At 50.9% G+C, this 406,280-nt stretch overlaps 4 protein-coding genes and 2 long non-coding RNA genes across 24 annotated transcripts; 4 read left to right on the top strand and 2 right to left on the bottom strand.

Moving 5' to 3' along the window:
• Positions 1-4,376: 4,376 nt before the first annotated feature.
• On the top strand, positions 4,377-285,983 carry CACNA1B (calcium voltage-gated channel subunit alpha1 B). Of its 16 annotated transcripts, none has more exons than XM_066980515.1 (49): positions 4,377-5,099; positions 7,500-7,605; positions 14,009-14,148; positions 106,355-106,446; positions 108,644-108,796; positions 113,129-113,316; positions 135,075-135,178; positions 149,558-149,673; positions 158,560-158,616; positions 159,281-159,355; positions 161,319-161,408; positions 165,170-165,379; positions 172,604-172,716; positions 175,683-175,795; positions 179,501-179,632; positions 180,546-180,618; positions 185,694-185,811; positions 191,999-192,066; positions 196,913-197,019; positions 204,110-204,172; positions 213,216-214,037; positions 215,278-215,492; positions 217,131-217,251; positions 220,418-220,547; positions 221,543-221,602; positions 222,904-223,010; positions 230,958-231,054; positions 233,021-233,181; positions 234,361-234,498; positions 235,382-235,583; positions 237,147-237,311; positions 238,045-238,155; positions 238,309-238,392; positions 248,453-248,569; positions 250,325-250,390; positions 251,031-251,122; positions 252,502-252,652; positions 256,172-256,299; positions 263,078-263,174; positions 271,514-271,622; positions 273,042-273,149; positions 274,411-274,523; positions 275,212-275,339; positions 276,480-276,606; positions 277,155-277,265; positions 279,253-279,288; positions 281,589-281,796; positions 281,927-282,138; positions 284,415-284,566. In XM_066980515.1, the coding sequence occupies exons 1-49, from the start codon at positions 4,840-4,842 to the stop codon at positions 284,424-284,426; spliced, it is 6,606 nt and encodes a 2,201-aa protein (XP_066836616.1). In that variant the 5' UTR covers positions 4,377-4,839; the 3' UTR covers positions 284,427-284,566. The 16 variants fall into 16 exon arrangements, with proteins under 16 accessions (XP_066836616.1, XP_066836605.1, XP_066836619.1 ...); XM_066980504.1 differs by lacking the exon at positions 263,078-263,174 and adding an exon at positions 260,782-260,878 and having other exon boundaries at positions 4,380-5,099; positions 284,410-285,983; XM_066980505.1 differs by having other exon boundaries at positions 4,381-5,099; positions 161,319-161,375; positions 284,410-285,983.
• Positions 228,714-230,936, bottom strand: LOC136786678 (uncharacterized). Its single transcript, XR_010826014.1, has 3 exons — positions 230,519-230,936; positions 229,848-229,889; positions 228,714-228,913 (listed from the first exon to the last, which is right to left on the bottom strand). It is a non-coding gene; the product is annotated as an uncharacterized lncRNA (long non-coding RNA).
• A 6,820-nt stretch (positions 285,984-292,803) lies between the features above and the next one.
• LOC106037043 (collagen alpha-1(II) chain) lies at positions 292,804-368,508 on the top strand. 3 transcript variants are annotated; one of them, XM_066980750.1, is made up of 69 exons: positions 292,804-292,945; positions 321,673-321,820; positions 322,533-322,691; positions 323,314-323,509; positions 324,137-324,268; positions 325,874-325,915; positions 335,553-335,820; positions 335,909-336,249; positions 339,087-339,131; positions 339,850-339,969; positions 343,208-343,246; positions 343,370-343,423; positions 344,077-344,130; positions 346,658-346,765; positions 346,856-346,909; positions 347,627-347,680; positions 347,799-347,843; positions 348,126-348,179; positions 348,587-348,631; positions 348,730-348,783; positions 348,870-348,914; positions 349,195-349,248; positions 349,370-349,414; positions 349,599-349,652; positions 350,340-350,384; positions 350,940-350,993; positions 351,278-351,385; positions 352,524-352,577; positions 352,888-352,941; positions 353,330-353,374; positions 353,900-353,953; positions 354,488-354,532; positions 355,162-355,215; positions 355,949-356,002; positions 356,405-356,458; positions 356,739-356,792; positions 357,041-357,094; positions 357,316-357,360; positions 357,978-358,022; positions 358,214-358,321; positions 358,565-358,618; positions 358,856-358,909; positions 359,137-359,190; positions 359,385-359,492; positions 359,576-359,629; positions 359,831-359,938; positions 360,609-360,662; positions 360,788-360,841; positions 361,034-361,087; positions 361,486-361,539; positions 362,077-362,184; positions 362,341-362,394; positions 362,540-362,593; positions 362,820-362,873; positions 363,060-363,113; positions 363,222-363,275; positions 363,447-363,500; positions 363,989-364,042; positions 364,900-364,953; positions 365,037-365,090; positions 365,258-365,311; positions 365,395-365,412; positions 365,578-365,631; positions 365,767-365,829; positions 366,090-366,255; positions 366,618-366,724; positions 366,839-366,919; positions 367,252-367,351; positions 367,551-368,508. In XM_066980750.1, exons 1-69 carry the CDS (start codon positions 292,849-292,851, stop codon positions 367,805-367,807), a joined length of 5,376 nt encoding a protein of 1,791 aa, XP_066836851.1. In that variant the 5' UTR covers positions 292,804-292,848; the 3' UTR covers positions 367,808-368,508. The 3 variants fall into 3 exon arrangements, with proteins under 3 accessions (XP_066836851.1, XP_066836850.1, XP_066836852.1); XM_066980749.1 differs by having other exon boundaries at positions 335,553-335,829; XM_066980751.1 differs by having other exon boundaries at positions 335,553-335,829; positions 367,163-367,351.
• Positions 317,521-318,912, top strand: LOC136786691 (uncharacterized). The gene is made up of 2 exons (XR_010826070.1): positions 317,521-317,655; positions 318,189-318,912. It is a non-coding gene; the product is annotated as an uncharacterized lncRNA (long non-coding RNA).
• An 805-nt stretch (positions 368,509-369,313) lies between the features above and the next one.
• Positions 369,314-374,439, top strand: SLC31A2 (solute carrier family 31 member 2). 2 transcript variants are annotated; one of them, XM_048056999.2, is made up of 4 exons: positions 369,314-369,475; positions 372,319-372,385; positions 372,839-373,013; positions 373,522-374,439. In XM_048056999.2, the coding sequence occupies exons 1-4, from the start codon at positions 369,470-369,472 to the stop codon at positions 373,688-373,690; spliced, it is 417 nt and encodes a 138-aa protein (XP_047912956.2). In that variant the 5' UTR covers positions 369,314-369,469; the 3' UTR covers positions 373,691-374,439. The 2 variants fall into 2 exon arrangements, with proteins under 2 accessions (XP_047912956.2, XP_047912955.2); XM_048056998.2 differs by lacking the exon at positions 369,314-369,475 and adding an exon at positions 369,500-371,907.
• On the bottom strand, positions 374,351-401,674 carry NIBAN2 (niban apoptosis regulator 2). Its single transcript, XM_066980644.1, has 14 exons — positions 401,471-401,674; positions 387,607-387,737; positions 384,407-384,535; positions 383,961-384,066; positions 383,222-383,389; positions 380,240-380,355; positions 380,062-380,166; positions 379,216-379,378; positions 378,572-378,759; positions 378,211-378,366; positions 377,835-377,951; positions 377,353-377,460; positions 377,130-377,241; positions 374,351-376,693 (listed from the first exon to the last, which is right to left on the bottom strand). Exons 1-14 carry the CDS (start codon positions 401,523-401,525, stop codon positions 375,651-375,653), a joined length of 2,697 nt encoding a protein of 898 aa, XP_066836745.1. The 5' UTR covers positions 401,526-401,674; the 3' UTR covers positions 374,351-375,650.
• Positions 401,675-406,280: the final 4,606 nt, after the last annotated feature.

Below are 406,280 nucleotides of genomic sequence, written 5' to 3'. Positions count from 1 at the left end.
TGCTGAAAGGCCAAGGCTCACCAAATCCTCCTCTCTGGTGACCAAGTCCTCATCTGAATTGAAGTCCATAGCCATGAAAGAGAAGGGGTGCACTTTGCTGCCATTCCCTGCTGGCTGGTTGGTCTTGGAGATGAGTGGTGTAGAAACGGTCTTGGAAATGCCAAGGAGAATTCAAGTATGAAGCCTGATGTAAAAACAGATTAGCGCTTCCTATCTTTAATCTTACTCAAGTCCCCCTGCTGTGAGCACCTGGGTGCCTGCAAGTGGGTTGCTTTGCTGTTTGACAGAGGAAGGAAAGCCTGGTCTTGCTGGGACTCGGGCATGGTGCAGGGACATTGTGGGCCACTGGCACCAGAGTTCTGGTCTGTCTTCAGCTCACGGACAGCCTTATGTCACTGTGTCCTGTGATTTCACAGTTAACAGTTGCCACGAATTGACTAATGTGTTGTTAGTCAGCCTTTGGTTATGCTACTTGGGGTCCTTCCTGAGCTGACTGCCTGGTTATTTGGCTGCTTGGGGCATGCAGCAAAGATGCCAGCAGACTTTGTTTCGCTAACAAATTCCACAGCCAAGGAATGGCTGCTGGGTTTTGTGCCATGGGTGCTAGCTTGGAGGTTTGTGCACCTTCGTGCAGGGATGAGGTTACTGCCAGCCAGCCACAGCCCAGGGGCTTTGCCTCATCTCCCAGCTCATGCCCCGAGCTCTGGGGGCTGGGTCTCTCTTACTCTGCATTTGTACGGCAGCTAATGAACGGTAATTGGCCCCATGGCTCAGGGCACTGTTTGTGTTGCAGACAATACCATGATCATGACACGTGCATAAGAGGAGCTGTATCTTTGTGAGGCTTCTCTTTCCTTTTGTTCACTGTTTTATCCTGGTATTACTGTTTAAAAAGTAACAGAGAATCTTTTCCACTGCCCTCCCCTTGCTGTTTTTTGCATAGTGGCATTCGGCTTCTTCTGGTAGACTCAACTGCAACCTTTAACAATTTTCTCTACCTGCCTCACAGCAGGATCTTCCTCTAGCACAGCTGGTGCAAAATGCATATATGCAAGCGAGGAGAGAAGTCACTGACCAGGAATGCCTCGGTAAGCTGCTTTTCTTGGCCTGGAGCTACAGACCTTCCTGTGGTATGGAAGGTGATATGCAGTCTGTCATTTAACTGTTTTGAGGAAATGTGCTCTTGGGAGCTGTGCTATTTGGCAATAACTTGGGTCCAGGGCTCCAACATGCGTGGGGTTGAAATGGCTGATCTGTTCCTCAGCCTTGCAAATTTGGAGAGGCAAGTAAGAGCCCACCTACAGCTCTCTGACCCCAGAGCTCACCTGCAGTTCCTGCAAATATCTCCCTCGTAGCCTGCTTGGTGGTGGATGGCACCAGAGGGGATACTGGGGTTGTGTCCCCACTCCCCAGGACATCTATGCTCAGATCTCTGGGGCACCTGGAGCTGGAAGTGCCCTTCCAGGTGGTCCAACAAGAAACACCCCCAGAGATGGATCCGGACTGTCTGGGAGTTCTCATCAGCCACTTTGCCAGGGCAGAGTGTCCCAGGCCTCTGAGGTGCAGGCACCTGGGCTATCCTTCCAGTGTCTTTGCCTGGTCCCAGCAAGGCAGGCTTCACCTGGCCAGATGGAAGTGCTGCACCGAAGCCCAGCCACCTGCCTCAGGCTTGTGGATCCGGGCGGAGGGGAAAGTCCGGGGAAATGCTTGGTTGCCTGGCAAAGCTGCTCGGGGGAGGAGGGGAGGAAGGCTCCTCATTGAAGCTGAGGCAACCGTGAGTGGTGTCATCTGCTCACCTTTGTCTTTAGGGCTTACTAGGAGGAGTTACTCATGACCGAATCCATTTTTAGAACTTGCCGTGAAATGCTCTTTGCCCTCCTGTAGTGGTAGATTATAGACGTCTGACCTGTTTTAATGCTCCATTTTTTTTTGCTTTCTCTTAACTCCCCTGCTCTTTTCATAATCTTAAAAAGCCAAGCTAAATCCAGATGCTTTCCCTTTTAAAGCTCAAATAATCCTTGCAATTGCAATCACTTTCTTGTGTTTAAGGCTTTCAATGCTTAAGATCTGTGTGATCTCCACTATGGTGTGAAGGGGGGGGGGAGAAAGAAACAAACCCTGAGCATGCAGACTGAGGAAAAGGGCAAGTGGTGGTTTAACAGAACATCCCCACGCCATGCTGGCATCACTTTCTAGCTGTCACCAACACCCCCACCACTGTTGGATGACGCTGCTGCAGCACGGTGCTGGGGAGTTGGTTCGGGGGAGGCGCAGGGGTTCGGTGGCTCGTGGGCTCTGGGCAGAGAGAAGGGGACAGGGAAGTCAGAGGTTTGACCTGTTTCTCAGTGCCATTTGATGCTGTGCATTTTTATGTTTTGGACTTTTCAGAGCTGTCCACCCCCCCACCCCTACCCCCCCCACCGATCTTGTTGGACTCAGGCACAAAGAATTGTGTAAGCTAATGTGTTTAATTTTTCAGGTGCTGGTTTCTCTCAGAAGAGATGGGGGATTATTGAAAATGGCATTTCCCCTTCCAGTGGTTACTGACAAAAAGAGCCCCATTTTTCTGCTGTATAATGTAAGACCACAGCATATATTAGGTTTAGTGACCAGAAACAGAGAAGCAAGATTTTAGACAACTAAATAGATCAGCTGGGAGGAACTTGCTTTTCAGATGAAAGTATAAATCCATTACGGAAAAAGAAAAACTGCAGTGAGGATGATGTTTTTAGGGAAAGCTGTAGAGGGGAAAGAGAAGGGCTGTGTGCTCCCTGCGTTCTCCTTCTCCCCTGTAAAATAAAGCAAGGGGTCCCCTGGTGGCCCAGCCGTGGGGATCAGGTTGGGGTGATGCTCGGGGCGTGAAGGAGGAAATGTGAGGGAACACACCTTGGTCTGTGCCCAGGGACAGTTTGGGTGCCCCAGGGATGCTGAGCTGGCGGGCACTGGAGCGACCTGGTGGCAGCTGAAGTGCGAGGCCTTGCTTCCCACAGACGTCAGCTTTTCCCAGTGACTCCAGCGTTTGGTTCGATCCACAAATCAGCAGCACTGGGCTTGGGGTAAGTCCTGCTTTAAGTTCTCCAGCCCCGTGACCTCCCAGACTGTGTGTGGGAAGGCAAGGCTCGCTGACCTTGTCCCCAGGGCTGGCAGAGACCAGGTGGCCACGTCAGGGTGGCCGCTGTTGCTGCGCCCAGCCCTCGAGGCAGCAGCATGTGCTGCACCCTCCTGCCTTGCTGCTTCCTTCTACAGCTCCTTGAGTCAATGCTGCTCACGCCGGCAGCCGGTGCTGCCTCCGAGGGCACCTCCTGGCTGTGCTGCAGCGCGAGGAAGCCCTTCGGATGCCAAAGCCCCGTGTAAGAAGTGGGTTTCTTCCGGAGAGTCACCCTTTTGGACGCTGCCAGCCCTTATTTGTGAAAACCCTCTTGCTGTCTCCTGAAGCCAGCAGATGTTATTGCTACAGACTTGCCTCGTTGGTGGGTTGGTTTTGAACTGAGACAGCTTGGATGACTAAGGCAAAAACACATTAGCAGAGTCCAGGGTTTCCTTACTGTGGGGGAAGTGAAAATGTCCCCCTGTTGACAGCCCTGACTTCTCTGGAGGGTCCTTTCTAAAAATTAATAGTTTTTATTGCTGATTTAGCCTAAAAGTAGAAGAAGAGTGTCCTCACCAGCTACTGCAGTGACTGTTGATGTGAGGCGCTCTGGGAGCAAGGCACGGTGAGCTTTCTGACTTGTGGTGGATGAGAGCAACGGAGGCTGTTGGAGTAAACAGGATTAAAGGATTTCACCCATAAATACAGGATTAAAGGTATCCAGAGCTCTGCAGGAGTCATTCAAACCAAGGGGGATGCAAAGTAAGTTGTCCAAAAGGGTGCAGCTCTCCGGTTCAAACCAGGCTGCGTGCGCCCACCTCTGCACCGCCTCACCTGCGTGTCCCCGGGCACCTGGGGGCTCGCACCCCCCCCCCCCCCCCCATCCACAGCTGTCCCTGTCGCTGGGTTGGGTCCAGCTCTCCCAAAATGAGCCCCCCCCCGTTGCACCCAGCCTTCTGTGGGGTACAATATGGGGGTCGGGGGCACCCCTACTCCCCAGGGCGGGGGGGTGGCGGCATGGGTGCAGCATCTGGGCAGCGGTGTGCAGGCGCAGGGATCGCCTCCCCTGTTCCCCCCCGCCCCCCCGGGGGTCGTGGGGGGGGGCGGTGGGCTCGGTTCCTCCCTCCCCCGCCGTCCCGGGGGGCGGCCGCGGTTCCGCCGTATTTAGCGGGGTGGGCGGCGGCGGCCGGGCTCCATCCTTCCCTCCCCGCCTCCCGGTGCCGGTGACTGGAGCGGGCGGAGCCGCGGCGAAGGATTGGCTCCGGGCATCACATGCGGCGGGGCCGGGCCGGGCCGAGCCGAGCCGAGCCGTGCCGGGCCGTGCCGGGCTGGGCTGGGCAGGGCACGGCGGAGCGCTCCGGCGGCGGGCACGGCAGCAGCGCGGCCCCTTGCCAGCCCCGAGCCCCGCCGGAGGGACCGCGCCCGGCCGGCACCAGCCCCGCGGCCCCGCCCATGAGGTCGGGCCGGAGACACGGCACCTGTGCGGGGAGGTGAGCGGAGCCTCGGAGCCTTCCCCTGCTCCGGCAGCCCCCCGGTGGCGAGGGAAGAGGAGGGGGTGTTGGAAGGGAAGGCGCTTTTTTTTTTTTTTTTTTTTTTTTTTTTTTTTAAATCCAGCTCTATATTTTGGTGCGATCCATCCCGACCCCGCAACCGAAGCCCCCGGAGGGAGAAGTGCTGCGCGCTGTGATGCGTCTTCCTCTCGCCTCGGCTGCCAGTTTGGATTGTAGCGCCCGGCTCCGTGCACTGCGAGGATGGCTCGGTTCGGGGATGATCTGCCAACACGCTATGGAGGTGGAGGGCCAGCCGGGGCTGGAAGAGGGAGCAGCCGGCAAGGTGGCCCCCAGGCCGGCCAAAGGATGTATAAGCAGTCGATGGCTCAGAGAGCCAGGACTATGGCTCTCTACAACCCCATCCCTGTCAAACAGAACTGCTTCACAGTCAACAGATCCCTCTTCATCTTCAGTGAAGATAATGTTATACGGAAATACGCCAAGCGAATAACAGAATGGCCATATCCTTTCAGGGAGGGTGTGTGGGCACGGGGGGGGGAAGGTGGGGAGGGGGTGACTGGGGGAAGAGACCCCTCTAGTCAGCTGAGGGTGAGTGTCTGGTGCTAATACAGACGTGCATGTGTGATCCGGTGTGTGATGGGTGTGTGTGACATGGAGCCTGGTGTCCGACGTAATGTACGGCCGTGTAGCTTGGTATCACAGCAAATTGCTTCTGTGGGAGCGGCAGAGTGTGCTTTTGACTATGTCAGGGGTGTAAGGCATACGTGAATTCTGGTGTGTATTTAGGTGTGAGATACACAGTTGCATGGATTTGCATTTCCTATGGTTTAAACCAAATGCAAAGGGATCTGTGAGATTCCTGCTAATGAAGCCTGATTGTTATTTCCATCTTAGAGCCTTACAACTCTTATTTCTCACTCTGAATAGAGGAAGAAACGTAAGATAAAAATGGTGACATCTTGGCATTGAAGCTGCATTGATAGTAGAGATATTGATAGCCAAGATACCTTGCAAAATCCGATTAATACAACCATTACAGCTGGGTTTTTAGTACATCACCTCCTGAATGCATTGGCACCGACATGAATCTTGTCACTTTGAACTAGGTACCTCGCCTAAGCTTAGGGTGTTCTAAAATAAAAAATAAAAATAAAAAAAAGCAAAGCTTCGTGACAGGAGGAGGCAGTAAGTGAAGAGAAGGCTCATCTGCTGTATTGTGAAAGGGGCAGATGCTTTCTGTCTCAGAACCAGCTTCTAGGCCAAGTGAGCTGCGGAGATCTTCCTTAGAAGGGGGCTCTGCTTGTAATGATGCACACGGTGGGGTTGTAAAGCTGTGAGAAAGGGAAGCAGGCTCTTCTTCCAAGATTATTTGAGGTTACCAGGGAGTAGGTATAGTACATGAGTGCGTGTGTGTGCGTGTGCGTGCATGTACAGGAGTGTATTACACTGGTGATCTCAAGGGAGCTGGTTGTTTGCTTTTCATTTAATATCACACACCTAATAATCCTAGCTAACATCAGTAAGGCCTTCTCCCAGCCTCCTAGCAACACTTTCAATTGCCACAGAGGCCATTCCCTTCAGGCTTCCCCAGCTTTCACTTCCAGAGGGGCTAACAGGAAAAAAATACACACCAGTAGAGTGAATGCACTTCCTTTCCTCCTGAACACACACACACACATGCACGCACGCACATATATTGATCTCTCCGTCCCTGTTATAAAATCACAGGCAGTGCTGTATTTCCTTATCCACGTCTCCTTCCCTGCATTCAGCCTGAATAAACAAGCTCCGAAGCCCCAGTGGCAGTCGGAGCAGTGCATTTCCTGCAAGGCTGGATGCGGTCTGCTCCCTGCCCAGCCCTTGGGTGCCTGGTCGTCCCCTTCATCGCTCGGCGTGGGGTCGGCACCCACGGTGCTGCGGAGGCAGCCTCCTGGCAGAGCCCCCAGCTGCTCCCCGCACCGCGGTGCGCCCAGGGAGCCTGGGCAGGGGCGGCGCTGAGCGATGCTGAGCGGGAGCTGCCCGTGGTGCTGAGCGGTGCTGAGCAGAGCTCCCCATGGTGCTGAGCAGAGGTGTCCGCGGTGCTGAGCGGAGCTGCCCATGGTGCCGAATGGAGCTGCCCACGGTGCTGAGCAAAGCTGCCCACAGTGCCGAGCAAAGCTCCCCGCAGTGCTGAGCACTGCTGAATTGAGCTGCCCGTGGTGCTGAGCAGTGCTGAGCGGAGCTGCCCGTTTTGTGGCTCCGCCCTGGGAGCGCAGGGACTTGCCATGAGCCAGGGCTAGAGATGAGGGTGAGAGGCGCGGGAGTACCTGGTGCCGGGTTTGCTTCTGTCCTGTGGGTTCTCATCCCTTGCACGGCTCGATGGGGCGCTGATGATTTGGTTCTCATCAGGAGCAGGCGTTGTGATCTCGCAGTAATTCATGTTTTGGCCCAGTGTAGATGCTCTAAATTGAACTTTTCTAGCCCATTACTTGTTTATGCTATGCGGTCAAGTTGAATGACAATGTTTAACGTTAACGTCTTTTTGAAAAATAATTTTTCAGATGATATCTAGCTGTATTATCTATTTTGTGGCAGTTTAGCTTCTCATTTTCATTTAAAAATAATAAATAATAGCTTTGTGTTTCTTTTCGACCTTTTCTTTTCTTCATCCTTGTTCCCGTACTCCTTGAGCAGCTCAGCTTTTGTGTAAGCCACTAACTCTCACAAAGAAGAGAGCCAGTTTCCTACTCTTCTTCCAGAGACACTCCAGAAAGAACTGAGGAAATCTAGGAGACCAAACGTCTTCAAAACAGATGAGAGATCTTTGAACGCTCAACCAATGTAACTGCTTAGGTAGAAATGGGATTTCAATGAGGTGCTTCTCATGTTGTCTAGTTTCTTCTTTAACTTCTGATTCCCACTCCGTTTGAATACATGATTTTAGCTACAATCATAGCCAATTGTATTGTGCTGGCTCTGGAACAACATTTGCCGGATGGAGACAAGACACCTATGTCAGAGAGATTGGTGAGTTCTATTTATTTATTTAGATTTTTTGTTTCTGGTCTAATACAAAAAGCAATCAGCCATCCAGTGTTGTTGGTGCTTGTATCTATTTTTAAGATCTGCATGTAAGCAAATGGCATTGAACTGACAATCAGAACAAATAAGCTAGTGACAACAAGTATAACTATAACCTCCCGATCCCATCTCCACAAGAATGCTTCATCACTCTAGCCAGCCCTGCCCAACTGCGAGAAAAGCGGGACCTTACGGTATATCAGAAGAGCAGCAAACTTGGGTTGTCTGTAGACCAGGACAGGAAGGGACTGCCAAAAGCTCAGAATTATCTGTAGAATCAAACGAACCTCTGTGTTATTTTCGCAGAAAGTGGTAGAACAGAGTATCCTTTTATGTTCATGTGCCTTTCAGCTCTCTTCCTGCTACAGCTGTATATCAAGGAACCTACAATACAAACTCTGGGTTTAGATTGTAACGCTTCTCTGCCAAAAAAGCAGGAATTTAGGAAAATAATTTACCAGCAGGCTTTATGGTAATGAGCTCAATTACCTTATTTCAAAAGGAAATATAAAAATAGCTTCAGAATCATTCTTCCATTTACTACCACTATAGGAAAAAAAGGATAATATTTAGTTCGATTGTTTTTCTTTTCTTCTGCTGTTAATGATCTGGAACATCTTTTAAGCCTAAATGCATTAGTCCTGGTTTATATTCAATGTATGAATAAATATGTATCCATATGTGTATTACGTGTAGATATTAAATAATTGAAACAAAGATAATATTAGCCTTGCTGCCAAAAGTTATAGCCTCTGTATTCTGGTTGCTACAGTTTCCAAGGCTGGTCCATAGCAGTGGGCAACTTTCACAACCTCATTCTTCAGAAACAAACAAACAAAAAAGGTGTATAAGTGATAGATCTAGAAAGAGCTTCAGGCTCGGCTAGTTGATACTGCCTGTTTGGAAATATATCCACCGATACCGGTGTCCACTTACGTTGTATTTGCTAAGTCTCTTTTTATGTGAACAATTTCTACTTAAGAAACGATGAGGAAAAAATGAAGAATACGTGTTAATCTTTTTGCCATCAGATGACAATATAGCTTTGCATGCTTTGGGATCTGATAGTAAGGTAAATCTCTGTTTGTGAGCAAAGCACAGATTTAGACTCAGGATAATGATTGAGCTGGGGAAATGCCAGGGTTCCATCTACGGTCCTTGAATGTAGAGTAAAGGTAGTTTTGTGAATTTTCTGGGTTGGTAACTTTTTGGTGGTATGTTATTTTAAGCAGGGGGGAGTATGGTTAGCATGTTGTTTCTATGCACCTCCGTATCCCTAGATTTATAAGGGGAATCCTAGATGCTGTTTACTGGTCCTCTTCCCCATTGCATTAATTCCATGCCTGGTACTTGCATGTACACTTTCAGTTTCTGTCCCGGTCATTACAAAGGGGAGCACTGGCGTTACCAGCAAACAGTGTAAGATTACTGAATGAGTTAAATGCACAGTCTTCACCGTCAAGGTGAAGACTTCACCTTCAAGGCTCTGCCTTAGCAATGAAAGAAGAATTAACCCCTGATTTGTGTCCCAAATACTGCTGCCTAGCATTGTCTTTGATCCAGATATTCCAGGGTCATTTTAACTATAGCACGTTTGTAACTGAAGTATAAAGGGTTTATCATAGAATAACAGTGAGGATATTTACAAGTCATTAAATTTTCTATTTGCAACATATGCTTTAAAAATTAAGCATTGTGAATACAAAAACTGTCTTTTGGTTTTCAAAGTGAAACCTCCTTAGAATGCTCCTGTCGCTTCCACAAACTGTAAGTTGTTTCATTGAAAATGTTATGAATCCCTGTTAAGCTATAGTGGGTGAACATTCCCATATATTTTCAGCATTGTTAAGCCAAATTATAAGTCCATACATCACAGCAAGTCCTTTATTACTGTCTTTGGCAGGAAGAGAATTGGATTTTTTTAATTATTATTATTATTTTTTGGTTAATGATTTACAGATATATCTTCTTTTCTCCTGGGTTCGTTGAAATTGGAGTGAGGGCTCATCACTGAAGAGTTAATCAGATCTTAAGGATGAGATACACATCATCAATGTTTTACAACTGGGAGATGTAGGCAGAGTTGTTGAAGAAAGAAACAAAGCTGCACCGATACTTTGTGCCATAGGTAGAAAGACAAAATCTTAAGATTGTCCATTCGTTAAAGTTGAGAAAAAGATGATGGAGGAGTCAATAGAAACATTGTCATTATTTTTCTCTGCTGTTCAAGATATTCCTCTATGTTTCTCCCCAGAGACCCAAGATACGAACCTGCAGTGCAATCTCACTTGGCTGTTTTCTGTGCTCATGTTACCTGACAAGCAGGGTTAATTGAGCACATGGGAAGAGCAAGCGATGTCTCAGTATACACAATATTTCAAGAGTTGCAATGGCTGAGTTACAAGTAATCTTTCTCAGTCCATCTTCTGTATGTAGTATGTTACACAGAAAAACTGCTCGTACCTACCCTGTTCCAGGGCTTGGTTAATTCCTAGCTCTTTTTGTCTAGAGCTTCTGCACAACTGAAAGCATATACAGTTACTGTTCTACCAGATTGGGATGGGAGAGACTAGCCTATTAATGAAATCCAGGAAAATTATATCCAAAGGTTGAAGACTTTGTCAAAACACAACCATTCAGGTAGAAATGTACCTTTGAGTGAGTCTATCACTGGGAATTTAGTGATTCTCTTGCTTTGGAGGGATGCCAAGTGAAAAGGTGCTCAGGGAATTGCAATGAGTGGCCCAGCACCTGGTGTTCAGAGCTCCAGATGTGGGAGGGTCTGAGGCATGAATGGCCTCGCAGGTGGATGCCTTGCTCATGGTGTTCTTGGATATCCACCTGAGGTGTGCTTGTGCTCCCTTTGTCTCCCTCCGAAATTTTCAGTTTTTCATGAGAAGCTGCAGTAGACCATGAATTTGTCCCAGTCTGACAGTGTCAGAACTTACAGGACAAGAAATCTATTTTCTGCCGTGCTTTGGGGCACACCATGTTTGAAGACACCAGCGGGTCTGTAGGATGCTCGTCTGCGTGTCACTGTAGGCTCTGAGTATTTGGCTTCCCCGGATGGTTTTGGTGTGAGGGCAAAGCATAACTGTTTTCTCAGATATTCAGCATGACAGCTCCCTCACTTGGCTAATGGATTTAATTCTTTATCCTATCCACAGGCACTTTGTGCAGTCATATGTGAGCTGTTCATATTAAGCTTTGCATGAACAAAGCCTTACACACCCAAACCTATCAAGGCTGTCACATCCAAAGGCCAAGGAAAGACATTAGGACATGGACTAGGAATAGTAATGACTTCCCAGACTCAGAAGTTGTTTCTGATCTGAAACATATTGATTGAATGTGAGTTTGGCCCAGTCTCAAGCTTTGCTGTGTCCACAGCAAACAACCTGCTGGCACAGCTCTGGCTGCTGCCCAAATTCTCCACCCTCCTTCCAAGCGTGCACACTGATATTCATTAACACCTGCTTCCCCACACCCAGCCTCCTATCTGAAGGGGGCTGCAGGATGCCCTGGCAACAGGATTTCTGAGCCGACAGCTCTGCCCTTTCAGTGCTGCTCAGGGCAAGTCACCCAGCTCCTCATACTCTAGCTCCTTCCATCACACACAGTAATGCAAAAATCCTTTTCTTCAGCAGCATGCCCCCACTACTTAGTGGGGCATTGTTTATTTTTCATCCCGTCCTTGTTACTGCCCTAATTCTTAGGCTGTTAATTTAAATTGAGACAGGCCTTAGAAAAGACCCTCTTTCTATCCCCTCTTGTTTCCCCAGCTACTCATTCCCAACCCTATCGATGGTAGTTTCTTTGTAATAATACCCAAGCCCGTCTGTGATCCGTCCTGCTTACTTAGAAGCTGACAATAACTTTTTTTGACCCACTTCTTAAAAGCGCTGCATAGTCTTAGCTTTGGGAAGAGCATATTCTATAAAATCCTTGAGTACCTGAATCGTGGTCCTTTAAAGCTGTGAGCTGTAATCACAAGGCACCTGACCTAGATTGAGCGAGCGGCTGGTGGCAGAGTAGATGTAAGGTTTTCAGGAAGTGAGGGAATAAGGTGGGAGAGTGTGTGTGGGTAAGGTGGTGGTTTCTTTTTTTAAATTTTATTTTAGAGATGAGTAGTTTTTAGAGGCGTACTAGTAGATGTAGGAAGGTTGTGAAGGATGGGCTGGGTGGGGGGTCTTTGTTTGCAAAGATTTTGTATGTTTGTTGAGCTAGAAGGGGTGGAGGAGCAGGTAGACTAAGGGAGCTGGAGTGCTCCTGTGTGCATAAGGGAAAGCTGAGGAGCAGGAGCAGTAAGGTAGCTTCTTCTGAAATCCCAAATGACATTTTCTGACCTCTCTTCCTGTTTCCTTCTTTTCTGTACTGGCTTGTAGTCCTGGGATGCCTCCAGCTCTTGTTGTGGAGAAACTGCTAGAAGAAAGCTCTTAGTGCATGGTGTTTGGGGAGGGTCAAAAAGCGTCTGATAGCCGTGCCTTACGCCTGTTTCTCTGTGGGTAAATAGCACTGGGCTGACTGGAGTTTCTCAGTCTGGCCGCTGACAGGTTCTGAATCCTCTGGGCTGCACCAGCGAGGTTCTGTGGAGGGGCAGCGAGCTTGGAGGCTGCAGTTTGTAGAAAAACCTTGGCTGGAGGAGAAGCCAATTTTTGTTTTGTCCATTTCAGTCGAAGGGCAACAGTGTGATCTCAACAGTCAGCTGCTCTGTTTTGCTGTCTAGCCAGCTAGCCTGCGCGTGTGTGATCTGCAGGTAGCTGGCCTTCCTGCCCGGCCACAGGGGAATGGGAATGGGGAGCTGTGAGGTTAAGAAAGGTGGAGGGGATTAGAGATGTTATAGGGTGAAGCATATGGGGGAGCCGGGGTCACTGAAGTGTGTGTAGGGTGCTGAATTGTTGGAAACAAATCTTTTCAACTCAGCCACTGATGGAAAATCCTGTCCAGAGGTAGTCACTTCCAACAGCTTAGAGGTGCCGTCAGTGATTAGTGCTTCATGGTTGACTTGCTGAGTTGGGTACGCATCGATGTGCTAAGTGCTTAAGCCTCTTTGGGAGGGGTGTGCTATTATGTTGCCCTTCTATGTGTGAAAACCTGGCTTTCGGTAACAAGTACCGTGCCTAAAGCATGGCCTGTGTGCTGGTGCAGGGTCAAATTTCAGCAAGAGTTGCTATGTTTGTAAAAATAAATGCCTGTATCAAAGCCGCTCCTTTCTTTGTTCTGTGGCCACGAAGACTTGACATTCATGTTCTGTCTGCACAGGATAACTGAAATCACCTTTTGTCATTAGCAGAATTGCAAAACATAAACAACTGTGCGCGAAACAGCTGCTCAGCTCTTATGGTCAGAAATGCCAAAGCCCCTGGAACAAAGATTTCTAATTTCCTAATTTGTGAGTTTGCTTCCTTCTGGGTAGGGCTGCCGTACTTCCATTGCCGTCAGCAGAAATCATGGATCTAAGACACGCTTGGAAATTGGATACAGAGGCCAAAGCTAATTAACATGTTCTTGAAACTGATGCCTGGTACTTTCACCTTTTACTTTGTTCCCATTTCTTGTCCACGTATTTTTTCCAACTTTGAATAATTCTATTTGGCATTGCATTTGTGTTGAAACTCTTATCAATATAATACTGAGGGATCTGGTGCCAAAGATGGAGAAGATGTTTAGTAAAGCCGTGGAGGCTAAGTTTGGTCTCCTGTCATTTGAGCTAGGGCATGGAGCTGTGGGCCTGAGACACAAATTTTACTGCTTCCACCATAACAGAAGGGAATGAGGTTTTCTCCCTGAACTGGTTACACAGCAAAACAAAAATAAATGAATCTGCAGCTATGGAAATTAGGAACACAGAGGGGAAAGCGTGAAGTAAGAACCGATGGAATAAAGGATAAAGAAATAACTTCCTGCCTGTGTTTGCAAGCTTGCTGTGCTGACTGTTACTTCCCAAGACATTCTTTAGTTTCTGTTTCCTGGATGATTTGCAAAATGCATGTTTTCTTCATCAGTAATTACAGAAATGTGATCTCAAGTTTAAATTTACCCTTGGAGCAAGATTTCAGTGTTGAAACTCCTTCCAGAATCTTGAGTAATGGTGCAAAGTGTGGGGTGAAACCATTGGAATAAAGGCAAATAGAATTTTCCATGCAAAAAGCCAAATCTACCGTCAGAGGGAATAATTCTGAAATCCTCTTCTGTGCTTAGTTCCAGTATGCTTGAACCTTTTTGTTTCAACTCTGTCCAGAGAGCTGAAAAGGGCGTGAAGTTGGTGCACATAGTTGCTTATATAATTGCTGATGCGAGTGCAGAAGCACAGGTATCTCCTTGACACTTCTGATTTCATTCTTTTCAGGATGACACTGAGCCGTACTTTATTGGAATATTTTGTTTTGAAGCTGGTATAAAGATCATCGCTCTGGGGTTTGTTTTTCACAAAGGCTCTTATCTCCGAAACGGCTGGAACGTGATGGATTTTGTTGTGGTCCTCACAGGGTAAGTGACCTCCTCTTGCCCTAAGTTTAAAGGGGAGTCTTGCTCTGATTTGTGGTGTTCTTAAACTACAGGTTGGGGTGGGAGCGGTTGTGGTGAAATAGTACCCTAAAACTACGTTTGTGACCTTGCTGTCTTTAAATAATGGTTATTGTACTGAGTGAGTCACTTTCAAAGCACTGTCTGAACCAAGTAAAAAGAAGCTTTGAGGATATTTATTTGTACATATGCTGGCATGTTTCTCATCCAGATGCTCACTGACGTTTCTCAGGCTTTGCAGGTTCTAATTGCCACTAGGTACTTGAACCTGATTTAAATCAATCTTTCTCCTGACATTACAGGCTGACTTCAAAAGTCAATGTGGAGTGAGCTAGCAAATTAAATGCATCCCATCTTTAAGCTATTATAACTCTGAAATCAGTGAAGTTTCTGCAGGAATGCATTTGGTTTACTACAAAATAACTTTGCTGAAAATAATTCAACGAGGGTGCATGTCTTGTAAGGCTGCAGCTGAAAACGTTATTTGTGTTTTGTACCCTGGTTGAAATGATATCACTAATTTGTTTCTTGGAAATGCTTACAGTTTTGTTATGCGTTGCAACGGTTTCTATTTTTATGTATGTGTAATGTAAAGCTAGTGGATAATGAAAATGCAAACATTAAGTAACTCTTGAAGTCTACAAATTGTGCTTTAAAGCTCCAAATGAAATGTTAGGGTTTCCAAAGGTCTGCATGAGGTCCTGACCTTGGAATGATCTTGGTTAGTTTTTCCCCATGAAGATGAACCCTGGTTCTTGTTATTAATATGCACTCATTTCACACACCTTCTGTGTGTGATGAACATATATATTCTTTGGTCTGCTTAGTGGTGTACAGTAGAATGTTGTTAGGAAAATGCTTGCATACATATACAAATATATTCATTAGATACATTAGCGCTGTAATTCTATTTGCATTCAGTGTATCATGTGATACAGCAATTGAGAGGCCAAAGGGAGTTCTTTATGTATTGAGGAAGAAAATAAATATGCAGGGCTTGATCCTCCTGCTGCTGGGGCTGGGTATTTAATCAATAGAAACTTCAGTGGAGCCATAAGCAGAATTAGATTTACATACCTGGAAGCATAGGGGCTACTGGGATGAAAAGAGAATTAACACAGACGTTCCAATTATTTGCACTGATGGTCTGTTCTGGTTCCTAGTTTGCACTATGCCCTTTTGAGTGTTTAAAAAAAAACCATGAAAACAAACCAAACATTAAAAAAAAAAAAAATCACTAAACCAAGGCCCTGGTTCTGGAAAGGACTTTGGCACATGTTTTGATCTACCCTTCAGCAAAACATTCAAGTACATGTTTGAATTCAGCTGACTCAAATGGTTCCATACTTTAGGTTCTATGTAAAAGCTTTCCTGAATTAAAGCCATATAGCTATTTGTTTAGGCATAATTTTTTTCTGTTTTTTAATGAACACAGGCCAAGAGTCTAAAAATGTAGATTTAAAAACTGACTAGCTGTGATGGAGATGTTCAAAGTTTTGCAACAGCATCTGAAACGCTGCCATGCTTGTGGAGTCACAAACGACTGTGCAATGCTATGGGCGTGACACGGGCATCTTACTGGTGCTGGTTTTATTGTGAGCACTGTTTGCAGCGCTGTTTGATCTCTGAGCATAATTGCGGAATATCGGCTTGATTAGACAGCTGTAATAAGGAACCCTGTTGCCATCTGCAAACACGCGTATTCTTTTGAAGTACAATCCTGTTAACGTCAAAGCTTCTGGTTTCCAATGGTGATGCTAGCTGGGCTGCATTGAAACTGTCTTGTACATGGACTTCCCACCAGGCAGGCCGTGCAGGGAAAGCAATGTGTAAACCAGACAACATCAAGCCCAAGAGTTAGCTCTAGTGAGGAAACCCACAGCCTGCTAATCTGCTAAATTGAGGCCTGGATTTAGCGAGGTTCTTAAGCTTGTGCCCAACTTTTGGTGTCTGAGGGGCCCTACTGCAAACATCAAGTGTGCTTGGTTAGGTAAATGCTTAGTTAGGTGAATGTCTGGGGCTGTAATTACAAACCCACTGATAATGTGGAGGCACCTATGGTAGAGAAATAGCCTTGAGAGAGCTGCAGATTCACATGGGGGGTGTTAAATTAGTATTTCCTCTGTAGATGGTTGTGTTTCGCTCTGAATTTCCTAGATCCTTGTATTTTACCTCACTCCTGTGTTGCCATTGGTCTGTGCTAGAAAGCAGAAGCTTCTCTTCCTCAGGCTTCCTTCAGAGGCTAGAAACGCTTTCAGCCACCCATTGCCTTCCTCGGCTTGGCTAGCTGATGCTCGAGAAGAGCCTGAGCACGGCCTCTTCCCTTCCTGGAGTGAATATTGCCTGGCGTTTCTGCATGGAGACACTGAAGGCAGGTTGCTGAGTAGGGATGCTTACTGCTAACAGCCCCGGCTGTTTCTCCAGGGAGCTGGTGGCACAAATTGAGCTTTCATTTTCCTTTCTGGGGAAGGCGATCACAGATCTGTTTCAAAAAAAAAAAAAAAAGAAAAGGCAAAAAGCCAGAGAATAATAACATAAAAGGACAGTGCTGAACTTGTACTTTATGCATTCTTATAAATATGGATAGGCAGGACATCAGTTTTTGAAATATACTTTTATTACTCATAATCAAAAGCTTTCCTTTGCTGTATGTGCAAGATTTCCACTTAAAAATGTTGCTTCATGTTTCTCAGGCAGTGATCAAGGTTCAGTTCCCAAGCTCAGTTTCACACTGATCTTCAATATTATAGAGGGATTTTGATTTTTCTTTTTTTCCATGTAAGCAGGAAAGATCATGAAATGCATTTTCATGATATCGCATGCAGAGTTGTACACCTGTTAATGCTGTTGGGTGCACATTTTTAAGGTAAATGGTGAATATCAGAAAATCCGATCTCACTTTCAGCATTTAGCTGAAGCCCATAAAAGCAAAGAGCAGCTCTGCTCTCGTTGGCTGTTTCCATAGGAAGAGGGCCAGCCAGTGTCTGGGTGTGTTTTGGAGGAGGCTGTGGGGGAAGGTTCTGCATTGATTGAATTTACCCTTATGTAAATGTCAGTGATCATGCAGTAACCCTTCCCACTTGCTTCTTTTTTGTCACCACCCCTTCCATCGCCACTCAAGGCCTGCGTACTGTTATTACTGATAAATACGTATTTTTTTATTTGCCTGCAATGATGGACATTTTGCTTGTCAAAATCAGACAGTCACACTTGCTAATCAGAAAATAAATCAGGGTGCTGTTATATGCAGCCAGGATCAATATCCTATTGAGCTAAACTGAAGACTAATAGACAGTGGCCCCAAACGGCTTGGTTTGCTGCTCCAGAAAACACTCCCCCGGTTTCTTTCCACAGCAGTGCCACGGTGCCTTTTTCTCATTTACTTTCAAGGAAGCCTGCTGATCTGCTGTTAATAAAGGCCTGGGAAAATAATAGATTGCTGCTCCCTGGAAGATCTTTTCCTCTGTAATTTTTTTAGTTATTTCTTTTAAACTCCTATAGCTGTAGATGAGTATCGAGGAAAGCTGCCCTACTGCGATGTGCTTTTTGCTGTTGTGGAGACACATTTTATAGTGCCTGCTCATTTTATTTTCACGTTTTTATGGGCTTGCATTTGCTCCAGTGATGACATCACCCATTAGCAGCTCTAAATCACACAAGAATGTAATTGCCCAGTTGGCCTGGGACGATATAATCTTAACGTACTTTTCCCAAGGGAGGAGAAAGGGGATTTTTTACTCTATTGCTGTAACCTGTCTTGGGGTGGAAACCTCAGAAATCCACAGTTGTCTTGGGAACCAAGTCTTCCCCACACCCAGTGCCCTCAGTTACACGGCAGTGAATGGAGCTCTGAGCCTGCATTCAGGACCTCTAAGGTTCAAACCTGTTTCTGTTGGAGTTATTTATAAAATTTCTCTTGGTGTCCTGAGCCTTAGATGAAATGGCCTGAAGAATTGCTGTGCTGGGTCAAACTATGAGCTTCTCTCTCCCTGGAGCTTGTATAATAGTCTGGGTTCTAGGGGAAGAATGAGAACAAACCATGAATCCTTATCTTCCTGTTACCTTCCTGATTCCCAAATTTCACAGGTACAGGGATTTTTGGGGAAAAGGTGGGTGTGATGATGTTTAAACTGGGTAGTGCAAGCGGACTCTCCTCCTAGGCTGTATTTTGGAGCCTGTTTATAATTTTGGCTGCATCATATCCTGGATAAAAGGTTTCATGATCTAACTATGGACCAGAAGAAAAGCTGCCGCTTATCCTGTTTTTCCCATCACTAGCTACCTGAGGTTTCCCTTAGCATCTTCTGGATTTTGTGTAGTGAGATCCCGTTTCTGTATGCTTTTGGTTTTATGAGTTTCCAGCTTTTCCCCTGTCAGAGTCCTGTTCTGCCTGGCCTCCCTTGACCTGAGAGCTGCTCTGTGCACCACTGACCTGTGCTGCTGTTCTGCTCCTTCCCTAGTTCTAGAGTATCCTCTCGGACCAGTGACCGTGACCATGTGCAGTGTTTGTCCAACAGTGAGAGTTGCTAAGACTGGTACAAATAAATGGAGCACTTAACAAGCTCGTGTTCTGTCCTTTATGAGCAGAGTTAGGTTTTTTTTTTATATATATTTTTATTTTATTTAATCAGCCTGCGTTGAACACTCTCGAAGAGTCCTGGTTGTGCCTTGAGCCAGTTGGATCAGCTGCCTGGATCTCTGGGTGGGACTGGCAGAGACAGCGTGTGCCAGGCCGGGAGCTGCCAAATGATGTGCACAAAGTATCTGTGCAATTACTGATGTCTCAGGCTGTTGGGAACAAATTACAAAGGCTAGAATTATCTTGATTGTCTGGATGACAGAAATGTGCTCCTAGCCTCACTGGTGATGCTAATAATCTGGAAGGTAACTCTTTTAATAATAAGGACCTGTTCATCCTTGATATTAGCTTTGCTAGTTACCAGGATCATCTTCATATGTGGGCAGTCTGAGATGCTATTCCTGGCGCAGTGCATGAGGAGCAGCAGCAGTCTTGGTTGCGGTGATGACTATCAAAGGGGGAAGCGTAGGAACCATCGAGCCTGGTCTCTACAGCAGGCTGCAGAGCTCTGATCTTTCAGCTTGAGGTGGATGTAGGTCCCAGACAGGGTGTGGGGTGTGATGTGACTAGGAAAGCACTAGAAAAGTGAATGTCTGGGTAGGGCTGGGATTTCTGAAGCTGTCAAATACACGTAGCTGCCTGTAGTCTCTAGCATTTTTTCTTCACACACAAATCTCTGTGCATTCAAAAGCCCGTAGAGTAGGATGGCTGAATTACAGGCCCTGTGTGACTGGCATTTGTGTACTCCCCAGAACAGTTCAATACCCACCCCCAAATAACCATAGAATGTAATAATCTGAATGCCTGAAAAACAAAACAAAAACCCTTGAAAGTACTTCCAGCAATGCTTTAGACAGTATGCTCAGTGCTTTCTTTATAAAGCCTTAGATCTAGACACCTAGGGAATAAATGAGGCAGAAGCAGGGAAATGCAGATTTCTCTCTGCCTTTCCTATGTGGAACTTCTGGCATGTCTGTGCTAGAAAGCAAAGCTGAGCAGCAACAGGAGTAGAGAAAATGGATGCTTTATGAGGGACAAGCTTCATCCTGATAAATTATCACATGGAAAACAGTAAGTCTCTTTGCATGGTTATACAGTATGGGTGGTGACGGACTAAGGCTGTGATTGCTATTAGCATTGCGCACATGAGTCATGGTAAAAGCAAAACCTCTAGATTTTAATGGAGCTGATCTCTATTTCCAATATATTTTATGCTCCAATGATGAATGAATACTTGCTGGCTCAGCAAAGCTAAGGGTACCTTCTGAAATTAAATCAGATAAAAAATGTGACAAGGGAAATGGAATTTACCTGCTTTCCTGAATGCAAGGTGTGAAGTGGAGGTTTGATAGGTGTATGGGAGCTGTGATGGAAGAAGGAAAGAAACCAATTTATTTTTTTTTTTAAGGCAGAGAAAACAAGTGGCTGGGAACTGGAAGAGGAGAGGGCATGTGAGGACTCGGTGAACAGTCTGAAATAGTTTGAAGTTGTCCTGTTGTCTGTCACTTGACCATCTGGGCTTTTGGGAAGCTGAAGCCACACTGGGGAGCTTAGGAAACAGCTTCCATCAAAGGAGAAGACACTGGAGAGGGAGGGATGATTTACAGTCTCTAAACTTACTTTGGCAAATGTTTCTGCTTCCTTTTTATCCCCTCTTATGACCAGTTTTACCCAGTGGGGCAGCAGTTTCCTTGGGGGCTGGTGCTTGCTTTCTATACGGGTTTGTCTCACAACAACCGAAGGGGGTCCCGGGCTGTACTGAGCCCATTGGGTTGTTAATTAGAGTTTGTGTTTCTCCTGTTACTTACAGTGGCTTTTGTGCATTGATTTTGGTGGGGTGGATAGAGGAGTTTGAGCAGGTAGGTGTGTAATTGTGTGGCTGGCTGCTAAATTGGAAGGAGACTTTCCTGAGCAGAGGAAGGCTCGGGGCTATGCTCACAGGAAGGCTGCAGATGGTCACGGACCCTCAGAGGACCTGCAGGTGGGTGCAGCCCTTTCCTGGCAGATGTCAGCTCGAAGCAAGGCTCTGCTCTCCCTGTTGTGGCACACTGAACAGTTCAGGTCAGTGTATTTCTCAAGGGCAATAAATAATGAGATTGACATGCTTATTTCTTACTTTATTAGAGGTGACTGCAAGGTATTGAATACCTGGTATGCGAACTGATAAATGATGGGTACTGCGCAACAAGCCAGAAAGATGAGACGCCAACAAATAGCTTTTCTCCAAATGGAGAGGAAACTCACACATTTTTTCAGTTTCCCATTTTTGTACTGATTTCCATGCTTTGTGCCTGTTTATGCTTCTCTGAAGCTTTTTGCCCATGAAGAGGGGAGTGTTGGATGTGATCTGAAGGTACCTCTGCCTCCCTGACCCGCAGGCTCTGAAGCTGGGCTGCTGTACGATAAAAATGGCCATAGCAAGTGAAAGGGAGGTCTGCTTTCTCATCACAGCCAGAGCTTAATCAAAGCCAGCCAGGATAATTAGTCCAGAGTCCAGACACTGTTTTTAGCTTTTTTATGGCTCTTGAAGGGAGGAAGGTGGCAGGGAAATGTTGTCTCTTCTGAGTGGACCAGCTGTACTACGCAAAGGCAATCATAGAGACTGCAGGTGCGGAGAGGACTTTGGACTTTGTGATCTGTCCCTAATGTCTGATCCTGCCCTGGCAGTCATGTAGTGTGGGCATCTGCTTAACTGCCTGCTCTTCTCTATAGGTGGAAAACATTGCAAATCTAACTGCTGTTACAGCTGGGTATAAATGGTAGGATTTCAAAATCAAAACAATGAATAAAAATGCAGATCTGAAGTGCTCTAATGTTTGTTTTCTTACTTCTTCCCAGTTACAAGGGAAAAAAAGCAATACAAATCACCCGAGCCCTCTATGTGGTGTTGAGTGCTGTCTCATGATTAGATGTGGAGGAGTGCAGGATTTTCTCAGGCTCGTGTTTCTCAACTGCTGTTCTTGCTGTTGTGTCCCAGTTCCCAAGTGGCCAGCTTTTGATGGCAAAGTGCCTCCTCATCTGAGATGATAAGAACCTGGCTGTGATTGTTGAAAAGATGGAAGATTTAGAAAATCAGCCTAATCTTAATTGCAATCTAATCCTATGTGCCAGGAGCAACAGCCTCACATTTGCACAACCACCCTTGAGTCCACCACTCACCCCCAAAGGATTTGGTGTGTTGGGACCACCATTTTCCCCAGGGCTCTCTGAAAGCATCTGGGAAATTTAGTGGAGGTGGAAAACTGGTCTTCTGCTTTGTTCTTGCTGAATCACTAACAAAGCGCTTGGGATCTCCTGACCGGGGCAAGACTTCAGTGCTGGAAACTGGAAGCAAGAGAATGGGTGGATCCAGATTTTTGTGTAGGTAACCCAAGGTCTGTGGTCAGTACCTGGCATTTGGGTACCTGGAGATGCTCTTTGCCCAATTCCAACTATCCTGGATATTTTCTGAGTTGAAGAATCTGACAGAACCAGGATCAAGGAAAGGGTTCCTCTGTAAATGAGTTCAGTGGCAGCAGGGTGTACACTGCATGAACTCCTGGCTATATGGGAAGGCCCCTTTCATGCAGTGGGGAATCCTGGCAGCTTGGGCTGAGAAATAAGTTCTGCTTCCTACTTGTGGCACATGTCAAACCTGTAGTGTGAGCTAGAGGATTTGGAAAGCTTCCTGATCCTTGCAAAGGAGCCTGGCCACCTAAATATTTCCTTCCTGGCTTGGTCAGGCCAAATGGCTGACAATAAATGGCTTTGTCTCCTTCTCCCACCTCCATTTCTATCTATGCAGGCGGTTAGGCCTTCAACTTACTTTCCAGTTCAAAAAGAAAAAGGGAAGATGAAATTGTCCTTTGTCTGTTTCCCATCTTGAACATCCTGAACCAACATCCTTGAATAAAGCTTTTCTTAAGTTTGGGCATGGGAGCTTAGGAGGAAAGCTGTGAAAATGATTAAAGGGTTGGAAAAGAATCTCTATTTAGGGAGAAATGAAAAGGCTGAGAGTTAAAATTAAGAGGAAAGTCTCATAAGGGTAAGATAGTTCAAAAAAAAAAAGAAAGAAAAGAGGAAATTGTGTTTCCCTATCTATTTTGGCAGGATGCAAAAAGAATCGGCAAAGAAATTGAAGTTTTAGAACTCCTTTACTAATGGAAATATAATTAACTCATGGAACTTGCTGTCACAAGAATTTGCTTCAGATGGTCTGTTTTGGTTCTTGAGACCTAAAGAGCCTCAAGATCAAGATTCACCAGAAAGGAAATGGATTTTTGAAGGAGAATGATTAGGCCCTTTTACTTCCTGCTACTCCCTGAAAGGAGATAGGTGTGAAATTCTGGACAGGCTGTTTCATAATTGTCCTTTTCTTTATCTTGTAACTTCTTCTGAATCGTGCTGGAGAAATGATTCCAGAGCAGCAATCCAGTCTGTTACAGCATGACCTGTGAAATGCAGCAGTGTGTGTCAAGGGCTAAACTTCATCTCTTTATACATGAAACAATATCAATAAGAGTAGTGGTATTCCATCACTTAATGTCTGATTTAAAGATCAAACATCTTTTTGCAAGCTGTGCTAGAGCTTAGAGGAAAAACTTCAATGCTTCAGCACTGTGTTAAGTGTGCCCTCAAAACCTGCAAGGCTAAGATTCAGGGGAAGATCTGAGTTTGAAAACTGTCACTCATTAAAAATGAATCCAAGGTAATTTCTAATGATGTCAATGGCACTTTGATAAAGGTGTTCTGGTTTTTGGAGAGGAGCGTGGATCAGGCCACATGCTGTAGAAGTGTTCCTGCTCTCTTTCCATGATGGAACATCACCTTGACCTTGTGCTGGGAGGAGAGGGCTCCCCTTAGCTGCAGTCCCTAAACTTTGCAGGACTTGGAACGTAGAAGCAGATATTGGAACATCTGGCAGATGAAATTAGCTTGTCAGAGGGGGACCTTATCCTGAATGAAGCACTGAGCTGGAATGACCACACATCCAGCTGCCAGAAGTTGGGCACCAAAGCTCTCATGCTGGGTAGGATTGTTAATGTAGCTCCCTCTCAATACCAAGACAAATCTGACTCTTTTCTGGCCCTCCAAATTGGGTTAAGAGTGGTAGCCAAAGGCTGTGTAAAGTGACAGTGACCTATTTCTGCACTGTGAAGAAATAAATAGTTTGTCTGGTGTGTTTGGTAGATGGGTAACACCTCTCTTGATGGGCATCAGAAGTAGGTCTGGAGAAAAGGTGGATGAAAGCCTGAAGTCTTGGTTTGATATGTGTGTATCATTGCATCCTGGCTGCTATGGCTAAAGGTTCTGCCTCCTCATGGAGATGATGCTAGGGACAAAGACTGAAGTCCAGCAAACTCCTTAAATGTTTTTTTTAATTTTTATTTTTTAATCACATTATCTTTGAAAGCTAATAACCACGTGCTCCAAGTAAGTGATGCTGTATCAGCCCAAAAGCATTTAGCTGATAACATCTGTATCTTCATCACTTATCTATGCAGATTATTGCTGCCCTGACAGATGTGTTGAAATGAAAAAGTTTGCCTTTGTTGTCTCTTGATGCCAAATCCAAGCCTTGTTTACCTGCTTCCTGGGCAGGAGCAATACAGTCCAGAAGTTCAAGCCTGGACTGTCTGGGTGAATCCTGAGCTTGTCGCATAGTTCAAGTTTATTTTTCAATAGAAATGAATAAAATACTTAAATTGGTTAGGTAAAATCCAAGAGGATTTGGAAAGAATAAACTTAGCTATCAGTTGTGGAAAAGATGATAAAACACCTCTCTATGATCCCCTAAGTCTGTTATTAAAAGAACACTATTCTTTTCCTCCCAGGTTACAACATTAAAGCTAATTATAACAAGTATAAAATCATGGTAACCCCTGACTTTCACGAGAGGTGAAAAGGACAAAGGAAGCTGTCTGATCTAATTTTCTTGCTTTAATTGGAAGACATGAAAGAACATGAGACTATAGCTGCAGATAATGCTGTGTCTGAGATAGATCCAGGATAATACAGTTTCAGTTCCCTTGCCTAGCAGATCGAGCAACGGAGTGGGATTTTTGGGTGTCCTTTTTCTTTTTTTTTCTGCTTATGCCATTGGCTAATGAAGATTTGCAGCCGTTGCTTTTCCCTTTTGTGTCCATATTTCCATGCCTTTAAAAATGAAGATAATGATGGTACCTGAATTCATAATATACTAGTGAAAAAGACTGTTTGACAGTATTGAAAAGAAGTGAGTTTAAAATCTCTCAAAAGAAGTAAAAATAAGTCTTTAAACTGTTGAAATCGAGTGAGGAAAATTTGAATCAGAAGTAAAATAAATGGCAACAGCATAATCTTCTAGAAATGCAGATGCTCACTCACAGTGAGTGGGAGAATCTTGCATGGAGCTCAGTGTTCATGTACCACGGGGAATGTGTTAAAACGATGGTGTGCCACACAGGGGAAATTGCAAATGTGGGTGTCTGTCAGATTTTAACCTGAGAAAAGATTGGACCTTTGGGGGAGGTGACATGCTCTGAGTCAAAATGTCCAGAAGTATTGTCACTGATTTGCCGGAGAATAAAAAAGGAGTGGCTCAACTCTTGCTGGAGCAGAAGTGACTGAGTAGAGAAAGATGAATGTCAGCTATGGTAAAGTCAGTCTTTCAGGGTAATGTCCTGGCTTTGTGTTGAACTATGGGTGGAGTTTGAAAAGTTGTGGTGACTACAGGTAATGAATAAAAAGGAGAAGTAGGAGGTCCTTGCCCGGTATCCCTTTCCCCAGGAAAAGGCTGGAAGCTGCAATGGTTTATTGCAGCATGAGCATCGCTGGGAAAGCAGCACTGTCAAAGCCATTGACTATAACCACTTGCAGGGTTCAGCTGTTTGGGTCTTGAAGGCCTGATCTGAGAAATCAGCCAATGTCTGGGATTTCTCTGGGAGCCCAGAGAACAAAAGCAAGCAGGGCATGTATTTTTTTTTTTTTAATTCTGTAAGTCTTCCAGCTTATCAAATTCTGTTTCTGATTCTCTAGGGTTGCCTTCTGATCTTGTTTGTGTGGGAAGCAGGAAAAAACCTTCCCTTGTACCAGGGAACTCCACTTTTTGTAATTACAAACCTCTGATCTTCAGCAGTGATTGGATCAATATTATGTGGAGTGGAATATGGGGAATTAGTGTCCCTCTTCCAGGTCAGCAACTCCTAGTCCATTAGCAGGAATGGAATAACACCCTACATGTTTGGAAACCTTTGTTTTTAGAGAAGAAATTTTAGGTGAGGCTTAATTTCAACCTAATAGCCCGTTAAAATCTTCACATTCGTTCTTTGAGAATGCCATTAAAAATCAATTACCTTAATGGGGCTCAGTTGGAGATGTTCTGAAATATGGATAGGATCAAGGAAAGTGACTTTGAAACAGGGCCCGTGGTGCTGCAGCCATTTGCTCCGCTTGGTCCTCCCAGTCACATCTGTACGGACCAAACCTGATCCTTGCTTTCGGCAGCTCTGCAGAAGCCAGCTTAGCTCTTCAGGAACAAGTGGCAAGTGCCATGCACCTTGGTGTAAGCCTATTGCCAGTGGGGTTTGGAGGGAGCAATCCTCCTGCCCTATTATAAATGTTCACCCCATGTTACACACGGTCTGCTTGCATAAAATTGTCACATCACTATCAGCTCCAGAGGTAGTAGAGTCTCCCTCCTCTGGAGACCTTCAGAAGGTGCCTGGACATGGCCCTGGGCGTACAGCTGTAGGGATCCCTGCTTGTGTGCTGGGGTTGGACAAGATGCACCCAGACGTCCCTTCCAGCCTCATCCTTTCTCTGATTCTGAGCTCCATCGGGTCTTGATCATCCAGATCTGCACAGCAGGTATCTGAAACCCTAGAGATATCTGGTATTCCTTGCAGTATGACCATGGGCTTGCCACTTCACTGTGTGACAAATGGTCCTTGTTCTCACACCAGTCCCAAACAGAAGGACAGTCCAGTGGTTGGAAACCAGCCTGGGTGAGTGGAGACCAGCTTCTACTGCACAACGGCCAGTACAAACTGGACCATTTGGTGTCTCTGGTCCTTATCTGTGAAATAACTGCATTGCCTAAGTACGTAAGTGTGTTGAGAGGAGGAATGTTTTGGAGTGTGATAATAATAATCACACCCTCTAGTAAGGGAGGATGTGTGGCTTTCTGAAATGGCCAAGTAAATAATGCTGTCCCCAGCCTGCCTCCACTGAACAATGTTTTTACGTCCAACTCCCAGACTGCAATTCACCATGCTCTCATCTCGTTTCATGCATGACTGTAACTGAGCTACCGTTTTTCACATGGGAAGCACGTAAAACATAGGCTGCATACCTGTTCTTCCTTTACAAACTAGCCTGGATTTCTTAGTGGACAGTGGATCTCTTTGTTTAAAAACTGAAAACAACTTCTGAGAGTTCAGAAAGGTTTGTGGATAGTAAGGAATCTTTGGCATTGTGCAATTTCCAGACTAGAAGTTCATCACTGCCCCTTGGTAAGGGGACAGGATATGCTGGAGACAGTTGCCCCTTCTGGCCGCCTTGGGCAGCCCATGATGTGGAGATGAAGATGCAAAGATGATGATGCAGACCAGCCCCAGCCAGACTAACGGTGCGACGTTCTTGGAAGCGAGCTGTGTTTCAGCAAATATCTGGAACCGGGGATTTTTTTTTTTAAGCTTGCCACTTGCTGTTCATTTTCTCCCCGGCACTGGGGCTGCGATTCCTGGAACCCTGGATATACTCAAGAGTGCCTCTCAAACACGGATAAAAGTAATTAAACCTCTCAGCTTTCTCCTTTTTAGACTTGCTGTAGTTCTTCAAGTGTAGATTTTAAGATTGGACAAAATGTGCAACCTGAGATCTGACATCCTGTTCCTGCATTGAGCAGGGGAATGAAAGGATGAAGTGGAGACTATTCAGGCAGCCCCAATGCTGCTCCCGAAGCAAAGAGAGAGAGTTGTTTGCTGCCAGGTGCAGCCTTTCTTGCTGTTCCCCTCTTTACCCCCCGCAATTAAGCAGTTAAATTTAGCTGTCTGATAGGTATTGGAATGGATGTGGCGCAACCACTTTAGTTGTGCAAATAACTGTTATTTTGGCTCACTTGTAACTCTGAAAAATCAAGGAAATTGTTTCATGCCATACACAAGCACTGAAAGAACTGACTTTCAGATGGAAAGTAGATTCAAAAGGCAAGACAATTGAGTGAAACGAGGAGTAACTCTTGTTTAATCTGGATTAAGAAAAATTTTTGAGCTTTTAGTGATTTCAGTAGTTTCAGCTTTGTGACATGAAAATGTAACAACCTTCCACAGAGGAAAGATCAAATTTCAAATGTTTCAGTTCAATGATGTTGAAATAAAATAAAAAAAGAAATCATCTCCATGTTCCCTTCAAGGGGATGTTTTGGCAAGCTTGGCAAGAGTTACTGAAGTAATGCCGTTAATCTAAATCTATGGAGGGAAAAAAAAATCCAACCAAAATAAGCTGGCAAAAGACTTCTATCATATTGCTGTGATACCCAGCTCCCTTGCAGATGGGGCCAGCAGGCAGTCAGAGCATCCTTAAAGATGCTACCTCTTGCTGCAATGTCTTCTCCCTTAATAAGTCTCCCTGATGGCCTGCTGCTGAAGTGATGGCCCACTCTGCAAAAGCTGATCTTCGACCTTATGCTTGCCAATGGAGGAGAACAAGGTGCCCATGATGGAGTGGTTGAGCACCAGCCCGGTGGGAAGGTACATGCTGTGCTGATGGGCTGCAGATGTTCTCACTCAGTCGAATATTAACTTGCACACCTGCTCCTGGAGCCTTTTACAACCCATAAGTGCAGTGTGCATGTGACAGGTGCCATCGCAGCTCAATCTGATCTCAGTGCTTTGCTCCTGTGGGGTGTAGCACAACGGGAAGAGAGCTCCTGGTCTGCCTCAGCCCAGCTGCACCCCTATGGTGCACAGAAGTGCTCTGTGAACACTGTCTGCTCTGTGCTGGGCTTTGATCATCCCCATGCTTCTCCACTAGGGTCCAGCTTTGAGGCTGCACCAATCTGGGACTGCACCAATCTCATTTGTCGTCTTTATTGTTCAGTGCACAGCCCTGGGTCTTATTTACAGTTCTCCATTCAAACTGGGGGCTGAAGAAGGGAATCCTAATTTCCTTCTGGGCTTCTTTTTATGGACCTCATTGCTATAGTATGAGTGCTTCATGCAAACAATAATTCACTTTCACGACACCCCTGTGAAATAGAATGATGTTTCTTATTTTACAGTGGAAAGGGAGGTATAGGAATCTGAAAGACAAAAGTAGCCATTAATTTTCACTTAATACTTTCAAAGAATGTTTTTGGGAACAGCAATAGAGTCATTTCTCCTGTATAGACTCCTTTTCTATCAAGCTTCAGAGCAACAATACAAAGCAAAAGATTTCTAGGGCTTCACATAAAGTCATGGGAGTTTTCTCACAGTCCTTGATTTAGGAGGGGGCTCTGCCACCTCATCAGTTCCTGAAGATCGCTCAGACACCTAGAAAACTTCACCCAGAAGTGTAAAACTATAAACAATAAGAAGAGGTGGGAGTCTGGTTTTGTCTCTGTGTACTTACCCCATGATGCATAGATGCACACAGGAAGAGAAAATTCACGTAGGTGACAGTGATAAGGGACGTCTTAGTGGACGTTTTAGCTTGAAGATGACAGTTTATGCAACTTGTACTGAATGCTCATCTGAAACCTTCTACCACTCATCCCATCATTTAGCCCCTTTTGCCATCTGTTAGTGAAAAGTGGCTTTTAAATTTGTTGGTGATATAGCTGTACTGAGGAGGGAAAAAAACCCTGGTGGTATTATTTCTTTATTTGGTATATATGTACTTTAGGAAGAAAATGTCCAAGAATAATTGAGATGAATCAGTTCTCTATATGTGGATTGCTTGAATATTTAACATCTGAGATCCTGTGAAGCAAAAGGGGCAAGGAACAAACACTGTTTATTTTTAGGATTGGAAAGTGGATGAAGCTGCTGGCCTAGATCGTGTACTCCTTCCAGGAGGAGCAAGGGAGAAAACAACCCCAAATGGAGTGCATCTGTGTCATGGGGAAGATTTTTTGTTTGTTTGAGTTGACAAAAACAGCTTGAGTTCGCTTTAAGTTGTTTCTAGTGATGGGGAGGGAAAAACAACAACAACAACAACAAAAAACACAACCAACAACAAAAACCCAGAACATCATGTGTGGTAACTCTGAAATAAAATCTTCTTTGCACCCGGTTTCATTTCAGGTGTCTGAATCAAAGATTGTCTGGAAAAAAAAAAAAAGTAAATGAAGTCCTGCTCCCCATTTTTGGGCCTGCTTGGGCCAGAGCTGTTGTAGATGGGCTCTGCACAGGGCGACTCAAAGGCTGCTGTGGGCTTTTTGTTTTCAACAGGACAAAACCTGATACGTTGCATGGCATGGCACGGAGCTTGGATGGTACCCACCTGGGAGAGGGGATGGGGTGCTCTGGCATGGACGTGTCCCTGCTGATGTTAATTACCTACTGCTTGCAAGCCTGCACTGAGCAATGCTGATCTTCATCACTGTTACTGCTGTAGTGTTTGGGGGGTCCATAGCCCTATTGATGCCACTGTGGTCCAATTTGCATTTGAGACAGCAGCTCTGCAAAGGTATTTGTACCCCCCAGATGAGTTTAGCACACTAGTGGTTATAGTGGCTGCCCTTGAAAATGATCCTTTTGACTGACAACAAGGAGAAGAGATTAAGCCATGAGTGGGTGGCTGAAAATTAACCCTGCCTGCTACCCTCTGCCCAACGTTAATTTGGAGAAACAAGGCAAAATTCTTCCAAACCCAAACGTGACATCTGCTTCCCCGGGCACTAGTTGCTGCCTTGCTTTCTCAGCTGCACTGATACAGGAATTGGTAGTTTTGTGGGTACTTTCCTCTGCCCTTCTCTCTGTTTTTATGTTTCTGGTGCTTTGCACTGTTTTCAGTGAATGGTGCACCTTAATGTTACTGACCTGCTCACAAACATTCGAATGATTGTCAAATGGATTATAAACAGTCTCCAAATTAAGCCTTAGATGTTGTTCAGGGAGATGTCTGGGCTTCTGGTGCATTTCTTTCTTGCTGAGAAATATTCCCATTGCTTTAAAATTAAAAATAAGAGCAAGATATGCTGAAAAGATGGAAATAAGTGGGGAGAAAAATTACCTTTCAGCTGAGACTGAGAATGGAAAATTTCTACTCAAAAGAAGATTATTTTGGGGAATGACAACTCAATGGAAATATAGTTCTCTAAACTAATGCATTCACTGTTAAGTGAACATTATTTATATTAGAGGGAAGAAACACAATGTGGCATGGGATATTTGGCTGCATGCTTGAAAAAAAAAAAAGAAAATCTGTGAGCAGATATTCAGTTTGCAAGTATGGAGAATTGGGATACAGACAAGATAAAGGATGAAGACTCCAGACTATTGCTCTGTTAATTTGCATTTTGTTGGTATATATAAAATTAAACTGAGATCAAATTTGGTTCAGGCAGAAGTGCTTAGCAGGCATAGAAAAAGGTGTTTGAAATATTAAATGTATATTCAAACTAGTTTTCTTGGAATGACATCCTTTGGAGTTAATATCTACTCTTCTTGCTGAGGTGGGTTTATATTCGCCAGGTTGAGAATTCTCCAGTAACAGATTTAAAACAGTTTTTGAGACTTATTTATTTATTTATTTTGGAAAAGCAACACGTTCTTAGCCATGTGATCCTGCAGACTGTGCGTGTTTTATGTCAGTGCTTGATACTTCTTGCTCCAAAGGGGAGACGCAAACCCCAGCTGACTTGGGCTGATTCGTGTACTTGACAGATGAACTTGATTCTGGTGCAAATTCAGGCAGAGGTTTCGGATTTCTTTCCCTTTATTCAGCCTTTCTAAAGGTATTATAATGGTTTGTACCCTAAAGTTGTGTGGTGCTGTTCCTGTAGTATGGGCTCTGTGTAGGCATTACCAGGACATATAGCTCCAAGTGTTTTGGCGTGCTGGGTTCTGCACCAACGCAAGAGTGAGATGGGATGGTGAACGAGCTCCCAGTGAGCCTCTTCTTTTCCAGCTTAGAAATGTTCCTCTCTGGTGTCATGTGCCAAGAGGGGCTTTTCAACATGTTCATCCCTACTGAAGACTTGTTGGCTGAGACACCCTCTAACCTGTGGCACAGACGTTGCTTCAGGTGAGCCGTACACCTCTTTGGAAAGGGCATTTCTTTGTGCCAGTGGAAAGGCAGAGGTTTCACATCCATGACTGAGCAGGTTGCTCTAGTTGGTAGGGCCTCAACACTCATGTTGCTGACTTCAGCGAGTTTCAAATCAGTCCCCACATCTTTTGACCACATTGCGGTGTTGAATTCCTTCCTTGTGACTGCTGGCACCTGCCTGCGGAGCAGCCATCAGGGCTGTTGTACCCTGCCGAATTAGTCTCTCAGCAATAGAGGGAATCAGATTGACAGCTAAAATATTTTTTCTCTTTGTAATGACTTCTTTCGCTCGAAATTTATGGATCTCTTCATGCTCATAAAACATAGAAAGAATATTCTCAGTCCTATTCCAGCATCACTTGCGTAAATTTGAATCCATCACTTTGAAATGATATCATTGCAAATGGGGTGCAGAACGAATAATGAAATATCTTGAACCCTTGTAACTTCAGATTAATGTCCATTACTGCAGAGTAATTACTGTCCCATATACTAATCCTTTGTACCTCAGAATAAGTCTGTCCAGCCCCTCATGCCACAAAGTCCTTCAAATTGTCCCTTTCAAGTTGGTCTGAACCAAAAATATGCATAATCTCCAGGGCCCGATAATTTTCCAGCTGTTTTAATTGGTTTTGTAGAACTGCTTGAGGCTGGGAGTGTGGCTGGAACACATCTCTGGATGACTTTGTCCTGGACACCAGCATGATTTGCAGTCACCCTGTTGCTTTTTAGGTCTTCAGAACAGCATGCCAATTTTGCATCTCATTCTTGATCCTTTTGGAGCAAATAACAAATTGTTGCCATCGTCCTTTGTTGCAAATGTGTTCTACCCTGTTCTTGTGCCTGTGAATAGATGCTTCTAGAAACATCTCATGACGGGATTTTGCTGATGAAAGGAGAGGAAAAACTAACCAAGGTACAGGCTAACATAACTCATATCCTGCTGTGTGTCAAGTTAGCTTCTGCGTCTCAGTGCCTGAGGCACCGTGAGTAAGAATCTGGCCCCAGTTATTTTATGTGCAACCGAGAGAAACAACTGGTGTCACCGAGCATCTGGAAATTTCAGTCCACTCTCTTCCAGGAAAGTAATTTCTTCCATTTTGCCAATGCTCTGTGATTGATCTTGCTGAATTCTGAAACTGCTGTCTTGGTTATAGATGAGGAACTGACTCCAGCGTCTGAAAGAAGCCTTAGCAATGTGAATATAGATCCCAGCTCCACAATTTCTGAGGTGATCACTCAATCTTACAGACTACCACTCAGATTTGTGTTTCTTCTGTGGTTTGTTCTCTGAAGTTTACAATTTGTCAATTTTTATAGTACTATTCTATCTATTATGTATAAATCCAAACCCTAAGATTGTCTTTTCACGTCTTCTCATTTAAAATAGATCATGAACAGAAAGCCATGCAGACAAGTTCTCTCTGTCCACCCCAGAGCCTCTGGGGATGTGAAAGGCTGGGCAACGTATGGCTGAGACCCGAACCTGTCTGCAGGCTAATGAATTGGCTCTGTAATTACCTCATTTCATAATGACTAGTTGGTGCCCAAAGCTTCAGGAAAAATCAACCCCAACCTGAATGACCATCAGTCTGTGTCATTAAGCAGGGAATGACCCAATGAACCAGAGCTATTTAAAAATTAAAATATAATCTCTTGGGCGCCTGTGTCTGCATGAATCTCTGGAGACTGCAGATCTGCATCGGGTCTTCTAAGAGAAGTTTTCAGAAAAGATTTCACTTCTCTCTCATGCTTAGGATCACAAGCGAGATGGCCCTTATGATCTAAGAAAATGAATGTGCGGCTGTTGAGCCATTCCATTTTCATAAGGCCTATTTAACACTATTCTATTTTTCTCCTGGTTTAAGGGAGCCTTTCAAAGTAAGGGTCAAGGAACCTGATGCAGACAATTGATGCCATCCTCCCAGATGTCCTTGCCAGCCACCCAGCTTTAAATATCTCAGATGACACTGTGAAAGGCTCCCCGCAGGGCTGAGAGACTCCAGAATGAATGAGTATCCTTGGATTAAATGATGATTAAGTGGCTGACGAAATAGGATGAATGAGGTGCTGCAAGGCAAGAACTCCTCCATTATAGCAGCTGACCTCAGGCCAAACTTCCTCTATTTCCCCATCTGTAAAAATGGAAGTCTGTTACATCACAACTAAATGTTGAAGTCAGTGTCTCTTATAGACCAGCCTGCTCTGGAGGACAGGGACCACCTTTCTGTTCATTGCATCTGCCCCTACGTTTCTGCACTACTCATAATCATTAGTGGAAACTTTCATAAAACAGGAACTAAGACATGAGACATATTTTTGCTCTAGAATGGAATCTTTATTGAGACATATGGCAAGTCAAAGTGGCTACACAAAGACATTCCCCCAAGCAATCCATCATGAAGGCTGATGGAGATGGTCATACTTCCAGCTTCTGTGCACCTTTCGCCAAAGAGCTTGAGGCAGCTGGCAAGTAGATGATTACTGAATATCTCAGGCAAGATGCGAGAACAACATCACTATTACCCATCTTCTAGGAGAGGAAATGAAGGAGGGATGCAATAGAATAGTAAGAGAGCAACACAGAACAAAAATGCAGTCGTCTTCATGTTTGATTTAGGCAGCTGCCTGCTTTTTTAAGACCAGGAAAGGGAGCAGGCTGCAGAGCATGCTAAATTCTTCCTCCTCTGGAGCTCAGTGTGAAGTTCATTGCAGATCTTCCTCATGCAGATATAAAAGTGAGGCCCCAACCCAGCGAGGTCACTGAGCCCACACAGCACTTCTAGCTGAACTGTTTCTTTTTTCCCGTCCCAGCATCTTGGCAATGACACATCTTAACATCTGTCTTCCTTGCACCTTTAATTGCGTATGGTTTCTTCTTAGCTTCCTGGCTGGAGCTGCAGAGCACTGCCGTAGGCTGTGCAGTAGCTCCCTGCCATCCGTCCCAGTGGTCACACCAGTGTGTTGTGTGAGGAGAGCATTGCACCTCGCAAAACAACCTGGCCAGAGAGGTGCTGTGCACATCTAGGGTCATGACTGTTAAATACAGGGTGTCTTTCCCGTGGAGCTGAGTTTTGCATAAAATCAGTCACTATCTGAATGATGAGAAAAACGACCCATTGCAGGCTGGGTGAAGAATCCCTGGCTCTTATAAAAACTCAGCACTATCACTGGGACCTCCTTGTTACGTAAGTCTGGAAATCTGAAAGAGAAAGAAATGAAAATGTGGTTTCTGGTGGAAAACTATTTTTTTTTCTTTACTGTCATTGTGTATTTGAACAACAGTGTTATCTGGGGACCTCAAACGCAGCAGAAAGCACCTCTGGTAGTTTTTGAATAAGCTTGCTGAACCCCTCCCAGCGTGTTAAAAAAAATAGAAATAAAAAAAATCTTAAAAATGATGGATGACAGTGGTAAATACCAATGGTGCTATTTTGTTTCAGCATTGGAGATTTTATGGTTGTCTTCCTGGAAGCGACTGCTTCTTCCATAATCAGTTGATTCACTTATTCCTCTTGGATAATGTTATTTTTCTTGAGCCTTGAAAATACTCCTAGTCAGGCAGAAATACCCGGTCTGATTCTCATCTTGTTCCCTGGCTGTAAATCATTGTGGTCAGGAGAATCTATTCACCCACCTGGGTAGAGGCACAGAATGACTAATTTTTCTGTTGTACAGTTTATTTCAGCTAATTTGGACCAAATACTTCATGATCTTTTTCTTCAGAGGAAGTAAGAGAAGGAAGTCTGAGATTGTTCTAAATGAGCTCTGCAAGCTTCTTCTCTGGGTTTTAGGCTGCAAACAGTTCTCCTCACAGCCTAGTTGATACTTTCTGCCTCTTTGCACGGAGCAGACTGTCCCACAAACCCTCAGAAATTCCTGGTGAGCTGAATCAGGAAAATGTTGCCCTGAAGCAATAAATGGGCACGGTAACTTGGTGTGTGGGACAGAGAAAGGTGTGGAGAGATGCTCGGGGCTTGCTGTGAAGGGCTCAGCATGGTTGGGACCAACATGTTTTCCTTGATGCCGAGACAGTGCCTGGGAGCCTGCTAGGGGGATCTGCAGCCTGGTCCATCCAGACAGCCTGGAAAGGAAGGGATGAAAACTGGGCATGAGACTCGCATTTGATGTCAGAGACCTTATTCAGATGGTTCTGGTGGCTGGAGATTGCACAACTGAAAAATAACAAGACCTCTGCTTATGGACGGTGTTACCATCCTTCCTTGTGTTCACAGTTGCTCAGCTGTCTCAAATATCATGTAAAAACAGGGGTTGCATGGAGAAAGAGGTTATTGCCTTACTCACCTTTAAGTGAGTATGGTAGGGAAAAAAGATTTTTATTTTATTTTTTTCCCCCAAGAAACGATGTGTTTTATATGTTTTGGTGCTGGGTGAGGTTGCTAATGGGTTGTTATAACACTGTTGGCCACCTGGACTGCTGCCTAGGAAAGGAGCATGAAGTCTCTCAGCTCTGGTTTAACCTTGCTCTGGGGGCTGGGACGCACCAGTTCTCCTTCACCCCCATTTTCTAAATTCTGTTTCTAACATGTTTGTTGAGCTGTTTCAAAGTCATTCAAAGCATCCTTGCTTTACCTGTATTTCTGAACAAAGGGCTCTCCAGAAAAGGGCTGCTTAAGAGCATACATAGGGAAAGAAGCAATACCGTAAGGGGGAGGAAGTTAAGAGATTTATTTTTTTCAATCCATTAATACATTTGTTGATTTCATTCAACAAATACGTGGAAGGAAGGAAGTTTGAAAAGTATTTAATTTTGGATACTCTTTAATACATTGTTTTTATGTATTTGAAATTATACTCCTTGTGCTTCGAAATAACACCAATCCAAGCTGTAAATGAAAATTAGAGTTAAAGGATTTATGATGTCTGAGTCATTTGATTTCTGGTCAAACTAAGTATTTATTTGACCTAACATGGCTTCTCTGAAATGCTTTTTTTTCCCTAGGAAAGCACTTCAAACATTCTCACAAGAGTTTTAAGTTCTTCATTTGGATCATCAAAGTGAAAATCTCTCTTGTTCAACTCCAGGTGGCAATAATCGTTTTTTTCATTGTTTCCACACTCAGAAATATGATTTTCTTCCCCACCCCAGGGAAGTGTCTGCAATCAGGAATTTCCATTGCTAGCCTCCTTTGAAATGCATTCCTCTTGAATTAAAAGGGTCTGTGCCTGCTGGCATGGGAAGTACTCAAACCTGACAGGGAAACAGAACAAAGTAGATGCAGAAGAACGAGGAAACAAGGTTAAGTGCAAGTGTTTGATTGCTTCCTTGCACCAAGCCCTGAAAGGATATTCTATAGAAAGATGTAGTCTGGCATGAGGTGAAAAAGAAGAGCTTTTATTCTGTTTGTCTGGATGGTTTTGAAACCTCTGTTGAAGAAGCATGTTGATAGGAAGAATATTGTTACACAAAGAAGCAGCATGTCTCTTTTGCTGGAGTCTGTAATGCCAGAAGAGATACATGTAAGACATGATTTGTCCATGTGGCATCTGGGTATTGCTGGCTGCAGGTCTTGGCTGTTAAATTCAGTTTAACATCGAAAGAGTCTACTGAAGCAGTTCAGACCTTAGAAGCAAACAAAAAAAGAAATGCTGAAAGGTTAAGAATCTCCTACCAGCATTTTCCTGGAAAACACGGAGAGCTACAGATGCTTTTGCATAACAAAGAGAAGGTTGGGCAGTCTTCAGACACTGGTGGTCGGAAGGGTTCTGGTCAAGCAGAAGACATACCCGAGCCTGGCAAGAGCCAGAAAGATTTGTGTCTGAGCAGCGCTCCCTGGAAATGAAAGCATAGGTGGCTTTTGTCCCATAAGGAACAAAGCCTTTTATTTTTTTGTGTTTTCATGGGGAAAGCATTAAAAAAAGATGGATTTCTGAAGAGGCACTTGAAGATTTCATTCTCTCCTCCTTTATCCCCCAATCATTGCCTCTGCACTGACAGGAGTGGCCATGGAGGGGTGCCTCGTTTTCTGTAGATTTCAGTAAAGCCCTGAGAAAGCAGCCTTCACTTCATTTTATTTTTCATGAAATGCTTTAAAGATTTAATGATCTTTGTGAAAAGAGCTGTGTGCTTATAAAATGGGGCTCTGGTTAGGAAGGGGAGGAACAAGCTTCAAGGTGAAAAGCACTCAATAACCACCCCCTCTCTCAAATTAAGGATTCCTGTGTCCCCTCTGCCTCTCCCTGAGAGGAAAAAGGAGCTGGAGCGGAGTGAAAAATGATCACACAGTTTTCAAAACAAATTCCTGGATCGAGTGTGTCGCCTGCCAATCACCGCCCCGAACGCGCCGTACGCTTGTCTCCTTTTGTCTGGGCTTTTTTCGGAGCTGAGCTGTGCAGTGACGGGGTTGTCTTACAGCCTGTTTGTACACTTGTCTGTAAAGCAATTTGCCTGAGATGGCCCCGGTCCAGCTGTGGTCCAGTCCTGGAAGCCCTCAGGCAGGAGAGGTGCAGCCAGGCCACTCATCCTTTTCCAACTGCTTCCAAATGTGGGATTTCTTCTGTTCCCAAGTGCGTGTGCATGCACATATTTATGTACACCTTCATTTATTTTGAGCTGGGAGGTTTGACAAACGTGTATCCTTATTCATTAGGGTCTGGTATCTGCTGGTGCTTGTCCCACCAGCTCCATCCCTCAGCCCAGGCAGGACCAGGCAGGTTTCGTCTCACTTAGGAGGAGGAGCCTAAAATCTGGTCAAGGATTTTTTTTTTGGAATTCTTTTTGCAGTGTTTAGATAGCTGTTTGCCCCACTGGGACCAAGTGCTCCTTTAATAATTCACATTGGATCTTCCAAACAGGAACCATTTTTAGAGCTGTTAAGGTTGAAAAGTACATTTTTTTCCCCCATATATATTTTTATCTACATATCTACATGTGCACGTATAATAACTTCCCTCCCCCATGCACACATATAGATAACTTTGGGCTGGTGTCAATGTATTTTTTTTCAAGAACTCCTAAATTCATAACATGTGAAAAGAAGAGCTTTTAATTTAAGCAAATTCCTTTTTGAACAGAAATGTGGCTCGATTGTGGATAATCTTAGCACCCAATCATCATGTTGAAAATATTTTAATATAAGAAATTATCACATACCTTTTCATTTTATTAACCTATTTATCTACATTTGCAAGAAGCCCACAGATGATCCAAGCACTCCATTATACTAGGACCTATACAAATATGAATCAGATCTGAAACCAATTAGAGGCTCTATTTAAACATGTAGGTCAGTTATTAATCTCTGGTTTGCTAGACAGGATAGCTACTTTCTCCAGTACAGTAGCTACACATCTATGTTTTGGGAATGGGATTCAGAAGAAATCAAGCTTGAATGTAAGACTGTAATTGTTGCATCTCCGCTAGCAGGAAGCACTAGCAGCATCTGTTTTAGCACTGATCTATAATGTACTTGTTAATGGTCCAGAAAAGTGGGTTGTGAAGATGCAGGGGTCAAAGTCTCATGTAATTAGTGAGATTAGCCAAGACTGAAGGATTTCAGGAGGCGGCAACCAAGCTAGCAGGATGGGCAGGAAGACAGCAGGTGGAAGTCAGTGCTGACAGGCACACAGCTCCCACCATAGGTGGGGATATTTGGAGCTTCTGGCATGGTCACCGCACCCAGAAAGCATAGTAACTGCAGGGAGGGGGCTGAGGTAGATCCAGGTGATGTTGTTGAGAGTGAGTGGAAAATATGCTTAATGCATAGCAATGGTGAAAATAGTAATAAACATGCTAGGATTACAGTGGGATAGAAAAACAAGCTTACCATCATATCGGTGAAAGACCCTTTCTTGAGTTACTCTGATCCTTGTGTCTAATGGTGTATATGGAGCAGAAATAGAACTTGTCAAGATGAAAAACAGTAGAAGTGATATTAATGAAAAGCCTGGGGTCATTTAATGTAAAGAGATGACTAAAAGGGGACATGAGAAATATGAAAAATAAGAAATGGTAGGCCAGTGAATCAATGGCTCCTCTTCTTCCTTATGAAACACAGGTAGGAATTGCATGTAACTATTGAAAATAATAATAAAGTACATACAAGGAAAGCACAATGTACTTTTTACAAACAACATGAGCTGGGGAGCTTATTCTCTATATATTATAGAGGCTGAGGACCTGCGTACATGACATCTCAAGACAGCCCAGCATTGTTGGTGCTGCATAAAAGACATGGTGATGTGGTTGTTCTGTGGCACCTGAAAACCTGGGAGGAAGGGAAAGGGTAAGCAAGGAATGCTCCTGGATATCCTGCCTTTCTCCAAAGCATTTTTTCCAGGCTGTAGTTGAAGATGTATTCTCTGAGATATCTCTCTCCAGGAAAGGCTGAGTTGCACGCAAGATTGTCTCCAGGCTAGGGATGGATTTAAATTTGTGTTGTGGGAACTAGGTTCAGCGGCTCTGTGATGTGTTCCCAGATCACTCCCTTCCTCCGCTGCTGAAGGATGCAGGTGAAAAAGAAAAGGGAGCTTTGTCCCTGCCGCGCACCCGTGACTGCGGCTGGTGCGTGTGCTCGTAGCGGAGGCGCGGGACGAGGCAGCGCGGCACAACGGCAGCACCGTGGGGGATGCAGAGCAGTGGTGGGCGGTGGGCGAGGGAGCCTGCCCGTGGCTGCAAATAAAGCCTGGGGGTGGGCGGGGGGTGTCCCCACCAGTACGCATCTGCCCTCGGGCCAGTGCAGTGCCGAGCATCCTTCTCGCCCACCCTGCCTCGGTCCAAAGTGGTTGGCCTTCTCTGGTTGCTGTCACGTTGAAATTAGCTGTGGAGAGACACTTCACCCATTTCCTCGCCTAGTTTCTATGGTGATATTCCACTCAACTGTTTTCAGCAGGTCTGAGTTTATTTCCCTGCAGATAAGGCAGCCTATGCTAATATACCGCAGCCTGGGCTCTATATCTTGGCAACGAGCCGAGGGTTTGTACCACTGAAATTAAACGGCTCTGGGATGAACGTATTTCTTGCTGGCTTTGGCAATAGCTGGCATTATCTCATAAACTAATATTTTGATTGTTTATTGCTGCTGTTTGCCACCCCAAGCTGGAAGGCTGGGGAGACACGTGGAAATGTGCAGTCTCATGTTCTTCCTCCATGCTCCGTGGTGCAGGAAGCTCAGGGACCGCCAGCTCTGGCTTGGTGAAGGCTGAAATACAGCACAAGATGTAGGAGGAAAGAGGTGTGGGAGGAGGGTGTTGGAAGCAGTGGGAAAGGGGTTTTGCTAGAGATGTTCCGGCTGGTTAGATCCGTGTTGACTCCAGGTGAGTAATTCACACCCTTTCCCTCCACGTTGGAGTGGCTGCAGTCCCCACCCCTGGTACACCTAGAAGGATTTTGGAGTAGGTCCACCTGCTGTTTTCTCCAACATGCCTTGAATGCTTTGGCTGCTGGCAAGAGAAGGTGATGACTGTCTCCCCATATGCGAGGGGGACGATGGAGATTGCTTTCTTGCTGCTCTTGGGGCTGGTGCAGTCCCAATCCTGGCTGCTTGCTGCACACCTACCCTTATGCTGGCTGAAGGGGCTACAGCTCATCCATTCCCTCAACATCAGTTGTTGAGATCCCTGCGGACCCCGTCCTTCAATCACATCGCAGAGAATAGGGCTTGGTCCCGCTGCTTGGTGCACCAGGTGCTGCAGGAGTTTGTGCAGCAGCTGACCTTTGACTTGGTGCTGTTTGGGAAGGGAAATGCTCTCTTCAGACTTCTCCAGAGAAAACATGGATCAAAGCTTGTCTTTGCCCCAGCAGCTTGCCGTGACAGTTGTAGTCTCTCCCTTTTGCTGTGTGTAGTGGTTTACTCCTGCTAGATGATGCAAGTGTACTGATGCTCACCTACCTGGGTGAAGCCAGTGAGTTTGCTGCAGCAGAAAGACAAACCTGGGTGGAAAATAGAAACCCCCAACCCTGCAAGCCAGGCAGTGACCCTTTGGAAGGAGCTGAGAAGTACAGACAACCATATTAATGACTGAATAAAATTTCTTGCAGGTGAGTGCCCTGAGGAGAAGAGGGAGACTGGGAAAATTGCAGCAGAGCTCATGGCAAAGACTGATGCTAGTAATCATGGCTTTGCTCTGAGCAGGAATACTCCTGCTAGGTGGTCCCAAATTCTGGGGTCACACTGATGGGGACCAGGGATCCTGTAGCACATCATGAAGCTGTGAAGTGACAACATCTTGATCACTGGGGCAAAGCATGGTGCTTCTCCTTGGACTCTTGGCTCAATTCTTTCTCGTTCTCACTTCTTCACCTCCCTGTCCCAAGGCTAAAGCCTGCTTTGAGGGCTGCCATCTTCAGAAACGTCTTAGAGTCTCAGTAATGCTGACTCCTCCTGCGGGTGCTGTGTGAGCAGGCAAGAAAGCAGGTCTGCTGTGGGCTCAGACGGCATCTGTGCCTTCACAGGAAATGTGGTGGCACCATCAAGTCTCCTGCAATGTGACGCAGGTAGTTGGCTGCTTCCCTGATACACTTCACACCTCTCAGAAGTATGACTGATCTCACTTACCAGTGGCATTTTAACATACCCACCACCAAAGCTCCGGGCTGACGCTTCCAGCAAATTCTGTTCCGTTTTCAAAGGGCCGTAGTTAAGAGCAGACCTGCGAAAACGCACGAAGGTTTCTTTTAGCAAGTGGCAAACTTCAGCTGATGCAGGCTCCCCCTGAGGATGCTGCCCCCCTCCTGAGGTTGGGGTGGCTGAGGGAGGAGAAGAACCCCAACCACGAGCTCTGCTCCCACCCCTGGGATCAGCCCCCAGCTCCTTGGCCAGCTTTGGCAGCCAGGGCCCTGTCTGTGGGCAGGAGGAGGTAATTCTGCTGTGGAGAAAGGATTTGGGGGAAATCATTACCATTTCTGATGGGATCAGAGCCCACTTTCAATGAATGTTATGGAAAAAACACTGCATATCTCAAGGGGCGCTTGGCTCCAGGGCAGCTCCCTGAATATCCTGACTCCACATGGAGTGCAGGCATGATCTGGTTCCTCTGTATTTTTAAGACATGAAAAATATTTTCTTGGCCCCAAATAGAGGTTATTGATGTAGCTGGTAGGGCTGAGCAGTTTAGGAAACCACCTAAATGTACTCCAAGCCTCCAGGACACTCATGGATCCAAAGTGCTGTCCAACTCCCTGTTCTATAAGGGAAGTTTTGTACGGTTATCGTTCTAGCCACCGAACAACTACAGACAACTGACCTGTGCTGCAGCTAATTGTGCTGCTTTGGTTTATTTTTGTCCATCTCAGACTAACAGCTTGTATGTCTGACAGAAGCTTGCTTTTTCTTTTCCCCTTCCTGTGAAGGATTATTAATAGATGAGGCATCAACAAAGAAAAGACCATTTGAGAAATAAGATGGGACACTTGCTCTACAGTGGAAAAAAACAACAGCACACACCCACATGAAACATTCTTTTCTTTTTAAAGAACATTGACAAGAAAGCCCTCTTTCCTTTGGGAGGCATTCACGTTCCCTGGAGTTCATGATTCAGCCAGCATTTCTGCCCTCTGCAAATAGATTAAAATCTGAAGGACTTTTTTCCCTATTGTGCTTGAATGATTTTAACTTAGGTCAGATGCTGACTTGCAGAAGGCTGGACTTGAGCATCGTCTCCTTTTATCACTCCTATCTGAGACTTCATGGTCTTTCTTCAGGCTCTAAATAAAATGGGACTAAACATAATCAAATCTCATGCTTCAGGGCAAAATATAATTACCTGGAGGGATCAGGAAGAAATTGCTTTTCTTCTGTGAATAGCACTGATTAACACAATGTGTGTTGATGGTGTTTTTTCTGACAAGCAGTTACGGGCTGCTGCTGCAAACAGACTCCATGGGCCAAGAGGTCTTTGCTTGCGATGAGCCATGATAAGCTGGTGGGGCTTGGAAGGGGGTTCTGAGAAGTGAAGGAACTTCATCTTCAGGCTCTGGGAGACTTCTGGAATCAGATCTGAAGCAGGACTTCCCAGCAGAGTAGTGTGGAGGAGGTGGAAGTGTCTGCAGGGAAGGAACCCGCTGCAGTGCCCAGGCACCGAGCCATTGCCAGGGGGCTGCTGTCAGTGGGATGCTGCTGTCCTGGCCATGCTTTCGGTTCGACCTCCTGTGAAGCCCAACTGATAGGTTTGTCCTGAAAACTTGGCTTCTCTGGTGCTGTAACACAAATTCGCTCAGCTCAACAGGCAGGTTCTGAATGCAGAAATGGTTTTAGAGAAAAATATTTTGTCAATGCATTGCCTGCCCTATTTCCTTGGGGATCCCGGTGAAAGATCCCCTTCATAAGTACGTGCTTGAGGGAGCACCGATGGGAAAAATGAAATATCACTGAGTTTAGCAGGAAAGGTTTTGTTTGGAGGCCTTGAGCCCCCCTCAGCCAAGCTCCCAGGTGGTTGTAGCCTTGAGCTGATCTCTGCCAGGTGGCTCAAACCCTTATTGTAGTCCTGGGACCAGGTGAGTGAGGGGAAGGTTTAAAGGGTAGAGGATGACCAGCAGCTCACCTGGTGCTAAAGAGGGAGGCTGAGGCTGGGTGCAGGAAGGGGTTGAGCCGAAGTCTTGGCTCTGACTTCTCCTCCAGGGCTGTGAGGTCCTTGCTGCTGAATTCCTTCATGATGAAAGAAGGATAACAACATTTGTCTGGTCTGGATCGGATCTTTGTCTGTCGAGTCTCTTGAGAATGCAGATTTCCTGGTGTTAGGTATGTGTCTTTTGTATAGAAAGTGTTTGAGCTGGGTGGGGTGTTGGCCAGGTCAGGTTTGCTGGGGCTGTTGTGGTGGTTATGATGGGTTGCTGCAAGGTGGCTGCTTTCTGGACCTCAGCTTGCTGTTCCCTTGAAGTAGCATCACATTAAAGAAGCCTGTTATTTTTATATTAGGCTGATACTGCATTAAGGTCTACCACAGCGCAAGAGATATGACTATTCACTTGATAGATAAAGCTTATGAAGCCTCTTTGTGGAGAGAACAAAGGCTCTGCTGTTATCCTGAGTAGTGGGCAATGACAGCCGTCTGCTACGTGGTGCAGGGAGGGCACAAGTGCCAGACCTGCCTGCTAAAGAAGGTGGCTGCACTGAGACTGCACTGTTAAAGGCTGTGCTGTCTGGGTATTAATTAAATACCAGTATTAAACCAATGGGTATTGCCTTATAGACCCAGAATTTCACTTGCACAAGGTCTCAAATCCCCCCTAAATTGGAGGTGCATGTTGGAGAGGGGGAGCTCTGAGATCCGTGTCTAGTACTTCTTGATTTACCCCATGGCTACACGTGTAATGGTAGCTTAGTGACCTACAGGCATCTAGCCCAGTCTTCACAATTTCTCTATCTGCTGCACTTAGAAGTAAAATAGCCACAGGAGCAGCACATTTATATATCCCAGCACCCTCTGGCATGATGGGCTGTGTTTCTTCTGTGTCCTGCTGGCTGCAGATAACTGGTGGCTCAGGTACTGCTTACGTTTTAAAAAGCCTTTATAAAAAGAAAAAAAAAAAAGCGTAATTCTGAAACTAGGATCTGAATTGCACAGAAATCAAGAACATTTTTTAATATTTCCAAGAGCCCTGTTAATTATGTATCTGAAATGCTTAGATATGCTGCGACTCCAGCTGCTTTGCCAGTAGTGCAGGCACCAGAACTGATTACCTGCTGGCTATGCCAGGACCCGCACGCATGAGAAGGGCATGTAACAGTGGCCGTGGGATTCATAACTTTGCAAGCTGTGTTTTTTCTTGAAGTTAAATCCTTAATCTTATTAATAACTTTATTTATAAAGTACCTTCTTGGAGGCATTTAAGGTGTTGCACAAGCTATTAAGATGCGCTAGTAAAGAAAATAGCCTCATAAAAATGTAGAGAAGCGAGAGGAGCTGCTAAAAAGGCAGTATCATGAAGACAGTCAGTAGATGTTACAAGCCATATATTGATGTGAAAATGGGCCCTTCTCTGCTGTAAAGAATAATACTCTGCCACTGGGAGCTCAGATACCATGGTGACAGGACCAGAGTAAGATTTTGAGTAGAATAGGATGGATGAGAAGCGTGAAGTCAAAGCAAAGATGCCTTGTTGACCTTGTATAATGAGAAATATCACCTCCATGTTGACCTGGGCCAGACTGGGGCCACAGGACACTAAGTGGGCCAGTGCCCCCAGGGCTGGGCACAGCTCTTTGCTGGGTACCTGCAGTCCTCCCTGTGCTGCCTGGGGCTGAAGGAATGAGATGATAACTGGTTGTTAGCCTGAGGTAATAATGAACTTGGGGCAGTGCTTTTGTATGCATCTGTGTGCACGCAAGTTCTGCCCAGTGAATGTGAAGGTGTCCTCTTGGTATTTGTCTTCATCTGGACATCTCATGGCATTGCACATATTAAGAGGCAGGAAATCTGCGCCATCCGTTCATCCCTCCTTGTTCCCAGCCGCTTCTATCTGGTGAAGTTTCTTGTCACAGGATTTCCAGAGCCATGGCTCCTGAGGATCAGTAATAAAGGCTGTGTTGTCCTTGCTGCGTGTTCAGGGATGTGCGATGATGGCAGGGATGTACGGGGTCCAGAAACTGTGCCTGGCTTACGGTGGTGCCAAAGCCTGGGGACTGTGGAGGTGCACGAGAGTGGCCTGTTCAGTTCCCTCTGCTGTGCACAGAGATGGCCTCAACCATTGCACAACATCGGTGGCACAGCAAATTGTGCCTGTTGTAAGAAAGCGGGTTTTTAATCAGTGGCAATTGCTACGTGATTTCTCAGAAAGAGGAGCAAAACATACCCCCGCTTCCATCCCCACCTCCGTTTTCAGCCCCCAGTTTATTCTGCCTGCTCTATTTTTGACTTGTCAGAGTTACAGGGAGAACAAGATTAGCAACTGATCATTTATGCTGATTTTTCTAAGCACCAAAATGCCTTTCATTAAAACTGTCATTCAAGGAAAAATGTTAAATTGTGCGTTCGGTTTCACTGCGTGCTGCAACTACGGATGCAGCTCATATCCATGTCCCCGGGATGGAGAGATTCAGATGGCTGCAAAATCCCCGCCTTGAAGGAAAGAGAGGGGCCAGCAGAAGCAGCTGGAGGGGCTGTTGGTCCAAATCGAGCATAATTGCATCCCTGGTGCTCCATGAAAAACTGTTGCATGGTAAACTTGGCTGCGTGGACCAGGGTGTGATGTGCATGGGCCCAGCTTTCATGCAGCCACAGGTGGAGAGGGAAAGCAAGGGCTTGTTTATCAGCAGTGTTGACCAGAGGACTCTACTTTTGCCTCCCAAGGCTGTGGGAAATGCTTCCCAGTGTCTGATTTAGATGCATTTACGGTCTGAATATGGGGGTGTGCCTCTCTTCAGGCCGGAGGTGGTGTGGAAACATGCCAGCCCAGTAAAAGCTTTCAGCAGGGCTCCCTGGAGGTGCTGCAGCAGCCCGTGCTTCTGTGCCTGGGGTGGAGGCTGGGGTGCAGCTGGCCTCCCGCTCGTCCTGCTGTTAACCCCTCCGTGCTGTCCTGCTCCTTCTCCCTGACCCCTTGCTGTTTCCCTCTGCTTGCCCCCATGTGGCTTCGCTGATGTCCTGCCGAGCCTGCCCTGCCCTTCCAGGCTCCAGCAAGGGTGCTGGGGCTGTACACGGCGGATAATTGGGGCCAGCCTGTGATCACCTGCTTTATTCTCTTTGTAACCGCAGGCAGCATCTGCAGCGTTGAAAGGCTGATGCAATTACCCACCTTGCCACCTATTGCTTCTCTCCACAAGTTCCATTTTGATCCACGCTCCTCCTGGCAACTTGTAGCATTACCTACCCGTGCTTTGATGTTCAGAGACTGAAGCATGTCAGAGGCAGCATAAAAATTGCATGTAATTATCCTTGGTCTGGGTCTGTGGGAGCAAGCAAACATCAATATTGATGCATGATGGCATTTATGTTTTATGTGCGAGCATATATCTCTTCTCCTCCATATTCAGCAGGAGTTTTTGATCGCTGCCTGTGTGCTGCAACATTAGAGAGTAGCTCTTGTGTTGTTCCCTTTTCTCCTGGGGCTGGAGGCTGCCATAGCCTCTGGAGCTCGCTGCAGCAGAAGGAGCCCAGGCCTGGGAGACTGACAGAGGCTGGGACAGCCTCCCCAATCTCTCAGAGCCAGGTTTCTTCTCTGTCTGTGTTTCTGCGCCATCGCTGACACCGATCAATAATTCAGGCTGGAAGACGGAAGCGGGAGGATGAGCGCTGTGGTGGCTGGGAGGAGGTGGGAAGGAGGGAGGGGAGGGGTGGCAGCCCTGCAGCGGCTCTGGGGCAGGGAAGGGAGGGGCCCAACAGCAGCCTGTGGTGCTGGGGGGCACGTCTTTGGGTGCAGAGACAAAAGAGAGGGCAGTGTTGTCTGTGGAGGGATCTGGATCACACCTCCTCAGCCTGAGGATCCAGAGGATGTGCTATAGGGGAAGGAGCAGGTGATATGGAGAGGAGCTGTTTGTGCTGGGCACTGTTTGGACACCCACCATGGGAGAAAATTCTCATCGGCATCGGTTCTTCCTGTGTTGGCCTTGAACTGCAGCTAGGTCCAAGCTTTTCTCACCTATCTTCCCTCCAGCACCCAGCCTGCTGCCCCTGCCCTGTCTTTTCTTCCCCATGTTGGTGGTTAGGCCCATGTCGGAGTTGGACATCAGCAGGAGCTTGTGTCCTGGATGCCTTCCTAAGCCTGGCCCCTTGCAGGGCAGGATGGATGGGGCAGCGCTGGGAAGTGCTGGTGCAGAAGAGGCAGGTGTGGGGCTAGTGGGTGCAATGGGAACTTGGGGGGCAGGAGCAGGGCTGTGCTGCTGCAGCACACGTCACTGCCCAGGACCGTGTGTGCTAGGACAGGCTGGGGAAGGTCCCTAGGCTGCACAGGGTGGGTTTCCAGTGGGACCTTCGCATGTCCAGGTGGGGCTTGCTCTGAACCAGGGTGAACAAATGAGGGTTAGGAATGAGTCCAAGCCTTCTGAGAGTGTTAAATAGTGATGAGCCACTCAACAGAGGGAATCTGTGGGTCTGTATCATCATCCCCTTTGGGACAGAGTATGTATGCACAAGGCAGGAAGTGTCAGAGATGGTGGGCTCCACCTGAGTCTCCAGAAATGAGCTTGCTAGACACCTCTCCAGCACACAGAAAACAATTTGGTGTTCCTGAATGGGGCAAGGCTGATAGAAGAGGCTGACGAGTTGCCTGTGCCACAGGACAAACAGAGGCTGTGATGGCCACATGAGGCTATGGGTTGGGTTCCTGCTGGCATTTCACGATGCCTTGGGATGACGAAAACATTGAAGCAATGCTGTGCATGGGTATGTACCCAGGTGTAGGTCATGCTCATGCCATGCTTCTAACCCCTGGGTATCTGGGGATTAAAGCCTTGCCCTGATCCCAGGGAGCTGGGAACAGCGCCTGGCCTGCTGAGTGTGCTCCACGCACAGGCTTTCACCAGCCCCTTCCTACTGCAACCCGTTATTCCTCTGCTCAGCTCTCAGAGGAGTGATTTGATGAGAAATGCCACTGCTCTGGTATTTGTAACTGTGAATGGCTTCTCCCAGGGGAAGCTGCCATTTTGCTAATACCACATCAAAATGGATTTCTTTCCCAGATACGGAGTAAACCAGAGAAGTAAGAAAAAAAAATAGAAAGTATCCTACCTAGTCACTGTGAAATTTATGCTTCTCCATACATTCAGGAGGGGAATGACATTTCCTGGGCATTTTTCCCTCCTGTGGTCAATTTTAAAATGCTCTTTGCTTGAGACATCTATCTGACTTTGGACCTTTTAGTAAATACAGAATAACATCTATTTGACTAGAGCAGATGTGGCCATGGTACTGCATCTGGTTGTCAGTGGCACCTTCTCTTTATTTTTAAAATTTTCCTAATTACAACTGAGACACCCAGAAACTGTTTTTTCTTTTTGCTGTTGTTTTTTTTTTTAACAGCTTTCTACCCCTTGTTGAAATTAGGTGCTTTGATGAGCATAATCTATTATGCTTCAAAGTGATGCGGGGTTCTTGTAAGCAATCCTGTAAATTGAGTACCACGGGGGCCTCTCGCGTCGAATTCGAACTGAGTGACTCAAAGTGGATAGAAGTCGTACTCTAAAGTTAAACACTAGTACAGCTTCACTGGGCAATGCTGGCAGATTTTCTGGAGAATGTTGGCTTATCATGACATTTTCAAGGAAAATCCAATAATTCACAGTTGATTTGAAAATATGAAGTTTTTAATGTTGGGCTTCAGGGGTTGAATGTCCCCAGTTATCTCATGGGGGTACAGTGGAGCTGTTGGTAGATGATGTTCAGAGTTTCTCCATGCAGTCCCTGGTTTGATGGACTTACTCCTGTACTCTTTAGTCTAACCTGATTATAAAAAGACTGACAATGTATAAGGATTCTTTTTGTTTTTTAAAAAGCGTTTATTTCCTAAAACACATGGTTTTAAAGAAGATTACAGTTGATTTTTTTAATCTTTAATAAAGCAATAACTTTTTGCCTCAAACTGAGAAACAGCTACAAACAGGTTTTATTTCCAGCATATTGTAACCTACATCTCAGTGCAGTTAAAAGCAGTCTCTTGCAAAGCACTCACTGAACCTATGACCTAGGGCTGAGATTAAACAATCATTTTACAGGTTTGTCCATGTGTTGACATATTCGATGTATTGCCGATCCAATTAAGTTTTCACACACTAGTTGCATTGTTACTGCAGGACTTCTTTATTTATTAACCTTTCTTAGTGAGAAATTCCTCCCATAACCCTCAACAGATTGGACATATGTTAATCTCACACAATAGAGAGGAAGAAGTGTCAGATGGAGGTGAGCGAGCTGCAGATCTGCTGGAGGAGGTAACCGTGACAGAACGGCTCTGCTGGGGCTCGGGTTAGGGAATTCAGCAGTTTGTAGGCTCGTGGCTGCTGTTACAAAATTAGGCATTCCTGATGGTAATCCATGTATCCTTTTTCCATCTATCCTTCCGTTAAAGCTTTCCACGTTAGGCAGTTTGCAACCTCGAATCATCTATGTTTTGGGGGAAAATAGATTTTGCTCTCCATCTTATCGCAGTTGGCATTTCAAGCCAATTATGCTTGTTCCCTATTACTGCACATTAATACTTCATTAAAGACCTGCGATGTTGTTTCTGCTCCCTGCCTGGCTTGTGCCTAATATGCTTTAGAAACATGACTGTGGGTGGGCACCTTCCCCCCCCCCCCAGGAGAACCCACACGCCATGCCGTGTATGAAGCAGTGGGGACTTTTATTCCCTCAGGAAGGGTTGTAACACACTGGCTGCGGAGGGATGGGTGGTGTGTTTCCTTTTGTGCCGACTGCGCACTAGCTTACAGAGCCAGGAAATCGATTTTGACTTGCTGGTCTCTGCTTCATGTCATTCATCATGTGTGTGTGCTTAATGACACGTCTGAATTTCGTCTTCCTGGAGCCTGCACCTAGAACCCCGGGCTGTGACAGCGCAAAGGGCTGTGGCTCAGCCTGCTGGGCCGGAGGCGTTTCGTGGAGGGGAAAATCTGCTGAGTTTGTGTTTTTTTCCAGCCCTACAAGGAGGGAATTTCCCCACAGGGTCCAGCTATCATCCCAGCATGGATCAGCTGTTCTCCCTCCTCCTCCCCCCTACTGTATTACCAGGACTTTGGCTGTGAGTTTGCAGAATCACTGCCTGTGTGTTCCTGCTTTTAGTATCAGCACGCTGTTAAAATGGTCTCTCTGAGTGCATTGGTCAACGGCTCTGGTTTTTGTCTCCTGACACTGTTTTTCCCATGCAGAATCCGGCAGAATATGTAACCCTGCTATAAAACCCAAGTGATGCCAACCTTCCTCTTCAAACGTCGCATGGTTCAATAGAAACTGCAACAGGAGGGACTGGAGGCAGCTGCGGTCCTCCCGGCCACAACTCCCTACATATCGTGCAGGGTCTCTGTAACCAATACAAAGCACATCCTTTAATCCATCCATGATCGGTGAAACTTTAGTAACACACTTAAGCCAGCAGGATTTATTCCTGTGGTTATATGTGTTCTTACAGGCTCTGCTACACAGTAGGGCCTACACAAGTAGTAACAGTGAAAAGTTGTTGATGCAGATTGCTTTCCATAACTTTTAAATAAAACCCAGACTTACTTCCTTTTGGTTTTGTCTTGTAGCCAAAATTTTCTGGCCCTCTTTTTGTTCTTTCATGTCTACCCTCGAGCAACTCGCAACAGCCCAGACTTTGCAGCTGATTTCCCTGCTTGGATATTTACTACCCTGCAACAGCCCCTATAGGAATTCCTTAAGTAGCAGCCTGACTCTTAGCAATCTGTGAAGAGGGGGTGAAGGATATTTGACTCACCAGGTGCTGTCTCTGACAAGGAACAAAAGTAAACAGCTTCTTTAGGCTTTGCTCCAGGGTTTGTTCTGCCTAGACTGCTCTGGTTTTGAAACTGCACCTATAGTACCTATAGTGCCTATAGCATTCTTTGTGAGCAAACTGAGCTTGCTGAAAGAAGGGAAATGTTGATAGGGAACAGAAAAGAATGAGGCTGGCTACCAAACTCAACACGTGGATCTGATGCATCATTTTTAGAGGATTTTCTTTCCTCTAGATACCCCTAAAAGTATGGGTTATTAGTTCCAGCATACCAACTACATTGTTCCCCAGTTTGGGAAGCTGGGTATGAGGGATAATGCTTCAAATGCCTCTTAGGCATGCTTGGCAACTCAGTGCTCTGAATGGCAGGTGCGTAGCAGCATCCCATTTCCTTCCCTTTGGCTGTTCATCATCAGCATCTTTTCTAGAGCATCCCAGTCCTACAGACTGTGTGACAACATGGGCAGCTCCTGGGGCACAGTGAGCCCCACAAAGTCTTGGAGGGGCTTTGTGCCTCCTAAGGACCTACAGTTCTCCCAGCACTGCCCTATTTTTTTTTAATGCCTCAGATATTTTTAGACCTTGAGCGACAAATATAGTTAATGCATTCAGCACTGACGTCAAACCCAGAGCCAGTGGGTAGCTGGAATAGCTAACATTTTATTTAATCATCTTGGTAAGCAATTTTTTTCCTTCCTTCCCTTTTCAGTTAGAGAAAGAGGATCTAGGAAGGTAGTTTGAGCAGGCCAGGCTGGGAGTATAGGGGAAGGCAAAATTTGTTTTGTCTCCAGGAGGAATCTATTCTCCACCTTGTTGCTCCTCAGACAACAATTTAGTCTGGAAAAGTGACACATTATTTGACATGATGCACATGGACGGCTGCTGTTCAAGGTACATCTGTGCAAAAAGACAACCTCCATGTGCACCAAAAGCAGCTGAAATTGGCCCCAACCATAGCTCTCCTGATGTTGTGGTCCTCAGCATTCACTTTGCCAAATGCTTGAATGGTGAGAAAGTGTTTCGAAGTGCTTTTATAGCTTAGTCTTTGCATGAGATAACTGTGCTTGAAAGGTTGGTGGGAGGAAAGCAGAAGTGAGTGGGCAGGCAGGGCCATGGGCTGTGCTGGAGGAGACGGGCAACCTCTCGGGTGTCCTCTCCCCACCACCCCAGGGCAATAACCACAGACCCCACCTCTTACCAGAGAGGCCTGTGAGGGAGTTGAATGTCCAAGAAATGTGGCCTCTTGCTGCTTCTCTGCGAATGGCTTCATTGTGCCCTGCATTCACATGCTGTAAGGATCAATTTGTTGAGGCTTTCCCTAAGGGGGAGAAATGTCTCTGTGCCCAGAGTGGCTAGGATGAGAAGCTAAAATGTCCCCAGAAAAATTCAAGATAGGCATCAGGGGAGGCTTTGTAGAGGTGAGGGCAGGGCAGATGTGGTGTTGGCAGTGAGATCTTCCTCCAGTGGGGATCTTTGAGAAAATACTGACAAGCATCCCTTCTGGGGCAACTGGGTGGACCTGGACCTTGTCTGGAGTCTCCCTCCAGGTCTGTGGGTCTGTCTGTCCCCTGGGAGCCCCCAGTGCCCCAGGCCTTTTGTCTTCCATCTATGTGCTGACACCGTCCAGCTCATGCATGTCACATCTCTTGGTTATTTGACTCCTCTGCTGGCAAGCTCCTGCCTCCAGAACCGCTCTGGCAGCATCAGGAGAGAGGTGTTCGCACACAGAGTGCCAGGTCCCAGCTTCGATGGGAACATCTCACCACAGAGTAACGTATTTAATGGTGTTCAGCCCTGAGGTCAGAGCCTGGTAATTAGTATAATCCTGTTTTGTACAGTCAGGAGTGCGATCTTTGAGTCCCATGTCTCTGTGACACAGAGCAGAGAGGGAAAATCAAACAACTTAGAGCTGGGTTTTAGCTGCTAGATGGCTCCAGCTCTGGTTTATTTTTCATCTGTTAAGTGTTTGATCACTGTGAGAGCTGGAGCTGGCCTCCCTGTGCTAGAACTGTGTGAGCTAGACCTCTGCCTCCTCCTGGAAAGTATGTTCTTTGGAAAAGATGTGGAAAAACATTTTTGGGTATTGTTATTTTGTCTGTATGCAAAGCAGTTTGCTGAAGTAACATTTCTGATAAAAGAGGCTGAGTGGCAGGAATAAAGATTTCCAGTATCACAGCTCCAGCAAGATTGTAAGCAGCAGCTTGCGTAATGCTGGGAAATTTCATGTACAATGTCTCTTTTCAAGAAGTTCTGCCCTATTCAACTCCTTCTTGGAAGGATGCTTTAGAAGGAGCAGCATATTCTGTTCAACTCTTCTGTGGACTTGCTGGGATCAACCTGTGCTTTGGCACTTGGCGCCACTGTTGCCTTGGTAAAATGCTTGCTTTCTCTTTTCAAACATATCCACTGAGAAAAGGGGAACATGAGCTTTCCTTTGTTGGAGCCTGGAGGATTGAACAGCTGTGATTGCAAGGTGCATTTGTGCTCAGAAAAGACTAAATCACAGGTTACATCCCATTAGTGCTCAACACTAAGCTAAAGTGTGCAAGCGTCTTAGTACCACATGGTTAAAACTTGGGGATAATGCAGACGAGATGTCTCTACAGATAGCTTTGGAGCTGTTTAATCGTTTCCCCTAAAGCTCTGGCTGCACTGAGCGTATAAGCCCATAAATAGGGTTCTTAAAGTCACGTAATACCATGAATACCTGGTTTACAGAGTGCTGGGGTGGTATCTGTAGGACTCCCAGCACGAGCTCTTACCATTAAGCCAGGTACTGGGAAAAGCTCTCTGGTGGCTCCAGGTGCTGGTTTAGGGTCAGCACCTCCCCATGTTTCCCTGCTCCCTGGCCAGCCATTGCTTTTAGCTGTGCCCCGGGGAGCCAGCTTGTTCTGCTTGGAAACTTGAGGTTGGCTGATGTTATCAGCCTGATAAGCTGAGCCCTTTTTGCACTTTTGGGACCCCCTGAGGTTATATGTGAGGCTGACGGACACCCATGTGCCCTGCTGGCAGGCAGGCTGTGTTTCCTTGCTCCCTCTGTCTGCTTTGCTGCTGCAGGGCAAAGCCCAGGCTGGCTGCACACAGCCACCACCATGGCTGAGTCCACATGGCCTCATTTATTATTTGGGGCTATTGGTAAAAATGACTCCAGGGCCCCTTGCGAGCAGGTTCTGCCTGTGCCCAGCACTGCTTTGCCTGCTGCGAGCCATCCCGTGTGCTCTTCCCCTCCCTCTGCCAGCATCTCATGTTATTTCAGCTTTTCCTCTAGGATCATTCTCCAGGTAACAATGTTCTTTCTCCGCAACTGTAAAACCAAGCACTTTTCTTAAGACAGGTTTCTTTGTGCTATTATGTGATTTTTATTTTACTTTTTTGGGGCTTTGTAAACAACCGCTGCTGCAATCTGAGTTTTAGGAGGATTTTAGGGGGGGGGCCTTTGAGCAGGAAGGACTGGGGGTCTGATCACTGTTTTATGGGATGTGACAGTCCAGAAAGGAGCCCCTCTTGTCATTTACGTGCAGCTCAGCCCAGGTTTGGAGCCCGACTGACATTGATTCGGCCACAAAACAATAACTTGGAACACTAAACTGATTCCTAGGAAGGGTTATGCTGGGATTCCTCATTTCTCTATAGCCTAGCGAGTACATCAGGTAGGTGATCTCAGATGGACCTTGCCAAATATTTTAATTTTGTCCTCCTTTGGCTGTTGCAAAGCTCAGCACGTTGCACATTGTGATGAAGGTCAGCATCTAGCTGCACCAACTTTCTTCAGCTCAACTTAGACAACAAATGCTAGAGGCAGGCTTTGGGATGTCATATTTTTGTCCAGGATCTTACAAGCAGAGTTTATACTCTTACAAGAACCCTTTATGCTGCAAAGTCTCTCCAGGGTTGGGATGCCCGTAGGTGCCCCTGTAGTATAAATGCGGCTGTTTGCCTGTTTTCTAGGAAAGGTGACTGAGCACAATCATAGTTTTCCTGCTCTGCCGTGGGCTGCGTGGCCGTAGCAGAGCAGCCAGACCTTTTCTGTTTGCTCAGACCTCCACAGCACGGCTGAACGTCTTCAGCAAAGTGCTCTACATGGTAATTAAGTCGCATATGCGGCTCTGTAAGTACGCCATGAAGTCAATACCTCCAGTTCCTCTGCAGACACCCCCTGCCACGGTATTTATAGCATACCTGCTAGTGGGTGGTGTGATTCTTTCTTGTATTTTTTATTTTTTTTAAATTTTCATTCATGAAGGATGAGGCTGCGCTGCCCACTCAGGAGCGATGCTGTCATCCTGCGCTGCTGCAGAGCTCAAATTCCTGCGCAGAGGTGTCTGCCCCGAGGCTCCCTGTGGCCAGGCTGCTGGGGCTTTCTGCTGGGCACGGGCAAAGCCCCACCACTTCACATCGCCTCGGCGCCCATTGGGAGCAGAGCTGCTTTTTGCTTTGTTAGACCCATCTCCCTTTCCTTTGAATCTTTCCTTCTCAATGGTTTTCTGGGATGAATCCAAGCTCCCTTAGCAAGCCCTGTCCTAGGCAGACTGGGATTTTTGTGCCAAGCATTGGTTGACTGAAGGCATTTACCCCCTTTCCTTCTGATGATCAGGGCTGCGTTACCAAGTCCCAGACTCTATACCCAGAATTCCTCATTTTTTTTTGACAGTTCTCCACCTCTTCAGCTTCCCAAGCATCTCCAGCACCCACCCCTGCTCTCCCGTGGTCTCTCTCACTGGCATGCTCATCGCCCCCTTCTCAACAGCTTCTCTTCACTTTCTGATGAACCCTGATGCTTTCCTTGGTGCTTCAGACCCACGCCACCTTCTTTCTTTTCCATGCTGAGGCCTCCATGGGCAAAAAGTCCTTGCTAAAAAAACAACAAACCACAAAATGTGTTAACTCCGCTGCTTGCTTTGCTTGTAAGCCCTTCACCACCTCTCTGGACCATGCCTGGGAGGGGAGCTGGGATGGTTGTGGCTTCAGAGGCTCTTTGCTGTGCGGCTCAGAGGTCTTATGGGCCTCGTGGGCAGGGGGAAGGGATGTGATGTAGAAACAGAGGTGAGAAACTGCAGTACCCAACAGGGATGCAAAGCTGTGGCTTCTGCAACGCAAGGTGCCGGACTCAGAGCCCAGCATCTGACCACAGGGCAGGCGCCCATGTGCCTCCCACCAGCAGACCTCAGAGGACCCCATTGCGATGGTGCCTGGCATCCCCACCTCCTTGCAGCTGGTGGCTCTGACACACACAAGGACACCTGGACCAAACCCACATGCTTTGCACCAGCCTCTGCCCAGCCATCAGATGGATGTTCTGCATCCCTGCTGCTCTCTGCTGGGCCCGTGCCAGCAGCCTGAGGGCCAGGCAAATGCTACCATTGTCACGTAGGGTGCTGGGGACACACAGGTAGGTGCATGTCAGAGTGCTGCACTGGGGCCTGCACAGCACCAAAGCGTCAAGGTGGTGTTTTTGGCCTTGCCCTTCCTTAGGGGTAGGGAATGTCAATACAATAAAACTCACTTATATGCCTAACATGAGACTAAACATCCTTGGAGGGCGGAGTTATTTCTTAGGCTTTCTAGACAGCTGCTGGAGGCCTCAATGCAGTTTGGAGGAATAGAGGAAATCTGTTATAAGGATACGGCCCTGATGAACAGGTTGCTTTGAATGAGTGAACTTCTAGAGATATATACCAGTAAGCTGTGTAAATAAGCAAGCCCAGGGATAAGTTTTCTTCCTTTTGCTTATATGACTGCACATGCGATTTTTTTTTTTTAATTTTTGCCCCTGGAATCTAATAAAGGAAAACATTTTGAAGAAATTACGTCAATTTAAATGGTGTGTTGAAGAGAGAGCTCTTCCTACAGCTCCACAGTCCATCTCCATCTCTGCTGGGAGAAAGTGGAACAAAACTAGATTGAGATGAAGTGAGAGCAAGGCTGGCGTCCTGCTTGGGGTGGCCTCCCTCAGGCTGGTGGTACCCGTGTTTGAGCACTGAGCTGTGGGATGGGGATTGCTCAGATCTGGTGACAAGTCCAAGCTGCCCCTCTTATGGGGACCCTCTGTAGTCCTGCTCCTGTTTCAAGAGGACTGCTTTCTCTTGAGCGGTTGAATTTCTTTATATCTCTGAACACAAGTGAAAGATGTGGGAAATGGAAACAAGGGACAGAGGTAGAGCCGCACCAGGAGGGTTGAAGGGAAACTGTAAGTGAGCAATTACTAAGCAAAGGCCCTGCTGGAAGAGGTTTGTTTTCAGGCAAAGGATTGCAGGAACTGAGGACAAATTCCCCCAAGCACTAAGGAGAGCTTCAACAAGTGGTTTTCCATGGACTCATGGCATTCAGCAAACTGAGAGAGCTGCGTTATACTTCTTCTGGTTCCTGGATCTCCAGGAAGGAGATGCAGACTTCTGGGTTTCTGATAAAGTAGACTTCCTTTTTACATCTCTTGTAGTCCCTTTAGAAATAAAGCAGAGGCCTTCTTTCCAGAGGTCTGTGAGCTGCAGCTGGCAGGTGAGGCGGCAGTGAGTGCTTAGATCAGGCAGGACGGTGCTGGCATGGCTGTGGTGAGCTGGAAGCACGAGGACCTTCAGACTTCAGAGCTGTTCCTGGCCTGCACGTCTCTGGGACATAGAATCACAGAATCATCAAGATTGGAAAAGACCTCCAAGATCATCTAGTCCAACCATCACCTTACTACCAATGTCACCCACTAAACCATGTCCCCAAGCATCGTGTCCACCTTTCCTTAAACATTCCCAGGGACAGTGACCCCACCACCTCCCTGGGCTTGGGGAAGTGAAAGGTCTGTGTCAGGAAAGCAGATTGGGTGAGATCTTGCTGCTCCAGTGCTCTGCTGAACCGGATGAGTGAGTCTGATGTATGGATGCTGTGGGCTTTGTCTTTGCCCTGCATCTCACCAAACCAGCCTCGAAGCACTGCCAGCAGATTTTTGAGAGAAAGTGAGTTTTCTGTCTGATTAGTGGTGGCTTTCTGGGTCCCGCTGACTGCAGCCAAGGAGGATTTGTTCACTTAAAGTATCTTCAGGTTATGCCTAGCAGCCTGTTTTGTCTACTCCCATGACTTGGTCATCTACAGTAGTTCAAAGTATGGGAAAATGTTACAGCATCAGATGGGGCTTACTTTGCAACGGGGCTTGACTCCACGAGGTGTATGGCAGCGATGGATTGAGCTAGCCATGGGTTGTGTATGATCTGACACTTGATGTCACAAGATCCTGGCTGGTTTTCAGCCTAGCACAGATTTGGTTTGCCAGATTGTGCTGCAGCAAGGGCCAGATCAGAGCAAGAGGAGGATGGTTCCCAGCCCTGACCCACCTGAGTGGGGGCCTGGCTGGGTCTGGCTATGGGGACAAGGCACATAAAAAAAAAATAAAAATCTGTGCCTACCCTATTCCCCCTCTTCCAGAGCTTGAGAGGGGAATCATTGTTATGTGTCACTGCTGAGAGAGCAAGCTATTTTCCTTGGTCTGGCAGGTCGGAAGAGATGGGCAGGCTCAGAACTGCTCCTGGGAAAGGAGACCCCAGAGCTGGCAGCACGGGCAGGGAGGAGATGCTGTTGCGAGCTGTGCTTGAAGCTTCTGAAGATCTGGACCCAGATCTTGGTGTGGGCACTGACACGCAGGTGCTGCTCTCTGGCTGCAGTGTTGCTAGCTCTTGTAGCTCTGGCTGCTCAAACTTTCTGTGGTTTTCCGTTTCCATTGTTTAGTTTGGACTTGCACAGCTACTTGCATGAGATGTTTGTTTGGCTTTCTTTTCTACTTAAATAAATGCCTTTTCTCTCTTATTGCTCTTGACTGCAGAGTAGAGTTTCAAAGCAGGACTGTGCTGGCTCAAAATCTAGGTACAACCTTTTTGGGAGTCTTTTGGAAAACTCCACTTTCTCAGACAGTCTCTGCCTTGTGAGGGGGCCTGGTTGTGGAGGTGTAAGCACATGGGAATGTGACAGGGTCGTGAGTACAGACCCCAGCTGCAGAATTTCACTTCTGGTTTGATGTCTTGAATGTAAGCTGTGGATTTCTGCCTGGAAGTGGCAGGCTTCCTTCTGTATCAATATCAGTTGGATCTGGTATTACATATTCCATGCTATAAAAACATGATTAGAACAGAGACAATAAACAGAACAGCCATCACTGATGCCACATAATGCATTGTGTCCTTACAATATAAATTTTTCCATTTCCTTTTCTAATTTCTAGTAATTGAGCTCAATGAGCCTGCTTGGAGCTGATTTCTTGATACAGTTTTCTTTACATCTTTTTCTGATTTCTGGCCTCACTCCAGCTGCTTGCTTGATGGTGCATTTTATTTTAGCTTCTTAATTTGCTGTTAGAGTTGTCAACACCACGGGGCCCCCTTGCTGCTTTCCTTTGCTTAAGTAAAGTGGATATATTTCTTAGATTAGTTAACCGCTTGGCTGCTGCTAATATAACAAAGCTTACAGGTGTTATTGGAAGGCACCTGCTGTGTTAGTGGCAGGTGAGGTTTAGGCAGGCAAAGCTGGCCTGAGGGCTGTGCTGATGAACGTGTCAGGTATGCTCGGGTCAGGAGCAAGCCGAGGACGTGGAGGTGAATTTACTGGATTCATCCTCGCTTGCCTTCAGTTCTAGTGATGTCCTTGCACAGCTCGCAGCTGCCCAGCAACAGTCTCAAAGGACCAGCTGCAGATGCAGCCGTTGTCTTTTCCCCCATCCACACACAGGTAATCGCATTTGAAAAAATATTATGGGCTTGCAAGCTAGCTGCTTTTGTGCAGATCACTCTGATCGCGCATCTGAGGAGGTCAAAATCTCAGTCTTTGCAAGTCCACGCAGTTCTGTTGACTGCTGCAGAATGGCACTGACCTCCAGCTACCTCAGATCTGGCTCGCTGCCTTCGCAGCTATCTTTCATGCTGGCTTTTGTTGATGCAACAGAAAGCATTTCTATCTTCTCTTTATCCAAGTAACAGACGTGAACAAATCAGGGTTGTGATGAGGCAAAATAAAAATACGAGGCATAAAACAGAAGCACAAATGCTTTCCTTCATGACTTCTTTGTTCCCCTGTGCGGCTAAGGGTTATATGGTTTTATAGGAGAGCTTTCCCCAGTGTGTTTTTCTTGCATTACCCATTTACATTTTGCAGAGCTCAGTTATGCGAGTAAGCAGTAGCTTTTTTGCAGGTGTCCCTACGCATTTTCCCTTTTCCAGAAGTTCTCTTTTTTTGACACAGTGCGTTCTAGGCACTGCCATGCTATTGCTAGGTGAAATGTCCCAGCTGGTCTGTGTTTTCTGTTGCCTGAATGTTTAAAAAAAAAAAAAAAAAAAATTGGTCCTAGAACATACGATACCCCATGGAGCTGATTTTTCTTTTTAGCTTTCGTGTGGGTCTTTCAGGTTGATGGTCACACGATTCTCCTGACACTGTGACCATGCTGTTGCCTGGTGGCTGTATAAGACATCTTGTTCCATTGCTCACAGGAGAATCATCATTGAGAAAATAAAGCACATGTTTGTAGCCTGTTACTCAAGTGCTGATCTGCTTCTTCGGCTGAATCATTACCCCATGCACATAATCACTGTTTATTGTTTACCTTGCTTCTGAATTAATCAGCAAGTTGCTTTATAGAGGAGAAAGGAAGAAGCATTTTTTTTTTAACCTTGCTTATGGCAAAATCTCTTTGGTTTCCTCATTGCTGCAGAATCACTTCTGCATCATGGGCAAAATAACTTTCCTTACATCTCATATGTGGGGCTCATAGTCTAGCACACAGTTGTGACTACTGCTGCATTGGAGAATGTCTAATTATGCTTATTTTTGTGTTATGTGGTGACTAGGAATTGGATTTAAAAAAAAAAAAAAAAAGCTTGATCTCATTGTCTTGTGTGCTATGCTAAGGAATGGGAAAGAATAATAATCCCTGCCATGAAGGGAGTGCATTGCCTCCTTGTTGGGTGGACAAAACAGATGACCAAGGGAGATGTGGTTACTCTGTGGGTAGGGTTTAGCAGCAGACTGTAAAGCTAATGATACAAGCTGCTGATACAAATTAGGCACACTCAGCCAATGCCATCAATAGCACAGTTCCTTTTGCAGTAAAGAAACTGCAATTACTTTCTGTTTATTAGCCAAAAGAGGGTTTCGTTGCTGTTGTTTTTTTCCCTTGAACACAGACATCTGCAGAAGATATACATCAGCCCACTTGTAGCTTGAATAGAAGACAATTTTGAGCTTGATGGTGATGGGAAAAAAAACAACAATGGTTAATAGTTTCTAGCTTTAATTCTCTGTTGGGTACTTGTATTGGCAAAGGCTGTCCACCCTTGGAGACAAGTGGGTGGTGATTTGCATGGAAAGGAAGAAGGAAGATAAAGTTGGGATGTAAAGTAGAAAAAGAAATTGCCATTAATTGGAGAAAAGCCTGGTTTCATCCTAGTTAACTTTAGGTACTTGGATCTGGTGCCTGTGGCAGGAGATTAGGCACTGTGGAGAGAAGCAGCTCCATGGGGCTTCTCCAGGTGGTAGAATTGCCCCAGGGGACACCTGAGTGCAGTCGGGAGAGAGAAGTGAGTATGTCTCTGGGCAGCTGGTGTGCTGCTGGGTACTCTACCCCATCTGCCCTTTGTGCCAATCCTCTCAGGCTCTGCTGTGCTTTGCTTTCCCCCAGTCCTCAAAGTGGGGAAATGAAACTGGACGTGGCAGTCAGAGGGTGAGAGTTGGGTCAGATGGAGGTTGTGAAGCTAAATCCATTAATCCTTGAAAATCACCTGGCTCGTTCAGGTGGATTTTGTGATTTGCAATGGAGCCAGGAGGTCTCCAGCCATATGCGGGGATCATTTTTATGTTGCAGACTGGTAATGTTGGGGCTTCAGTTACTATTCCTACACTTATCCATCCTGGTTTCCGAAATCTGAGACTGCAGTGTGAAGCTCTGTGGCATGCTGCCACTCAGCACGTGAGACAAGTGTGTATTTACATTGTTTATGCAGAGCACATACAGCAGTTTTTACAGCCTGAGGTAAAACTTTAATAGTTGTTTGATGGTAAATTTCCATGTCAGCTGCTCTGGAATTTGGTTTCAGGGCCGAGCCAGGAGAAGCATATTGTAGCTGGGGGATTCCTGGTTATGTGAGAGCCACAAATGTGACCCGGGAAGGCAGAGATCCAAGAGGAGAATGCAGAGTTTGAATGATAACAGTTGCCTCATTCCAAGATGCAAATGAAACACCAAATGTTCAAGTTCAAGCTGGGGTGGCAGCTTTTTTTTTTTTTTCCCCTCTTGAAGGATCTGGCCACCCCCAGACTGGGTCTGATGCAGTTCTTTCTTGAACATATTGAAGGCAGAATTCATCATCTTGGTAACTTTTTCCATATGGCTGTTATTCCTCCTGGAAATAGTTCTGTGTTTGGCTTCCTGTTCCCTGGTCCTCATTTCCCATGTCTGATTTCTCCCTTTCTTCTCCCTTTCTTCTCCCTTTCTTCTCCCTTTCTTCTCCCTTTCTTCTCCCTTTCTTCTCCCTTTCTTCTCCCTTTCTTCTCCCTTTCTTCTCCCTTTCTTCTCCCTTTCTTCTCCCTTTCTTCTCCCTTTCTTCTCCCTTTCTTCTCCCTTTCTTCTCCCTTTCTTCTCCCTTTCTTCTCCCTTTCTTCTCCCTTTCTTCTCCCTTTCTTCTCCCTTTCTTCTCCCTTTCTTCTCCCTTTCTTCTCCCTTTCTTCTCCCTTTCTTCTCCCTTTCTTCTCCCTTTCTTCTCCCTTTCTTCTCCCTTTCTTCTCCCTTTCTTCTCCCTTTCCTCTCCCTTTCCTCTCCCTTTCCTCTCCCTTTCTCTCCCTTTCCTCTCCCTTTCCTCTCCCTTTCTTTCCTCTCCCTTTCCTCTCCCTTTCCTCTCCCTTTCCTCTCCCTTTCCTCTCCCTTTCCTCTCCCTTTCCTCTCCCTTTCCTCTCCCTTTCCTCTCCCTTTCCTCTCCCTTTCTTCTCCCTTTCTTCTCCCTTTCTTCTCCCTTTCTTCTCCCTTTCTTCTCCCTTTCTTCTCCCTTTCTTCTCCCTTTCTTCTCCCTTTCTTCTCCCTTTCTTCTCCCTTTCTTCTCCCTTTCTTCTCCCTTTCTTCTCCCTTTCTTCTCCCTTTCTTCTCCCGCTAGAGTGTAGTTGTGGGTCCTTTGCAATTCATAACTTTAAAACGAGCCTGTATTGAATTTTGGATGAAAGATTGTCACAGAGCAGTTAGGTATGCGTAGTGCTGCTGCTCTGCGTAGCATGCACGTCTCTAGCCCACTTGTTCGCTCAGACGTACTCGCTCCTCCACGTGGTTACAGGCGCTGGGCTCACTCATCCCAGCTCGCATGCACATACTCATTCACATCCTTTGCCAAGTCCTCAGCTCCACCTCAGCTTCGAAAAGAAGGAGAATTAACTTCTGTGCTGCTCTGGATGGTCTTTATATTAGTGTACCTTCATATGGATGCATGTTGTCACTGGTCTGCTACTGAAATGGAAACAGTTTAGTGGGACTCTGTGCTTCTCTAAGAGCTAATAAAATCAAATCAGCATGTTTTGTGCTCCTTTGTTAAAGTAGTGCTTCTGCCTCTGGTTGCTGGGCTGGGGCAGGGAGTTTAGGTTCAGTCCTGCTTCTTCACAGTGAATCCTGATGGAGATCTCACAGGAGTGACTTCAGCCACTGAAGGAGGGTTTGTTGACAGCAGTGTTCTCACAGCCATCTCTGTGCCCTGATATTCTCAGTGACTAGCACCTGGTGCCGAGGGGGGTTTGTTCTTTGCTGGAACAACCTTGAGGTGCTCCATTGCTGGTGACAATCCTGAATGACTGCCAACTCCCAGGGAACTGCTCAGGGCCAAGAGTTCAGGGCTCTGAGCCTGCATCATTAACAGCCTGCATCATTGCAAAATGATGTTTAACAGTGTAAATTGGTTGCCCATGAAAGTTAGGAGCTGATGATAACTCTAGAGAGAAAGGAACAGAATATAGGCTGCCTCCCACGCACTGCTTTGCCCGACACCTGTATCTCAAATTACATTCATTTCGAAGGAAAGAGGATGAGCATTTGCTAAGCAGACCCAGAATATCCACCTGAAAGCTCTAATGCTCATTTGATTTGTGCTGTCCTGCTCAACAGCATCCACTTCTCCAGTGGTACCAGGCCGTGGTAGCACCCCATCGGTGCCAAACACTGACTTCACTGGGATGTCTGGCATATTGCAGGTCAAGCTCTGAATGTCCAGATGGCAGCAAATTACCCATTAGGTGAATAATTAGGTTTTCTGGAAGAGAACAGGACCTGTGGCTGACCTGTGTTCCCAAGAGACACTGCTTAGTAACCTTAGATCTTGGTCCTGCAGTTGATGGCCTTGGGGACATGGAGTCCTCTTGGCTCTCCTGGATGCTGGATAAGCACAGTACTTTCTGTATATGCAGCCCATGGCAGAAGGGGCACAAAATATGTTTCTTTCTCTGCTGGACAACATTAGATGGAGTATGGAGACCAAGGAAAGCTATGCTTTTGGAGCTGAAGCTTTTCCGAGCTAAGAAAACAGCTTCTGAGATACACCAGAAGGCTGTGCTGCCTAACCACAAGACCTGGGCAGGCTGGAGAGCTGGACAGGAAGAAACCAGATGAGGTTTAGTAAGAGCAAGTGTAGAGTCCTGCACCTGGGAAGGAACAACCGCACGTATCAGTACAGGCTGGGGGATGACCTGCTGGAGAGGAGCTCTGTGGAGAAGGACCTGGGGGTCCGGCGGACGACAGATTGACCATGAGCCAGCAGTGTGCCCTGGTGGCCAAGAAGGCCAAGGGGATCCTGGCATGCATTAAAAGGAGCATGGCCAGCAGGTCAAGGGAGGTGATCCTCCCCCTCTACTCTGCCCTGGGCAGGCCTCACCTGGAGTGCTGTGTCCAGTTCTGGGCTCCCCAGTACAAAAAAGACAGGGATCTCCTGGAAGGAGTCCAGCGGAGGGCCACAATGATGATATGGGGCCTGGAGCATCTCCCCTATGAGGAAAGGCTGAGAGACCTGGGTCTGTTCAGCCTTGAGAAAAGAAGACCGAGAGGGGATCTTATTAATGTTTGCAAATACAAGTGTGGGAGACGGAGGGATATGGCCAACCTATTTTCAGTGGTCTGTGGGGACAGAACAAGGGGCAATGGCCACAAAATGGATCACAGGAACTTCCGCACCAACATGTGAAGGAACTTCTTCATGGCGAGGGTGACAGAGCACGGGGACAGGCTGCCCAGTGTGGTTGTGGGGTCTCCTCTGAAGATATTCAAGGCCTGTCTGGACGCCTACCTGGGCAACCTGCTGTAGGGAACCTGCTTTGGCAGGGGGCTTGGACCTGATGATCTCTTGAGGTCCCTTCCAACCCCTACAACTCTGTGAGCTCCTGGCTGATGGTTTCCTGAGGTCGGTAGGGGTTGGTAGGTGTAGCAGGATCTCAAGAGGTTATCGGCCTCACCGCAGATGATGCTGAGCTCATTAGCACCACCTAGCAAATGACAGAGAATAAAGTCCCTGAGAGCAGGCTGGAAGTGATTTAAAGCAGCTTAGAACCCCTGAAATGAGGAGGGAATTGCAAGTTGGTTTGTCTTGGCCAGAAGCTGGTTTGTAGGGTAACATCCAGATGGGAACTTGTGAGGAACAGCCCAGTTATTGGCATAGGGTTGCTGGCAAATGCTCTCCTTCAAGCCCTCCAGGCGTGTGCTGCCAGCAGACACGCTAGGACTGGTGTGCAGGTACTGCTTGACTGGCCTGGAAAAATTGGATTTGGTGGGTCTCGGAGGGATCCTCTCTTTCAACATCTGATAGGAATCAAATACATTGAGAGCTTTTGGGAAACTGATGCTCTCACCCAAAACAATCTTTTTTGTTCTCTTAAAGACATGGTTTCTTTTCCTTTTTGACTTGCTTTCTTGGCAGTCTGTTCAGTCTGTACCATGGGCTCACCAGACTCTCCCAAAGTAGCCTTGAGCAGCCAGTGCAGCCCCCATTTTTGTGGGGTCATTTGTGGCTTTCCCAGCTGAGACATGAAACATGTGAGCAAGCCTAGGAAGGGGACAAGGGGATGGATGGAGAAGGTTTTCCCTGGGCTGTCAGCTGATCTGTATTCAGCTTTCCGGATGGAGGTGGCCTTTTCACCACCTTCCACCCAAGGAGTGTTTAGTCAATGGTAGGACAACACTGGTGCAGTGGTAATCTGGATGTTTCTTGCTGGAGCAGCTCAGGGCGTTGCTGAGAAGGCAGACGCATTGCCAGCATCTTACAGACAGTGTACTTGGCGTTATCCTTGGTATTCAGCATTGTCCTATTAATTTCTCACATTAAAAGCTATCGCCCTTGCGTGAGGAGGAGGAGAGGTAAGGACAGATGCTGGCACCTCTGCTTTTCCACCCACCAGCAGAGGGTCACCTCTCTCTAGGCATGGAGGATGGCTCGTTTCCTACAGAATAGCTGTGCTTGGTGAAATATGCGCTCTGACACAGTGCGCTGTAGCAGATATATGCCAAACACATTCAGGTGTTAAGTGAAAAATACTGAATGTTTTTAACCTCCTTTGCTGAAATATTAGATCAGTCTTGCAAGAATCCCCTGATGCCAGGTGAATGCCCTCCTTAATCCCTCTTTGTATGCTGGGGAAACTGAGGCACACACTGGCTACCTGCCTTTGAGAGTGTGTGCTTGGTGGTCCATGCTCTGAATCACTGAACTGCTCCCAGATTTCCCTCCTCCTCTCCACCCTGAAGTCAGTAGTGGATTTTGCACTCCAGGGTATGGTAAATAATGACTGGTTGTCACTTGGTGTCATCTCCGCATGAAGACTGATGCCATATTCATTGTGTTGCCGTGAGCCTGACACAAACAGAGGCAGTGAACTGTCAAATATTAAAATTTGACCCATGACTCTCATTCTGGCATGCAGACATGTTTACGGTCTTGGGCCCTCATTTCCTCGTCAGTCTTTACCTAATACCTTAGAACTTTCCCTGACTCTGCTGGCACTCTCATTAGGAGATTTTGTTTTAGGGTACACTCAGCTCTCACCAACATTTTGTCAGACAGACAAAGGTAATATTTCAGGAACCTGCCAAGATCCCACGATCCTCCCTGAAGTGCCAGTCTCAGCCATCTGCACCCCTTCCCACACCCAAACCTGATGCTCGTGCTTTTGTTTCCTTTCCGTTTCCCACCCCAAGGCCAGAGCAGAAGCAGCAGGGCTCCAGCTGGACTTCTCAGTGCTTTGAGCAAGGACAGTTCCCAGGTGTCTTTCAAGGACATACCACATGCACCAGCCTACATTTGGCATGCAACTTGGGTCTGAAGCATCCTGGCAGACCCCACTGTTGCCCACTGGGCAGTCCAAAATACCAGCCTGACACATACTTCAACCATTTTTTGGCCTTCAGTGAGGGCTAGAAGGCTGATTGCTTTGCTGTCTCTAGTAGCCAATGTGTGATTTGCATGATAACGAAGGGTGAGTGTTAATTGCTGGATCCTTGCAGCTTGGGTATGTCCCTTGGTGCCTTGGGTTTCTTGTGCTTGGTCTGGCTCTTCCCTGTGCTGCAGCCTTTCCTCTCACCCTGCATCAGACCAGCTAACGGCGGGGGGTCTCCTGCAGAGCTCTCTGATATTTCTCTCTTGGTGTTCCTGTAGTGAACGGCAGCGCAGCACGCTTCCCCCTTTAATTAGCCTAATACCATGCAGGAGGCAGCGGGGCAGTTTGTTTAGCTGGAGGGTCCAGAGGCACAGCCCAAGGCACTAGTGAGGGGAAGTTTTGACGTTTTGGGATGTGATGCTGTGCCAGAGGGACCCGAGCTGGCACAGAGTGAGCTGTGCACAGCCACGCTGCTGTGATAGCATCCATAGGGGACAGCCTGGGTGCCACTGGCAGGGGCCGTTCTGCCCTGGATGAGATGCCCCTCCTCCCAGCAAGGTTACATGGCTCAGGGGGAGGGCTGTGCTCACGTACCAGTGCGGTTTCAGCTCTGGAGCTAGGCTGGATGTTGCAGCATGGTGCCGTGTTGCATGGAGAAGCATTTAGCCCCAGCAGGCACAGCTGCTATCTTGCATCTTGGCAGCCCACGCTGTGGTCATGTCAGAGAAATCGAGCTGCTCTCAGCTGTTATACCCTGCTGGAGCCATGTCTAGAAGGTAAATTTTGGTGTTTCTGCAGGTGTTATGAACTACTGCATACCACGCAGCTGCCTGGAGGGTCACTGAAGTGAAACTGCTCGCTGTAGCCCTCCGAGTCCTTGCAGCTCCTTGACGCAGCTATGAATCTTGCTCCATTCTCGCTGAAGGTTGAGGTTAACAACAAGCTCCTGAATTCCGTGCCTTGAATTGTTCCTTCAGGGCCAAGGATTATGATTATTGCAGGATGAACCCTTGTGGTGTTTGGATTTGCAGGGTTAACTAGTTTCTCAGAGGTTAATATTAAGCAAGTATGATAAATAAATAATGAGGCATGTTGGTGGGGGTGATGTGAGCAGTCCAGGAAATGTCCGGGTCTTGTGAATTATCCTTAGAAAGCATTATACTGTATTATTTAGCAGGCCCAGCTCTAACCACTGCTTGGTGCGTTGTGCCCCTGTCTCTGCAGAGATTGACTCGGCTGGTAATTTTTTCCATTGAGATTTCTATGTTTTTCTCTGGTGACCTTAATTCAGGCCCTTGTGCTGGTCAAGGTGGCAGATGCCATGGAAAGAGATGCTGCTGGGCACTAGCTTGCCCTCTGTGGCCCTTAGGTTTGATCCCAGCCTTGGGGAACTCCTGAGGGCAGGTCTGATGGATGTAAGGGCAGGGCTCAGTGTTTCTACATGTATTGTGCACCTAGGTTTTGGGTTTCCCAATAAAGCACAGATCTCTGGTCTTGAGGACTTCCACCAGCATGAGATTTACAAGATCTTGTTGCTAAATGTGCCCTTCTCGTGCTGAGAATGGGAGCAGAATAGATAACTGAGGTTTATCCCTGTAGACCCTTGTGACCCTGTCCTAGAGACCAAGATTCCCATTAATGGGAATTTCTCTCTCTGTTACCCTTACTAATAGCCAAGGTAGGAGACATGCAAAGATCTTTAGAAGCTTAAAGTTGCTCTGGAAAGATTAGGAGAAGGAAGATGAAGGAGAGTTAACTTGGCTGCATCATGGTGGCTACATGCATTTGAAGTCAGCCTTGTGTGGAAAATGGTGTCTCATGACCAAAGTGAGAGTTTTGGTCCCGAAAGCACAGAAATCTTTTTGAAGGCCAATGTCCTGCTTGCAGCATCCACAGCACTGCTTGCTAGAGGTCAGGTACTGGGGAGCAGGAGATGGCCCCATCCTGTCCCTGAGCAGCCCCATGATGAAAACCAGCTCTTGGTATTTGGGCCTGAGACCAGACTTTGCCATTCCCTTCAATGCAGGAGTTTTCAAATAATGCAATTTTCTGCTTTCTTTTGCTTGTAGTGCTCTGGGTCTCCTTATTCTTGGCACTGTATTGCCTTTCTGAGCCCAGTTTATGCCAATGGAGAAGACAGGCACCAGGTATTATACTTCAGTCTGGTCCTTTCCTTCCTTGCTGTCATCCCCATGAGACAGATGGGTGCTCCTGCCTGGGACAGGACATCTCCCTGGGCTCCTGGTAGCCACCAACAAGGAGACCAGTGGCTCTGGAGCACTTGCATAATGGGCAGAGCATCCAAGCGGGCTCTGCTGAGCTGCAGCAGGGCTAAAATGCTGCCTTTTGTCTATAAATAGAGTGAGTAGGCCAGTTTGCCTTGAGATACGAACCCTTCATCTCCCGAGAGCATCCTAAACTTTCCTTTCATGCCTGATGGAGCTGGGATTGTGAAGAAACTAATTCCTCCCTATTCTTTGATCCCTGGTCTTTCCTCTGCCTGTGGTTGGATCTTTAGCCTCAGCTGCAGGCTGAGTGCTCCTGTCCCACCCTGGTGCTGGGCATGGGGGTGCTCCACTGGGGGAAGCTTGCTGGGAGATATCGGAGGGCTTTCTGCAGGTGGCTTCCTAGGATAGGGGAAAACGTGAGGGTTCATGTGAAGAGAGGTTTTGCAGAGGTAGTGGTGGGCAGTTTCCTCCTGATAAAAGCATACAGGCAGGCAGTTGAAGGGCTTGGACTGGTACGGAGAGCTGCTGGAGGTGTTTCCCAAATGAATTCTAGCTTTGCTTGCGGCCGTGTGCACAGGACCATTGCGGTGCTGCAAGAGAAAGCCATGTTCTGCTTATGTCTGACATCCCTCATCGTCATGAGCTCTTGGGTTACGAGGTTTCGTACATCTGGCCCCACCGAGGAAGGCTGAGTGAGTGTGGTACGGTTCCTTTCGATCCCTGCTCAGCACTGTCCATCTCTCCTTGCCTCCAGCCTTGGCCCAACCACCATCTGTCCCCATTCTGAGCCACCCTGCCTAGCTGCAACCACGTGGGTTATTTTTCATCTGAGGCCAAAAGCAATAACCCCCCTACATTGCCCATTGCTGGAAGCAAAACCGAGCAGAGCCTCAAAAAAAAAAAAAAAATCCCCATAAATTCCCCTGATTTGGTGTTCTGAGTTCAATCATTTTTTTTAATGGCCTCTTATTCCAGCCCTGAAACCTTGTGTTAAATTTGCAGCTCTGTTTCCCTTACCAACTTGAAAACGTCGCTGTGCTGAAGGCTTCAAGTTGCTGGTTAGGTACCGATTCATTTTAACTCACTCCTGCTGCAAGGGATAAACAAAATATGCCGAGGAGCTAATTAGCTGGGATGTTTGAGGCCATTTCTCTAGCCAGGTGCTCTGGTTCTTATTTCTCAGTTGGCCCCAGCTCTGCCTCCTGCCAGCTTCTCCCACCAGCGCTCTGCTCTTACAGACCATGGCAAACAGCTCGCAATATCAACGCGGTGCTGGCGTGGTTCCCCCGAGAGCGTGCCCTTGCTGGCTGAGCCTGGCCTGTCCCTGCCTTTCTGGTAACTGTGGTTCTCTCTCTGTGACCTCAAATTTCCTTTCTCTGTAGCAAACGGATCTTTTTAGGAATTTCCAAATGGGTTTTCAGGAGGAGGAGGAGGAGGCCTTTGCAAAGGAAGTGCTTTCTTTGTGCAGCTCAGCCCATCCGGCTCTTGCTGAGCTCCGTGCTCTTGCTGAAGGCAGGGATGACTCAACAGAGCAAACCTCCTGCTTCCCCCAGGTGCCAACTGACAACGGGCTGATGCAAAAAAGCGCTGTCTGTGTGCATATGCATGCATCTATATATACATAACATCTGAGGAATAACATCTGAGAAACTGGAAGATTTGCCTCTCAGGCTGAAAAACAATTCTGGGGGCTTGTTCCTCTCTTTTTCTCTTTGCCATAGGTTTGTGGCTGCGCCACAGTGGGTCATGAGGCTGAGGCTGGCCCCTTGGAGGCTGTGGGAGGACAGGGATGGTTTTATTCATTATCACAGCTGCAGTGGGATGTTGTCTCCAGTGTCAGTGCTGGCCAAAAGAGAGGCAGGTTTTGGCAGCGGGGTGGCAGCCGCTGCCCTTTCCCTCGTGCACAGACGTGGGCTGCTTCGGGTGGGGGCTGCCTGGTAACGTGCCCCCGTCATCCTTTGGGAGTTACTGCCTGTAGTTCTCAGCACCGTGCTTGGTGTCCTCCAGACAAAGGAGCTGGGGATTAGAAGGAACGTGTATTTATTTCATGCTTCTTTCTCTCTGGCTTACTGACTTTAACACCTTTGAATCTTACTGAAGCCTGTTTCTTGTCCTGAGACTTGGAATTGATTCTGCTTCCTTCTCTTTTGGTGGCTTTCCTCGCTGGCTCATAAGTTTCGCCAATAAATCCACGGGCATCAGCCCATGGTAGCTGAACATTGGTCTGCAGAAAACTCTCTTAAAAAAATCTCTGTATAAAAAGTCAGATCATCTTTACTTTTGATTCTGATTTCCCAGTCCTGAAATTATTATTATTATTAGTTTGGTAGAAAAAACAATAGAAGTGATGAGATTGGTTTTCTCCTCATGTTGCTCTGTCATCCCAAGGTGGATCTGCAGCGGTTACCAGAAAAATCCTCCAGAGACTGAGATGAATCAGTTACCAGTTCAGGCAGATGCTGGCAGAAATCTGTGTGGCTGGGGAGCACCGTGCAGCAGGGCTTTGCTGCCTTTGGTCTGCCCCATGATAGGAGCTTGTGTCTTCCTTTCGTGCCTCTCCATGTACGAAGATGCAGTTGCAACCCACTCGGGGGGAGACAACTGACCCAAGTGAACACTTATTTGTATTTAGGCCGTGCTAGCTGCATTCTTTCCTTTGCTCTAAAGACAGACTGAATTTTATGAGACTGGTCCAAGCATGTGGTGGATTGCAAACTGGTTAGGGATAATGTGTGTCATTTGGGTCAAGCTTGGGTGAATTAAACTCTAGTCTGGAAAACTGCAGGAATTCAGGATATTCTGTTCTAGTTCCTTTTCTGCTGAGTCTTTGCTGAAGGCTGCAGTGGACCTCGGAGAGTTATTGCTTCTGCTATTAGTCATGGTGGTCACTACAAGTCACGGAGAGGGGTTAAGGCCAAGGACCAGTGGGAGGAGAACTAGGGCTCATGCTAACCCTGAGTATTTGCTGGAGGGTTTTGCAGATGGCAATATTACTGCAAGAGTATGAGAAAGGACGGGCTGTGCCCTGGGAGAAGCAGAGAGGAACCAGAGGTGGGACAGTCACCTGCAGCTCAGGCACTTATTTAATGCAGCTGCTTTTCCTGGTTTTGAGCTTAAGGTTTGAGCCCTTTGCAGGCAGGGTGGTGACCCCCCTCCTCCCATTTGGTCCCAGGTGTTGTTGCTTTTTCTCATTTCATCACCTGCATCCTAGATAAAGTCCCCAAAGGTAGTTGGTGCTGGGTTTTCTTCTGGTGCAGCTGTCTCTGATTTCACTGATAGACCCACCTAGGCAGGAGGATCTTCTGGTGGCTGTAGGACATCATTTCTGCCGTGGGCTTGCTGTGGATGGAAAAGTGAGTAACAGGAATGAGGGACTGTAACATGCACTTGGGAACAGCAGAGGGAGCTTGGAGATGGGTGCAGGATCCAGGCTGGGGGATTCTGATTTTTGTCTGGTTTGAAGGCTCCAACTGGAGCTGGTGAGCTCTGCCTTGCCTGGACAGCTTCACCTGCATGTCCAGGGAGGGAAGGGACATGGGAGCTGAGCAGATCCTTATTGCTCTCAGGGTGTGTAAGAGCTTGCAGTGGTTATATACCGCATTAACCTTTATGCCCTTATTATTCTGGGAAGTCTTTGCACTTGAACGTCTCCTTTGGTGGCTCCCTGTTGAGCACAAGCCAGCTCCAGGTGTGTGCTTCAGTGCTTTGCAGAGCAGGGCTGTGTCCCCACGGCCCTCCCAGGGAGGAGACTGAGCTGGGGGGGCTGGAGCGGATGCAGCATGGTCTGGGAGGAACTGAGGTGGCCTGATCTCGTGGGAGAAATGCAGGGAAAGGAGCCAAGTGTCCTCCGGCTCCTTCTGTCAGCTTTCCAGTGGCTTCATTATGTGACCCTGGGCAAGGCAATTAATGTCTCTCCAGGTTGTCTGCCTGCTTGGGGGAGAGGAGCTAATGCTGGTCCCCGGGGTAGTGCTGCAAAGTGCTGCAGGTGAAGTGGGTGGGCTGGCGGTGAAACCCAAACCGTGCTCCCAGGTCCTCCCCTGGGGGAGGCGTGGGCGTCACCCGCAGCCTCCAGCAGCTTCTGCTGCTCTGTTCAGATCACACAGATAGCAGATTATCCTGCTTTACTTTCAATCCTAAAAGTTTGGTTGCTTGTGGAAATAGACCTTACACCAGGGTGTTGTGTGTGTCAGAAAAAGGAGATGACATATCAGAGGAATGGCTCGATGCCATGCTGGAGCTGGTGAAAAGCTGTCTTTTCAAAGAGCTCCCCTGTATTGTTCCTGGCTCGTGTGTTTTGGGAGTTTGTTTGTTGTTTTTCGCATTGTTAATCACTACTGATAGCTCTCAGTCTAACGATTTTGGATTTTAGTGGTTTTTTTTTTTTTTTTCTTTTGGTTGGGTGCATTTTCACTTTAGGACAAAAGTTAAAATCTACTGAAATCCTAATCATCCCACAAAGCTGCTGGGATAAACAAGGAGCAAAGGGCTACACAGCTCATGTGTGTTAGTGCGTGCACAGGGGAAATACCAGTGCTGAGCAATCTGAATGGCAAAGCCTGCAAAAGCTGGCGGGGTTTATTGTATATATAACATAGGTGCTGTCTGCTTCCCCGGAGCCGTGCTAAGACAGGTCTTACTCACGCCGCTGCTGGCATTAACGAAGAATTCACGCTCAGCACTGGTGGAACAATGCCGGCAGCGCTCTGGGTTTAGTGTGGTGCTGCTTACGTTGCCCAGATCAGGAGCTGCTCGTGATGCTCAACCTGCGGGTCTCTGGAGGATCTTTCACCAGCCCCAGCACAGCTCCATGGGGTTCCTCAGCTGCAGAGCCTGGCTTTTTGGCTGAGGTGGTGGCGGGTGCATTTGTGCTGCAGGGCAGGGTGAGCTGCTGAGGACTGCGTGTGCACAGCGTGATGCCTCGTGCAAAGTGCTGATGGGGATGGGACGGCAGGAGAACCTCCATGCAGGTTCCTTTCCTGCTGGGGAGGTAACGTTAGGGAGAGTTGTAGGAAAATGCACCATGTCCTTAGGGGGAAAGGAGGGAGGTGAGGTAAGGTTACCCAGGTCCATAGCAGGCTGTGGGCAAGGCAGGGTGGGTTGGCTGCATCCTGCCCCAAGGGTGCTTTGAGCTGAGCTGTGTCCCCAGGGTGGGATGAGTGCCTCCAGCCCCCTACCTGCACAGCAATATTCATGTGAGGGAGGAGAGGTGGTGGCCCTGGGGCTCCTCTGTTCCAAAGGCCCGTCTCCACCCCTTCTGGTCACTCCACGGCCACTTCTAAATTGCAGTACTATCAGCACCCAAGGAAAAAGTCAGCGCAGACCCCACCACTGCTGGCCACCCCTGAGACCAGACCGCAGGAGGACACGGTGCGAGCAGCGGGGTATGGACCCGATGGCACGTCCTCCACATCCAGCTTTTGAACCCGGAGCGTGGAGAATGAGCAGGGTGATTTGAGAGCCGGTGAGGTTCCCTCCCTGCCTTAACCCTGCAGGATGAACGGGCGTATAACGAGATCAGGCCGGTGTTTTCTGAGCGCAGCTGAGGCTGATTTACATGCTGAAGGCACCGGAATTCAGAATAAAAGCTTTTAATGTCTGAAAAATGGAAATGAAAGGAATGCCTTCAGAGTACCAGAGGGAACAAGGCAAAGGCGATGGTGAATGAAATGAACGGCGTGATGACAGGAGTGAGGGGAAAATGAAAGAGGGCAGAGCAGGTGTGAGAAATAACATCGCCGGCCTGGATCCACAAAGGATTTGCTTTCTGGCTTGCTTTGAAATGAGTAGGAGCGAGATGCAAAAATGCTGTTGTGACTCTGGTCCACAGGTATTTCGCTTAATTTTTGTTGCTAAGAACCCTGCAGTTTTTTGCTCTACTTTTGGCAATGCTGAATGACCCAGAGCCTGATGCCCCCGTGGCACGTTTCTGACTTGTCACCACCCATCCATGGGGCAGGTCATGCTCTGCCTTCCCAGCTGGGTCTGTTGGATTTTGTCAGTGTATTTCCGGGCTTCTGGAGCAGGATTTAGCCCTGAGTTGTACCTAATGACTAAAAAAAAGGGGACGGGGGGAATGATCAAATGAGAGTTTCTGTAAAAAGCACACGAGCTGGCCTCAGCCTCGCTCATTCTCATTGAGACAGGTGTATGATTACAGATTATACCAGTTTAAGAATTAAGACAAGTATTACAAATAATCTATAGAAGTAAGCTTCTTATTAATCCTTTTGGGTAAAAAGGTTTCATAAAAATATTCGTAAATGATACTCAGGATCAGGGCAGAACCTGGAGTTTCCACCGCACAAAAGTATTTTGCGATGCCAAAATCTGTGTTTGGAAAGCTGAAATGTGAAACTACTAAATGAAAATAGTTCATTTTGGGGTAGATCAAAATATTTTTGTTTTTAGAATTTATTTTTAGTGAGAATCTTAATGAAAGTAAATACGGTTTCAAAAATAAGAACAAACATGTTCAACTCAATGAGAAGACAGATTGTGGCTGTTTTCCTTAATGCAATTTTTATGAGTTTGACCCATTCTAGCAGGATATTTTGATATGATCAAGTTGGCATTTTCTGTCAGAAAACTGTTCTCCCAGAAAATCTGCAGCCGGTTCTAATCAATATTTTCCTTTCTTGCCGCTTGGGCACCCTTGGAAATGAATATTTTGGGGCACTTCATTGTGATTTTTTTTTTCCTTCTCCTGGTGACATAATTGAACTGAATTGTACCTGGAGACAGAGGCAGCTTTTTAACCCTTTCCCTGCCGCTGAGCCGCCTCTTCCACAGGCTGCTGAGCTCGGCAGAATTTGTTTCTGTGGCGTGAAGCTGGGCACGAAGCTGGACCCTGCCTGTCTCAGTGAATCCCTCCTGGTGCACCACGCAGAGCCCCGTGGAGCCTGGAGCAGCCATGCTGTGTGTGGGCAGTGGGTTTGCAGGGTTGGGTTTGTCCTGGAGATGACAGCAGCCAGCGGGGTGAGGAAGGTTTGTGTCAGGGCTTCTCTGCACGGGGAAGCAGTGAGGAGCTGCAGCCTCGCTAAGAGGATTCAGGTGGGAGCTGGGCTTGGGTCTCTGCACATGGAAGCAGTTGCAGGAGTCAGTGGGAACATTTGTGCTCCCTGAATTCCTTTCCTGCCTTTGATCCTTAATTCGAGAGCATTTTCCATGCTGGTCTCAACACCCTGGCTTAGTTACAGGCATCTGGAGTCCAGCTCTGCTGGAAACCAAGCTGGGAAATCCCAGGAGAAAACGCACATCGGGAGGGGTCGTGGCGTGGGGCACGTAGGCAGGCTGTGCGTCCCTGCAGCACACGTGGAAGGCGTTTGGTCCCCAGCCCCTCCTGCAGGGAGCAGCCACCTTGTGTACATCATGGTATGGAAGTGATACATGAAGGGTTGGTGGGACGTGACCCCAAAGCATCACCAGCACCATTAGGTGCAGCGGGGCTGGTGGGGAGCATCCCTGTGGGGCGGCGATGGGATGAGGTTTGAGTAATTCTGCCATTTTGCCTGAAATACTGAGGCTGAGCCTGGTGATCTCCCAAGCTAAGAGCACAGATTTGCAGGGCTGGAGCTGAGCAGTGGGGGCTATTTAAGCAGCACAGGGTGTTTTGAGAGTTGTAATCTGTTGTTAGACCAACTGATACAGCTGCAAGGAACACACGATTATTATTATTATTATTATTTTTAAGCAATCATCTAATGGCAAAAGAAATCCTGAAAGCGTCTCTGTTTTTCCCAGTGGGCCCAAGAAGAAACATCACCTCTCCTACCAGCCCTGTTGCTCTGACCTGTTGTCTGTCGGGAATTTACAAATTCTTACATAACATGAAAAATACCCACATTTGCCCATTTAAACTGGGGCCTTAGCAGACTCACGGCCCCTGATTCAGGCACTGAGGAGAGGTGTACACTGAGGAGATGTGCATGTGCCAGACAGAACCGAGCTGCCTGAGGGCAGCAATGACTTCACCAAGAGTGGTGTGTGCTGGCTGTGTGGCAGCATTGCCTTCATCTTGCACAAGCAGAGCTTCCAACAAGTATGAAATGGCTGGGCTGTGGCTTTCCAGAGCTTCCAACAGGCATGAAATGGCCTTTCCTAGGACCTGTCAGTCCAACAGCAACGCATCTGGATCTGCATGTGTTCACAATCCGCCAGCTAACGAGGAAATATATGTCATTGCTACGTTGATACTCAACTCATTTCCCTTTGAGAAGTGATCCCTGTGCGGCTGATGGGCACCACTTTGCAACTGGGCAGTTACTGGGGAGATCCGCTTGTGTGCTGTAGTGTGTCTCTGCATGATATACCTGCTATCTATCTCTAGGGTTGTTGCTGATGGGAAGTGATGGAGCAGAATGCCCTTTCCCTCTGGGACCAGCTGGGAGTTGAGGGGTAGTTATTGTTTTGGGTGACCAGAATAGGCAAATGAAGGTTTTGAGTATTAGAGTAACAAAATAAGAACATTTTGTCCTGTTTTAAGTGCTCTTCTTCACCTGATCTGACTTGGTGTTTAGCCAAGTGGTACATCTGATAAAAAGGAGCATGGGTGTCCTGCTGTAGGCATGAAGCCATAACTGCTTGCTTTGGTAGCCTCCCTGATGCCATCCACGGGTGTTTAAGGGTGTTTAATGAAGTGGAACAGCTCCAAGTGAAGAGGCACAATTTGTCCAAGAGCTCCTTGCTGCATCACGCTCAAGAGCTTTTGGATTTAGGAGAGCAACCTTCAGTGCTAAGCCCTGGTTGATTTCAGGATGGGAATCAAAAGCAGTGTTCTATTTTTAATGAGCACCCTAATCACCAGGCTGCCAGGCATTTTGAATCCCTTTGGTGGAGCAGCTCTCCTCCTTCCATATGAATTCAGGGAGCAGTTGTTTCAGCAGGGAGCAGGCAGGGTCCCTCACCGGCATTTTGGGCACCTGCCTTCTCTGTCCTGCTCGGCACACATTCATCTGCAGCGAGTGATGCAGCCCCAAGAGGAGGAACTGAGAGCCTCGTGTCCGCACTTTGGTGTGCAGGGAGCAAGGACCCTGTTCTGGCAGAAGTGAGCCCAGGTCTGCTTGCTTTGGAGGGATTGAGGCCTCCTGTGCCTGCAGGAGCATGCCAGTGCTTAGATCTTGGGGGAAGGAGGGTGGCACCAGTGCTTCGTCCTTCTCCTGAATTTAGCCCTCCCTCTTTCCAATCCCATTTTTTCCCCTAGTGCTGAAATATGACCCTAAGAATCACCAAACACAACCTGAATCAGGAGGTTTAGGGGTGCATTCCTACAGGCAGAGGTTCTGCAAAAAGCATCACCCAAATCTGCTGAAGACTTCTATATTTGTGTTTTCCTTATTGAAGCGTTAGCCCCTGAGGAACTGTGGCCACACAACAGGCGAGAGGAACGGGCCCTTGAAGAACAAGTGGAAGTACACAGACAAGGTGTGTCTAGGAACTCCTAAAACATCCTGTCCTCTGAGCCTTTGCACCTCTGCTCATCCCTGGGAAAAGCAGAAGCACTGGGGCAGGCTTACCTCCTGCGTGGTGCAAGCCCTTGCTTTTGGGACAGATGGGGATGTTGGCGGCTGCGGAGCAGGGAACAACTTCGCAGCCTGGTCCCACTGCTTTGGCCACGGGGAAACTGCAATGTGAGGCTCCTAATCTTGCTATCAGCATGGGCACCTTACTCAGGGTGTCCTTTCCTGGGAGCCTGGGCCACCACGGTGCAGCTCACCGGGCTGCAAAGGTCCTGGGGCAGGGGCTGGCACGGGGACAAGTGGTGTGCTCCGGGGGCCTCAAGGCATCCTCTTCTCTAGTGCTCGGTCAATTATTTTCAATTTCTGGTGAACAGTCTGAGAAAAACAAGCCCCAGCACAGCTGGTAGACCCTAGGTACATTTCTCATTGTTATTTTTTCCCAAGATATGAAAATAAGATGTGTTGCTCCATTTTACTGTTTATATATATTTTTTTAATGCTCATTTACGCTGACATATGGAGAATTGCTGAAGTTAAAACACCATTTCGAACCACCTAATTTAGCAAACACCGAGAGGAAATGTTTGATTACTCTTTCAGCTCTTCACTTTTTCCTGGCTGAGGCTATTTACTGTATTCAGCCCAAATTAGCCAACACTTTTGGTTTCACTCCACACGCATTTTCCTTTGATAAAGTATCTTCCAGAAAGTTAGCTCTTTTAACGCATTCCCACTGTTAGAAATGAGATGAAAATAATATTTCTCAACCTCAGAGGATGCTGGATGGGAAACTCATGTTACTTAGGATGCACACCAGTGCTTTTGTAAGGGAGAAATCAGTGTGTGGACTGGAGATGTATAGTGTTATGTGCGGATTTTATTTTCCTCAAGCGACAGCTGTGTTTGTACAGAACCTGGGAATCTGCGTGTGTGTGTACTGGTAGTGTATTACTGTGTGCCCCAAATGGCTGTTTGTGGGAGGGAGACCTGTCCGGGGGTCTGGGTATCGGTCTCCAACTACAAATTTTTCCTTGTGCAGCTGTAGAAGACAAGTTTCTCATGTAGTTAATATTGAGGCTAAAACCTACTGAGTTGGCTTATGTGTGTTTAAATTTTTATTAGGGTAATTACTGTAGAATAATTGAGAGGCTTGCTCTGGTTTGACCTGCATCAATTAATTTGTTTTCCCCCTCCATGTAAGCGGATGCTGCTCTCCACCATCTGAGGTATATTGCTTAAAAATACATTTTCTGCTCCTTCTGATGTGCGGCTGTGATTTAGACAGAAAGAGGGGCCCTCTCTCTTAATAGATGGCTTTAATTGAAATCCACTTACTGCACAAACACTGCAAATCTCTGAAGATGCTAGCAGTTACTAACATCTGCGCAGATTTTATATAATTTTTTTTTTTTTTTGGTGCAAGATAGCAAACCGTGTGTTAAGCCATTAGCTGTCTCTGGGGGTGAGAAGGGTTGGGCACGGGTTTTGGCCTTGGCAGCGATATCTCAGGGCTTCAGGCAGCTTAACCTGCTCTGCTGTCTGAATATTCAGCAGAAATCCTCATGTGTCACCTTGATTAGCCCTGGTGAAGAATTGATTTGTCTGAGCCTTGCTGTTTGGCAGTGCTAACGCGTGGCTGCCTCCCAAAGGCACCCGGGGTTCCCAGTGCAGGATGTGTCCCTCCAGCCATGCATTGCGGTGTGCAGCAGCCCCGTCCCCTTGTGTCCTGTACCTCCTCAGTCCCTTAAACAGTCCATGGGGTTTCTTTGTAGGGCAGGTGCTGGCCCTAGATGTTGCCCGTGAATCCACCTGCTCCTGGCACACCCTGGCTTGTTTAGGGGTAACGAATTACAAAGCAATTTCAGCAACGCTCTGCTGGCTGGCAAGGAGCTGGAGTTCTCCTGCTAGCCCTGTGATGTAGGTGTGGGTCTGGCAAGGTGGAAGGTGGGCTGTGGGTGATTCCACGTACAGGGCTGAGGGCACGTCTGGAAAGCCTTCATCCTGTTGGGTGATGCGCTGCTTTTGCAAGGGAATTTGGAGAGGGCCAGGCTGGTGATGGGATTTGGGTGAAGCTAGGCTGCGCTTGGGGATGGTGCAGCACTCTCCTGAGGGCTGGCATCAGATGTGCAATGGGAAGGGCAGTATATCCTGGAGATCAGAGGGAACAACAGTCTGAGGGGACACATTTAGGGATTTCTCCTGATAAAGAAGGGAAATGGTAGCTATGGGGCAGTCTTCAAAATGTTTTGGTCATTCGGAAGAGACGGCAATGCCCGGCTGCCTTTCCTCAAATTGCTTCTTGCAAGTTCAGGTGAAGAAGAAAGGGCCTGGGGTATCCCCTGTCTGTGCTTCCGAGGGGAAAGGATGTGTGGTGGCCGAGGAGGGCAGTGGGCTCGGCTCCTCGTGGTGAGCAGGTCCCTGCCAAGCCCAGGGGCCTCCTGCTATGTGTGGTGTGGAAGTGAAATGTGCGCGAGCATCAGCCGCTCCTCGTTAAACTCCATCAATATCTGGCGCTGGAAGCCATGCAGAGCTGTGTAGCAAAGGAAATGGCTCAAATTGGACTAATAAAATAAGGGGCATTGGCACTTGTGGCCCTGAGCTAGGGAGACCAGCACGTGGGTCCTGATGGAAATGCCTGCCGTGGGACGTGGAGCCAACCTTGTTCAGAGTAAGGCCCTCTGCATTGCAAGTCTTTGAGCAAAACTCGGAGCACAGCCGTCTTCATCTTTTCTACTGCATAAATTACTGCTGTTTGTTCCTGCTGGTGCTGTGTTGGTAGTGGGAGGCCACCGGGAGGTGCTGTCTGGGCATGGGGGCGGGGAGCGGGTTTCTCATTTCCAAGTCTGCTGCTGAAGTCTGGGGGAGGCATCCATGCTCTGGGGGGCTTCTCTCCACGGTGAGACAGGACGGGGAGCCTGAAGGACTGGCTTAAACGGTGAGCTTTGAGGGTCTGGAAGGGCGGGGAAAATGAGTCCTGGGAGTGCTGGTCCCTGGCCTGAGGAGCCCCGGTGCTGTGAAGTGTCTGAGCTCGGGGCCTTCCCTGTGCCGGGTCTGGGTTTTGCAGCCTGCCAAGCCCCAGCAGCCGCTCTGCACACAGTCTGTGCCAGCGCTGTCCTTCAGACCCACAAGGAAGGAGTTTGAAGTTTGGTGGCCCACATTTACCAGGTCACTAGCCCCCAGGGTGCTTTGTGGTGTCCACCAGGCCTGCTGCGGCTGCTCCATGGAGAGAAATCCCATCTCCTGCCATGCCCTATGGGCAGAGACCGTTCTGTGCCCTTGTGGCCTTGGGTTGTCTGGGGCTCTTTCAAACTTTGGTAGCACAAACATTGCCTTCTTTCTGGATACTTCCTACAGGGCAAAAATGCTCCCTTGGGCCTAGGGCGGCTCATTGCAGGGCTGGCCTCTTCTGTGTGCGTAGGTGCAGAAGCAGGACAAGCTGAACCCAGAGCTGTGTCCATTCCCTTCTCCTTCTCCTGTGTTTTTGGTAGTGCGTTTTGGCATGGCAGTGCAAGAGCAAGGCCAAAGCCCCGCAAATTCATCAGGCTGGAGTTAAAAAAAACTGTGGAGAGGGGGGTGGCTCTGGCCACCATGCCTGTGGGACATGGGAGTTAGGGTGGTCCGGAGGTGCTGGCCTGGCCCAGAAGATGTCAATACAGGTGGCCCAGGGGTGGCAGAGCTCTACTACGCAGCTGTCTTCTGTGTTCTGCTCTCAGGACATTTGGAGGTTTGAACTGTATTTGGTTATTTTATTCTCAGCAGCAGTCATCCACTATGCTCTGGCTGTAAGGGACCAATCTTGTTGATAAGTAGAAGTTAGGGTCAATGTACTTATTCTAGCCTAAGAGTATAAAACATCAGAGTACTGGAGAAATGCAGTTTATGATTTAAGAATTAAAAGGGAGATGAGAGAGAGCTGACATGGAGCAAGCTGGCAATGGCTGGGGGTGTGGAAAAAAGGCTTGTCTGTTATATGGACAGTGACTGCAGGTGTGGAGTGCAGGCAGGCTGCTGATGCTGGTGGCACTGGTTTGGGGTGATTTTTCAGAGGGGCTGGGGGGCACTGCGGTACTCTGAGTGGGGTGGACACGTGTGGTGTGTGTATGTGAGTGGTCTGAAGGCAGTGGGGAAGGTAGGAGTATCCTGAGGGCTAGCACTGGTGCATTAGGGCATGGGAAGAGCATGTTTTTCAGTCAAGGGAGTGAGGCAGCAGGTTGTCTCATGAGTTCTGAGCATCCAAATGTCTTCACTAAGCAGGGAATCGCCTGCTGACAGCTCACAGGCTGAAACATCCAGGTGCTGCTCGTGTTCATAAAAGGCTGACATTCAGATCTTCCAGCAGGAAAGGCACCCACCTTAATCCCCATGTCTGCTCTGCTTGTGGAACAGGGACGTGAGATCAACAGGGGCTGAGAAACCCGCCTTTCCCACCCTCTGTCCTCCTGGCACTTGCTAGCAGAAAGCTGCCTCTGCTTCCATAGCCCACACCTCCTCCTCTGCCAGCGGTGTTGGTGGGGAGGTAAAAGGTTTCAGTGATTTCTTTTTGGCAGGGGGAGAAGAGAAGGACAAGGCAAAGCTCTAATTATAAAGCTGCTCTTGCCAGATACTTCATGCTCCTAATTGCTGACACAGCCTAGTCTGGGATGTTTTTCTCCCTCTCCTGCGTGAATAAATAAGTAAAGGCAGGTTAAAGGATGCTCATGTTTCAGAGCAAGCTGTGTGACAGATGAGAGGGACGTTTCCGCAAGTGCTTTGGCCTGATCTTTTCATTGCTGTGCTGAAAACCACAGGGTGAGGGTGGTAGGGATTTATTGACTGGCAAGGGTGGCAAGAGGCAGCTTGAATTTTGAAGGTGCAATTTGACTTAATCTTCCCAGCCCAGGGAGGAGATGAAAGCCTACAGATGAGTCAATTATTCAGGCTGCAGGCAAACGCTGGAGCCCGGTGACCTGCAGGCTGAGCTGCGGAGGAGGATTTGCTGACCTTGCACCCTCCGGAGAGGTTGGATGCTGCAAGGAAAACCGATTCATCAGTGGGGTGGGACCGCAGAGGGCAGCATCTTTCAGGGCCAGTGGTGGGCTTGGAGGGAAAGGAGTCGGTACAGAGAGTGGCTGCCACTTGTTTGCTCTTCCAAAATTGCTCGTTGTGTGGTTGTGGTTGAGGTACTGACACTGACTGTGCTGCAGAGAGGTGCTGACTCTGTCGTGGCTTTTCCCCAGGTATCGAGTGGGGGATAAGGATTCGCACAGAAGCAATTTAACGCATGCATTTGTAACCTGATGAAGTCACATCATCTCCATAGCTCTGGGCCTTTTGCATGTCTAGCCCTGGCTCCGGTGTCAATGCAGAGCTCGATGAGCTTGTGCTGGAGGGGAAGCTGGAGCTGGCAGGGGCCTGGGGTCTGCATTGCCTGAACAAGAAGCAAATCAATTCTGCTGTTCTGCTATTCTTACACCACTGCCGGTGTCCCCTGGAAATGATGAGCGGGACAGATCCCTAGATAAATGAGGGATTAGAGAGGTATTTCTGTAAGCACATGGGGTCTCTAAACTGCCGCATTGGAAGAACATGGCATTGGATTGCACAACTGATTTTATGTGCTTTTACTTCTTCCTCTCTGCTGCATCCAGATTCATCCAGCTGCACCCAGCAACTACCTTGGAAGAGCTGTTTACAGGCTGGAAGTTTTAAACCTAATAAAAAAAAAAAAACAAACACCTATCTCCAGCCAAATCTCCTCTCCCAGTTGCCCCATCTCTGTGAATAGCTAGTGGCAGGCTCCTTTCGAGGCAGTTTCTAGAATTGGCTGGCTGGGTTTTGGGAAGCGCATCCTGCAAAGCTGTAAAATGTTGCTGGAGCTGTGAGCTGTCAGGCGATGCTGCAGGAAGGGCAGGTGTGGGATGCGGCAGGTGCTCGCTCCCTGCCGCATCCTCCCATGATGCGATCGTCCTCCATCCCCTGCCCTGCTCTGGTGATGCTGCTTCAGACCAGCAGTTTTCACACAATTGTGCACTGGGGAGCAGAAACTCCTCCAAGTGTCCCTTTGCCACATCAGGAGTCCTGGGGAGGGTTGTCAGTGCGTGGGGAGGATGCTGTGAGCTCTTTGGGATGTCACATCCTTGCAGAGTTTGGGGGGTGATGCCCAGCACAGAAAATCTCTGACACTGAGACCTCTGGGTATCACTGCGGTGCACGGACGTTGTGGTCTGAAGGGCTGAGTGTTTGAGAACACCAGGGGAAAACGAAGCCCTGTGCTGCAGAGTAGGTCACGAGTGCTATCAAGTGGGAAGAGATGGAGGAAGGCGGTCTGCTGGTGCCCAGCAGAGTACTGGTGGAGTTGGAGGCCAGTGTCCATGCTGGTTCTTCTGTTGCACCTGGAGGTGTTGAGTGGTTCCTAAGGGCTGGGACCGAAGTCCTTGGGGTAGTTTAGCTCCACCTTGAAAACAGAAGCACTGGAAGTGGGGAGCAGTGGCCCAAAGACACCAAACTTTCAGTCCTAGCAAAATCAAGGCAAATTTTGCCGTTGAGAAACTTTAGCTGAAAAGTGGTTTGACTTTTGGCTTTTTAGGATACTTTTCCAAGTCATTAGGACATCACTTATCATTTAGGAAATTAAGATCCTCTTTTGCATTGGCATCAGACAAACAACCCAAGCTGCTGTGTTGGGTGGGAACCGATCCTGCTGGGAGTTTGCAAAGATCTGGTCTACCTTGTAATTTGGAAGGCTAGAAGAAAAGCTGGTGGCAATACCATAGAGGGCAGCATATGGTCAGTTACGCATTGGTACAAAACAGTAATTTTTCAAAATGTTCCCCAAAAGATTATAATTAGTACAATTAAACATCTTAAATGGCAATTTTATGCTGCTCAGTAATAGTACATAGCACAAAGAAACCTCTGTGAAACAATAGCTCCAACACATGTCAGCCAACATCTTCGTGTTGTGATCCGTACGATGTGTGCTTGTGCAGAATTATATTTAGCTCGCTTGGTCCCAGAAAACTTCTTGTCTGCTGGAGAAGAGTCCTCGTGTCGCTTCCGTGCTTAGAAACAGGAGTGAGGACAGAGGCAGCTGCGGCCCAAATTGATGCAGAGAGCGTGTCTGGGTGGGGGCTTGGGGCACCTGCAGGATGCCCTGAAATCCCTCTGCGTGACTCAGTTTCCCTTCTCTCTTGTAACCTTCCCACCACAGCCAGCACCACGGTGAGATGGTTTCGGATGGGAGAGCAGCCGCTCTCCTTAGTTAGCAAGTAAATCAGTAGAACTGAAAGGTGGAAATGTCTTTTTTTTTTTTTTTTTTTTAAATATGCTCCTAGCATATTTTATGGCAGGGCATCAGCAGCAGTCGGGAGCTCCGGTGTGCTCCCGGCGCAGGGCTCCCCCGCTCCTTTCTTTTCTCCGCAGCCGCGATCCGCTGTTTCTCATGCTCGAAACACTCAATTAGCTTTTACATCTTCCTGTGATTTCGTGGCGGCTGGCCCTGTCGCTGCAAACATGAGCTGGAAACTTCGTTACAGAAAGAAAGCACAAAGTCGGGTGGAAGAGGAGATAATTACCTTTTTAATATAATTATGGTTGGGCTGGTGAGCCTTTTATCTCAATCCGTGTACTTCTAGTGGTAATACAATAACAGGCAAAGATTAAAATTTACTAGGTTATTGCTTGCCTGTGGCAGTCAGAGCTGTTTTCTCCCCGCAGTGGAGAGGAGTTTGTTAGAGGGGATTTCAGGTTCAACGCTTGGGAAAGAGGGCGATTTTGGAAGAGGAAGGAGAGCAGCAGGAGGAGCCCTTTGGGCTGTGTTGAGGCAGCTTGGAGGAAGATAGGCTGTCCTGCGTGGGAGTCTGTGCTTGGAGATGGTCCCATCCGTGGCCGGTGTGAATCAGAGCACAGAGAGGGGCTGCGCTGGCTGCCATCAGCAGTTTCCCCACCAAGGCTGTTGTGTGCCCCCGTCTGCTGGTGCTGCTCTTTGGGCAGCTCCTTCTGTGACTGCTGGAGCTGCGTGGACAGGGGGAGGGAGGCAAATCCCCCTGGGAGGGCAGGAAGCAGAGCTCCATGTCCTCCTCCCAGCCAGGTGACAGCACCTCTCTAGTGCTTGGAAAACAGCCTGGAGTGATGGGTCTGGGGCTTTGATGGTGTGTGTGTGCTGAGTAAGGTGCAGGGCTCCACCATGTCTTCATTCCCTGGCTGGTGAGACCAAGAAAATCTGTTTTCTGTGCTCAGGAAGAGCTAATTGCCCTGTTCCCACAGCACAGAAGTGGTTTTCCATCACCACCTTCCATAAAGCTGCGCTGCTGCCCACCCTGATGCCCACCATGTGCCCGCCAGCCTGATACTGGGACACGTGTTAGGGGCTGGTGGCAGCTCCTGCTTCCCATCCTCTGCCCCTTGGGCAGCTGGGCTGTTCCTATAGAAGGGGTTGACCCTATGGAAAAGGCGTTTTTTTCAATCCTTCCCGTTGCTGTTTTACTCCAAGTGCAGTGGTGCCCTCAGCAGCCACCGCTCTTTGTGGTGGGCACGAGAGGGCAGAGCGGTCCTGGACGGCCACACGTGGAAGTGCTGGAAGGGTCAGAGCAGTACCATTTGCTGTTACCTTTCGCAGAACATAAGAGGCATTGAAATTCTGCCGTCTCATTCCTTTAACAAGGGAGAAAACTGGAACAAGAGGAGAATGGAAAGGGGAAGGAAGTCTTCCGTCCTGCAGCTGGACAGGGAATGGGGAACGGTGCAAACCGAGCTCTGGCACTGAGCTGTGCCTTCCAGGGGCTTGCTGTGGCTGCATGCACAGGCCTGGCCTCTCTCTCCTGTGTGTGGGAGTTAAAAACTTGCTCCAGGGCCAGCCAGCGTAATGAATTTGGTGGCCTCAGCTTTCTCCTTGTTTTGGGTTCACCGTTGTAATCTGTGGCAGAGCTTGAGCCCAAATCTGGGAGGCGTTGGGGCCGGGGTGGGGATGGGTGCTGGCAGATGAGATCAGCACGATACGGGGTGGGGTACGGGGATGTGAGGATGAGCGCCTGGCTCAGGAAGAGGTGTGTGAGGTGCTGAGGGTCAGGACGGCAGTGCCCAGGCTGTGTGTGCATCAGTGCTGCTTCTATCAGGGGTGACGGAGCTGCGTGGAGCGTGGTGGGACAGCACAGCTCCACGTTAACTGCGACCTGCAGCCCTGCAAGAGCTGCAGTGGGAGGGGTGACTGAACCACGCTTGTCTCAGGCTGTACAAGAGCTACAGGAGATGTGATCAAAACTTACAGGCTTGGTTAGAGACGTACAAACTTTGTTATATGCAAGCTTTATTGCTCCAGCTCCACCTGTGCTCTTGGCAAGGCCGTGCAATCGATGTTTCTTGGCATCCTCAGCCTCCCTCTTTGCTCCCCTGCTTTTCTCCTCCTCCCACAACTTCACTTGTCCTCTTTTGCTGGAAACTTTGGACGCCTGCGTCCTGCACAGTCCCAGGACTTGCCCTCCAGGGGGAGGATGCATCTTGCCCTGTCCGCTCCTTCTGAAGCAGTTCTTGCTCACCCCCAGTGTTGCGTTCACATCCCACCTCCTCCCCGATCTGATGGCGCAAAGCTCGCTTTGAATCCCTGCTTTCCTCTGCAACCTGGATTTGTTTGAGCTTTCCTGCCCTCACCTCCATGCCATGCCAGGCTGCTGGGGACTATGGCAATAAAAGGGAAGAGACAACGTAAATCCAGTGCCTCTCAATGAGTTGCAGGGAACCGAAGGAGTATCCTTGCCTGTTCAGAGTGTGATCTATGGAAGACAGCTGTGGCAAGTAGCACTGCTGTATAAATACCAAAGCACAATCAGTTCTGAGCCACCAGCAGCTGGAAGGGTGAGTGGCTTTCTCTGAGCCCTCCTTCTCAGCCCTGAGAAATCGAGCTGGGGTGGTGGCCATACATGAAGGCTTTGGACACACGGGGCACGCGCAGCTCTGGAGGCAAAATCAGCACTGGGGAGAAACAGTCAGACCTCTGCTTCCATCTCAGATGCTCAACGCCCACCGTGTCCCAATGGGAAGGTCTGAATTGACCCAGGTGCGAGGGCAGACTCTCTCCAGGGGTGCAGGATGGCTGCTCAGAAATCCAGATTTTTCCCCAATGAGAAAAAGCGGGGAGAAATTCCTGGTTCCCAAAGTTTTGTTTCAAAAGGTAGAGCTTCCCCCTGGGAGGTTTCAACCTGATTTTAAGTGAAAATGTCTGCTTTCAGCCAGCTTTACAATATCATTGCAGTTAAAGACAACCAAATAAAAATAAAATCTGAAGTCATATTTGAAGTAAAAATGAAACCAAAATGTTTTGTTATTTCCCACTGGAAAACTGAAATTGATGTTTCTCTAAAAACAAACATTTTTTTTTTTGGGGGTGGAAGAAAGGTATTTTTCATCTCAAGAACCTTCTTTGCTGAGTGCCTTTTCTAAGAACTAGCAATACCTCTTGATTTGCTTGAATTATTGCCACTAAGATGCCACCTATTTGCATTTTGCCGGGGCTGGTTTTAGTGTAGGAGTTACACAATGCAGTGTTTTGTGCTTTCTTCTGCTGTCTCTTAACCGAGGTAGCGCTGAGAGCCCTGAAACAAGGCGGCGATGCCGTTGTGCTGGGCGCTGGAGCTCTGCAGAGCTGCTGGCAGCACCTGGCCAGGGCTATGGGCTGGCCCAGTGATGCTGGAGAAAACAATTGGGGCAGGAGGAAAGCAAAATCAAGTTGCTGATGTTCCCAAAAGAAGTTGGGGCATTGATTAAAGTAGGACTTGAGTTGGTTTTTGGGTGCTCCTCGCTCTCGGTGTCTCCACACACCTGCCACGGATGCGTTTCATCCCGCTGCCCCTGGTTGCGCAGGGGTCTGCGGCACGGTGGGGTCTGCGATAACACGCAGCGATGCTCCCTTCTATTGCACAGCCCAGGAATTGTTGCATCTTCAGAGAGGCTGGTGGAGGAGGAGGAAAGAAAAAATAGCCAGGGGAAACAAATCTTGAAACCCTGCTTTCTCCTCTGAGGCTGCAAGCCCCGAGCTGTGGGAGCAGAAATGTGACTGGGGCAGGGGGCAGAGAAGGATGGGTACAGCTCGGGGCAGGCGGATGGCAGAGCTGTGGTGGCAGCCCCCCGGGCCGTGCCCCCTCTCCTGAGGATCGTTTGCTGGGAGCCCTGAGGTGGAGCTGGGTTCCTCCCCGCGGAGGACGGTTTGGGGTGTGGACCTGGCACCCCGCAGGAGGTCAGAGGGGGTTCGTTGCTCTCTGGCAACAAGCAGGATGACCGACCCTGCCCTCATCTTCGCTGGTTTTCCCGGAGTTGATACTCCGGCTTCATCCCTGAGATCTGATGCAGGAGTTACCAAGCAAAATCATTCCTTGCTCGCTGTGGGAAGATGGACTGTCAGCGGTCCCAGGGGCCCTTTCCGCTTTATTGGCATGCCAGTTTTCTTCCTCTCCTATTCATCCTCACTAATAGCTCGCAGAATGGACTTTGGCAGTTGATGCACCATGTAGCAGGGAGACCCTGTGTTGGGTTATCTCATCTTGTATGGGCTGACCTGGGTGATATATGAGGCCTAGGGACATGCTGGACCGTCTCCTTCTGTGGTTTTAATTATTCATAATAATTAAAAAATTATTCTGAAATGCTGTGTAGAGTCTAAAACCGTAATTGACCCCTCGGAGTCCTTCAGCAGCGATGTGGGGAGGAGGTTTCTGATAGTTATCTGCACCCGGATTTTAGCTGAAACCTCTCAATTACAGTTTCGTTGCTGGCGCTGGGGCGTGCTACAGCTCTCAGCCCTGGCTGTGGTGTCGCCTTCCTGACCTAAAAGATGGAGAAAAGTTTCCAGAGCTTTTACAGGTTGTCCCTGGCCCTACCTGAGGCTCTTTCGCGGGGTCCCCTCGGTGGCAGCGAGGACCTGGGCAGGGGTGGCACATCCCCAGGTCCCCCCCCCCCCGACACGTCGCGGTGACAGCCCACGCCCGGAGCTGCCACGTACGCATCTGGAGCTGCCTCCTCCCGCGGTTTCCAGGGCTACAGGAGGCAGGAATCACTCGTACCAGGCAGGAGGGAAGGCGATGACTAAGCAAGTGTCAGAAACGCTTACCCTGGAACCATGCTGCGTCCTCCCCGCACCTTCCTGCTCGGCGCTTAGTGCTGTCTGGACGCTGGTCTGCTCCCTGCTAGCCGGGTGCAGCCTCGGAGCCGCGTTTCTGGGGCTTTTTTCCTGCTCAGCAATGAGCTGGGTGGTTTAGCGGAGATGGGTGTTGTGAGCTGAAGAGGAGATGGGGCTAGGTCCCAGAGAGGGAGCTGGGTCCTACGGGTGCCCTGAGATTGAAACCCTGTCAAGTGAGAAGCATCCCCTTCCTAAAAATCCCAGCTCCAGCGAGAGAGGTGTGTGATAAAGGGAAAAGAGAAGCACAGCATAAAGCAGTGACGTGTCCTGTTGGTGATTAAACTCGGGTCAGATGTTAAAGCCCCTCTTGCTGCTCCTTGGTGAACCTGAGCCACGCATTTTGGGTGCCAGAGGTCGCCAGTGCTGCTTTTGGTTTCTTTTTCTCTGCTTTTGCTCTTCTCCATTGGCTGCGGAGGTGATTTAGCTCCTAACTGGACACTTAACTCTGGTGCTGAAAAGCTAGGAGGGATTTCTGGATCATTTCACAGCAATAGGCTGGATCAACAAAAAGCATCTGATGCCGTTGGCCTACATCCCAAAGCCCTCTGTGCTATATTCTCATGCGCTGCCTTGTCAGAAAGCTGCTGTGGGTTGCAGGATGCTTCTTGCCTCTCCTGCAGCTGAGAAATCCCCCACAGGACCTCTCTCTCCTACCCCATAATTCAGGTCTGCCTTCGTGTCACGGGGGAACTCACTGCAGCAAAACAGCAGCACCGACGAACACCCAGTCTTCCCCGCCACATGCTCCTGCTTTTGTTTGACGGAGCTGCAACACGCAGACAAAGTTGCCTTTGTGGCCACCGCAATGAAACAAAACCCCCAAACCCGCAAAGACTTGTGCAAGCACAGCCTCGCCTGGAAAACTGCAACTTCCATCTCGGCTCTGCCGGCTTGTAACTCCCCAGCGGGCCCAGGGAGACTGCTCTGGAAATTTGGAAAACACAAACATTTGCTGCTGCGCTGGGACCTTCTATGTCAAGTTTCAGCCCAGAGCATATATTATTTAATGGCTGGATTATACAGCCCAGAGACATTGAGCTTATGATGAAAATGCTGCCAGACTTTTATCTGCAGCAATTCCCGCATTCTTAACAGCCCAGTGGAGAGCGAAAGCCTCCGTTATCTGAACTGCCAATTAATTTAAGCACGTTCCCCTCTCCTGATATAAAGATGTCACTTCTCTGCACCAGTGACATTGCTCTGGCCTCTGAGGTCCTGCCGGCTCCGCTCAGTGCAGCCTGGCCGTGCTGCTGCTCGTGTCGCTGGCTGGTAGCCCTCAGGGGGATGGTGCTGGTCCTGGGCAGGGGCTGACATGCTGGGGTGGGTGAGAAGGGGTGGGGAAAATGGGCAGAGAGTGGGCGACTGCAGCGTGGAGTGGAGGAGGTGGAAAGCAGGGCTGGCAAATGAATGCTCATAGGGAGGCATGGCACGTATTGGTAACGATGGGGGTTCCTGCAGTCATTTAGTGTTGCCTCCTGAGCACACGGGGCATGGCAGAAGCTCTGCTCTCTTCTCTGATGCCAGACCAATGCATACCTGGGTGCATCTAGCTGATTAGATTTCACTGGCAACAGGTTGTCTCTTCTCCAGTTCTTCCTATCCAAGGATCTTGGGGTTTTTGACTCTTGAGTGAATATATGAGCACTCCTCTCTTACAGAAGCCTTCAATTATGGCCTACAGAGGGTAAAATAAATCAGATGTCCTACTCTTGCTGCCTGTGGCAGGGGACAGACCCAGCTATGGTCAGGTGGGGGAGGCGATGGAGTCAGGATCTTGTTTGATATAGGAGAGAACGCAGCCAAAGTAGTAGCGTGGCTCCTGCTTCCCAGTGCCTTGTTCAACATCCAGAAAAAGCTGATGGGATTTCACGGCCATCCTCCCTCTGTATAAGAACCTGGGGCCTGGCTTTGAGTGTTGCGTGTCCAGGTGTTGGTGTGGGACTGCGTGCACCCCGAGGGAGCTCAGCAGCTGAGTGAACGTGGCTGCAGCATCCCCAGGGCAGGGACCTGCCACGAGCACCCGTGGTGACTCCTGCTCTGCCGGGCGGCCCTGCTCCCTGCGGCCCGACCCAGCGTTGCTCTTGCCAGGAAATCCCTGTTTCTGCAGCTTCACCAGCTGATGTGGTAGCTCCCGTAGACTCAGCAGCAGCAGGTTAAAAAAAGACTTGTCTGATCTCCTCAGTTGCTGCGGGCCCAGCTTGAGTGGGGACGATCACATCAGTCATTCCCCAGCAAATCTGGGTGATGGTGACTTGCACGCAGTGATGCGAGCAGCCGGGTGCAGCCAGAAGGGACTTCCTAATTAAGCACAAACGTTTCTGGGGCAGTTTCCTTGGGACTGGTCCCTCCCGGCAGGGCTCAGATGGAGGCAGAGCGCTGGTGTTGTGTAGTCGCTGCTGGAACGTGTCGCGCTGTGCTTGCACCAAGCTGGGCCGAAATTGCTCCTCAAGGCTGCTGGGCTGCAAACTGCTCACCTGGGACCGCTCTGAACCTTGTCAGCTGCAAAACTTGAGCTTATCTATGCAAGATAGGGGAAAGAGGGGATTTATCTGTCACAGCTATGAAATACCGCTCCCCAAGCACCAAGCATATGAGCTGATATAGCTAAATTATCCAAAAAAACAGAAGGGGGGAAGTTACGATTTCTGTTTGCAGTATGGAAGGAATAAATTCTGACTTTCTCGTGTCCACAGCGCAGCTTGCAACAGGTTTAAAGCTCGGTACAGATGGCTATGCAATTATTGCCAACATCTACTCATTATATTAGATAAGGCCCCGGGTTTATTTAGGAGAAGCAGATGGAGGGAATACACAATATTTTAGATGTCTTGGCAAACTGTGTTTTCCTCAGAACAACACTACATGTTTGCTGCGATAGTTCTGGCCAAAAATAAATAAATAAATAAAAATTTCTAAGAAAGACGGAGATTAGTATCTTTTAGGAGTGGCAATGAGGTGTGCATTAAGGAAGAGCTATTATGTTACAAGTCTTTTGATCTCCGTTGCCTTACATTAATCCCCATCTTACAGAGACCTGTGACAGAGGAGAGTTTCAGCTTTCATTTGGAAGTGCGTATTTTTTCATGGCTCTTAGATTAAAGCTTGGAAACGTGACCCCGGCTGCTCGCAAAGAAATCAAGGCAAATAGCCCTATTATTGTTACTTTTTTAAATGGTCTTATGACTTCTAATCTAGCCCCGTGAATTTTGGGCCTGACTACTTATTTCCGGAGCGTGACTGCTGGCAGTGCTGCAGCTCTGAGCAAGAGGCGGCTGCTGCAGGGTGGAAAAACGCTCGGGTCCCTTGTGGAGGCAGGTTTGGATGGGAGGTGTATGAGGAACACGTGCAGCTGTGCTTGTTCAGAGCATTCATAGGGAAAACCTCCCCCAGAGACCAGAGGCTTGGGTGGCGAAGGGCATCGCAACCATCTGCGACACCCTCGTGGGAGAACGGCTGGGGACGGGCCGTCCAGCCAGCCCCCAAGGAGAATAAACCTTACAGCCCTGTCCCCTCTTGCAGCAAACCTTACAGCTTTGTCCTTCTTCAAGCAATGGGTTTTCAGAGGTCCCCGTGAATTTGACCAGAGACGGATGGGGTGCAATTTTCTTGTAGTCTGCCTGAATTCAGCTCCATTGTCGCACAGCCTGATTCAAGCTAAGTCACCTTGTGAGGTGCGGGGCAGCAGGCACAGGTGAGGAGGGAGCCAGCGCTGTCCCTAAGGGTGTAACGTGGTGGTGTAACGTGGTGACAGCCGCTTGCAGCCCTGAGCAGAGGTCTGGGACATTCAACACACACCTGGGGAATAATCATACACCCGGGTCCTGTCCTGACCTCCCTGGAGTTCGGTGTCAGCTCCCATCCGCTGTTTCAGTAATTAGCCGAGAACTCAAAGCTCGATGTCTCATCTATTAGCAGTCGTCTTACGCTGGACGTCATGAGCACCGTGCCAAAGCCGAGTCACGAAGTCAGCTGCCCCGGGCAGGCAGACGGAGCCAGGCTGTGCCTCCATGGCACAGGATTTTCCTGGCTGTAGGAGCAGGTTGGGGAGCGAGTGTCTGGACGTGTCCGTAGGGAAGCACCAGCGAGCGGTGGGCGCTCGTACACCCCTTGACTCCATCTGGTGTTTCGGTGGCTTATCACGTTCATCTTTTACACCATACAAAGAGCAGCATGGCCTGAGCGTTTCTGCTTGGACGTAGTATGCATGTACAGGGAGGATGGAGGCCGTTAGAGTACGGGCAGGCGAGGCGCAATGACACGCTGGTGGCAGCAGGGGCCTGCTGTTTGGCAGTATTTTGTGATGTTGTGGGGGGGAAAAATAAGAACAGTTGAAATTCTGATCAGGCTTTCTTGCTAGAATGGCTTGGTGAGTCATGGGGTGTTTTGGGCCTCGAATTGGCCAAGTGCATGAGTACACCCAGGTGTGAATGATGCTGCCGATGCCTTTCTGCTGGTTCTCATCCATATGGCTGTGCCAGCGAGGCTTAGCCGGCTGCGTGCTGGAGGGAAAGCACGAAATGTGTGCAAATCTGGAAGCAACTACTTAACTCTCCGCTTTCTAACCCCTCATTTTATTATATGAATATTCTTGGCTATCACTTTGCATGGCCTGTTTATCTTTGCTCATTATCTGCCCATCTCTAGGCTGTCACAGCACAGAGTGGTGCAGCGGAGTGCTGTGTTATATTACTTTACAGCAGCACTGAGGAGTGCGGCCATGGGCAGGACCTCACCGTGGCAGAGCAGGGAAACATGGCTCTTGCTTCAAAGAGCATTGAAGATCAGCCAACTCCTTGTCCCGGGACTTGGTGTTCAGAAGTGGATCGGTTCAGGGAGGTGACGATGCCTGGCGGTGAGAGGTGGGGGGGTTGGACGCAGAGGGAGGTCTCTGCTCAGCACATAGCACCGAGAAACTGCGGCGTGGCTCAGCTGGGGCTCTGTGGAGAAGGAAAGCCCGAGGTGCAAAAGGGTCCAGAAGACAATAACCTGATACAAGGATCTCCTTCCCATCCTGACCGGTGGGCACAGTGCTGCTGAGTGTTTTTCCTTCCCTTTTGCACCTACCTGTCAGCAGCTGCTGCTCCCCATCCCTCTGCTGCCTGCTGCAGCAGCACCAGTTCAGCACCCCAGGAGGGCGGGCTGAGCTCTGTTCTGAACCTTAGATGTATTTATTTATTTGTCCTGTTTGTTTTAGACACTAGTGTAACTTGACAGTGATGCCACTTTCTGCTCAGCTCACGAACAAACTACCCGCACTGGGGACTGGCCAGACGCAGGGGTGATGCGGTTCTGGTCCCTAATAATGCCGATTTTGTCCCCACTCCCAGGGCAGCCTGGCAAGGAGGCTCGGGTTGGGTGGGCCGTGTAACAAAGCAGGGCTGCGACATGCTTTTAGTGACTCAGACCTCTCGCCTCCTGCAGCGTCTGTGCTGCCCTGCTAGCCCACCTGGCAGAAAAAGCACGTCCCTCGTCCACCTACCTGCTGTCCTCTGCCCTTTGCCCAGTTTTGATCCGGCAGCTAGTGGAGAGCACGGTCACGCTCCTCCCGACATGCTGGCAGAGCAGAGAGACGTGGTGTCTAGTTTGGGTGATGTTTTTCATGCACACAGGATTTGAGGTTTTTGCATTTTTCAGGAAAATGGCAGCTTTAAATCAAGTCTAAAATACCTGCGGCCTTGACAAGAATTGCTTTTGCTAAAAAGGAAAACACATTAAAAGTCGGCATAGGTCATTTTAGAATGTGACAAATGGAACAAATGATCCCAAACGATGTTTCATGTCGTGTTTTTTTTTTTTTTTCTCCTCTGCCGTGAAGTAAAGATACTTGGAATGTTTTGTAGAACCCAGCTTTCCCCTCTGCTCTTAACGAGTCCTGTTTGCTTCTGATGCTGACCCCTCCATCACTTGCCCGTACACAAGAGGCCGTAGGGTGGGACGTGTGGCACTGGGCAGCTCCAGGAAGATGCTCTGGGCCTCCCAGCTGTTGCTCCCCACATCCTCTGGTGCCAGGAATGAAATTCGTGATGCCCACTTCCAAGGACAGGAAGCAGCCATCTCTCCTTTGTAACGTTAGTGTGGCAGACTCAAGGTATGACCTACTTTCCAGCCACGATGAAGTGCAGGATGGCTTTAACTCCTCTGTGCTCAGTTTTCCCAGTGTGAGCTCAGTAAAATGGTTTGGACGCGTGCATTTTCCTGCCAGCTGTCACGGCTTATTGCGAATCAGCTTCCTTTTATGCTACGTGCTGTGGTATGTTGATGTCTTTCCTGCTCAGAGGCAGCAAGGACTTATTTGAGCAATTGCCTGGTTGTAACCCGAATATATTCGTTTGTCCTGGGCAGATGCCAACCCTCAGCTCTCCCCGCTCCACAAAACCCCATTTTTGTTTGAGTGGTGCACGCTGCTCAGCTGCTGCTGTCTCGCTGTAGCAGAGGAGTGCGTGTCTACAGATGCTCCTCTCCCTTTCTTCTCCCTGGAGCCTGGCTCAGGGATTGCAGACAGGAAAGTAGGTTGCAGGTGGGTTGGGGGGGGGTGGAATTCTGCTCGTTTTGCTGTGCCTACTCCTAGGACTCTGCAGCGTTTCTGCCATACAAAGAGTAGACAGTTTGCTGTAAGCTGAGGGCTGGCGGTAAATTTAATGATACAGAAAGCTCAGAAATGCACCTGTGAGGCGTGAGAGCAAGGAACGAATTGGCTGGCTGCGGCTCTGAAGCAGAGTATTGCCTTACTGTTCAATACTGTTATTTCTTCCGTGTGTTTTATTTTAGACTCTGTTCTCTTTGTTATAGCTAAAGGGAGCTTCATCCCTCATTCCCGTGAGGTTATTTTGATGGATGCAGTTTTGGGACAAACATTTATCTGAGCAAGCTGACCAGTCTGAGTTGCTCTGGATAGGCTGGTGGTAAGGAAAGGGTCGGGATGCTTTATGTAGTGTTGTGTTTGTGTTTTGAAGGGAAGGAGAAAGCTGAGACACAGATATTTGGTTAGGTGCCGAGACTTGGTTTTGGCCATCCAAAGAAAGGCAGAGGGCTGGCAAGCAGGGTCCTCTCATACGGGAGGGCCTGGGGACAGCTGATGGGGATGTCACCGATGTGGAGTGCTGAAGCCAACAGAAGAACCTGTTCCTGCCATAAATTAAACAGCGCAATTAGCGTGCCAGATCTACTTATCGGCTCCGACCTGGTGTCGACTGTGTGTCTTCGGTAGTCAGATAAAGCTCACACAGCATGAAATCAAACTGAGTGAAAGAGGGCATCTTTCCAAGAGCTCCGGTGCCTGCTCGCGTGCAGATTTGTGCTGCAGCTGGGGGAGGCGGTGGGGCTGACGGCCGCGTCGCTGCACCCTGAGCACGGGGCCGGCTCCCCGCGCTGGGCGAAGCAGCTGCCCCCGTCTGAGCACCCCCAATCTCGTTTTGTCTGCAGTGGGGCTGGGGACGTGAAATCCAAAGGAGGGCTCCTGTGGGTGCTGGGGAGAAAGGTGCTGCTCAGGTGTTCGGCTTGCTGGTGGAGATGTTCCATCTTCCTCCAAAATTGAGGGCATCTGCCCTTTGTGGGGTCAGGGTAACCCCTCCGGCATCTGCCCTTTGTGGGGTCAAACATCTGCCCTTTGTGGGGTCAGAGGTGCAGAGGCTGCGCAGTATGGAGACCATCACGGCAGGATCTCGCCTCTCCTGTCACCGAGCAGGAGTGTGTCACAGAGCCGACGAGATTATAACCCCGTAATGTCATATGAAATACGATAAGAATCAGATTTGCTGGATAATAAGCTTTTACAGCAGCTGTAGATGTTACGGTTAGTTTCAATCAGTCTTCTTAGCTTCCCATTTTCATGGGATGAAGCTCGTGTTAATTTGTCTGACACACAGAAAGGCTTGGGGGTGGCTCTTTCGTTTCCATGCTGGGCTGGTTGGTGTACGTGCGCGCCAATGGTCTTCCTTTTGATGCTTCGCACAGAAACGTGCTCCTTCTGGTCAGAAACCCAACAGCCATTTGGCCTGATTCTGACTCAAAATAAGGCTGATTCCCTTTCAAGTTGCAACTACAACATCTGAAAAAAAAAAAAAAGGCAGTCCAGGAATCCGCTGGTAGTGGGCTGAGGTCTGAGTCAGTGCCGAGCAATTCGTTGTGCAGGGCAGACACGAGAGCAGTTTGTGTTTCCAAATACAGATCATTAATTCAAAGGCTTAGCACGTGTGTGGCGAGGCTGGTGGTTATCCTACGCTGTTTGGTGTGCTGCCGGCACTCCCGATCCTTGAAAGTCTTGCCCGCTCCAGCCAGCGATGTGCTTTGTGCTGGTTTGGGATTAACACGCTTCAGCCACTGAGGACAGCAGCAATCAGAGCAGCGTCCTGTGGCAAACGTGATCAGGGAAAAGAAGAAATGGAGAATATAAATTTTTGTAAATTTTTAATGCTCTGCTTATATTTCTGAAGGAAACACGCCAGTTAAAAAGCTTATCTACTTAATATGAATTTTACAAACTCTTTTAGAAGGAAGTGAAACTTTTTGATAGAACCTTTCATTTCGATAGAAATTTTCCCCCGATATTTCCTGTAAATTTCCCAAGTGTTTAGATGATGGCATGGGATGGAGAGAAGCTTGTGGGTTCTCCAGCTGGGGTCCCCAGCCCTCACGCACGACAAGCGATCCTGGTGGTGGTGCCCACTGCCTTGGGCTGGGGTTAGGGTCTTTTCTACCCCCAGGAAGACAAATCAGACAGGAGTGTGCAGGGGAGGATCGCAGCTAGTAGAGGCCACAGAGAGAGGTGAAAATCAGCCTCCCAGACCAGGGAAACATCATTGAGTGGTTGCCTGATGCTTATGAAGAGCCACCACAGCTGGCAGCCATCAGGAACGGCTCCTTCGAGGCACAGGCAGGGCGGACAGCCTGCCCTTCTGCTCCCTCCGTGGTTTCTATTTCGAAGCAGGACCTGCTGGTTGCTGGGGCTTTAAACGTCAGCAGCCTGGGCCCAAAGCCTGGTTCTGGACGTGGGAGGGGTTTACTGGAGTTTTCTGTGCTCCCCCTTCTGCCACGGATTTTGGGGTCAGTGCTGCCAAGGTGTCTGTGTTAGCTGGGGTTGGGTCTGTGGGTGTGAAGTGATGGTTGCTGTTTCTTGCCACCAGACAGCTGCCGTGCTGTTGGCTATTTTTTTCTTTTTTTTCTTTTTTTCTTTTTCTTTTTTCCCAGGGAAGCTGTCTCATGGGTATTTAGTCTCTCTCGTAATCCTGCTGAAAAGATTGATTCAGTTCTTAGAAATGGGTGTTTGGGATAAGAAGTCTGAAAAAAAAAATTGCTCTTTCCCCTACTTTCTAGGACTAGAGTTTATAGTAAATAAAAAGGTTGCGTTAAAAAATGCCTACAATTTCTGCCAGTGATTTCTCCTCTAGCAGAACCTGCCCTGGCACCAGCGTTGTCCAGCAGAGATATCAGCTTGGAAGTGTTAATAATTCTCAGTTATTCATCTCGCTGCCTTTTGCTGTAGCTTTGTGTTATCTGCTCGCAAGCAGGCACGCCGAAGCTGCTGGATTTGCGGCCAGTCACAGCTCCGTGGTGCACGTCTCAGGCTGCCTCCGATGTGATTTATGGACAGCGATACCAGCAGATACCGATGATATCAGGCAGCTCGGAAACGTGCAGCATCGTGTGACAATGCGTGCCTTGTTGAACCTGTTCATAGAAGTACTGAGCTCCTCGGTACTTAAAGAAATGGATTGCTCATTATTTATGTTAGCATAATGTTCAGGAAGGACACTTTCACTCTGTTCTTTGCATTCTTTTATACCCAAGGGAATAAGCTCTTTTTATAATCTATTCCAGGCTTCCTTAGAACAAAAGGTATCAGGCATTCATCACAAATCTGGCCTTTGTCTCGGGGAACAGATGTCAGAGCTTGTTAGTGGAGGTGGTGGTACAGAAAGCAGTACCTAGCCAAGTTGTCATCCAAGTGAGGAACGGCGTGCAGTGGTCCTGAGCACCAGTGAGCTAGCAGGATGTGTGCCCAGACCTCCAGACTGGAGCACGTGAGCAGGGAGGGTCTGGACGGCCAGGCACCCTGCCTGTGCGAAAGGCGAGGTAGGCACAGAACTGATTTAACAAGATTTGTTGCGCTCACTGCAGCACTCGAATTTCTGTTTGTGCTTTGGTGGGGATGTGAACCCCGATGCTTGATGTGGGGCAGGCCTTGACCACTGAGGTCAGGCCGGGATGAGTCCTGCTCTGTGCTCACGCAGTGATGGGTCTGGGAGAGTCTATGCCTTACGATGCAGTCTGCGTCGTGGTGGTGAAGGGGATGTCTCCAGTGCTTTGGCCAGGCTCTGTGCTGGTGTTGCTGTGTCAGTCCTGTGCTTGGTTGCTCCTTTTGATGCCAATTTTGGTCATCGCACTTCCATGATCCATCCGATTTTTCGTTTTGTACGAGACTCCTTTCTGTAAGCCTACTAAATCTCAAAGTTTCTGTACGACCCATGAAGAAACAAAAAAGGCTGCGCATCAATGCGTTTATCTTTGTGCAGTTATCTCCTAAAACCTTGTCTGTGCTATTTTCTGCTTTCCCCAGCTGATCCCTGCTCCCGGCCCTGGCTCGTCCAGCACCTCTGCTTTGTTCTCAGCTCTTTGCTGCGCAGCCGGGACAGCTTCGGCAGGATTGTCAGGATGTGCTTGCCAGCTGGCTCCCTTCATCTCTCGGTTTCCCATACTTTTAATGACCATTTCCGACTCATTTTGGCCCAACTCACAGTGGCTTCTGTGAGCTTTCAGCTGGACTGCGGGAGAGTGGGAAAAATGAAGCAGAAAGCTGGCGCTTGGGCAAATGTCACGGAGCTGATTGCAGCCTTCCCTCACTGGGGCACTGAGGCTATTTTCCACACACATCTGTGAACGGTTTAGAGGCACGGGCTGCAGTGCAGCAGTAAATTAGCACTGTTTTTGCAGGTTTTGCTGAAGATGCCCCTCTGCTCTTTCCTGGTCCTCCAAGCACTTCCTGGACACCAGCTTTCTGCCAGCTGGTCCTTCGGAGCTGTAAGACCCCAGGGCTCCTGGGATGGACGCTAACCTGTAACACTTCTGAAATCTGTAGGGCCCTCTTTTCCTCATGCCACTGCTAGGACGGCCTGCCTGGGCTGCTGGCAATGGTCACAGCCTGCAGAGGCTGCAGCATCCAGCCCTCCTTGTGAGAAATGCGGTGCTCAAGGCTGGGCACCCACCACCTGCCTCATTTACCCAAAAGTCTCAAATGTGGGTGTTTAGACCCAGAGGCACCACATCATCCCCTTGCTCTTCCATTTATTTCAATGAAAGTGGCTTTGTTTAGGATGCTGCTGTATTTCCTTGTCTCAGGACAAAATCTGTCTGGGGTATTATGGTTTTTCAAATGTGGCTGATTCGTGGGCTGACCTGGCAGTGACAGCTCAGCCATGTGGGCACGGGCAGTTCCCATGATTTTTTCCTATGATTATACTGAAATTCGATATCATCCATGGGGCAACTCTCCGTGGAAGGTGGTGAGCTGTAGGGTTTCCTATATAAATTAGCTAGGTGATTAAAACATTAAAGATCTGAGAATTAATGAATAATTAGGGTTTTTGACTAGGGGGCTTTGCTACAGGTTGAGCAGACTGTTTTTAACATCAAGCCTATTAAGGAAGACAGGACTGGAACAAAGACCTTCAGCCGCTGAGCATTTACTGGCACCATGGGACTATTTGATCCCCCCCTCGCTCCTGTTTCCTCCTTGATGAGCTCCGAAACAAACCAATGAACATATCGAGCATCCCTCCTCTCAGCTTGGAGTACGAACCTGCCCGATGACAGCACAAATCCATCTTAGCTCGTTAGAGACTGATGGTGCCTTTCTCAGCGACATCCCAGGTGGATGTTCGAGATTATCTGCTGGTTTGAAGCGTGTGCTGTCCCCGGGCTGCTGGGGTTTATAAGGGAGCAATTACCTTGTGAGGGTGGAGGGAAGGGGAAAAGAGGAGTGAAGTCATTGGCATGGGTGCAGAAGTTAAAATTAGAAGTCTCTGAATGTGATAGGCCTTGGTTTAAATTTGTTTCGTGTTGCTTCTGCTCAAATGACATCAATAGAGCTGACGTAACGTGAATTTTCTGGTCGTGGAAAGGTAGGAACAGGTGTCCTATAGAATAGATACTCTGCTCGTCAGGTCCTGGCTTGCTGCTGCCTCTGTTGCCATCCAACATCTCAGCATGGTTTTTCCTGATCCCCAGCACCTCCTGCTGCTTGAGTCTGGCCCCTTCCGCACAGCAATGCTGAGCCTGCGCTTCCCTGGCCCACGCTTGGCAGCAGTGCTAAGTCAGTCAGTAAGTCAAGGACAGGGTTTTCAGTCGTGGAGCTGCACTGTGAGCACAGCCACGTCCTCCCAGTTTGCAGGACATCCTGCGTAATACCTGCCACACAGTAAAACCGTGTGCCTCCTTTTGAAAAACGCTGATTTTCCTGGCGCCTTTATGGCAGCTGGCCACTTCCCTGAGAGCTCGGCAGCGCGTTATAAGGCACTGAGAAAAAATGGCTTCTGGGCAGGTGGAGATCAGTCTTGGGTTGCTGCATGCTGTGGGTGCTCTGTGCCTCTCGGAGCATCGCTGCATGGGACCTGGTGCTGCTGTGCCGTGGTGCTGCATCCCCGGGGGATGCCTGTGTCCGATAACCTCCTTCCAGCTCTCCCATGCTCCGCAGGAGAGGTCCTCCGCTGCTCTTAATGGCAGCTCTGGGACATGGCATTTTAATCATTTTCTCAAGTCTTTCTGCTGCTGTAGCTCTTGGGGAAGGTTTGGCAAAGCGTCAGGTCGTAGTAAAGGTTGGGTCCGCGTGGGCACACTTTCGTTGGTTCGGTTAAAATAGTGGTGGCTCCACGTGTGTTCACTGCCAGGTGGCTGGGTGCTTGCGCGTCCCACCGTGGGCTGGCTGCTCAGCACCCCCTGCCTTGATACAGCAGCCTGGGGACAAACCTGGCAAAACTAGTGGAAATCACCCATCATCACTTTAAATTGGGCAGTGAAGAGGGAGTTAGTGAGAGGGTTTTGCCTAACTGCATGGTTGGCTTGTGTCTTAAATCAAGAACTTTTTGTTGAAATGTTGAAGGAAGAGCTACACCAATTAGTGAAGGAAGCTTTGCCATGCTCTCTGTGGGTAGTGTGTGTCTTGCAGCTCTTCACTCAAGGAGTTCATGTCTTTGTGGATTGTGGATACCGTGACAATATTTCTTCCTTTACTGTGTCCCGAAACGCCAGAGCTCTTTCATTTTCTGAAGCAATTTCATTTTTAGTTTTTAAGAATCATTTGGGTTTGGGATCTGTGTATCTTCCCAGAGTTACAGCAGCATACCGGAGGAAATGCACCCTGCTCTCTGGATGGTCTCCACGAATAAGGTGCTCTGAACAAAAATTAATTTCACACAGATAAAGTATATAACCAGACCCTACTTCAGATATTAAGAAACACCACGCATTGGTACCTGAGGAATTCCTGAATGTATTGTAGTGAAAAGCTCTGGCAGGTAATTTCTAGCGTAACTGAGGGGGTTATTTTCTTTTCACTGTCTCGTTCTTAAAATGGTGTATTCTTTCCTATAAGTACAGGGTGCTGTTCTCTAAGGGCCAGAGCCAGGCCTGCTTGCTGTGTGTAAGCAGCCTCTTAAACAAGCCGATACTGTGGATTTTCCTACAGTCTGATTAAAGCTCAGCAGCTCTGCAAATTATTGGTTTCCAGCAGATACAATTTACAATAAAATGACAGGTATAAAATCTGAAGCAGCCTGAATATGTCTATTCATGCTTTGGAAACAGGAATTTGCATTTAATCCAATGTTTCCCCTCTTTTTCTCTTCTCTTTCTTGACGTTAGGATTCTGGCAACCGCTGGGACTGACTTTGACCTGCGGACCCTGCGAGCTGTCCGAGTGCTGCGGCCCCTGAAGCTGGTGTCAGGAATCCCAAGTGAGTGCCGTGATAATGTCACCTTCACAGCCAAAGGGTTCTGGAGCTTCTGGGGTGTAACGTGCTTTTCTGAGCAATATGTTCTTCCTCTGCTCCTTCGTGGTCTGTGGCTCCTTGTTCTTGCTAGCTCCTGGTTTTGTTCCCCCAGGCTGTGGATAGCGCCTGATTTCAGCAATGCACTCCCAGGCTTTGCAGGTGGGTGGCAGGTAGTTGTCCTGGGACTCCTGTGACACTGGGGTTGGATCGTTTCAATTCGGATACGAAGCCATGAGACCAAAACTTTGCAGCTTTCAGGCCCCTAGCCCCGAGCTTGGATCTTCCAACCACTTTTCTAGCTGAGCGTCTCACACTCTGGGGGGTTTGTCCCTTCTGTAACACCAGGGGAAAAACTAAGGCATGGAATGGATAGGACTTACTCTTGCCTTTTCCTTGGCAACTTGATTGATTTTAGATGCCAATGTGAAGGGTCTGATGGGGGGCTGCATCATGCCTCGCTTATGCCCTGAGACTGCCCAAGCCCTGGCACCATTGCTTATTGCCTTTTTGCCTGTTGTTGCTCACCAGCTGCTCTGCCCGCTAGCGGGTATGGCTGTCAGGAGCATATTTCATTTCTGAGCATGGAACAGGGAGGTTTTGCCTGCAGCAAACCCCTTAGCTCCGTGGAACGCTCTGCGTTAACCCCTGGGCAGCCCCTCTCCTCCCAGACTGCAGGCTGGGACATCAGCTCTGCTACCGTGGGGCTGAAATGCCAGTGCCATAGAGATCCACCAAGGGGTTATGTCAGGTGCTAACAGCATCCAAAACATCCTGAAATCAGCATCCTTTCACGGGCAGGGCTTCAGTCTGAATCCCCACATAGCACAGGTCCTTGGCTAGGCTTGGGAAAAGTGTTATTTAATTATAGGGTCTCTAATAAGGAGATGCTGCTGGCTCTTTTTCTTGTTTGCCTTGCCCATGTCTAAGGATGTCAGGGAAGTAAGGTTTGTGGAAGTACTGGTATTTTTTTAATGGGGTAGCTCAGAATGGTCCTTGTGTGCCTGAAATATTTTCTATTTTCTCTATATACGGCAATTGTTTCAGTAAAAGATATTGCTTCTGCTGATGAGTGTTATGGGGCGGGGGGGGGGGAAGGCCTCAAGCTGGGGAATTTTGACACAAACTATTTCCAGCCAACACAAGTATCTGCTCACTGATTTGGGTAAGAAGGGCTCAAGTAATCGTATAAATGTTTTCATAAACACTGGGCCCCAGTGTCCCTGCATGGGTTTGTGGTCCCTCAGGGTGTTCCTGTCCTGGGGGATGCTCTCCTGTCTGGTGTCATGCCCTGGTCCAGCACAGCATTTTCCCATACAGCATCATTTGCTCTCATGTTCTAGTGATGCTGCAAAAGCTGTGTGCGCTGTGTTTTTCCCACCCTGTAGTAAATGTACGGCCTTGAGGTTCATTCGTACACGAGCATCCTATAGTCTTTTCTTCTACACTCCAGGTATTTTTTTCCTCTCCAACAGATCTGAATGCTTTATTTTCTGTGTGTCCCACGTTGACCTCGATAGAGCTGCACAGAACAAGGTGGCAAGGCTCCGATGACCCTTCCTTCTCAGCACCTCCGAGCGGGCTGCCAAGGTGGCTCTCAGCTGCCAGTTATCGCTGAATTTATTTTGTTATGTGCGTCTGTGTGACGCTATCTGACACCTCCATCTCGCCAGCCTCTCTAGCCTTATCTCTTCTGGTTTTAATTGAAAACGAGTTTCAGAGCCAGTGAAAAAGCCATAGATGGAGAGCCCTGGAAGACGGTGCTTGGGTCTCTTTTTGTTCCTTTTCCTTCTGCATTGCTCTGCTGGGAGCAGGCCTGAGGCCACCCCCACGGTCACAGGATCAGCCTTAAGGGCCTGGTTCAGCTCCCAGCTGAGTCCTGGGACTCCACTGGCTGCAGGAAAAGTCCTTCTTGTGTCTCCGAAGCTTTGGAGGGCTTTGAGTCTGTGATCTGAAGAAAGGGGGTCAGGAAAAGATAACTCCTGACTGTGTGTCTGACATCTGCAGAGTGTGATGTGTGTAGTGTTGTTTTTACAGCACCCTGGGGAACGCAGCACTGCCTGACGTTGCCAGTCCTAATCTTGCCCTTAGACACCCCCTTATTTCCTGCTCCGACCCTTGTTTTCCGTCCCTCGCTGACTACCTGTTTCTCCCCGCCCCGCAGGTTTGCAGGTTGTCCTCAAGTCCATCATGAAGGCGATGGTGCCCCTGCTTCAGATCGGGCTGCTCCTCTTCTTCGCCATCGTGATGTTTGCCATCATCGGGCTGGAGTTCTACATGGGGAAGTTTCACAAAACCTGCTTCTCCAACGAGACAGGTGAGACTGGGGCTTTGCTGCCATCCCAGCGGATTGTCGTGACGCTTCCAGGCCCCATCACCTCATCGGGATGCTTTCCATCTCCATAAGATCCTTTTCTCCATCCTGCTCTTACATTGCTTTTCCTTCTCAACGTTTGCTGTATTCCCTGTGTCTTTACCTGACTTTTGCTCACCCTACAAGCACTGGGACAGGTCCTTCCATCACTTTTACACCCAGCCTTGATGCTGGTGGGTTGCTGTCAGTCCACACAAGAGTGAGATGAAGGTGCTTAGGACCTCCTGGTGTGGGAGACTTGTTTTTCATTACAGACGTGCAGAAAAAATTCCCGTGGTTCCAGCTTGTTGAAGGGTGGGTTTTAGTCTAGTTTGTTGGTCTCTGGTCATGTTTTCAGTGGGTTTCACTTTCTGAACAGTTTTCTGACTGGGAAATTTCCTTGGAAGGTTTCTAGGGTATGAGAACATCAGTGAGATCGGAAAGGGTGGAAAGATTGGGAGCAAGCAAAGGAAAAAAAAAAAAGAAAAGGTAAATAAATGGAAGGCAAGGGGCCCCATGATGGAGAAGGGATGAAAATGTCCTTCAAACAGAGCAGGGCAGGGAGCGGTCATGAGGGTGAATAGGAAGAGGGTCTGGTGAGGGGGCACCGTGTAGCCTTGGCAGCACAGCAGGTGCTCAGGCTCGTCGAATTTGTTTCAATTTAAAAGCACACAGACAAACAAAAGCCATTTTTTCCCCATGTAATTTTTTAATATTTCTGTTAGAGTAGTGCTAATATGTGCTGATTATCTGGACTATCCACAGATGGAAATATTGTTCCTGTCTCCAAAAGATTGCAATTTAAGGTATAATTGACTGTCTTTAAAGCACAGTCTTGTATTTTCAGTGATTATCACTAATAGGTCTTCATATTGATTTATTTATATGCATTCAAATGGTAATAAAAGAACATCCCAGCCAAATCTCTGGGCATCCTTCGCAAGGCTTTATAACAAACAACAACATGGAAACAGTTTAATGTATTCAGTTTACACAGAGCTTTGCAAAAGCAGGGAGAAATTGTTTTCTTGTCTATGTTCATTAGCGAAACAGAACACAACTTGTAAAGGACAGTCGGGTGTTTAGAGGTTGCTTGTGAGCAAAACACGGTGCTTCCTGGAAGAAATGAATTTTCAGGCTGGATTTGTAGGAGAGGGAAATCTTTTTGTTGTGCGCGTGTTTGGTGCCAAGCAGAAGAGGTCTCAGCTCACTGCGACGTCTAAGGCTACCGCAGCGATCCCAGAGGAATAACACCGGTGACAGCACTGGTGTGTAGGACGTAGCAGCGTTCTCGCTGAGGTGGTGAAGGAGAAAGCACTTCTGAAGAGGTTTGCGTTTTCAAGGGGCGTTTTCAGATCTGTTGAATTGCAGCCCCAGAACGAGGTGGGTGAGTTCTCGCATCCCTGGTTTGCAGGTGGTGGCTGCAGGCTGGGAGTGCTGGGCTCTGCGCCTCGTTCTCTGCTGCGGTGACTGTCGCCAGCGGGCAAAAGAACGATTTATTTATTTATTTGCCCCTCCAGAAGCTGGTTAACTCGATATGGAAAGATAAACCCCAGTGCTGTTCGTGTTCTCTGCAAACAGCTCTCTGACCTCGGTGAAGGCTGAGGTCTCCGTGCCGAGCTGGGGGCTGAGGACAGATTTGCCACGTGTACAAATTGTGTGTAAGTGGCTGCTGCTTGCTGGGGGGCCCAGCTAGGAGTTGGGAGCACAGCCAAAAGATGCTGCCGCGCACCTTGCATCGCGGCATCGCGGCACCTGGAGGCTCGGCAGCAGCGCGGGCCGGCGGTGCAGAAGGCGCCTGCGCTTACGGGCACTGCCCCTGCTTTTCTCGAGGGGCAATGCGCCTGTTGTTGGGCGAATTACGGGGATCGATTCGACCCGCTGCGCAGGAAACGGCGCGGTGGTGTTTCTGGAAAGGCAGGGCGGCGAGGCTTCCTGGCGCTGCGGTCCCCTGTGAGCAGAGCAGCGGAGCATCCCGCGGTGCCGTCAGCCCAGCCCTTCAGTCCTAAGTGCTCGTCGGCTCCGAAGAGGTGCATTAACAAGCCCAGGCCCGATACCACGGGCTCCAAAGGCTGACTTCAGCATGGAAATGTGAACCTCATTAAAGAGATGCCTCTGTCAAGGGGTAGCAGATAAGCGGATGAGGACTTGCTCACGCTGGTTTCTGTTCTAAATCCCCAAAGTGAGCGAACTCTGGAGATTTTCCCTGGAATCGGGAGCCAGATGAGTGGTACCAGCCGTGACTTCAGCTCACTGTGCAGGGAACCGAGTGGAGGTGTCAGCAGTAAATGTTGCTACAGCCCAGGAGCCCTGGGTAGGTCAGTAACAGTCTGCACCAGAGGGATGCTGGGGACCAAAATACGGCAAATGGGTCGTTCAGGGCTGCTGCCACTCAGATGGACAGACTGTTCTGAGCTAGTGAAAACACCTCTTAATTTTGATGAAAAATGGGTAAAAAAAAAAAAGTATTGGCTGTGCTTCTTCCAGTGCCTGACTTGCTTTCCTCTCCCTGCATCCTCCATGCAGCCTACTCTGCTGACACAGGGTTTTTAAGCGACTGCCCTCTGCAGCTCCTCACCCAGCCCAAGCACCCTGAAGCTGCTGTGGGAAAGAAGGACATCCCGTTTATTCCCCCCTTTTTTCCTTGACACTCCCCTTTCCTCCTGTCTCTTCCCCAGCCGTGGGAGCAGGGACCAGTTCTGGTCCATCAGCATCTCTCTCTCAAAAAGAACAAGGACGTGCATTGCGTTTTCAGAGCATTATCTGGTAACAAAAGGCCAAACGGAGAGAAAACTGGATTCTTTGTTAAGGCACGCTCACAAACGGTCTGCAAGAGCCAGATTTGGTGTTTTCTTTGTGCAGCCCTGTCTCACCAAGCCCTTACGAAAGCCTGTGGTGACCCATATGGGAGCTGGGGAGAGATGCCCTGCATTAAGGTGTTGAGTCAACAGGAAAAGGTCGCACGCGCGCACACGTGTCCTGCAGCCAGTGACGGTCTTGTTTTCCTCCTGCAGGCTTTGCTCTATGGAATGATTACTCCTAATTATTGTTAGCGCTGATTTTGTTTCCCCCCTGGTGAATTTGATTTTGTGGAGTTTGCTGCTCCATTACCATAACATGTCACTTTTAAAACCATTTAATATTTCCAGAATTGCATCCCTGTGTAAATAGGAACATTGCTTAGTGTATTTATTTACTTTAGAAAAATAAAGTGCTGGGTTTTCAAACTGCTCTCTGTTGGTGCTCACGATGTCTCTGGAGGGCTGCAATGCTTCCCAGCTGGCCCTGGAAGACATGGGCCACTCTTTTGGCCATCCCTGGGGGTCCTTAACCATGACAGACTTTTTCTCCCTTGCTTCCCTGGGTCTGAACCAAAACTCAGTGCAGTGACCCCATCCCTGCTGCAGACAAGCTGGTAGCTGGATGCTTTCCCTGCCAGCGTTGCCCTTTGGGCAGAAACACAAAGCTTACAGAGGGGCTGGAGCTGTTGGTCCAGCTCAGGGGCTGCTGTGGCGGTGCTGCCTTGTAACGCAGCCGGAGGCTCCCCATGCAGCTGTGGTCCAGCGTCTGGACAGCTCTGGGGCTCTCTGCTCTTGTGTAAGGCACTGGTGCAGAACCTGCCTTTTGTTTTAATGTTGTAGTGCCAATGTTTAGCACTTAGCTATGCTGTATGAAGGTGTATGGATGTCTCAGTGTCTCTTTGTGTGCACCGTTCCCATGCCTTTGTTTTTATTTTACCGTGCTGTGGTGTTTGTTTGTTTTTATTTATTTTTTTTTGTTGTTGTTTTTCATGGTGTTTTTCATTTGTGGCACTAACAGACGTGATTTAGTGAAGGAACTCGATAGGTCAAGTTGGACAAGCTGATCTTGAACGTCTTTTCCAGCCTAGATTATCATGGTTCTGTGATTCTACATATGACATGGCTGGGGAATTAATTGCCAATCTTGAGCGCTTTGGGGTTAGCTCTGCTCCACCCTGCTGTTAAACTGCCCCCTTACAGCATGGCACTGTATAAATGCTGTTAAACTGCCCCCTTACAGCATGGCACTGTATAAATGCTGTTAAACTGCCCCCTTACAGCATGGCACTGTATAAATGCTGTTAAACTGCCCCCTTACAGCATGGCACTGTATAAATGCTCACGTGAGTGTAACATCTTTTACATGCCCAGGGTGGCACAAGGAAGCCTGAAATACAAACCAGCCTCATGTGATGGCACAAGGAGGACACGGCAGCACCAGCTGCCTGCCTGGCTTTGGTCGGTGACTCCTTCTCCCCTCTGCTCTGCTCTGCAGGCGACGAGGTGGGAGATTTTCCTTGCGGAGAGGAGCCCCCTGCCAGGCAGTGCGAGATTGGGACCACCTGCAGGGAGTACTGGCAAGGGCCCAACTACGGCATCACCAACTTCGACAACATCCTCTTCGCTGTGCTCACCGTCTTCCAGTGCATCACCATGGAGGGGTGGACCGACATCCTCTACAACGTGAGTCTGCTGATGGGGCTGTGGGACTCTGGGGCTGCTGGTCCCGCTTGCACTAGTTTGAGAATGGTTTGCAGGAAAAAAGAAGTCAGTTTGTGCCTTTTTTTTTTTTTTCATATTGATTAGCACCTGAAGGTTTCCTCTCTCGGTTGGGTCTAGCCTTTGTGATAGGCATTGTAATGTGCAGCAATGAACAGTGAGGGCTGGATTTTTGTGTGGAGATTCAGTACTAATTTTGGCAACATCAGTAGAATTTTATAAAGCCCTATCCATCACCTTCATGCCTGGCACGACCCTGGCTAACGAGAAGATACGCCAGGCTGAATTGTGTCGGTAGGGCCTCTGCTGCCTCCACCTCCGGCCAGCCGGAACCACGACTGTTGCAACCACTCAAGGTCAAAACCTCTTGGTCAGCTTTATTGCTCTCCTTCTTAAAAAAGTGGAATAACCCCAGACGTTTCACAACAACTGAATGACTTTGTATTTCTGGTAGCGTAATGCTGTCGCTTGTGTCTGTAATTTGTACTTATGCTTTTGAGGTGCCCTGTACTGAGGCAAGCTCCTAATCCTTGCCTTCTTTGTGGGCCAGGAGGTGATTTACACAGGCTGGGAATAGATCCCTCCAGCTGGTTTCCAGCAACTGTATCCTATTTTTTTGTGAAGTGTGCCCAGCCTCTCTCTGGGAGTCAGCAGGGGCCTGTGTGCCTGTCGCAGACCTGTTGTCCCCAGCTTCATGCTTTGCTTGGATCTTCCCATATTTCCAATATTTCCACAGCGGGTGTAACAGCTCTGGGGGATGGCCTGTCTGGTTTGTACTCTCATTTTCTGTGGTAGTAAAGGACTTTGTCAAGTCCAGGGGCACGAAGGAGAGAGCACTTTCCAACTCACTTTAGGAATGATGATAATTTAGCAATGATGATGATTTAGCAATGTATGCCTACAGCAGCTGCTGCTGTTGACTGTATGGGGACAGGTGGTGAGACAGCTATGTGTGGATGATCTGAATTACCCCACCCTGTCTTAGACAAAACTGCTAATGTGGAAAAATAACTGGAATAGGCATTAATAGATCATTTCAGTGGCCGGTAGGACGACAAAATATTCAGTCTACTTCATTATAGACTCTGGGCCCATGCTGGGCTCGTTTGCAGACCTTCCTGTGAGGGTTTCTGTAGCAACAGGAGAGTATTATTAATATCAACCACAGTAAATCGCAAGGTACAATTCTGCTGTGTTTGAAGCCAATATATCTGATTTATTACCTTTACCATTTGTTGCTCAGTTCCTCCATTTCTTCCAAGTCTTTGCCCTAGAGTGATCTCAAGAAGGGCTCGTTTCCCCATTGCATGCCCTCCCCTTGCCCTGAAACTTCATCACACAACCGGTTTCTCCTACTCTCATTCAACAATCCCGCTGCCTCCTTCTACTGCCAACTGTTGTAAGAAAAGCCCATTAGCATCCTGGTTGGAATTGATTAATCAATACGTGGTGTATTAGATCATCTTCTCCCAAACTGCCTTTTGTACCATACGCAAAAAAAAAAAAAAACAAACAAAAAACAAAACAGAACTTAGTATTGGGATATTGATTTTGGGGGTTGCTTTGAAAATTATTATAGTATCATTTTAGATGTCCATTAATCTAATTGGAAACAGATGCCTGGATGAGATGCAGTACATATTTGTTGTACAGTGCCAGGTCTTGCCTCGGACCCCGGGTTAGGTTGTAATGGTTGGTGGGCTCACATCTCTGGGTGGAGGATGAGCAGTGTGCAGTGTTACTGGACCGCTTGGCAGGCTGCACGCAGCCGACACCAGCAGCCAGCTCTGCCCTCTTCCTTGGCCCTCCCTTGCAAACTCACCCCGTCCTGTGCTGCTCTGCTTGCTGAAGAGCTGGCTGTGCTTTTGCAGGTTAGCAGCCAAGAAAAGGTGTGGGTGGAGAGAAGATCCACTTTGTACAGTCCTTAACTTTTTCACAGCTTCAGTCATCTGTTTTCTGGCTGCTTGGCTTTTAGCTTGGTTTATTCCGTGCCCACTCTAGGTTTGTCAAATGTAAAAATGAAACAAAAGCCCAAAGCTTGCTGCAGCAATGACTGCAAGCCTGGTATGGCGAGTGTCTGTGGATGCAGAGGTAGCAGCAGTGCAAAGTCCAGTCCTTCCAGCACTGCTCAGCCCTGCATGTGCTTGTCAGTAATGCTGTTGGAATCAGCTGGGTTCCTACTGGACCCATACTGGATTATCATAAGATGTTGCCTCTCGCATTCAGAAAAATTTTGCAGTGATAAAGTGAATTTTCCTGCTAGCCCCAGCATCTGGTCTCCTCAAGGAAACCTCCATTCCCCAGGTGTCAGAGCTGAGCTACGAACCTGCTTTCAATGTGTTGCTTAAGATTTGCAAAAGGCAGTGGGACCACAAGATGCAGTCTGTGTAAACTGTGACTATGCATTAATAAGGAAAAAAGCTGGTGTTTCTTGTGCTGCTAACTAGAAACCTGACCAGATCCTCCTCAGGCTCAGCCTTAACCCAGCTATTGTATGACCACTGCCACAGGCTGGGCATGCTTGGCTAGGGTAGGTTTGTTGCCTTGCTTTGCAAACCCTTTCCCTTCCTGCTGTTAAAGCAGATGGTCCTGCACGGGGTCCATTCTTAGAGCTGAAATCCCTTTGATGCCAGGCAGTCTAGGACTGAGACCCATTATGGGGAAGTTGAGGTTACAGACTGCTTCCTTAATGGGCCATTCATTTCCTTCTGCAAAACAGTGAGAGATTGATGGCTCTGCATCAATGGGGCTTTGCTATTGCTCCTCTTTTCCTGCTATGACCTTTGCTGTGGGGTGCTAAGAGCAGCTCATTTTTTTTCTTTGCAGTCGTGATGGCTGGGGTCAGTCGCAGGGTGAGACATGCTTCACCAGTTCAACAGTAACTTAACCAAGGGACAGAGCTGGCTCCGTCCTGAAAGCAGCTCTGAGACAGAAAAATAAGTCTGCTAGGTCTGTGGTGGCAACAGGCAAGCTGAGGAGTTTGCTGCAAACTGATGCTCACAAAAGAGGAAGCTTGGGCTTGAGTTGGATGGTTTGGCTCAGGTCTTTCCAAAGGCTTCAGTGGGAGGTTCTTTGCGAGGACTTTTTAGTCATTTCCAAAGGATTGAGATGACTTCACAGGTGGTACGGATACAGCCTTCATGCAGATTTAGAGAAAAATACCATCAAAGGCAAGGCTTTGCATTAAGTAATCTACCTTGCGAATATTTGCTCCTTCTCCTGTGATAAATTGAGAAATTAGGAGGTCAGGGAGAATACTAGTTCACAAATCTCAGCCCAATTTTTCCTTGCTGATCTGCTGTTTAGACTTTCATGGAGTTTCATTTTAATTAGGGCCAAAGAAAGCTTTCTAGCAAGCCTTTATCTGGAAGGTGATTTATGCTCGAAGCAAAAAGACTGAATCATCAATCAGGTGAAATGCTTTGAGAATAAGCTGGGGAAAACTCCCTGCTGAATCAGCAGTGCAATAGCATCAGAGCAGTATCTCCAAACAAGCACTTCTGTGAGCTGCAGGTTTGTCAGCTGTGGCCTGTTTCTACTCAAAGAGGTCCAAGGAGCAACAGGTGATTTAGGGAAGCTGCTGTGTCCTGAGGACAGGAGACAAGGAAGCACCGTTTCTCTTGCAAATGAAGTGCATTCTAGGCTTTCAGCGTGATCTGGAAATACATTAAAACAGAATAAATTATTATTATTTTTTTCCCCACAGTGAGAGGACTAAATGTCACAGTCTGGTGTTGTGAACAGGTTTTTTTTTTTGTTTGTTTGTTTTCAGTGTAATCCAGTGCAGACAGATCAGAGATCCCTGAAGTACAGGCAGAGCATCTTCTGGATTGGGAAACTAGGGAAAGTCTACCTAGAGCACCAGTCGCTGTGGGCAGCAATGCTGTTCAAGTACAAGGTGCTCTGGAGTAGCAACCCCTTTTATTTTTATTTTTAGCTGCAACTGGGACTAGTTTAGTCCCACGGCAGTCTAGAGACAGTGTGCCTCTCAGCAACGTGGAGCAGCCCAGCCCCTGCACCGGGCTGATGCAACCATTCTGCATCCCACTTTGGTGGTGCTGATACGGGGCTCGGCGTGCCTCTGCTGCTCAGGATATGTCCTTCCCATGGTAAGAAAAGTTCACCTGCAGCATCACTCTAGGGCTGGGAGTGACGTAAAACAGCAGGGGTTGTGGCGTCTGCTTCACTTGTGCCTTAGAGCACCGTTATTGTGATGAGAAGTAGTAATTGGTGAGCAGATTGTCTCTTGGGACTGCTATGTAAATGTATTAATTAGTGCTCATGAAGTTCTTTAATATGCTAAGTATTACCACGCTGCACTTGTTCTCATGCTGTATGCATAGCTGGCTGATGTTAGTACTGCTGAGGGAGAACACCCCCAGTGATGGCCTCCAAGTTGTTGGCAGACCAAGATGCAGGGACAAGGTAAAGAAAACTGAGGCTAAGTACTGGGGACACATATACAGAGGGGGGATAAAATAATGCAGATATTCAGCAAGAGAAAATACGGCGCCCCTGGCACGTGAGCCATTTAAAAGCAGGGCAGATAAAGCTCTCAAGAAGACTCTGCTTAAAGCAAATCTGTCCTGACCTTCCTCCATGTATAGTTCTCTAATTAAATAACGGTATTTTGGATCATCTTGATTGTGCTTAGCTTTTGAGAATGATGGTGATTCTTCTCTTGCAAACTGCTAATATACGCTGTGTTAGGAGGTATAAAACTTTTTAAAGAGATGATAGTGTGATTCCTGGTTTTCTCTCTATAGCAATGATTCCCAGCTTTTCCCGTGCAAGACCTTCTCATCTGTCATAAGACACTCTCCTGCCTTTGATCCTGATTATTGTGGGGACTTCACAATGTTTTACAAAGTGAGAAAACGCAGAGAAGTCTTGTGCCTGCCTACAAACTCCCCCATGTAAAATGCTGCTTTACTGCCGTATGTAACAGCATCGATTACTCTACTGAGCCTGTAACTGGATGCGAGAGAGAGATTGGTAACCTTAGATGAGATAGCTACACTAGATGTAATACCATAGCCGTGGTTAGCTGGGGCTCAATGCTTTTTGTTATATATTCAGGGGTTTTAGGAAGGTTTTTGAGCTCTGCTCTGTGGTCATTACACAGCCAGCCCTGCTCACGCTACCCATACGTACCCCTCTGTGGGTGCAGTCATGCCTTCGCAGTGGGGGTGTGGGTTGAGTTTCCAAGGAGCTGAGGAGCGTGGTTTGGAGCTTTGTGGTCCCAGTTCTCCTACAGAAAATCATGGGTCAGACCTCAAGCTGGTAGAAGTCTTGATGTTGACTTTGAAAGAGCTGGGTTTTCACCTTTTATCTTTCCTCTGCAGGAGCTCAAAGATACATGGTGGAATTTGCTTTGCAAAACAGGGACTCCTTGCAGGAAAGGAAAAATGTCAAAGAGTACACTCACTCTCTTTTGATCTTAATGGCAAGAGATTTTCCTGTTTCTTCTATTTCCTACTGTCAAATATTAGTGTCCAGTGGGTATTTCAAGACTGTGGACTGGGCCTAACCTAATATGCTTGTAAGTAGGAATGAGCAGTTCAAATAAAATGTAAGTTTACCCTAAATTGGATCCTAACTAGAACTATACCCTCACTGAATTTAGAATAGCTTATGATTCACTTGGTATTTTTCATTCTCTTTTCTGTCTTTCAATTTCCTGAGTCGTATAAGGATACAGAAAGGGAAGGTCAGGATGTAATTATTGTTCCATCTCCAGCCCAACCATAGGTGGTGGATGTGCTGGAAATGTAGGGGCAGAAGGGAATCTGTTTTACCCAAATATCATAAAGCGGCATCCCTTCACCTTGGAGACTTGGTGTTAAGGTTCCTCCTGGCTTGTTGCCTGCTTGTGAAATTCTTCCTTGCCTGGAGAGCCCCTGTGCTTTCAGGCACCTCTTAAACCTGTCAGTTAAGGCTTAAAAGTGGCTTTTTGCTGGCCATTCGCTCACGATTGTGGTTTCCTCTGAGGTTATGCACTTGCCTTTGCTAATGCATGACTGTCATGCCTACTTTGGTGTAGCAGCAAGTGCAACAGCAAACTCCGTGGGACTCAGTGGAGGTGGCTTTGAAACCGCTTCTCTCTCCTAAATCGCCTAACGTACTGCTGGCTGTTAGCAGTGACCTGCAGCCAGTCTACAAAGCACAAATCCCTAACAGCTAGATACTGAGCTGGATGAGGGTAAATGAGGCTTTGTTTACGGTGCTGGTTGCATGTCCTGGGGCTGGCAGCCTGCGTTGGCTGAGGGGGTTTGTGATGGTTCAGCCTCCTGTGCTCATGCTTTGTGTGTGTGCATCAGCTCTCCTTGTTCTGAATTAACGCATCAAGGGATAAAACTGTTTAGCCAGCAAAAGCATAGCCAGCCAGGATAAGGGGAAAAATATTGGCTAACATACTTTCTTTACGTTTTCAGCAGGAAGAATAAGGATAAAGGAAAGTTTTGTTTTGCCATTCTGAATCATACAGCACCTTTCTGATAAGGTTTCTTTTCTGTTCCGCAGTCAGTGTTGTGCCTGAGGGGCAAGATCTGCTCCACCTAAATCTGGGGTGCCAGGACCTGGGGCTGGAAAAGCACAGTGCCCCCAAAGCCAAAGAGTGTGGCTTTAGCGCCTGTACCACAGTGCAGCATTCAAAAAGGATGCTCTGCCTTCACTTTGGCTTTCTGAAATGTGTTGCATGAGCTGAAATGCTGTGTGAACACAGCGTTTGCCTAAAAGCTGGAATGTGAGTGTAGGGAGTATGTAAGTATATAGTGTAAAACTCCCCATAGCACTGTCTAGGGGACAGATCATCCCTGGGACTTGGTGTTCAGCGATGCTAAACTTTTACCATCAGTGTGAAGTTGCTCTGGGAAATGTGCTGAGAGCCGAGGGAGATGCCCAGGTCCAAGCAGTGGTGGCAGAGCTGGCAGTGCACGTGTAACACGTGCTGGAGTCGGGCACTCAGTGGACGTGGGAGCTGAGCTGCTGTGCCAGGCTTAGGTGCTGCGTGGATGTGCTCGTGCTCTTTTCCTCCCTGCAGTGTCATAGAGAAGGGAAAATCCCCTAATGTTGTTAGTGTTAAATTGTATTTACTATTCAGTTAGGATGACTGTAATCTGCTAATAAGAATCAGCCATTTTCTATGTGCACACAAGGGTGATGGATAACTCCCAGCCTCTCACTGCTGCTGTGGGGGTAGTGTTGATTTCTGGGGTTTTGGTATGACCGATCGCTTGCAGGAAAATTTGGCAGCAGTGGCAGGATGAAAAGCCAAGAGTCTGGCAGCAGCTCCGAGTGCAGGATTTTTGAGGTAGTAAAATAGCTGGGAGAGAAGAAGGGAGAAGCCTTCCTTGTTCCCTACTGTCCAACAGGGGCTGTGGATCAGTTCTTGTTCAGAACTGGTACTGGAAGTCTGCTGGAGGTGGGGACCTACCTAGGAATGACCAAGCCCACGTAAGAAAGGCACAGAACAGAGCAGCTAAGCCTTTAATTCAAGCACAGAACCACACTGGAAGTTCTGGCTGCAGCTTTGCCATGTGTGAAACTCATCCTGATGGAGAGAGCCTGCAGGTGGTCAGGGCATTGTCCATGCCCCATTTATACCTCTTCTGGGGTCTTGGATGGGTCGGTGCATAGACCTTCTTCCCGCTGGTTATAGAGGTGTGGATTTCAGCCATGCTTCCTGCTCAATTTAAGCCTGTTCCATCCTCATTGTGTTTTTGCAATATATGTTTGGTTTGAGTAGTGGGGAGGATTGTTACTGTGTAGGAAAATGAATCTTTTAGGTCAATGTTCATTCATTTAGATTGTTATTATCATTTGATTGCGACAGTCACATAGTCCTCAGCATCTTTCCCAGATTTCAAAAATTCTTTTATAAACAGAACCACCTACTGTTTATGTCCTGCTGCTAAGCAGAAACCTAAAGGCAATGTGAAAATAACTAAACTTCTTCATGTCTTAAAACCCTCCGTGGAACTCCATGTCCAAACCATCCTGAGCATCTTGCTCTTGAGCAGAAGGTGGATTGGATTTCTCCCTTGCATTTCCCCCGAGAAAGATTCAACACCAGGCGTTGGGGTAGCGTGTTTGTTACTAATGAGACCTAGTTGGATGTGTAAAATATATAGCAGTATAATAAATTGGTGCATTCATCAGCAGGCTTGTAGCTCAGCTGAAAATCTCGTGGAGATCACAGAATGAGCAGCACAACCTTTACCTGCTCAGTTGAATTTCTCTGCTGGCTTCTGAAACAAACCTCTGTGGTAAATGGAGGAATCTGCACACCTGTTGGGTCCTCGGGGGATGATGACCTGTCTGTACAACAGACTTCTCCTGCTCTTAGTTCTGCCTTGGCCGATATCCATTTATTCTTGCTTCCCTCCCCCTCCTACTGGATTTTGGAGGGCTGTAGGGCCTGTTTGCCAAAGGGCTGGAGTCCCAGATCTTTAAGAGATGCAGTATTACTGTATGGTGTGCGTTGAGCGCTTCCTCATCCAGAAAGTTTTGTTTAAATCCAAAGTTGTTACAATAGAAAATGGGGAGATTGTCTAAGGCTAAAATGGCTTTGAAATGTCTAGATGCCAAGACAGGTTTGATGCATTTCTCTGACCGTGCCCGGGTCTCCATCTGTCTGGAAAAACAGACTGTCTGACCCCGTGCCACATGGAAGTTCTCTCTAAGGCTAAAAGGGTTGGACGTTTCAGCCCTGATTCAGCAGATTACCCTGCTCAGAAAACCACTTGAACAAACGTGTAAAGTTGAGACAGGGTTTAAGTTCCTCACTGAATTTTCTGCATTTTCTTTAACGTCTCAGTGAAGATATGTTCCAAACGACTGTGGGGCAGCCACCCCCAGGCTTTAATGGGAGACGTTTAACATACAGAGCAGGAGAGTGACATACATCATACAAACTTAAAGAGCCCTTTCAACGGAGCAATTGCTCTCTGAAAAGAAATTAAAATCTCTCCAAACAACAGCTTAATCATCTGTGCTTGCCAAGAAGTGAAAACTCCAGCTGAAGAAATTCACTTGCAGCTTGACAACATTACAGCAGCGAGGGTACAAGCAGCTCTCTTACATGCTCAACAATTGGTTTCCTACAAAGGGAAATAAAGGCAGCTGGGTGCTTTCAGAAGCATGCCAGCCTGTTTATGCCATGACTGCTGCATCTGTGGTTGAAGTGGAAGAGAATAACAGAACACTTCTTTAAAAGAAAAAAAAAAAAAAAAAAAAGCGAGGACTTTTTTGCTCTTGTAAACCCTACGGCAACCCAAAATATCTGCAGCTAGGTGCTACTGCTGGATGTGCATGGGCTTCAGGAGAATGTCTTTGTTCTTTGACCTGCAGACAACATACTCTGGGGCACAGGAGATGAACAGAAGCAGCTCCAAGCCAGGCTGCAGTAATGGGTCCAGCGCTGGTGTCCTGGGGTCATGGTGTTGTCTCCAGGCAGCTTGGCAGTAGGATGAGCAGGGTTCTCAGTGTGCAGTTGCAAGAGAGGCTGGAGGTACTGGGCATAGAAAACTGCACAGATGGTGGTTTTGGGGCTGTTTCCTGCGTTGTGTCAGTGGTAGAGAGGCAGGGAACAGCCTGTTGGGGCAGAGATGCTCTGGGCAACCTGTTGGCGTGTTTCGCGAGGGTGCTGCAACAAGGTGCAAGGTGAAGGTGCTCTTTGGCAGAAAGTGCCATCGTTCTCCTTTGCCTGCCTTCAATTGAGAGATGCCAGCCTCCCTCCTCCTTTCCCCTCCAGCAGGTAACATTCCCAGGGCTACAGGGACTTTCAAGTGGGATTTTCATCCAGATGCTCTTTCCAACAATATTCTTGTGCCAAAGTCCAGCAAACACTCTGCAGCTCTCTTACGGGAGGAAATTGCCCAGCAAGTGTGGAAAGCAACATGCTCATGAAATAAGAGCAACTCTACATCTGCCTTACCTGCTGTCCAAAATGAAAAGTCCTGGTGAAGTGAGAGCGTCTGCGTGGGTTTGCAGGAGCTCGGTATAGCCCATTGAACTGGCTGTTATGCTGCCATTTATCTAGATTAAAACGGTTGTCGTTTAGGTGGATTAAAAACATATGCTTATTTGTTTCTCAACAGAGAAGCAGGTACATTTGGAGCAATTATGCCATGCAGGGCTTGTGGTGCCATAGCCAGGCGTTGAGCTCGCTGGCCAGAGGTCGGTCAGCTCCTCGCAGGACCAGGGAGTAATTATCAGGACAACCTAAAGTGTGGCGAGACCTTCTGGCAGAGACCAGGCTTGCACAGCTGCTCTGTACAGCATGGGAGGAAGCCAAGACCAAAAAAAATGAAAGGATATTTCCAGCTTTCTTGACAAGATGCTTCCCAGCAGGACAGGTGTAAGCGTTTGAACTCATCTGGCTTTTAATAAGTCATCTGCTGATCAACATGACCGAAAAGCTGGGTATGTGTTTGTTTTAGGGTTAGTTTGTTTGTGAACGTGGTCTGTGGCAAAATCTTTGGCTGGTTGGCCCATGAGTGCCCCTCCCAGTGAACACTCTTCGAATATGGAGAAGAGCTTTGAGCCAGTTTCATAATCTTCTGCAGATTTAATGAATTTATACCATAGTTTGAAGTTTGTGTGGCCAAACTCTCAGCTCTAGCTCTTTCTGTGGGCTGTAGAGAGATCTTCAAGTATATATTTTGCTTATAATGGACTAGAGAAGAAGCTGTACAGCTAAAGCTATTCTCATTAGAAGACAAAATGAGAAGGTGGCCTGACCCAAACAGATCCATGCTCTGCACAAACCCAATTCTCTGCCGAGGAATGCACATGTACAATAGTCTATTGTTCATATTTCATGCAACAGAATCAAGAATTTAATTCATTTAAACAGTTTTCTGGTATTGAAAATTTCTTGGGAAGGTTTTGCCTGCGATGTTTGGAGGGAAAATCAGTGCTTGAGGTATATAGGCTTTATTCTTTCAGGAAGACTCTAGATCTACATTTAAGATGACAAGCAAGCCTGTGCATTATTCTGAGGACTGCCATTATCTGCAGTGATTTCGGGCATTGATCCACAATTTCCTATGGTCATTGTCGGAAAATGATTGAGTATTGGTTTCTTTAAGTGTTCTGGGAATCAGTCCATGTGACTGTCTCTGTCCTGTTGACTTAGGGGTACAGGCCACAGGGGTTGCTGAGTAGGAGGGAAAGTTTGTTCTCCATCATCTCACCACACCAACAAAATTCATATCGTGGTCTGAATGTATCTTTATCCTTATGTGAATATTGCACATATCCTTGAGCAACTAGACTCTAAATGTGTCATGTCTGTGCGTGCATAATTTTGTGCATTCTGCCCTCCTTGTGACTTTAAGAGTGCTTTTAGGGTCAAATTTGGCTATGTGATGAAAGATAAAAGGTACCTGAAGCCTTGATGGTTGGTTTCTCAGCAGAAGAAAAAGCTTCAAGGGAACCCTGGATTCATTCTAAGAGTAACTTTACTTATGCATGAGTCTTTTCAAGCAGTGAGTGACATACAAAGCACTCTTGCTTTCCAAGAATCCCCAACTCCAAAGCAGTGCCTGTTTTTCAAGGAGAAACCACTCCTGAAACTCTCCACAGCCCAACTCCAGCAGCCTCTGTGCTCTCCTTCTGTGGGCACCTGGTGACACAAGGCCTCCTCCTTCCCAGAAAGCAGGACTTGGCTGTGTGCTCAGAGAAAAGAGACTTGAAGACAATGATGTGAGGCTTCTGCAGTGCTAGTTTTAATAATAGATTGCTCTGAAGTTTTGCTGGAGGAATTGACTGCCCATTAACATTTCTGTTTGAGTCACGTGTAGGTGAAACTATTTGAATTACTTGGTTTTACCAATAATTTGACATTTAAACTTACAGAGAATATTGAGTGCAGGTAGGGAAGGTTTTTTATTTGCTAGACGTTGCTTTTGAGGGCTTTGAGATAAATGGGTGCGGCTTGGTGCAGATGCCCCGTGATGCTGCTGGGTGGACCATGGATCACTGGTGATGCAGCGCCTGGGTCTGCTGTCATATCTGAAGACCCACAGCCAGATGGGAGCTGCAGGATTGGGAGGCTGCAAGCAGCCTGTGAGCTGCATTTGGGTGGCTCTGGTTACAACTTCAGGCATTCTGGACTCTGTTCATTGTTGTGCTGCGAGCTTGCTGGGTGACCACGAAGAAGATGCTCTCACATGTAAAACGCATGTTGCTGACAAGTTCTGTGCTGTGACCGCCCAGGGTGGTTCACGGGGTAGTTGGTTGCATGATTTCTGGGGTAGAGCTTTGTCCTGGGTACTCCACCATAGGTCTGACCTTCCTTAGCATGAACACACATTGCCTGTTTCCAATAGGAGTTGCTTAGACCTAGTTCACATTCATCATTAAAGTCCAAACCTGTTTTAAAAAAAAAAAAAAAAAAAGAGATTAATAAAAATAAGTGGGTAGAGTCCCTTGGCCTGCCTGTAATTTTTGACAGTGAATGAGGCTTTCACAGCACTGGGCAGGCAGGCACACTCATGAATAAAGCAGCCGAGTGAGTCCACACTATCAGAGGATAGAACGAATTTTTTATCAAGAAATCCTGTTAGCATATTTATGTATTGATTTATTGGTGCCATAAGCCTTCAGATCAAGGCATAAACCATCAGCATTTTTGCTTTTTCAGTCTCCCCATCTCTGTGCGTCTTTGGAAAGGGTAGGGGGAGAAACAGAGAGGAATTTAGCTGCTATTTTAATTTGGTTGAATTAACATTATTACTGCGTGCAACAACTGTACTTAGTACATGTTTGTATGTGGTTAGCAATATCCTAGCAAAATTTTAATGCTGCAAGCTTTGAGGATTTTTCCAAGGGTCATCTTCTGTTATTTGAGTTGATTTTGTGCATTTGGATGCTTTCCTCTGAAAGCCCAGTTCCTGGAATTATGTGCTTGAGAGAATCAGAACTCGCTTCCTCTCTATTTGGGACATTTTAGCTCTCATCATTGGAAAGGAAAGCTAGAAAATTTGAATCCTAAAGCATTGAAACCCAAAGTGCTAATTGTCTATCGGTATGCTTCCACCAAAACCTCCAAAGGGATTCTTTAACTTTAGCACCCCAAGCTTGTTACAGGTTTGGTAGGGCTCTTGGGCCAAGAGGACAAGAGCTAATGCCAGGCCTGGTGTCTCAGCATAGCTGGTGCTGCCAAGGCTTTTAAATTCTGCAGTTGAGGCTGATTCTGTGTTGTTTCAAGCCATGAGCAGTTTGACTTTGTCTGCAGGTTGTGAAATATTCTGGATTTTGATTCTAGTAGTGAATAACTGTTCTGCTCCCCTACATATCAGGTGACTGCAGTGCTGGGTGCAAGTGACCCCCTTTTTAAGGGGGCAGAAGGATGATCTCCATTTCAAACCGTCATTGTTTTTAGTGTTGTGAGACTCAGAGGAGTTGTGGATATTTTTATTTTTTTTCTGACGCCCACTTGGGCACCAGGAGTTATGGATGGATCCAAGCAGTAGCAAGGGGCTTTGAACAAGGTGGATTATTGTTTTCTTACAACAGTGTGGTAGGATGACCCATATCCTGACGGTAAAAAGTTAGAATAACTCAAAGTGGAATAACTCAAACATCTTCTGTGAAGGAGAGGGTATTCTCAGCAACACTGATTTGGGTGTAGATGTGCCAGGAGTTTAGAGCACCTCTTCCCAGAGAGTTCACTTTGAGCAGGCATTGTATGCAGGATTTGATTGGTTTTGGCCAATGTTAAATGTAAAAAGTGCAGGGGGGAAGTGGGTTCTTTAAATGCTTTTCTTGCAACTGCTGACCCTCAGGACAACAGCTATCCCATCCCAAAGGGCCCCCCAGAAAACACATCCTCTGCCCCAAAATCCAAAACCTATGTGGGAGCTGCTGTAGAGGCACAGAAGGCGCAATTGTAATGGGGTAGAGGGGGAGGCAGGAAGATCCTCCAACCTTTGGTTGTTAGCTGGACCTCAGATGGACTTTAGGGCTTCCTGAGATCCTGTCCAGCCCAGGGCACACATGGAGACCTCCAGTTAGGGAGTTTGCCTCAAAACACAGGTAAGCAGACGAAACCACCAGTGTTTATTCCTGACTCCAGATTTCTCTGCAGCTTGCTGGCCTGGGGCTCTTCCGTTTTGAATCACTTCCTCTACGTGCAGGGGCACCTGAATGGACCTGATCCCACTGATCCCAAACAGAGAGATGCTCAAGATCATCTGAATCCCAGTCCAACTCTGTCTCAGTGCATGCAGCATGTGCAGGAGTGTGATTTGGGCCGACCACTAATTTCATTAACCAACCCATTTTAGTTTTCTCCTTCACACAGATGAGCACACCAGGCAGGTGCTCTGTCATCTGCCTCCTGTGGGTAGTACAACCCCTGAGCATCAATCGGACGTGCACCTCTCTGCCAATTTAATTTTGCTCAGAAGGGTCAATCGCCAGCACTCCCTGGCTGTCAAGTCCCTGCAGAGCTAAATACCAGATGCTCTCTGCAAATGGACCATAACATCTGAAAGTCAGTAACTAAAGTTAGCAGGCTGACTTTGTGCCAAGATTGAATTTAAGGAGAAACTATCAAAAAAAAAAAAAAAAAGTACATGACTATTTTGCAGATTCTGATATTTTATGTGATAAACCAGAACATGGGGTCAGAACTTAAGGTAGTTTTCTCTCCTGATTCTCCTACTGGTCTACTGGGAAATGTGGAAGCAGCTTTCTTCTCACCTTCCTGTGACCCTATTTCACCTTCTGTAAAGCTGGGAATAGAAATAAAGTTGTCCTCAGTGCAGGGGTTGTTGGTATTTCTGGGTGAAAAGAGATGTACAAGATTTAAATGATGAAAGCCTTTTTAAAATTTTATTTTTTTCCTTCTGTTTTCAGTTGATGCAGAGAGATAGGGAAGGGAAGGGAGGAAAAAAGGGAGAAAAATAAATGTTTGAAAATAAATTAATCTTAATAACTTTTCTGATAACTAAGTACATGGAATAGAGGAGAGAAAAATGTTTCAAAGCTCTGCTGAAAGAGATGAAGCCCCGTTGACTATTTCCTAGTCCCCTAAGCTTATTTCTGAGGGTTACAGTATTTTGAGAACTGTTTTGTGACCATCTTTATTGAAAATAAAACATAGAATACAATAAAGCTATTTGATAGCCTGCTAGGTTTTAGGCTTGAGGGTTGTTGGTGGTGTTTTTTGTTTTGTTTTTTGAGCTTCTAACCAAATCTCTCATGTTCTGCTGAATGCATGGGTCTGCAGTCGACTAGGCTGGATTTTGGTGCAGATCTGTCATCTCTAGAGATTTCAGTTGAACAGGGTCCAGACTTTCCAGCAGGGATTCCAGTTAAAAATATAGCTCAAATAACAATGAATATTTCTTGCCTTGAATAGACAAAGCTTATGCTTTCCCACAGGTATGTATTCAAGGACTTCAGAGAGTTGGATTTGGACTTGGACCTGTTAAGTTCACGTGAAGCCTATGTGCCTCACTGTCCATCTGTGAAAGCACTTGTTACTTTCCGTAACTGCAAACTGATGCTATGGTAGCGTGGACCACGTAGCGTCCTAGAGAAGTAGCCACATTAAGCTTCATTTGAGTCTGTGACTGTTTTTGCAAATAGACTGGGTAGTCATTAATTCCACAGACTGAACTAAGAAAAGCCTTTCACAGCAAATTTGGGTTTGCTGCCTTAATGCCATCTTGTGCAAGGTCTTACTCTGATGAAGAGCTCAGCAGGCGTAATTTGGTGCCTGGAGGAAATGTGCTGGACAGAGCAGGGCTCCATGTGCTGATTGCACATGCTTTACGTGGTTTTGATTCCGCTTTGTTCCTGGAAATTTCTCTGTTCACCTAATCCTAAGAATGGAAACAGAAATAAATCAAACATAAAGTGTTGCTAATTAACAGAAGCTGTGAAGAGAGAATTGTGAAAAATCAGATGAAAGGTAAATAAAGTTCATCTGTCAAAGACAGCTGAGAGTTTTCCCCAATGCTAAATAACTTATTTAAGGGAAGATTGCACTTTAATTGCCCCATATATGTCAGGCATTGGTTAAATTAAAGAGTGAACTTTAGGCGTACTACACATTTTGATTAAAATCATAGTAAATAGTTAAGGTCTGTGTTGTTTCAGCTTTGGCTGTATCTGTCAAATTAGATCCCTTCTTTATCGAACCCTACTCTGGAAACATTTCCAAGGTTTGTATGTTAGTCTGCTAATTGCTTGTTTTTCGTATCGACAGAGAATATGCTGAAGGATGGGACAGAACAAAGTCTTCCTTGGAGGCGTGGGGCAATTACTTCAGGGTTGTGATTCTTGCCCGAAGTGGCTGAAAAAAGAAAGATGTAAGCAGCAGAATGGCTCTGTGTTTAGAAAAGGGTGGTGGTTTGCTTGTTTACTGTTTAAAAAAAAAAAAAAAAAAAAAGGTGGAGTCATTCTAAGTGTAAATGGGTTTCTAGCAGCTGCTTTGGGCTCTCAAGCTGGTTTATGTAGCCAGGGAACCCTAGCTGGAAGTCCACAGGCAGGACCAACCTGCACGTTGTTCAGGGTCTGCATCCAGGGTGATGCTTGTGTGTGGATGATGGTCTGTGACTTTACACCTCTGTAGATGCTGCCATTAAAGGTCTCATTTAAAGTTGCAAAGTCAACAGATGAACGCCTATGACAGTATTTTGGCTGCCCTCAAGCAGTGGCAGAGGGGCTTGGTGTGAAGGCTGTGCAGCTCCTCTATTCAGTGCTGCCTCCAGAGGTGCCTCCCACCCGCAGCAGTGGCAGAAGGGCATTCATCTCCGAGCCGCGAAGTTTTGCAGCATTTCTGTAGCTCTGGCTGCGAGCAGGGAGTGCTCTTGCATCATGGTGGCTGCACTCATGGGGGCACGGGCACAGAAAGGAGGATGCCACGGAGGGCTGGGCGCTGCTGCATGGGTGGTACGAGGCAGCTGGCCTGCACTGACATCCCAACCTGCAGTGGCTTCCTCAAAGCAAGTCCAAGTCATTAGGAGGTCTGTATAATTTGTTAATTACAAGCTTACAATAAGGTCGGTGTGTTCCCATGAGGATCTGTGGTGACTGAACTGGCCTGGCGTAGGACGTGTGGGCATCCCTGAGCTCTCTTTCCCTCTCACCACAGGTATAAAGGGGCTGCAAGTGGAGACGGTGATGATTTGGGGAGAGAGGCAATTAGAATGATTGTATTTTGATTAAAAACTGGGAAATCAGAAGCTGAAAAGTGAGATTTTATTGCTTAGGTTCACTGTAGCATGACAGTCTACAAATAGGGCATTCAGAGTCCCTGCCTTGTGCCACCAGGCATTTTCCTATGGCAAAGGTCTTTGTTGTTCTGCTGCTTTTGTGTTGCCCAAGAGGATTTAATCAGGTACAGCAGCGTTTAATAGCTTATTTGAAGAGGTTGTTATTTAAACATGCGCTGTCGCTGCTTGGCATGTGCTGAATGGGGCTGTGGGCAGTGCAAAGCGGTGGCAGGTCTTCTGTTCGCACCAGCTCCAAGGAGCTGTCAGCTCCAGATTGCAGATCCCTCGGGACTCAGGTTCACCCCCGGGCCATGGCTTTAGTGTTCGATTTGCTGGCTGCTGGGAGGCGGCACAAAAGCCCGGCTGTGTGGGAATCCCCCATCCGCCTCCCACGTGAAATACAGATTTAGGTTCTGTTGTAGAAGCTGGAGGAGTGTGGGAACGTGTGGGCAGCTGTGCTGTCTGCTTAGAGAAAAGAGGGGGATAGGATTTGGGGGATTATTCCTTGTTTGACTTGCTCTAATTTTCAGTCTGTAAATCTCCCAAAACCTCAGGTTTGCCACCATCCGAACAGAGGCAGTAACTTGCCTGTTTGCAAGGCTGCGTGTAAACCAAAAATCACTTAATGCACGTTCATCGTTTTGGGATTCCAGAACCAGGAGCTCATCGCTGATTCAAACCGTGATTAAGCAGCCCTGGTAGGAACTGCACAGGCTTCCCTTCCTCGGGGCTGTGGGTCTCTTTCTGCAGAGGCTGCTGCAGTTTTCCCACTTCTGGTGGGAGCCGTGCTGGCAAGGAAGCGCTGCAGCGTTTACGTGCTGCTTCCCCTGCCCGAGCACATCTGCTCCCTCTGATCGGCCCCCCTTGGAGCCTGGATTAGGCTGCAAGGCTGATGGGCTGTGAGGGCCCTGGTGATGCCCCAGCCACAGGGAGCGCAGAGCTGGATTTAGGAAGGGTCCCCGCAGAGCTGGTGGTGCTCTGCCAGGATGGGGAGGGATGGCTGAGCAGGGAGGGCTTTGCTGACCTGTGCTGGCTGGAGAAGTCCCGTCCTATGGTGGTGATGGGCTGGGGCTGGCTGGGACAGAGCTGCTGCAGCAGCAAGAAGCTCCAACAACATGAAAAAACCCTTCAGGGCAGCCAAACACAGGGCTTTGCCTCCCTGCTTGCCCCAGAGCTAGGGTCATGGCCAGGGCTGCAGAAAGGAAGCCAAAAGGTAACACAAAAACATTTCTGCTCTCCACAGCACATTGCAAGCAGCAGTGGGCTGCTTTCAAGTTGGTTGCTTCAAAACATACCTTTAAATGAATTAATAATTAGATGCAGCTGCCATCTCATTAGCATAACGAAGCAGTGGCTGAACTGCTCTCTGTGTCTGGGAGACAAAGCGAGCTTTAGCACCGGCCTTCCTCTGCTGTTGGACAGGCTGCACGGGGCTCCTCGTGCTTTGCTGGAGCACGCTCTGTTCCCTTTGGCTTTATTGGGAGCTCAGGGCATTAATCTCCCAGCGTGACAGAAACCTTTTAGCTTCTGCATTTGTTACAGGTGACAGTATTCACCCATTATCTCCACAGATAGCCAGCCATGGTGTTGCTGCTCGGGGATGTTGTCAGTGTGCTCGGTGCTGTGCGAAGGAGAGGAGAGAGTCCCCAGGCGGCTAAAGCCAAGGTTGTCCTGGGGCATCCTGCTGTGCCCTGGGCCATCCTGCTGCGTGGTGCAGCTGGGCTTGTTGGGAAGAGCGCTGCAGTGGATGGACGGTTTTTATGGGCTTTGGATGCAGAACAAACAGACCTCTGGGTCCTGGCTTCCACCGTGACCCCAAATTGTCCCTTGGACTTCCCGTGCCTGAGTTTCCCCCTGTGCAGCCTGTGTCCCGTGGGAGTCTGAAGCTGCCAAGTTTAATGGACACAAAGTGCTCGGTCCCTGTGCCCGGGGTGCTCTTGGAGCAAGCCTTCAGCTCGCTTTGGGCACTGCTCAGGTGGTGCTTGTGAAGAGCCCTGTGGCTGCTATCAGCAGCTGAGCAGCGACGGAGCTCTCCTGTAAGCCCTGCTGTTTCCCAATGTAAATCTGGTGCATCATTAGAAGTGTTTTGTTTCTGCTTCTTCCCTGGTGGCTTAGACCTGTGGTTAGGATCAAATGGCACCGACAGTCAGCCAGGCATTACTCCGGTGAAGTATTTCAGCTGGAACATAAAAATTGATTTGATCTCTTGGCTCATCCTGCTTAATGAGCAAGCCTGGAGGTGGGCCGTAGCCCGAGACCCAGTTGCTCTGCACGGGGAGGTGCCTGGAGGACAGGAGTTTGGTTCTCCTGGCAGCTCCCAGCTTTGATTTGTGAAAGCACCTCACCATGGCAGAGCAGCTGCTGTAAACTCTGCTTGGGTTCAAGTGTGTCTGGGAGCACTGGGAAAGATGCTGCATGTCCGTGACGGCTCTGCTTTCTCGAGAGGGTTATTCTGCTCACCTTTGTGTCCGGTGTTTTGTCTTCTGGCTTGTCCTGGATCCCTGTGTGAGACAGGACTACCAGAGCAAGGCCCTGCCCTGCCCTGAGCATAAGGCAGTCTAGCGAGCGCTCAGAGGAGGGTGGTTAATTAGTCGTATTTCAGCACATTTCATTTTAAGGGCTTTGATCGTGGCATGGAATTGCAGATCTGTCGCCAAGTTTGGGCTTCAAATGAATAAATAAATGATAAACGATCATTTGGCAGCAATGAACCTACTGCACTCTCTTTGCATGTTTATGTGGTTTCCCTTCTCCCATCTGTTCCCTTCCTCCAGCTCTTCCTTTTGGGTTTTCCAGCGCCCCTTGCCTGGCTGATGGCAGTTCCCCGCCTCGCTGAATCGGGAGCGTTTGCTCCAGCCGGTAGCACGAGCGCTGCCACCTTGGTCACCAGAATGAGAATCAGGGCTGGGGTGCGATGGCAAGTGTTGGTAAAGGCATATTAAAATCCCTAAAATGAGATAACGGACTGGACAGAGTTCTCCTGTCCTTCTGCTCTCATTTTCCCAGCCTGTTTTCTCTTCAAATTCGTTTGTCTGTCACACGGTGGTGTCACACGCGTCCCTTTCGGAGGGATAGTAGGTGGCTGGGTTAGTTAGTCCCTGTTCCTCCCGGTGAGTCACTGATCAACTGACACGGATATTTCTGAAGATCTTAGCTATTTGGAGAACTGCTTGTCGTTCGTGTGATCTGGAGAAGGTTCCCCAGGAAGGATTTGTGCAGATATGCACCATATTAAAAACAACTCGGAAGGTATTGGCTTGCATTGGTGCCCTAAGCGTTATTACCTGCAGAAAATGCTGTGCCATCAGTCACCCATGTCACGGGTGGCTCGTGCAGAGACACTTTGAGATGGCATTGAGCACACCTGGCTGGAATATCCATGGCTGCATTTAAAGCCCTTACTCTTTCGGTGGCTCTTTTGGTCAGCAAAAGTTCACTTGCAAATGTGATAGGGGATAGTGGCTAAAAAGCACCATGGATAAGAAAGAAAAGGCACCGATACCAGTTAGAATGATTGCATTTTCTGCAAGGTGATGTTTGTAAGAGCTGCTCTGTGGGCTCCTCCATCTCCGGATGGACAGGTCAGCCCTGTGCCCATGTTGTTCTCTACCTGCTGCAGGGGGGGAGAGAGGAGAGCGGGAATGTCTTTGGGTCTTTTCTCTTCTTCTTCCCCTTCCCCCTCCCTTACACCTGACATCAGATTCTCAAGTTGCTGCATTCTTCACTCTCAAGAAAAGAATCTGCATTTTTTTTCTCTTGGCTTCGGTAAATGGCCATGTGGCATTTTACTTTTCAGCAGTTCCTTAAAGAGCTCCCTTGTGGTTGATGAATGCAGAAACTTTGTCATAAACTAAAACACCCTTCCCTCCCCTTAATCTAGGCTGCTGCTTAATCAGGGAGCCTCAGACGGGGTTTTGATGACAGAATTCCTAAGTGCTGAGCAAGCAGATGTGGGATTGCAGCCACTCTGAGGACGCCTCGGTTTCTTGCAGACTTCTTGTCTTCTCCTGCGCCGTGTGCGTGCACAGATTCTGGGCACGGCGCCACGCAGCCCGGATTAGGGGAAGGCTGTGGTTCCCTCCTGTCCTCATGTGCCTCGGTTCGGATGTAAATACAGCGCTGATGCTCAGCACATGGCAGTTCGCAGCTCGGGGGAGGGAGGGAGGAGGCTGGTGCAAAAGGCCTACACAGAGGTGGGTCATTTGAAGTCATATTTTGGCCCCCTCTGGAATTAGAGATGAATCTTTGTGCTGGAGCTGACGGTGGATTGTGGGGTGGGCGGTGGGACAGTCAGCTTGGTTTGTTAGGTCTTTTGCTGGTGGTTAAAACTTATCATATTTACATCATAACTAACCAGTACATTGGTGGTAGACAGCCCCAAGAAATCTGAGGGGAATCACCAGTGCCCTCTGCCCTGCACGTTATGCTGCGGTGCTCCTGAGCCTGATTAATATTTGTTTTTCTCTCTCCCCTTCTCTTGGTTTCCAGACAAATGACGCTGCAGGAAATACCTGGAACTGGCTTTACTTCATCCCTCTCATCATCATTGGCTCTTTCTTCATGCTCAACTTGGTGCTGGGCGTCCTGTCAGGGTAAGACACCAATGACTTGCTTGTCTCCACCTGGACGTGAGAAGGGAAGGCGTGTTTGTGGGTTTTAGCTCTGTGGAGAGGATGCAGGTGACAAAGAGAAGACGAAGTGATACATTGCACTGTACATCGCCCCTCTTCACACACTTCCTACCCTGTCCTTCCCTTGCTGTGGGCTATTCCTATAAGAATGCAGAGCTATAGGGCGCAGGATAGGCTAAATTGAGATGATTCTGAATGCAGACAGAAGTTAAGCGAATTCCTCTAATTATATTGGCTCAGGCCTGTTGAGCCACCACTTGCTCTTGTGTTGCCTTAAAAATCAAAGTGCTCATAATGGATTTGGTCTAGCTGTGCAGCATGGGGAAATTTGACGCTCCAACAAAAGGCAATTAAAAGATCTCGGCTTCATTTATTTATTTATTTTAGATCTCTAGCCGTTGAAGCCAACGTCTGGAGTTTGGGGACGTACCGGTCTCTTGATGTTCAAAGCCCGGGGGTCAGCCAAGGATTCAGCGTTTGCTGGATATGAGTTCTGGGTTTGGGCCATTGTAGAGATCGAGCTGCCAAGTTTGAAGGCTAGCTGGAACGCCCCCAGCGTCTGTGGAAATTTGATCTGCATTTAACAATCTGACTCATCTTAATGGTTTGTGAGCTCTTAGACTTTGGCACCTCATTTTGCACACAATTTCTTCCTGCCCATCCAGGTGATCTCAATTATATAGATCTATAAAAATCTAGATTTATTTCTGGCTCTTGGCAGCTGGGGAAGAGAGAAAAGAGTTAATGTTGTTGACTGGTAAATGCCTTCCAGTGTTGCACATTTGCTCTTTAAGTTACTAGAGAAAGAAAAGTGTTTTCCAAAGAAGAGATTCATGCTCAGTGTAGTTACTTTGTTCGGGATCCTCATCCTCAGAGCACGAGCTGGGGTAAGGAGCAGGAAGCAGAAGTGCAATTGTGTTTGAAGACAGGGAGATGAACTATTACAAGAGAGCCCATGGAGAAGGCCAGGTGCTGCGCTTTGCTGGTCCAGGAATAATGCCCGTGATCAATAACCAATGAAAGCCATTGAATCAAAGCCATTCCTCAGACATCCCACCATAATCAGATGCTTTGCAAAGGGGAGCTTTGTGACCATGCTTGTTTGATATACAATTTCAAGCGAGCACCAGAGGCAGGACCGCGTGTGGTTTGTTAGGTAGTTCATCTTCTTCGTTGCGCAGCGGGGTCAGCCCACATTGGCTGAAATGATGCTTGTGATCTAAAACGAAGCTCGGCAGCCTGCAGGCTCCTGTTCCTTTGTGATGGATTCATGCGTATTTGGTGACTGAAAGATGGGAACCTCAGCCTGGCTCCCCTGAAAGCCTCTGGTTGCTTGGGGCAAGCTATGAATATTATATAAATGTGTATCTTCTGTTGAAAACAAAACGAGAAGGCAGCTTTGTATGTCAAGTTTCCCTTTGTTAGTGGTAAGGATTGTAATATTTTCTTCACAGAGGGAAGCTTTTTAATTCTACTCTATATAGTGGTTTGATTTCCTTGGCTGGAAGAGTTCCTGGGGAGAGGCTGAAGAAAATGAACATCGTAGCACAGGTGTTGACCACATTGCTCAGCAGGCTCCTGGTGGGCTTGCAGCTATTGAGCAATGTAGGAACCTGGGTATATGTGAACAGTCTGGTGAGGGAAAGGCACCACAAAGACAAAAAGACCCTCTGAAGGCAGAGACTGTTGTCATTATATTCTCTAACAAAAAGTCCCAGACAGCACTTTAGAAAAATCAGTGGTTTTACTGGAGGACATTCTTTGCATGAGTCTCCGTGCCTGGAGATTTTGACCACTGAAAGAACTGCAGAGAAGGTGTCACTGGTAAGTGCATGTGGACTTCCACAGGGCAGGGTTTCACCCAAGGGCGTAATGCAATCTGCATTCCAGTGACTGTCAGCTCGTGGCTCCTGCAGTGGAGGATCCTCAGCAATATCCCACCTTCTGTTTTCTATAAAACAAAGTTGATTTAGGGTTAGGGGTTCTACAAAATAGAAAAAAAAATAAAAAAAAAAAAAATCAACAGGGTTATCTCAGCATTCACTTACCTGCTTCTTATCTTCATGATCTGAGCACCTTGCAGCCTTTAGTCTCCTGAGGGTGGCACAAAGCTCTGCCACCTTCCCTCTCTGCACATTAGAGAGGGAGCAGTGGAGTAGAAAGAGGGGACGTAATGTCCCCAGGCACAACGGCAAGCTGAGATTAGATCACTGGTTTCCCAGGCTTGTGCATGGTCTTTGTTACTGCCCTTTTCCACAAAAACCCTGTTGGGAAGGTTGTGTTTTATTTTCCAATATTCTGCCATATTCATCATGAGTATTAGAGTTCAGCTTCAACATGCCAGCCTGTGCTTTGGGAAGCCACAGAAAAGTCTTTTACCTGAGTATTTTTCATTGCTGTTGGTTTTGAACTATTTTTTCTCACTTATTTGTGCTCCTCAGTGGACAATAAGGAAGGCAGAGATTTCTGAAGTAGGTATGCAGACGCTATCACTGATTATGGCAAAATAAATAATATGAAATGACAACGAAGCTATTGAGCTTCCTACTGATATTAGATTATACAGAGTTTTTCCATAACTCCTAATGGAATTTTCTGCCTTTCTGTAGTTATTTGTGAACCCATGTCAACACTGGGCAGCTGCCTCATAAGGTGGGCTTAGCTGCCATGTTTATCTGTTTGAGCAGTGGAGATAGATTGATCTGGTTAGGATCCTGAGTCTCCTCTGCTAGCAAAATATGGCAGCATTTGCAATGCAAACGCTACAGAAGAGATGCTACCTGTTTCAAAATAAAGAGCAAACAACCTGTCCCCTCTGCTGCTGCTGCTTCTGGAATTATAATAAAAGTGAAGACAGGAAAGTGGCAGGGAGATGTGGAAATATGTATATGCTGGTAAAAACTTGGTATAAAAATAACCCCAAATCTTGGGCCACAGTTGATATGACATAATCCTCCAAGTGCATGGCTATGGGTGTAATTAAAAGCATGTTGACTCTGTCATCCAGACTAAATGAGACTCTTCCTGCTGTACAGCGTGTCCTCCTCTAGCATGCTGATCAAAGCACTGCCAGTGCTCTTGTCATCAGTTAATATTTAAATACCCTCCTGAAACGGTGCTCTCTGCTTTCTGTTCCTTTCCCTTCCCTGACACAAGCACTGTGGGCCAGATTGCCGGCAGAGCTCTGCTCTCCTTGTGCCACCAAGTACTGAGATGTAGTTACCAGATGGAGATGCAGTAGATGTAGACCACCCAGTGGTCCTAGGACATGGGTCGTGCAGTACCTGGGAACATGGTTTATCCAACAGTGCAATAGGATTGTTGCGTTCTCCTGTATCTTTACCGCAGATATGAGTTGAAGTGGCTGGTGTGTCAGCCTGCCCACGCACTGCTAAAGGGGCTCTGCCTGGGGAAGTTGGTAGCAGTTTCCCCCCTGCCAGGCTGCACATCATGGGCAAAGGCAGACTCTGCTGTTGTCAAACTGTGGATACGGTCAGATTTAGTTTTCCCAGTGAGGTGTGGTGGGTACACGTGTACAAGTGAGCTACACTTCCAACAGCTCCTACAGTCCTACAGCCTTTGTTCACAAAAGGTGTGGGGCTCAACGGCAGAAGCACAGCATCCAGCTTGTGTGGCAGAGGTAATGCAGGTTTGTGTTCCGTGTCTGGGACTTTCCTCTCTGCTTCTCTCTTTGTGTTCCCCCTGCTCTCTGTTTTCCCTCTCTGATGCCTGTTTGATCTCTCTGCGAACTGATAAAACTCATCAGCCCCGCAGAAATCAGTGGAGCAGGAAAAGACAGGTTAATTTTTCTGGAGGAGCGTTTGATGAGTGCCATGGCTGATTCAAGAGAAGGTCGGGGCTGTGTGGGCCAGGAGAACAGAAGCAGGAGGAGAGATTTCTCTCCCTTTTGGTAACATTAAGACATTCGGTAGGCTCATTTGCTTTTTTATTGGAGCTATAGTGGTCTGCCACTTGAAGACAGACAGATGAGACACGTCTTGCTCATGCTGGAGAGCTGCACTTGGCTTTGTTTCTCTGTTTTAATCATGAAAAGCTGGCCCAGCCATGCAGACCTCCTCCCAGGATGTTGGGGTACCTGATTTCCCGGAACCTGTGGCAGTATTTTGTAAGGTTTCCAGAGCAGTGTGAAACAGCAAAATGTTTAGGTACTTGTATCCATAAGCTCTTACTCTTGAGACACCTTTTTCCATCGAATGAGGCGAGTGATTATGCTTAGTTATCAGATTATTTGTAGACTCTTTGTGATTTAGGCAGCAATAAAGGCATCCATCACGGGGAATACAAACTTTCTGTAAGAAAAAGGGATTGACTGTCACTGGTGGCACCATGGGAACATTCTTGCTGCAAGTCATGCTAAGAAGGGTTGACCCCAGACACCTTTTGCTTTTCCCTGAACGCAGGGTTGTTTGCTGCGGAGCATGCCATGGGTCTGGGCTTCGATTCTAACCAGAAAATGCCCAGTGATGATCCCGATAAAAATTTTTATTGAACTCTGTGCATGGTTCTGCAGTTTCCAGTGAGGAAAGAAGAAAATCCCCCATGGAGCAGAGGTGTCCTGACCAATGCTCATTCATTTGTATGCCTTTGGACTGATTTCTTGCTAACAGGCTGCAGCCCTCTGCCATCCTGCTCTGCAGCTGTTGCCACCAGGACATGGGCCCCCATCTCCATCAGCACCTTTAGCTCCCCGCTGTCCCTCCTTAGCAGTGATTTTCAAGGCTATGTTTCTCATCCTGATGCTGCTCCCCTCTCAGCCCAGCTAGCGTCTTCCTTCTGTGGTCTGGTGGGATTATAGAATTTCATACTGCCTGGGTGTTGAACTGGGCGTTGATTTTGCCTGGTAATGAGCCGAGTGGTTCCGTACAATACACTTGTGACTGTTTGGATGCTTTGGGTTACACGATGCAAAGAGGATAAACATGATCACGGGCTGCTGCGAGGAAGATGATTTGACTTATTTCAAGGCTAAGTGCTTTCTGGCACCATTTCACGCAGCGGTGAGGAGGGGCGAGGGTGGCGAGACGGCCGACGCGTGGCCAGAGAGGGCAGTGCACTGTGGATGATGCATCTGAGTCCTGGGTCTGTGCCTCTCGAGTGTGAAAAATGCTGCGTGTCACATCCTCAAATATTTATGGTGAAGCCTGAGGGATCTCCAGACCAGCCAACAAAGAGTAATTATCTTTCCTGAGGTTTACTCATCTGGCTGCAATAACCAAGTGGGAAGAGGCACCACGATGGCCAGTTTGCATCTTCCCCGTGTATTTCTGTAACGCTGCCCAGAGCTGCTCTGCCCAGAGCTGCTCTGCCCTGAGCTGTGCAACGCCTGCCTCTTGTTGTCTGAGACCACCTGGTGTAGGAACCGCAGGGAGACGTTTTCTATGGATATAGCATCTTTGGAACAGCAGGAGCCTGGCAAGGGACACAGCCACGGACAGTGCTGGCACCTTGCAGGTGAATTGAGGGTCAGGGTAAATGGTGCTTTTATTCCTCACTGCAGCACGCTGTTCTGAGCAGTCTGCATTGTGGGGTGATGCTCTGTGGGCAGAGCCACATTAAACGCTCCCTGCCTTGTCCTCTGGTCTCCCCGGGGGATATCTGTTTCCACTGCTGACTGTGGTGCCTTGGGTCACTGAGACCTTGGGGCTGTTCGAGCAGCTTGCTAGGGGCAAGCACGGCCCCGTTAGGACCTCACCGACCCGGCTGTCTTGGTGACTTGCTCTGCTGAGTTTCATGACATGTTTTCCCGGCCTGAGGATTTTTGCCAGATTGAGATCATAAAACTTCTGCCTGCAAGACATGCAGAGGCTGGAGGAGAATTAGGCTGATTAATTTGTCATAATGGCAAAGCGTTCTTCTGTCCTCCTTCTCCCTCATTACAGAGGCAATCATTCATTTTCCCTGAAAATTAGTTCCAAGTTCGCTGTTACCTGCTGTGATCTGACTTTGGCTGCTGTTAATTATTTGCATTAGAAGAGCTGCATCATGAAAAGATATGAAACTCCGCTTGCATTCTCATTGTTTTTAGTCTTTCCTCAACCTGCCCTTAAAAACAAGGGGAAAGACACAACAAAAGGAATATTCTCTTTCCCGTAGTTCCTAGCTCATCACCCTTTTTAATAAATCCACCATTGCACACAAATCTGGGAGAAGCACGTGTGGTTCTTGCAGAAGGAGCGACGACTTTTCATGTGAGCTTCCTCTCGACAAGCTAAATGTCCTACCAAGTGTAGCTCCCTTGCTCTTTTTGTGTTTTGATTTTGTACAGGAGAGATGGCCTACATTTATTTGACCTTCTGTTATGCTGCAATGGAAATTAAAGCCTGCAAGATAGGAGTGATGCATAGGAGACCTAAATTGCCTAGGAATTCTGCTTTGACTCTGGGGTGCAGGCTTGAAGAACGGAGCCAGAGGTTTATCCAGTACGTGCACTGAGCTGAACTGGGCAATCGATGCTACGAGACAAACGATGTCCCCCTGCCCAGAGCCACTGCCTCACTGGGACCAGCTTTGCCCAGTTGTGGCACTTGCAGCAGTTCAAATCAGATTAGATGGAATCAAAGTGAAATTATCACAAGCTGGATGTAAAGACAAAAGGAAGGAAGATGCATTGAAGGCTTCACCTCTGCACTCTCCTTCTAGAAATACACAACGTATCCCGTATCTAGCTTGCATTTGAAGCATCTTCCTGCTATGTTCAGTGATAAAAGTGACTGTGAAGCCTGGCTTGGTGCCGAGTGATCAATCCCACAGTGATACTTTCATCTTTTATCAGCTGGTTGAGGAGAAATTCTTTTTTCCCCCCTCTTAAGAGCAATGAGGAGGAAGCAGCAGCAGCTCTGGCTGTGCAGGATTGATGGAGTCGGTCCTTACTCCTGCGTGGTGGACGTTGGGATGGGTGAAGCTGCTCAGCCCGCTGGGTCTGTGTGGCTGGGCTCAGGCTGGGGCAGGTGGGCATGACCCCTCGGACCATGCCCAGGGTCATCTTGGTTGGCTGGAGCTGAAGGTGAGACAGATAACAGTGGGTGTATTTGGGATTTCATGCAGCTGATGGGACAACCTGGGGCAGGTGAGGAGCCACAGAACTTTGTCATCTTCAGCACTAAGGAATCTCAGTCCTCCTCTGGGCTTCCTTGTTTAATACCAAGGTTCAAAACTCAGACTTTGCAGCAAAGCACTTTTTTTGGATGAGAAAATAGTATCTTAGAGGTAGCAAAAGTCATCAGCATGAAGAAATTCCTATTGATGGCTTTCCAGGTGAATTGCCTTCTTAGTTTCATCTCATTCCAGCACTTTTCCTGTGTGATCCCTTTGCACCCCTGGGAGGAGCTTTCTTCCACCTCCCTCAGATTTTCTTCTTGCCCAAACTAAGTGCATTTCTATGCTTTTCCCTTCTTGTTTCAGACAAGCTTTCTAATCAATATACTTTGTTTGTGCTCAGTGGTGACCCGGGCCCGATTTTTAGAGGTATTTAAGACCACTGGGTTAATAATCTACATGCATTTCTATTCGTGGTTACAAATCAGTAAGGCAGAGAGGCATCACATTATTTTAAGTTTTGCTTGCGGATTTCTCTGCACTTGCAGTTTTTGCCTATGCACGAGGATAACCACGCCCTGGTCAATCCTGGAGTCTTCTCATGGCTGACTTTGGTGAAGATGTCTGATGCTGTGGTAGAGAACGGGGCTCCTTGCTGGTCTCCTCCTATTTTGTTTGCAGCCCTCCGAGGTGCCAGCTATGGACAGCTCTGAGCCATGTGCTGCTGGCTTTGTGGGTTCCCAGCCCCAGGCCGTGACCCCTCACATGCAGGCAGCTGGAAATTGCACTTCTTGTCTTGCTCCCCGGAGTGCTGCAAACTCCGTAATTCGTGCTGCGCTGTCATGCCCAGCTCTCTCTCAACCTTGCTGCCTCCCGTATCTCTCTGCCAGGATAGATTGGCTCTGGATTTTATTTTATTTTTTTTACTCCTGGATGTATTGCTTTTCATCTTTTTCTTTCCTAAGCCAAATTGGATTCTACCCGTTCAGCCCTCCACCTCTACAGGCATCCACCCTGATTAATGCCCTGAAGGGAACACTGCGCTCTCTTCTCCCCATCCCTTTCCCTTGCTCCTTGCCTTCTCTTTGCTGCCACGAATAACTCGGCCCCTGCTGTGGCTGCCTTTGGTCCTCTCCTGGTGAAGCTCCTTTGAGAAACACCAAAGGCTGGGGCATCCGAGGGGGCCAGGTGGAGGCTGCCTTCCCCCTGCAGGACTCCTGCTCCCCTGCTGCTGCCTCCCTGTCAGCCCCTTTCAGGCTCCTGGAGCCGTGCTGGGCCTCTGCTCGGTTATTTAATCTCAGAGAGATTTCAAAGGGTCTCTGGTGCTGCAATCAATGTTGGTTCCCTAGTGACAGCGCACCCTGCTGAAGCAAAATGCTTCAGGAATCAGGGGAAGATGGTGTCTGCTGCCCTGCTCGGACACCCTCACTCCTTCCTGGCCATCCTGCCCACCTCTCTCTGTGCTGGTCTGAGTCACCACAGCAGCCTCAGGAGGGGGATGGGGATGCTCAGCAGGTCCCCAGGCTCTTCCTGCACCTTCATCCAGGACCCCCAGCAGCTGCTTTTCTTTCCTTTCATCTTGCTGCTGCTTATCCATCTTGCTGCTGCTGGTTCTCTGTGGGCTCCCTTTCTTCCAGGACTCGCTCTCTGCCTTTGCCTCTCAAAGTACAGGTTTGCACAAGGTAAGATAAATGTTTAGCACCGCCGAGGCTTTGTGTCCTTTGTTGTATAAACAGTTACAGTCATAAAGGTGTTGGGCTTTTTTTGTTGCATCCAGCACACACTTCCCCTTCTGAAGGATTTACTGTTCTTCAGGAAGACAAAAGACAGAGATACGAACCTGCAGAACAAATTCTTTCCCTGCAGCAAGAATCTGCTTTTCTGTGAACACTTGGATGCTGATGCCGTTAGTGAATGAAATGTTAGGAGTATTAACTGGATCAGACCCTGCCGAAGCAAGCTGCAGGGGTCTTTGCAGGACCGTGTGTATGTGGCAGCAAACTCAGTCACGTAAGCCTTGTAAGAGCTGTAGGATGGCAGGAGCAAGAGGAGGGCTCAGCAGGAATCTGCCCCCCACCATGCTGTCAAAACTGGCTTCACCCAAGCAGCAAGGATTTGGCTGGATTAGGATGAGGTGGCAAAGCTCTTCATCACAGGCACCCGACAAAGAAAGAAAACAAAACAAAAATGAAGGATCTCTTTCTAGTTCTTTCCCACAGATGGTTAACAAAAATAAATGTTAGGAAATGGGCTTCCACCCTTAAATCCAATTAAGCGTTTCTGCTTGCATGTGGATGCTCTCAGGATGCCAGGAGGCCTAGAGATGCGCATGATCCCTGTGCACTAACTCACCCTAGGGCACTCTGGAAGGTCTGGTAAGTAATGTACAGCCCCTCAGCAAGCAGTTGCAGCTTGTCAGGAGCACAAGAGACCTGGCTTTGCTGAAAAAAATGCAGGTAGTATCATGCCCATTTTTTCCTGTTTTATCACCCAGCATGTTCGTAAGTTGGGGTCCTACAAGTGCATGTTCTTATCTCCAGGTTCCACTTGTAGCATCCTATGGATATTCCTAGTTCACTGTTGTTCTTTCTGAAAGTCTGCAGAAACATAGCCAGGTAATTGGCACTGAATCGTTTTTTTGAGGTTCCTTCCTTGCTGGCTTTAAATGGGATGAACTGAAACAGGAATTTTTAGTGCTTCACCTCATCCAAGCAGCCCCCTAGTAGCATGAAATGTGTGAGTTTGTGCCACCGCCGCTCCTCTGGCACGTGCTTCCTGCAGTGATGCTCCTCCAACTTGCACGCCAGGCAGCCAGAGGAGTTGGTGTATTCCATCAGCTACCCCCAGCCTGTCCCTCACTGCTCCCAAGCGATGTGGGCTGTTTAACAGGCTGCTGTCAAATATCAAGTCTGTACTTGGGCACTGCTCCATGTTCGAACAACAAAGCTCACAAATTAAGCCTCCTGTCTCGGCCAATTTTGTTTCTCCACCAGGAGAATTCATTTTGGCCTGTGAGTAAGTCAGGCAGTCAAACATCTGTAGGCCTGGCTAGTTCCTTAGCTAGCAGCTCACCCCCCTGAATTTATCTGGCTCCTTTTGGTTCTTGGGGGCTGCGTTTTTCCAGGCATGACTATGTCCCTCAATGCCACGTGCCACCCAGGTTCAGCCTTACTCATTCCTTTGAAATGCTTGAGCTAGAGATGATACCAATCCTTAAACTGATAGATATATTTTTTTTTGGTGCTGTTGTTTTAGACATAAAATTCTAAAGTCCTTTTCAATTCCTTTCTGGGAGTCCTTAGTGAGGCCCTTCTGGGATGTGTGCTGTTTTTGCTTGCTCTGAACAGTGCTTTAGATTCAGTAGATGAAGGCTGCTCTCCCATTATAAGATCTGAGTTTTCATGAGATCATGTGTAGCTCAGTGGTACTGTTCTGAATGAGGAGCTAATTATCTATGTCATTATCATGAATTGCTAATCACCACCACTATTAGTGGTAGCAATGACAGTAATGCTATATCGTCTCTCTTTGCCTCTTTCCTTTGAGTGGGAAGCACTTGTGTCTGCTTTCTACTGGGAAAACCTGAATCGCAGAGGTTGAATGGTGTGATTAGTCTTGTAGCAAGCCTGGGAGTGCACCATGAAACCCAAGGCCACGAGGCATGTTACATGGTGCTCCATCTCAGCTCTTTTCTCTTGTATACGAAAATCAATCAGGGACTTGGAGGATGGAGATCAGAATTTTTTTTTTGATTGGTGTGACAGTTTATTGTTTTTGTTTTTTGTTTTTCTGTTTAAGACCAACACGGGTAAAGTACTTGTAAGAATGTCATTGGATTATAATCTTTTATGGTCCCTTATGGTTACTCATGGATTGACCTTGTCTCTCTCGTGGTTGGGAAGGCTCATGAGTTTCTCTGAAGTGGCCATTCCAGTGCATATTTACACTATGATATATTTTGCTCTTCCTCCCCCTAATCTAATGTGATAAGAGACAATCATCCATTTTCCTGGTGACTTTAAGCACCAACCACTCTTGAGGGGGAAAAAAAAAGTGACACATTGAGCTTGACTGGTGTGGCGTATGGTTTCTATGATGAATGTCCTCCCGTTGATGTCTGTTCCTCTTGTCTCTGTAGGATCAGTTATTCACAACTGTCATGTTGTAACTGAAATGCACTGTAGTCATCTACCAAGGCAGAGCTTGTCTTCCTCCAAAGCAGTGTCTCCCGATGCTGTGCTGTGTGTAGGAGTACCAGCCCTTCCAGTTTTCCTCCTCCTAATGCCTCACCAGGCAGTGCTGGAAGAGGAGCATTTGGGGGGGCTGTTTGGGGGAAAAAGTGGTTGATGAAGGGCAACAACGGAGGAGTGTTATTCAATATTCTGCCATACAAAACTGGCCAAAGTATGGAGGACCAGCTGTGAAGAAAGTCCTAAAGGAAAAGCTGGTCAGGAGGCAGCATATTTCCTGCCCAAGTTTCCCAGAGGGTTTGGGAGATTTTTGAAAGTCAGTGGCATAAATAGCAATTATTCTGGATAAAACAGGAAACTTATTTACTGCTGCCAAATATTCCTATGGGGTTTTCAGTGATTTCTTTTAGAACTGTCAGGAAAACTTCAGCTCAAGTATTTCTAGACGAAACACAGCATTTTGATAGAATTTCTCCATTTGTCTTTGAAAATGTTCTGAAATTTTGCTGAGAAGTTCTCATGCAGGAATTCTGAGAGTTTTCCAGGTACTGCAAACAGGGAATATTTCAGTTCTTGAATGATGATAAACGTAGCGGCGGAGAGAGAAGCATGCTTATATTAATGCATTTCATGATGAAGTCTTTTGTCAAGTTCCAGCTTAATCAGATCTTTGGGGAGAGCTGAGAGGGCGAACGATGCTTCCTTCCCCTAGGAAGAGCACCCATCAGGGCACTCCAGTCCCCAGGCTGCTGCACTCGGACGACAGTCAGTGAGCAGAGACCCAGGGTACCGGGGTTGTCTCCTGAAAGCTGCCTTCCCAGCTGCTCTGGCAGGGCAAACCAGGCAGCTGCAGGGAGCAGGAGGCCTGGACTGGGGCTGTTAGGCCACGAGATGTTGCTTTGGTTGGCTCTGGCACAGGGCTGTGCCTCCCTGCAGCTTCTGGTGGGCGCAGGTAGCTTCAGGCTCAGCAACGTTTCCTCCCCGGTGTCTTGCAAAATGAGTGCATGACTGCACGGAAAGTACTGGAGGCTTGCAACTTAGCATGGTTTCTACCTCATTTTCGTACACGTTTAAAGTTGAGAACAAAGAGACAAGACCTAGTTAGCTTTCACTGTCCCTAGGCCAGCTAGGAGCTGGCAGAGGATGAAAGGCTTTGCAGCAAAGCTCTCCCTCCCCTGCTCCTGAGGGGCGCGGGAGCGGTGCCACGGCTCACCTGCTGCCCTTCCTGCCCGCTGCGGCCCTCGGCCAGGCTCCCCGCTGGGTATCGCCTCCTGCTGCCCCCCGGCACGGCCCTGCTCTGGAAGCGCATGGCGACACACGCCAGCAATGCAGGAAATCATCCCCCACCCCTCCGTGCCTGGCAGGTTAAATGCGCGTTGTCACCTTGTGCTGTCCGATCCCATTCTTCCCCATCCAGAGAGAAATCAAAAAAAGGAGAGGAGGTCCGTGGCCCCGACCAGCAGGCGCTGAACCAGAAACGAGCACGTTAAAAAGGAAGAGGGGGGAAATGGGCAGCCCAGCTGACACGTGCAGGCTCCTGAGCCACCAGGCGGACACATGCCAAGGAGGAGCTGTCAGAGCAGAGCGGTGTTTCGGCTTCCTCTGTTTCAAGGATGGGCTGTGCGGTCAGGTGGGGGACAGGAGAGGGGAATCAGGGGACTGGGAGCGCGCTGCCAAAATCAGGAGAGCAGCTCAGCTGATGGCAGCTCACATCCGCGGCTGGTAGCTGCGTGCGTCGCAGTGCTGAGCCAAGTCCTCCTGCAGTCCCCTTCTCCGCGGGTCAGGCAGTCCTGCCAAACTAAGCAAATTGTCAGCTTGGAGGGGTGAAATGGAGACTGTGAATACAAAGCTGGCTTTGGCCCTTGCAGCTCCTTTTTCCCCATTCTTCCTCTTTCTTTCTGTCTCCTGCTCCTTGTTAAATTCTTACTGAGGAGCATGCATGGGTAATGAGCAGGTGATTAGTGAAGAGTGAGGTTAACCAAGGCTTGCAAGAAAGGAGACAGCGATGTTAAGATGTCAAGTGGGACAAAGACTGGGGCACTGGTATATGTGAGGGACAAAACCTCACCACACTTCTGACCACGCAGGTTAAGCTCTCACGGGATTCAGTCCTGTAACCCCTCGTTGGTGTGTGCTCAAAGCAAGGGGCTGCAGAGGCTGTTTCGGAGCCCTGCAAATGGTAGAGGACACGGACATCTGCAGAGGTCGCTTCAAGTGGAGCACCAGGAGCCTCCTAGAGGTGACACAGGCCGGCCTGGGGAAAGCCTTAGTGTGGGTGTGTGCAGGTTGTTACTGCACTGTCATCTCAGCATCGTTTCAAGGTAGGCTGTAGGATGTACTTGGAAAAGGCTTTTGCAGTGGTTGGGTGAATCTTTCTTTTCTTTTTTTTTTTGAGCCTGTGTTATTTGCTTCCTTTCTCACTCACCCCACCCCCACACGCTGTATAGCCTTGTCATAATCTGATGACAATTTGCTTGCTTTCCATGTGATCTTATCAATTAGTAAGGTCATTGTTACCCCGGATGCTCTGGGTTGAGGGTATTTCACCTTCCTGCAGAGTACCCAACCACACCTACAGCTCTCATTTAACTGGTGCTCGTCAAAGTTGGCTTAAGCCTGGGAAAACTCTGAGGAGGGTGAACTGGGAAAAGTAAATCTCTTCCAGAACTGAAAGACCACTGGTGCCTCTCTGACAAAATATTCTGCTTCTAGGGGGAATTATCTGGGGATAGTGATTTAGGTGGTGGAGAGGGACGGAGGAGAGCTTTTAGTGTTGGGGACAGTAATTCATATTGCCTGGCTGGACAGATGTGTGCAGCAGTGCATCAGGATCTCATTGGCAAGGATGCTGTGTGGCCCCAGAACAGAACTGTGTGCATTTCGGACTTTGCAGTCCTCCTGCAGGATGAGGGGCAGAGAAAGAGCTGAGGTAGAATCAAAGTGGTGCCTTGTTGGGCAGCAATGTGTAGTGTGCTGTGGTTCCCGCTGCTATCGACTTCACGGGCTTTGTGGAGACAATCTCAACGGTGAAAGAAGGGCTGCGTATTTTCCCTGACTTTATGTGATGTGCTTTCTTATTCTTCTCGCTCTGTAGTGAATTTGCCAAAGAACGAGAGAGGGTAGAAAATCGCCGAGCTTTCCTGAAACTCCGTAGGCAGCAGCAAATAGAACGGGAGCTAAATGGATACCTGGAGTGGATCTTCAAAGCAGGTAAGGAGAGACAGCTAACGTTGGACCAAGGTGCGTGGCACATAGAGTCTGGTGATGGCAAGGACAAGGACCCCAGGACCAGTTCTTGGCGTCCCTGGCCAGCAAAGCCTGGACAGGGCCCAACTAGCACTTATTATTTTTGTTGTGCTTGTTCCTGCGCAGTCACACTAAAGTTATTGCAGAAGATCCCAGTTTGGTTAAGCAAAAATAAAGGAGTTGCGCCAACTTGCTTTATTGCTGAGATCAAAGCAATTGTCTTAATACGATATAATACAAAAAGCGATACAGTGCACAGTCTCTGTGGTGGGGAAACTGTTGCCTGAGATGAGTCATTTATATTTTATTTACTTTCCACCACAGCTATTTTATAAGCCTCTCTTGCTATGATGGCAAAATACACTGGAGTGTCATTTTTATGAGCTACAAAGATCACTTTCATGAAACTTATCCTGGCGAGTGTGAACAGTGCTTTATAACTATTATAACTGAACATTAGGCTTTATTGAAAGCAGTGATCAACTTTAAGAAAGACCTAAAATCTCTATTTTAACAAAAATAGCAGGTTTTTCTTTTTATTGGATGGTAAAGATTACCAATAACTCTTCTATGTTATAGAGTAGCTAATATATATTGACATAACCGCAGTGCAATTCATTAAGCATTGAGAAAACTTCTGGGGCTGATTTGCTTCCTTGCTTGCATTTCTGCAAAGCTTAAACATCTGAGTAAACCGAAAACGCCTTTTGGAATAACGGCGGGGAGAAAAGGAGCGGTGGCTTCACAAACAGGTTTTCAGCTGCCTTCCTAGGCAGGTCAGCTTCGCCTCTGCCCATTACAAATGGGGAAACTGAGTTCCAGCATTGTGTAGTGATTTGGTGGACAGCAGCTGGGAGGCACTGCGTTGCTCTGAAGCCATGGGACAGACCTTTGTGACCTTTGTTTCTGCTCTGCCTTGGTGCCCTCTGCGAGCCACGGGCCAGCAGGGAAGGGGACTGCAGAAGCCTTCTCAGACAGGAGTGGCCTGAACATGAGTTTTAACAACCTGGCCAGAGAGAAAGAGGTCTGAAATGTAAAATAGGAAGAGCTAGTGGCAGTTTATATGGTGGCTTGATCCCATTATTCCCCAGAGCACTATGCGCAGTGACAATTGAGTGCCAGTTGTATTGACTTTTATTCACGGTGACTGTTCAATGGCTAGTGCCCTCAATTAGGCAACCACTCTTTATCTCCCCTTAATTCTGTGGTTCTGTAGGAAAACAAGGGCCATTTGCTTTCCTTTCCATTTAGAACTTGTCTTCTCGTTTGTTTACAGCTTTTTGCTACCTCAAATTCAAATTAATTAATGGCTTTTTGGTTAGCTGGAGCAGAGTGCGGTGATTCTGCCTTGGCTCTGCTGCCATCTTGCTTTTAAGGCTCTTGTGATTTCTTGGGCTCCAAAACCCAGTTTCCCCATTAATAAAATAAAGATGAGAATTTCCTTGGAGGGCTGTGGGTTGCTTTGTTTTATTTTGGGGACTGTTGTACCAATAAAAGCTATGAGGAGGTCATTAGCTGAACCTTGAGGTCTGAAAGTTGAGCTGGAGAAGTTATAAAATACACAGCCAGCCTCAGCTCCAAGCACTGAATCCCTTTGGGAATGACTGGCTATTCTATTTCTGTGTTGCCAGTGCTGTATAAATGCCACATGAATATACAGTGAAATTTCTCTAAAATGCTCATCTGTTTTATTTTGTCTAATAACACAAGACCCAGAAGGTCTTACAGAACAAGCAAGTGTATGCAAAATAGCTGAATCAGGGAATAATAAAAATATTCTGTAAAGGCACTGTTGAAAATACAATAGGAATTTTTTTTAAAAAAAGCTTCTTAGTACAGCTGAATAATAACAATAATTAAAGTCAACTAATCAACTTAATGTTATTAAATCTTTAAATACAAAACAAACATATCATGAAGGCTAGACAAAAGAGAGAGTCATGTGTTTGGAATTCAGGCATTGCAATGTGGGACTGTGCAACTGATGGGGATTTCCCATGTCTGTTTCTGGAGCCAGGATTTCAGCTATGCCCATGTGAGTCACGGATCGAGCCACTCTTCCTTGCCCAGGACCGTGTGTGTGGCCATGGCCAAAGCAAAGTGCTTTGGAGAAAAACAAGCAGAATGGAGGTCAGAGGCTATCCAGCCTGCAACAGCCCCAGGCAGTGAAATGTTATAAGCTCTTTGCATAAATGGAAGAGCAAAAGCTCTTGGTGTTCTGCTGTAATGTAACTCTGGAGGGTTTTGGTTATTATTCATGTAAATATCTAATTGTTTTTAAATCCTTCTAGCACCCTTGACCTCAATGAATCCTGTAGCAAGGAGTTCCACATGTTAATAGTTGATTTGATCGAAGAAAAATGCTTTTTCCTTGATTTTAAGTATGATGTCTTTCTGCTGTAGTGGGAGAAAGAGCTGAGGAGTGTACTTGGTATTTCTTTTTATTACTTCTCATTCTCTGCTGCGTCTCTACCTTGTTTCACCTTATTTTATTCTGCTCAAAAGCGTGCAGAGCCAATCTGCTTTTTTCTGCTCTTCGCGTGGAAGGCTCTCTAGGCTTCTAGTATTTATAGTATCCATCCCAGAGCATTTTGTTTTTTCATTTATTTCTTATTTATTTTTGATGCAAGGTAGGAAGAATGGAAAACTGTGTTCCATTGGTTCATAAAGGGGCATCTTAATACTAAATGTTTAAGTATAATACTTAATGCGGTTGGTTTTGCTCTGTAACACTTTACATATTCTGAGTAGTTGCTGGAGTTGGAAAGGAGATTTCCTTGTTCTCAACAGTGCTCAAGTTCTTACCTGAAGGGCTGTAATGGGTTTAAAACCAAGGAAAGTATTTGAATGACTAAAATCTTCCCTTCATCTGTACAGTACCTCCCATTTGTCAACACCGATTTTAATCTAGCTTTATACTCATTATTTATTGACCACTTTTGAGTGCCTTTAATGTTTCGTAGAGCCTTCTCTATTTGTAAAGTGAATAACATTACCTCTTGATGTACGTGTTGCATTAAAAAGGTAGTTCTGATAAAATTTGGAGGTTGTTTACTATTAACCCCTTCTTATACTGAAATTGTATCTTGTTTAGTCATCCATAAGAAAACAGTGGGTCTTTTTCTACTTCTTAAATGCTGTCTGACTCGATAATGTTCCAGACCTGGTTTAATGACTTCTCTTAATAGACATTGGTGTTGTAAGAATGGAAATCTTTAGCAGCCTGGCCCTTAAGTATCTGACTACATTTTTCCTTTTTTTCTAGGGGCACTTTTACTTTTTTCCAGTGGTGAAATAAGGCTATAAAGAGGAAGAAAATAGTAACAAAAAGTGCTTGTGAAGTTTTCAAGGAGGTACCTTGGTACAGCTAAAATATTGTGGTGCCAACTCACTACTGATAAATCACCAGAAGTGCAGCAATGGTTGAAACTGAAGCACAGGTAGCTCAGGCTATTTTAAATGTGGATTGTTTAATACAGTCAGCAGCGTATATGCTTGAGGAATCTATACCAAGGTGTTTTACGCAATCATATCTTTAATGTATAGCTACTTGTCTGAGCTATACTTAATACAGGAAGTCTTAATTGATGGAGTGCTTAACAAAGGCTTTCCCTAGTGAAGGGTTGGGAACAAAGGAGAGAATTGTAACATAGCTGATGTGCTGAAGTGCTGAATGTAGACATGCATGACTTATAACAAAAAAGTCACCCTCTGTCCACCCAGTTTCCTTAGAGGTTGACTTCCATGAAATAGGATAATCCAAAGACCAGGTACGAAGGTTTTAAACCCATTTCTTGTGTGCATGTTAAAGAATGAAGACATAGGATAGTCAGGAGAGTTTACATATTTTTCAAGTGAAATAACAGGAGATTTCATGTAAAATTCCCATATATGTTTATCATGAAGCCAAGACTAAGCATGGAAAGTTTTTACTCAGTGGAGTCTTTCTGATAGTGTTGTGAGCAGATGTCCTGTTGCCACACGTGATTTAGAAACCTGAAAGTGTTTTCAAAGCAGTAAGGTGTTCAGTGGTGTGAGTTTCAGGCCAGAAGCAATGATTAAATCATATGATTTCTTGTCTCTTGCAGAATTCTTGTCTCTTGCAGAATTCAGGCTGTAATTCATATGGTAATTGCTATGCCAAACCTGTAAATGTTGGCTGTAACATTTAGAAGCAAACTCTATGGCTCATTTAGAAATGGACCTGTAATCCTAACTTTAATCTCAAAGAATGAAGTCAATTATCTGCTTTTAGCAAATTACTTAAGACCCACTCTTCCCTCCGCTGAAAGCCAGCGGACAGGGGTGCAAAAAGCAATGCTTCACACCATGGTGCTCCTCTAGACATGAGTCAAATGTACTCAACAAACGGTGCTTCTTGAGTTCAACCAATATCAAATAAAGTCTTGTTGGTGATCAGCAACCCTGTCCTGCCCCACCTGCTGTGTATCAGAACAAGGTTGCTCCTTGCTTCATGTTTATCTTTTGGCTCCATGCAAAAGTAGCAGCAAGTCAATCCGAAATTGTGCCTTTCAGAGGAGTTAGAAAGTGGTGAAGTCAAGCAATGTAATCCATGCAAATGATTTTGCCACTGCTGCTTTCCCTGTTAAACTCCTCAAAACTATAGCAACTGTTAGGCTGTCATGCTGCATTTTGAATCGAGAGGGGGGAACTAGAAGTTCTCTGCACAGAGTAAAGAGCTTATAAGCCCACAAATACTCTTTTGAAGATGTTTCTCTTATCTTACAAGGACATGCATCATTTTGAAAACACTGCTCAGAGACTGGAATTCTTTCTGTTCAGAGCTGATCAAGTTGCTGGTCTTCTGCATTTTCCTTCTTTCCCAGTCCATCTCTTTCACACAGCACTGATTCTGAACATTTCTTTTCTCCTGTAGTAAGCAGGCTTTGGGAATGGATTTAACCTCTCTCTTTCAGCTCACTGTAACACGAATGTCATTCCTTGACGCAACAAAGCTTTACAAACCTCAGGCTTCAGCTTTCTGTAGAAGAAACAGAGCAACAAGCCCTTGACACAGCTGGAAAAAGTAACCAGCATCCATGAAAAATGGCAGCAACATGCATGAGATGGCCAGAGAGGATTGCTAGGAATTAGAGACCCCTGTGAGAATGCAATGGCTTTTTCTAAGGGATGCATTTTTATCCACTTTTTCTATTTAACAAGTTTGAAGCTTCAACAGTTAAAATCTTTTTTTTTTTTTTAACTTCTGTAGCCTGTTTAAAGTGAGTTATTTGCTGTAATACACTCTCCTTTTGAGTACATTATGTCCTATCTCCCCTTGTCAAAGAGAAGGGGCACCATGTTTCTCTGCTGCTTTGCCTGTTTTGTTCTGCTGGCCGGTTCTTCAGTATAAGACGACTGCCATTATTTCCAGTCCTGTATCGTGCTGAGGTTTGTCAGTACTTAATGACCAGCAATTAATCTTTCTGCTGAGACACCTCTCACTCTGCTATCCTAGTGAAGGCCCTGTGCCTTTGTTTGGAGGCTAGAAGTTGCTGATCTGATACCGTGTCTTTGTTGGATATCTCTTCTAATGTGGAGGTACTATTGTTTGGAGGTTTTTCAGGCTTCCTAATTATCTTCTGCCAGTCTCTGTTAGTGATGACTAAAGGCAATGCAACTTCTGAGCCTCTGCTAAGGATGCTGCATGGTTAAAAAAAAAAAAATGGTAATAATGTGATTTCTTTCTGCTGAGCTATCTTATAAGCAGGTTTTAAAAGCCTTATAAAGCCCCACTGGGGTAGATGTGGCTCTTCGGTTCCCTGGAGGATACAAGACAAATGGGAGTGACTGTCAAGGGAGAGGACTAAAGAGCAAGGGTGGAGGAGAGACAGGCTTGAGGCACTTTCGTGGGTGAGACGTGTTTTTTGGTTATTTTAAAGAGGCAGCAGAAGTGAGCCATGGAAGAGGTATGTCTGTGGAGGGAGATATATTTGGGGCAAAGGCTCAGCTGGTCCACAGAGTTGTCTCAAGACTGTACGTTGTAGGTGAAAATACATCGGTATCAAATTGTCACTTATAAATTCAGATGTCCCACTGGCATTTATCATCCTGGTTTCTGAAACCTCAATATGGCTAAACCTGTCATCAGTCTGGCCACGTGGGCATGGGTGACACTGGAACATCAGATGTCATCAGTACACCATTGCAAATCGTGATGTCCGTACAGGTCACGGGACCCCCAGGTGATCTGGAGACTTGGGGTTTTTCTTCAGCTTCTGCTCAAAGGCTGGTAAAGAGCCATGGCAAACTATTACAGGAACATGCAATCTGAGGCCACTTAGAAACAGGGGAAAATAATAATTTATTTTCCTTCACAGTCAGAGATCTGTGAAGGGAACAAATACAGCGATTTTCCTCTCCCACTGGTACAAATCAAGCACAGAATTGAGCCGCCACCTGAGCAAATGAGCTTTCTTTACTGGAGTGTTTTAATTTTTAATTTTTTTTTTCTTTAAATAAGAAGTGATCGAAGCTGACAGCTCTCTGAGCGCTGACCAGTAAATGTGCTGGGTCTGGCTGAGATGTTCCTTAAGCAGACATCTCTCTTGCGTTGTACTCAGCCGGGTGTAGCTCCTAAAGAAAAGCTGCCTGCCTTCTGACCTCTGCTAGCTCATTACTTTCGTTGCTCACCACCTGTCTGGCCACGTGTCTGCTCCCTGCAGTCCCACAGGGTAGCTTGTATTAGTACATCTAATTACCAAAAGCAGTCTGAAATTCAGCTTCTCCCTGGGAGTGGCCAAAGAGCTCCTCCGGGACGTGTTCGCCTTCCTGGGCTTGTTTGTCACAAGACCTAAACATACATTCCAGCCCAAATGGTTGTGAATTTCCAGTGCAACTTGCTATCGTGTCGCATGGGTAAATAAAACCTACCTGTGTAGTGCGGAGGAGCCCATTTCAGATATAACATACAGCTCCTTAAATCACACTCCATGAACAATGCAGGTTTTTTAAAAAAAAATCTATAGGAAATTGTCTACTGTATCAGCATCTTGAGCTCGTACTTCTGCCAGCACAGGGTTGCTTTGGGTATCACGTTTGCAGGCCCTTTGTCAGCTGCCTTTGGGAAGGGGCCAGCTTCTCTAACCATCCCTCTGTTTTACAGCAGTCAAATTCATTATTAATTGTCATCAACTTTTTTTTTTTTAACTCCTTCTGTAATTTTAACCCTAGAATACCAGTATAGCTGGTATATACTAGTACACCCTAGGCAAGACTTCAGAAGTACCTTTTGGTTTTGAGGTTTGAGAGAGGTGGTTCTTGAACTAAAAAAGCCCATTTTAGTTGTCTGACCTGTGGTAATGAGCTTCAGAAAACACCTGAATTGTATTGTTTTCATGTTTGAGGGTGTTTTTTTTTCCTTCTTTTTGAAAGACTTCATGCCTATTAACAAGCAGATTGATAGCTCACTTGACATTTTTAACCCTCTCTCAGCACCATTGATTTCCTTCCCACCTTCTGAGTCTTTGGTGCATTAGTTTGCATTTTCTTTTGTTTTCCTCTGCTTGGATTCTGGTCTTCCTCAGTCCTGAATATCATTTTCGAGCCTCCTCAGTTTGCTGTCTTATTAAAGTATCATTCACTCTCTCTCTCCCCCAGATGATTAATAAAGAGATTATGTAAGACTTGTGTGGTAGTGCTGATCCCTCCAGTATTCCTCCAGACAGCTCTTTGATGTTTGGCTGTGGTTTGCTTTTATTTTTGTAGTTAGCCTTCTATCTAGGCTGGTTTAAATGGACTTTTAAGCAAAGTTTTATAGGAAGGCAGTATCAGACGTAATTTGGGATCTTATTAAAATATCTATGTCAAACGTATGAAAGAATTTGTCATTTTTAATAATACAAGGAAGTGTACGGTTCACCAGCTGCCAATTCAATATTTTGTATGCTTTAGATTGTCTTTTAGAAGATCCTTACACAATTTTACAGCAGCAAGCTAAAATCTGCAGTTCAGGCTATATGAACTGTAAGGTTTCAAGTTTTGGTGCAGCGTGGTGCGTGCTGCAAATTGGCTTGGGTGATGACATTTGCATTGTGAAACTTCAGGAAATTTGGTCGTCTTTCACACAGAAATGAGTCAGTTTTGATTGGGTGTGTGTGTGTGTTTTTTTCAGTGCTCTTTGAGTTCTTGTTCTGTAGGAAAGTATAAACTCATATTTTGGAGACAAGATATACAGCAATGGAAAACCAATGGTGACATCTCACGTACATAGCAGTTTGAACTGTGCTAGGCTGAACTCCACTGTAGCAACTTTGCCATGGATTTTATTTGGACAAAGATTTGACCTGATGTCTATTTGGTGACCTTCTGTCCCTTGTGATGTGGCAGAGCTGATGTGTACCACAGCCTTGCTTGTGTTACCCTGTGCCATGAGACATGGATCCTTTTCCCCCAGCTTAAATCCTGGTATTGTTGATGGAGACATAAGTGTGGCAATGGGCACCGAGCATCTTTCGTTCCTTGGTGTCTCCAGTGGGGCTGGGCACGAGGGACTATCCTCTGCCTTGTGGAGACCTGTGGCCTCACTTGGAGCTGGAGGAAGGTTCTTGCTCTACAGAACTTCCTTGTGGGTTGGAGCTTAGTAAAGAAACTGGAGTGGATGGCTCATTGTGAAGAAGAGGAAGTACTGCAGTCTTCAGGTGGTTTGTTTAACCTCCTTCCCTGGTACTGTGAACCATCCCTTTTTCTACAGGCTTGGCGTAACTGGGCGATACAGTGGGACAAGGCTGGTGGCAGCTGGGACAGAGGTCTGCTGCACCCAGCTCAGCTGGTTTTAGAGTGGGGATGTGATAAACCTGAGGCTGAGCCTGGCTGTTTTTCCTCTTACAGAGGAGGTCATGCTGGCTGAGGAAGACAAGAATGCGGAAGAGAAATCTCCTCTGGACGGTAGGTCGTTTTGCTGTGCGGTTTTCCTCCCGCAACACACGAGAGGTTCACCTGCTGTATGCTGACGTGGCTTTCTGCTGCAACCAGGAGGGTGTGAGCAACACGCTCTTGCATGCACTTGGAATAAGTCGGGCAAAAGAGTCCCTTTTCCTGAACCGGGCCTTTTTGAGGTTGCAGGTGGATGATGAGCAGTTATGTGACACCACTCTGGGATGGGGATCTGCCCGCGGGGTGGCAGGGGCACCCGCCCCAAGCAGAGGCGGCTGTGCCTGGGGGTAGGCCGCAGGGCGGATGCCAGAAGAGAAATGCGCTGAGCGAGAGAAGGCAGGGCTCTGAACCAAGGTTTCCAAATGGATTTGACAAAGAGACTAAGACCCCTGTTACTTGTAAGCAGTAAGACATAACAGGGTGTGGTGATCCTCTCTTCCGACGTGTGACCCTAGCGTGTCAGGCCGGCTGGAGCGTTGGACACAGTGCAGTGAGGACGCGGGGCCCACTCTCCCTGTGCCTCGAGACCGATGAGCTCTTAGGATGCGACAGTCAAAGTTCAGTTAAAGATTCTTCCCTCTCCCTTTTCTGACCATCTTTCGTCCTCCCATGTCTCCTCCTTTCCCCTCCCCTCCCTTTCCCCCCTCTTTTTTTTTCTCCTCCCATTCACTGTCAGGGAGGGCCGCCTCGGAAGGGCCGATTCAACAAGGCACGGCACCGGCAGAGACTAGCAGCGGCAGCAGCTACAACAGTGAGTGGATTGCAAATCACCAGGGGCTCAGGCGGCACAGCGGGGCAGCGCTCCCCCCTCGCCCCGAGCGCCCAGGTCACCGGCGATGCTTCCTACCCGCTTTGGCTCCTTCTGCCCCGAGCTTGGTGGCTCCTGGGGCATCCCGTGCCTGGCCGCTGGCTTGGCTGGGTGACCTGCGCTCGGGGAGGGCTGGGGGATGGACGAGCTGGGGCTGCAGGAGGTCAGGGCTGAGGTGCACTTGGAAAATCTCCGTGGGTGTGTGTCCGTGGGTGTGTGTGTGCGTGGGTGTGTTGTCCGGCACGTGGGTGTAGCCAGGGCTTGTAGTCTCGAGCTGCGATGAGTGCTGGAAGAGCAGGCTGAAGGGCTGAGTGCTGTAAGCAAACTAGAGGTGGGTGCAGGTCATGGGGCAAAGTCCCAGGTACGCTGAGGCTCCACCCATCCGAGTAAGCTGAAGGAGCCCGGTGATGGTCCCAGCTTTGAAGCCAACTGGTATAGAGCAGCCCACGTCTCTGCTAGTAAATGGCCTCAGCCTCCTCCGCAGGGGTCATTGCATCCAAAGTGCCTGTAGAGATGGCATGCTCTAATTACTAAATTTAGGGTGCTTTTTCTTTTTTTGTTTTTGGTGGGGGAGGGAGTGGGGATGGGGGAGAAGATAAAGGAGAAGGTGCTCGATTCACGCCAAGGAGTGCAGTAAAACTTTGCTCCCAGGGTTGGTTAAGGTCCAGTGCTGGGGATGGTGCTGGGGCAGCTGCAGCCTGGAGGGCCCCAGCCCCGGTGTTGCAGGGACCGAGGATCCAGCCCTGCTGCTGGGTGGGGAAGGAAAGAGCAGAAGAGGTTATCTGCAAAAATATTGGGTCCAGACCACAGGTTGAGAGCATCCTCTCCTCTTTGAGCCTCTGAACCTGGGAGATGTTCTGGGGGCTTCCTCGAGGTGGCACAAGCACGAACACTTAGCTGCAGAGGAAGGAGTCCATCTGTTTCTCTGCCAAGGCAGGGAAATTGGTGTAGGTGAGGGGGTCCTCTCGTATGAACCTACACCCAGGTTAGCTGCTGCAGAGTGCGTGGGTTTGCTGTGTGTGCCTACCGAACAGTTTGTATCACCACACCGTGGGGTGTCTTACTGCTGATAGCAAACGGTGCTTAGTTACTGTCTGTCTTGAAGCTGTTACAAAACTGTATCAACGTATTTTTTTCTGATAATTCTCAAGGTTTGCAGGTAGGTGGTCGCGGGCCCAGCATCCACGCTGCTCCTGCGCTTCCCTGCATGCACTGGGTGAGCAGTGCAGACCTCTCCGAGCCTTAGGCTGCAGTTCTCCTTCCCCGTCTTGTAAAACGGTGTAGCGGTGTTTATCCTCCCTGCAGAAGATGCTGTTGGACAAAGAGTGTTCTCAGAGAGCTAGGACATCCCCAGAGGGAAGGAATTGTGCAGTGGGTGCTATTAAGAGTGCGTTTGCTGAGTTGTAGCCGTTGCTTTCAACGTAGCGTTTTTGCTGCTTAAGGCATCACTCTGCGGTAAACGGTATCCGAGCCCCATAAATGCTAACTTCTTAATGGTGCACGCTGTAAACAACATTAATGTTTTTAATGGATAGAAGCACTCGTCTCGTAACCCACGGGGGCTCAGAAAGGTTCAGTGACCCTGCCCAGCCTTTCTGCTGTGCTAAAAGGTCCAGCAGCTGCAGTGACCCCCCTACCCTACTGCATCTGCCGTGGGGGTGAAGTGTAAGTGTGCAGAACTGTGCCTGGCAAACCTTCAAGATCTAGAAGGTGAAATAAGTAACCACCCTGGCATGCAGAGGCCCTGCAAAGTTGTAGGCTGACCGATTTGCTCCCGCTTACATGCTCGTATGAGAGCTTTAAGCTGACGTCGGGCAGTAAATGCTGGCCCTGGAGAGTGAGGGGAGGGGGAGAGAGAATCCACTCTGAAAGCTCACGGGGCGTTTTCTCTTTAATTTGCACACAGTGTTGAAAAGAGCTGCAATAAAGAAGAGCAAAAATGACCTGATTCATGCTGAAGAAGGTGAGGACCATTTCACAGACATTTGCTCCGTTGGTGAGTACTGGCTTCGCATTCCGCCAGGTTTAGATCTTCGGCTAAACGCGTTCATGTCCTGTTTCCTCCGAGTGGCTCCTTTGCTCCAGAAACTGTAGTTTTGAGAAGGGGAACTATCACTACTCCTACAGCAGCACTCAGCTTTCCAAAGCCGAAGGCATCGTGGCTTCACCCACTCCCCTCGCTGCCCTGCTCAGCTATCGCATGCTGCACCCTTTCAGAAAGCCCTGCCAAAACGCTTGGAGAAGCCATGCTGTGCTGGGCACACTGCGGTCCTGCTTGGAACATGCTCACTTATGCTAATGAAACCCAGATATGTCAAACGATACCGCTAAGTCTCATCTGTTGTGGGGAGGAGAGGAAGTGGACAGACATCTGGTCACACGTGCCACTACAGCACAGAGTATGGCTCAGCAGCCTTTGCCAAGTGAATGGGCACTGGGAAATGCTGGGCAGTGGCCCCAGATTCCTCATCCTTGCCTTAGAAGGGGTTCTTGTTGAGTTTTCCACATGTCTAAAGCCAGATATAGAGATATGCATGCATATGCATGCGATTGCCCCTTTGCCTCCGATGCAGCGTGGCATCCTGCAAAGTCTGCCACTGCTGGTGCAAATTTGGCATCTTCTTTGGTTTACATGGGAGGCAGGCTCGGAGCACCAGCACCCCTCTGTGCACCCATCTCTGTGGATATCAGCAGAAAAACCTTTCAGTTGTGGTTTTTCCCTGCTGGCTGGAGAGACATCTTCCTGCCCGCTTCGGAGATAGTTATTTTGCTTATTCCTGTCCCCGTTGTTTGAGTCTGTATTTTGTTTTGCTGCTGAAGCAGCAGATGTTCTCATTATCTTCCAAAGAAATGCCTTGGCACCACGGTTACCACGAAGCAGCAAATCCTGGATGTGTAAGGGCAGCAACATGAACAGTACACTTGAGAGTACGTGTCCATGTATGCTTGCAAGCATGAGCGTCTCAAATGCTCTTTGGAAATTTGGCATTAACCTTTTTAAGAGATTACAGCTGCTGCTGGATTTTTTTTCCACTTTAAATGAAGACCTGCTTGCAGGAAATAAGCACTGCTCTGCATGTTCCTGACACCATCACCCTCTGTTGGACTGCCACAGGCTGCAGGTTTTGTGGCTAAACTGCTGACACTCCTATGTGAGATTTGTTGCTGAAAGAAGGCGAAACTGCAGCAGCCGTGTGCGGTTTTGTTTTGTTTTGTTTCTGAGCAGCTCGGATCCCTGCATGGATAACACGGAGTCATCATTTCTGGAACATTTGTTTATGGCTGCAATAATTATGAGATCTTTGCATTCACATCCAAGTCCCTCTAGGCTCTGGGCACCCATGCCACGCAAACAGATCTTTCAATTCAGCATTTCAGGTGGCAACGGATGACGGAGCATCTGGGCTCGTGGATAATCTGATGCAGAGCTGGGAACTGTCTCAGGAGCATATGGCAGGGAAAATAACAGCAGTGCTTTCCACCTTCTGTGAGTGGTTCATCCACTGGGGAAAAGTGTTTGTGATTTTGATTCATGGAACAAGACAAAAAAGAAGTGGATAAAGCAGATACTTCTGCAGGCTCTTGAAAAGACTGAAGCTCTGCATAACATAAACGATCGGATCGTATGGGTGATTATGCATAAAGAGTTTTGAGAAAAGTTTTTTTGGATGGTTTCCTTGAGCTATCATGTCTTGCTGATGGCAGCACAAGAACTGTGGAAGAACTAGCGATACAATTGCTGAACGCAGAGAGAAGATGCAGACCAGAGGGGCAGAGACGTTGACAGGTCTCTTGCTGGCTGTTGCCTGAATACGTTGCACTTTAATTCAAACACAAGTACCTCAATGAGCCTTATAATTACATTATAAAGCTATATAGTGGCAAACACTTCCCACTGTGCTCTCTGGAGTTATTTTTAAAATTTATTCTTTTCTTTCCTCCTGACTCCGTGCCTTTTCTTCTGCACTAACCAGCCTGCAGCTGTTGATGCTGGCTCCTTTTGGCTCCCCACCCTCCATGCTGTACTGGAGACAGGGCACTGTCTTGATTTCCAGACAATGAAATCTAGAAAAGAGGATGTTTTCCAGGTTTAAATCAGTTTAAATACAGAACATGGCCTGTTGCTGCTGCTCTTTCCTGGAAGATCGGCAGAGCCGGCAGAGAGGGGATGAAAGGGCAGCAGACTGTTCCTGTGCAAGTCTGAAAGTATGGACTGGCTCGGATTTCTGAGAGGTCTTTACCTGCTTAACACTATTACAATACAGCTGTAGCCTATGTTTTTATACTGTAGTTCATTTTATTACCTGAAAACAATAGATGAGCACTATTATTACTATTATTATTTTTTAAACTGCCCAGGGAAGGATATCAAACTAACAGAACGCCGAGCTTTTCAGTGAGGCATTTGTTCAAACCCTGGCCAGGAGCAGCTCTGCACTTGGCATGTCAGCGGCTGGCCAGAAATGCGGAATGAAGCACAGAGCTTGCTTTCTGTTAGGGAGGTGGTGCAGCACGCTCCGTGGGGCTGCGAGGCGTGGAGGACACACCGCTGTCACAGCTGGATGCCTCATCCCTCCGATGGGTGCGGTGTTTGGTGTTACTGCAAGATGAAACAGGGCGAGATTCGCACCCCCTTCCGTGCTTGGAAGTGATGAAATGTAAGCAAGTACACTCAGGAAAAAAAAAAAAAAATTGGCTGCCGCAGCCTGAACACTTTGTTCATGTAACTCAGCCATCTCCAAGGAGAGCCCGTGCGAGTCACCTGCTGTCACGGAGCTTGGTCCAAGACGGGATGGTGCGTGTCCTGGTCAGCCCTACCTGCTGGCAGGCAACATCTGATGATGGGGAAGGGCATCAGCGTGCTACCTTGCCACGAGCCGTCTTGCAATGAGGCTCGCTGGCAATCAGAGGGGTGCCAGCACAGTGTGAAACAGGTAGTGGACAGCCTGTGGCCATCACGACCTGCTCTGCTTGCAACAGCGTCTGCGGCTGTTGCAGAGGAACTCCAGCGGGTGCTGATTTCTCCTGCCTCAGCACTGGCCTTTTCATCGCTCGTTTCTACAGTGCTCGTTTCAACAGTACCTCAGGGGAAGAGCTTACGTTAGGAATCATTTCTTCAGTCAGCTTCCTATTATTAAAACATTTGACTCTCTTCCAAGGTTTCAGACCAGACTTGAAATGTAGCTGATATAAGCAGAATTGATACAAATGAGTAGCTGTGCCCAAAATATGATGCATGGAGACAGACTGAGCCCTCTGCTGCAGAGAGACATGAAGTCAGAGAGTAAAATAAGGAGACTTTGCTCAGTTTGGTAGTTAGGGCCGGGGCTTTGCCTGGTTCTTGGAGCAGGGGATATAGGGACAAGGTGCCAGCTGCACAGCTCCAGGAGGATGTGCTCCACACTGGGGACACAAACACCACTGCCCAGGTCTTTCCGTGACTGCAGTCAGCCAGGAGCCCAATGGACAGGAGTTAAACCGGGACATTCAAGACAGCTTCGGGGGCCTTGAAGCCCAGTTCCTTCTGAATATGGAGCTGGGCGCTAATCCCTGAAGCTCTGTAATCCCAGCCTTCATCCCTCGCAAAGTCATTGCAAGCGAGATGCCCTTGCTCAGCCCATTCTCAATGTGCCCAGCTTTCTGCTCAGCTGTGTTTCTGGTGCTTGGGAGTGGGTCTGCGCTCCCCAGAGCGTCCTCTGGCCTTTTGCCTGCTGGGATCTGGTGTGGTGACTCTTGTTTCTGTGCCCCACTGCCCAGGGTCTCCTTTTGCCCGTGCCAGTTTGAAGAGCGGGAAGAACGAGAGCTCGTCCTACTTCCGGAGGAAAGAGAAAATGTTTCGGTTCTTCATCCGGCGCATGGTGAAAGCTCAGAGCTTCTACTGGATCGTGCTCTGCGTGGTCGCCCTCAACACGCTCTGCGTGGCAATGGTGCACTACGACCAGCCGGAGAAGCTCACCACTGCGCTGTGTGAGTACCGGGGGCTGCACCTCTCCTCTAAGCAGGTCTTGTGCTTTTGGCTGCTCAGAGTATTTCTGAGGTCTGTTTTGGGGGCTTCCCATCACTATGACCCTCAGAGTAGGGTCACAAATGCATTTATGAGTGCCTCTAGTAACTCAAGGGTCGTTGAGTCATATGATTCAGACAGAAAAACAACACATCAGGACACGATATCCATTTGAGATGACATGGGAACGTGATCTTTAACTTTACCTCAAACTCCAGATTCAACCACGTGTTGGTCTTGCACCACTGCACGAGGATTTGTTCCGTAGGAGGCTTTGTGAAAGGAGGGGTGAAGACTGCATGCTGGGGCAAATTGAAGTTGCTCTGTCTAATCATCAGCTGCTTAGAGAACTGCAGAATTCATCCCACTTCGCAGCTGATCTGCATCCGTGGGTGATTTGTGTTGTGGACATAGTTAAAGCTCTATCTGTGGTGGTGTCCCTGGGATAACAAACAGCATGTGCCATGACCAAGGCTACTTGGGAGGAAAAAACATGTCCATATGTGTTTACAGAATTGTATGCTAATTCATCACAGTTTTAGCAATTATTTCTTTATTCTTTAAAGGGTTGCAATTTTACAGATCTTTTTCAATAATTGTGCCTTCCTTGCTAATGGCGTGTGATCAGATGGGATCCATGTCGTGGTGTCCGTCTGTGAAAATATGTGCAGTAGTGATAGAAATTATATCAAACGTGCTGAAGCAAAAAAAAAAAAAAAAAAGTCTAGGGAAAAAATCAAACAGTCTGACTTAATAACTGTGGCTTAGATCATTAAAGTTACTTATCCACCTAATTTTCATTGATTTCTCTAAAATTACTTATTTAAATATTTCTAGACCCAGATCTTCAGGTCTAACATTATTATAAAGAAGCTAACTTTTGAAGTTTTTCTTTTATAGACCTAAAAGGTCAAGAATACTAGCTGTTCTAACTTCAAAAAAGCTCCCTATTAATGTTTGCTAAAATATTTAATGCCACCAGGTAACTGAAGATGTAATGAGATGCATAAGGAAGACAGAAGCTCCTTTCAACTGTTTCTCTTACAAGATTTAGGTGGAAAAGACAGGTCACACAGAGAAATCTGTCTTGCCTGTTCGTTTTCCAAATTTAACAGAGGAAAGCTAGATTGGTAGAGTAATTAGAAGTTTGAGGCTTAGGATTTCCTCTTGAATTAGGACTAAATGTCTAGGAAAAAAAAAATAAAACACTTTAAGTCTTTCATCTCAGAAAAGAAGAATTCAGATTTCCAAAGTAAGTTTTGGGAACACCTTACGCAGTAACTTTTCTAAGAGAACGTTAAGAAAGCCACGAGCGAGCGATTTCTGCTTAACGTTCACATGTGAGTAGGAAGGATTGCTTGTGCTGATTAGAATTAAAGTTGCACCTCCAGGTGGGAAATGTATTTGGTACAGTCAGCATAAATTAGGCTCCCTACCTACCTCAGCGGCAGACAAAAACTAGGGAAGGTTGGAACTGTATTCTGCCCGGTATAAGGGACTGGGGTGGGTTCATCTTTCAGATGCTCTGGACAAGTCCCTACCACCCAATTTGGGAATTACTTTCAGAAAAACATGGGTACCATACTTTAATTTCTCCATAATAGAATACTACCTAGCCAAGAGCAAGCGATCCCAGTGAGTTATTCCCAACTTCATGGGGAAAGTTATCATTTTCATGGTATAGTATTTCCAACTAATCGAGAGTTTATTATAGAATGCAGAGAATATTTTATGCCATAAAGTACATGTGTGGGCTAGTTGGTTATTTCTTTATTGCAGTCATGGTAAGGACTGGACTTGGCTTCTCTCTCTCCTGCATACACCAACTGCAGCCAGTCTGGTTACCTTGGCACCAAACACATTTGTGAATGATCCCATCTATGGTTCAGTCCTCAGGGAGTGCTTCTTGAAAGTCTTCCTATGTCCAAGATTCGTTCACAAATCCATCAGATAAAGGCAGAGCAAGATATTACAAAACTGGGAGATTTTATACAACTCCTGGAAATACTTGGCGAAATCTTTTAACTGTGCAAGTGACAGAGCTTAAAAGTGGCTTTAAAGTTAATCCATGATGGGTGAACTTCCCTGCAGAGGAGCAGGACTTGGCTGGTCTGATGTAGAGCAAGAGAGAAGCAGCCAATGCTAATTAGGTTGTTTCATGGAAGGTGCTCGGAGCTGGGCTGGTGGGGAGTTGTATGAACTGTGACAGGGGGACAGGAGTGCGGTGAAGTCTGCGAGGATCTGCTAAGCCACAAAATGCTACCCAGGCACCTCTAATTCAATTATACCTGTCCCTCTGGGGAACATTTAATTACTTTACAAATTAATTTTACCTAAAGAATGGCTGGTTAAAGCCTTACAGGTCTGCATTGATTTATTTTCCTCTGGTCTTTTCTTTTAACTTTTCTGCTGTTGAGTTGTTCTGATTAGCTTTCTCTACTTGATATTCCGTGTTGCTGCAACTGCTTTGAAAAGGAACAGTGGGAGCTTTACAAAGGGGCTTGGAGTTTGTTTAGTCTCATTGAAAGAGCTGGCTATTTACCCTGATGGGAAACTCCTGGAATTCTTGGGGTATGGTAAATGACAGGACATACTTTATGCCTCCACAGTTATGCCCAAATTAGATGGGAAAACTTCCTTCTCAGTATGAAAAGGGCTCTGGTGCCACGTTGCAATGAGTTTTTTCACACTGCACATGTATGTTTGGCATTTGCTGCTCTCCAGAGCATGGACCTTCAGTTAAATAAGTTGCAGTTCCCTATAGAAGGATATCCATGATCATAATTTGCTTGCACTTATTTACACCAAGAGAATTCTGTCAGAAGACAACCGTGTAATCTAGCATAGGAAAGCATTGCTTGAGATCTATTTGCAGCAAAGACCTATCTTCATCAGCAAGGACAACAACAATGAAGTCTGTAATGTAGGCACATAGTGGAGGCGCAGCATTTTAAGGGTTTTCCATTCAGAACTGTGCCCTCTAAAATATATATGTTGTAGCATGAGCAAAAGTTACAGGACTGATATAAAAGCAGCTGAATGCATTTCTGTGCTATTCAGGTCAGGTGGTTGTCTCCTCTGCTCTTGGATAAAGCTATGGAAGAAAGTTGGAAAGGAAGGGCTGTGGAAGCTTCCCCAGGGTGAGTTTTAGGGACTGCAATGAGAAGATTTTAGGATTAAATCACTAAGTTTTCCCTTGGGAGGATGGGAGCCTTCTCATCAGGCTTTCCTTTGCCTGTGGCTGCCCTCCATGAAGGAACTCTCTCTGGGTTTCCCTGAACTTTAGCTTGCTTCTCAGTTTCTGCCTAAAAATGAGTTCCAGAACGCCTCCTTTCTGATAAATACAATATTTGAAAACAGTTTTTTAGACATTATGGCCTGAGAACGTCTTCCCTGTGTGCTGTGCTGTGCTGAACCATGTGTTTGATGCAATTAGGCCTTTTTGATGATATTGTGTTTGCCTTTGAAGTAGATAGCCAGCTCCCTCTGGATATAAATATGCAGCATTTGCAATTGCAGGGAAAAGGCTTTCTGAAATGAGCATATTTATTTATGTCTGCTGAACGTTTCACGTCTGCCTTGTCAGAGGCAGAAGTTGTACTTCACTGAGGTTCTCCTCCTGGTTGCTTTAATGTACGAGGAGGAAGAGCAAAGGAAACTGAAGTGGCAGGCTCAACACCTGCTCCTAATGTCATCAGACTTGGAGCCAGGGCAGAAATGGAATTAATCCATTGGTGATTGTCAAAAAAGAGCCACTAACCATCTAATTCAAAAGTATGGGGCAAAAAGATACTAGCGTGGCCTTTGCTAATAGTACAAATCTTAAATTAAATAAGAGTATTTGTATCAAACTTTCTTTGCTTCAATCACATTACAAAATGCTTCTGTTTAAGGCAGATTAAATTACTTGTGGGGTCTGAATACCAGGAGGTCCAAACAACAAAATTGTATTTTCAATTAAATGGGCAGGGCCATGTCAGAAGAAATCACGTATCTGATCCATCAGCTGGAGGAGCTGATTCATTCTGAGTCAATTCCTTCTGCCCAAGGAGTTCACTATGCCCACATTTTCCTTGCCTCCATCCCTTGTCCGTGCGGCGCTGTGATGTGTAGCACCTGGTGTCTGCTGAGGCCCAGCTATCGCTGCGAGCTCCGCTCTAGACGGACGGCATCTGGCATGAAAAGACGAGTTGGGCTCTTCTTTCAAGAGAGGCAGAAGGAAGTTGTTCCTTGGTTATTGAGTTTCTTATGTGTTTCTTCTGTTTTTTTATTGAATATCACTTGATTCTATTTTACTTAGGGCATTTGCTTGCTGCTTTTCTCCCATGATAATCTGGTCTTGCATATATTTGTTCAGGTTGTGTCTGTTCAGTGACAAAACATTGCACTGGATAATAATTGTGGTTTTTTTTGGAAATGCTTCTGCTGGATGGGTGACTGAACATTAATCCTTTCTTTCCTCCTTTTTCTTCTTACAAAATGATTGCAGTTATCTTGGCAAAGTGCACTGGGATATGTTGGTGAAAATTGTAATAAAAATTCTACCTTGTTTTTTCATTATTCTGGGCATACGTGAAATATAACGCTTAAAGGTGAGTCTGCTGGATAAATAAGAATCTCCCCACCAAAGTGAGATACAAGGGGTGAAGGCTGTGCAATGCTTTCCCTGGACCCTCCCTACAACCCCTCCCTGCAATTCCAAGTTTTGTCTGCCAGCTAAGCAAGGCCATCAGTTTCAAAGCATTGGTTTGACATCGATCCTTGTAATAGGAGGACTTTACACTGAAGATATTCAAATAAATGTCTTCAGGTTTGCTGAGCTCTGCTGAGCATGAAACCTAAGATGGGAGCTCTAACTTCCCAGCGAGAGAGCGACTCTGTAAACGGCATAAATGCTGGTGCAAGTTTTCCCTCGGGGCTAATGAGTGGAAGAGGTGACAGCAGCAGCACAAATTCTTCTGTGTTCTGGGAAGATGTATCTGGTTTGCTAGGGGAGTGTTTCATTCTGCTCCTTACCATTTCCAAAGACTGCAGGGTGCAGAATGGAAGTTAGCTACTGTCTAAGTGGCTGATTTGCAGCAACAGCTATTAATAATTAACTATTTTAACGTTCTTGCTACTTGCAATCTTTTCAAGTGTGTGCAAGGAAATTTGATACCATTGAACGCATTTTGAGGGGTTCCTTGTTTTTGCTGTTTGTTGGTTTTGTTTTCTTGATTTCATATTCTTATGTTATTACTATCTAACGTCACGCCTGACATTAGCTCCTCTGGTCCCTTTCTCTGCACTTGAATAGTCAAGTATATTGCCAGGGTAACTCAAAAATTCCTACTCTGGGATCCCTTGTGTTGAAAAGAACTTTTTGCTTACTGATTTGCTACAGGTCTTTCCAGGAAGGAGAGAACTTTAGCATGGTGTGGTGGGAACATGCTTCTCCTAGCAGGTTCCTGGCACTAAGGAAGGCGGAGATGTGCTGCTCCTTCGTGAGTCCATGCCACTGCAGTGCCCCCTGAGTGCTGAGACCCTGCAGATGGAGCCTACCTGCTGGTAGCAAAAACACTGAGAAGTGTGCAGATCTCATATTTTGTCATCTTATTCGTCAAATGTGAACTTTGCCCTTTGTAGTCTCCTTTAATGTTATTGCTCCTATTTACAAGGAGACTAGGTTACATGGAGTAATTAATACTCTCCCAGTATTTCCTCCCCTCTTGAAAATGTTGGCAGAAGCGCCCTTGTAGGCTACCCAGTGAAGTGTTAATAAACCTTCCTCATCTACTTACTGCTTCCTGCATTTCACTTAGCATCATGCCTGTGATATTTCATGACTGTCTTCATTTGAAATGTAAAATCCCTCTTTTAATTTTTGATAGTGGAAGTGTGCTTTTCAAGCCATTTCAAAAGACAAGCATCAGTGCAAGATGGACCTGGGCCAAATGCACTCGCTTGGTATGAATGTGCAAGGCAAAGACCTGAGCAAAAGCCATGCAGTGTGAAAGGACCCTCGTTCCCTCCCTGCTCCTTCCCCGCACTCATTAGCTGAAGCCATGTATTCCAGGAGGCATACAGAACACTGGGATTTCAGATTAATTGAATTTTTCCCTGTAGCAACTTGTATCTGTTGCCCCTTGTCAGTGCACCTTTGAGAAAAGTTTAGCACCATCTTCTCTTTATTGTTCCTGGAATCATAAAACTTGATTTACAGAAGTCTTCCCTGTAGCATCTGCATGCTACAATATCTGAGAAGCTTCTGTGCTGCGGTAAGCAACATGACTGATCTTTACCTTTTGAAGTTTGACCCTTTCCTTCCCCTTTTCTCTAGAGGGAGAGGTTTGCCGTGTGCCATTTGGTTTGTTTTGGTAGTATCAAGGGGATTTTTAACCTTATGTTTGTTTTTAATGTTTCATTGTTTCTGTTGCTCATTGGCTTCCAGACCTTACTTGCATAACTCAAAATGCCAAAGGCAATGTTTTCTGTAGCTTCAAGTCCTAAAAAGCCTGATACGGAAGTTGAAAGCTCCAGCTATGTTCTTTCTGCCCTTTGTTTCACCATAGGTGATAAATTCTCCCATCAAAAGCTTCACAGCCTATTTGCTTGTGATATGTGAAGCAGAAGGAAACTGAACTTGCTCTTCCATAATTATATAGTTATGCAGGCGTAATAAAAATAAAAGTGGCTGTGTGCTAACAGTAGACCCAACACCTCTGAATCTGAGCTCACAGAGGCAGCAGCTCTGTTGGGTAAGAAGGTATTTTTATCGTGAGAGAATGTTATAAAAGCTTACACCCCACTTCCAAAAATGCCCATCTCACGTAGGTACAGAAGCTCCAAACATGCATTTGCAAAACATCTGTGCAATGAAATTAGACCTTTGGAAATTCTAGATCCAGAACTCTTTCAAAATTCCTTTACAAAGAGGATGATGATATTATTTAATGCTCATGCCAAGCTTCCCACAGTACACATGAAACATTGCCTTCCCCCTTCCCAATTCCTCAATCTGAATGCAGCTCACACTCATATAGAAATATTTATGTGAAACTCTCCTCAGGGTCTTGTTTGCCATTGCAAAGGGATTTTCTTCTGGCAGGAGGAAGCCTGCATTGTGAAAAATTACTGTTGTTTCCTGCATGAAGAACTCTGCCTACCAAGGTCTTGTGGACTAATTTAATCTCTTTTCTGTTTCCTAGATTTCGCAGAGTTTGTTTTTCTGGGCCTGTTCCTTACTGAGATGTCTTTGAAGATGTATGGACTGGGGCCAAGAAATTACTTCCACTCTTCATTCAACTGCTTTGACTTTGGGGTGAGTAGGTTTCAGCTGCATGGATGAAGTGCGTTTTCCCCCATTATTAAATGGGGTTCAGTGATTAAGACTGTGTATGGGAAATGGTGCTACAAAGGTGTCTTTTCCATGGAGCAGTTGTCATATAAATTAGCTGCAGTGAAACACATTAAGCTTTCCCTAGTTATAATCCTTCTTGAAGAAATGTGACAGCCAGGGATTTCATTTCCACAGGAGTTATGGGGTGCTCGAAGCGTCAGCACCAGTAAATGCTCTGATTAATGTGAGATTCTCTCTCCCATTTAAATGAGGTGATTGAAAGACAAAAAGCCCACACATCTTATTGCTCATCTCCCCTATTGTCCCTTCAATGGCCTTTATGTCAGGATACATAGGCAGAACTTTTCAGACATGAGTGCCCAGAAGCAGAGGCTTAAACACATAATGAGGTGACAGAAAAGCCCTAATTCTGATCGTTTCATTGTAGAAGTACAGGCTCTCCCTTTCCTGCTAAAACCATACCTGTAACATGTCAATAGAAGGGCCAGTTCTGACACAACTGTACAAGAACATTGCAGGTAGATGTTTGTTTATTAAAAGCTATTAGTCTGTACTAACTACAGACTAATTACCTAGGGTTAACTGGGCTTTTTATATCTTTAGCGTGGGGTGAGCACTGGTCCTAGAGCAGGAGTCAGGCTGTAAGGTTTCTTTAACAAAGCAGATGTGGTGCTTCTGATGCAGCCATGAGCAAGGGGAAAACAGGTAAGTTCATTGTAGCCACCATCCAGTCCTTCTCTCCAAGATGGATTTAGTCTGTTGTTTCTAGTCTTAATCTGCCAAAATGCTTAGAGTGATTCTTTTTTCCCTATGGGCTAAAGTCCCTGCTTCAGCACTGGTCCCACATGGGAGGAGGAGGTATTTTTGCTTTTGGTATGTGACAGCTCCTAAAGCCAAGACTACACGTAGAGCTACCAGATCCTCTTGTTGGCAGCAGTGTCAGGAAAGCTCAGAGCTAAACAGACTGAGGTCAAACCCAAAAGTCATCTGTGTGTGCCTGCCCTGAGACCCTGCTCTGTGGGACTTTCATCCCTGGGTGCCCCTTGCAGTGATGGGGGATCAAAGCATTGAGATATGCTGTGCAGATCTTTCTGGCTGCGTAACCACTAAGGCACAGACTTCTACAAACAGGAACCAGATCGCAAACAACCCAGACAATGTAAGATAACTGCATGTCTGCACACTGAGAGTTGGCACCTAATCCAAGAGCCAGAGAAGCTTCCCTCAACTGGAGGCACCCAACTCACAGCAAAGTTCAACTGTCATGCTATGAGGAGTGCAGCACTGGCAATAAGCTTTGCAGGGTGTTTCCCAGGAGGTAAAGCTGTTGATCTGTTTCTAATTCTGCCTCCTTTAGAGAATCCGCAGGGATTCTACTTCTGTCTGTGTTTCTGCCTCCTCACCCACCTTCCAGCCCCCAGAACTAATGCTGCTCCTGCACCCCACTGGAACACCATGTAGATCTGTAGCCAGTTTAGTTTGACAAACCATCACGATGAAATGGTTCAAAAGCAAAAAGAGAAACAACAAAACAGGGCAACATCAGTCTTGGGAGAAATGGTCCACTGGGGTCTCATGTGAAACCACTCCCAAGAGGCCATGCTGGGATGCCAGGGAAGTTAATTGTCAATGTAATATGTGGAGTGACTAAGGAAAGGTTGTTGCTGGTTCATGAGGGATTCCCAAGAGTCACAGACTGTGGGAGAGAAATATTAATTCCTTCTTTTTATAATGGGAGCGATTGGGTGAGCAACTGTTGTATGTTCCCCTTTTTCCACTACATTTTCTTGATCAGGGTACAGCGTTTCATGCAGAGCGGCTGCGTGCCGTGCTGCGTTTTTCAAAAGACATCCAGGTGTCTGCTCACGGAAGGGGTTTGCAAGCTGCCGAGGGTCACGGCACTGCTCGGGTACCCAGGCACAGCAACTCGTGCCCTGCCGTGCCGTTAACGCTGCCTTTCTCATGAGGAGCCAGCTGCTCCCTGGGGTCTGGTTGTAACGTGCTAATGGTGTGCGTCACGCAACTGGGGACCACGGTCCGTGCGAGCTCTGAAATATGCTAAGTTAATGCAAATAATAACACTGGCAACAAAATGCCCATCTTCTCTTATTAACTGTGCAATAGCCTGTGTTGATATAATCACCCTTTCTAGTTGTGCTTAACCCATTATTATTTTGTCTTTCTTTTTTTTTAATAGAGGATTTCAGAGAAAAACTCTTATTATTTATTGAGGTTAATTCTCTGTCAACCTTAAAACAAACAAAAATTAAAAACAAAACAAAGCTAAAACCCTTGGCTGGGGACAATTCTTTCAATAACTGGAGCCTGAGGGCCTGGCAGACAATTGGATGTGCATGCTAGAGACTTTATAGGCTCTCTTAATAGCTGGTATCTTAATCAGTCTGCTAAAGACTCTGAGTTGCCAGAAGATTCTGGTGATTTTGCACAAGGTTAACGCTGGGCTGTTCTGCAGTGCCGCAGCCAAAGCCATGGTGCTTCTGTTGGGATGGGGAGGGTGGGGCGGGGGCCCCGTGAGTCTCTGGGGGCTGCCTGGACTGGTTGCGTGGGGTGGGCAGGTGAAGTAGTTGTACAAATGGTATTTGCAGTTGTGCCAGTGTAGATAAAAAAAAAAAAAAAAAAAGTGTAGTGGTGTCCTTCAAGAAATGCTATTTTGAGGTAGTTCGCTTGTTAGAGAAGAAAGCAACAAGTTCCTATCTGTTCTATCCTACTCTAGGTACTGCCCTTTTTAAAATTGGACTGCAGAAAGTTAGAACCAGGCTTTTTTGTGTTTTTTTTCTTTTTCTTCCAAAATTGCACTGAAGCTTCCACAAGAAAGCCGTCGTAGTACACGCTTTGACTCTTCAGCTCTCGGACCACAAAGAACGCAGGAGATGTTTTGCCTTCTATAAAATGGACTTCTCTTGCAGGTGATCGTGGGAAGTATCTTTGAAGTTATTTGGGCAGCGGTGAAGCCTGGTACCTCATTTGGCATCAGCGTACTGAGAGCTCTTCGACTGCTGAGGATTTTCAAAGTCACAAAGTGAGTCCAGCTGCTGTTCTGTTCCCATTAGACTTCTAGTAGCATATGAGATCTGTATCACCAGCCCCACAGAAAATAGTAGTGCTTTCCACATGTATTAATAATAAAAATAACGATAATACGGTAACAACAACAACATAACACCCTGTAATTGGCAGCACAAAGGTCTGTCAGTCCTAACATCCTACATCGGCAATGGCCTTAAGTGGGTGTGGGAATGGAAGAAAACTGCAGAAGCAGAATTGCCCTTCCCTTGGCTGGGCACTTCGGGTTTCTGGCAGTCAGAAGTTAGTGAGTTCCAAGGAAGTTGCATTTCTGAGGACTTTTAACAGCCCTTTCCCCAGCCTCATGTACATACAGGTTTGTCTGACACAGTTTTCAGCCCTTTTATACCCTTGGGGCAGGGCTGCATGAGAGCATCCTGCTTTTCTTTGGCTTTAAGCTTGCTTACAACAAGAGTCTCAGTAGGTGATTCCTCATTTCTTGTGGAAGGAGAAAAAAGTTTCTTTAATTTCTAAACTCTACCAACTTCCCACTTACCTGCTGCTGACCTGGTGATAGTTCCTTAAATACTTAGATCTGGTGAGCTGAATTACTCTGGCTACGGCTGGGTAAGGAATGCTGATGACCAAACCACAGCGTTGACACAAACGTGAAGTGTGTTGCAGTCTGTGCTCTACCTGGTCTGGGAATGGCTAGGGTTTTCTGTACTGAGTCTGTGAATTTGAGCGTTCGCTAGAGTTGGGCTGCCCCAGCTTTTCAGGTGTTTTCATGCTTATGTGCTATGTTACTGTGTGCTGGCATTAGGAAATAGCTGCCATGCACCTTGTAAACCCATCAAGAGCAATTTCCACATGGTTTTGATGTTGTAGTGTGGAACTTGATGAAATATTTGTGTGCTCCTGCTGTTGTTTGCTGCTGCAGAATTACCTCCTCACATCTCCCCTCTTTCCATCACTCTCTTCGATTAAAAGAGAAAAAGATAAAGAGGAAAAAAAAACGTACCCCACAAAACAAACAAACAAGCACCAGAACAGTAACCCAAATGCATAAAGCATAGTTTGTCACATTTGAACAAAACAGTAATTTGAAGAAGCTAAGTACTTTCCTAACTATTCACGTGTGGTATTTGTTAGCTCTGTAGTGTTTTCTGTTTTATATCTGCTAATTACCATGAAGATCAACAGTTTGTGCATGGTGAGGTGTCATTTGAGGCACTGTAGGTGTAGGAAAGATGAAGTTCTGTAAATGTCCAGCAAAAGGGGTGGGATGTTGCTCCAGAAATGTCGCTTAATCTACCTCTGCTGTAATGTTACGGAAATCTTATGGAAAACTCTGCATTTTATAGCAAATTTCTAGTAACTAATTGTCTGCAGTTAAAATTTATCCAGAGCTACTTACTGAGGTTGGGTGTATCTGATTGTATGTTGTGCTTACAAAAAAAAAAAAGACATTTTTGCAAGTTTAAAGGATTTTTTTGCCAGTTTTGACTGTTCAGGTTTATTAGCCAGTATAAGAAAGGGACAAAGCCTGAGGTTTAACCTAACAAAACAAGTCACAAAGTGAGCTGGGTGCTCACCCCCTTCTCAGGGCAGTAAGAAAGAACTGTCGTCTGTCCCCCCCAATGCAGAATTCCCTTAGCCTAATTAAGAGGGTTTTTTTTGTTTGCTTGTTTGTTTTTCCCCCCCTGGCATGACAGAAACATGTTGTGTCACCAGGTCCCTCCCAGCTCCCCCAGCAGATCTGGGCACAATTTAGGGAGCAACTGAAGCCATAGCACCAGGCACAGACTGATGCCCACCTGCTCTTATCGGGTTCTTCACTGTGAAAACATCCTGATCCTAAGTAGTTTTCTTTTTTGCCCATTTTCTGTATCTTTCACATATTTTTGTTTTCCCCTGAGGCTCCCTGCCTCTGGGTTTAGTAGCAGACAATAGCAGTCCACCCGGCTCTGAAGAATTTATGTCAGAGTTTTTGATTCCTATGGCCCAAATCTGTGTGACTGCAGCTGGCAGTGATGTAATAGCTAAAAAGTTAAATTACAGCAGTCCCAAAAGTGACAGCAGGATGCCCTAAGAGTCGACACAGCCTAAGAGGGAAAAATTCAGAGAGGAAGACAGAGGACAGTTTCACGTATTTTCCTCTTAGTCATGACTGAATCAAATGGGGACTGGCAACTGCAGAGATGCAGCCCCTTGTTATATCCTGTGCTCAGTAATCAGGCAGGATTTGGCGCTGAGCTCTTCCAAGACAAGCTGGGGCCTCTCCGGGAATTCAGTATCCAGCTGGGTTAGCTGCAAGGTGCTGGTGGTGGATTTTGCCTGAAGGCACTGTGCCAAGCAGGGCAAAGTCTTTGGGACAAACAAACCCGTCCACCTTCTCCAAGGAGAGGTTTGGTTGCATCTCTTAAAATCGAAGATATTCCCCCACGAGACAAAAATTTCCCCCTGAAACCTGTTGTCACTGTGTTATGGACATAACTTTTCTTGGAATGGGTGTTCCTGCTCCTCCTGGCGTGGACCTGCCTCTGCCATCCCCATTGTGGGGTGGTTCACTCCTCCCCGCTGCACGGGGGAGAGGAAGAAGAGGAAAATGAGTTTTTTGGAAAAAATCCTGCCTTAAAGATTCCTGGTCTCAAAACCTTTAACATAGGAAATCGCATGTTTTGCTCTGTCTGCTCCAAGCCTGTTGTTCCGTGTGCCTGACTGTCCAAAAGGAGGTTGTCAAAGAGCTCCTTTGCTTAATAGCTCATTCTGCATATTCGGATTCATTAGTTTTCCTAATGTAAGTAGGGCAATAGAGCAAGGGAAGGGGCAATTCCTTGGCACCCTCCCCATCACGCAGCGTGCCTGCCTGTGCGTGTGCCCGGAGCGACCTCTGGGCACGTTGGGGGATAGAAGCAAAAAGGGGCTGCAGCAGATGGCAGGATGTGGTGTGGTTGTATTGCCTGTGATGTAGGCTGAGCCGTTCCCTCTTGTCACGTCAGAGTTAATGTCCTGGATTTGTTTTCATCCTCAGAGGTGGCTGCTTGGTCCTGGATGCTTCAACTGCACAGCTGAACTGCCCCGCACTGAAGGCATCTGCTGTGCATGAGTGTGTGTTTAACATCTACAGAAGTGTCTAAGCATGTGAGGTTTTAAGTCTGCTTGTGAATACTCAGGGCATTTGATAAATTGGAAGGGGACATTTCCTGGCAGAAATTATGGTTATTCCTGCTTTATGCCTCGTGAAGCCAAGGATTCACTGTCTCCAGGTTAAGCCACTCACTGATATCGACACATCCCATTTTTTCACACCCCTGCTGACTGCAGTTCGGGATGAGAAAGATGGGGGAGCATACACAGAAAGGATGAAACCTACACCAGGAGAGGGGCTGCTGAGAAACTAAACCGACCCCTTTCACTGCAGAGAACTTCTCTGCACTGGTACACATGCACCAGGGTGACCATCTCGGCCCTTGGGATACTACAGGAGATTTTGTCATTGAGCTGTGCTTTTCAATCATATAGGCCATGAGAGGAGATTAAAGATGTCAATAATCCCTGCCATTCCTTGTTATTTGTTTCCTTTTGTTCATTCTTTCTCCTCTGTCTCTCTCCTTTTTTTTTTTTTTTTTAATAAAAGAATAGATCTTATCAGTTTCTAAACTAAAGAGGCTCTTCTCCCGTTAATGTTCTCTCTTGGCTGCTCCGATCTCCACCACAGATACTGGAATTCCCTGAGGAATCTCGTGGTCTCCTTGCTGAACTCCATGAAGTCCATCATCAGTTTGCTCTTTCTGCTGTTCCTCTTCATCGTGGTGTTTGCTCTGCTGGGGATGCAGCTCTTTGGAGGACAGTAAGTCAAATTAATCGTGGTCCTTTCAGGGGTAATCTGAGAGCAGTCACCTGGAATACACAAGGGGAGAGGGGCCGTAGGGCTTGAAAGGTTGACGTCAAGGGTAAAGATGTCAATATCTGTCCAGGCTGCTGAGAAGTGGTCTCTGGTTTATAGAAGATGGGTTTCATTCTGATGTTTTTCCTAGAGCTGAATTCCTTCTAGTTACCATAATTCACGGTTTCATCAAGGCTCCTATGCCATTCTATGATCCCCTGGTTTAGCCAGATCTCTCTAATAGGACTGGGAGAGGCAGCGCTTTTTCTGCTGAGGGGAAAAGCAACTTGTTTCCTTAATAGCCAGAGTGGCAGGATTTTCTTTTCTACAGGAATATTTTTCTGCTTGAAAACAGTTTTGCTGAATCTGATTTTTTTTCCACTAAGAAATGCCCGTTGTAATGAATTTTGCAACAAGAAATATTACAATATTACCATTTAAACTCCAAAATAACATTTTAAAATGAAATAACGTTTTTTTCAATCAACTCTTATTTTATCTTTAAAAATTTTAAATAAAACTGCCCCAATAAGTGGGGCAGTTTTTCAGTTTTGACTTTTACACTTGTGGGCAAAAACTTCTTGAAATGGCTTGTTCTGCAAAATTGTTTGGGCTTTTGGTTGTTCATTTGAACTGTGGACACAGTTAGTTTCAAAGTATCAAAATTTTCTCCAGGATCCAAATTTAATTTCTGCTAATGTTTCTGCTAACCACGTTCTCAGTGATGCCATGTTCTCTGCTGCACTCATTGGGATGTTATTTCCAGGTGGAGCAAGTGCTGCTCTGTGATTCAGGTTACAGGGCATTACGGGACTGCAGGAGAGTTGCTTGTCCCTTGTCCCTTACTGTCTTTGTTTTTATTTATTACTTTCTGTAGATTCAATTTTCAAGATGAAACACCAACCACAAATTTTGATACCTTCCCAGCCGCCATTCTCACGGTGTTCCAGGTAAGGCCATCCCTTGTCCTGGGTCAGCATTAGAAAAGAAATTCTTGGGCATCTCTTCCAGCTTGTGGTGAGCAGAGAGGTGTCCACAGAACTTAGGAAAGGAGAAGTCCTTCCTTCTTAGGTATCTTGGCTACACTGAGCAGTCAATGTGCCATTAAAGATCAGTGCTATGGAATTAAGGGAAACTAGAACAAAAGAGTTTTTGCTAGGTAAGAAATTTCACTAAAATAGGTATTTCCGTGCTCAAGGATGGTGTGTGTCCATGCTTTCTCCTTCCTGAGGCCTCTGCCCCCAGGGGTGCATGCTGCAGTGGCAGCACTGCATGTGGCGGGCTGTGTAAATCATCCTGCCGTAAATCAGCCAGCCAGTGTGGGGCTGACCTGTTCCACTTTCTCCTGCAGTTGCCGTAATTTAATGAGGAGAGATGCCTGAGCTAGCTCCAGGCAGTAAGGAAATAATGTAGCATTTTGCACTGTAATAGCTCAAGATAAGATAATGCTGGATAAGAATTACAATCAATGGGGGAGCACATAAAGAGGCATCAGCCTTGGGCAAGTTCGTGTGATGGCAGGAAGAAGTAGCAGCTCTGGGAGATGCAATGCGCAGATTTAAAGCCTCATTTTGCAGCACTTGCCTGCGTGCCATTTTTAAGCATTCACTTCAGGTGTTTCAGCAGAGAGCTGGGGGTGCACAACCCTGCTCAATGTGCAGGTAACCAGTTCATGGAGCACCCTCTGGCTTTTTGGGTGTTGTCCTACACAAATTGTTGATGTGAGCTTGAGCTCAAACTTCACCCTGACCTAGCTCTGCAAGGAGTATGGATCCAGGAGTATGTATTTCGTGTTCCAAAAAAAAAAAAGGAAAAAATAAAAAATAAAAATTGTGTGGATGACAGTTTTCGGATTAAACAAGAAAAAGAGTCTAAAAGAAAATGTGTCCCGTGACCTCTGCACAAGCAGCTTCATGTAGGTATTGTTGTTTTCCAGATGTGAAACAGGTTTTGTAGGATATTGCAAATCATGGTAGATTAATATTTTCATACTATTTTAGTGCTCATCAAAAAAGGGGCTTACAGAAATGTAAAGGTATTGCCACAGAGTCAGGCTCCGGATATGAGCATCTGGAGATTTCATTGCTATTTTGGTTTGGGACTATAGCTGTCTCTTGAGAATCTTAGCTGAAATATTTCCTTTCTGTTCCCAAGATGAATGCCCCTGTAATGTGGTGGCTGTGGGATGAAGGAGAATACTGCTGGCTTTATGTCATTTGTGAAGAACATCAGAGCTATGAATTAAAACCAGCAAAACCTTCAGCACTCACTTAACTCTCAGCAATCTCACAGAGATATTTCAATAACCTCTCCTCCTGGTCCATCCCCCTGCACCCCTGAATTGCGAGTATCACGTTAACATTTCTTCAGTAGAGGCTTTGGACCCTCCTCTAACCTCAGCCAGCCAGCAGGCTCATTCAGTTGCTGCTCTAACAAGCAGAGCAGCAGCATCCAGTGAACACATTTGATGCAGTGAACAAATATAATAAGGCCAGATACAGCCTATCCATCTCTCACCCCTTTGCTGAGGCTTTAAGATGGATTTGGAAGATCTCCCTAAGGCACAGCCTGCTCCTCTCCTGGTTTCTTTCTCCAGCTCAGGTCTGCATGAGGTTGAACACGGAATCATAGAATGAGGTTGGAAAAGACCTTCAAGATCTTCAAGTCCAAACATCAACATGTTGGTGTGTGACTTTGTGCTCCATGGGGCACGCAGTCACCCAGCTGGAGGCGGTGGTGATCTCTTTGTTAATTGGGAACAGGGAAGAATAACTGGGACAGGGGGGCTGGGGCACCAACCCCTCTGCTATAACCTGGGGGAGACGGAGAGAGAGATGGTGGGCTGGGGGCACCTGGGGATCGGCTGGGGGCACCTGGGGATCGGTTGGAGGTGGTGGCTGGGGAATGGCTCCACATGTGGGCAATTTGTCAGGGGCTCAGCCCCAGCTGACTGCCTCTGAATCGGGCCGGTGCCTCCAGCATCCGATAAAACCAAACCACAGCAGCAGGTACCGCAGCCTGACTTAACCCTGTCTGTGTGAGCACACCCAGCTGGGTCACAGTCCTCTGTCACGGGACTGCCAGGACATGCTGTGTCCACCTGGCAGCTCACTGGACTTGGTATTTGGCGCAACCAAGTCCTGCTATCCCTAAACTCCCTTTAGGAGCATCACACGTTTTTCTCCAGCTCTTGGCCCTCGAGTAAGATATTATGAGCTGAATGCCCAACTGTGTGTATACAAAATACAAACTGTATATATATTCATATATACAGGCATGAAAAATAAATAGCTACATCTCCCTGTTGCAGCAGTCATTGAGCTGCAAGTGTTTACAACATCCATAAACACGGAGACTCTATAAAAGCGGCAAGACCTCTATTAACCATACGTGCTCTGCTCCTGGAGAGCTGCTGCTTAAATAACTGCACGCTGCCGGCTGCGAGGAAGGGAAGCAGAGCCCTGGTGGCTGCTGGGGGAGGTGAGGAGTCGCGGTGGCAGGATGCGACCGGACCTCAGCCCTTGCTGAGGTCTGGGAAGAGCAGGGTTTGGTGCCCCAGCTGTCCCTGCTGACCCCACTGTGAGATATGATGCTGAGTTAAGTGATTTGGCATTTATTCAGGTCCTTCAGGAAAGCATCTCCCTTTCAGGACAGCCCTTTGAAATGGTGCTGTGCTGATCCCCAGCAGCTGAGTGTCTTCCACCCTTGCGTGTTCATTAGTCCATTAGGATTTCACAGCAGATCTTAAAAGCATTTTTTATTCCGTCATCCAACAGCTCCTCAGCCAAGCCTAACTGCTAAAAGCTGTGCTGCACTGGACAAAGTGCTTGTTAGGGACAGCCAAAAGCAGCTTGGGGCTCAGGAAAATCCAAAATCTTTGGGCTTCCCTGTACACCAAAGTCCTTATCGCTTGCCCCTTTGCACTGCTGTCCCTTCTCCTGAAGCAAGCCGTTCTTACTGCATCCGTAAACACAGACTTTATATACCAGAAAGACCTCATGTGCTCTGCGCTTTGAGGGCTGCTACCTAATTGCCTAAATAATTGTGGAGGGTGACAGTGTAAATTTGGGGAAGGACACCGGGTCAGTGTCCCCATCTTCCCAGCGGGGCCTCAGAGCATCCTCAGCTCAGCGCGGGAAGTCCGGTGAGTTTAGACCAATTATATCTCTGCAACAATTCCATAAAACAAACATTTTTTTATTCTTTAAGATTTTGTTCCACTTACAAAATAACCTGGTTGGGGTTTTGAAATCCAAGTCCTGCTGGGTTCAGGTGCAGCCTGTAATTTGTGACACCTGTGACCCCTGGCCTTATGCAGGGCACAGAAGTGCTCCCACCAGTTCCTTTTCTGTGAATGTCTGCATGAGCAGGAATCACTTTCTGATTATTTCTAGAAAGCAGGGATAGTTGTGAATTCACGGAAAAGAGATGAGCAGCAGTTTTTTGAACACGGTTTTGTGTAGTCAAGTGCCAGAGCTGAAAACCCAGTGGCCTGGTTCATATTCACTGGTGTAAACCCAGCATAACTCCAGTGGGGTGGGCTGCTCTGGGCTTGCACTGAATTATTTGAGACCAGACTCTGCATTTAGGAAACAAGGTTGCATATGCACTGTGTAGCCTTGTGTCCCTCCTTGCTCTTGCTTTAATGCTGTCATCAGCACCAACCCTGCAGCAAGAAATTTTCTCTCTATCAGCAGCTTATGGTTAGTCTGGAATTTGCAATTATTTCTAGAGTACTGTATGCACTTGGGATTGATTAGTATGTTGGTGGTTTTTTTGTTGGTTTGTTTTTCTTTTTTCCGTACTACTTCTGCTAAAGAGACAGCTTCCTATTTGGGCATTTGAGCTCTGAATTCCAGTGGGCATTTTTAATGTACTGAAGGTAACTATTGTTAGACTTGGCCCCAGTAGGCAGATGAAGGATTGATCTGCTGAAAATGTTGCTGTGTTACAGTCATTGGTGAAGAACAGCAATGGCAGGCAGTTCAGACTGGTGCAAAATTAGCGTCTAGAGTGACAAGGCTTATTTTAGACTTAGGTACTTCCGCTTATTAAGGTTAGTTTTTCTGGTATTCATGTGTTTGCTAATAAGCCCCAGGTCAGCATCCCAGCCTGCAGCCAGGACAGCTCTGCAGGCTGGGCTGCGGTCGCGCTCGTGCACAAGGACGCAGGAGGAGCAGAGTCCCCTTGAAGCTGCCCTCCCCTGTCCTCCATCACATTTGGGTATTGCTTCTGCTTAGGTTTTTATGAGATTGGTGGCTGTTTGGGAGGCTGAGCTTCCTTGTGGCCTCGGGAAGCAGGAAGCCTGGAGAAGAACTGTAGTGGTGCAAAGCCTGGGCAAGCCTTGCGGTGGTTTTGCTGCCCGGGGGCTGACATGCTGAGCCAGGCTCAGCTGCAGCAAGGCTGTCTGCAGCACCGGGGGGTCAGGGAGTAGTGGAAGGGGTTTGCAGGTGCTTGTCCTGTTATGTGGGTCACTAAAAAGTGTATATAAAGCGTGTGTGTTGGGGTGATGACTGAGCAAACCCTTCCTGTATGAAGCGAATGAAAGGAGTTGAAGCTGGTGGAGATCCCACTCAGGGCACTGGGCTTTGGAGGCAGGGTTTTACTGGGTGCCTGGGCAGTGCTGAACCCTGGCATCTCGGCATGACTTAACAGAGAGGGGTCAGAAGTTGTGCTGGGGGGGAAGCACTGGAATGTGGCTTCTACTGCCTCTGCGGGGAGGCTGGTGGCAGAGGTGTGAAGCAGGCACGTAACAGAGCAGGAGCTGGTGCACCCGTCCTCCCCCAGCAGCAGCTCTGAAGTCCCTCGCTCCTCTTTAGCCCAGAGGAGAAAGGTGCATCCAGTCTGGGGGGAGACCATGCAGGCTGGGAGGCTGCTGTCCCGCAGCCTGCCACACCGACGTGCTGATCCATTCCCCTCGGGAGACCGGTCCTGGGTTGCGTCAAGTTGCACAGCGCCTCTGACCGTCTCTGCTCTGTCTTCCCTCTGTGTCACCCCTTCTTCCTTCTCAAATTTCTCTGCACAGATCCTGACGGGGGAAGACTGGAACGCGGTGATGTACCACGGCATAGAGTCGCAGGGTGGTGTCCACTCGGGGATGTTCTCCTCCATTTACTTCATCGTCCTGACGTTGTTTGGTAACTGTATCCTTGCATGCTGCCTTGTGTTAGTGGCACAGTGCCACGCACCCTTCCAGGGGTACTAGAAAAATCTAGTTTAGTTTACATTATTCCTTTCTCACACGCACACCTGTGTGTATGCACAAGGACTTTTTAAAACCGGATTATTGCTACGGCTTTGCTCCTTACAGCACCTGGGCTAAGAGTTGTAGGCAAGTTGTCCGTGTTGGCATCACTTTTCTGATGGCAATGTGAGCACAGTCTTTGTCCATTTTATTTTTCATGGTTTAGATTAAGAAAGTTCTATTGTGAGTTAATTTATGTTGTGGGAAAAGTAATTAAATTGAGTCAGAGCAGGACTTCTGTACCTTGAATATCTTTATGGATACTGGATCAGTGGGAGAAAGAATTGAAGTTGGTGTATCACATAAATCAGGCTCCAGTGTCTTGGCGCCTTTGCCTACACAACAGCTTAACCAGCTGTGCTATTCTAAGTGCTTGAACATGTCTTGTCTCCACATAATGCTTAAACCAGGAGTCCAGGTCCTGAATTTTGGGCTCTGGGAGTATTTGGTCATGTTTCAAGACCAGACAGATGAGATCTATTACGATGTCTTGTTCTGCTTTGTCCTGAAAATCTGCTGAGGGCACTGGGAAACCTGTGTCCTCCAGAAGTGTCTCGAGGAGTCTGCCAAAAGTAGCAGTCACACAGAGCAAGGATTTAGAAAGGGAGGCTGTGTTTTGCACAGAACCGAGCAGAGATTCTCACATCTAATGGCTGTGTGAGATTGGAGAGCCAGCAGAGCTCAGAATTTGTGGTGGCTGTTCGTTTCATGATGGATTCTGCTGATGGGCTGGTGTTGTGTAGCATTGCTCGCATTAGCAAGGTACAAATTTGTTGGCACAAGAAGTTTGCTGGCTGCAGTGATAAGCCGTGTGGTGGCAAACAGCATCCTTAAAAACAAAACTTGAAAACTGTTGCGTATATGAGGCAGCGCGGCTGCTTTATTTGTTCTGGGATAATAATGCTGAGTGCTGCAGTTCTGCTGGAGAGCTCTCTGTAGGGTGTCCCAGCACTGTGAACCTTCCTGCCAGTTACCGTTCCAGCTTTTGTCTTTCCCTAGGAGTCCTGCTAGGGCTGGCAACATTGGCTGGGTACCTAGGAGTAAAGGGAAAGGTATGCAGGGGGCCATACCCATGCTAAAGAAGCAGTTGTTACAGATGTAGATCTCTACAACAGGGGGTCAAGATAAGATGGCATGGGACATCAGAGCCTCTGGATTGGGAGACAGGGCTCCAGCCCTTTGCTTTGCGTGAAATCTCCCCGTTGGCATGAGGAGCCGTGACACGGAGCAGCAGGGCAGAGTGTGTGTGAGCCGTGCCTGTCCCACAGGGGTGTCTGTGGGATTTTCCCCATGAACGTGCGCTGTCGGAACAGCAGCAGCCGGGACACGTGGGCTGGCCCGGCAGCTCCGCTCAGACACCAGCCTCAGCGTGCTCCTTCCAGAAACACGAGGCGTCTGAAAACTGGGTCAGTGGAGAGCTGGGAGGGAGGGAGAGCTCTCAGTCCTCGGGGCTTGGCATTTGGAAATGAGATTAAGCCATAATCAGGCTTGACAGCAAGGCTCAGAGAGAGAGAGAAAGACTTTTAACCTTAGAGCAGCGAAGATGCAGCGTTTTTGAAGAACAGGATATAAATTCCCTTCTTGCCCCTTTAGTTAAAAGAGGGGCTTCTCCCCTGAGTTTCCATGAAAGGAGAGAGAGCAGGGGAAGTTCGCGTGGCTGGAATAAGGACCAGCCTCGCATCTCGCGACTGCCATGAATTTGGTCTTTGCCTCTGCTTGCCGTGGCACAGCTCTGGGCTGAAAACTTGCCCACGTTTCCCCTAGATACCCTGCTGGCAGAGCTCTGGTGTGTTGCTTTCCCTTATGCTGCCTGCCGCCGGCATCGCCATCCCTGGGACATCTCCGGTGCCTTTCCCGTCCCCTTTGTCCATGGCCGCACGCTGGTGGCACACCTCAAGCACGGCCAGAGCACTCCTCGGTGCACTGTTTGTGCATTTATCGAGGAAGCGGTGCTTACAGGTCAAGTGCGAGACTTTAATCCCCTCCGAACCGGGCAGGTGGAGATGAGTTTGCTGCAGCCACTGGGTTGTTGTGAACACAAAGAACAGGGATGGGCAAACTGATCCTAGACGGCTTCTTTCACCACCTTCTAGTGATCAGGGTCTTAAACATGAAGCCTATCTATTAATTTCTACGGAGATTTGCAACTCTGTAGGAGACCTGGAGATCTGGCCAAGATTTTGTCTGTTGAAGGTTTCCGTGGTTTGGATGATCTCTCTGCATCACACGGGCCCTGTTTGCCTTTAAGCATCATGAGCAGGACAACAGAGGACAAGGGGTTAAATCTTTTCCTTGTGTTTACTGCAGGAGCTGCCGCAAGAAGCCCACTAATGCTCACGCTGATGTTTCAAGCAGGGTTTCGGTAAGGTCAGTGCTACCCCTGCTTTTCAGTAGTTATGGTTTTGATGCTGAGAGCAAGCAGCAGGCAGTCATTTATCTCGGAGGGAAAGCTGAACCGTGTGACTTACCAGGGACTTAAGTTATTCGTAACTGTCAAAACATAACCAGGAAGGTCTGAAAATAAAGTTCAGTTTGCCAGAAAATAACAGTCCCGCATTTCTGCGGGAAGTAAAATAGTCATTAATGTCAGCGATGCTGCAGCGCAGGGCAAGGCATGGGGGGAGCCGCAGGTTCCCCTTCCCACGGAGAGCCTCCGAGCCTGGCAGGCACCAGGACACCCTGTGCAGAGCAGCCTGCACCGGCTGGGCTGCTGATTAGCTTAATTATCGATTAGCTTAATGTAAAATTCTTTTTTGCTCTAACTTGGGACTTGAATGTTACTGTCAGTCTCCCTTTCACAAAGCTCTCCCCTCTTTGCCTTGCAGAACTGTCCACCAAAAGTGATAAGAATTTGCTTTTTTTTATGCACTGGGTCTTTTTTATTTGTCCAGCATGGATTTGCCTCCAGTCCTTCCTATGCAGAGAATTCAGACTGTGACTGAATTTCTTACATGGGCCTTTCGGTTTTTATTTTCTGGCTAATGTTGAAATCAGTCTAAGACCCATCTAAGGCACTCTGGTTCTTCTGCTGGGAGTGGTTTTATTTTCAGTTTTTGAACATAGGCGTGTCGTGAGTTCAATTTTAAGAGTTTAGGAGGACTGGATCAAATCTCCTCTGTTAGAGAATCAGCTTTAGTGATCTGGGGTCAGCTTGCAAAACCTGCACTTTTTAAACACAAAGGACTCCTTTCCTCTCCCAGAGCTGCTTGGGGCACTATAATTGTTCCAGGTCATGAAGGAGCATGGGAGGGTGCTGGTTACCCTTGCTTTTGCTGCAGCTCAGTTGCTTTTTTGAATCGGTTTATATTTTCAAGGCACATTGCAAGGAAATGATCCAGAAACTGTTTTTAAAAGTCAGAATTCTCTCACGTTGCAGTTCCAGTTGCAGAGAGCCCATGTGGAGCCAGACCTCTCTGTCTTAAATGGTTTAATGAAAGTAGTATGATTAGAGTGACAGCAGGATTTGGCTCATTTTCTAGGAAATTACACCATGCCTGTATTCATTGTTATCCGGTAAATTAATAAATTGGTGCATCTGTTGAGGGGGAAAAAGAGGAAAAAAAAAATCCAAAAATCTACAGAAAAGCCTGAAATGAAAAGCAGCAAATGCTTGGAGCCAGCCACCCTTCCCAGCCCTGGCCTCTGGCTGCCTCTTGCACTTTTCTCCAGCATGGAAGAGCCGTTCTCAGCACCAGCATCGGCTCAGCTGGCCAGGGTGGTCCGTGGGTCTGGCTGTGGGTTACAGCCTGGCCTGGAAGATGGATTTCAGCTGGTGTCTGGGAGCCCCCAAGCTCTACAAAAAGGGCTGAGGGACCTTCTTTGGGGGCAGAAACACTCAATTCCACCAGAATGCGTCTGCTAGGAGATGAATCAAAACAGCCCGAACTGTTGTGTTTGTTTGTTTGTTTTTAAAAAGTAATTATATTTCCAGTAGTTGATTACGTTACACAAGACAATTTCAGCACATGTGTGTAGGAAGCAGAGGTAGCAAGACAATTTTATTACTGATATATTCGTTCCCCCCGAGCAAGAGTTGGATGCTTCACTTCCAAGGTGAAGGGACGCAGGGACATTTCAGTATCATCTTTCCCTTCTTCTGCTTCTTTATTCACTGGGCTCAGCAGGATCAAGGTGCTCCCGCCCCATAGTCCTTGCTGTCCTGCTTGAACAGAGGAAGTGGCAATAGATGGACGCCACATTTCAAACCTCTTGACGCCCCCAGGGAATCATCTTCACACAATAAAAACCTCTATTCTCTGTTATTTGACATGGAGAGAACCTGGCCTTTGCCTGGAGAAACCTCTGGATTCTGTGTCCCATCCCCTGCAGGATGCAGACGCATCCTAGAAGATTAAATACAGCTCCTGCTTCCACTGTCGCAGGCAGAGGATCTGTTTTCTGATGGGTATTTAGGCTCTGGAGACACTTATCCCAATGGGAATAAGAGGCCTGAATGTCTGGTTCTGAAGTCTTGGCTGAATTAAGTTTGGAGAATGCTCTTGAGGAGGAAAGCAAAGCCTTGAGCTGGTTGTCTGGGCCAGCTTTGGTTCCCAGCTGCCCCGGGAGATGTCTCCTGAAGCCCTGCCAGCGTGGGGTGATGTCTCCCCAGCCAGCAGGGTCTGCAGGTAGCAGGGCTGCCGGGGCACGAGGGCTGCTGGGCGCACTCCCTGTGGGCACAGACACCCAGCACCACCAGCCTGCAGCTGGATCAGCCTTGCACCACTCCTGGCTCCTCTGTTTGAAGAGAAACCTCAGGTGCTTCCTCCCAGCAGTCTTGCTGAGAAATGGGAAGCAGCTGGGGGGTGCTGAGGTGAAGGTTTCCCGAAATCTATGCAGGTCTGCCGGCACCCTGGGAGCTCATCTTGCTCCCTCCAGCACTCAGCCCTTGCATTTGGCTCCTGCCCCACCTGCAGTGTGGCTTTCTGCATCGTTTCCAACTCACAGACGAAAGCAGGACCACATCCAGTTATTTTATGTTGGGTCAGTTATCTGCCTACAGCTCCTGCAGTTGGAGTCCCAGACTCGCATTTGGCTCAGGTGAGGACAACACAATGCAACAGCAGCACATTGCTATTCAGGCCTTTGTGAATCTCCAGAGGGTAAATACATGAGATCAACTTCATTGCCGTGTACACTCGTGTTCAGAGCAGCAGTTACAGCTTTGCACAGCCAGGGTGAGTGACTGTCCTGTCACCAGGCAATGTACGAGAGCAAAATGCATTTGCTTCTTGGGCATTAGTTTTGGCTTGGTTTTGCTTTGCTTGCTCTCCTTTCACATGCAGAGGTGTCTGATTTATGATGACTTTGTGGCTGTTTTGCAGACACCTAACTGGAACAACAACAATAAAATACATGAAGGGCCAAGTAATAGCTGAAAACATTAAGAGGCAAAGTGAGAACAATGAATGAGTTAATAACCATGGGGAAACGTGATGTCTTAGTGATATAATGCAGTGCTCTGCAGAGAGAGCCTGGCTGGCGTGGGCACTGGCAGTGGTTTAGGTGGGCTGTGTGCGGTGGCTGGACTAAGGGCCCGTGTGCCGGCAGAGCTCGTTAGCTCAGGCTGGGTGTCCTGCTGGCGGGCTCGGCTGTAGCTGTACACTGCGGGCCGCCGCAGCTTTCAGGACAGAGGATGTTCGTGGTGCTCTAATTGTCACATCGACTCCGGTGTGACAAGTCATGAGTGTTTCCCCCCACTGGCATGTAGCAGAGCACTGACCTCAGCCTAACTTTTTTGTAATACCCAATGCCTTTGTGTTGTCTTTAAAATGAGCCATTTCCAGGAGCTGCCAGTCATCCTGCTAAGCAAAAGGGAGAAATGAAGGTGAAATCCTGTGGGTGTGAGTGTATCCCCACCAGGACATGTGTGCTGGTGAAGACAGACAGGTGTCCAACACCTGCTGTGCTCCTCAGCTGGTCCCAGCAGAAGTGGGTGAGTTGGGAATGACAACGACAAAGCAGCAGTGTGAGGGGTTTATCCGTAATATACCATGGCTGGAATGGGGAAAGAAGGGTAGTGGTAGCAGAAGAGGAACCATTTGCTGTATTTGCTATGTGAAGAATTTTCCTTAGCTGCTCCCCAACAGATACGCTCCTGAACGTCTTCTTGGCTATCGCCGTGGACAATCTGGCAAATGCCCAAGAGCTGACCAAGGTAAGTTTGGACTTCTGGTTCTTCAAACTTAGACCATAGCTGCTGGATCCACAGCACACGTTGCAGACACTTTGAGACAGGGATTTCCTTCCATGCTGTACCTCTGTGTACCAGTTTGCACTGCTGAGACCCCTGGTAAGGAGGGTCTAGTCACTGTTTTGTTTTGTCATGGAGGCTTGTTTCTGTGAACCGCTTCGTGTTTTTCAGCTTCCTTCCACCCCAGGGTGGGCAGCAGGCCTTGCTCGTGTTGCTGCTGCGTGGAGGTGTGCAGACTTTAGCTTTTACTGTTTTCAAGAGCAGAAGCAGAACAAGTAATGGGTGTTGGCTGACTCAGTAATATATCTGAAGTTCAAGCCTGCGGAGTTGCAGGTGTTGTACTGCTGCTTTTGCTGTCTCACGTTAGTGTTTCTTAGCTCGTTGAATTTGGGAATGAATCAAAGAATTAACGTTCTCCAAACAACTCTGTGGAAAACAACTTGAAGAGGCTACAGTGACTTTTAAGTCAAGATGTTAAAACCTTCCTGATTCTCACCAGGTGCAAGAGCAATCTGAGGCAGCAGCCCAGGCACAGGCAGGAAGCCAGGTCCTGGCAAGAGCTGGAAATGACGCTGCTGTAGCTTCTCTGTGTGCTTGGATTTATATTGAAGCATTCCCTATGGGCAAAAAAAAAATGTATAGCCTCTGTGTTGTGCAGGAAGGAGTCCAAATACTGCCATTTGTGTTCATATTATTGCACACTTTTGATTTCTCATTGTAGCACACTCAGTCATGTTTATGAGGCAGCATTAGATTTTCTTTGCACATTTTTTGCTTGCTCTCACCAAGTGGATGTGGATACGCACACCCCATTGCTGTGCTGCCTCCATGGCCATAAGTCAAAGACTTGCTGTCTCCAAAAGCACCGCATCCACCTTAGCAGTTATATTTTACAACCTTCAGCTTGTGTGCTCCCTATCGGGTGAGAGGATCACTATCTGTGTGTTTATGCAGCGGCTCGCAGGGATGCTTTCTCTTTTTAGAGCCACAGAAAGGTGCAGTAGTGCATGGGTATGGGATGCAGCACTGCAGTCCAGGGGCACCCAGAGATTTCAAGGCATTCCCTATCCCACTCCAGCTGCTGAGGATGGAAGCAGCCAACTCTTCGCAGCTAAAATCCATGGCTCTTGTGGCTGAGCTTGTCTTTACCAGCTCTCCTTTCTGCCACGTTACTGGCTTCAGCTCCTAGCTTTAGCTGGAGCCTTGTTTCCTGAGAGCTGATGCAGGCCATGCAAGAAGCATGGATAACGAATGTGCCGATGTCTGTGAGACCCTGTTCTGCCTCCCTGCTCTGCTATAATGCAGCTCAGGGCTGGGCCCAGAGGCGTGCACCTTCCCAGCCCCTTCAGGAGACTTACGGGCATCCCTGGCATGTGCTGAGAGAGGATCAGGCCCTGCACAGTTCCTGGGTAATGAAACTCGTCCTATTCCTTTCTTAATCTTTTTAGTGCTCCCTTCTGAATATTTCAGCAGCGGACTGGAACAGCTAGTAACCTAACTTTGTTGATGTTTACAAAATATAATTAAATATTAATGGATTCAGCAACATTGGAAAATCATAATGCTTCTTGAGAAACTTTTTTTTTTTGCTTTAATTTTATTTATGATCCCCAAAATTCTGTGGGGATTTCAAAAGAAGAAAAAGTTAAAAATAATTCAATTGTATAGCATACCTGGAGAATGAGGGATTTATGGCTAAGTAAATATGATCATGCAAAACCAAAAATGGCCTGGAGGTATAATTAAGTTACTTGGGAGTCAGTTGATCTCAGGAGACTTTCTTGACATTTACACTGTAAAACTAATCAAGATCTGTGCTGCGTGTAGTGTGGGAAAGCCGTAAGTGGTTTGCAACTGCCTCTATTTTGGAAGGATAGAAAGCTTTCCAGCTAATCTTCAGGACTGAAACATTTCGACCAACAGTTCCAGTTCTGGATGTGTATTTGGACTTCATTTATCGTGGCATTTGAACATTTACTTGGTAGCCTTAGCTGGGCCCTGTGACCTGTACCAGGGAGCATTGGAGCTGTGGCTATATTTAACTTCAGCTTGATCATCTGATGGCTGTTACAAAACTCACCAGTACTTTGGAATGACTCATTTAAGGGGAAAAAATAATAACCACCTTCTTTGCTTTGACTATATAAAGAATCTTCTCCAGCGTCTGCCCCTCCATCCCCAGGTCTTCTCTTCCTCCTTCCGTGCTGGCTCTGACTTCCCCTTGCTTGAACTCTCCCAGTGTTGTTTCTAGACATTTCTCAAACCTATCATGAATCTTTTGGGTCGCCTTCTCTCTTTATTTCCATCTACTGGCAGATCTTTCTTCCTGTTTGCTTATTCAGAGTAGAATCTGAAATTGCCCCCAGATGTGCTTCCAGTATGTCCTCTTTGGTGACACGGCATGCTGTTCTTCATCCTGGCTGAACTGGCGTGGAAAGCTGCCGCGGGTGGGTGAGCAGGGCAGCCCTCGGCTTTCCTAAACGTCTTCCAGCTCCAAGCTTGTTCTCTGATCTCTGCACCCTGCCAGCGATCTCCGAGAAAGCCATATAAAAGCATGCAGTAGGAGGGATGTGTGAATTTTGTATAAAATTAGTCCAGAATTCCTCAGAAATCAGAGGAATAGCAGCCATGGGGGCTCCTCCTCCGTCCCAATGGAGAGGTCTTTAATTGGGGGAGTTTAATGAAGAACAGCGTTAACTATGCACATAATCACGGTTAGCTCTGAAGACAAGCTTTGCCATGTGATAAACTGTGGTTTCAGTGAAGATTTAGAGCTCTAGAAAATGGAAAGGAAATGTAAGAGGGAGTTGTCCTTACAGGCAGCGCCTTCATCCATGACAGTGATGATGGAGCTCCCAGAGGTGGCACTGAAGTCACCGTCACAGCTCAGAGCTTGCCTCAGTCGTGCACCATCGCCCCTGCCAGCTTCAAGCAGAGTAGGATGAGCCTCTTCCCCCGTGAGACATCGCAGGGCACGTACCAGGCAGAGAATTAATTAGTATTTGTAGAGGGATCGCAAATCTCTGGGTGGAAGGAGCTGCAGAAATATTATTAAGCAGTCATCTGCTAAAGAGTGTGCTTGTTCTGAGTTAGGGATGGCTGCGTTTATGACAATGAATATTTCCATTGCATTTCGGATGCACTGGGGAGAATGGAGAAGCTAGAACTTTAAAAAAGATGCTCAAATCTGCACCCAGTGCTTGAGGTGCACAGAAAGAAAAATTAAAAGTCCTGGAGAGCTTTCGAGAGAAGGAACGGCTTGAAGATACCTGCTGAGTTAAAAGAAAACCCCCAAAGATGTCTCATTGGGAATTTATTTCTTGAAAGATATATGTCCTCAGATACCCTAGATTTACAGGTAGCATCCCAACCACTGATAAATTTACTGGAAGTTGGCCGTTGAGAAATATTGACTGCTGACTTTGTATAATGGTTCAGCAAGGCTTTTTTTGTGGCCTCATTCTTTATTCACTACATTAAGTTTTGTTTTTTTTTGTAATAGATTTGCTAATATTTGGAAAGGGGAAAATTTTAAAAATATGAAATCTTAACAGTAACAGATTTTTTGATAAATTCCCTATAATTTATCTTTCCTCCTAAAAGAGAAAAAGAAAACAGTTTCAAAATGAGTTCAGTTTAAGCAAATAACACCAAAGTCAGAGCAAGGAATCATGCATATGGCATTCAAGATGGGTAAATCTCTGTGCCTTCCTTTTTCAAAGTTAGATGTCTTACTGTCCGCATTCATTATTTTAAACATAACTGTTTCACAGTGTTACCTCTGAGGAGCAGATGCAGACCCAGGCCGTTTGACAGAGGAGCCTGTGCCTGCTCTTGTCTTGGCATGTGGTTCAGCACCCTGAACGATGGTGCTGACATTGCCGTCAGTGTTGGTATTTCTCCTGCCCCGATTTTACTATCTAATTTGACTTGCTAGAAAAATTCAAAGGAAGTTTAACCCATACGACTATTGGAATCGAACGGGATCCTGTTTTGTCTTTTGTCCTCATCCAATTGCTAAAGAAACTACAGTTACAGTCTGATTTTAAGGGTTATTTCTCTAGTAATTACACCACGTAGGAGAAAATAAATCACAGTTCGACTCTGAGGGAACTTGCAATACCAATTAAAATCCAAATATGAGATCTGAGGGGTATGCAGAAAGCATGAAAGTCACCAGCTTTCTGATCGGCATTTGACTCCACCAGCTACACTTCAACGTCTTCTCCTTTCTGTTTTCACCCTGTACGTTCACAGTGATACAACTCAAATCAGTGGAAATATTTGGGATAAAACTAGTGTGAGCAAGGCCAGTCAAATCCTTTGGTGTTTATAGGGATTATTGTTTCAGACAAGTCGTGTTGGCAAGAAGTCACGATGGCTTTAGGAGTCTGTCTCATGCACTTCAGTAGGACGTAGGCTTTTGAGTGTTTTTACATGTGCAAGTCTGAGATAAAGGGGGCTGCCTTTACCCCAGAAATGTCACACCTCTGCTCAGGTCTCTCCCTGCTGTGCCAGAACGCTGAGGGATAAGAAGAGACCCAAAAGAGGTAAGACAGCGTCATGAGGGAGATGTGTTCCCAGCAAAAATGCACCAAGCACTTGAGCAGACCCTGTGTTTCTCATCTCTTTGGGTATGGTTTTGCTGTCAGCAGAGGTCCTTGCAAGAAGTTATGAAATTCTGCCTTAATGAATATCTGCTGTCCTCACAGCACAGCGGTCACAGTCACACAACACCCATGCCTCGGGGAGCTGTGGTTATTGTCATTATGTGATGCGTGCTCTGTTTTGTCTTGATTTTCTGCACCAGGACGAGGAGGAGATGGAGGAAGCCACCAACCAAAAGCTTGCCCTGCAGAAGGCCAAGGAAGTAGCAGAAGTCAGCCCCATGTCAGCAGCTAACATTTCCATAGCCGCGTAAGCGTTATTTTATTATTTGGGACCTTTATCATGTGGTTTCTGTTCTTCAGTGTCGTTATATGTCTATTCAACTGGAGCCATCCCATAGTACTCTGTGAGCCTTTTTATGCCATCTCTGTTACTGACAGGGCTGTAGGTTGACTGAATACTTCAGCGCTGATCACTTAACCATGGATCGAAGTACTCCTTTTAGTTTGTTTTTTCCTTTGTAATGTTTCATCTTTCGCCTTGCTGTAAATAACCATATTTTAGCAGGTTGGTTCTTTTTTTAAGCTGTCCTTAGGATAGATTTCACCAGGTGAATTGTTAACATTCCACTTTGGATTTGTAATTCGGAGAGGTATGTGTGCATATTTTATATTAAATACTGTTTGATGATCTCTGTTTGGAGGATTCAAGAGCAAATGCCTCCTCCTAAATATCAGAAAGGAAAAAAAGAAGAAAAAAAGCTTGAATGTTCTCTCTTTGTTGTCTGAAAGACTGCAGGAATGAATAAAGTCACATACATGAACAGTCACTGGTTCATAGCTAGAAATATAAATTGCATTTTCAAATGCAGGCTTTTCTGTAATACATGGATGTAGACGTATGCACATATTCTGTGATAGTGTTTTGGAAGAATCCTTAGAAAATATTCCTTTGGGGCCCACCTTTTCACATATACTCATCTAAACTGAGGTGAAACTTTTATTTGTCGGTGGAAATACTTGTCCAGATGTCACTGAGGACAGAGCAGATTTCTGCCTGCATGGGATGATGGCCCCATGTTTGAGATGTGCCTGCCTTGGGTAGATTTACTTTTTTTTTTGTTAGGGGTTCATTTAACTCTTCGGGAATCAGCATCAGGACAAGCAACGTCAAAAATTTGGACCTGCATTTTGCTGAGAGTTGCTGGTATTTTCCAATGCCTTTTTGCAGGGGAGACCTCCTAGGTCTAGGCAAGCTGAAGCACAGAAAAATGAATTTCCTGTGCAGTTTTATTCCAAAGGATCTGGAATGAAGAAAGATCCCCAGGAGACCTTTTTAGGGGGAGTTTAATCCACTTCAGCCCAGACAATAGGCCAAATGGAGCCAGCTCATTATATACGAAGGGAAAGAATATTGTTAATTTGACTATTTTATTCTTCTTACCATTTTATTTTGCAATTACTGCTATAATCATCTACTATTTATGCCATGTCTATTTGTTAGTTTTAAATATAATCCTTTTCTTACAATGATGTCCAGTCTTGACAGGAAGTCATATGAGGATATTTGCTCTTGTTTTGTTTTGTTTTGTTTTGAATTTCCTGGAACTGTTATTTTATAGTACAAGATGATAACACTTATTTTCTTCTATTTTTCTTCTATTTCTTCTCTTTTTAATCAAAAGTACGGTGCACGTGAGAATTTCTTAGAAACCAGACAAAGATCTTTAACAGAGCTAACAGTTCACACCACATTGTTAGTTACATAAAATAACCTTTATTTTGTGATTTTTCACCAGACTTTCGCCTGGTTTTCAATATCACAGGGACACTTTTAGAAGTGCATCCAGTTGCTTCCACATCTACTAACCAGGGCAACATCAGGCATGCTGCATGGGAGGCCATCGGTGTACCACTGTCACCTGGCTTCCAGTCCCCTCTGCTGTAGTGCCAGCGAGGTGCTTACACAGCCACTCACAAGGCATGCAGGACTTCAGTTTTTTTGGGAAAAAAAAAGATTTTTAAAAAAAGCATAAGGTCAGTAGGGTGATGACCAAATGAGTAATGACCTACAGGAGAAGGCAAGGGAGAAGTGAGGTATTTTGCAAGAGATTAATGGATGGATGGATTGTTGGCTGATGATCCAAAAGATGTTTAATGAGTGCATGCCAAAGTCATGTTTAGTATAGAAATTAACCCATAGTGAGAGCTCCAAAAGGGGCTTAGCAGCTACAGCTTTTGGGTTTACAGCACTGACCTGAGGTACCATTATCCAGCACAGTAGGGCTGATGATAGAGACCCACGACTGACATCCAGATGTACCCTGTTAATTCATTTCTTATGGTCTTAAGCTACAGAGTGGTGCAGAAGGTGGAGCAGATGCCGTGTTCATGGCAAAACCTGTCGGATCAAGCTCTGATGTGATTCAGGCATGGACGTGCTGATGGGACCCCACCAGGGCTTAGGTGTGAGGTACAGCAAGTGGCTCAGCACTGTTGAGAATGAAAAGGTCCTGGAAACAGGATTCTTGGCTTACGGAAATACCACTGCCAAAAGCAAATGCCTGTAGAGCCTGGGCTCCCCTAAGTGACTGGTGAGCAGGGGCAGGGAAGAACTGGGACTGAGCTACCAAGGTCCTGCTGCAATCCCGTTTGTGGGTCTACCCCATCAGTTTGTTCTAACGAATAGTGGGTTTGGAATTCTGATTCAATTTTATTTTCAGAATGTAGGAAAGGGATTTTCTACAGCAACAGGTATCTATAGCATGGGTCAGTGTTCTGAGAACATCAACATTTTCTCTGCCTCATCAATTAAACCAGGTCTCTCGGATGTTGAAGCAGAGGGCACCATGACTTGCATTTCCTCAGGCATGATATTCACGTTCCTGGCGTGCTTGTCCACCTCCCACAGAGGTGACAAGCTCAGGCTGGTGAAAAGTCCTAGTGGTCATTCTGCTGTTTCACCGGTGAGGTGCTGTGCTTGCTGTTTTGTTTCTTTCCTTTGTCAGTCCCGTATCAAGGACTGCGAGAGTACATCTTCCTCTACGCCTCCTTCCAGGCCATTGCATGCTCTGTAGCCTTGTATCTACTTCTCCACCCCTGCCATTTTTCTGTGCAAATACAGCGTGCACTCCACGTTTGCATTCTCGTGACCCTGCAGTTTATCTGCACTGATTCATCTGCTCTCCTCTGCCATTTGAGCCTCTCAACAGCTCAGCTCTGGGAAACGTTCGATTTGTTGCATCGGTTACAAATATAATTTCATAGGCTTATGAACCCGGTTGCTGATTCGGTCTGTCAGCCTGCTTGGAGGGTCTGAGGTGGTACCTTCACATCTACGTGTGTTTGATGGTTGATAGATGGTGAAGTGCTGCTGTGTCATGGGGATCTGCTTAATAACCTATTCATTATTACAGTAGCATCCAGGTATCTATCTTGCAGCTGACTTGAGGTGCTTTATTACAATATTCTACCTGCACTTGGTTTATTGCTCCTACTTCTTTGCTCTCCCAGGATTTTAATGACTTGCCCCCAGCTCCAGCAAAAGGAATTGCAGGAATGGATTTTTCTGACCTTTTTGTTCTTCACCTGGTGAACTCTATCCTGAGTGGGCTTTTTTGTTTTGTGGATTTTCAGGATGAAAAAGCTAGGATGGTACATTGTTTTTGTCATTGTTGCAATGTTTGGTTTAAAACAGAATATTTGTTTAACATAAGTTACTGCATTTTAATTTTAGCCCATTGTTTCATTCTTATTTTTGTGATTTTTGTTTTCTGTTTAGCATTTTCCTTGCTTTGTTGTTTCTGGAGGTGAGTTTCTGGGTTTGTCCAGTTTGCCCAGCATTGTCTTTAAGACCCTCTGTTTTGTACAACATCGAAACCACTCAGCCTCTCGAACTGAGCTGCTGTACTGACCGACGGGTCTTTAGAGCAAGCCATTGGTGCAGCTTCCTTGGCGGTGAGAACAGAGCAGGGGGGAAAATGGGGCAACTACTGAGGTGCTGAATGTGCAAAGCACCTCAAGGTCCCCACTGGATAGGTGCCAGTGGAAGGGAGAGCTGCTGGGCTTATTTCATGGCCAGCACAAAGACCCCAGTGCAAATGGTTTTACGTTCTGCAGATGAACTTGTGTCTTTGCCAACCCAAAGCCTGAACTCCCCGCATTCGGATACCTCCTCTGCCTTTTCTATTCCGGCCAGAGCTGCACCAATGTCCCGTACAAAAGGGGCTGCGCTACGCACACACGGCACGGGTGCTCCGCACGGGCCAGCAGACCAGTCGGAGAGTCAATGAGCCCCAAAGCACAAGTCCTCCCCATGGCTGCTCCAGGGATTCTGAACTGGTGGCTAAAACAGCCTCTGCATTCGTTTATTCCTGTGTATTTTCCAGTGGCCTGCCTTCACCTTTTCTTGGGAAGAGTCTTAAAAAAGCAATCACAACAGCACGCAAATGCTAAATTTGTAGGAACCTGCTAAGTTGTCACGTCCAAGTCATGCTGAGTGAAACTTCTAGCATTTATTTACTTAGGTTTGTTTTTAATTCTACATGGCAATGTGTTATAGTGGTGGCCAGACACAAGGAAACAATTTAAGCATTAGGTATAAGGGGTGAGCTCTGGATGGGAAAAGAGTTTCTCAGATGTGATGGATGAAACTTTGTAGGAAGTAGCAGAGGCACTTCGTGAAACTTGGGCACCAGAGCTAAACACTGCCAATGGGATTGACCACTGCCATTCTTCAAAGCTTGACATGCTTCTCAGCACAGTGTTCCAACCCTGAAAGACCTCTTCCTCTCTCCAGGCCGTGACTGGTTTCTGCTGGTCCCTCACATGGTTGTTCCAAGCAGTTGGCATCTTAATTGTGTGCCTACAGGTAGATACTGCCTGGTAACACGAGCAAGTTGACTACTCCTTAGAAAACTGCTGAGAGCAGATAGAGGTGGCACGTCATTTCAGTGACTTCTCCGAGGTGTCTGTCCCTTTTGTACAGGTCTGGGGATGAAGGGGGATGGGGGGTTGCTTTGTTTCTTTAGGACATTTTCCATCTCAGAGACTCCATGTTTTCCTTTTGTCTTGGGAATACTGTGGTCTCTTTCAAAATCCCTGTTGGGCTGCCGGTACCCAACAGAACCCAGCAAGAAGTATGCCTGAACACCCAGCCCATGAAACGTCCCGTGCTCGATGGTGCGTAGACTAGCAGAGGTGTTCTTTTTCTCTTGCTGGCTTGTGACTTCTTCCCTTTCTTCTCCCCCCTGATGTGTGTTGATGTGTGAGGTGCTGTGGTTCTTCCCGTTAGCTTACTTTTTTGCCCTTGCTGTTGGTGTAACAGTGACTCAAACAGCTGCACAGAAAGACGCTCTCTTGTTCTGTGTCCCTCTTGGATGGTAAGTAGCATGGAGCAAAGCTCAAGTACTTCTGTCACTTTGATTCAGAAAAGGAGGCTCTCTTGGCTTCCCAGCTTTCCTCTCCGCAATTCCAGGGAAAATGTAGTCGGTCACAGTTTCAGAAAAGACAGCTCCAGGAACGAGAGCAAAGAAGTGAACCTGGAGTGCTGCAGGACTTGTATAACGTTGCCTGGCCAAGTTACAAGGATGTTTGGCAGGATCACAGCATGGCCTCCATCCTGCACTGCACCAAATGAGGCAGGCATAAATGCAAAAATTCATTCAAGCCTTCTGCCAAGGGATATTGAGAGCTGTTTTTAGCAATTAAAAACAACATTTCCACAGGTACTGCATGACGTTGGTGCTGACTCCCAGGTAAATTAAGGCAGCCCAGTACATTCTCCTCCATCACAAGTTTTCCACCTGTTTTGCCCAAGAAATCCCTTACCTGTGCTTCAGGCATTTGTGCAGGCAGGGGCTTGCTCTCTGCAGGGTTCAGTTGCCATCCTGGGACTTCATCATCCAGCCAAGAAGTAAAGGGGTCCCCAGCTTGAGCAACCTGGGAGCAATTTCCCTGGCAAACCAGCAGAGCATGCAACCCCCTCCCTCCCCCCCTTTGATTTCTGCTCCCCTTTTCTTTGGCGAGGTAAAAATGTAGAAATAGTAAATTTGGGGCAGAATGCTTTACCTGGCTGCACAGCAGGTGATTTTCTCCAAGTGAAACTTTTATAAACACTTTTCATAATGGTACTTATATTTGTTGCAGTTTTCTTGGCCTTTGGGTGGTTGTGTTATATACTTCACATGGGCCAACATTTCTGTTCAGGAGATTCTGGTAATTTTAAGGAAATGTATATTTAAAATTCTACTCATATGATATCCAAAGAACATTAGATTTTAATTGGACCTTCTGGCTTGATAGCACTGATTGTTAACAGATTGAAGCTCTCAGGGAAGCAGGAAAAACTGCTGCAACTGAAAAGGCAAATTCAGGAGGTGAAGGGATTTTGTTTTCTGTCATCTGAGAGGGTTCTTCAGATGATGTAGATTTATAAAAATTATTGTTTATAACTGTGAAGCGTTAGTGCCTCAAGCCAAGATCTATCAAGATATTTAGAATCCTGATTCTGTGTAGATTCCCTGCCAGAGGAAGAATAAACTTTTTTTTTCTGTGTAATTCGGCTATTTCCATATTCAGAACCCCCCATGTGTAATGGCATTTATACAAACACACACTGAATGGAGGAGAATCTACAAAATTACACGTGAATTGAAACAAGTTCCTTTAAATAAAGTGTAATCCGTTGCCTAATCTGCAGCAGGCGTAGGGTTTTCAGACACGGTGAGCCCTATTCGGATGGTTTGAGCTCAGACACATCCCTGTGCCTGGCAGAGGAGAGAGGTAGGTGCCCCTGGAGAGCCCACCTGGCACAAGGACCGAACCGAAGCAGCCTGGCACCAGCTGCTGGGGCTCGGATTTTGGTTCTCGATGCATGGCCCGGGGTCCTCCCTCCAGGCCCTGTTCTTCGCTGCTCCCAGGCTTCCTCCTCTCATCTCGTGGTGCCGGAGGGGGGAATTAGCAGTCTTGCATCCCGCTCCCACTTGGAAGTAATGATTTGCAGCACAGCTGTAAAAGCAATCACCATCTGTTTCTACAAAGACCTCTACCCCGAGGTCCTAAAGATGACTTCTGCGGAGGACTTTGATTTTGTGAGTATAGCATATGGAGGCATAAAGTCCTAATATCATCGTGTGGCTTTTGGTTCACCTTTTAATTTTTTTCCCTTTTGGTTCCATTTTGATTCTTTGGTTGTTTCCCTGTCGACTAGAAGGTGGTGTGTCTGTGGCTTCCACACTTTCTGAAGCTTGCCTGGTCTCCTACCAAGATGCACGCTGCAGTCTGCATTCGATAGGACACAGCCTGTATGAGTCTCCTCCCGATGTCTCTTATAGTTTCTCTTCTCTTTTTTTTTTTCTCACTTTTTGTTTTCTTTGTTTGTTTTGTTTTTGCATGTGCAGTTTTGTAAAGCAAACTCGAGGTACTGTATCTCGCAGCTCGTCAGTCTCCAGCGTAAATTCACCGTGAGTTGCTCTCTGTTACGATATTCAGTAAATGGATTTATCATATATATCTCTATATTTATAAACCTCCCTATTTCCCCCTCTCCCGATGCCTTCACTCCCCCCTTGTTTTTTCCAAAAATCATTCCCATCATTGTGGAAAGCCTCCAGACCAACATACAGTGGAAGGACTGGAAGGTGTGCGACATTGCCATATAATGCTTGTGATTTGATCGTGAGCAACTCTGTAGTGTTTTGTACATTGACTGTGATTTTTCCTTCCTCCTCCCTTTGTTTTCCTCCCATCCCCCTAATTATTCGCCTTTGTTCCTTCCTTAATTATCTTCCCTGTTCTCCCCTCTGCCCTCATTTGATGGTTCGTCTTGTTCTCACTTGTATTTTTGTTCTCTGCGTTTATTATGCACTGGGCTGATGGCTTTGATGTTCCACCAGTGTTTGCGCTTAGGGTTCAATAGGAGAATGGGTGCCCACCATGAGCGTGCTCTTTAAATGAAAACTGGAGGAGAAACTTCTGGAATTAGGGCCCGAGCGAGACCAAATTGGAAAACTCTGCATAAATATCCTTGGGAAACTTAGAGCATGAGTTATGGCTGTGCTCTCTCACCTTCCTGAGCTGGTGCTTAACGCTACAGATATGGCAAAAATGAGGCACTCGGCAAGCTCCTATGTACCCGTGGTTGAGCAAACACAGTGGTAGATCTTCCATTCACTTCACGCACCTCCTAACAACCAAATCTTGCTGGCTTTGCTGTGAATCACGGGTGCGCTTTGACACCGATACAGGTTTGTAGAAAATAACCATCGTTCCCCGCCGACTAATACAACAAAACTTGTCACCAGCTTGTCATCCACCCATCTTAGCGTTGTTGCTTTGAGTTATACTGTTACCATCTGACGTTGTTTTTCTTCTTTAATGCTTTTGGAGAGACAAGTAAGTGCAACTCGAACGCTCGTGGGTTTGTCCTTATGTGCACCATGGCAGGATTCAGCGTACCAAAGGCACGGTGAAGCAAAGGAGGTTTTCCACCAGCTTCCTAACACCTTGTTCCCTGCTGCCCTGGGTGTTTCGGTGGTCCACTGATGGATCTCAGGCACACTTGGGTTGCTACAGTGTGTGGATTTAGTTTCTCTGACCAAGACTGAACTTTTGCATCTGGCAAAAGCAGGTGCCTGTGCTAAGGGCTCTGATGGGACAAATGCACCCATCTGAGATCTCACAGGACTGGGACAGTGGAAAACCGGGGAGGAAACTACACCAGGAAAGCTTTTGGCTCATTTTTTCCAATGCATTGTCTGGCTGCTGGGACTCTGGGCAGCCACAAAGGTGCGGGGAGTAGCCAGCTGCCTTTTGGGGGTCTCATCCTGCCTTGCACTTGTCAGGGAGGAGGGGAAGGGGGGCAAGGGAGAACGTGGTTAAATGTGGTGATGCTGGAGAGGTGCTGCCCAGTGCCTCACCTCCCGGCACTCGAGTGCACGCCAGCAGAAGTTGCACCAAACCCATCTGAGGCCACATTCGCACAGTTAATAAAATCAGAGAGAACAAAGGGTTTGGCTCCTTTTCCAAACTTCTGGAGCTACCATTAAAAAAGATTAAATCAAACTGCAGGAACTAAAATCCACTTAGCAGGAGGTTTTGCCTGTGTTCAGCTGTGTTTGCCATTGAGGTCTGTTGCTAACTCCCCACCAGCAATAGAGACAGTGCAGAATAGAAAGAGGCATCTCTGGCTCTTATGACTCACATCCATTCTCTGAAGAGAATGAATTTTTACTGAAAAAAATGTATATCTGTGCTTGTGTTCGGGTGGTTTTTCAACATATGCTGTTTACAGATGCTTTCATTTTGCCTGCACTTTTCTGTGCTAGCCAAACTGACAAAACCACGGCAGCTTAAACCACATTTCTCTACACGTGAAACCACTTTACCTCTCTTCAGTCGTGTGGAGAGGCCCTGGTGTAGAGGCAAATATAATTTGCATTGTATTTAACATTTCTATGCACTGTCTGGGCAGTAATTTAAAATTTCCTATGCAAAACAAGATCGTTTTGACAGATGAGTGTGCATTTTCTTCTCTGTGGGTATCCCCAGACGTTTCCCTCATGTTTTTGCAGCAAACACCCTAGCTTTGATTAAATGACTGGGCCCCATAAGAGTGTGCCATGTGTAAAAGTACCAGCCATCACAGAGCATCGAGAGCCCCCTGAAGGGTAAAGGCATCTGAAGGTCTCGTACGCTCGGTATAAATGTCATGGTTAGAAGTGTATTTTTTATTTTAAATTCAAATAAATAAATTGGAACCACTCCTCTCAGGTACCTGCAGGTACTGTGGTCTCCCTGTCCCCGGTGAAAGCCAGTAGCAGTCCAAGATGCCTTTATACCACCCTTTTCTGCCCACTGTGAGTGCTATTGCTGTAATTATACTGAACAGTGGTCTAATTTTTGTGCACAGATGAAAGCTGAACAGTAGTCTAGTCATTTAAAAAAAGGCTTTTAAAAGGTGCAAAAAAATCCTGTTCCTTTTCTCCTCTACATAGCTCAAATGGCATAGAAGTCCTGGTGTCTTTAACATCAGTGAGAACCAGGATCTGCAAATCCAGACTTTTGAAAGAACCAAGCTTATTCAAAACCCTTTTGAGATAGAAAACCCTTTGGGGGTTTGGTTTCTTGTTTGTTTGTTTGTTTCCATATTCTTTCTTTGATAATTTAGAAATTTCCTTAGGAAAATAGGTAAGAGCCTAAAGGAAAAACGCCTGTGCTAGTTTCTTAACAAAAAGTAATAATACATAAGGTGAGTCACTTTCTAATTCCAGGATATATATATAAATTTATACATAGATATTATATTTGTGTATATCTTTATATATAAAACATCAGGTTAGAGTGATAGGAAGCAGCATGCAGGTGGGTGATCTATGGTTGAGTGAAATCCTTCTGTCCTTAGGAAAAGGTTAAGCTGAAAGCAGCAAAACTTTTGCTACGTTAACACCGGGAGGCTTGGATGAACTCTGCATCACTGCAGAGCTGTATAAAAACAGGCGACACAGCAGCTGTCAAATACTAAGCGGCAGCAGATAATTTCTACTGCTCAGAGGAAATCGTGGCCATGGACACCCCATGGGAGTGGTAATGAAACAGCAGAGCTTTCCAAACTTTTGTTCAGACGCATTTTGGAAGCTTTCTGCCTCTATGCTGGCCGAAGGCTTGATGCTGAAGGGCTTGATGCTGCAACGGTGCCAGGCTTGGTCCTCCTCGAGCATCCCAGATTATTCCTCCTGCTGGGACCAATTACCTGTGGTCAGCAGGGACATCAGCAGCTTGTTTGTGGCTTAGCAAGTTTTTCTCAGTGGTCTCAGCTGACTTAATGCTGCTTAGCTGACTCCTCACTTAGTGAGTTTTCAGGAAATCCTCTCTCAGACGTTCACATGTGGTGGTAGATCCTGCAGGGCTGGCCGGCTGGTGGAGGGAAGCCTTTCTCTGGCCCAGACTTGACCTTCTACCAAAGGAGCTCCTCCAGAGGATGGGGTGAAGCCAGCCTGCAGTCACGGTTCTTGGATTTGTCTAAAGGAGCTGGTAAAGGAAGTAGAAATTCTGTCTGAGGGTGATAATATTTATATATATATATATATATGTTGAATTTAGTGAACCTTCTTGATCTAGGAAGTTGATGTCTATGAGAAAGGCATTTCAAGTTTCACCAGCAAGTTTCTGAATATGAGGGTGTGATATGTGGCCAGTATTATATTAAACCTAGGTCATATTCAAAATTTAGTTTTTCTAGCCAAAGGACTTAAGGAGAAACATTATGAAAGAAGATAGTTTCTTTCTGAGAAACTGAAATATCAGAAAATCTAATATATAAAAAGAAAAATCAAATTCAAGAGTAATACAGGGAGAGACTGGACAGTGTTTTCCATGCTCATCCCTGGCAATAGTGTTTCTGCGATGCACGCTGCCACATCAGCTCGGTGGGAGAGCACAGTGCGTTTCCCAAGAGAGCCCGGGCAGGAAATGTGGCTCATAAAGAAGAGAAGATACTAAAGCATCCAAGCAGCAACTCCCAGGGTCATGGGCAAAGCAAATTGAAATGCTAGCAGTGTCTTCATCTGAAAGAAAATTGTTTTATCAAACCAGAGAGAAAACCTTCTCCTTTGCATGTGCCTACCCCAGATTGATATGCTTCATTTGTATTTTCCTAATGGAAAATTGAAACATGGAGAAAATTCTCCAAATTTATGGATAGAAAATACAATTTTTAGTCAAAAGGGTTTTTATGTCCCATTTTCTCTTGAAACTGTTTTTTAACAAAAAAAAAATCCCTTTCATCTGTAATCAGAATATATTCTTTCATACCCACAATCTAATACGTAGGTATTTTAAATGTAAAATTAGTATGTTCATAGTCAGGTTTCACTCCTTATTTACTAAAGCAAAATTTTAAGGATTGCGTTTATGTAGCTGATTAAACCAGTAGGTCTGGGAAGCAAAGTGCCATTAACTAAAGCTGTGTTTTTAAAAGGTTATGTTAACAAAATCTTTAGTCATTAAGGAATACCCTAAGATTAGAGTATGTTTAAAATTATGCTTTGCTTTCTTTAGTGATCTACACAGTTACTGGCTGCATTTTTTTTTTTTGTGTCAATATTAGTCGCTGGTTCATTAATATGAATTCTGTTTCATTCTACAAGAAGGTTATGGTTTTCTTTCTAGCCCCAGGATTTGACTACTGGCTGCTTAATCCAAGCAGAAACAATGGAGCTTCTCAGAGAAGCATATTAGCAGAAGTATCTACTACAACATTACAAGCCTAGGGGACCTGAAAACTGAGTGCATTGTCAGCACCCCTTTAAACAGTTTGAAATATTCTGTACACAGAAAATAGGGATGAAAAAAATCGTAAAGAAAGTGTATTAACGTTAATCTTTGCACAGTGCCGGTAAATCAGAGGTGATCAATGCCATTTTCTTAATGGATTCAGAAGAATTTTAAGAAGCAAACAGCAGGATTTCGGATAAGGAGATGGAATCATAAATAGTTGTCTTTTGTGGAAAGAAATTTGTTATCACAGAGTCTCTCCCCCCCCCCCCCTTTTTTTTTTTCTCTTTTCAGTGTGGATATTTTACAGACAAGTCACGCCATGCTGTGGCGTATCATGCTTTGTACCTTAGGTGGTTTGAGTCTGCCCCAGTTCATGCAGCATTTAATAATTTACTGGACCAAACTGTGGAGGAAGCAGTGGAAATCTTTTTGCCCCAGTTATGTTTTCTTCCCCATCTCTTCCGTGGTTCTTTGTGCTGCGTGCATAGGCACCGTATCCTCGCAGGCAGGCAGTTGTAAGCAGGCTTTGTTGTAAGGTGACGTTCCTGTTGTGCCATAAATAAGTTCAAAAGCTCTCCTCTGAGAAGACGTGCAGCAGAGCAACAGGAGAGAAGAAGCTGTCACACGTGTCCACGTTCAGTTGCTGTGGGAACTTGTAGAAAGCAAGAGTCAGATAAATGTAATTGGACAAGCAGGCGACACGTTCCCTCCAGCTGCTGCCGCTTTCTCTCTGAAAAACCCTGAACACGGTCCCCAGAGGGACCCGCCTGCTCCATTCCTTTACGGCCATTTCCTACAGCAGCCTTTATGCGTGCTGTCACTTGCTCGTGATGTTCTTGACTCGTTTGAATGCAATAATGAGCTCACAGGCAAGCCTCACGTTTTCCTGATTGATATTTTACTGCGCTTTATGCATTTTCTTTTTTTTTTTTTTTTTTTTTTTGTATTGGAGTGGGGGAAGGAGTTTTCATATAGCAAGAAGACGGGATGCAGTCCTTACTTCTGGGCCTCCTGCTCTTTAGCTTATCAGTGACCAAAGCCAGTGGGTGGCTGCGTGTCGTAGTCTTTTGGCGATCACCTCCACTACTTGTGCCAGTGTTAAGGATGTATCTCACTTCCAGACGTGCTGAGAAATCTGAAATGTCTGTATCTGTTTTAAGGCAGTGATTTTACCAAAATAGGCTTAGTTAACATGTGCATTGCTCGGTTGCTCCAGGTTCTCAGTGAGGTGTGCACTCAGCAGCAACTTCACCTGTCAGCTAGCCGTGAGCCAAGTACAATGGAAGCTTTAGCACCCCAGAGAGAGCTTTGCTTTTAAGGCTGATTCGTGTTCTTAGGGTAAAGGGAACACAATGAAAAAAGTTACCGTGAAGTGATAAATCTTGTGTCAGAGCAAACCATTCCTCCACTTGTAGGTAAATGACCCAACCCTTGAGAGAGAGGCTCTGAAATCCCCTGTGAGCATCTGGTTTTCAGAACTAAAATTTAATACAAGCCAGAAAATCTCTGAAGCTGCAGATGTGTGCGTGTTTTGGAGGGATTTTATAGGCTTTGTCCAGAAGTGCTATCACCACTCATAGCAGGGAAGGTCACCAGTCCCCGTCCTGAGCACCTCCTCTCCTGCTGTGTGATGGGTGCCAGTCCTGCATCCTCAGCCTTCTTTCTCACTACGTCCAGCCTGATTTCAGAGACTGGGCTCAGTGCAGGCACTGGTGGAGGGGCTGTTCGCATGACAGCTGCCTGATGACCCCTGGCTTTGCCTTGAGTCTGTGCAGGGAGGCCGGGAGCTTTGCATCCCACCCCAGGACGGTGCCTGCGTGTGGAGCAGGAGATTGTGCTGCGCTCTGTGCTCTTGTTTTGGGGAGAAATTGAGGGTCTCAGCCAGCACAAAGGCAGTTTCCCAACTCATAACATGTTGTTCCTAGTTATCACTGCGGTGTTGGCAGCTTGCTCTGGATGTTCAAAGTGCAAAACAGAAGCCGGTCCTCACCCCAGGTTCTCTCATTTTCAAGTGAGAAATGTCCCCAAAGAACCAGTGTGGTTGGTGGCTACACAGAGCCCGTGCTTGGGGAGCTCGGACGTGCACATGCACAGAGCCGAGCTGCCTTGTTCCTGTGCTAACGAGGACGTTTTCATAGGTTTTCATAGCCCAGATTGGTCTGTCCCTGCTAGATCTGAGGCAGTGCAGAGCAAAGCACCCATCCGCTTTGGAGGACGTGTGGGATATACTGGGACACCCACGCCAGGCAGCTCTCTGCTGGTCTCAGCTGATGGTGCAGAGCTGTGACTGCAGATTACGTCTTCCCATGGGAAATCGTTGTATGGGACAGCAGGTTTGGGCAGTTAGAGGAGACTTTGCATGTTACCCATTAATTCCCATTAAAACCGCGTAAATCTGCTCATGGGTGATAGTGGTTGAACCTTCCAGAGGACTGAACCCCAAAGAAACACCAGGTTACTGCCAGCTGTTCATCTCCTGTCGCTGGGGACAGCCTGGGGGTGCTCTCCCCTGTGAGCAGCCTGCCTCTGTATGATGTGGGGAGTTGGGTGAGTGGGGTTCTGTGTCCCCAGCACCTTCTGATATTATTTGCATTTAGAGCTGCGATTTTTGTCACCTGTTCTTCTGCTGTGGTGTAAATGGGGCACTCAGCTGGTGGAGAATTGATCCAGGATGTGCCTCCTGGGAACAGGGGGCTTTGATTTGTAGTTTTGGTGATAAGCTGTGCTCCCTCTTCTTTCTGGGTTAAACCAGATTCATTCACAACTGCCTTGGATGCCCTCATACCATTTACAGTGAACATTTAAGTAGGTTTTTACCTCTTTTAACAGCACCCTTAGTGAAGAAAAAAAAAACAAAACAAAAAAACAAAACAGCAGAGCATTTGAGATGCAAAGCCTTTCCGACAGCTCCCGCTGTGCTCCGTGAGCCCATCTGAATGCTGCCTCCCCGGGGTCCGAGCACGGCGACAGACCCTGACACTCTGAATCAGCACGCACGCACGCAAAAGCTGCCTTCTGCTATTGTCAGGGGAGCCCAGAAAGTACGTAAGGAAACTGCGTCTGACTCCCTATCTCCACAGCCTTGTGGGGCGTGCGTGAAGCAGTGGAGATTCGTGAGCCCTGTGCAGCCCCTCTGGCTGCAGAGGTCAGGCTAATGCGTAGCAAATGGAGATGTCTGAGCAGCTCGGTGGAAGGAAAATGATTTTCCTCTCTTTTGTTAGAAGTAGTTTAATTAAGGAAGAAAACAGGTGCCAGCTTCAACCAGGCTAAATCCAGAACTCCCCCCCCATGGAAGCCAGGGGGTTTACTTTGATTTTATGGGAAAGCAGAATTTGCAAATATTTGATTTACATTGTTTAGGAGGAAAGGAAAAAAAGGCTTCTCTTCCTGCAGTGGCTGGGTACGTGACACATTCACATGTGGTGGTCAGAAACTGAGTGCTATGCCGAAAAAATCAAAGCATTAAGGCATTGTCAAAGCGGGTATTCTCACCGTAGTAGGTATCAGAGAAGGAAAGCAGCAAGTCTCTCGAGGGAATAAAGGTGCTTGCATTGTCTGCATCTACATGTTATCCCCAGTCCCTGCTACGTAGAACAGTTTTCCTTCCTTACTTGTACTTTTCCAGACTCCTGTGATGCTTGGGCTGGATGCCCTGGGTTTGGAGCAATGTCCCCTGTTCCGTCAGGGGCTGTCCTGCCTGCAGAGGGGCGCCTCTGGCTGCAGGGGATGGTGGTAGGGCCCTTGGGCAGGTTTCATCTCCCCTTGCTCCTCCACTCCAACTTGTTGGACACTGATTTGCTCATCTAGATGTTTCCAGGTGGGCAGAAAGGTGCTGTGGTTTGGGGGGAAGCCCTGCAGGCTATTTAAAAGCTCTGGTTGTACGATACAGTTTCTGTGAGTACTGACTTTAACCCTGCAAACTATGCCTGAGGTGTTCACGGGGGATCACCACCTTTTAGAAAGCAGGGCAATCCTTTCCTGAGGGCCCGTTTCATAGTGCCTGAAGCGTGTGGGGGCAAACTAACACAGATGATCCTGCTGGCTTTCCCTGCTCATACTCTCCGCCAGCCATTCTCTCTCCATTCCTATAACTTCTTTGGCTCAACCCTCTAACACCCTGTCTCAGCTGAAAATTTCCTTTTTTTATTTTTTTTTATTTTTTGGGTGGTTACTTTATAGGGAACTGGTGCAAAGTTTGATACTAACTTTCCCCGTTCCTCCCCTCCGTAGCAAGCAGCAGAACTCCTCCAAATCCAAGTCCGTTTGGGAGCAGAGGACCAGCCAGATCCGGATGCACAATTTCCGAGCCAGCTGCGAGGCGCTGTACAACGAGCTGGATCCCGAGGAGAGGGTGCGTTACGCCACCACCCTGCACATCCGTCCCGACATGAAGACGCATTTGGACCGGCCGCTGGTGGTGGAGCCGAGGGGCGAAGGGAGGAACAACATCAGCAAGCTGAGCCCTGGGGACGTGCAGGAGGTGGAGCAGAGCAAGGTCAGCTCTGCCGATGGAGCAGAAGCTCCACGAAAGCATCACCGGCATCGGGATAAGGACAAACTGGGAGAGCAAGAGAAGTGCGATGTGACCAAGGAGGAGAACGGGGAGTCTGGCACCAACAGTAAGGAGGAGCGGCACCGGCAGCACAGGAGCCGCAGCAAGGAGGTGGAAGGGTGCAGCAAGGAAGGGAAAAGTGACCGCACCAGGGGCCAGGAAGGGGGAAAGAGGCACCACCGCCGAGGGTCGGTGGAGGAAGGTGCCGAGAAGGAGCACCGTAGGCATCGGACTCACCGGCACTCTGCTGAAAGGCAGGGCAAGGAAGGCAACGGGACGATCAACGGGGCCCGGGGCGAGCGGCGTTCCCGACACCGGGGAGGGTCGAGGTCTGGGAACCGGGAAGGAGAGCCCTGTTCCAAGGGCGAGAACGGAGAAGAGCCTCACAGACGGCACAGGTTCAGGAACAGGGCGCTGTCGACGTACGATTCAGTGGAGAAGGAGAATGGGGAGAAGGAGGGGGAGGCTGGAGAGAAGGAGCACCGGAATCATCAGCCCAAGTAAGTGAGCGGCCGGACACCTCCCTGCGGCAGCTCGGGGGCTGTGATACCCCAAATGCCTTTCAGAAATCAGGTTATTCCCCTCCCTGTGGCATTCCCTGCTCTTCCTGAACTTGCACTGGTTGCTGCTGTAACCTGCAGTTTCATTTTGCTTAAATCAGTAACAAAAGAGGCTCCCAAAGATGATTCTGATCCATGCTGGCCCACAGAGTGGCTCAGGGTTAAGGCAGGAACTATCCTTGATCTCGAAACCAACAGACACGCTAGGACAAGTAACACAAGGCAGAGAATTTCACAGCCTCTGAAGGAACCTGGTGTTTCTGAGTGACACACTTTTAAAAGGAATCCAGTCTGTCCTATAGTCCTTTAGGTTTTCTCTTTTCTCATGCTGAGCCTTTGGGCTGCATCACCAGTTATTATTACAGCACTTGGCTGTGAGGGAAGTGGCTTCTTCCATTAAGAACAATGAAGTATCCCAGTCTGTTTAATTCTTATGTAAGTCAAGTGAGAAAACTGGTACTGGTGAAGCATTTAGCGTAGTTAATAAAGAAGGATAGATTGCCTTTTCAGCTTTATTAATCTGATGGAAAAGAAATTTCACTGGGATTCCTTAGAATAGAGTTCATGTCACCATGGAGAGCTGTGAGTGGCGTTCAGATAATCATTTTCCTGTCTGTATTATCTTCCTTTCAGATGGATATCAAAACACTTTGCATACTGTTTAGTTTGATCACGTGCCCAAGCTCACTTTCCTCCTCACTGAAATATCGCTGCTGCTGCAGAGGAATAGCTGCAGAAGCCATTTGCAACCACATTATGAAGTGGTTCAGGATTGGAAAAGAGAGTCACCAAATTTAAATAGGGCCTCGGGAGAACATTTAAGCAGCAGAATGGCAGACTTCATTCAGAAAGCAGCTGACGCTGGAGAGCTAATGACACTGCTATATGCAATTGCCATGTGGTCTGTACCCATGAACCTTGGTCCTGAGTCTCATTAAATAGAATAAAGTTACTTTCAGTGATACAGTTCCTCTTAATGTTGTGTTTGGATGTTGGTTCAGAAGCTCTCGGAGGTAAAAGTCACATACTGTGCTGTCAGTAAGTTTTCCTACAGTGTGTGAGTTTTCTGCAAAGCACTTCCATGTAGAAAACAGCCAAGCAAAACCTAACAAGAGCTGCAGCGTATGTTCTATGAACCTTTGTCAGGCCATATTTATTCAAATCTGCTCTTCTGCCTTAGGGAGAATCAGTGTGAGATCGAGGCTAGTGGAAGCGTGAGCGTCCCCGTGCACACCCTTCCCAGCACCTACCTGCAGAAAGTGCCTGAGCAGCCAGAAGATGCCGACAACCAGAAGAACGTGACGCGCATGATTCAGCCACCTCTGGACAAAACCACCACTGTGAACATCCCCGTGACCATCACTGCCCCGCCGGGAGAAACCACTGTCATACCAAGTGAGTGCCTTTGTCTGCTTGCTGTGAAATTGATAGAGAAGAGCTATTTGTCCAAGGTGCTACCTGCGCACAGCGGGCGATGGTCTGTCCTGGCCACCAGCATCCTTGCAGTGAGACGGGAAATCTTGGTGTTAACACAGACTCTGTGGGTCATGCAGCCTGCAGGAACCCAGACCAGAAGGGTCACCTGGTGGCTCTGGAGAACACCTCAAGGTTCCCTGCAGATGGTTCACCCAGAGCACACCCATGTTATGCATGACCCTTACAGGTCAGCTGGAGATCAGAGAGAATAAAGAGCAAGAAGGACCATGAAGTGCTGTAACTGAGAGCTGTGTGGCAAAAAATGCAGTCTGCGTAGTTCTAAAACCTCTCCTCTTAAGGAGAAGCACAGTGTGAAATTCAGGAGGTCCACTTTAGGTTGTGGGCTGTCAGGACCCTTCTTTCAAGGGGCACAGCCAAGAGCTAATGGTTTCTCTACGTTGTTTTCCACAGCATTGTCAGCTACACAAGACTTGCCTGTTGTTTTTCTTTTTCTTTTCTTCTTAGATGATAATTTTACTCAGTTGCAGTGCTGAGTTCCCATCAATCACAATTTATCAGACTCTCTCTTTCCTGGCCATTTCCTGTGTATCTGGCTTGAGATACAGTAAGGAATTATTGAACATGTCACTCACACACAATGAAATGTCATTTCGTTGCAAAACAAAATAAAAAGTAATAAAAAACCTTCATCCAACAGATTATAAGTGGGTGGGGGTTTGGGATGCTAGGTCCTGTGAATTAATAGACAAGTGTATCTATCTGTCTAAAAAAAGAATTTGCAGCATAAAATGTCTTCTAGTTCATATATTGAGCATTATCTTAAGTAAATTAACTTATAAACCCACTGCAAGTAAACTTATAATGGAAATTATAGGATGTATTTTCTAACCTTCTGGGACTGAGATGCAGAACAACCTTTTAAAATGGGATCCTGTAAGTTAAAAATCTGTTGTGAGATGGAGCTTGACATCTTTGTACATGGGGAACTCTGCCAAAACCGGGGTACGCTATGCAGGCATGGAGCTGGGTGGTCCAAGAAGTCCTTTCCAAGCCTCTGCTCCTAGTGCTGGGAGGTTCAGCAGTCTTAGCCTGAGAATTATTAAAGCTCATCTATTTGCTTTTTTACATGTTCCCAAACCAATCCTGCTACTGGTCTATGGGAAAAAAAAATCAGAATCATGAGGTTGATTAGATTCACTTTTTTTTTTTTCTTTCCAAGGTTCCCTAGCTGATCTTCTCTCCGTAGTGGTTTACGATATTTGGAATGGGATTTCCATCCCCTGTTGGCAGCTCTCATACTAATAAATGCAAGGTTTCTTTGTCTCCATTGGGCATCTTCATTTCCTGGCCATTTCTGATATATTGCTCATCAGTGCAGCGGTTAAGGAGTATAATTGCAGTGTATATCATACTGTAGTAAATAGCAGTGATAATAATCAAATGATTGTTCATCACATTTAATCAACATATTCAAAGGCTGTTTTCTATCCCAGCTGCATTGTTTGCATATCCAGCTGTTGCAGGCAGCCTGCTCTGTGAAGAGTGGAGATGCATTTTTAACTCTCTTGTTTCTGTTTCCTTGAATTCGCTTTTCAGTGAACAACGTTGAGTTTGAAAGTAAAACGGAGGAGAAGAAGGATGTTGATGACTTGACAAAAAATGGGCCTAAACCAATCTTGCCTTACAGTTCAATGTTCATCCTAAGTCCTACAAACCCGTAAGTCCTTTGACTCTATAATGCTGCTCATCGGTTACGTGTACTTCAAGCATGGGTGTTCAGACAAATATCATTAGCTTGATCTTCATCTCTGCCTATCAAACACATTGAAAAATTAAATAAAAGCTTATGTAGGCTGCAGACCAGATGCTGCTGTTCAGTTGAGCTTTTCTAGGGGAATAAATTGCCAGTATAGGGAAGAGATGGTTTAGGCAGTCCCTTCCTAACTGCCCTGCTGATGGTCAGGTGGGCAATTCTGGGTTCAGTTACAAATCACTGAAGGAAATGTGCCTGCCAAGGACATGGGGCACCACTGGGAGAACGGGTTACCTGGAGGAGCAGGCTATGGGGTGGTTTTGATGGCAGCAAATCCTTGCAGGATCCTCAGCTGAAATTCATGCTCTTTCTGTCTTAGTACCCTGGCATCACTGCTAACTTTGAACTTCTGGGAATGCGTGAATATTTTTCATTTGCTAAGGCTGAGAGTACAGCTTGTGGGATATGTTGGGATTACAGCATTTCTTCTGCTTCAGGCATCTCTGCCTCATGGGGAGCTTTGTACTCAAAGCCTGTAAACAGAGAATGTGTTGCTTTGAAGGGCCGCAGGACTAGACGAGTGCAGCAGGGGCTGTAATAATTGTAGCATAAAGGCCTGAGTCACTTAAAGCAGTAACTTAGGGCAGCAGAGGGTGTCTGAAACTTCTGCCAACCCAGGTATCTGCTAGGAGCAGATGTGATCATTTCTCTCTGGCCCAGGTAGACATGTTGCTGGTCCTAGATGTTCTCTGAGGCTGTCCTCTGCTTGCTCAGGTTCCTGAGGTGGACTCAGGTCCTTCCTGGACTCAAAGGAACGGAGACTGGCTCCCTGCCATCTCCTGCTGGGGGCTCTGATGTCCTGGCTGCCTGTGCAGTCAGCGGAGTAAAACTGGGGCTGCTCAGTACACTCACGTTTGACATCAGAAATGCATCTGTGGTGGGGGCTGTGGTCTGGCACCCCTGCACAGCAGGCTGAATGGATCCCTTTAAATGCAAGTGCCTACAACGTAATTCAGGCTGCAGCCCTATGTGCTTCAGGATGCTACAGCTACAAGTGTGTGGGCAGGCAGAGTTTGTCAGCGAGGGAAGCTGGAGGCTCTCCATTAATGTCAGATGTTATATGAGAGAGAATGACCCCAAACTGCTGCTAAGCTAATCTCCAAAGGAAATGAACCGACCCACAGTGTAACAGAAAATTAAACTTTCTGCAGCAGTCTTGAATTATGGAGCTTGGGCCACATCTGGTTGCATAAGGAGACAGTATTGCCCCATTATTTGGTAACTTAAGTCTTTTTGTTGTGACCTGACAGCTAAAAATGAGTGTTAGTTGCAAAAAGGTTGCTGTAGGGAGCACTGACAACAGGAAGCGAGGTGGCCCCAAGCCCAGTGAGGCTTTGTCATTTTGTACGTATGCTTGTCTTTTCTCATTTTGTCCTGTCTCATCATCAGGATTTGGTGGTAGTTGAATTTTCTTGCCTGTTTCTCCAGCACCCCTGCACAAAAGCTCTAGTAAATGGCCATTGAAAAAGAAAGTTGACTGGAGGAGTGGTATTATTAATACAGGGCCAAAGGGAAATGACAACATAAAGTCCAAGCTCTAAGGATGTCAAAAATTTGTTTCTCTTTTTCTGGGCAAGATGCAGACCCAGCTGTATCCCCTCAGGTGTTCTGGCTGGTGCTAACTTCTCTAGAGAGGTCTTTCTGCTTTCTCATGAAACCTTGTTGCTAAGTTTTTCACCACATCTATTTCTAAATATCTCCTCTCCAAACTCCACTGAGGATGCACGACCTGGGTGCTGCTAGTGGGCAAAACAGCTGTGGGAAACATTAACGAAATGTATTCCTTTCAAAGTGCCACCCACCCTCTTAAAACACACAAGCATTAAAATGATTTCTCAAGCACCACTGGCAGTTTACTAATGCTTCCGCTTCTCATTGCTTGTTACGAATGATGAAGATCTCAAAATAGGCACTTGTTATTTCTTCGCTGAATTGAGTTTGATGCATGATTTACAGTTACAAGCACCGTCGAAAATGTTGCCTTTCATTTCTAGGGATTCACAGAGCACATAGATGACAAACCTCTCCAGTCAGGTGGTTAACCAAAGCTAAGGAAACAAAAGAAGCAATTTTCTTCATGTTGTTTCATACCAAATCTGTTTCCTTGGTATTTGTAGCTCTTTTTCATTCTGCATCCATTAGTAATCCAGAGAAAAAATATATAAGTAGATGCGAAAATTGAAATCTAATCCAACTGTTCAGGTATTTGGCTAGAAAAAATGCACTATAGTAACTGAATTACATTCTCAGATAACAAGGTTGTTGGTTAGTTACACACATAATTTGATTCTGGGGCAGAACCTAAGTCCTTTTTTCAACTGACAATGCAAATATAGAGCTCTCTGTGTTTGCAGTGAAGTATTTGTGAACTGTGTTCAGATAGAGAGCTATTAGCTGAAATTTATGAATAGTTTTGCATTGCTTAGGAAATGAAGCATTTGTCACTTTTGTTGAATACAGTTTATGAACCAAAATATTAGGTTAAAGTAATCAAATATACTGCTGTAAAGTATTTGTCCAGCTTATAAAGAATGGCTTAGAATAAAGTGCAGTCAGAGGTGCTTGGGAAGAGAGCTTACTAGAAATAATAGTCATAGATACAAAGCCAGTTTCAGCTAAGAGTGTCAAAGTACATATCATATATCAATTTCAAAGGGACTATTTGATACTATAAGGATTTCAAAACTAGTTCTCAACTCACAGGACTTCTTCCTTATTCTGACTTATTCTGAGAATAGGTTTGAGGGGCATGTAAGTATAATTTGTAGAACTGAGTCTGAATACTCAAAGCTCTCACTGTCTTGTGACAGACATACATCGTTGCTTTGTGGAAGGGGCAGAGAGCAGTGCAGAGGTGTCAAACGTCTTGCCTTAAACCTTGCTGCAGATCTGATGCAAACCTGAGATTAAAGCCATTAATCCTGATTTTTATTTTCTTACCATTATTGTACTAGCAATCCTAGAGGTGATATTCCTGTTGAACGTTGTCCTTCTGCCAATCTTCTGTACTGCTGCAGAGTGCTTGACTTTCAGCACCTGCAGAAGTCCTCCCACGTGCTTTTGTTTGCAGGATTCGGCGTCTGTTCCACTACATTGTCAACCTGCGCTACTTCGAGATGGTCATCCTCATAGTGATAGCCCTCAGCAGCATTGCCCTGGCTGCAGAAGACCCTGTCCAAGCCGAGTCACCGAGGAACGATGTGAGTGCTGCATGGCATGGCATGGCCAGAACAAACTTGTTCTGCTTCTGCCAGCGGTTACACACGTGGCACATCCATCCTCATCTCACGAATAGAGCACGGTGCACTGGCGAGTGGGTGATCCAGGGGCAAACCTATAACTTATGATCTATAATAATGATCTAGGATAAGTAGAAAATCTACTCATCCGTGGGTATCAAGCCAAACTCAGGCACTTCATGTTATGAGAAGTGGGAGCGTGGCACCTTTCAGGTGGGTGCCCGCAGCCCAGTAGCACTGGTCTGTGCAGCAGATAGCTCGGTGTCTGGTCTCAAGCACATCCACAGGAGGATGTTGGCCCATTAGGTGGACACCTGAGGGTGTGCAGAGCTGGAGGTTAAGTATAGAAATTACATCGTGCAGTTGCCTAATTTTGGCTTATTTCAATGTGGGTATCTGTGGTATGCAGCCAGCTCTGAATCTGGTCAGTATGCGCTGTTTCCAGAGGAGGATCGAGGAATCCCGATAGCAGTAATGAGCCGAAGTATCTACAAGCTATCTTTCTTCCTCATCCTTAATAACTGTGCAATGAGCTTTAACAAAAGGATTTTATCACTCTTACCCTCCCGATGTCTTTAATAATGCTATCATCAGTTACAGCAGAAAAACCCATACTGCTACACAGATGCCGGCAAATAAGCTGTCTAGGAAAAAGATACTCGAATATTCTGATTTCCAATACCCATTTTGCCTTATTAGTCCTGCCATGTATGCAGGTGCACTGAAGCAACCCATGGGCAGACTTTGTGCGGTCTGGCAAGGACTGGGAAAAATGTTGGTGTTTAAATTAGATGATTCAAGTTTGTGCCTAAACTATTTGACAGCCTCCCATGAGATGACATTTATCCACTGACACTGGGGCTAGGAGACTGTTGCTAGAAGAAACGTTTTACACTTTTCTCATGTGCAGATCATTTCAGTGTGCGGTCTAATACTCATGTCTCTTTCCAATTTAGGCTCTGAAATACTTGGATTATATATTTACGGGTGTCTTTACCTTCGAGATGGTGATCAAGGTAGGAGTTTTTCCCAAAAGAAGTGTTTATGTCCCCTGTCAGCTCCACGCTCATCTATTTCTGGGAACCTGCAGAAAGAGGGTGGAGCACGGCAGAGCTTCCTGGGGTGCCTGGGAGGTGTTGGTGATGAAAAAGCTTTAAATGAGGAACAGCACTCAAAAGTAGCCAATGCATAACAGATGCTTCTCTGTAGCTGCCTTCCTAATTTTTTCCAGTCTCACATTTCATGCAGAAAAATAAGGATATCTTTAGTAGCTGTGGTTGTGTAAGAGGCTAAGAAATGTGGGTGCGTGATGCAGAAACGTCTGTGCGTGGCTCAGGACACAGGAGCTGATAGACCTTACTGAGACACGTCTGCTTCTTCCCTTTTCCTTTGATGCTGATCAGGAACACTAATCACGACTGATGCTTGGTTTACCATTTTTTAAAAAAGTTGAGCATTTATCTTTGTACTTTGCTTAGCAGAGTGATGGGCTTTGCTGAAACCGTGGGGTGGTGACTTGCTAGAAAGCATAATTCTAACAAATTTAACAAAATTTATTCTAGGTGTAAGGATGGAGTTATTTTTTACTGTCTGAGCAAGATGCAAAAGAGATACAGAATAAAAAATATGTAAATAATTTTAAAAAACAAAAGCAGATTTTCTCATTTGTTCAATGGAAGGACTTGAAGCTATCTGAGAAAAGCAACTTTACGTGGGCAGTTGCAGAACTCTCAGAAAAGCTGATCAAATCTCTGGCAAGCGCTTTCAGGCTGAATTTTAGAAGATCCTTAGCAGCATTACAAGACTCAGCCGTGTACAGAAGCGAGCGAGGCCACGCGCTGAGCAGCAGCCTCCAGCAACTGCTCCAGAGTGGGCGTTTTTCTTTGCCGCATTTGGCTGTGGGTCTTCCGTTCTCTCTTTGAGTTTTATTATGTAATATCCTATTCCAAGTGTTAATTACTACAAATCTGGTGGGATTGAGGTAGAATAAACTTAAACTATTTTGATGCTTGACGCGCAGATGGCTGTTCCCATAAACTAATGCATGTCTGCGCAAAGAACCCGCTATAGCAGATAGTGCTTTTTTCTGTCGTGCTTTTGGTTACGTTTTATTGGCTTCAGCTTTGGCTTTGCTAGAGCTCTATGTGCCTACAGAGACACACAGTACCTCAGTGTTGCCCTGCTGGTGTTGAACCCTGAAGAAGGGTTTGTGAAGGGTCATTCAATTTAGGATGCTTCTCTGTACCTCAGTAACACTGGTTTGACACTTTTTCTTTTTTTCCCCCTAAAACCTTCTTCTGATGTGTTTCCCCTGAAGATGATTGACTTGGGGCTGTTACTGCACCCTGGCTCCTACTTCCGTGACCTGTGGAATATCCTGGACTTCATTGTGGTCAGTGGGGCCTTGGTGGCATTTGCCTTCTCGTAAGTACATTTTTCTTAACACCCGAATTTCTAGGAAATAAGCCGCAAAAGAGGCAGGATCACAGTGCGGAGCTAGTAGAAGTGTAGTGTTTGTGGCTCCATTTCTCAGCAAAATGTTCAATTTTTACCTTTTGTCATCTTAGAGCTGGGGGAAAAAAGCTCTAAATTCAAGTTGTAGAATCTCTTGAAAATTCTCCCAGCTTCAGGGTGAGTCTGTTTGCTGTTCATTCAAACGTTGAGCCAAGATTTTTGTGACCTTCTGGCCAACTTCTTTTCAAGGAAGCATTATAAGAGTTTGTGGCAGTCTTCTGTCTTCAGGCAATTCTTTTCAAAATTGTTCTTACTATGAGAAAATAGTTGATGAACTGAACTGATAGCTCTGTGAATTCTTTACAGAATGTTTTTTCTAGAGTCATGGATGTTTCTGATTCATATACCTTTGGTATTTCTCCTCCTCCTCTCTCATTCAGTGCATTTGTATTTCCACAGAGTTTCACTTTAATGCTAATTGCTCCCTCAATCACTGCTCTCTATTTAGGACATTAAATAATGCTCCGTGGGGTTCTTTAATGTTGTAAAGAGTTTTGAGCAACATACATAGCAACATACATAGATGAATCATTTTTGTAAAACAAAGTTTAGCTTTTTGTTTGAACATTTTTTTTCTCAGAGCAGGCCAGAGGAGGAGCAATGCAGGTTCCCCCAAATCTGGGAGCTCAGAGTTGAACTGAGGAAAGAAATTTCTTCCTGTAGTTCTGGGCCATGGAGTAATCATAGTGCAAAAAATTTCCCAAGAAATTCTAGGACTTGACCTGGAAACAGGCTTCGGGACTTGGCCAGTTTAATCTTCTGCTAAATTAGTGTTGAGTAATTACAGTGAATGTTTAGCAGCCCGTGCCCAAAATCTACTCACCTGTTTGTTGACATGATGATTAATGAAGATGAAGAAATTAGCAGTGTTTTACTTGCTAATGAGAAAAAGCATTCACCTTTGTCAGGAAACTGTGAAAGCGTGTCTTGAGTACTTTAGACTGATGGCAATATTTAGGCAGATGGCCGTATCCGCTGCTCTTCCTACGTGCTTTCGTGTCACTACCAGCCAAAAAAATGTTACCAGGGTCTCGCTGGTAATGTTGGCCTGGAATATTTCTCAGGAATTTTTTTTGTTTTCTGGGGTGTCAAGATCCCTTTCACATGACGGCTGCGAGTTTTATGTTTTAGATCTTTTATTCTTCATAACAAATGCTGGATAAAAAATATCTCAACTGATTTGACCCGTGCCAAGGAGCAGATGAGCAGGAGTTGGAATTGCTGGTATGGTTTTTGAACCCGTTGAGGAACATCACCTCTCCTGTGCCACTTTTTCCAAGGAGGATGGATTAAGGATGGATTAGAGAAACGACACCCGAAGAATGCACAAATTCTTCAATTCTGTGCTTGTATTTTTTTTACCAGCTGTGAACAGAGCCTTCCTGTATCTGATTAGAGGATCGAGGTGTGCAGCATTTGCTGTCCTTCAGTGGAGGTGACAGTAGCAAATTTTTGAATAGAGACATTGGGGTCTGGGCTTTCTGTGCCCAGTCCTGTGCAGAAGAACTGTTTTGATCTGGGAGCCAGCATGCCCAACGCAAGTTTTTCAAAGGGAGGCTGCCATCCCTCTTTAGAGGCTTTGTCACTGTTCATTAGAAATCAGTTTTTCAGAGAGGCTGAGTGCTCTGTTGTAAAGGAAATCTGTTTTGAGATGTAAAGGCTGAAGAGAGAGATAAAAGTCAAATTATATTAGTCACAAGTATTAGTGTGTAAAGCATTATTGCCCAAGTCTGTGATTCACTGAGAATTTCCCTTTTGCCATTAGGAATTCAAACCATGAAGACAGACTGGGGAAGGGGCAGTAGGTAAACCCTTCACACAGCAGCTCTGTGCTGCAAGAGCAAACATCAGGGTTTGCATCTAAAACATCTTCTCTTCAAACAAAATTTTCTTTTGGACAAGTTATTGATTAAAATGAATAATTTTTAATCCTTCTGAGTTGTTTTGTGCTCAGGTTTCCCATTGCTCACGTTGGGACATGAATATCTAACAGCCCCTCATCAGCCTCTAAATAAATGACTCGTACATCCCCTGACTGTGCTTCATAATAGCATGCCCCAAGCTGTTTCTATTTTACATGCTCTTTGAGCAATTATTGAGCAGGGATTTACAGAAGGGAATGAATAAAACCTGTCTGCCTATTTACTATCTTGCAGATTAAAGTGAGTCAAACCTATTTCGGAGGCGCGGAAAATTTTGGATTTCTTGTTATGATTCTAACCACTGCTGCGTGCCCATAGTTCAGCTGGCAGCAAGTGTTGACATCTGATTCAGAGAATCCTCGTGGTATCTCTGGTCTAATCTGAAAGCAGGAAATCCAGTCATTTGTAGGAGACGGCTTGCTCTCTGTTCCCACCAGTCCAGTTATGAATACTAACAAGTCTCAGGCTGTTCAGATAAAAGTGGGGTAGATAGTCATGTCCTTAGCTCAACTGCGTTGTTTGGTTAAGCCAGATAGATGCACTGACCCTGCTGAATTTTGATAATCCTGAAAATGAGCTTTTGGAGAAAAAAATGGGTAATCTCCATTGGTTAGTGTTTTTTTGATAGCAAATACTAGAGTCCTGTCGCTCATCACCTGTGTTACTGTAAAAATGTACTTAATGTGGCTGTGAGTAGTTTCTGTTTGCAAGAATATGTGATTGCCACTCGGTCGGTGTGACTTAACTCGTGCACGTTCTTGACCTGGTGGCTGTCCCGTAAAGGTGGTGTGGTTTACCTTCCTGCTGAACAGACGTGTCCCTGAAAACCTAGGGAAAACAGACCTTCCTGAAACCCTTCCATCTGGAATACCCCAACAGCCTGTTTGTTTAGCCATATGAGGTATCAGTCACTGCTGCAAGGTACATAACATTCATCTCAGCCTTTCAGAGCAGCCTGCCTTCTGCCTGCAGCTCTAGAAGCTCTTCTGTGGTTGACTGTAGTTCAAACAGCTTTGAAAACAAGATCCCCAGTGAGATGCTAGAAAGATTACTAATACTGATGATGATGATAAAATAATGTCCTCCATTTAGCAATGCATTTCAAAGGGAAATACCTTTCTTATTCTGCAGATAAACATTCCACAAAAATACAGACATGTTTTAGTCTTTAGGGAAATAGAAGAGCTTAAAGCAAGCAAGTAAATTTGTCATCAAAATTTACCAGCCCCAGGTGTAAATTCCATTTGTTCCATAGGAATAGCTGATGAATAAGAGCAAAGAGATTGCAGTTTTACATTTTCAACACCAGAAAGGTGTTGAGATGCTTTATGCTGAGATGCATAGAATTTCACACTATTTCTTTGAAAAATCAAATGGCATTTGCCAAGCAACCAGGGTTATTACCTCCTGAAGTGTCAGTAGGGTGAAGGCACATTTGCCCTGCCTGCTTGTCAGTAGAAGGACTGGTGCTCTGCGGGGGGATGTGTGGGTATATGCTGTATAGCCACTCTGTTGCTTCCTCACTTGTTGATTTTTATGAACACTGAGCTGGTGGGTGCGGGATGGGATGGGATGGGATTCTCTGCCAGCACGTGTCTGCAGGTGCATGGGGTGCACTGTACAGCCTTATGTTTGTCATTGACTCTGCTCTTTCTTTGTCTTCTTCTTGCTGGAATCTCTCTCTAGGAGTTTCATGGGGTAATATGTTATTCCTGTATCTTGCTGCACTGTTATGCCTGTCAAATATGTGTACACACACTTGCCACTGTGGAAATGAACCATGTTACACCCATTACATCGACTCCTTTGTCACATTATTCAGTGAAATGTAGTTTTCCTCAACAGTTCTCATTCATTCCAATTTCCTTTAACCAGAGGATAAAAGCAGACTAGAAAGCCAGGTGACAAGTGTTGCATTTGACCAGAAATTCAGCAGCTATGATAAACAGATATATTTGCACCAAAAAGATTTGAGGGAATGATTTAGTAGCTATATGCGTGAGTTGCAGCATAATAACTAGTTTTAAAGAAGTGGGTTTATTCTCATTTAGAGGCTCGGTGGTCTAAACTGTGCTAGTGCTGAAGGCTTCAGGCTTGGCTTTGTGCAGGGTGGGCATTGTGATCTGGCCCTGGCTGTCAGCCCCTGGTGTGGAAACAAAGCAGGAGAGCTGCTGGGAAGGTTGCAGGGATGATTTCAAAAGGAGAAGGTAGGAGAAGCGGGGCTTTGCTGCTCACAGGAGGTGGCTGTTGGGTCGGTGGCCCAGATGGGACACGGCAGTGCCACACGGCATCCCCTGCAGGGCAGGAGCTGGGGTGGGCTCCTCAGCAGCAGCCCACCAAGAGATGCAATGGAAAGGATGCAAAGAAAAAGGCTTTTGAGATCCAAGACATTCCTTTCTGTCTTCTGCCTAGGGCTCCGGCTCATTGGGCCCCTTGGGAGAAGGCAGCTTTGTGCTGGGGCAGGGCTGGGTGCCCTCGTTTGCCATCGCTGGAGGAATTTGCTCTGCCTGGGGAGTTCAGGCAGCTGCAGGAGGCAGTGGCTCCACCCTGCTCTGAATATTTGATGGTGTGGCTCTGAGAGGCCCCTGTACGTGAAATCAGAGCTGCTCGCAAGAGCAACAGAAACGAGAAGCTTCCACTTTATAGAGCAATTAATTTTTTAAAGGATCGTTTATTTATTGAAGGGGAAAAGGCCACGCAAAGCTTTTTAAATATTTTTAATATTTTAAATAACTGAACTGTAAACTGCCCCAGGAAAGCTGAACCAGCCTAATGCAACCTGAATTGACCCAATGTAATGTTTTTCCTTTTTTAATTTTCTTTTTCTTCCAGTCACTGGGGTTCTGTTTGTGGTCTGTCCTTCTCGTGCTTGCTCTTCTGTAGATCTTCTGAATTTTGCTAGTTGTTATTCTGCTCTTCACCTAAGGGCAGAATCTTTTCCTTCCACATCAATTTATTTTTGTGGTACAAAATATGCAGTTGGGACTGCTCTGGTCAACGTGTGCTTGTACACAGCTTTTGACCTAATCTTAGTTCCATCTGGACCTTTTATTTTAGGATATCTGTCTTTGTACTAGAGAGGTGTAAAAACAATACTGACAGAGGGGTCTCTTACAAACACCAAAACCAATTCTTAAGCTTTTATTTGACAGGCTGAAATAGTTGCAAAAATTGCATTTCATCAAAGTGTAGTTTGCATTGCTCTGGTTCAAAGTCCCAGTCCTTCAGAAGAGCTTTCTCTTATAGCAAGACTCTTAGAGGATTTTTCAGGATCCTCTATATGACTTAGATCATAAATCCCATTAACATTTAATCAGCTCATGCTCTTTATTTGCTTATGTGCCTGAAAGAAAAAGAAAAAAAAAAAAAAAGAAAATCAGCTCTTCTTAGTGTCTTTGTTGAGGCAGAAGGAATTTCCTGGGACTGGAGCTGTCTTCCTCCCACCTCCCGGCTCTCACTGCAGTCTGCACGCCTCCCTGGGCAAGGGAAAAGCAGCTTCCTCTGTCATACAGCAGGATTTGCTCTGCTCCATCTATTCACTAGTCCCCAGAAGGTCGGATTAACCTTCCTGCACTGTTAAGTCCACAGAGGTTACTGCTCCAGGCTGGGGGCAAGCCCTCTAAGACCTCAGCTGGCTCCTTCAGAGCCAAGAAGCATCTCTTTTCCCATCCCAAACTCCACCTCCAGAAGGCCTTACTGGTACAATTGCTCTTTAACACAAATGCATGGCAGCATAGCAAACAGGTTTTTAGACCTCCTGGAATCAAGTACTAGAAGACACAGTGCAGAAACTGTGTGTGTCTGCCTGGAACCAGATGCAGACTGTCAAGGCTTATTAGTTCAATGGTTACCTGCAAGTGGCTGTGCTGCTAATCCGGGCTGTGAGGGTATCTGCAAAACAGAAACGTGGCCATAAAGGATCAAGAATTTACTATATGTCTGAGCCAAGGTGCCCTTGCCCTTCTACTTAATGCCTTTTTTTTCTCCTGCTACCCCAACCACATATCCCTCAATCCTCTCACCTTTGCTTTTCTCTCACCCCTGCATCCCCCAGACCCTACTTCTTCACGCCTTTCTGCTCTGCCTTCCTCACCCAGTAAAACCCCAAGTCTTGGACCACACGGGGTGCCCGGATCAATTTTCTTGGCCTTCCGTGGGCACAGGGAGCAGCCAAGGTGATGGCTATGGGCTGGGTGACCAGGTGCTGTCTCCTCCCTGCTGACCTGTTTCCACTTCTGCTATATATAGTAGTTCTTCTGCATAGTTAAATCAGTCCTGTAACTCTGTATCAGCACAACCAGCTGCACTTACAGGCACGCTAGCAGGCACCTTCCATCTGCAGCTGCTGAAAATGGCCCTAAAGCACCCCTGAAAGACCAGGCAGGGGGAGGAGAGGTAAAGGTCCATTCTGCTCCTCCTCTGCTCCATTTCTATTCTGCCGAGGAAACTTGTGTTCAACATATAGGTCATTGGGATGTATCCTATGGCCCTCAAAAACTCCCTGTGTCTCACTTCCAATTGCATTTCAGGGCAACAGCAGTTACTGATAACTGGAAAAAGAGTCTGGACATGAGACAGGAATGCATATTTGTAGGTTGCAGATTCCAGTCCAGTATTTGTACTGATTAAAACAGTCTTAGCATTGAGTTGTTAGTCTTTTAGAAGCAGATAAATCACAAAAAGCCACGTTCCAGGGCTCAAAGAGGTCGGTCAGGAATTAAACCAGGTCGTTTCCCCCCCTCTCAGTGCTTCTCCTTTAGCACAGCGCAGAGGGCTGGCTGCTAACAGGGGGTGGGGGAGCTTGCAGCTTGCTCCTGGCACATACCTCGTGTGGGTCTCTAGGGTTGTTTGTGTTTTTATTGCTTTCCTGTTGGAGAAGAGAAACGTTATTTAGCAAACCGAAGAGCGTAGGATAGGTATATCAACATCTGCTCAACGTGTTATCCATTCCCATCCGTGTTACTCCAGTAGAGTCTCAGACCCAGTCTACAGTCATGAATAAATTGCTGTTAAAGATTTCCATCCCATTTTTCACTTCATACTAAATGAAGGGGAATGCTATTGTTTTGCTGTTGGATTGGAAGACGATGTGACTGTGTCTTGGTGTGTGTTGGGGAGTAATTCTTTTTTGTTTATTTTGGAAGTGCACGAGGAAAGGAACTCTGTCCTTCCCTAAACCCTTTTAATGGAAATGAGAGGAACGGCCTCATGTCTTGCACACACAAAAGCTAAAAACAAAACGTGACTTACAGCATCTGCATGCCTAAGTGGGAAGTTGTCCTAGCACTGCTCCAGGCATGTAATATGCCATCATATTACATGGTCCAGCATGGGTTTGGTAGCATGTCTTCCAAAAGAGACCTGAGGATGAGGGTATGGGCACACAGAGCGCTGCCCCTCTCCCAAGGGCTCCGGTTCCCTCCGGTCACTGCCTGCTTGTCCAGACACCACTTCCCTGCCAGAGAAGTGCAAGAAGCACAGAGAAACATGTCTCACCTGTCTCACCGAGGTGCCTGGGGCAGGACGAGTGCCACGTGTGACCTTCTCCCTTCTCCTGCCCGCGGCTGGGGTGGACGCGCTGAGCCTCCTCTCCCAGTGCCTTCAGCCCGTGTGTGCGGCTGCCCCGGCCGTGGCTCTTGCCTGGGGGGGTAAAGAGGCCTCCGGTTCCCTGGGGACACTCAGGGAAATGAGTCATGGCTGGAGAGCCCCGGGGGCTCAGCAGGGCAAGGTCTGTGTCCTGCCCAAGCATCCCTTCTGCGTGGTGGCGAACGTGTCCCAGGTGGGAGTTCATCTGCGGTCCTGGCTAGTACTCGGCATCTGTGGTGAGGCTGGCACCCCGCACCTGTGAGAAAACTGGTTCTCTCCAGGTGTTTTTGTTCATGGCCTGAGGACTAAACTATTCCCTCTGTTTTCTTGTGCCCTCTATCCCTTGCAGAGGAACCAAAGGCAAGGACATCAACACGATCAAGTCGCTGCGAGTTCTGCGGGTCCTGAGACCACTGAAGACCATTAAACGGCTGCCAAAACTAAAGGTTAGAGAATAACCTCAAATATTTCTTTCTCTGGAGGTTTGCAACTGATCCAAGTGGAAGCTGATGGAGTAAACTTCATCCAAGTTATTTTTGTTCCTTTTATTTTGTTGCAATTAATCTCTTTGCCAGATTTGTAAAAATAGCCGTGCAGATGTTTAGCAAATGTCAAACACTTGTTTCTTTTGCAAACATTGTATGCAATTTTATGAATTATTGCAGATCCACATTAAGAAATCAAAGTTCCCAAAAAAGAAAGAAAGAAAAAAAAGCAAATAAATTAAATTACAGTTTGTACGTGTGATGCTCCTACAAATGATACATGAAAAAATAGGCTTTGGAGTCTTTGACTTTCACTAGAGAGCTTAATATGAATATTGCAAGATTTTCCACAGCCTGTCTAAGGAGAAATGTCATTGCTGTATGAGGAGTTTTAATCTGCTCATCTTTTCTATTAAAGAATATATAGTGCGGGGGCTTATAGGAGTACCCTTTCATCTCTAGAATACTAAGTTACAAAGTAAAATAAATGTAATGGCCTGTGGTTACTTATTCAGCACCATTTCAGGAACGCTTTGAGATAGAGCCAGCCCTGGAAGCAGAGGGTGGAAGGAGTTACAAAATTTAATCATTTCTGAGTTTTGGAGCTCTGGAATATCTGCTATAGAATGTCTTCATGTGTCAGCAGTGCTTTCAGGCTCTTTTCTGTGGGAGATAGGGGAGAAGCAAAGGGTGCTTGTGCAGTGGTGAAGCAATGTCTGACAATTCTTCTTTTCACATAATGCTACGTAAAAATCAGGGTTACTTATTATACAGATTTGCCTTTGTCCTTACCCGCAATTCATGCCTAACTAATTTTCATTTCATGCATTTTTATGCGTACTAAATTTACCTCACAAGATAAGGAAGAGTAATGTTGAACAATGTAGAAAATGGTCTTTATTTGTTTAGAAATCTGAAATGCACAGTTCTTGGGTTGTGCAACAGTCGACAGCAGCTCTGCATTACTGCAGAACACAACGTTTGCTTTTTATTGAACGCCTTCCTTATTTTCAAGTCATTTTACAGAGTAATTTTACCATTTCTAAAGAATTCAGAAATCTCTATGAAGCAGAAGTCATATTCACATGGTTTGTGTTCAAAATACTTTCTTGTTTTTTTTTTTTTTTCCTGGATATGATCTTGTATGCAACAATCAGCAAGATTAATAGGGTGATTAGAGATGCTTCCAGTGTTTTAATTTTGGGTTTCTGGGTTGCATCAGGAGTGTAATTCTGGGAATTATTCACTGCCATTCAGAGAAACAGAAACTCTATTGTACAAACCTCGTGCTCAGGCAATAACGCAGCTCCATTTCTATTATTATGACAGACTTCGCAGACTAAAATTAAACTGCAAATTACTTGTAACAGTGAATCAGTGACTAATAACTAAATAATAAATGTATTTGAGAAGTTATTCGTGAGGAGTTCAGAAGTGACATATGCTGACTAGATTATTCACACTTGATTTTGGTAGACACTTCATTAGAAAGAAATATATTGTTCAAAGCATTTGATTGTTTTGCATCTGGTGTATTTTTCTTATTATTCAAACAGTTCAAATAACAGTCAATGAGGAACATATTTGATGAGGTTTTTCCCTATTCACTGTGAATAAATTAAACACAAGTAAATTTTTCATTTCATAATTGGCCATGGGAATATTTGCTTAGGACTAATATTTCTGTCTTGATGAATTTTACGGGCAGCACCAGAGAATTCGATGGCACACCAAACCCACCAAGAAAGCAGGAGCTGTAGGAAGCCAGAATTATTTCCCACAGCGAGCGTGCACCAAACGTGCAAGTCAATGACACCACACATGGGTTACGTGTTGGGTAACTACTCCCACGTGCAGGTAGATGCTAGGTGCCAGGGTAATGCCCTCTGCCTTCCTCACAGCCCCGTAACCTTGTTCCCATCCTCAGGCCGTCTTTGACTGCGTGGTGAATTCCCTGAAGAATGTCCTCAACATCCTCATAGTCTACATGCTCTTCATGTTCATTTTTGCCGTCATTGCTGTGCAGCTCTTCAAAGGCAGATTCTTCTACTGCACTGATGAGTCGAAGGAGCTGGAGAAGGACTGCAGGTATGGCTGGGCAGGGGCTGCAGGAGGAGCCTGAGGTTCCTCGGGCACCAGTAGCTCCGGGCTGTCCCCAAGCTACTACCCAAGCAATTGGGTATCTGCCGAGTGTGGCGAGGCTCCTGTAAGAGCACTGCTTCGGCACATTTACCGGAGAGGTGATTTTTCCCTTTTGTTGTTTTAATACCTTCACCGTTCCTGGCGGTGGTGATCTAGTAAATGATTGCTCAAATGCTGAACAATACAGGGGAGAAAGCTCCTCCCAGCAAGGGCTGGGTGTGAATTCAAGGTAAAGAACACCTTGGGACAGGTGGCGTGACTCTTCTTTCTACCTGCTGCCTGGATTCTCACAGCTTGTGCAAATTAAGAAAACAGAATGAATAAATAATCAAAAGTGAGTCAGTAGGAAGTTAAAGAACTCCTAATTAGCTAGAAAAAAGGACTGCATTTGAATATCTTAAGAGCCCTATCATGCTTTGTCCTTGGCAGCAGACTGTGGAGGTGTGCTGCTCCCCGCAGCGGGCGTCTTCCTCGCTTGCCTTTTTCCTTGGCACCCAAACTGCATCCTCAGCACTGCCTGGGGCTGCCTGTCCGTCCGTCCAGCCATCTCCCCTTGGTGTCCCTGCAGCGTGGGGCAGCAGCACGCCTGCTCTCACTGCAGCTCTGCCTTGCAACAGAGCAGATGCATTGCAGAAAAGTGTGAAATTATAGAATAACTTAGGGTGGTGAAGAACTCTCCAGATACCAGGTCCAAGCTCCTGTCTCTCAAAGCAGGACCAACTCTGAAGTTAGATACAGCCTTCAAGTAGGAACCAGAGGCCGCTCCCCATCAAACAGCAGAGTTTTCTGTAAGGTCAGACAGCTTGGGGCCAGCATGCCATTAGCTGTCAGCTTTGTCCAGCAAATGAATGTCTTGATGACATTTATTTAATTTCTAAACGTCAGGCCCAGGTCCTGAGGCTCCCCTAGACTTTGCTTGTGTTCCCTATCTTTGGGCAGCCTGGCCTGGTGGGATGTGCTCGGAACCAGACGGTATTCAAGGTCCCTTCCAACCCAAACCATTTGATGAATCTACAAACCTAGGGGCTGTGCGTGGTCAGACCCTGCTGTACTGGGGTATTCTCCCCATTTGGTCTCCCATTTGGTCTGAAATTCTCCCGTTTGGTCTGAATCTCTTGTTCCTAGGGGCCAGTACCTTGACTATGAAAAAAATGAGGTGGAGGCACAGCCCAGGGAATGGAAAAAGTACGAGTTCCACTACGACAACGTGCTGTGGGCTCTGCTGACGCTTTTCACCGTCTCCACGGGAGAAGGGTGGCCAACGTGAGTACGTGGGGCTGGCGGGGTCAGATGTCTCGGGTGGGGGTAGCAGCAGCTTTCCATGCTGAGGGACATGTCAAGGGCAGGTGACCTGTGGAATAGGAACAGTTTTATCAGCCAAGCTTTAACTTCCCCTTCTGTCATTCATGGGTGAGTCAGTGGGCAGCATTCTGCCTTTTTCTTGGTGCTCCTCTGAGTCTGCACACTGATGCCGAGGAGGGTTTCAGTGCTGACTAGCCTGCTTGCTCCTGTCTCCTGGTCTTGCGCACCTTTCTTGAGTGTAAAATTTGTAATGGAAATATAAGAAAATTAAGGGGAAAAGTATTGTGACCTATGCTGAAAGTATACTGGGTATTTGAGCCTCCAGGCTGTTCAGCATATGACTCTATTTTGGCAGACGTTTCTGCTGGGACTGCAGTTCATGGTTGGGGTGTCTACATGGCAGGACTTCCTTGTCTTCCATATTCAGTTATTTAATAAAATAGAGAATAAAACTTAGAGCATCAGCATGTCCTTTCCAAACCCTCACTGTTCCCCTGGATACTCAAGAGATCATCAGTACCTTTCTTTTCCCACCCGTATTTTATTCATATTGACCAGAGCAGAAGAGAAGCCAGATCTGACGGTATCCTCTCCCCCTCACTTGGATATGTGGATCTGTACATAGCAGATGGCAATCATTCATCAGAATGGTGAAAACAGAGGTTTCCCTAAAATATCCTCAAGGAAAACTTCTTCCCAGCCACTAAGATGGGAATGAATTTGACCTGAGCATATGTGGGAAAACCCTCCGTGCGAGTGAAGGCCAGCAAGCAACTGTAGGGGTGTCATTGGTGCTTCTCACTGATTCCACTGACATTTCTTCTCTCTCTGCGCTTGCTTGCAGTGTATTGAAGCATTCAGTGGATGCTACCTACGAGGAACAGGGTCCCAGCCCTGGCTACCGAATGGAAATGTCTATCTTTTACGTGGTGTATTTTGTTGTCTTCCCTTTTTTCTTTGTGAACATCTTTGTGGCGTTAATCATCATCACCTTCCAAGAGCAAGGAGATAAAGTGATGTCAGAATGCAGCCTAGAGAAAAACGAGGTACCCACGTCTTACGAATTCAGCCACTGTGGGTGTTAGCACCTGGGGGTCCAGAGCACCTTCATACCAAAGGGAGTTCACTCCTCGTCCCTCCTGCAGCAGGGAGGGCTTCAGAACATGTGGTGTGATGTGCTGAATGTAGGGCCTAGAGAATAGGCACCAAGGCTCTTGGAGATTTTCATGTTTTGCATTAAAACAAAACCAGGGCAAGCCCCCAGCTGCTGCACTTGAGCTAAGCAGTGCCCATATCCCTCTGGATCACATCTCCACTTCCAAGTGGAGATAGCGTTGCGTGTTAGCTCAAGCATGCATCTGCAAAAGGAGGCAGAAGTGCTTGGTGAGAGAGGGGCTGCTCGTCAGAAATCGAAGTGAAATGCAGTTGCTGCTGCTCCCCAGTGGAAAGCTGCTCTCACCAGGCTTTTTTTTTGCCTGGCTGAGACAGCGTCCTCCTGCCAGCAGCCAAAAGGAGATTCCTTGGGAAGAGCATAAGAACAGGGCAAGTACGCACAATGCTTTCGTTTAACATCGTAGAAAATGCAACCATTTTCAGCTTAGGAACATCCTGAATTGGACGTGGTATCTCTGTAGTTAGCAGCATCTGTCTGTCGTTCTTCCACAGACGTATCCAGTTTCCTCAAGAACCCAGGCAAAATTTTAGCATTTGCAAAATCCTTTGTCTGGGGTCACTGGGCTTCAACTACCTGTTGTGCAGAAAAAATCTCGTTCATTTTGAAACTGGAGCTTGATTTTTGATTAAAAGAGTTGACTTTTAATCAGTTACTGAGTGTTTCAATTGTTTGTCTGTTTGAACAAAAAGTCCAAAATAAAGTAGAGTATTTTGAGATGATTTACCCACATTTTTTTCAACTGGGCAGAAAGTATTCTTCTTGAGATTTGCAGTATGATAAAATTTGAGATTTTGAATTTTTATCTCAATCCAAGATGAGAAAATGTTCCAGAATCAAAACTTCTTGTGGGTAAAAATAAATTTTAAAGCACTTTTCTACTTATAAAAATGTGAACAGAAATTGCCAACTAAGGGTGTCTTTGAGAGTACAACCAGTAATACTTTTTGGGTGATTTATTGGTTGAGTTCAGTTCACGTTTCATAGAAGTTAATAGGTGGAGAGGTTTTGCTGTGTGTGAGGACGCAACTGAGCTTCACAATACTTTTGTTTTTAACACAGATAGCATCTTCACCAATCCTCTGGTTTCTGGAATTCTGTGTCAGAAGGAATTGGCAAAGTGTTTTCTTAAGCAAGCCCATGAATTTAAAGCTTATTTCCTTAAGCAGGAGGGGATTGGTACCCACCGGGTGATGAACAGGGGTTGCAGGAGGCTACAGGAGCACTGCGGGGTTTGGGATTCCCATGAGTGTCCAGGATTGATCACAGTTTGGGGCTGGTGTGCTGCATTTCACAGTAGTACTCAGTATTTGAATTGAGTGTCGGAAAGGCTTAGAAACGCCATCCTCTGCTACATCCTCCACTCCCAGAAATATCCTGACTGATGGAGACTGTCAGCCCTTTTTTGTATTCTTTTCATCCCATTTCTGTTTTGTAGAGGGCCTGCATAGACTTCGCCATAAGTGCCAAGCCACTGACCCGCTACATGCCTCAGAACAAGCAATCTTTTCAGTACAAGATGTGGAAATTTGTGGTGTCCCCTCCCTTTGAGTACTTTATCATGGTCATGATTGCACTCAATACTATTGTTCTCATGATGAAGGTTAGTGGGCTGTTACTGAATCTTTGCAATTTCGGGCTAAAAAATATGGTGTTTGCTGTGGAGGTTTTGTGCTCTCGGCTGGGGGGTTCGGCAGGAACATCGCCACTTCTGATCTCCTTCATGTTGGTTTTAGAGGCCATGTGGAATTTCCTCTGTCCCTGGGAGGTAGTTTGGTTGTGATCAGACACTGTGAGTGGGAATTGGGCTCAGCCCGTGCTTCCTGCACAGAGCGGGTTCACTCCCTGGGGTGCTCTAAATCCGGCCGTGCCAGGGAGATTGCTCAAATTTGTGCCAGGCTTTGGGGACAAGATCCACAGTCCCTAGAAGGATTGAAGATGCAGGTGTCTGGTTATCGTGGATAATCTCCCCTCCTAACCCTTGTCTAGCGTAGAGTATTTCACAACCAAGTGGTCACCATCTTCGTAGGGTTTGCTGAAATTAAATACAGTTGTGCACTTGTTTTCTGGTTTTGGAAAATGTCCTTCCTCCCCGCTGGTCCATGACGTGCTTGCATGGAGATGTACACAGCAGCAGGGCCCCAGTCCGGGGGGTAGCCCCAGCTGTAGGCAATGCTGTGATTCTGGCATGGCATGCATACCCATGTTCCTACCCAAAGTCTTGCTTAAAGCAAGACACTAGAATGGGCAGAGATCTTGCAGAGACAGACAGGAAGGTTTTACTCTGCCATCATAAGGGATCTTTCAGTAACATCCTTTCTTCCATCCTGGTTTAGTTCTATGATGCTCCAGAAGCGTATGAAGAAATGTTGAAATGCCTGAATATTGTGTTTACGTCCATGTTTTCAATGGAATGTGTGCTGAAGATCATTGCCTTTGGTGTGCTGGTATGTTCCTTCCTCGTTTATTTTCAACTGTTTCTACGTGAAATGCTTCTATTTCATGATGCACATTTAAAAACAAGCAAACAAAAAAAACTGTCTTGCAAAGAGATGATAACCCCTGGACCCCTCTATCCCCTTTGTGTTCTCATTTGGCAGAATTATTTCCGAGATGCCTGGAATGTCTTTGATTTTGTAACAGTGTTGGGAAGTATTACTGATATTTTAGTAACAGAGATTGCGGTAAGTACAGTTTGCTCAATTTGCTTCATTTACCAACAAAGCTGTACCCTGTCGAGACATTGCACCTTTTCCCCACCAGCCCTAGAGCTGCCTCAGGGACCCCCGGTGTGACAGGGTCCCTGGGTGACCTGGCAGCCTGCTTCCATCAGCTCTGCTCTTTCCACAGAGATGAGCACTGCTGGCTGCCCCAAAGCCTTTCGTGCCAAAAGCTCTGATGAGAACAACAGTGCTGGTGACTCTGCCAGGAAGCAGGCTCTATTTCTCGTTCAGGAAAAGGCTCTGACCCCGAGCCATTTTTTGCTTATTAATGGAAAAATCCTGTTGAACGTAAGAGAGGGACAATATTAAAAGGAATCTCATGAAGACTGCTGGCTTGTAGCGTGCAGTGCTTCGCAGGGCACACACGCACACCAGCATCTCGTCTGTCACTCCCAGCTCATCTTGATTATGGGACAGGGCAAAGGTGATAAGAGAAGAGAGAATGGGAACATAAAACCAACCAGAAACTCACCAGCCTGTGCAGTCTGCACTGGGGGAACACAGTTTCTGTTCTGTGCACAAAAGTTTTGCAGGGCAATTATTAATTAAATAAAAACAAAACATAACTATACCACAGGATTCATTGGCCACCCTTCCCAAGTCTGCTCTCTCCCTGCTAATGATTCCTGGAGATTACATTAAGTGCACAAATGTACCATTAAATTCTAGAGGATTTTTCCATAAGGGCAGCAAATGACTCGAGCCTGAAATTATCCAATTTTAGAATGTGCTCCTTTCCTTTCCCAATGCATGTTTTAGCTGATAATGCTGTATCTGTATGTAATGGATTTGAACTTTACCATAATTTTTTCTTCTCAGTCCTCAGGATTTGCTTATAGACCTGTTTTATGTGTGCTAAGCACTGTGTTCCCCAGACTTCTTTACAGGACATTCAGCTGGTGCTGAAGACCATATTGCAGCTGCTAACAAAATACATTATCATCTAACCTCCTTGGTACAAAAAAATACAGAAAAAGCCAACTTTTACTCCCCATGCAAATGGTGTTTAACAGTTGATGAATCTTGCAGAGTTTGCATTGCCTTTTGCTCGTAGTACACAGCCTACAGCCAGGGTAGAGTCACTCAGCTCAAGCACAAGGTCTGGCTACCACCTCCGTGTGCATCAGGAGATTTGTTGTGCTGTGGCAGGTACTGGATGTTTGCCTCCATTCTGTCTGCCTTGGGACATGATTTCTTGCCAGGTTTAGGCACTCAAACCTTTGCCTTGGTTTGAAAATCTGTGGAAATGTTTGCAAGTCAGCCACAAACACAGACCGACACTTCTTTTCAAACCATCCTTCTGCCAGTGTTACCAGCACAGTGAACTCGCAGTCGTTATGGGAGCCTGTGGTCTCCAGGTCTGGTAAATGCTCCTTCAGGAAGAGAAAGGGTAAGAGTTAGTGCATAGTTAGAGGCTCCTCACCTTCTCCTGGTCTTTGAGCTGAGGCTAAATGTGCTCCCAGAGACCCACCTGGGGGTCACTGGTGCAGCAGCCCTGATGGTGCAGGAGCAGCTGCATTAACCTCTGCTCTGCACTGGTTCCTCTGGCGTCCAGCATCAGATAGTGCAGCAGTGCAGGGATGCCTTTGGAGAGCAGCATGAATTCTTTCTAAAACAGGCAGCAAAATCCATTAGAGCTAAGCTCCCAAGCATCTATACACTTTTCTTTTATCCTTCCAGATAATAATTGAGAATATTTTGGTTTGACTAACTAGATCCATCAAGCCAAACCTCAGGGAGGACTGCCTGCTGGAGTTCAGCCTGCTCTGGCAGTGCATCCAGCACAAAGTTGCTCACAGACATCTCTTTCATATCAAACCCATGTGTTGCCCATTGCCACTCCAGCTCCTTACCTCTTGGTTCTGTCTCTCAATCCACAGACCAATTTGAGCTGCATTTTCACTAAATCTTCCCTTTCTGCAGCATTTCTGCACAGCCACCGTGTCTCCTGCCCATGCGCTTTCCCCTGCAGAGTGCCTAGAGGTCCCCTCTGCCTACTTGCTAGAGCTGTTTTTCAAAACTTCTTTCATATGGCACTTCTCTGATCTCCCTCCAGCCTGTGCCTGCTTGCAGCAGCACACTCACGCTGGATGGCTTTTGCAGCCACTGGTGTATTATTTTTAAGCTGCCTGCATCCATCTCTGAGCCTCCAGATGGGGCGATGGGCTGAGAGTTCAAGTACATCGTGCGCATCGTGCCGAAGAGGCGTTAGGAAGTAGCTTACTTGGCTTAAAGGTGATGCATTGACTCACTGCTTCACTACTCAAGGGAGAATTTGCAGCAGTGCCCTGAAGACTGCGTTGATACCACAACTGTTAACAGCAGCAAATAATTGCAGCTTGCAGGCTCTCTATCACAGAGCATTTGCTTCATCCAGAGCCTCGCGGTGCAGGTCATCTTGTAGCAGGCTCTCCACTGCTAGTGCAACCCCCCTCTGAGGCCTGAGGACACTTTGTGGCACCTTGTGTGGAAGATGGGCAGAAGGGTGCCACGCTGCTCTGGTTCTGTTTTGTTGGGTCCACAGGAGGTGGCAGAGTGCGCTGTCCTGACCCATGGCACATCGGGGGAGCCCAAGGGTCCCAGAGCTGCCTGGGAAACACCAGCACTGTTTTGCTGTCTGGGAAGTGAAGTAATAGATTTACATTTTCAACCACCTTTGTAATCATAGAATATCCCGAGTTGGAAGGGACCCATAAGGATCATCAAGTCCAACTCCTGGCACCGCACGGGTCTGCCCAAAGTTTAGTCCACGTGACTAAGTGCGCAGTCCAATCTCTTCTTAAATTCAGACAGGCTTGGTGCAGTGACCACTTCCCTGGGGAGCCTGTTCCAGCGTGCAACCACCCTTTCGGTGAAGAACCTCTTCCTGATGTCCAGCCGAAACTTCCCCTGCCTCAGCTTAACACCATTCCCGCGGGCCCTGTCACTGGTGATAACGGAGAATAGGTCACCTGCCTCTCCACTCCCCCTCGCGAGGAAGTTGTAGGCTGCGAAGAGGTCCCCCCTCAGCCTCCTCTTCTCCAGGCTGAACAGGCCAAGTGATGTTACTTTATGTTATTTTAAATCTGCTATTTTAAACCTGCTATTTTAAATCAGGTCTGTGCCTAAGTCACTTTAACACTTCTGCAATTTGGAACCAATTACAAATAGAAGTGTTGAAGCTGTCTGCAGGCAGCCCAGGCCGTGCAGAGCACCAGGGCTGAGGCGAGGACCGATGGGCAGGCATTTTTTTGTTTGCAGGCATCATGCCCTGTCTTTATGCATGCGTCTACTGACTCTGCCCAGCTGCTTTTTGCCCTTCACATTCCAGGTAGAGGAGAAAAGTAACCGAGGGTGGACATTTGCTCTGTACCAAATGCCGTAGCCATGCTTAGCCTGGCTCTGGGCTCGGTGCACGAGCAGGGGAGCAGCAGCTCTCTGCACCGTGTGACAGAGCTGGGAGTAACCAAAGAGGAGATCGGGTCTTTGCCCCTCGTGACCCAGAGCTGTGTCCCCACTGCAGGATGCCCTCTGCTCTCTTTGCCTTCCTCTGCCCACAGCTGCTGGGCAGGCACCTGGGGGCAGTTGGCCCACCCCTGTGTGTTCAGCCCCCTCGTTGCCCATTTATACAGGAAGGTTTCTCAGGTGGAGAGAAGCCCAGGTGATAGCCACAATGTTGATGGCATTTGCGGATACCCATCCCCAAAACAAACCGTGAAGCCCTCCTGCTGCTTGTCGTGATGGGATGCTTTCTGGGGATGCATCACAGAATGGTTTGGGTTGGAAGAGGCCTTTAAAGATCACATAGTCCAACACCCCTTCCATGGCCAGGGATGTATTTTGCTTGATTTTGAGGTCAGGCTAGCAAATAGTTGCAGGAGCACTGTTTTTCTGCATGACTAACTTATGGTTTTCCAACTGTGAGTGTCCTCCAAGGTAACTGAGTCTGCTCACCTGGGCGGTCTCATCTTGAGAGTCTCGGCTTCCACCAGCCTTGCTGCATCGGTACTTTGAACCACTGAAAAGTAAAGATAAAAGGAAAAGAAATGTGTTGATTAATCGCTTTATTTTAATTTGGTAGTCATGTCATATGTAGTTTACTTTGTGAATGCGGTGGAATATACATATTTTTTTATTTCCTTAGGCAAAAAACATGCATGTCAGTTTTTTTACCCTCTTGGTAATTGGAGTAAAATAGTAAAACAGGTGGCACGAAGGAGAAGCTGTCCTTGCTCCTCCAGCCGGCCTCAGGAGGCCGAATGGGTGTATGGCAAACTGACATCTATTTCTGTGCCTGGAAATACAAAAAAAAAAAAACATCCTGAGAAGTGTTTGTGAATTGTCTCCCAATTTGCATTACAAAAAGAAATGCAAATAACAACTGCACTGTCTGTGTTACCTTTAGGATCTCAGAACCTGTTTTGGTTTGAAGCATTCTTTAATTTATATAATTATCATAAAAATAACACCCCCAAAAGCCCAACAGTTCTTTTCCAGTGAAATTTTCAGAGTTTCCTTTTTTGCTTGTCCTGATTACTCATTTTCTCTTTTGTTTCCTGTTTTGTTCTTTATTTTCCTTATCTACCTGCTGAATCACGCCATCCAATCAACATACAATGCGAAAACCATGTCTCCGTCTGTATGTTGTGCACCTGCTGCTCAAAAAAATAAATTTGTAAATAATCTTGCAAATATCCATCCATGAAAACATCACATATAGGACACGGTTGGTTTCATTGAATTTAAACAATTATTTAAATTCTCTGCTTTTATTTTCTCTCGTTTTTCTTTAATTTAATTTGTTTTGATGAGATTTCCGATTGCACTGGTGAAAAAGCCTCACTGCAGCGTGCCTCAAAACTGGCTTCTGTTCTGCATCTTCTTCCCCTTGGCTAATTGGTGACGTGAGGCAAATGCAGTTACCAATAGCCTGTTCTCCGCTGTTTGTTACACCCGACACTGATAAAGGGGAGACTGACACTTGCTTTATTTTCGTGGAAAATTGAATAAGAAGGAAGGATGCTTCTGGATGACCTGGATGGGAAACCCTTCCTTTTGTAAGTGGTGGCACCAAATTCAGTTCTCAGAAACTGGTTTTGTTTTCCTTTTATGATGAGATGTGTTGAGTTTTCTGGAGAGGGAAGCAGAACATTTAGGAGGACTGTCTTTGTATTTCAAGCCCATGGTTCTTGTAAGGCAAAAAAGAAAAAAAGAAAACATTAAAGCCGTTACGGACTTGCTTCCCTCAAATCAAAAGAGAAGTCATAGGAAAGATTCTTTTTATTCAACTTTGAAAACTGTGGCATACCAAGATATGGAAGTATTTTGCCACCATAATGGACACAGAGTCCCTGGATGCAAAAGCAAATACCTCAAGTAAAATGCAGAAACCACACTATGAATAGGGCTGAGAACTGGGAACCAGATCCCAATGTGAATTTGAATGCCTAATTCCAAAGGTGTCTTTGGAAACACTGGTCTTTGAAAATCAAAAATTAAGCAAAAAAGGATGAATAAGGAAAAATGTAATCAAAAAAGATTCCATTCCAAGTTGTCCTAGCTATGATTAATAGTAACACGAATGAGACCATGAGCTTATCAAAAAATGCTTGGTCACCTGACCAAAGCTCTTGGATCTATTCTAACTTAACGTCTGGACTTTCTCTTGCACAGTTGCTGTTCAGAAACAAATCAATGTGGGGCTTTGTGAGAGCCTGCAGATAACCTCCATGCTTGCCTAACAGCGGGTCGAGGAGGAAACTTTCTGCTAGGAAACAGCAAAGAAGGAAATGAGGATGTGTAAGTTAGAGGTTTGCTCCATGCGATCAAAGCAGTGAGCCCCCTGTGGGTGCTGCAGTGGCTGGAACCACGGCGGTGTGTGGGAGCTGAGGGTAATTCATCTTTGGGCACCCCGGGTCTAGAAAGCACAGAGAAGTGCTCTGGCATCGGCTGCTCATGTGAATAGTGGAAAAATGAGCTTATCTTCATTTGCCTAAATTTTGGCCTTGTTGCTGTTAGTGTTGCGAGTTTAAGTGTTTATCCTGTGATTGTTAGGGTTGTGGTCTCTGGGGCCATATGCCCAGGTCCAAGGCTCCTTCCATCGCTTGGTGTCCAAGACCCATGAGTTAGATTCTGGGGGCACCGAGCTGCCTTCTTCCTTCTGCTGCTGCTGCTGATGGGAGCCACCAATAACTGCAGCAGAAGTATTGAAGTTAAAAGTTGGTGGGGAATGGGGAGAGATCTCAGCGTTACGGATTTATAAAACCACCTTTCCAGTCTTTCTGGCTGTGGATGAAAGGACCTGATACAGCTGTAATGGTAGAGTCGCAGGCAGGCGAGGTAAAAATATTCAGCCTCTGAAAATCAGGAAGGGATTTCCCCAGGCTTCAAAGGAAGCCAGGACAAAGCTTGCATAGCAAGATTCAGTGGCTCTTCTGCGGTACTGGCAGTGTCACAGATGTTTAAATTGGACTACTCATCAAAGGTAGTTCATGTGCTTAAATACCTTTTCCTCAGTGGTAGTTCCTTAGCAGCATAGGTTAATTCTTGCCAGAAGAACGGCCAAAGCACCCTGAGCACTCCTGTTCTTGGCTTGGTTGGACCCCTCTTCTTATGCCTCTACAGCATCTTTGCAACTTTGGGCATGCTGAAGACAGAAATCTGACATTCCAAGATGTCGGGTTGTTTTGTGTTTTGCAACTGGGCACCCATGAGAGGTAAGGGTGAGCAGCCCAGCTTCTGCTGGGGTTATTGTTTTGTGGCGGTGTTGGGTAACCTCCTTCGCTGAATCCTCCAGAGCACGTCCAGCTGTGCCAGGGAAAGCTCAAGTGCTCATTTCAGGTTTTAAAGTCCAAAACACTAAATCCATTGAGTCTTGGTGCTTTGCTGCTGGCGTGCAGGGCAGAGCTCATTCTGCATCCCTGTGGTCAGTGGGCACAGCTCCTGTGCTGGGGAGGAAAACACTTTGCTGTTGTAGATGCAGGAGGAGTAGATCTGGGTAATGGTTGTATGCCCTATCCATCATGCATTTTCTGCCTTTTTTTCTATGAAAAATGTCCTGAGAAAGGGTAAAGAGCAGGCTGTCCATGGCTGGACAGCAGGCAAGGCCAGTTCTTTCTCTGTGATGTCTCTTCTCCCCCTTCCCTCCTCCCCTCCTGCTTCCACTGAGCTCTGGGGACGCATTGCATGGAACCCCATGGGGTCTGTGGGCAGCTGGGTGCCCTCAGCACCAGACCCCAGCCACCTCCTCTTACAGGGAAATAGTGACGAGGCAGAGAGAAATGCCTTTCAAACCGTTTGCCAGTCCTCAGGTGGATCACAAAACCATAAAGCAACCGTGCCTCTTGTGAGCACCTGGCAGCTTTTTCAGCATCTGTGCAACAGAAAAGCAAATAAAACCCTGGAAACAAAGACCCTGATGATCCAGAAGATGACTATGTGCATGTCACATATTACAGGGTTAGGTGGAAGGAAGGAGAATCAATGCAAAACTCTGCTATACACGAGAAATATCGCAACGTGGAGTTTCCCCTTTAACTGCATGCAATGCTGATACCTGCCTGGAGAGCTGCGTGGCCAAAGGAGGGGTTTTCTACGCAGTGTGCCGAGGGTTACGCACGCCCAGCCCTCCCACCCGTCACAAGCGTGTGTAATTTTGCCTCACGACGAACGGCGCAGAGAACAGTCCTCTGCGGGCTCTGCGCACGTGGGTGATGCTGGATTTTCCTGGGTTGCGAGGGATTCCTCACAGAGCTGGGGCTTCTGCTGCCCTTTAGGAAATGGCAGTGGATAAGCCAAAAAAGGAGGGGTTGGAACTGGGAGGGAAAACAAACAAACAAACAATTTGCCCATCCAAATCGAAGGGAGTGGAAATCTGCAGACAAGCACGGCTTTGAAGCCCCCACTCGTCCCGCACGCACACCGCTATCCTGTAGAAAGCCCCAGGTGGCGCAGGGTCAGCTGGTGCGAAGTGTGACTTTGCAGCCAGCACAGACCAAATCAGACATGGAGCGTCATGCTAAATGGGATGATGAGATTGTAGCAAAGTCTGAGTAAAAGGAAGGTTTTGCTGCTAAGCTGTATTAATGTGGAAGAGGGAGGTAAGGCAGGCTCACACACAGAGAACTGGATGCTGCAGATGCTGCCTGTGTGCATGCTCCTTGGAGGAGCCTTAGGCATGGGGAAGATGTGGCTCGAGCGATGCTCTGAAGGTAATAATTTGCCTGACTTGCAGTAGTGCAGTGAACAGGGTCACGTAAAACCTGATCCAGCTCCTGCAGGGATATTCCCGTGATTACAACGGGCTCTGAGTTAAACCTTTGCCCTGGGCTGGATGCAGCCCTGCTGCTCGCCGGGTGCAGCTGCCTGCGCTGCAGCCCAGGCAGGAGGATCCAGAGCAGGCACCCGGTGGCTCCCCGGCTCTCCAGCCGTGCTCAGGCTCTGTCCCCTGGCTCTTGTACAGCCCTTACCTGCTAAGGTGAGTTCAGCCAGTGAAGGGAAGGTAACCAATGTGAAAAATAAAACAGAACTGATGCTAAGAGACAGGTGTTGGATTTTTAGCGCTGACCTTGACCAACCCAGGGGAATCCTTGCTTGTGTTTTGCCTGCCAGAGCTGCTTTTTGTTGCTGACTTGAATGAGCTCCGTGTTGTCTGCTCTTTCATGGAACATACCTATGCTTTTCTCTTTTCTCTTTATTTGAGGATTGAGTCTGATATACGGTCTGTGCCTAACTCTGAGCTGCTTGCGTTTTTAACATGAGAGAAACCAAGTGCATGCCTGAGACTGATTTCTTGAACTCTTTGATGGGATTGGTGGAATGCGATGCTAATGGCCCAAAAACTGAGCTGGCATTTAAAGGAATGAATAGATCCAACAAGCCCCCCAAATTCAGCACGAGCTCTGTAGCCAAATGAGCAAGAAATGTGGGTCACGTTAACATGACTGGGTGTCTTCTGGTAAAATGATAATACAAGAGAAAGACTGCTTCTGCTCATCTTTGCCAACATGAGCTCCTTACGATTGTATTTTCCCCTCCACTGCTTGACAGTTTGAAGCGGGCCGTTTTCTCTCTTTAGCTAACTCAGTCAAACAAGTGGCTGTGACCAGAGAGTCACAAATAGGTGAATTGGAATAGGTACAGAACAGGGGGATATTTTTCATCTCCTTAAAACAGGAGGGCAAGAGGGATCTGGCTTTTGCATGTTTTGTTTTGGAAAGAACCCTCTCTAGATTAGCTCAATGGGGCAAGCAACCTCTTTTCCATAAAGGAAGGAAAAAAAAACAGGGTGTGGGGTGGGGAGAATCACACAAATGGAAATCAGAACCTGTCTCCAGCAGTTATTTGATCCACCTGTGAAAGCATATTTAGTAATAATGAAAAAAGTCAGCGGGTTCCTAAGGCATCCACCTGCTGAACACTTGACCTCCCCCACCGATTTGCTACCAGTGATCCATCTCCCAAAGTCTTGCTGGTGCCATTTCTCCTTGACAAGCCTGTCCAGTCACAAGTTGTATACAAATACTTAAAATCTGCAGGTTAGAAAACATCCTTATTTTATCAAGGATGTTTTAAGCTTCCCTGGACAATGCCTTCCTTTGTTATAGCAGAGGCTACATATCCAGACTGTTACAACCGTCTTGGCTTAAGTTCAATTCATTGCAGAAAGCAAGCTGACCAAGGCTTCAAAACAACCTCGTTCTTTATAAAAATGATAACATGGCACCATTACCTCTCCCTGAGTCTTTAGGGGAGAAAATCTGCCTTACTCAAAGCAAACAAGACCTCCATGGACAGCGTGGAAGGGCCATTTCCTTTTCTATCACTGACCCAGGAGTAGAGGGGAGGGCTCTTGTGGAGAGGGATTTTCTCATACTTGCTGCATGTGGAGTGATCTGCACTGACGAATGTTTCTTTTGGAAGGTTTTCTGGTGGCCGATTTGCTGCTTAGATCGTGAAGCTGGTAATTTTAATTTCTTTTTTGCGGGCTGTGGTTTCTCATCGCGTTAATTTCTGAAGGACACAAAACCTTTACTTTCCGCAGGACAACTTCATCAACCTCAGCTTCCTGCGGCTCTTCAGGGCAGCCAGACTTATCAAGCTCCTCCGCCAGGGTTACACTATCCGCATCTTGCTCTGGACGTTTGTGCAGTCCTTTAAGGTGAGAGTTGGGCTGTGGGGAGACAGGGAAGGGACGTGGGGAAATGGTTTGCACTTCTGCAGCATCAGCCACTGAGCATCAAAGAGCTTCCCCCTGCCAAAGGACTGGCCACGCTGCAGCTCCGCCATGCAATTGCACTAACGCTTGTTTTGCACCTACATCAGCTGATTTGCACTGAGCAGCCCCTGAATGCTGCAGGTGCTGAGCTTTTTGGAGTATGAGTCTGAAAGCACCCAGAACAAGTTCATAACACTCAGGTTGCCCTTGAAACCATCACAAAATCCGTAGGGCAAAGTCTCAGGATTCAGGTATTAGCAAAAAAAGAGGACAGTCTGACTATTGAGGGCCTTCATGCCTGCTGTTTGCCTGCAGCAAGTGCAAGGTTTAGGTTTAAAACTTACCTCACTTTTCTGCAGGTTAAGAGACAGAGTCAATTAGTAAAAGCGTGGTGACGTGTTAACCCAGAGTAATTTGTTTGTGTATCCAAGTCCTGGTAGAATTTAACAGAGGAGAAACCCAACCTTCAAGCAACTAATGGGAAAGGACTGGGGGGCATGCAGTGCCTTAAAGGACGGAAGCAATGAGATTCGTTAGGCCATGTTTTTCTTTAGGGCAGAGGGAGAAAACATTGCTGCTGCTCTCACCTTGTAACTAATGAGGTTTGCTGCAGCCAAGAGAGCCTCCCCTAGAGGCTGAGAGGTGGGGTCTGGGATGTTCCCACCCAGGAGAGCGTCCTTGGACTGCGTAGTCTTGGTGGGACCTGAGAGAAGGGGCTTAGCCAGGTCTTGGTTTCTGAGTGGTTTGGGCAGGTGCCAGGTCGTTAACACATTGGCAATGATGCCAATCTGAAATGTGCTGTTCCAGAGGCGCCTTGCACAAACAAACCTCACGTGGCATGGGCTGCAGCCTTCCCCTGTCCCCCTGCAAAAGTGGGGGGACACGAACCTGGTGTGTCCCAAAGGCAGGGCTGCAGCACAGGCACCCAGCCTGGTGGGTGCTGGGTCGACGGGGATACAACTGTCTGTCTGTGGCAGGATCTGTCTGTCCGTCCTCTGGCCACCCTCCAAGCTGAGCTCTCATCCTTGTGCAGAGGTGCCTAGCAGAAACCAATCGGCCCTTGGCTGCGGGCTGCATAACCCTTCTCCTGTCCCCACGTTTCCCATGGTCGGGGCTTCTCAGCTTTCCAGCTATTGCTAATTAAGAGGCATTAATTACTCCTTCATTTAGCCTGAGTGCAAAGTAGCTATTACTCCCAGCTTGTGCGATATAATTATGTTGTATTGCTCACTGATTTCTTGTGAAAACTTGGAATCTTTTTGCGCTCTTGGGGTGCAGTCTGTGCCTAATTCGGAGCAGGAGCTTGTTCCTTGGATATATATATTTCCTCATACTAAATTTATAGCAGGGTCATTAAAAATTAAGGTTTGTCTCTGCAATTATGCATAGGAAGCACTAGTGCCTGCCAGTAGCCACAGTGCCTGCTGTAGAGCTTCTTATTGTACGTTCCCTGGTTACTGCTTGTCCGCCTGCAGGGATATGTACAGAGCTCTTGGAAAATCCAGGCTGGTTTGTAATTGATAAATGCCTGGTTCTGGGGCTGTGGCTGCTGAAAGCTGCCAGGATTGCTCCTTTTTCTCTTCCCAGCTCCTTCACCTGGAGGACGAACGCCACAGCATGTAGTGCTGCCAGGAACTAAATGCTACCAGCTAAAGCGTGCATTTGCTGTCATTAATACCTTCCTCTCCTTTCCCACAGGCCTTGCCTTACGTGTGTCTCCTCATTGCAATGCTCTTCTTCATCTATGCCATTATTGGCATGCAGGTAAAATTTTGGCTCTGATACTGACCGTAAGTAGCCTGGTTTTGTCCCGCAGAGTCGGGGTGGGTTACTGCCTCTGCAGCAGCATCGATACCTGCCTTAGGAGGAGGCACAAAAGCTCTTCCTGCCTGGTGTCAGGTTAACTACAAGTGCAAAAAAGGGGGTGCCTTTTCCTACCCTTACTGTCAGGTCCTGTGTTGAACCTGGTGCTAATATTTGTGGGTGTACAAGGGGAGAGCTCACAGACCTGATCCAGGCTGCAGGCACCTGGTGCTGGGCCCTGCCCGTTGGCGAGAGCAGGGGACACGGCTGTGGCCACTGAGCTGCTCAGGCACCTCTCCTTCCTGAAAACAGACAAGAAAGCTTTCTTGGCCTGTGCTGGAGCTGAACAGCAGCATTGGAAAGGGTCTGCACGAAGACAAAGCACGTTATCCTGATTTTTTCCACCATTTGATCTCCACAACACAATTCTACCTCCCTGTTCAGCACAGAAACAATTCAAGCTGTTCAGATCTCTCAAATCAGGGCAAATTCTTTTCCTGTTGTTGCTTCTAACTCCACCTGATCCATCTTTGCTGACCACTCCTATGTGAGTCTACGTGAGGCTGTGTTTGCCCTGTAACACTTCTGCTCTCCGTGGCAGGTATTTGGAAACATTGCGCTGGATGACGAGACCTCCATCAATCGGCACAATAATTTCCGTACCTTCCTGCAAGCCTTGATGCTTCTGTTCAGGTAAGTAGAGTACAACATACTTGTATGCAAGCAGTAAATAAGTCTTTGTTTTCCCATATGCTGGGAGCTGGGTACACAGCATTTGAAGTAAAGCACCCAGGCCTGCTTCCTCATCCTTAACGCTAAGGGTTTGCTCTTCGATCAGATTGAACACACCAGCATCTCCAGAAATGAAATTAGCCCCCTCCAGCTCAGAATAGTCACTTGAAACAAAACTCTGAATTTCAGTAAGGCCAGATAATTCTTCAACCTCTGGTTCCTCTCCGGAGCCACGCAGTGGGAGCAAGCAGGTGGAGGCAGCGAGACCATGACGGGGAGCAGGTTTCTGCACGAGGGAACGGGGCTTAAGGACTAAATGCCACTGGTACAATCTGCTGTGTAATGCAGAGTGGCCTGGGAGCTGTTTCAGTTTGTACTGAGCACTAAGTCATCCCAGGCACCAGCACCCCAGGGTCTTTGCCCAGCGCTGCTGCTTGTTGGATTTTGTCATCTCTGAAAGTGGGGCCAAATTCTGGGTGTTTGCGAGGGTTTTTTGGGAGCTGAAGTTTCAATATGAGAATGAACAGCTTTGCACCCACTCTGCGTGGTTGTAAGCAATGCTGCAATGGGTTGGGCTTTTCACAGAGCTGTAGGACAGCCCTAACCTCTGAGCGGGGTGCAGAAACACTGGGAGAAAATCTGAGGTTCTGTGAAAAGCCAGAGTAAGCAAACATAGGGATCCCTCAGCCTCCGATCCATGCATGCGCACTGCAGGGGTTGGTTTATTTTGAGGGCAGACCCTCTGGGCCTGCCAAGGTTTTCCTTTTGGCTATTTTTTGCCACACAATAGAGGGTGAATATTAGGATTTGCTTGGGGTTCACCTACCTGTCACTTCAGTTCTCACACCCAAAATGAGCGGGAGACCAGAAATGAGGAAGAAAACCCAGGAGATTGTCATGAAACCTGGACCCAAAGCCCTGTGACCAAGCAGACCAATGCAGTATTTCTGCATCTCCTGACAAGAGCAATGGAGAATTCAAGTGGAGGATCCTGGCTTCATTTCCCAGCATCTCCACTGGGTTTGCCACCAGATCTAGGACAGAGATGTTAGGTGCTCCAAAAGGACACAATATAATCTGTGTTTATTCCCGTTTGTGCTTCGTTCTTGACTTATTTAACTCCATCTGGCTTTATTCTCCATAAACTAAGCATAGCCTATCTGAGCCTGTTTGGTTCCTTTTACATCCCCATAACAGAGGGAAATATTCTCCTTTCTTTTGTTGGCTGCTGGGACTCCTAATGCAAATATTTTTCTCACCACCTGGACACAACCTTCCTCCTGATTACCTCAGTTAATTGGGCAGCAATGAGCTCACCCCCTCCTCTTGCCCTCCCGCAGGAGCGCCACGGGGGAGGCCTGGCACGAGATCATGCTGTCGTGCCTGAGCAGCCGGGCCTGCGACCCCCTCTCCGGCCTCACCAAGAACGAGTGCGGCAGCGACTTTGCCTATTTCTACTTCGTGTCCTTCATCTTCCTCTGCTCCTTCCTGGTAAGTCAGTCCCCTTTGCTCCTAGAACACGGGTGCTGGGCTGGTTCCTGCCAAGCCCTCCCCACCCCCTTGTTTCCCCTTCGCCCTGACTGGGATTTGTACAACGTTACGAGCCCGCTTTGCTAAACCCATTTATCATCCTGGTGATAAAATCCCTTTAATCCCCGAAGAGACCATTTAGTCATTAGTTTAAAGGGAAGGGTTTTATCTTTCTTCCCACGGGGGGTCTAATATTTGGAATTAAGCATTAATCTGTTTTGTCTTGATTTGTAACGTGGCCCTTTGAAGAAAGGGATGGGGAGGGCAGGGAGAGAATGGCCGAGATAACATTGGTGCAGAAGTGCTTGTAGCAGGCAGCCAGGAGCATCACGCTTGTTAGATGGTGTATTTTGTTTTCTTTGACAAATAAATGCATTTTCTTCTGAGATGGTGTCAGGAAAGCTTTAGACATGAAAGTATGTGGAGCTGATGTGCTTGATTTATGCCCGTGGCCATCATAAGGGGCTGAGCCTAAGCTTTTAATAGGTGCCAGTGTCTTTGTAATCACTTGTGTGCATAAAAACCTCTCTGCTCTCAGGGCTTGGTTCTTCCCTACACTTCTGGGACAGAGGAATGGAAAACCAGGGACAGGGACCCAATTAAACTTCAAGCAGCAAGAGATAAAGATCACAGCTCTGAAATGTCCCAAAAAGCTACGTATCAAGCCTGCTTTCAGTTCCATGGCTTGATTTTTTAAAATATAAGATTCGATGCTTTGTGCAGCTAATCCCTGCTATCATCTGAAACCTTTAACCAGGAAAAAGAGGTACATGTGGCGGTTTGATGCCATACATAGATAGAGCCGCTTCAATGGCCCCTACTGAGTTCCTTTGTCCAGCTGCTGCTGCCCCTTTGACATCCTGGGGATTATTTCTTCTGCATATATTAAAAAACGTGGAGCCCTGAAAGCTCATGCAAAGTTAATGCTCCATTTACAGATCCCTTCAGCACTCTGTACTTTAAATCCTAAATCCTTTCTTGTACAAATCCTTCCCTAACATCAGACGTTCTCATTGGTATTTTCAAGCGCGTCATTGTTCCTAAAGCCTTTTCTTTAAAAAAGAAAAAAAAATAAATAAACAAAACCCCAATGTCCCCCAGCTCACCCTTCCCGGCTGACGTCTGCCTGGAAATGCAGTAGCAGGCACGGAGGCTGGGGCACACGTGTGCAAACCACGGCTTTGCGTGAGCTTCGCCTCCGAGCCAGCGCTCCCAGCACACCCAGTGAAACCACAGCCTGGGTCTGCTGGCAGGGCGAGGGGGGAGCCCCCACAGGAGCCGGGGGGGCGACCAGGGCTGGAACTCATTTCTTAACATGCGCTCAGCACTTCATTGCAAGGAAGCGTGTGGGTCCCCACAGGCGATTAAAGCATTACAGAGCCACAGCCCAGCCGGGAGGGAATGTTTTAATGGTTTGTTGGGTGGTGTTACACCGTGGGGAAAACAGTGGGGGAAATTGGGTAATGTTTGTTTTTCAGTGTTGTTTCTTGCTCTTTGCGGATGGCCAGCCTGACATCATTTTCCTCCTGTAGATTTACGCAGAAGGAAAATATAAATTGAAATTAAAAAAATACAGGAACTTTAGAAGCAGCTTTATGCAAGCAAGGGAAAACTGTCCTGAGCCACGGCCAGAGCTGGGATCAGTGCAAGGGGCTTGGGATCAAGAGGCAGACTCACAAAAGTTGTGCTACCTCTCGATGCTCTGGGGGTACCGTGATAAGTGAGGGGTTCCTGCAGCATTGCCCATGTTGTAGCAGTCCTGAGAGCTTCAGCATCTTCAGAAACACCCCAAACACCTTCAGCACACCCAGATGGCTGTGTGTGTTTGTGGGAGGGAGCCGAGCAGGCGCTGCCAGGCTGGGTCCTGGCACAGCAATGCCCCGTTTCGGTGCTCCTCACCTTGTGTGAGCGAGCACTGCTGATGTGTTCATGGTGCTTCCAGTCTTTGAGAAGCTTATTCAGAGCTAGTTTGGACAGCCCTGGGTTGTTGTGTGGGTGATTCATTAAGGACTGTGCTTGTTGGCACCGGTGGATCACGTCCCAGCAGGACCCCACGCACCACGTGTTCACCAAAGTCAGGGCCTCTCCCTCCAGACCACTCAGGAATATCACTTCTAAACAGCACAAGCCCCGAACCTCCACTGTCTGATTTGCTTTTATGGCTGGCAGGTGCTGACCAGGTGGGGACATCCACATTCGGCTTGGCTTTGCTGCTTTGTGGCCGTGGCTCAGAGCAGCAGCTCGGCCTCCCTACGAGTGACAAAAGGACAGAAGCCTCCCTCGTGCCCCTCAGGTCTTTCTCTGGCACAGGAGCATCCGTTCCCACCTGCCCTCCTGCTCTTCCGTTCTGCCAGCTGCAGCTTGATCTTCTCCCATTGAAATCCTGGTGTCTCTTCCGTTGGCTTTAACGAGAGGAGACTTAATAAACCAAAAGCCTTTGCAGAGTTCTGTTAACAGCCATTAGGGAGAGGAGCTTTTTATGTGTCCTGCCCCTTGTCTTTCAGGGGATCTTTGAAGGTTTGAATTGTTATGAGCTTAAAATAGGATGTTCAGGCTGAAGAATGGCTTTTCTTCTAGCCGTTTTATCTTGATTTGCCTTGCTATGAAAGTGCTGGAAGAGCTGGCACGGTCCGGTCGGTGAAGCAGCGGCGGCAGCTCATGGGCCAGCCTGTGCTGGCGTGAGGGGGCAGCCCCAGGCAGTCCGCGGTCATGCTGGGGAACCTCACGAGTGATGGAGATGGTGACAAACGATGGTCATGAGCCTGCAAACCTGCCTCGTACCACACCACAAAGCTGGAACTGCCTTGGAGAGGGCAGGGGAGGAGGAGGTGGCAGCAGGTCCCCGGGCACCCAGGGCTGGGTTTGCCAAGGTTGTTTCCTGGGGTGCAGCTGCTGCTTGGTCTTTTCGAGGTTGTCAGAAGCACCCCGTGGTGCTGCCCTGAGCTGAGTTGTTTTGTGTGGTTTGGGCCGTTATTTGGAAAGAAGTAGCCATGCTCTAAGAATGGGAAAATCAAGCGCCTCACTTTGTAGTTGTAAGAAGAAAAATGTTTGCCCATCAGCATATCCTCACAGTATTTTTTTTTTTCTCTATATATTAAAATCCACGTGGTTTCAGAAGTTCTCTGCTCAACGTCCTGTAAGCCTGCATCCTTCTGGCCTGAGGCCATGGTGGGTTTCAGGTGGGGAGAGGGGCTGATATTCCTGGCAAACACTTCGGAGGACTCCAGGGTCGCTGCCTTCCCCATCTGCCTGCAGTGCTTGGCTCCTGCAGGGATTTTGAAATAGCAGCAAGGAGGACAGGGCCGTGCTACCCTCCTGAGAGCAAAAAGCAGTTTCTGTAGGAGATGTAGATAATTCCTACTCCTAAATTGGTCACAGTGTAGAAACCCCACACCCTGCTAAGGAAATCTTAACCCTGTTACATTCCTGCTTTTTTTTTTCTTTCTTATCCCTAATTCCATCATTGCTTCATCTCTGCAGATGTTGAACCTATTTGTGGCTGTGATTATGGACAACTTTGAATACCTGACGAGAGACTCCTCCATCCTTGGGCCCCATCATTTGGATGAGTTTGTTCGTGTCTGGGCTGAATATGACCCAGCTGCCTGGTATGTATGCTGTTATGCTTGCACATGGAGGAAAGGATATGCATTGTGTGTAGGTATCAGATATGCACACACACAGACTTCTAAATGTGAGCACAGCTCCAGAAGTAAAAAAAAAAAAATGCCAAGGCTTTAAGTAACATTGGAGGAGAATACTCCAAGTTCAATTTACCATGTATTGGAGATGAACCGATGTCATTACAAGGGAATTTCCGTTCAGTAGATATGAGACAGACAAAAACCAACAACTCAGTAAAGACAAACACAACCAGCACCAGCCCATGTGTGCACACAGCCAAAAAATAGTATGGTAAATTCAAGTCATTTTGGCTAAAAGGCCAAGCAGAAAAGATGTTTAACGTTTCCAAAAGCAGCTTTGATTGCCTTTGGTTCCTGCATCCCAGTCAGAAGATAAAATTATGCTGAATCTCTTGCCATTGGCAGCACTTTCAATAACTTGTGAAGCTAAATCTTGCTACTCCTTGGTCAGGCAGCATTCCTCTCCTAGCTGAGAACCGCCTGAGCAGCTTCACAAATCCTGTGCAGAGCACTGATGTCGCACTCAAAAAAGAAAATTCAAGTTTTCACAATGATGTCTCTCCTTAAAAGGAGTTGATCACTGCTTGGTCTCCACATTAAGTGCTATGGCCCAGAATTCATCGTTTCCTTGCATGCACCTGTGAGGCAGCAGGGAGTGATGCAATGATCCTTAATATAAGGCTGGTTTGCTGAAAACGCGTTTTTTTAAACAGACATTTCTCATCAAAGCTTATGTTTTGATCTTGGAAGCCTCCTTCTAATGACATCATCATTGTAGAGGGGAATTTTTTTTTATAAATAATATTTTAGCTTTTTGGGTTTTCAGTTGAAATCTAAGACACGTGAAATAATAATAAGAAAATGCAGTTAGCCTGACTTTGGAAGCGTGTCAGTTCTCAGTGAGCCACCGATAAAGCGTTCCTGATACATGGGCATGTTAAAGGAGAAAATGCTTTTCTCGCAACCCGACACCGAGGTATTTGGTTTTAACGTTTTGTCTTTGCTTTTCCTGTTCAAAGACAATCACAGGAGAAGCTGCACCTCTATGCTGGTAGCACGGCCCCAGAGGAGGGGCTTTGGGCAGTGGTAGACCCAAGAGCCACCGCTGCAGCATTTTATGAATTCAAAATATAAGCAAATAGCTTTGACTGGCAATCACTTTTAGAGCAACACTGACTTCAACATATTGCTTTTCTCCCTTGCCCAGAGAAAGCCACTGCACAACAGTCCTGTTGACTTATTTTCATCTTTAGGTGCTCTGAGATACAGGTCACAGGAATTTCCGTAATATTCTGCAGCTTGGGCATTTGCCTGCTGGGAGGCTTTTTTTTTTCCAAGCCCTGCTAAATTTGTTTCCGCCGTCCTCCCCCTGAGTTACTCTGCAGTGAGTTCCTCTGTATTTGCCATGAATCTGCCTCCAGCTCCTCCAATATTTCCACTTTTTGTTGTTGCTTCCCTTCAGCAGAGACAGATGTAGAAAGGGGTTGTATAATCAGGATCTGAAACTCCCTGCTAGGATGCAATTAAGCTGCTTAAAAATCTCACTTAAATTGATTTAGGCTAACTCTAAATGTAAACCTATTCCAGAACGACTGCATTTCTCTGAACTGTGTGCAATTTTAACTATCTCAGAGCTATCTATACCACGAGCCTGCATATATATGGCACATATACGAGCAGCTCGTAATCTCTAAGCAGATTTCCGTTACCACGTGCTTTATACTACAGACACATCCTTTGTGGGTACTTGGCAGGCAATAAATAGCTATTTTTCTTTTTCAAATCCAATCCTATCTCTTACCACTAGAAAATCTCAATGAGACTGAGAACTTGGGAGCACCCTTTTTCTCCTTAAAACATGATCTGGGCTCTGATTAGCATCTGTGGGAGAAGTCACACACCTGCAAGGGAAAAAATAAATAACTGTGGTTTTTTTTAATGTTTATGTGTTCAGGAGCTTTCCACCCAAGAAAGTTTAAAGATTTTCTTGCTCTATTAACTCTGAGCACAAAGGTTAAATTTTGTGAAGCACTCGGGGCAAACCATTCACTTCTAGAGCTATTAATACAAAATACCACAAATATTAAGATCCTAATTCTGTTTTCCTCTAACCTTGTTCCTGTTTTGCTCTGGTGTGAAGCTATTGATGTTGGCAGAGTGACAGGGGGCCAAACTGCAAACCAAGGGACGGCCAAGACATGATACTTGAGGCTGGGTCTCAAAACATGTGCACGTTCTGGATTTTCCATGTGTGAATAGTTCCACTGAAATCATTTATGTTTTCACAAGTGGGACTAACACTTCTGCAATTTAAAAGTAATGTGAAATTCATTCGTAGTTTAAAGCCAGAACGGATTTTTTGATCATTTGGGCTGAACTTCTGTGAAGCTCTGGACATTACATCTCCCAGTAGTTATCCGAGGATTGAGATTAATCCCGGTGCCTAAGGCAGAGCTCCCAGCAGGACAAATCACCCAGTTGTGATCTGAAGATTCAGGGCTGTAGAGGACCTGTCCTTTGGTTGGTCAAACTCACTAAAAGAAAATGTCCATTTAATTTGTCTTTTTCCATGTCAGTCATTTCTTCACAGCATTTTGGCTCCCAGTACACGTATATGTAGTGCAATGGTAAATAACCACCAGGGTACAATTTGCACGAAATGAGACTCCCAGGCAGCACCAGGTTGTGTTGCCATCCTTCACTGTTTCATGCCCTCTCTCAAAGTCTCCTCCTTGGTAGTCCCACACAAAAAGAAATGACTGTGCTTGTCCACTTTGAGTCCTTCGGTGAAAGATGCTGCCTGAGGAAAAATACAAGTATTGTTCTGCTTTTGTTATGGTAGTATTTTCAACATAAGGTTACTATGTGTGTATTTACATACCTATTTCTGATGCTTTTCTTGTAACCACCTTTGTTTTTCTTTCAACCTCCAATTTGATCTAAAATTTTCTGGGGAATAATATTCAAAAAGAAGTTTAAAAAAAAAAAGCAGCTAGCAGCTGTTGTAAATGCGTGTAACATTCAGGACAGGTAAGTGTGGTACCATTGTTGGATTTAGAGGCAGCAGAAGCCTCAGGCATCACAGAAAAGGAGAGAGCGAGAGAACTAACAGATGTTGGGATGGTCCAGGGCTGCAAGCTAACCAGGATAATTCTGAATTGAAGGATGAACTAGGAAAGAAAAGAAAAGTGGATTTAAGTCCACCTTTATTTTTTAGAACATATAAAGTGAGAATTTTGTCCCTTGTACCCCCTTCCCCAATGCACACGCTTTGGCAATATTAGAGATGTCGCTCGGTCCTGCTGCTGCCATCGTCATTGCTGAGCGTTGGGCGAGGTGCTGCTGGCACAAGGGACAGCCAAGGAGGGCTCCCATCGACTCTCAGAGAAGGCAGGGAAAAGCTCATTTGTATTTTCCACGTGCTAATTTTGCAAAACCATTCTAAAATTTTGGTATACCACTTGACTTGACTCAGTTAAGCCAATATACTTTTTATAACTATGATCAGGCCTGCAGCCAAGACTTGCACAGTCCCATTTGATCTGTTTCTAAATTAATAGTTTTGACTTGATTGTGAAGGTTTTGAATAGACCTTAATTTTTCGCGTCCAAAAAAGCAGTAATATTGAAGGAGCTATTCCAAAATATTCCAGCCTTCTTTATACAACATACCAAAATAAACACAGTGAAGCCAAATCATCTCATTTTTCTTCAGAGGTCGTTTTGAAGTTCAGCACAGCTCTTTCTGTACATGATTTGGTTACTTGCAGTAGATTAAGAAATCTAATCCCACAGTTAAATTGGCTGAAAATATTGTTGTGAGTTAATGAAACTGAACATGAAGCGTCCGATTTCGCCTCCTGGTGAGGAAAGCTCCATTTTCCCAGCACCGGTGGCCCTGCGAAGCCCCTTGAGATGCAGTTGCTGGCCCTCCAGCAAACTTTGCTGTCCACGCAGCAAAGTATGGCCCTGCTGGGGCTGTGCAGGTAATAACGGTGGGAGGTGGAGGTTCCCAAGCTCTTTTGAACCAGCTCATTTGAATCCCAGTAATAATCCAGTAATTAGGCCATTTGTGTGCTGTGGGCTCTGGTTTCACAGGGCTGCTGCCGTGCCGGGGCAGTGGGTAGGTGTCTGTAGGCAGATGCTCAGGCACAGGGAAATAAAACACAGTGATAAAGGTAACTAAATGCAAGGGCTGGAAAGTCTGCCGTGTGACACGGACGGTTTTCACAGAAGAAAACGTGCATATATGGCTTTTGTTGAGCCGCTGGAAGTCCTCTCCCTCTCTCGGTCTGTGTTAAGGTGCCTCTTTCTCTGCAAACCTGGTTGCTGTCAGACTAACCTTGCTTTTCAGCACGCCTTGTCCTTCCAGTCTCTCCTGTTTGGAAGAGGGAAGGCTGATTCCCCGTGGTTTGTGCTCTCGTAATATCTGATGTTTTCTTTCCAGTTGCCGGATTCATTATAAGGATATGTACAATTTGTTACGTGTAATTGCTCCACCCCTGGGCTTAGGAAAGAAGTGCCCTCATAGGGTGGCATACAAGGTTTGCAACTTCAGAGACTCCCTCCAGCATTCTCAGTTTTGGTTTCGTTTCTATTTTATTATTATTTTTTTAACCCCCCAAGTGCAAATGCAAAGGGTACAGAACAGAAACCGTAACGTAACCGCCCCATTGCCTGACCAAGGAATGATTGACGGACTGCCTCCTCGCTCCTCCAAGCATCTCGCCCATCCCTGTCCCCATCCCCTCCCACACCCAGCTGGCTGGGGCCAGGCAGCCTTATGAGACAGCGAACCCTCGACCTGCACCTCGCAGGTCTGGGTGGGAAGTGCTGGGGAAAAGCAGCGCAGCTTTTTATCTTTATATATATACACACACCGGAGAGAAATGTTGTCCCGAGATTTCTAGGGAGCATCAAGTCCATTTCTGGGGCTTCAGAGCCTTGCCCCTCTGGTTGAGTGACTCACATCTGAACCCTTTGCTTTCCTGGGCTGAAGGGGCATTTGGTCTGGGGACCGGGCAGTAGGGACGGGTGTCCAGGCGGGGGGAGATGAAGGGAGAGCTTTGAGTCTACCCCACTGCAGCAGCCAGAGGCTGCCCTGGCAGCAACACGTGTGAATCAAGCTACTGTGGGCATACCAGAAGACCTCCTGGCCCAGGAAAGGAGTCCCCAGCTTGGAAGCAAAGGGGGGAATTGAGGACAGGTCTTGCCAAGACATCAGTACAGGCAGATGCTGGGTGCCAGTGCAGTCCCAGGACAGGAGGGATTTCCTTGCTGCCAGTGCACGGGGAGCAGAGGGGAGGCAGGAGGAAGCAGCCAGCGAGGAGCCTGCCCTGGCTCTTCTCGAGCACTCCAGCCCGGGTAATTCCCTCACCTGGCAAGGGATTAAGGGTTAACTCGCATTGCAGAGGAGGCACGGGGCCTCTGCCAGGAACAGGGGCAGAAGAGGGAGGCCAGGGGGAAGTTGTTGGCTGTAATTACAATTCGTGTCTCTCATCAGCCTTCAAATTAGCTCTGGGCTTTAAAGCCTGGGAGGTATGCTGAGGGCATTAGTTACTAAGGGCAGGACTAGATGGTGCTGGCTGGGTAAGTTCTCTTGTCCACCCCCTTCTGCATCGATGCTTTCTGCAGGGTTTGGGCAGTGCCTGCTTCTGCAGCTGCCCTGCTCGAGGAAAGGGTCTCAGGAGTGCTTAGGTCTCAGTTTTCCTCCTGGTACAGCGGAAATGGCAATTTCTTCCTGCTTTTCCAAGTTTTTAATATTAGTGAAGCAAAATGAGATTCCCACAGGCATGTTCCCAGTTAGAAAAAGGAGAAGCAGGAGCATTCCTTGCTGTGTCTGCCTGCCATGCTTTTCGGGGCAGGATTTCAGTCGCCAGCAGCATGCACTGAAGGGAGATGCCATCATTAAGGGATGGGTCTTAGGGCCTGTGCCCAAATCTCTGCAATTCCCAGCTCCCTCTAGCACGCGGGACAGCCAGTCAAACCTCGCTGGTGGAGACAAGTGGTGGACATTGCCTTGAGGAAAGAGGGGCCCATTAAAAGTACGGCAGAAACAAATCCCCTTGCCTCCACTGTCCTACAGATTGAGTGCTGGGTTGGGGTTTTGCCAGCCCCAAATTCAGGCTGTTTGGGGTTCTGCAGAATTGCTCCCTTGGCTTGGAGTCAGAGCAGCCCCAGTCTGTGTCTCTGAGCAAATTAGGATTGGTTTTTTGCTTTGCTGGTAGCCCATAAGCTAACCCCCAAACCAAACTCTCCATGCACTGAGGGAAAGCTGAGCGTTTTCCCTGAGCCCCCTGTCCCATAACTCTGCCTACCAGCTCTCCCCGGCATGGTGACCACAACCTCTCGGACTGGTTTGGGGGGGCAGGAAGCAGCCCTTCCACCCCCAAAAGAGCCCCCCAAACCCTCCCCATGCCTCCCCCCCTGGACAAGACCTCAATCATTCCCGGCCGCTGCTGCAGGGGCCGTGGCAGTTCCCCGTGGAGACGCTGGGCACCGAACCGCAGGAACGGGAGCGGAGAGCCTCTCGATTCACCCACCTCTTTACTTTGGTTCCGTTTTCCTGAGAAACCTGATTAACCAGATATCTGTTCTCTTGTCCGCTTCCCCTTTTCTCTCTCTCCTTCTCATTTATCCCACTGTGTTGCCCTTTCCCTTCCCCACCTCCCCTTTTCCCCCCACCCCGGTCTGCTTTGATTTCCGTCTCCTTTTGCTTTTGCCTCTCTCCCTCTGACTCCAAGCGGGCGCATCAGTTACACAGACATGTATGAGATGCTGAGACACATGTCCCCACCTCTAGGCCTTGGAAAGAAATGCCCTGCTCGCGTTGCCTATAAGGTAGACCACCCCAGCAGCTCCTGCCAACCCACCAGCTTTTTGTGCCGTGGCTGCAGCGGGTGCCGGGTTTCTGTGACGTTAGTGTGGTTGTCCTGGGCTCTTCCTAGCGCTCTATCTGCTTCCCGAGCAGCCTGGAGTTTGGATCTGCTGCTTTTTTTTTTTTTTTTTTGTAACCATTTTTTTGGTCTTTGAAACGATGGCACGTCGGTTTGTCTTTCTTACTGTGTCTCTGCTATCTCTATCAGTGTTTCTCTCTCTCTCATTCTGCTTCCATTTAGGCTACACTGGGGAGGGAGGATGCTAACGAGCAAATTACCCTGCCACTACAATCCCCATTTGTCTTCTTACCGCTTCTGACTACCCGCTCTCACTAGTCCTTCAGTGTTATGGTGCTTTCCCCCCCCACTAAATTAGATTGGCGTAATTAGAGTAGGCAGTGCTGTAGGAGTTAGCAAGCTATTAAGCAGAGGCAATGCCAGAAGGGCTCCTTAAATACCCTCGTGAAAGAAATTATTTTAATGCAAAACATTTAAGACGGTAAGATGAAGAAATCATTCAAACTGACTGTTGATTCTGAAAACTTTTTAATTGAACCACGAAAAAAAGCATTATATCCAAAAGGCTGCTAGCTGCTGCCTTGATGAACACAGTGGAAACTCGGGTAGACAGAGCCGAAGTCACAGAGCAGGTCCAGAAAAGCCGCGCTGCTCTCCCGACAGCTCGCACAGAGCTTGGGCGTCTGCAGGGGCAACTCTTTGGGATCTTTGAACACTGAACCTCACTGCTTCGGAGGGAGAAGTCTGTCCCAGGCACTTAGAATTTGGGTAATTCAGTGTCCATCAAACTCAACGGGGTCTTTTTTGTTGTCTTTTTGGTCTGTTTTTCTGCTGTTGACCTCATTTCGGCCACCACCAAGCCCACCTTCTGCACCTCGCTGTGCTTGGTGCAGTGGGGTGCAGTGGATCCAGACCACAACCTCCTTCCTTTTTTTTTTTTTTTTTTTTTTTTTTTTTACTGAGCCCATATGAAAGCAAGATTTTTGTAAAGTGACTTAAACTAAACCCAAACCTCGGCCTGCCTTTGTGTGGGGCATGTAGCAGCAAGAAGAGACTCAGAAATGATGTCCTGTAAGATCCTTCCTCAGTGTAGTAGGATTTTAAAAAGTAAACACAACCTTAAAATTAGCCAGTTAGATATCTTTTCTGTATTCGTTTTGTTGTGTTTCTGGGCACTATGGTAGCTGCTTTGAAGAAGCATCTCTGCTAGGAGCAATTCATGCCCACCTTACCACGAATGCCCTCAAGAAACCGAGTCCCAGCTCTTAGCTATTTCAGACAGATGGGCAGCTAGACAGCACTTCTACAGAGGTAGCAATTATGCACACAAACCCAAAGCTTTTAAAGTAATCAATGGCTCCTTTTAGCACCTCTGAGTCTCCTTTGACTTCACATGGAGCGGGTCACGGCTGGGAGCTGGGCTGTAGGTGTTTGCAGCTGGGCAGCCAGTTCGGTGCTGTGGTCACACGCGTGTGCCACAAGCATCAAGCTGCCCCTTTGTCTTCCCCCCAGTCTCGTGCAATTAAAAAGGAAGAGAGGGGAAAAGGGAATACCAAAGAAATATATATTTAAAGAAGCATTTTAAACAGGGCTGATTTCCATAGCGAGGTGTCTCCGTGCCCCTGTGTGATGTTCTCAGCTGCTGCAGCAGATTTCGCAGGGCAGAGGCACCGCTGCTGTGCATTCCCAGGTCTGCCTTCTCCTTGTGAGTTACCTGGTACCTAGTTTCTGTCTGCAGAGCACATCCACAGAACTCAGGTACACATGAATAGTTTGCTTCTAAAATAGACTTTTCTTAAGATATCTTTAATTTTTGCCTATCTACTTAGAAACCTCTAAAGCCTGTGCATGGCTGAGCCAGAACTAGAGCTGGGTTCCAGCCGAACAACTTGAACCTCAACTGAACTTCAGAGTGCTGAGTCTAGGGATGATCTTATTAATTTTGCACATTATCGAAGAGCCCTAAACTGCAGAAATATGGACTTGAGACCAGATCTGGATTTTTCGTATGGTGTAAGGCTACAGGTTGGGCTGAGCCCTGCTCCCAGCTACGGCTGCTGCTTAAATTACACCCTCACAAGTAGCACCCACTTTAGTTCCCTCCCTCCTCCAATTCTGCAGGCAGTGTTAGGAGCAGCACGCACCCAGAGGCAGCTTCATGCTGAGCATCTTGCCCTAGAATAAGGCTGCGGGTGGCTCGTGGAGTCCCCTAGTCCTACACCCACTAGCATCACTCTTGCTGCCCTCCCAGATGATGGGAGGCTCAGGAAGGATGCTGCAGCCCGTCCACAGACCTTCCAAGCAACCAAGCAAGGAGAGGCAATGACTGCCAGCAGCAGGGCTTTGTCTCTGCACTATTTCTGCTCTCTCCCTCTAAATATTTTTTTTTAAATACTCTTCTGTCTGGCAAAAGCTCTTTTGCCCCACATGTCCATCCTTTTCCTTTCCATATATATATATTTTTCCCAGTCTGCTCCATTTGTTAATGTTTCTTGTGTTTCTCCCGTCTTCACCCTTCTCAGTGTGTGTGAGCACTTGTTTCGTTCGTTTTTATCCCTCCTTGCAGCCCCACAGGCTGCCGTCCTTCCTTCCTCTTGCTTTCTGGTTCCCCTTTCTCAGCCGTCCCCCTCGGTCGGCGTGCCCAGCCTGAGCCGAGCTCCGTGCGCGCGGCTCGCCGCCCTCCGGCCGTGCATGTCGGGGTCCTGGGGCACCGGGAGAGCTCTATCCTGCACCGGGGTGGGGGGCAAGGAGGGCAGAAATGCCTTTTAAATTATTTTCTGCTCAGTAGGTTGGAAAGAGGGATGAAAACCACTTTGACTTCACTCTGGTGCCTTCAGGTTTGATCTCTGGCCCACTGGCAGGTTGGGGGTGTTTGGTTTTACACCGTTCATTGGGACTTGGAGGCCTTTTAGAATCAGCTTGTCTGGGGCGAAGGGTCCTGGTTTTTAATGTTATCCAGCAGCAGGAGTATTTCCAGCAGGTGTATGTGAACCCTGCACTTCGTGGCTGTTCGCCTACCTCCCCTTGAGGAGGTATCCCAGGAAAATGGGCTGCGTGTTACACAGAGACGTGGAGAGCTTCGTGATTGAGGTGTGCGCATCCCAGCTGAGGGACTTGGCTTGAGGCTTTAAAATGACCCACACAGCTTGGGGCTTTAAAATGGCTGAAGGAAATGCTCCTGGTGCTGCTAAACCTCTCTGTTCAGCGCTGCATTGCCCTAAAGCCTGGGGCTGAGTCCTGGGGATGCGGTGGTGCTGTCCCCAGCAGGGCAAGGGCACCTCCCGCCAGCCCAGGCTGTCCAAAACGCCTCCAGGGATGGGGCATCCACAGCTTCCCACCCCCTCATAGTGAATAACTTCTTCCTAATATCTAACCCACATCCACCCTTGCTGTGGGGGGGAGGAAGGCTCGGGCAGCCTCTCTGAAGCTGAGAGAAGAGTTAAATCAGAGCAGACTAATCACAACTAGGTCAGGGTGAATTATTCATAGCAAATAATTTATTCACCGAATTCAGCCTCGTCTTCCACAAGCAGGGCTCCACTGTCCTGAATTTATTCACATTTGGAGATTATTCCCACAGCAGTTCTTGTCCCAGAGGCTGTTCGGGAGCTGCTGGTCGGGTATTCTTAATAATTAAAATCCATCAGGGTGCCAGCTAGCTTCCCAGCACCTGCACCTCAGTGTGCTCCTCTTCCTGCTACCGTTTGGGCAAACGCGATGGTGAGTAAGACTTACGGTGTGAATATTTGTGCTTGAGTTCAGCACTCGCTTTCTGGGCCAGGCTGGGAGCCAGCAGAAGACCTCAGCCTCACCCAGGTCCTGCTCAAACCCTGCCTCAATTTTCTATTAGTTTCTGACACTGGGATGGATTTCGCCATTTCTACTGGATGTTCCCTGTCTGAATGGACACTGCCCCAGAAATTGCCAAGCAGAAGACCTTCAGAAATGGAACACTAAGCATGCACAAATTCTGCCCGTTCTATTTGACACACACATCTGGTTTTGTTAGCCATATCTTTATTTGAAATTAAGTCTCTGCCGGGAGGTGCCTGCACCCCTCTGGCCACGCAAGTAACTGGAGCAAAAAGCATTGCCTCCCGTAGGCCAGCTGTAATCGGTCACCATCTCGTTATCTGCTCGTTCCCCTTTTCATGGTGCATAGAGCTAATTAGGGGACTCTGGAGACAATATTGCAGCTCCTGCCTCTGGGCCCTTTTCCTGCAGAAATATTAACGAGCTCTCCACGTGCCAGTCCCTCTCCCTCCCTCCCAGCCCTCCTGATGAAAGCCCAGGGCTGGAGGAGAGCTCCCCAGCCACCCCCTGGGGAGAGGAGCAGGGCTCCACCAGCTGCTGGGTGTCCTTCCTTGGGTGCTCGTGGGGGAAGCGGGAGGGAGAGGAGCAGCACAGGGAGCACTTTCCTGCCAGGCCAGGGTGGATTTTATCTTTTTTTTTCCTGCCCTCCAGTTATTAATTCACCTGAACACCCTTTATTTGTGGCCATCGATTCCCACGGCACACCAGAGTAGCGCAAGCTCCTTGCTAGCGCAGGGAAGGATCTGCTCCCGTGCCATCTGCATCAGCGTGCCCTTGTGGTTTCCTTCTGGAGTCTAGAAAGATGGAAAAAATTACAAATTGTTTTTTTTTCTCTATTTTTTAATCATATTTTTGCATCCTATTGCAAAGCGTGAGGAACCAGTAAGGGTTTGTCTTGGAGCGTGACCTCAACCAGAAGAGACAGCAAAAATGAGGAGAGATGTTAATTTTGTTTGAAAATGTGTACAGGCTAAACGACTGGCTCAGGTTTTACTTTTACCCATAGTGTTACCTGTGCAATATGGGTAACATTGAGATTTTCTCTTCCATCTTGGTTAGAGATGAAAATCCAAAGTTCTTAATTTTTCAAAGAGTAATTTTAGTTCAGTCAAAATATTTGACTCTGAGAAATTTTAACAGTTTCCGTTGGGTGATAGTCCCTTTTAAATAACACCTATAGAAATGTAAATGAATTAGAATACTTTTTTTTACTTTTCACAAAAAAAAAAACAACTAGAAAGCAGGTTTCAAGTCACTGAAATTCTTTGCTCTGCACTTGTTGGAAAGAGACATTTTGACAATTTTGGTGTTTCACTGCATTTTGTTTGAGGTTTCTCCTGTGGATATATTTGTTGGCATAAGGGTGTTTTTTATAATATCAGTGGAAGAAAAAAAGAAAGAAAAAAAAATATTTCTATTTTGTTTGCACTCTCAGTTGCATTTCTGGTGCTTGGGAAATGCATCAAAGGGTGCTAAAGGCAGGGAGGGCAGGGTCTCTCCTCCGGGTGGCCGTGCCCACACCTGACCCCATCCCTCACCCCTCTGGGTGCCGGTGTGGGGACACAGCGCGAGCACCTCCCACCAAGCTGCCTTCTCCCCTGCGTGGGGTGGTGTCAGGGCTATTCTGAGCCAAATGTGAATCAGTTCCTTTCTCCCACCTGCTTCGGCAGGAGCTGTCCCCCAAATGCAGTATATGCATTAGATATACACTTTTTTTTTTGTCAAATGGCTTCCTAGAAAGTTGCTCTGGCTGATGTTGGCAGAGATTTAGGGAGTCTCATAGCTACGATCTGCTAGGCCTAGGTGCAGTGGGTTATAAGGGACTTCTGTCCCCTTTCACATCTTTTTTATTTTTATTTTTGGCTAAGAAATGGGCATCTGCGCTGCCTTGGGAGGCGCAACTTGCAGTGCCTGTGCACCTCAACTGGCTGCCAAAAACCTGCCCCAGGAGAGGATGGGGGGATGCACCCCAGTTTGCCACCCCAACAGAGGAGAGAGGGAGCAAAGGGGTGACCAGCAGCAGAGATCCTGCTGCAGGGGCTGCTCCCCCAGGTGGGACCAGGACTTCGATCTCCTGAGGGGACGGCTGGAGCCGCCCAGCCCCAGCGGGGTCTGGGCGATGTGGGAGGACCTGTGCTGAGCTCTCTGCAGGTTGAAGGTTTATTAGATTGGAAATTGCCTTGGCTTAAAGGTGTCCGGGTTGAGCTGTTTGAGCGGTTTATATGTTGGCACACTTGGAAGCGTGTTCCCCCTCCTTCTTTCTGTCTTTGGAAAATCTCCCTCTGGGTTCTTCCCCCTTGATTGCGGTTTAGGAGGAAAGACCTTCCTGCAGCCCTGCTGTGTGTGTAGCTGCGACTCGCCCTGTGCTCTGCCTCCTGGTTGTGAATTCAAGCTGGGAAGTCAGTGGGGAGACCTGGGACATCTCGGTCCCCAAATGATGCTTGGTGTTGGTTTTTGCGAGGATAGAGCTCTCCTGGAGGAATTATTTCTCACCTGCTTGCTCTCACTGCCATGCACCTTCTTTCTCTCTCCATCTCTGAACTCTGTCCCACTGCGGTGGGATGTGGTGGGGCTGTCGGTGGTGTGTGGGCTCACACCGATGCAGTAATTCTGTGCTAACTTTTTGTGCGCTGAGGGCAGGAGTCTGAATTAAAATGATGCTCCATTTGACACAAGTGAAGAGAAAAAAAAAAAAAAAGATGTGGCCTTGTCAGCATTTGCTACCCTCGTTGAATTATAAAAGGAGGGGAGCCCTGCCTTTGATTTTCCCCTCTCAGAGGCTTGTTGGATGTGGAAGATAACCTCTGGGCACACTTTAAGAGCTCTTTGAGATCACAGTGGTTTGTCTCAGCCTTTAGGAGACAGGGTATGTTGTTACATGAGTCTTTTGTGCGGCGCATAATGAGACCCAAAGATGCGTAGCAAGATAAACGAGGAGGTCTCACCCCCTCTGAATGTCTTGAAAAGCAGGCTTTTTGCACCAAACCCGTGCCCTCCATCCCCATCAGCACCAGCAGGACAACTCCTGCGTGTCGGGGATGTCTCCCAGCAGCCCTCAACGTTGCACGGTGTCGCAGCGCGCGGAGCAGGAGCCTCCCTGCTGCAGCCCCACGCGGATCGCTCAGCTCTCTGGGCTGCTGTTGAACAAAGAGAGGGTTTCTGTGTGCTGATAGGGATCAACATAACAGCCCCAGCAGCTTTCAGACACAGATGAAATCCGCTCCCAAGCGAGGGGCCCCAGCCAGGCTAATGCTTGGCTTTGCAAGCCGCTGTGGAGCTCTGCGCGGCCGGATTAATGCTCAGTGACTTCCCTCCAAGAGCAGGAATGCGGGGCTGGTCTGATAAGGCTCTGAGCGAGGAGGTTGCAGGACGGCTTTTGAAAGCCGAGGAGCTGAGAAATGAGCAGATTGCCAAAGGAGAAGAAATCCATCCTTTAAACGCATTGCTCAGGTTATCAGCAAGGCTCGGGGTGCTTCCGCCTGTCTGCATTCAGCTGCTCTGACGCCGGGCGTGTTAAGGGAGCCACAGCTTCCAAAGTGCTTACAAGAGATGAATTCGCCCTGTCGGAGGTGGTCCTGACTGGTGGTGGGGAAGGAGTTGCTACTGGGGCTAAAGATCTTGGAAGACACGTGCAGATCTGGAGGGACTACTGCGTGCCTGGACTGCAAGAGCACAGGAGGGGGAAGTAACAGCCCTGCTCTCACCAGCCCGGCTCCTTCCCCTGGGGGTAAGAGCTGGATGGAGCTGTGTAGCTCACTGACTGAAGGGAGGAGATCTTCAGAGCTCCTGGGATGCCCACAGGGAAAGGAGGCAGGAGACCGAACCCACGTGTCTCCAAAAACGAAAGTTTTGCCCTTTTACCCATTAGCAGCCAGCCCCAAACAGCCCCTGAGAACCTGAGCCATGATCGCTGTCTGCATGGAGCCGCATCCTGTGGTGGTGGATGCAAGTCCTCCATCGTCTCGCTCCAGCTGGCAGCGCCAGGTCCCGTCGGCTGCTGTTGCTCCTGTTGCAGAGCCAGAATAGAGGTGAAGGTAACTGATGTAGGAGCCGGTGCTGGCTTCTTTTTCCCCCACCGTCACACAAGGACCTAGCAGGGGGCATCAGTGCCAGCCACGTGTCTGGGCTGCAGGTAGGACCGTAGCTGGAGACCGTCAGGAGCGGCATAGCTATCTCTGAAATGGGGTGAGGACATTAAAATCGTCGTCTTTGGGAAGAAATCTCTTTGTAGGATTGCGGTACAAATGCTGGCAAATCAATTGTTTAACAGCCACAGCCAACAGCTCGGACCTGCTCCAGGAGAGGGCCTGGAGCTGCTATGGATGAGATGCCTCAGCTCAGCGCACAAAAGGATCGGGGCGGCAGTGGGGCAGCTGTGGGGCTGCCTCTGGGGACTCACGGGATGGCAGGGACGGGGTGGGGGGGAGAAATCCCGACCAACGCTCACAGTGCCTGCCTTCCTCCCCGCAGCGCCTGGTGCGGATGAACATGCCCATCTCGCCCGAGGACCTGACGGTCCACTTCACGTCCACGCTGATGGCCCTGATCCGCACCGCCCTCGAAATCAAACTCGCCACAGGTGAGAGGGGGGCGATGCGTGACCGCACGTGGGGCCTCACACCCTGATGCGCTGCGGCCCTGAAACCACAGAAGTGCCGACCCCTTTGGGGTGGCTGTACCCTGGTGCAGCAGCCGAGATGTGCAGAGCTCCCCAAAAAGCCATGGGCAGCTCCTTGCTCTCTAACAGCCACGAGAGTTTCTGCACCTTACTTCTTTGCTATTCCAGCACGGGGGTGAAAAAGGCAGCGTTGCTGTCTGCTGGTGGCCAGGCAGTGACTCAAGGCGCCTGGGGATAAAATTAAGTTATTTAAGTGTTTAATCAGGCACGTGCTTAACTTCCCGAATAAACACTGCAACATAGTAAAGCACGCCGGCCTTTTCTGTGGGTTGGTGCGCTGTTTAATCAGGCTGGCTGGGGTCAGAGTCAAGGCATGATGGGCCAAAGCACTTTTATTCCAAATCTAAAAGCTAACAGGAGGTAACGATGCTCTTGTGAGCAAAGGGCAGGCTGGGTTAGGGTGCTGTGCTTTTCCCAAGTGGTTTTAGGCCAACCTTCCAGCCTCTCTGTGTTAATTACCTTGCTCAAATGTTACTGAAACTTTGACGCTTTGGGCATGCAGTGCTGAGAGAAGACAAAACTTTGAGGCTGCTGGAGAGCTCCCCCAGAGTGACCCCAAATACCAGATGCTTGTTTTCAAAGACACACTTAGGACTGTCTGGGATTTTAGAGGCTGACACCATATTTCAGTAATAACTCTGGATAAGGCCACTGAAGCCCTGAGAGTTTGTCTGATTTCAGGGTCCTAGTTACCTGTCAGCAAAGGCAATTGCCACAGACTTTTTCAGCTGCCAAAGCCTCCCCCTCCTTTCTTTTTGCCACACGCTGGAAGGGAACCAAAGAGCCAGGGCAGCTGATAGCGCTGGCACCGCCGAAAGGCTTATATCTGCTGCGGGTTGTGAGCTCCTGACCCGCTTTGTGGCTACGTGCTCAGTTTTGTGTGCTAAGTTTAATTGAGTCTTTAGTGGGACTAACGGGCCCTTAATAAACCCTCCCTAATGAGACTGAGCGTGGGAGTTCAAACCACCCTGTCGCAGCGCACCCAGAGTCTCCTCCCCTTGCTTTCCTCTTAGAAAAGTAATCTCTGTCACTCAGATGAACTACTTAATTGCCAGCTGCATGGTGTACTCAGCTGGGAGCAGACCCGTTGGCTCACATACACTTTAATCACTTTCCACTTGTGTACTGAGACCTCACTTTGGCCACTTGAACAATGCCGCTGTGTTCGGCTCCTCCTGGTTAAGTTGTCACCCAGCTTCTGTTTGGTGCTCTTGAGAAATGGGAGAGGGGGAAATGCCTTCGCTTGCTGTGCGAGCAGTGGGATGTGCCGTACAGACAAGGGTTTTCATTGACGTGCCTGTTTCCTCTCCCTTTCTTCAGGGGGTGTCAAGCAGCACCAGTGTGATGCTGAGCTGAGAAAGGAGATCTCGCTGGTTTGGCCCAATCTGTCCCAGAAGACTCTGGACTTGCTGGTGCCTCCTCACAAACGTAAGTGGTCCACCAGCAAGCACCCAGCCGTCCCCAGCCACCTGAGAAGCCCACTGTAGGTTTTCCCCTCCCTGCCTGCTCTGTCCCAAGCCCCATCGAGGTGCACGGGCATCTGGGGGATGCAGCAAAGAAACCTGGTGTGGGTCAGTGCCCAGGTGTCACCTCTGCAGGCTTCCAGCCCACGTCTCCATGCCATGGTCGTCCAAGGAGCAGGGAAGCCGAGGTCACATCCAGGCATGAGTTCTGTTACGTTACAGTGGGTTTCACGTCCTTAGAGCAATCCAAGAAGGGACCAAAGCTGTGTGGCCTCTCCCAGACCTTCTTCACAGCTTTTGTTTGCCTCCAGCCTGTGCCTTACAGGACAGGAGAGCAACGTCTGCCATCTGCGCTCAGTCTGCTACAGAAAACCAGGGGAAGGAGATTAAAGGTTTGCTGAGAACTTACAGAACCAGAAGTGAGGTATCTTGGAGCTAAAGGCCTTTGTGTTACTCGATGATGTCCTTAGGTGAACATGCTGAGAAAACGGAAAGTTTGCCATTATCTTGATTGGCCAAAGCAAGGGCTCTGGATTCCTGATTAATGAGAAACAGTGCAGAGCAATAAAGGCAATGTTAATTAAGAAAAATGAGGGAGCTGAGGAGGGGCAGAGCAGTGGGTAGCAACTACTGAATTCTTCTCCTCCCCACCTCTCCGGGTGCCTTTATATCTGGAGCTTTAACTCCTTGCTGTAAGGGATGTGCTCAGCTGCGGTGCGGGGAAGGGCTGGGAGCAGAGCTGCGAGGGTGAAAAAGACATCTGGAAAAATGAAATACTCTTTAAATGCATGTACGTTAGCCCATTATGCCCCAGTTGACTGTAATTCAGAGAAATTGGAATAAGGTTTCTTTGTTGATAAAAAGTTGGCTGTGGATCTGGCATTAATTTAGTGGTTCTTCTGTTGGCGGTGCTTGCAATGCCACAGAGTTTTCCTGCCTGTTTCTTTTCCACCCAGCATCTGCGAATGTTTGCCGTGGAGGGTTAGAGACAGGGGCCATCCTCCCAGCAACAGGCAAAGATCTGAAGAAGTCTGTTATAACCTTTTCTTGCTTTTTTGCCTTTCCCCCGTTTTTCCCTGTGTCTGCCTTGCCTCATCATTCCAATGCCACCACTTCTTCCTCCTTGTTTTTCACACCCGTTTGACGTTGCTATTTCTCATGCACTGTGACTTATTCACCTCCTCCCCCGGTCCTTTGCCTTTCCTCACCTGAACGTCCCTGGACAGCCGATGAGATGACCGTGGGGAAGGTCTACGCAGCACTCATGATATTCGACTTCTACAAACAGAACAAGAACAGCAGGGAACAAGTCCACCAGCCTCCTGGGGGCCTGTGCCAGGTACTCAGTCAAAGGGTGCTGCTCTCGGCCCTCCCTCTCGGGCAGCTTCCCCCTGAGCTGCGGGCAGAAGGTCTGGGTGCTTCCCCAGGCACTATTTGAAAAATGGAAACCCCTCCCAAAATTCTTTCTCCCACCATAAAAAAAAAAAAAAAGAAGAAAAAAAAAAGATGCAATTTCCTTTTCCGCTAGGTCTGGAAGGATATTTTCCAAAAAAGAGTCCCAAATAACTTGGCAGGCTAATCTTTGATCCTATTTTCAGAAGTGGTGTAAACACTGAGGAACACCATGAGATGTCTTTGGGACACCAAAGAATCACTGAAAACTGATGATATTTGGCTCCAAAATGTTTTAGTTGTTTTTTAAAATGGGAATAATTCAAAATTATTTTGGCTGTAACACACTTGAAGACTTTTACAATTTCTTGAAGGTATTTTCACACATCTGGCTTGGGGTTGAAACCCCAAAGATTTCTGGTGGGCCAGATAGCTGCTTGATTTCAGGGTGATCATCCTGCTAGCCTCCAGCATGGCCCTGTCTGTCTGTCCCTAGGACGGGAGGCTGTAAAAAAAGGTGGCAGTGCCACAACGGGGTGGTCAGTGCCAGTGCTTGTGTCAGGGCACGAAACCCCTGCTGCACTCAGGGGGCGTGGGGGAAACTTCTCTCTGACTCCTTCCCTTGTGCTTTGCAGCCCGGCCCGGTGTCGCTCTTCCACCCCCTGAAGGCCACCCTGGAGCAAACCCAGCCCGCGGCGTTCAGCAACGCGAAGGCGTTCCTCCGCCAGAAAAGCTCGGCATCGCTCAACAACGGGGGCACGCTGTGAGTACCCCCCGACACAGCCGTCACGCAGCCGAGGGGCACAAAGGGCGGACGCCAGCCTTGCCCCTGCTGACTCAGTTGCCCTGGATGGTTCGTGGCACCTCCATTGACCCCGAGCCCAGCAGCCCCTTCGTGCCATGGCTGGGACAATGTCCTGCTGGTGGCTGCCAACCTGCTGCACGTGGCTCTGCCTCCCGCTGCGGCCTCGGGTGCAATTATCTGTCCACTATAGGTGGTGGTGGCAATGGGTTCCCCAGAGCTGCGTGTTGCCTTAGTGGTCTCCTCCGAATCCGAAGTGCAGAGCTTTCCATTGCGGCTAGTTTTAATCGTGATTTTGCTTTCAGGATGTTGGATTCGTTGCAAAACAGCCAGACAAATCCCAAACCAAGCACTGTATCACTACTGCAGTGAGTTCCTGGGAGACCAAAAGGTCCTTGGGAGCAAAGAATTGCCTCAGGCCCATGGCACGTGGTAACAGAAAGAGCTTCCTGAGACTTTCCAGGGCAGACTGTGGCTCCTTCTCTTTGGCCAAAATAATACCTCCCCAGAGAGCTTACCAAACCGTTACAGTAATGGCAATCCCTAAATGTTTCGCCATTTTCTGCTCCTCAGGTGACTTTCATGGTCACAAGTGCCATGGATTTTTAATGATGGATGTCTGAGGTTGAAATGTCCTGGATAACCCCAACAGGAATCCAACTTCAGACCCAGCAGTAAAACTGGGGCTACCTGTACCACTGTACATTCAGTGACTATAGGGTAGCACAGCCACGGATGTGCTTGACCAGCATCACTCAGGGCTATTTGTCTAGCTGGTTTTGCATACATAATTTGCCTGAATTCCAAAATTGATCATTCTTCTTCTTAGGCAGCAGAAGTTGATTTCCTCAGTTACTGAAAAATAATGTTCTGACCTGTTTGGTTTCCTTGTTGCTCAGGGGATCTCTGGGCTAAAAAGAAAGAAAGTGGCCCTGGGAAAACCTAGGGGACTTTATAGCTTCACCAGCCACCCTGCACCCATTTTCACAAGTGAGACTTCAGAGGGTTCCCAGGTGCTTTACCTTCAGCACAATAAGGTCAGCACAAGCCCTTTGCAAAAGAGTTCATCTTTTTTCTTTTTTCTACTTGATCTTCTGGCAGGCCACCCCCAGAGGGTGGGATCAAAGAGTCCAGCTCCTGGGGGACCCAGCGCACCCAGGACATGTTTTATGAAACCAGGACACCAGCTTTTGAACGAGGCCACTCAGAAGAAATCCCTATTGAGCGGGTAAGCAAACAAGTGGAGATGGGGTGAAATGCAGTAGATTTCTATTGGTATCAGGCTAGATGCTTCCCTGAGAGCTGAAGGGGTCCTCTGTCCTTTGAGATAAGCATTGTTCTCTCTCTTACAACCCAAAGCTTGCTTGAATATTATAGAGAAAAAGCAAGTCTGAGAGCTTCAGTACCGATAGCTGTACTTGTAGGCATGCTTATCCTGGGACTACGTGTCTGCTGAGATGTAGGTCACTTAGAGCTATGTCTTCCTCATAGTCCTCTTGTCCCGATCCCATTGTTATTAGTGTACAAACCCAGAGAAGAGGTGTCACGGGTCAGGGCTCATTGCCATGGCTGGCGGATGAACTATTCCCACCGCTGTCCCTGCTGAAGGCAGTGCTGTTGATAAAGAGTAACTTGAGCGCTCCACGGCTCCAGGTTTATTCTCTCCCCTACCAGCACCTCTTCCCAAATCAAACTTAGCAGAAGCCTGCTCAGATGATGGCTTCAAAGCTGATGTTCCTATTCTTGCTCCTGAAACTGTTTCTTGATTTGGATCAGGTGGTGGAAATGAGGGAAATCAGCCCCACTCTCACCAATGGAGAGCACCAGCCGGGTCTGGAGAGCCAGGGGCGGGCGGCTTCCATGCCGCGCCTGGCTGCCGAAACTCAGGTGAGCAGGGAGGGAGGGAGGGAGCGAGGCTTTTTGGGGTGGGAGACGGAGAGCGAGCCAGGAAGGCAGTGCAGTGCATTCTCTGTGCTCGAAAGTTGCCTGCAAGTTCTGTGAAATAAAGGTGTTCTCTGAACCTGGAGCCAGGTAACCAGCCTTGGGGCTCAGATCACAGGCATTTGTGTGCAGGCACAGCATTTTCCCCGGGTTTACTCATTCCTGGTTGCAGAAAAAGAAGAAGAAAAAAAGAAAAAAGAAAAAGAACACAGAGAAATCCATCTGTCTGGGTTGCTAAATGATGACTGCCTACCATGGAGTGCCTGTTCTGATTAACTGGGGACGATAATGTTTGCCAGCCTATATTCCTGGAAGGCATACGTTTCCCATTGGCAGTTGTTTGCCATCTATCCAGACAGACAGCCGAGGCATGCTCCAGTGCTCCAGCCATAAAATAAGCTGGAGATTTCCTGTGGTTCTCTTTGATGAATGCAGTAGGTATGGAAAATACCAGGGAGCCTGTGCCTGGAAGGCTGCACTGTGACATTAAGCAGTCTCCCTGTGTTTTTCCCTTCCCACAGTAATTAGCATATCTTGCATTGTGACTTTGATTAGTAATATGTTGTTAAGGATTTCATTTTCCTTGTTTGGCTTCTTGTAAAGAAATCTCATCATTAGGGCTGACCTTTACAGCAACTTGGCGACTAATTGTGGACGCTCCTTAGTGCATAGGATGTCATGGTTTTCACAGATCATTTTTGGGCACTCCACATGTTCGCTGCCAGCTTGTTAACCCAGATGCTCTCCAGACACCATCCTGCCTCCTGTGTGTCTGAACACCCCATAGTCGTGTCTGTCTTGCTCAAAGGGCCTGATTCATGCAGCAAGAAGTGAGCAGCCCATGGGCTCTTCCCCATTGCTCTCCGTGGGAAGCAGGACGTAGATGTTCCGCATCCTTAAACTTAAAGACTGCGTGCACAGAAATAGCTCCAACAGATTAAATCGGTTTGCAAATGTGCTTAGGCTGGTGCAAGCTACTCTTTGCTGGCTAACAAATTTCCCAGATGACATGAGAAACTGCACTCTTTGTGTGAGAGCTCCAGAAAATCACTGAATAGGACCTTGTCTTCTGGGATTCTCTGGGTTAGCAACACTAGTCGAGATGCTTGATAAAAGAAACAGACCCCAAAACAATCCTGTACTCCCTCCCTTCCCAGAACAAAGTTGTCCTTTATTCCAGTCCTCAAGTAGCATCTTCCCTTGCAAGGTGATGGAGTTGCCAACAGGAAAGCCAGTGGCACGAGCCTTTCCTTGGGAAACTCCTCTCCGTTGCAGTCCCAGACAGCATGCCTGCGATTTAACACTGTCACGGTCAGAGACAGGACGAGCCCTTTGCTTGGAGCCCCTGAGCAGAGAGGAACTCTCCCGGGCTGCTCCTGCTGCACCCTGCAGCCACTGCTGCCTTTAGGAGCAAGGGTCCCGTCCGTGCCCGACCTCCCCTTGCTCACAGCACGGTCCCTGTCCCCAGGGCACAGCTGCCCCCAGGAGAGCTCCCTGGTCTCGGTATGAATCAGGCCTGTGGTACGGAGCAGATCTGTCCTCACGTAGTAATGTAATGTTCTGGTGGTTGTAGCTTCAGCCGAATAACCGATGTACTCTCTGTGTGTCTTCCCCCTCCGTGCCCTCCACCCTCCCCTCTCACACGCTGCCTCCGCTCCCCCAAACTTTGAATTCTTTATGACTCTTATTTGTGATGCTTTCTGTTTCCTCCTGATTTCTGGACATCCTCCTTCTTGTTTATCTGTCATTCCTCCATCTTTTTTTTTTACTTTGCCATTAAAAAAACAAACTCCCTATGCTTTCAACCCCCCCCCTCCCTCCATCCCTCCCCGCCCTCCCCGTGTCTGCTGCCCATCTGCCGCGATGTCTGACCATGGCTGTACTGTGGGGCTGCTTCAAATAATGTCTCTCATCTTGTCCGAATTGTTTGCAGAGGAGCAAAGCACGGTCACCTGGGAGTTACCTAGCAGTATGTAGTTTGCACTAAGTTGTATCCTATTAAATCCGTGTTAAGAAACGATTAACCTTCCTTAACCCTTTACTTTTCTCCCTTCCCATCTGGAGCACAATGTTGCACCGGCGCAGCTGCTGTCTCTTCCCCCTGTGCTGCAGCTCCCTCCACCCACGACTGCACGCCGCACGCTGATAGCAGGGGTTTTTGTTTGTTTTGCTTATTTATTTGGTTTGTATGCCTTGTTGCGCAGGGATTTAGGAGGTGAAAGCTATCGGCTTGCTAATGAAGAGGCAATTAGTAAGTCTCTGAAGGGTTATGGTATAGTCTCCCGAGGCTTGTGTGTGTCCCGTTAATGTAAGGAGAGCATCGTCAGGATTTTTGGGGAGGGTGTGCTTTGCCTTGCTAAGATCCACTTCCCATTAGGGTCAGCAGCAGCTTCTGGCCTTGGAATACGCACAGAATTGGGTCCAAAGAGAAACATCCATTTTTTATAGATTTGTCTGGCTTGTTGTTGGGAAATCTGTCTTCTTCCTGGCAGCTCCTAAAAGGATTTAGGAAATGCTGATAAGTGTTTTTGGTGGGAAGTATTTTCACTTTTTTTGCTCCCCATCAGTCAATTTGTGAATCTGATGGTCGTGTTGTGGTCCTCCTTCATCGTTAACCCACTCCTTCATCTTCAAGCCCCATGGTAAGCAGGGAGGACAGACGTGAAGCCCCAACGTGTGACTGGGAGGAGAGCGGTGTGGCACAGCACAGGGTCACCTCACGGCCCGAGCTGGCACCCCCGGGCACGCCACGATGCCGCAGGCTGTGCTGTGTCCCCCCTTGGGTCTGCGGCACATTTTGCATCCCTAACACCACACCTTGCACTCAGATGGGAAACACTCAGGCTGCCCCTTTGCATTCAAGGAGAGAGCTGTGACAGTACGCCGGCAGGGAGAGCGGCTCGTCCTGCCCGAAATACCAGCCAGGGCTGCGGAGCGACCGGCTCCGCGTTGTGCAAATATCAAGGGGCAGCAGAGATTGGAAACCCAGGCTAAGCAAACAAAATAGCAGGGATGATAAAAATAACACAAGGCTCTCTGGAAAGGTTACGGTAAGCAAAGTAAATGTTCTGCTGGAAGTGGCCCTTGAGGCACGTATTGGGCTGAGGAATCAAGGCTGAGACCTGAGGAGCTAAAGGACATCCTCAGCTCCCTCCCCACCGGGCTGGAGCACTGTGCACCCAGGGCTTTCCTCTGCCAGGAGCTCCAATGTGACGGTGAACTCCAGGGAGCCTCCAGAGGATGGACAAAGCCCTGCCTCCACCTCGGAGCAGCCTGCAAAGCAGCTGGAGGCCAGCAGAGTGAAAGAGAGGGAAACACAGGGATCTTTCTTGTTTTCTGAGCTTTATAGCTGGTGGCTGGGCAGTAGGGAGGTGAAAATAGCTGCCCTGCAGTCTGCTTGTCTTGGTTTCTGCAGAACATCTCTGTAAGGTTTTGAACCCAGAGGGAAGGGAGCAGAGTCTGGAGCTGCCGCTGGGGCGGAGGCAGTGGCCAGCAGTGCCCATGGGAGGCTGGAGGGCTGCACAGGGTCCTAATGTTTGGCTCTCGGGCCATGGCTGACTTGAAAACAGCCGTAACAAGCCTCAGTAGTCATTTCTGGAGATGTCCTGGTGGAGTTGCAGGGGATAGGTGATATCCTGCTCGTCCCAGCCACAAAGGCTTGGAGGAGCAGCGGTGGGACAAGAGGGGAGGTTCAGCAGTTTGATGGAAATCACCCCCATGTGCAGGGAGACAGACACAGTTACTAGGCGGCTTGCCCTGCACCTTGCCCGTTTATTTATTTCTGAGCTTCCTCCCTTTCCGTGTGGTGCCCACAAACGCTTTCATGCTTCCCTCTTTGGAGTTGCTTTGGGATGCTCCCAGGCCCCGAAGCAGCTTTGGGTGAAACTGGTCTTGGAGAACTACCTTTGTGAGATGCTTGGCTGCCGTGCTGCCCTGTGCCCCTGCTCACTCCTGCTGCCTCCCGTGGCGCTGTGCTTGGTGTGCCGTGCTGCGTCCCGCTCCGCCGTGGTACCTGTGGGTTGGCACAATGCTGAAAGCAAAGCCCATTTCAGCAAACGGAGCTCACATTTACTCCTCAAACCTAGCACTGTCTGCCATTCCACAAGTCCTTCTGCCCGTTCCAGTCGTAGCCGGTTAACCATTTCTCTCCTGCCCCTCCTTGCCCCCGTCTCTCACCCTAAACCCCCTCCCGTGGGAGCCGAGCGGTCGAGCAGGGTGCCTGCAGCGCCTGCCCTCTCACCCTGCTCCCTGCGCCCCTGTCCCTCGCAGCCCATCCCGGACACGAGCCCCATGAAGCGCTCCATCTCCACGCTGACCCCGCAGCGCCCGCACGCCATGCACCTCTACGAGTACTCCCTGGAGCGCATGCCGACCGACCAGGTGCACCACCACCACCACCACCGCTGCCACCGGCGGAAAGAGAAGAAGCAGAAGTCCTTGGACAGGTCCCCACATCAGATGGCCGACGGGGAAGCCGGTACGAGCTTTGCCTTTAGCGGGGATTTGTCCTCCTCCTCCCTTTGGGGTGGGCACTTGGTGCGATTTGGGGTCCCGTCCCCGTGGAGGGAGCGTGTTGGTGACCCCCACAACCGATGTTCTCCTTCCAGTGGCCCAGTCTGGCGAGTCTTCTTCCAAGGACAAGAAGCAGGAGCGCGGCCGGTCCCAGGAGAGGAAGCAGCACTCCTCCTCCTCCTCCGAAAAGCAGCGCTTCTACTCCTGCGACCGCTACGGCAGCCGGGACCGCTCCCAGCCCAAGTCTGCTGATCAGAGCAGGCCCACCTCGCCCAACGGGGGGCCGGAGCAAGGCCCGCACAGACAGGTGAGGGGGTGCGGGCTGGGAGGAGAGCCCTGGGGTCTGCCAGGGACCCGCGCACCTCTTCTGGGGTTTGTTTAAGATAAAGGAGACAGGCAGTGGGAGGTAAAGCCTTTGAGGTCTTGCTTACTGTAGGATGGTTTGGGCTGGAAGGAACCCTTAGAGGTCACTAGTCCTAGTCCCTGTCATGGCCAGGGACGTCTTTCACCAAGCCAGGCTGCTCAAAGGACTTTAGACACTTCTGCTTATGCACAGCTTCTCTGTGCACCTTGTTCCAGTGTCTCAACACCCTCGTTGTGAAAACTTCCCCTTATACCCAACCTAAACCTAGCCTCTTTCAGTCCAGAACCACTGTCCCATGTCCTACCACGACAGTCCCTGCTGCAAAAATCCTGCTTGCTGCTTCAGGTGCAGGACAGGGATGGAAATGTCGCCTATAGTCGCCTGATAGTTTTTTACCAGCCACCCACGGAGTGACTCAGTGCCTCTCGCAGAGCCCCCGCCCAGTGACTCCCTTGCTAACAGGTTCAGTGCAGCAATCTGGAAGGCCCGAGCCTTGTCTGGGCTTGCTGCTGGTGGAAAATAATATCCATGAGCCCAGGCAGGCTGGAAGCGCGGGGAGGGATGCTCCGTTGGGCAGCCGAGCTGGCCCACTCCCCCAGCACCTGCCCAGTGCCACAAGCACTTGGTGACTGTAGGATAAATCCTTGCCATGGCCACACGAGCTCGAGTGCAGGGGCTGCAGGCGGCCAAATCCCTGATTTCAGCTGGGTTCACTCATGTTAGTGGTATCAGGGGTGTCAGGCTCCAGCTGCTGATGTGTGGGCCTCAGAGCTGTCCTGTAGCGTGCTGTATTGTGGAACAGGTACATTTATTTATTTATCTGGTTTTCGAGAACAAGTCCTGTTCCCCTGGTGACAGATCAATCTGCAAAGCTGCTCCCGAGCTGAGAGAGGAAACCAGAGCAAGGGAGAGCAGGAACGCAGGGAAAGGCAGGACCTGGGGGAAGGGAAAGGGCCCAGCCCCAGGCCAGCAGGATCCCTGCAAACACCTCAATGTGACGTACCAGGAGGGGCTCTGGCCGTGCTCCAAACCCCGCTAAGTCTGCAGCCTGCGGGTGGCTCAGGAAGGGCTCTCTTACATGCTTGGTTTACCAGAATTTTAAATAGCATGTATGTTTTTAATTTTAGTTCTTTTTTTTTTTTTTGTAAGTATTTTAATTCTGAGCCTCAGGCCCCTGGAAAGATCTGGGCTTCCTCCCTCGGACAGTTTAGGTCACTGGGTGGCGGTGAGCGTCTCCCTCACCTCCACCACCGTGGGGAAAGCTTGGCTGGGACCACGGGGCTGTAGCAGAAAGGGTGAAGGGATTTTTTAAATGTTCTCCCAGGCCGGTTCCTGCCCTGCCCAGGGAGAAGGTGAACAGAAATGCCAAAAAAAGGCTGCTCCTCTCGCTCAGGGCACTTTTCCTGGTTGTAGCTTAGTTCATGTCCACACACCACTGTTAGTCATGCAGGCAGCTGCCGGTCTCTTCTACTGTTCAGGTAGTACGGGTGTAATATTAACAAGAAGGTGGTGAACACATTTTTCAGTATTCTTCTTTAGGGAGCCCTCTTGTTAAAGCCAAAGCCTATCCAAAAATCTTTTTGTTGCTGTTTCTTCAGGAAGTAGCTATTTAATCAAATCGCATTTTATTCCTAAAACTATGAAAAAAAAAATTCAGTCCCCAAATCCTCCTCCTGCATAACCCAATTTTGAGCACAGAAATGTTCCCCAGCATCAGCATTCACAACCATAAGGTGAAGTCAAGCAAAAATTTGCCCCAAAGCAGAGAGTGCTGTTTTGCAAAATTGTGTTTGCCAAAAAAAAAAAAAAAGAAAACAGCAGGTTTTTGAGCTGCCCACGGCGTTGCTGAGGTAAGGGGCATGTCGGGACTGTGTGTACTGTGGGTGCCTTCCCCCCGGGCAGTGTCCCCTGCTGTTGGAGCCGTCTGCCAGTTTGCGTCCTACCGATGCTCTGATCGTTTCTGTCCCTACCTGCTCCTCGCAGACCCCTTAGTTCTCCAGCTCTTCACATCTCTTGTTTGATTATTTCTCGAGAACCTCCTTCCCCTGACTGTGCGTGTCTAAACTCTCTCTTTTTTTTGCTTCTCTTTCCTCTTGTGACTTGTCTCTCCCCCCTGTCGCTTCTCCTTCTGTTTTACACCTGCCTGCCTTTGTGTTCGTCCGGCGTTTCCCTTTTTTTTATTTTTTCATTTGCTCTGTTCCAATTTTTATCTAGGGCAGTGGTTCGGTTAACGGGAGCCCCTTGCTGTCGACATCTGGTGCTAGTACCCCCTGCCGGGGTCGGAGGCAGCTCCCGCAGACCCCCCTGACCCCACGCCCCAGCATCACTTACAAGACCGCCAACTCCTCGCCCGTCCACTTCACCACCTCCCCGGGCGGCCTGCCCCCTTTCTCCCCGGGACGCCTGAGCCGCGGTCTGTCCGAGCACAACGCGCTGCTGCGCGGGGACCAGCAGCCGCCCCCGGCCGCGGTGGCCCGCATCGGCTCCGACCCCTACCTGGGCCACCGCGATGCCGCCGACAGCCCCTGCGGTGCGGCGCCCGAGGACACGCTCACCTTCGAGGAGGCGGTGGCCACCAACTCGGGGCGTTCCTCCAGGACTTCTTACGTCTCCTCCTTGACCTCCCAGTCTCACCAAGCCCGACGGGTGCCCAACGGCTACCACTACACGCTGGGGCTCAACACGGGCCCTGGCACTGGCGCCCGGGGACGGAGCTACTACCACGAAGCCGACGAGGACGACTGGTGCTAGCGGCACGGCGAAGCCCTCGGAGGTGTGCAAAGTCGATGAGTTTTATCATCTGGAAGGCTGTGCGCTCAGACACGCGGTGCCCGGGGGCAGCCCCCGCCGCCAGAACTGCTCTGCCCCACTCCGAGACCTCCGGAGACACTTGTGCAGCCTCTCTCCTGCCCCCTTTTTTTCTTTCTTATTTTTTTTCTATTATTTTTTTTCCCCACTAAAATATACCAAGGAAGAAGGCTCCCTCCTGGGGGGCAGTGCATCTTTCCCCCCTTCTCGCCCACCTCCCTGCTGCCTCCAAAGACGTGCACCAGATGCCAAACCCGCGAGGCACGCGAGGAGCCACGACGGCGGACCAGCAGGCCGTCGATCCTTTTCGGGCTTGGCACCGTTTTGGTCGGGCTATGCCTTTATTTTTTATTTTATTTTTCTCCCCGCCCCAGTCGGGCTGGGAGTCGGGGTTGCAAAAACGGACACCGGCGAACAAAGCTTGACCCCGTGTTTTATCTCATTCACCGCCGAGAGGGAAGAGATCTACCTAAGGAACTGGGAGAGGAGGAAAAAAAACAAACAACCCGCAGATCGGAACAAAGGACGGTCCGTTGGGACTTGATGTTCAGCCGCAGCGCCCCTTCCCAGCCGAGCCAGGAACTCGCTGCTTTGCCCCCGCCGCTGCGTGGCCCCCTCACGCTCATCTCCACTTCGGGTCCTTCCCACCCAGCCACCAGAAAGCCACCCGAGAGCCCCTTCGTCAGGACTGCTTCCTTGCTGCTGAGACTTTTCTTCCCGTCCCTCTCTCCTGTCGACTGCAACACGCCCTCACTGTTTTGTCTTGTTTACAATATAAGCTTGATTTAGCAAAAAAAAAAAAAGAAAAAAAAAGAAAACCTAAAAAACAGGAGAAAAAAAGGAAAAAAGTGTAGGGGTGAGAAGAAGAAATGTTATTGGTTTTATATCAAGCTATTAGATAGAACTTTAACTTTTCATTGTGTGCATTTTTGTAAATTGTACAGTAAAAAAAAAAGAAAACGGAAAAAAAAAAAAAGAAAAATTTACTCTTTATGTAGAGAATCAGTCCAATTGTCATTCCAGGTCCCACCGTTTCTACCGAATGCTCCAGTTGTTCACTACTAAGTGCCTAACCTTTGAAATCTTTCACAGCGACGATGCAAACCTCTCGCTTCGGACCTGGGGGAGCGCGGGGGGCAGGGGCAGCGCCCAGAGGAGCCGCTCGGCTCGGCTGCCCCCGCGCCTGTCTCGGCCGGCTCCTCCTGCGCCGGGCTGGAAGCTGACAGTGGGGAAGGCAAACATGCTTTGGGGTTGGTTTGGGTTTTGTTGGCCTTTTTTTCCTTTTTTTTTTTTTTTTTTAATTATAATTTAATTGTTGGGAGCGGGAGGGGTGTAACTGCAGCAGAAGAAACTGGCCTTTGCTCGTGGACTGGCGTTTAGGTCCTGTGGGAGAGGTGCAGGGGTGGCGGCGCAGAGTTTGCAGCGGTGCTCCTGCAGGAGAAGAAGCATCTTTCGCACTGCATGTCTAGTCGTAGTCGGGCTGCGAGAGCTGCGGCCGTGTCCCGTGGTGCGTCGTTTGTGTTGGGGGCAGATGGAGAGAGTCTTGTTTTTATTGCCTGTTCAAAAGAGAAAAACAAAAAACAAAATGAAAAAGCAAAACCTCTAACTCTGATTCTCAGGGATGAGATTTCTGTGTTCTTGCAACGACTCTTGTGTTGGACAATTTCTTTATTTTGTTGCACGTGTGGATTTCTGCACTTTGAGCCTGGGAAGAGGCAAAGATGACATGCCGGCAGGGAGGAAGTGCGGAAAGAAAAGCCTGGGAAGGACCCGGTGTCCATGGCTTTGACGAACTTCTGTAGGGCTAATTTGGGGCACAGGGAGGCCAGAAGACGCGTGGTACGCTGGCAGAAGGTTAGAGGAGGAGGGTTGGGAGGTGCCGGTAGGGCAAAAACAATGATAGGAAAGAGGAAAGGATTGGGCAGCTGTGTTTTGTGGGAGGCTCTACCAAGCCCCAGAACTGTGAAACTTCTCAAGGCGAAGCGGTCGCTTAAACCGGGGGGAGATCCCGGTGGGCCCTGGTGATAGGTTTGGCAGTGAGGGTGGTTTCAGGGGATGCTACCAAAACGCTCAGGAGGTTGCTGGTGCTCTCAGCAAAGTCCTCCAGCCTCCCGCGGGGAGCAGTCTGCTGTAGGGTGGTTCTTCACATCTGTAGCTTTTCTGTTGAGAAAATTCAACCTGTTGCGTTTTCGTTGCGTGTTTTTTGTTCCGTTACTAAATGATAATCTCTGGCCGATCTCATCCCTGGATTCTGCTAAAGGATAACTCCTGTCTCTATCTCTGTCTCTGTATTTATGTGCACTTTGAATAAAGGAAGTGCGGTAGCCAGAGGTCCGCTATGGGTAATGGCTGTAATTTGCAAACGGAGGGCTATGCAACAAGATGACACGTAAGGAAACACATCCACACCACAGACAGAAAGACCTTCATCCATTCTGTAGCTTTATCTGCTGGATCTTCCTGTTTCAGGCTTCAGCATGATTGTGACCAAATGTTTTATACATTTTCCTTATATGAAGGCACAAACACTTTATTTGAAATTTTAAAGGAAACATTACTATTTCACTCCAAGGAGGGAGAGGGAAAACGCAATCTCTCTGACAGTGCATGCAAACATTGTACCCACACCGGAAAGCAAAAGAGATGTCTTTCTGTACCCAGCAATTTTGCCTTTTCTCCCCTCGGCCTTGCCCCTTTCCCCATCGTTTTAGACCTTAGACCCCACAGCCCCTCACTAATTCCCCCCTGGAAGCGCACAGCCCAGCGATGGCGTGGGATCACTTCAGTCCTTATGCAGAACACAACGAAGAAGCTCCAGTTGTCTAATCCTCCACCCGCCTCGTAGGCGTTGCTTCAAACGCTGACGGTGACAGTCAAGCCTGACCACGGTTGTTCATATAACCCTTTTTCCTCTATTTTTACAGCCTCTCTGCTGTCTCTTAAATGCATACATCATATTTCCAAGAATCCTCATAGTGAGTTGCCAAACTTGAATTGCACCGATCAGTTTTCTGCATCCAGAACCAGTCTCGTAGTGGCTGTACTTTGAATAAGTAATGTTTGCATGTAAAATATATACATATATACATATATATAAAAAGTATGTGCATGGAAAATGTTTATCTTCGTACTTTTTTGATACAATGTATTCATCAGTTGTTAATTTTTAATTATATTTGATATAAATTGGGGGTTTGTTGCAAAACTTTATATTTAAAAAAAACAGTGTTAAAAATTACAAAAGTTCCAACCATGCAACACAACTGGAACTTTGCCCAAAAAAAAAAAAGGAAAAAAAGAGAAAAAAAAAGGTTCTGTGATTGCCTAGTTTGCTGCCTGAGTAATATTTATCAGCCAAACTTTGAATTCTGCAGTTGTTTCTACAATTACATTTTGTATGAAGCAAAGTCCTTGAATTAAAATAAAAACTTAGCAAAAAACCTTACAAATTCAAAGACGGTGTGTGCAGTGTGCCTGGTGACCGGGAGCCCGCCTTCCTGAGCGCAGCCTCCGACCGAAGCTTGCCTTTGCCACCACCTCCAGTGGCAGCCTGTGAAATCCGGAGTGAAAGCGGATTCGGTGCCGAATTGGGATGCCGTGAGCAATTGGCCGTGCCTGTGGCTGTTGCCCCGCAGATGCTCGGTTTGAGTAGGGAGGCGTTTGCAAATTTGCCTTTTCAGAGTGGATCCAGTGTGAAGGTTCTGATTCCTGGAGTCCAACAGGCAGCAAAATCACATCATTTAATTGAGGGTTTCCAAATGAAAAAAAAAAAAAAACAAAGCATCTAGCAGTGATTGATTCCTGCGGCTTGCAGGAGGACGTTAACAGAGGGACCTTTCTCTTGTTGAGGCGGACAAACGCGGGCAAGGCGACTCCTTTGGCATTAACCCTTATTAAACCTTTCCTTCTCCCAGCAAGAATTTTTGGTGCTACCTTGGATAGGCACGGGCATGGAATCAGCAGCACGCAGGGGCTGCTGGGTGTCTAGCTTGTACCACAGCACTTGTTAAAAAATAAGAATAATAACAATGCTTGCTGAGAGGACCTTGAAGTTCCAGCTACCGAGGCTTGCAATGAGGGGAAGGCAAACCCCAGGGCTGGTGGCACATGGGGAAGGAACTTTCAATTTCTTCTGGTACCTGGATAACCTTCTTATTTCCTACCCGGGACGAGCACTGCATGAATCTCCCTCACTGGGATCTGCTGCTGTGACACTTCTGACAACTCTAGGAACTCTCCAGTATTGGAAAAAAAATAATTACTAGCAGTTGAAGAGCACAGGAGGAAGAAAGAGCATTGCATTTTTGCATTTTTCAGTGTTCTTCAGAGCCCAAGGTCAAGTTTAGGATTCATTTTTCTTCTCTCTTGTTGCATCTTTGCTGTGATGAGACCACTCGAGGTCCCACCCGAGATTCATGGGCCACGTTTATAGCAAGGAGAAGGTCTTTTCCCTCTCAATCAACAGGTCAGGCTGTAGCATGGGAAAAATGGTTTTGCTTGAGGTCCCACAGCAAGTTACTGACAAAGTTTGGAGCAGAGTAATTTCTCTTTGCTGTTAACTGTGGGCTGTGTGGGGTCTGGGTTCCTTTGGAGCTGGGAACAGCAGAGCACAGGGGAGAAGTGTAGGATTTTTTTTTTTTATTTTTTTTTTTTGAGCTATCCCAAACAAACAGGAGAAATGGAGATTTCTGAATGTGTCTGAGCAAGGAAAGGTCTGAGAAATGGTGCAAGACCTGAGCGTTAGTGTGCATCCCAACTGCAGCCGGGACCCCTGGGGTCAGCGCCCCGCAGCCACTGGGGAGCTGGAAGCTGCCTGGGGTCAGCAGCAACCTCTGCCCTCCAGATGCGCATCGCACGGGAGCTCCATCACTACTTTAGAATCCCGTACGTGTTTCCAAATCCTGAAAGCCTTTGGGGGCTTTTAATTTTGTTTCTATCATCTTTATTACGTACGAGCCTCATTCCCTCAGCCCACGAGAGGCCGGCAGCAGCACACCCCGCTGCCGCTCCAGGGCACTGCTGGTGCTGGGGCGAAGGGGCTGGAGAGGCCCTGGAGCATCTCCCCCGGCCAAGGCACAGGAGGGAGCTGGAATGAATGGTTTTGAGTCCTGAGGGACTCTGCTAAGTGGCCCTGTGTTTGTTCTGGTGGAAAGCAACAGGCCTTGGACCATAGTTTCACTCCGGTGCACTTCTTGCAGGCCACTGGGTCTCAGAACTGGCATAATGCTGTTGGTGCCACGCAGCTGTGAGGGGGTTTGCAAGGGGTCTGCCCCCAGAGGCACACCTTGCTGCTATGTTTCAGGCCCTGGTAGCTGTTCTAGCCCTGCAGACAGAATCCAGGCTGTGGAGCAGCATTTCCCAATCCCCACACCTCGTTTTGCCATTAGGGGGTAGCATTTTCAGGCCTTTTCTACTTTCTACGGAAGAGAAGAGGAAAAAGGCTGATACACGGCCCCTCGCAGCTTGTAGAGGTCGTTCCCTGAGACATTTGCCTTAGCATGCAGAAAGCTGCGGGTGAGAGCTGCACACATCTGAGCCCAGGGCTCGCCTGGCCTTTCGTGCACCGGGAGCAGGCCAGCCCCATGCCACCCGTCCGAATCCCCGTTCCAGCCCCATGTGCAGTCAGCGCCGAAGACTCCAAGGTGACAAATTGCCCATCCCAGCAGCTCGCTTGGATTCATCCCTCTCGAACAGCCCCAGGTAGCTGTCCCAGTGTTTGCAAAGCTGTGGGAAGTAAGATACAGAAGTGCCTGATGGTAATAACGAGACTTTGCTTAACGCTTTCCCTCAGCACGTCCCCAAATATTTGGCAAAAGAGGCTGGTTTAGCACCTTCATTCGATTAAGAAAGGAAACTGAGGCACCTGAAGGAGAACAAGCTGCCCAGGGTCACCAGCAAGCGAGTGCAGAACAAGGACAAGGGCTCCTGCACAGGCTCCTGCTTCCTTCATGTCTCAGTATTTAAAATCCCCTGAGCACGTGTGGTTTTTGTACATCCACAGGCTCCTAGCAGGGTGCTAGTGAGGCAACACCAGAAATTTGGCACCTCACTAACAGGCATTTTGGTTAACTGGAGGCGATTCAAAGAAGAAATAAGAACAATGAAGAAGGTCCGGGACCGATCTATGGCGATAGCTGCAAGGAGCTCTGTGCTGAGATGGAGGAGGGGGCTCTGATAACACCCTGCGGATATTTGGGGGAAGCCCCGAGGTGAAGGAGCAGCACTGCTGAGGCTGTTTGGGGAGGGAGGCCAGAGCAAAACATCTCCCGAGCCAATGGATGGAAACAGCAGGACGGCGCCGCTTTACCTGCAGAGGACGCACTGGCAAATGCTGATGGAGCCGAGCTGTGATAAGTCCAAGAAAAACGTATCACTAACCGTAGCTTGTTCATTTTGTCCTTGTCTCCACTTTCTGTGATTACTTTGAAACAGAATATCCCAGCACTGGCTTTGTCTACATCTGTTCTTATTATTTCTGTCTTCTCGGCAGCCTTCTCTGTGCCCAGCCCAGCACAAGTGGGTGATGGCACTGTCCCAGCCCAGCTGTGCCTGCAGGGGTCTGCGGCACCCACCGGGGGCAGAGCCCCCTTTTCCTGCAGGAGCCCGAGGAAGGGAGCGGGTGAGCTTGTGTCACTGGGTTCAGCAAAACGATCACCTGCATGAAAAGGTGCAGCTGAGCAGTCGGGGCTGTGACAGAGCAAATGTATTTCTTTCACAAGTTTTTATCTTGTTTTTTTTCGGTTTTTTTTTGTTTGTTTGTTTGGTTTTTTGTTTTCCTCCTGTTGGAGTGGAGAGCATTTAAAAGATATGGGTGTGCAGGTGATCCACCTAAAAGCTGCTGCTGCAGTGGGATGGCAGTTTGGGCAAGGAACAAAGGGCATTGCATTGCATTGCGAGGCAGGTTGCACGTCCCCTGGTTGAGCTCTGCTGCAGGACAGACAAGAAATGCAGCAGGAGAATTTCTGCTGGGCAGAAGGTCACAGCTGTGGAGATCGATGGGATCCAGCAACACCTGAGACTGAAAAGCCAAACCTGTATCACATGTGAATAAAATCCTCTGCGCTGCAAGAAAAGTGGCTCCTTGAGTGTTTCTGACCTTCGTCTCCGGGATGCCCTCGGTGTGCAGCAGGGGAAGGGCTGGGAGGTGGGGACAGGAGCAGGACGCGATGTGGGGACACAGGAGCAGGACAAGTCATGGGGGCATGGGGCTGAGTGGTGCCTCGGCACCGCCTGTGGCATTTATGGGGCAAACTCACTCGGGGGGCACCTGCCCGCAAACACCTCCCGCCCTGATGCCGTTTGGTTGTGGCCGGGGCAGCAGGGGGTGGCAGTGCCCCGTGGGTGCCCACCGCAGCCACCGAGCTCCTCGAAGCCCCCCAGCATAGGGGGGTGGGTTTAACCCCTGCAATGCCATGGAGGGGGCGAGGAGAGGGGGAACGGAACCCAGAGGACACGGGGGCAGCTCTGGCAGGGGGGTTGGGGTCCTTCCCCCAGCCCCAAACGCTATTTATTGGGGGTAAACACCCCAATAACACCCGCATCAACATTTATGGGCTATATTTATTTATTTATTTATTGGGGGGGGGTGCAGTCTAGTTTACTAACGGTGCCCCAAGCACCGCGGGGGGGGGGGGGAGCATTAACCCCTGCGCTCCCGGTTGCGCGTGCACGGCCCGGCAATGCAGGCGTGTGCCGGGGAGGGGGCGGAGGGAGGGGAGGGTGTCGGGTGTCCCCCCCCTGCCGTCCCCTCCCTGCGGGGGTCCCGCGGGGCGGGGCGGGGGCGGGGGCGGGGGGCCGGGATGCGCCGGGCCGGGAACGGGGCCGGGGCCGGGGCCGGGGCGCACGATGCGCTGCGGGGCGCTGGCTCTGGCGCTGCTCTGCGCCCTGCCCCTGCGAGCAGCGGGGCCGGAGCCCCCCGAGACGGGCTCTGGGATGTACCCAGGTAGGAGCTGCACCCCCCCCCCCCCTCCCGGGGGTGGGATGGGGGGGGGGGGGGAGCAAGGGGAGGCTCGCCCGGGGGTCCCCGCTCCCCACGCTCCCCGCCGGCCGGTGGGGATGCTCCGGGAGAGGAGGCGAGGCGGTGTCCGCTAGGATGCACTGTTCAACCAGGATTGCAGCCCCGGGCTCGGCAGTGCGGTGTGCCCCCTCCTGCAGCCTCGGGGCTGCCCCCCCGGCCCGGTGCTCGGGGGTCCCCGGATGCTGGGGGGGGGGGGGTCCCATCTCCCACCGTCCCGGGTCGCGGCTGGTGCTGGGACCGGGGCGCTGGGGGGGTGGCAGGCATGTCCCTGGGGGGCTGCTGGTGATGGGGAGTGAACGTGGGGGGGCTCAGTGTGTGGCAGGAATGTGGGGGGCTCAGTGTGGCATCGGGGGTCTCGGTGGCAGGGCAGTGCTGGAGGGGGGGCGCGGTGGTGGTCTCGCTGCAGAAGCAGGGCAGCTGGAGTGTGCACGGCTCCTTGGGTGTATAATGTAACATAATATATGTGTAATATAACATAACGTGTCTATGCGGGCACGAAACTCGTATTTGGGGTGCTGTGACATGTCTCCACATCCCTCACCTTTCCTCTCTGTGGGCATGAAACTCAAATTTGGGGCACTGCAGTGTCTCCACATCCCTCGTATTTCCCCTCCATGGCTGGTCGTGGTCAAGAAACTTTCACTGAAACTTTTTGGGAGCGCTGGGCCCCTTCCTTCCCAGTGGCAGAGGCTCCTGTCCAGGCTGGGGGTCAGCGGGGTCCTGGCTCCCCCCCATAGGAGGGGGCTCAGGACTGGGTGGCCGGGTGGAGGCTTTAAGCGAGCAGCTTCCAAAATTTGGAGCGTGGGGCTGGGACGTGTCACTGGGAAGTAGTGAGCTGGGGGGGGAGCACTTCCATCGCGTTGATATAAAAGAGATGTTTGCTTTGCAGGAAGCTCTGGCTGCTTGTAAGACAAACTTTACTCTGCCTGCGTTGTGCTAACGCCTATGGGTCCCGCTCAGAGGCGGTGACCCCCTGCTCAGCACAGCCCCTGCCCAAAACATGCGTGCTTGGCCCGGGGCAGAGAGTGCCGGAGGCTTCCCTGGAGCCTGGTCGGTGGGAATGCGGTTGGGAGAGGGAAAGCACCGAGTTATCTCAGCGGAGCTTAACTCCGCTTGAACCTCGGCTGGGAAGCGAGGCTGCAGCCATGCAGCCCGCAGCCTGGGAACCGAGCTGGGAACCGCATTCCAGTGGCTGAAACTGGAGCGAGATCCAAGCGTGGATAAGGCACCGGGGGGATTTTGGGGTGGAAGTGAGGAAGCTGGGAGTTAACAACTGCGGGGAGGTAGGGGGCTGTGTGCAGGGTGGGAGCAGGGCCCTCTGCAGTGCTAGGGAGCCCGAGGACAGCCAGGTGTGTGGCTTCGCCTTCGATTGCTGCTCTCTGTGCTGGTACAGGTCACAGGGCTGGTCAGGTTTTTGGTAGCTCTGAAGTGTTGTAGGTCCCCCCAGCAAACAGGGCACGGTGCTGCAAATATATGGGTTTCTGGGGCTTTGCCACAGAAGAAGGCAGCTCTCCAGGCTGAGGCTCTGCCCCTGCTGTGCCACCCCAGCCCCGATAACCACAACTCCTCCACCCTTACACGGTGCCCGGCTTCCGCCGTGCAACCCCTGTTCCTGCACACCCTCAGCTTCCAGATTCTCCCCTCTTCCCCCAGCCGAAGCTCCCAGCTGACGGGGTCCTGCCTCGTGCCCAGCCCCGCAGCGGGCTGATTTCATGTGGATTTAGGGCTGAGAGCGATGGCTGCTGGTCTTCTGCGTGGGTCAGGGGAGCAAGCAGTTATTGGTTCTGCAGCGTCACCGTCACAGGGTCGGTACCGTCCCTCATCCCTTCCTCTGCTTCTACCTGGAGGAGGGTGCAAATGGCTTGTGCCCAGGAAAAGGCACTTTGGAAGTTCCCAAGCCCCAAGGGGAGCTTTGGGCTGTCAAAGTGGGAGGTGACCTGTCCAGGAGGGGAACTGAGCTGTCACCAGCATTGTGCTTGCAGCTGTCACCAGCAGATGCTCAGTAACGATCCCGGGAGGACTGAGGGTGCCAGAAGTGGGTGGGGGCTGGACCCAGGGCACCGGGGATGTGGTCCTATCCTTCATGAGCACTGCTGCCTCAGAGCATGCCTGTACCCTTTAAAGCAAGCAGCATTTGCACCGAACTGAATCTGTCCCTCGGGCACTAATCCTCACCTTACCCAGCGCAGCAAACCCCCCTGGAAATAGGGGGACGATATTTAGGGCAGCGTTATATGGAGGTGGGTGGGAGCTGATCTCCATGCAGCCATTGCATGGGATACATGGGGATGAATAAATCACCTCCTACCTGTGCTGCAGGCAACATTTCCCCACGTTTGGGTTGCTCCAGCCCCAGCTGAACATCTCCCCTCTCCCCCACTTGCCCAGATGTGCCCGCAGGGGTCGGGATGCTCGGTTTTAAGAGGAGGAGCCATAACTGCAACCCAGCCCCCCAAACACAAACTACCCAAACCAACCAGGAAAAATTCCGTCTGCGAGCACAACCCAAAAATGAATGTGCTTGAACAATTTGCCATTAATTAAATCTTAGAGTCACCCAATTAAAATCTGCTTAATTAAGGGATGAGCAGCATCTGAAGATGCAGCACTTGGCTCCTGCAGATGGTATTTCTTGCTCGAGGGCTGGTGAAAGTTGTCTTTTAGTAATTTATTCTCCTGGAGATCTGGTGCTCTGAAATGTCACATACAGCGTCGTGCAGCAACCTCCTCGGATCTGGGGCCTTACGCTGGGGTGCACTTGTAGTGAGGATGTGCACGTGGACTTGGTTAAACGAAAAATTTAATATAAATATATAAAATCTTGTATATATTGCAAGGTGTTAATGCTGTTTGTGTGTGTACAGAGCATGTGTTCTATATGGTATAGATCACATTAATCTAATATATCAAGCTTACAAAATCAGGTTCATCTTAACAAGTTTGCAAGTCAAATTGCTTAAGGACCCAGAAATAGCAGTTCTGGACTCCTCATGTCATCTGCATTTGACCCTCCAGCGCATGCATACTACTCTGGGCCCTCAGTTATGCTATCATATGACATTATTGCTTTTTTACCCTCACGAGACCCCAGACCACACACTCCAAGTGGCCTGAACACAGGGGTCACCGCCTGCCACAGAGCAGCTGTGTGCTGGTCCCCTGTGGCTGCCCAGCCCTGTGAATGACAAACTTCAGCTCAAAGGAGCTCTGAGAGCCACCAGCAAAGGGCCAGAGCCCACCAGGATGCACTCACAATGCACCTCCTATCCCAGAGTACTTCAGAATAAGTAAGAGAATGAAATATGTGGGACAGGGGGGATATGGGCACGGGGTGAGGGTCGTAGTGGTGACCCCGCTGCAGCCAGCCCCCGGGTCTGGGGGACAGCTGGGCACAAAGGATGCTTGTGCTAAGGACAGGAGCTGGTGGAAACCCTCAGGGCTGCAGAGGGGGAGCTCTCTGCCGGCAGGTCGGGGGTCCCAACCCCACGGAGGGAGGATGGGGATGTTCCCTGGGGGATCAATGACATCCCCCAGTGCTCTTTGGTATTAGGGTCGTGGGGTGATGTGGGACCTGTGGGGGTTGTCGGCTCCACTCCCCTGTAGAAAGGAGGAGAAAAAAAGGGAGAAGGATGCGCAGTGGTTTCTGCAGTGAAGCAGCATTTCTGTGTTCCTATGTGATGTGAAAAATGCCTTATTGTACCGAAAAAAAAAAAAAGGGAGCAATGACAAAGGTGGCACATTCCTGGATGAGAATTGCCCTCGCAGCTGGAGACCAGCCTGTCACCTGCCTGAGCTCGCTGAGCTTCCAGTGCTGGATCTCGTTGTGCATCTACCTGCCAGGTGGCTGAGCCCCCTGCCCCCAAGCCCTCTGGTCCCTTTGTCCAGGACAGGGACGTGGGGGTGCAGGAACACGGGGGTGCACGCACAGAGCCTGCTGCCCCGAGGATGCTTCTGGCCAGGTGGGTCCCTCTGCCAAGCTCAAGCTGTTTGGGTTGAACACTCTTGTTGTACGCCTGCCTCATGGGGAATTGTTTGAAAAATTTCAGCCAAACCATCCAGCAGCTTCCAGGACCACTGCCTTTAGCCATTATTTGCGATCCTGTGAGCTGGAGCGCGCACCAGAGGTTTGGCAGCATCCCCACGCAAAAGCCTTTCAGATCAGGCTGAGTTATAAAATCTTAAACCTTTCCGCTAGCAGCGGGCCAGACAGAGCCTCATTTCCTACTTTCCCCGTTGTTTATTTAAGTGCCCCCTGTCCGTGCCAGCAGGTTGGGTCAAGCCATGGGTGGCTCCGGCAGCCCACGGCCCCACAGTTACCACTGCCTGGCATGAATAAGGATGGGTACGCCTGCCTTCCCTGCAGCCAGGGATGCCAGTGCCTCTTGCACCCTTATTTTTCACACGGAAGGGGTCAAAATCATTGCTTTTAAATTCCAGCGTGCTGGGAAAGGGTTTGAAGGGTAAACACGCGCCTTTCCTTGGGGGGAGGATTTTTTTAGACAAGCAGCGTAATGGGCAGTCTGCGTGCCGCAGGTTTATAACTGCACAAACCGCTCCGGGGAGCGGGGCGAGATGATGTATGCCTCACGCCCCGGGGGAAAATAAACACCGTGAGCCCGGCTGCTTTGCCTCAGCCCGTGTCTGTCAGAGCCCGGACAGATATCTTGCAGCTGCTCTTGGTGCAGCTGCTGCCAGCGATGGGCTCGGGTGCCCGGAGCTGTTGGGAGACCCCTGGCCAAACACAGCATCCCCAGGGGGGGGCACGGGGGTTTGGGCATGAGGCAGGGCCGTTGGCTGGGCTGCGATGCAGCGTGGGGCTGCTCTGTCCCCTCCTCGTGTCAGGCAGGCTCTGACATGGCCCCGTCTTCGAGTTTCTTGCAAGGAAGCCACCGTCCGCTGCTGGTTGAGCGGGTGCCTGGTGATGCCCCCACTGCATGGGCTGACGTAGCCGCCCTCCTCCTCCTCCTCCTCTCTCTCCTCCTCCTCCTCCGGCCAAGCAGATGGCCCCCCCTCGTGTACGTTCAGTATGTGCTATATAAACATCAATCTCCGCTCTCACAAATTCACTGCAGAGCCGTGGGGCTGATGTCAGGCCCGGGTGGGCAGGGGATGCTGGCGTTAATTCCGCTGTTGATAGCTGCGAGTGATTAAAGCTCAGCCTCCCTCCCCCCTGCAGGATGGGGTGTGTGTGTGTGTGTGTGTGTGTTCATTCCTCTTGGTTTGGGCCAGTTTTGAAGTTGCTTGAGGAGAAAAGCTCAGGAACCCCATCCAGAACAGCTGGGACATGCCTTAGCATCCCCATCTGTGGGACTGAGGAGCCAGGAGCTGGGGGCAGGAGGCACAACCCAAATGCAGGAGCCCCCCCCATGCCTGGAGCTGCCAAAGCTGCGGCTGAGCCTCCCGGCACCTGCTGCTGCCCCAGCTGTATTGGAAATCTTGGGGTGCCTGCTCCATCCACCCTTTGAGCTTGCCCCTATCTCTGCGGGGTTTCTGCTGCTCGGTGCTGAGCGCGTTGCCCGTCGGCAGCTCCTGGTGCCACAGGGCTGCCCGAGGGAGGATGTTGAATGCGCTTTGGGCTCTTGGAGAGGAGAGCTGGTTCTGAGGTGTCCTCGCTGGGCTTGTTGGAGTTCTGGTTCCTCAGCAAAGGCTGAGGTTGCTGAGAGCTTGTGGAAAGCAAGGCTCTTCCTTTACCTAACCGGGTGCGGAAGTAGGGGCTTCCAGAACCTGCCGTAGTCACTTTTGGCCTAGAAAGCCTTACGAGGAGCTGTGCTCTGGAGGCTGCTGCAGCCTTGGCAGCGTTTGGTTCCCAGGGACCTCCAGCTCCTGCGTGCCCCGAGTTGTCCCCCCCTTGCTGTTTCCCATCCAACCACATCCAGGGGACATGGAGGGGACAGGGGCATGGATGGATGGGGACATCTGCACGGGATGGTGGTTTCCACGGTGAACCACGTTTGATTAATCACAATGTGCGTAGCCCAGGTTGGGCTTTTGTGTCCCTAAATTGCCCTGGTTCTCAGCAGCAGTCTCAGGCTGGGACGCGTTGGAAAGAGAACACCAAGCCGAGCAGAACGGAACATTTCCCCAAGGCAAACCTCATCCGACCCGGGCTGCGCATTTGGGGGCGGGCGGCTGCTCCCCGCATCTCATCGCAAGGTTGTTTTTTGTGTGCGCTCTGCTCCCTGGTTTTAAATGAGCCGTGCTGAGAGGTCGAGCATCCTCAGCCCCGCTGCGGGCTCTGCTCGCTGGGGGCAGGCGGTGAGGTTACCCCCTGTCTGCCAGCTGGTGGCAACGAGACTCCTTGTCCCCGGCGTCCCTTCATTGTGCGACGGATGAATCCAACCCGCAGCCCCTCCGATGGGTCGCTTGGCTGAAAAGCTTCGCTCCCTCGTGGCCGTCAGTTGGGGAAAAAAAAAATCTGTGACATCCTCCTCACCTGCCTTTCCCACCCCCAGAACCCAAGGGAGCAGCTCATCGACAAAAACCACCCTCTGTTCAGCGCACGTCAACCTTGACAGTGCACCGCTGTCCTGCGATGATGGTAATTAGTGCAGCGCTAATTACCCAGCTTGAACTCTGCCGTGCCCGCTGGCCAAGCAATCCCCGCAGGGATGGAGGCCACCAGAGGTCCCAGCCTGCTGCTCCCCACCACGATCACAGGAGGTGGGACGGGGAAGCTTTGCAGTGGGATTTCTGCCTGGGAATGCAAAGGGGGAGCCAGTTCCGAAATCCCAGGAACTGCATTACACTAGGAGATGGTAAAAGCCAAATCCCTCATTGTACAGCCCTCTTTTTTGATACTTGCTAATTTTAGAGTCTTTGTGGCAGCGTTGCCAGTCCAAAACACTTGAACAGTCCCTCAAGGGATGCAGTATTTATTTCCTGAGTACCAAGACAGAGATACACACTGCCCTGCTTACTTCCACAGGAAGCAGGTTTGTAAATCACATTTTAGAGAAAAAGAGACATTTCTGCCCAATTCTCACAGATCCTGGAGGGGGCTGGGGCTGAGCTGGCTGCACCACCTGCGTAGCTGAGCCAGTGCAACCTTCCTGAGCCACGTTAAAGCCCTCACCAACCAATTAATTTGCACAAGACTTTGAGAACCTGCAGGTTTGCCCTTGGCAATGGGGTAAGGCAGGTCCCTCGCAGCATCTGCGAGGAGGAGCAGGAGCGGGTGGGGACAGCAGGGCTGGGTGGAGGAGCTGGTGGCATCCCCCGAAGGGACCAGAGCTGCTTCTGCAGGGGCTGCACCATGGGCACATCCTCTTGTTTCGGTTTGAGGACGCATCGTTTCATGCTCTGGGGTTTAAGTGCCCCTTTTTGCAATCTCCCCCCTGAGCCCCAGCAATCTGATGAAGGGTGTTTTGTATTCTGTCCCAAACGGCTGTCCCGGGGCTCAGCAGCGTTGTCCCCAGTGCCACCAGAGAGCTGGCTCTGCCTGGGCACGGCCAGGGCATTGGAAAGAGCAAACAGGGCCAAAAAGGATGCTTTTTTTTTTTTTTTCCTTTTTTAATTATTATTTTTCAATGAAAAGGAAACCACTTGCAGACTGAGCTATCTGATGCAGCCGTCCGTAGTGCAGAAGCGGCTCTGATCTGAGAAGGCCAGATCCTGCCCTGGCCAGGGGTGCTGGGGAGGCCAGGGGCTGGGAGGTCTCTGCAAAGGGGAAGTTTCTGTATCAGGGAGTAAGCCAGGGTTTTTGACATAGTCGAGATCTTCATAAATGAGTTCATTATTTGAAAGATGGAATTGATTAGTAGATAAATTGGCAGAAAATGGAGGTTTGCTGGGAAGGGAACCTAGCCCCACATCAGAGCTAGCTGGCAGCGCCTCCTCCATGTCTTTGCTGTGCTTTTGACACAAAAATGCAGTTCCTGCTGTTAACATGCTGGGGCTTTCCTACACAAAATATTCTCGTAGAAATCATATTTAAGTTCTGCACAGAGAAAAGAGAGATAATCCTTTCCTCTTCGGGCCAGTCCAACCCCGGGCATGCTACATCCAGCTGGGGGGGGGGGGACACCACAGCCTGAGGGGTGTTACGTGGCTGTGTCAACCCCTGTCACCTTGCTCCCTGTCCCCGTGGGTGGCTCCCGGTCCCAGTGAGCAGGGGACAGCTCTGTTCGTCCCAGGGATGGATGCTGCTCCACGGGGTCAATGCCGTGCTCCCTCCAGCTGAATTATGATGGTCTGTTGCCACAGCCTTCCTTCAAAATGTTTCACTCGGGAGGAATGTCAGAATATCCTATTTTTGATCCAAAATCTCTCAGCGAGCTGCCTGGCTATTTTTAAAGCATTGCTGCTTCTGCCAGCAGGTTTTCTCTGCTCTGAGAACAGGCGGAGGGGGCAGAGGCATTGAGCGTCTGGTCACCTCGGGGCAGCGAGGCAAGGGTGGAGATAGCTCCTGAGGTGGGATTTCGCATGGTCAAGAGGATTTGTTGAGCACCAGGGGCTCGTGCCAGGCTGGGTGAGCCCTGAGCACACTGAATCAGCCACCTGCACCAAGGGATTCGTGTGGTTCCCTGGCCAGGTGGAGAGCAGGAGATCGCAGGGTCAGATGCAGGCATGGGCACGAAGAGCATCCTGCGGGCAGGGGCAGGCAGTGGTGTTTTTTTCCTGCACTCCTTTCTTATGGAAACACTTCCCCATGTGCAAAAACGTACATGTGAAAGCCATCAGAGAGCATTGCGGCAAGGATTTGGTGCTGAGAGCACTGGGAGGCTTGGTGTGTGTGTGCACCTTGCCTTCTCCCACTCCGAGGAGCCCATAACAGAATCCCAGAATCATCTAGGTTGGAAGAGACCTCCAAGGTCACCTTGTCCAACCCATGACCTAACACTAACAATTTCTTCACTAAACCATATCACTAAGCTCTACATCTAAACGTCTTTTAAAGACCTCCAGGGAAGGTGACTCCACCACCTCCCTGAGCAGCCCATCCCAATGCCTAACAACCTTTTCTGTAAAGTTTTTCCTAATATCCAACCTAAACCTGCAGTGGTGCTCAGCAGGGAGACCTCCTTGTGTTTGATAGCTCCATGGGCTGGGGGCAGAGCTCCCCTCCTGCACCTGCTGGGGGACAGGTGCAGGGGCTGGGCACAGGTCCCTCTGGTTAGTCCGGGGAAAAAAGAGGAAAAGAGGTGATTGCTGTTGTTGTTTTCACCAGAGCGTGAGCAAAGGAGAGATTATTTTGTCTTCTTTTTACTCTCCTAAAAGCATTTGAATAGCAGTTGCAATTTTCTTAAAGGAAAACAAAAAAAAAATAAAGAGAATTAACTTTTATTTCTTGAAAACTGATGGCTCTAACAACGAGCATTATGCAGATAGCTCCCAGTTGCAGAAGATGGCTGTATTCTGGGTTAGAACATTTAGAGAAGACAAAGTATTTCCACTGGGATGCGGAGGAAGAGGAGAAGCAGGCAGGCAATATATCGCAAAGACATCCCAAAGCCCTCCGGAGCCCCAGACCCGCACAGACGGATGAACGATGACTTCTGCTGCCGCCGTACTGTGGGAGGCTACGGGGGGTGCTGGAACAGATCTTATCACAGCAGCTGCAATGAAAACCAGGATGCACGGGGTGCTGGGGAGGCACAGGTGTGTGCTGCAACCTCCTCGGTGACCGTGGTTCTCGGGGAATTAAACGTCTGCAGCCTCTGAGGTCAGGGCAGGGCTGGGGAACAGAGGGATGGGGTGGCTGTGGGGCACGGTGGGGCCGGGACCCCTGGTTCCTCACTTTGCTGTTTTGTCGTTTCTGCTGCTCGTTTCCCCCAGAGAAGCAGGGTGTGATGCCAGGCAGCTGCGTGCCTCCACTCCTCCTGTCATGGCTCCGACTGTGAGATCGCTTCGCCAGACGCAATGCAGCCAGGCAGTAGCTGATGTTCCATTAGCTCCTCTCTGTCTCTCCTTTTTTCTAACCTGCTAGACATGACATTTCGAAGAAGTGCTGTTCCTTCACCAGCTTCCACTGCCTTATGCTCCTGCGTTCCCTTCCCCTACCCCTGCAAGTGCCAGCACTGCTGCCCCTGCAGAGCCCTGCCTGGGGCAGAGCAGAGCCCAGCAGCCGGGGGGAAATGCCCTGCTGAGAGGTGTCCCCTCTGCACGGACACGAGTTGTCCCCGAGGGGCACAACTCCAAGCAGAGATGTGCAGTGACCCCAGGCGTGAAGGCTTTAGGGTTCTAGGGTGGCAAAGTGAGAGGGAGAAAAATTTATTTTGCAGGCAACCTTCAAAAAACCTTCCTGAAGCCACCCGAGGGCCAGGTCTGGCCCTCTTTGTCTGGGCTGTCAACTTTTCACCAAAAATCTGCAAATTGGTGTCAGGCTAGGTCTGGAAATTCCTGATGAATATGGGAAATAGCTCCAGCTGGAATTTGAAATTTCTATTTTTCTCCCAAGTATGTGCCTCAAAATGAATTGCTGAGATTAAGTTTTCCTTAAAAAGGGAGGTGGGGAGGGAGCGACTTGAAGTCCTTCAGCCAGAAGAATGCTGCTGGTACAGTGGGGTTAGCAAGGACCGCAGAGATCACTCTGAAGTCAGCCAAAATACATTTTTTTCCCCCAGTGCAATCCCTAAAGCAAAGGCTGGTTCTCACAGCCGTGGTGGTGAGGCTGGCAGGCAGCGTTTCACATCTGCAGCTCCGTGCGTGTCTCCTGGCAGGGAAGGAGCACCTCCATCCTTGTGAAGGAGCTGGGGAACATGGGCGAGGGGGGGAAGCTGCCTCGGAGCTCAGGGATATTCTTTATTGAGGCTTTTTCTGCCTTTCTCGAGCCTTTGGTTTGTTGTTTTTTGCTGCCTTCAGAGCCACGTTTTTGAAGGCAGCTTCCCCTGGGGATCAGGCGGTGTGCGGGGTGCGAGGCAGGCTGAGCAAGCCGGCGTCCTGCAAAGGCACCTGGCACAGTGAGACCTTCAGTGTGGCAAAGTGGCATTATTAACACTTTTCTGAAATCCTTGAACGGGTCAATTAAAGGGCTGGGTTCTGCCCTGGGAATGCTGCGCTCCATTCCTGGGTGTGCAGGGGCTGAGTGAGGCGCTCTGAGGAGCGCTGTGGCAAGGTCATTAATGTGCTATTAAAAGGTCATTAAAGGGGTTGGGAAGTCGGATCTCGTGAGCTTTGCGTGAGCAGGTTTTAAATGACTTCTGTGCGTTTCTTTCCTCGCTGGAGCTTTATGAAGGTTTTAATGATGAGGGTGGCAAAAAAAAAAAAAAAAAAAAAAAAAGAAAGAAAGATTTGGGTGAGAGAACCAGGAGGGAGACGAAGGCTGAAGCCCCTCGTGCTGTCGGGGGCTGTCCCCAGTGGTGCTGTCTGCGGTGGTGCCCATCTCCGTGGCCACCTGCGGCTCGTGGGATGCTGAGCGTCCTGCTTGGACCTGCCGTGCTTGAGCACTGGAGGTCCGCGATGCTTCCCCTCCTTGCAGGAGAAGCCCTTAAGCTGCTAAACTTGCTTTGAGCAAAAAAAATAACTCTTTTTGTGGGTCTTTCTAATAAGTGGATCAGGAACTGGCCCGCATTAAGCAGTTTTCTGAATCTTTATTACTGGTCTCATATAATGCCCCGCTCGTGCTTTTCCCCTGCAAGTGAGTGGACTTTTGGGACTCCTACAACTCATGCAGTAAAAGTGCTATTAATTTTCTTCCACAGCTCCACTGGTTTTAATTGTAACCTCCCACGTTAGCTGTAACAACCCATATGTTGGTTGTATACATTACTTAATTCACTGCTGGCCTGCCTCACGGTCGGGCTTGTGGACGTGTCTCAGCGGCTGGGAGGACTTCAAATCCGGACGAGAAGGTTCTTCCAGAGGGAAAGTGTTTCTCCTAATTCAGCCACAGGTGTTGGCCATAAAGGAGTAATTAAGCTGGAGACCTCCTATGACTTATTCTTCGTAGGAGTCAGATCAAAAAGTGCCCAGTCTCATACTGTGTTATGGATGCTGATTGAGCATCCCAAAGTGACCCCAAATTAACTTCAGACAGCCGCACTGATGATCTCAAGCACGCTTGCTTTAGAAGACAGTGCTTATAAGTCTTTCAGTTTTTTTTTTTTTTGTGGTTTAATCGTTTACATTTCCTATTTTTCTGCCTTAAATACACAAGACAGGCATGGTTCGGGGTGGGCAGGACGTGAGTGTGCCCCAGAAGCACTGCTGACCTTGTTGGGGTACTTGCTTGCCTCTCTCTGGAGGGCTAGGCTGAGAAATCAGGCTTTGTGGCTGCTGAGGCACCCCAAGCCTGTCTGGCACTGCGTATAGAGGCAGGAGGCAGGCCATAGGCCTCTCTGCAGGAGAAGGAGAGCACCATAGCGTAACTTTCTCTGGAGACTTCTGGAGGTGCTGGCACACAGCTGGGTCAGGGCTGCTGGAAGGGCCCCTGGGAGGTCACCGCTGCTGGGGGGGCATTTTCCTGGGAGGGCATGAGTGGCCTTTCCAAATCTGTTCCTTTAGGTTTGGGCTCTTATTTCTGATTTGTGCAATCAGGTTTAGTTTAAGTTGGCCTTGAACCTCGGAAAGAGTGCCTGAGAGGGACACTGGGGAGTGACTGTGACTCTCTCCTTGCAGTGCAAGCAGCCAAGTGATGCTCAGACAGGCAAGGGGGGAGGAGAGGATGGGGAGACAGGGTTGACATGCTCGCCCAGAAGGTGCAGGGCTATGGAGGGACCCTCATGCCTTGTTGATGCAGGAATTGCTACTCAAGGCAGTGTTTTATTGCCCCAGGGAAGGGAAGGAGAAGTGGGGACGCATCAGTAGCTGGAGCCTGACTAGAAGCCAGGCGGTTGCAGCCTCTGAGGCATTAAAGTGATGCCCGAAGGAGAAGCTGGTAACTGTCCCCAGTAACACTGTGCTGGCCTGCATCCTGCCCAGCCCTTCATTTCAGACCTGGGACCTCCTTGCCTTGCAGCTCCCTGCATCTCCCAAGCCAAACATGTGCAGACGTGGCCGTGGATCCCACCCTGCACGTTTTACACACACAGGCTGGTATTTCCGCCCCATCTCCCTCTCCCCCTGCACGGCCCCTTCGCAGAGAACAGCGTCAGCCCTCGCTCGTGACCTTGACCTCCAAACCTTGCCTCCCCTCCTCCCAAAACAAGGAGCATCTGGCATGCACATGCCTGCCTGCTGGGGCTGGCAGAGCTGTGCCCGAGCTGCACAGGCATTTGCCCTGCTCGTCCTTTTGGGATGCGTTTGCAGCCCCACAGCGGTGCTTGTTCCCAGCTTGGTGGCTGCCAGGGGGACACCCGGTCCTTGGGAGTGGCCCCCAGGGAGATGGATGTCTCGGGCACCCCTCGTCCTTTCACGGTGTTCAGGAAGCTTCCTCTGGTGAACGGGTCTGGTGGCTGCGCTGGAGGTTATCAAGGGTTTGGCTGTCATAGGGCAAGGAGTGCTCCAAAATGACTCCAGCTGTTCTCCTCTGGTGCACGGCTGGCTCCCAGCCAGGGAGCTCGGTGGGGGCTCATCGAGGGGCCCTTTGGAAAAGGGAATCAGCTCGTCCCGGTGAATCCCTTCCCAGCTCTGAGACCACCACGGACACCCAGATGTCCCGTCCCTGGCACAGCGTTGTCCTCTCATGCCCAGACGTGGGGAAGGGGAGGAGCCCCTCTTCCCAGGCCCCAGGTGGGTGCTGGGGACCATTCACCCCTCTGCAGAGGCGGGCAGTGTCCGAGCATCAACTAAGAGTTTCCCTTTCAGGTGCTTCACTGTAGCTATGAGATCACCTCCAAATTCGTCTCCAGACCTTGGCATTCAACCTCTGGCTTGGACCGTTAGCAGCCAGGTTTTCCAAGCTTTTCTCTCGGGCTGAGAGGCTCAGGAAGGCTAACTGAAGAGACACAGAGTTGTTCATGACTCCAGTAGGTGGAACATTAAGTCGTTGTGTCAGGAAGTTGTGCTGTCTACCAAAGCCAGATCTTCAAACAAAGGTCTGAGGCCCCTGTATCCACCCTGTGTAGTTTTTATATTTCTTACTTTGGACTGGGCTTCCATTGCACTGGATGCTCTTCATGTTTAGGGCATTAAATGTCCTCCAGAGCATTTCTTCTGGCTTATTGTTGCCAGAAAGGCATCCGTTTGCGTGGTCCAAGACTACTGTGCAGTGCCATCTAAAGTGCACTCAGTGTGGACAACCGAGGTGTTCACAGCAAAATGCATTCCTGAAGCTAATTACAATAACTCGCGCATCAGGTTTTTTTATTTGCTGTGCTTATTTTCCACCTTCAGAAAGAGCTTTCCCGTGCAGGAGCAGGTCGTGAACACGTTACCAGGGACTAACATTTTCCAAAGCGAGCAGTTCACAGAGAAGATGTGAAGGGTGCTGGCTGCACACTTGAAATTACACTGAAATTACAGCAGGGCCCAGGCTGAGCAGGCAGCGGAGCTGGACTGGAGATGTACTGGGGTACTGAGATAAATGTCCTGATAGAGCAGCCAGAGCCTGGCTGGCGTGGGACTGTCCTCACCCCTTCCTCACGCTTGGAGAGGGCTTGAGACAGCCCCGTTAATTGCTCATCTCTTCTGCTTGTTCTCTTTCCTAATACCGGCCTATAAATATTGCTGCGGAGAGTGTGGGTTGATGTAGTTCAAGCTCTGGGTTGTAAGCAGCATGGAGAAGGCTTCTTTTTGATGGGGTTTTGCATGGGTTGGTGCAGTGAGGTCTTAGTCCCCTGCAGCTGCTGTACAGCCCTGCCCCTGTACAGGAGTTGAAAGCCCAGAAGAAAGGGATGGGCAGCAAGGTGTTTGTTTGTTTGTTCTTTAATTAAAGGGTTGCTTGTTGCTTTGCCTGGATAAACGAGTAGATTTTTCTTCTCATCTCAAATCTGAAAGTGGGTTAAGCACGTAGGAGAGCAGCTATCTTTTTTTTTTTTTTTTTTTTGTAGCCTGTAACACCAACAGTTGCCATACCAAAGACAGCACAGGAGCTGCTTGCTCCAAGTGTGCTGTGACGATCAGGAGACTGCTGACATCTCCGGGTGATGATGGCTGTGGTGTTCAAAGCAACGCCCTGGATTTGTTGCTTTTGCGGCTCCTGCAGAGCAGAGCAAAGCTTTGTCAGGAGCTCCTGAAGGACCCCCACACTCCAACAAGGGTTTCATTTTAGCTTGACCAAAAACGTGCACGCGTGCTGCTGAACACCGTGCCACGGGGCTCCCAGGACCTTGACCTAGACTGGTTCTTGTGCCGCTTCCATGTGCACTTCACCTGTGGCTTTCTGAAGGAAAGTCGGTGCCCGTTGCTGCTGCTCCCGGAGGGGTTAGCACCCAGCTCGCCCAGTGCCGGGGAAGCCCGGCTCCAGTAACAGCCCAACCCTTACTGGTGCTGCCAGCAGCACCGTGCTCTTGGGGCTGTGGCTGGGCCAGCTCACAGCACTGCAAGGCAGCGATGGCTGGGGAGTCGAGCGCCTCTTGAAATGTAGGAATTGGGTAGTTCAGGGAGAAGAGGCATTTGACGCCAGTTTTCCCATATTTTATGGCAGTGTCTCTGGGACATGGCAGGAGGGGAATGGCTCCACTCACTTTGAGTGTCTGGAACTTGGCTCTCTATTTTTCATATGTTATGTTGAATGACAATAACTGGGTGTTTGGAGCTGAGCTGATTCCTTAAAGCATTTATTTTGCTGCAGGTGTGGTAAGAAAGTACAGCTCTTTGAGACAAATTGACTTCTTACATTATGTTTTGTTTGCTTTGCTTCCAAGATAAGGAGAAAAAAAAAAAAAAAAAAGGAAAAAAAAAGGAAATCACTTCTTTATGTAGCCCTGAAAGATCACTGAAGTGTGCTGCAAAGGCTGGGAGCGCCGCTGCAAAGCCAGCGTGAGCGATTGCTGCAGCAGCCTCGAGGACACTTATCCTGCTCTTGGGGGTCGAGCTCACCCCATCCACGTGAAGGAGGCTGGGGCAGGGCTGTGCTCGCAGCAACCCACACATTGCTCTGCCCATAAACCAACCGGGCAGTGCTGGGGACAGGCAGGAAGATGATGTTCTCTGCCCTTAGGAGATGCAGGTGCTGAGAGCGAGCGTGAACATCCCATGGTGTGTGCAGCACGCCGGCCTCGGAGAGGAATTTGTTCTGCCTTCGTAGAGCCGCTCTTATCAGGGCATTTTGGGGAGGGCCGTGCTGTGGCAGAGGGTCCTGAGAGAGCTGTGGAGAGGGGTTTTGGAACTGTAAGAGTTGTAGGTACAGTGGGGTCCCCATTCCTTGGCTCCCCTCCTCCCTTGGGAGCGCGCAGCCTGCCCAGGCGGGGTGTAGGATGCTGCAGGTCTGGGCATCCTCAGCACAGCTCCAGGGAGGAACTGGTGGAGCCCAGGGCAGCTGCAGGTGCTGGACGTGGGCACCGACCCTGCCAGGCCCAGGAGGCATGCGAAGGTGTCGGGGCTCGCTTGTCCCACGGGGATGCTGTGCGGGTGTCCCCAGGTGTCCGCCAGCCCTGCTCCACCCCAACATGCCCTGATAGATGTGCTGGCAGTGCCCTGAGCTGCCCCCTTCCAGTGCCACACCATTTTCCTCCTGTCTGCCTTCCTCATCCTGCTCCCAGTTTGCCCACGGGGGCTGGGCTGTGTTGGCTGAGACCTTGGCCTAACCGTGAAATCCCCCAGATCCGCAGTTCGGTGGGGCTGTCCCACTCGCTGGCACGCAGAGACGAGGCCAGGTGGCAAGGATTACTTTTCACAAACTGAGAACACTTTAATGTCTCAGAAAAAGAAACCTTGAAACCTTGCACCAGAAGGAGCTCTCCCACTGTGATTTTGGATGCAGTATGTGGTTCATAAAAAAAAATCCTGGCAGTTTTGGAGCACTATGTGATACATTTTTTCAGATTAGCAAACCCTTATTTTTCAGCCTGGGAAATTAGCCCATGGCTCCAGCTTTTCTCCTTCCTTTTAACAGTCAGACAGAGGTGGCAGGGCAGTGACTGCTCACGTCGGTGAAGCTGGGAGAAGCCAGGCTGGGTTATGGGCACAGTGGGCTTTGGGCTGGAGGAGTTCTGGTGGCTTCCAACCCGTATGTGTCTAAAAAGAAGGTAATTTGTGTGGTCCCCTTTGCAGGAGAGTCCAGCTCAGTGTGTTGTACTGGAGGTGATTTGCATGGGATGTGGATGCAGCGAAGTATTTGCCACAGGGGTTGCCAGACGTGGTGCGGAGGCACTAAAATGGGAAGATGGAGCTACACAGAAGAAAAATGTGCTTGGGGATGACCTTCAGGATGTTTTTATCTAGCTAAAATAACAGTGAAGTTGAGGGAGGGTGAGCTTGGGGATCTGCTTGGGTGGACCTTGGTGGGCTTTGGTGGAACCCGAAGCTGAGCTGCCAAGGGAGTGAGCCAGGGCGCGGGGTGAGAAGGGGGGGATGGAGCAGGGGGATGAAACGAGGGGAGAGGCTTCGAGCTGGGAGAGAAACTCAGAGCCATTACAGCAGCTTGGTTTTGTGTATTTTACAAAGAAATCAGTTTTTTTGTTTGTTGTTTTTGTTTGTTTGTTTTGGTTTGGTTTTTTAAATGTCCTGACATCTCAGGTTTTAAACACAAAACTTCACTTTCGGTTTCAAACCAGCTGTCTGTGCTTAAGTTAACTACAGTTAACTTGTGCGGAATAAAAGAAAATATGAAAGAGGCAAGTCATCCCCACAGACAAAGCCCCGCATGAAGCTGACTCAAAATGACTCACTTTTTTTTTTTTTTTTAAACATAGAAATACTGGGGAAGTGTTCTGCTTGACACCGATTCCTTTCCAGCAATTTCATTCAACCCCGAGACCTCCCCCACATCCCGAATCCAGGATTTTCTCAGTGTCATCCGCTCGGGTCCGCAGCGTGCAGGTGTGAGCATGGGTGGCCCGAGCCTCCTCAGCTTTACTTGTGATGAGTAATGAAGGCCTGAAAGCTGTTTTTTTGGTGGGAGAAGAGATTTTTTTCCTCTAGGTTCTTCTGCGTAACAAACTTGCTTTTTCTCCTTGGGAAATTTTCTAGGTTACTAAGGAGATGGAGAGAAAAGAAAACTTTATTTGAGCTGGGAGGTGCAGATCAGTGGGTAGGGGATGCTCCAGTGCAGCCTTAGGGGTGCAGGAGTAGGCACGAACCAACCTTTGGGGAGAAAAGAGGGACGGAGAGCTTAAAATCCAGCAAAGGGCTTTTGCATAACTGCTGATGGTTGCAGAGGTCACCCCATGCCCATGTGCTGAGCGTGTCCGCTGTGGGATTTAACCTGTAAATGATTGCAGGAGGCTGCTTTGGTCCTCGTGGAGCATCCATGCACATCCTCCCAAGCCTGCAGCCTCTCTCCAGTCCAGGATCTGCCCGTGGTGAGCCAGGCTCAGCCTCAGGACCTCGGGTGGCTGTGGTGGATGTGAGAGCTGATGAAAAAGGGCCACATTCAGCACAGCTGGGGGCATGCCTGGATGGCACGGGGGCTCTGACATCTCCCACCTGGCATCCGGCACCTCCATGGGGCATCCGATGGATGTCCAGCCCCTGTAAGCAGCCCATGTCCATGAGCCTTGAAGGCTCGCAGGCACCCAAAGGTGCAGAAATACCTTGGGGGAGGGAATTGGGGTGGTGAGGGGAGCAGCTCTGAGTAATGCTGAGCATAAAGAGCTTGGGGGAGCGTTCGGGAGTTCCGTAAAGGTGGAAACTGCAACAGTTCCATGGTTTGTGCAAGAAAATTGGCAGCCACGGGTGTGGAGTGAATCACAAACGTGCACATGTTTTGCCCGAGGTGAAAATTGGAGTGCTTTTTGGCTGTGAAATGTCAGCTTGTTAGTCTGGGAAACGCTCCTTTTCTGTTTTTTCTCTGCGTTGCTGTGAGCTGTTTGCAGGGAGCGGCGTGCGCAGGGGTGGGAGGGCTGGGCTGGTACGGGGGCCCCGCACGCCTCCTTCTCATTTCATCCCCATTTTCCTGGGGTCTCCCAGTCCTAAGGATGTGTGGGACCAAGATTAGGACCTCTGGAACATCAGTACCCACCAAATGAATTTTAACACCAGGGCAGATCACAGTGCTTTGTGGGGAGCTCAGATATCTCCAAAGTGACTAAGTGCAGCCTGGAAGGTTGTATTTGAACCGAGGAGAACCACGGCTAAAAGGGGGAAAATTGCCCTTGCTGAATGAAGACGTGGCTGGGAAAGCTTCCCCACGTTAGGACAGGTTCAGACAGAGGCAGCACCTTTGCCAGACGCTTGTGCAATAGGGAATGTCTTGCGTTAGACCCTGCGCTCTTGAGAAAAGCAGGCGGGAGGGAGCTGCCTTCCCTGCCTCCGGTCCCCTGCGAGCTCAGGCTCTGTTGGGAGGTTGTTGGGAAGTGACTGCAGCCTGCTTCTGGCTGCTTCAGGATCCTTGCCCGTCCCCCCAGCTCCTTTCACAGGGATGCGATAACACAGTGCCTCTGTGGCGGGTGAGGAGGGAGTGACCCGAGCCAAGCCTTTACACTGGCAAGATATGATTGCTCCCCCAGTGAAGTCACCAGCTCTTATCACGCCTGGAGAATTAAGTTATCTGACTCCCTGCCCTCCCCCAGCCAATTAGCCTTCAGGGCTGTTGATAAAGCACATGGGGCATGCAAGCACCAAGACACAGCAGGGGCAGCGATGGCCAGGGCTGGCTGCTGGGAGCAGAGCAGGAGGCAGCGGGGTTTGGCTGTAGGATGGAGGGGAAGGGCGAAGCAGAGATTGTGGCTCCTTGTGGGAAGGCTGGTCCCATCCTGCTGCTCTGTGCTCCCCGCAGTGCTGAGCTGCTCTTTCCCACCTGCCCAGCCTGAGTCAGGCAGCAGGGCGCTGCAGAGGGCTGCTTCCTGATGGGCTTATCGTGTTTATCATGTTTATGTTTCAGCTTGCCCATAAAATGATCTTAGCGTTGATTTTTGGTTGTACTGCTTTCAGACCCTCCTGGGTAGGCAGCAGTGCCCATGCTTTACGGGAAGACTCCCTCCCCAGGATCTTTCTGTCCCAGGACAATTTACTTTCCATTATTTGGTGGGGAAAGGATGTTCTTTCTCCACCTGTCCAGAGAAATAAAACTGCCACTACCTTCTTCTAATGGGTTGGCAATGTGCCATGAATAATGAGAGTTCCTTGAATAATGAGAGTTAATACATCCTCCTCCTCCTCCTCCTCCTCCTCCTCATCATCATCGCTGCCTCGAAGGCGCAATGGGGGCAGGCTGTGGGATCCTGCCCTGCCTCCTCTGTTAAGAGGGACCTGAGTGCTAGATCCCCTTCTGGGCACACGAAAGGCAAAGGCCACGGAAAGATTCCTTCTGGGCATCTTTGGCTTACGTGGAGGTTGCCCCTTCCTTTGCCTGCTCTTCTCTAGCCCTGCTGAAGGTTCCTGCTGCTCGGGTCTGCTGGAAGCACAGTTTAAGGTGAAACTCAGCCAGGTTACAATAAACGTGTTTTGGTTTTATTTTTATTTTATTTGCTGCAATGAACAAAGCAGCCATCAGTTTGGCCAATGCAAGGACTGAATTGTGGGGCTGCTGGGGTCAAAAGCTGCAGCGCTGACTGCTGCACACAGAGACAGATCCCTGCTTGGCACACAGAGAGCCAAGAGAGCAGGGGGCACAGGAGAAGACAGGCAGAAAGGGAGCCGTGCTTTTGGGTGCCGTGGTCTGAGCCAACAGGGCAGCCCTAGTTTTGGGGACACGCAAAGGACATTTTGCTGCCGTGCTGCAGGGATCCATGGTGTGCTGGGCGGCTGCTGGCACAGGTCAGGCTCCTGCGGTGCCTTCCAGCAGTGACTAAGGGCTGGGTGCGCCGCCCGAGCTCTGCCCTGCCTTGCACATCTCGGTGATATCGGGTTTAAGGTTCCCTCTCGGCCTCAGGTGGCGTTACAGGGAAGCTTATCGGCGCTGTTAGATTAACCCAAAGGGACTGACTCATCACCAGAAGGAGCAGGGGGGTCGCAGGACGGTCTGGGCTGGTTGTTGAAATGAGAGGGAGTCCCGGGATGGGAGCCTGGACAGCCCTGGTGTTATTCTTCAGGCTGTAATCTCTCCCAGATGTGTAGGTCTGCAGCAGGAGATAAAACTAACCGGGCCGTTTCCCTTGTTACTCGAGTCACCTCAAACGTTGCTGAAATAAGAGCTCGGGCTGAGGCTCTGCCAGGCATTAAACAACCAGCCTGCTGCCGGGGAGGCTACGCTGCAGCGATGTTTGTGAGATCGACTTCCACGAGCAAAGGCGACCAAGGCGTTTCAGAAGTAGCTGTTTCCCATCAAAGAGCTGCTCCATCCCCAAACACTGAAATCGCATTTCCTGCAGACGCTTTGTGTGCATTGACGTTGTGCTTTGCAACCCTACAAAACAAAGAGAGGGAGATTCCTGGAGAGCTGGCACTGGACACAAGCCCCCAGAGTGTGATAATTTGCAGATCTTGCTATTAAATTACTTTGACAATGAAGCAGCAAACACAAGTTTATTTACTAGTGACAGTGAAGGCCAATATTTCTGGGACTTGTCCCCGCTCAGTGTCACACAACTTTTGCTAGCATGTTTCTGACTTGTCTTTAAATTAATCACACAGATTCCTCTGCATAAGCACTGTAGACCAATTCAAATCTGGTTTGTGCTGATTCACTGTAATTCAGTAATTAAGTTTAATTGCTGTAAAGCAGACTTGAACTGATTGAAGAGTGGCTGTGCGGGGATTTGCACAGGTTTAAATGAAATCCGTTTAAAAATTCCCCTCTAGCTGAACCTTATTAAGCCTTTAATGTAGATAAAACATCGGTTCCACGGTGTTTGGCCTGAGCGAAGTGGGGCTTTGAGCTCAACCCTATGGCATCTGCTGTCGGTGCTCCAGGAGGGACAGGACATGGGGGCAGAGAGCAGAGCAAGCAGGGGTTGGGACATGTGGGGAGCAGGGGATGGGAGACGCCGTGGGGAGTGCAGGGCTGGGTGAAGTGTGACACCCCAGGGTGCTTCCCTGGAGACCAGGAGCTTTGGTTTGAGGTCAGGAGCTTAGGTCCTCAGGAAGGAGATTGTTGAGGAGCTCTGCGGGATGGAGTCAGAGAAGGGTTTGGGTTGGAGGGGTTAAAGCCCATTCTGTTCCAACCCCTTGCCATGGGCACGGCCCCTGTCCCCAGCCCAGCCTGCCCTCAGCCCCGTCCTTGGGCACTGCCAGGGATGGGACACCCACAGCTTCCTGGGGCAACCTGTGCCAAGGTCTCACCACCCTCTGAGTCAAGAATTTCCTCCTTATATCTAATCTAAACCTACCCTCTTTGAGTTTAAAGCCATTACTCCTTATCCTATCACTCCGCTCCCTGACAAAGAGTCCCTCCCCAGCTTTCCTGTAGCACCCTTTAGGCACTAGGAGGCCTCAATAAGGTCTCCCCAGAGCCTTCTCTTCTCCAGGCTGATGTCTGGGAAGGTCAAAAGTGGCTTCTTTTTTTTGTTGTTTTCTTATTTAAAAGAGGAGAAAAAAAAATAGCAAAAGTGGCCACCAAATCCTGCAGAGCAGCCAGCCACTGTGAGCTTTCCTCCCCTGTCCTTCCCTGTATCTTGTTCAAAAGGTTCTTGAACTCCCCGAACCACCAGGATATTGACTTGTTCCGCGTTTGCAAAGCCTGCCCTGAGCCCAGGAGGGCAGGGGCCATGGGATGTGCTCCTCAGTTTGCAGCTGGGGGCCTCGTGCCAGCTCCTGGCTTGGTCATGAGGATTTGAGGGAAGAAAATCCATGAGAAGAAGAGGATGATGAAGCTGAAGGCTGTGATGCCCACCGAGCCTGCTTCCCTGCTCCTGTGGCCACCTGGTGTCATGGTCCTCACTGGGGGTTTAGCACATCCCAGCTCTTCCTCTCCTATTGCTCTTCTCCGGAAAGCTCTTGTGCATCCTCTCTGCTTCTGCCTCTTGGCCTCCTTTCGCTCGTGGCCAGCGTGTCCTCACTCGGGGTCACCCCGTGTCCCCAGCAGCCCTTCCTCCTCCCCAGGCTTTGTCCCCAAAGCCCCATCCCCGTCCCTTTGGAGGCGCCGGAACAAAGCAGCAGCAGCACGCCTGCGGATCTGCGTAATGAGCTGAGAAACCGCCTGTGCCCGGGTTTTCCTGTCCAAACAATGTGTGCAGCTAGCTTGTCTTCCGAAAAGGTTTCCCTGGCATTTCTGTGCTCTCCATGGGTGGGTGGTTAGAGGCATTCACTCTTCCACTAAGTAGCTACGAGGACCTCCAGGAGCAGTGTGCTCTTTCTTTTTTCTTCCTGCCTTGGCTCTGCCCCCTCCAGCTCGCAGCCACCGAGTCAAAACCAAATCCTCTGCGCTCCCCAGAGCAGGAGGAGGTTTAAATCCCGTTGCATAACCTCTGAGTGGACGTACATCACCGTCGGCTTAAACCTCCTCTCCCGTGCCTCATGTAGCACTTACAAAGAAATTGTGGGGTGACAGGGGAACTGGACACAGCAGGAAAGCAACGTGGTGCAGGAGGTGACACGGATGGCTGCTGCGGACACTTTTTTTGGTTACAAATAACGGTAGGATAGGGAGAAATGGGAAGAGCTGCCAAAGGGTTGCTGTCCTGTAGGTACAGTACTACTGATGCGTCCTTGCGGAGTGTGCGTGTAGTCATCAGGCAAGTCCAAAAAAATATGAAGATGCCGTTCTGTTTCTTTTTCTTTTTTTTTTTCCTTTGCTGTAGCATTCAATATTTTTGAAGGTCACCTGTATGCAGGTTTTTATGAAGTGAGAGAAAGGAAGGAGTTTGTGCATGGAAATGGAGCTCTGCACGGCACCAGCACTAACCGCGCAGACGAGGGCTGCCCCCAGGTGTGTGCCCTGCAGCAGCCCCGGTCGGACCAGAGCCACCGGCGCAAACCTTGCACTGAGGAGCGAAATGGAAACGCCGAGGGGTGGAGGAGCACCGGTGCTCTGGGAGGGCCGTCTTGTTTTGGGTATGTGGTTATTGGCTACGAGTGTGCCAAGGCGGTGAGGTCAGCGGCGTGAGGTGCCAGGAAACCCTTACCCTGGTAAAAAAGGCCACTTTTTCCATCCTTTAATGCACAGAACCTTTATTATTATGAAGTTCTAGTGATGTACTCGTGTCTCCAATTCAGAGTTTGGAAACATTGCTGAAGTGCACGGACTGTGAGCCTACTTCCAGTGGTATTTCCCTCAGGCCCTGCTCCCCAGGCAGCAAGCCCAGGGCCCTCCTGCGGGGCTGTCCCCAGGACTTCTCTGACCCCGTTAGTTCACACCCCAAGCAGTGCTGCCGTCCCGGGGAAGTGATGGGTCTGACAGATCCTGTTAGGAGCTGTCCCAGGGCTCCAATTGTGTTTTCTGTTGTTTGAAATCGCCCTTTTTTCCCTTGCTTCCCCGCTTTGGGGAGAACTTTAACCCGAGCAGGCGTTTTTCTGGCCCTGCTACCTGAGCTGCAGCGCTGGGTTGGGGTGGGAGAGGAAGGGACAGGACCAGTGGTGGCCTTCAGAGCACATATGGGCCGTAACGGACCTGAGCAGCCTCACCTGGGACCTCCACCCACACCCCCTGCCCCAGAGCCCATTTAAGCTCCATTTTGGGTGCTCAGCCCTCCCCTGAGCTGTGTTGCGGGGTGCTTGCCTGCAGCCCTGCCTCTGGCCGTGCTCCCTGTATGGACCTCGGCCTCGTGCTGCAGGTAGTTGTCTCCCAGCAGGACCCCTCATGTGTTTGCCTCCTCTCCTGCCTTTCCTCTCTCTCACAGGTGGGTTTTGCACCACTCAAGCTTGTAGCCCTATTTTCAGACCCATTTCTGGCCCCCTCTCCTCTTGCAGCTGACTGAGAGCTGCAGTGGGCTGGCCTTTGGGGTTGTCCTCTGGGTTCAGCCAAAGCATCCTCTGTGTCTCCTGGTCCTCCTCGTCTTCCTTGGGAGTTTTAACTCTGAGTGGGGCCGAAAGACCGATGAGGGGCAGGGAAAGCCTGCGTGGAAAAGTGGAGCTTGTGGTCTGCTGCTGGTGCTGCAGGTCCATTGGCCAGATCCCTTGTACCAAGCAGTGTAGGGGCACACGCAGACGCTTTGTCTTCAAATATCCTGGCCTTCCTATCCTAGAAATGCTGGTGCTTCCTGTGTGCTTAATATTAGAGATGGAATTTGTACGTAACTTCTCAGAGTGGTGGAGAGTCTTTACTCCCTATTTCTATGTGGTTTTTCTAAGTCATTTCATTTTAAGTCAGGGATGTGTGCTTTTATTTAGATTTACTGAATAGCTTCCTTCTTTTTTTTTTTTTTTTTTAAAGGAAACAAACAAGAAATCCTAGTTTTTGAAACAGCCATTTCTCTCAGCGCACAGATGTGCTCAGAGGAAGGTGGGGGCAGTAACATTGGTCCCAGGCCTGCTGCTGATAACCAGAGGCTGCATCCTCTGCTGCTGGGCTTCGCAAGGCTGTGCTGGCTCCCTCCCCTTGGCATTGCTGGGACAATGGAGCTGAAACACGAGGTCCCCGTGGCTGTGTCCCTTGCAGCAGCTTCTGGGCTCTTGGAGGCAGAGGCCTGGTGGCACAGCACCAAGCACTGCAGTGGTTTAGTGATGGTCATGATTCGACAGCTCCGCGGGGTAAGAGCTTCCTGCGGGAACCCCAAGTCCTGCAGGCTGCCGTGGCTGCGCTCCCCATCCCAGGGAGCATTTATCACAAAATGTGCTTTGCGCATTGCTTCAGGTGCCCAGAGGTGAGCTGAAGTGGACAGCAGCTGCTGAGCTCCAGGGATCCCCTTTCCAACACAAAATGACCCTCCTGCAGGCTTTTGGCTTGAGGTCGAACAGGAAAGGTGTTGGTTTGCCTACAGGACATGTCCCAGAGGTGAGCTGCGGGCAGCCTTATGTGGAGCTGCAGCAGCAGGCATGCGGTGTGGCCAGTCCCTGCCTGCCTGCAGCTGTGCCTCACTGCATCCTCTGCATCCACCTGCCTGGATTAGTCTGCTCCCAGGAAGGCTGTGACCCCAATCTGGTGACTCAGGCCTGCAGCTGAGCTTTGCTTCCACGGTAATCCCCGTCCTTGAGAAGCAGCACGTCTGTTCCTGGGGGGTAAGGCAAAGAGAGAAAACAAACCTGCTCTGAAACGTAAAGCAAATCCGCAATGCTCCTGTAATGAGCAGAAACCCAGCAGTGTCAGGATGGGGAGTGACCCTTGGTGAATCCCGGGGAGAAGCTGCAAGCGGAAGCTTCAGTGCTGGGGGTGGCTCACCACGAGATGTAAGGAGCAGCCCTGTGCACGTCATCCAGTGCCACGAGCTGTGGCTGCCCCACGAGATGCTCTTCAAAGTGTCTGCAGCAGATCGGCTCCAGCTGAGGCTTTGCTGGCTTGTGCAGCACGGGGGTTTTGCTGCAGGCATTTCTGAGGGCCCAGCAGAGAACACATCAGCTGGATTAAGCTAAAATAAACAAAAGGAGAGCTGCTTTTGGAGGGCACGGAGGGGGCAGACGGAGCTTGGCATGTGGAAGAGCCGTGGTGTGGAGGTGGTCAAGCAGGAGAAGGGCACCTGCTCAGCAGCCTGCCCAGCTCTGCGGGAGGACAGGTGTCCGAGGGGCTCCTCATTTATCTCAGTGCTTCTCTGGGCTCCTGGGGGGAGTCAGGGAGAGGAGGAGAGCGGTGCTTGGGGCACCCCAGGGTGTGAGTGCTGACTCCCTGGGGACCAGGGTGACCTGTCCTCCTCCTTGGTCATGGTGTGGGGTGCCCAGGCCATGGGAGAGGCTTCTCTGCTGCTTTCTTTAGCAAAGCACCAAGCACGTGCTTAACATTACCCTGCATGAGTGTGTTTTCATGGAACATGGCTAATTTTCACAGGTGCTCAAGGCATGAGTAAAGCACATACCCCCCAGGAGAGCTTCCATTTCACCACGCTGTTTGTCACAGTATGTCCTCAGCTGCAGCCCAGGCAGGAAGATCATCACCCGATGGGATCCCTTGGGTTCACTCTGCTCTGCCTGCAACCACCAGCAGAGCCCAGCAGTGAGGAGGCCCTGGGGACGGAGCACACAGCTCCTGGCACATCCACGCCTGCCAGCAGCTGGGAAATCTCCCAGAGCTGCTTGGGAAGGAGCAGGGACAAACACCCCTCATCTTTTTCCCTCCGTCAGCTGTGTGAATTCCCAGATGATTTCCCAACCCTGCACACATGCATTGCTTTTGGCGCTGATGAACCCTGCAGGCCTGGCACCATTTCAGGGCTCCCAACTGTTGCCCTCTCCGAGGAGCTCAGCCCTGCACCCTCTGGTCCTGTACCATGTTTGTGAGGTTCCTGCTGCCGAAAGCTGCTGCTGTGTGCTCGTGTTGCTTTGCTGAGAGCTGCCTGGGAGCACATCAGTGCTGTAACAGTGTGGGGAGCTGGGGAAGCACCAGGTGATGTCCCAGGTCACCAGGGATGGCCGGGGAACCCCTGCAGGACCTCTTTTCCTCCTCTTTTCCCTTGAAAAATCTTCCAAAGGGCCTGTGGCAGGTCTGCTATGTTAGTGCCTGAACAGGATCAAAGCAGCTTTCTGCTCCGTCGACTTGTTATTTAGCAGAGCAGGGCTCTGTACAGCCCGTGTGCGCCCTGTCGGGCTGCAGCGTGCCCCAGGCTGTTCATTCCAGGAATTAATCTCACACCTCGTCTGCGGTAGGACCCGGAGGGGCCGCAGGGGCTGGCGGCTCCCAGGGGGTGGCAGATGCTCGTGCAGATGGAACTGGCAGGAGTCCCACCGAGGAGTCCTCCAGTGGGCTCGCCCAGGCCCTCCCAGGGATGGGGCTGAGGGCCCTGGGGACACGGCCCCCTCCTGCGGGGCTGGGACCGTCCCTGCCTGCCCTGCAGGTTATTGCCGTGCTGACCAGCGGCATGGGGGGGATGCAGAGAAGTGAGGGGCCTGGAGGCGTCTCAGAGGTGGAAACTAGCGTGTCTGGGTAGAGCCAGTGTCTGCTGTCCTTAACTTTTTTTTATTATTATTTTTTGTTAAGGGAGGGGAACAAGAAGCCTTGATGGTTTTAACAACTTTTTCCCAGCTGTACGCTGCTTTAACGAATGAACTTGGAAAGAGAGAGTGTGTGTGTTCACCGAGGGAGGTAAAACTCCTCCTGAGACTGAAGTGCTGGGGCTGCCAAGCAGCCCAGAGCAGGGCCTCTCACCAACTCAAACACCCGTGTGTTCGCAGGACGCTGCTCAGAGTGGGCTTCCCACCTGCTGGGGAAGGGGAATTGCGTGATGCACGGCTCCCCACAGGGCTTAGACCTTGCAGCAGTGCCCTGCTTTGGGCAGAGGGGGGGCCTGCAGCCTGGCTGGGGCAGCTGCCTCTGGAAGGATGCAATAGCTTCATCCCTCTCCCTTTATTCCATTTTTTTTTTGTTGTTGGAAGTGGGCAAACTTCAACAAGGAAGTTTGGGAAAGGACCGGGCAGGATTTTGTGCACCCAGCTGAGCTGGGACATGTGCCCTAAGCTCAACTTTGTGGTCCTGAGCATCCCAACGGGTCATAAAGGTACCACCACTGCTGGGGTGGGAATGGCCCTTCTTGTCTGTGGTCTCAAAATGCGTGTTGTATTTCAGAAATATCACCTGGCTGCTTCTGAGGCTATCTGAGTTGTTCATTTTGGCCTGAGCTGTTTGCTGAATTAGTGACCTGTGTTCATTTTCCTCACATTTCTTTCTCATCCTGTTGGGGGCTCAGCTGTTGTCCATCTCCTAAGGAAGAACAACGAGCAGAGCCCCGCCACGAAGGCAGCTCAGCTGCTGATTGTCTCTTTTCCCCATGCAGATGAAGTGAACTTGCTGGACAAAATAACCTCCCACGCGCAGGACCTCAGCAATACTTCCTTCAGCTACGATGAGGCCAACTGCAGCGTCCTGGGGATCGGGCAGTACTCCACGCTCAGCATCCCTACGAGGGAGGCCTTTGGGGACAGGTGGGCTTCTGGAAGGGGAACGGGGCTAGGGGCAGCCCAGAATCACCCCATGCATGCCTGTGGGTTTGAGGGCTGGCTGTAGGATCCCGTTCCACAACATGAAGACAATGCATCCCCTCCACGGTCTTGGCAGCTCGGTGCTTCTTCCCTTTCTTGTGCTCCTGTGGGTTGTGTGCAGGGGAGAAGCACAGTGCCCGACCATTTTCAGGAGTGTTTTCTTGGTGTTCGCATCAGGAAAGCCTCTCTGCTCCAGTACAGGACTGGAGAGGGAGAGGGCACAACCTCATCCTTCATCACAGCTTAATGCCAAGGCACAGGAGTAACCAGGTCAGACCCGTGCTGTGCATGGCACAGGCTGGGCTTGCTTCCACCATTCCTGGGTGCAGCGAGAGATGCTTGCCAGGGATGCTGCCCAACCCCAGCAGTGAGTAAGGCACGAGTCCTGGGGAAAATCGTGCACAGCCACGTGCTGAGATTGTGAGTGAGGTTTAACATTAAGGTTGTGTGGGCAGTGCTAGTTTGGGGCTGGCTGCTCCTCTTTGAGCACCTGACCCTACAATCTGAAAGGCTGCTTGCTCTTGGCTTCTTACATTTTATTATTACTGTTCTCACTGAGTTCGTTTGTGCCGTGACTCATTTTTTTGCCCTAAGCTGTCAGTCTGTGGTGATTCAGCCACTGCTGCAGGGTGCCAGAGGCCGTTTCTCCCCCCAGGTTTGCTGATGAGCTGAGCGTGCTGATGAGGCTCAGGTACTCGCTGAAGGAGGACACCAGCCTGGTGACCATCCTGAGCCACCGGAGCCGCATGCTCTTCCAGATCCGGGTTAGCCCCTACGGCTTGGTCTTTGTCACCACGAGGAGGAGACACTATGAGTAAGTCCCAGCTCACGTGCTGTTTTCTGCCATTTTTTCTTTGACTTGACACTGGCCACAAGAGTCAATGTTTCCCAGTGGGTCTCCGAGCAGTGCTGTTCCCATCCCACCTCTGCTGAAGCAAGGTTGTGTTCCTCTCCCTCCTGCCTGATGGTCCCTCAGACCGAACTCTGCTCCATCAAAATGATGCAGAAAACAAAGCAACAAACAAAGAGGTTCAGATGCCCATGCTGGTCGACCATCTCACCAGCTAGTTCCCAGTCCAGAGTACAAAGAGGACTTGGCAAGAAAACGGGGCACCACCAGGCTGTTTATTACCGACCTGGACTGTGTTCTGAACCTCCTGGTGACTGGCTGTAGCCCAGCACCATCCCTCAGGCTCCCTAAGTAGCAACCCTCACCTCCTTTGTAAGGAACCTGGGCACTTGTCACCTGCTAAAAGCTGTTCGTAGAGCCAGGAGTGGTGGTTTCTGGTCTTGAGGGTCACAGCACCTCCCTTCCACTGAGGATGGATGCTGAGGGACCCTGCGAGCTGCTACGGGTGAAGCCCAGGTGAGACACATGAGCTGTCAGACCCCACATTTCATGTTTTATCTCTTCCCAACCCCTCTGGGGAGTGCAGGTTCCCGGTTTCCCTGCTCAGCGATGGGCGCTGGCACCGAGTGGCTCTCGGCATCTCCTCGGAGGGGCTGGAGCTGCACGTGGACTGCCGGCTGGTGGGGAGAGCGAGCTGGTCCGGCCACGTCGGGATGGGAGTGAGCACAGAGGGGCTGGTCGTCCTCGGGGGCCTGGTCGAGTCCTTCGAGATCCCCTTCGAGGTGAGAGCTGGGCAGAGCTGGCGGGGCTGTGTTTGGGGACACAGTTTGCTTTAGCTGCATGAATCATAGAATTAGAGAAGGGTTTGGGTTGGAGGGGACCTTAAATCCCATCCCATCCCACCAGGCTGCCCCCAGCCCCATCCAGCCCAGCCTTGGGCACTGCCAGGGCTGGGGCACCCACAGCTCCTCTGGGCAGCCTGCGCCAGGGCCTCACCACCCTGTGAGTGAAGAATTCCTTCCTTACATCTAATTTAACCTACCCTAAGAGGTTGAAGGGAGGTTGCAGCTCCACCTAAGAGCCCGTTGCCCTCTCTTGCTAAAACCCACCGCCGATCTTCACTGTTTGGGGATGAGCTGCACGAAGGCTTTGAGATGTGCCAAGTGTTTGCAGTTGGGTCAGGGCAGCGGTGCAGACCTCTGGGTCAGTCTCATCTGCTGTGCCCGTGGCTTGTGCCACGTACAGAAGTCGTCTGTGCAGTCAGCATGCGAAGGATTTGGTGGGGCCTTGTTGCACAGTGACTGCCCAAAGCAGCCTGTGAAGAGGCCCTGGGAAGCTGTGCACTCCCCAGACTTTTCCCTCTCCTCTGGAGGAAGCAGGTGGGTAAATTGTCTGTGTCTTCCCCCCAGGGCACCCTACAGCAGCTGATCTTCGTGATGGGAGACCCAGCGGCCGCCAGCGAGCACTGCTACAGCACAGCGTGCACCCCCGGCCTCAGCCGCCTGCCGTCCCCAGGGGACCTCTCACCGGCCTGGACAGAGGTGTGGCTGCCAAATTCTGGGGGTGCTGGACCGGGCTCCTGTTTGGAGTAACCTGTGCCGAGTGCAAGCACCAAGCCAGGGGGTTAAGGGAGCCTGGAAGGACTCGGGTTCCTGCTCTGAGCTGAGTGGTGGTGGTGGTGGTGGGTCTCCCATCATCCAGACCCTCCCTTGAAGTCACAGATGGGCTTGGTGCAAAGGGGGGAATGAGGTAGAGGAAGCGTTTCGGAGCCAAAGCAAGCCTGGGTGTGTGCATGACTGCATGTGCCCAAGTGTTGAGCACAGGAAAGTTGTGCTCAGCTCCGGAGTAGTGCTGCAGCTGGAGCTCCCTGTTGGGAGTGGGGCAGAGCTGGGACCAGGAGCTGTGCATCGCTTCGAAGGTCTTGCTCACATCCAGCAAGATTGCTGCATTGCATCAGCCTTTGGAAGGCTTTTCCCTCTATATTGTCAATGGGAAATTTGTGGGTTTAATTTTATTACCGTATTCAGCATTTTTTAAGAAATACATCTGTCTACGCAAGCCTGGATCCCATAGTAAATTCCCAAGGACACAAAGCACCCAGGCTTTCCTTGGGAGCCAGGAGTTTGCCCAAGGAGTGTCTTCATCTCTTGACTGAGTGTTGAAGTCCACTAAGAGATTTTTGGTGGCAGGAGGGCACTTAGCACACCGGGCAGGCTGAAGTCTCAGGCCAGCAGGGCTTTGAAGCTGCCTGGACAAGGCTTACTGAAGACAATTGCTTAATGTCAGGGTTTGCATCAGCCTCCTGTGTGTAATACCCTTCCCTGGGGGTGCAGTGAGGGGCTGGAAAGGGCAGCGTCAGGGAGGGAGTTGGGTGTGGGATGGGAGATCTGTCCTGCTGGGTCCTGCCAGCCACTTCGTCCCGGTGCCAGCAGCAGGGACGGCCGGGGCAGATAATGCAGAGCAGTGAAAAACAGCCCATGCTGGTTATCTGCCTGCTTTGAGGGAGACCGCCGAGTTCCCAGGACACCTAACCCCCGGTCATCCCCCTAATGACCCCAGGCATGTCCCTGCTGACCGCCCTTAGGTGCTGGCTGGGGTGCTGTGAGATAAATCAAACTCACTCCCTGCAGCTCAGCAATGAGAGCAAATCTCTGGTTTGGCAAGCTACAAGATCCATCTTGCAGCCCGCAAGGATGGGCTCCTCTTAATGTGCTATTATCACAATTAATGATATTATTAATACTACCCTGTGCCATAATGCCCATAACACTCACTGAATGGCTCCGGTGGCTTACCCAGCAGGGAGAAGATTTTATTTTAAGCTTCACTAAGTTGACTGTGAGTTGGAACGCCAGGGTAATTCCGCCCAAATCACACCAGTCCCCATCCCTTGTTGGCCTCCTCAGGGCTGATTAGCTTCGAAACCAAAACAAAGGAAACCGCGAAAGCCACCCAGCGACTCGAGAGGTTTAATGGGAAGCTGCTCGCTGCTCGCCACGACTGGCTGCTTCCCAGCGTGCGCTCCCGGGATGCTTCCCGTGCTGGAGCAGGCAGCGTGTGCTCAAATCCCAGCACCAGCAATAACTACACATGTCGGTGCAGTTCTTGGGCAGTGATGTTTTTCCTCTTTCTCTCCAACTGTGCAGGTGCCAAAGGAAACCAATGAAATCTGGGATGTGTCTGCTCAGGTACGGCTCTCCTGCGCTGCAGCAGGAGCTATGGGCAGGTTTGCTCCAGGTGCTCCAGTGAGCTATCGGATAAAACGCCAAACGGCCAGGCAGAGCTACAAGTTATGATTATTTTATATTTTTTGCAATATCTCATGAATGTACCTTGACATGTACTGGAGCTGCTGGAAGCCAAGATGAGCCGAGGTGACCTTCCTGAGTTTGCACTGAGCCCGAGAGGGGTGGCTGGGTGGAGGTGCTGACCAGGCATGGACCAACTCACTGCATGCACAGAGGTGTTTGTGGACCTGCCTGCGGCTGGGATTTCTTGGAGGGAAGCAAACAGTGGGGCTGGCAGGGTGGTGAGGTCTGTGTGCGGTGCAAGCAGAAGCAGCTGGGTGACTGCTGCCTCCAGTGCTAACGCCTGCCTGCGGCACCCGCCCGGCAGGAGCTCGGACAGAGCCTCCTGCTCTCGGAGCCTTGCGGGAGGTGATGCCCGCAGTGAGGCGAGCTGCAAAGCCTCTGTTTGTTTTATTTGGGATTTCTAGCCAAGATTTGTTGCTCAAGTTCATGCAAACAGACACTCTGAGGGGAAGCCTTCCAGCAAATGTAAATTGAGATTTTTTTTTTTGTATGACTGGGCAATAGGGATTGCTTTCTGCGTTTCCCTCTCCCCCTCAGGCGCTGCCCTTTACCACTTGACCGTGGCCTCTGTTCTTGGTCTTGTCTGGCTTAATCTGCCTGCTGCACCTTGTTAGCCCCCTGGTGTAAGCCAGGCTTCTGCAGGGCCAAGTGGGCTTCGCAACTGGGCTCGTGTCCTGCGCTCTTGGGCTGAGCCACGAGCTGATATCACAGCAGGAGGCAGGTTTATGGGTGAGGACGCTGCTGTCCTGCTGGGCGTTGTGGGTTGGTGTCGTGGTGATGGTGGCAATGAACTCTCAGTACTGAGGTGAGCTGGAACGGTGAAACGAAATGGTGAAATTGCTCTTCCCATCTGGAAAACGGTCTGCGCCTCACCGGGGCTGGTCATCAAACCCTGGTCAGTGAGATGCTGCCGTGGTAGGGAACTGGTGACGTTTACAGGGGAAGGCTAACGAGACGCTGGGCTTGGGACAAGTTTGTTTCTCAAGCACTTAATCAGGACCAGAGACGTCTCGGGATCTTTGACGTTTGGATTTACTGAAAGGAAAAAAAATGCACTACGAGCGTATCGCAGTTTGAAAATAATGAAGAGCAGATCAGCCCTGCTGCTGGGGCTGTGCAAAGCTGTGCTTTGGGGTTGCGCTTTCTGTGTCTTTGTTCACTTAGAACTAAATTAGTATATTGGTAAATTCCTGAATTCCTAATTAGGGCTAATTAGTTATGGAGTGCTATGGAGATGGTGGAGGAAGATGTAAGTGAATGAAGCGAACAGATGAATTGTTTATTACTGGCAGCCTAAATTTTATCTAAAATGCAGTCTATCCCTTTTGTGATTATTTTTTTTTAAAGTATGTTGCTATTTATTGGTCATCTTCAAGAGATGGGTGGTGCTGCTCCACTTCTGCTCCCTTTTGTCTTCCTTTCTTTACTTGAATGAGGGCTGGGCTCATCACTGGACTTTCCCAAAGCAGTTTAATGTGAGATCCCAAAGCCATTCTTCACAGGTTTAACCTTCTCGACTCTCCAAACTAGTTCCTAGATGTCATCTGGATTTTGAAATGTCCTGAGAGCTTTATGAGCATGATCAGGGAAATGAGTAGGGCTGGTATTGTTCTTTAACTTTATGGTATGTGTGAGCCAGTGGCCAGGGAGCTCCTTGCAAGTAATTTTTTGGAAACAGTTCTGGGAAGAAAGAGGCCAAATAAACCAGAGGAACGCACTGGGCAAAAACCTGATCTCTGCTGTTCAATTTGCAGAGGCTTAAGCTGGAGGAGATGCTCCTGTGCAGCACAACTTGAGTGTGTATTTCTGCTGGGTTAAGCAGTGCTTGGTAGTAGCAGTGCAAATGGAATATAATGAGCTTGTACAAAAAAAAAAAAAAAAAAACCTTTATTGGCATTTTAAAATATTCAGTGTTTAGGGTAAAAGATGATAGTGGAGTGTACTATACAGCATTTCTTGCTGGTTGTTGCTTGTGCCAAGACACATTCCAGCAGAGAAAAGCAAATCACAGTGTGGTGCTCGTGATGGTTACAGGTAAATCATACGTAGAGAAGAGGAAAGCTTGCTTTTGTTTTTTATGGCCAGAGGAATGCTGGCTCTACTTAAAGTTCAGGAAGAAGGCCCATCTGACACACAACTTCTGAGAGCATTTAATGGTGATTTAGTTGCTAATTTCTTGTTAGTGCCTTTGATTGCTTAATGGTGGGTGCTGCCAGCTCTCCCCCTGCTGTTCCCTTGGCCTTTGGGCTTCTTGGGTGACCTTGGCTGATCTCAAACATCCCGGCAGGTTTGTCGTGAAGGGCGGCGGGGAGCTCTGACGGCCTGAGCAAAGCGATGTCTCCACTGCTCTCAGCAGCGTCCTGGAGGTGGTTATCCCTGGGTCTGGCAGCTCTAATATCTCAGCCATCGGAAGACCTCTGAAACTGTTTTTTCAGGCAGCAGAAGGTGCCTGTGGATGGTTTATTGCACTTAAAATCCACTGTGTGATAGGCTGTAGGGAACCCCAAGCATTGCTCTGTGAAAACAGGCTGCTTCTGCAGCAGCTCACAAGGACCACTAAAAAGAAACCATTGATCTTAATATTTAGGCTTACAACGTATTCCCGTCCCTATCCCAGCACCTGAGTGCCATATATCAACCTGCTGAGCAAACGTTGCTGCCCTTGGTCACGGAAAGCAGTGGTGTGGGTGGTCACTGGGCTGAGTCAACCCATTTTTTGGTTGAGCAAACAGCTCTTGTACATGAGATCCTGTGCCTTTGGTCTGCAATAGACAGTTTCCTTCCCCCAGGCTCCTGCTGCAGATGCTGCAGGTATAATTATGTCTGACTTTATCTTCTGCTGAACACAGCCCGTAGGGTTCCCTGGTGATTATTCCTACTATAAATTAGTTCACTTAGGAAAAAGCCCAGTCCTGGTTTTCATCTTTCCCAGAAAGCTTTTCCAGGGGTTTGATGTTTTTTTTTTTTTTTGGGGGGGGGGGGGGGGGAATAGTTTTAAATAGTTTAAATAGTTTTAAATTGTCTTTCTCTGATCACGAGCTCATAAATCGCATTGTACCTTTGACTGTTGGATAGAAGAGGTTTCTATTAATAAACCTGTGTTTCCTGCTAGGGAAGGCATGAAGCTTTGAATTACCTTCTCCCTAGGCTGACCTTGATGAAAACGAGTGCAGCACGGTACGCTGACTGTCTCGGCTCCTGCGGACGGATGTGCCCCAAGCTGGGTTTTAACCTGCTTCCCGTTCACCAAACGAATTTAGCTTTTGGATGGTGTCGTGCAGCCGTACCAAGTAAAAAGCCCTACAGAAGTCTGGGATCACTACCCTGACACTGTTTTTTTCTGTGTCAACAAGATGCTCTTAATCTCTTTGGGTGAGATACCAAGTAGGCTGCAAAGGATTATGCCTCAAAACCATGGCATTAATTGCATTATCTGAGATTTCGTTATTAACAAGCCTTCTATCACTTGCTCCACTATTTAGCTTGGGCTTCGTTTTGGGGACAATGTCTGTAATTACTTTAGGGCTCCTGTTTGCCTTTTTTTATTTTCTTTTGTCTTGGCACAAGTTAAAGCTTGTTCCCAGTCCCCTGGGACTCCCCCCAGCTCTCTGAGCCAAGTCGAACATCCGCACATGTTGCGGAGAGCCTGCGGTGTCAGAGCTTCGGGGGTGCATCAACGGGGCTGGACCGAGAAACCTTCTGGCTCCAGCCTCCTCCTTGTCACTGCTGGAATGGAAAGTATCTCGCTGTCTTCTGGTCATGTCGTCTGGCTTTTCCCAAACGTGGGTTTGGGAACATGGCTGCGGTGGCTCTGCCACTGCTCCCCTTCAGATGGGTCTCCCCATTGCTAACCCCAGGGCTGTTCCCCTTTCTGCTCTCTTAAAGTGCAGCATCCCCTGCCTGCCTTCAGTTCATGCTGGTTCCCCACCCCCTGTATGTCATTCTGGGGTTTCGCCCCCCCTATGCCTTCTGCCTCCCGTGCTGTGGGCAGCTCCTGAGCTGCCTGAAGCAGTTCCCAGATTGGGTTTCTCAGCTGGTTCTTCTCATAATGGCTTCTACCTCTAAATTTGGCCATTTAAAGGAGCAAACATGGATGCTATTGATCTTGGCTCTTTGGTCTGTTTACACAGAACCCGTATAATTCAGTTGTGATTACTGGTGCGTAAGGGACCAGTAACTTTCAGCTTAGAGCCGGTCGTTTCCCCGGAGCTCGCCAGATGAGAGCTTCTAGTACGGACCTTTCCCATGCCAGACATTCAAGCTGAATTTAAAAATTGCAGACAAGCATTTTCTTTGAAATTCCAGTGCTTTTTTGGTGCAGGCTGCAGGGCTGCACCCCGGCTTCCTACTGAGCCTCATTCCCTTATGCAGTATAAATGTACCAACTCCTTTGTCCTGCCCTGACACCCCCCACTGCACACCTGAATGCTTCACTCCTGGTTAATCACGTCTGCATCTGGCATCAAGAACCTTTAAGCCTGGTATTTTAGGCAAGTGGGAGCAGAGCCCAGGCTTCCTACCACACTCTTCCTCGCTTGATGCCATCCCCCAGCATTGCCTAGATGCCTTTCCTCTGCAGCTAACAGTTTATGTTGGATTTTATTTTAGCAGCGATGTCAGTGCTTTGTAAAGCAAACAATGGGGAGAGCTTTCATGTCTCCAATGTGGAGGTCTGGCCCACGATGATCATCGGTGTTTTGGTTCCTCACCTCCCCGAGGAGCCCCTTCAGCTCTGAGCCTGGTCCTGGTCTCCGAGGCTGCACTAACGGTGGGCTCCCATTCACTCCTCTCCCAGCCCTTAGAAACTGGAGATTTTCCTTTGATTTCCTTTGAAGAAATGGCTTTTAGATCCAGGGTTTTGTGGCGTATTAGCGAGGTTGGGATCTCAGCATCTCTTTAAGCTCAACCTTCCTCTGTCCTCTGCCTGTCAAAGGGTTTCTGGCTGCTGATGTCCGTGTGTTTTGTGGGCTTAAACACCCCATCCTCGTAACCATCCCATCCTCGTAACCATCCCATCCTCGCACGGCAGCACGAAGCAGAGGTGCTGCTGTCTCTCTTGGCTGCCCTCTCTGTAAGACATACAGGATGAAGTGTAAAGTTCTCTTGGAAGCGGCTGTAGCTGACACGTTTCGGTATCATGGTTTCATTTATTGCAAATTTTATTTTAAAGATACTTTCCAATTGAATTAAAAATGATAATTCTTGGTGAGGGGGAGGAATGGGGGTCTCGTGAACTACTTTAATTTTCACCATTACAGTTGTATTTCAAAACTGTAATCAGAAAACCCTCCCAAAGCAACAGACCTAACATTAAAACTGCAATACTGCACGATTTCATTTTTCAGAAGAAAACAAAAAAATCAATTCTTTCTCACTTCAGCTCACACAGAAACTGCTGTGGCTTTTTTTTTTTTTTTTGTAGGGTAGATGATGATGTCAGGGCAGTCAACAGAGACCCGGTTTTATCATCCCTTCAGGCAGCTGTTGAAAGCACACACTGTTTCTGGTGTGGACAGTCTGGGGACATCTGCCTAGGGGGTGAAGCAAATGGTTTTTTTTGCCCCCTGCATCTTGGTGGATGCTCAATGGGCTCAGCTGGGGTTTGGGCTGGGAGATGGAGACGATGTCTGTGACCCCAAGGAGGGACCTGGGAAGCAAAAGGCCCCATTATTTTTCCAAAAACAGCTGTCAGTTCCTGCTTAAATGAAATGAAAAACTGCCCTTGGCCAAGTTTCTTGCACCTCTGTGAAGCTGGGTGCTGCAGGAGGTAGGAGCTCGCAGCAGGTCGGTACCCAGGCTGCAGCCCGGGGCAGGTTTCAGCACTGCGTTTTGCCCCCTCAGGACTGAAACATTTTCCCTTCCAGCTTGCAGAGCCCTCCCGCAGTGTCCTGCATTGCCGCAGCTCTGTCCATTAATGAGAAGTTCAGTTAAAAATAAGAGAAATTTTCTCTGGGGAAGACCAAAGAATTCCTCTGCGCCCCCAACTACAAAAGAGCCAAACCCAAATCTAACCAGGAATGAGTCAATTTCTGAAACTATTTTAATGTGAACCTAGAGGCCAAGTCCCCAGCCCCCACCAGCTCTCATTTCTCCTCGGATTTACTACATGCCAAACCCCAAATTGAATCATGCAGCTGTGATTGCAGAGACCGTGGGTTTAATTACCGTGCCTGGCTGCAGGAAGAGGCTCGTGGAGAAGCCTCTGATGCCTGGTGCCACCGCTCCTCCGAGCCTCTTTCATCCCTCAGGATGAGTTTTTATTCCCTTTCCTATTTCAGATGCTCCTCTTCAGGTTGCCAGGTGCTGGAGGTGGAGGTTTACAAATAGCATTAAATATTTGCCGCGCAGATGTTGGAGCGTGCATGGAGCTGACCCCAATTTTTCTGTGGTTTGCTAACAAACTGTGTGGGCTGTAAATTGCATTATTTGGGGGGAAAGTGAGCTAATGGCTGCTAATTATAGCATGTTAATACTCTAAGATGCTAATCGTTCCTACCAAGGAACTCCAGGTCAGGCTCTAGGAGCTGGGTGATGGGAATCACAGAATTGTCTAGGTTTAGAAGAGACCTCCAAGATCACCCAGTCCAACCTCTGACCTAACACTAACCAGTCCTCCACTAAACCATATCACTAAGTTCAACATCTAAACGTCTCTTAAAGACCTCCAGGGATGGTGACTCAAGAAAGCCAGCAGCGGTACCTAAGCCAAGCCTGAGCTCTGTGGGTCTGATGAGAGGTTTGTGGGCAGAGCCAAGGGCAGCTGAGGTGGGCTTTGAGCTCAGGACCGTAGCCCCCAGCCCTGGGAAGGATGTGGCCCATGGGGAGAGGTGCCCCACTGCTGGAGAAAGCAGAGCTACAGGTGAGGAGCAGCAAGGAAGCAGTCATCCGGCACGGATGTGCCTCCTTGGTGTAGTTTTAATTAAAAGCCCTGTTTAATGATGTCCCCTCGGTAGCCTCCTGAAGGTGGGTGGGAGTGCTGCTTCTGAGCCCCCTGGAGGGACCCCCAGGGGAGCGACACCTCGAGCTTGGTGTAAGGACGGCTGCAGAGGGGGCCGGCAGCCCCCTGTGCCCAGAGCAGGCTGCCTGGGGTGCTGCTGCTCTGGGGGAGCATCCAGGAGGGGGCTGGGTCTCGGGGGTGCTGTGTGGTGGGGGGCGGATGCCTGGGGCTCTGCCTCCTTGGAGGTCACTGGGGGATGGAGAAAGGAGAGGAATTGCTGTGCTGTGGGCGGAGAGGCTGCGAAATGGAGATACGGGGAGAAAGTCCATCAGAGGGAGGGCATGTCTGTGCCTTCCCCAGCTCTGGTCTCCCAGCTCTGCTCCACCTTGACCCCACGTGCTAGGAGGAGGAAGGTGTACGGCTGATAACGTGCGGTGTAGAAGCACTGATGGCCCCTGCCTCATCCTCCTGGGAGCTCACACGGCCGTGGCTGGCTGGAGAGCCAACATCACAGTGGGTAGAGCAGATGTCCTCGTGTGCTTCACCATTTCTACTCCTATCACAGCAGTTTCGGGGTTCAAAACAATGGCCAAGTGATTTAAGAGCAGAGCTCTGTGATTTCCTTGGGGCTTGGGTCTTACCTTCTTACCACGTTGCCGGTGACTGGGTGCTGCTCCCTGCCAGCACCCCAGTGCTGTGCTACTTTATGGGGTTCATGGAGCAGGGAGGTCTAGAGCGTGGGAATGTGATGTGTTTTGCTTCCCCCAGCTCTTCCTCTTCTTTGCATTTAAATCCAAATCATCGATGGCTTTAAAAATTTAAAAAAAAAAAAAAGAAAAATCTGTGGTGTATACTCAGAGCACGGCCACATCATTTCTGAACGAAGCTCTCCCCTTTGTCATCTGCCTTTTGGCAGCTTCTCTTTGTAATCAGGCTTTTGCCACTGCCTGGCTTTGCTGAGCACGTGGTTGTGTGGATGCCAGGGACGTCAGGCTGCCTTCAGCAGCTCCAGGACTGAGCATGAGGGAAGTTTTGCTCGAGCTGGGGGTTTCTGCCTCACCCCAGCACCACCAGCTTTGTTGTGTGGGGGCTGCGCACAAGACTGGAGGGGTTAGATGGGTGTCGGGCACCAAAATGTGAGCTTGCTGCCTCTGAGTCAGTGGGGGAGGCTGGATTGCACCTCGTGGTGTTATTCCTGGCTCTGGTTGAAGCAGAAGTGTGACGTGGGTGGCTCTGAAGTGCGGGGCTTAGTCAGACCTTCAGTACGTGGTGTGTGTGTCTGAGCAGGCAGCGCAGAACCCAGCTCTGCATCCTCAGGACCTTGAAACTGAAGGTGGAAATATTCCTGTGCTCCCCCAAATCCCTGTACTTAGATAACATCTTGGGTCAGAAGAATATTGTCTCTGGGTGAGCACTGGGGTCAAGGGCTGGCCCGAAGCCCCGCTCAGTTGCAGCTGCAGCGGTTGGGCTCAGGTAACGTGGGATGGAGGTGACCTGGGGTGGATTCCTCCCGGTTGTTGTTCTCACACCTGAACGCAAAGCGTTCAGCTGTTTGGAAAATGCTGCTGCCTGTTGAGCTCCTCTGCCTCCAGGGCTCTCCAGAAGCGGGTTTGGCCAGAGCCACCTGTGTCACTGGGGCCTCACCTGCAGAACCTCTGGCAGTGGGATTGCTGCTGGGGGGGCTTGGGAGCACCAGGACGGGTTTGCAACCGAGCAGGATCAAGGCCAAAAAATGGGTTCAGTCAAAAGAAGGCGCGCTGGGAAGGATGCTTGGTGTCTCCTTGTACTTGCTCCCCTCCCACAGCCCAGCGAGGCACTCACGGGCCTGCATCTCCCTCTAGTGACTTCTCCCAGACTCTGTTCGTCAGCTGCGTTGCACCAGCCCCAAGGAGCCCCCAGCCACGGTCCCATGGGCTCCGGTGGCTGCCTGGCACTGGGCTGCCCAGCCCCGCAGGGCAAGCTCTGAGCGGGCACTGGGAGGCGTGGGGGGCTGCTGGGAACAATGCTATTACCAAGGAGCATCAGGTCCTTCGGGACCTGGGGTACGAGTCCATCCTGTGACACTGACATCGGTGGTGGATGTAAAACCGAAGTGTGCTGCAGGTGTGGGTTGGCACTGTAATGCTTATTTCCTTATCTCCTTTTCCGCATTCACAACTTTTGTTTGTGGATGTTTCTATCAACATTGTCGTTTTTCTCCATCCGTGGTTGGTGCCTGGGCTCTGCTGGGGCTGTAGGGCGGAGGGAGGCATCGTGCCCTGCGCTGTTCTAAAGTGACCCTTGGTGGGGCAGCTGAAGGCAAGGCAAATCCCTTGCAAACCACTGTGGTAAATTAAATGTCGTTGAACTCAGGTGGCTGAACTAACCCGCCTGGCACTGACAAGCTCTCCCAAGGCTGGGGAGCTGCCTGGAGCCCATTCAACTCCTGCTCCATGTTGGTGCTGAAAGGGGCTTGTGGGTGCACTTTGGACCGGGACAGGGCATCAGAGCAGTGGTGGCCTCCGGAGCCCCAACGAAACAAGCTTCTGGCTTAAAAAAAAAGAGAAAACTTCAGATTTCATTATTTTTCCTTTTCAGGATTGGAGGTTCTCCAATTCAGATTGGACCTCGGGGCCGCCACGGGCATGGGAGGACACCGAGGAGACCCTTAACCTCCAGCCGGATGGGAGCACCCTGCCTTCGCTCTCTGCTGATGAGATGCCATCGGCCGAGGAGGAAGACGAGGAGGAGGAGGAGGGAATCCGTTCTATTGAGGATGAAGGCTTTGAGCTGTTGAACTCCACCTACAATAAAATCACCGGCCCTGGCAGGCCAGGGCTCGGCAGGAGCGGACCACAGGTCACTGGTAACTCCAGTGAGTCTGTTTCACTTTCCTCCCTTTCTCCTGAGCTCAGGCGCAGTGCCCCACACCTGACGGTGCTTTATCCCCCCAGAGCCACCAGCCAAAACGCAGCGAGCAGCCCAGAAGGAGCACGCCGCCGACCCCCAGCAGGAGAACATCACCATGGAGAAGCAGAAGGGTGCTGCGGGTGCCCAGCGCCGCCTCCCACCCACCAAACCCGGCCATGCCATCGCGCCCAACGCTGTCCCCAAGCTGTCCCCATCGGCACGTCAGGCGGCTGCACCCAAAGGTCCCCCAGGGATGGGGATGGCTGCAGGTGACCCGGAGCACCCTCCCACCACCCTGGGGTACCCCATCTCGCCGGCGGCACGCAGGCAGGGGGCTCGCATGAAGCCAGGACCCCCGGGGCCACCGGGGCCACCAGGGCTGCCGGTGAGTGGTAGAGGTGAGGGGGAGGGATGGGTGGGTGGTGGAGGCAGGTGGCAGCTTCACAGGCAGATGGAGAAGACCATTTCCTTGTGTCCCCTGCCCTAGACATGGTCTCAAGTCATTTAACAGTGCTGTTGGCTTTGTTTTTACGCTGCCCGAAGTCGAAGCCATCACCTCCAGCCCCTGTCCCCACAGCGGGCCCCTGCTGGCATCGCTGTCCTTTGCTTTTCCACCACTGTCACACCCAAAATTCAAAGCATTGAATTAACCCAGGGTTACAAGGCTTTATTGGTTTTTCAAGTTGTTAGTGAATCGTGGTTCTCATTCATTGTGTAGTGGATGAGAAAAGAAGGGAAAATTTAGAAATAGTAAATTTAGAGTAGCTAGGTCTTTAGAGGAGTTGTCAGCCTTCACTTGGCTAGGCTTTCTTAAGCAGAAAACTGCATTTTATTCACCCTGTTGCACAGCTGAAGGCAACCACAGGCATCATCTTCTCCTACCCTGTACATGTGGGAACGTCGGGCACGGGGCTGCCCTGGCTGGATTTTGGGTTTGGGGACCTTGGGGCCGGTCTCTGTGCAGGGCCATCTGTCCATACGGTGCGTTCGGTGCACTGGCCCTAAATTTGTCATCGGTGTGCCAGGCATTGTAGGACACCGGCTAAATTTAGGACTGCTAGCTTCCCTTTCAAGCCAGCTCCTTGTTCCTGCAGCTATTGCTTGTGGAAATAAAATAAAGCGGCAAAAGGAGCAGATGCTGAAGGAAACATCGCAGGAGCCACAGAAGCATCCCGGGGGCTGACAGCCCAGCAGTGGCCTGGCAGGAGGAGGCTGAGGCAGCAGGGAATTGCTTTCCCCCCCCCATAGGAAGCATTGAGATGTGTTTTGATGGTGGCTTGGATCAGGATTTGGAGCAGCTTGAAGGGCTTCTGAGCTGCTGGGCTCAGGCAGGGAGGTGGCCTCTGCCCCCGCACCTCTTGCTGCTGTCCTTTGTCACCGTGTGGCGATGCCAGCGAGGACGCAGTGGGTGTATCAGGGTGTGAAAATGCGGCTCGTGCACAGAATTTAAGGTTTTTTCCTTTGGAAGCATGGCCTTGCTCTGCTGCTGGTTTTGGTGGTGCTGTGTGCTGGCCTTGGAGCACCCCCTTCTGCTGGGTCACCTTGGGCATCCTTGCCTCCAGGAACGTGGTGTGAAGCAGGGCGGGTGTCTGCGGGTGCTGTCTCCTGATTTTTCTAGAGGAAAAGCTTGGAAACAATGAGTTTTAGCATGAACGTTTTTGCTCATGGGGATTTTTCTTGTCCTTGGCAGTGTCCCTCAGGGAAATCAGTGTGTTTTGGGGGAAACTGGTGCTATTGCTTTCTGGAGTCTGGAGGTGCAGGTTCATGTATGTCTGGTTTGCCGCCCTCAGAAGTTTTCACATGTTTGCAGAACGATTTTCAGTACCTGTTCTGGTAGGGAGGTGTGGATGGAGGCTTGTCCAGCGCCCTGCCACCTCCTGTTCATGCCCAAACCCCAGTGAGGACACTTACAGACCCCGTGGACCATGGCCCCGGTTCCCATCACAGCCATTGCCCTCTGCGAAGGCACCAGAGCTCTGAGGGGAACCAAACACAGCGAGGAGCAGAAAGTGGTTATTGCTTTCCGAGCTGCTGATGTTTATGATCTCGCTAATCCTCCTTGCTGTGGTTTCGCTGCCAGCATTCAAAAGCTGCTTGGCTTTTCTCAGCCATGTGCCACTTTTTTTTTTCCTTTTTTTTTTTGTTTCTGTCACTTAGCTCTGGCTGGTTGGGAGCAGAGACATATTTGCTCTTTGTAGGCTTAAACCGAATCCTGCTAGGGGCATGAGCTTGCATGGTGGGCAAGAGCAGAGTCCCTGTGCTCTGCTTGGAGGAGCCCCCGTGGCTGGGGCACACGCGGTCCCTGCTGTGGGGACACCCCGCAGGAAGGGGGTCACGGTGGTGCTGTGCAGTTCACAGAGCTCCCTTCTGGGAGAGATCTTTTGGATCAATTTCTGTTTGTCTCCTGACATGATCTGGCCCTTTGGTTCGGGTCTGGGCACAGCAGGTGATGAACATCCCTTTGGTGACATGTTCCTTGGTGCCAAAGCTTCTTCTGGATACACAGCCGGGGCTGTGGTGGGTGCGAGGCCATATCTGTGCCTCCCAGTGCAATTTGGTGCCTCCAATCTCAGGCTGCAGGGCTCGGGCAGGCAGTTTGCAAGCAGAGGGCAGAGGCTGGCTGTCGCCGAGGCCACCAGAGCCGCAGTTCTGCAGCAGATGCTGCGCTGCAGCGGTGCCTGGCTCCGCGCACATCTCCCACGTACGTTCCTTTCATCAGGAAAAGCTGGGATCCCCCAGCTGGCTTCATTTCTGTCCGGACAGATGCTCTGGTAAGCCCTCAAGTGGGGTCATCACTTGGCCAACAAGCACACGTTTGTTTAGAGAGAAGGCAGATCAAATCTACAAGTTAAAAGCTGCAGATGTTTGCATCCTCCCCCAAACTACTGTTCGAGTCCATGGCCACGGTCCAGCTTTCCATTTCTCCTTTTTTTTCCCCCTAACGTTCTGCCTTTCCTCACCAGGTGTCAGGAGATGTGCTCAGGGTCGGTTGTGTGATGGATGCAGCAGGAGCGCTTGGCTCCTCTTGGCCTAGAGCTGCATCCTGGTGCCAGGGCAGCACCAAGTGGGATGCAACTCCCACCCCATCAGCTCTCGGGGCTGGGTTTGGGGCACTCGGTGCTCTTGGTTTGCTCTCAGCTGGAGGCTGAATCCCTTCTCGCTTCCCTGGGCTGGGGAAGCCAGCAGAGTCGGGTGACACAGCTCTGCTCCTTTGCCTTGCAGGGGTGCCCTGGGAGACGCGGGCTGGTGGGGCCCAAAGGAGACAAGGTGAGCATCTGGGAAAACGCATAAAGCCTCGAGATGTGGCCGAGGGTCCAGGGAAAATACCCCTGATGGTTGGGGTTTGCAGCTTGCTTGTATGTTTGTTTTTTTTTGATCAGAATAGCCAAGTGAGTATCTGATGCTGCAGCCTGGTGGCCCCTTAAGTGCGTTTGGAGGAGGAGAAAACTATTTTAGCTGGGTATTTGAAGCCCGTGAAGCTGCTCCAGCTCAGGTCACCTGGAGGGATGCTGCCATGTCCCAAAGTCCAGTCCCATGCTGCACCCACCAGCCCATCTGACCCCATGCACCGCGGTGGCCAGCCCCATGGGTGCTGGTCCTGCAGCACCTTTTCCACCTTTCGGTGGTGAAAGTAGCAGGACCCTGCTTAAATCACGGAGAGAGGGTTAAGTTTGCCTGCTGGAGGAAGGGACACCCTGGGGCTGCTGCAGTCAGTGCACCGACATGCTGTGGGTTAGAGTTGGTGTGTTCCCCTCGCTGTGCCCTACTGCTCTCCTGCAGCGCACAGGCATGGGGCTGTTAAGGGCGTTGCTGCAGCCCCCAGCAGGGCTGCTGGGGACATCACAGCTCACACTAACATCTCTGTCTCCACTTCCCCATTGGTGACATGGTGAGAGTGCTTCTGGCCTGGCCAGGACCTGTCTCCAGCCTGTGACGAGCGTTAAAACCCCACGCTGCTGTTAAGGAGCTGCCTCTCTCTTCCTAGGGATACCCTGGAGCCATGGGGCAGACGGGACCCCCAGGGGACCCGGGTCCCATGGGCATCCCCGGCGTCCCCACCATCATCCTCTGGAGGAACTCCCGGGAGGACTGGCTGACCTTCACCGTGAGTCGGGAGCCCCACGCGCACCCGGGGTACCAGCTCTGTGCCCCACGGGGCTGGGAGGAGGGCTTCAGGATGCGCACTGGGATTCCTATCCGTTTCCTTTTTTTTTTTTTTTTCTATTTAACACTTCCAAAGGTGTTCCTTTCCATCTTCTCCTGGCCAGCAGGGAGGAGCAGGGGCAGGGGAGGCTGTCACGATGGAGACATGGGAGGAGAGGGTGGATGCAAGGAGAGTAGATGCTCGCCATTTGGCTTTGGCTTGTGGTGTTTGTTGCCAACAGGCTCCTTGCTGGGGTGAGATGTTGCTGGGAGGGGAACAGGGCTGCTCAGCAGCGTTGGTGGCTGCAAGCACCGAGCATGAGGGGTTCGGTTCTGCTTGGTTCTGCTCGGCCTGGGCACCCCACCACACGCCTCGTGATGTTACCACTGTAAGAAATCATTGCTGTCCTTGTTAATGGAAACAGCTTGTTAATTTATTCCTAAACCCAGTGGCTGGAGGGGAGGAAAGGAAAAAGGGGGCTCTTGCTCCTACCTCTGTGTGGGAGCGACCGCTGCAGAGACCCAGGTGGCCTCATCCAGGTTCCCCCTGGCAGAGTGCCTGCTGGCATTAAGCTGGATCTCAAGCCCTGGAGAGCCTTGCCTCAGCCTGGCAGGGCAGCAGCTGAAGGTGCTGGGTTTCTGGCTGCTGTAGGCACTCCAAAAGCCTGGGCTCGAGCTCCCTGGTGCAGGGATGCTCTGCGCTGTGTGTGTGTGATGTCCCCGTGTTGTCTCTGCAACCTGCCCAGTGGCACTGGGGGAGCTGGTGTGGGCCGGGGCGATGGGCTGCTCTGAAAGCCAGGCTTGGATCTCCAGCTCCTGAAAGCTTCAGAGACCATGGGCAAAGAGATTCAACTTCTTATCTGCAGCTCTGCATTTGTGCAGAGGGTAACGGCATCCCTCTCTAAGTGCCTCTAGTGCTGGCAGCACGTACATGGATGCAGTGCAGGCGACCTCCCTTGTATTTACTCCTCTGAAACATCTCTGGTCTCGCCCAAAAGCCCCAGGGGGTCAGGCTCAACCCTGCCCTGCTGTGCCCTGACACCAACCCCCCAGACCCCTGCATGGCCTGGCAGGTGCCGGGACCCCATCCTCCTGCTGCAGGGCAGGGGGGAGATGCTGGGGGAGAGCCCGCTTGGGGCGATGGTTTTCCTGCTGCACCCATCTCTTGGTGCTGCCCCTGCCAGCAGGTGCCTGGCAGGAGATGAGAGGGAAGCAGGGATTACAAGCAAGGCAGCCTGTGCTATTCAGCACCCGCCAAGGATCAAAAGCATTCTTCATGCTGGATGGGAGCAGCGATGTTCCCTTCGGGTCCGTCCACCGAGCCCCTTGGAAGTTCTCTGGCTGCTCCAGCACACGCTGTCCTGGGGGCTCATTGAGGCAGGGCTATCACCCCGTGGCCGGGGTCTGCCCACAGGCATGGCACAGACCGGTGTGCCGCGGGCCCCACCATAGGACAGGAGGTCTGTAATGCTGCAGGGTGTAAGAGCTGGCTGCGGGGAGACAGCTCGCTCCTGTCGAGCCAGACCTGTTTGACATCCACATTCTCCTGCCCTGGTGCTGCTCTAGGTGAGGAGGTCAGGCTGGGGAGCGAGGGCTGGTAACTCCAGAGCAAAAAGAAATACGGCAGGAGGAGAAGCCCAGGGGTGTGGGCAGACCTGCTCACTGCAGGCTTTCCCGGCCCTGGAATGGGGCTGGAGCCTTGCAGGATGAGTCCCACACCGTGACCAGTCCTATCCCGGTCCCCACACCGTCCCAGTGTCCATCACACCACTCGTCAGAGCTGCTGGAGGCAAAGTTTGGGCAGTTTCCTGCTTAAATTGCAGAAGAACATTCATTCCTCTCCTTGGTGCCTGCTGCTCTGAAGCACGAGTTCACCTCTTGTGGGATTTCTTTTTTCCCAAAAGGTTGGATTTTTATTTTTTTTGAAGCCTAATGAAATAATATCCTGTCCCGAGTGAACCCGAGTTCACCGATTCACAAGACAAGGCAATAGCACTGGCTGTGCTCCAGCCCCCCGAAAGCTGTCCTGAGCAGCTTTTTGGGGGAAATGAGAAGTGGCTGAGCAAGGGGGCCGCAGCCTGGCGGGGGCTGCTCGCGTTAATCAGCTCGGGACCAACTTGAAAGCAGCCGAGATGCCTGGTGCAGCATTAGAGCTCGTTAAATGCCTTCATCCATCATCTGCCCCGAGAGCCCCGCTCGTTATTAGAAATATTTCCACATGTTGAAAGGTCTGTGTTTATGTTCAGTAATGAGTGCCTTGGCTTTCCCATCTCTCTCCTCCGGTATCGGAGGGTGAATTTCAGGGGGGGTTCCCTGAGCCCCTGAGGCTGGTGCTGGGTAAAACCTGAGCACGTGGGAACCCGGCCCCTCCAGCTGCTTGGTGGGGAACAAGGCAGGGTTTGGGTTTTTTTTTAGCATTTTATGCAATCCAGGATTTGGAGGAGCTGCCTGAACCTTGTGTCTGACCTTGCCGTGGAGCGAGGAGGAGGAATAGGAGAGATGGGATTTGCGTTCTGAATGTCTGTGGTTCATGATGCTGGGAGAAAAGGAGGCTGGCTGGTTGCCTTCAATACATTCTGCTTTGTTTGCTGGTCGTCTCCCAGAACCTGGGAGCATGCAGAGGAGGCTGTGCCGTGAAGTGTTCAGGAGCCTTATGCTGGTTAGGAGCACTGTGGGGCTAGCTGTGGCCAGGTGGGATTAGCCCATCCTGTGGCTTTCGGGTGTTTGCTTGTCCCTTGGTGGTCCTCTGAAAGCTGGAAGTGTGCAATGTGTTTGGCTGTGAGGGGAAGCTCAGCATCTCTGCCTTCTGGGGCTGCTGGGGGTGAGGTTTCCGACCCAGCCAACCCACGTGTCACGACATCTGCTTTAGTTCAACCTGGGCTAAAGACAACAGTTTTCATAACTTTCTCCAAGCTCTGTTTAGCAGCAGAGGTGACCTGGCTGCTTGGTCCCCCCACGCCTGAAGACGTGGGCTCTCTGTCATCTCAACTTGCTAGTGAGGCCAGCAGTTCCTCATGTCCTGCACCTCGTGGTGTGCTGATTCAGCCTTCTCCCATGACTCGCATACACGTACTGTAAAAAATAAGCCATCCAGAGGAATGGTTCGTTGCTGCCTGTTCCCAAAAGACTTTGAAACCAGCAGAAAGAGACCAGGGATTTGGGGAGGATTTTTTCACGTTTTTTTCCCATTCCCTTTTCAGCAATCACCATTTTACCAGCTTCTGCACGCAGGCTGGCCGGTGAGTACCGCTGCAAAGTTCTGTGGTTTGGTTTTCCCTCTGCATGGCCAGCTGAGTTTTCCTCTTTCCAAGCTCCTTGGCAGTGAGATCTGCTCTGCCAATGTTTCTTTCTCTTTCATCCAGAGGAAACCCGGAGCCCCCGGCCCTCCAGGACACCCAGGGAAAGCAGGAGTGCCGGTAAGCGTGGCCACCTCCAGGCTGCTCCTGCCTTCCCACGGACAATTTGAGTTCATGTCCCAGCCCCTGGGCAATCCTGGGCTCCCCCAAAATCAGCTGTAACTCAAGGTCTTGGGGTTGGTTTTCGAAGAGGCCTCGTGGTTTTCTTGTCTGTGGGCCACCCATGGGCAGGTGGCGTTCGATGTCCCCGCTCCCTGCCCCTGCTCCTCCCTCCAGCAGCCCCTCTCACTGGGGACTGGGTTCCCGATGCTGCTCCTGTGTGCGCCCACATGTTTGGGTAAGGACAGCATAAAGTCATTCAGAAAAGCATGAGAACAACCCAAGGAGCAGCTCGTGGGATGCTTGCAGAGGGTGGTGGGTCTGCGTGCCCCGTGCTTCCACCACACTACGTGCATCCCAGCCTCCCGCGGGTATCAGAGCAGTGAACACGGGCAGGGTGCTGAGGTGTGAGCGAGCCCTGGTGCAGCCGCAGGGCGCTTGGGTGCAGATCCATCCTTGGATGTGAATCCCAAGGCTGCTTTTGTGCATTGTTCTTTGTTCTCCCTGTAACTGTATCCGCGAGGCCCTGGCATCTTTCAGCACGGTGGATTCTGCAACATGACCAGGGGGGAGCGTGGCCAGCGTTTGCTGACTCGCTGCCTGTTTGTGTGCAGGGGCCATCGGGAGAGCCAGGGGAGCCGGGCGAGAAAGGCCAGCGGGGGTACACGGTGAGTGCCTGGGGCTCGGGGGCTGCTGGCAGGGGTGCGGGCTGGTATAAGGGGTGTGGGATAGAGAGGTTGTTCTGTTCAGAGAGGTTGAACGTGCCCTCAGTGAGATCCTTGGTAGCCGGGCCTTTCCTGGGGCACCAAGGCTTGGAGCACTGTGTGGAGGGGAATCCTAAAAATAAGGTTTGCTGCTGGCTTGGGACCTCTGCAAAGAGATGTGTGCGTGACCTGAAGGGTCGTGTGAGAAGCAGCCCCGGTCCCCTCTGCAGGACCAGCGTGCACTGTCCCTTTGTCACCTCCTGAAAAATATCCCCCCAGTTCCCTGCGGCTGATGGGACGTGTGAGCCTTCAGCTCTGGCCGTGCTGGCAGAAGGGCACCGCTGCATAGTGGGAACCTGGGACCCCGTTGCCTGCCCAGGGATGAGTGAGCACAGCTCTGGGGTTTCAACGCCCCGTGGATAAAAGGAGATGAGAGCGGGTAACCCAATCTCCCTGCACTGCTGGAGGTTTCCACTGGCTCCCCACCAGTGCTCGGTGGTGCCCAGCTCCCGCAGGATGAGCTGGCACACCCCAAGCCTGATACTACCTCAGGGGAGCTGGTCTGTAGGCGTCCCCTGGCACCTCTGGTTCTCGTGGTCTCTGTCCTGGTTGCTGCAGGGGATGAGCAGTGCCCTTTGCTGCTGCTCCTCACCGCTCAGCCCAGCGGTTTTCTTCCCTCAGCCCTCCAGCGCCCCCGTCCCTCCCCAGCACCCTCAGGCCGGTCCCCTGGTCCCCTCGGCTCTCTCCCGCAGAGACCTTCCTTTCTCCCTGCCGTCTAAAGGAGGACTTTACAGGCTGACAACCAGGATGTGGGCCAGGTCCTACCACCTGTGTTGGATCTTCTCAATCCCAAAAGCCCACGGTGAAGTTTAGAGGTGAAATCTTGAGCAAGGTTCAGAGCTACGCTGCAGGGCGCTGAGTGCCGGAGTAAATCCGCTCCCCATCACATACCCTGCAGCAACGTGGCCTCTACCTGGCCCCACTCCCTCGCAGCAGGGATGCACGTGGGGATGGCGTGCTACCAGCTGCCAGCATCTGGAAGGCTTCACGGGCTGCGTTAAGTCAGTTGAGTGTAAACACTGGAGTCGGTCGGCGGGGCTTAACCAGAAGGTGCCAAAATCATTCCCTGCCTTCACGTGAGCAGGATCTGCAGGGGGAGCACAGATGGACAGGACCGTTTTTCCCATCCAGCTGCGAGCCTGATGTCTGTTCAGCTCATCCCAAGCGGTTCAGGGTGGGTTTGGTGACCACTTTGGGCAAGGTGCCGTGGTCCTGCTAGAACTTGCCCCAAAAGGCTGTGATGCCCATTCATGCTATGGCAGATCCCTGCTGGGCACTGCCTGTGCCTCATCCCTCGTCCCCATGTCTGGTGGCGTGGATGCTGCTGCCCGATGCACAAAGAAATCCGAAGCACCGCTCATAGAGGGATCTGTCCTTGCTCTGCTTTGCTTAGAGGACCCTGGTGACGAAGGTGTGATTGCAGCAGGAGGAGGAGGAGAGATTTCACGTCCACATCAGGCACCAAAGCCCAGCTCAGGGTGCATTTACCCGTGGTCTGTTTTGCTTTTGGGATCTCTGCTCAGGTTCGCCCATCACAGACCAAATCACAAATAACAGCAAATATTCCCCAAATCCCAGAAGTGGGGACTTGAAGCGGAATGGGACAAAATGGCGTTCCTTTGGGTTGTGTGCCCCGATTGTGAGCAGGCACTGCTGAAGCATGGTGTGGGTGGCTGCACGTGTGGAGGTCTGTGGGGAGCGAGGGGATCACTAGGAAAGGATCTGGAAAAGAAAACCTCCCCCAGACAAGCTTCTGTGTTTTCCAAACCAGATTCTTCCCTTGAAAAGTAACTGAAGCAGCTGTGTTGCTCTGCGCTTCCCTTGAACCCTGACTTTCCAGACACAAACAAAGCCTGGTTTTGGGGGTGACAAAATGTTCCAGACTTCTCAGGAAATCCGAACAAAGCAATTGGAAGGGAAATGACTTCTGCTTGTTCCAGATTGATCTTTATCATTTCCTAATTCAGAATTGCCAGGGAGCTGAGGAAAATCAAAAAGCTGCCCCGAGGCTTCGGCTCGGTGAGCAGCACCGGGGCTCTGCTGCGGCTCGTGCATGTGCGGAAGGTCGGAGACGGCTCTGAGTGCAAGCCCCAGAGCTGGGAAGCAGATGCAGAGGGCTTTTGCTTGACCTGTTCCCAGTGCATTGCTCATTCCCTGCCTCCTCCTTTGCTTCTTGCAGTGCTGGCTGCGGCTCTCCTGTAGTTCAGGTTTGGCAGGATGAAGCTTGCAGCACGTGCAGCCTCTGCCCTGCCCCGTGTCCCTGTCCCTGGGGGGTTCGTGGTGGTTAGAAGGCACTGCTGTCGGGGCAAGAGCCAGGCAGAGCTCAGCGTTCAGCCCACCCATTTCACAACAGCAGGGAGTTTTGGCGTTTCATTGTGGGCAGCATTGGGGCAGCCCGGGCTCACTCCCTGTGTGTGGTTCTTCTCTGCAGGGTGAGCCAGGGCTGCAGGGCTTGCCGGGTCACACGGGGCAGCCTGGTTCAGATGGCTCCCCAGGCCTTGGAGGCAAACCCGGGCTGTCAGGGCTGCCAGGAGAGCAGGTGAGCACGTTGCAGAGGGCAGCAATCCCTGGGGAGCTGGGGCTGGGATCTTGCCCAGCGCCTGCTCTGCTCCTTCCTTCATCTCCGCAGGGCCTGCAGGGCTTCCGAGGGGACCGGGGGCTGGCTGGCGAGAAGGGGGAAGAGGTAAGGTGGTGCTGCATGGGTGGGAGTCTGCGCCATCCCCAGCACCTCGTGCTGTGAATGTTTTCCAAGTGATAACACCTTTCCATTACTGGTTTGACTGGTACTGCACCAGTAGCACCCAGTGCCTGTGTCCCATACCTGGGCTGTGAGTTCACCCAAGGGAGTGCCCGAAGGATTTTGGCACTGAGCACCTCTAATGTCCGATCAGGTCAGGGTGTCCGGGGATCCCTTGGTCATTTCAACCCAGGTTCTTTTTCTTTTTTTGGAAGCACAAACCCCAGGTGCCTTTTCGTACATCTTTTCTGGCCCATACTCCATGCCCCTCCGAGCATCCTTCCACCATCCAGACGGAAAACCTTTTGCCCTGGGGTCCACCTCGCTGCACTTGGCTGCTGATGGAGCTTTTCCTTTCATGCCTCACAGCCTCTGCAGGCAGCCTGGGGACCTGGCATCTTCCAGGGTGCTGGCACTGGGCATGGCCCTGTCCCTGCCACTGCTGCGTAACGTGGCACAACGCTGACCTGGGACACTGGAGCAAGGTGGCAGTATGTTGGGGACAGGCTCCAGGGCTATTTGTTTTTTCTTCTGGGACTGGGGCACTTAGTACGAGGGTCTCCATCCCCTGCACCACGCTGATGCTCCTTTCAGGCACGGCAGCTGTGTTTTGGTTCCTGATGCTCTCTTTGTGCCTCATCCATCCTTGTTGTTCCCTTCCAGGGCTTCTTGGGTGACCCCGGACCAGTCGGTGAGAAAGGAGAGAAGGGGGCGAAGGTGAGGGGGTCTGCCCCTGCCCTTTGCAGCCTTGCCTGGACTGGGCAGGGACCTCTCCTTCCCCGTCCTGCTCCTGCCTCTGGGTCACGCTCCCCTGCACGTCTCTTGGCTTTTCCAGGGGGTGAGAGGAGAAAGCGGCCCGCCGGGTCCTGCTGGGGCTCCGGTGAGTTGGTGCAGAACCACAGGGCATCCCAATCTTTGCTGTGTCAGGATTTCTCCTTCCCTCTCTCGACCCATCCTCATTCCCCTTTCCATGACCGATCCCTTTCCTTTGGAGATGCAATTTGGGCAGCCCTTGGCTCCATCTTGCACGTGCTCCCCTGGCTCTGGGCAAAGCCCTCGGGGCTCCGTGTCTCCCCCAGCCCTGCTGCAGGGGATGTGACAAAAGCAGCCATCACCTCGGGGTGGGTACCTCGCTAACGCCCTGCTCTGCCTTCTGTCCTAGGGGATGTCGGGTCTGAAGGGCGCGATGGGCTTCCAGGGCCCTGCAGGGCCGGAGGTGAGGGGTTTGGCTTTCTCTGGGCCCCCAGCTTCCCCAGAAGAGGCACACAGCAGCCTGACAAAGAGAGCTGAGCCCTTGCAGAGCGCGTTGCGCCACGGTTGGGTTTGGGAGCCCACCTGCAGCTGAGGTGAATCCTGGCCTGGCAGCACCTGGGTTTTTCCGTGCCGATAGCAGAGCTGCTGGCAATTCCTTGGGAGGCACCCGGGAAGGGTTTGCAGGGGGGTTAAAAAGAAAATTGAAGTGGTTTGGTAGTGGTTCATGGCAGGGAGTGGGGAAGCAAAGGTCACCTAGAAGGGTCCTCAAGTGGCTGATGCTTGATGCAGAGGAGGAGGGGGAATTTGGGATGTGAAATCTAAATGGAGAGAATCAAAGCAAAAAAAGGCATCGTTTCCCTCCTGCTCCAGGGAGAAGGTGGCCCAGCGGGTGCTGCTGGCCCTGCCGGCCCCATGGTAAGTCACAGCTTTGTGGTTCCCACCGTGGCGGGGGCTCCATCCGCGGCCCCCACTTGGTGCCACAGCCCCAGGGCTGAGCATCGCTCACCTTGCAGGGGGAGCCGGGCCAGCCAGGCTCCGTCGGGTGCCAAGGAGTCAACGGCTCCCAGGTGAGTCTGCCCTGGGCACCCTGCTCTGATATTTGGGGTTTTCCAGCTGCTGCACTCACCTCGTCCCTTCCTTGCTCTCTCCCCAGGGAGAGATGGGTCCTCCTGGCTTGCCCGGCCCCCAGGGCCCTAAGGTACGAGCAAACCTCGTGGCAATGGGGTGTCTTGGGAGAGCTTGTGGGGTGCTGCGGGGAGGGGGAGGTTGGGTGGTCCAGGGGTCACCCAGTTCAGGGCATCCCCTCCAGCAGGGCTGGGACCTCAGCCCACCCCAAAACCTGCACAGAGGCTGGGATAGGGGCGGGAATCCCTTTTGTGCCTCTCGCAGGAGGTCATGGCTGGGGACTGCAGGCTTTGCACCAGCCATGCATGGATTTAATCCTAATTGTAGCTTTCCATCCCCCTCCTGCATTTCAGGGGCCACATGGCTTGCAGGGGCGTCGCGGCCCCCCTGGCATGGGGGGCACCCAGGTAAATGATACTGCAGGCCCTGTCCTGGCTCAGCTCTGCCTTTCTGAGGGGCAGGACCCCGCTCGTGCATGCTGAGGGGGAAGGGAGCTGCTGAGCCCCGTCCTGGTGTGCTTTTCTGCAGGGTCCAGCTGGGATGGAGGGGTACTCTGGTCCCAAAGGAGACACTGTAAGAGCTTCTCACCCAGCTGGCTTTGGCCTCTGGTGGGGATGAAACCTGGGCTCGAGAGCTTCCCCTGGAGGCAGCCCCCTTCCATGGGTGCCGTGCTGCTTTCAGAGGGGCTGTGCCTGCAGCAGACCCCCTGAACGCAGCCGTGGGGGGAACCTGGCTGATGCTGACGTTCCCCTTGCAGGGTGCAGAGGGGGTCCCTGGCCTCAGGGGACAGCTGGGACAGGAGGGACCTGGGGTAAGTCCGTGGGAGTGGGTGGCCAGTGGGGTGTTCCCCTCCTTCCCTCCACCTTGTGGCACCCTAAAGCACCACGGGGTGTTGCTGGCAGCCCCGAGCCCCCACTGTGCATGAGGTGCCCCAGTGCTGCTGCACCCCCAGGGGAACGGCCTCACCCGCTCCTTGGCCAGGATCCCTGGGGAACAGAGGAGGGACCCTCACGTCCCACCACAGGTGGGCTCGTGTGTGTTCATGCTCATCCCCAAAGGCCACAGCTCCAAGGAGGAGCCTGGCTGCTGCTCACCAGAACATTCCCCGACTTTCCAGCAGCGATGCCCCAGTTCTGCCAGCACACTCCTCCCTCGGCGCGCGGTGAGGTGCGCTTCCCCCCAGCAGTTTGGGTGCTGAGCTGCTGTTTCTGAAGGTTGATGGGGCCCAGGATAGCACGGGCTTCCTGCTGCTCGATGTGGATGGTGCATTTTGGGGTCTGACATTTGGGAGGCTGCTGGGTGGGCGGCTGTAGCCTCAGGAGGGCTCGTGCATCCCCAGCTCCGCACCAGCATGGTCCCTGCTGGGGAGAAAATCCCTCTGGGACACCAGTGGCAGCTCTGGGGAACCGAAGTGGTGTCCCCATGAGTGCACAGCTCATTTGGCTTTGCGGTGGGTGGTTTGGGTTTCTTTAACTTGCGTTTTTGTGTCTCTCTCAAGGGGTTTATTGGCCTGCCGGGTTCAAAAGGCACCCAAGGAGAGAGGGTGAGTGATGGCACCCACACCACGCATGGCTCAGGGTGCAGGACAGCCACATTAGAGCAGCCCAAAGCACCAGCTTCGTGTTATTTATCTGTGCTCAGACCTGACATTGGGATAGGTGGCAAATGCAGTTTTCTGGGGAAGGTTGAGCTGCACTTAGGCTTCCATGAAACACTGTAATAAGAGGAGCTTTTAGACACAACGGTGTGTCCTAAGACAACATGTTTTGGGGAGGTGACAAGGAAAGTGGGAGCACTTCAGCATGTGTTAAATAACATGCTAAGAAGGACAAGGTTCTTGAGGGGCTGACATTGGGCCGGTGCAGCTGGGCTGTCACTGCAGGCTGCTGCAGGGCTGGCTGGGGGGGTCACCGCGTGCTGGGGAGCACATCCAGCACGTACCCGCTGCAGCTCTGAAAGGCCCCTCAGGAGCAAAGCCCTGCTCCAAGCCAGTCCAAATTTTCTTTCTTTGATGCCCAAATCAGATCACAGCACGCTTTGGTTGCAGTGAAGAGTGTAAGAGGTCTGAGGGTGCCCTCTGCCTCTGCTGCTCTTACAGGGCTGCCGAGGTCCTGCTGGAGCCAAGGGAGACCTGGGAGCCAAAGGAGACAAGGTACGAGGTTCCCAGGCTGAGGCTTGGAGCCACTTTGTGTCCCTTTGCCTTCTAGAGCTGTGAAAATCAGCCAGACTCAGCTCTGCATGCTCAAACCACGCAGCTGCTCCTCAGCCGCCCTTTGTCACCTTTCCTTGGTTTGATGTCTAAAATCCTGCCTTGGTTTGGTGTCTAAAAAAAGTCACTGTTCTGGGTCCTCGGGATGCTCTCGGTGGGGGCTGTGGGGCGGTCACCAGGCGGGGGCTGCAGGCTGGCGGTGACGTGCTGCCACCTTGTCTCCCAAGGGTCCTCATGGAGCACAGGGAGCAGCGGGGCCTCCAGGACCGCGGGGTCAAACAGGCTTGCAGGGCTTCCCCGGCCCCCGCGGGGCGGCAGGACCCCGGGGACCCGAGGTAAGGCAGGGTGCTGGGGGGGGTACAGGCAGGTGGCCTGGGAGGGGACAGCCCTGAGGGCTGCAAGGAGTGCGGCCAGCACTACCAGCTGCTGCCACCGCTGCCTCCTCATCCTCCTCCCATGGGATGAAGGCCCTGGGCCCCCACCCTCCTGCCCTCCCCACCCCGCCAGCAGCTGGCACGGAGCTCGGGAGCCCTCTAATGACACCACCCGCTGTGCTGCTCGGCCCGCACTTGCTCTGGGGACTCGGGAGGCCGCAGCACCGCAGTGCTTTGCTCCAGACCCCACCGCTGGCAGTTTCAGAGGGCAGTGATCCCTCAGCCCGCTGCCTTGATTTGCGCCCGTGGCACTGCCTGGCCCACACCCTCCCGAGCTCCTGCAAGCCAAAACAACAATGCTCAAGGACCACAGAAAAGAAAGGCATGATTTTCCAGGTGCCTTTTCCCACAGTGCATGCTCCCAGTGAGCCGTCAGGATGGTTGAACCCAGCTGCAGATCGATATTTCTCCCTGGCGCTGGCCCCACACCTCCAGCGGCTTTCCCACGTGCCTTCCCCCTTTTTGACGCCGTGCTGCGCATGGCACCCTCCATCTTGGAGGCCTTTTGGGATGCCCGCCTGGATCTGCCCTCATGTTTTTTCTTCGGGATGAGAAGCGAACCCTCCCACCTCCCTGGGACACGGCGTGGTGGCACCGCTCATCTCGCTGCTGTCCCAGCCTCGCTAGGCCGCGCTGCCCCGGGCATGGCTCCTGTCATGTCGGGCCCAGCGGCCGGGCTGGAGCCAGGCACCAGGGCTGCATCCAAGCAGGCGGGAGCCTCAGCAACACTTGAAATTGCCCCTAACTCGATCAGCAGGAAACAAAAATATTCAGCTGTGCTGCTTTGGGCCAACACGGTCCCATTTTGTTTTTTCCTATGGATTACTTTATAACCCCGGGGCAGGGGGAGCCGCCGGCCCAGAGCACGCAACGACCTGGACTGGTGCTATGGCTCTTAGCACCTTTTACTTACTGTCCCCTCCGGCCTCCATGCCCGCTGTCCCTCTGCTTTTGGGGTCTGTGACCTCCCCAGGGGGTTGGGTGCTGCCTTTGCCAGGGCAAGGCGCAGCTCCGGCCGCCCCCTCTCCTCTCCCCGCAGGGCGAAGAAGGCCAGATCGGCCCGGCGGGGCTGAACAGCAGCGAAGGATTGAAGGTCAGCACCGGCAGCCATGGGGCTGCCCTCAGCTCCACGTGGAGGGACATGGACGTGGCTACCCTGCCCTGTCACCCCAGCGTGGGTGCCAGCACCCAGGGGACAGCGTCACCCCCATGGGGATCAGGCTGTGGCCAAGCCTGGGGTGTCCCCAGCCTCCTGTCCCCCCTGCATGGCATCCCTGTATCTGCCACCTGCCGCCTGGGCAGCAGGGCAGGATGAGTCCCCTCAGTGCTCGCTGGGGTGCAGGGGTGGTGGGGACCCTCAGGGTTACCTAAAATGCCTGCATTTCCCTCTGTGTGAATTTTAGGGAAGCCGAGGACCAGATGGCCCAAAGGGAACCCCAGGACCACGGGGAGCCAGGGTAACTAATGGGCTGTGGTACCCATAGCCTAATCTGGGAGCATCTTTGGGTGGGGGGGACTGAAACAGCCCTGGAAGCCCCTTGCTGGGTGGCATGGAACAGTGCCACGACAACTGCCCGGGGTGGAAGGATGGCTGGGATGAGGTGTAGAGCTCCTTCCCTCTCCTCCTCTGTGCCCCCATTCAAAGGGGGAGGCACCAGGGAGCACTACCTAACCAAACTGTGCTGAACTCTGCCCAGTTCTCTGCATTTAGAAGGCCCGTAGCACCTCACACTCAGCCTCTCACAGTAATATTTCCCAGCACCAGCTTTGCTGCAGGAAGTCCCCTCAATGTGCTGCTCTAATGCTGCCAGAAAGATGCTTTTCTTAGCGCTCACTCTTTTCCAGGGCCGCGTGGGCCAGCGCGGGCTGGTTGGAGTCCCAGGACTGCCCGTAAGGAGCCAGTGCCACGTCCAGCACCGTGCGTAGGGCTGGAAGGGGGGCAGCGGGTGGGGGGCCCGGGCAGAGGCTCGGCTCTGCTTGGGGCTGGTGCTGGAAGCGCTGGAGGTGAGCGCCTCGGGCTCCGGCACGTTGCACAGCAGGTTGTGGCACATCACCCACCAGGCACCGCCACTCCACCCTTGTCCTGGGCTTAGAAAATTCAGGAATTTGGGTCTCTTCTCAACCCCTCGCCCATCTTGCTTTCGGGGCCGCCTTTCTGCAGTCTCTCATTTCACCCCTAAGCTTTACAAGGCACATGCACAAAGCTGCAGAAAAGAAGCATGTCAAGAGCGGTTCCATGCTGAAGAACCATTGACAGCTCAGGAAGGCCCCGAGGCTCCTACAGACCCTGGGGACGATGTCACTGTGTATTTGTTGCTATTTTTGCGTGATTTGGGCTGCTGTGGGAGGCATGAATGCTAGGAAGCTATTGTGTCTGTCACTGGGCTCTGCTTTGAGATGAGATTCTCCTTGCAGGGCTCGCGAGGCATGCCAGGAGCAGAAGGCGCAGAAGGAAAGCCTGGTACACAGGTTCCCATTCTGTACTACGTACTATATATTATATCCTTACCTGCTGGCACGGCGTACGAGGGCTGGGGCCGCAGGTGAAGGCTGCATGTCACAGTGCCTTTGGAGAGGTGGAGCAGAGCCATGCAGGGGGGGCTCTTCCAAACCCATCTGTCCCCAGGGCCACCCAGGTCAAGGCCATCTCTGCACGGCAGAGCTCTGAGAGCGTGTGTTGGGCTTGGCACCGTGTCACACCTTGTCCAGCCACGCAGAGCCAGGCTGTCCCTAGTGCTGTCCCCGCACAGTGCCATGGGGCCACTGGTGCCAGGCACTAAACACTGTGGGGCTCGAGGAGATGGGGAAGCCCCTCACCGTGTTCATGGGAATGAGCTGGCTCAGGATTGTACTCACGGGGGCTTTGCAGCCCTGCACGATGGGATGGGATGGGATGGGATGGGATGGGATGGGATGGGATGGGATGGGATGGGATGGGATGGGATGGGATGGAAAGGCTGCCTCTCCCTCCCCAGCCTCACCATCACCTGCTTTATCCTGCAGGGTCCCCCGGGGGCCGTGGGCAGCCCGGGCAGGATGGGACCTCCAGTGAGTAGAGCTGCATGTCTGTGTGCCTCGTTTCTGTCCGTCCATCCTCCCCTCTGCTCTCCCTTGGCAGGTCACTGCCCATCTCTCTGCCCTTGTGGGGGCTGTGCCCTCAAAAAGCAAGGAAGAGGGAACAGGGGATGCGTTTAAGAAATGGCTATTGCAAAATTGGTGTTTCTTATCACCGGTGGCAAGTTGTCCCTTCTGCAGGAATTCTAATATTTGTTTACTTTTACTCTGAAAGAAAAGGAGGGCAGTGGGAAGCTGGCATTTCCCTGACAACAAAACAGGGGAAATGTTCTGTTCTGGGTCACAGAGAAGCGCCTCTGACTTTGCTGTTTTCATTGCATAGCACAGTCTAGACGTCTGCATGGGCACTGTGTGTGCGCACAGCCGAAGCACTGGAGCAGCAAGCAGCCGGAGCGCTGCTTTGAAGCAGAAAGCCAAAGGCTGGGCACTGCCGTGCGGGTGCTGTGCGCTGCTTTGGGGTGGTTTCTGCCCCCGTGCTCCCAGTGGGGCTCCTCTCCACATCGGGTGTTTCTGCCTTTGCTCTCCTCCCAGCCCCTTGTCTCTCACCCTTGTGCTTCTCTCCCTCCCCCCCCCAAGAGCTCATCTTCTGCCCTTCCCTCCAGGGTTTTGTTGGTGTGCAGGGGGGCAGAGGACACGCAGGACCTCCTGGATCTACGGTAAGGAAAACATACATGGATGCCCCCTTTTCCTATTCTCCAAAGCCGTGCAGGTAGAAAGCCAGCGGGGTGTCCAGGGAGGGCTGGTGCTGCTGCTGGGGAACCAGCAAGGGATCAGATTATCTGTGGGGCCTGTATCTTTTTGTGCGAAAAAGCATTAAAAAAAGTCCTCAGCAGCAGAATCAGCCGCAAATAGGGATAGCAGAATAATTCCCCCAGGGATTGAGTCTGCCTGGGGGGCCCTGCAGCTTCCCCCAGCCAGGGGTGGTCTTGTGGGGAAGGACAGCCCATGGAACCCCTCCCCACCCGGGGGGCATGGTCCTGGGTGACTGGAGGGGACCAAAGCGCTTGCTCCATCGCCACCTCCCTGGGTGGGAGTTGGTGGTGCAGGGTCACGGAGAACAAGCCCATGCCTTTGTCCACGTGGCTGCGATGGACACCAGCACCGTGCTGGAAGCTGGAGCAGTTCATGCAGCTGGATGAGACCTCTGGGAGGCTGCTCTCACCTGGGCTTGGTGGGCACCCCGAGAGCAAAACCCCTCTGTTTTTGTCACCCTGCATGGTGACAGTCCTGCCAGGCTGCCAGCCCTGTGGTGCTGGTGGGCAGGAGCTGCCAGGACAGGCAGGGTTTGTCCCCGACGCAGCGGAGCACAGGAGCACCACCGGTGCCTCGGTGGGGCTTGTCTCATTGCAACCCCCTCCTCCTCCCTGAATATTTCCCTTGAATATAAAGGGCCCCCAAGGAAAACCTGGACCTGATGGAGAGCTGGGTTGCCTGGGCCCAAAGGTGAGTGCCCATGGGGGTGTGGGTGTCCGGGGGGCTGGTTGGGGCACCCAGGGGTGATGAACATCCCCGAGCGACTCTTGGCTGATATGGGGAGGATTTGGGTGATTGCTGAGGTCTGGGGGTGGACACCCAGGATGGGAACATGGTGCTGGGGGATCTGAGCTGCTCTCACCACGGGTGGGCATAAAGTTCAGACCCAGGTCCCCACCAAGGACACGCAGAGGGACACACGTTGCTCAGAGCAGGATGACTGCCTGAAAATGGAGCAAAAAGCAGGATGCACATCCCTCAGACGCGTTCCTAGGTGGACAACCTGCTCCCCCTGTGGGGTCTGCCCAGCCCAGACCCCCAGCACTGCCAGCATGCGAGCAGGGTGGTGAAAGCTCCTGTCTCTCCTGGCAGGGTCTGCCCGGGAAGCCTGGCGTGGAGGGGCCGCAGGGACCTGTCGGCATGTATGTAAGTGCTGCAGCTGCTGCCTGGCTGTGCTCAGTGCCGGGGGCTATCTGGGGCACAGCTCCTCTCCCCAGACCCCCAGGGAAGGCGTGGGGTCCAAGGGTGGGCGTGAGGAGCAAGGTTTGGTGCTGCTAGGAGAGAGGATCCCCATGGCCAGCAGCTCTTCCCATGCAAGGTGGCATCGGAGTGCTTTTGGATGAGCACAGCACCACCATCACCTCCACCCAAACCCCACGGGTGCAGCACGGCCCCAGCTGCCTCCTAACACCATCCTCTCCCCCAGGGCTACCCAGGACCAGCCGGTGACCGCGGGAGGCCGGGGCGCAGGGGAGACAAGGTAGGGCTGGGAAATGGCAACACCAACCCCGATGGCTGGTGCTGGGCAGGAGGAGGGTGGCAGGATCCGGCCCCACGCAGGGCGATCCCGCAGCTCTCCCAGCACGTCAGCTCCTGAGCCTCTTTATAAGACGGCAGGCTGCTATCTTTTGTCCCTCGGGGAGTTACTGCATTGAAACATATGGCAGAAAGGAAGGGTTAGGGTTTGGGGTTTTGGTGTGTGGTTTTGGTTTTTTTTCTTCCCAACAGGGAGAAACGGGAGCCCGAGGCCCACCCGGATTCCCTGGAAAAGCTGGTCCCAAGGTGAGGGCTGTTCGCTGCCTCCGGGCGGCTCCAAATTCCCCCCGCCCCCTGATGCAGCGCCAAGCAGATCAGCTCTGCTGGGCTGGACACAGAGCGTGGGAAATCCTTGCCACCAGCATCAAGGGGCTACGTGGGGAGAGGGGAGCTGCGGGGCCATGGGGGAGCTGCGGGGCTGCGGTCGGGGCTGGGTGCAGGGCTCTGACGTCTCTGTCCTCCCCCAGGCCCTGCCAGGCCCCCCTGGGCCACGAGGTGCTCCCGGCTCCCAGGTAGGGCTGGATCCCACGGGGGGAGCGGGGCTGCTCTGGGCTGCTTGCGGGGCTTGCTGACCCCTGCGGCCACGCGATGCCCTGCAACATATGCCATGGAACATGCTGCAACATATAACATGGAATACCCTGCAACATATGCCATGCGATACCCCGCAGTGCCCTGCAATGCCCTGCAGTGTACACCATTGCACACCCTGCGACACATGCCCTGTAATAATACCCTGTGATACGCTGTAATATATGCCCTACAATGCCCTGCAGCATATGCCATGGAACACCCGTCAACATGTACCATAGAACACCCTGCAGCAGGCACCACGGAATACCCTGCAATACCCTGCAACGCGTCATGCAATACCCTGCAGCATATGCCCTGCAATATATGCCACGTAATGCTCTGCAGTGCCATACACCATACACACCACGTACTACCTATAGCATTAGGGATGTGGATCCCAGACCCATCTGCTCTCGGCAGCGAGAGGCAGGACCCTGGTACTGCTCACTGCCTGCTGGCTTTTGTCCTGCTGCACCTCTGGGGTGACCCAGGCAGGTTTGTGGCTCAGCTGCAGCCTACTTGGTGTCCCTGGCTGCTCACGGCCCTTGTGTTACAGGGAAGAGCGGGAGAGCCGGGTCCTCGGGGGCTTCCAGGGCTGCCGGTGAGTGGGAGAGCTGCAGCTTGCAGAGCTGCTCTGTGGGCTGGGGCTGCGTGCCGTGCCCCCCTGCACCCTCAGCGACCTGGGGTGCCATCAGGCTGGGGGGTCTCTCCCATCTCATTGCCCTCCCGGGGGGAGAGGAGCTGCCCGTGGGCTACACCTTGGGGTGCCCTAACATCCTTCTGGCCTTGCAGGGAGCCCCCGGCATGCGGGGGCTGGACGGTGTCCCCGGGAAGCCTGGTTTGGCTGGGGAAGAGGGGGCAGCTGGCGCACCAGGGGCTGCTGGCCCCCCTGGGTACCCGGTAAGTGCCAACGTGGCTGCTGTGGGGTACGGCACGGCTCCTGCTGCAGCCTTGCCTTTTTCCAGCAGGACGAGGGCTTCCCTCTCTGCATGGAGGAGAGGAGGGAGGCTGGTACAAGGGACTTGGTGAGAGAGTGAGGACGTGGGCTGCTGCGTCATCAGCCCCCCAGCATCCAAGCTCAGGAGCTGCAGGGACCTGGGTTAATGCCATGCCTTGTCGCTAACGTGGCTTCTTCGTTTGCAGGGTCGGGAAGGTCCAAGAGGACCCGAGGGGCCTTCAGGGATGAGAGGAGAGCAGGTACGGGAGGAGGAGGAGGCCTGGTTCCCCCCTGCCAGCCCTGTGGGTCTGGAGCCACCCGGCAGGGCTGGCTGTACTGGCACAAGGGGTGCTCCCTCTCCTGGGCTGCAGCCAAACGCGCTTGTTCTGGTTTGGACCCAGTCTGTGCTAGTGGGACGGGGATCGATGCAAGGCGGGAGATGAGCCTTGTGAGCACATCACAGCTGCCTGTACTCACGTCCCTGTGTCCCCTGGCAGGGTGCCCTGGGAGATCCGGGGGACGCCGGTGTCAGCGGGCTGGATGGCGAGCAGGTAGGTGGCAGGGACACCCCACACCCTGCCCGCCTCCTGGCGACCCTCAGCTAGAGCCCGAGGGTGAGGCTGCGTCCGTGCTAGTGGGGCCAGGGCTTTGTGCAACGTGGGGTGAAGGAAACTGGGGGGGGGAGTGGAGGCAGCAGCCTGCCCAGGAGAACATCCCCAGCCCTGGAGCTCAGTGGGGACGAGGTGTGCCAGGGACTGGCCGTGTGCTTCCTCCGCAGGGACCACCGGGACCACCAGGAGCAGAGGGGCAGCCGGGGCCCAAGGGGCAGCAGGTCAGTTCTCACGGCCCCAGCGTGCTCGTGCCTGGGTGTGGGAGGGGGAAGCAGGGCCCTCCTGAAGCTTTAGCACCCGGTGCAAGGAAAACTGGGGGTGAGGAGGGGGCTGCGTGGTGGTAAGTGATGGGCAGGGCCAGCGCCAGCTGGAGAAGTCGGCTAAGAATAACCCTGGTGGTCTTCATCCTTTCCAGGGAGAAGCAGGACCCCGCGGAGCTCCGGGCGTCAGAGGTGGCCGTGGGGAGCGAGGGGACGAGGGGCCAGCAGGACCCCCGGGGGGGCCCGGGGAGCAGGGGAAGGAGGTTTGTGCTGGGGGGCTGCGGCTGCCTCGGGGAAGGGGCACGGCCGCTGCTTCAGGTGCTGATGGTGCTTCACCCCCGGGCAGGGCGATGTCGGTGACGCAGGAGAGCCGGGCGAGCCGGGAGCACGGGGACACAAGGTGGGGAGCACATCTTCTGTGCTGCCACCCGCAGCATGCTCTGCCTCCGCCTCCCAGCCCATCCCTGTGGGACGGGTGCAGGAAGGGGGTGTCCCCAGGACCTGTTGGGTGCCTGGGGGACGTGTCCTCGTGGGGACGCTCACTTAATTGCTTCTTCTTTCTCCTCCTCGCCGTGACACCGCTGTTTCCATCTCGGAGCAGGGAGATGCTGGCCCTCGGGGCTTTCCTGGAGCACCCGGACCAGGAGCTGCTACGGGGGAAATTGGAGGCAAAGGCCCCAGAGGAGAGAAGGGCCAGGAAGGTTTGCTGGCAAGTACAGTGAGGGAGTAATCCAGTGCCATGGGGCCCCTGTGCTTCCCCCAGCTGGGTGTGGGGTGCTCAGGAACAGGGTTTGCCCCCAGCAGGAGACTTCGGGCTCCAGGAGCTACAGAAAATGCTAAGAATTGGCAAATGTCCTTAATTTGGGAGTTCTGTGTCTCATGGGCCTGACACTCAAATTGGGTCCCGTTGGCACAAAAGGATGAGTGCTGGGCCCGGGGAGGAGCAGCTCCCTGCGTGTGAGCCTTTGGGCAGAAAAATGCAGCTTGGTGTGCAGAGTTTCATCTGACCCCACGAGATCAGCACACCTTCATGGGTTTTGCCTTTGCACGACTTTCTCAGAGGTGGATTTCAGTCTCTCTGAAAGCTTTTGGGACCCCAGAGCCACGAGGAGCCCAAGCTACCCAGAGTTCTGCCCAGTTCCTGTGTGCTGGGAGGACTGGGAGGTCCGGCCTCGCGCCTCTTTTCTCCAGCCAGTGGTGTCTGTGGGTCTTGTTCTCCCCGTGTGCCTGTAGTGCCACGGAGGGAGGAACCACCATTGCCTCTGGGACAGCTTCTTGTCCCCGAGGGGCTGCTGGCCTGAAGGAAGTGGCCATGTGCCTGCTTCATGCTGCCTTCAGCCGAGCTCCTGCCACTGAGCGCGTCCCCCTCTCTGTCCCAGGGCCAGGTCGGTGTCACCGGCGCTGCAGGACCTGCAGGAGCCCGGGGGCGGTCTGTAAGTCACCTCGTGTCCCTGTCTCCCTTCGGGCTGATTGCTGACACGGGGGACACGCGTGTGACCGGGAGCATCGGGCAGGGCTGATGCTTGTCAGCCCCGTGTTTTTCTTCTACCCCAAACAGGGCAGCACAGGTCTGCGAGGTCCTCTAGGGCTCGACGGTCTCGAGGGAGCGAAGGTAGGGAGGGCAATGCTCCAGCCCTTCTCGTTCTGGGCTCTGCCCAAGCACTGCTTTCCTTGGCTGGTGGGGGGATGCTCTGGGGACCTGGGTCAGACCCAGGGCTGGGGCAGCCTGGCACCTCGAGCCAAGATCTCGAAGGCCAGAAGCTTGCCAGGAACAGAGCTGGGAGCATTTCCCTTTCTTCCCCAGGGAGACCCAGGACCTCGAGGCAGGGATGGACCCACTGGTGCCACCGGGTTGGAGGTACTGGTGTCCCCGGGCTTGTGGAGCTGGGAGCTCTCCGAGGCTTCACCAGGGCTTCACAATTTCTAGTACAAACTGAAGCCAAAGGATTTGTTGCCCCGTAACTGCTCGGGGTGGGGGGTCAGAAATGAGGCTCTGAGTCCCAGCAGGGGGACTGTGCCCCCACCCCAAAAACCAGCCTGGCATTTAGGGGTGCCGATGCCTTGTGCAAGACCTGCTCCTGCCATCTCAGCACATCGATGTCCCCGTGGCACCCAGGTGCCACCAGGCACCGTCGTGCACCCCTTGGCTGGCTGAGCACCGTGGGTGGGAGGGGATGCTCCAAATGCCTGCAAAGGGCCTGAGCACGAAGCACGTGGTGGGGCCTGGCTTGTGCTGAACCTCCAACATCACCGCAGGGACCTGCAGGAGACGATGGAGCAAAGGGAGACCGCGGCCAGCCTGGCCCCGTGGTGAGTACCGGCCTGCCTCCGTGCCAAACCTCCAAAGGTGCAGCGTGGAACGGGAGGAACAGCACCTGCGGGCAGCCCCGGGCACCTCGGGCTGCTTGCTGCTGGGGACAGGAGCCTGGGGGCACGCAGAGACCCTGCTCCTCTGCCCTGGCTGGCTCTGCAGTTGCCTGGGAATGAGTTGTCGTTTCCCTGGTTCCTCTAGAACCACAGCTCATTAAAGGCGTCTTAATGGGGCTATTAAAAAAAATTATCAAAATTTGCTGTGGCCACCGTGCATTTAATCCCCAGTTGCCCGAGCCTGCCCGAAGCAGGTCTGGTTCGTTTGGCTTCCTTTCCTCCAGCTTTCACAGAGCAAACCTGCGGGTCTCGCTAAGGGCTGGCCGGGAAACAAACGATGTGGTTACGGCCGTGGTCCTGCGGTGTGCAGCGCTGCCACGTGCTGAGGGTGCTGCAGTGTACTGCACCTTGCCTGCAGCCCCGTCCTCGAGCATTGGGCTGCCCGGGTACGGCTGTGCCCTCAGCACATGTGTCCCACAGGGCTCGGTGGGTGCCCGTGGGCAGCCGGGCGGCCCCGGGTTCAAGGGCTACGCCGGGCACCGAGGAGCCAGAGGAGCGGCGGGCGCACCGGGGAAGCCGGGCCGGCAGGTGAGGTGTGGGATTTGTGGGGAAACTGAGGCACGGGGTGGAAAGGCGGGGGTGGCACCGGGGTCCCTTGGGGAGCAACACGAGCCCTGACCCTGCTGCCTGCCCCTGATGCCCGGAGCTGATGCCGGTCCCTGCTTTGTCTCCCAATGAACCCAGGGCGCTCTGGGGCCACCGGGCAGTGCTGGAGCCCCGGGGTCGAGCGGCGCCGAGGTGAGTGGCTGCCCTGCTGCTCCGCGCTCCCTTTCCCTCATCCAGCTTCTGCAGCCTGGACCTCACTGGGCTGCCCGAGGAGCTGGGGCATAGGTCCCGAAGCCTGTCTTTCGGAGCTGGGTTGATTTATTTAATTTTTCCTTAGGGCCTGATGGGTGCAAAAGGGGAGCCGGGCACACCGGGAAAACCAGGGCGCACGGTGAGGGGCTGGGGCGGCCGTGCTGGTGCTTCTCCGATGCGGGTGGCTGAGCTGGGATCTCCTGGAGATGCAGCAAATCCCCACATGGGTGCTCCTGCTCCTGCCGAAACACTGCCCCAAAGAGACTTCAGCTCAAACCCTGCTCCTGTGCCCGGTGTGGGTGAGAGCAGTGTGGGGACGTCCCAGCACCCTTACAGGGGGGTTTCTTTCTCCTTTGGGATTTTAGGGCTCTCCAGGACAAGCTGGTCCCCAAGGGCAGAAAGGTCGCAAAGGAGATAAGGTACCACGGGCAGTGTCCTGCACGGGGGCACTGAGGGGGAAGCACAGAGTGGGGGGGTCCAAGCCATGGTCCCTGGGGAGAAACCATCTCCGGGAGCTGGGCAGCCCTTGCTCGGCATCGCCCCAGGCTCAGATGTCCCGGTGCTGGTGACCAAAACATCTCCCAGCTCCTCCCTTCTCTCCCCAGGGCGATGTGGGGCGCGAGGGGCAAGAAGGGGTCCCTGGAGAAGCTGGCAGGAGGGTAAGGGCGTGCTCGTCCTGGCGGAGAGCTGGGCTGATGGGGAGGGGGACGCAGGCGGTGGGGGCGGTGCATTTACTGTGCTCTGAGTCTGCAGTCTCCTGTCCCCAGGGCAAGCGAGGCAAGGCAGGCCACCGGCCCCCGAGGGGCCCCCGCGGACCCAAGGTAGGGTGGCCAGGGGTGCTCTGGGTGCCTTTGACTCTGGAATCCTTTGGCTGTGCCCAAAGGACGGGCTGATAGAGGGGCACCGCGGCACACAGCCAGGGCTCTGTCCCCCACCAGTTCCTCCCAGTCCCTTCCTGCCCCAGCAGAGGGTCTCTCGCTTCTGCGTTGCAGGGCCACCCGGGTGACGAGGGGCTGGCGGGGCCCCAGGGCCCACAAGGACCATACGTAAGTACTGGTGCTGAGGAGTGAGGTTTGGGGGTGCCCCCTGCTCCCCATTTGCACCCTGTGGGTGCCCCCCACAACCTAAGCAGGGACCTTAACAGGAGCGGGGCTTCCAGGTGCTGCACAGCTCTCGTCCTGCCTTCTCCTCCCAGCTTAGTGTTAGCCAAAAAAATGGCCAAGATTATTTTCTGATTGTCGGGAGTTGCATTTTCTCCGGTTAAATAGTAATGATAATAATAAATGTCAGCTTTGGAAATGGCACCAAAAGGAAAACGAAGGCAGGATGTTCTGCAGCCAGCCAGGGGACCTGACCCGTGTTTATAGCAGGGGTTGCTGGAGGCGAGGAGGGATTGCCAAAAGGGAAAATCAAAGCTGAGGAATGCCTCGAGGTCCCTAAAAACACCCCAAGTTCTCGCAGCCCTTGTGGCTCCCGAGGCCCCTCCTTGGCAGCGGGCTGTGCTGGGCCAGCGGTGTCGCTTCATCTCTCCTAGGGCATCCCTGGGCTGAAGGGCATCAGAGGAGACCCGGGACCAAAAGGACCCAAGGTGGGTGACGTGTGCGGGGCTCGAGCAGGGGCACAGGCCGGCGCTGAGCTGGTGCCTCCACCCCTTCCCCGCTCCTTGAAGCCCAGGACTGCAGCGTCCTTGATGCAGGCAACCCCGCGCGTCCTCACGCCCCCTCCGTCAGCCTCCAGGCCGTAAATAAGAGCGACAAGCAGGCCCTGGGGGCGGGGAGCTGCTCACAGCCTTCGGGAAGTGAAAGGCAGCAAGAAATGAAGCTTTCAATTTATCGCAAGCTGAATGGCAGAAGCTGAGGGCCAGGGCATTTGGCAAGGCCGGGGGCTGGGGCAGCAGGCGGGGGCTGCAGGGAGCTGCTGGGGTGTGCTCCGGGGGGGTTTCTTCCCACAGGACTTCAGCACACGCAGGATTTTCTTTATTTTCCTTGAGTTTTTCCTCATATTGAGTTTTTCCAAGCATTTCCTTGAGCTTTCCTAGAATAATATTTTACTCTGGGATAACGCACTCCCAGGCTTGCCTTTGCGGCTGAGCAGAGGACGAAAATGCTCCTTGCTCCTCCCCAAGCGATATGAGCTAACAGATGGAAGGGTTCTTTTTATTTTTATTTTTTTTCCGGAAATTTTGCAGGTGGCTGGACCTGGGAATTTCCCATCCCCAGCCGCCTGCCCGGCTTGCTGGAGGCCGGGAGCTGTTTGCGCTGGGGAGATGTGGCCAGGCAGACACCTCCCTGCCTCCAGGCAGCACCCCCTGTGCCCACCCCATCAAATACGGCCACAGGAGTGACCAGAGCAGGGTCTCCGGGGCAGGGTCCCCCCCCCCCCGGTGGTGCCCCTGGCCGCTTCCACCCTCCTCCTGGCCACCAATTCTTTCCCTGACTCTCCTAGGGCGAGAAGGGCAGCAGGGGTGACCTGGGGCAGCAAGGGGACGATGGCTTCAAGGTGCGTGGAGGGCTTGTGCTTCTCTTCCCCCCGTGTCACACCCCCATGTCACCCCCCATGTTACACCCCTCCACGTCTCCTAGGGCAAGCAAGGACCCCAAGGCATCCCTGGGAGGCCGGGACCCAAGGGACTGCAGGTACCTGTGGGGTGGGTGCGGACGGGGCAGGTGTTTGTGTTCGGGATGAATTCTTTCTCCTTCTGTGCAAAATACACAAGCAACCTGGGAAGGGGCTGGTAATAAGGATTCAGGGCTGAGAGATGCCCCGTCGGGGCCGTGTGTGACGTCCCCGTGTCCCTCCGCAGGGTGACGCTGGCCCCCCTGGCCCACGGGGGCTCCCTGGGCTCCCCGGGAAGCCGGTAAGTCCCTCACCCCCAGCACACGGGGGTCTGCAGGGCCGGCAGCCACCAGCTGAGGCACCTCCTTGCTTTTTTTCTTCCAGGGCTTGTCGGGACAAAAAGTGAGTGTGGGGGCAGCGGGCGTGGGGTGAGCCCTGCTGCAGGGCACTGTCCCCTCCTGTCCTCGTCCTGGGGGTGTGGGACAGCCCCATGCCCACTTTGGGGACGCAAGGCAGCATGTCACCACCTCGCCTCTTTCCTTCCTCTTCCTCCTCATCTTTGAGCAGGGGCTGAAAGGTTCCCCGGGCCAGCCGGGACCCAGGGGCAAGCCGGGACCGCCGGTAAGCAAAGCCACCAACGTCCCCTGGGGACCCAAAGTGGTGGCCGGTGCCATGGGGATGGGCCGTGCTGGTGCAGTCGGAGGAGCTGCGAGGGTGGCAGGGGCTTGCCACGTCACCGGTGTCATTGTCACCCAGGGTCTCGCCGGCCCCCCCGGCCCCAGCGGCCCCGCGCTGACGCTGTCCAAGGAGGAGCTGCGGGTGAGTGGCGCTGCGTGGGGCTTGGGGCTCCTGCCTCTGGTGCCTGCTGCTTGCTGGGGACAAAGGGACAGCGATGCTGTCTCGCGTCCCATCTCTGCCCTCTGCACAAAGAGCAGAGCACGCAGATGGGTTAATCCCTCCCGCACCCGGCCAGGATCGGTCCTTGCCCACCCCACACCTCCCCTAGCACTTGGCCGTGCTCCTGGCCAAAATGCGAGGTGGGGCCAACAGGAGCTGGGCTCTCTCCCCGTGATTTCCAGCACCTCCTTCACCCCTCCGACCGCCTGAACCGCACCGTGGCGCGGGCTCTGCTGGAGGCCCTGAGCCGCGAGCTGAGAGCGCTGGTGGAGCACCCCGATGGCACCAAGGACAACCCGGCGGCCACCTGCAAGGAGCTGCTGCTGGCCCACCCCAGCTTGCCCGACGGTACAGGGGACGCCCTGCATTGTCCCCCAGCCACGGACAGCCCTTTAGGACAGGGCCAGGGGGGCAGGATTCCCTCTATAAATGCCATTAGGGAGAATGAGGATTTGGGGATGAGCTCAGCAGGGTTTATGGGCATCCTCAGCTCCTCCATGCAGGATGTCCTCCTGCACCAGCTCCAACACCAGGAGTTGTGTGTGTTGGGGTGCTCGTGGGCATTGCGTGCACCCACAGCAGGGTGCGGGTGGATATGAGGAGTGGAAAGAACACGGCACATCCCCGGCTTGTGCGTTTGCAGCTGGGGAAGGGGTGGCAGCCGTGTGCTGTCCTCCCTGTGCCTCCAGCCCCGCTCTGCATCTCCGCAGGGCACTACTACATCGACCCCAACCAGGGCAGCCCCCGGGACGCCCTGCTGGCCTTCTGCAACTTCACGGCAGGGGGTGAGACCTGCATATCCCCCGTCCACAACCAGGTACGGTCCCACGGGTGCCCCCCATCCTGCGTGGGCTGGCACGGCCGGGTCTTCAACCTGGCGGTGCCACCAACCCCTGCTGGGACACCGGGACATGGTCCCCGGTCCCCACAGGTCCCCATCAAGGCCTGGCTGAGTACCTATGCCTCCGAGGACACCTTCGAGTGGTTCAGCACCCTGCCTGGGGGCTTCCTGGTGAGTGCCCAGCTGAGGGGACACGAAGCCCTTCCCCTGGGGCCCTCCCAGCTCCTGGATGCCTGGGCCCAGGGGATCCTGCTGCCCTTGTGTGGCAAAAAGCATCACCTTCTCCCTCTGCAAGGAAATTCAGAGCTGTGCTTTTGTAGGGCTGCGTCCTGCCCTGTCTTTGGGGCAGGGTGGTGGGCACGGACCTTGCAAGCAGCCCCCAGCACCCCTCCCTCTCTCTCATTGCCTCTGCAGCTGGAGTACGCGGGGGCCAGCGCGGTGCAGCTGCGCTTCCTCCGGCTGCACAGCCGCCTGGCCGCACAGAAGGTCTCCTACTCCTGCAGCCCAGCCCCGGAGCGGGGCCAGCCCCAGCCCGAGAAGGAAATCCTCTTCCTGGCGGACTCCCGGGAGCAGAGCTATGCAGCCACCCTGCAGGGCTGCCTGGTGAGCTGGGGGGGCTTGAGCCTGGAAGAAGCACCAGACTCTCCATGTGCATCGCGTGCCCAGGGCTCCGAGCAGAGCTCCTGGCTGGGCTCGGTGGGCTGGGATGGGAGAGCATCCCCGGGAAGCTGCCCCGGGCTTGGGGAACGGGGTGGGATGTGGTAGGGGGACGTGGTGTCAGCACTGCCTGCCCTCCTTTCAGCTGGACAACGAGTCCTCCATCACCGACACCATCTTCCAGTTCACCACCGAGGAGCTCTCCCTGCTGCCCCTGCGGGACCTGGCCGTGTTCCACAACGGCGACGCCTCGCACCAGTTCGGATTCACAGTGGGACCCGTCTGCTTCAGCTGAGACCAGGGACACCCACGCGGCACCAGACCCTCCTCCCCATCCTCAACCTGGCCTGGGGGGGATGTGTGCTGAGGTGGGGGCACGGGGCCCACCCCCCGGGTCTGTAGCTGCAGTGTGCCATGGACTACACTTCCTTCTGAAGTAGAAGAATATTGTTTACAGAAGTCATTGCTCTATAAATTATATATATTATATATATTATATATATATATGTATGAGAATCATGTAATCATGAGAGCAGGAAAGAAAAAAACAAAAGGAAAAAATGCTACCAGAGTGGGAAGAGGGGAGAGCAATGGGCTTCTCTTTGCTGGGGAGGGACGTGAATGCTTGGAGCCTCGTCCCCTCGCGCCCCAGCTCCGTTTTGGGGCTGCAGCTCACACAGCGATGGGCACGCTCAGCACCAGCACCCTGGCACCACAAGGCACAGCAGCGGCCCCGCTCAGCCAGCAGCGGGGGTTGGAGACCCGTGGTCCCCGTCCTGCAGCACGGTCCTGGCCTGGTGCCCCCTTTCTGCTGGTCCCAGTCCCGTATCCGTTCCTGCTAACAGCCGAGGGCTGGCCACAGGAGTGCGTGGGGGTGTCACGGCAGGGGGAGGTCAAACCTTGCAGCAAAAAGAGAGGAAATCTGTGCACAGCAGGGGTAGGAAAGGAGACTGGGTGCACGCCAGCACCGCAGCCCTGGGCAGCCCGGGAGGAGGCTGGATCCGTGCTGTGCTGTAACAGGGTGCTGGGTGCACCCACCCCGCCTGGAAAACCCCAGCCAGAGCTTCTGGCCAGCTTCGCAGTAAATAAAGGAAGAAAAATCAGTTGTGAGCTAAGTCCAGTTTCTCCCCTTCGAGGCAGGGCGGTCGGTTGGTTGGTTTGCCCAGCAGCAGCGGGTTTGGAGGAGAGCTGCGCCCACCACCCACCCCTCGCCTCGCGCCCTGGGCGTGCTGCCCCAGCCCACCCCAACGCGGGTGTTCGGTGCGGCGGGGAGCTGCTGAGGCAGGATTTTAAGAAGCAGCACGGGGGAGGGGGGAGACTTTTATCATCATCATTATTTCAAGCAGCGAATGCAGCCTGAAAACTCCAGTGCCAGCTCTTTGCCTGTAAGGAAAAATACAGCCGGTGGCACGGCACGGCTCGGCTGGGCATGGCTCGGCACAGCACGGCTGGGCACGGCTGGACAAGGCACGGCTGGACAAGGCACCGGCTGGGCACGGCTGGACAAGGCACGGCCGGGCACGGCTGGGCACGGCTGGGCACGGCTGGGCACGGCTGGATGGATAAGGCACGGCTGGGCACGGCTCGGCACAGCACGGCTGGGCACGGCTGGGCACGGCTCGGCACAGCACGGCTGGGCACGGCACGGCTGGGCACGGCTGGGCACGGCTGGATACGGCACGGCTGGATAAGGCACGGCTGGATAAGGCACGGCTGGACAAGGCACGGCTGGACAAGGCACGGCTGGACAAGGCACGGCTGGACAAGGCACGGCTGGACAAGGCACGGCTGGGCACGGCTGGATAAGGCACGGCTGGACAAGGCACGGCTGGACAAGGCACGGCTGGACAAGGCACGGCTGGGCACGGCTCGGCACAGCACGGCTGGGCACGGCACGGCTGGACAAGGCACGGCCGGGCAGGGCACTACAACTCCCGGGGCGCTCCGCGCCGCGCGTCACGCAGCCGCGCCGGGCTGAGCCGAGCCGAGCCGGGACGGGACGGGAGAGGCTAAACGGGGACAGGCTGAACCGGGACGGGACGTGCTCCGCTCTGCACCGCCGCCATGCAGGTGAGGCTGCCGCCGGGTCCAGCCGTGCCCAGCCGTGCCGAGCCGTGCCGTGCCCGGCGGCCAGCCCGGTTGTGCAGAGGGTCCGCGCTTGGCACCCGTGGGTGGGGGCAGCCCCCAGCCCCCCGTACCGCTGTTGTGCGGGTGGGTGCGGGCACCCCCCGGCCCCGCCGCCCCAGCCTGGGGCACGCTGTTCCCCGGCCGGCAGCAGCCCCTTCTTCTCTGGGGACCCCCTTCCTTCCCCGGAGACCCCCCTTCTTTTGGGGCCGGGGTTCCCCCGGAGCAGCCGGCAGAGCCACCTCCTTTAAATCTCTTCTCTTCGACCTCGTGCCCCCCCCCTGCACGTTCCCAGGGGCCGCGTAAAGGCTGATTCACTTCCCTTGGCACCGCGCATCTTCCCGCAAGAGCTGCTCCGCGGTTCCTGTTTTTGTCCCGTGCTGTGCCTGTGACTTGGCCGGGCTTGGGACGGGGACCGCACGCAGCAGCGGCCCCGGGGAGCCGGCCATGGCGCACCCCAATGCACGGTGTCCCCACCCGGAGGCTCTCCCTTCGCCCCTGCAGGGCCTGGCACGGGCACGGACCGACAGCAGAGACGTCCCTCGGGAGCTCAAGTGCCGTCACCGCTCGCTCGGAGCTCGGAGGCAATGGGGACAACAGCCACACCGCCCCCCATGAGCCCCCCATCGTCCCAGGCTGGTGCATTGCCCGCACGGGGCTGCAGCGTGGGCAGCCTGGCACCACAGCCCGCCCGGGCGCTGCCTGCGGCCCCGGCTCCGTGGATGCACCCAGGCAGCCCGAGCCCGGCGTGCGGGGCCGGGTGCCCCGGTCGGACCGGAGCAGCAGGTCGGGAGGCAGCGGGCAGCCGGCCCCGCGTCGCGCCGAGCAGGCGGCGCTGAGTTTTTCAAAAGAGGAACCCCACGGGCGAAGCCCCGACATGGATGTGCCGCGCACATGAGGAGCTGCAGCGTGGGGTGGTCCCCAGCAGCCCTGCTGGGGTGCGTGAAGCCAGGCGAGGTGCAGAAGAGGTGCTGGGTGCTGCCCCCACAGCACCTGGTGGGTCACCACTGGTGGCTGGGGACAGGAACAAGCCCCTCAGACCAGAAGTCCTGCTGGCATGTCACCCTGCGGCTTGGGTCACTCAAATTGCGAGATTTTTTTTTTTTTTAGGATTTACCCTGAACCTTTGACAGCACAGTCAGCATGGCTGCTGTCTGCGGAGGGTTCACGCTGTGGTGTTGCTGTAGGATGGAGCCACAGCATCACAGAAGGGTTTGGAAGAGACCTTAAAGCTCAGAGCCCCTCCAACCTGACCTTAAACGCCTCCAGGATGGGGCATCCCCAGCTCCTCTGGGCAGCCTGTGCCAGGGCCTCACCATCCTCTGAGTGAAGGATTCCTTCCTTACATCTCATCTAAACCTCCCCTCTCTTTATGGAGGAGGGGAGCAGGGCAGCACTGGCCCCAGGAGCATCGTTTTGGCCTCCCGGACACGCTGGGTACCCGAGGGCACAGGGCAGAAGCTGCCCAGGCTGGGCGCCCTGGGACCAGGAGCAGCGCGGGGACCTTCTGCAAGTCACCTGCGTCTCCAAAGTAACGTTACCTCCGCCGTGCCCGGCCCTGCAGACTTAGGGTTGAACCATGCAAAGGAGAAATAGTTTCATTTAAAGGCTAATTATCATAAATCCGTTGCCAAAGGAGGCTTAAAAGCGTAAGCCAATTATACATCCTAATGTGCTTTGGTAACGAGTGGCCAGAGCGTGTAATTAGAGCCTGAGAGCGGCACGGGCACCGCTCACCGTGGGCATGGGGGGGAACAGACCAGGGCTGGGGGGGTCCCAGCCGCAGGGACCTGGTGAGATCCGACAAGGGCAGGAGGAAAACCCAGTGCAGGTTTTTGTGGCAAAGGACCAAGAATTGGCAGCCGTGCCCTCAGCTCCAGGCGGTTTCGCTGGGGAAGAACCGCAGGCCAAGGCTTTCTCCTCCTGTTTCGGCGCGATGAAGCTCTCGTTCGGGTGGTCACTGGTTAAAGGCTCTTCGGGGCTGGGAATGCCGGCACTGGGCGGCTTTGCTGCCTGCTTCGAGCCCTCCCTAAAAAGCAGTCGTGGTCCTGGATGGGTCCTGGGCAGCCCCCGGCAGCCGGAGCCGCAGCAGCCTCGGGGTGATGCTGGCTTCGGCTGGAGCAGGCAAGAAAATCCTGTGGGAGGTGCAGGAAAGCGGAGGGTTCCTGGGCTGGGCTGCAGCCGCCGGCCAGTTTCGCTCTAGGCTCCAGACAGCACCCACAGCCGCTGTCTGCCTCCCACTCCTCAAGCCCCGGCAGCGCGTGCGGGTTGCTGGAGCTTTGGGCTGCCGGCTCTCCGCCACAAGGGTTAGCTCAGGATTTCTCTCGCCAGCCCAGACACGGGCTGGAGGGAAAAAGCTGCCCTGCAAGAAGGCAGAGGTACGTGTCGAGCCCGCTTTGCGTGGCTGGGATTTGAGTTCCTCTTTCTATTTCGGGATCCGGACAAAAACTGCACCGCGTGGCAGCCCCCTGCCCACAGCCGGCCCCCAGCCCCAGCCCTCCCGGCACCAGGGGCTGTGCCGGGCGCAGGAGGGGCAGGGCCACCAGGTGCCCTTTGAAGTCTGCAGCTCAAAGAAGCAAACCTGCACAGAAGAAAGAAGAGACGCACACACCTCTGGCTTTGATTCGGGGAAGGGCCGTGGGCAGGAAGGGGCCGGTGTCAGCCCTGGGAGGGCCGTGGGGTGCTCAGCACGCGGCCCTGCAGAAGCCACGGGGCCATGTGTGCTGTGGTGCGGGTGGCATCGTCACCCCCAGCCGGTTCCTAACCCCTGTCCTCGGCCTTTCTTCCAGATGACCTTCTTCTTCTCGGACAGGGTGGTGCTGCTGTTTGACTTCTGGAGCGTGCACACCCCCGCAGGTAGGCTGCCGGCCCCGTCCCTCTGCTGCTGGCTGTGCTCGCCAGCTGGGGAAAGGGGTGCAGGGCACAAAAACCACTGGGGATTTTTGCATTTCTGGCATATAATGCTAGGTAATGCTAGCAGTGATACCTGCTGGTGGGCTGGGAGCTGGGAAAGGGCACGGCCCCCCCACACCCAGCTCTTAACACCGGGGTTTTCGCAGCACCGGGCACGCTGCCGGGCTTTGGGGGGGCCCCAGCTGTTATCCAGACCCACAGGTCCAGTCCTGCAAAGCGACAGATGCCCAAACCCTCCTCCTGCAAGTGGCTGGCAAGCTGTTTTTAATCTTTTTCCCCGTTGAAAAATATTTGTTCAGCTGAGGGCAAGCTGCTCTTTTCGGGAAAAAAAAAAAAAAAAAGAGGAAGAAAAAACAAAACCAGCTGCTGATTCATCGGGGTCTGCTTCTGGTGCAGGGCTGGCGCTCTCCGTGCTGGTGGTCACGCTGCTGTCGGTGCTGTACGAGGTGGTCAAGATGGGCAAGGCCAGGGTGCTGCGGCGGGCGCTGCTGGCCGTGCCCCCCAGCCTCAGCCGCGAGGCGCTGCTGGAGCCCGACGAGGGGGACGGCGGCCACGGGGCCACGCAGGGCAGGTACGGCCCGGCCCGGGCAGGATTAGGCCCTGCCTGGTGCCCGGGGGTGGCTGGGAGGTGGGGATGGCGGAGAAGGAAGGCTGCGAAGGGGCAGCAAGGGGCTCCCAGGGATGATGGAGGGCAGGAGCCAGCCCCAGGGGGTCCCAGCCCCGCCGGGTACCCGGGGACTGCCCCCGGTGCTTTCGGCTGCGTTCAGTGCCCGCAGCCCCCGGGGTCCTTTTGGGATGGGGACGGGCACTGCTCAGCTGGTGCAGCCCCAACCAAGGCCAGCCGGGGCATTTCCTTCCCATCACAAGCCTTTTGAGCCAAAACCTGGGTTTTTCATCTTACCTTTAATCCCAGCCGTGCCCGAGGCTGCTCGTAACGCCAGCCTCTCGCTGACCCCAGCCCCATGCCCAGCTCCCTCCCCGCGCCCTACAAACCCCCCGCACGTCACTCCCGGTGCCCCGGGGGGGCTGACACCCACATTTTCCCCTTGCTGACGGGGCTTTTGCTTCTCCCACCGCAGGTGGTTCCAGTTCCACGTGGCCCAGACGCTGCTGCACGTGGTGCAGGTGGTGCTGGGCTACGCGCTGATGCTGGCCGTCATGTCCTACAACGCCTGGGTCTTCCTCGGCGTGCTCGCGGGCTCCACCATCGGCTACTTCGTGGTGTACCCGCTGCTCAGGGTGGACTAGGCGTGGGGACATCCCCCCCTCGGGACACCGCGGGGTGCTGGGGCGTCACCGCTGTCACACAGCCACCGTCACGTCTGCTGGCTGCGTCCCCGTCCCCAAGCTGTGCAGGACGCGGCGCCACCGGGGGGTGGCACTGGGGGCTATCCCCCGGCTCTCAGGGAGCTTTTGGCCACGGGATTTGGGGAGCTGACTGCTGGGGGTGGGGGTGCTGGGCCCCCCCTCTGCTGGGGGGGTGCGGTTTTGGCACTGGGATGCTCCGTGTGTGATCGGGGCAGGTCCCTAGGGCTCCCCTCCAGCACGGATCCTGCATCCTGCCCTGCCCCAAACCCCTCACACTGTGCCTTGGGGGTGCCTGCAGAAGGAGCCGGGTGCTGGGGGGGCCCGGCCACCCCCCCCCCACCTCACCCCCGTGCCTCCTGGTTAGCACTTTAGGATGGGGAGCTGCTGCCTCCTGCTGCCTGTGGCAATAAAACCACTGGGGTCGTTCGGCTCCCGGCTTGGTGTGGGGCTGCCAGAGGCGATGCGGGGCCCTGGCACCCCCGGCTCACAGCGGGTTCGGGGGGGCTGCACCTCAGCCCCATCACAGCCCCCCCCCCAACCCCCCGCACACAGCAGTGTCCTGGGGCGAGCAGTTGGGGAGTAAGGACAGTCTCCTCTGGCTTTAAATAAAGCTTTAGTTCTTTTATTAATTATTATAAGCATATCTTAAACATTTGTATAACATTCTTAATAAAATATCTTGGAAGAGACAGGTTTTAAGTTCCCAAGGCAAGGCACTTTGGTTGGGGGGGGGGGGGGGCTCCCCAAGTGGTTTGGGCTGGGCACCCCCTTCAGAGGCAGGAACAGCGGCACCTAAAAATGCAGGCGGAGGTCGGGGCGAGGTCCCGGTCGGTCCCCGTGCCGCACGCTCACACGTGTGCGCACACACACACGCACGCTGCCAGCTCCTGAGTCTCGCCCAGTGCCCCCAGCCGCCTCTCCAGTGCTTTCGGTGCGTCCCCTGGGGCTGTGACCGACCCTGCGGGGGGTCCCGGTGCGGGGGGAAGCCCTTCTCCCAGCGCTGCCCCCAGCACCCTGCCGCCAGCCTCTGCCGAAGCCCCAGGTCTTCGCCCCCCCCCCCCCCCAGCTGCTGCCAGAACCCAGATGTCTGAGGGCCGAGGGCTGGAGGCCGGGGGGGGGCCCCGCTGGCGATGCCCAGCTGGGAACCAGGCAGCAGCCGGCCGAGGCTGAAGTGGCACCGCTGCCACCTCCCCTCCGAAAAAGCTTTTTTAACTCCCAGCCGAGCCTGGGCACGGGGTGACAGCAGCCCAGGGGTGGGTGCGGAGCAGCCTGGGGGCCGTAGGCAGCCCCACACTTCGCCCCCAAAGGGCCAGCAGCTGTTGTGCCAGCACCCCCACGCAATTCTCCTCCCGCCCCACACATCCCTGTGCTCCTGGCCTCATCTCGCCCTTCACCCCCCGCGCAGAGCTGCGGCACCCCCAGCCCTCGCCGTCCCGTTTTTGCCCACCCGCCCCCGCAGCCCTCGCTCCCCTTGGTGCTGGTGACGGCACGAGGCCGCCCGGGAGATGCTCCCCGTGGGGAGGCTCCCAGGGAAACCCCACGGATGTGGGCAGGGGACGGTCCCCGCTGCCGGGGTCCAGCAGCTGGGAGCATCCTGCAGGCAGCGGGGCTCCAGCCCCCCCAGACGGCCCCACGCATAAGAGCTCAGCCCGGGGGGGGGGGGCAGATAAAGCATCTCTCCAGTAGAAAAGAAGGAAATAAGGCAGAAGAAGGACAGAGCAGAGTGCAGCGGGTGCCCTGTGCTGAGCCGGGCCCCAGCCGGCCCCCCCGGGTGGCGGCCAGCCGCGCAGCAGCAGGACCCCCCCCGGTTGGGTGACCTCGGTGTTCCCCATCCCCTCCCTCTCCCGCAGCGCCGCTCCAGCCCCGGCAGCCCCAGGACCAGTCCACGGCGGGCACAGGGCTAGAACTCAGTCTGCACCCCCTCAACAACGCTCTCCGTCGTGCCCGCGGGCTGCGGGGGGCTGCAAGCCACCGGGGGGGCCACCTCCTCGCCCGTCTCCTTGTCACCGGGCTGGTGGCAATCCGTCCCGGCGGGCGGCGATGGGACCGCGGCTCCGGGCGCAGGTGATGCTGCTGCTGCGGGGTGGTGCACCTCATCCCCTGATGGGGCCTCGGCTCTGGGTGCAGGTGCTGGTGTGGGGTGGTGCTCCTTATCTCCTGATGGGATCTCAGCTCCAGATGTAGGGGATGGTGCTGTGGGGTGGTGTTCCTTATCTCCTGATGGCACCCCAGCTCCAGATGTAGGTGACGCTGCTGTGGCTTGGTGCATCTTATCTCCTGTTGGGATCTCAGCTCCAGACGCGGGTGATGCTGCTGTGGCATGATGCACCTTATCTCCTGATGGGATCTCGGCTCTAGGTGCAGGTGATGGTGCTGTGGGGTGGTGCACCTTATCTCCCGAAGGCACCCCGGCCCCAGATGCAGGTGGCACCGGTGCGTCACGGCGCGCCCCATCCCCATCGCTGGCCGGACCCCGCAGGGGGTCGTCTCCCGGCGCAGACCCCGCTGCCACCACCTCCTCGGTGGCCCCGCTCTGCCGCGTGGCGTGGGTACCGTTCGTCAGCCGCTCCTCAGCCTGGCCGCCGGCAGCTTCCTCCGTGCTCTCCTTCGCCAGCATCTCCCTGATCTCTGCCACCCCGCCTGGGGACCCCGGCGGCACCGCGGGCTCCGGCTCCTGCGGCTCTGGGGAGCTGGGGGGCAGCAGCGCCTCGGCACCCGCCTCGTAGGGCAGGGCCCCCTCGTCGTCCTGGATCACCGACACCACCTGCTTGGCCCTGCGGCGCTTGTCGGCGGCCGGCTCGGCCTCGGGCTGCCCGCCGTGCTCCTCGGCCCAGTCGATGGGGATGCCCTCGCCCAGGAGGTGCAGGTTGGGATCGCTGTTGTGCATCACCATGCTGTCGCGGTACAGGTTGTGCTTCCGCTGCACCGCCGCCTCCTTCACAGCTGGCGGCACCGAGAGAGGCGTCAGATGGGCCGGCACCAGCCCCCGGCACCCTGCACGGGGCCACCCCTTCCTCATGGGACACCCAGCACCCTGCACGGGGCCACCCCTTCCTCATGGGACACCCAGCACCCTGCATGGGGCCACCCCTTCCTCATGGGACACCCAGCACCCTGCACAGGGCCACCCCTTCCTTGTAGGACACCCAGCATCCTGCATGGGGTCACCCATTATAGGACACCCAGCACCCTGCGTGGGGTCACCCCTTCCTCATGGGACACCAAGCACCCTGCACGGGGTCACCCCTTCCTTGTAGGGCACCCAGCACCCTGCATGGGGTCACCCATTATAGGACACCCAGCACCCTGCGTGGGGTCACCCCTTCCTCATGGGACACCCAGCACCAGACTGGCCTTGCACACTGTGGGGTCTCCCTACCTTGCATGATGTCTTTCATCACCGACTGCAGCACGACCTCCTCGTAAGTGTTCTCCACCAGGATGAAGCTGGCGAAGTCCTCGAAGATGAGCTCCTGGAACTTGGCTAGCTCCTGCGGGGGGAGAGGCCGGTCAGCGGGGTGCAGGACGGGGAGGTCCCGGTCCCGAGGGATGCGTGAGGGATGCCGCAGCCCCTCCACGGAGCGCTGCTCCCCTCCTCTTACCCCCTTGCAGGTCGGCGCTAGCTTCTTCAGCAGGAAGGGGATGGTGATCTGCAGCAGGGCCTCCCTGAAGAACTTTTTCCGCACGGTGCTGCTGTCGTAGTCGTATTTCTGCAGGGCAGGCGAGAGCGGCCTTGGGTCAGCGCCCATGAGGGCCGCAGGGTGGCGTGGGCACAACCCCGTATTTTGGTCCCATTTCCACGGGGCTGAACGGGTTCTTCTGTCCCTTGCACCCTTCCACCCATGCAGTCCCTGTGCTCTCCCCCCACTTTCTGCAGAAGTGTTTGGGCCACTCCAAACCCTGGCTCTGGGTCCTCCAAAACTCAGCCCCAAAACTCAGCAAAACGCATGAAAGTCTCAATAGGAAGAAGTATTCCCCCAGAAGACTCCTGTTATTCATCACCGCTGGCCTCCTCCCCAGGCTCCTCACCCTCGGGTGAAGGCCACCGGGGGTCCCAGGTGCAGGAGCAGCCCCCAGCCCTCACCTTGAGCACGCGCTCGAGGATGCGCTGGATGGACTTGCAGAGGTCATCCTTGCCCTGCAGCTTCCCCAGCTCCTGGTGCAGCAGCGTCTCGAAGGTGTACACGGCGTCATCCATTTGCTGCGGCAAGAACCATGGGGTCAGCGCCAGTGGGGGGACTGGGGGGGCAAGCAAGGGGTGTGCGGGGGGCTCTTTTGGGGGCACTGGGACACCGGGACGAGCCTGTACACTGGCAAAGCTCCCAGCAGCTCTGCCTGGCATCTACGGGCTCCACCCTGAGGACTGAGGGTGCTGGGGTGGCTTTGTCCCCGTGTCCCAGCTGCTCAGCCTCAGGGACACAGGATTTGGGATTTGTCCCCCTCCCCGGTCCCCGTCCTACCTGTCTCATGTGGATCTGGGCCCTCTGCTTGAAGACAGAGGTGCTGGAGACGTCGAACCGCTGCTGGAGGCCCTCCAGTTTCAGCTGGTCCATCTTCTCGTAGCACGACTGCATCTTCACCGGGTGGAAGGCCAGGTGGGAGAGCTTCTCCATGTACTGGGGACATGGCCACGCTCAGCAGGGCCGGGGATGGCACACGCCACCCCACGCCTTGCCCAGCAGCCCGCACCACCCCACGGGCATCATCCCCAGGGCATATTCACAGCCCAGGGTACCCCCAGCTCCATCCCCACGGGGTCTGTCCCCAGGGCCGGCCCTGCCACCCCAAGCCCCATCCCGCTGACCCGCCGCCAGTGCTCACCTCCACCAGCTTCTCCAGGCCGCCCTCGTTGACGATGTTCATGTTCATGTCCGTCACCTCCTTGAAGAACACCTCCCGCACCTCGGCGAAGCCCTGGCTCGTGGGGGTCATCAGGGCCTCCAGGATGGAGGAGATGTAGGGCTGCACGTGGTTGCGGACACAGATCTCCGCCTTGGGGAGGACGAAGGCTGGGCAGAGAGCAGGGGTGAGCACGGCGAGGTTCCTCCGCCCTCCCAGCTCTGCAAGTCAGTCCCTAAGCCCCCCGGGGAGCTACAGCCCTGGAGACTTCCAGGAGAAGTCTCCCAGACCCACAGGGCAAGGCAAAGAGCTCTTGAAGGTGGCCCTTGTTCTGTGTTGAACCTGTTCCTGCCCCACCGCCTTGCTTGGGGCTCGCTGCCCACCTTGCCCCCCACCTCCCACATCCCCCAGCTCCCTGAGGAGTGCAGGTCTGTGTGTGTGCTCGCTTGGCACCTGCCCCGGGCTGTGCCAACAGGAGCTACAATGCGCCCAGAAACAGCAGCACCTTGGCAAAACATCCCACCAGGAGCTGGTCGTACGTGCACGCGCACCTACATGTCTACACGTGTGCACCTACACATCCATGCGTGCACAGCCCCCCTGCGCCCCATCCCCCCGGGGCTCACCTCGGATCTTGCTGGACAGGTGCTCCTTGGAGGTGATGATCTGGTCCATGTCGGTGCGGATGGTGCTCTCCATCTGCGCCCGCTCCACTTCGCACTTGGCCACCATGGCGTCGTACTGGGCCTTGGTCTGCTCGTAGACCATCCTGTACACGGCATCCGAGATCTGGGGAGGGACAGGGGGGTGCCAGCACCCAGCTGGGTGAAATGAAGCCCCCGGCGTGTACAAAGCCACGGGAGGTCCCCGAGCAGGGGGACACCGGGCACGACTCAACCCCGCAAGCCCCACGTGGCTGCTGGAGCTCCCTTTGAAGCCAGATGTTGCGATTTTGGGGCCAGCAGGCGGCAGGGCTGTCCTTCCCCTCCCTCCCTCGCCCTTCCCAGTTCTGCACATTCACCCTGGGCTGTGCCGTGGAGACCAGAACTACAGAAAAAGCAGTGTTTGTGCCTCCGTACGCTACCTCAGCAGCACGTTACGTGCTGGGTGGAAACCCCGCTGGCCACAAGGCTGTGACGGGCAGCTCTGAAATGTGCTCAGCCTTTGGCAAGGTCCTGGGCTGGATTTAGCCTGCGCTGCCCTAAAAATGGCTCGCTAAATATAGCTGGGCTGGGCTTTGCTCGGGGGCCGGGCTTCTTCCCGTTTGCTTCCCTCGCTCTGGGAAGCAGGGAGGGACAGGCAGGGCTGCGTGCGATGGCACAGAGGGGTGCCGGGGGGGTGCCACCAGCAGGAAAGCCACCAGGCGCCCAGCCCGGTGGGACAGGGACTGACACAGTGCCCCAGTGTGGGGGCAGGAGGTTGCAGGGGGGGTGTAGGTTTGGCCCCGGTGTCCCCACGGCCACCACCCATACCTGGATCCAGGTCCGCTGGCGCTCCTGAGCCTTGCCCTTGAGCCGCGGGCCGATGGCGCTCCGCAGCTCCGGGAGCAGCTCCTCCATCACCAGGTTACTCAGCACCTGCGAAGGGAGGAGGCGTTGGAGACCCCGCCCGGCCCCACAGACCCCCCCCAGCCCAGGGACCGGCCCTCACCTGGCTTTGGTTGCCGCAGAGCATGTCCCAGGTGCCATACTGCTCCTTGGACTGGCGGTACATGCGGACGGCGTCGGTGAAGGCTGGGGCCTCCACTTTGGAGTCCTCGGAGATCCCTGGGGGGCGAGGGGGGGAGCGGGCGAGTGAGCAGGGCAGCCTGGGGACCAGGGGGAGCCGCTGGCAGCATCCCCAGCCTGCCATCACATGTCCCCCACATCCTCCACGTCCCCAGGGCTGTTGCACAGAGCCCAGGACTGTCAGTGGGGCTGGGGGAGGCCCTGACAGCTCCCCAGCTACACCAGGGGTTGGGGGGGCTCCCACAGATTGGGAAGGAAAAGGGCAGGAAAGCACCCAGGAGAAAAAGGCTCGGCAAGACCAGGGGATTTTATGCACCGTGGGGGTTCAGCGAGCCCTGAAGCAGGGGCACAGCAGGTTCAGGGGGGGCTCTGCAAGCCCCAGTGGTGCCTGGGGGCTCACCAAGCCCTGCTGGCACAGCAGGAGTAGGGGCTCAGCAAACCCCAGTGCTGCATAAGTGACTCAAGGGCTCGGCGAGCCCTGAAGCACGGCAGAAGCAGGAGCTGAGCAGGGCAGGGGGCTCTGCAAGCTCTGATGGTGCACGGGGACCTGGGGGCCCTGCAAACCCCAGGGGCACAGCAGGGGCAGGGGGTTCGGTGGATCCCAGTGGTGCATGGGGACCTGGGGACCCTGCGAACCTCCTTGGAGGATGGGGCCCCGGGGTGCCCGGGCCGCGCTGGAGGCAGGGGGGCCCCGTGGGATGCGGAGCAGCAGGGGAGGAGGAGGAAGGCGCTGGGCGGCGGGGATGAGTCACGGCAGCGCCCGGCGGGGAGGCGCAGCAGCAGCAGCGGCATGCTCCAGCCGGTTCTGCTGCCCCCAGGATGTCAGCGCCCTGATTCACCCCGGCGTGGGGCTGCCACGCAAGGGGGGGGCACAGATGTCACCACCTGTCCCCTGCTGCCACGTCCACAGACCCCAGGGAGCGGACAGGACGGCCCGGAGCCACCCGCCCCACGCGCACCCTGCCCAGCCCCGGGAGCGCTGGCGCTGTGCCGCAGCAAGGCTGGGTGCCTGCAGGAAAAGGGAACAGCCCTGGGACACCCCCACAAAGCCCTCACCCTGCTAAACTCCATGCTAAAGCAGAGAGCAGCGAGGGTAAAGGTCCTCGGTGCTGGCTCTGCACCCTCGCCTTGCAGGACCCCCCAGGAGAGTGACCTGGGCTTGGTGACAGGGGCAGGAGGGACCCACCACACCCCCGGGGCAGAGGTCCTGGGGAGCCTCGGCCAAAGGTGGCTTCGTCCCAGCAAGGGCAGCCCCGGGCTGTTGGCGTCTTCCAACACACAGGGATTTTTTTTTTTTTTAAGATGATCGCTTTTAACTCCCAGCCTAAGCAGCTTTTCCTAAGGGACAGCTCGAGACGTGGGGAGAAATCGGAACCGCTGTGAAAGCTGGAGTCTGGCCCTTGCTGAGCGCCGAGCGGCGGCTGGGCTCGCCCAGCACCACGTCGGTGTCCGGGATGGGATGCAAATGCCAGGCCTGGGACCTCTCCTGGCAAGGCTCCCACGGTGACGTGTGTCGGGTGCTGGGCACCAGGAGCGATGCTGCACCCAGGCCAAATGGGGTGGGGGTCCCGCGGGTGCCCAGGCTGTGGGGCACGACTCTGCACACCCCCGACGAGAGGTGACATCACTCGTCCCCTGTCCTTATGGAAGAGCTGGTGTTACAAAAATCCAGAGACTTGTAAGGGGAGGTGAAACTTCCCACACTAATCACAAGTGGAGGCAGACACGGAGCCTCTAATTTGGGAAAAAGTTGCTCAACGGCAACAAAAGATCTTTCATTGGATTTGAAACAGTATCCAAAACCTTGCGAGAGCAGCGGCGGGCAGAAATCTGGAGCTGGGGAGGGAAGAAATGTCTCACAAAGAAAAACAGCCTGCAAAAATCAAGAAATCCACCCGAGCAGATCCCTTCCTGGGCCCGTGCCCGTGTCTGTGCCTTGTTTCGTCTCCAGCTCAGGAGGAGGAGAGGGTCCAGCAGCACAGCCGCAGGGACGGCTCCGGCAGCTCCACTGGGGCTCACGGCTCTGCCTTCACCCGCTCAGAGCCTGGGCGGCCAGGGGGGAAAGGGGAAAGCTCAAAATAAATAAACGCTCAAAATAAATAAAACAGCCCCTGAGCCCGGACATCCCCGGCTCACGGAGGGCGCACGGACATGTTCTGGAGCAAGGAGAGCCGAAAGGAAGGGAAAGAGCAAAGCACTCGGATTTCAGCTACCACGGGGGGATGACAGCCCACACTGGAATTCAGGCTCTGCACCCACCCTGTGGCTCTGCCCCTAAAATATTGGGGCTATGAGCACCTCCCGGGAGGGAAAGGTGCCTCGCCAGCCGGGCAGGTGGCTCCTTGCTTGCTACACGGAGCAGGCTGCAGGGCCAGCGCCTCCTTCCCCAGGACGCCGCTCGCACCGCGCAGCCCTGGGGCTCGTCCCAGGCACGGCTCAGCAGGAAAATCGTCTTTCCCTGCCAGGGTATCGGTGGTGTGGGCGCCCGGCCCTGCCTGCCCCGGCTGTCCGCAGCCCCTGCCCGAAAGCTGGTGCCGGCGGAGAATGGGAGGAAGGAGGGCAGGACCTGGTGGCCTGCAGTTTTAATGACTTTAATTGCCAAATATTTTCTGCCTCGGGGTGGAAAATAGTCATTAGGGCTCCCCACACCGGCGTCTCTCCAGCTGGCTCCACGCTGGCTCTTGTCAACGCTGGTACAGGCGTTGTGCTCCTCGGGGACACGGGGCCGTGCCGGGTGGCCGGAGCCCCCCGCTCCCACCCTCACCGGGGGTGAGACACTCCCCAGCTCCCAGCCAATTCCCCCTCTTCACCCCAAACCGCCCCCTTAGGGCCAAAAAGGGACCGCTGCAGGGCCCCCAGCACCCCGTCTGGAGGCGGCCACCCCCCCGGCCAGCCCCCAGCTCACCGTTGTTGCAGTGCCGCACGCAGTCCTGGAAAACCGCCCCCCACTTCTCCTGCTCCTTGCCCGTCATCACGCAGAAGTAGTAGTGCCGGGCGTAGGGGTGCCAGAGGATCAGGGGGAAATCCGTGGGGCACTTCACGATGGGGGCGTTCCCCGACTTGGGCGTCACGCCTGCGGGGGGAAGGATGCTCTGAAGGGGCAGGGGGTGGCCGTCCCCCAGTCCCTTGCCCCTCTGCACCCCAGGGCTTTATTAGGGGCAGAGCACCCTGACGGAGGCAGCTGCTGTGCAGGCATCTGCAGGGCTTCGTGATCTTATGAAAGCAAACACCGACAAACCCAGAGCATGTTTCCTGCCGGGGAGGTGTCAAGGCTCTTCCTCAAACCGCCAAGGCCAAGCACAGCCCCGGGGGACGGGGCTCTGTACCACAGTACCCGCGCAGACGGGTGCTTTGCCTGGCAGGGGTCGGGATGTGGGACTCCCCGGAGCTTCTGGGGGTGCAGGAGGGGCACACGAGACCCCTGGGCTCCTCCAGAGCCTCTGCCACAATCCCTCTGCCTCCCTGTGGGAGAGCAGCATGCTTCACCCCACACCCCACCAGGGGGGACCACGGGGCCCTTCTCCCTCCCTGCAGCCCCCCAACCCCAACCCCTCCCCTCCCCAGGTGTCCCCACGGGGTTCTCAGCAGCGCAGGGACCTTGGGGACCCCCGAGCGTCCCTCGTCGCCCCGCAGCCCCCACTCACCAGGCAGGCTGCTGCTCACCAGCTCCAGGTACTGCTCCACGGAGGTGAGGACCTTGTAGCCGGCGCTGTTGATCAGCACGCGGGGCGGCAGCTCCCGCTCGTAAGCCTGAGCAGAAAGAGCTGGTGAGCGTGGGGAGGACTGGGGGGGGGGGCACAGCACGGCACCGCGGCTCCGTTCAGGGCTGCACCCGTGGGAGGTGGCCGAGAGGGTCCCCGTCCTCCTCCGTCGGGGTGCAGGGGGGAAGAAACGCTGCGTGTTCAGGGGAGGGCTTTGAGACACCAAGGGGCACCGGGAAGCATCGGGGATGATCTCGGGGATGTCCAAGCCCAAGCATTGTCCCTGGGGAGGGCAGGACGGGAGCAGAGGGGGGACATCAAGTGCTCTGAGCACCCTGAGCTCGCTGCCCCCCTGTCGGGAGGCGATGCCGAAGCCGGGGCGTCCTCACCAGTTTGTTCTCGTAGAGCACCAAGCCGTAGTTGTGCGGCACCACGCAGAAGCGGTTCCTCCACTTCTTGTTCTCCTCGATGTACTGGAAGAGGTTGCCCGAGTAGATGACGTGGTCCTCCAGCGGGACCTGCCGGGGGGAGACCCGCGGTGACCCGGGTGGCAGGGACAGGGGCTGCCAGGAGCACCCCCCCGTCGCATCCCAAATCCCAGTGCCTAAACAGCGCCTCGGGGCGACAGCCCGGCTGAGTGCCCGCTCGGACCAGGGGCCTCCAGAAGTCCTCCCAAACCTAAATTACTGTGATTTCCCCCACCTGAGGCAGGAGGGGGCACGTACAGCCCGACTGCAGGTGATGCTGCAACGTCCCCAGAAGCAGGGGACGGGGCAGGGGGGGGACACCCCGCGTCCCCCGGCCGGGCACCCCCTCGCTGCCTGCCCAGCACCTGGCAGCGTGCGCAGGCTGCCCCAACACCATCCCGAAGACAGGCGCGCTGAGCCGGCCAAGAATTCGTCCCAGGAATTTTTATGACCCCAGGAGTATAAACAAGAGCCAAGAGCTCTCCTGGCGGTGGGAGCGCTCCGCAGCTGCCTCTCCGTGGTGGCCACCCAGCACTCACCGTGGTGGCCACCAGGAGGGACCAGCAGGAGCAGGACCCCGGTGCCGGACACTGGGCTGGCACACGCTGCCTCCCCCTGCCCAAAGCACTTCTCGAAGGAATACGGGGAGAGGGGAGGAGAGAGCAGGGAGCAAACCCTGCGGGGGGAAGCAGCTGGTGGTGACAGCCCTAACCCAAACCCGGCGGGGATGGGGACAGAGAAGGGCCAGCAGGGCCAAGGGGACGCCAGCTCCTGGAGCCCCCACCAGCAAACGACGGGGATTGTCCCGCATAAACCAGCTCGTGGCCACCAGCAGCCCTGAGCACCATCCTGCCCATCCTGCCTCACCGAGCCGGCCCCGCACACCCCCGGCAAGTATTTGGGGCACGCAGGTATGTGCCGAATTGCTAGGAGGGGCAGGGAGGTGGCGCTGAGCGTGCCGGGGGAGGGCGAAGGAGGGTGCTCGGGGACAGCTTCCCAGGGGCTGGTCACGTCCCCACTGCCTGCCACCAAACGGGAAGTGAACGTGGGGCCTGGGCTGCCGGGGGTGGCACGGGCTGCTGGGGGCACCGAGGGCAGAAATATTTGGGCCCTACTCTTGTCACTGCTGCTCCTCGCCAGCGCTGCAGGGGACTGAGATGCGCTTGGCACCGTGGCCCAGATGTCCCCCTCCGGGCCACCAGCTCCCGGTAGGGCTGCGGGAGGTGCTGCTAGGCACTGAGGTGGCCAAAAAATGGGAAGAAAAATAAAATAATATTAAAAAAAAAAAAAACATCTAGAAGACTTCTATCCAAGGACAGGGAGGGCACCACCTTGCATCCTGGCTTCCACAGCTATTTCAGCAAGTTGGGGCAGCGCCCAGCCAAGCTGGAGGACACAACTCCCCGCTCCTCGGTGACCCCAGACCCTGCCCCGAGCCCCAGGGTGCCTCCAGCTCCCACGGGGACCCCACAGCTCCCACCCAGCTCACCCTGGGGGCACTCGTGGGAACCCCAGCCATGTTCCCCCCCTGGCTATCCCTTCTGGCTATGGGCTGTGCGGGCGGTGAGGCAGAGGGGCAGCCAGGGGGGCTCCTTGCGGGAGGACCACCCCATTTGCACCCCGGTGCTGCGGGGCCGCACTGTGCCCCCGGCCTCGCCGCTCGCTGCCGGTTTTGATCGTTCCTGGGCTTGGTGCAGAGGCCTTCGGGAGGCACCACCCGGGGAAGGCAGCGGCCGAACCGCGATGAACCCGAGCGGCTCCTCCCTGCGGGCGCCGGGCTCCCTGTCCCCGCTCGGGAACGCACCTCCACGCCTTCCCTGCGCCCGGCACGCCCCGTGCCCGCCGTTGCGACACCAGCGCAGCACCACCCGCACCGGTCAGGACAGCCCAGGAGCTGTCACCTCCTGCTGTGCAGGGACCGGCGGCCCTCGGGGAGGGCCGGGACTTGTCCCGGTGCCCGGGGTGGGGTGCTCCCCTCCCGAAAACAGGCGGTGGATGTGCGCTCCCGCAGGTCGGCGCGGAGGACAGCCAGCTGCTGTGAGCTCGTTGATGCAACCCCCGGGTTGCTCCGAAAGGCGTTGAGCAAGGCAGAGGGACGGCCACGCCTGCGGCCCCGGCCCCGCTTGCTTTCAACCCGCAGCCACGAATTCCCCCTGCTCAGCACCGGGGGGCCGAGCCCCCACCCCCAGGGGATCAGGGCACCCGCTGCCCCAGGCCGAAGGGGCGCAGGAGCCGGGATGCTCAACGCCGCCTGCCTACACCCGCCTGCTCCCAGGGGCTTTGGGTGCTTTGGGACCACCCTTCCCAGCCAGGAGAGGCGTGCGGGTGCCCACAGCTCCACGTTATGTGCTGGGCACCCTGGGCCAGCAGGGATCTGGGAACCCCAGCAGATTTCAGCCAATTTCTCCTTTCCACACCCCTTTTTCAAGGGGCTCTGGGAAACACACTGCGGCTTCGCTGATAGCAGTGAGGTCTTCTCCTCGCCAGCCGTGGTAACACCAGGGGAGGGAGAGCCGCGGGGGCCAGGGCAGCACCATGCAGGGAAGCCGGGGACCCCACGGCACTGCCCCAGCCCCAGGCTCTGCAGCAAAAACCCCAGTGGTGATTTCGAGCAGCCCAGCACAAGCAAACCCGAAAGCTCTCCAGGCATCCCCACACGTCCAAACCAGCTCCTTGTAGCAGCACAGGGCGATGGATGCATTTCAGGGAGGATTTCCTCCCCCCGCCCCCAGTGCCCAGCAGTAGGGGAAGGGCAGCCCAGCACACCCGGCCGTGCCCCGCATCCAGCAGCCTCGCTCGGGAATTTATTGGGCACGAGCAGTTCCCAGGAGCTCCTCGGCAGCCAGGAGCACCTCCAGCCAGCCTGCCACAAACACGTCCACGCTGGGCTGCAGCCCAAAGCCAGCCTCGCCCTGTCACTGGGTGTGTGCTTGTTGCACTGATTTGAGAAGAAAACCTTCCCGGAGAGCCCCACGGGCTGGAGACCCCGTCCACCACCTTGTCCTGGGGGTTCCTCTCCCGGCTCTGTGGTGCCCCCATCCCTATGGGGCTGCCCGAAGCAGGGGGAGGAAGATGAGGTTGTGCCTTCGTCCCTGCCCAGGAGGATGAGGCCGGGCTCTTACCTTGCGGTGCAGCAGCTGCGCCTGCGGCCCCCCGTTGCCTTCGATCTCATAGCGGACGCTGTTGAAGAGCGCTACGCCGTACTGCTCCTTGTAGCAGCGGGCAAACTCCCCCAGCACCTTCCCGGTCTTCTCTGCAAGGGGAGAGCAGAGGAGGGGAGAGTTAGGCTGGGGCTGGCATTGGGCACCCCGTGCTCCCCACCCCGTCCTCCTCCCGCCGCCCCAACCCCTGCGGGCTGTGCCCTGGGGACCCGTCCCCAGCACCGGGTCCTGATGGGGGCTGCAGCAGCTCTGCCCCCCACGTGGGGCAGCCCCACAAAGCGACCCCAGGCTCAGCTCTGCTGGGTCCCTGCCGCGTCCCACATGGCATGTTTGGGCACGTTTGCACCTTCACACCTGGCAGGCGCTGCCGCGATGCCCTCGTGCCCACAGGAGCAGGGTTCAGCACGAGGCCACCGCCGAGCCCGCTGCCCTCTGCCCTCCCCGGCCAGCCCAGGGACTCGCTCGGGGTTAGTGCAGTCTTTTTTTGGCCCTTAATGTTAATGCCACGGATTCCTCTCCCAGGCAGGAAATTCCTGACATTAAGCTGGTTCCGGCACCGCGGCGCTTCCTGCACATTGTGCAGCCCCGCTGCAGCCCCGCAGGAAGGGCTGCGCCCTCGCCCCCACATCGGCTGCCTGGGAATGGGGGGCAACCCCCCCCCCCCCCCCAGACCCCACGCTCAGGGTGGGACCTTGCTAAAACGCCCAGGACCCTGTGGTGCCCCCGTAAGGGACATCACACGGAGGTGCTGGGCAGCTGCACGCTCTGCAGGTGGAGATGCTCGGGGCCGTGCGTGCCGCAGGGGACAAGACAACCCAAACTGTGTCACCCCCCCCGAGAGGTGGGGACCCCCACCACAACCCCCTGCAGGGCAAGCTGAGCACGAGGTGCCCATTTGCACCCCACCATCACTTCATGCATGAGAGAGGACGTTGCAAATCCGCCCCCAGCAGCAGGGACTGTGCTTTCCAAGCCCTGAGGCACGCAGCCACGGCTGGGGGTGCCCCCCATGGGGCTCAGGAGGCTCCTTCACCCACCCCAAAGCCGCCGGCCCCCGCAGCCCCCGCCCTGCCTGACCTCAGCGCGCAGGAATCTGGAGGTGCCCGAGGGACTCCCACGGCCTGATTCATCCAGGGCCCTGGCACAGCACCCGAAAGCCAGCCCCGTGCCACCCGTGCTGCTCTGGGGAGGGCACGGTGGAAGCAGCGGCTTCCTGCCGGCACGACACCCTGCCCCACGGGCACCCTGCCCCACAGGCACCCTGCCCTACGGGCACCCTGCCCATCTCCAGACTCCTTCTGGGGCTCTTCCGCAGCAAACCCCACCGCAAAGCATCAGCGCTTTGGGGAGAGACTTCCAGCAAAAGGGCAACTTCCCCAGAGCTCCCCCGGGCGCACGGGGACTCGGGTTGGAATTTCGCTCAGCTTTGCCCCGGTTGTACGACGTGGAAATGGCCGAAGCTGCCTGCACCCACACCGGGCTGCTCCGGAGCTCCGGCGACGGCAGCGGGAGCGACGCTGCCCCTGCATCCCCGGCACGGGAGCCAGCACGACGCTGGGTGCACGAACCCAGACAAAACAGACCCTGGCAGAGCCCGGAGCCTGTGGCGGGAGCCAAGATCCTCATCCAGCAGCGGCCGCCAGCCATGCCGGCGCGGAGCAGCAGCTGGCTCCGGCACGCTGCAGCTCCCCGCGGCACAGGAGGGGACGGGGGCAGGCGGCGCAGCCCGCGGGAGGTGCTGGCACCGCCAGGACCACAACGGCAGCGAACGCCGGCACGTTTGGGGCTCGGCTGCCACCCAGGGCGCTCCTTCCCCTGGTGTCGTCAGCGCCGACGGTGCTGGGGCTGAAGCATCCCTTCGGTTTAAGAAAGTTTTTAAGAGCAAAGAACGAGGAGCCTGCTCGTATGAGCAGAGAAATTCCTCACCCCGGTTTTGGCATTTTCTCCTGGAAAAAGCCCAGCCCGCTGTTACTCCGCGCGCTGGTGTCCACTAGGTACTTCGGTTGCAACACGCGCCTCCAAAAATGTGTTATTTTGGCTGGGGCTCTGGGCAGCGATGTTGACAGCTGAGATTTAGAAGGACATTCTGAGGTTTCATTTCCTTTCAGTTCATGGGAAAAAAAGAGCCCTGGTCCCCCAGCAGTCGAGACGGCTTAGTCACTCATTCTTCTCTGATTAACAACGGGGCCAATTAGGAGGTCTTAAGTAAATGGGAAAGCAAAAGTCAATTACTTGCAGATACTGAAACAAAAGTTTCTCAGTCAAGTAGCCAAGAGCGCTGACTCTCCCCCAGCCCGGCAGCCCAAAAAGCCGCAGGCAGGGCGCACACGAGGGGCTCGGCATGGGGCTGGGGGCTGCTTGTGGTCCCCGAGGGGTGCCAGCAGCACCCCACTCCCTGCCCGAGCCTGGGTTCCTGCCGGGTTCGCTGGCACCTCTCATCAGAGGCTCCATCTGCTCCTCTGCCTCCGGGTTTCCCCTCCTTCCCTCCTTCGCTGCAGTGGCATCCTGATGACTAAGATTCACGTGGCGCCTTGCACGCCGAGATAAAGGAGCTCTGCAGCTCGCTGGCGTCCGCAAAAGGGCTCTGCGATGGGCGGCAGCAGCGGGACGAGGCAGCGGCACGAGGCTGGGCAGGGTGCCGGGACCCCACGGGGTGCCTGTGCCGGGGGGAGCAGCTCCTGGGGGGGGGGTGTGCTGCTGGCGGATCGCTGCCCCTCGGCAGCGCCTCGAGGAGTGAGGAGCACGGGGTTGCTGCTCCCTGCATCCTACCTGGGCTGATCTCGGTGAAACCGGCCCGGAGAGGCAGCTCCTGCCCAGCCCTAGGACCGGTCGTGCGGCCACAGCAGCGTGCTGGGACCGGCACCAGCCCCGGGCAGTGGCACAGGGCTCGGGAGGAGGCTGGGGGTGGCCGCAGCCCCCGGGCAGCTCCTGCCACCGCCGGCACTCCCAGAGGTGTGTGCCGCTCCGGCCTCGCTCCGTCAGAGGGTTCACGGCCCGGCCACAGCAGCTGGGGCCAGCCCGAGCCCCTGGGCACCCGGGCGGGAGGCTGAGCGCCGTGCCAGCCCGGCTGGGAAGGCGGCGAGCGGCCTGGGGAGAAGCCGGAGAGCAGAAGCTGCCTGCGCCCGGCACGTCTCCAGCACCGCTGGCAGCCCCACGCACGCACACCCCAAAGCAGAAGTCAGCTCTCAGCCCGCCAGCCCCGTCACCGGGCACAGCCCAGCTCCGCACCTTCCAGAGCAAAGAAAAGGACAAAAAGCAGCCAGGGGTCCTGGGTCGAGCCCGGAGGTGACATCGCTGGAGAGTGGCACCAGCTCCCGCACCCTCAGCGGTGCCCGGCACTCAGAGCTTCAGCAGCACGACGGAGCCACAAGCAGCAGCCGGGGGCCCTCTGGAGAACCCAAAAAGCCCCTGCAGGCCCTCAGGGGACATCTCCGTCCCCACGGCCCCAGGCCCTTGGCTGCGATGCTGGGGAGGAGGTGAGCGCGGCTGGCTCCTGCACCGGGGCTGGCCCAAAGAAAGCTGCCAGCTCCTGGGGCCCAGCACCAGCTCCAGTGCCCCCTTCCTTCCAGCTCCTCACATTTTCCCTCTGTGTTTTGATTTTTTTTGTTGCTTTTGTGTTTTTTTTTTGTGCAACCACATCTGCAGCACCCCGTGCTCCCCACGCAGAGCCAGCGTTGCGCAGCATCGCGGGCCCTCTCCCTCCTCACCACGAGGCCAAAAGGAGCCACGCAACGGGAAGGGAAGGGCCCGATCCTGTGCCAGCCCCACCAGCTCCTGCTGGCGCCCGGCAGACAGCGGTGCCTGCTGCAGCGCGCGGCGTGGGAGGGCAGGGCTGCAGCGTGCGGGGCCCCAGCGGCTCCTTCCCCTGGAAATCATGTGAAAATGAGAGTGACGCCTTCAACAGCCACCGAGTCAGCAGGTCTGGCTGCAGGAGGTCAGATCCTGCTGGGTCACCGCTGGCATCGGTGACCGCAGCCTGCAGCCGGCTGGCACGGGGACAAGGACAGGACGGGGCTGCGGATCCCCCCCCCCCCAGCCATGGGACCCGCAGGAGCATCCCCGGCCCAGCAGGCACGGGGCGGAGGCACCCAGCCCCACAAGCTGTGCCCGTGCTGGTGGACCCCAAAGCCTCGCTGCCCCTCTTGCTGGGCCTGGGGAGCCACCAGCGACACCAGCTCCAGCAGCCCAGAGAAGCTTCCACCCCTTACCCCCATCCCATTGTTGGCCCCGGAGCATCCCCCTTGTCCCCTTCAAAGGCACGGCTCAGCTGGGACTGGAGGTGGGTTTTTTTTCCCCTCCCTGACTCATCAGGACCTTGTGCGGGCAGCCAAGTGTTAAAGCCTAATGGGAAGAGGGATGGGATTTAACGCCTCGCCGCACAGAGGTGCGCAGTGGAGCAGGGGGGGGCTCCAAAAATCCGGTCCCCAGCCCCTGCTGCAGGTGGCGGGGACAAGGGGCTGCCCCCTCGGGGTCCCCCAGCACCTCCCCGGCAGCCCCGGCCAGCAGGGGACGAGGTGACGGGGGACGAGGTGACGTGGCCACGGCTGCTGGCGTGCCCCTGTCCACACACACAGAGGCTGACAAATGCGGGCGGGAGCACTGCCCCGAAACCTCCCTCCAGCCCACATCCCGTTTTGCAAGCCCGGAGCCCCACATCCCTCACGGCAGATGCAGCCTTCAGGGGCCGCAGCCGCCCTCTCTGATGTTATCTGGGGGTGCTGGGGGGTGCCCGTGGGATCCCGGCCTCCCCAGTCCCCCCCAGCTGCGACGAGGAGCGGGAGCAGCAGCAGGGAGCACGGGGCACGGAGGAATTCCCCCCCAGCTCAGGGTTAAAAATGAGACATAAAAAAAAAAAGGGAGACAAAAAGGCTCATTGAGCCCGCGCCCCGGGCCAGCTGAGCCGTGTCCCCCGCACGGTGACGACAGCTCTCCTGGCTCTGTCCCCGCGCACGGCCTGAGTCAGCAGCGGCCCGAGGAAAGCCCCGGCGCTGTGCAGAGCCCGGCGGGGCCATGCCACCGCCTGCGGTCCCCTTGGTGGTGTCCCCAACCCGGCAAAGCCCCCGCGGTGGTGGCAACGGCCTGCGGGACGTGCTGGTGGCGGGGAACCCGTGATCACCACGTGCCAGCCCGGCCATGGCGCAGCCAGGCTGCTGGGGCAGGAGTTAATTGCTAATTTAGCCGGTAAATGATTAGCGAGCCGGGAAGGGGTGCTGGCAGGGAAGCGTAGGCTCCCAGGCCAGTGACAGGGACGTCCCCAGCCCGGCCAGCTTACACCTCCGCCAGGCGAAGAATGGACGGAAGCCGCCTTCCAGGCGGACAAACAAAGCCAAAGCAGCAGCCGGGCCCCCCCTCGCCCGCCAGTGGCCCCCCGGGTGCGGACGGGGCTGCCGGCAGCCGGGGCTGTCCCCACCACGGCTTTCCCACGCCGCCCTGCCCGCGCGTCCTGTCCCACCGCCCCGACCCTTCCTGCGGGACAATGGGGGCCCTCCCGGCCCCCCCCGGTTGGGGGTCCACCAGGGGACACCGCAAGGAGGTGGTGGAAGGGCAAAGGGGGGGTCCAGGTCACCCCCCGGTGCTCCAGCGGTCCTGCACCGTGGTCCGAATGTGCCCAGAGGTGCCTCGCTGCCCTTTGGGCACACTTCCTTGCCCCAGATCCTGCTGGTACACAGCCAGCGTGTCTGGGCATCCCTCCAGAAGGGTGCACAGCACCCCGGGGACATGGGGTGCACAGCAGGGATACGGGGTGCACACCAGGGATACAGGGCGCACAGCACAGCCAAGGACAGGGTGCACAGCACGCCAGCAACGAGGTGCACAGCACTGCAGGGACAAGGGTGCACAGTACTCCGGGGACAGGGTGCTGAGCCAGACCTTAACCAACAGCATCCCCTGAGCAACCCTGCGGCTGCCGAGCAGGGCAGGGGGGAGGAGGGCACAGCCCACGGGCACCGGGTGCCCCCCCCCCGGGCACCGAGTCCCCCACGGCACTGAGCGCCCCCGCCGTGCCACCAGCACCGCCCTCTGGCTCGCAGCTGGGCACAGGGCAGGGCAGGATCGTGTCCGAAACGAGCTGTTAGCAAAAAGCAGCAGGGCAGCCTCAGGACAACAGCACCCAAGGGATGGCGCAAGAGGAGGCTGGGGCTCTGCGCTGACCTCGGTGCCACGCCAGGAGCAGGGGACGATGCTCCGAGACGAAGCAGGGGACGACGTGCAGGTCCCATGTGCGTGCCCACGCCCCGCAGCGTCACCGCAGACCCTAAGGACTGCCCGGCAGGGCTGGGGGCTGCACCAGGGCCAGGGGTGCCCCCCAGGAGCAATGCGAGGGCGTCTCGTCTGCTTAAATCACCCTGCACGGCCGCCCCCGAAGGGTTAAGCCCAAGCCCGACGTGTTTTGGGAATTCAGCTCCCTGCTTCCACCCAGAGAACACAAAGTGCTCCGTGGGGGCCCGACTCAGCCCCGGCACAGCATCCCCGCTGCGGGAGGGGGTTCCCAGCACGATGGAATGGGGGGGCTCAGGCACCAGCTCCCCAACACAAGAAGGGGGGCAGAACAGTGGGGTGGCTGACCCGGGGTGCCGGCATCTCCCCTCTCCTGGACCAGGGGAGGCTGACACCAGCTCAGAGGGGTGAGAGGTGGTGGGACACCTCCGTCCCTGTGCCCTCAGCCCCGGGGCAATCGGCCAGCCCTCGCTCCCCCAGCCTCTTTCTGCTCGAGGGCATTATCAGGATTTAGATTAAGTTTATCCGGAGCCAGCTGGGGAACAAACAGAAGGCGGGGGCTGCCCTCCCCAGCTCTTTGTTCGCTCTATCACCGGGCTGCATGGCTCCGTGCTCGGACAGGCCCCGCGCCGATAACCCCGGTGGGACGGGCTCTCAAACCACGCCGAGTATTTTGGGGGGGGTAACGAACACCCTAAAAACCACACGAGGCGACACAGCACGGGACGAAGCAGGGCCGCGGGGATGCACCCAGCCCCCGCGTGCGCTCCCTCGCTGGCAGCGCCGGCGCTGAGCTCAGCCCTGCTCGCCCTCTGACTCACGCGCTTCTCGGGAAGGGTGAGAAGGACGGGGGCTGAGCAGCGGGAAGGGATGAGGCAGCACAGCCTCGGAGGAGAAAGCAGCTGGGCTCAGCGCCCTGCTGGCTCGTGCTCAGCCCCCGGGGGAGCAGCACCCGTGGTGCCCAGGGAGCCAAAACCCCAACCCAGCCACCCAAACGGGGCACAGCGCGCTGCCCGCGGGGACACGGCTGTCCCAGAGCCACCTCCCCACCCCTCCAGGTGCTCCCATCCCGGCTGCTGGCGGTGCTGCCGCTCTCCCCAGTGTCCCCAGGGCCGTGGCACGGCAGCCCCTGTCCCTCGGTGTCCCCCCCAGCCCGGCGCTGTCCCCGCGGAGGCTGCGCCCTCCCCGTCCCTCGCAGCGCCGCGCCCAGCCGGGTGCTTTCCCAGCGGCGCTCCCAGCTCAAAGCAAACAAACCTGCGCCGAGCGCGTCCGCAGGACGAGCCCCAGCACACCACAAATCCACGGGGGAGAGACCGAAACGGCGAGCTAAGCACGGCCTAGGAACAGCCTGCCGGACGCCGTGCCGGCACCGTGGGATTTAGGGCAGAGAGGGGCTTGCACCACCCCTGCTTCGCGTCCCCTCCTTGCCGTGCCCCCAGCCCTGTGCACGGTCGAAGCACCGGGGGTCTGCAGGGGCCGAACCAAGCCCCTTGCTCTATCTGTGCCCCCCAACCATGCCGGGGAGCCCCGGGGAGCAGCCCCCCCAGCAGGTCAGGGTGCAGCCAGCCCGATGGGGAGGGCTCAGCGCCCTGGTGGGAGCCGTGTTGTTGGTGTTGGTGGGAGCCGCGTTTTTGGTGTTGGTGGGAGCCGCGTTTTTGGTGGGAGCCGCGTTTTTGGTGGGAGCCGCGTTTTTGGTGGGAGCTGTGTTTTTCCGCCCCACAGATGCCTGCCTCCTGCTGCTACCCAGGAACTGGGCCGCTCCGGCTGCGTGTAAGGAATGTGCATTTGAATAACAAACAGCGTCCAGGGCCTGTCCAGGGCCCCTGCCTGTCTTGGGAAAGGCGGCAGTGGCCGGGCTGAGCCCAGGGCTGCAGCACCGAAGGCGTGCGAAGCGCCTGCCCTGCCCTGAGCAGCCCCCGTGTGCCAGGGCAGAGGAGATCCCCTCCCACCCCACAGCTTCGCTCCCACCCTGATGGATCCAGGCCCCCGCTGCCAGCGGGGAGGTGGGTGGAGGCCCAGCAGCCCCCCCACATCGCCCCTTTTCACCCTCCTGCTGCCCCAAGGCCCCAGGCACAGGTCCCGGCCCCATGTCCCACCGTCCGCTGGGCACCAGGACCAGGATAAAGCCCACCACCAGAGGTAACCGCGCTCCCTGACAGCCTGGCTGTCCCCACGCAGTCCCTGCAGGGTTCCCAGTCCCACCGGTGCCTGGCTGGGGCACGAGGGGTTGGGAGAGGCCCCCGCCTCGCCCCTCCCCACGCTGCTGCTCCACCAGCACCGGCCTTTCGGGATCGGAGTCACTCCAGCGTGGCGCAACCCCGGCCGGGGCTGAATCACCGCCACTGCACGCTGCGCTGCTCGCAGCACCCTCCGGGCACCCACGCAGGGTCCGGCGGCACCTGGGAGCCACCCGACAGCTCCATGGGGTCAGGAGGGTCCTGGGGTCCCCGGGGCAAAGGGACCTGCCCGAACGCGGGCATCCCCGCCCGCCTTCCGAGCGTCTCCAGGTGCTGGGGACAGCAGGAGGTGGATGGTTCTCGTTTGGGGACGTCCTGGTGGTCCCTTCTGCAGGTGGTAGTGCCCACCCGGGGACACGAGCAGGTGGCCCCCTCCTGCCCCTCGCCCAGCCCCAGGGAGAAGAGCTGGAGCTGGCCCGCTCCCAGTGCCAGCGGGAAACCCAATCCAGCACCGGGGGAGGAGACCGAACAAAGACTTTTATGTACGTCAAAGGGAAGAAAAAAAAAAAAAGAAGAAAAAAGGAAGAGTTATTTGAACAAAACAGCCCTCAGCCTGTTCTGGGCTCTGTCCCTGCGGCTGGAGAGTTTCCTATTCCCTGCCCGCGCCGGCTCCTCCGCGCCCCCACCTGCCCCACAGCACGCGGGGCACGGCTGCAGTGGGGCACCCGCCTGGTCCCGCAGCGAGGGAGGCGGTGCTCAGCCCCGGGCCCGGCCGGGAGCAGCAGAAGGGCTCGGGGCGCTTCCCGTGGCCAGGCTGCCCCTGCTCCAAGAGGCGGTCGGCAGCCACCACCCTGTGCAGTGACACTGGGGTCACCCAGCTTTGGGGCACGTCCCTTCGTCGGGGACACCCCCGATGGGCACCACGCGTGGCACTGGGCAGCGCTGGCAGCAGGGAGAGGGAGCCAGGATGAGTCCCTGTGCCCCTGGCAGCAGGTCCTGCCCCATGTCCCCTGCCACCTCCACGGGGACACCCAGCTCGGGGGCTGGAGCACCCCCAGCAGAGGGGTTTGAGTGTCTGGGGACAGATCCTGCCGGGGGCATGGGGACGGGCACGGTGCCCCACCAGCACAGCAGGGACCCGCGCTGAGCACCACTGCCCTCTCCCTTGGAAAAGGGGGAGAAGGTGGAGTTTGGCTCCTTCCTCTCCCGCTCCGTCCTTGAGCAGCTCCGCAGGAAATCTGCTCGCAATCAGCAGCCCTGCTCCGGCCTTTCCTCCCCTTGGCTCCCCCGGCACCGGGCTCTCCGTGGGGCGCATCCAGGCTCGGGGCGAGCCGGGGGCACAGCGGTGCCAGCCTCGCCCGGGGGGTGAGGGCAGCGAGGAGCCCCCTGGGGCACTGCCTTGGGATCCTGCAGCCAGTCACAGGCTACTATAGGAGGGATGGGGATGGGAAGGGGGCTCAGGCTGTCTCGGCGACCTGTGTCACCGTGTCACCTCTGCAGAGCCAGACTGGCAGTGGCAGAGCTGTGGCTGGGACCCCCGCAGGGATCTGGGGGCAGGAGGGAGGCAGAGGCTGGGGAAACGCCAGCTCTTGGCTGTGCGTGGTCACTGCAATGGGAGCAGGGGTGGCTGATTGCAGAGCTGGGACCCGGGGGAGGATTTGGGCCTGATCCGAGGACCCAAGGAGAGCTCTCGGCTGCAATCCAGGCCCAGCTCCTCCTGTCCCCGAGGCCGGGAGGGCTCCTGCCGCCTGCCGGCCCCACAGGCCCCCGCAGCCGGAGCTGTCCCGTGCCCCGACACGCTGGCTCCGAGCAGCCCCGTGCCCCGACACGACGGCTGCGGGTGAGCCCCAGCACGCCAGAACCAGCCGTTCCCCGCTGGCGCGCGGCCCCGACATGCCAGGGGAGGTATTTACTCTGCGATGAAAGAAGACACGCACCGCGTTACGAGAAACCTCCCGACCTCCCCGGCTCCATCTCGGCACCCAGAGCCGGGGCACCGCAGGGCTTCGCCCAGCTCGGCCGCGTTTGGTTGCACCAACCCTGGGGCGAGGCGAGGGCTTGAGCCTCGAGACTAAACCCGGAGCCCTGGAGGTTGTCCAAGACCGGTGCAAAGAGACAAGTGTCGTGCTTAAGGAAGCTGCAGCCAGGCTCCTCCTGCTCGTGTCCCCCGGCACGCACGGCAGCCCCGGTGCTGCCAGCAGAGAACGAGGCTGCTCGCCTCGGGGCTGGGGATCGGCAGCTCCCGGTGCCCGGCAGCCCTCGCCGAGCCAAAAAGCTGCAGGTCCGGCAGCACCGGTGGGGCTCCCTGTCACCTCTGCCCCAGCTGCGTGGGCTGGTGTCTGCAGGAAGTCCCATATGGCCCCTCCCCAAATTAACAGCTGCTTTATTTAGCAATTAATGAGCTGGCAACTCCCCGGAGCTGCCAGAACAAGGCGTGAGCTGGCCAGGACCCTCCCGGTGCTGCCACCCACCTGCCCGGGGGGCTCCGCAGGGTGCCAGGACCAGGGACCCCAGCCCCACACAGGCACCCAGCTCCTGCCACAGCTCAGCCCCGCGCCCTCCAACATGAACCCCTCTGGAGAAGGGGATCGTGGGGATGAGTTATTTGGATATACAGGAGAGCTTCACCCAGGGCACCCATCCTGTGCCGCTGGGTACCAAGGACCTGTGCCAGATCAGTAGGGCGCACAGGACACGGAGCCCCGCAGCTCAGCCAGCGGCATCCCTTCCTTGCCAGGAGCCCCAGCGGGAGCCTAGGTTGGGCTGGGTGACCTTAGGGGGCTTTACAACCTGTGAACCTTTTCCTTTCTGTGACCCCCCCGCTCCCACCACCTTCGTGTCCCCATTGCTGACGGTGCCCACGCTGGGCGCCCTTGCGCAAGGAGAGGGGACGCGGTCCCTGCTCCAGCCCGTGCAGCAGGACGGGAACAAGTCCCCGCCCACAGAGGGGAGGAAGAGGAGGAGGAAGGCAGCCAGAGGGTGTTGACAAACAAGCTTGGGTGACTCAGGCCGGGATGATGTCCTAAGGGAAGGCAGCAGAAGGAAGCCCTTACCGGTTCCCCCACCATCACAGCTCCCCAGCGTGGGGCTGCAGAGACCTGAGGGGAACAGAGGCAGGAGCTGCCCGAAATCCACCCTGGTGTCAGCACAGCCCCAGCTTGCCCCGCTGGCACCAGTGCAGCGTCCCCAGGCATCCCTCTGCTCCCCGCATGGCTGCTCCGGCTGCAGGAGACCAGTGGAGCCACACCGCCGTCCCCTGCTCCCGAGGGAGCCCCCTGTCCTGAGCTGCCGACACACCCGTCACACTCCTCCAGCTCGTGACCTCCACGAGACATTGGCACCAGCCTCACCACTGTCTCAGCATGGCTTTTTACACCCCAGGTCCCTAGGCAGAGGGGACTGCCACCTCCCTCCTGCCTCGAGCCCACCTGCGGATGCTCAGACCTCTGCTCCCGGCGGGGAGGACGGATCCGGCGCAGGCTGTCACCTCCCCGCTGCTCCAGGGCTTGCTGCACACCCGGCCTGCACGATCCCACCGACCCCACTGGTGCGGGCGGGCTGCAGGAGGAGCAGAGCAAAGGGGCAGAGTCCAGGGAGCCCCCGTCCCTGCTGCAGGCAGGGCTCGCGCCCGCGCTGCCCCCACCCGGAGCCCGCAGCCCCCTCCCCGGCTCCGGGTGCCGGCAGCAGCAGCAGCAGCGAGCAGGCCGAGCTAGCAGGAAAACCCTGAGTTTTCCCCGCCGAGTTGCTTTGCATGCCTGACAGCAAGTCGTGCCTTGCCTGTCGGGTTGCGGCCCCTCCCAGCTCGCGAGGTTTCCCACCTCGCCAGGAGCCCAGACCTAAAGCACAAGGGTGCTCAGTGACACCGGCGGACCCCAGCCCCTCCTGGGGGTGTCCCAGGGCAAGTGCAGGTCCCCCCTCTTTCACCCTGAAACTTCAGAGCTGTAGCACGGGCAGGACACGTATGAGCACGAGCTCTATTGCACGGATCCGTGAAAAATCCCCTACAGCCCCCAGATCCGCCGGTGTGGGCTGAAACCCACCGGCACAGCGCTGGGTCCCCGCCAGGCGCAGGCGCTCTGCCTCGCCTTGCCAACGCCCTGGTTGTGCCCAGCAGAGCCAGACTGCTGCCTGGGCGCCCGGCCGGGCTTCTCCTCCTCGTGCTCTTCGGGGTTAAGACGGCGGGGATGTGCTCTGGCAACGCAGGACGTGCTTCGGGGCCACGGAGCGAGACCCGGCGCGGCGCAAAGCCCCGAGCCCCCGTCGCAAACCGGCTGCACCGAGCCTCGCAACATGAAAACCCACAGCTCATTACGAGCTCTGCTTCAAAGCTCGCAAACCTGCTGGCGTCCTGCTGAGCCGCATACCACGTAAGCATTCCTGCGAGCCGGCCGCGGGGCCTGGCAGGCAGGATGGGCTCCGCCGGGAGCCCTCGGGTCCCCCCGCTCCAGAGCCGTGCACGTAGAAAAATCCGGAGAAATGATGGGGCAGAGCGACAGCCCTGAAGCCTCCCGGGGCCTCGAGACGTGCCACCACGCAGGGTCCCGCATGAAGCCGTGCTCCTCTGTGCCACCTGGCTGGGGGTGGCTTTGTGGGGTGCACGGTGCCGGTGCTTGGGAGGGGTTTGGAGAGGTTTTTTGTGCTTGTCTGAGCACCAAGGGGCCGGGAGGTCGAACTAAGGGAGCAAAGTGCCAGACCCCGGCCCCAGCTGGAGCAGAGCGAGGCGTAGCACCCCCGGGGGTGGGGGGTGGGTGACCCCTCTTCTGGGGGTCACACGAGTCCCCGCAGGCAGCCCCAGACAGCCCCACGCCTGTGCAAAGGCCACCGCCCCGCGCCGGGCGGCACTAATCGGGCATCGCACGCTCGGCACGGCCGCCGGGGCTCTCAATGGCCACATTGTCACCCTGCCCGGTCCCTGCCAGCAGGGCTCCCCCGGTCCTCCCCCAACTCCTGGAGCCCCTGGGACCCCCCCAGCACTGCCAGGGAGGGGAAAGTTTCTCTGCGAGCCCAGCACCAGCAAAACCCTTGGTGGCCGTGCTGACAGCCCGGCGTGCCAGCATCGCTGCTCCCCCCCTGCCCTCCTGGGCTCAGCCCCCGACCCCGTCCCCGGACCAGCACAGACACCCCGCACAGCCCAGCCTTTTATTGGGGTGCAGGCAGGCACTTTGGGGGTCCTGCCCCCCACCCCCCAAAAAAACCCCACAGCCGGGGGGCAGGCAGGACGTGGAGGGGGAGAAATGCAACGTGGTGCGTAGGGATTGAAAAAGTGAAAAAGTTTAAAATAAAGCTGGCGAAAAGTTGTTGGTTGGGGCTGGGGGGGGGGGGGGCACGGAGTGGGATGGCGGGGGGGGGGCACCACGCGAATCTTGGTTCCCCACTGAGGATGGGAGGAGGCTGGGGGGGTGGGGGGGTCACTTTCGGGGGGCGCTCACCTGCGATGTGCTGCCGGCGGCCCTCGTCCAGGTGAGTGGAGAGCACATCGCCCATGGCGCCGGGGCGGTGCGGGGCGGTGCAGAGCGGTGCGGAGCGGTGCCCGGGGACGGGCGCTCAGGCGCTGCGGAGCCCCATGGCAGCAGCCCCGGCTCTGGCGGCCGCGGCGCTGCGGAGCCGCCCCCGGCCACTCCCTCCCCTCCTCTCCCCTCCTTTCCCTTCCCTTCCCTTCCCCTCCTCTCCCTTCCCTTCCCCTCCCCTCCCTTCCCTTCCCTTCCCCACCCCGCCGCCCAGCCCCACCCGCAGCCCCCAGCCTCCCCCCTTCAGGCGCACATCGTTAATTAGCAGCCTTCATTTGCTCGCTCAGGGCTGGGATAGATCGGCCCTGGGAAGGGTGCTGGGGGCGCACAGCCCGCTTTTCCTCCCCGCGTGGCCTCCCCTGCGCGCACACGCAGCGGGACCCGTGCCAGCTCCCGCGGCCTCTGGCGCCAGCCGAACGGGCTCCCTCCTGGCACCGGCCTCCGCTCCTGACATTGCCTCAGAGGGCGATTGCAACACCCGCGCCTCCCTTTCTACCTGCGCGCTCACGCCCAGCTCCTCGTAAACCTCAGCCTTGAGCTGCCGCCAGCGCCGAGGCGTGCCGTGCCTCGCTGGGGCGGAGGGCGGCCAGGGGCCTCTCTGCCTCGCCGGCCTCCTTCGCCAGGCGGGAGGTCGGGACGGGGAGGCACGCGGTGCCTCGCGGCGCCCCACGGCCACGGGGGACGGGCAGGGAGGCTGCGTGCTGCGGGGAGACGAGAGGGGCTGGTATCAACAGTGCCACTGTGGTTCGGGAGGGGAGGCTCGAGTAGAGGCCCCCCGGGACCGGCAGCCAGCCCCCCGGCCCGGCACAGCCTCCCCGGCTCGCACACCGCCGGGGATGGAGGTCGCTGAGCTGCCAGGGAGCGGGCGAGCTCCGGGCCTGGGCTGCGGCAGCCAGGGGAGGGAGCGAAGCAGACGGAGTGAAGCCGATGGAGGAAGCGTTGGAAAAGCTCCTCCTTCCTCCGCCGAGGCTGCGGCTCCTCTCCACTGCCTCCCGAGAGCAACAGGCGGAAGCGGCCCCGGCGGGCTCCCGGGGCAGGATCCGGCCCCAGGACGGGCCGGGGTGTGACCGGGGGAGGAAGAGGAGGAGGCAGGGGAGGCCGAGGCGGCGCGGCCGCAGAGCTCAGGCCGTTCCCTGCCGCGGGGAGGCCCGCGGGGCTGCAGGCCGAGGTGGGCCACGGCCCAGCCGGCATCGCTAGGCCGCGAGGCTTCTCCTGGAGGGAGGAGGGCGGGAGGAGAGGAGGTGGCGGTGTGTGTGAGCCATCCTGTTTACCCTGCCCGAAATAGCTCTTCTGGGATGGCTGCGGGATGGGGAGGAGGACAGGAGGGTGCCCGCGCCTCTCCCTGACACCAGCGCAGCCGCAAACATCCCCCATCGCCTGCTGCTGGCACCCGGGGGGCCATGGGCTCCATCCCCCCGTGCTGACACGCTGCCTCCCCGGCTAAAGCCGAGCTTTTCGACATCTGCCCTTTCCCCCTTCACGTATTTCTTACCCTTGGCCTTGAAAGGCATTTCACCCCCAAAAGGCTCGCCTTTCTCTCAGAAATGCCCTGTACGAGCACTTTGCCCTCACCAACACGTTCATTTTCAGCTTGTCTCCCCAGCCAAAATGTTGCTGAAGCTGAGGGATTCTCCTGGGAAATTGAGCTTCGGCGAAATCTCGTTTCCAATAGAAAATTCTTCCACTGGAGGCTTTTAAATGCTTTCCCTAGCGCTGCTCCCGGAGGAGTCTGGCTCTGGATTCATTTGAAAATTGGAGTTACTGGAGCTGTGGAAGGGCTGGGTAGTTCCCAGGTGGGGGAAATGCATCCCCCCCCCCGCCCGAAACTATAAACACGTAAATATCCACCCACGGCAGTAACTTCATTATTAGAAGCCAAGCTTCGTTCCTTTATGAAGAAGAAATGTGGGGAATATAATTTCAGCAGTGCACGCAGAGTCCTGCTAAACAGACCAACAAAATGGTTTAAAATATTTACTTTTGAAAAATCAATCCACGTAAGCACCGGAGCACTACGCACTGAGCCCCTACCTGTCTCCTCTGCTTGCTGACGTATTTCCTAAATGGAAAAATAATAATTAAAAGGCAAAAAATAGCAAGCATTGATATTGTTGATCTGCAGACAGGAAGGCTATATTTGTCGCACGCAGAAATAGCGTGCAAACGGCGGCTGGAGGCCGCAGCACAGACACAAAGGGCATTTCTGTCTCGACAAACCTCCTGAAAATGAGCCCGGCATCCTGGCCCTGTGGGTCGTGGTTGTGCCATGACTGCGGCGCCTCGGCTGTGCTCCGGCTGGTGGCAGGCACTCGGCTGCGAAACCCTGGGGGGTCCGGGATAGCTGGTGGCTCGGGGAGCGAGGGCACTTACACTGGAAGCCCTTCGTCATCGCGGGAAGCGTCAGCAGGCTCGAAGCTGCGCGGTGCCATCACTTGGAGCACCTCTCGACGCGTTCCTGTCTGCGGAGGAAATTGTCCCGGCACGCACATCTGGTCCGGGTTTCCTCTGCTCCTGTGGCTCCGCTGAGGAAAGGGATGGGGAGAGGTGTCCTGCCCCTCCTGCTGCCCAGCACGGGGGCGCTGGGGGCACTGGGGGCACTGGGGGCACTGGGAGCACCCAAGCAATGAGCCCCATCCCACGGTGGCCGGGCAAGGCATAGCCCTGACTGCTCTCCCCTCCCGGTCCCCCACACTCCCAGTACACCCAGTACACCCCAGTAAGCACCAGAGAATGGGACTGAATCTGCCCCCCTGTGGGTGCAAAGGGAGCTCCGGGTGGGTGCCAGCACCCCGAGGGAGCCAAGCGACAGACGATGCTCAGAGGGGTTCGGCAAGCCCGGCCCCGCGCTGCCCCCGTGCAGTTCCCTCCGGTTAGAGACAGATCTTTAAAAACGGCACCACGATAAAGTCTAATCATGACAGCTAATTACATCTCTCTGAGCGGATGTAAATAATGCTTATCTGTCTGGAGCTGCCTGAATTATCTGTTGGACGAACTAGCTTCGAAAGGAAGGATTTCCCTCTGAATACAGCCGGGGAGGACAAATGTGCTCCTGGTGCCAGCCAGCTGCCGGGGACAGTCCCCGAGCTGGCAAAGCCCTCGAGGCACGTGCGACATCCACGGCGATCAGCAGAGCACTGCTGACGTCTCCTCCACCTCTGGGACCCGGCACATGCTCCTGGGCGATCCCAAGGCCTCAATTTATGTCAGCGAGGGAGCATTTCAAAAATATAAACGATGATTTGTGAGATTTTTATCCCGACTGCGGTCAAACCAAACGCGCCCCTCCCGAAGTTTTTCGGCTTCACCTGCTCACCGCAGGCTCGGTACCCATGGGGACAAACCCCCGGCTGTCCTCCTCTTGGTTTTCGTGGTGTAAAGCCCGGTCTGTGCCCCTGCAGAGCGCCCAGCACGGGCTGTTCCCGGTCACCCACTGCCCTCAGGACTCGCAGAATCATTGCAGTCATTGCACTCGGGAGGGTAAGGCTGTTAGCGCAGTGAAGATTTATTTCCCTGTCTCTCACAGAAGAAGCGATCGCCATACCCTTCCTTTTGCTCCCCAGCTCGTGCTCCGGGGGCTGCTCACTGCTCTCCTTCACGGGAACTGGCGTTGGCGCAATTAACCGCTGCCTAATTGGGGCCCCGCAGCTCCTCCGTGCCGACAAGGCCGTGGGCAGCTCTGCCCGGCTGCCTGCCCTGGGCTGGGCACCCTCCGTCCCTCCGACTCCAGCGGGATTTATGGCGCTGAGCAGCGCTCCCAGATAACGCCGCGATTACACCGTGCTGAGTCAGGGCAGGATCCGGCCCCTCCACCTGCTGCTTGGCCGCGGAGCCTCCTGAGCCCCTTTTTGGAGGGGCAAGGACCAGCCCCACGCATGGCTTTGGCTGGACACGAGCCTGGACCCTACAAAAAGCCCCAAACGTGCCCCAGGGGGTGCAGCAGGCAGGCAGGCAGCCCACCCCGCTGCGGGGAGCCCGGGGGGGGGGGGCGAGCAGCCCTGGGGGAGCCCCATGAAGGGCTGGGGGGGGACCCGCGGGGCTACTGCAGCCCGGCCGGGGCTAGTGGAGGGCTCTGGAGGCTGCTGTGGATCACCAGTCCCCTCTGCTGGTCGCCACTGGGATAACTGGTGGCTGGCAAGCCAGCACGGGCAGGGGGCTGGGGCAGGGCCGGTGCAGCTGGGGGGGGGGGGGGCGCAACCGTGGGGATGGGATGGGGATGGGGCATGGACACCAGTGTGGGAATGGGCACCGCCAGGAACATGGGGACAGGGCATGGGGATGGGAAGGGGGCATGGGAACCAGGCAGAGGCACGGGACATGGGCACAGGGCACGGGCACGGGGCACGGGACGTGGGCACAGAGCACAGAAAGCACCATCCCTGCCCCTCCGGCTGCCCGCAGGCTGCTGCAGGAACCCCAGCAGGGGTGGACCCAGGGAGCCCACGCTGGAGGCGGACGTGCACGGAGCACCGACGAACACGAGCACGATATTGCCAGCCCGATGCAGACCAGCCGGTGACAGCAGCAAAGCCCCAGGCACAAAGCCCGGGCGCTGCTGGCACCCAGAGCATCCCGCTGCCACCCTGGGGACAGAGGGGCACCCTGCCCGCTGCTGTCCTCGCTTGGTGTCCCGAGGGCTGGGGGACACGTGGGCGCCGAGCACCGAGGCCCAGGAGGCTGGCACCACTTGGTGTTCCCAGCAGTGCCACTGGGACCCCCAAACCCTACAACC

The sequence above is a fragment of the Anser cygnoides genome, chromosome 20, assembly GCF_040182565.1.
Source record: "Anser cygnoides isolate HZ-2024a breed goose chromosome 20, Taihu_goose_T2T_genome, whole genome shotgun sequence".
NCBI classification, from domain to species: domain Eukaryota; kingdom Metazoa; phylum Chordata; class Aves; order Anseriformes; family Anatidae; genus Anser; species Anser cygnoides.
Note: the sequence above shows the minus strand (reverse complement) of the source record. Positions and strands in the feature narration are given on the sequence as shown.

Excerpts from the sequence above, each read along its gene's own strand:
- CACNA1B (XM_066980504.1), top strand. The coding sequence starts at position 4,840 with ATGGCTCGGTTCGGGGATGATCTGCCAACACGCTATGGAGGTGGAGGG. Across the intron at positions 235,584-237,146 it reads GCAGCCTAGAGAAAAACGAG|AGGGCCTGCATAGACTTCGC; the intron begins GTACCCACGTCT and ends TCTGTTTTGTAG. Across the intron at positions 248,570-250,324 it reads CGTTTGTGCAGTCCTTTAAG|GCCTTGCCTTACGTGTGTCT; the intron begins GTGAGAGTTGGG and ends CCTTTCCCACAG.
- LOC106037043 (XM_066980749.1), top strand. The coding sequence starts at position 292,849 with ATGCGCTGCGGGGCGCTGGCTCTGGCGCTGCTCTGCGCCCTGCCCCTG. Across the intron at positions 292,946-321,672 it reads GGGCTCTGGGATGTACCCAG|ATGAAGTGAACTTGCTGGAC; the intron begins GTAGGAGCTGCA and ends TTCCCCATGCAG. Across the intron at positions 352,942-353,329 it reads CAGGACCACGGGGAGCCAGG|GGCCGCGTGGGCCAGCGCGG; the intron begins GTAACTAATGGG and ends ACTCTTTTCCAG.
- SLC31A2 (XM_048056998.2), top strand. The coding sequence starts at position 371,632 with ATGCTGGCTTCGGCTGGAGCAGGCAAGAAAATCCTGTGGGAGGTGCAG. Across the intron at positions 371,908-372,318 it reads TGCCCTGCAAGAAGGCAGAG|ATGACCTTCTTCTTCTCGGA; the intron begins GTACGTGTCGAG and ends CCTTTCTTCCAG. Across the intron at positions 372,386-372,838 it reads GAGCGTGCACACCCCCGCAG|GGCTGGCGCTCTCCGTGCTG; the intron begins GTAGGCTGCCGG and ends CTTCTGGTGCAG.
- NIBAN2 (XM_066980644.1), bottom strand. The coding sequence starts at position 401,525 with ATGGGCGATGTGCTCTCCACTCACCTGGACGAGGGCCGCCGGCAGCAC. Across the intron at positions 380,356-383,221 it reads CGTGCGGCACTGCAACAACG|GGATCTCCGAGGACTCCAAA; the intron begins GTGAGCTGGGGG and ends CTCGCCCCCCAG. Across the intron at positions 376,694-377,129 it reads GATGAAAGACATCATGCAAG|CTGTGAAGGAGGCGGCGGTG; the intron begins GTAGGGAGACCC and ends CGGTGCCGCCAG.